At 48.7% G+C, this 567,464-nt stretch overlaps 19 protein-coding genes and 1 long non-coding RNA gene across 24 annotated transcripts in view; 11 read left to right on the top strand and 9 right to left on the bottom strand.

Annotated features, from left to right (window-relative positions):
• Positions 1-13,086: 13,086 nt before the first annotated feature.
• Positions 13,087-25,340, top strand: LOC134411927 (SLAM family member 5-like). The gene is made up of 7 exons (XM_063145640.1): positions 13,087-13,318; positions 14,011-14,343; positions 15,254-15,556; positions 17,838-17,957; positions 18,167-18,261; positions 22,370-22,473; positions 23,383-25,340. The coding sequence occupies exons 1-6, from the start codon at positions 13,243-13,245 to the stop codon at positions 22,466-22,468; spliced, it is 1,026 nt and encodes a 341-aa protein (XP_063001710.1). The 5' UTR covers positions 13,087-13,242; the 3' UTR covers positions 22,469-22,473; positions 23,383-25,340.
• A 6,433-nt stretch (positions 25,341-31,773) lies between these two features.
• LOC134412112 (intelectin-like protein) lies at positions 31,774-38,075 on the bottom strand. Its single transcript, XM_063145897.1, has 8 exons — positions 37,914-38,075; positions 37,173-37,237; positions 36,308-36,472; positions 35,275-35,522; positions 34,200-34,358; positions 32,547-32,667; positions 32,049-32,152; positions 31,774-31,935 (listed from the first exon to the last, which is right to left on the bottom strand). Exons 1-8 carry the CDS (start codon positions 38,027-38,029, stop codon positions 31,783-31,785), a joined length of 1,131 nt encoding a protein of 376 aa, XP_063001967.1. The 5' UTR covers positions 38,030-38,075; the 3' UTR covers positions 31,774-31,782.
• Positions 38,076-42,963: 4,888 nt separating this feature from the next.
• HJV (hemojuvelin BMP co-receptor) lies at positions 42,964-45,434 on the bottom strand. The gene is made up of 3 exons (XM_063145813.1): positions 45,277-45,434; positions 44,155-44,657; positions 42,964-43,942 (listed from the first exon to the last, which is right to left on the bottom strand). Exons 1-3 carry the CDS (start codon positions 45,368-45,370, stop codon positions 43,313-43,315), a joined length of 1,227 nt encoding a protein of 408 aa, XP_063001883.1. The 5' UTR covers positions 45,371-45,434; the 3' UTR covers positions 42,964-43,312.
• A 29,084-nt stretch (positions 45,435-74,518) lies between these two features.
• Positions 74,519-76,441, top strand: LOC134412263 (heat shock 70 kDa protein II-like). The gene has a single exon (XM_063146142.1). It carries the CDS (start codon positions 74,519-74,521, stop codon positions 76,439-76,441), a length of 1,923 nt encoding a protein of 640 aa, XP_063002212.1.
• A 1,985-nt stretch (positions 76,442-78,426) lies between these two features.
• LOC134412262 (heat shock 70 kDa protein-like) lies at positions 78,427-80,379 on the top strand. The gene has a single exon (XM_063146140.1). It carries the CDS (start codon positions 78,427-78,429, stop codon positions 80,377-80,379), a length of 1,953 nt encoding a protein of 650 aa, XP_063002210.1.
• Positions 80,380-107,208: 26,829 nt separating this feature from the next.
• On the bottom strand, positions 107,209-114,442 carry LOC134412048 (COUP transcription factor 2-like). Its single transcript, XM_063145814.1, has 4 exons — positions 113,978-114,442; positions 110,446-110,973; positions 107,755-108,025; positions 107,209-107,320 (listed from the first exon to the last, which is right to left on the bottom strand). The coding sequence occupies exons 1-4, from the start codon at positions 114,327-114,329 to the stop codon at positions 107,290-107,292; spliced, it is 1,182 nt and encodes a 393-aa protein (XP_063001884.1). The 5' UTR covers positions 114,330-114,442; the 3' UTR covers positions 107,209-107,289.
• A 16,400-nt stretch (positions 114,443-130,842) lies between these two features.
• Positions 130,843-132,991, top strand: BOLA1 (bolA family member 1). Of its 3 annotated transcripts, none has more exons than XM_063145654.1 (2): positions 130,843-130,946; positions 132,211-132,991. In XM_063145654.1, exon 2 carries the CDS (start codon positions 132,231-132,233, stop codon positions 132,681-132,683), a length of 453 nt encoding a protein of 150 aa, XP_063001724.1. In that variant the 5' UTR covers positions 130,843-130,946; positions 132,211-132,230; the 3' UTR covers positions 132,684-132,991. The 3 variants fall into 3 exon arrangements, with proteins under 3 accessions (XP_063001724.1, XP_063001725.1, XP_063001723.1); XM_063145655.1 differs by having other exon boundaries at positions 130,880-130,896; XM_063145653.1 differs by lacking the exon at positions 130,843-130,946 and adding an exon at positions 131,400-131,457.
• A 4,499-nt stretch (positions 132,992-137,490) lies between these two features.
• LOC134412293 (serine/threonine-protein phosphatase 2A 56 kDa regulatory subunit beta isoform) lies at positions 137,491-466,086 on the bottom strand. Of its 2 annotated transcripts, XM_063146188.1 has the most exons (24): positions 465,512-466,086; positions 460,678-460,874; positions 459,782-459,883; positions 458,856-458,948; positions 458,057-458,187; positions 456,796-456,855; positions 455,260-455,368; positions 454,743-454,796; positions 453,809-453,859; positions 452,975-453,094; positions 452,427-452,554; positions 451,427-451,528; positions 160,009-160,214; positions 148,241-148,421; positions 147,520-147,671; positions 146,883-147,016; positions 146,266-146,355; positions 145,798-145,908; positions 145,414-145,502; positions 142,478-142,642; positions 142,036-142,169; positions 141,575-141,778; positions 140,069-140,228; positions 137,491-137,904 (listed from the first exon to the last, which is right to left on the bottom strand). In XM_063146188.1, exons 1-24 carry the CDS (start codon positions 465,708-465,710, stop codon positions 137,721-137,723), a joined length of 3,156 nt encoding a protein of 1,051 aa, XP_063002258.1. In that variant the 5' UTR covers positions 465,711-466,086; the 3' UTR covers positions 137,491-137,720. The 2 variants fall into 2 exon arrangements, with proteins under 2 accessions (XP_063002258.1, XP_063002259.1); XM_063146189.1 differs by lacking the exons at positions 137,491-137,904; positions 140,069-140,228; positions 141,575-141,778; ... (7 more) ...; positions 148,241-148,421; positions 160,009-160,214 and adding an exon at positions 450,289-450,529 and having other exon boundaries at positions 465,512-465,834.
• Positions 183,601-189,165, bottom strand: SF3B4 (splicing factor 3b subunit 4). Its single transcript, XM_063145608.1, has 6 exons — positions 189,074-189,165; positions 187,925-188,053; positions 185,828-186,370; positions 185,334-185,525; positions 184,672-184,842; positions 183,601-184,098 (listed from the first exon to the last, which is right to left on the bottom strand). The coding sequence occupies exons 1-6, from the start codon at positions 189,105-189,107 to the stop codon at positions 183,914-183,916; spliced, it is 1,254 nt and encodes a 417-aa protein (XP_063001678.1). The 5' UTR covers positions 189,108-189,165; the 3' UTR covers positions 183,601-183,913.
• MTMR11 (myotubularin related protein 11) lies at positions 190,585-217,404 on the bottom strand. The gene is made up of 17 exons (XM_063145848.1): positions 216,674-217,404; positions 212,615-212,687; positions 208,013-208,149; positions 207,580-207,652; positions 206,640-206,782; positions 205,642-205,720; positions 205,392-205,548; positions 203,200-203,287; positions 202,724-202,812; positions 202,323-202,453; positions 201,126-201,198; positions 200,348-200,418; positions 198,201-198,373; positions 197,729-197,899; positions 196,463-196,711; positions 195,605-195,886; positions 190,585-192,309 (listed from the first exon to the last, which is right to left on the bottom strand). Exons 1-17 carry the CDS (start codon positions 216,728-216,730, stop codon positions 192,205-192,207), a joined length of 2,151 nt encoding a protein of 716 aa, XP_063001918.1. The 5' UTR covers positions 216,731-217,404; the 3' UTR covers positions 190,585-192,204.
• OTUD7B (OTU deubiquitinase 7B) lies at positions 229,308-256,537 on the bottom strand. Its single transcript, XM_063146324.1, has 12 exons — positions 256,458-256,537; positions 239,952-240,102; positions 239,059-239,229; positions 238,576-238,809; positions 236,287-236,388; positions 235,113-235,240; positions 234,496-234,608; positions 233,376-233,503; positions 232,738-232,887; positions 232,153-232,267; positions 231,459-231,543; positions 229,308-230,786 (listed from the first exon to the last, which is right to left on the bottom strand). The coding sequence occupies exons 2-12, from the start codon at positions 240,034-240,036 to the stop codon at positions 229,413-229,415; spliced, it is 2,685 nt and encodes an 894-aa protein (XP_063002394.1). The 5' UTR covers positions 240,037-240,102; positions 256,458-256,537; the 3' UTR covers positions 229,308-229,412.
• VPS45 (vacuolar protein sorting 45 homolog) lies at positions 266,543-296,522 on the top strand. The gene is made up of 15 exons (XM_063146313.1): positions 266,543-266,768; positions 267,759-267,893; positions 268,793-268,853; positions 272,222-272,301; positions 273,489-273,557; positions 274,718-274,855; positions 275,107-275,217; positions 275,483-275,617; positions 277,028-277,141; positions 278,161-278,328; positions 279,324-279,482; positions 280,185-280,292; positions 281,583-281,704; positions 285,283-285,414; positions 295,826-296,522. Exons 1-15 carry the CDS (start codon positions 266,676-266,678, stop codon positions 295,917-295,919), a joined length of 1,719 nt encoding a protein of 572 aa, XP_063002383.1. The 5' UTR covers positions 266,543-266,675; the 3' UTR covers positions 295,920-296,522.
• On the top strand, positions 304,829-318,455 carry PLEKHO1 (pleckstrin homology domain containing O1). Its single transcript, XM_063145651.1, has 6 exons — positions 304,829-304,899; positions 305,876-306,022; positions 312,932-313,072; positions 314,062-314,166; positions 316,423-316,524; positions 317,484-318,455. The coding sequence occupies exons 1-6, from the start codon at positions 304,870-304,872 to the stop codon at positions 318,258-318,260; spliced, it is 1,302 nt and encodes a 433-aa protein (XP_063001721.1). The 5' UTR covers positions 304,829-304,869; the 3' UTR covers positions 318,261-318,455.
• ANP32E (acidic nuclear phosphoprotein 32 family member E) lies at positions 350,409-362,268 on the bottom strand. The gene is made up of 7 exons (XM_063146326.1): positions 362,114-362,268; positions 358,086-358,235; positions 357,429-357,551; positions 356,109-356,274; positions 355,254-355,423; positions 354,365-354,419; positions 350,409-353,211 (listed from the first exon to the last, which is right to left on the bottom strand). Exons 1-7 carry the CDS (start codon positions 362,165-362,167, stop codon positions 353,144-353,146), a joined length of 786 nt encoding a protein of 261 aa, XP_063002396.1. The 5' UTR covers positions 362,168-362,268; the 3' UTR covers positions 350,409-353,143.
• GPHA2 (glycoprotein hormone subunit alpha 2) lies at positions 443,632-446,043 on the top strand. The gene is made up of 3 exons (XM_063146223.1): positions 443,632-443,725; positions 444,360-444,544; positions 445,942-446,043. The coding sequence occupies exons 1-3, from the start codon at positions 443,632-443,634 to the stop codon at positions 446,041-446,043; spliced, it is 381 nt and encodes a 126-aa protein (XP_063002293.1).
• Positions 466,087-472,028: 5,942 nt separating the features above from the next.
• On the top strand, positions 472,029-480,227 carry LOC134411933 (solute carrier family 22 member 6-B-like). The gene is made up of 10 exons (XM_063145647.1): positions 472,029-472,455; positions 473,208-473,311; positions 474,060-474,214; positions 475,208-475,376; positions 475,504-475,627; positions 475,964-476,076; positions 476,822-477,036; positions 478,002-478,110; positions 479,239-479,442; positions 480,080-480,227. The coding sequence occupies exons 1-10, from the start codon at positions 472,036-472,038 to the stop codon at positions 480,162-480,164; spliced, it is 1,698 nt and encodes a 565-aa protein (XP_063001717.1). The 5' UTR covers positions 472,029-472,035; the 3' UTR covers positions 480,165-480,227.
• Positions 480,228-483,610: 3,383 nt separating this feature from the next.
• Positions 483,611-511,058, top strand: ATG2A (autophagy related 2A). The gene is given in 43 exon segments (XM_063146184.1): positions 483,611-483,781; positions 487,601-487,763; positions 487,961-488,113; positions 488,596-488,698; positions 489,893-490,058; positions 490,249-490,380; positions 490,646-490,742; positions 491,331-491,483; positions 491,745-491,887; positions 492,316-492,391; positions 492,955-492,977; positions 492,979-493,214; positions 493,734-493,884; positions 494,080-494,181; positions 494,522-494,686; positions 494,808-495,045; positions 495,326-495,428; positions 495,550-495,712; positions 496,030-496,172; positions 496,694-496,857; positions 498,081-498,238; positions 498,780-498,930; positions 499,641-499,834; positions 500,501-500,581; positions 500,774-500,880; positions 501,220-501,312; positions 501,447-501,517; positions 501,639-501,715; positions 502,415-502,585; positions 503,008-503,134; positions 503,483-503,691; positions 504,128-504,351; positions 504,614-504,749; positions 505,738-505,941; positions 506,119-506,220; positions 506,570-506,654; positions 507,093-507,228; positions 507,992-508,064; positions 508,352-508,434; positions 509,122-509,243; positions 509,392-509,546; positions 509,645-509,800; positions 510,507-511,058. Coding segments are annotated over 43 exon segments (5,997 nt in total). The 3' UTR covers positions 510,744-511,058.
• A 3,610-nt stretch (positions 511,059-514,668) lies between these two features.
• On the bottom strand, positions 514,669-534,343 carry LOC134412392 (uncharacterized). The gene is made up of 10 exons (XM_063146298.1): positions 534,044-534,343; positions 531,820-532,670; positions 530,418-530,538; positions 527,276-527,797; positions 520,011-520,095; positions 519,159-519,372; positions 518,001-518,205; positions 517,734-517,835; positions 517,316-517,387; positions 514,669-516,115 (listed from the first exon to the last, which is right to left on the bottom strand). The coding sequence occupies exons 1-10, from the start codon at positions 534,341-534,343 to the stop codon at positions 515,888-515,890; spliced, it is 2,700 nt and encodes an 899-aa protein (XP_063002368.1). The 3' UTR covers positions 514,669-515,887.
• A 4,581-nt stretch (positions 534,344-538,924) lies between these two features.
• On the top strand, positions 538,925-545,578 carry LOC134412010 (uncharacterized). 2 transcript variants are annotated; one of them, XR_010026377.1, is made up of 2 exons: positions 538,925-539,347; positions 543,507-545,578. It is a non-coding gene; the product is annotated as an uncharacterized LOC134412010 (long non-coding RNA). The 2 variants fall into 2 exon arrangements; XR_010026378.1 differs by lacking the exon at positions 538,925-539,347 and adding an exon at positions 540,492-540,555.
• A 6,309-nt stretch (positions 545,579-551,887) lies between these two features.
• EHD1 (EH domain containing 1) overlaps positions 551,888-567,464 on the top strand; it is a 20,115-nt gene continuing 4,538 nt past the window's right edge. Inside the window, exons 1-2 of the mRNA XM_063146196.1 lie at positions 551,888-552,399; positions 559,145-559,242. Coding sequence (XP_063002266.1) covers positions 551,996-552,399; positions 559,145-559,242 — 502 coding nt within the window. The 5' untranslated portion in view covers positions 551,888-551,995. The remainder of the gene's footprint in view (positions 552,400-559,144; positions 559,243-567,464) is intronic.

Genomic DNA, 567,464 nt, shown 5'->3' with positions numbered 1-567,464 from the left:
TCTTGCCACACAGCAAGCCTTTGACCGGGGGGGGGGGGGGGATAAAACACCAGAGGAAAAAATGAACTTTTAAACCACTTAATGTATTAAAGAGCAATTTTGTACATGAGAGAATACTAATATTTAGTTTGGGTTTTTTAAAAGACTGCTAAATTACAATTCTGAAGGACTCAGGAGATACTACTGCTGCTATAAGCCCCTCAGTGACTCCTTTTACCTCAGGCTACATTCCCTAAACCTTCATAAGAACCAAATATACCTGTCCTTGTATTTATGTCTGCTTGGGTAATTTTCCTGAGTATCTACTGCCTGCTTGTGCCACTGTCTTCTGGCAAGGACTTCAGGCATAATGCAGATCCCCCTACACCTGTTCTTCACCAGCCACATTGTGGGCATCCTACAGAGAAGCAATAGCTTAATATTCAGACTTTAGGTTCAAACATTCTCCTCAGCCTTGTCTCCTAGTCCTTCCTAAAACACCACCCAGCAGACCTTCTCTCTCAGACTGAAGCCCACAGACTGACTGACTCCAGCTGTCCTTTTCCCGCTCTTTCCCACCTGACTAGAACCCCCAGCCAATCAGAACAGACTTCACCTGCTGAAGCCCCACCTCCCTATGAAGCAAAGCTTTTGACAGGGAAAAATAAAAAAACCACCAGAGAAAACATCAGCTATTAAACCAGTTAATGTTAATTGCTCTTTAGAGCAATTTTGTACATAAGGGAATACTATAGCTTAATATTCAGACTTTAGGTTCAAACTTTCTCCTCAACCTTGTCTCCTAGTCCTTCCTAAAACACCACCCAGCAGACCTTCTCTCTCAGACTGAAGCCCACAGACTGACTGACTCAAGCCATCCTTTTCCCGCTCTTTTCCACCTGGCTAAAATCCCCAGCCAATCAGAACAGACTTCACCTGCTGAAGCCCCGCCCCCTCTTGCCACACAGCAAGCCTTTGAGGGGGGGGGGGAATAAAACAGCAGAGGAAAAAATGAACTTTTAAACCAGTTAATGTATTAAAGAGCAATTTTGTACATGAGAGAATACTAATATTTAGTTTGGGTTTTTTAAAAGACTGCTAAATTACAATTCTGAAGGACTCAGGAGATACTATTGCTGCTATAAGCCCCTCAGTGACTCCTTTTACCTCAGGCTACATTCCCTAAACCTTCACAAGAACCAAATATACCTGTCCTTGTATTTACTGCCTGCTTTTCACTGCCTGCTTGTGCCACTGTCTTCTGGCAAGGACTTCAGGCATAATGCAGATCCCCCTACACCTGCTCTTCACCAGCCACATTGTGGGCATCCTACAGAGAAGCAATAGCGTAATATTCAGACTTTAGGTTCAAACTTTCTCCTCAACCTTGTCTCCTAGTCCTTCCTAAACCACCACCCAGCAGACCTTCTCTCACAGACTGACTGACTCCAGCCGTCCTTTTCCCGCTCTTTCCCACCTGACTAGAACCCCCAGCCAATCAGAACTGACTTCACCTGCTGAAGCCCCGCCTCCCCATGAAGCAAAGCTTTTGACAGGGAAAAATGAAAAAAACACCAGAGAAAATATCAGCTATTAAACCAGTTAATGTATTAAAGAGCAATTTTGTACATAAGGGAATACTAATATTGAGTTTGGGGTTTTCAAAAGACTGTTAAGTTACAATTCTGAAGGACTCAGGAGACACCATTGTGACTCCTTTTACCTCAGGTTACATTCACTAAGCCTTCACAAGAGCCAAATAAACCCACATCAAGGTCCAGCTCTTGTGTAGCGTTTTCAACTGACTCCCCAAACTTGTTCTGTTTGTATTTATGACAGCTTAGAGGGTTTTCATGGGTTTTTACTGCCTGTTTGTGTCACCTTCTTTTGGCAAGGAATTCAGGCATAAGGCAGGCACCCTGACACTGCTTTTCTTCACCAGTCACATGTGGGCATCCCACAGAGAAGAAATAGTGGCTGAGTTCAGACAACACGTTAACCAACTTGGGGGGGGGGGGGTAATAGGAACAGAATGGGTTGTTTCCCATTCTGTTCCTATTACCCCCCTCCCTTGCAGTTGATTAGTGCGTCGTCCAAACTCAGCTAGTGTAATATCAAGGCTTCAGCTATCCATTTTCTCCTCAGTTTTGTCTCCTAGTCCTTCCTAAAACACCACCTTCTCCCTCCCTGACTGAAGCAGCCTGACTGACTCCAGCCGTCCTTTTCCCGCTCTTTTCCAACAGGCTACAATCCCCCAGCCAATCAGAACTGTCTTCACATGCTGAAGTTCCGCCTCCTCATAGAGTAAACTCTTGACGGGGGGAAAAAGGAGAGTTGTTGTTTTTATGCTTTTAATGTTTTTAAACTTTGTATATTTGTTTGAATGCTTACTGTTTTTAACTTTTGTAAACCGCCCAGAGAGTTTCAGCTATGGGGCGGTATATAAATGCAATAAATAAATAAATAAATAAATAAATGAGGTCTGAGGGACCATCTTCAAATAAAAATAATAATACCTGCATTACATAAACAGTTGTTTTTGTAATTACATAAACAGGTTTATGTAATAGCTATAATAGAAAAGGTGAAAAGGTGGTGAAAATATGTACAAAAAAGAACCCTAAAGGCACCCACCATAGAAACAAATTCAACACATTGAATTAAATAGTCATTCAAACAATTATTCTACTCCAAGGAATTTTTTACTAAAGTAACCACTTTACAACACAGTGCTACTACCACATGTGTAATATTTCATTACATATCCATGATATTCAACACCTGTGTAGCATTTCCTCATATAACATTTGCATTTAGTATTCAATCATAAACAATAATACAAAAAAACCAGACCCATCAATATTCAAACACATTTAACACTTGAATCTAAATCATTCATTATAACAAGACCAAAATTATTTGTTAACAAGGTTCATGCTATTCCTTGTTTTGAAATATCTTCTTCCAAAACGCTGGTCTTTGTACTCGCCAACAGGTAGTGGAAAGCTGACGAAATTTTTCTTTATAAAGTTTTTCAACATGAGAACAAACATCTTCCAGAATTTTATCAAAAACAGTCAACAGTCTTTCGCTTAATCACACTGACTATCTGTTCCTCAGCAAATATAAACTTTGTATATTTGTTTTAATGCTTTCTGGTTTTAACTTTTGTAAACCGCCCAGAGAGTTTCAGCTACGGGGCGGTATATAAATGCAATAAACAAATAAATAAATAAATGAGGTCTGAGGGACCATCTTCAAATAAAAATAATAATACCTGCATTACATAAACAGTTGTGGGTTTATGTAATGCAGGTAAAACCTTTTTTGGGGTCTTTTTGGTAGAAACCAATTCCAAATCTAAACACGTCCCTACAGAGTGGTTCTAGAGAGCTATAACCCCTAACAGGGTTTTTTTTGGGGGGGGGGGGTTAGGGATCATCCTCAAATAGATAAAGAAGTCAGAATGTAATAAATTAAAGGTGACTGCAGTCCCGCATAATAATCTATAAGCACCGTGTTCAAATGATGCAGGCATGTGGGGGTTTCCTATATTACAGATCCCCACACACCCAATCAACACACACACACACCTTTGTTTTACAAATCACCTGTAATTCCAAATGGAATTCCAAATATACTGGGATCATAGCATCAGCCCCACACGGTGCATAGTTAGATTATGGAACTCACTACCACAAGATGTAGTGATGGCCACCCATCTGGATGGCATTAAAAGGGGGTTGGATAAATTCCTAGGGGAGAAGGCTATCCATGGCTACTAGCCCTGATGGTTGTGTGCTACCTCCAGTATTCGAGGCAATAAGGCTGTGTGAACCAGTTGCTGGGGAACATGGGTGGGAGAGTGCTGTTGCAACATGTCCTGCTTGCTCATCCCTGGCCAATGGCTGGTTGGCCACTGTATGAACAGAGTGCTGGACTGGATGGACCCTCGGTCTGATCCAGCATCAAGGCACTTCTGACGTTCTTATGAAACAGCGCCTGCCCCAATATTCCTCATGAATTCACACCTACAAATAACCCAAAAGATCCTGGGTTTTTACTGCCAGGCTAGAGTTAGAGGGAACGTGGTAGTAAATACCTAATGGTCACACAGAAGTGTGCACAACCGGCCTGCCTCGCAAGGCTGTTGTGGCACGGCTATGTTCCCTTTTTTTTAGTGATACAACAGGTTACACATCTGAAGTGTTTTGCTTCAATGAAAGCATAATGGTACCCCCAGCTCAGACCTCTCGGTCTTAGAATAAAATCCTCTGCATGTTTATTTCGAGGTAAGGCCCCCCTGGGCTCATGAGGACTACCTGCCTAGAAAATAATACATTTGGGGTTGCAAACTTTGTTCCTGCCACTAGAGGGCGAAAGTAAATACATTTGGGGTTGCAAACTTTGTTCCTGCCACTAGAGGGCGAAAGTAAATACATTTGGGGTTGCAAACTTTGTTCCTGCCACTAGAGGGCGAAAGTAAATACATTTGGGGTTGCAAACTTTGTTCCTGCCACTAGAGGGCGAAAGTCCACTTTTCTCTGTGTTCCTCTTTATTGCTGACACCCACGATGCTGGCAGGTCTGCAGGGAAACTGTTGGGTGTCTTTGCTGAGCTGGCTCCTATTCTTCTCTGGGGAAGCTGCATACATGGTTAAGCATTTCTGAAAAAGCCCTTTCCACGGCTTTAGCCCCCAAACCAGTTTTCAATGCCTCAAATGAAACCATGAAGGAGAAATAAAGATGCGTGCTTTGGAGTGTATGCAGAGTGCCTTCTATGTGCTACTGAAAAAGGAGAGTCATGCCCTACATCACGGGGCTGAGGGCATAAATACTCAAAACATGTGTCCTGCAGATGTTTAGGGCTGGAATCACAAGCACACTGACTTGCGAGTAAATGTGTTTACGTGGTGTAGTGTGCCAAGGGCAATTTTCTCTGGAGTAAGTAAGGATGCACGGGCTGCTGTTCCAAGGATCTCGTTGTTAGGAGGCAGCCTAACAAAGTCAACACAAGCACATCCCCTCTCTGCTTGCCTTCCACTGCCTTTCCAAATGCATTCTTTCTCACCCATATGAACATTGCAAGTTTCACTCCATACTTGTGGCCTCCTAAACCTTCTCCCCATCTTTCATTCTCTCTTACTGTCAGTGATGTTACACTTACTCCAGTCAAGGAAGCTCGTAGTCTTGGCTTTATATTTGACTCCTCGCTCTCCTTTATTCCTCATATTGAGGCAGTAGCTAAACCTTGTCTTTTCCCCCTATATAATATTGGCTGAGGACATAAATATTGTCCTCAGCCAATATTATATAGGACATAAATTATTATATAGGCTGAGGACATAAATATAGGCTGAGGACATAAATATTATGGCTGAGGACATAAATATTTATTTATTATTTATTTATTTATTTATTTATTATTTATTTATATATTTATATTTATTTATTTATTTAATTCCTAGGGGATAAATTCCTAGGGGAGAAGGCTATCCATGGCTACTAGCCCTGATGGTTGTGTGCTACCTCCAGTATTCGAGGCAATAAGGCTGTGTGAACCAGTTGCTGGGGAACATGGGTGGGAGAGTGCTGTTGCAACATGTCCTGCTTGCTCATCCCTGGCCAATGGCTGGTTGGCCACTGTGTGAACAGAGTGCTGGACTAGATAGACCCTGGGTCTGATCCAGCATCAAGGCACTTCTTATATTCTTATGAAACAGCGCCTGCCCCAATATTCCTCATGAATTCACACCTACAAATAACCCAAAAGATCCTGGGTTTTTACTGCCAGGCTAGAGTTAGAGGGAACGTGGTAGTAAATACCTAATGGTCACACAGGAGTGTGCACAACCGGCCTGCCTCGCAAGGCTGTTGTGGCACGGCTATGTTCCCATTTTTTTTAGTGATACAACAGGTTACACATCTGAAGTGTTTTGCTTCAATGAAAGCATAATGGTACCCCCAGCTCAGACCTCTCGGTCTTAGAATAAAATCCTCTGCATGTTTATTTCGAGGTAAGGCCCCCCCTGGGCTCATGAGGACTACCTGCCTAGAAAATAATACATTTGGGGTTGCAAACTTTGTTCCTGCCACTAGAGGGCGAAAGTAAATACATTTGGGGTTGCAAACTTTGTTCCTGCCACTAGAGGGCGAAAGTCCACTTTTCTCTGTGTTCCTCTTTATTGCTGACACCCACGATGCTGGCAGGTCTGCAGGGAAACTGTTGGGCGTCTTTGCTGAGCCGGCTCTTATTCTTCTCTGGGGAAGCTGCACACATGGTTAAGCATTTCTGAAAAAGCCCTTTCCACGGCTTTAGCCCCCAAACCAGTTTTCAATGCCTCAAATGAAACCATGAAGGGGAAATAAAGATGCGTGCTTTGGAGTGTATGCAGAGTGCCTTCTATGTGCTACTGAAAAAGGAGAGTCATGCCCTACATCACGGGGCTGAGGGCATAAATACTCAAAACATGTGTCCTGCAGATGTTTAGGGCTGGAATCACAAGCACACTGACTTGCGAGTAAATGTGTTTACGTGGTGTAGTGTGCCAAGGGCAATTTTCTCTGGAGTAAGTAAGGATGCACGGGCTGCTGTTCCAAGGATCTCGTTGTTAGGAGGCAGCCTAACAAAGTCAACACAAGCACATCCCCTCTCTGCTTGCCTTCCACTGCCTTTCCAAATGCATTCTTTCTCACCCATATGAACATTGCAAGTTTCACTCCATACTTGTGGCCTCCTAAACCTTCTCCCCATCTTTCATTCTCTCTTACTGTCAGTGATGTTACACTTACTCCAGTCAAGGAAGCTCGTAGTCTTGGCTTTATATTTGACTCCTCGCTCTCCTTTATTCCTCATATTGAGGCAGTAGCTAAACCTTGTCTTTTCCCCCTATATAATATTGGCTGAGGACATAAATATTGTCCTCAGCCAATATTATATAGGACATAAATTATTATATAGGCTGAGGACATAAATATAGGCTGAGGACATAAATATTATGGCTGAGGACATAAATATTTATTTATTATTTATTTATTTATTTATTTATTATTTATTTATATATTTATATTTATTTATTTATTTAATTCCTAGGGGATAAATTCCTAGGGGAGAAGGCTATCCATGGCTACTAGCCCTGATGGTTGTGTGCTACCTCCAGTATTCGAGGCAATAAGGCTGTGTGAACCAGTTGCTGGGGAACATGGGTGGGAGAGTGCTGTTGCAACATGTCCTGCTTGCTCATCCCTGGCCAATGGCTGGTTGGCCACTGTGTGAACAGAGTGCTGGACTAGATAGACCCTGGGTCTGATCCAGCATCAAGGCACTTCTTATATTCTTATGAAACAGCGCCTGCCCCAATATTCCTCATGAATTCACACCTACAAATAACCCAAAAGATCCTGGGTTTTTACTGCCAGGCTAGAGTTAGAGGGAACGTGGTAGTAAATACCTAATGGTCACACAGGAGTGTGCACAACCGGCCTGCCTCGCAAGGCTGTTGTGGCACGGCTATGTTCCCATTTTTTTTAGTGATACAACAGGTTACACATCTGAAGTGTTTTGCTTCAATGAAAGCATAATGGTACCCCCAGCTCAGACCTCTCGGTCTTAGAATAAAATCCTCTGCATGTTTATTTCGAGGTAAGGCCCCCCCTGGGCTCATGAGGACTACCTGCCTAGAAAATAATACATTTGGGGTTGCAAACTTTGTTCCTGCCACTAGAGGGCGAAAGTAAATACATTTGGGGTTGCAAACTTTGTTCCTGCCACTAGAGGGCGAAAGTCCACTTTTCTCTGTGTTCCTCTTTATTGCTGACACCCACGATGCTGGCAGGTCTGCAGGGAAACTGTTGGGCGTCTTTGCTGAGCCGGCTCTTATTCTTCTCTGGGGAAGCTGCACACATGGTTAAGCATTTCTGAAAAAGCCCTTTCCACGGCTTTAGCCCCCAAACCAGTTTTCAATGCCTCAAATGAAACCATGAAGGGGAAATAAAGATGCGTGCTTTGGAGTGTATGCAGAGTGCCTTCTATGTGCTACTGAAAAAGGAGAGTCATGCCCTACATCACGGGGCTGAGGGCATAAATACTCAAAACATGTGTCCTGCAGATGTTTAGGGCTGGAATCACAAGCACACTGACTTGCGAGTAAATGTGTTTACGTGGTGTAGTGTGCCAAGGGCAATTTTCTCTGGAGTAAGTAAGGATGCACGGGCTGCTGTTCCAAGGATCTCTTTGTTAGGAGGCAGCCTAACAAAGTCAACACAAGCACATCCCCTCTCTGCTTGCCTTCCACTGCCTTTCCAAATGCATTCTTTCTCACCCATATGAACATTGCAAGTTTCACTCCATACTTGTGGCCTCCTAAACCTTCTCCCCATCTTTCATTCTCTCTTACTGTCAGTGATGTTACACTTACTCCAGTCAAGGAAGCTCGTAGTCTTGGCTTTATATTTGACTTCTCGCTCTCCTTTATTCCTCATATTGAGGCAGTAGCTAAACCTTGTCTTTTCCCCCTATATAATATTGGCTGAGGACATAAATATTGTCCTCAGCCAATATTATATAGGACATAAATTATTATATAGGCTGAGGACATAAATATAGGCTGAGGACATAAATATTATGGCTGAGGACATAAATATTTATTATTTATTTATTTATTTATTATTTATTATTTATTTATATATTTATATTTATTTATTTATATATTTACATATTATTTATTTATTTAATTCCTGGGGGATAAATTCCTAGGGGAGAAGGCTATCCATGGCTACTAGCCCTGATGGTTGTGTGCTACCTCCAGTATTCGAGGCAATAAGGCTGTGTGAACCAGTTGCTGGGGAACATGGGTGGGAGAGTGCTGTTGCAACATGTCCTGCTTGCTCATCCCTGGCCAATGGCTGGTTGGCCACTGTGTGAACAGAGTGCTGGACTGGATGGACCCTGGGTCTGATCCAGCATCAAGGCACTTCTTATATTCTTATGAAACAGCGCCTGCCCCAATATTCCTCATGAATTCACACCTACAAATAACCCAAAAGATCCTGGGTTTTTACTGCCAGGCTAGAGTTAGAGGGAACGTGGTAGTAAATACCTAATGGTCACACAGGAGTGTGCACAACCGGCCTGCCTCGCAAGGCTGTTGTGGCACGGCTATGTTCCCATTTTTTTTAGTGATACAACAGGTTACACATCTGAAGTGTTTTGCTTCAATGAAAACATAATGGTACCCCCAGCTCAGACCTCTCGGTCTTAGAATAAAATCCTCTGCATGTTTATTTCGAGGTAAGGCCCCCCCTGGGCTCATGAGGACTACCTGCTTAGAAAATAATACATTTGGGGTTGCAAACTTTGTTCCTGCCACTAGAGGGCGAAAGTAAATACATTTGGGGTTGCAAACTTTGTTCCTGCCACTAGAGGGCGAAAGTCCACTTTTCTCTGTGTTCCTCTTTATTGCTGACACCCACGATGCTGGCAGGTCTGCAGGGAAACTGTTGGGCGTCTTTGCTGAGCCGGCTCTTATTCTTCTCTGGGGAAGCTGCACACATGGTTAAGCATTTCTGAAAAAGGCCTTTCCACGGCTTTAGCCCCCAAACCAGTTTTCAATGCCTCAAATGAAACCATGAAGGAGAAATAAAGATGTGTGCTTTGGAGTGTATGCAGAGTGCCTTCTATGCGCTACTGAAAAAGGAGAGTCATGCCCTACATCACGGGGCTGAGGACATAAATATTTATTTATTATTTATTTATTATTTATTATTTATTTATATATTTATATTTATTTATTTATATATTTATATATTATATATTTTTTATTTATTTATTTATTTATTTATTTATTTATTATTTCGAGGTAAGGCCCCTCTGGGCTCATGAGGACTACCTGCCTAGAAAATAATACATTTGGGGTTGCAAACTTTGTTCCTGCCACTAGAGGGCGAAAGTAAATACATTTGGGGTTGCAAACTTTGTTCCTGCCACTAGAGGGCGAAAGTCCACTTTTCTCTGTGTTCCTCTTTATTGCTGACACCCACGATGCTGGCAGGTCTGCAGGGAAACTGTTGGGCGTCTTTGCTGAGCCGGCTCTTATTCTTCTCTGGGGAAGCTGCACACATGGTTAAGCATTTCTGAAAAAGGCCTTTCCACGGCTTTAGCCCCCAAACCAGTTTTCAATGCCTCAAATGAAACCATGAAGGAGAAATAAAGATGTGTGCTTTGGAGTGTATGCAGAGTGCCTTCTATGCGCTACTGAAAAAGGAGAGTCATGCCCTACATCACGGGGCTGAGGACATAAATATTTATTTATTATTTATTTATTATTTATTATTTATTTATATATTTATATTTATTTATTTATATATTTATATATTATATATTTTTTATTTATTTATTTATTTATTTATTTATTTATTTATTTATTTATTATTTCGAGGTAAGGCCCCTCTGGGCTCATGAGGACTACCTGCCTAGAAAATAATACATTTGGGGTTGCAAACTTTGTTCCTGCCACTAGAGGGCGAAAGTAAATACATTTGGGGTTGCAAACTTTGTTCCTGCCACTAGAGGGCGAAAGTCCACTTTTCTCTGTGTTCCTCTTTATTGCTGACACCCACGATGCTGGCAGGTCTGCAGGGAAACTGTTGGGCGTCTTTGCTGAGCCGGTTCTTATTCTTCTCTGGGGAAGCTGCACACATGGTTAAGCATTTCTGAAAAAGCCCTTTCCACGGCTTTAGCCCCCAAACCAGTTTTCAATGCCTCAAATGAAACCATGAAGGGGAAATAAAGATGCGTGCTTTGGAGTGTATGCAGAGTGCCTTCTATGCGCTACTGAAAAAGGAGAGTCATGCCCTACATCACGGGGCTGAGGGCATAAATACTCAAAACATGTGTCCTGCAGATGTTTAGGGCTGGAATCACAAGCACACTGACTTGCGAGTAAATGTGTTTATGTGGTGTAGTGTGCCAAGGGCAATTTTCTCTGGAGTAAGTAAGGATGCACGGGCTGCTGTTCCAAGGATCTCTTTGTTAGGAGGCAGCCTAACAAAGTCAACACAAGCTCATACCCTCTCTGCTTGCCTTCCACTGCCTTTCCAAATGCATTCTTTCTCACCCATATGAACATTGCAAGTTTCACTCCATACTTGTGGCCTCCTAAACCTTCTCCCCATCTCTCATTCTCTCTTACTGTCAATGATGTTACACTTACTCCAGTCAAGGAAGCTCGTAGTCTTGGCTTTATATTTGACTTCTCGCTCTCCTTTATTCCTCATATTGAGGCAGTAGCTAAACCTTGTCTTTTCCCCCTATATAATATTGCCAGGATCCTTTTTGTCTGTCTCTTCTGCCAAGATTCATGCATTGGTTATTTCTCGGTTGGACTACTGTAACCTTCTTCTCACTGGCCTTCCTTCTTCTCACATCACTTCGTTGCTTTCTGTTCACCACTCTGCTGCTCGCCGCTCTGACCATGTTACTCCACTTCTGAAATCTCTTCATTGGCTTCCAGTTCACCTCAGAGTCCAATTTAAACTGCTCCTGTTGACCTACAAAGCTTTCACAGTCTAGCTCCTTCCTAACTTTCCTCTCTCATCTCACACTATTGCCCTGCTTGTGCTCTTCACTCCTCAGATGCCATGTTTCTCACCTGCCCAAGGGTCTCTACTTCTCTTACTCAGCTTCGTCCATTTCCTTATGTCTGGAACGCACTTCCAGAACATTTGCAAACTACAAGTTCAATCACAGTTTTTAAAGCTCAGCTGAAAACTTTTCTTTTTTCTAAAGCTTTTAGAACTTGATTTTGATCTTACTTTTATACTGTTAGTTTTACTCTACCCTTTGCCTGTTTGGTGCATTCTCTTCCCCTTATTGTTTTATTATGATTCTATTAGAATGTAAGCCTATGCGGCAGGGTTTTGCTATTTTATTGTATTACTCTATACAGCACCATGTACACTGATGGTGCTATACAAATGAATAAATAATAATAATCCTCAGACTTGAGGCACAGAGGTTGGGGGGTGCACTCAAGCTGTGCCTGGGGAGAGATCCAAGTGCTATACTTTCTTTGCATGGAGCATAGAATCATAGAATAGCAGAGTTGGAAGGGGCCTACAAGGCCATCGAGTCCAACCCCCTGCTCAGTGCAGGAATCCACCCTAAAGCATCCCTGACAGATGCTTGTCCAGCTGCCTCTTGAATGCCTCCCCAGTTACCTAGGGAGCCCACAACCTCCCTAGGTAACTGATTCCATTGTCGTACTGCTCTAACAGTCAGGAAATTTTTCCTGATGTCCAGCTGGAATCTGGCTTCCTTTAACTTGAGCCCGTTATTCCGTGTCCTGCACTCTGGGAGGATCAAGAAGAGATCCTGGCCCTCCTCTGTGTGACAACCTTTTAAGTATTTGAAGAGTGCTATCATGTATCCCCTCAATCTTCTCTTCTCCAGGCTAAACATGCCCAGTTCTTTCAGTCTCTCTTCATAGCCCAGAACTGGACGCAATACTCTAGATGAGGCCTAACCAGGGCCGAATAGAGAGGAACCAGTACCTCACGCGATATGGAAGCTCTACTTCTATTAATGCAGCCCAAAATAGCATTTGCCTTTCTTGCAGCCATATCGCACTGTTGGCTCATATTCAGCTTGCAGTCTACAACAATTCCAAGATCCTTCTCATTTGTAGTATTGCTGAGCCAAGTGTCCCCCATCTTGAAACTGTGCATTTGGTTTCTATTTCCTAAATGTAGAACTTGGCATTTATCCCTATTAAATTTCATCCTGTTGTTTTCAGCCCAGCACTCCAGCCTATCAAGATCACTTTGAAGTTTGTTTCTGTCTTCCAGGGTATTAAAAAGCAGAGAGCAGAGAGCAGTTGCTCACTGATGAGAGAAATGAACTCTGCTTGTGTTCAGGGATGCATGTGTCCAGACCCTTACAACCCACTTTCCTGAGTGGTGATGTGAATTTCAGGGTTGAAGAGGAACAGAAGCTGAGCTGCACATGAATGCTATCTTAATCCCTCCCCCTTCTCATGGCACACACACACAACGTTTCCTCTAAACACAGCTGTTCTGCAACAAAAAAGCAGAAATATGAGTTTGAGAGCTACAGTCCATGTCCTGATCAGCCCCGAGAGAGAGAGAGAGAGACACTCAGCTTGGTTTTATTTGACATGACTCCAAACCCCCTCCTCTGTAGAAAAAGTCTTGACAAACAGAAGTGTGTGTGTGTATAAGCAGACGTTCTCCACACCGCAAGCAGGCGATGATTGTGAAATGCGCTAGCAGCAGAAGCACCCAGACCGTACTTCTGTATGGGTCATTTCTGTGTTCTTTGGTTGGTAAGTCTGCCCATATGTTTGTTATGTTTTTCGTGACAGTGATTCAGAGAAAAATAAGCCTGGTTTCTCATGAAGAAGGAAACAGAACTACTGGTATGTCCGTTTAAGCTTAGTGAAAAGATGTTGACAAGCCGCAAGGAGCAGCCTCTGGATTCTTGTAACTTCATAACTTTAATTTTCTTTAAATATGCTGCAATACAAGCAGAAATGAATAGTATAAATGATGGAGAAGCAGCTCAGGAATGAAAAAAAGCAATAGAGTGATTGTGCTAAAAATGATAGATGCATAGATTATAAAACCATTCGCTATTGAATCTTAAACAAATGGGGATTAGGGATGGGATGGAATACAGCTAAAACCTCCCCCCTTTTTTTCTCAGTTTGGGGAAGGGGAAATGGAGATGAAATGTTGTAAGTCGAAATATCACTTTCAGAGTGGCTCTGAAAAATTGCTTAGAAATTATCTTGCAAAATATTCTTTGTTAATTCTTGGTTGCTTCTTGCAAGCAGAATTTTGGATTTGTATTGTACTGGAACTCATGTTTACAAAGACGTGTTACTTTTTCTTAAAAGCCACAGCTGAGAACTGCATAACTTGGTCGCAACATCCATCGACCCTTTATACCAGTGCAGCTTTGTCCATTTGTTTTTGATAGTCTTTGGCATTTATTATTTTCTTCCCTATTTTTAAGGCCCTGTAACTAATTCAGAACTGAACACTCCTGTGATTGGGATCCGGAGAGGATCAATCTTTCTTTCTGTCAACGAATCCTTGGCAAAAGAAGTGATCAAAATTGAATGGGGTTTCCAACCCAAAAATGCCTTGGCGTTTAACTTCGCTGAATTTCAAAATGGAAAATTGGAACAAACTTACAGCGACCAGTTTGAGCAGCGGGTAGAAATGGCGAATGAGACCACACTGAGGATCAAAGACCTGAAGATGGAGGATAGTGGGAAATATAAAGCTCGTGTGATATTTTTTAGAGGACGCTATCAAGATCATACATTCGTCCTCACCGTTTATGGCAAGTATATATTCCTCAGCATCCAAGTCTGTGTAAATGAGTGACAGTTTTCCAGGTAACAAGTCCCCTGCATTTTTAAATGGTCACCAGGGTGGTTCAGAAGTGACTGTGTTTCTCCCAATGTCAGGCACACTTACTCAGAAGTAAGGGGGACCACCAACCAAGCTCTCAGATAATCAAGCCTTAATATTTATTTATTTATTGCATTTGTATACTGCCCAATAGCTGAAGCTCTCCAGGCAGTTCACGAAAATTAATCCATCCATTTCTCTTTCCTGGGGCTTAAAGCCCAATAATTTGACGTCAGGGCCAGCCGAGGGCAAGATGGATGGATGATATTCTGGAGGTGACAGACTTGACCTTGGGGGAGCTGGGGGTGGCGACGGCCGACAGAAAGCTCTGGCCTGGGCTGGTCCATGAAGTCACGAAGAGCCGGAAGCGACTGAACGAATAAACAACAAAGTCTATTCATTTATCACTCCCAAACTTCAGGTCCAGTTCTCAGGCAGGGTGAGGCCAGGGGAAAGCAGAAAGGTACCTGAAATTAAATGAACCTTAAGGAGCTAGCTAGCTTATGGCAAACTCTTGGAGAAAACTACAAAATGCAGGAGGCGCCAGAGCAGATTCAACAGATGGTCAGGGGAGGTGATAAAGGAATAATGTGATCTCCGTCTGTTTTTATGAACATTAGGAAGGGGCTAAGACTCCCAGGTAAACAGGTCTGAACGCTCAAATGCTTTGCCCCATGAACAGGGAAGGCTCCCCAGGGTCTCTGGTGGGCTTCTTTCCTCGCCCTACATGGACCTGCTGGGGATTGAATTTGGGACCTTCTGCATGCAAAACAGCTGCTCTACTAATGAGCTGCACCCCGTCCCCAAAATGTCATGAAGGTTTTACTTGTCTCCAACAGAACCTGTACCAAGTCCACAGATACGCCACAGTGTAGTCTCTAACACTCCAGATGAATGTAATGTCACCTTGCAGTGTGAGCCATTTGGGAGGGAAGGACTTAATGTCTCCTGGAAAAGAGGAAACCCACTCAGACCCTTAGAAGAAGATGGTTTGAACTGGATCCAGCGCTCTGCCAACAGCACAGGCGTCCACTTGACCTGGCAGTCTGGTTTCTCCAACTCCAGCATCATCTGCCTGATCAGTAATCCAGCAGGTCAGAAGAGCGTCTCAGTCGAATTGTCCAACATCTGCAAGAATGATGGTGAGCAATTCTTTGCCTCCCCCCTTTTTAAATTATACATTAGCATGGGTTCTGCTTTGAGCGCTGAATCTTTGACACATCCTTTAATACTTTTTATTAGATTTATAAATTAGCCTTAACCCCAATTTTGAAAACTTTGAATTTCAGGTTTTGACAAGTTGGACAAATTTATGAACTGATGCAAAAATGTATGTCCTTTTGTATTTGTGTGTGTCTTGAAAACTAAGTTCCTGTCCCAAGGAGCTTACAGTCCCAAGGAGCTTACCTAGGGAGGTTGTGGGCTCTCCCACACTAGAGGCCTTCAAGAGGCAGCTGGACAACCATCTGTCAGGGATGCTTTAGGGTGGATTCCTGCCTTGAGCAGGGGGTTGGACTAGATGGCCTTGTAGGCCCCTTCCCACTCTGCTATTCTATGATTCTGTGATTCTATGATCAGGAAAAACCTCCTGACTGTTAGAGCAGTATGACAATGGAACCAGTGACCTAGGGAGGTGGTGGGCTCTCCCACACTAGAGGCCTTCAAGAGGCAGCTGGACAACCATCCGTCAGGGATGCTTTAGGGTGGATTCCTGCATTGAGCAGGGGGTTGGACTCGATGGCCTTGTAGGCCCCTTCCAACTCTGCTATTCTATGATTCTATGTCTTAAAGATGGCACAGGGAGGGAAGAGAAAGTGCTTCCAGGTGAAGCTTTCACTGGGCCATCATCCTGCCTTATTTACAAAATTTTGCAGAAGGATCCAGATGTCGTCGACTTGCAAACTAAACCCTCCTGGGGTTTCCCACAACATCTTCCACCTTTTGTCTTATTGCAAAAAAAACATTAAGGGAGAAAAAGACGGTACAGCTGCCCAGCGCCTTTTGGTTCTTAGCATTACGCTCTCTGTCTGGAAGCAGCCAGACCCATGGATAAACAGGAGAAAAATGCAAGATTACTATAGAAAACTTAGAGGTGGAGCTGAGGAGTTCCCTTAACACACTCTCCTCTGATGCTTTTCCTTCTAACAATCCAGCATATTCTTTTTCCTCCCGCCCTAAAACAGGAATGTTAAAAGACTAAGATGATAAGATGTTAAAATACTGGGAAAATAAAACCTGGCATCGAAAAGAGTGCCTGGGAAGTGTACAACTTTTGGCAGTTGTGAATAACGGCCGGTTTTATTGCCTCGGCATATCCCTATCTTAACGACTGTTCTCATCCTGATAAAAGGGCTTTAAAGAATGTATACAATAAAAGAGGATGTGTGTCTGCTGAGATTTCTATCAGCGCCAGGACAGTAAAACCTAGACATGCGAAATTTGACATGCATACTAAATGTACCCAGAGATGTGTGTGTGTGTGTTTAACACACATAAATAAATTTTAGTTGATGTAAATGTGTCCATGTGGTTGAAGCCTACGGTAACACCTTCAGTCACTCGTGGGTGGGGGAACTTCTCTAAGCAGTATATAGCTTTGCAGCCTGTGCAGTTTCAGAGATTTAGGAGGCGGAGGGATTGGATGATAGGGCTAACCTGTCCCTCCTTCTCTGAGGCAGCCCCCTCCTCAGGAGAATGCAGTGGGAAGACCTCCCCCGTATGGGGCTATAGGGGTTCACCATAGGCAGGACTATGCTAAGGGTGCCAGAAGCCATGGCTCTAACTCTGACATCTGGGTGATTTCACCTAAAGGCTTTCCTGTATCTAATGAACCTGGTGTGAAACTGAGCCTGTTTGCTAGTCTTAATAAAATATCTGAAATGCAGCTGCTATTACAAATACACAGGTGGAACTGATCCAGCCTGGTTCCACTGGAACAAATCATAGAATCATAGAATAGCAGAGTTGGAAGGGGCCTACAAGGCCATCGAGTCCAACCCCCTGCTCAACGCAGGAATCCATCCTAAAGCATCCCCGACAGAATGTTTCACATTCTGCAGTATGTCTCACCCCCTTTTGTTGCACTCAGTTGTGGTTTTGCCTCTGAACACAAATCTCGTCTTGATTCGGCTGAGCATTACTGGATCATGGTCTCTTTTGGAGCAGCAGAAAGATGGTTCTTTAGTTGCAATGGCCCAACCAAATATTCATATAAAAATAACATTTGGGGATCAAGGTGTTTTGAAAACATTTGCACCTTCAGTCCTATTAAAATAACTACTTTGTACTTGTACAAAGGTAAAATCTCATTTTGCCATGCGCTTAACTAAAAACGGGTATGAGAAATTTCACTCTATTTCCCCCCATGATTAAAAATAGTGTAATAGCCTCAAAATCCAAAACTAGAATTGTTGCTTGTTACAGAACAAAGTCCAAGTGGAAGGATGTGGCTGTGGTACCCTGCTCCTGTTGCAACAATTATATTTGCTGCAGTTTTGGGGATCTGGACCTGGAAGGAAAGGAGGAAAACGTTGAGCAACACAGGTAGGAAAGCAAACGAAAGGTTTGAGCACGGGAGGCGGACGTGGTTGTCTAAAAATTGTGAGTGGGTGGTAGCAAGAACATTCTACAGATTATTTCTATTTATTTTCAGTCTCTGTCAACATGGTTCCCAAATACGTTTCTCTCTTTCTTTTGTTTGTACTTAGAGGCAGGGATTGTTAATATAATAATGTGTGTTACGTTACATTCAGGAGATGTTTCCACACTGCCGAAGGAGAAACTCCCAGATCTTCAATACTCAGAAATCAGAAAGAGCAGGAGCCCCCCAGAAGGCAATGAGGATCAGGTGAGATTACCCCGTAGAGTGATAAGAGTAATACTCAGGCAATACAGACAGAAATCCCAAGCCCTGCTGGCGTCTCAGGTGTCTTCAGGTGCGTAGGTGGTTGGCAACTGCATATCAGGACTTCGGTACACCTGGCGGCTATTCTAACGACGTTTTGGTGCCAGCTAGGAACACTGTTTGCTCATGCAAACAAAAGTAGCTTTTTATTTCATTTTCGTGCTTTACTGCTTCACTGTAAAATAAATGTTATACTTTTATGACTCCAGATATACACCAAGCAAATACAGAGTTGGAGTGTGTCCAGAACCCCAACAGTTCTCAATACCATTCTAAAGCAGTAGTACAGATCATGCCCTATTATAAGCTGTAGCTTAAGCTAAATTTTATAGTTACAAAGGCATCCACAATTTATAGAATTATAAATGATAAATACACTATGACTGATATGAAATAAATAACGACAGGTCCACACCCTCTCTCTAAATGCCAGGGGAAGTTCTGGGTCCACCTCCAGGCCCAGAAGAACCCCATACCCTTAACTAGTATGTCGTGACTCCCTTGAGCAAACATAAACCAATTTGTTTCACACCCTCTGTAAGCACAATCAGAAGGAAGTAAGAACACTGATTCTGGCCCACTTGCATTGGCTGCCTATATGTTTCCGAGCCCAATTCAAGGTGCTGTTTTTAACCTTTAAAGCCCTACATGGCTTGGGACTGCAATACCTGATGGAACGCCTCTCCCGACATGAACCTACCTGTACACTGCGCTCAACATCTAAGGTCCTCTTCCGAGTGCCTACTCCCGACTGTGGAATGATCTCCCTGATGAGGCTCGCCTGGGGCCAACACTGTTATCTTTCAGGCGCCAGGTCCAGACTTTTCTCTTCTCCCAGACATTTAACAGCATTTAACAACACTAAGTTTGTTTTCTAACAGACCCCAGAACTGTTGTTTTTTAAATGGATACTGATGTTTTTATACTGTTGTTTTTATATTTCTGATGGTTTTTAAATTTTGTATACTTTTAAATGTTTACTGTTTTAACTTTTGTGAACTGCCCAGAGAGCTTTGGCTGTGGGGCAGTATATAAATATAATAAATATATGAATAAATAAAATGGGGAGTGTAACCCCATCCAACTCAGGTTGAATCCTTAATCCCTGGTCTGCCTTTCAACTAACTAGGAGCACCTCTGTCTTGGCTGGTTAGACAAATGTGTTTTGTGGTTTGGGCTAATGTGAAAGAAGAAGCAAACAATTCCTGCCCGGAATTAAAAGGAAGTGGCAGGTGAACAGTTCATTGTCTCTGAAACAATAAAGCCCAGGTTTTACCCGAATGCGGTTTCCTGGCAACAACTCAGTTAGGATCTGAAAGCTTTGTTTATGATGCAGACAGATGGCTTCTTACTGACCGTGGTGTTTGCATACAGCAATAATATTTGGATATGTAACAATACACCTTAATGCATCCTGTGTACACTGTACAGTGTACAGATGTTTAATGTCTTGCTCAAACAGTCCCCCTCATTTCCCTCTTCTGTAATCTTCCTGACATTTCAACTTAGGCCATAGCTAGAAGGAAAGGAAAGGAAATGAACCTCTCGTGCAAGCGCTGAGTCATTACTGACTCTAGGAGGGACGCCAGCTTTTGCTGACGTTTTCTTGGCAGGCCTTATAGCGGGGTGGTTTGCCGTTGCCTTCCCTGGCTGTTATTGCCTTTCCCCCAGCTAACTGGGTACTCATTTTACCGACCTCGGGAGGATGGAAGGCTGAGTCGAACCGAGCCGGCTGCCTGAAACCAGCTTCTGCTAGGATCGAACTCAGGCCGTGGGGAGAGTTTCAGCTGCAGAAACTGCTAATTCTCACCCATCACTAGTCTTAGGTGCCAGTAAAACTTGGTATGATCCATTTAGGATGGAATCCTATGCTTATTTAGACAGGATATTTTGTAGTAGGACTTTTTTCTGTCTAAGGCCATAGCTAGACCTAAGGTTTATCCCTGGATCGTCCAGGGGTCAAACCTGTTCATCTAGGTGACACACAGGGGATCCAGTGCTCAGGCAGGGGTGAACCCTGAATGATCCCAGGATAAACCTTAGGTCTAGCTGTGGCCTTAGACAGAAAAAAGTCCTACTACAAAATATCCTGTCTAAATAAGCATAGGATTCCATCCTAAATGGATCATACCAAGTTTTACTGGCACCTAAGACTAGTGATGGGTGAGAATTTAATTTTGTTCATTTTTTTTAATAAGAACTTACCAAAACTCACAAATTAGACCCAAAACTTGATTTTTTTAAAAAATGTGTGTGGGAGAGAGTGGAACTGGTGAAATTTGTCCATCCAAGCACAGGGCAGAATCAAGATTGCCACCTCTGTTTTTTTTCCCTTTCTTCTTCTTTTCCTGTCAGGCTCCTAATCTTTATGCATTTCTAAACAGAAATACTTTTGAGCTGAGAATTGTGTTGCAGTGTTCAGGAGATGCAAAAGCTAGTGGATAACAGCAAAGGTCAAATTCCTTCAACGATAGTTGGCACATGCTTAACTCTGCCAAGCATTATCTCATTTTTGATTGATAATGTTCCCTTTCGGTGTTACCTTCCCATGCAGCCAAAATTCGGTTATTTATTTATTGCATTTTTATACCGCTCAATAGCCAAAGCTCTCTGGGCGGTTCACAAAAATTTGAAATCAGTATGTGAACTTCAACCTTGGCCACGATACATATCATTCGCTAATATACATATTTTTCAGTGCATTTCCCCCCTAATAAATGCACTTTTGCTGAACATGCTGTGCAAAACTGGCACATGCAACCTCTATAATTTTCTTGATTTAAATTACAAGCAGAAGACCATTTTCAGGGAAAGGAAGCTAGCCTCAAAATATCTTCCTGAAATTTGGAATTTCAAGACCATTCATCAAGGCCGGCCCTACCATGAAGTAGAGTGAACCAATAACCACAAGTGGCAGATGTTAGGAGGTGGCAGCAAGAATTGGAGGGAGATTTGTGTACCATGTGACGTGCTCTGCACCCACTAAGGTAGACTTTTGCCTTCAAGTGCAATGGAGGTTGCATCCCTATCATGACTGCTGAAGGCTTATTCGTCCACCACCCCAGTCAGCTTTTGTGTATGGAATAGCATGGGGCACCATCTTGTTCTTCACCTCAGTCCTGCCATTCATTGCATCATTACTTGAAAATAAGCAATACCTAGTGAAATCTCAGAAGTGGAGAAAGGAGAGAGATATGGGCCACAGCTAGACCTAAGGTTTATCCAGGGATCATCCTGGGTGCGCCCCTGCCTGAGCACTGGATCTCCTGTGTGTCACCTAGATGAACAGGTTTGACCCCTGGACGATCCAGGGATAAACCTTAGGTCTAGCTATGGCCATGGACAGTCCTGTACTGCTCCTTTCCCCTTTCTCATGGCTAGCAAAGGTAGAATAAAATAAGCATATTTGCAAATGTAAAAATCACACAATTGAGCTTGCCTTTCCGTACAAATTGAATCATTTCATAGAATCATAGAATAGCAGAGTTGGAAGGGAGCTTTAAGGCCATCGAGTCCAACCCCCTGCTCAATGCAGGAATCCACTCTAAAGCATCCCTGACAGAGGGTTGTCCATCTGCCACTTTAAGGCCTCTAATGTGAGAGAAGAGCCCACCACCTCCCTAGGTAACTGATTCCATTGTCGTACTGCTCTAACAGTCAGGAAGTTTTTCCTGATGTCCAGCCGGAATCTGGCTTCCTTTAACTTGAGCCCGTTATTCCGTGTCCTGCACTCTGGGAGGATCGAGAAGAGATCCTGGCCCTCCTCTGGGTGACAACCTTTCAAGTATTTGAAGAGTGCTCTCATGTCTCCCCTCCATCTTCTTTTCTCCAGGCTAAACAGGCCCAGTTCTTTCAGTCTCTCTTCAGAGGGCTTTGTTTCCAGACCCCTGATCATCCTGGCTGCCCTCCTCTGAACACGCTCCAGTTTGTCTGCGTCCTTCTTGAATTGTGGAGCCCAGAACTGGATGCAATTTAAAGGGAGAGCTTTATTTTATTTTTAAACAGAGCATCTGTAGGAGATTTGTGTTGGTTTGTTGGTTTTATCTTTCAGGAGCCTAACTTACTCTCTGATGAGAATCCCAGAATGAAAACTCCGACAGTATATGCTGAACTCCAGCTGCCCACTCATCCTTCTGACCAGATCACCTAGACAAGGTGAGTCTGTAATAATATAGGGAGAGAAGGGCCCCCTTCCCACACTGCGAATGGGTAGAAACAGTCTTGTTTGGTCTTTCCCTAGCCATTATCCAGCCCTTTCTTCTTCTCAAATCAAATGATTTCTAGGGAAGCAGCATGCTTAAATGCAAGCATCAAATTTCAATTTCCTTAACCTCCCAGGGCTTCTGAAACAAAACATCAAAGCTTGATTGTGCTTTGGAAAAAACAACAACACCCAACTTTTTATTTCCCCTTTTTTCTTGTTCATAGAACTGATGATTTATTATTATATATTATATGGTCTATGATTAGAACTGCTGAACTTAGAAAGATTGGGAATTTCCAACATGTTTCTAGTTCCTTTTAAATTGACGGAGGGGTCAAATGTGGACTGTTTACATAATGGGAATGGTGTTGCAACAAAGGGACAATTCACAGTTTCAGTTTTCAGACATGAAGTAAATAGGAACTGAGCGTTTTCAGTGGCTTTCCCCTTGAAGTCTCAGTCTCATGAATATTTCCTCACATATCTAAGTTGTAAAATTACAGTTTCCGTGGTGATGAGAGGCCCTAAAACTGGTGGGGAAAGTTGTAATCAGAGGCAAAGAAGCGTCAGAAAGTGTAAAGCCACAGCTAGACCTAAGGTTTATCCTGGAATCATCCAGGTTTCGCTCCTGCCTGAGCACTGGATCCCCTGTGTGTCACCTAGATGAACAGGTTTGACCCCAGGACAATCCAGGGATAGACCTTAGGTCTAGCTAAGGCCTAAGTCTTCTTGTCTATACTTGTTCCACTGGAAGCTCTTTCCTATCAACAATTTAAAAAATATGGGGGAGGATCTTCTTTATGTGTTTTGTGTGTTAAATTACACAACACAGGCCTGAATTTGAATTTGTTTTGCTGCAGGTCCCGGTCAGTTCCATGTCAAAGGTTTCAGCTGTGCTGCATTGATTAGAACTAACAACTTGTGCGTTGTTGCTAACATGGAAATGCCTGAGGAAGGAAAGCGTTGTCCTTGCCTAGCTTCCCTTACGCAAATGGTCAAATGAACGATTATATTATTACATTGTCTCATACTACTATTGGTCTCACTTCTCAGCTTTGTTTGCACACATATAGTTATCAGAAAGCACGTGGACCTTCCAAAACTTCGCTCTGATATCCCTGATGGCTGCCAAACTAATTTCAAATTCAGCCAGGCAACATTTGTGTTTGCAATTGTTTCTAAACTCCTGCAAATGACAGCTAGTTGTCATTACATTTCCAGAGAGACTGGGGGAAAGGTTCTTTTTTTCCCCCAATGCACCAAAATAATATGCAAAACGGAGGAAAAGAGGCAAGATGGGTGCATGGCAGGGACGACGTCATGTGAGTCCCGTGGCTGCAATACCAGATGCCAGACGTGGTGAGAGTGTGTTCAACCACTGGTGTGAGAGAGTTCTGTGTTTTCTTGCATGCTTTTTAAAAGTGTTTTGCTGTGTGTATATGTGTGTGTGTGTTTGTAAATGTATTTTGGCTAAATTATATATCTGCATGCAAGGATGCTTGGCCGTGGACATCAACAAGTATTAATGTGCCAGAAACATGTGGGGAAGTCACTAAGCAGATCTGATTTCACACTTTGGGGGTTTCCTTGCTCTGTAAGAAATTAACATTGTTAGACTGTTTTTCTTTGCAAACTGCATAACACTTGGGCAGGCCACACATGGAGGGGGAGGACCTTTGTGGTTTGAGCAACTTTTTTGTCCCCTTCCCTGCATGCATTAAGTAGAGCTTAAATACACAAGGAAGATGGACCTTCTATATATGGTTGTTGCAGTGAGAATCAGATGATGCATGGAATATTTTCTTTCAAATTTGCAGCAGGGAGGGGGGGAAAGAAGCAGGTTGAGAACGTAGAATTTGTTCTGGTGCATGTTTGGATGGGAAAGTGGGGGACGCACTGCGTCTCCTAGCTCTGCTCCGCTTCCCTCTTAGAACAGAAGGTAGCAGCATCCTGTTTCGGGGATTCTTGAGAGGAAATTAAATCTAGAGAGGATGCACTATTTGCCTCCCCCCACTCATACTTCTAGCAACTGTTTTCATGATCTCTTTGAAGCTTCCTGTCTCCTCTTCTGTCTCCCTCCTCCTCCTTTAGAAGGGCTGTTATGTATGGGAAGCCTTGGCATAGCTCAGCTGTTCTGCAAGAAGGGTGAGGCACGGACAGATGAAATTACCAGTTTGTTGATGCAAAACTGACTTTAAAAGCAGCCAGGCAGCTACTAAAAGGGAGAGGTTCTTAAAAGAAGAAATGGAGGCGAGAAAGGGTGAAGAGGCAGCAGCATGGAGGCAGGGGGAGAATGGTAGTGTGGATTCAGGGTGGAGCAAAGGTGCAATGAAAGGACATCTTAGAGGCAGAGATCACCCATCTCAATTCTATACACTCCAACTGCCAGTATTGACCAGGGATTGTGTGGTTTCTCTCCTTTGTAAAACGCCACATGCTTAGAGGTTTGTTTTATCACAGCTGGTGAATAGCTACCGATATACTAACGTATCAGGAATGTGGGAACAGTTGTAAAGCATGGAATAGAGGTTACGGGGCAGGGCAGGAGACAAATGCTACTGTTGGGCTTCACAGCTGCACATGGCCATCTAAACCAGGGGGAGGAGGAGGGGGAGAGATAAGAAAATTAATTCCAGGGTCTAAAATTACCTAACTGCACCATGGAGCTATGGGGGCGTATATATTGTACATGTAATAAATAAATAAATTAGTAGTAGTAGTACCCAGAATAGCTGTTTTTATAAGGCTACTGTTGTTTTTATACTTTTTATGTTTTAAAACTTTTTATATTTGTTTTGAATGTTCACTGTTTTTAACTTTTGTAAACCACCCAGAGAGCTCCGGCTATGGGGCGGTATATAAATGCAATAAATAAATATAAATAAATAATATCTATGAGCGGCCCTGCCTTGAACAGCAATGCAGAACTTTGTTCAGAAGGCGTTGCTCCAACTACGCGAAGTTAATTCTTCGCTGCCCTTTCTGGACCGCAGTGAGATCACCTCCCGCCCTGGCTCCATCTTAACCTCCGCGTCCCACATCTTTGCTTGTATCACAAGATGATTAACGTTCAAGGAAGCTGCAAGAACATCTGTTGCCCTGGTGACCACCCCCACCCCACTTCCCGAGAATGAGCATTAACTTTTCACCCTGGCTTGCTATCAGCAGCAGCAACCCTGGTGGGATGCATCTGCCCAAATTCATTTGGGCTGTATTGAAAAAAATATACACGCTGAAACAGATGAAGGTGGACGTAGGAGTCGTTGTAGGTCATGCTTGAGTCATCCGGCAAAGCTAAGCAGCCAGCGAGGCTGGGTGGATCCACAGCCTGTGTCTTTATAGACAAAACAAGTTTATAAATGCTCAGTTCCATGGTGCTGTGTCCCATCAGGAGAAACATCACAAGGAGAAAATGTTGCACGCTCAAAGAGGCCAAGCAGGACTGTAGCGAGCATGCTGGTTATTCCCAGCCAGGGAGCCCAGTAAGGAATAACCATAGGAAGCTGTTTGACTTTGTGGGTTTCTTTTGTCAGCACCCTGAATGGGGTACATGTGTAATTTTAGAAGTATGCCAAAGGATCTCTTGCAGTGCTACAGAGCTTGCTTGAGTACAACCCTGGGATCATGGAGCCACTGTGACGATCATGCGCAACATTGCATCTCTCTTAAAACACACACTGCTTCATTGGTGCCTTTAATGTTATTTTCATGCTAATGCCCACTGGGCTTGCTTGTATGCTCTGGTTGGTGAATCCCATCTGATTCTCTAAATTAAAGCCATATGACAAGAGCTTGGGGTCAGTAACAGGTCCTTAGGACGTGTTCTTGCTTTTCATGTCACCAAGCTATGCATTACCTGGAATCATGGAATAGCAGAGTTGGAAGGGTCCTACAAGGCCATCGAGTCCAACCCCCTGCTCAAGGCAGGAATCCACCCTAAAGCATCCATGACAGATGGTTGTCCAGCTGCCTCTTGAAGGCCTCGAGTGTGGGAGGTAACTCTAGGTAACTGGTTCCATTGTCGTACTGCTCTTAAACCAGACTCCCTGATTCTGAGAGGATGCTCATGGAAGCTGATTTATACTGACTTGGACATTTGGTCCATGTAGCCCAGTACTCTTGACACTGACTGGCAGCAACAGCTCTCCAGGGTTTCAAGCAGGGTTTCCCCCCAGGTCTACCTGGAGAAGCCGGGGATCGAACCTGTGACCTTCTGCATGCAATGCATGTACTCTATCACACTGAGCTATGGCCGGAAACTCATGTGAAAAAACTGCAGGGAGGGAAGAATATTTGCAGTCCGTCAGTGCTTGAACTAAAATGGAATATATATATATATATATATGAGGCTGGATTAAAGGGCTGCACATATGGAAACGGCTAATGCCTGTAAACAGGAAGACCATCTGTGGGTGAAAATTGAAGGTAAGCAATAAAGCCATTCATTCAACACAGGATGGGGGAGTTCCTGCAGTTAATCACAGTCGTGTTTGCCAGGAAAAGAGAAAACTCACATGAAAGCATGATTTAAAGTGCGGGTATTGATATTTGTTCTGAGATATTTACCTCAGAAACCACCTGCTGCTACAGGAGCCTGCCTGGCATTTAAGATCAGCTTCAGAAGCCATCTCCCATTCATATGTAATATCATAGAATCATAGAATAGTAGAGTTGGAAGGGGCCTAAAAGGCCATCAAGTCCAACCCCCTGTTAGGCAGGCACAAGAAAACGGGGGCTTCTAATAACTCACTTCTGTGAGGCATCTTTCTTGTTCCACCTGTTTTTGAACTGCATGCACTCCCCCCAACAATCCTCCAAACATTGCAGGCAGTTGTGTTAATCCAGTTTGGAGAAGGATTTTTGTGTGTGTAGAGCTAATGGGCCCACCCCAAAATACTTTACATTACAGCAAGGAATATATTGTCACTAGGAGAATTCGTTTCTTCTCAGCTACTGTGAAGATTGCAGCTGAACTCAGAGGAAACGGCAGTCAGAGAGCGGTGGCAGATTTATTTATTTAGAATATTTATATACCGCTCCCCATTGAAAAATTTCGGAGCAGTGTACAAGATAAAATGAAAATAAAAACAGAATAAAACAGTTAAAACAAATTTTAAAAGAAGCAAATACAGAGATTCAAGGCTGCATGTTAAGGAAAGGCTTCCTGGAATAAAGATGTTTTCAGGAGGCGCTGAAAGGAGTGCAAGGTTGGAGCCTGCCTGACCTCCAGAGGCAGGGAGTTCCACAGGAGGGTGGCCACCACTCTGAAGGCTCGTCCTCTGGTGGACTCCAATCGGAGGATGGATCTATGTGGAACCACCAGGAGATGACATCAGTGTCCCAGCTAATCGAAAAAGCACCAGAGCTATCCCACTAATGTAAAATTAAAACTTTTCAAAATTCAAGCTAGCCTTTAATATCATCGAAGTTTTACTCTCTGCCTGCACTGTTTTATTATTGCTATTCTTTTAATGAGTATGGCTTTGCTGAGTTGTATGGCTTTGGGGTTTTATTGGCTTGCAAGCCATTTCGGCTGTTGTTTTAACAGAAAAGCAGGGTATATTAATATTAAATTAACTGTACTAAGAGCTGTGGATGGTTGCTGTAGCTGCTGCTGCGTTCAGAAGATAAGATCGCCCGGTTGCCTCGGCAAAGCAAAACCACAGTTGCTTTGTTCAGATCTGGAGGTCTAGTCTAGCTTTTCTCATAGCTCAACGCCCTGAAGGACAGCGTTTCTAAGAAGCCACAAGCTACTTAGTCCTGGACTCCTTCCTCTGCTACCTAGGTTGCAAAAATGCAAGCCCAAAGGATGTTGCGGAGAAGTGGCAGAAAATAAATGTTGACCTCAGCTGCAATAGATCGCTGCTTACCTGAATGGGGGGAAAAACACAACCTGAAGGCCAGAAAAGAGGTGGGCTTGAGCAGAGAGTGTGGTTCTTTACATATCTCTGCTTTTTACCCCCCAAATATATTTCACCAACCATTCCCCCTCCATCCCAGGTTCAAATTCCACGATGAACAAACGTCAGCTGAGACTGGGGTGGCCTCCTTTTCTTTTGTGACATGGTTCTTGTGCCTTTGACAAGTATTTCATGGGCTTACTTGCTTTACAGTAACTTTTTGAATGGCTATTTTGTAAACCGTGTTGTTCAATGCCAACAAGCAAACTTCAGCCTATCGATCCAGCCTGCTCTATTTGTTACATAGGAGCTCAGGGAGTTTTTTTGCTTTTGCTTACAGATTCAAAGCATTCCTAATTTGGTTTGGCATGCTATTTCTAAACAATTCCTCCTTGTTTTCTAAAAGCAGCTGACATAGCTTTGCAAAACATCCACTGTTTATGTTACTCTCTTGGTCATGGGCAGTCCCAGGGTTTATTTTGCTTTCTGTTTCCTGAATTGCAAGGATTAATTCGAGCTTCCCAATTAAATTTAACGGAGATGGAGGATGCAGGGGCAAACGCCACACAGGTTAAATGAGAGAAAATGTCATTTAGGCCTCATTTAAGTTAGGGGCAAGAGATGGAGTAATAAACAACTTTCTTTTTTGCTTTTTCATGCTGGGTTTTTTGTTTTCTTTTGCTTTTTGCCTACTTCTGCCTCAGAGACCATTGCCTCCTTTCCCTAAATGAACTCCATATTATTTATTACAAAATGTCCAAGGAGCCAGGTTACACTGAAACGTTGTCTCTTTCTTAGCAAATTTTGTGAGGCAACTTTCTAGCCTAATCACAGAGCACATTTTGACGAAGATGTGTGTTGCGAGAGATTTGAAGAAACATTTCCAAATGTTTTATAAACATTTCCTTTATAAAACACTTTTGGAGCACCCTGAAGTAGGGATTGCCGAAAACAAAAACACAAGAGTGGCAGTTGAACCCAATTACTGTTTAAGAATAAAAACGTCTCACCAGAATTGCAAGAGGAGGTCTGGGAAACAGTTTCAAATGATTCTTGGTCAGATTTTTTGGATAGGCTAAAAATAAGACGAGGGAGAAAAGCTTCAAATTCCCAGAAGCAGCAAAAATAATAAATAAATAAATCCTTTGCCTCAGATCCCTCAAAAAGATGGGAAACATGATACAGTTTAAACTTTCTTTGACCTCTTTCTACTGAATCGCCAAAATAGTGTTCCTGTTTGTTTGTTTGTGGGATTTATTTTTCGTCTCTGGCCCAGAGGATCTAACTTTAACCAAACCATCATTCCATTTCGCTGCAAAGAAGTTTTAAGTTCCTCACTGTGAGAAAACACCATTTCAAGAACGTTTTCTTCCACTGGAAAACCTCTTTCTCTGGTTTACTATAAGGTATTTTAAAAAGGAGTCTAAAATACAGGCAGGCAATTTCCCCCCTTGCCTAAATAGAGTCCACATTCCTTGCCCTTAAAATGTAAAGTGACGGAAATACTACGATAACAAGAAACATGAAAGCATCTGCATAAATGCTGATAAATGTAAAGACCCATTTCCCCCCTTCCACACCACAGCTCTCAAACGGAAAACAGCCTTAAACGTGGAGCAGCTGCTGACCCTCTTAAATAGAGTTTGTGTGGAAGTGACAAGGAGGCCATTGGGTGCAGTTGGGCCCCGTTGCCTTGATCATTGTCTCGGCACAAATACAAAAGAGAAGGCCGGCAGCCTTTTCGCATCATCTCTCAGCCCAAAATGAAATTGGGGAGCTCAAAAGGGTCCAGAGGGAAACTGAATGGGTCCTTTAAAACAGGGATGATACCACGCTGCTGTATCTCCGTGGTGAATTTAAGCTTTCTGTCAGGGAGTCAGAAACCTGACTAGAACTTGGTTTTCTTTCCCATGAAAGCAAAGCAAATCTTCAAATGATAACTGATCTCTCAATAAGTCTTGAACACTCTTTATATTTATAAAATAAAGAGGTTTCACAGATTCTCCTCCCTCCTTTTAGCAGAGAATAGAAGACATATTGTCTCGATCTCCTGTAAAATTCTGTGTTTGAGGCAGGGCAATTGCAGGATTAAAACTTCAATTGGAAGCACCCTAAATTATCCTTTAAAACAGATGGCAAAATGGTGGTTGGCAATCTCTCTAGAGGATTTTAACTTTCCTCAGTGAGTTAGGAGTTTAGACACAATCCTATACACCCGGGGAATGCTGAGAGTTGCAGGACTTTTTCTTTTCTTTTCAAACATGGATAGCATTGTGCTCTTAGTTGGTAAAAGGGCTATATTTTCTTGGCCACGAAACAGAAATCCTCCTTCATTTCTCAACAGATAGTCTAACCTCATTTCTAGAGACTGTGAATAAGGAGGAGGGTGCACTGGGTTTCTAAGCCTGACCCCCTTTCTTTTTAGCAATACTTCATGAAGTAAATTTCTAGGCCTTATTGCGTGGGTGCAGGAGTGGAAAATTTAACTATGTTGTAATGTCTAGAAGCACCCTTAGAAAATGAAAAATCTGAAAGCTCGCTTTCACTTCCACCCACGACAACTCTCAGATTGACTGTGTCCTAAACCTTACAGCAGCTGAAGCTGCTGGTGAATTAAGCCCTATATAGGGTCTCATTGGCAGGACGGCGCCCTGACGCGCAGTGCAAAAGAACCAGCCAAGGGGCTAGTCCCTTTGCGTGCATGGTTCAAAATGAGGGAGTGCAGAGGATGAATATAAGAAGGACCACGCTGGGTCAGACCAATCTAGCCCGGCGTTCTGTCTCCAGAGTGGCCAACAAGATGACCTTGGGAAGTCCACAAGTAAGATATGAATACAGCCGAAGTAGGCCCATCTAAATAAAAAAAAGGCCTTTTCCTATTGATGGAAAGTCAAAAGAAGAGGGCACTGAAATCCTTCAACTCATTCATTGACCTATCTTCTGTGCTGTCTTAAAATTTGGCACTGTTTGGGGGGAGTTCTTGATAATTAAACGAAAATGACACGCAACACGATCTCATCCATGTTAACTCAGACATTACCCTTCTGCATTCAATGGGATTTACTCCCATGTAAGTGCATAGGATCACAGCCTAAAGTTTTAATTCAGCTAGAATTTCATGGGAATAGTAAGAGGTTATCTCAGGTGATGCATGCACCAACCAAGGAAGAAATTGCACTGAGACAAAGGAGTTATGTTTAGTCACACTATTTTATTGGCCTCATAGGCTGTGGAGAAACCTCGGAGGCAGGATTTCATAGAATCATAGAATAGTAGTGTTGGATGGGGCTTATAAGGTCATCAAGTCCAGCCCGCTTTCAGTACCTTTCAGTATTTTTTTTTTTAAAAAAAAAACACACGTTATCGATAAAATATCAGCATTGCAGACTCCAATAACTGTTTGGAAACACTCCAGCCGGTGTGTGTCCCGTAGCCATCCCACTCGAAAGCCGTATAGTCACCACACTGCCGGGGATTTCCTTCTGGAAAATTCCCTCCTCCACCAACGCAGAACTGGAGAAGGGAAAATGAAGAGAGTCTAGGTTGGAACCCAGAGAAGGGAATCGTGGCAATGAAACCAAGCCAGATCCAAAGTGTATCCCAATACTTTGGGTCCACCTACTCACCATCTCTGTATTGCAGCCGGTGGCTTTAATGCCAGCACATAGAGCAACTGCTGCTTTCTCATGGTTAAAAACCCGGAACTGAATGAAGCCAGGGACAAATTCAGCTGGGAAAAATAGAAAAAAGTAAGGTTGTACCACAGTCTTGCTTCACTGTCCCAAGAACTTAGAATTTGATAAGTAACATTCAAATGCAATATTCTGTATATTTAACCATGTATAAGGATATAGACAAACCTTTCAAGTCCTGGGCCCAAACTACTATAGAACATTTATTACGTTCTTTCTAGGCATAGCTGTAAGGCAAGAGAGGGCAACTTGTGGCCCGACAGATAGTGGGGGATGATGGGAGTTGTGGGCCAAAAGATCTGGAGGGTTTTGCATCCCTGCCACGTGCTGCAGACTTATTTGACACTTCCTTGTATTCCTTCCCAGAGCAGACACTAGATTCTAACTGATTGAATGGAACATTTAGGCTTCAGAAATATAAACAAAACTCACCTCTGGAATTTGGAGAATAATAGAAGGACGTCTGCTGAGCATTACCAGTATCATAGACAACTGGTACAATTGGACCGTTATTACCTGGGCAGCTGCCAATGCCGAACTTCACTGGGTATTGCTGAAAGGAAAAGAAAAAAAAGCAAATATAAGAGGAACTTGAGATTTATTTATTTTTATTTTCCCCGGTTTCATTTCTATACCACCCAATAGCTGAAGCTGGGTGATTCACATGGAGCTTGGCCTGTCTGTGTCAGTGATACTTGACTAGATGGACGAAGGATCTGTCTCAGTAAATCGCAGCTTCCTTTGCACCTATGCTCCTACCCTGTTTCCCCGAAAATAAGACAGTGTCTTATATTAATTTTTGCTCCCAAAGATGCGCTAGGTCTTATTTTCAGGGGATGTCTTATTTTTCCATGAAGAAGAATACGGTACACATTTATTGTTGAACAAAAAAAAGGTCTTATTTTCGGGGAGATGCTTTATTTTACAGCGAGAGGCAAAACTGGAAGTAGGTAATATTTTCGGGGGGATGCCTTATATTACAGCGAGGGGCAAAACTGGAAGTAGGTCTTATTTTCGGGGGGATGCCTTATATTACAGCGAGGGGCAAAACTGGAAGTAGGTCTTATTTTCGGGGGGATGCCTTATATTACAGCGAGGGGCAAAACTGGAAGTAGGTCTTATTTTCGGGGGGATGCCTTATATTACAGCGAGGGGCAAAACTGGAAGTAGGTCTTATTTTTGGGGGGATGCCTTATATTACAGCGAGAGGCAAAACTGGAAGTAGGTCTTATTTTCGGGGGATGTCTTACTTTTGGGGAAACTGGCACTACTGTTGGAGCCAGGAAGAATTCTTCCTTCAGTTGACTGGTTCTTCATCCCCATTCTCTGGTGGTATTAAAAATTCAACTAGAAACAAGACGTTGAGTTATGTGGTGTTGCACTTCCTACCTAAATAAACACACAGACCACATGCGCCAACATTAAAATCACTCCACTGGCTGCCAATTAGTTTCTGGGCAAAGTAGAAAGTGTTGGTCATTACCTTTAAAGCCCTATGTAGTTTGGGTCCAGGTTACCTGTGTCACCTTCCCTCGTACAATCCGCCCCCCACACTCAGGTCCTCTGGGGAGAATTTACTCCAGTCAGCCAAAACTAGGCTGACAACAGTTACTCCGGGGACCTTTTCTTCTGCCGCCCCCAGACTGTGGAATGGCCTGCTGAAAGAGATTTGTCAACTTAATACTCTCTCTGAGGTTAAGACAGCCATAAAGACTAATATTTTCTGGCAGGCCTACCCAGATGAATTTTAAACTTAAGAATTTTAAGGTGTCATGATTGTTACTGTAATATTGTATCAGTTTTATATGCCTTTTAATCAGTTTTATGAATTTGATTTATATTGTATTGTTCTATTTAATGTTGTTCCCCGCCTTGATCCAAAGGGAGAGGTGGGTAAGAAATAAATAAATAAAATTATTATTATTATTATTATTATTATTATACACACCCACACTAAAAATTTTGCAATTGGAGCGCTGAACTTTCCAGCTCTTCAGATATCCATCTCCACCGATTTGTGAAGGATCCATCCTAGTTGCAGCCCTAAAAGTCCCCAATATTGGCAATCTATGGAGCCACCATTACCTGATAGAGCCTGAGAAGGTTCCCTCCTTCTACAGACAAGAAGCCCGTCTCAGTGTGATATCTCAAGATGGCAGCTTCCCGCCATTCCTTCAAAGGGCTGTCATTGGGGACATGCCATATGGCCATATCCCGTGCTTGAAGGTCATAGTAGCCAGGGTTCTGGGAAGCAAAGAAGTCTGATGAGAAAACCCATCTCTCACTATGTTGTGAAATGCCTAAGCCCCAGACTCATCCCATCAGGGCTCCCACAACTTTCAGTGATCAACCGTTATAGAGACTTGAGCTGAACCAATATTTTCAGCTGAACATTTTATTGCCATTGGAGAAAATGTCTCTGAAAATTGGGCATCGACGGGAATTTCCAGAGGGTGGATCCCTTTACTTTACAGAGGAGGTGGCCAAGTATTGGGTTCCCCCCTCCATTTTTACTCTTTTAAAAAAAGACTCTTGAGTTCCTTCCAGCCATGGTTCATTTTCCTGCATGAAACCCCCCTGGAATTGTCACTTGTAGAGTTGCTTCCTTGGGGGATCTTGCACAGGAAGAGGAGACACAACCATAAGGAATGTAGGAAGCTGTGAAAATGCAGAGTCCCATTATACACAAGCCAGAGAGACTTTTTTTAACAAGGAAACTGCCCAGGGGAAGAATAACTGGGGCAATTCCCCCAGATGCCCATGCCCCCTTTTCCCGGACCACCAATTATTTAGTGGTTCCCCCACTCTTGTGCAACACCCCCCCCCCCCATTCTAAATGGTTGAGATGTCTTTCCTAAAGCTTAGTTACTGGCCATAAGAGCTTTAAGCTAAAATTTGCCGGTATTTAGCCCCACCCCTTCTGACTTCATCTTTGTCCACCAGTGGAATGTGACCTCCAAGAACCCTAAAATAGAATTTGGCCCTCAGGCTAAAAGAGTTTCAACACGTCTGTTGTAGGAAGCAGCGGTAGAACCCCATCATTGCATCTAATCCATAAACTCTCTGTGCAGGTAGGGGTGTGTGTATGTGTGCATGTGTGTGTGTGCAGGAAGGAAAAATCTCTTACATTTTGCTGTCCAGCATGCCTACAGAACCTCACCTTGTAGTCATCACTAGTTGATCCCACGGCCGTTCCAAAGGTGGAGTTCTTGGACCAGTTTCCTTCCCCACTTGGGTAATTGGCATTGTTCCCCTGTTGGCTAGACCAACGGTCTCCCAGGGTGCACTTTCCATAGATGTTATTTTCATGGATGCTGGCCACCAGAGTCCACCCACCTCCATTGGTAGTCATGTCACAAAAGGTTTGGTAGATCTCACCATCTTCAGTGCCCAGGAAATACAGTCCATCTGTAGAAAACCCACTCCATTGAGTATCATAACGCTCACTCCATTCATAGCATTCACTTTGATTACATGTTGTAACAGTCTTAGAATCAGGAGCCCACACATTTTGAATGTCTTTGTTTGCCAACCATTCTGGTGGCCAGAATGTTGGAGAACATATGCCGTGCCACACCAAGAAACAGGGGCTTTTGGAGCACTTCCACAGTGTAGCAGGAGATCATGGACAATCACATCCCCCCAATCTCTGCCCTCCCTCCAAGCTTAAAGTTGGGGTACTTTGGAGAACCCCAAGTGGGACCAAGTAGCCTCAGGAGCACAGCATGATGTGGAGAAATCCCAGACCTTGTTCCAAGCTTGGGGTTGGAGAAGGGAGTGGGGAATTGTCCTCACAGTCATGCTGGGCTTCTAAGGTGTGCCAACCACCTCCGATGGTAAGCACTACTGCAGGATCAATTACACACTCATCTCCAAGCTCAGAAGGACTAATTGCACTCAGCAGATATGAGACATACACTTGCCATAAAACAGAATTCATTAGAGATTGATCATTACTACACTGTGAAGGACTCCAAGCTGCAATGTTCTCAACCAAACCAGCTCAAGAAACAAATTTTGATGTGATTGTTTCATACCATGAAATGAGTCATGGGCCTAATGGCCATACATTTCTTGGATAAGGAGTTACATCATGGATGCTAACTTTAACACCCCACCTTCAGCCCATGATGGCCAATAAATCCCTTTCCAGAGGTTCTGGGTCTGAGAAATCCTTTTTCTGGGTCACCCACCTGCAGCTCCTTCCAATGCTGTTTTGATTTCCATGCAGCTTCGGGGCAAAGTCTGCAGAAGGTTTGGGGGCAGGCCTTGCTGGTTCTGGAGACAGGTAGCATCTTCCCATTTGACCATCAGTTTGAGGATGTCCCGTTTCAACGAGGTGACACAGCCATTGGTATCTGCACCAAAAAGACTAATTGTTAGGCTAATGAGAGAAGAATTGAGAGCGTTTGTAATGAAGAAGAATGGCAATGTTTCAGGATGGGTCCTTGCATCTTAACCTTCCTGTCGTTTAAGAACCTGGCTCTTAGGTGGTTGCTGTGCCTCATCGGATGCCTCTGAAATGCCCTTTTTAACTGCAAAGACTTCTTTTGGCCCTGTTCCAATGATAGACATCCCTGGTTGAGAAGCGGGGCCTTCCATCAAAGCCATGTCTCCCGGCTGTGTGAGAGAGGTTGTATCAGCATCCTAAACCCTCCTGGTTTGCAAGCCAGTGGGAGTCCTGAAAGAACTGAGTTCCCAAGCACCTGCCTTCCCATAGGTGGGCCTGACACTACCGTGTCTCTGTCTGATTCAGAATTGGTGTCCGAGGGTCTAGCTCCCTCCAAACTGGGCAAGGACTCACAGTTATTATGTACTGTCTTATAATTCTGTTGTAAACATCCATGTGGATTTTAGGAATGGAAAAGGGGGATTGAAATTCTCTAAATAAAATAATTATGTTTTGTGGACCTTCTCAGATAAGGCTACCTCCAGTCCCTCATTTCATAGATTCTATGAATTTGGTCTCTCTTCTTGGTTCCCCTCCATGTGTCAGTTTGGGGTGACTGGATGAGAAGAAGGAGAGGACATCTTCTCCCAAAGAGCATGCACACATACCACACCGCCGACCATCAGGGAACGCAACCAGACAAAGTAGGACAACCAGGACCAGTTTCATTTTTCTGTGTGGGGAAAATGAAATATTTATTTTTTAAGACTCCCTCTTGGCCACTTCCCTCCCATGTGTCTTCTGCTAAGCAAGCTGAAGAAATGAAGCTATGGAATAATTTGAAAAACTGGATTTCACAGAGCAAAATTTGAGTTTTGAAACTATTTTTTGTTGGCACCAGCTGTTCATTTGGTTCAGTGGTTAACAAAACTGTGGTTAACAAAATGGTTTCAACTCTTAAATTTGACTGTTGAAAAGCTTCATGCTGTACAAAGATGTTTTCTGAAGTTCTTTCGTAGCCCCCTCACCACCACACAGACACAGACACAAAGGTATTTGCTCCCATTACGTAACGGAACTGTTTCCATCTAATTTCAGGACTCTAAAGTATGTCTAGTGGTGAGAGGAAAGAGCAATAGAAGAAATAATCAAATGTTAGAGAACCTTGGTTAGGCAGGGATTTGCAAAATAATTGATGGAGAAGATCCATTCAGCTAATTAGGAAGTCTGGGCTGGCGAGCTGTTGCAATTTTTTCTCCAGCCTAAGGACAGAGGGGAACCACTTCCGGGCTTCCTATTCCCTGTTTGGGAGGTCGGCGTCCATTTTGGGAGACTCAGGTTTAGTCCATCAAAACCTTCAGACTAACTATGTACAGTACAACACAAAAGAGGGAATATTCCCAGCTCACCTGTGAATCAGCTCAACTTGAACCGAGTTTCCAGCCGAGGAATCCACAGCCGCAGCGTAAATGGACAGAAATGCCTGGTCTTTTTGTTGTGATAGGACCTTGCTCTGTTGTTTCATTAACAATCAAACTGACCTTCGTGCACAGATGAAGAAATCCCAAGTAGAGTCCAGGGCTTGTTGACACACACCAGACAGAAGGGCAGAGGATAGATTATAGAAAGATGGATTTGTTTACTTTTTTCCCCTGGGAGTATATATTCAAAGGATTACCATCAACACCTCCTACCATGTAGGATCTTCCAATTAGAAGCTGTAGGATCCACGTAGGAGCTTTCACACATGGGGCATCCAAATACCTCTGAGGGCATGTCTACACCAGCCATTTATCCCAGGATCATCTCAGGATCGTTCCTGTGCATCCAAATGACACACATGGGATCCCGGGAGCAGGCAGAGACGATCCCTTCATTTTCTTGGGAGAATCCTTAGGTGTAGAAAGGGCCCTGAGAATCCCACAAACAGCTAGACATGGACAAAGCTATAAATTTCACTGATTCTCTGTTTCTCATTTTTCCTATCTTGAGTTTGGTTCATCTTGAACTTGGAAAATTTCTCTAGTCTCAAGTCTAATTCATCCCAAACTTTGAGTATCTTTTTAAAATGCATTTCCATGGATATGCATAAGCATTTTGTGCAAATTTCTCCTACTGCATGCATTTTAATCCGTTTTTGCTTAATATGAAAAAATATTTCATGGATATGCATAAGCATTTTGTGCAAATTTCTCCTACTGCATGCATTTTAATCCGTTTTTGCTTAATATGAAAAAAATTGCTTAATTTTTTTGCACACAACTCTTCCTAATATATTTCCCCCCTAATATACTTGTTTGAGTGTGCATTTTTTGACTGGAGAGTTCTACTGCAAAATTCGGAGATGTGCGAATTTCAAAGAATAATGGAGTTTCAGTTCATATAGTGGTTCAAAAGTGCAAAATTAGGGAAATTCTCATTAAAATGTGACATTTAAATTAAAATTGAGCTGTGCTATAGTTTCATAGGGCTAAATGAGCCATTTATTGAGATTCCTGGCTGTTGCCAGTCCACAGAACTTCTCCACAATTCCTCGTAACATCTAGTCTACACAGAAGTATATCATCTTATTCTGCGTGTCCCAATATGTCACATGGGGGTGGAGAAGCACTGACTTCTAGACCCCAGCGACCTTAATAAGGCAGTCAAGAGGCAAGATTTCTTCATCATCATGGTTGATGATGTCCACAGAAACCTGGCAGGGAAGAAAATCTTTATCCTACTTGATGAAACTGACGGCTACCTTCAAGTAGCGCTGGATAGTGAGTCAGCTGAACTATGCACATTCAGCACCCCATGGGGGTGATATCACTTAACAGACTCCCTTTTGGCATCAAATCTGCCAGCGAGGTCTTTCAGTAGAAGAACCACAGGTGTTTGGAGACATCCCTGGTGTCCACATCATAGCAGAAGATACGATCATGGCTGCTATAAATAGGGCAGAGCATGACACCATTCTGATGCCGGTTGTACAAAGATCCCAAACCACAGTCGTCAAGTTTAACAAAGACAAGATACAATAGCTGGTTGTTCATGTCAGATATTTGGGTCATATCTGCTTGAGCAAGGGAGTGATGCCAGATGCCAGCAAAGTGTACGGCATCAATAAAATGCCTCCACCTGATGATAAGACGCTTCTGCAAAAGCTCTTGTGGACGGTGCAGTACTTGGCTCAATTTATTCTGAGTGAATCCAGCCTGACAGGGCTGCTGCTTAGAGCATGTGAAATGTTGGTATCCTGTACGTGAGAATGCTTTGCTGGATCTGTGATTAGTGTACCCTTCCATCCTTCCAGCTTCTTAAAAAACTTGTACATGGTATTATTATATTTCATTAAAGTAAGCTGAGTATTCACTGCGTTGTGGTAGAGAGCCCCTAAAGCCAACCAGTGTATTGTATGTTTGTGAACTTTTTAATGAACAGCCCTGGCTGTAGCAGGCAGCATAAGCCTTTTTAACAGCTGTTTTTATCAGCTCCAATTTCCCAAGAGCAGGTGAATGAACCGGTGGGCAGATGTTCCAGGAGTTGTGAAGAACTATTTTTTTAATTGTTTTGTGACATCTAGTGGTGGCAAGTGGGAGTGCATAATTTTCAGAAGTGTCTAATTGTCCAAATGTGCACTTTCTGTTTCCAACATCAACATACGCTCAGGAAATTGAGACAAATATGATTCTGTAAACAAGCGGAAGGACAGAGCAAAAGACACATGACAATCCATGGAACGCAGACAGAATGTATTTAACAGAATCCGTACAGATAAAAGGAAGGACTTCTTCATGCATTGCTAAACTATGGAACTCACTACCACAAGATATAGTGATGGCCAACACTTTGGATGGGTTTTAAAAGGGTTGGATACATTCCTGGAAGAGGAGAAGGCTTTCCATGGCTACTAGTCCTTATGGCTATGTGGTAGTGTGGTACCTCCCATATCAGAGGCAGTAAGCCAAAATACACCAGTTGCTGGGGAACATGGGCAGGAGAATGCTGTGGCACTCATGTTCTGCTTGTGGGTTCTCCGTGGGCAGCTGGTTGGCTACTGTGTGAACAGAGTTCTGGACTAGATGGACCCTTGGTCTGATCCAGCCTCAGGGCTCGTCTGATGTTCTTATCCCACTAAGATTTGTACAAGCAGGACTTCTTAGCAGATTGTGCCCAGTGTGGCCAGGTGTCCTACTTTACAAAGCGCAGTCCTCTACTTGAAGGTGTCCTCTGTTTGATGGGCTGCCCAGTCCAAGTCTGGTTTAAAGAACCAAAAGAAGAGAGAATCGTGCAGGGACTTTGAAGGTTCCTACCAAGAGTTAGCACCTGGACAGTAGGCTGAGCAGCAAGTAGACAGGTCACATAGTCAGCCTTCTTCAGTACGGTGAAATAGAGTTGGAAGGGGCCTACAAGGCCATCGAGTCCAACCCCTGCTCAAGGCAGGAATCAACCCTACAGCATCCCTGACAGATGGTTGTCCAGCTGCCTCTTAAAAGCCTCTAGTGTGGGAGAGCCCACAACCTCCCTAGGTAACTGGTTCCATTGTTGTACTGCTCTAACAGTCAGGAAGTTTTTCCTGACGTCGAGCCGGAATCTGGCTTCCTTTAACTTGAGCCCATTATTCCCTGACCTGCACTCTGGGATGATCGAGGAGAGATCCTGGCCAATGTATTGTATTTCAACTTAAACTATAATCATTATTTCAAAATTTGAATTCATACATATACATTAGCTTATACAAATGTTTTGCAAATAGGTGCCCTCTTTGGACTTCTCTTTTGGTGTGGCATTTCCTTATTTTGGGGGCAATGTGTAAGCAACCATCCTAATTTTGCCCCTATTTTAATTTATAGGAGGTTGAGTTCAACGTGGATTTCCCCATTTGGTGCTGGCCCTGTCAGCCTGAGAGAGGATTTCTGCGTTACGTGTCGTGTGGCATAAGCAGCAATTAAGCAGCCGAAAAAGTCTGCCCTGATTGGTCCTGAGCCAGGAACTAGTGGGGCAAAAAGCAGGAGGGGGTCTTTAAGAGATGCTTCAAGCTGCCCTGTCCTCCAGCTTTATGCTGGGGGTGGGGGGCTTTTTGTACATATTTGGGTTTTGAAATGAAAGAGGACAGCCCTCCAGGTTATTTTTAGCTTCACCTGTTGCACGCCAGCCAGCTAAATGAGAAACAGATGACAGGAAACGAAGGCTTCAAAAATAGATGTATTTTAATGCCAAACGTTTGCGGATTAACAAAGCCAACATACAGGCAATTCAGAAGCTACCAACGCTGTTAACGGTGGAAGCAAGGGCTTGGTAGCATTGGTGAGAGGTGGACAGGAATACAGCCCTGTCTTATCATTAAAGACATTCCTCTCCTTTGCAAGCCTTGACTTCTTTCAGGCCTGATGCTCACGGAAACATAGTTCCTTCCCTTCCAGCGTCCATGCTAATCAATCTCAGCCACTTTTAACCACTTTACGTGTTATATAGGTTCCACAAAGACAGACCGGAAATAGTTATGGAACAGGACGAGTCCCAGAAGAAGAACTCTAGCCCTCTCAGAGAGAAGCCAGGTAGTTGATTTGGTTTCAGCTTGTGGTTGTGTGCGGCTTGAGAAAAATCAAACCTCAGAAATGCATCACATATTATTGCTTGATAAATCCCGCATCCAGGACGTGTGTGCACACCCACTCCCTACACACCACCCATATTAGGGGAATCTTACTGACTTCAGAGGGGTTGGGAATTTCCAAGTTGCATTGAAATGTGTGGTCCCTACTGGACTCAAGTCTCTTTTTCAAGGGCTTAGCTAGAATGGACAGTAGTAGTCCTTTCAGAGGACGTAAGGGCAGTTGATAGATAAATCACTTAGGGTGCCTATTCTCATCTCATTTCTGCTCCCAGTTTGGCACGTTTTGTGCTGCCTCTAAAATCTGCAGTACTTTTTTGATAACCGGCAACAGTGGAGCGAAAGAAATAGGTGCACACGCATGATTGAAAGGGAAGTCTCTCTCTCTCTCTTTCCTCAGAACTGTTGTCTGTCTCCAGCCTTAGCAGAAGCTTCTCCCTGCAAGTGTGCTGAACATCAATGTGCAACCTGCACCCTGTCGATTCTACATTCCAGGCTGCCGAAAGTGGGAGTGGGGGTAGAGAAATGATGACATCCAACTTGTATTAAGTTGGAAAACTGATTCCCCACCCCCACCCCCTTTATTCCATTTAGAGTTGAGAGCCATTCAACATGATGGTGCAGGAGGAGTATTTGTGTGAGAGAGTGTGTCAGTGTGTGTGTGTGTGTTTGTTTCATTTTGTATTACAAATGGGCCATTCCCGAAACTTACAACAAACCAAAGGGCATGTTCCAAAAACACTGAATTTGCAAAATAAAACAATGAAAGTGGCAACTCAGTCCTTTCATGTCAGTTTCCTTAGATGGCCGTGTTTTTCCAGGTTGTACTTGCTGTTTTCCAGGGGGCACTAAGTAAATGGAAATTTTATATCAGGCAAAACTGAGCTTCTATTCAGGAATATCCTTTGATGTCCAATGTATTTTAGAGATTTCCAGGTTATCTGAGAATGTAGAGCTACAGTTACTACTCTCAGCTTGTCAGTTTCCCAATTATACTTAAAAGGAGTCATTTTTCTTCTTCATTTAACCTTACTCCATCCCTGAATCACACTGGTCCACAACAAACCCACAGCCCCGCTCTCTCTTTTTTCATCAAAACAAGGAGCTTTTAACCGTCTTGCATTTGTTGCATGCCAAAGGAAGTCAACCCTGCCCCCCACCTGCCTCCCGCAGACTGGTGCAATATAGCTAACCACCAATTCACAGGGACATTTAAAAGTGCCATGAAAAATCTGAAATGATTAATGCAGCGAGAAGGAGGAGGAGCAGGCATGGGCTGCTGGTCCGGCAGGATGTATCCCTTGGGAAGATGTGGAGTTTCTTGGCATCTGGATGGAAAACTTTGGCATCCTCCAGCGCACCATGCGCCGCTAGCGTAAAGTTGGTGTCGCCCGACGTCACCACGTCGAAGACGCACGACTGGAAGTAGACGTCCTCTATCGGCAGTTTCTCCTTGCACAACAGATGGGCCTGCTCCGAGGTGATGGTGCCATCGCTGCAGCAGCACTCCTCTCGGGAGATGCGTTGGCTAGGTGGGCAGCCCCCTACGCAAAGCTGAAGGTCCTGCTCCTCCGTGAAGGAGCGAGCCACCTCCCTGGCTGCCCGGATGGAGAAGGACAGCTGCTTCCCTGCCTGGCGCACCGCAATGGTAGTGCCAATGTACGCGGCTTGGATCTCCACGTGCCGCCCGGGCATGCGTTCATGGATGCTCAAGCTACTTCCTCCAGGCCTCTCGCCCCCATTGACCGAGCCATCCTCAAAAGCTGCTGGCAGGTTGTCTATCTCTGCCTGGTAGACCTTCTGATCAATGCACTCCTTCATGTTCTTAAATATGATTGTGAGCTGAAAGGAGAGAGAGAGAGAGAGAGAGAGAGAGAGAGAGAGAGAGAGAGAGAGAGAGAGAGAGGGAGGAGTTTAGAAGCTCCCTGTGTGGGCAATCCAGTTCCCCCAAGAGTGTGTGACTCTTGGCTGACCCGCATGTTCCTACCCCTGGAAGCACTCACACAGGCCAAGGAAAGCTTGGACCGACGGCTTTTAGGAGCAACTGGGTTTACCTTGCTAGTAGCAGTAGCGTTTGATCCTTTTGCTACAGGATAACTCGTGGCCTGAGCAAATAAATAGGTGTTGTCAAGAAGCGGCCAGGAACCCTCCACTCGGCAGGTGTGGAATTCGTCGCTGAAGGTGCGCACGTGAGGGTCCCCAAATGTGGCACAGTGCTGGTACGTGGGGGGCCTGCCGTGCTTATGGGCAAAACTCTTCTCATAGTCACAGATGTCCAGGGATTCAAAGCCCTGGCGGTTGGGAGCAGGCATGGGGGGCCGCGGCGGCGAGGTGGGCCCTTCCCTGGAGCAGTTGTTCTGGATCATGAGATCCTCAATGCCGTGAACGGCCGAGTGGTACGCGAGGTCTCCGCGGCAAGTGCGGGCCGTCCTGCGGGTGCAGCGGGAGTAGGAACGCAAGGCATTGCAGTAGGCCACGTTCTTGTTGGGGCCACGCAAGTTGAGAGTAGAGGCCACGTACTCCGAGTTGCAACGCAAGATCTTGCAGTGGGAATAAACTGTGTGATGGAAACAAAAAAGGCAGCCGGGTTTTGAGTGTGTGTCCTTTGCCTGCCGTCCTTCACCTGTGTTCCTCCCTGCCCTCTCAGATCAGGTTAGAAAGCGCTATATAAATGATGATGATGACCCCCACCCAAGGATTTTCCCCTTACGTTTTTTGTTGGTGTTGCACCCCTGCAAACCTTGGGGTCCCCCTCCAAGCATACTGACTCCTCCCTCTTATGCGTGGGCAGTGCCATTTTAGCTGCATCAGGAGCAACAGTGAGAAAACTGATATTGTGTTAATATATATGGTGGTGACTGTTATGAAAAGGGAACATCAGGGGCTGCTCTGGTCAGAGTGTCCCCTGGCCCGAGATGAGAAGGTCAGCAGGGCCATACCACCCAGCCCTCTTGAAAATCTACTTAATCCCCCCTTTTTTCCCCTTCCCATTTCCTTTCCCTTGTATATTACTTCTTTAGGTTACAAGGCTTTGGGCAGCAGGGAGGGAGTGCCATTTTTGATGATTGAACCTTTTTTTGACTGAGGATAAAAAAAATTCCTTTAAATTAATAAACCATCCTTTAATTTGTGGCAATGTTCTGAGTGAAGTCAGCCCACGTTGCACTGTTCCTTACCATGTCTACAGAACAGGAGAAAGAAGAGTGTTTTAATGAAGAAGCCGGCATGGGTTGAATTGCATGACCTCGTGAAGCAGGTGGCTTTCCCCATTCCAATCCATTCAGAGTTTATGGAAATTGCTCACCCAAACTGCTCCTCTCCTTTTTCCCCCCGTTCACTGGTTCTCTGGAAAAAAAATGCAAAAAGGACTAAAGTCTATAAATCTACAAAATCCACTGAATGTACAAAGTTGGCAGTACCCTATGCACCTGATGTCATGCTGTAAAACCCAAACTCTGGAATTTTATTCTGAACATCACTCTTATTATTATTATTTTTTATTCTTTAAAAAAATGCAACTTTCTAGCACCAGCTTTGATTGAATCTATTCCCTGTCCTCATCATGCCTCTCTGGCAGCATTAGAAATGCTTCCCTGAAGTGGTTGGAAAGTATCTTTCCTCAGGGCCTGGATCCCCTGGGACTCTCCTGGTAACCTGAGAGCAATTCACGAATGAAAAACCTTCTGCAGTAGGTTTTCAGGAGCATCAGGCTTTGACAGTGACAGAAGTTCTTTGGCCTTCAAGAAGACAGGTGGATTGATGTTTCCGTTCCTTTTCACACCTCCAATGTCATTTTAAAGAAAGTGGCACAGGAGGACAAGCAGGAAATCTGTGTTATGGAGGTGTTAACACCTGTTGCACCTTAACTGGTCGTGTACTTGAGTACTTTTCCCGCACCATCCCCTTTATTCACTACATTGATGGGACGTCAACCTCATTCTCAATGTATTTTACCTCATCTTTTCACTTCACCTCAGGATAACACAATGGTCAGAAAGAAGGATATATCCACATCTTCCCATTTCTCCCAGAGACCTGCATTTTCATCAGCACCCAGGCATCCAGTTGCTCTCCCTGGTTTTCTGAAGCTGCACATCTCCCAATTGTGCCAACTCTTTTGTCCATGGGGTGGACGGGCCTCCACTAAAGTCAGTTAAACCATGGCAAAAGCCTCGGCCCTACTTCTGCACTTGCAGCTAATGATCAACCAGTTGATCTCAGCTCAAGATACGCCCCCTCAGCAGTTGGCTTGCAAGCCACATCCTGTTTCTAAGAGCCCACAATGACATGAAGGGCTAGTTGAACATTTAGGCATGTAGGAAGCTACCTTATGCTGCCTTATATTGAGCCAGGCCCTTCGCCCACCTAGCCCAGTATTGTCCACACTAACTGGCAGCAGCGCACTCCAGGGATTCAGGCGGGATCGTTTCCTAGCCCTCCCTGGAGATGCTGTTAAGGACTGAACCTAGCATCTTCTACATGCAATACCACCGGACAATAGCCTCTCCCTCCTCTCAGCAGGACCCACAAACCATAACAGAGTGGAAATGTTCCTGCAGTTCTCTCCCATATGACAGGGCACCTTGGCATATAAGTCCTGGTTTATAGCTCTGTGTTTACATACTTATGTCTTCCTTTAAGGATAAAAAAAAACCTCCCAAAGTGGCTTCTATAATAAGGTACAAACTGTTCATAATCATTTTGTGAACCGCCCAGAGAGCTTCGGCTATTGGGCGGTATAAAAATGTAATAAATAAATAAATAAATAAATTCAGTCACAAAGCTTTCGACTGAGCCAGCTCGCACATCTAGCTGAGAGTAATCAAGGGATCCCTGACCTCTATAGTTTTCCCTTGATAGCCTGCAGCAAGAAATCTCCCACACCTATAGCTGTAGCCTTTTTCTGTATGTCCACTGATCCCGACGGCATCCTCTGTGTCCTGCTGCTAAATTATGAGATTTCTTCTCACCCTGGCCTTACGTTAGAGGGGAATCACATGATGTTGAAGCTGAGTGTCCAAGAAAGCAGGCTGATTTCTATTTGTCTTGGACAGATACGTGAGGCGCAGAAACTCAACTACCAGCCTCTTCAAGCATTCACCACCTGCAGTGGCCACCTCACTCTACCCAATGGTAGAGCCAGCCCTGGCTAACGGGAATAGCTACAAACCCAAACTGGGTGTTATGCAGAAACTGTCATAGCGTTTTCTCTGCACACAAGACCCTGTCCTTCAGCCAAGTTGCAGTGGTTCCACATAAACTCAGATCAGCTGATTTCCCAAAAGCTGATGAATGAATCAACTAAACCCCAAGGCCAGGAGAACTGCCAAACCTGAGGTCATTGGCTTCGCTCACCTTTCCATCCCTCTCTTCCTGGCAAGCTTTGCATGTTCCAAATATCCTCTCTATCAGCTTTCTGTTTGGTCATGAGGCAACCTATTATTTGGAAGAGGCAACCTATAAAAATGAACATGCCTCTGAACATATACAGAGTCCCTTCTCTCCTCTCACTGCAGCCTGCAGTGAAGGGGCGGATCGGGCTCCTGTGAACGGCAAACCATGGTCCCCCAAATCTCTCTTTGGAAAATAAAATAAATCGTGCAATACAATTATTAATATAAATCAAAAGCCATAGCGCTTACCTCCACACGAGCTAGAAAGCTGTTTGGTGAATTCCCCCTGTAGCCAACTGTCAGCTTTTTTATCAGCTCCCTAAGCAGCCTGAGCTTCTGGCTTTTCTTGCGATATCAAGGGGGGAAAAGGGGGGAAAGACATAGAGATCGCTCATGGCCAGCGGCCGGGAGCCTAAAACAGCTGAGCGTTGCAACCTGATCTGTCCCCCAAAAGGCAAAGGTCCTAAGCAGATGCTTAAAAATAGGTCGTAGTATTTTGGATCCCAAAAGCAGAATTTGGGGGCGGGCAGAAGGGTACATCCCAGGGGCGATTGGTTTTATTTTAGTAACTGACACCTTGTGTATATGCACACACACCCCACCCAGAAACACACACACACACACACCCCACATGTTTCTTAGCTGGGTTCCGGGGCAGCCCTGCATAATCATTAATGCAGCAGAAACCCCACAGTAGTCCTGGTTCCCCCCCCCCCCTGATTTACACAACTGCGTTTGACACAGTGGTGAATTTAGTGCAAGTTGATTAGTGTTTGCTGATACTTTGGGCATGGCAGCTGGCCTTGGGAATGCTACGTCCCTTATCACTTGAGACAATCTAGGGGTTTCCCAGAACTGGGGTGCTTCCAAGAGAACTTTAGCTATTGGGCAGTAGAGAAATGTAATCAATAAATATAAATGAAGTAAATAAGGTGACGATGGATGGGGCTAAGAATCGGAAGGCACTGTTTCCTTTCTTAACAGATTTTCAGCAGTAAGAAAATATTGGAGGTTTATATGTGGAAGATGGCATTAACTGAACCCCTTGCAAAATTCCATAAATGAGGCAGGATAAAAGCGTCATTTGGAAACAGCACCAGTTTATTTAGGTGCTTTCCTCATTCTCTTTATTTCCCCTTCTGCTTCAGCTTCCCCTATTTTTCCCCCTTTTCTCTCCCCAGCTGTCACCTCCTTGTCACTGCAGTGTGTAGCAACAGAGAGAGACAAAGAAGAATCTTGATTTGATCTACCTTCTTTTTATTGCCATTGGAATATTAAAAAATCAGGTGTGTTATTGTTATTGCTCAAACAACCAAGAAGAGTCTTGTAGGCAGCATCTGAAAGATGAACAAATGTATTGTGGTGGCAAAAGGTTTCATGGACTACACTCCACTTTTGTAATCCACAAAAGCTTCAGCCATATGTACATTTTTTTTAGTCTTTAAGGTGCTGCATGACCACCCCTTGTTTTTCCTGCTGCAGCAAGCTAAGGTTGCTGCCCCTTTGGAAACCACAATTTTTGCTCTTAACATTTCAACTCCACTTTTAGATCACAAACAGTCCAATAAAAACACAATACAAGCAGTAGATTATATTGGTCCGGTCCTACTATTAGGTAGATTTGGTGGTACCTTGAAAAGGCAATTTAAAAAAAAAAACCCCACCACGATTCATTATTTAGTTTATGGTTTTGTTTTTACAATGGCGAAGGACATCATTTGGATATTTCCCCTTGAGGTTCAAAATACCTCATCTTAGAGACACGTCAAAGCATACAGAGGCATGGCAGATGCCTCATTCCCCCCTTTGTGTTTCCTTCAAGGTCCCTTCCAGTTCTAAAATGCTATGATTCTGCCTGCCCAGCTGGGATATGTCTCTGGCCATAGCTAGACCTAAGGTTTATCCCTGGATCGTCCAGGGATCAAACCTGTTCATCTAGGTGACACACAGGGGATCCAATGCTCAGGCAGGGGCGAACCCTGGATGATCCCAGGATAAACCTTCAGTCTAGCTGTGGCCTCTGTCTCCAGGCAAACATCAGCCAGAGGTCAACATGGCATCACCTGTTTCTCACAGCCTGCGTCCCATGGTCGTGTCTCTATCTTGCAACATCTCTGAAGCGGTTGCTGAGTAAGCAAAGCGCTTCTGTGTATGTTTCGAAAAGTAATCCCTGTATCCAGAGAGAGAGCAGCCCTGCCTCCAGAGAACACCCTGGAGCAGGTCCCCAGCTCTCCTCCACCCAAAGAACCCCTTTCTTGCAGTACTGTGAATCTGTTTACGCTGTGCGCAAAGGATCACATCTGGAAAGTTAGGGCACCTGCCGGGATGCAGATAGCTTTGCTCGCCAACTGGAGAACTCCGTACAGTTATTCTCTCTCGACCTACCTTGTGCGCATAACGTCTTGGAAAGAGGCGGAAAGAATGATTCAACCACATTCAAAAAGTTAGTGGGTTTTTGAGAATGGGTGGGGAAACGATGGCTAAAATGAGAAGCAGAGGGGGCTGCCTAGTTTTCCCAGGGTCACCAGAAACTAAGTGGATGCAGCACAGATGGGAATCTGCTGTACCTGATGCTGATTTTCCTCTTGCGTGTTCCCCATCACTCAGATGGACCTCCTTGCAACTCAAATCTTTTCCCACCTGCCCTGCCCTTCTCAACAATTGAGGACATCCCATCTCTATTTATTTTCTATAGCGGCTCTTTGAAATATTTGAAAACAGTGTTGTCTACTACACATGCACACGCACGCACACGGTAGCTCAGTGGGAGAGGGCCCTTGCTTTGCAGGCAGAAGTTCCTGGGTTCAATCCCTGATATCTCCAAGCAGGGCTGGGAAAACTCCTGCCTGAAACCCTGGAGAGCTGCTGCTGCCAGTCAGTGTTGACAGTGCTGAGCTAGAGGGCCCAGGGTCTGGCTCAGTAAAAGCCAGCTTCCCAAGTTCCCTTTAAAGAGCCTTCAAAGCCAGCTTTGCAAAATGGGCAAAGCCAAAGTTGTTTTGACTGAAAAAGACATCTTTGGGTCATCTTACCCATTCGTGGAACTCAGGTTCTTAACACCAAGGCGACTGGATGGTCTTGGGAGAATCCTTTCCAAAAGTGGCGTCACTTGCCTCCTCTATCAGCAAGGAGACATTATGGAGAACATTGACAGAAGATCGTTGAGTTCTCCTAGCAGCCAGGAGCTCCGGACTGGGGACTATATGAAGGGGTAGAGGCCCCCCCTCCCTCAACACTTCTGTCATTTTTCTTCCCCCAGAAGATATGGGGCAGGAGATCCGGGAAGAGCTGATGGATCACGTCAGGATGGGGTGGAGGGGGATGCCACAGTGGATTTGATCAGTCCGTCTGACACAGCCGACTCCTGCCTGACATGCAACAGCACCGTCACCGCCTCTTGGTTTAGAGGCAGCTTTTCAGAGAAGGGGGCCGTAGAGAAGCCGGCCCAAAGATAAATCAACAGACATATGCACCTGTTCCTTAGCTGGCATCTGTAGATGGTAGCTTGAGCCAGGGCTGGAGCGTATGCTTAAAACAGGAACCCGTCCGGGAAGGGCCGAGGGGGGTGTCTAAAAAAAGGCCTGAAGCAGATGGAGCAAGGGTGAGATTCCATCACATGTGGAATGGCCGAGCGACGGCTGCAATTGCAAACTCCTGCTTGGTTGGAGGGCTTCATGCCAGTTCTCCGAAACGGATGTAGCCATGCTGAAGGCACATCAGCCACTTTTCCGTTCTCTTCCTCTCTTTCCCCCACCATTAAGTTCACTTTCTCTGTCTCGCTTTGCCCTGAAATTATCTGTGCAAGCTTCAAAGTGCATTGATTTTGCTGTCCTGAAATTGTGTATGTACACACGTTGCTTTGTGTGTTTCATAAGTGAAGTGTGTGTGTGTGTGTGTGTGTGTGTGTGTGTGTGTGTGTGTAATGCTAAGTTTCAGCAATGGCTCCCATTTGCATGTTCATCATTTTAAAAATGCTCTGATTCTGAGATGAGGGGCTGGAACAAAGCAAATAAAGAGAGGGAGAGAGAGTGCAGGACTTCTTTCCAGACCCAAGGCAGTGAAACATAAACATTCTCCTATGAAGTTTGTGGAGTAAAAGCTGGAACAAAATGGTGACAGGTTAAGGTAAGAGAGGCGCCTGTGCGGATGACACTTTCTCTGTGCTATTATCAGTGAGGCCATAAGAGGAGCTGTGCTAGATCCGGTCCATTGAGTCCAGCATCCGTTCCTCACAATGGCCAACCAGATATCATAGAATCATAGAATAGCAGAGTTGGAAGAGGCCTACAAGGCCATCGAGTCCGACCCCCTGCTCAATGCAGGAATCCACTCTAAAGCATCCCTGACAGATGGTTGTCCAGCTGCCTCTTGAAGGCCTCTAGTGTGGGAGAGCCCACAACCTCCCTAGGTAACTGGTGGTTCCATTGTCATACTGCTCTAACAGTCAAGAAGTTTTTCTTGATGTCCAGATGGAATCTGGCTTCCTTTAACTTGAGCCTGTTATTCCGTGTCCTGCACTCTAGGAGGATCGAGAAGAGATCCTGGCCCTCCTGTGTGTGACCACCTTTCAAGTATTTGAAGAGTGCTATCATGTCTCCCCTCAATCTTCTCTTCTCCAGGCTAAACAGGCCTAGTTCTTTCAATCTCTCTTCATAGGGCTTTGTCTCCAGACATATGCTATGACATATATCTGTCGGGGATGCTTTAGGGTGGATTCCTGCATTGAGCAGGGGGTTGGACTTGATGGCCTCATAGGCCCCTTCCAACTGTGCTATTCTATGATTCTATGATTCTACACTGCCCCAATGGAAACCCCTGCGAGCAGAACATGCAGGCCACCTTCTTGCTTATGTTCCCTAAAAACTGGTATTCTAAGCCCCTCTTCCTCTTTTTATTTTTATCATCCTCAAAAACAGGCCTTTCTACTAGCAGAATGGAGTTTACTGCAGAGGACTGATTCCAGCCATCCTCAACATGAAAAGTTATTGTTTAAGCAACTTGATAATGCTAGTTCCAAGCCAGTAGATGTCAGCAACGCTTAAGCAAAAGGGCTTTTTTTTTTTGGACATTAGGTTGGAAGAACTAGAAGAATCTCAAGGTTGTATCTGTTCCACAACCCTGCTTTTCTTTTATATTATCAAGGGTGCTGAGGATTATCTAGGTGTGCTGCTGCTGCTGCTATTATTATTATTAGCTCAATAGTGACAGAGCTTGACATATTGGTTCCAAAGAACAGGAGGTGCAAGCCTGGTTAATTATTATTATTATTATTAGCATTTTTATACTGCCCAATAGCTGAAGGAAAAAGTAACACAAATTCCCCGCACTTTTACCTTGCTTAATTGGGAACATCAGAGGCCACTCCACAGATGGAGTTTGCTCTTCACTGAGGAACTTTGTGGCATCCTGAATGCCTCTTGACACCCAAAGGCAAGCAAGCCCTCGTTTTTCCACCATGCATGTTTGGAGTGACTAGCAGGATATGTGTCTGAAAACAAAACTTCATCTCCAGCACACTGCGGGTTATCACAGAAACGCTAAACGTGCAATCTTATGCATGTTTGGACAGAAAAATAAAAGTCGGCAGGAGGTTCATGACGGACAAAAGGGAACCCTTCCTACGCAATGATTGATTGTTATTTTAGGGGACTCACGGCCACATGATGGGTTGATAGACATTGGCTTAAATGGCTTTTAAAAGGCGGGGGGTGTTGGAAGAGACAAATTCATGTGGAGGAAAAGGACCCACGAGCAGGCATTCATTGTCAAGGTGACGTGGAACTTCCATGTTTATTTATGTATTTCAGAAAATTTCTATACTACCTTTTCTTTTTCTGAAACCTTAAAGCAGTTGGCAAGATAAACGCAGAATAAAACACCATAAAAACAATCACAATAAAACAGAAATAAAACTGGGGTAATTGACGATAGGGTCAGAGAAACGCCCTGGCAAGCAAATGTGTCTTAAGATGTCAGCAGGAACATTCCACTCTAGGAGCCTGCCTGATCTCTAAGGGGAGATCACGGCGGGTGCCATGAGAGAGAAGACCATGCTCTGCACCATGACCGAATGAACCTCAGTAAACAGCGGTATAATAAGCCAGGCCTGCCCCCCATAACGTAGCACCTGCATGACCTACGCAAGGGAAGTCAGTTTAGAGGCAGTGCGAGTCTCTGGGAGAGAGTCCTCAGGAAGGTGGGTTTGTGGGCTTCCCGTTGGAGCACCTTATTCGGGATTCTGCAGGATACAGATGTTGCACTGGAGGGTCCCATGTATATGGCAAGGATGATCTCCTATATTTTAACCAAAGTGTTAAAGGCGAAAAGGACGCCAGGATCCCAGAAAACTGAGACTCTCCCTGATGAACGAACGTCTATTGGAGCAAAGGCTGCAGACAGTTTCCCATGATGCCTACATTCCTTCATTATCTTTAGCTACCCTGGGTGTCTGTTGTCCTTTTCACTCTCTTGCACTATTCTCTAGCCGGTTTGGGAGTGCAGCGTGACTTCGTTTCAACAACCTGGACACTAACAACTATAAGCTAAAATATGCTGGTATTTGGGGGAGTCTCGGCCCCTTCCCCTTTCGCCTTCGGCCATGTCCACTACTGGAATGTGACACCTCTCCGCACCCCCAAGCTTTGGAGAAGTGTAAAAAGACATGACGGAAGTGTTAATAAAAAGAAATCGCCAGTCTTTTTGAAACTTTTTTTACTTCCCTCAGAACTCCTCAGAGATCTCCCATAAGCAAGAATCTGGGTGGAAATTGCAGCTGAAAACGTTTGAGTATTTGTGTTTGTCTTATGTGGCCAAATTGTGATTTATGCTCCTGTTTATAATATCTCGGGAATCGAGAGAGAATGAAATTCTCATGCTTTGCACACTTTACACTACAATCCAATACACACCCACCTGGGAGTAAGTTCCATTGACCTTAATGGGACTTACTTCTGAGCAGACATGCCTAGGATGGCATTGCTAGGCTGTTTCCAAGTTCTCTGGACTTGGCCTTCTATATTATTTACTGCCATTTATTCATTTTTAAGAGGCTTTTAAACTTTTGAACTCTCCTGTGACAACAGGATCAGCTTTACCTGGTTGTCATGAAACATCTAAAGAATGGCCAGTACCTGTTTTTTTAATTGTTCTTGAGCAGCACAGCTCTTGGAATGCCCAGAAAAGGACATGAAGTTTGGTTTTGCAAAAAGAAAAAAGGAAGAAAGAAAGAAAAAGAAACAGCCCAACAACAACATAACATATTTTGGTTTACGGACCCTCTCAGGACATAGAATATTACCCCCCTGGGGAATCAAGAATGCTCTAAATCACCAGTAGCGCTGAGATCAGAGACTGTAAACTTGTTTCTATTGTGTTTTCACAGTGATACTCTTTCGGTGACATGTTTTTCTTGCAGAGTTTAGCAGCGTGGGGAGGACTCTGACCCTGGGAATTTGCAGTAAAAGAAAAATGGCATTTTTGGGTTTCACCTGGTTAACAAAACAAAGTTCAGAGTCACTCCAGCAGTCCCTGTTTACAAGGGAGAGTCCCAGATTTCATTGCCTTATGGGGGAGATTTGGGGATGCATTTTAAAAACATTTCAGTGTGGGTTGGCAGATGTGCCTTTCCATCCGCCGCCCAGCTACAGAAATCTAGGAAAATACTTAAGTGAGTGACAATGCATCTTGTCTCTCATGTGCACATACATGTAAACACACACACACATGAACACTAGAACACCGCAGAGTGCACAGTAGTCTTGGGCCAGGATACCTGATGGACTGTGCCCTGCCCTGTGAAGCCACCCAGTTCATCAAGGGAGGCTCTTTTGCATATCAGGATGATCAGGGGTCTGGAAACAAAGCCCTATGAAGAGAGACTGAAAGAACTGGGCACGTTTAGCCTGGAGAAGAGAAGATTGAGGGGAGACATGAGAGCACTCTTCAAAGACTTAAAAGGTTGTCACACACAGGAGGGCCAGGATCTCTTCTCGATCCTCCGAGAGTGCAGGACACGGAATAACAGGCTCAAGTTAAAGGAAGCCAGATTCCAGCTGGACATCAGGAAAAACTTCCTGACTGTTAGAGCAGTATGACAATGGAACCCATGACCTAGGGAGGTTGTTTGCCTTTCTTGCAGCCATATCACACTGTTGGCTCATATTCAGCTTGCGATGTACAACAATTCCAAGATCCTTCTCGTTTGTAGTATTGCTGAGCCAAGTATCCCCCATCTTGTAATTCGGTACCAGTTGAAGTTTCTGAAAAACCTATATAGGAGTGTTCCCAGCTCTACTGGAAAACTAGGAATTGGACTTTCTGCTTGCAACTGTGTCTGTCCACCCCTGGCCAGGTCTGTTGCCCATCACAGGGGCACTTAGTCTATCTAAGTTACTGTGGCTAGTGTCTGGACTCACTGGTTCTCCAGTGAGATCTTTCTTCACCCAACTGGAGAAGCCAGAGATTGGAACTGGGACCTTTTGCATAAGCAGCATCTGCTCCACCACTGATTTACTACAGCATCCCGTCCCATGTAAAGTGTCCCTCGACTCTTTGCACTATGTGGTAGTGAGATGAGCGGCTTGGGGCTGCCATCCTAGGAGACAATACGAGTGGTCCAAGTAGGAAGGGATGCCTGTGGGAGAACAGGGAAGAAAATGCAACTTCAGGAGATAAATCACATGGGCACCCCAACAAGTGCTGGAAATTGATCCTCTTTCTTTCCGCCCACTTCCGGGGCTGGAGTGCACAAAACAAGCTGGCTTCCATCTTCTGTCCAAGAATGGTCCATTCCCAAGCCTTGTTTCCACGTGGAACAGCTACTCCTAGTTACCCATCATCCCTGCCTATGTACTGAATTTAGCACCTGACCTTCTCAGCAGAATCGTACCTAAATCAGCAGCATGGAGCCTGAATGCAGACACGGGGCCATCTCAAGACATTCGGGTGTTGGAGGTCATCCTCTTCAAGCACAATCTGCCGGGAAGTGATCCTAGTCTATGTGCTTCTGAAACTCCTCTTCCTTTCAGCGATTCTTGCGAAGGAGAACATCCTAGTGGATTGGGCCCCAGATGGTGGCCATTTATTTCTATTAATGCGTATGTGCCTCGTTCCATGTCATGCAGCACCTGTAGCTTTCCACCACTTCCAGAGTGTATGCATCCCATTTTCAGGAAGGTCTCCAAAGAGTGTTTTGAAGACATTTTCTCTCAATTTGGCAGAAAAAGAATGGAGGGGGGGAATTACAGTTAGTGTGTTTTTCAAAACCTCCCCAAACCATTTATCCTACTTTCCACCCCCCACAGACGGCCCTGCAAGAAGGGACTCAGTAAAAACGAAAACAAAGCCCGCACTAAATTGATGGATTCAGCAAAAGGCGTGTATTCAAGCAGATTAGAGACTCGGTTGGTTTTCTTTTTACCGCTCTCCCTCTTTTTTTATTTCCCCTCACAATGCCATTCATGCCCCCCAAAGTCTAGTCCTGTCTCTGAGACAGTTCACTAATCTGATCAGTTGGACGCTCAGAGTGAGATCTTTCGGAGACGGGAGAGAATCAAGTGGGTAAGCCTTTTGACGAGAGAGTGTTCAACCGTTTGTTAGGTTTTCTACATAGGCAGTGTGTGGTGTGCGTACGCGTGTGTGTATTTCTTGGGTCTGAAGGAGCCAAAAAAGATGAACACCTTCCATTAATCTATTTAGTGAGTTTTGTTCCAAGGAATATAACATTTTGGATGTGCCCAAGGGGAAGAGAAAATGAAAGGAAAAGCTATCGTGTCTCAAATTAACATATGTGTTAGCAGAACCGTTTCCTTCAAATGTTAATTATTTCAGTTATTTAACGTAGGTTTCTGGGTAATTTGCCTCTAAATTATTTGATCAAACATTCATGCTATTTTGCTTTTGGGGACCATGGGCCTTTTTCACATAGAAACATAAAAACTGTGGATTCATAAGACAAAGAACACTGATGACGACATCGACGACTTTAAGAAGCACGTTTCATTAATGTGCATTTTATGTGCATAGAAATGCCGGATGTGGGAGCCAGCAAGCAACAATTAAGGTGTCTTCCTTGCACATTGCTGGATTATCACAGCAGGATTGTGATAATACGAAGCTGGTGTCTCATTTTAGCATTTCTGTGGCTTCTTCCCACCTCCACTCAACTTTTAATGCACCCAACAATTGTGTGGTTGAAGTCAACCCTTTATTGTAGTCCACAGAATCCTTTTTATACTCATCCTCTTTGGGAAAGATCACTGTCTGAGAGGCAGTGCTAGTCATTCTAGTGATGATACTGAGTTAGATAGACCAGGGCTCTGACCTGGAACCGGGCACCTTCCTCTCTTATCTAATCTGTCTCATTTCTGTGAATGCGATTTGTAGGGTTTCTGCTAGCCATAGGCAGACCTGTCAAGTCTGTTTCTGCAGACCTGTTTCCCTCTTCCACCTCCGTCCATTCCTTGCAGGTTCCATGCAGTTGTGTTCTTTAATGGATTTTTATTTTTTGATTATTATTATTTTTTAAAGGAAAGAATGCACATTCTGCATTTCTGTGCATTCTTTTATATGCGACCACCACAGTTTTATGCACTTCTAAAATGCTGCACCAGATGCAAATGGCACAGGTGTCCATCGAAAGGTAGAGAGAGTTCCAACAAATGAGGCTATCAATGGCTACTAATTGCGATGGCTGTGTATTTCCTCCAGCATCAGAGACAGTGAAGTAGGCAACACGAGCAGGACTACTGTGGTCATGTCCTGCTGCTGCTGGGCTTCCCACTGGAGTATCTGGTTAGCCGTCGTGCAAACGGAATGCTGAACTGGAGAAGTGTTTGGTCTGATCTTGCATGGCTCTTCTGATGTTCATCAATTTTGATGGGGGGTAAAAAGAAGCTACTCTGAGAGAACAGAAATCCCACCCCAAACCCCTTCCTCCAACATATAGATTATGTGAATCTTTATCTTCTCCCTCCTGCCTTTCTTCATACTGTTCAATGAAATTGTTTCTTTCCATTGCTATCTTTTTGCTGCATCCTGAATTTGTAATATGGGTGACCCACTCCATCAGAGACTATGCAGAATGATGACATCACAGCACCATGTCTGACACGATGACATCACCAGACAGCAGAAAACAAAACCATGTGGGTCAACCCCATCCAGAAGACTGGCCTTCATGTGGAGGTCACTGAGGGCAAAAGAAAGGGACAATTTAAATAAATAAACGAACTATTTAGCAACACGAGCCCAAAACTACTGGGTTTGGCACTGTGGGGGGGGGGAACATTTGCCAAAGAAGCACTGAGTGGTTTAATCTCAGCCATACTTATCTGTTTAGCCATGTTGGAAGCAGGAAAGGGGTTTGAAAACATTTTCCGGTCAGAGCCACGCTTGGCAAATGAAAAGATCCATCAGCCACCACAGACACTGAGCTCTGTGTCTCAGATGACTATTTGGCAAACTCCGAGAGAAACGAGATCGTCCAAGAAATTTTAGCTCTCTAGCCCAAGTCGTGTTATAACCACTATGCTAGACAGCTTGTGCTCTGGATTTCATTGGTTATGCGGCGTTGGGTGAATGTCCTGTTTTGTAGTTGTGTCGGTGGACAACTTCATTGAGGGGTATCAAGTTGTCTACAAGCCATACAGAACCTCAGGCCCATGGGACAAATCCACCCTGCCCTGGGTCCCAGTCTGGCCTTCCAGAGTCCTCAGCTGGCCATGCTTCCTCCCCTGGCATCATCCCTTTTGCCCAGCCACCAACTGTTCCCCAGCTTTTGGGCAGCTCTTTCTCAACTTGAAAAGGCTAAAATGCTTCTCCTAAGCCTTAGTACTGGCAGTAAGAGCTTTAAACTAAATTGTACTGGATTGGGGGGGGAGGTATTTCTGGTCTCACCTTCTTTGCCTTTAGCCTCAGTGGCCCTCGAGAGCTTCTGGAATGAAATTCAGTCCCAGAAGGGGTTCAAAAATGCTGTACACAACCAAACAACACATTTCCTTCCGATTCCCCCTGCCCCCAGGGGTCTTCCAAACCTAGGTGTACTAAGCCATTTTGCTCACCCTTTCGGTAGAAACACCTTAAGAGTTTCCACCAATATTTTGCCAAAATGACAGTCAAAGGGATTTCGGGTGATATCCCCCACCCCCAAATAACCTGAGGAATTTCGAGGGAAGCTGATAATGTTTCAGAACAGTCAAGGTGATAGTTTTTCAGGGAAATGCCACTCAGCACCTCAGTGGCAGAATCCAAAGGGGCACTTACAGATTCTCTTCTGCCCTGCCAATTCTGTTGTGCAAGCAGACCCCAACATTGGGGCAATCGGTGGCACTCACATAAGGGAACTCCACCGACTTGCCTCCTTCCAAAAACGAGAGCCACCGCTCATTCTGAGTCTTCCTCTAGGAACCACTAAATCTCCCTGGCATAAGCGGTGGGTCCCACTCGCACAACAGAAATGGAGGGACCCACAGCTTGTGGAAGGCAATTGGTGGGGCAGAAAGAAATCGGTGGTGTTACAAGTGCGCCATGGGATTCTGCCCAGTATAAGGAACATAGAGTGCTCACACTTGTTAAAGCATTATATCTTATTTTGCGTGTCTTCTTCTGACGTTTACTTCCATTGCATTTCGCAAGGGTGGCACCCCAAAGGGGTTATGAATTTTGACTACACAGCTTTAAGGTTAGTATGTCATTCCCTGGCCATATCAACACAACAGATGTAATCTGTACTCGTGAAGTCTTAATGTTAGGTGGGACTGGTGTCAGTGTAGAGGATGAGTACCCATTGGGGGTGGGGGGGAGCGGAGAGATTATGCAACCAAATACAGTCCTGACCCCTGGAAGGGGTCGGGTGATTCAGCAAAATCCATTTCACTTTTGTAAAACTGAGTGCTTTCCCCCACTGCCTGAGAATACAGAACTCCCTGACCTATGTATTCCGCTGGGAATACGGAATACATTTCAGCTGTAGGTGGTATATTTGGTCTAACATTTAATATTCTATAAATGATGCTTTGCACACACGTTACAATGATTCTATATGTTTTGGGAGCAAATGCCCTTTTTCCTAGCCAGAGTTTCATCTCCTGATAGAATTAAATGCCTGGAAGGCAGTGGGGAACACAGGTCAGGTAGCTTTGTAGGAAAACAGAATCAACTCTCAAGTGATACCTGATCATAAAAACACACCGGGGGGGCGGGGCGGAATATGAGCCTCTTGCAACCCCCCCCCCACAAAAAACAGAAAAGAAATGGAGAAATAAAATGCCAAATGAGCAGTACCCAAATGGTGTAAGCTTTCATAGACAACAACCTTTTTCCACTGGATGCTGAATTAGAATTGGGAAAAGTAAGGCAGAAAAGTTTGCTAAAAGTTAACCAAGAGGAAATATTAAAAAGTTCTTAAAGAAACAAATGTGATGCAGAATCTTAGTGTACCATATATATATATATATATATATATATATATATATATATATATATAATACAAAAGTAATTTAAACATATCCTGCTAAATGACAGATAATAATAAAAAGTAAAAAGGAAGAATACAATCATTGTTTCATAACTGAAAAACATGCCTGGAGGATGTTAGGAGTTCTAGTCCAACATCTCTGTAGGAAAGTCCATTGGGGGGGGGGGGGATCATGGCTACCTTTCATTCAGAGTGCAAATCTCCGTTTTGAGACCTGGTCAAATTTTCGGATTGTGCTCTTCCTTTCTCCACCCCCTGCATTTTGTACTACCTAGCCTGATGAAGAGTTCTGGAGAACGCTAAACCTTGCACAATTCTGTGGAATTTTGGTGAGACCTAATAAAATTGCTGACCATCAATTAATCTTGATAACAGCAAAATTAAAATTGATAACAAAATTGTTTTTGTTTTTTGCTGCGACATTTTTTTAGTCTTCTAAAGACAAATTGCTTCCTTTCATTCTACCCCAGAAATCGAGGGTACAGTAGCGTTTAGAAAGAAAGAAAGAAAGAAAGAAAGAAAGAAAGAAAGAAAGAAAGAAAGAAAGAAAGAAAGAAAGAAAGATAGATAGATGCCCTCTCCTCCCGAGCTCCGTGCCTCTGATCCCTCAGTCAAAAGAGGAAGAGGAAGATGGTTTAAGAAAGATTGCTCTGTCGCAAGCGGACGAGGCAGTGTAGCCATTACGCCTCTACACTAATTCTTCTGCTTCATTTAAAATCAAGCAAAGTAATCTGAGAGGAAGGTTTAGCCGATCTGAACAACAAGGCGAGGCGATAATCCAGTCTCTTTGCTTATATTATGATCACCACAAATCCTGCTTAATGGTTTTCACTTTTTAAAAAAACCACACAAATTGCTTCTCGCCCTCCCACCCACCGCAAGCACCCGCGGTACCCCCACGTTCCACGGCATTATTGGGTGTGGGTGTGTGGGTGGGTGTTAAACCTTTGGTGTGACATCCTGTCCGTTTAAACCCCATTGAACTTGACGGCGTGTATGCGCGTAATTAGAGGGAGCTTAACTTGGGAGCAAACTCTGCTGAACACAGTGGGACTTACTTCTGAGTAAACGTGCGTTGGACTGAACTGCAGGGTATATCTTATCTTGCTACCACTGCAGTGGATTCATGAAAATATTCCCTCTTTCGTTGAAGTTAAACCACTTCCTTGGTCAAACTACTATTTTGTGCTTGCATCTTCCTTTAGAAGCATTTTCTTTTAGTTAGCAAACATAGCAGAACATATATGATTTTTTTAAAAAAAGCACCCTGACAACCTCCTGTTAGGTTTCGTAAAAACAATTTCAAGGGAGTTTTAGACCTTTGCAAGTAATGAATTAAACTGGTTGATCTATTGGAGACAATTAACAAATGGTTGTAATGCAAAAGAGAAACATTTGGAAAACAGGCTGCAATTTTTAAACTGGTTACAAGTCTTAACACTGCAATCCCATCTACTCATTTATTTATTTTATTATGTATTTATTAAAACATTTATACCCCACCCTAGATCATTAAGATCTCAGGGTGGTGTGCAGATACTCATATGTTCAGTGGGTCTTACTCTCAGATAAATAGCTATAGGATTGTAACCTAAGTCTGCCAATTTCCCTGGGACTTCAGTAAAGAAGTTGATCTGGGACTTCAAGTAAATTTTGAAAACAAAACAGGGCATAATTTATAGAAGTGTAGACTGTTCAAAATTTTCTCTTCCCCGTTCTTAATCTTGCTTGCATCCAGAAAAAAAGAAAGAAATGAAAAGATAGATCTGAATGTCATAGTTCAAGCTCGTTTGGAAATTACTTGTGAAGGGATTTTTTAAAAAAATGTTTTGTTAGAGTAAGACACACCAAATGCTTTCATAACAGTGGCCACATTAGAGCACTTTTAATGCGAGGCAGAATGCTAAAATAGCTTTAAAAACCAGAGAATATCATAAATATCAATTTGCAATCTTTTCTTCCCAACTCACATTGCCTTGCCCTTTTTCCTTTTTTTTTTTTTTTATCAAACTTTGGCACATATAAAAATGAAAGTGGGATGCTAACAGAGATGAGGTGTTTTTTTTGGTTTGTGCTTTAAGAAAAAAAGAGGACAGTGGATTAAAAAGTGCAATGTGCCATTTAATAACTTTGGTTACCAACACATAATTTATAGTAAGTCTAGAATGAGGACCTGGATGTGTAATTCTCCAACCTTTCAAAGGTAGAAACAGCCTTGGTAAACCAAGAGGGGAAATATAGTTATTTTGCAATAGAGTACAAAACAGTTAAAATTTCTCCACATCAGTTCCACAGAATAACAGCTGCCCTTGGGTTAAGTCATAACGATCCAACGTCACTCATGATAAACTTCTGTAGCATTCCTAACGAGTTGAAAATAGTTCCATGTCTTTTGCAAACACTCCTGGAAAAGCCTGAAAGATTGCATTTTGAAATATCGGACATTTTAATTAAAAAGTAGGAACCATGATTACTTTAAGAAATGTTTTTTTTTAAAAAAATCAAAAACTACCATAAACTTAAGTACAAAATAAATGTTAGAGGCACAAAAATGTCTAGAAAAACTGATTTTATTAGTGGTGATTGTATTAATATCTGAAGTTGTTGAATGTAGATTTTAAAATCTGATTATTATTTTTATTGTAAGGGTTCAGACAGCATCGCTAATGTTGCAAATTATCTGGGCACATTTCTTGTTCAGATCAAGGCTGAAGTCTATTTGCTTCACGATATGGATTCTTCTGTGATATTTCGCTGCTCTCTCTCAAACACACCAAAATCACACCTGTCAAATCTATTTATGTTACATGCAAGATCTCTAGTTTAAAAACAAAACAAAAAAACTACTGAAGTTGAAAAAGTTTATTTGCCATGAACTTAGAATTTAAATTCAGACCTTGAAAATAAACATATAAATTACAGAGTTGAAAGGCTTGAGTCAATTTTCAGTTTGAAGATGAGTGTCCCCTTTGCAGTGGGTGGGGGAAGACCCCACTCCTGAAAAAGTTAGTTGTTCCTGAGCCCCATTGAAATCGATAGGATGTGAGTCATGCTTAACTTGACCCATTGTGAAGCAGACTTTTCTCTGGATTGGGGCCTGTGTGTGACATAGAGGAAATTCCCCCCCCCCATATGTCAGTCCCTGGGTGTGAGCAATAGCCACAAGGGTTCTAAGCTTAATGGTGGAACATAGGCCTTGGAGGCAGAAGATCCCAAATTCAATCCCCGGCATCTCTGAGTAATGCCAGAAAGGGCTACTTGGAAACTCCTAAAAGCTGCAGCGAGTCAATGTAGATGAGGGCTCCACTGCCTTTTTGGCCTGGACAGCCATTCGCAATGCTGCCTCAGGGCTTGAGGCACACAGATATATATTCATATTACACACATGCACATAGAGAGACACACACATCCCTGATAAAAACACCTCTTTCCTTGCCACTAGCAATGATGGGAAAAGTGAGATTTATATAGGGGTTCTGGGTGGTGTGTACAGTAAATGTTGAAAATCAGCAGGGAGGGAGAAATTTGTTTGTGGGAGGGTTGGGGCACAGGTTGCGCACACCTGCTGTAGACAATACTCAGCCGAATGGACAAATGGTTTAATTTGGCACAAGATGGGTTCCTACGTTCCTATCAAGTGTGTCACCATCTCATTGGACTCGCTGCCTTCGGTTTGTTGGACAACTCATTATGGTTGATATTGGCTGCTCCTGGAAGCAGTGGATATACACACCATCTCCTTGTTGTCCTCTTCCCTCAGGTAAAGTGAAGCGAGCCAAAATCCATGCTCTGATGTTATCGTCTATGACACAAACTTGATGATGTCGTAACAGCATGGACCGGGAAATTCGTAAATGTGTGTTGCTTTACTAAATATTCCCAGGTGAAAGATGAAGGAGGGAAAAACCCAAGATAATATAATTGCCCAAAGAATGGGTGTTAGGATTTGTCAGGACAAATATTGCTGAGTAGAAGAGGATGGGTGAAATTTGAACTCTGAACTCCAAGGGAAACACTAATTTTCTTGAGAGAGGCTCTTGCGTATTGACTGGATTTTCTTTTTTCTTTTTTCTTTTACCTCAGAATCATCCATCCCTTTTCCAACCTTCCTTCATGTAATGGTCAAACTTGGACCAATTTGGATTTCCCCCCCTGATGTCTTCATGCTGTGAATCTACCATTTCACGTTAGAAAGCCTTTAGAGCAAAACAGCTACCTCCTGAGGAGAAAAAAAGTATGAAAATTTCCCCCATCAGATAAAAGACCAAATCGAAAGAAGAGTTCTCCGGGCCCTGTTTAACTCTAAATTTATTTGCTCATATGGAGGGCTTGTTTCAAGCAAACCGCTCAATCATATCCAACCGAGGTAATAAAAACCACTGATTGAGGACCACATGGCGGCCTCAAACGTAGATGTTCGAATTGACCAGCTTGACTCAGCTATTCAATAATACACTTTTATCCCACTCTTCCTTCAACAAGGTCAGGGTGGCATTTGTAAAGGCTTTTGCAGCAACCCTGAGAAGTAGGTTAGGTGGAGAGATCATGGCTGGCCCATAGTCACCTGGAGCACTTCATGGCTGAGGAGAGATTTTACCCCAAGTCAGCCCAGTTTTGACACACTACCCACTACTTCACACTGCCTCTCCATTTGCATGGCATTGGTACACAAGCTGAAACAGGTGTGTGTTTTCGGCCATCATGGGGGACGCACTAAAGACAGACAGCCCTCCATTTCCCCTTTCCATGTACAGAATCCATCGTATGGCCAAGCCGGAGAAAACTCCCTTCTCAGAAAGAAAATGCAAATCCAGAATATCCCCAAGGGTGGGGTTTATGTGTGTTTACGTGTGCGTTCTCCATTAACGGTCATTCCACAAGCATTTCTGAGATAATTTGCTTATTTCTTATTATTTATTTATTTATCCCAACCACTTCCCATTTACCCATTGCTTTAAGGCTATCAATTTTAGGTTACTGGAGAGAAGACGCTGAAATTTCTCCCCATTCCTAGCCCCCCCACACACACATGCACAAAGAAAATAAAAGAAAGGAGGAGGAGAGGGGAAATAATGAAACCACACAGGCCCTCTCTTTTCTGCTTCGCTGTGTGAATTAACTAACTTTGTTTTCAACCAAGGCCTTGTCCCTTAATAGCCCCGTCCCTCCCCCGCGCTTTTGCCGCCGTTTGAGAATAAGTGAGGCATGAGAGAGCTTTTGGAATAATGAGGCGTAATTAGCCCTGCCAGCTTTTATCTTCAAAACTCCCCGTTCAATTAGATTGAAATAAAACGAAAGAGGGAGTGGGGCGTGTGGGTTTTTTGTGTGGGTTTTTTTAAAGTGTGTGCGAGGAGGGTGGGGGGTGGGTGCACAGCGAGGGTGTGAGGCGGAGGTGGGGTGAGAAGAGGGGCGTCGCGGGCTGGACAGATGCTTTTGCACAGCGCAACATCTGTTCGGGCGTTTGACCCCTGGCGGCGAATCGTCGTTAGGAAGATTTTAACAAGAATCCAGGAGATTCCATCTCCTCCAAAGGAGGAGTCCACTCAGTCCAGCACCCCAATCAGCCAGCCACAGGGTAGGATCAGGGCCGGCCCTAATGCAAAGCAAACTGAGGCACCTCCTTCAGGCGGTCAATGGCACCAGAGGCCATTGTCATGTATTTATTTATCTATCTTTCCGACACACCGATTTATGTGTTTTATTTATTCGTTATGTTTACAATCCTCCCAATAGCTAACGTTCTCTGGGCAGATTATAAACATTTTTTAAAAACCTAAAATACCACAGAATAATTAAACCTACAAAATACAATGGCAATATTTAAAAGAATAAAATATGACAGCATTTAACAGCATATGCTGAGTTTCTTAACTGACCCCAGAATAGTTGTTTTAAATGGATATTGTCTGTTTTAGTTTGTATTTCATGCTTTTTATGGTTTTAAATTTTGTTTATTTCTTTTTAATATTCACTGTTTTTAACTTTTATAAACTATCCAGACAGCTTCGGCTGTGGGGTGGTATATAAATGTAATAAATAATAATAATAATAATAATAATAATAATAATAATAATAATAATATGCAAAACAATAAACCTCAAAGGCATCAATAAAACAGACACTGACGTCACACTTTTGCACCCCACTGATGCTGCCCATAGCCATCTGTGACGGCAGTGATAATTAAACTAACACGAAACTTAAAAGGCAAATAAGCAACATAGCAGATAAAACAATTCCCAAAAAGAAAAGAGAATCAATTTCCCACCTTTGGTTTTTTGTCTGCCATAAAGCACCAGTAGAATGTCATGAACAAGCTTCAAATTCCCTGCTCAGTAATGAAACTCCTTGGTGGACATTGTGTGCACAACTCATTAATCTGTTCCTTTTTATGGATTTTAATGCTTATATTTTATTGTTCTTCTGAACATTAAAAACAAACAAACTGGGATCTAAATATGTAAATAAATAAACTAAACCCTTAGAGGCTACCATAATCTTCACAAGGAGGCATCTGGTGCAGAAATAAACAAATGAATGCAAATGGTACTCCGTACCTATGCCTGCCCCATAATTCATTGCAAAGTTCCCCACTGACATATATGGGAGTTACTAAAGACTTGCACCATCAAGTAATAGCCCAGGTGAGTTTGCATTGCTACATAGTAGTTGGTATTAAATGAAAAGTTGGCAGACATTTCTACAACTGTTTGTAACGGTTTGCATAGGGCTTTTTCTGCTCACCATTAGACCTACAGCAGCCAAGCACAAACAGGGGTTTAACTCCCCACCCCCAGGATATCACCCTTAATCTACACCTTCTGCCAACAAACAGAGATATTACCCTCCAAGATGCTCAAACCAACCCACCCCAAACCCCTCTCCATGTATTCCCGGATGACCTCTGATCCCTTTTTATCCATGACCCTGATCTTGAGGGCTAGCAACTTGATGGATGGTGCAAGGGCCGTGATATATGACATCCTTTAATATTAGGGAAGTAGACAAGGGCAGACCCTGTGGCGGAGAGAAGCAAGAGGTCACGGTCTGAAAAGGGGGGCGGGTGAGTGGCTGGGGAGAACCTGGGTGGATTTTCAAAGCAGTATCAAGGGCTGAGGTCACCAAGGGATTTGTCAAGCGTTCGTGGAGAAGGGCTGGATGGCTGGGCACTGAACACATCCGGGATGATTTATACTCGGCGGCTACAATTGAATTGACCTTTGCTAACGATAACTAACAAGATTGTCTCTATGGGTGCATGTGTGTATATGGGGTGGCGGTGCGTGTGCGTGCGTGTGTGTGTGGAAAGAGACCTTCCTACAGTAAGAGAACAAGGGATGTTATGCTCACTTCTGAGAGTTGGAGCACTAAAACCTACACAGCTAAGAGCATCTGATCCATACGTCCCACTGAAATCAAAGCAAATTACATGTAAACAAGGTGAGAGCAATGGCTTCTGGTGATGAGAGGCCATGGTTTGTGTGCATCACGCACACACACACACACACACACACACACAAAAGGACCTGCCATGGCCAAGCATCTGGAGCATGGGAGCACATATCATGACATCAGAACACTAGCACATTGGGCTAGTTATTAGGTGGAGAATGGAGAGACCTTGGCCTGGGGTTGATGTTTTGAGCTACACCCCTTTGTTTTTCATAAGACCTCATTGCACCCATAAATACGGTTTAACGCACACATACCTGATGCTTGCAGGAAATACTGAGTGAGTTTTGGGTTCCTTCTTCATCTAAATATAGCAGGGGTGGTAAGGATGTTTGGAACCTACAACTGATGAGTCGGTGCATCTAATCAATACGTTCAGTCCATCAATTAGGTCTTGTGAAAGGTGGAGTTGGTGATAAGATGTGGACCATTGGTGCTGTCATGGTTTTCATACCAATGGAATTGCTGTCAATTATCAGCAGGAGACTTCTGGTTGAGCAGAGAAGGTGAAGAAAATCTCCCCAGTGGTAGGGGAGATTATTCTGCCAGGAGAATATTTGAGCTGATCTGGCCTTGGATAACTCTGTGGCTCTATTGTGGGTCTTCCTGTTGAGAAGGAGTTTGCAGGGCAACATCACAACCCTCTAAAGTAGCCTGCGGATAGATCCTGTTGCCACACGTGCCATTTCATCCTCACCCCAGTGTTTTCCTTCTCTTTAAAGATGTGTGTGTGAGTGCATATCTATATACAGAAAAAGAACTTCACAGTAGAGAAACGAACTGTCAAGCGTATCAAAATAATACACAGAATGAGCATTTAATAGCCAAAAAAAATGGAAACATCTTAATTTGCGTCATATGTAAATAACTCATATATTTCTACAAATCCAAATTGTATTTGTTTCTCATAAACTCAGTGAAAGGAAACTGCTTTGTAGAAGTCAGTATTTTACTTTCACTGTGCTTTTCTTTCTCTATATAAACTCAAATCTGCGACTTACATCACCATCATAAGAAGACATCATAAAATGTATTAAAATCATCCAATATAAAATTACAAATATAATAACAATACCATTTATTTTTTAAAAAGTTGCCTCTAGGTGGGCTAATAAGCAATGCCCCTCTATAATGTTGGCTTTAGGATATCCAGTTTACTATTAAATTATTATTATGATTATGATTATTATTATTAGTAGTAGTAACAGTAATTCTAGTTAATAATTATTAACTAAGTATACTTTTAAACTTCCCAATAATCCAGATTTTCTGGGCAGTATACAATACATTAAAATCATACCATACAAACACTAAAAGAGGCAGCCTTTGGCAAAGAGAATTGTCCTCCCAGGCAGATGTGACCTTTTCAAAGGCACCATAGTCCTTGCTCCCTTATTTTTTAATGCAATGGAATATAGCCATGATCTTTCTTCCTAACAAAGCAAAGTTGAACTGCTGTCGTTTAATCTAGTAGCTGGGGAATGTTTGAAACGACACTCTGTTGGCACGCATTGCATAGAAGGAGATGTGAGATGAGGCGGAAGTTCTCTCTGTGGGGTGTGCCCTCCCCAGAACTGGGTGAGAATTTGGTTCAGTTTGGTGATTGATTAAGAAAGTGACCCTCCATAATTGTGAGGGAAAGAGCTTGGGGCTGGAAAAGAAACCGTAACATAGGGAAAGTGAAACTGACAGATTGCCCATCCCTAGTTCTGTGAGGAAGGCTCTGTCAGACGTCTGTGTCACGCATACCAAGTGCCGTACATGTATCTGCAGATTTGGCCTATAACGGGTGCCCTTGGGTGCCCATGGGTGCAACTGTAAATCTCTGAACACAATTGCGTTTGTGGGGAATTGAACTAGCAGCCGCAATCACAGAAAACGGGGGCGTTTGTCCCTGGGTGTCACTAAGGGTGGCTGAGAATTTCATTCAGTTTATCTTATAAGAACTTACCAGCACTGGCAAATTTGGGAAGGATGGAAAGAACTTGAGTTTGTTAAAAAATGCAATGTGGGAGAAAGCATAAGAACATCAGAAGGGCCCTGAGGCTGGATCAGACCCAGGGTCCATCTAGTCCAGCACTCTGTTCACACAGTGGCCAACCAGCCATCGGCCAGGAATGAACAAGCATCCAGACCCAAAGTTTTGAGAAGCTCTGAGAAATCTGGGCTTGAATCCCTGCATATTCAACCAGGTTTATGAGCCAGAATTAGAGCCACCACCTCTTTTTGCTGACATCTTTAAAATCTACATGGCAGGGCAGTATAACATGGTCTTCTCCATGCTGCAAATAGCTGACCCTGTTGAATTTGGCTGATGCAAATGAGTGAGGATTTAGTTTCAGTTGGCTTGTTTTTATAAGCACTTACCAAAATTTGCAGATTTCTACATAAAATAGAATGTAAATAATTTTAAAAAGTAAATTGAATGTGGAGGAAACAAAATGGACAGGTTCATCGATCCTTAAAAGCTCCTAGCCCCTTGGTCTATCTAACTGGATGGTTCTTCAAGGTGATCCGTTCCCTGCAACCTGCGCTTTTTAACTGGAGACACTTCCAAGGATTCTCTTCCACTGAGCTATGTGGCACTTTCCCCTCCTATGGAGAAGACTTCAGAAGTCTGAACCCAGGTTGCAGTTGAGAGAAAATACTATCTGTATGGCTGTTACTCTACGGTTGACATTTTGATAACGGGATCCAATTTGAAAGATGTGAAAATTGTTGTTGTTTACATAGGAGTTGTGGTTGGTGTCGTTGTTTACATAGGACCGTCAGTGTACAAGGCATTCTAGAATAGCAAAACCCCAAAAAAGGCAGGTCCTTTATTTATGTATGTATTTATTACATTTTTATACTGCCCAATAGCTGAAGCTCTCAAGGAATAGCCGAATGACCTCAAGGAATTTACAAGCTAAATTTCAGCAGAGGGGGGAATCATAGAATCATAGAATAGCAGAGTTGGAAGGGGCCTACAAGGCCATCGAGTCCAACCCCCTGCTCAACGCAGGAATCCACCCTAAAGCATCCCTGACAGATGGTTGTCCAGCTGCCTCTTGAATGACTCTAGTGTAAGAGGAGCCCAGCAGCTCAATCAGATCAAAGGTTTACCAAGACCAGAGGTGTTGAACTTCTTTGGACCTTACAGAAGCTCTCAGGAGCTACATTCCATTGGTGGGTGGACCCAAGGATGAAAGGGGTGTGGCCAAAAAGAGCAGCCAATTTTAACTTAAAGTTCTTCCCGCCAGTAACTAACCCTTGGCAGAGCATTTTGACCATTTATTTATTTATTTACTACATTTTTATACCGCTCAATAGCCGAAGCTTTCTGGGCGGTTCACAAAAATTAAAACCATAGTAAAACAACCAACAGGTTAAAAACACAAATACAAAATACAGTATAAAAAGCACAACCAGGATAAAACCACGCAGCAAAATTGATATAAGATTAAAATGCAGAGTTAGAACAGTAAAATTTAAATTTAAGTTAAAATTAAGTGTTGAAATACCAAGAGAATAAAAAGGTCTTCAGCTGGCGACGAAAAGAGTTGCACCCTCATTTAGAATTGAGGGTGCAAAAGCTGGGAAAGGGGGTGAGGCCAGGGCAAGGCGCATGGCCTTCTGGGACACCTCGAAGAGCCAGTTTTCATCCCTGGGCCTGAGCTTCTGCACCCGAGCTAAACCGTGCTCCTGCTCTCTACGGTAGCCGAGCAGATGTCCCCAAGGAGCCCAGGAGCACCTTCCCAAGGCCACAGGCCTCCTCTGCTCTTGCTACGAGGCAAGTGGTGTTTAGGCTAAGAGACAAATATCCCTAATTATGGTGACAGCATTTAGCCTTCATGTTGGACAGCGCTTGAGGCATAGGGGAGTTCAGCAAAAGAACCGCCTTCAGGGCTTCACAGTCTGTGCTACGAAGTGAAAACTCTGTGAGCAAAGGACACGATGTTCCTATAGCCTTTTAATAAAAGTAAAGATGTTCATATAATGTTTGCATCTTTTTCTTTAAAACACACATGCACGCACACACACACACACACACACAAGTGTCCCTGTCTCCTTAGAATTCAAGAACAGGGACAGAAGCCCGAAGGGGGGCTGGGTGGAAGCTCTCTCCGCAACGCTAGTCACGAACCGTGCAATGCGAAGGGTTAAGGGGTCTAAGTAGGGAAAAAAGGAGAAAGTGAGAAGCAGGCAGACACAGAGTTGTGCAGAGTGGGGCGGCTGGAGGGAGCGGCGGGGGGGGGGGGGAGAAATCTAAACAGTGCAGTTTTAATTACATTCCATTAAATCTCTCTTTCGGGGTCTGCGTTTTGCTACACATTCTAATGGTAATGCTGGGACATCTGTATAGAGGTTCCTTTCTCATCAAAGATGGCTCTATCAAAGACACTCCTGGGAAACCCTTCACCTTTGACCCCCGGGGTCACCTCCGACACAGTAGCTCTATAGTTTGCGTTACTGTAAAGCTCTGGTGTCCGTTTTCCTACTCAAACCTGACCAGCTTTTAGCAATAGCTGTTAATTTTTTTCTCTCCATGTGAATTGTGTCCTGGTTTTCGGTGTGTGTGTGTGTGTGTGTGTGCTGTTGATGTGTATATCAGATGCCTCCAGGGAAAAAGCTTTCTTTTAACAATCATCCGTCCTTTGCAGGCATACACCAAACACTCCTTTTCCTTACAGTATATTATTTATCATGCCTTTATACTCATCCCCTACTTTTCCTTGGAAAGCTTTGAGCCAGAGTTGATCCCCAGTTCTTAATCTCCCATCCCTATCTCAGAAGACTAGCAATGGAGCAAGTGAACTAGGATTGTGGATATATCACCACTGAAGTTCCATGGTGTCGTGGTTCAAAAACACACACAATTTTTGCATCTGAAATGGATTCTTGGAATACATGACCTCAAGCTAACTTAGAACAGTTTTGCCATTAAGGTGGCACATAACGAGGAGGCTGAATGCTGAGGTGGGAGTAGAATGGACTGGGCGACCCACAGTTGCAAGTGAGAGATGCCATTTTGCAATGCTCTCCCACGTAAATATTCTCTGCAAGCAGAGCAAGCTTATTTTTCTCCCCTGCCTTGCTAGTCTTCTAACAGCACTTTATCCCATTGCATTAGAAGAACTTTATCACCTAATTCCCAGTTCATTCTGCTGTGTGTGTAGACACAACCTTTAACAGCTTAAAGAAGAAAAGGTAGGCCTAAACAGCTATTTATATCAAGTATAGCTGAACAGAACAACCATATACAGAAGCAGGATACCTTTCGACTACCGGGACAAAGGACTTGGAAAGAGAGGAGGAAGAGGAGGAGGAGGAGGAGGAGACAAAGACGAATTATGCATTTCTTAACTGCCTTTCAGGCTATAGCCTTCCCAAGGTGGGAAAACAGTATAATTCAATATCAACAGATGATAAAACCTCTTTAAATTTAGACAACGTTAAAACAAGCCAGTTGGAATAAATTAAATAAAATGCAATATAGTTCAAACAAACAACAATGCAAATACCATAACGCCTTTTCAATTAAAAGCCAGAGAAACCAGATAGTTTTTAAAAGCCCTCTGAAAAGCAGTTTCAGATAGAGCCAACTGTGTATCTCTTAGGAGGGAAATCCACAGAGTAGGGGCCACCACAGAGAAGGCCCTCTGTTACTGGGCTTCCCTCGAAGCATCTAGCTGGGCCACCAGTGGAAACAAGGTACTGGGTCTGATGCATCAAGGCAGATCCTAATTTTTTAAGAAAAGTTTGGTCACTATAGGGAGAGAGGGGGAGCTGGCACACAAGAGAGATTGGCCCAGGCCAGCCATTTCAGAGTTGTGTGCCCAACCTGCATTGTGATGTGTGATGGTGACATCATCAGTATGGGTTTGAAGACAAGATAAGAGTAGGCCCCCTGAGAGAAGGAAAAGGCCCAAGTGCCCAGCTCTAGGCAAGAGAGAAGATGCCACAATCCGTAGAAAAAATCTAAGTCCCGATCAGCCAATTTTTTGGTCTTGAAGGAGGAGAGAAAGAGAGAGAGAGGCAAATAAAAACTCTTATGGGAGCACCTATCTCCTCCCCATGCACAGTCTGTCAACCTCTACCAAAAAGGCGATCGGCGTAACCATGCCTAAGCGGAATGCCCTGGCCGTAGGGATAGACCTCGGAACAACCTACTCCTGTGTGGGCGTCTGCCAACACGACAAAGTAGAGATCATTGCCAATGACCAAGGAAACCGGACGACGCCCAGCTACGTGGCTTTCACTCACACCGAACACCTGGTTGGGGACCCAGCTAAGAGCCAGGCCTCTCTCAACCCCCAGAACACAGTGTTCGATGCCAAGCGGTTGATTGGCAGGATGTACAAGGACGCCGCAGTACAGGAGGACGTCAAGCACTGGCCTTTCACTGTGGTGGACCATGAGGAGAAGCTCAAGGTCCAAGTGTCCCACAAGGGCAAGACACGGACCTTCTACCCCGAGGAGATCTCCGCCATGGTGTTGGCCAAGATGAAGCAAACGGCTGAGGCCTACCTAGGCAGTTCCATCTCCCAAGCCATCGTCACAGTGCCAGCCTACTTCAACGATGCCCAGCGCCAGGCCACCATAGATGCTGGAGCCATTGCTGGCCTCCAGATCCTGAAACTCATCAATGAGCCAACAGCTGCTGCCATTGCCTACGGCCTCGATGTGAGAAACCAGGAGGTGGCGGGCCGTCGAAACATCCTCATTTTTGATCTGGGTGGGGGCACCTTCGATGTTTCCATCCTTGCTGCCGAGGACGGCATCTTTGAAGTGAAGGCCACAGCAGGGGACACTCACTTGGGTGGGGAGGATTTTGACAAAAGGCTGGTGGGCTACCTTGCTGAAGAGTTCAAGAAGAAGCACAAGAAGGACCTCCATCTGGACAAGAAGGCCATGCAGAGGCTGAAGATCGCTGCAGAGCGGGCCAAGTGCACATTAAGCTCGTGCACCAGCGCCAGCATCTCCGTTGACTCCCTCTACCAAGGGATTGATTTCCACACGACCATCACCCGGGCGCGTTTTGAGGACCTGTGCTCTGACCTCTTCCGAGACACCTTGAAACCCCTGGAAAGGGCGCTGAAAGATGCCAAGATGAGCAAAGGTGAGATCATGGACATTGTTTTGGTCGGCGGTTCCACCCGCATTCCCAAGATTCAGAAGCTGTTAAAGAATTTCTTCAACGGGAAAGAGCTGTGTAAAGGCATCAACCCTGATGAAGCGGTGGCCTACGGGGCAGCTATCCAGGCCGCCGTCTTAACAGGCAACCGCACTCCCAAGATGCAGAACATGTTTCTTCTGGATGTGACCCCTTTGTCTTTGGGGATCAACACGCAAGGTGGAGTCATGGCGACGATCATCAAACGCAACTCACCTGTTCCCACCAAGGAAACAATGGAGTTTACCACCACTGAAGATGATCAAGACACCATCTTGTTCATGGTGTACGAAGGGGAGAGAGCATTAACCAAACATAACCACCTACTGGGCACGTTCACCTTAAAAGGCATCCCTCTGGCACCCTGTGGGGTCCCCGTCATTACAGTCACATTTTCCATCGATGAAAATAACATCTTGACTGTCTCCGCCAAGGATGTGGAAACGGGAAACACCAGCCACCTCACCATCTCAGACACTCGGGGCCGTCTAGGTAAAGAGGAGATCGAAAAGATAGTGCAGAAGGCGGAGGAGTTCAGAGTGAACGACGTCTCTCAGCAGGAGAAGATTGAAGCCATGAATTCCTTGGAGTCCTGCACCCTGGAGCTAAAGAGGGTTGCGGCGGAGCAAGTCCTAGATGTGAAGGCCAAGAGGAGGATGCTGGAAATGTGTGAGGATGCCACCTCCTGGCTGGAGGGCAACCCACTGGCGAAGAAGGAAGACTGTGAGCAGCGGCAGAAAGACCTCGAGGAAGTGTGGGATTTGATATGCACCTCCCTCACCCAAAGCGAAAGGGAAGAAGGGACATCTGGAGAAGTTCAGAACGTGGCGGTAGTTGACAAGAGTGAACCTCCTGAGGAAATGGAATAAGTCACCAAATTGCCAGAGGGCATTGTTCCACCTAAAGGGCACAATAAAAGTATGGGTGAAAAAAGAAAAGAAAAGTTGCCCGAACTCTTTGATACGTGCACATTTAGCTCTGCTTATTATTTTTATCCTACAAAAAGTGTCCAAGGCGACATAGAAATAAAAGAATAAAACGTGTCCCAAGGATCAGAATAAAAATGAAGGCGGCTTTCTTAATTAAAACATACCCCTAGATCACAAAGTTAGAAAACAGGCAGTGAAGTAAGTCCAACAACTTAAGCAGATAGCAATAAACCCTTAAAAGGCAGCAGCAGCAGCAGCAACAACATGGTGTACAGCCGGTGCCTCCCCCACAGTCCCATGATAACCACAGTGCGCAAGCACGCAGGGCAAGGGATTCAGCACCCCGAGTACTTTAGATGCCTAAAAGCAAGTTTCTAGCCCTTAGTAGGGACAGGTGAACTTAGAAATAATTACTGTACTTTGAATAGGAATACAATATTTATTTATTTATTTATTTATTTATTTATTTATTTATTTATTAAATTTCTATACCGCCCAATAGCCGGAGCTCTCTGGGCGGTTCACAAAAATTAAAAACATTCAAAGTATAAAACAACAGTATAAAACCATAATATAAAATACAATATAAAAGCTCAACCAGATAAAAACAGCAGCAATGCAAAATTACAAATTTAAAACACCAAGTTAAAATTTATTTTTGTGAACCGCCCAGAGAGCTTCAGCTATTGGGCGGTATAAAAATGTAATAAATAAATAAATAAATAAATAAATAAATAAATAAATATTTATAGACTGTTAAAGTGCTGGGAGAATAAAAAGGTCTTCACCGGGCGTCTAAAGGCATATAATGTAGGTGCCAAGCGAACCTCCTTAGGGAGCTCGTTCCACAGCCGGGGTGCCACAGCAGAGAAGGCCCTGCTCCTCCTGGTAGCCCCCTGCCTCACTTCCTTTGGCAGGGGCTCGCGGAGAAGGCCCCCTGAGGATGACCTTAGGGTCCGGGCAGGTACATATGGGAGGAGGCGTTCCTTCAGATAGCTTGGCCCCAAGCCGTTTAGGGCTTTGAATGGTAATACCAGCACTTTGAATCGGGCCCGAACCTGGACTGGCAGCCAATGAAGCTGGAAAAGGACTGGCGTAATGTGGTCTCGTCGGCCAGTCCCTGTTAGTAACCATGCTTGTTCTCACCATAGTGACCAGGTGAGCTGTATGCCTGCTGCAGTCCAGGTGATGCTACCTGTGGGTGGGAAACTGCAAGGCCCCTCCTCAACTCTCGTTTTGTTTTAATCTTCAAACTGGACTTGGACTGTGGAGCCCTTCAAAAAGAGGACACCTTCAAAGAGAGGACTGTCTTTTGTGGAATAAGACACGTGGCCACCCTCAAAGAGACGGAGGAGGGATGGGCAGACAGGAAAGGATGGAGGCAGCAGAGCCTTTCTTCATGCAGGTGCACAGCCGGCATCTTCTGCATACTGGGATGCGTCAATGTGATCCACAGTTCTCCCCAGGAGCAGGCACATAGGCGATGGCCAAGGGTCGGAAATGGAGAGGTAGGAGCTGGGCTAGTCAACCAATTAGCCAAATTCCATAATGTCAGCAGGGAAGGGGCTAGGCAAACTGCCTCGATTTGGAGGGGAGATTCTGAGTCTCTGGGCCCCACAACCGAGAAGGCCGTGTCCCGTGTACTCGCCAACCATATCTCAGATGGCGGTGGGACGCAATGCAGAGTCTTTCCTGAAGATCTCAATAGGTGGGCAGGCAAAGTATGGGGAGCAGGTTTGCTGAGAGCTTGTCCCTGGGGCCTATTATGACCTATGCCATGATGGAGCACCACCTGCCCTCTTGGGGAGACATATCAAGGGGAGAGGCAGAGAAACGAGCTGAGGAGGTCTGTCCTCCCCATCACCCAGAGCCGCCAATTTTCCATCTCTGGCAGGAGGGCCGGGGCCTGGGGAAAACACAGACTCATGGGAGCAGACATCAGTCATGAGGAAGCTCAGGACACCATGATTAACAGCTCCCCGCCCCTGTCTGCTCCCCTGTTTAAATCGGCAGCGTCCAGAGCTCGCCCCAAGGGTCCAGCAGTGGGGATTGACTTGGGCACCACATACTCCTGTGTGGCTGTCTGCCAGAAGGGAATGGTGGAGACCATCGCCAACAGCCACAGCAACCGGACCACCCCCAGTTGCGTGGCCTTCACCGACAGGGAGCGGCTGGTGGGAGAACCAGCCGACGTACAAGCAGGCCTCAATCCGGAGAACACGGTCTTCTGCACAAAGCGACTTATTGGCCGCAGCTATGGGGACCCTCTGGTACAGTCTGACCTGAAGCGCTATCCTTTCCAAGTGGTCGAGGGTGGCAACGGGAAGGTCAAAATTCAAGTGTCGTACCGAGGGTTGGAAAAAGTTTTCCATCCTGAGGAGATCTCTGCCATGGTGCTCTCCAACCTGAAGCAGATGGCTGAGGCCTACTTGGGCCGCCCAGTCACTCAAGCTGTCATCACGGTCCCGGCCTATTTCAACGATGCCCAGCGTCAGGCCACCATCGATGCCGCGGCCATTGCGGGGCTCAGCGTCCTGGCGCTGATCAATGAACCCACTTCAGCCGCCATCGCTTACGGCTTGAACGACAGCGACAGATGGAAAGTGAAGAGAAACCTCCTTGTCTTTGACCTGGGCGGGGGAACCTTTGACGTTTCTATCCTCACGGTCCAGGACGGCATCTTTGAAGTGGTTGCTACTACCGGAGACACTCACTTGGGCGGGGAGGATTTTGACCAAAGGTTGGCTGACCATCTCACCCAGGAGTTCAAGAAGAAGCACAACGAGGATCTCACGCAGAGCACAAAGGCGATGCAGAGGCTGAAGGCCGCCTGTGAAAAGGCCAAACGGACTCTGAGCTCAAACGTCACGGCCATCGTCTCCATTGACGCCCTCTACAAGGGAGTTGATTTCCACACGGTGGTCACCAGGGCCACCTTCGAAGACCTGTGCTCTGACCTCTTCCACGCTGCCCTGCTTCATGTGGAGAGGGGGCTGGAGGATGCGGGCGTTAAAAAGTCCCAGGTCCACGACATTGTGCTTGTGGGGGGCTCCACCCGCATCCCCATGATGCAGAAACTTCTGTCGCAATTCTTTGATGGACAAGAGTTGTGTAAGACCGTCAACCCAGACGAAGCGGTGGCTTATGGGGCAGCCATTCATGCCGCCATCTTGACCGGCCACAGGTACCAAAATCTCCAGAACCTTCTCCTCTTGGACATAACCCCCGTTTCCTTAGGACTGGAGACGGTGGGAGGCGTGATGGACGTTGTGGTGAAACGCAACTCTCCCATCCCGACGAAAGAGACCAGAAACTTCTCCACCACTGAGGACAACCAAAGCAGCCTTTTCTTGCAAGTCTACGAAGGGGAGCGAACGTTGACCAAACACAACCGGCTCCTGGGAACGGTCACCCTGAGCGGCCTGCAGCCTGCGCCACGTTGCGTGCCCATTATTTTGGTCACCTTCCACATTGACCACAATAGCATCCTCACTGTCTCTGCCATGGAGAGGATCTCTGGGAACAACAAGCAGCTCACCATCACAGACACCCGTGGCTGCTTGGACAGAGAAGAGATAGAGCGCATCGTGCACGAGGAGGAAGAGCACAGAGCGCAAGAGAAGGCGGAAGAGGAGAAGAGGGAAGCCTTGAATTCCTTGGAGTCCAGCACGCTTCAGCTGAAGAGGGTGGCCGTGGAAGAGAAGTCCCTGGACGACCGAGCCAAGAGGAGGGTGCTGGAGATGTGCGAAGAGACCGCCGCATGGCTGGAAGGCAACCGGCGAGCCCCGAAGAAGGAGTACGAGGCACGGAAGAGGGAACTGGAGGACGTCTGCTACTCCATCATCACACATTTTACTACGGATGGAGAGAAACCTTGAGAAGTGGAGGGGTGGGGGGAATTATTCCTAGCTCTGAACTTCTGAATAGGCTGTGAAGCACATTAAAAAAGAGTAAGAGTGAATGGAATCATTCTGCTTTTTCCAGGTAGCGGCAGCTGGGTGGCAGAGGGGCTCATGAATGCACACAATACAGAATCCCAGTGGGTGCTGCAACTAAATGTTGCAGCATATTCTTCTCACTCCCAAAAGGACTGCTCTTGTTCAGTTTGCCAGCAAGCCTTCCCAGCCTGGTGCCTTGCAGATGTGCTGGCCTATAACTCCCAATGTCCATGTTGTCTGGGGATGATGGGAACTGTAGCCTAACATACCTGTCTTCTATCAAAATGGTGGAGGCTGGTTTAGAGTATGATGGAGGAGAGCCTGGCTCTGGGGTTTCTAGCATGGTGCCCCTGGGCCCCAATGTTCCCTGGCTCTCCTGGGTTTTATTTTATTTCATTTCTTCTTCTTTTTAATTAAAATGTTGTTTTTTTAACTGGGAGGCTGGTGTGGGCCCCCAAATCAGCATCAAGAGCGCAGGAGGTGATGGGGGCATCAGGGCAGCGGAATAAATTCCATTTTATTTCTGTCGTGAAGATGATGCTATGTGAATTTAAAATGCTGCACGTTCAGAGGTTGGTGTGTGTGTGTGTTTAAATCAGGGCTGGCAAACAGCTTTGTGCTTCTTGTTCTAACGTACCATGAATGTAGAAGCAGTTGTAAAGCATGGAACAGGAGTTGGGTGGAGGGGGGGGGAAGAAATGTGAAGCTATGTGTTTCACAACTGAAGTAGAATCATAGAATTGTAGAGTTGGAAGGGGCCAATAAGGCCATCAAGTCCAAACCCCTGCTCCATGCAGGAATACACCTTAAAGCATGCCTCTAGGATGGGAGAGCCCACAACCTCCCTGGGTCACTAGTTCCATTGTCGTACTGCTCTAACAGTCAGGAAGTTTTTCCTGATGTCCAGCTGGAATCTGGCTTCCTTTAACTTGAGCCCGTTATTCCGTGTCCTGCACTCTGGGAGGATCGAGAAGAGATCCTGGCCCTCCTCTGTGTAAGTAAGACCCAATGCCATTATGCCCAGAGTCAGAAATTTCTCCACGTGTAGGGCAAAGTGCTGCTCTCCAGTGCCACCTTTATTTGTGTTGGAAAGGGTGGCTTTGTGTTCTGGAGCTCAGAGCCCCACCTCTGCGCAGGGTCTTGAGCAAGTTACTTTTCTTTTAGTCTCACACCCATTTGCCTTCTGGAAAATGAGTGTTTTCCAACCAGCCATGCCCACCATGGCAGCCATTTTGGCAGCCATTTTGTGAGAGCACCCATGAATTCCAAATGTACCTACAAACCGAACCCTGCCGACTGCTGATCTGAACACGAACTGGCTCAGTATTGATGGGGGAAAGAGTTCTCAAAAGTCTCCATCCCACACAATCACCGCATTGCCCTAACGATAATTAACAAATTGATAGTAACGGGCTAATTGCTTGGAAAGTGAATCACCTTGGGGTGACGCTCTTGCTAGCATGGGATTGGTATCAGGTTGTTTTAATTCTTTTCTTCAAGGCTGCTCTGAAACGCAGTTGGCCTTCCTCTAATAATAGTTAATAATAATTTAATTAATTGTAATTAATCATAATCTTCAAGAATGAGGTGTTCTATGGTGATTGAATTAGGCAGGACAAATCCCTGCCCCTCAGGCTTACAGTCTAATCTAGCTAGCTACATGGGGGATCTTACGTGTCTTCTAGGGCAAGCCCTCCGTCCATGCGGGACAACGGGGTGTCCCGACACAGCTGAGATGGACATTTGCCCCAGTGCCGGCTCACAGGGGTCCCATGGCAGAAAGCTCAGCAGTCCCTGGATTTGAACAATCTCGCCCTGGAGGCAGAGCTTTTGGGAAACATCTGGGTTTAAAAGGAGGGCCAGCGGCAGGCTCTCTTCTCGCTCGATGGCCGTTGTAAACACACCAACGTCCTCTCTTGCAAGGCCAACCCGAAGCATTTGGTGGGCTGGCCCCAATCTCTGGCACAGGGTGGTTACAAGGGAAGGACGTAGTGGCTGGACTCAGAGGCATCTCTGGCACAGTTTCCTATCAGCCGCAAATTATCATGCGTGCCGTTTCTCTCGGCGGTAATAGGCTTTAATCACTGTGAAGTCATTTGATTTCCCTGTACTGCGATTTGGCTTTAATTAATGGCCACTTACGGGAAGGGAAAGGGAGGGGGGCTTTAGGGAGGGGTTTTTTTTCTTCCTGGGGAAGGGAGGACCCCCCTCCTTTCTTTCCTTTCTTCTTCTTCTACTATTTCTTTTTTCTTTTTGCCTTCAAGAAGATGAATAACATTTGGAGAGCTCAGATACAGGCTGCCAGAAATATGGCTGGTTGGAATTTCTCCAAGGGACTGAGTGTAGCATGTCCTAACAACAGATTGGCACCATCGGAGAAAGGGAGGGAGCGCAGGATTCATGGGATATTGGAGGGGGGGCGTCGCCAAAGGGGCACATTGCGCAAGCGCAAGAAAAGCACGCAGAATGTGGCCTTGGGTTCACAATTTAGCCTCCTGCTACGGACGTCACCTATGCTGATTTTCTAACGCAGTTTTCTCGTCCTTGTGGCTGTTTTCTTTTAATAACAATTCAGCCATCACTGCTGTGTTCCTTTATTTAAAAAGCAAGTTTCTAGCCCTCGTGGACATGTTATTTTTTTAAAAAACACACACACACACACTTGCCATTAGCCCTGATGTCTGGGTTCCTTTTTTAGAAAGCACATTCCTAGTCCTCATGATTGTTTGTATATTTCTCAAGTCAGTTTCTAGCTCATATGGATACATTCATTTCTGTTAAATAGGTTTCTAGCCCTCATGGCAGCATATATATTAAAAACCCATACACACACGTGACTATGTGCTTGCCTTTTTTGGTACATTTCTAGTCCTCATGGCTATGTTATCTTCTTCTTCTTCTTCTTCTTCTTCTTCTTCTTCTTCTTCTTCTTCTTCTTCTTCTTCCTCTTCCTCTTCCTCTTCTTCCTCTTCCTCTTCCTCTTCCTCTTCCTCTTCCTCTTCCTCTTCCTCTTCTTCTTCCTCTTCCTCTTCCTCTTCCTCTTCTTCTTCTTCTTCCTCTTCCTCTTCTTCTTCTTCTTCTTCTTCTTCTTCTTGCTGGGAGAATTCTTGTGTGTGTAGACTTTGTGGCCGGGCTGAGTTCAGCTTTGATTAGACATCTCATCCTTGCTTCTATATAGATTTTTTTTTTTTTGTATTTTTCTTTTGCTAGTCTTTATTATGATTGCCTAATCTTAGTGGATTGTTTAATCTTACTGTATATTTATCAATTTAGCCTATTTGTATGACTATTTAAATTTTGTTATGATTTGTAATTGTACATCAGTACAATAGTGGCTGGGGAACATGGGTGGGAGGGTGCCACTTGCATTATTATTATTATTATTATTATTATTATTATTATTTATATAGCACCATCAATGTACATGGTGCTGTACAGAGTAGAACAGTAAATAGCAAGACCCTGCCGCATAGGCTTACATTCTAATAAAATCATAATGAAACAATAAGGAGGGGAAGAGAATGCAAACAGGTACAGGGTAGGGTAAACAGGCACTGGGTAGGGTAAAACTAACTAGCTTTGATGTCCCGTTTGTGGGTTTCCCGTGGGCATCTGGTTAGCCCCTGTGTGAACAGAATGCTAGATGGACCCTTCATCTGATCCAGCAGAGCTCTGCTTAAAGTGTTGCTGTATTTTATTATGTAAAATGTTTTCTGATGTTGCTACAAGCCGTTTCAGCATGGTTACACCTTGGGAAAACGGCATACAAATAAACAGATGATGACAATGGTGATTGCATGGGTCTGGGGTCCGTGGCAGAAGGAACTGGGCCAATAATAGCACCAGAAAACCAGCCACAAACACCTGTCTGTCCATCCACAGGTTTAAAGACCTGCTGTTGGAAATGTTCAAGATGCAATGACAAGAGCAATCTAATGTGCCTTTCGGTGGTACCGGTCAGTGCTCTCCATAACAGTAGCAGTGTTATTGAGAGGGCTCAAGCAGCCTATCCAACCCTTGTTTTAAAGTTTTCTTATGTTCTTAATGGTTTTAATTTTTGTGAACCACCCAGAGAGCTTCGGCTATTGGGCGGTATAAAAATGTAATAAATAAATAAATAAGGGATTTGCGTCTTTAAGTGCACACCTAGAACATAAGTCCAAGTCACAGCGTTGCTTGCTGTTGAGGACTAAACACACGTGGATTGAAAGACGGGGCAGTGTGTGTGTGTGTGTGTGTGTGTGTGTGTGTATGCGCCCCTTCGGTTAATGTGCTCTGCTCGGACCCTGTCACGGTCTTCTCCTCCAGATGGGTGGGCCTCTCTGAACAGGATGTTTATAGAGGCCAAAGGGAAGTGGGACGCTTTGGAGTTACTGGAGCATGCTGTTGAGTCAACAAGGGGTTAAGGTTTATTAAATTCCTCCAGAGGATTGTCGCTGGGGAGGAGAGAGGCACAGGGGTGATGGGATGTGGGAAGAGCTGAAGCATTCCTCCTTGGGACTACATAGAGATATTATTATTATTATTATTATTATTATTATTATTATTATTATTATTCATTCATTCATTCACAGATTTGCTTTTACTAAGAAAAGGGGTTAATTCTTACCTTTTCTGCTGGCAAGCTGAGTAAGAAATATAGGGAAAGGAGGAAGATTGGTTGGTTGACCCTTGATCTTTCAGGCATGTACTGCATAAGTCTTCGTAGCGATGAAACGAGCATCATGTGCAGAGAGCGCAGAGCGCCTCTTCCCTGGCTCTCTGTTTCCTAGGCATCGCTTGTGTGCTCTAAACCCAGCCCAGATAAAGCTGGAGCTTCTCACAAACCAAAGATGAGCAGACTGCTGAAAACACGGGCACCCTCACCCAGGGATGCCCCTAGGACTGGCCAAACTCCATGCCACTTCAGCACAGCAGAGGCCCAAATGAGCAACAGAAAGCAGCGGGTGCAAAAGCAGACCCCATTTTATTTTAATAGTCATGATGGTGCTATGGTTGAAATGGTTTTAAAATGCAGAACTGCACGTCCTCGACATACTATTTAAAATCAGGTTTTGCAAACAATGTGGTTGTTCTAATGTTGCGGTCTCTAACGTAATACCTGTGGCCACTCATGTGCTCACGGACACTGCTCTTGGTGGCTACCAGACTCCCTGCCACTCCCGATTTTTATACTATTCCTGAATTTTTGGACTCTCCTTGGGGGGGAGGGGGGTTCAACTGTGGGGCACCTGCATTTTAAATTCACCACTATACCACTGGACTGCAACAAACAGCTCCTGGACACAATCTTACGCATTGATCTTTTGCAAAGACGACCCTTCTGCACTGTTGCTGCAATTGAACTACTATGAAGATTGGATTGTGTGTGGGGAGGGGCTCACTAAACAACTGGGCATGTTTAGCCTGGAGAAGAGAAGACTGAGGGGAGACATGAGAGCACTCTTCAAATACTTACAAGGTTGTCACACAGAGGAGGGCCAGGATCTCTTCTCGATCCTCTCAGAGTGCAGGACATGGAATAACGGGCTCAAGTGACAGGAAGCCAGATTCCGGCTGGACATCAGGAAAAACGTCCTGACTGTTAGAGCAGTGCGACAATGGAACCAGTGACCTAGGGAGGTTATGGGCTCTCCCACACTAGAAGCCTTCAAGAGGCAGCTGGACAACCCTCTGTCAGGGATGCTTTAGGGTGGATTCCTGCATTGAGCAGGGGGTTGGACTCGATGGCCTTGTAGGCCCCTTCCAACTCTGCTATTCTATGATTCTATGATCATGCTCACAACTCCAATAAAGTGCCGAACACAAAAGACTCACAAAACTGCATCCAAACAGCACGGTGGCTATCAAAAAGCAAGCAGAGAAGGAATCTGGTGCATCTCCTTCAGGGAGGGCTTTCTGCAAGCGAGGTGCCACCACGAAGAAGGCATTGTGTGCTTCTGAAATGCCAGAAAAGCTGAGACAGGAAGAGGATGCTCCAGCCTGCAGCCAGGGGCTTTGGAGATAGAATGGAGGTCGGGGCCCTCCTTGATCACCTTGAAAGAACAGGAAAAAATATTCAACAGTGCAGATTTTCGAAAATGTTGTCAAGATGATGGCTGAGTGAGGTTGGACTCCCCCTGCCTTTGAGCGCAAGAGCTTTGGACCGTGGTGATCGCACAATAGGGGAACATAATGAAATCTGCAATACTTATTTATTACATTTCTATACCAATAGCTGAAATTGGTGCTTCTACATATCTTGGAACTGAGATGTGCGCTCCCTCAAGACCTGGCTTTGCAGTTTACGTTTTGACAGACAAGCAAATGGAAATGGAAAGCAAGGGGGAGTCAGGGGAGGAAGCCGCAAGGAAAGGCCGGGGTGGGGGGAGAGGCCCCCCCAAACTTCCATTGGCATTCCCTTCCCTCTAGGATCGCAGAACGTCCAAGTTGGAAGACCTTGTCCCTAGTATTAGGAACTTCTGTGACCATGGAAGTCTGTAATGCCTACGGAGTGGCCAAAGTTCAATATGGCAGACCCCCATCTTCACATGCAGAAGGTCCCACTTTCGATCCGTGGCAGCATCTCCAGGAAGGAGTGGGAAAATCCTTCCTGGAAACCGTTTGCTGCTAGTCTGTCAGTGTCAACAGGACTGGGCCAGGTGGATGCAAGGTTTGACTCAGTATAAGGCAGCTTCTGATGTCTCCAAGTCCCAAATATGGTTGCCGTCTTCATTCGCGGGAGGAGCCCCCTCCCCAGGTAACTTTCAAACAGCAAAAATCTGACAAGTGTGGCTTTGTCCTCTGGAATGCTCAAGGTTCAACAGCTGGAGCTTTCTACTGGGAGCAGAAAAGCTGGCAGCAAAAAGGAAGGCAGGCTCCAAGTGGGCGGAAGAAGGTGTATTGAGGCCCGGCACATCCTGGAAGAGAGATCCTTGCTCAGTGGCACTCTTGAACCACAGCCTAGGTTGAAACCATGGTGTCGGAGCATGGATGTTGGGGAGCCTGACTGGGCACGCACGTCACGGGATGGCGCACGCTCTTTCCCCCATGATAGATGATGTCAGTTAAGGGAAATAAAACTTCCATGCCCTAAAGCAAACAGTAAACATTCACAGACTGTCTCTGTGTATGCTGCAGTTCTGTAGGAACACAGACGAAGAGCATCATGTACTATTGTATCCCCCCCTTTTTAAAGTACATTTCTCGCACTTACCAATTTCCTCAGCTTTTCTGGGCACAGAATTAAAATGGCCTGGGCTCAGAACCTTACAAATTTGTTTTAGCCTTGTGCGCTGGGGATATTGGTAGTCGTTGGACATTTCTGAAAGGCACTAGGGGAGGGGAGGCCGGAGCAGGACCCCTGAGCTCCATGGGCCCTGTTGTGGGATGTGATTTCCACCCTGGATGTAAAGAACTCTGTGCCCCCCGAGCTGGACCTGTGAACAGCCGCTGCCGTGCAAGATGGCAAGGCACTTTTGAAACAGAAGGGGATTTTGAAAAACAGCTTGCCATGTTGGATGGGGAGGAGGGGTGTGTGTCTCCTGTTGAAAGTGAAAGGAAGCAAAAATAGGAGCGACAGGATCCGGGACAAGATGGCCGTTTCTTGTGCGCTATTATAAGGGGCCAGGAATAGCACCTCCATGTTCAGGGGCTGTCCAAACCACCCCACGGGCTTGTGAACTTCCCAGCTAGAGCAGGAAGTAAAGTGTTGGATGAAGTCTGTCCCAGAAGCTTTCTTCTGAGTTATTTGTTTATTCATAAAAACTATTTGTACGCTGGCTTTTTCTTGTTAAAAATAAAAAAAATAAACGCAATAGATAGATAGATAGATAGATAGATAGATAGATAGATAGATAGAAAACCAAAGGTCTGTTTTCCAAGATAGGCTGCATGGAGCAGAAATCCCATTCCCATATGGCTGAGGGTCTGCTGGGTACTCTTATAAATTGTCACCCACATTAGAAGTTGCAGACCGAGAGAGAGAGAGAGAGAGAGAGAGAGAGAGAGAGAGAGAGAGAGATTGCGCAAGGAAGGGAGAGAGAGAGAGAGAGAGAGAGAGAGAATGGAAGAACCCGGCACATAGACTACAAATTAGCAAGCGATTTTTTGTTAGTGGCTGTGACATCGGGAGGCAGCTCTTTAAAGATGCCGTTCTGTCTGACTTAATTGTATAGTAGGTATTTCCATTCAGGCAAGAAGAACGCCTCCATGGAGATATGAAGACGCTGGGTGTGTGTGTGTGTGTGTGTGTGTGTGTGTGTGTGTGTCTGTGTGTTTTAAAGGAAAGAAACTTAACTGACAGGGAGCATAATAAGGGTTCGACGGCAAGTAGTTGCAGGAAAGAGCGTCAGGGCCTCCAGAAACTTCAGAGAGAATGACACAAATGGGATGCATTTATTATTATTATTATTATTATTATTATTATTATTATTATTATTATTATTATTATTTGCTGCTGCTGGTGGTGGTGGTGGTGGTGGTGGTGCTGGGATTAACAATCAGATAGAGCTATTGCACTCACCTCCTGCTTGTGGGTTTCCCAGAGAAATCTGGTTGGCCACTGTGAGATATTGGATGTTGGACGAGGGAAGATGTTGGCCTCTACTCTATACGCCAGCTGCGCCCCTTCTTAGAGTCAGAAGACCTAAAGACAGTAGTGCACGCGCTGGTAACCTCAAGGCTTGACTTCTGCAATGCGCTCTACATAGGGCTACCATTGTACCTAGTTCGGAAACTTCAACTAGTTCAAAATATGGCAGCCAGGTTGGTCACCAGTACACCTAGGGGTGACCACATTACACCAACATTAAAATCACTCCACTGGCTGCCAATTAGTTTCCGGGCAAAGTACAAAGTGTTGGTCATTACCTTTAAAGCCCTAAATGGTTTGGGTCCAGGTTACTTGCGGGATCGCCTTCTCCCATATAGTCCGCCCCGCACACTCAGGTCCTCTGGGGTGAACTTACTTCAGTCAGCTAAAACTAGGCTGACATCAGTTTCCCAGAGGACCTTTTCTTCTGTCGCCCCCAGATTGTGGAATGGCCTGCCGGAGGAGATTCGTAAAATTAACTCTATGTGTGATTTTAAGGCAGCTTTAAAGACTAGCCTTTTCCGGCAGGCCTATCCAGATCAATGTTAAATCATGAATTTTTAAGATGTATTGATTCCTGTTCTAATGTTGTTCCCCGCCTCGATCTAAAAGGAGAGGCGGGTAAGAAATACATTTATTATTATTATTATTATTATTATTCTGAGCCAGCAGGGCTCTTCTTACGTTCTTATGAGGCCCATTCTTCACTTTCCCGGCATAAGACTTATATTTTCCGCTCTTTCCCTCCCTTACGAAGCATCTTCCTGTCTTCCTCCTTCTCCCTCTGTGTCCTTCTCTTGCTTTTGCACCCAAACACATGCAATCTCCTTCTTCTCTGGCAAACCACTGCAAAAAAATGGCAGCCACGTGCCTGTGGTCACCCATTTCAGGCTGGGCTGGGCTGGGCTGGGCTGGATTCCTAGGGCCCAAGGGCCCATTCAGAGCAGCCTTCCTCCAACTTTATTTCAGATGAGTTGTTGGTATTGGTCATGTTGGCTGGGGACCGTGGGAGTTGCAGGCATTTGGAGGGCACCAGGCTAGGGAAATCTGACTTAGAACAGGGGTGGGGAAATTCACACCCGGCCCTCTGAGGTTTCCCCATACAGTCTCACACCCTTTCCCCAACAACTTATCATTTGGTGGTGTCTCAGCTTTTCATAGAATCATAGAACAGTAGAGTTGGAAGGGGCCTACAAGGCCATCGAGTCCAATCCCCCCGCTCAGTGCAGGAATCCACCCTAAAGCATCCCCGACAGATGTTGTTCAGCAACAATAGGCTGGTGTTTTAGGCCACCCCCCCCTGTGGCCTTCAGCCCCACCCCTTAGTGGCAAGCAGTCCCCAAGAACTTCTCCCAAATTGAACTCAACCCTCAGGGTGAAAAAAGCACACATACCCTGGCTTAGAGGGTGTGGCTGAGCGATGCCTCTGAGCGTCTATAGAATTCCTCCCCCTTACCTGTTTTAACTGCCCTGGGAACCAACTGGTTGAAGATAGACCAATACATGAAATAAATAAACAAACCACACCTTGTGCGCCACAATTTGGGTGAGCTTTCCAACAGACCTGAGTGCTGGCCGCAGCTATCTTCTTAAGAATCAGTTGGTTCTCCTTGCTTGGCTTTTTTCCTTTCCTTTCATGAATTTTCAACCGGAGGGTTGGCCATCAATTCTACTGGAGCCGTTTTGGCACGGGCTCTGAAACGTTGCTCCCGCCACCCTTGTCTGACGGCGTGAGTAAAGCCGATCGCCGTCAAAGGCCCGGCGGCTTGCGCATCCATCACGACTAATGGCGTGTCCCTACCCTTTTCATCTTCCCATCCGAGTGGGGACTGTGTGTCGGAAAATAAAAAGCCATATTGCTGGCCATTATTCAAAGGGAAGGAGAAGGTTATATGGCTGAGAGGAAGGCAGTGTGTTTAGACAACTTTGGAAGTCAGATCAAAGTCTTAGGAGATGTGCTTGGTCCCAGCCAGGCGGCCTTCAGCATTCCCCCAGCCCAGAAAACAGTTCTCCCTGGAAACAGACCCACCCCACCCCAAGAGAAAAGCATTATTTGATGGTACCTTGGGCCCATTTGCTCTTGGTAGTGGCTATTAGGGCATGCACACCCTCCAACATCCCATTGATGGCATGCTTGTGTGGTCGTGCCCTAATAAACAGAGAAGGAGCCCAGCATAATATCCTCGGGAGGAAGTTCCATAGATATAGGGCCACCACTGAGAAGGCCCAGTGACCAAAATTTGTAATTTTGCATTGCTGCTGTTTTTATCTAGTTGAGCTTTTATATTGTATTTTATATTGTGGTTTTATACTGTTGTTTTATACTTTGAATGGTTTTAATTTTTGTGAACTGCCCAGAATAAATAAATAAATAAATAAATAAATAAATAAAATACTACTGGGCCTGTGAGCCTCTGTGGCTGATTTTAATGCCTGGGCAGGTTCATACAGGTGAAGGTGGTTCTTCTTGGACTCTGATACCAAATCATATGGGGTCAAGCCAAGGACTTTGAATTGTGCCCTGAAGCAACAAGCTAACCGGGAAACTAATATAAAATTGGTGCAATGTGCTCCTTCTGTGCCAAATGAAGATTCTGAATCGTTTTCAAAGGCAGCCTCAAGTACAAAGGAGCCCTACAACATGTCAGCAAGAATTCAAAATGTGATTTGCAGCTGCAGGGTGTGAAACAGGAGGCATTCTTCCACCGCCACCACCCAGCACAAATGGCAGAAACTATGGACAAGTGATCTACTAGGGACAGAGACCAGGAAATGGGATTCCCTGGTAAAGAGAGACCCTTGGAATGTGCAGCGAGATCTGGTAATCTGTAGCAAGTCTGGGGCCTGCACTTCAAACCCACTTTGAAGCTGCCAGGACTGATGGCCTACCCTTGAGCCCACTTTCATTTCTGGGTTGGCTCAGCACGCCAAGGGACACCACCAGTCAAGGACCACCCTCACGTCTCCAAAAGGGATGCATGAAAATTTCATTTCCAGTCATTTAAGAACCCGAATGCAAACACCAGCCCATTTTGCAGGCAAAGCTCACACATTCCTAAGCTATTGATGCTCTTTTGCAGAAAGGAAGAAGAAAAAAAGTGCATTTTCATACTCTCGTCAATGAAGGGAAGTACGTGTTCCGGTGCACACTTTTTAAAAAGGTGCCCCCAAATGTGTACATTTTTTTGGATGGTGGTTGTGGGGACCTTACAAGCAGGAATGGGAATGAGGAATGCTGAGCTTCAAGGTGGAACTGGGAGGACGCCATGTGCTTGATCCTTGCTGATTCTCCCAACTGTAGCCTTAACAACAAAGCATACACACCGAGTCTCCGCTGCCCACTTTCCCGACCACCTTACTATCTTTTAACAGGATGCATGAGGACGTAGCGTTGCAGTATAATTTATAAACTCCATTATGGAGTCTCTTGCCTGCTAATGAAGAAGCACTTCTACCAAGTTCAGATGCCTCAAGTCCATTTTGCAGGACCTGGGGGCTTCCTGGCCTCGAACCAAAGGCGGCCCCTTTTATCTGCCTTGGCAGGGCTCCCATGGGCTGGCACGATCAAAGCCACAGGCACCCAGACCTACTTGGCGATAAGGAGGAAAATGCCCTCTTCCGCAACAATGGATGCCAGAGTTGGAATGGATTGGATGGCGCAAATGCTCCCGAGCCCTATGGAGAGCAAACCAAGTGAAAGCATAACGCAAACCACGCCAGAAAGAGGACTGGGTGAACACTGGAAGGACTGGGAGGCAGCGGAAGGAAGGAGCGCTGAGAAGTGGCATCAAATCTGCACCTCTAGAGGCAAATGAATCCTCCGAATTCCCTTCTGTCAATATTACCTTTCTCCTGCTATTCTTTGGATCCCCAACTATTTTGTGAATATTTGGTATCGGAGGATATCTGAGTGGAACGCTAACATGCAATGATGCTTCACGTTTGGCTGTGTGCTTTTATGCCCAGTTTGCAACCATTATGGCTGGTCTTACCGTCTTTATTGCTTTTAATACTGCATCAATGCTTATTATGCCTTTTTTTGTTTTATGCCTCCTTGGGAGGGTTCCTGCCCTGAAAGGTGGCCAAGAAATTTGACAGCTTTAAAAAATTTCACAAAGGATGCCTGCAAAGCCCATAAAGGTTCATTAAAATAGGGCTTAAAGCTTTGGGATTTTTAAATTCAAGACACAGCTAGTTAAAATGGGAATTTTGGTACATTTCGTACGTTTGCGAATATTCGGCCCGGTGCTCTCTTTGTTAGTTTGCGCCTTCTTTTCATGTTTCAGTGGATCCATTGAGAACATCTTGGCCCAGATTCTGAATGCATCCTTGATAAGGATGTACAAGAATTTTGTTTTGATTCAATTTTGGCCGGAACATGCCCTTTTCGCACCCGCGAATACAAACACTATCTCATTTTTCAGGCAAAAGCGCACATATTGCCCACCTTTCAATTGCATTCACAAAATATGTTTGTTTAATGCACTTTTTTGGGGTGGGGGGGGAATACACATTGTCATACTTCAGTCAATGGGGAAAATTACTTTTAAAAAATGTGTATCCAAATGCATACTTTCCCCATTCCATCAAAAACCAAAACGCAAACCAAAAACCATTTGCAATTTGTGGAAAGGAATGCGGTGGACTAAACTTCCGGATGGAACCCAGATGAGCTGAGCAAGCTATAGAATCACTAGTTCTCCAATCCTTCATCTGTGAATTGGCCCCTGCACAAAGGATTGTCTTTCGCATGTTATATATGTGTATTCGATTTATCTTTTCCGTGTTATATTTTTGCATTAGATTTGAGTTCCACTATCTGGGCAGAAATCCTAGGGTGGGGGTGGGGGGGCTGGCATTTAAAAATAGGTTCTGGGGCTGTCTTTGTTATCGACCCCAACAAAACCAAGTTTCGCCAATGCCCAGCGCCCAAGTTTGCTTCATCTCTTCACACAAAGGAACGAAGCCGGGGCGTGTTGTGTCTGCTCATGCCTTATGGGTAGGTTGCATCGGGGTCAGCCGACGCCCGGCGAACGGTCCCTGTAGCCCGACGTCGGTGTTGCTAAGCAACCCGAATGGAAGCGCTTTCCTCTGCCCACCCAGAACAATCCTCCTGTCCACCCACTCATTTGGCGGGACTCATTTTGGGGCGTCCCTGAGCCAGCCACGTCTCTGTTGACAAGCCTGTTGTTTAACATGAACCCAATTAAAAATGGGGTTACATGGGCCGTGACCTCCCATCCTGGGGCCCATTCGCTCCATGGTGAGCACCGACGCCCTCCTTTTCTCCCATCCCGCTTTCTCTGACCGCCTCTGCTAGAGGCGGGTCTCACCTCTCCGCTGCGTGATAAATTTGAGCCTCATATATAAGCCAGTTTGGAGATTTCTTTTTTTAAAAAACGGGTCCTTTTGAATGCCAGGATTGCAAATTAGCTCTCAGAGAAGAGGGTCACCTCGGATGACCCAGTGTCAGGGAAAGATTCATTCTCAGAACGAGCCGGCAAAAGGTTCCTCCTATCTCCACTCTTTCTCCTAGGGGTTTCTAACAGGGTTAGTTTTTATACAACAGGGAAGTTGGAAGCAGTGGTTTAACTGTTTCAGTGATTGTATTTATTATTGTTGCTGTTTAGGTGCCTTGGGCTTGATTCATGGCAATGTATGATGACTATTATTATTATTATTATTATTATTATTATTATTATTATTATTATTCCGCCCAATAGCTGAAGCTCTCTGCCTATTCTATCTCATCCCACACGGATGGTTTGGACTGATGGCAGTTGGAGGTCACCAGGCTGGGCAAAGTCAAGAGCGGCACTTTGAAATGAGCCGAGAAACACGTGGGGCATCCAATCAAGATGACGGCATGATCCAGGGGTGACAACCTTCAGGCTCAGGGGGCCAAATTCAAGCCTCCAGCGGTCCCCAGAAGGCTCCACCCCCCCTCACCCAACCACCAACCATTTGGTGGCTTCCCAGATTTTGCAAAGGTCCACCCCCTCCCTTCCAAAAGGCGGAACTGCGTCTCCTGAGACTCAGCTACTGGCCCTACTGGCACAGTTTAAGCCCAAATAAGCTGGTCTTAGGGGGGGTATTCTGGCCCCACCCCCATTTATTTATTTATTTTAAATATATATATACTGCCCCATAGCCACCAAACTTTCTCCAACTTGGAATTCGGCCCTCAGGCTGAAAACAGCTTCTGCAACCATGGCGTAAACCTGCAGAGTTATGTAATCTGATCTACGGGATCTACTTAAGTTTCAGGAAGCCCTGATTTGAACCAGCCAAAGTGTCCAAGGAGACTTCACAGCAAGCCCTGCATACGGTGCATTACTATGATGTAACCGGGATGCAACGAAGGCTGCAGCCCTCTTACCTGGGAGTAGGCTCTGTCGACCATTGTGGGACTTTGATTTACTTAATATATTTCTCCATCCTGCCCTTCTGCCCCATATTGGATTCCTTTTCAGGGGTGATTTCTCCCTTGGCTCATGAGCCGTGAGTTGACTTTTGGAGTGGTGAGCATCCTCGTTCGATGACGGCCTCCAAAGAGTTAAGCTTCTCCGCCTGGTCTCCCCCCTGCCCTAGAATAACCTTTTCACATAGCATGTGGCTACTGACCGCAAACTTACCCCCAAATTATCGATTCTATCCGGCGCCCCACGTCGTGCTCTGTGGCCGGCTCATTAGGGAAGAGAATCCCCAGTTCCATCGCCCTCCAGTGAGTGTTTGCTGTCAAACAGGAAGCTTCCGTGCAGGTCTCATTAGAGCTGGAGGGTCCTGGCCTCAGCAGAGAGCAGAAGGAGCCCCTTGCAATGGCAGAACTGAGAGAGGAGCGGAGAGGTAGAACGATGGGTTAGGAAGGCCATGTGTCGGCCATTCGTGTAGGACTGTGGAATCCATCAGTCAGCATCCTTCTCATCTTCTTTCCTCCATCCAATAAACAACCATCCACATCTCTCCCTCCCTCTCTCTCTTCCTTTCATCCCTCTTCCATTCATTCAACCTCCATCTCTTCATCCTAACTCAACTATCCATCATATCTTCCTTCCTTCCTTCATCCACCCAACCTCCATGTCATCTTCATTCCTCATCCAACATCCATCTTTTCTCTCCCACCCTCCCCCTTCCCTCTGTGCCTTTTTGTCCCTATATTCCAGTTACCTAGGGTGGTGGGCTCTCCCACACTAGAGGCCTTCTCGATCCTCCCAGAGTGCAGGACACGGAATAAGGGGCTCAAGTGACAGGAAGCCAGATTCTGGCTGGACATCAGGAAAAACTTCCTGATTGTTAGAGCAGTATGACAATGGAAACAGTTACCTAGGGAGGTTGTGGGCTCTCCTACACTAGAGGCCTTCAAGAGGCAGCTGGACAACCCTCTGTCAGGGATGCTTTAGGGTGGATTCCTGCATTGAGCAGGGGGTTGGACTCGATGGCCTTGTAGGCCCCTTCCAACTCTACTATTCTATGATTCTTCCTTCCTTCCTTCCTTCATCCATCGATCCATTCATCCATCCATCCAAACTCCATGTTTTCTTCCTTCCTTCCTTGTTGCTGAAGGAATCACCTTTGATGGCATATGCCTTCACCATGTTCCTTTTTCTTTATTCAACATCCCAACAGGCATGTGGGAAATTTAAGTAACTGAGTTGCCACTGGCATTTGAACAGTTTTAAACCAGTTTCAACCAATTTAAACCACTCCAACCCCATTCTAACACCCAGGAGGCAATGGCAGCCTCTCTTGCCATGGCTCACAGAATGCAGCCTAAATGACAACACAGGTGCCAGCAAACAAGCAAGTTGAGCAAAAACAGGCAGGCATACAGTAGGGGAGAGAAATTGGCTTCACATTTTAATGAGAACTTACCTAATCTCGTATTTCAAACTGATACGGAAACTGAAACTCAGTTATCCTTTGAAATTCAAACTTCTCTGAATTTTGCAACAGGGTTCTCTTAACATAAAATGCATACAGAAATTGTGTAGATTCAGGGAAAGTGCACAGAAAAATCCATATATTAATGAAAGAAACATTCAAAAAATGTCTTATATCAGGGAAAGTGCTTGCAAAATATGTTCGTATTAGACAAAAATGCACTCAAAACTGCATGCCTTAGGAGAAATGCACTCAGAAATGCATAGGAATTTTCATGTAATCAATGTTTGGGACAAACCGAATTTCAGATTGGAAAAATTCTCAAAATTCAGGAATTCACAGACTCATCTATCCCTAGTACACACCCACACAAACCTTAGCCTATGTGATTGGATGCAATCCCTCCTTAAGAGTGTGCTGAGGTTACGGCCCAACCCAGAAGGCAACTGAAGGTCTGCTTTGGGGACTGAGTTCAGGAAACAGTTTTGGGGGGAAAGGAATGACGAAGAGGTGCAAGAAGACGTATTGAGAAACTGCTTGTCAGATTTCACAGAATCATAGAATAGTAGAGCTGGAAGGGGCCTATAAGGCCATCGAGTCCAACCCTCTGCTCACGGGATTTCCAGAAGGGCTTGGAAGCGACGTCTTCTTCCTCAGGGGAAACTTTGCTGAGCACCTATGCAGTGAACTAGCATGAAAGAAGCCATCCCTCCAGGTCTGACTCATAGATATGAAAGACGATGATAAGATCAAAATGGGGGGGGGCTTGAAAAACACCTTGCCGATCATCCATTTCCCCACCACTTCCCCTTCGCTTGTGGCTGCCTGTGAAAACAGCGCCACTGCCGTCCACGGGTTCTGCGTAGGAAGCCTGGGTGCGGTGTTCGAGCCCAGAAGTGCCAGCTTGGGGGTGCATCACCCCAGCCCTCAGATGGGGCCCTAACTGATGCAAGAGCTGGCCATGGGTAGGAGGTGGAAGGGGCTGACCTTAGCGCCACAATTCCTTGAGTTGGTGCCTTCCACGACCCCCACCCAAGCAAAGGGGACTTACGGGCAGAGATGGAGGGTGGCAGACTCCTGACGGCAACTTATTCCAGAGATGTGGAGCCACTGCAGAGAAGGCCCTCTCACAAAGCCTTCTCATTGAGGGCTGGATGAGAGAGGCCCAACTGGGTCTCGCCCAGCACGGCTCCTCTTATGTATTTACGTTTGAAAGTGGAAAGTGGCATCGTTTCAGCAAATTGTGTTTTGTTTTTTTAATTTCATAGCAAAATCCTAAGAGTTTATTGGTTTCAACGTCCTCCATGCCACCCAGTCCTGGCCGTGGTCTCTCTGTTCCCATTCTCAAGCCCATTCTTGCTGCCTGCCTGTTTCTCTCGACTCTCCAGGCTGGGGGTGTTGCCTTCCCTCTCGGATTTTTCTCACAGATGGCGCCACTAATTATCTACCCAAAATACTCTCCTGCTTTCCCAGAATAAAACCCCAAAGGGGCCAAAGTTTCTAGAGAGCCGAGGAAAAGAAGTAGGCTGTGAGAAGAGAAGTCAGCCTGCCCTTCCGTCAGGTGCCACTCCGAACTGCGACAACAATTCCCCTCCGTTTTTTCGTCACAAAAGTGTGGGTCGCAAAAAGACTGGCGATGGAGCCCTGCACTTGCAAAATGCCTCCCCAAACCCACTGTGCACTGCGGTGCCCCCCTCGCCCCCCCCCCCACGGGTCACTTTCACACTCCAAACACCTCCCACATATAATATCTGTACGACTGATGTGTCCTTGCCAAAGACCAGCTTTAATTCCACACACACAAACACACCATCTGAAGATGGCCTCTAGGCCGTCAAAGAAGGCACGAAAACTAAACGACCCTCCTTTTGGAATCCAACCTTACTTTCCCTTGCTTTCTCTTTTAAAATAAAAAAAATAAACTGCTGTAAACATTCATTTTTAACTGTTGCTCACAATCCACCCCCCAACAGGCAATTTTCCACTTCTTAAAAAAAGAAAATTGCCCAAATGTTCACAGACACAGTGTAGACTTGCCAGAAGTTTCAAGCGAAGTGTTGGAAATTGGAGTCAGCCTGGAAAGAGAAAGGGGGAGGGGAGGGAGGGAGAGAGAGAGAATCCAAGATTGCTTGAAAGAAGGATTGCTGCTCTTAGCATCCAGCTTTCACCTTTGCTCAACAGGTTCAGCAGGTTTTCACATTGTTCCCCCAAACCTGCTAAACAAACAAATAGGCTTGGATAGGTCTATCAATGATTCTTCATCATGACGGCTATTATTATTATTATTATTATTATTATTATTATTATTATTATTATTATTATCTCTTTCTCGCTCGTGGTGGTTTTTCTAGACGGACATGATGGGCTTTGCCAGGTCACACTGTCTTTTATTGATTCAGGAATTTCCTGACAATTGAGCAAGTTTTATCTGGATGTTGGTGTGGATGTATTTTGGTAGGCCCAGTTTCTGAAGGTGTTCTGTATAGTTTCTTGATGTGATGCTGGTGACTGATGTGACTAACAGGATAACTGTGACCTTTTCTTGTTGCCATAGTTCTTTGGCCTCCATGGCCAGTAGTGCATTTTCTTTCTTTCATTTCCTCTTCCTTTTCTACAACATCTTTGTCATTAGTTATTGCTATGTCAATGAGGTATGATGATCATAGATTCATAGAATAGCAGAATTGGAAGGGGCCTACAAGGCCATCGAGTCCATATAAATGATACATTTATATCCTGCCTTTTCTCCTCTTGCCAGGAACCTAAAGCAGCTTACATGGTTGTCGTCCTCCTCCTCCTCTCCATTTTATCCTCATAATAACCCTGAGAGGTAGGCAAGTGCGGTTGGGATATGGTGCCTCTGACGCAAGACCTGCTGAGGGCCCATGAGAACATCAGAAGAGCCCTGATGCCAGATCACGCCAAGGGTCCATCTAGTCCAGCACTCCGTTCACACAGTGGCCAACTAGGGACCCAGAAGCAGGACACAACCGCAATAGCACCCTCCTGCCCATCCCCCCCACAGCAACTGGTGCACACAGGCATCTCACTGCCTGTGATAGTGGAACTGCAACATCCCAGAGAAACCTCTCTGTGTACGATGGTCTCTGGATCCACCGATCAGCTCCACTGACTCTTGTTACCAGTTCCTCACGCTCACACTGGGCCAGAGGAAATGCCTCCATTTCCCTAAAAGCAGCCAACACGAATTTCCCCAAAGAGCTCGCCTTCTACGCTTCAGCCATTGCGCTGTGAACTGGGTGGGATTTTGAAGTGACGCTTTTATCCGATAAATGTAGGTTTCACAACATTTCTGCCACCGGTTTGATGCCACTATTCGATCCATTAGCGCTTTTTGTTAAAAGATTGCTTTCAAAACAAGAACAAGAACTATTCCCCACCACGACCAAACTGTAGCTGATTCTGCCACAGTTTCCTTGACAGCTACACAGATAACCACCCGTTTGCTCCCTGTGATCCAGGTTATCTGCGGTTACCTTAATCAGAGTGTGATCCAGGTGAAGACATAACATCGGAAATCCCATTCATTTGGAAGTGGTTCTTGTTTTCTTATTGTAATTTGTAGTTAGGGTTGTGACCCGCAGGGATATGCGTGTGGGGTGGGGATAGATAGATTTGCTATCTGCTGTCAAGGGGGTTAAAGGTTTAAGCAGAAAAGAGGTAAAGAAGCTGGAGAGTTGAACGCAGTTTGAGAGAGCAGCTGCAACTTGTGTTGTTTGTGTTGATGCCATTTTTGTCTCAGATAAACAGGTTTGGTAGGTTGCCTAGTGTTTCAAAACCTGCACCACCTGTTTGACCAGAGCTGACAGTGGGGAAAGGAAATGTTGTGAAGCAATGCCTCTCTAGAAAGCCACTGTGAGGTCTCTCCAAACTTAAGGCTACATCTATGAATTGGGAGATTACACCCTTTGCCAAACAATCCCTTCTCCTCCTTTCTTTCTGCAAGCACAAAGGACGCGCACGCTTTCCCCTGTCTTTCCTTTGTCAGCTAAGGATATGTAGAAATGAAATGCAAGATGTCAAAATTACACCTGCTTCTACTTGTCTCCTTCTCCTTCTTGTTCTTCTTTTTTAATCTTCCGATGTGTTAATTAGCTACCAGAGGAAGTCTGTTCTCAATCGACATTGCGAGCGAGGGCACTTTAGAAATATGGTGGGAAGAACGACGGACCCTGGAAGGGGGCATGCGCGTCGGCAGCATTGTCCGCTAGCGCCATGCGGTTCTGTGCCTTCTCTCCTCCCTGGGCTCAGGGTGGCTGGAAGGCTGGGTCCTTGGCGGGCGACACTGTGGGCACGGATTAATTAGCAGCCTCCGATGCCCCTCAGATCTGCTTGGACGGGGCAGCCTTCTGGCAGATACCCGACGGCTGTGATCCGAGAGCTGGCGTTGCATCGGTAGGGCCTGGGGGCTTGTTGTTTCTGCTCCCCTGGAACTGCTGCTCAGCCTGGACTTCGGTAAATCGATCCCAACAAAAGGCACCGTGAACCTCCGCTGGTCTCTCTTCTCCGAAGGACTCTTGGACTTGAAATGGTGGAATATCCCAACTCTTTGAATAATAATAATAAAAATAGTAATTGGAAGGGGCCTATAAGGCCATCGAGTCCAACCCCCCTCCTCCATGCAGGAATCCACCTTAAAGCATCCCTGACAGATGCTTGTCCAGCTGCCTCTTGAAGGCCTCCAGTGTGGGAGAGCCCACAACCTCCCTAGGTCACTGGTTCCATTGTCATGCTGCTCTAACAGTCAGGAAGTTTTTCCTGATGTCCAGCTGGAATCTGGCTTCCTTTAACTTGAGCCCATTATTTCCATGTCCTGCACTCTGGGAGGATCGAAAAGAGATCCTGGCCCTCCTCTGTGTGACAACCTTTCAAGTATTTGAAGAGTGCTATCATGTCTCCCCTCAATCTTCTCTTCTCCAGGCTAAACATACCCAGTTTTTTCAGTCTCTCTTCATTGGGCTTTGTTTCCAGACCCCTGATCATCCTGGTTGCCCTTCTCTGAACACGCTCCAGCTTGTCTGCGTCCTTCTTGAATTGTGGAGCCCAGAACTGGACGCAATACTCTAGATGAGGCCTAACCAGACCTAGTAGAATCATAGAATCATAGAATAGCAGAGTTGGAAGGGGCCTATAAGGCCATCGAGTCCAACCCCCTGCTCCATGCAGGAATCCACCCTAAAGCATCCCTGACAGATGGACAGATAAAATCCATGCAGATTTGCATTGTTTACCAACATAAAAACAGCCCTTGCTGGATCTGAACAAACGTCCATCCAGTCCAGCAATCCATTCGCCACGGTTTCCATCCAGATGCCCCAACGGGAATCTCACACACAGGGCCTGGAAGGCAACCATTAATCCTTGCCTATTGTTTGTTCCTTGCGACCATCACTCTGAAATAGACTGCTTCTGGCACTGGAAGTTCTGCTCCTAGCTTTCATGGCTAATCAGAAGATAGACTGCCTCAGAAAAGAGAGATTCCATGGATAGACCTCACTTTCTCCATGAATATGGTAAATCCCCTTTTGAAGCTACCTACAGCATTGGCCGTGACATCTTGTAGCAGTGGGTTCCATAGGTTAATTATGCTGAAACCACCCACACAGAGCAAATCAATGTGAAAAGCTTAGTTGAGAAACGCAATAAACAGAAACAAGATTTGCACAAACTCTGCTATGTATTTGTGTTTCAATTGTTTTTTCTGTTTTAATTGGAATTTCGTTCGTTTGATTTAGATCGTGCTGTTCCTCACATACCTACAGAAATCATTGAAATCAAAATATTTTCTTTATGGGATGTGGTTGCTGTTGTCACAAAATCGGGGTGTGTTGTGTGCGTGTCCTTCTTCCCTGCCACCTGTTCCAATAAAAAGAGATGAGGTTTGTGAATTTTCTCCGCTGCTTCCTGTTGAATACCAACACATTTGGAAAGTTTTCTCCTGACTTTTGTGAAAGATACTTTGGGTCTGACAATGTCATTATGATCATATATAAGTGGGAATTGGTGTTTCAGAGATTATGAAGAAGATGAAGAAAGGGATCTTGTTTTTAAGCTTTTAGATGCAAAATATATGAGATGAAGAAGAGAGAACTAAAGTAGCCCTTAGTGAGGAGCAAAACACAGGAATTTTATACCTTTATGGACATATTATCAACTACTATTAGATGAAAAGAAGACACCCAACATGCTGCATTTTAATGCACATTAAGGAAGCAAAACCTGTTACTTATACTGTATGCTCTTGGAACAGAGGGGCCCTTTTTATTTTCAGTTCCTTGCTCCACTCACCTCCTTCTCCGTTTCGTCTTTAAGACGGAAGCCGCTACGCAGATGATTGATGCTGATTGACTGCCCTCCCAATTGGCTTTAACTAATACTACAATTCCTCCCCCTGCAAGAAAAGTTTGACAGGGGAAAGAAAAGAGAATTCTGTTCCATAATACAGACCCCTTCAGTAGTCCAGGGCACGACTTGGGCACAGTTTTAACCCAGTTTCATCCTAGTTTAGCCTTGATGAGTTGGATCCGAACCTGTGATTGGCACAGACCCATGAATGCCAGAGCAAGGAGGGAAACATTTAAGGCTGTCCTTCTGCAGCACCCTGAAATCTCCGGAACAGAATGAGAGGCAGTGCGGGGAACAGAGGCCTTCCATTCATGGAACAGCCCACCTGGCTCTGACCCAGGGACTTCCTTCCAAAGAGCCCAGAGTTCTGTCATTTATTCATATATTTGGTTTATAGCCTGCCTTTCTACTCCCCCTCCCCATGGCACTCAAGGTGGCTAACCAGGTTCAACCATATCCCCCAAAACTTCTGTACCCCCTGGGCAGTAATGCTTCTTAGTACAGACATGTTCTTCAGGTAGTAACTCGCATCTTTCCCGACCATTGGCCATGCTGGCTGTGGCTGATGGGAATTGAAGTCCAAACCGTCTGGAGGGCATCAGGTCGCTGACTCCTGCTCTAAGGACTTTTATTTTTGTTTTTGTTTTAACGATGCTACGAAAAGCATATCAGGCTCAAGGACACGCCTTCACCACCCACAAATGGGGCAGTGAAATGGATTTTGTGTTTGTTGTTGTTGTGAATGCAGCCTTGCCTTCAACAGAGGAAGCTTTCCTTCATCACTACACAAACTGCACCTGTCGGATTTCTGCCTGCTACATGATTGTGAAAGGCATGGAAATCATTCCAGAGGAAAGTCATCAGCCTTACTTTGGCCAGAATAGGAATCTGCATTGGGCATCTATATTTTATTTGCGACATATATACTGCTGCTGAATATACTAAAATCTCTCAGCAGTTCACCCATATTGCTTCCTTGGGGTGCTGAGCGCTCCAGAATCACCTCGCTGGATTTTATTGGGCATAATCTGATGTGTGGAAAGCGTGTGTGGGAAAGCGTCACAAAGCACAAGTCCGTCCCTGCAAGCGTAGCCAGTAACTTTTCTCCTGGCCTTTTCCAGATTGCCTCTGACAGCGTTCATCCTGACCCCAGCGAAGGAGATCTCATTTTGGGTGTAACTCAAACCCAGTTCTGGGCATAATTTAAAAGACTGTCCTCTACCAGAGAAGACATTTATAGCCGGGTCAAATGCAAACTTGCCCAGCTCCTTTGCTTGGAAAAGGCCAATTTTGACGGCTCTCTAATGGGCTTTTAGAAAAAGAGTCGTAAACCAACAGCCGCAGCAGCAGTGGAGAAGTCTCTAGCGCCACTCCCCCGGTGCGGGCTTGAGCTTTGGGGCTGGAAGTGGGAGAGGAACAGCTCCAAAGAGGAGATGCCGTTGAGGGTTTGGCTCTAGCGGATTTTGTTGTCGTCATCCTCATCTATAAAGCCCTATCAATTCATGAGGAGTCTTGCAGAGTCTTGCACACGTCAGTCTCTGCCCCAGTGATCTTACAATCTTCATTTTTAAGAGTGCAGGGAAGTCAGTGGAGGGGCAGGAGAGAGAGGCAAGAGTTACAAAGGACAGCATGGAGCCCACACACATCGCACGTACTTATAGAGTCATAGAATAGCAGAGTTGGAAGGGGCCCACAAGGCCATCGAGTCCAACCCCCTGCTCAATGCAGGAATACACCCTAAAACATCCTCGACAGATGGGTGTCCAGCTGCCTCTTGAAGGCCTCTAGTGTGGGAGAGCCCACAACCTCCCTAGGTCACTGGTTCCATTGTCGTACTGCTCTAACAGTCTGGACGTTTTTCCTGATGTCCAGCTGGAATCTGGCTTCCTGCAACTTGAGCCCGTTATTCCGTGTCCTGCACTCTTACAGGCATCTTTCCAGCAACTGCCAGCCAAATGCCCACCCTGGTGTCTCCGGCGTTGCCTAATGCAGGGTGACCATATGAAAAGGAGGACCGGGCTCCTGTATCTTTATCAGTTGCATAGAAAAGGGAATTTCAGCAGGTGTCATTTGAATATATGGAGAACCTGGTGAAATTCCCTCTTCATCACAATAGTTAAAGCTGCAGGAACTATACTAGAGTGACCATTTTAAAAGAGGGCAGGGCACCTGCAGCTTTAATTTTTGTGATGGAGGGAATTTCACCAGGTTCTCCATATATACAAATGACACCTGCAGAAATTCCCTTTTCTATGCAACTTTTAAAGATACAGGAGCTCTGTCCTCCTTTTCATAGGGTCACCCTACCTAATGTGCTTCTGCAGATTCTTCTGCAAGCTGTCACAATCCGCACCAGCCTGACCAATGCACAGTTCAGAAGTTAGCCTTCCATCAGCTTCTGCACTTCCCAAATCTTCTGATGCCCAAAAACACATTTTCAGAAGCATGTATTGAGAAATGGATATTTTGAGAGAGGAAGCGTTAAAAAGGGGCGCATTTTAAAATAAGTAAATGCGAATTTTCAGGCATCTCTCTCTGACACACACACACTCATGAAGAATGGGGACAGAATGAACTTTGATGTAAACACTTGGCAAAAGCAACAGGGAGTGAAAATAGATTGACGTGTCCCTCACTAGGCCAATCTCTCTCTTTTAAGAAAACAACAACGAAAAGCTATTTCAGCTTGTGACCACTGCGACATGGCCACCTCCGTGCGTGAGCATCGCCCCATATGGTGATGTGACAGCACAGGTTTTGAGCCCGTTCATATGTTGAGAAGGGAATAACAGCAAAATTGCAGAAGGAAGCTGCCCCCTCCTTTCCCCTCCTGCTCCCTCCCCCCCTCGCCCAACATGGAAAGCATTTAACTGTTATGTGGAGGTAAACGCTCTCCCCCCCCCCCACCAAACTCTCTCCCCCACACATCTTCTCTTACCCCCTGCAAACCATCTCCCTCCCACCATCTGTCCACACCGTACCGGGCGAAGGCTCCTGCAGAGACAGCTCATCTTCCTCAAACCCACAGATTTTGGGGCATCACAGAACGGAAGAGGAGAGGGAGGAATTAAAAAAAAAATCTGGAAGGTATTCAGCAATCATCAGTTTTAATTATAATGCCAGCACCATCATGTTTTTTAAAATGTATTTGATGGGTGCTGTGTGTGTTTCCCTTTTCTTTCCCTTTTTTTTGTCCCTTCCTTCCTTCCTTCCTTCCTTCCCCCACCCCCCGCCACTCAAGAGAGGAATCCACAATCCACACAATGGTCCCTACCCCCTCTCGCCCTCTGACAAATAACCCCCTAAAATAATAATTAAAAATATGCGGAAAGAAATGTAAATACATTTAGTGGGGCAACAGGCACAGGATATAATCTGGGTTTATTTTATTTTATAAATAGTATGTTTCCCCCTCCGGTGAAGGGGGCTCCCAAACCTTTTTTATTTTGCTCCTTCTTCAGAACAAAGTGGCACTGCTCCTGGGGAACTCCAATCCCCTCCTCCTCTCCTGGGAAAAGAGTCCTATGATTTCTTCCGCTGCCTGCAATGCCAGGATCTCCGCCCAAACCCCAATATCCGTTGCACTTCAATCCATCTCTTGGGTATTATTTCTACCCATCACCACAGGTCACAGAGAATTCCCCGGCTGTAAATACCCATTTCCCCAGGGGAGGGGAGGGTTTTATAACACTTGTAGAAAAGATAACATAAAAGTAATTCCCACACATACACGTACACGCAAATTGGCCTGAAAAAGCAAGTCTTTTTTTCAATTGGCCTGAAGAGTCAAGTCTTTTTTTTTTCCAACTGGCCCTGCCCGTTTCTTCTTTTTTTACAGTTTTAGGCACCATCCCAAAAAGAGAAGGTGAAAGATTGCAAGGTCTCATTGCACAATGGAGGCTAAGACACTCACACACATTTTCACTTTCCACACTGCACCACAACCTCTTGCAAATGCTTAGTAGCTGGTTCACATTAGCCTCTGGTTGCTGATACGCTGTCAAAATAAATTCAGCGGTTGAAAGTACGGTTCAAGGAAGATCACCAATGAACTGATAGGTCCTAGAAACGGAACAACAACAACAACGATTTCATTTTAGGATCCATAATGCCCTTGTCGCAGTATAGTTCCCTTAGGGGCAAAAAACCCCAAAAAAACATTGTGGTAAACAAAGCTTTTTTAAAAAAAAATCATACAAGCGACATGCTCATTTCCCCCCTCAAAATGGCCATTCTTTTGTTCATGGCATAAATATGGAGAAGTGGGACTTGTTCTTGTAAAATGCACCCCTTGGCATAGACAAATAAGCAGGAACGCCGTCTTCGGCTCTGCCCACTTAACGTGCTTTCACGGTCGTCTCACAGGCAGCCATTTTGGGAGAGGCCCAGAGCCCCCTACGGCCGTCTGAGCGACGCCCCATTGTCTGCACACTGGTTAACCAGCGCTGGACCAAGGCGTAGAATGGCCATCGTCATGGCATCAGGGCTGCTCTCACTGCATGGGGATGTACGGCCAGTTGAAGCTGGATCCCGACAGCAGCATGTCCCGGATCAGGGTCTCGATAGGGGTCTTCCCCACCAGGCGGACGAAGAAGAGCTGTTCTATCACGGGGGCCGAGACGATGCGTAGCGACGGCAGGCGTAGGAGGAGGCGCCCGAAACGGCTGGGCTGGTTGGGGTACTGGTTCCGGACGTATTCCTCTAAGGCACACTGGGACTTCTCCTGGACGTTTTCCACGTGGCACAGATCCGTCAGCCCCACCGCATCTGCAAGGGAGAAGCAGGATGTTAGCATGGGGCATTGAACGGTTTGCCAGCAGTAGCCCAGGACATTAAAAAAGAAAGAGAGAGAGAGAGAGAGAGAGAGATTCATTTCTTAGGTGCTAGAAATTATTATTCACAATCGTTTGGAGGTTTTCCGGCTTTTGTGTAGTCTCCCCCCCCCCCAATTCTAAAAGGGTGAATTTCCTCTCCTAAGGGTTCAACTTTTAAGCTGAAACAGACTGGTGTTTTTTGCATCTTGGTCTCTTCCCTTCTGCCCCTCAAGAGCTTTTCTGTAATGGGGGTTCAGCACCCCTGATTGACAAAACCAAGAGCCCTTCTCCGTGAGCTCCTGCCAAAGGAAGTGAGGCAGGTGGCTACCAGGAGCAGGGCCTACTCTGCTGTGGCACCCCAGCTGTGGAACGAGCTCCCTAAGGAGGTTCGCTTGGCACCTACATTATATGCTTTTAGATGCCAGGTGAAGACCTTTTTATTCTCCCAGCATTTTAACAGTCTATGAATACATTTTAACTTGCTGTTTTAAATTCGTAATTTTGCATTGCTGCTGTTTTTATCGGGTTGAGCTTTTATATTGTATTTTATAGTATGGTTTTATATTGTTGTTTTATACTTTGAATGTTTTTAATTTTTGTGAACCGCTCAGAGAGCTCCGGCTATTGGGCGGTATAGAAATGTAATAAATAAATAAATTAAAACCACGGCAAGATTAATCCAGTTGCGGACACATTTCGAGCAGACGCTCTTTCCTGAGACGACACGTCCTGGGTGCTCAGGGTCAGTTGCAGAATTTCTAAACTCATCTTCAATCAGTTCCATACAGGGCTGGGGTGGGAGGGAGGGTGGGGGCTAACTGCAGTAGTTAATCATATTTCGAAGAAGTCATTAGCGAAATGGGGAGGGATCAGCACTTTATCTCTAGGACATACCAAGTAACAGTCAATGCATTGTCGCAGTTTCATTTATTGCTGCTGATTTTTTTTTTAAATCAATGCTTTTGTTGGTTTTCTGCTGTTAGAAGAATTTCAACAAATATAACCAATCAGCTACTGCGATACTACACGGTTTGGGTCGTCAGTCCCTGTTCCCCTTTTCTTCTCAGTCCTCGGTGCGTTTCCACAAGAATTAACGATGGAAGACGCCGTCCCAGAAAGAGACGTTAGACGGGGGAGGAAGGAGAACCTTAGAGGCAAACTTTCCATTGAAACAGCTGTGGGCTTAATTCAGATGTTTTGTAACTGGTTTGTAAATGTTTTGTAAATGTTTTTGTAACAAGGCAGGGTGGCACAGGAAGAGACTAAAATGGTGGCCATGGCATGCTGCATGGCTGGGGGATGTTGGGAATTGTAGTGCAACGCATCCAGAGGGGAAAATGCAGGCTGGGGAAGGCTGCACTAAAAAGCTCAGATGCAAAGCGGTCTTTGCGAGTTAAAAGTGCTCAAGGCAACCCCAAGGGATTCGAACTCAGAACCACAGGCTGCACTGGTTTTCCAGTCAGCTATGCCACGGAGCAACACCAGCTGCTGCAATCTTGAACTTGATTCTTCCATTCCAAGAGGCAAGTAAGACGCTTCAGGATGTTGAACTTGTGAGTTGTAATTCCAGAGCAAGCCACCTTCTTTACAGAGCTGTGGAAGGTGCTGAACACCAGCAGCACCTTCCCTGGGGCATCCAGTGGGGATTTCAACTCACAGGCCCCAAAGCCAGGCTCACCCCCAGCTCTCCGGACACCTACCCCCTCTGAGCTATGGGGGAGACGCAGCTTGCGAAGAGGGGCTGATACAGCAAACCTCAAAGCCACCCGCTTCTTTCCTCCAACCCACACACTTCTTGCCCCGTCACTTTGTCCCCAAAAGGTGCAGTCAGGATCGTGTCACAATGCAAAACTTTCTCTTGTGAAACAGGTCTCCCTGAACCCGTTCTCCACTCCTTCCTCCTTTCCCGGCCGTGGGAGTGAGGAGAGAAAGTGGCCTCTCACTGAAGGGCATCAATCCATCGCCATGAGGAGACTCTCAAAGGGAATGCCACGCCATGCTTTACAACTGCTTCTACACTCCTGATACATCAGAACACTTTTCAAACTTGTTTCTTAAAAAAAAACAACCTCTGAGCAAGTGCAGAGTGCCACCGTGAAAGGGAGAGCTCTGGGCATGGCTTGTTCCTTCCAGATGGCTTGTTCCACCTCTTCCTCCTTCCTTCCAAAAATGAGCCTTGCTCCTTATTTCTGTGTGGGTCAATTTAGACCTTGCACCTAATTGCCCAGGCCTCTGCCTCAGTTTCCCTATTTTGCACCCGCCAGGCCGGCCGGCCTTTGCCAGATTCCTGTCTCGCCCTCCTGATCGACTGCTCCCCTTGCCGGAAGGGGCACACACACGTGCCCTCCAAGCACAAGACGTCAGTTTCCTCACCTGGCGTGAAGAGTGCGATGGCTTTCAGGCAGGAATATTCAGCCGAGTCCACATGCAGCGCCTTCAACTTTTCCACCTGCTCCTGGAAGACCCGGATGTGGTCCATGAAGGCCACCACGCGGTCAGCGGACATCGGCGAGGCGTGGAGGCCGGCAGCGGCCAGGAGCGGGGCCACGTGCAGCGGCATGGAGCACTGGGCCGCGTTGAGGACAAAGAGTTCGCTCCAGGTCATGCGCAGCAAGCAGACCTGGTCGGCCAGCTGGAAGTCGGGGAAGAAAGGAATGCACTTGGCCCACTCGATGGCGCTGAAGAGCAAACGGGCCGCCAGCTCACAGATGTTCTCAATGCCCATGATGCTGTTGGGCTGCAGGCACTGGGCGCCGTAGCGGGAGGTCGGGTAAGGCTCCGCCCGCAGCAGGAGGGAGATGAAGCCCGTCAGGTAGGAGTGGCAGTTGTAGGGGTCTCCGTTGGTCAAGGGGTACTGGCCGGAGCTGGGCTGAGTGTGCGCCATGCGACCTCGCTGTACGGCTGAGGAGAGAGAGACACACGTACAAAGTGCATGACGGGGAAAAGGGCACGGCCGAATTAGCCTTGAATGCCAGGTAGACCCTTGAACACACAGGCCCTTTCGTTACACCTACGGGTTATCCTGAGGAAACGGAGGGATAAAACACAGACTGAGCAGGTGTCCTACTTTGCAGGAGGCAGTCCTCTAAGTGAAGAAGCGCCTGGTTTACCGAAGCCTAAGGAAGGAGAGCAGAGCAGGGGCCTTGGATTTAATCACCCACCAACAGCAGCAGCTGGACGGCAAACTGAGCCAGGACACGGCTCAGCCGGTCTGCCTTCTCTGCTACGGCGAGATGTATTGTATTCCTATTTACACTGTATTCATTATTTCTCATTTTGCAACTTACGTATCAATTTGCCCATGCCAATGTGATGCAAATTGGTGTCCTCTTTTCCGACGATGCCTTTCCTCTTATTTGGTCGTGTGTCAACGGCCACCCTAATCTAGACTAAAGCCCGGCCTACATATGCAGCAGAGACAAAGAAATCAAGGGAGTCATTATTTCCATGGATAACTTCCAACTGCATTCAGCATCCCCGACCGTTGACTTGGCAACAGCTATCCATGCCTTTGATACACCCCGTTTGGACTACTGCAATGTGCTCTTAGTGGGGCTACCCCAGAAGAGCCTGTGCAAGCTTCCACTGGTGTAAGATGTGGCTGTAGTGTTAACCGGTATCAGGGCTGCATTATGCCTGCCCCGAGGGATCCGGACTGGCTGCCAGTTGCTTCCTGACTGCAGTTCAAGGGGTTGGTTTGAACCTTTAAAGCTGAGGACCTCGCTATCTAAGGGACCGCCTGTCTTGTGATAATCCTACCCGGTTATTAAGAACTGCAGGAAGCATCATTACCCATAGAGACGCGTCTGTCAGGCACGTGTGAAGGGCTCTCGCCCGTGTCACCCCCAAACTGTGGAATGTACTCCCTCAAGAAACACAACTGCCCCCCACTCCTTGGGCTTCTAGAAAGGCCGAGAAAGCTTCATCTTTTTAATCTCGCCTAATGCTCTTAACTGTATTGTTTTAAGGTTTTATTGTTTTGAATAGCTGCGCACCACGCTGATGGCTTTTTTTGCAAATAAGGTGGTATATAAACAAAAATACTAATAATAACAACAACATTCATTTGAATGGAAGTTAATTCCACATCACTGAGCATCATTGCTGATTGGGCTGTTCTGGAATCTATTTTCTTTTAGGCTTAGGTCTTATGGGTAAGAATGTAAAAAGCGCTTTGCTGGATCAGACCAAAATCCCCCAGAGTCCCGCAACCTGTAGCCAAGCGGATGCTTCCCAGAAGACAAAAGCAACGTCTGAAGGTTACACAGGCACACCTTCCCCATGACAATTCCCAGGGCTTTGCCCTGGCATCCGGTGTTCCGAGATAGACTGCTCTTGAACACAGAAGTTTGATCAAAGTAATAAATGCAGAGGAGCTGTAGGCAGGAAGAAGAGAGGCAGGGGGAACAGAAGATCAAGCAGAAAGGATTTATTTTTATTTTTTTTGCAAAAGGAAGGGATGAAAAAATTAGAGGCATGGGCAGAGCTGGCGCTACCATTCGGCCAACCAGGCAGCCGCCTAGGGCACAGACCTCAGACGGGCACAGTACTGACCTTTAAGGGTCACCTTAAATAGCATACATACTTAAAGGTGTGTGAAGTAAAAGGTTTTAATGTTGCCAATGGCAGAGGTATGCATTGTGCCCTTTAGTTCAAAATGATTTGCGTGCCAAAATATTTTCTTTTGTATTTGCGAAAGATAATCAAAAATTGATTATTACTTATTCTTGCAATTTAAAATAAATCTAACAGTTTCAAGTTTTGTGCTTATTTTTTTCTACAAAACATCTGTTCTTAAAAATCAAAGTTGGCAATTTTTTGGGAGGGGGGGTGCAAGTAGCTCACCTTGCCTAGGGCGCAAAATAGTCTGGCACCGGCCCTGGGCATAGGAGATACATATGAAAGGACACTTGGTAGCAGAGACAGAGTAAGAGTGAAAAATAGTAGGAAGATTGGAAGTGAAAGTTGATTAAAATGGAACATTTTAAAAAAATGGAAAAATAAATAAATTTGGCAGCAGCACAATACAATGGGGAAATCCAAGCACAGCCAAGAGGGAGAGAAAGGGAAAATTGTAGGATTCTTTTTAGGAGGAAATGAAGGAAAACAGGAACATGGAAGGGAAGGAAGAGAGTAAGAGGGCAAATATCCAAAGAATGATGGGTACAGGGGCAATTAAGGAACCCCTTCTCATTTAAGAGATCTTTCTCTTTCAACGTGGAGTAAAAAGACAAGATCTTGCACGTGCATCAGAAAGGAAAAGAAAGAAGGAAAAATCTTGAAGGGAGCAGGTGGGATTAAAAAAAAAGAAGGAAAGGGAGTTTGTGTCCTAGTACCACGAGGTTGGTGAAAGATTAAGGCTGGATGAATTGCAATAGTGATTTTAAAAACCGGGAAAGGAAGAACGGCAACTTAATAACTGGCACATGGAAAGTGAAGACAAAATTGAGAGGAAGAAGGAAAGGAATGAGGAGAGAGAGAGACAATAAAGGAATGGCAGAGGTAGAAATGGAGGAGAGAGAAGTTGGGGGAAGTAAGGTAGAAAATAGAGGAAATGTGCAGTAAAAAGTGGAGGCGAGAAAGTTGTGGGGGAAGGAAGGGAAGTAGGAGAAGCTGAGCCAAGAGGGAAAAGACAGAAGAAGCAAAGAGGAAAGGGAGTCCAGCAGGAAAGAACGAAGAGAAAAGGAAGGAGCTGGGAATGAAGAGAGGCAAGGATGGCATGGATAGAAAGCGGAGGAGGAGAAGGGGAGGGAAGAGCCCAGAGAAGAGCAGAGAAGAGAACGCTCAAGAGCCACCAGGGAGAAAGAACCGGCCGGGAAGAACGAGCGGGTCAGCACGCCTGAGAGAGGGAGCCGAGGGGCCCGCAGCCGGGGCAGACCTGCCGGGCCTCCTCCCCACGACCCACCTTCGCGGCGCATGCCAACCTTGAGGCACTTGGTGAGGCGGCAATGTTGGCACTGGTTCCGGTGGTGCTGGTCGACGGGGCACTGGCGGCTGGCACGGCAGGTGTAGCTGAGGTTGCGGCGGACGGAGCGCTTGAAGAAGCTCTTGCAGCCCTCGCAGGTGAACTGGCCGTAGTGCTTGCCGCTGGCCTTGTCGCCGCACACCAGGCAGTCCACGGCCGCCGACACCCCCTTGCTGTCGCCGTTGCTTCCCCCGCCGGGCTCCTGCGTGACTGGGGCAGGGGCAGGGGGAGGAGGGACCCCTGGGGGACCCCCGGGAAGCTCCTCCTGCCAGGGGGCCACCACCAAAGCCATCCTACAAGGGCGGGGGGGGGGGGGAGGAAGCACTTGGCCAGGGAAGGAGGAGAGCCAGGAGCAGAGCTGGAGTGAGAAGAGCGAAAGGAGGATGAATAGCAAGAGAGGATAGGGAGAGAGAGAAAGGGAGGAGGGTTTAAGAGGACTGGGGTGGAAGAGGAGGAGAGACGGAGGGATTGGGGAAGATTTGGGGCAGGAGGGTGGGGGGAAACAGCTGTAGGAGAGACGGGGAGATAGGCTGAAAGAAGACCAAGGAGGCAGTGGAAGAGAAGAGGAGGAGGATTAGGAAGGAGGGGAGCAGAGGAGCAGAGACAGGTCAGGAGGAGGAAAGGAAGCAGCCAAGGCGGCGGGTGGAGGATATGAAGGGTGAGCGGGGAAGGGGACAGGATACGAAGTGGAGGAGGAAGGAGGGGGGAGAGGAGCAGCGCGGGGGGGGGGAAGTGGAGGGTGGCCGTGGCTCAGCAAGAAGGCAGGAGTGGATGGGACCAGCAGCAGAGCAGGAAGAGAAGGATGGAGAGGAAGGACGGAGAAGAGAAAACAGGGGGTGCTGAAGAAGGGCTCCACGAAGAAGGGGGAAATCAATCTACTTTTCAGCAAAAGGATCAACGACCGCATTCCACGGGGAAAAGAAGAGAAGTAGATGGCGTGTGGCCATTTTCCTTCTTCAGAGATGGGAACAGACTCTTGAATTGCGGGTCACCTTCTGTGCTTCCAAACCACAGAGGGCTCCCCAAATCTCCACCCCGGAAACAATCAGGGTCACAGTCAGTGCTGGGGCAGAAAGCGGCACACTGCTCCTTCCGCCTTCCTCCTCTGCTGGCTTTGCGTCACCTTTCCATCCCAAACGGTCTCTCCTTTGCTTCCAAAATCAAATGAATGAATAAAACGCTTTGATTTGGCAAAAACCCGGCAGGGAAGGCCAGGAGAAGAAAAGGGCCCTCGCTGGGTCTCCTCAGTTGCCAGTGGAGGGGGAGTCTGTCGCCTGGGGGCTCCCGGCCACGCCGTCCATCGCGGGGTGTGTGTGTCTCTTCAGAGGGAGAACGATGCCAGCCAGTGGTGAGGAAACTTCTCCCAGGAATCTGCCACTTCCAGAAAGCATTCAAATCCTGATGGGTTTGGGAAGAGAGCGGGGTGGGATGGCGAAAGGTGGAGGGAGGGTAGTTGATAGAGAGACACACACAAACATCCAGTGAGAGAGAACAAAACCTGAGACGCCACCCAGAAAACCCTGCCGCCACCCTTTTCAGACCATGTCTGTAAAGTTCACGTGTCTGCAAAGTTCACGTCTACCCACTGATTGTACATGTGAAATCTTAAACCATCCATCCACCAATGGAAACAGCCTTAGGGAGTTTCGCACGCTTTTTGTTCTGTCTCTGAAGCCAGCAATTCATCGGCTGTAGACCTTGGATGCTTAAGTTCAGCTCCCCATATGCCCCAAAAGATGCTCCGAAAAGGAGACACCTTCCCTTCAAGGTGGCAACAAATGCAGAGTGACCTCCATGCTCCACAGGAGCATCCTTTCACCTTGAAGGCACTGCTTTCGCGGTGTGGGCATACCGGAGGACGTCCAGCCCACCCCCCACCCCGTACCTATTTCAATGCTCCCTCGACATGGGGGCAAGCACCAAAGTTCGGTGTCGGCTTCTTTCCCGTTTGACTTTTTGGGTCATTTTTGGGAAGGAGCAGGTGGCGATGGAGAAAGTGGCTTATTTTTACTGTGCTTAAGACAAATCTATGGCAGTCAAAAGCACAGTGAATGCTTTACGATCCACATTCCGTATATATATTTTTATCTTCTTGTGAATCCATGGCCAAGACAATAATTTATGATGATGAGAGGACATCGTAGATGAAGATGATTTAAAGATCAATGTCAAAAAGGAGGGAGGGGGAGGCGTCCCTTCCCAGCAGTAAGCTAAATGAGGTAAGAATTCAAACAATGCTCAGATTACAAAGCGTCTGCAAAACATTTCCTATTAATAACAGCATTACTAATAGATGTCATTTCCCCCTATAGAAATTAATCTTCGTTTAATAAGAATTATCAATAATAATATAAGAGTAACAAAACGTTAACGTCTATAAGGAAGAACTGCTATCTATTAGTATCAATACTTTTAAGTACAATGTTTATAATACCAATTTATTACAAATAGATCACTAATAATTAAATGGCTAACAGTGATTAATGTTGATAACATTAACAATATTGCTATTAATATTATTAGGTGCTAATTTCTTCTATAGACATGAATGTTCATTATTACCAATAACCGTGATTCATTTCTCAGCAATCTTATTATTAAAATTGGCTTTCATATTATTAAAGCAATTAATATTGCAATTAATAATAGTTCCAATAGATGCCTATTCTTGCTACAGAAATTAGGTATAATTGTTTCTTGTTATATAATTATAAAATACCATTAATTTTTCCAAATAAATGTACATTTGTTCTATAGAAATTAATAACTGTAATAGCCCTGGCAATGATACCAAAGTAGATGCATTACACACCTGTGATGCCAAGTGTTTAAAATTATTCCCCACTGAATGGCAGCCCCCAGCAATCAAATTAAATCCATACCTAGTGCTCAAAATGACCCAAGGGAAGATTATTTTAAAAAAACCAAACCAGCATTCTAAATACCAACAACTGCTACAACCTCGCAGAGAAATATTTCCAACAAAAGGCTTCATTTTATTGCTGGAAATATTCTGTAGGTCTCGGGAGCGCGGAGCCAACGCGTCCCATGTTGGCATTTCAGCTGGGGGGAAGCGATGGGAGCGAAATGGCTCCTCAAAGGGTCCCGGGGGGACTTCTTCCTCCTGCGCAAAGAGGCTTCGGCTTGTAGCCTTACAGCGCCCCGCTTCTGCGTGCCTACTCAGAAGGCAACCGCGTTGCGCTCAATGGGACTTGCTCCCAGGGAAGAGGGGGCCGAACGGCAGCCTCCGTCAAGTTCCCTTCTCGCCGGCTGGAAAGGGAGAAGCGCACGAAAGCGCGGCGGTTCGCGGCTCTCTTTCTCCCCCGGCGATGCCGGCTCCTCCGCGCCCCTTGTCCCCCCCAACGCCCCCCCGCGCCCCGCCCTGGAAAAGGGCCGAAACTTCGCCCCGGACGGGAGCGCCGAAGGGGCGCAGGCAGCGCGCGCGCGTTTGGCCGCTCACCAGATTTGCGCGCCGGCCGGGCTGGCGCGCCGCTCCTCCGCTGGGTTCTCCCGCAGCCGGCCCGGAGGAAGGGGAGGAAGGCGGCGGCGGCGGCGGCCCCACCTGGGCTCAGGTAGGCGCTGCCCGCTTTAGCGGCCCCCGGCCCTGGTCAGCGCGCGCCCCGGCCCCGGCCCTGGCCCCGGCGCCGCCTGGGCTCGCTGCTGCTGCTGCTGCTCCGCCTGGCGCGCGCTGCCCGGCATCCTGGCTTGGGCGCCCCCTTGCGCGGGATCCCCGGGCCGCCTCCCGCCTGCAGACGGAGCCGCTGCGGGAAGAGACGGAGCCGGCCACGCGAGGCGCCTCCGGGCCGCTGCTGCGCCAAACTTTTCTCCGGGAAGGAGGGGAAGAAAAGGCGGCGGGGGGGAGCGCGGGCGGGGGATGATGGGGTGGGGTGGGGGGTGCCGCCGCCGCCGCCGCCGGGTGTCCGGGTCCTCCTCCCTCCTCGGGCTTCGCCTTGCAGCTCCCCCCCTCCTGGAGCATCACGTGCGGGGGGGGGCAGTTCATTGACAACGTGGCCATGGCGACGCGGCGCTCGAGGGGGGGGAGACCCTTGCAGGGGCGGGGGGGAGGACGTGCCAGGGGCTCCCATTGGCCCAGCCAGGGGGGCGGGGCGGGGCTCCAGCTGGCTGCTTTAAAAGAGAGCGCGCAGAGAGGCGGAAAATCCAAAAATCACGCAATCAGAAGGGAAGGGGGGGAGGGAGAAAGCTCGCCCACCCCTCCGTTCTTCCCTCCCCATGCCTTCCTTTCCTTCCTCCCTTCCTTCTTTCTCCATGCCCTCTCTAACTGGCTGCCTCTCTCCCCTCCCCCCCCGTATCTCAGTTTCCCCCTTTGATCTCCCTCCTTTCCTCCCCGCACTTCACTTTCTCTTCATCCTTCCTTTCACTTTCCTCTCTTCCATGACTGGGGGGGGGGGGGCGCTTCCAGACCAGGGCTCCTCCTGCTGAGAACCCAAAGGGCCCCCAAAACACTTTTGTGGTGAGAAAAAAAAGGGGGGAGAAAAGAGGAAAAAGACAAAAGATGTGGGGGGACATGGGGTGGATGATGACATCATTGCATGGACCCCCCCTTCATAAAATTCTGTGCAGCGTAGCAGCCTACCTTGGACCCCCACTCACCCACCCCACCCCAGTTTTCTTGGACGCCAGCATCTTTCCCTCCCTCCCCTTCTGCCTCAGTTCCCCCCTTTTCTTCCTTTCTCCCTCCAACTGTCACCTCTTTGTTGCTGCAATTTGGAGAGGGAGAGAAAAAGGGAGGCAAAAGCAGGACCTTGACTTGATCCCACCTTCTGGTCATTTTGCCTCCAGAATACGGAAGAATCAGGTGTGTTGCTGTTCTTGCTCAAACCACGGAGATCCTCCTGGGCAGCACCTGAACTGTCTCAGGGTGGAAGCTTTCATGGATGACAACCTGGTTTGGCTCAGGGCCTGGTTCAATTTTGGAGAAGCTTGGGGAAGGCATATTCCAGTGCTGGGCGGGCCTAAGGCCGCAGGGATGGCGCCAAAGCACCAACAATACCTGCCCCTTTCAGCTTCTTCATGTCAGTAACCAAGTCTTACGAGAGGCATTTCAAACTTTGAGAAGGGGGTGGGGGGAGAAAAGCCAGGAAATGACCCAATGGGACATTGGGGGGGGGGCAGAATCATAGAATAGCAGAGTTGGAAGGGGCCTCTAAGGCCATCGAGTCCAACCCCCTGCTCAATGCAGGAATCCACCCTAAAGCATCCCTGACAGAGGGTTGTCCAGCTGCCTCTTGAAGGCCTCCAGTGTGGGAGAGCCCACAACCTCCCTAGGTCACTGGTTCCATTGTCGTACTGCTCTAACAGTCAGGAAGTTTTTCCTGATGTCCAGCCGGAATCTGGCTTCCTTTAACTTGAGCCCGTTATTCCGTGTCCTGTACTCTGGGAAGATCGAGAAGAGATCCATGCCCCCTCTGTGTGACAACCTTTCACGTATTTGAAGATGGGACCTCTCCAAGCTTTTAGAGGGTGGGCTTTCTCAGCGGTACCCAGCTATGTGAGGGCCTTTCTCTCTAGAAAGCAGGAGTTCTGCCATGGTGTAGCCTGCATTTATGGCTAAGGCTGCCGTCCTGTGCGATTCCTTGGGAGTTAGCTCTTGACATTAGTGTCAGAACTCATGCAGTTGCTTGCCTGCAAATATATTCACGCATGCCATGCGGTGGATAGGACTTGGTTTGGGGGAACTTGAGTTCAGATCCTTCTGTGTTTGTGCGTGGCGGGAAGTGATTCCTTTTCGAGGCTGCCTACTTCACAGGTCTGTTGTTGGCCTAACAAGACACACATTTTATTTCTATAATGCCCAATAGCCAGGGGCCTCTTGGCATTTTAATCAATGCAGCCATTTTTAAGTGTCCTTTCCAATCATTGGGTGTGGGTTAAAATAACGCGGACGTATCCACACACATCCAGCTATCAGGCAGATAATACATCTTTGTCATCGAGGCGGAGCAAACAAGAATTAAGCATAATCCTCCAGAAATGGGTAACTACACATTTTTTTATATTAAAAAAATGTATCCCATTGTTTGTGATTACATCTGCCGCAGGCCTTGTCAAGAAGATGTGATAATTTGAATTGGGGACAGGGGAGGGGAAAAGCGGGAGGGGGTTGAGAATGACGGAGACATCTCTCCTTCAAAGTGACACATCATGTCGGAAACGGCAGCCACCGAAATTAAGGAGGCCCACCATGCGTCTTTGTGCAGGCAGGCAGCAGCGGCAAGAGATTAACACGTAAAGCCATATTCCCTTCTCCAAACTATAGCCCAGTCTTCCCCAAGCTTGTGCCACCAGCCATATGGGGAAGATGGAACCCACTGCCGCATTTCACCCACAAGTAAGGATATCAAAGAAATCCGCCACAGAATCAAAGGAGGTGTTTTTTTAATGAATCTTACCCGCAGACCGCCTTTTCCCCAGTCAGCCATTTTTCTAACTTTCTGGAATTTTGCACGCATTTAATAATAAGAAAAATACACTAAATGTTATGAACTGGCCCAAAATGCACATCTCACCCTTAAGCTAAAGCAGGTTTTTTTTTAAAAAAAGGTCTGAAATTATTGAGCACAAAAGAAAAATGTCTGGATCTACAAACTCAGAACTCTTAAGACACAGTCCTGTGTGTGTTTAGACAGAAAAACTCTGACAATTCCCAGCATTTGCACATTTCTGCAAGTACAAATTTGCACAAATTTGGAAACTCAAAAAAAAATTGAATCTATTGTGTGTGTAGGCTTTGGGGCCAAGTTCTCAATTACCACACGTAACTGCAGTCCGAACAATCTCTTTAGGTGTCCCTCGGAGAGCAACATGAGAGGCCCCCAGCGAAAGATGCACGCACACAACACCCAGTTCCGTTTTCTTAAGTCCTGCAACTGGATGGAGGAAGAGATTGTAAATGAAGCTGTTGCCTTCACTGGCTCATAAAAGCCTCTTCTCGAAATGGCATTATTAATTCCCAGAAGGGCAGGCTCCCCCCTCACTCCCATAAATTTGCTCCTGGTTGCCTTTTAGGAAAAATTCATTATCTCCCCCCCCTCCTCCTCCTCTCAAGTTGCAGCAAGAGAAAGGAGTGGAGGGATCCTTCTTTGGAGGTAGGGACTTGCAAAGGGTCACTGGGTGATTTATCAGGTCAGGAGGAAAGGGTGTTGTGTGTGCAAGGAACTGGGGTGGACCAGGCAAGCTGACTGCGGTGTGGCTCTGTTGGGAGTTGCAGCCACGCTTTTCTTGTTTTACCCTCAGGTGCAGTTTTCCAAAAAGGGCTTGTGGACGAATGAAATACGCAGGAGTTTACTGGGGGTTTTAAAGGTCTGAAATTATTGAGCCTGGCCAGTGCAAATGGACATTGACGCGCTTGACAGAAAGGCAAACTTCAGAATCTACAAATTCAGGACTCTTAAGGCACAGTCCAGGGCAGTCCTAGACACAAAAAGTCCCACGACTCCCAGCATTTTGGAGGGATTTGCCCAGTTCTGCAAGTACGAATTTGTGCAAGTGCGAATTTGTGCGAATTTGAAAACTAAAAAAAATCTGCTTCTAATGCCGGGAGTTCTAGGCCTTTCTTCTGCCTAAACATGGAGCGGACTGAGCCCTTGGTCCATATAGCCTTAGCTTGAAAGACAATCCATAAGCTTTACACTTCTCAGTGTTTTCTTCTTATGAATTTTCTTTTCCTTGCATTCCAGGCTCCAACTTTTGGTATCCCTCTAACATCACAGCTACTGATGAAAGCATTTGCTGAAACATTTAACATGAAATAGATTTTGGAATTGCTCTAAGTCTATCTTCCAGATTTGTACACAGATACAATCTCAAAGGAGCAGAAAAGATGGGGGACGGACACTTGTAGGTGCTGAAACCGTTCCTAGATCCATCACCTAATTAAATGTAGATATTTCAAAGGAAATGGATCAAGAGGCGCGAAAGGACAGAGGGGTGCTTCCGACAAGGGGTTGGCGTGGGCTTTGCTCCACCACTGTAGGCAGAGAGGCCCAATTCACACACACGGCCAGCAGCGCGGTGTCTAAGTCCCAATGAATACAATGAAGCTCCCCATCAAGTCAGTGGGCACATGATTCCAGTCAAGAGAGATGGAATTCTCCATTGCCTCACAGGCCCCGTGCCAAAGAATGAGGGGGCAGAACAGCCTTCCCGAGTTCCCAAGGGGGCCGGTACTCTTGGGGAGTCCCAAGAACAGCTTTGAGGATTTGGCGGTGAACAAAAAACTCACAATGTATTATCTGTATTTATTTAATGCATGAATAAGGGTTGTTTAGGGTGGGTGGGGATGAGGATGAAGCCTGCTGTTCCATGATTGGCTAAGCTGCGCTAAATGTCGCAGGGGGGGGTTGGTCAAGCAGGAGGCTGCAATTGGCTGAGATACTCTGAGTCTCCAGAGGGGCACGATAGGTCAGAGGTCTTCAGGGAGGAGGGAGGGGAGGCGTGGCCAAGGAAAGGAGGCGATTGAGGCTTCCAGTAGTGATTGGCTGAGCTGGGCGAAATGTCACAGAATGTTTGGGCAGGCCAGAATGGTGGGAGAGCAAGATGGAAGGCAATACAGGAGGTGAGGCAGGGCCAAGAAGGGGACGCTGAGACAGCCAGTGGGAGGAATAGAAAGGGGAAGGCAGGCAGAATGGGCCGAGAGGAGAACTATGAGGGTCACCAAGATTCCCAACGTATTGATTTGGAACAGCTTGCTGAATCTTTGGCCTCGGCTGTCTCCTGATCGGCCTTCCAAGCCCGCTATTATTAGAGCCCTGCCCGCCCCCCGCACTCCCCCCGAAAAAACAAGCTGCCGGAAGCCGGGTGTGATGAACAGCAAGCTGCTCTCACCTCGCTTTATTCAAGGCCGGAAGGCGGCAGGCCCCGCTCCCCCCACCCCGCTCTGCGCAGGGTGGGGGAGCCCAGGGCAAGGGTTCCCCCTCCGGCTTTCCATCACCCATTCTTTGGAAACAGAAGAACAACAAAGGCCCCAGGGGTTGGGGACAGCCTCTTGGCTCAGGCCCCGTGCGAGAACGGATGGCTGGCCACCGGGACGTCAGGGAGCCACGGAGGGCCATGTCAGCCTTGGGTCAGGCGCCAAGCGGATAAAGGGCCGTGGCTGTAATTTACGGCCAGAGACGACACCTGGAGTTCACCCTCAGCCAACGCCGAGGCCTGGAGGGAAGGATTCCACCACCCAAGGAAAATGGTGGGGGTGTTAGAAGCAGGAAAGCGAATGCCGAGGAACCAAGCTGGAAGAGACAAGAGGAGACGCTCCCCGGAAGGCCCAGCTTCCTCGGAGGACATCTTGCAAAGCCCTCCCCGCCTTCGGAGGCGCATCTGGGCCAGAGGGAAAGGCGAGCGCAGCAGCCGTTGTGCCTCTACACCTGAAGTTCAAATTCGTTTTGGAACTGGTTCCAAACTGATTTAATGTTATTCGGGGGTGCGGGAGTGAGTGGTTATTTTCTCAGGCAGCAAGGAGGTGATCAGGAGGAAACAGATTTAAAACAGAATGGAAATAATAATAATAATAATAATAATAATAATAATAATAATAATAGAATAATAAAGTTGGAAGGGGCCTCTAAGGCCATCCAGTCCAACCCCCTGCTCAGTGCAGGAATCCACCCTAAAGCATCCCCGACAGATGGTTGTCCAGCTGCCTCTTGAAGGCCTCTAGTGTGGGAGAGCCCACAACCTCCCTAGGTCACGGGTTCCATTGTCATACTGCTCTAACAGTCAGGAAGTTTTTCCTGATGTCCAGCTGGAATCTGGCTTCTTGTAACTTCAGCCCGTTATTCCGTGTCCTGCACTCTGGGATGATGATGATGATGATGATGATGATGATGATGATGATGATGATGATCTCCCAGCTCTGCTCTCTCATCTTAGGGTTCTTTATTTTTAAACCCAGACCTGGACCAAACAGCCTTTCAAAGAGAAGACAAGTCCTCTGACAGCTTTTCAAAACAGAGGGCCGTGCTCTGTCAAGTAGAACTCATGGCCAACTAGCCAACGGACGCTGGCACTAGCCCAAAAGCACTGAACCTCTTCCAGCTCAAGGGGACAAATTCCATTTGGGGGAAGTTCCAGGAATGAGCATGGCCAAAAATACTAAAAAAAAATGCCAGCCTGTTGTAGCTGAAAGCTCTGACTGCATTTCAACTACGACCGTGCATCGCTTTTGGTTGGGGAAAAGGCGTTGGAGCCAGGGATCGGGGCTGTGTCCGTTTAGAAACACTGGAAGGTTCGACTTGATCTTCTGCGCCCCTGAGTTGTTAGCAGCACAAAGGGGGAGCCCCTCTGTTTGCATGAAGGATGCACTGAAGCTCAGAGCCCCAGGAGGCTGCTGGCTGCAGAACCCCCAAAGGAGAGGAGCGAGGGATGAGGCCATCCAGGGCGCCTGGGTGAGAAAGCGGCTCCGTCCTGCCGCAGCCACGGCAGCGCAAACTGTGGCCTGCCAGCCAAGCCTCCGTGACATGCGACCCTCCTGTTTCCTCGTCCGGGAAGGAGTTAATTATGTGCGCAAAATTATGGCGGCTCCTGGCGTCACGCAGCCAGATTAATAAGTTCCTGTGTTGACCTTGTGTTCTTTTCGTGTCTCCAGGCCCACGAGGAGTCTCGGGGGAGGAGATTTTTCTTCTTTCCTCCATCCCCTTTGGTATTGTTTTGGAGCATCCTACTTTGCTACACACACACCCCACCGCTGCCCCCTTTTTCTTTCCTCATTTTTGTGTTCCTCGGAGAGGGGTCCCCGAAAGGTTATCCCAACAGGGAATTGGGGCCTGAGAAAATGGAACTGGTGCAGATCCACTCAGCACGGCTGTTGCCTGTGCGGGACGATCCTCCTGGCAGGAAGAGACTGCCAAAGTGTAGGGATGAACTTGGAAACAAGAGAGAAGATTTGCCAGGCGGCCCAAGCATCAAGCTTCTAGTCCACATGGTAAAGCCCTTCTCACTCTCCCCGTTTCCTGGACAGGAGAGACCCACAAAGGCTCGTGGAGTAAACGCAGGCACACTTACAGTTTCAAGCACGTGGTACTTGGCTCCCAGGCTGAGTTCATGGAGCAAGCAGTTTACTCCTATGCAGTTTATGAGTCCTCTTCCATGGCAGTGGAATTTGCCGGTGATCATTGCTGCAGGAAGAAAAAGTAACAGCGATCCCCACAATCCCTCGTGTTGATCAAAGCAGGCTGAAGGTCCCCCATCCCTCTCTCGCTTTGAAAAGGGCTCTCTAGTCAACCCCTTCTGCTCTGGAGGACAGGAAGGCTGGGATTTCATTTATTTTAAACCACCTTCCCAAAGGGTCAGCTCTGGAGCTCGAGTCCCCAAAACTAGCACAGCCTCGTCTTCTTTTTACAGCCAGTCCCACAAGCCAAACTGCTGTTCTCCAACCTGGCTTCCAAACGGACCACCAGACCTCCATTTTGCGATTTTGCAAATTTACACTTCCATCTGGTAACCGCAGCAGCAATGGGTGTGTTGTTTATTAGCTGGCCAGTAGGAGATGCACCATAGATGGAGAAGGTGCACAGAAATGTTGTCTGGGAAATGAGTTACAGAATGGCATCTTCCCAGAAACGAATGCCTCTGACCTCTTTGCACCAAGGTGCTCCCTGCCTGACCCCCACGAGACCACCCAGAACAGGTGAGGCCCAGGGCATGCCAGGAACTCTTAAACATGTCGACTCTGCTGAGAAGCCTACGGACAGGTGGTGCAATCATTGCTCAGAGCTTGGGAAAGTTCCTTCTCCAAAGGCAGCTCACCCTCGGGGTGGGGGAGGGAGGGAGCGCGGAGAGACAAAGGATCTGCCACAAGCCACCCTGGGGTTGATGTTGGAAGCAAGGGGAGGGTTGGATCCAGACTTAGTCCTGCTTAGAGGAGGAGACAAACTGACGTCAATGGGACAAGTTAGTCTTGACACCTTCTAATTCCTGCTGATTTCAACAGGTCTCCCATAAGAAGGGATCACCTGGCTCCACACTTGAAAATTCACTCTCTGGAAGCATCCAAACTGATGGCGCGTGGAGTGGGTGGGGTGGGGGGCACTACAGGACCCAGTCTCCAAAGTAGAGGTGGCAGGATTTTAAATCCCCAGAGTGAGGTTGCTTGAAGGTGTAAGAGAGTGCCTCTGAGCATATATAGAAGTACTATATACTGAGCCATAGCTCAGTGTGACAGAGCACCTGTTTTTTGCCTGCCGAAGGTCCCAGGTTCGACCCCCGGTTTCTCCAGGTAGGGCAAGGAAAGGAACCTCACCTGAAAACCTGGAGAACGCTGCTGCCAGTCAGTGCTAACAATACTGGGCTAGATACACCAAGGGCCTCATTCAGTAGAAAGCAGCTAACTTTTAATGGTTTTCTATTACGTTTTCTCATGTTGTGTTTTATGGTTTCAATTTGAACTTTGGCTGTTGTTGGGAGTACAGAAATGTAGTACCACTATGAATAATAATAACAACAGCAACCACAATTAACCAGGGATAGCTCTCTCTGATCTTCCCCTGGTCAGTTTCCAGCACTCCAGAGCTCTGAAACTGGCATGGGGACCTCCACAGGCTGAGTTCCTAAGGAGCCTTTGTGACAGGGGGCAGGGGATTCCCGGGCCAGTGCCTGGAAGGGGCAACAGGCAGCCCCCCACTCGTTCTCGGCCTCCCTGGGGCAGCCGGAACGCGTGGAAGGCATGACTGAACGTGTCAGGCGGAGGGCAAAGGAGGTTGTGACCTTTGCTGGGGAACGGGCGAGCGGGGCGGAACAAGGCAGCTTCTTGTCTTGAAATCGAAAAACAAGGCAAAGCTATTCTGCAGAGGAGGAGGAGGGCAGTGGGATCATGTGGCAAGGCGGGGGGGGGCAGGGAGCTGTAAGAACAGGCAGATGTTTTGGGGCGTCTCATCAAATCCAGCCCCTTTTGGGTGAGCCTTTTAGGGTTGGACCAAGCTGCAAAGTTCAAGAACAAAGTTGGTTACGCAGTGCCGCAAGGACCCTTCGTGACAACGCCTAGAATGCCTTTGCACATCAGAGTTTGGTTGCTGCCACGGGAGTTCTGAGAACCTTGCTGGATGAGGCCATGGAGTCCATCCAGTCCTGCATCATGACTCCGACAGGGGACAGCCGGATACTACAGTTCCCAAGTGAGTATGAAGACGTTTTCCAAGCAAGCCTTTGCCATTTGTTCCCCATTTCAAAAGGAACATGAGAAGCTGATCTGTACTGAGTCAGACCCTTGGTAGCTCAGGTCTGTCTGCACCAACCGTCTCCGATGTGTTAGAGGACAACTCCCAGGGCATCTTGGGAGTTGTAGTCCAACACATCAGCAGAGCAACGGGTTACTTTCCAGGATTTCAGTCTCTTCCAGCCCTGCCTGGATATTGAACCCTTCAATATGCCAAGCAAGTATCTGGCCACGATGCTCTTCTCCTTCGTGAGCTTGCTGAATCACCTTTTTGAAGCCCTTTCAAGCCCAGTGGTCCCTTCCTTCAACACGTATTGGGGCAGTGAATCCCACAGTGCCACCTCCGCCTTCTGGTTTAGGAAAGCCCTGGATCTCCTCGCAGCGACCGAGTGATGGACGGACACGTTTGTATGTGAGAGTGAGAGAATTGGCCCATTACTGATGGAGGCCTTTGGGGCACGGCAGTGGGGCAGAAGATCTCTCCTTAATGGCAGGGGAGGCCAGTAGGAAAAGGCCCGTGTGGGAAGCCAGGACACATGATTTCTCCTCTTCCCATAAATCTGAGCCGGTCACCACAACCCATCTTGCTATAACGATCCCTTCCTTAATCCACCTTCCTCCCCCCCCCCAAAAAAAAATGTGTGAGGAGTGGGGAAAGCATGACCCAATTCTTTCCTACAAGTTGTTTAACTACTTAATGAACATTTGCCTGGACGCACCGTATTAACCTTCCCGTGACCTTTTATTTTCACCCCCTGGTTGCAGAGCAAACACTACCGCCATTCAAAATGAAAAGGAAAAAAAAGTTTTTAAAAGCCCCCGGCTCTCGGGGTCAAGGGTGTCCCCCACCCCTGCCACTTTGATACATTCTGGCAGGCAATATAATTTCGAAGAACGCCCTGTGAGCAACAGCGTGACCCACCATGACCTCCCCCTCCCCACCGTCCGCCCACAGATCTTGGGTGGGAAGTCTCCAAAGACAGGGTCAACGAATGGTCAAAGGATTCCGAAAGTAGGCCTTCCCCGGGACACAGAGAGAGAATATCCTGTTGGATTTCTACCTGCCTCACACTTCAGTCTTCCAAACAATTTAAAAAAGAATCCTATATAGTTGCCAACACCTGCGTGGTCAAATTGCGGCCTTCCAAAGGTTGTTGGCTTGCAACTCCCATTAGCCTTGGCCAGGGATGACGGGAATTGCAGTCCAACAACATTCGTGCCCATCCCTCTTTTCAGAGCTTTGCAGCAGGCAGAAATCCAGCCAGTGAAATTGTCCGAGGAGATAAACAGTGCTGGGGAAATGTTTTATGGATTCTGCAGATCACCGTTGACAGAGTGATGACAGAGTTGCCGTGGGATGCTTTGGAATGGCCAGAATTCCAGCCGTGACCCAACAGCAGGGCTCCTGGGCTAGACCACAACATCCCCTGAGATTCCAGGGGACTGCAAGGTACTTTAGCTTTTCCCAGGGCAGAAGGAGGTTCAAATCTCCAGTATTTACTGTAGAACACAGGTGGCCCACGGGCTCTCTGCAAGCCATTAGACCACTTAAATCTCCCTCCCCAGGCATTCCGGCAGATTGGGATGCCAGAAACAGAGAAAAGGAGGAATGCCTGCCCACTGTTGACCTGCCCAGTGCCAACATGCAGCACCTGACAGAGCACACCCACCCAAGTGATGCCACCTCTATTCACATAGGAGGACCTCTTTATGCACCTGACAAAGCAGGTCCAGGTACCCCTCAGCCACAATCCATCTTTTAGCCTTTAAGGAACACAGGAAATGGCCTTCTATGGAATGGGAAAATGGGTCTGTCTAGCCCAGTAGTGTCAGCACAGGCCGGCAGCAGCGGCTCCCCAATGTTTCAGGCAGTTTTCCACATCGAACCTGGGGTTTGCTGCTTATAAAGAAAGGGCTTTACCATGACTCATCCCATGGGGATTGTGGGAGTTGTAGTCCACCACATCTTCCAGATGGGCAAGGCCAGCATAGAGCCTTTACAGGACGCTCCGAGTTCCTCGCTGTGACCTCTGGGGTGTAACTCCTCTTTTGAGCCATAAAACATTGTCAGGTAATTCACCTGCACTCTCTCCCACCTCCATCAATGGCTGGGGGCGGAGGGGGGGCTCAGTCCGCCTCAACGGTATCCACAGCCCTGCCGGCGAAGGTCATACGCCCTAGATTTTTGACTGTACCACGTAATTAGAGGCGATTAGCAGCTTAGGCTGGGGGGCAACAGGGAACATTCTTGGCAATCTTGGCTTCATGTTGATCCATCACTTTCCAGGTGTTGGCCGAGGGGGGGGTCCCCTTCCCTTTGATGGTGGCGGTGGGGAGTGGTTTTGTCCAGGTGTGGCCAGTTAAACTTCACTCCCCCCTAGGTGCACCCGGAGCAACTCAAAAACCCCGTGTGGGGCATTGCCAGGCTTCTCCGTGCCTGAGCAGGGCTTTCCTCTTCTTCTTGGCTCTCGCCCAGGAGCAGGAGAGGTCCTCTGGCCGGAGACGCCAAGATGGGCAAACGAAGCGTTAATTAACGGGTGGGATTTGCAGCCACCGGGGGATTCTTTCTAATTAAAAGCACAGTAAATAAATATGCTGCGAAATGCACTGACTTAATAATGGGCAATTTTGCCACCTCGTGGACAAATATAAAACTCCAGCTCGCTTCAAAAACTTCTCCAAAATGTTTTTAATGCATATTAAGATGCACGTATACAACTTGGCTGTCCCGCTAGTCATATTTCAGGCTCTTTAGAACTTGAATCTCTGAAGGAAGAAGTGTGAGGGGCATCTTCAGGTCCCCAGGAGAGCAACTAACGGCTGGTCCCTAAGGGACAAACCCCAGGCATTGTTTACAAAGAGAAAAGCCTGGCTGAGGAATGCCGGGCGTTGTAGGGTCTCTCTCTAAGCATGCACGGGATTGCGCCCTAAATTAATCCAGCACCCTGCTTCCCAAAGAATCCTCCGGGCGGGGGTGGGTAGGGGAGAGCTGGGGTCTCTGCGCTCAAGGAGCTTACAGTCAAAGGCAATGAAAAGATACGCAAAAGTGCACGCTTTCTGAATTCAGTTGTCTCCCCTGCATGTTTACAGCCACAGCCTGTCCCCATAGGTATTGGACTACAACTCCCGGCGTCCCCAGCCACCGCCTGGGGTTCATGGGAGTTGTAGTCCAACACTTAAGCGGCAGGCTAGGTTGGGGAATAGCCTGCCCATGCCACTATGCCCGACTAGGGATTACCCAGGCAAAATGTGCCCAGCCAGCTAGCGCCAATGTAAGCGTGCTCACTTTGGAAGTAAGTCTCCTTGGATTCAATGGGATTTACTCTCAGGGAAGAACGCCTAGGATCGCGGCCACGACCTCCCTGAGTGCTAAAGCAGCCACGCAAATCTGCAGACTCGAAAACTGCATTCAGCCCATTGCAGCGAGTCGTCAGAGGCGTTTTCTTGGGATGCCCAATATCAAAGATGCAAAATGTACATTGATGGTGCTATATAAATAAATAATAATAATAATAATAAAAGGGGAGGGGGAGCTCAAAGGACTACAATTCCCAGAGTGCAAGAGGACGAGAGGGGGGGGAGCGCCCCGGAGCTTGCCGGGAAATGTAGTGCTGTTGACTCCCCACTGAACTGGAGCGAACTACATTTCCTAGAATCCACGACGGGGAAGAAGGGAGCGCAGAGAGACTGCAAGGTCAGCAGCGCAGGAGAAAACGCACTTTGGGGCTCTGCTTTGAAGGGCAGGTGGAGTATCGTGTCGTGTGAACGTGGAGGCGGGTGGCGGGTTCCCCTAGGGTTGCGTGCATGCGAGAGAAGGGGGGTGCGTGGATGGGCGGGGCGGCTTCTGCTTGCAGCGCCTGCAGCCGGGAGTGCCTTGTGCAATGCGTGGCACACTGAGCTCCCATGTTTCCTTTGCGTCACGGTTAAATAAGCGCACCCGTTCTTCTTTTGCAACCCAAAGAGACCACCTTTGCAGCTTGCCCGCCGCGGGGCGCCAAAAAGGCGCTCCCTCCGCACCCCCGCCAGCATCTGGGCATGCAGGCGCCTGCCCCGCCCCGCCCCCCAAACCCAGCTGAAATCACAAAGTTTCATTGCGTCAGGCTTCCTGCCTTGGAAAAACTTTCTTTATTACCGTTTCTCACCGATGCACTCCGCACGTGCTCAGAGAGGCGCGCGCCTTTATGGCTGTGTCACGTGTTCCGCAGCCTGGGGATGGGATTCCGGATCCAAAAGCCTCCGCGGACTTGTTTTCAAGGTGGGCCCCATTTTGGAACATCCATACAGGACTACGCAGCATCCTGGCAGCGGGGATGCAGGGCCTTTGGCCCCCAAATCAGCCTCCTTTGGGCTCAGACGTGGGGGAATGGGTTGTCGCTGAATGCTCCTTGAATTGCCCCCGAACCTACTTGAAGTTTTCAACTTCCCACCATCAGGCAGTTCCCACCAGCAGCACAAGGCAGCAGGGGCTTGCCCACCGCCGCTCCCCTCTGGCGAGTTGGCAGACCTTCCAGGCCACCCCTTCATAACAGTACAAGCAGTAACGGAGTGCTACTCCAGCCCATCCAGAGGGCCCCGGATTTGGGGAAGGCTCCTGTAGGTAGAGACAGTCATAATGACCTCAAGCCAACCGTTAGCTTTAACCTACTCCACAGGGTCGTTGTGAGGATGACTACGCCAGGGGTACAGAACCTGTTTCAGTCCGAGGGCCGGATTCTATTGCAGAGACGCTCTCGGGGGCAGAGCCGGACTCAAAAGGGGCGGGACATCAGTGCCCAAATTTGCATAGTTTAGCCTGAAGGTCTGACTACCACTAAGTCTTCAGCGAGGCATTTTAAACTTCAGAATGGGGGGTGGGGGGGTGCTGCCGAAAAGCCAAGAAGGCACCCAAGGATCCGTGTTTGGGGGGGAAGGGTGGGCCCCGAGGAACAGGGAGATTGCTCCCCCTCCCTCTCCGAGCGCCCTGGGGTGGGGAGGCACACGCACTGACACTGCCGCCTTCTGCCTGCAGCCCTCTCCGCCCCGCCTCCGATGCTGTCCTCCGCCGTGCTGGTGCTGCGCCGTGCTCTGCGTTGGCCGCCGTCCTTCTCTGCCGGCTACTCCGCGCTGGGCGGGGGCTCGCCCATGGAGAAGCCGGTGGAGGCCTGCATCCGGACCAAACTCCAGCACGCCCTGGAACCGGTCCATTTGGAGATCATCAACGACAGCCACATGCATGCCGTTCCCCGCGGGGCCGAGACCCACTTCCGGGTGGTGGTGGCCAGCCGCCGCTTCGAGGGCCTCTCCCTCATCCACCGCCACCGCCTGGTCAATGAGATCCTCCAGGAAGAGCTGTCAGGCCCAGTCCATGCCCTCTCCATCCAAGCCAAGACCCCCCAGCAGTGGGAGAAGAACCCCAAAATCATCCAAAGCCCCGAGTGTCTCGGGGGATCCAAGCATGACCCCCACATGGCGGGCAAAGTGGGAAAGACGGGATTGATGTGAGCATGAAGAAGAGCCGGGCAGTGGGATGGCAGAGCCACGTCGGTGGACCAGCCACAGCACCATGCTAGAAGCAGAAATAAATGCCTCGCTCCGGCTTTCTCCACCACAGCCAAACCTTGCCTCCGTTCGCCAGAGAGCTGCTTTTTTCTAAAGAGGGATGCGGCACGTTCGTTTCGGGTTTCTGTTAGTTCGTTTCTGCCGATTCTCTCATTCCGGCTGCAGCGGGGAGACTTGGGTGTCTCAAGGACAGGGCTGTCTGCCTTTTATTTAAGCACATTAAATTTCTTGGGCTTCGCTCCTTGTTAAGAGCGCACTGTCAGCCTTGTTTGTGGGCGAGGGAGCCGTTGCTTCGGTGCTCGGTTGCGATGGCGCTCTGCCCTGCCTTTCACGTTGGAAGGCCAGGTGTGCAGACCGGGCCCAGCCCACGGTAGCTCACAAGACTAAATCTCACACTCTGGCCAGAAGGGACCCCCACTTCACCATGCACAGGGTTATACTCAAAGACAGGTGAACCTGAAAACGTACATGGGCAACCCCCAGTTTCTTTAGCTATTTCAGGGTGTTCCCCCCCCATGAGATTTTTAGCTGCTGTAAGTCAGACAAAAGCATTCAACAGATGTAGCTAACCCTGCACTCTTAAGATATCGCAAGGCAGCTGCACCTGTTGACTTCCTGCCTGGCCACAAAGTAATATTGGCAAAGGAACCCTGTCCAGCTGGCTTTCCCTGTAGTCTGAATACCTCATAAGGGCAGTTTTTGGGAAAGGGTGAAAACTGGGTGTGCAAACACTTTCCTGAGCAGTTTGAATATTTGCAGATATTCAGCACCGCCCTTGGTGCCTGAGCCAATAGCCAGGGAAGATTTCCCTCGATCATGTGAATGGACATCTCTGCCCACACTGGGCAGATTAACCTGGTTTTTTTAAATCATTTAAACCTCTACTACCATAGCAAGTGCCCTCAAAGTAGATCCAGCACTGATTTAAATTTTGCAAAGAGATCTATAGATTGTGTAGATCGATGGAGAGAAAAAATGATTTATGGACAACACACCACCTTTTTCATACCTGAAATTCAGAGTTAGTGCACTTTCCACAGAACTCAGGATGTGTGTGTGTGTGTGTTGTTTTAAAAAACTGCGCATTTCAAACGTCTAAGATTAATTTTTTTTCAATCTTTTATTTTATTTTTTTTCATTTTTACATTGATTTTTGTTGACTATGAGTTCATAATGCCGGGGGGGGGGGGGGGGGGAGGAGTCCTGTGCATGGCCAAAGCCAGACTTAAAACTTTTTCCTTTTCCTGCTGAACTGCACACACAACCTCTTTTTTTAAAAATGTTAAATTATCATTATTATTCACAGCACCTTTTCGGAGTCCTGTCCCACCCCCTTTTCTTTTCTCAACATGACATTTAAAATAACCTTCATATTTTATCAGCATTCTTGGCTTCTGTTTTTATACAAAATGAAACAAACCAGAGACCACAACTGAAGTTATGCTTTTTTTTTTCTCCTGATATTTTTTTTTCAATTGTTCTTTACAAACATCTAAAAACTACATCACAACACAAGGTTTGTTTGCATACAGACAGTACTACATAGGTTTGTATGTTGGCTTTGTTTAGAAGACCAGCTACACTGTAAAGGATGGAAAGAGACCAGAGTCAGAGAGGGACACGATCCGGGGGAGAACAAGGAATCGCAGGGGTGGTGTGGGTGTGTGCTTTGATTACGTAGGACTCAGATACGTTCAACTGTGTATGGATCTGTTTCTTTCCAAAAGGGTAGCGTAAAGACCTCGGTCCATTTCAAGAGGCATCCAGATTTTAAAGGAGGAAAAATAATACCCTATTCGCAACCTTAAGAACAGAAGAAGACCCCTGCCAGATCAGAGAAAAGTACAAACTAAACCGGACCAGTGTCTTAATTTTCCTCATTGCCATCCAAAAAACTAGTTACTTGGAAAGAAAAAAAGTGGAGACCTTGGCAATCTCCTATACTGAAAATTTCCCATCACAAAATGCTTTTCCCCGCCGTCAAAATGACAACTATTTCACTGGGCAGTGCTTGGAAACGGGGGTAAATCATACCAAAGAGAAAACAGGCAAGAATCCAGGCCAAGGTGTCAGCTTGAGTAAAATCACACGTGCTGTAAAAAAGATTGGTCCGAGATACTCAACGTCAAGTTTGGCCACCGTCTGCATCATCCCCAAGTTCCTCTTTGGGTGGTCTAGAACAAAAGTGAGGAATTTTCCTCCCTAACATTTCAAAAATTGCACTGGAAAACCCCAGATCTGGATATCGGATTTTAAATAAATAAATAAATTAGAATTCAGCTTGAGGATTTGGGCAGGGGGGGGAAACTGTTCCACAGCTTCGTAAGTCATGCAAGATGTAGCGGTCCAGCAATTTCAGTATTTGCCATCTACACCTGGGCCGGATCTACACTACTGCTTTAAAGCGCTTTATAACAGTTATAAGCGCTATAAAACTGTTATAAAGCGCTTTAAAGCAATAGTGTAGTCAAGCTACAGGGCTAGGAAGGAAGGGGATTTGTGCTTCAGCACCACCCCTACAGATGGCCAAATAAGGGTATTGCAACTACTGGCTCAGCAGAGGTCAGGTGACGCAAGGGACCCATAGGGCTGCACACAGCCCTATAAAAACTCAAGGGACCAATAGAGGTTCACCCAGACCTATAAAGACACCAACTCTGGGCTGGTTACTTCCATTGCGTGTGCTGGCCTGCAGGCCTCAGAAAGGCAGTTGTGACTGATCCCTGTGCAGAATTGTGAAGGGAGGCAGAATATACCCATCCACACTGCTCAATACATGCCACTTTCGGAAGCAAAAGCAGCAGACCCTGTAGGCTCCAAACCAAAAGGGGCATGTTCAGCCAACAGATAACCCTAACCCTCCACAAAGCCAGAAGCGGAGAGAAGGAAGACAGACTTCTCCCCTGATGTTTATCCCAAGAAATTGTTATCCAAAGACCGGTTGGAATTGAAGGCGTGATCGGGTCCCATTACTGGTAGACCTTCCATCCATCTCTGGTATTTTAGCCCTGGCCTATTTGCCTGGGGTAATGCGCCCCCCGAGATCGTCTTCCAAACTGAATCCGGCCCTCAGGGGAATAAGGTTCTGCACCTCAGTCTAACCCCCCTTTTTGAGACCCTAGTTCAGCGGCTGCCACCTCATTTTGGGGTGGTGGATTCTGAAGCGTGCGACAGGCTTCCCCAACAGCTGGTGACTTTCAGATGCATTGGACTGCATCTCTCCGGCCAGTCCACGGGGATGATGGGAGTTGTGGCTGCGAACATCTGGAAGGCACCAGAGGTTGCAGAAGGATAAGCACCCTCCAAAAACACACACACTCTTTTTTCTGTTCAAAAAGAGGTGGTAATGAAAGAGGAAGCAGAATAGCAACCGCAGGAATTGTCCTCCGCTCACGTTAGGTACGCTTTGTCGAAGTTCCCCTAGTCTGAGTGAACCCGATTTTGGTCCCAAAGAATAGAAACTCTCCCTGCTGCCACTGCACCTCTTTTGCCTCCCGGCACAGAAAGACTACCTCTCTCTCTCTCGTGGCATATATGAAAAGCTCCCCCGAGGGGGATTGTGCTCTTTAAGTTATTGTGCATCTTCCTGGGAAGTGGTCTCCTTGTGTTCGTCAGACCCCAGGGGAGGAAGGTGGGGCCAAGTGCTTGCCACAGGTCTTCGGAGAAGCCGACGCGCTGATCGGAGCGCACTGGAGACCCGAAATAAATAAAAGCTGCCTGCGCAGATGTGCTAAGTCGGCCTGCCACCCATTTGGTGCCCTGTCGATGTTCTGAACTACAACTCCCATAAGCCCCAGTCAGCACAGCCCTTGGCCAGGTGAGAAGGAAGTTGTTATCCAAAAGATCTGGACAGCACCCAATTGAGGAAGGTGGTACTAAGCTGATTCCTGCTGGTCAGTGAATCGGCCGAGGGTAGCCCAACTCAGGAGATGGCGGGTTCACGGTTCCATGTGCTTTTGCACACTTCTATCCATTTTGACGCTGAGGCATCACCGAGGTATAGAAGCGGCAAACGGAATCACCCAAACCCAAAGGCAAGCTCTCCGGTCCCTTTCGTCAAGCCGTCCGCCTCTGAAATGCCAGCCCCCCAAAACAGATCCACCACCAGCCAATTTCCACGGACGCACAACAAATGTATAGTTTGTGGAGGAATCGCGCCAAGAGGTCTGACCTGGCAAATCCTGCTTACATCACCTGCAAATTGCAAGGCTGTTTCGCCCAGCAGCCAAACCGGTTCCTCGGCGCGTCGGGAAATTCCCACCTGAAACGTCAAGCTAAACAAAGTTACACCTGAATCGACGCTAGTTTTACACCCAAGAAACGGACGCTAAAGGTTGTGGGGAGTACGTTGGCGTTTGTTCGTATGCATACAGTGGGATGGGCTGAAAAACCAGTGGAGTTTTGCATTGATCTGTACATACACGCACACGCGCACAGACACAAAAGCGTGCCTCTTAGGAACCTTGGAAAACAAAACAGAGAGAAAGAGAGGGTTTGTTTGGAGCACATGGACACATCCAAGTTCTGTGAGTTGTTTACAAGCTTACACGTTGGTGTAAAACGGTATCATCACGCTTCCTCTACCGGATATTGGGACACCCAGCCTGGACTGGCAAGTGTGGGGTGGGGGTCACAACCTGAAATGCCAAGGGGGTCTGGAGGTTGGCCCTCTGCCCCTCTGCATTCATTTGGTGCAGAGAGAGAGAGAGAGAGAGAGAGAGAAAACGAGAACACTGCCTCTGCTCTCTCTTTGGTTTCCCCTGCCTCTCCACCTGGGAGTGGATTCACATGTACACCAAAACCATGGGAGGGGAGCAGGAGGAGGAATTCCAAGAGCGAGTGGACTTGTGAAAGAAAGTCCATCCGGAGATGGGTTCTCTATTGAAATGGAACGACAAGACGGTCACAGTGTCTACGACTCTAAAATCTCCCCCAAGTGGGACAGGGCAGGGGCGGAAGAGGGCCGCGTGCGAATCTCTCTCACTGTAGAACCTGCCCCCGTGTCTCCGGCAGTTTCAGGGCCAGCGAGCTGCCCACGGCGAGAGCCGCCGATGCCAGCAGGATGGGCACTGCTTTCGTGATGCCGACGAAAGACGTGAAGATGCTGATGCCCAGGACAGCCGCCAGCTTACACAAGGCGTTGAGGAATCCGAAAGCGGTCGTCCTGGGAAGGGAGGAGAGGCAGAGAGAAGAGGGATAGGGGGAAAGACACAGAGGATTTCAGAGGTTTCCTTTGGTGCGCGAGGTGCCCTCTAAGGGGCACACAGTGCAAAGCCATGACCAATCGTTGCCATTCATTCCCTCTGTTTCCCATGTCCAGGCAGTGCGTGCCGCGGCTTGTGCAGCCAAAACAGAACCACCCACGCACAAGACGGCTGCTATCTGCATGGTTGGGGGTTCCTGAGCTTTGCCACACACACAAAATACTCCCAAAAAGCGTTAGGGAGGAAGAACCTTGAGGGGGCCCCCAAAAACACCCCAGTTAAGTCTGAATGGTCGTTGACCACCGATTGCTGATTGGTTGCTGTGGGGATGGACTGGAGGAAACACGGCAGGCTGTTTCATATGGCACGACCCTATGAAAAGTAGGACAGGGCTTCTGTATCTTTAACAGTTGTGTAGACTAGGGAGCCCTGTCCTCCTTTTCATAGGGTCACCCTAGTTTATTTGCAAGCCCAGTTTCTTTGAATAACAATCCCTATGGCAATAACAATCCTTTGCGGCATCTCCAGGCAGGGCAGGGCAAAATCCTACCTGCAACCCTGCAGAGCCGCTGCTGCCAATCAGTGTTGACTACACCGGCCTAGATGGGCCCTGGGTCTGGCTCAGTCTCCCCATGTTCCCCATCACTCTCAAGAGTTCCCAGAGCACCTCACGAGCGCCCTCCAAAGCCCAATTTAAACATGAGGCCAGCCGGGCAAGGAAAGTTGGTTCAAGTGGCCCCGAACGCATCCAGTTTTCCTCATTTGAACTGGGTTTGCCTGCCGGCACGTGCAGCATTAGCAGGGTTCCGTACCACCCTCCATGGACGCTGCACCAATGTGCTCATGTTTTGCTTAGGGCTTTCTATCCCCTACCTCCGATCCCAGCCACGAACCTACATCTTGTGCTGAGGACCCATCGCCCTCCGGGGGAGACCAGGGTCTCCCTTGATAAGGGATTGGCTCTGGCTTAGAGCTCTACCTGATTTCAGTTGTTGCTGTTTTTCACCCTATGAGCCCCCTTCTTTCCCAGAGAAAACAACTCGGGAGTTTTGCCCCTCTGCAAGGAGCAGCACTCAATCTCTCTCTCTCTCTGTGTGTGTGTGTCCGTGTCCCGCTTTTCTTGTACTGTCAAGGTCCCTCCAGGCAGCCGGCGGGTGACTGGCAAACCCAATGCGTCACTGTTCCCTTGTCCTCATTTCAAATGCTGCACAGCCTCGCTCTCTCTCTCTCTTCCCCCCTGCAAAGTGTTTATCCCAGAAGGACAACGGGGGGGGGGGGGGGAGGAAAAGAGACCAGGACTGCAACATCATCACAAGATCCAGATTGTAGGTGGGCTTTCTGGTTTGTTTTTTTAATGGGGGAGGGACGTAATTAACCGCTCTGGACTGCAGGCCGCCTCTCCGCAGCTAAGGCTCACTGCAGCTGCCACAAAAAGGGTGTCTTTCGTCCAATGCTCAACTCCTGGTCGACCCTAAAAAAACCTCCCAAACGTTCCCTCAATTCTTTGCAACGTATATGCGTGTTGGTATACATGGCAGTTAGCAAGGCATGCAGCGGTTTTGAAGGGAGACATTGGAACACACACACACACACGCAGAGACCCTGCAGATTGTGTGCACGGGGGGGGGGGGGGACCCATCTTCCCCTATCTTCTCCCACCCAAACCTTATTTCCCTACACTGCAGGGCCCACGTGTATAAAATGGCCCTTGCGTTCAGCACGTGAGAATCCCGTTCCAGAAACTCTCCCTCTTTTGTGAATCAACCGTTTCCTTCCTTCCTTCCTTCCTTCCTTCCTTCCTTCCTTCCTTCCTTCCTTCCTTCCTTCCTTTAAAACAAGTTTCTGGAACTCATGTTTTAGGAAAACGTCAACACAGGGGCACGTGAAGACTGCACAACCTGCTTCCCTGGCCAATTTTCCTTTCTAGATATTACACATTCATTTTCTCTCGGTAGTCTGGCCTATCTCGGGGCAAGGGCACAGAAATGGGTTGTTTTTGTTCTGTCTGGGCTTCCGACTTGGGGAGAAACGGAAGGCAAAGAGTTTCACCGGCGCAGGACACAAAGCGAAGAGAAGTGTTCCAAGCTAAGCACAGGAACGGCCGGATGCATTTCAACCGCTCACCTTCTATCCGACGGGTAGAGCTCGACCGTGAGGACGTCCAGCGCGTTCCACGAAGCTATGCTGACCCCTCCAAATAGACAGAGCAGGGCGATCATGGCCGACTCACTGTTGCCGAAGGACAAGAAGAAGCAGCTCACGCAAGACATGACGCTCGACCCGGCTTCATGAACAAGGTAAGAGGGCGGAGGGGGAGAGAGAGAGGGAGAAGACAAGACGAGTCAGGGAAGTCCCAGTTCAGGGTTAAGAGCGTCGATTGTCCTCAGCGCTCTTTGGGTGCATAAACCAAGCTGTTGAGAATCGGTGAGCTACTTTTAAAGAAAAAGCAGGTTTCTAGACCTTAGGGTGAGAAAGTTTAGGAAACCAGGCAAGAGCTCAGAAACGCAGAGGATGCGGACAGAGCTTTTGCGTTAATTACTGTTCAGAATAAGAGGAAGCGTTCCTGAAACAGCACTGCTCATTTAGCAACCGTATTCTATAACATTACTTTACTGTATAGGAGTGTGCGTGTGCGTGTGTGTGCCAGATGTGTTGGTACTACAATTCCCAGCACCTCCTAGCCAGCCTGTGGGCACTCTCATAGAATCATAGAATAGCAGAGTTGGAAGGGGCCTACAAGGCCATCGAGTCCAACCCCCTGCTCAAGGCAGGAATCCACCCTAAAGCATCCCTGACAGGTGGTTGTCCAGCTGCCTCTTGAAGGCCTCCAGTGTGGGAGAGCCCACAACCTCCCTAGGTACTGGTTCCATTGTCGTACTGCTCTAACAGCCCGGAAGTTTTTCCTGATGTCCAGCTGGAATCTGGCTTCCTTTAACTTGAGCCCGTTATTCCGTGTTCTGCACATTGGGAGGATCGAGAAGAGATCCTGGCCCTCCTCTGTGTGACAACCTTTCAAGTATTTGAAGAGTGCTTTCATGTCTCCCCTCAATCTTCTCTTCTCCAGGCTAAACATGCCCAGTTCTTTCAGTCTCTCCTCATAGGGCTTTGTTTCCAGACCCCTGATCATCCTGGCTGCCCTCCTCTGAACATGCTCCAGCTTGTCTGCATCCTTCTTGAATTGTGGAGCCCAGAACTGGAGATCTGGGTTCTAGTCCTGCTTGACTACTCTCGCTTGTTCTCTGCTGCACACTTGGCTGCACATCTGCCTAGACGTACAGAGACGTTTTGGAGGGCTCATAGGAAAGACCTCCTCCATGGGGCCCCTCCCTCTGTGAGTCTGCCTTCTCACTGCCATGGTCACCTGCTCCTCCTCTTCCTCCTCTTCCTCATCATGGCTCCCACTTGCTTGACGGGCAGAGAGCCAGGAGGCCAGGGTGTCTCCTACTCTTCCTTCTCAGCGCCACTGTTGTCTGGACCAGAGCGAGAGGCAGGTGAACAAGCAGGTTGCCATGGCGAAGAGGAGGAAGAGGTCCAAGGAGGCCCCGGCAGCTGCCCATCCTTCCGTACCCTCGATGCTGGCCCTACACACAGACACACACTCGCTCTCCGCCTCCCCAGCTCCTTCCTTACCTAGCATGCGGAGACGCCCAATCTTGTCCATCAGGAGAGCTGAAACAATGTTCCCCGGCAGCACAGCCAGGGTGCCCAGAAAGCTGACGAAGTAGATCATGTAGGCGTTGTTGTCATCACTAAAGTCGAGCTGGCAACCCTCTTTGTTGTGCAGGAAAGTGCTGTTGATGATCCGGCTGTTGATGAACTTGTACTCAAAGAGGTCTGCAGGTCAGAGGCCCAAGAGGTTAGAAAGGACTGAGACCCCACCCCACCGCTGCCCCCACAAGCAGCCGCCTCGAACCTCGGAAGCCTGAAGTGGGCCATGAGGCAGCGAATCTGAGCAGCTTAACTTCCGAAGCCCCTGGGCTACCGCGGCGCTTATTAGTATGCTGTCTTCTGCAGAGGATTAAATAAAACCCGCTACTGATGCCAGAAGACAAGCACAGCCCCGGTGCATGTGTGGCTGTGTCAGGCTTTACCTGTGTTGTAGAAGACGGAGGAGATGAAAGTGCAGTTCTTGAAGAAAGTATTGCTAGACGTGACATCCTCAAAATAACATTCCTCAAACAAGGAGTCAACGAAGGACACGGACTTCATCTTGAGGCCAATGAACCTGACAAACGAAAGGGAGAGAACAGAGGAAGAGATTCACTTTTCACTGAATATTGAACGAATGCGCCCACTTTCTCACTCAGAGAAAGACGGATAGTGGGGCACAACACAGTCAAGCAAATGAGGCTGATTTTGCCCAAAGGGGCCAACAGCGAGCCATGATTTTGCACCAACAGCACCGTTATTTGAACCCAAGGAAGGTTCTTCCAGGCTTTCTCCGTCCTCAGGATCGCCTGAGCTCCGTCACAACCCATTGAGGAATTGTTCAGCAAGTGTGTGTGTGGGGGGAATGGGGGGCCAGGCGCTTACTTGTCATTGAAGTACTCCCCACGGCTGTGGATCTGGTTCTCCAAGGTGAAGTTGAACGTGATGTGGCGCACCGTCTCATTGAGGAAGACCTTTGTGCGGGAGGCATATTCGATGTTCTGGAGATGTTTGATCATATCTGGGAACCAGACGGTCAACCCATAGTAACTGTGCCCAGAGAGTGAGAAGAAAGAGGGGGGAAACAACATGGAGAGCGTGAGAAAGAAAGAAAGAAAGAAAGAAAGAAAGAAAGAAAGAAAAAGAGAAAAGAGGAAGGGGGAGGGAAGGAAGAGAGGAACCTTTGGAGACTGAGACATAATCTGCCAACAGAAGTCCAGTCAGCCAGGAGGACACGGAATGGGGCCTTTCCGGTTGTGGTCCCCAGGCGGTGGAACTCCCCCAGTTGGCATTTTGCAAAGACCTTCCCATTTTGCCATTTTTCTTTCTGCTATGTTAATATGTGGGTTTTAGTTCTTATCAATTGTACATAATGATTACACATTGTTTAGGGATCCCAAAAGGTAGGATAGAAATAAATTTAAATGAATAAAAACAGACACGAGAAGGCAATCATACCCATTAAGTCCTGGGTTCTGTGTCTAATGGTAGCTGACTTGCATGTCTCCGGGGCAATGTGCATAGCACATCTGCGGTGTCTTTACTGTGGTACACTGCTTCTGAACATGGAGGTTCTACTTGCCGAACCCTCTTTAACTTCTGCCTTAATCCTGGCACGTGGAAGAGTTTGCTGTGATTACATATGGCCAGTTGGTAGGTTCAGAAGGGTTTGGTGGTACAGTTTTTGCTGGACTGACCCATTTGAGGTTGCAGCGGGGAATCACTCATATCTGAATGCTTCTCCCCCCTCAAATATATATATATACATATGGAAAACAAGCATGTGTCAGGGAAGAGGGTTCCAATTAACCTTCCTCTTGGTGAAAAGAGAATTCCTTTTCATGGGGGAGCATTTAGACCCGCAATAGCTTTGGTTATTCAGCAGTAAAGAAATGTAATAAATGGATGAATGAATGAATCCTGCACCTGCGGGCTGAAATGGTAGCAAAAGCTTGAACACTTGGGTTATGCCAACTGCATAAACAGGCCCTCCAAGTGGTGAAGGAAAACCGCTCTGCACCTGTTCAGAGGCACGCTTCGTTGTACCTTCTGTATGAGCCCGTGGCCGAGAAAGATCCCAGCTCTGTTAACGAGGGAGCCGGTTGATTGGGCTTCAAACGGCCTAATTAGTCAGGTAACCGTTTGCACACCTGCGAGTGGAACCAGCCGCCTCCAGTCACGACGGAGCAACGAGCCGCTTGCAATTATTTTTTCCTGACAGCTCCAATTAACAGAGCTGCCGGGAGATCAATCACAGATCTGCAGCTCCTGACGTCAGGGCGTTTTCCCCCCAGCCCCTGAGTTATATGGGCAGAAGAGCTAGATGGTCAGCTTTTTAAAACCAGAATTGATTTTTATTTTATTTTTAAAAAGGAAAAATTAAAATTGCTCCTTACACTGTCGCACAAATTGGCCGCCTTTGATTCTCGCTGCATCGTGGACCTTGTTAGATGAATTAAATATCGTTTCAATATTTAATTGCAGCAGCAGCAGCTGGAAACTCACCTGCAAAGGAGCTCGCAGATGGGTTGACGATTTGGGGGGGGGGGCAATGAGATTAGGGATGTTTTCAATAATGGGGGTGGTGAGGGGGGTTCTGTTGAAAATGGAGGGGGACCCATCAGTGAGAGCGAAGGGTTCCTCTCGGCTGTCCTTCTGCTGGCCTGTTGGGTTAGGTGCTTATTTATTTATTTATTTTGTAATTGTTATGGTTTTATTTTATTTTAAAGTTTGTTTGGTTTTGTTTACTTTTTGGCCTCTTGATAGTAACTGCAATAAAATAGTACATGCAAGTGGGGGAGGAAGCAGCCGCCAGGCACCTCTCCATCCTGCCTGGGTCCAGCTCCAGCTGAGAGCCCCCTCCCTCCTGCTACCAACTGTCTCTGGAGAGGCCACCGGTGAGGGAGGAAGCGGCAGCCAGGCAACTCTCCATCATGCCTGGGTCCAGCTGCAGCTGAGAGCCCCCTCCCTCCTGCTACCAACTGCCAACTGCTGAACTTTGTAACTAAGAATGTAGTGACTGAATTTGCTTTGCTTTCCCCCCTCCTCCTCCCTCCCAATCCCCTTTCCTTTTGTGTCATGTTTTTTAGATTGTAAGCCTGTGGGCAAATACTTTTGTAAGCCGCCGTGAGAGCCTTTTTTGGCTGAATGGCAGGATAAAAATGCTTAAATAAATAAATAAATAAATAACTTGGACTCCACCTCAATATCATTACAGGGGCAGCATCTAATATTCTTTGGAAGAAGAAAAATAGAGGCCAGGAAAGATCTAACATGCCCTATTACACAGCGTTTCCCCGTTCGCTCTCCTGAGTCTCTTATGATTATTTTACTTCAGGGCACCAATAACCCTATTACTGAGCAAGTGGCCAAATTTTTGAATCTGGCTCTTCTCATTAGACTACTCATGGATGCCTGATAATTATTTTAAGCCTATTGATTAGCATTTTTACAGATTTTATATCCCTTCTTCTTTACCCTCATGTGTTTTTATTACGTCTGTGTACTTATAGGTTGCAATGGCTGTCTGTTGACTGTAAATAACGATCGATTGATATTTTAAAGCTTGATTTTATTTTAATCCAATAAATAAATAAATAAGAATCAACAGGAGACTTGGTTTTTTGACGTTCTGAGTGTTCGCATGTGGAAGCAGCAAGTTTCTAGGTGGCAAAGGTTTCTTTAAAAATACAGAGCCAGGGGATAACTGCACTTCTCCTGTTACAAAAAGTTCACAGAATCAGCCCCGCAGAGAAAACGAAGCAATACAGAAAGGGTCCGGATCCCTTGCCACAACCCCTCTTCTGGCGCCGCAACCCCACCTGAAGGACATGGTGAACCACACTGCCATCATCATCAGAGTCACCCGGCGATACTCGGGAGCAAAGCACTGGTGAAAATTCGCCCAGACCTGTAAAAGGCAAGAAAACCATGAGCTATTTCCACTCTCCTGGGGAATGAGAGAAAGGAGTTGTGACGCTTTACTACAATATGCTTTCATTGCCTGTCTGCAACCCCCTGTACACAATTCATTGTCTGATCCCCAGAAACATCTGCAAAAACGTTCTAGCTGCTCAGGGCGAAAGTGTCAGCAATGGAATGTAGCCGAGCAGTGCAGCTTCCGGGAGGGGGGTGAAAGGTCAGTTTGTGGCAGGGCCCAGGGAGCATGTGCTTCCTCCTCAAGTCCTCCAGCACTCGCTGCCTACCTGCTGCGTAAGGTTCAGGAAGCGGACCATCCAGCGCCGATACCAGGTCCCTGTATCGGACTGGATCTCTACGAGTTCATCCTCCTGTTTGATAGTCTTGATATGGGTCACCTGCAGCGTAAAACGTTGGAGAGGCAATGTGATCTGGGGAATGAGACATTTATCTTCCTGGCCTTCACATCACGGGTGCTGAACCTCTTTCTGCCGGAGGGCTACGCATACATGCCTTCTGCAATAACTCGGGGAATACTATGCATACAGGCCTTCTTCTGCAATAACTTCCCCTGCACCAATTTAAAAGCAAAGGACTGGAAGAAGCCCTCTGCAAAGGTTAACGGCAGGAGAATGCACCAGCAGGGAGCCATGGAGTGTTACAAGTGCACTGGAAGGGTTCCCATTTGACATCTCTTTGAAAGTCTAGGGTACATGCAGTGGGTTCGAGTCCCGGCAAGGAGAAAGCACGCTTACCGAGAAGACCCGTTCGGGGTGGCCTTTGGCCCTCATGTTGGTGTCATGGACCTGCTTCAGCACCATCCAGGCCTCGTCATGCTTCCCGTTCTAGAAAGACAAGACCAGGAAGGTTTTAACCAAAGTTTCGCCTCTCTGCATTTGTCTCCGTCTGCAGGAGACAACAACGCTGAGCAACCCCCCCCCCCCAGGCTCAACCTGTTGCGACAGAAGTGGGACAACTGCTGGTATCAAAGGGGCCCAGCCCCCAAACCTGTTTTCCTGGCCAGCCCTAGAACTGTGCTCCTGACAATCAGGCTTTGGGGGTAGCCAAACATTTCGGCTTTGCAAAGTGCCTAGGGGCATTGGCTGTTTTGCAGACACACAAACACACACACTGATTTGGGGTTCGCAAGCAGCAAATGCCAGAGCAGAGGCCCTGTTGGTCAGAGCAGCAAAAACAACCATGGGGCTTGTGGGACCTTAAAGACAAACAGAATTCCAACGGCCGAAGCTTTTGTGGACTACGGTCCACTCCGTCAGATGCTTTTCCCTCCACTGCCATCCCGCCCCACGACCCGACTGTCCCCCGGTGTCCTCTGCATCCCATCCCTGCCATGTGTTTCGGTTCCATTTACCTCCAGGAAGAAGCGAGGGCTCTCCGGCATGGTGGTGAGGGCACCGATGGCAAAGACAGAGGGGAAGGCGCAAACCAGGACGAAGACACGCCAGCTGTGGAACTGGTAAGCGGAGCCCATTTGGAAGCTCCACCCTGAGGAGGACAGGCCCGAAGAACAAGGGGAGAAGAGAAAAAGAAGGGCAGAAGGAGAAGGCGTTAGGAGAAGAGGAAGATCCCCCCACGCCCTCTCCTTTCACATGCCAGAATTACAGGCTTATATCTATTCTCCAATTGAACCACAGAATGCGCCAAGTGCAGAACGCTCCAAGTTTCTAGCCCCTAAAGTTGCGGAGATAGCGTGAGCCGTCTCAACCTGGGAGGAGAGGACAAAGTAAGGCTTCCAGTGGTTTTGAGAGGCCGAGGGTTCCATACCCTGTCAATCTCCTTGGCGCTCCCGATAGGTTAGTGGAACAAAGTACGCAAATATATGCACATTTGCCCCACATGCGTAATTTCTACAGGTGGCAAAATCCAGCTTCTGTCTTGGCGCAGAATTTGGGCAAGACCAAGAGGAGGGGAAGGAAAGGATGTGCCAGAGAGGATGAGCTGGTACAGCCAGCCTCTCTCCTCCCAAGTGTCCCTGCAACAACCCTTACCATAATGGGGTATAATTGCCCAAGCCATGGCGGACGCATAGATGCCCCCAATCATCCAGAACATACAGAGCCAGCTGAGATGCTCTCCACGTTTCTCCTGGGCCAGGAACTCCGAGTAGTAGGAGAAAACAATGGGGATTGAACCTCCGATGCTGAAAGCAGGGGAGAGAGAGAGAGAGAGAGAGAGAGATCTCAAAACTAAAACCAGCCCTTGAAACGACCATTCACCAGTGTCACTCCTGCTGAACACCTGGTGGGCCTGTACCACTTCAGATTGCAGGTGAGGGAGAGTCTGTACCAAGTCAGACATGGGGTGGGTGGGTTCATTTTTTTACTACACCCCCATATTAAAATGAAAAATAAACAAAATGCCATTTCTTTAGATGCATATTACAGAGACAACAAGGTCGGCGAAATAACTAAAAGTGAGTTCGTTAGACACTTTTTAGTACCAAACAGAAGAGGACATGCGTCTCTTCCACATCCCGAATGCCTGGTTGCTCTTGTGCGGTTCGGCCTCTCAGAGACACACTTGCCCACATTCTTCAGCATTAAATTTACAGCCTGGCCTACTGCTTGGCTTACAGCTTCTTGAGAACATCCATTTCTCCACACCCCCCCATTTTAAAAACACCCCCTCAAGTTAAGTTCCTGGTGGCAGAGAAAATAAAAAGACTGGTGATGCGCTGACCGTACATTTGGGGGGGGGAGGAGTCCTTACCCCACGCCAGAGAGCAGCCGGCAGAAGAGGAATGTGCCGTAACCTTGCACGAAGGACGAGAAGAAGGCGAAGACGCTGTTGACGGAGAGGGACATCAGGAGACACTGCCTGCGTCCGAGCCGGTCTGCCAGGCCGCCCCACAGAAAGGCTCCGACCATCATTCCCAGGTAGACAATGAGGCCTGGAGTGAGACAAGGAGACCTCCCCTCAGCCACCGCCGGCGAGGTTTTGCAAGCACCCTTTGAACTTTAGGGGAGGCTTCCCCCAATAAGATAGACCATCAGGGTTGTAGCTTCCCCCAATAAGATAGACCATCAGGGTTGTAGCTTCCCCCAATAAGATAGACCATCAGGGTTGTAGGCTTCCCCCAATGAGATAGACCATCAGGGTTGTAGCTTCCCCCAATAAGATAGACCATCAGGGTTGTAGGCTTCCCCCAATAAGATAGACCATCAGGGTTGTAGGCTTCCCCCAATAAGATAGACCATCAGGGTTGTAGTGGCAGGTTTTGAAGGGCAGGGGCTCACCACGACCGCCCCCCATAGCCACACTCTTAAGAAGAGCCCTAAAATGCAGGCTGTGGGGTTGATCCCTAACAAGAAGCCAGCCCTAGCGGTTCTTCGATCACCAGCAGGGCTTTTGCAGAGCTCTCGGGTCTGAACTGCCTGTTCAACGCCAGGCAACCCCAAAATACTTTGCAACAGGGAACCATATATATTGTTGCTGGGGAAATTCATTTCCTTCCAGCCACTGTGGAGAGCGCAGCTCAGCTCTGAGGGGACAGGGAAGCCTGGGGGGGGGGGCGGTGTCAGATGGCGTCAGCATCCCTGCTAATAACACAGTGCTGGCCCCACGTCTCTGAGACCACTGACGCCACCACACCACCACTTATCACCCCTGTTATAATTCTGGCTGCCCCATTTTGCACGAGCTGCAGCTTCTGAACCATCTTCAAAGCAACCTGTCTTGCAGCAATCTAACTGGAGGGTGACTGGAGCCAAGTTATCCTTGTCCAGATAGGGGCGGAGCTGGGCCACCAACCAAAGTTGGTAGAAGTCACTCCGTGCCACTGTGGCCACCTGAGCCTCAAGGGACAGAGATGGTTCTAGGAGAACCCCCAAGCTACAAACCTGCTCCTTCAGGGGGAGGGCAACCCCCCATCCATAGAATCATAGAAAAGCAGAGTTGGAAGGGGCCTACAAGGCCATCAAGTCCAACCCCCTACTCAGTGCAGGAATCCACCCTAAAGCATCCCTGACAGATGGTTGTCCAGCTGCCTCTTGAAGGCCTCTAGGGTGGGAGAGCCCACCACCTCCCTAGGTAACTGGTTCCATTGCCGTACTGCTCTAACAGTCAGGAGGTTTTTCCTGATGTCCAGCCGGAATCTGGCTTCCTTTAACTTGAGCCCGTTATTCCATGTTCTGCACATTGGGAGGATTGAGAAGAGATCCTGGCCCTCCTCTGTGTGACAACCTTTCAAGTCCTTGAAGAGTGCTCTCATGTCTCCCCTCAATCTTCTCTTCTCCAGGCTAAACATGCCCAGTTCTTTCAGTCTCTCTTCATCCAGAACAGATTGAGCACCCTCCAGCCAGTGAGCATCTCGGTCTTGTCTGGATTGAACTTCAGTTTGTTCATCCTCATCCCATCCTCTGTCGCAGCCAGGTACGGATCACCACATCCAGGGAGACTCCTCCTGGCGTGCACACTGGGGCCTCAATCTTTTCACAATTACTTTTTTGCGGCACACTAGACTTTGGGGCCTCTCCAATAACGCAGCGCGTGTTATTCTAGGGCAGAGCTAGCCAGGAGCCCTCACAGTGCCTCCGCTTGCGGAGGGTGACGCAAGGGGCCAGGCCGAGCCTGCCTTGTCTCGGCGGTGATGGCGGTGGTGTGACTCAGCACGTGGGAGGTGCAGCAGCCAAAGCCGGAAGACAGCGGCATCGTGGCATTTTTTCAAATGGTGCAACCCAGCCTTGCTGCGGCACTGTGCTTGCTCCAGGCACAAGGAGCGGGGGGAGGGGGGACATCACTGTATTTCGCCCTTGCGTCGGCGGCAGGCAGCTAATCCCTCCGGCAACGCGTCCTGCGGTGGCCAAACTAGCTCTTCTTAGTGGGCTTTAGATGCTCACTTGCCTCCCATCTAAGCCCAGGATTAAGCCGAAAAGAATCGGGCCAATTATGCACCCTGACAGATGCAACGGCGGCAGTTTTGCTTCCACGCACACACACACCCCTGAGATGGAATCGCCCCTGACGCCTGCCGGCCTCACCAGCACCACGAGGGTGCACAGAGCCAAAAGGGATTACTGGCGCTTTCTCCGAGGCACCCGTGCGAATTGTACAGCCGCTCCAGACTGCAGTGCGGCATTCCGTGCCCAGCCCTTTCCCTGCCCCAAGTCGCTTTGGAAACCTTGGCTCTTGCTAATGCGCTGGGTTTTCCACCTGCTGCTGTGTCCGACGCAACGGTGCTCAGGTTATCCTCGGGCAAGGAGACGTTATCGCAGGCGACGACGGCAGCGGTCCATTTCACTCCCTGCTAGAGGGGTGGCAATCCCCACAATCCGTGTCTTCAGCGGTGGGACAGCGAGCTATGGTTTTGTGTGTGTAAATGCACCATCGTCTCACAGATGTGGCCTCAAAGCACACTTTCTGATGGAACCCGTTTGCAGAATTCAGCTGAGAGGCAACAGGTGTAGAGGAATCAAGGTATTTATACCGGCCCTCCTAATGGCTCTGCCATGCCGGACGACTCTCTGGTGAACGTGTGAACTGGATTGTTCTTCATTTAAAAGAACTGGGTTTGAAGCGACGTTGATAGAAACGGACAACCTACCTGCGGCGTATGATCCACACTAGGCCTTCCACATGCAGAAAGTCCTCTCGGGGGATGCTGCAACAACCACTGAAGGGTGAACATGCGTCTTACTTATTTCAAAACGTATCGCCGGCATTTCTACGGAAATGTGCACTGGAGGTAGCTTTCCCTCAGCCTTTGAAGATGTGTCAGACTACAACTCCCATCAATCCCAGCCAGCATCACCCAGGCATGTTGGGTTATAATGGTGCCAGCTGGGGATTACGGGAGATGTAGTCCAGCACATCTGGTAGGCAGCCAATTGCAGGGAAGGCTGCCTTTTGCTTCAAAACAAAAAACAATATAGTAAAATGCCATAAAAATGGGCAAATAGCAAAACAGAAGAAGTAAAGCCAAAGGCATTTTAAAAGGCTCTAACTACTTTTTTAAAAATAAAACAAAATAAAACATTAAAATAAAACACTCTGAAAAGTGGATAATCAGAGGGCCCAACCACTCCTCCCAGAGAGGGTCATTCCGTGGTGAAGGTGCCACGAATGAACCCAGGGAGGCCCCTGATGAAGAGGAAACTCAGCACCCTAAAAGAGGGCACCAAATTTGCAGAACACCGGTATGTTCAAATTTATGTGCATAGGTGCAAATATAGAACAATAACTCCAATTTAAATAGAAATGCAGCGCGCTTTGCCCTAGGGGAGAACACTGACCAGGTGAGTTGCTGCCCAGGTGCTAACTCTTGTTGGGGGGCTTCAAGGCACCTGTTCTGCTCCCCTCCCTCCTTTGGGGTTCTTTGGCTTGAAACCAGACAGGCCCACAAGCAGAGGAGCTGTCTCCTGCCAGTCTAAAATAGAGGACTGTCCTTTGCAAAGTAGGGCACCTGGCCACCCATAGTAGGATCTCAGAAGCTGAAGGAGGCAATCCTAAAGGAACCTGAGGCCAAAAAAGCCACACATACATTCATTATATTTCTACACTGCCCAATAGCCAAAGCACTCTGGGTGGTTCACCGAACAAGATATGAATCTGAATAAGATCAGTCCTGCTGATCCCAGATAACAGCCTGGCCACAGCACCCTTCTGGATCGACTGATACTTCCAGGCTGTCTCCAAGGGCAGCCCCATGTAGAGTGTGTGGCAGTCATCTGACCGGAAGTTGCCACTGAGTTGGCCTTCAATAAATGAAAATTACGCCATGCACGGAAAACTGCCCCACAATCCCAGCCATGACGAATAAGGAGCAGTTCTGGGTCTGACAACACCGAATCTGCGTTCCACCACGTGGCAAACAAGTGACAGCTGGATAGCGAAAGGCCAGGGACCCGACCCCCTCTGAGGGACGTGGGTCTGGATGGAGAGGAATTTGATTGGGAAAGGCGGCAGGATGGGAGCAGAGCCGGAAGGCAGAGCGGACGCGGCACAGAGCAGAGAGAGGGCTATTTTTATCCTGCCTTGCACATAAATTTGAACTGCAGTCACAGGACCAGTGTGCCTGAGCGATGGGAGGTGACAAGCTGGTTGGGAAAGGAATTAAAGCAGCCGGTTTTGGGGGCCGGGCAGATCTTGGCTGGGTGAAAAATGAGAAAGTGGTGGGGGTGAGGATATTGGGAAACCATGACCTCAGCAAAACCGGAGTGCCTGTTCCGGTAAACATTCCTTCCCTCGTGCCTAAATGCTGTGGAAACCCGACCTCCTCCAGTCGAGGGAAATCACTCACTAAGGATGTCCGGCCGAACTCACAGATCTAAGGGTGTCCCCAGTTCCCTTGCTCCGGGAGTGTGGGGCGCTCGGTGGATCTCTGGAGGGAGGGAAACATCCTGGGATGAAGGCCGGGCTATGCTACACACTCTTCCTGCCAAGGACAAAGTGCAACAGGCCTACGCTACAAGGGAGGTGGAAGTAGCCAGGCCTCCTCTGGAGTGCTGCGTGCGCGTCTGGGTGCTGCACTTGTGGAAGGATGCAGACTAATTGGAACGGGCAACGAAGACAGGATGGAGATGGAGTCCCGTGTGGTGAAGGAACTGGGAACGCTGAGCTATCACACACACACACACAAACACATAGCATGCTGCTCCCCACCCTGGAACAGGATGTGATGCTGAGGACCAGGTTCTTAAAGCAGTTTGGAGAGGCACAAATGAAGAGAGGTAAAGAGCAGGGAGCTTTTGAGCACCTGCAAAGTACATTTCCAGGTAACCATGATCATGTGCATTTGGGATGAGGTGAAGGCACCCGGGCAGAGGGTGTATATTGCAGGCATACCCCCGGTTCCACACTCCCCGCCCATTTTAAAATTGGTTGATGCTCTATCAGAGTCTATCTAGACCGATTCTGCCCACTGTAGCGCATGAATGTGCTCTCTGCAGCCTTTTCCATCGCTCAACCCCTACGTTCCACAAGCATCAGTCCTGTCATCCTTACAACAACCTTGTAAAGCAGGCCAGCGTATTCATAATCGCCATGCTGCAGATCCGGGAGGGGGGGGCGCAGCTGGCTGAACAGCGGCTGGTTTGCCCCGGGGCATTCAGTGGGGTTCGTGGCCCAGGCGAGATTCAAACCGCGGACTCAAAATCTTGGTCTTGCCATTTTCGGAGCACAAAGGCCTTGGGGTCGCTTCTTTTGTCTGAGGAACAGACATTTGGGAATGAATCAGGGTCCTTGTATGATCAGGGGTGGGAGGCAGGGGAGGGAGAGCCCCATGCCCTATAGCACTGCAGTCATCTAATTCTTCTGCCCCCCACAAAAAAAATAATAAGACGGAACCTCTTGGGAATAGCCCCCCTCCCTTTTTCCTCATCGTCTGGATGACTCATTGCTTGTTGCGCTCTTCCGCCCCAAACCATGCTGATTAGAAATGGCAGTGTGCTTTGAGGTTGCTGGAAAGGGATGAGGGGGGTGGGGAGGGGGGTGAACAGGATGACAGTGGCAAAGATGTGTGTTTTGTCACTGTCCCCAATCAGCTGGCTGGAGAATCCCCTCCCGAAAAACCTTCGCCAAGCATGTGACTGCTCATAAATTTGTCTGATGCAACTGTAGCTCTCTAAGAACCCCAGACAGGCAGGGAAGGCAGGAAGAAACCCATCCAGTGAACCTGAGTTGAGCGTTATTATAGAATAGCAGAGTTGGAAGGGGCCTCTAAGGCCATCGAGTCCAACCCCCTGCTCAGTGCAGGAATCCACCCTAAAGCATCCCTGACAGAGGGTTGTCCAGCTGCTTCTTGAAGGCCTCTAATGTGGGAGAGCCCACAACCTCCCTAGGTCACTGGTTCCATTGTCGTACTGCTCTAACAGTCAGGAAGTTTTTCCTGATGTCCAGCCGGAATCTGACTTCCTGTAACTTGAGCCTGTTATTCCGTGTCCTGCACTCTGGGAGGATCGAGAAGAGATCCTGGCCCTCCTCTGTGTGACAACCTTTCAAGTATTTGAAGAGGGCTATCATCTCTCCCCTCCATCTTCTCTTCTCCGGGCTAAACATGCCCAGTTCTTTCAGTCTTTCCTCCTAGGACTTTGTTTCCAGACCTTTGATCATCCTCGTTGCCCTCCACTGAACCCCCTCCAGCTTGTCTGCATCCTTCTTGAAGTGTGGTGCCCAGAACTGGATGCATTACTCAAGATCAAATTACCAGGGTCAAATAGGGAGGCCTCCAAACTAACTAAGCCTTTATAGAATCATAGAATAGCAGACTTGGAAGGGGCCTACAAGGCCATCGAGTCCAAGCCCTGCTCAATGCAGGAATCTACCCTAAAGCATCCCTGACAGATGCTTGTCCAGCTGCCTCTTAAAAACCTCTAGGGTGGAAGAGCCCACGACCTCCCCAGGTCACTGGTTCCATTGTCATACTGCTCTAACAGTCTGAAAGTTTTTCCTGATGTCCAGCCGGAATCTGGCCTCCTGTCACTTGAGCGCATTATATGAGAAACCCTCCACGCTCCGTGCTCCTGCATTGTTTTTATGGACCTCCATGGCCTTCCCTCCTCCCCTTGAAGCCATCTTCCTTCCCCAATCCAAAATGCCTCCATGGGAACAATGAGGAACAATGAGGAACAATGGTGGGGGGAGGGCCGCTCAACCCCAAGGCTTCAAGAGGTGCTGGGGCTCAGCCTGCCAAGAAGATGGAGGAAGAGGGCAGAGTTCCCTAGCGCTGCATGCAGAACTTGGCTAGTTCAATCCCCTGCATCTCCAGGTAGGGATGGGGAAAACCTTCATCTGGAACTCCAGTGCGTTGTTGCCAGAATAGGCAGCCTTTTGCATCCATGAACTTTTTTGGCAATTGGAGAGAGAACTGTCCTGGGCACTGCCACAAAATGGCTGCCGTGAGAGGCGGGGCAAAAGGCAACTTACTTGCCCCAAGGACCAAGTACAAGACAGAGGTGATGTCTGAGTCCCAACACACTAAACAACTCCTTTGAATCCACAGTTTTAAGCACCAAGAGGAAGAAACCTGTTTCACATTTTTATTCCCTGATGTAACCCAACACGTTTCAGCTCTCCATCATGTATCTGGGCCTTCTTCAGGAAATTCCCTGCAGAGATCTCTGAAAAAGATACGTCTCCAAGATGAATCCTGTGACTTGAATCATGCCGCAGGATTCATCTTGGAGAGGTCTCTTTTTCAGAGATCTCCGCAGGCAAAGCCTAGAAATATTGGCTTCTGAACAAACCTGATCTACATGATAGAGGGTCAAAACGCATTGGGCTGCTTCAAGAAATAAAACTGCCCCCCTCAACACCCTCAGATGTTGCCTCTTCATTCTACTGACTCATTTTGGATGTTTTCCAATTTCATCTGACCCAGATGGGCAAAGAGTCTGACTTGGGAGAAGACCGCTTCCTATGTTTCCATTAAAGTCCACCCTTTATTCAGATCCATGAGGACTGGAACCTTAATTTATTCTTTCGGGGAAGGGCCATCTAGCCCAGCTTGCACAATGTCTCAGGCAGGGCTGGGAAATTCCAGAGAACTGCTGCCAGTCAGTGCAGGCAAGGCTGTGGAGTGGACAACTGAAGGTAACAATTTTGGCCTGAAAACCCTGCTCCTTAAATACCAAATCTCTGCAGGGTGGGCTGGCTGCAATTCTCCCTGGGAGTGGGAAGCAAACACTCTTCAGACGGTCAGAGGCCCTGTTTGCCCTTCCCATGAGCCAGGACAGCTCCCAGGCTTTCTGGTGGCGTTTTGGCTCAAACTCTCAACTGTGAGGACGGCCCTTTTTTCTTCTTTGCTGCCAACCCCAAACCAGAAGGACCTGTGTCCCCGCCCCCAACACGCACCGCATCAAGGCCAAAGGGGATCCTTTGAGTTGGGGGTGCAGTGAAAAGCCATATATATTGGGGGAGCTGGTAACGGGGTGGGGGGGCAGCTTTGCCGCACTGCGGTGTGTGTGGAAACCCGGCACCGAATTCGGCTGAAAATGCCGGCGTTCCCCCCAGCACAGGCGCTCCGCCCCCGCATGTCCCCCTTTATGTTCCCACCCCCGCAAAAGACGTTTTCTCCCCTCCCAACCCTGCCACAGTTCCTTTCACGGGGAATTAATTCTGCCTAAGCTCTTTCGCCACAGCGGCCAGGCCTCAGCGGTGCCTCCGTGGCTCAGAGAGATAAGCTCAGGCCCACAGCTACTCTGACACATTATTCCTAAATTACAGGGCGGGGGAGAGAGGGGGGTGCTGAGATGAGTCACCACCAGTCTCAACCGACCACTTTGAATCCACACTCAAAAGAGGGGCCCCACACCCGGCTGGAGACAATTCAGCGCCTTGAATCGCAGGCTGGGGCTTTGGTTCGGCCCCAGAACCTCCAGGAGATGTGACGTAACGATGAAAGGGGGAGAGAGAAAGAGGGAGAGGGCCTCTGAGCATGCGGAGACATCCACCTGCTTAAAGCCGGTGGTGCAGCTGAATTCGAGAATGACCCATCTTAGAACGGAAGCCATGTCCAATGCACTCACACACCTCTGCATGTAGCAAGCGGGCTCCTCAAAGAAAGGGCAACGGCTTCGAAGGAAGAGCCGTGCTGTAGAAGACCAGACTCCGGCGTCCTCAGAGTGCCAACCAGATCCAACATGGGAGGTCCACAAGGAGGACATGAGTGCCAATGGCACCCGCCTGCTCACATTGCCCTGCAACTGAATGGAAGGCCTTACTGGCTCTGATCCGGGAATGAGCAGCGATCCATCCTGACTAGTAGCCATCGGAAGCCTTCTCCTCCGGGAATCTATCTAATCCTGATTTAAAGCAAACACAGTAGCCGTCTCACCACCTCTTGCGTTAGCGGATTCCAGAGTTTTAATTACGTGCTGTTTAAAGCGGCTTAAAGCCAGTTCTGCAGAAAGAGATGGCCAAATTCAGGAGCGGCCCACTTTAGACTGCGGGTGGATGGGGGGCTTGTCATATGTTTGAACATGGGAGGGGGGGAACCCACCCCAAACCATGCATGTAATAAGATAGCATATCAGGGAGAGCGCAGTGCTGATCCTTCTTCCCTGATGTCCTAGCTTACTGCAATATTTGGCAGGGAAGGGCAGGCTGATGGATCCAAAATTAATGGTTGTGATACAGTCCGTTCAGGACCCTACCAGTTCGTTCTGTGTAAAGGTGTGTGATGGTGCTGGAATAGATATAACTAGCCTCGACAGATCTGGAATCATGACTGGCAGTAGAGACAGATGGTGCTTAGCCTGTACCAGGTGAGGGATGGCAAGACAGGAGCCTCCTCCATACCCATAGATATCAATATAGATCCTGCACAGAGTTTTCGTACCAGTAAGGATGTAGCCCAACATAAAGATGATGAAATCCCTGAATATAGACACCTAGCACCTAGTATCTCGGCATGTCTTTCAGATATCTCAGCTTGGCTGCTTCATCGTCGCTTGAAGCTTAACATGGCAAAGACTGAATTGCTTGTTTTTCCTCCTAAACCTTCTCCTCATCTCTCATTCTCTCTTACTGTCAATGATGTTACGCTTACTCCGGTCAAGGAAGCTCGTAGCCTTGGCTTTATCTTCGACTCCTCGCTCTCCTTTATTCCTCATATTGAGGCAGTAGCTAAATCTTGTCGATTTTTCCTGTATAATATTGCCAGGATTCGATCATTTTTGTCTGTCTCTTCTGCCAAGACGCTTGTTCATGCACTGGTTATTTCACGGTTGGACTACTGCAACCTTCTTCTCTCTGGCCTTCCTTCTTCTCACATCAGCCCGTTGGTTTCTGTTCACCACTCCGCCGCAAAGATCATCTTCTTAGCACGCCGCTCCGACCATGTTACTCCGCTTCTGAAATCTCTTCATTGGCTTCCAATTCACTTCAGAATCCAATATAAACTTCTCCTGTTAACCTTCAAAGCTTTTCACGGTCTAGCTCCTTCCTATCTCTCCTCTCTCATCTCACACTATTGCCCCGCTCGTGCTCTTCGCTCCTCTGATGCCATGTTTCTCGCCTGCCCAAGGGCCTCTACTTCCCTTGCTCGGCTTCGTCCATTTTCGTCTGCTGCCCCTTACGCCTGGAACGCTCTTCCAGAACATTTGAGAACTACAAGTTCAACCACAGCTTTTAAAGCTCAACTAAAAACTTTTCTTTTTCCTAAAGCTTTTAAAACTTGATGTTGTGCAGACTTCTACTGTTACTTTCTACTGTTAGTTTTCCCTACCCTGTGCCTGCTTACCCTTCCCTGTACCTGTTGGCATTCTCTTCCCCTCCTTATTGTTTTACTATGATTTTATTAGATTGTAAGCCTATGCGGCAGAGTCTTGCTATTTACTGTTTTACTCTGTACAGCACCATGTACATTGATGGTGCTATATAAATAAATAATAATAATAATAATAATAGCATATCAGGGAGCAGGCTCCCTTATGAGCTAGCCTTCTGTGTGCAGGGGTTTATTTGTTGATATCTGGCATGGAGGAGCATTCAGTCATGCAGTCTGAAGCAGTACAGACTCTGGCTTATGATCCATTGTTTGTGAGCACAGCTCCTCTCTTTGATAAAGAAACTAGCCTCATCCTGAACCATGTCTGTCTCCCTCTATCTGGGATTCAGTAACTCTTAATGCTATGTGAACTCTTTTGTCACATTCATTATGTTCTTCCTCTCTCAGGAGCGCTAACTGAGGTAACCATGAGATACGCCTTGCTGAACCACAGGTGTCTCAGATTTCAAGTATCAACTAAGAGAAAACCTCCCCTAACACACACACACACACACACACACACACACACACACACACACACACACTTCAAATATTCATGCTAGAGCCAGCCACATTCCCATCTGGTTCAATCTGTAAACATGTTATTAAGATTGCCAAAGAGTTCTGTGTAGCCTGAAAGCTTGCCTCCTAGTCCTTTCCCCACCTGAGATAAACTGGTTCAACTGTACATGCACCACATCTAGTTTGGCACGAGCTTTCCATGGCATGACTTCCTCCAAGTTGCCTTCATTTATTTGTTTATTTTGCTAGGAACTCCGACACTTTCACCAAACTATGTTTCCCACGTGCGATTCCTTGGTAGGGAATTACGCAATTCAAACAGGTTTGAAGCCTGGTTCATGATGTCTGAAGCAAAGCGCTCTAGATGAGGTTAGACCGGGGGTGGGGGTGTGTGTCTCTCTGTCTCGCTCTGATTTTTTAATCCATCGGATTAACCTCGCCCACAAAAGCCAGATGTTTCCCACAGCCCTTTACCATATCCCACCATGCCTTGCTCACCTTTTCCCCACAACCCCTCTGTGAAGTGTTAGAACTGCCAAGAGGCCGCTGGAAACCACAGCAATGAACTCTGTGCACCTGTTACCCCACCGCCAATGAACTACATCCTCCACCCTGCTGCCACCCCACCCCCAGGTGCCTGCCCCTCAAAGCAGGTAATCTCAATGGACGACAGCTACTAAAAGGAACCGCGTGGCATCTCCTGGTCGGTCCGGCATCAAACCCCGGCCATCCCATCTCCTCAGGGACTTACCCAGCATGCCTTTATTGGAGTCCGACAAGCACATATCCTTCTCAGCGCTGGGGAGGACAAAGCCCACCACGAAGATCTCCACCCCGTCAGCCATGAGGGCCAGTCCTAGCACAAAGTACAGCGTCCACTGGAAGCGCCCGTGCCCACACTCTTGGAGAATCAGCTCGTACTGTTGGGCTAACTCTTCCTTCTCCTTCTTCTTCTCCCTGTCCAGGTCCTCAAAGTCCCTGAATTCACTCACCACCTCCTGGTTGGCGGTCAAGTGGTCCCCCCCTTTGAGGGAGTCGTTCCGGGGGATGCCCTGGTACTCGCCCTCGTAGATCTCGTCGTCCTCGTCGTGGCCTTCCGTGGCATCGCTGGAGGCCCCTTCGTCATCGACCGCGGGCTCCCCACGGTAGTAGCCGTCTTGGGGCTGGTAGTCCTCGTCGTCCTCGTCTTCCTCGAAGCGGGCGTAGGAACGCTTCGTGTACTCGTCTTGCACCCGGTCGACCCCCTTGCCCACCTTCTTGGCCGTGTGCTTTTTCACTTCCTTGGCAATGTCTTTTGCTCCACGAATGAAGGCAGTCCGGTCTCTGAAACCTTCATCCATGGCTGTGGCCCAACTGGCAAAGCCTTCGGGAGAGAGAAACTCACTCACAGGGTTAACGTGGGGAGTGTTCTCCGTTCAGCACCCGGAAGGGTGGACAGCTCCTTCCTTGGGACAACTATCTCTACGCCCTGGAGTGGGGAGGACCAAGGCAGGCCGCTCTGGTGAAGATGCTCTTAGAGGGTGGTGAGCAGCATCCCACCCACTTAAGTCAACGCTTGTGCCTAAGCAGCGGAGAGAGGCAGCGCTGCTCCCTGTGGCTGAACCGAGGCGGCCCTGCAAGGACGACAAAGCAAAGACAGAACCTTTCAGACATAAATGCGCAGAACAAGAGTGTCTAGCCATCCCTACAGAGAGGAACCTGGAAATTAAAGGCTAATCCAGAAGACCACATTAGCAAAGTAGGAAGGAACGTAGCTTTAGCGAGCCTGGGCCACCATGTGGTGAAAGGACCAAGCGATTGGTTTCTCCGGCTGTGCAACTTGCAACCAGGCCCACTTGCACCCTGCCATGAGAAAGCTAGGGAGGGGGCATTTATCAATCCACTGTTCAAATATTGTCTTTATTTTTTCATTGTAGTCAAATATTCCATGAAGCCAAGAACACCGTCCTTTTTTAAGTGGCAGCCTATTATTATTATTATTATTATTATTATTATTATTATTATTATTATCATCATTTTATTGCATCATGATGACCTCTGATAACAGGAGCAGAAGTATGGGCCACTTGCTCCCAAATCCTGCAAGGCTCAATCCATGCTTTAAAAGGTGCTCGCCTCTCTCAAGTCATCCACATGGCCAAGCTTCCCCTACTGTCCACATTTGTGGCATTTCTGAACAAGAAGGCAGAAGCAACCAGACAAAGCTCCTCAGCTCAGTAGCCAAGGGCACAAGCACCCAGGAGTCAAGACTGCTGCTGAGTCTATTGCATTTGCAGTGAATGTCCTTCCTACAGCCTTTGCAATCTGCTTTATAAACACCTTCTGGAAGAGACTGGGGTCCTTTCGTGGCTCTCTGGCCACCATTTTTGTACAACTCTCTCTTCTTTGTTCTAGGAAATTCTTGTTTTTAAAAATACAGACCAAAACTACAGCCAGCCATTTTGGCACACCCCCACCCCACCTCACCCCAACACTGAGTTCTACTTTGTGTAGGAACAGCAAAGAAGACAAAGATGGAGACAAGGAGGAGGAGGAGGAAGAGGAGGAGGAGGAGGAGGAGGAGGAAGAGGAGGAGGAGAAAGAGGAAAAGGAGGAGGCACACCACAAAACAAACCCATACCTCTAATGAGAATGCCCCCTGGATTAAGTGCATCTATTCTTCATGCAAGTAAAAAGTGGGTTACATCCTCCAACAGGCTACAAGCGAACCCTACTGGCAAACATAAATCAAGAGGGCAATTTGCTGCAATGAAAAGGCACAGACAATGAAGCATCGGACCAGCTAGGGAGAAATAAACCTGCCGCGGTATATTTTTTAATATCGTTGTTATTCATGAACTACATCCGCGTTTCTTTCCCAGCTGTGCCTCATCTGCGTAAATACACTCGCCAGTAGCGACAGGCCAGGCACGCAATGCCTGGAAAGGTCTTCTCACCCTGGGAAGGTGGGGCGTTGTTCTTTCTCCAGCTTTGATAAAGTTGAGAAACAACAATACTTTACTGTCTCCCATGCCACATGTGAGTGGGGTTGCAGAATCATGGAGTATTCCCCACGTGTGTGAAACGGCCAGGGAGGGATTGAACATCAGAGGGAAAGCTTTGATATCACCATCCATGACTGCAAAGTCATGGTACACATACACAAACACAACTATCTCACACACTTGTCTCTTTTGATGGGTATAGAATCGTAGAATAGTAGAGTTGGAAGGGGCCTCCAAGGCCATCGAGTCCAACCCCCTGCTCAATGCAGGAATCCACCCTAAAGCATCCCTGACAGAGGGTTGTCCAGCTGCCTCTTGAAGGCCTCTAGGGTGGGAGAGCCCACAACCTCCCTAGGTCACGGGTTCCATTGTCGTACTGCTCTAACAGTCAGGAAGTTTTTCCTGATGTCCAGCCGGAATCTGGCTTCGTGTCACTTGAGCCAGTTACTGTATTCCGTGCCCTGCACTCTGGGATGATCCTTTACCTACATCCTGATCCTTTTCACTGGAGATTGAACCGGCAGGCAAACCATGTGGTCTACTGCTGGGCAATGCCCCCCTTTCCCTAAAGCCCTTCCAACGAATCAAGAGACCAGGCTGGGTACCAATCAAGGGGCTGTGTTTCCCTAGGTGGAGGAGGGACATCTATGCAGAATCCCCAGCCCATGGGAAAGCCAAGCTGGGTGCAATTAGGGACTCAACTTCCCCTGGTGGAGACCGTTTATCTGGCAGCATAAATCGGTTATCAAGCCATTTCCTACTAACAAAATGCATTTTTGTGAATTTCTGCCATGAATATGTTCATTACACACACACACACACACACACAAATGCAAGATGGAATCAAAGGGTTATCCAGTAGCACACCCTTCGCCAACCTGGTGCCTTCCAGGTGTTTGTTCTTCAACTCCATCAGCCGCAGCCTGCAAGGCAAATGCCCCAGAAACAAAAAGTAGTCGTTTTTGTTTTTGTAGTCCAAAACACCTGGAAGGCACCACATTGCAGGAGGCTGCATCAGGGTAATATTACAACACTATTATACATATACATTGAAGCAGAGTACGTGGCATATACTGCAAACTTTATATTGTTTGTTTCGAAATTTATTAGTTGCCTCATTTATTTATTTAATATTGCTTCTCCTTTGAAACAAATCCTGAAGCAACTGACAAAAGAATAAAAACAAAAGAAGCAAAAAAGAACACACCCACGTGTATCATTTTAGCTCAAACAGGTCCCACACATCAACTTCCAATACAAACTTCAAACAATTCAAAAACTTTAAAATGATCTGAAACCTTCAAAACCAATTTGAAACATCCCCCTCATCTGAATGAAAAGCTGGAGAGAATCGTAAAAACAAGAGTGTGCAGCGAATACATTTAAAATACTAAGAAGCCATGTGGGAAATGTTTTAGCAGACCCCCTGCAACTGAACAGAGAAGGGGCCAACCTACCATCCTTTGGTAGAGAATACCACAGGAGGGGAGGCTGCCATGGAGAAGGCCCTGCCTTGTGTTTCCACCAACCTGACCTCTCTTTATAAAAATTAAACGTTGGACGTCTACTTTGGGTTTGCAGACAACCAAAAGTCCAGGCTGGGAGCCAAGTAAATGTCAGAGGGGAGGACCTCCACGTGGAAGAGGGGAACTTCTCCAAAGTCTTGTTCAACAGCAGGGAAGGTCAAGAGTAGAACATTCAGTGTGCACTGTTATATCTGCAGTGGGCCATCACACATTGAAAAAGTTACCTGTGGTATCAATCGAGCCATGCGCAACCACACTTCCGCTAGCACCGTGTTAACCACAACCAAATGCTAAATAAGGTGTGTGCGTGTGGGGAAGGAACAGGGAACAGGTCACCAATACTCCTGTGGCCATGACGTAGATTCTTCTAGACCGACCAACGGATGCAAAGACACTCCGTTCCACTTCTTGATCACACGCCCCAGGGAAGAGGAGGAAGGAGAAAAGGGATGCGCACGGATGAATGCAAGAAGCCAACTGTTTGCCAAATCGCCCTTTCCCCTCTCCTCATAGGATGCTATTTTTAATCCTTAGCAGCAGAAACATGTCTGGTAGCAAGTGTGTGAGAGAGAGAACAGGAGTCAGGCAGCGTGCATATAGAGATGTCTGTATGAATGTGGATAACTTTAAAATAAAAACAAAAATAGCCACTTGTCCGGTCTCCTGTGGTGGGTTGGAATTGATTCCAGGTGATCAGACAGATCTTTGATTGTTTGTTTTGTTCCCACTTCCAAGCGACAGTTATTGGGAACGGATGAATTGGTCAATCATATTTTCACTCAACTTCTCATTTTTCCACTCTTAAACTCGCTCTATATCAGATTGTGGTTTTAATCGGCACACACAAAAACAGGCACACACAAAAATCAGGAAAAACTTCCTGACTGTTAGAGCAGTACGACAATGGAATCAGTTGCCTGGTGAGGTTGTGGGCTCTCCCACACTAGAGGCCTTCAAGAGGCAGCTGGACAAGCATCTTTCGGGGATGCTTTAGGGTGGATTCCTGTATTGAGCAGGGGGTTGGACTTGATGGCCTTGTAGGCCCCTTCCAACTCTACTATTCTATGATTCTATGAAAAACACACTCAAAACTAATTTTGCTTAATTTCTTACAAATGAGAAGCCCAGGGTTCGGTTGTTTCTGGTGGCCCCTGTCCCCAACCTGCGAAGACTCCGTGGAGAGATTTACTTATTTATTTTTACAGCACTCTCCTTCCAGGGGAATTTCTCTCCCTTTGTCCACTTTACATGTAGATAAACATTTTTTTTTAAAAAAATAAAAAATTCTTTTTAGGGTGAAAGCAAGCTTTAATGATTGGGCAAGAGAGAGGTCGTGAGAGCCACAAGCCCAACACAGTTTTCCCCTAATTTTAGCCCAGCTTCCCCCAAGCTGGGGGTGATGGGCATTGTAGCCACACACATCACCAGTTTGGGGAAGATTGATTTATAACTCGCCTTTTCTGTGGACAGGGGAGTGGTGCTAAATTGGCATAGTTCAGTCTTCCTCAACTTGGTGACTTCCAGATTACAAATCCCATCAGACTCAGCCAGTATAGCCAATGGTCAGGGATGATGGGTGATGTAGTCCAGAACACCTGGAGGGAAAGGCTGTTTTACAACAATTATCCCCTCCAGTAGCCAGTGGCTAAGGGGGACAACCCAAAATCTAAAAAGCTCAGGTTTCCTTGGTTTTCCACTATCATTTGGTATTGACTCTAAGTTTATTGATCACAATAGGGCCTATACAACCCCGCAGGATAAAATGCAAAGCCATGGCTAAACCTACAGAAGTAAAACCCTAAAACATAGATCAAATATCTCTATTCATACAATAATGTCTAGCAAAGAGAAGAGATCATTTTCATGGATCTTGAAGGATATATAAAATGGATTTTTTAAAAAAAACCCATGGCAAAGTGCAAGCAGAGATAACTGAAAATGCAAATTGAGGTCCCCTTGGGGAGGAAAATGAAAGGGAGAAAACGCTGACTCCAGTGATAACGAGAAAGACACGAGTTCGCACCATATAGCCAGGCAGGGAGCCCATAGAAGGCTCACACTCAAATGTCACTCTCACGTATTGCAATAAAAAGCATCCATCAAAAACACAAGAGGTAGTTATTCACAGCTGCCTCGTAAACCTAAGAGCTGCAATTAGAATTAATTGAAAGAAAGACGTGGTAGCGGGAAGGTTTGAGGTTCATCTGCCTGTAAGCCACACCCTGTGACTTGAAGATACGGAGGGGCTGGCTGCGATTGGGAAGATGCTCTCTGCATGTGCTCAGAAACAATCCTTTCATGATAGTTACTTAACCTGGCAATAGATTCCAGGGCTCAAAGCTGGAAAGCTTTTGGCTCCAGTTAAGCCCCACCCGGGGGAAACGGCAGTCAAATCAAGCCTTCGTCGCGGACTCACTAGAGTGGCCCCCATTCTGCCTGTGTCAGCCTCGGTTGCCCAACCTGTAAAATGGGAATGATACACTGACCTCGCCTTGCAGGAAAATGTTAATCTCAAGTTGTAGAAGTGAATCGTCAACTTCACAGCATATAAGCAGCATGTTGAGGGTTGATAAGAACTAGCAAAATGTTAGTTAATATTATGCTGGAGAGGAGAGGCTACATGGCAGAGATCCCTGCACGTGGCAGGGCGCAAGGGGTTGTGTAACCCCTTCCACTATCATGGGTAGGGAAAAAGGAGGAAGCTGGTACCCCTGCTGTCAAGACAACAGGTAGCCATATAGTTAGGGCAGCCAGGTGTGCTACTTAGAGGACAGTTCTTTATTTTGGAGAGCTAGTAGTGGACAGTCCTCTATTGGAAGACGCTTTCTTTTTGAAGAGCTGACCCCAGCCATCACTTATTTTGAAGATGAAAGGAGAAAGAGAAAGAACAGAAGAGGGCTTGCAATTTTCCATCCACGGTTAGCAGTCTGAGCAGCCCTAATCTCACCTGGTTTCAGGTGTTGCACTTCTACTTATAGTTATTATTTCTACAATCACATTTTTTATTATTATTATTCAAATTTATAGACTGCTTTCCACAGAGGTACCAAAGCGGTGAACGTAACATGCAGTGGCATAAAAACAGCAGCCAATACCACAATAAAAAAACAGCACAGTAAAACGAGTCAGGGATAAAACCTCACACTCTCAAGGGTGCTCCAAACCACGGCTGGCTAGGCCGCCCTTCAAGGAAATCCCGTGTGAAGAGGTGAGTTTTCAGAAGACGTCGGAAAGCCAGGACAGTGGGGGCCTCTCTAATGTCAATATAGGCGAAGCATCCCAAAGGGCGGGTACTGCAACACTCAAGGCTGTACTGCAACCTTGGGGGTATTTATGTGGCCTCCTCAGAAGTGCTTCCACTGATGATTGCAGAGACCGGGCAGTGACATGTAATAAATAAATGTAATAAATAAATAAATAAATAAGTGACATAAGGGCTGAAGCACTTCCTAAGGTAACATGGCCCCAAATTGTTTAGGCCTCTACATTAAAATATTTGGCTCAATTTGGATTACATATCTTTCTGCTATTCTCTTCACCCTTAGTATAGTATTTTAAATGAGTGTTTTTGCATGTTTCAATCTTTGCAGGGGTCACTGAAGAAGACACCCTGGTGTCGAAACGCGTTTGACCTGCTTTTTTAATTTCTCTTTTGGTATTCTTGTATAACATTAATGCAGTCAGATGTATACAGTAGATGCCAGTGCACTTTAATTGTTTCATACAGTTGTTGAATTGTATTTATGTGATAAAATCTTGTTAAAATTGTCTTTTTCCTTAACCCTTTGAATCTGGATAGCAACAACACCTTGAACCTGGCCCAGTAGTTTACGGAAGCCAATGCAGTTCTTTTAGCAAGGGCGGCGGCCCCCGGCCTCCTTCCAGAAAATGTTATGTTAATCGGAGGGGTGGCGAGTCTCCTCTTTTTGGGTGATGAACTCTGCACGTTGTTCCCAAATTCCTGGCCCTTGTGTGCCACAGATCCTATCGCTGGGTCATGTATTGTACAAATCCAGTTTCAGAATGTGTCAATGGGAGCAAAACCAATCATCTGTTCTTGCCTGCATCGCTAACAACAGGCATGTATTAATCAACGATCAAAGTTTTCTTATAAACCTAAATCTGAACGGCTGGGCTCGTGATGAAAAGGGAGCCCAGAAAATCAAAAGCATCAGAAAATCTGATCCGGGGCAGCAGCTCAATTGTTTGGGAAATTCTGCCCATTGCCAAAAGTGCCCAAGGCGCACACTTTGCTCTCCCATCCCGTGCCACGGATCCTATCGTCTTAGCCCCAGATAACTCAAAAGGGCCCACTGAGAATTGAACCAACCACTCTCTACGTAGCCCCACCCCCTAAATCTGCATAGCCCCACCCCTTAAATCTGCATAGCCCCACCCAGAGCTCGATCCCACAGGCATGCTAGCGTGTGATGGAACCCCTCTGGGAAGGGGGTTCTAAACACGCACGCACAGAACCATACCAGGATATTACTGTATATTTCAGCAACATTCCCTGACTGAATAAATACCAAACACAGGGGTTGCTTTTAGCCCCCAAACCCATTCTGAACGCCGGAGCATCTCAGTGCATGTGCAGAGCACACCTGCGCAGCTGCCGTTCACCACCACACAACTCAGGATTCCGAACGGGCCTTCAAAGCCAGGCCAAGCCTTTTCGCAAACAGCCGCCCCCAACTCCCCCCCCCGCAATTACTTTCCTTCCTTCCTGCTCTTCCCACCCATTACACTGTTACATCTAAATCAACACACAGAGAGATAAAGAAAGCGAGAAAAAGCACAGAAGCGTCTTCTTCTTTTTGGAGGGGTGGTGGTGGCTGTTTTTCAGCTGACAAGGTCACCCGCCGAACCAGCTGAAAACATCTTTTGCATCCTCCCTCTGGCATCCGATAAAAACACACCGCCAGAAAGCACCTTGCTATTTATCATGCTGTAATGAACAACTCGGCGGAGAAGGAACTGTTTTGAAATTGCAAATTAAAAACACTAGGAAGTAGCAGTGCCGCCTTCCCACTCGCCCTCCCCTCAACCTGATGGCTTAAAAAGACAGAATTCCTCTCCTCTTCCAGTTGCAGGGTGGGTGGGTGGGGGGTTGCCGTTTGAACAGAGCAATCTCGTCTAGAAGCCTAATGACCTTTTTCCAACATCACAGCCAAAACAGAAAGAAAAGAGAGAGAGAGAGAGAGAGAGAGAGAACCTGTAAGGAGCAAGAGAGGGGAGACTATGGAGACAGGAGACTTGAGCTTAGAACAGATCCAGAGCAACTGAGAATGATGGTGACGGAGAAACCATTGTGACCCCCTTTCAGAAAATCTCTGCCTTGTCAGCACAGAAAACATATATCCCTTAAACCATCCATTCTAAAACCTCTGGGGATAAACTAGTCTCCAGTCAATAAAGAGGAAGGGGGGTCTCGAAATTTGGAAGGTACAGAAGCCGCCATCCCCAACCTCTCCTTTAATCTGTATTTTCAACTGCTAAATGTCAAAAGTCCTCTTTTTTATAAGGCAACTGGCACTGGAAGCAGGAAATCAAAGCCGTCTTCAACACCTCCCACACAATCCAGCGTCTATTCCCTCCCCACAGCCCACCACCCTGCTCCAAGGTGGGGGGAGATTATTTTTAATTTTGGACATTTAAATCTTGGACATTCCTGCCAGGTTTTCATTGGTGCAATTCCTCAAAACAGAGCATGCTGCCTTGTTCACACAGACAACGTACTTCAGAAAGATATTTGTTTGAAGGGGGGGGGGTATCAGAACCAACCCAACTGCCCCCATCCCCTCAAATCATTTGTGTGGGTCCTGGAAAAAGAAAACAGCAGAAACGTCAGGGTAGCGCTAAAGAATCCTGCACAACCCCAAATTCGCAATCCAAACACCCCAAGGTCATTTTATTTTCGGCGCACGCCTCAACCTTGCACATTTCTTTCCCCTTCGCAAAAGCCAGCTGCCAAAGCGATATAAATAACCCTCCTGCAAATTGAGACCAAGCCGAGGAAGTCCCAATGGCTTCAGACCAGCAGAGCAAGACGAGGGAAATGAAAGATGCTTGGAGAAGGAAAAATACACATGCTGGCAGGAGGAAGAAGAGAAAGCCCAGTGCCAAAGGCAAGGTTTTCCAGGACAAAATGGCCACATCAAGGGGAGGAATTTGGTGAGGTCTGGCTCTAGCATCCCCCCCCCTCCCCATGTGGCTGGTGAGGCTGAAATGGCACCCATCTAGAAAGAGAGGCACCGGCTGTCTTTGCTTACCTCTTGTGGTACCCAGAGCTGCTCTCAAGCGCTCCTCTCCGAAGGATGCTGCAACGGAGATACAGGACAGGACCAGAAGCGAGCATTAACACCGCAGCCTCCGAGAGGCTCACTGAATGATGGGAGAGTCCATTGTGGCACGGAAGGGAAGGGATGGGAGGCACGCTCGATCCCCGGCAGGGGGGAAATAAAAACAGCCGGGGGTTCGGGGAAGCGCCCCAAAATGGGCTAAGGAGAGAGGGAAAGGGACCCTCTGCCTCTTAGCAGTGGTCACTCATCCACCCGGCGTGCGCGAAAGGCGGTTCTGAGACCAGGCTCCTAGCTCAGGATTTCAGTTTAACCCCTTTCGCCAAAATGCACCGCCGACGAAAGCAGAAGTGACTAATGGTATTATTAGGCAGTTTGAGCTGACTCTGTGGCTGCTAGGAAGATGGATTTTCACAGGTGAGAAGGGGAAAGAAAACACACACACACACACGCGCACACGCACCACCTTTTTGCTCGAAAATTCCTGGAGTCAGCACTGTTGAGTTTGGCCCTTAATGCAAAAGATTAGGTGTAGGCAGAGTTCAAATTCATCTGAGTTTGGGTTTTTTCCTTCTTCTTTTTTTGACAAGATTTGGAAAGGAAACAAAAGAAGCTTCCGGGCCCGCAAAGGGTACTGATCCAACGCACCTAACTGGCCGAATGCCACTGCAGGACAAAAGGGTGCGCAAGGGGTGGGGTAGGTGGATCAGGGCATCTGGGGCTGGTTGCAGGATCCACTCTTCCAAGTGATCCTCCCAGAGTGCGGGACACGGAATAACGGGCTCAAGTTACAGGAAGCCAGATTCCGGCTGGACATCAGGAAAAACTTCCTGACTGTTAGAGCAGTACGACAATGGAACCAGTGACCTAGGGAGGTGGTGGGCTCTCCCACACTAGAGGCATTCAAGAGGCAGCATTCAGGGATGCTTTAGGGTGGATTCCTGCATTGAGCAGGGGGTTGGACTCGATGGCCTTGTAGGCCCCTTCCAATTCTGCTATTCTATGATTCTATGAATCTGGATGGTGCCGCCGTCTGCTGTGGCCTGGCCACCACACTTTCCAGCTGAGAGTCAGAAAGCTCTACCACCACCACCACAAGAGGAAAAAAGGTTGTTTTCCAATTGCCTTCTGACCTTGGGACATTGGTCCCTGCCAGATGCAGGGAGCCACCAGCCCAGCCCAGCCCAGCCCAGGACGACTTGATGAAGTGAGCTTAGGGGGGCTCTGGAACCCCCCCCCAACATTCAGTGGAACAAGTCAAAGAAGACGCTCCCTGGACCATATGTTCGCTTGGTGCTGTGCTTCTGCCTGCTCCTCACTTAACTGGGCTGAGTTTCCGCAACCCGTCGCCCTTCAGATGTTAGGCACTACAACTCCCAGGATTCTTGACCCTTGGCCATGCCGGCTGGGGCTGGTGGGAGTTGAAATCCAAAATAGCTGGAGGGTCGCAGGTTGGGGAAGGCTGAACTATGCCGATTTCGCACCAACCCCTTTGCTCACAGAAGAACAAAGCTTTATCAGAAGGCTGATAAAGCAGCCTTCTCCGACGGTGCCCTCAAGAAGTGTGGCTGCTGGCCATGTTGGTGGGGGATGATGGGAGTTGTCACCCAATACATCTGGAGGAGGCTAGGCTGGGGAAAATTGATATAAACAATGCTGAATGAAGAAAGATGCCTCAGAGCATGCACAGAGTGCTATGTCCCTCATCGCTGAGCAACAACAGTCTGTTTGCCCCCCTCTTCACCTACAACAGCAGCCGCAATGCCTTCCATCCTCCCCTCCTGCCAGCTCTCTTTTTAAAAAGCAAGCCACACACACACACCACCTTCAGCAACATTCAGAGAACACAATACCCAGATTAGTCATCAGCAGCAACCATTCCAGCTGGCTGTACGGAGGGAGATCCCTCCAAAAAGATAGGCAGCCTTCAAGAGCCAATCAACAAAGAAGTTTGCATTTCCATCCCTTCATACTGCAAGACGCGCAGGAGCTGTCGGGGTCACCCTTGTTGTCATAACAGCCTTTTTTTGCTCTTGGATGTTTCAACCTGCACGCCCAGGTAGATTCCAGTAATCAAGGGATCCGTCACAAGTATGGCAACCCAACTCTGACTTTCATCATTAATAGAAGTATAGCTTCCAAATCATGTGAGGTACTGGTTCCTCTCTATTCAGCCCTGGTTAGGCCTCATCTAGAGTATTGCGTCCAGTTCTGGGCTACACAATTCAAGAAGGACGCAGACAAGCTGGAGCGGGTTCAGAGGAGGGCAGCCAGGATGATCAGGGGTCTGGAAACAAAGCGCTATGAGGAGAGACTGGAAGAACTGGGCATGTTTAGCCTGGAGAAGAGAAGATTGAGAGGAGACATGATAGCACCCTTCAAATACTTGAAAGGTTGTCACACAGAGGAGGGCCAGGATCTCTTCTCGATCCTCCCAGAGTGCAGGACATGGAATAACAGGCTCAAGTTACAGAAAGGCAGATTCTGGCTGGACATCAGGAAAAACTTCCTGACTGTTAGAGCAGTATGACAATGGAACCCGTTACCTAGGGAGGTGGTGGGCTCTCACACACTAGAGGCCTTCAAGAGGCAGCTGGACAACCATTTGTCAGGGATGCTTTAGGGTGGATTCCTGTGTTGAGCAGGGGGTTGGACTCGATGGCCTTGTAGGCCCCTTCCAACTCTGCTATTCTATGATTCTATGATCATGCTCACAACTCCAATAAAGTGCCGAACACAAAAGACTCACAAAACTGCATCCAAACAGCACGGTGGCTATCAAGAGAAGGAACCTGGTGCATCTCCTTCAGGGAGGGCTTTCTGCAAGCAAGGTGCCACCACGAAGAAGGCTTTGTGTGCTTCTGAAATGCCAGGAAAGTTGAGACAGGAAGAGGATGCTCCAGCCTGCAGCCAGGGGCTTTGGAGATCGAATGGAGGTCGGGGCCCTCCTTGATCACCTCGCAAGAACAGGGGGAACAATTCAACACTGCAGATTTTCGAAAATGTTGTCAAGATGATGGCTGAGTGAGGTTGGACTCCCCCTGCCCTTGAGCTCAAGAGCTTTGGACCGTGGTGATCGCACAATAGGGGAACATAATGAAATCTGCAATACTTATTTATTACATTTCAATACCAATAGCTGAAATTGGTGCGTCTACATATCTTGGAACCGAGATGTGCGCTCTCTCAAGACCTGGCTTTGCAGTTTAGGCTTCGACAGACAAGTAAATGGAAATACTCTGTCAGTTTCACCGGTTGACACAAACCTGGGTTTCTAAATGTGAGACATCATGACTTCGGCCAGAGTCATTTCTGTAGATTCTGAAACAGGAAATCCCAGGAGGTTCAAGATAACTTCCTCACCATCTCATGTCCCTTTCATTTCCTACCTGGAAATACCTGAAGAGACCAAAATGAAGGCGGCATCATCATCTGTTTGTACTAAAGGCTGGTAACTAGATTGAATGTACAGGCACACATACACAATCAATGCACACGTCCATCCACAAATACACACTGGCTTTGTTTAATATCTTTATGCAGCGTGACGTTTTCCTTGAAATGTTTTGTAATAAATTTAACCAATTGCAAAACAAAACAAAACACAAAAGGAAGATTAGAACTTACCATCAAGCCCAGGACCCTTCTCCTTGCAGCATAGTGGCGTGCGCTTTCTCTGGCTTCTAAAGTTTTGCCATCACTTTACACACACACCCCTGAAAATGAGGTGGGTAGCCCAACATAAATCAATAAAGATTAGACGCCCCCCCAAAAAAACCTCTTTTAAAAAAGGAAGTAACATTGAGAGCAAAAATAAAAAATAGGGCTCCCTTACCCCAATAACATGGTTCTAAAGCACAACAGGAGAAAATGGGAGATTGTTTGCTCTTAAATTGTTTACAGAGCCAGAAACAATCAACAGAATCCAAAGCTCTTGCCTCTCTATTGGAAGAGGCTTTACAGCAGCTGCACATTCTTAAAAACCTCTGTCCACGTTTACAGCCGAGGCCCGGGGGGGTGGTGGGAAAAGAGGGTCCCAGCTGGAGGTGCAAGAAAGGGACGGTGTGGCAGATGGAAATAGGCAAAGCTTCTTGGGGCACGTGAGACATGTGGACGTGGCTTTGGAGTTGGGTGGGGCTTCTGGGGAGGACGTAGGGCCAGGATCCAGAAAGACTCACGTGGTACACTCTACCGTACCGGAAGGGAGGCAGGCGTCCTCCCTGGGCCAAAGAGCAGCTGTTCAAGTGGTTTTAAAAACACGAGAGGAGGCCAGGAGGCCGTGGCTCAGTGGTCTGGTAATCCCTGACAGCACCTCCCGGTAGGGCTGGGGAAAAGTCCCACCTGAAACCCTGGAGAGCCGCTGCTGCCAGTCTGTGCTGACAATACTGGTCTACATGGACCAAGGGCGAGTGGGCGAAAGAGGGCAGGCTCAGGTTGTATTGGTGACCAAGGAAAATCCAAAATGGCACCCACAGTCCACCTGGGAGATTCTCCTGCACATGGCCCACTGAAATGAACGGGAGATGCCATGCACAGGAGAATCTCCCAGGCGGAGTGCGTTCCTTGTGGATCAGAACCATCCCTCCACTGCCTTTAATGGCACCCAACCCTGTTGCGTGTGGCACAAAGCCGCTTCCTTGGTTCAACACGGACTCCCTCCTCTGCTCCCGCACCCTCGATTCGTGGACAGCCAAGCCAGCCCTGCCAAATGGCGCCTCTCCCAGGGTCGTTCTTGAAAGATCCTTTCCTTAAGCAAGAGAGAAAGCTATTAAGTGAGCAATTATGGGCCCTGCGTGGACGGTAGAATTCCTTATTACACACACAGTGGAAAGCACAGCTCTTGAATCCCCAGGCGAGCTTTCGCCATTTGCAATCGAAGTTACCTTTTTAGAATGGCTTTTTTTAATAATAAAATTAAAAAAGGGCAGAACTTAGGTATGGAGATGATCCAATCTCCCTCCGGGGATGGTAAACAAATCAAAGACTTGAAGCTGCAAATACAGCAGTGGGGCGGAGGTAGGGTGCGAGAAGTTAACTCCAGAGAACTGGCATAAATCGTAGCTGTGATATTTATTATTATTATTATTATTATTATTATTATTATTATTATTATTATTATTGATTCTGCCTTTTGCCCAATGCTGGGTCTCAAGGTGGTACTAGAATGCCACCATACCCTAGAAGTTGCTTCTTTTTAAAATGATTTTTCTTTGACCGTGTTCTCAGAATGTAATCAAGGAAATGACGGACAGCACTTAATTCCTAAAAAGAGGTTCTGGGATGCAAGCCGAGATGGGAACCCTGCCATCAGCACAAAAAGGCACTCCTGTTCTTCATCCTTGGAGAGGCTAGGCTGGTGACAGAGAAGCGCTCGGTGTATGGGCAGAGTTACATTAATTTATTGATTTGATTTATACTTCGCCTTTCTACCAAAAAAAAAAAAAAATGGCATTCAAGGCAGCTTATCAGACAAGCAGGTCCTCGCAGCAAAAAGCTGCAGGCTTTAAGTGGGGGAATCATGGTCAGCGTTCCAGCCAGCCTGGAAGTTCCCATTCCAATTCCACAGGAGAGCAAAAAAGGCACATGGGGGTTGGATACAGAATTTGGCTTCTTAAGAATGTGAGCTTTCATTAAAAAAGCAAGTTTTAAGACTTTGCGACTTGAAAGTGTGTGGAAAACACCTGTAAGTATCTAATGATTTGGGAGGGGTTCTATGTCCTTTACACACACACACACACACACACACACACACACACACACACTATATTTTGTTAAATAGTACAAATTATTCATCATTCCATCTCTGCTTTTAGAGTTCAGGCTTTTCCTTGTGCAAACATTTGAGCAGACATTTACACCGATTCTAGCACAGAGTATGCAAACACCTGTGTACACGGTGAGATCAAAAATTCCGAACCCAGAAAGTGAGAATTAATTCTGAGAAGCTGCATGGATAACGCAGTTGAAATGTATTTAAAGAGTTTGCATAGTTTATTTTGGTTTCATGAGTCACAGAGAGAAGAAAAGAGATACGCTAGAGGGCTAAAAGTCTCCCTTTGTACTATGGCAGGAGTCTTCTCTTTAGTATCCCCTTCACTTTCCAAAATGTCACCAACCATGGTCTACTCTCTTTCAAGCCTATCTTTAAGCCAGTAAGGACTAGAAACTTTTTTTTTCTTTTTAAAGGTGAGGACAAAAAAAGAGATTCTCAGGATGCTTTGAATTCTGAACATAATTCTCGTTGTTGCATTTGTACAATCCAATTCTACCTGATGAGCAGAAATAAACCACCACTGGAAGTCTTTAAAATATATATATTAATCTCCTGTTCCACCACATCCCTCTCGCTCTGATCCTCTAAACAAACACCCATCTCTCAGAACAGCAGGCTTTTACGTCACTCCTGCTGGCTGTGAAATTCAAGCAAAGCGTGCAGGAAATAGATGCAAATAGCAGCTTCTCATTGTACTGTCAGCAACAGCTCTCAGAGGTTTTGTTGTGTGTTATTTAGAGTTCTCAGAACAGAGAACGGCACACGCAGAGCACCCTGAAAGGCCCGAGAGGTGGAGGCAGGCTGCTTTCACTGGCACGGCAACCGTGCAAGGGAGGCAGAGGTGGAGGCAGGAAAGCAGATCTGAGAATTACAAGGCAAAAAAACCAGGAAGCCCCGTGGCTGTGCGGTCATGGCTATGAAGGCTTGAGGATCAGGTATAGAGCACTAACAAAAGGTTTAGTGATACACTTTAAATGATTTGCAAAAGGAAGCAGAGAAATTGGAATGGAGCAATGTTTTTGTTTTACTGGGGATCAGGCCATCTAAATATCCAGGTATTGCCAACTCCATAGGTGGGCAGACTAGGATTCCTATCAAGGGGAGGCACCCTCCAGATGTTTTTGGACTACAACTCACATAATCCCTGACTGTCGGCCATGCCGGCCAGGGTTTGTGGAAGCTGTAGTCCAAAATATCTGGTTTCCTACTTCGAATTTAGATAGTTCTAGTGACCAGATATAAAAGAGGGCAGGGATCCTGCCGTTTTAACTGTAATGATGAAGAGTGAATTCTACCAGGTGCTTCCCGTGTACAAAGGACACCTGCTGAAATTCCCTTTTCTGTACAACTGTTAAAGACACAGGAGCCCTGTCTTCCTTTCCATAGGGCCACCCTACATACGACATCTGCTCCTGTGTGGCTAAAGATGAAAGAGCTGGAGTACAAGGCCAAAAAAGGGGCAGCTAAAATGTTCAAGGAGTTGGCACCTAGTAGAGTTGGAAGGGGTCTCTAAGGCCATCTAGTCCAACCCCCTGCTCAATGCAGGAATCCACCCTAAAGCATCCCTGACAGAGGGTTGTCCAGCTGCCTCTTGAAGGCCTCTAGTGTGGGACAGCCCACCACCTCCCTAGGTCACTGGTTCCAGTGTCGTACTGCTCTAACAGTCAGGAAAGCCAGGGAAACAAAACACAGAGTAAAATATCAATTAAAAACAATGCTTCCTATTATTTATTTATTTGTTTAAAACATTTATATCCCGCCCTATATCATTAAGACCTCAGAGCGGCGTACAGATAAAAACATACAGTATAAAACAATAAATATGCACAGTTAAAAACAAAGTAAACCATGTTCCAAGTTAAAACAATATATAATTTAAAAGCAGTAAAAGCAGTTTATTATTTATTAGCAGAGGAAGATGCACCAACTCCATGAACATTGTCGCTGCCCTCTTTCATACTGTCTCTGATTTGCCGGCACGTCTTTTGAGATGGCAAGACTGGAACTATGCATGTTAATCTAAATGGGTCCAACACCGCTCCGCAAAAAGCCGGAGAAACAGCACAAATGCTGTGCCCAGCAGCCTGTGTGGGGTTGGCTGTTCAGGTGAAGTGGCCCTAAGTTCTTGGGCGACACCTGGCCAGCACAGCAGGGGAAAGGTAGTGGCACCGGTCTCTCAACACACCTGTATTATTCTCAGTTGCTCTTTTATGAGAGCCGCTCCAGTCATGGCCAAGTGACACATGCAGCAGGTGCTGAGGTTGCTGGAGGCCATGTCTCTCATCGCTCACACCTGCTGCTTCACCACTCACCCAACGTCCTCCTGGGCCATGAATATGATGGCTTAGCTGCCCACGTACATGAGGTTTCCCCATCCTGGACCACAGCAGCATCCCCCACACCTGGATCAACCAGCAAGAGGGAGACGTGGCGATGGATTTAAGCCTGATGGGGCATCACCCACGGGTCCCATGGAAGCTTCCATTCTGCTTCTTTACGGTTGCCATGCTGGATCACACCCACTCACTCTCTCCTGCCTTTGGGATCGAGATCAGGGAGCTCTAGCTTGGGGAACAGGCACTCCTGAGCCTGCTCACTCTGACTCCTCCACATCCAACTTCAAGCAGAGAGACACCTTGTCACTCATGGACTGACAACATCAAGACATCCACGCACTGTTGTGACCTTCTTGCTTGCCCCTAAGTGCCCATCATGTGACGGAGATCACCACCCCCACTCCCCATTTTCAGTGACCAACCCTGGGACTTCTATATTGATAGAATATAGGGCCAGGATCTCTTCTCAATCGTCCCAGAGTGCAGGACACAGAATAACGGGCTCAAGTTAAAGGAAGCCAGATTCCAGCTGGACATCAGGAAAAACTTCCTGACTGTTAGAGCAGTACGACAACGGAACCAGTGACCTAGGGAGGTTGTGGGCTCTCCCACACTAGAGGCCTTCAAGAGACACCTGGACAACCACCTGTCAGGGATGCTTTAGGATGGATTCCTGCATTGAGCAGGGGGTTGGACTCGATGGCCTTGTAGTCCCTTTCCAACTCTGCTATTCTATGATTCTATGATAGACAGAGAGAATGTGGTTTTAATACTTCAGTTATGAACCATTGAGAGAGCTTCAGCTATTTGGTGGTCTGGAAATCTAATAGACAGATATAAACCAAAAGTCCAAAGTCGAACATACAGAGTGTGGTTTAATTTGGCTGAAGTGAAGGTTTTCCGAGCAAGGAATGAAACCAGGTGCTCAGGAGGCAAGAGGGCTTTCTCTCTGCCCCCCCCCCACGCCCCCAGCACCAAACCACACTTTCCCAAACTTCTGTCACTTAGACACATGTGTCTGAAGCAAGAGGACCAGAATGTGTTCATTTTTCAGCTATGACCTCTAGTGGTAGGAACCCAAAGTGCAATTCTATGTAATTGGGAGTTAATCAATAAAATTATTTCTTATTATTTAGTTGCCTCTCTTTAAAAAGACCCAGGGCACCTTACAACAAAATTATTAAAACCTACAAAACATGAGAAACTATTCCCATTAAACATACCAAAACATCTTGTGGTGGAGATTTGGTTCAGGGGTATAGCTATTGGACAGAGAGGAGTCAGGATTTTCCAGGCCCAATTTTTTAATTTTCAGCTTTCGTGCATTAAAAAAAAGAGTTGCTTGCCATTCTATTTATGGAGATATTAAAGACTACATCATATCTAGTCACTAAAAAAGTTGACTGTTCACATCTGCCAGCATGCTGCATTGATGGCAATGAACTTAGCACTCTTAAATATCGTATTTAAATTATTTAATATGATAAATCTAAATATATTAGGACACTTGTATTTAGGTTTTTTGTTTCACTGTCAGATATACTGCTACAAATATAACCCTGGGCTTCATTATCAAACTTTCTAGCACTGGGCCTGATATGATTATTTCCCGAAAGGGCCAAGTTTCTGGGCCTCATGGTTCCTACAGAAAGGATACACAGCTTAAAATTTAGAACCCACCCTCCAAAAGGGCTTGAGCACGTCTTAGAATCATAGAATAGTAGAGTTGGAAGGGGCCTATAAGGCCATCGAGTCCAACCCCCTGCTCAATGCAGGAATCCACCCTAAAGCATCCCTGACAGATGCTTGTCCAGCTGCCTCTTGAATGCCTCGAGTGTGGGAGAGCCCACAACCTCCCTTCGTAACTGGTTCCATTGTCGTACTGCTCTAACAGTCAGGAAGCTTTTCCTGATGTCCAGCTGGAATCTGGCTTCCTTTAACTTGAGCCCGTTATTCCGTGTCCTGCACTCTGGGACGATTGAAAAGAGATCCTGGCCCTATATTCTATCAATATAGAAGTCCCAGGGTTGGTCACTGAAAATGGGGAGTGGGGGTGGTAATCTTCATCAGATGATGGACACTTAGGGGCAAGCAAGAAGGTCACAACATCTCTTTCTTCTTGCACTTTTGTATCTGGTTTACACTCCTCTTAATTCCCCAAATGTCTTCTTGAGTTTCATTTTGTTCTTCATATACATATGAAAGATGATGGAGTTTTAGAAACAGAATGCTGAGAATGAGGTTCCCGTCTTACTTCCCATCCCCAGGAAACAACTGATGCCCTTAAAAGACGTGAAAGGCAACATCTTTTCAAACCTTTAAAATGGAGACTTTGAAGACGAGAAAGGAAAAGGGGTCTTTACATTAAGTCTAAACACAGCCACCCTGGCTGTCAAGGAAGGTGTTGAATTTCCCTTTGTAGGTTGTTCTTTAAATAAAAAAAAATCAAAATTCAAATGCCTGCATAATTATCAGTTCCCACCTGATCACACTGAATGTGCTAGCCAGGAAACTGGTGAATGCATGTTGCAGATCAAAGGAAGGGCTTCTTCACACAGCGCAGTTAAACAATGGGTTTTGCCACCACAGGATGTAGCGATGGCCACCAACTTGGAGGGCATTCAGTGGGGCTTGGTCAAAGTCATGGAGGAGAAGGCTCATGACCACTCAGGACATTTTCCTTCCAGTATCCTTCCTGAGGATTATGCTTGTGGGTTTCCCAAAGGCATCTGCTTGCCAGAAGGAGCAGACGGCTGGCCTAGGGAGGCCTTTGGACTCATCCAGCACGGCTATTCTTACGCTGTTCTTCATTGTTGCTCTTTTAAATTCACTATTTACTCTTTTCTCTCTCTCTTCAAGTGAACGCTGGTACTTTATTGGTTTTCTTTTAAAACTTGGTTAAGATGCTTTGGGGGTCTCATGCTTGGGAGAAAAACATGGCATTTAAAAATATCTTGATAAATTCTCTGCTTTTAAGAAAACCAATCCTAGCAGCACCTGGCGTGTCTCACCTGACTCCATCAATGGATCGTGCTTCTCCTCCTCCCGTGTGTGAGGCCTAACCTTTATTTTATTTATTTATTTGTTGCATTTTTATACCGCTTAAGAGCCGAAGCTTTCTGGGCAGTTTACAAAAATTAAAACCACGAAAACCATTCGAAATATAAAACAGCCAGTCTAAAAGCATAATGTAAAATACAATATGAAAACACCCTTGTCCGATTCCAACAGGGATTCCTCCATTCTCTGCTCCTGATGATGGATCAGGCAGGGCAGGCAAATGAAACAGGAGCGCTTAGTACCACGGCCAGCACCACCAGGACTGGGAATGAGTCCAGGACCACGGAGAGCAATCCTGCAGCTAGAGTCCTGGCCAGTTAGCCCAGCACTGGCTGAGAGCAACTGGCAGGTTTATATAGCCGGCCTAGGAGGAGCCTCGTGGGAGCTCCGCCTCCTCACATGTGCCACCTGGGTTTTAAATGCCCAGTGCCCTTTTCCCACAGTTGCTGGCTCCTTCTAGGTAGCAAGGGTCTGTGGAACAAGGAACTGGTTGGGGAATGCTCCTTAGGCACTCCCTGCTCAGTGGAGGGGTCTGAGGTCCACTCCTCCGAATCAAGGGGGTCGTGATGCCTCATAGGGATCAAAAGGAAAGGTTGTGGGATCCAAGGTGGAGGGCCGCATGGGTGAAGGTCCAAGGATCAGATCATAGAATCATAGCAGAGTTGGAAGGGGCCTACGAGGCCATCGAGTCCAACCCCCGGCTCAATGCAGGAATCCACCCTAAAACATCCCTGACAGATGGGTGCCCTGCTGCCTCTTGAAGGCCTCTAGTGTGGGAGAGGCCACAACCTCCCTAGCTCACTGGTTCCATTGTCGTACTGCTCTAACAGTCAGGAAGTTTTTCCTGATGTCCAGCTGGAATCTGGCTTCCTTTAACTTGAGCCCTTTGTTCCGTGTCCTGCACTCTGGGAGGATCGAGAAGAGATCCTGGCCCTCCTCTGTGTGACAACCTTTTAAGTCTTTGAAGAGTTCTCTCATGTCTCCCCTCAATCTTCTCTTCTACAGGCTAAACATGCCCAGTTCTTTCAGTCTCTCTTCAGAGGGCTTTGTTTCCAGACCCCTGATCATCCTGGTTGCCCTCCTCTGAACCTGCTGCAGCTTGTCTGTGTCCTTCTTGAATTGTGGAGCTCAGAACTGGACGCAATACTCTAGATGAGGCCTAACCAGATACCAACTTCTCTTCAGTCGTTGCCATCAGAAACCTCAGGCTCTTGGGTTATGGAAGTCCTGTACTGGCAGATGCCAGGGTGGGTGTGGGGAAAGGCCCTAACAGAAGGCGGTGGGAGAGGCAACTGGACCTGAGACAGGTTGAAATCTTGACACAGCCCCAGAAAGGGGCAGCCCAGCATTTCCCCTTCTACAATGGTCGGAGGCCTTAATGCACCACCTAACACAGATCTCTGCAGCCTTCTTCTGCCTCAGGCTTTCGCAGGAAGCCTTCAAGAGAACAAAGGACTGTCGTTCTGCGCTCGCCACCTCCCTTTGAGGATGCTGACTGCATTTACGTCGGTGGGGACGGTCCCGCATCTGGGGTTTGGGAGGGAAGCTGTGGCAGAGCTGGCATTCAGCCTCAGACCAACCCAGGCAAGGGGAGCAGCGTTCGCCTAGAGCTTGAAATGGCTGCTGGACCACTTGAGGCGGGAGAAGCATGGAGCCAAAGGGACAGAGTGAAAACGCCTCTTACAGCAGCAGCCTGAGCACTGACCTTTGGGCCATAAGGTGGAAAGAAGGGAGCACCGGGGTGGGGGGGGAGATGAGGTGGAAGCTGGGAGACCGGTCTGCTCCTCTGGAATCTGCTTTTGATTTAGCTTGGTGGGATTGGGATGGGGAAGGACACACTCTGTGGAGCCCATATCTCACGACAAAGGCAAGCACTCATCTAGGGCTGAGGGGGAAAGCCCACCCCACTCTATGTTCAAAGGTTTGGAGAGTCTGCCAACCTGGCCCCAGTGGCCTGCAGAATCCAAGGTTCCCCCCTGAAAGCCAGCGGCCGATAGGGATTCCCCGTCGTCAGGGGTCAGGCCTTCTGGGCCCTAACAGCTCACTGCAGGTTTACCTGATCTGTGCAAACTCAGGGGCCTGGCCTCCCCGAGCAGAGAACTTCCGAACCTTTGCCATGTTGTATACTGCTGGTTTGCGTGTTTGAGAGGTGAGTGGTTTTCAACGTAACGTGCCCCAAATACAAGCAATGGTTTATTTCAAGAAATTTGAAGGCTGAAACGTCCAGAATGGCAACACCCACCCCCAACCACCAATACCAGGCTGCTATGGGACGTAATTACGGACCCCCACCTATCCACAGAGGACACTGAATCCACAGAAGGAGCCTGGTGGCAGGAAGCCGTCAGAAAAGCATTCCAAGGAGAATCTTTGCAAACATTTATTTGCAAACCACATTTCTAAGTTGGGTTTAACAAAGAAGAATAATTTTTCTTTTAAAAAAATGCATTTAGGAACGTGTTCACCTTGTTGGAGGCTACAGAGAGCTAAAAATAAAATAAAAATAAAGACGAGCAAAACCTTGAAGGGGCTAAAGCAGATGGCAGAGGTTTTTTCCACACAGGGAAGTGAGACGCGCCTGGTCGGAATGTTTGTCCAAAGAGAAGCAGAAAGGGACCAATCCGCGGAATCCACGGCTGGAAGTCCCTTTTCGATGCTGGCCGGTGGCGTTCCGTTGTCTATGGCGGGAGGGGCCCCCGCATGGGCCCCCGGGGAGGCACCATGGGTCGCTGGGCGGGGCGAGGCGGAAGAGGGATTCGCTGGTAGCCATAGGGAGGTGGGCGCGGGGGGCCGTTGTATCCGTGGGGTGGCATCAAGGGAGGCGGCCCACGCATCCCGTGGGGGGGCATGGGGCCGGGGTGACCTGGAGGAATAAGATGCATAAACATGAGATGGATTCCAGAAGCAGCTACTGACATTGCAGAAAGGCAATCCCCCCGCCCCCCTCTCCTCCTCCTCCTCCCAGCAAAAGGACCAGGCTGAAGGACAGAAAGAAACCTCACACACACACACACACACACATTTTGGGAAGTTCGGGGAAATTCTCCTTGAGATTTCCTTGTTTTGGTGGGAAGGAAAGATCCTAGAAAGTCTCACGAACGACGACTGTTGCAAGAACTTCCACAGTGTATATAAAACCAGCGGCCTCTATGTGGTACGTTCAACTGCCGTACGTGACAAAACGGAGCAAACTCTCCTACGGTTCCCACGAAAGCTTTTCAAAGGTTGCTTATGCACCCTATACACGTGGGCAGCAATTAGGGGGGAAATTAAAAGCCGGAGGAATCCCTCAGAAGTTTGGCCGGGGGCACCAAGTATTTAGCGAGACTGGGAGAGGGGAGAAAGCTCATCGTTAGGCTATTCACAAACAAACCCCCACAGAAACGAAGGAAGACTATGCCCAAACACCCCACGCCCGAGTCCGGCTCCCACTTACCCATTGGTGATCCGAAGTGGGGTCCCCTGGGTGGCATGCCCATGGGTGGGGGCCCCGGGTGGGGCATGCCTGGAGGAGGGCGGGGGGGCGGCTGGCCTCCTGCTCCCGGCGGCCCCGGGTGATGGGGGCCCATGCCGGGCATACCATGGTGCACCTGCATTTGAGGCATTCCTGGAGGGGGAAAACAACACAAGAGCAGTTACCTGCGTGTCTTTTCAGACAGGATCCCAGCAAGAAGAGGCAGCTGCTACAGAGGCTGGGGTGGTCGTTTACGGCACGGAACCTCCAGCAACTCTCCAAACCTTCATCTTCTCACTCCAGCTGCATTTCTGCACCTGCTACCTACAATTCTTCACTGGAATCAGCCAATCAACATGCCCTCCCCATGCAGGCCAGTCTGACACACTCACAGAGGCAGGAGCTCAGGTCTCCCGGCCCGTATCTCCTCAGCTGCTGCCTGCCTCCTCCTCCTCCTCCTCCTCCTCCTCCTCCTCCTCAGACCATTTGGGGAATGGGGAAAGCCTAGCTGGTCAGAACACAGGCAGACTCGCCTAATGAAATTCAGCGACAGTGTCCTAAACAGGAAGCTGGTTTCCTTAGCAATGGAGGGAGTAGCGATCTTCCGTAGAGAAGGCAGAAGATGCCCAAGGCATGACACGTACCTGGATGCATCCCACCGGGAGGGAAAGGGTGCGGGTGGGGAGGGTGCGCCCCACCGGGAGCACCTCCAGAAGGGGGCCCCGGGGCACCAGCGCCTGGCGGCATGGGCGGGGGCGGCATAGCTGGAGGCATCCCTGGGGGCATGGCTCCTGGCGGCGGCACCGGCGGAGGAAAAGACCCAGGTGGTGGGATGCCTGTCGTGAAAAAACGCAGAGAGCTTAGAGATACTGAAGGTAGAACAAAGCGACTTGTGATTTTACAAACAAAACTACCACTCATTGTTAGAAAGGCTTCCCTCTGATATTTACGTAAGCACGCACCTTTCATAGCAACACATTGGAAACAAAAGCAGCAACCGTGCCCCTTAACTCTCAGCCTCGCCAGGTAAAATCATCCCCCACTATTATCAACTGAAACTTTAAGTATGCTGGCTAAAGTTTGCAAAACACACACACGGGAGGTTAGTATGCCAATCGCAGCAGAAGCATCTGCGTACCTGGCGGGGTGACCCCTGGTCCCAAAGTGGTAACGACCGGGGTGGGCACTGACGGCGGAGGAGGAGCATCTGCAAAGAGCTGGTGAGGCCGGTCGGCCTGCGAGAGGGGGTTCTGAGCAGCCAGGAGACGCTCAGCAGCTGAGCCGTGCCGCTCGCCCTTGGAGTCCTTCTTAAAGGCGTAGGAGACGGTGATGGGGCGGTTGCACAGGTACTGTCCGTTCATGGCCTCGATGGCAGCATCGGAGGCGTCGAAGCTGGCAAAGTTGATGAAGGCGTAACCCTTGGAGTTGCCCGTGTCGGGGTCACGCATGATCTTGGGGGTCTGCAGGATGACCCCAAAGGCGCTGAACGTATCGTAGAGCAGCTTCTCGTCTATCTCTGGGTCCAGGTTGCCGATGAAGATGTTGGCTCCCACATCCAGGTTCTTGTTGTGGGCTGAGGCCTTGTTGACGCGGATCGGCTTGCCGTAGAGTTTGATCATGTTCATGATTTTGATGGCGTAGTCGGCATCCTCCTCGCTGAGGAACTCCACAAATCCATAGCCTGAAAGGAGACAACCAGGTTGTGAGGTATAGCCTACTGCCACCATCTCTTACGGTTCAATTATTATTATTTGTATCCCGCCTTTTGCCCAATACGGGGCCTCAAGGCGACCTTACAGAATTTAAAACATACATTTTAAACCTAGGAAAAGAAATGTACAAAAAAAATTACAATATTAAAACATAAACGTTTAAAATACACGACAATTTTACAAGTCCTTAACAGAGATGGAGGACCAGATTACTCTCCAAAGGCCTGCTGGAACAAACAAGTTTTTGCCTGCTTCCGAAAGCCCATCAAGGAGGGAGGCAGCCTAGCTTCCCCGGGAAGAGAGTTCCAGAGCACCGGAGCAGCCACCGAGAAGGCCCTCTCCCAGGTTCCCACCAAGCGCGCCTGGGAAGTCGGTGGGACTGAAAGAAGGGCTTCCCCAGAAGATCTTAAAGCACGGGCAGGCTCATAAGGGAGAATACGGCCTTTCAGATAACCTGGACCCGAGCCATATAAAGCCACTTTTAGCTTTAATTGGCACTGTAAACTGCCCTGGGATAAATGTTATGAAGGATATACATGTAGAGATGTGAAGGCTGGGAAAAAAACCCGGAAAAATTGAAAAAAAAATGAAGAAATGGATTATGGGATGTTTAATTTTAGCATGATGAATAAAATGTTTAAGACAAGGTGCTCAGATATTTACTTCTCCAAATGATTTCTAAAAACTATGTACAGCATCGAATCGCCCAGAGAGCTCCCGCTATTGGGCGGTACAGAAATGTAATTAATAAATAAATAAAATAAGGCGGTATACATAATCCTCCTCCCCTCCATTTTTATCCTCACAACAACAACCCTGTGAGGTGAGTTGGGCTGAGAGTCTGTGACTGGCCCAAAGTCACCCAGTGGATTTCCATGGCCAAGTGGGGACTAGAACCCGGATCTCCCAACTCCCAGTCTGACACTCTAGCCACTACGCTACACTGGCTCCAAAATAAGTTTTAAAAAAAGTAAATTCAATTTGTAATAATTGTTTAAAAACACTGTACTTTTAATATACCAAATGTAATAATTTTATGCCAAACCATCTTGGACATAATTACATTTTTTGTTGCTAAAGCAACAAAGTGACTTTCAATCTGTAAAAAGTGCTAATACTGCATGATTTCAATTTCCGAAAATTTCCGTTTCCCCCCACAAAAAAACAGGTTTTTTTCCATGGCTTCAAAATTTCTGGAAATTTTACATCTCTATAAATGCCTTTAAAAAAACAAGTCAATGAATTTACAAGATCTCGTGTAACCTTTTAAAGCCTGGATCTATCATAATTATTGACGAGCATGTCAATCCTAATTGAAATTGACACGTGACTAGAGACACAACCCAGATTCACAAAAGCAAGCTGGACTTCACTTCTAGGCTGAACGTGGACCCTCAGGCTCACAAGCAGAAGTCCTACCCCACATCAGCCCCAAAGTAAGATATACTGTGGGGCACAAATCCAGCACACGCAAAAGGAAAACGCTGGCTCTATTCCATGCCCATGGTGCTGGCATCGCTTACCTTGATGCTGGCCGGTGACTCTGTCTTTGGGCATGTGGGTGTTAACGACAGGGCCTGCCTGGAGGAACAGCTCCCACAGCAGAGGCTCGCTGACCTTTTCGTCCAGGCCTCCAACGTACACGGTGGCATCTGCAACAGAGAGGGGAAAAACCCTCCTCGGTTACACAGAGAACCCTTCACTGGACTAGCATAGATCCAAAAACTCTTCCAAAGAGAGACCAACACGGGGGTGGCTAAATCATTCCCGGACGTCGCTCAGAGGACCTATTTAAATGTTAACTGCTTAGAGACGGCTTTTACATTAAGCAGTCCTTAAATATTACACATAAATACATAACCGATACATAGAGATAACAGTATATACAACATTAATGATAATAAGAAAAATAGCTACAGCCAGAATCAGGGACCCCCAACCCACCCAGATTTTGAGTGGGACCCTAACCCACCCTCCAATGCCCGATAATAACGACCACGTTCAAGTGAGGGGGGGGGCAAGGAGGGCAGGAATAGATTACATGCAATATCCATTTAAAACCACTATTCTGGGTCAGTTAAAAACTCAACATATGCTGTTCAATGCCTGGGAGAAAAGTGTTGACTTGGCACCGAAAATATAACAATGTTGGCGCCAGGCGAGCCTCGTCGGGGAGATCGTTCCGCAGCTGGGGGGCCACCACTGAGAAGGCCCTCTTAGAGACGGCTTTTACATGACACTGCATGAATAAGTAGCAAATACACAGAGATAACAGCATGTACATTAATGAGAATAAGAGGGGGGGAAACACACAGCTACAGCCAGGATCTGGGACCCTTCAATGCATGGTAATAAACAGCATGTACAATTGGGGTGGGGGACGACAAGGGGGGCAGGAGAAGCGCCCAAATCCTGGGCCCACCACCATCCAGAGGAAGCCGACTAGCCCCCTTTCCCCCCTCCCCAATAAAGAAGGAAGCCTCAATTTCTCCCCCACTTCCAAGACCCCTCCATGGTTCTCCCTGCCCAGGAATGGAGGGAGGGGGCGATGTAGCCCATAATAGTCTCACCACCACCACCACCACCACCTGCAGCAGCCTGCCCCCCCCCGGGGGAGGGAGCAGGCCCCCCTCCTTGGCTCCCTGCCTCCCCCCTGGGATGAATCCCGTTACCTTGGTTCCTCTCCGAGATGGGACCGGCCGCCATCTTGGCGCAGACACTCCCCCCTCTTCCTCCTCCTCAGCCACGATGACCTCCCGCAGCCCACTTCCGTTCTGAGCCGGATGTTGCGTACGGTGAGGACAACGCGTGGCCTCCTTCGGCCATCTTGGTTCCGGGCGGAACAACGCGCTCCAAGTCATAAAAACAGTCACCCTCGGCGCCTCCCAGTTTGGGGGAAGCTAGGAACCGGTCAAAGCGCGGCTAGCCGTCGGTTTTTAGACGTCGAGGCGGAACAAAACTGCCAGCATCCCCCCGACGTGAAGCATCAGCGCCATATTTAAAGAGGGCGGAAGTAGGGTGAGTGAGGAGAAAGGCAGAAGAAATACATCATGAAATAATCTAGGATATTATATATCCAACTCTGTATAAATAATATTATCGACGAATATATATATTTATATTTATTTCTAACTCAGATAAGGGTCGGTAGGGTGTCCCGCGTTCGACGTCACTTCCGGTCCCGGGCACTCACATTGTGCGTCACGGAGACGGGAGAAAAGGCGCTGTAGGAGGGACGAAGGAACGCCGCGGGCCAATCAGCGCGAGCGTCTCTCTAAGCCTCCTCCCTCTCTCTCAATTGATCCCGGTTTTTAGCCGCGCAGGCGCGTTAGCCTCTCGCGCGTAGCGGTTTCCCCCCCACACCCGTGTATAATTAAAATTAATTTAATATATATAGTATTCAATATTAATTTGTAATATTAAATATAACTTAATATTTGAGACCGTCTTCCTAGCAATGCTCAAGTCAGGAGCATGATGTTGCATCGCAGCCTGCTTTTTGGTGCCTCTGAGCATGTACAAAGTGGCAGTGTTCCTCCCTCTCTGTGCTGAGGCCAGGGAAGAGACCATAGAGGAAATAAAAGCTTTCCTGAGAGTTTAGGCTTCAAACAAATGAGGGTGGGGGAGTGCCTCTGAACATGTGCAGAGTGCATTCCCTCTTTTTCTCTCTGCAGCTACAACCAGGTGCTTGCCTCAGTAGCTAGGATTGGGGAGAAAGCCTTCCCCATTACAATAATAACAATGTTTTCTGATAATAGCAAAAACAGCAACAACAGAACTCTAAATATCAACAATAACAACCTTAAAATAGCAATATCGGCAACCCCAAAGAATACATACTGAGGCTGACAGCCAGTTCCTGGAATTGTTAAACGCTGACTGGCAGCCCTTTTAAACATTGCGATGATGATGATGATGATGATGCAACTAAGAAACTAGGTGCTGTGGACAGCTACATAATAATGAAGAAGTTTGGGTAACTCATACAAAAGGAAAAAAGGACCGAGAGCACCCACTAGAAAGATATAAGGGGGGGGGGTTCTTGAGAGTGCCCCAATTCTTTTCTTTCCAGACATGCTACACCCAACAGGACGAGGATATCTTGAAGGCAGGATAAGCAGAAATCATACGACTCACACGGAGTTTAGGTTTTAAAATACTGAACTTTTAATACAGGCTTAAATAGAAACGTTGCTATAAAAATATTCACAGAGTGTGTGTTAATGCCCCTTATACTTTGTTGCTCAGGTGCTTCATGCTACCAGGAATGTGTAGATCAGCACAGCATATCCTCCATCCCAATTGCTTCAGAGAAACGATACAACTTCTTTATTTATTTTCCAGCTAGTATCAGTACTCTGCTTGCGTGAATGGTATAATGTAAAAGCAGGGTAAGGGGGGACAGACCCTCCCAAATGCAGCATCATCAATTCGACTGATAAAGGTGTGTGTGATTTAAGTGGAGAAAGACAAAGAAAAGAATAGAACAGGAGAAAGAGAGAGGCGTAAAACATACAAGAGAAGATCAGGCATGTAGAGTAAAAAAACATTAAGGCAGCCATCTTGTGTACACTTACCTAGGAGTAAGCCTCACTGGACACATTTGGACTTACTCCCAGGGAAACCTGCATAAGATCAGATTGGACCAGGTTGCCAATTAGACTGGGCAAGTGGTTGACTATAATTCAGTCAGTTCCCACATGATATTATGTGTGTGAAGATGTTTTAAAGGAAACAAACCGTGGATCCACTCAGAACATCTTTTCTGAGATGTTCTGAGGCAGGAGAGGGAATCATCACCTTGGGGGTGTGGATACACTGAGAGCTTAGTCCTCTCAGATGGGGGGGCATTTCAGCAGATCCCCCGTTTCTGCAAACTCTAATCTTCAGCTACTTCTTTAGAAGCAGGAGGTGATCCAGAGACATTTATTCAAAATTCACCAGAACAGACCCTGCATGATACATTAAGTAGTTTACTGCAGCCTTGGAAATGAGGCTTCAAAAGATCACAAGCCCACCTGCCTATGTATCATCCGCGTACGCCAGGTGTGGTAAGCACAGGCAGGTGGCTGGGTGTATTGCATTCACGAGGTTTAAAAGACAAAACATTTAACTTGAAATCACTTGTTTTCCATTTGCTATTAAGGCTTCTGGACAAAAGCTTATAAAATAAAATCCTTCACAGCGAAAATATAACAGCAGCATCAACCGTTGTCTTGATAAGACTATGGAAATAATTTCCCACTATGTTTGAAAAAATATATACAGTAGGCGCTCAAGACATAGCAATGAGATGTAATAACAAACTCTGCAAACGTGATAAACAGAGAGGGGCTGGTTGTGGAGACATATGTGTGTGTGGACATATTAATTTGCTAGGTAGCAACATTATTTTTTTATGTACCCAGGCAAACTGACGTGCCTGCGGATTCAGCCTTGACAATCAATATATACTGAATGTATAAGCAGCATTTCATGCCCTCTGACAATACTGTTCAGCAATTTACAGGTAGCCTATTGTAGGCAAAGTGAAGGAAAGTGCCTAATGGACCCTTTCTACGTAGAGAAATATAACAGTTCAACCACATAGCTATCCTGCTGTTGTCTTTTCTGGATATGAGCTTCAGGAAGGGAATGTGTGAAGGATCCCACTTAAGCCTTGTATAAAACCTGGCTGAATTCAACTGCAACTGGCCCCGATTCTGCCCTGGACACTCTGACGCTCCAGCCCTGTGATCAGCGGAATGGAAAAGGGGAGCTCCGTCCGTGCGTCATCAGTCCTTAGCGGAGCACCTGGTCACTCTCAGGAGCTGTGCTGTAAGTTTCCCACTTGCCAGAACTTCATTTGCTCTCGAAGAAGATCCAGTTCCTCTGAAAGGCTGGCAATGCTGGAAGCGAAGAGGCCGACCTGAAGCAAAAGATATATTGCTGTTAAAAGCCCAAGTCAGACATAACATTCTCTGCAAAAATGTATCTGGCCCCTTTATGGTCTCCTCCCAAAGTTTGAGAGATCACACCCAAACCCATTCCCCCACAGGCAGGATGTAAGGAGAAATGACGCCTCTGGAAATAATAATTAATTAATTAATTAATTAACAATAATAATAATAATAATTCAAAGCTAGAAAATTTGCATGAATGCATTGTTCCTACTAAACTTGGCTTTTTAGGATTCCATTGCTCCTAGTATATTCTGAATTAGAACATAAACTCTGAACTATTGTGACCAACGGTGCCCAGACGCAAAAGAAGACAAGGTTCCTGCACCTTCATAGTTGTGCAGAAGAGGAAGTTTCAGCAATTTTAGCTTGCATCCGATCTTCTACAGAAGTACAAAAGGTGTAGGAGCTGTGTCCTCTTTTGCAGCTGACTACCCTAATCAACGTGGACATGTCGATTTCTAAGAATCCTGTGTTCAAACACAAGAGGAGGAACGCAATGTTTCATTCATAATGAGGGCATTATTAACTCATGGAATTCACTGCCGCAAGAAGAAGGAGCGGGGAAGGCAGGAGCAGGTAAAGAGAACACCACGGCCTCCTCCAGTTAATCTGCCCTCCAGGACATGAGAGCATCATGGAAGCAATTAATTGGGCCACCGCAGGAAGCAAGATGTTGTTCTAGGCAGACGTCTGGCCTGATCTAGCGTCTTACGCTTTTAAATTTACGCCGTGAGTTGTGGAGAAAGGGGAGATGCTCTAGGCAGCAGGGAAATTGGAAGGCTCCAGCAAGAAACAGCGTTGGGTTTGGGAGAGAAGCAGAGGCGTTTCCTTATTCCCTCCTCACCTGTTATGTACGTCCCGCCCCATCCCCATTTCACACCTTGAATTCTTTCACGGATAACTTTCAGCGGTAGCAACCTCACCTCTCCTCTCTACACAGCAGTCTGTTGCAGGACTTCCCCCACCCTTCTGCCAGCCCGTGCAGAGTCAAAAGCACAATCCGTTAAAAAAGAAATCGTTCAGTGCGCTCGGCGAGAGGCATGCCCGTTGGCTGGGTTCCCAGCGTCTTCAGGCTGAACCAACTCTTAGCCGTCAAAATTCATTAGCAAGATAAACTTGTCTCCCAGGGGCCCTTGTTCTGATTACAAACTCACAGGACGTTGCTTCAGATCATGCTTCCAATAACTGTGATTCATTTCCCAATTTAATGAATTGGGAAGAGGCACAAATACAGTAGTTACCTAATGGCCGAGGCACGCTTTGGCCTCCAGAGACCCAGCTGTGAGAAATATGTTTCCAATCACTGGCCTCTGAGGCAACTGTAAACAGCAGGAATGCATCCTCTCTTTGCGTTTCATTTCCCCCTCATTATTTCCACAACCGCCAATTGCAGTAGGGATTGTAGTTCACAGAACAGGGGGCTTCAAGGCCAATCCTTTACTCGGAAGCAAGTCCTACCAAGTTGACTGGCATGCTTACGTGAAATCAAGCCCCACTGAGTTTGAGTGGGAGGGTCCACACGTTACGATAAGCCAGGGTTCGCCGTTTACGAATGCTTCCGCTTCAAGCAGGCCCAGCGAAACAGTCTACAGACATGCTGTCTTTGTTAAGACCTTGCTTAGCGTGACAGAGATGCCTGAGTGCTTGGCTCGTCCCTCCCTTGACAAGCCAGAGAAATAACCCATGATTCATTGGTCAACAACACCAAATCACGGGTTATTTCTCTGGCTTGTCAAGGGAGAGAAAAGCCAGAGGTCTGGGTTTCCACAGCGTGCTAAACAAACCACAGATCAAAAACGGCAATGCTGCTTATACTGGCTTAACGTGAGCAACCATCTGTCAGGGATGCTTTAGGGGGGATTCCTGCACTGAGCAGGGGGTTGGACTCGATGGCCTTGTAGGCCCCTTCCAACTCTACTATTCTATGATTCTATGTGCAAACTGGATCAGTGTGACTTACTCCTGCGGAAATATGAAATACTGGTGTTGGAGTAACTGTGGTCAGTTGGGTCACAGAAATTATGTTTCTGACATTCCATTTTATTTGGCATGGATCTTAAGAGCTGTGTCAGTTTGACTTCGAAATGGTTAGCCACCGGTTTTATTTCACAGAGACCTACTTCACTCGGGACTGAAATTGACCTGAATCTAAGCCATTCTGTAGTGCCATTGACACAGATCTTGAGATGTCCCCATTGACTGCATGCAGTCTTGACCCTTTTTTAAAATTTAGATTATTAATCCATCTAGTCAATGACTCACAGCAGGTAATAGCAATTGAAAACATGGACACTTAACAAGCATATACCTTTCAAATGGCCCTTGGTTCCACCACAGCCATTGAACACTGGTCCAAATTCAATGTCCCTGTGGCATATTTGATCTGGCCTTTAAATGTGATGGCAAAAAGAAGGGGCAATTTTGGGTTCTCAGAGGCCAGGATCTTCTTTAGAAAATGTTCCAGGTGTTTATTTCGCTGCATAAAATCGCCCTCCTTTCAAATGTACTGACTGATTCCAAAATGAAAATCAATGCTGCCTAAAAGCACTGTTATGGACCACATGCAGCATGTGCAATTTGCACATCACAGGCATGTTACATACAAAATCCAAGGTGCACGAGCATGTTTTCTTATACCTTGAAATAATGCCTTCCCCACCTTTCAAGTGAAACTCTGGGACACCTTCAAAAACCAAAAGCTTGATTTAAAATTTAGCGGTACAACCAAGGGCCAGATAAAATTGCTTCGGAGGCGGCCACACGATCATAGAATTTGCTGCAGGATTCAAGGAACAAGGTACCACCATCTAATGTATATTGCCCTAAAACAGGTGGCATCTCTGAGATCTTACACTAAAGAATCCAACAGTAATATGGCCACTAGCTGTCGCTACAGAGTCACAAAGTTAGACATTCACCAACTCTACCTTTTGAATTAAATGCTTCTGTCAATAATTTGTCAGATCTTAAGAAGTTGCAGGACTCTCTCTCTGAGATCTAAATGTCACTGTACTACTTTTTGAGGTTTTAAAGTGCTATTAGTAGGTTTGTTGTCGGGGATGAGACGTTTTAGAATACAAATAATTAGCACCCTCTGCATTCTGTTTTAAGTCCCATCACTCTGAGACTTTTTCAACCCGAGTGAGGAAGACGGGGGAAAGTGAGATGTTGAACACAGTTTTGCATATGCAGACTTTATAACTACAACTCCGAAAACCTCCTCACGTTTTGCAAGTGATGCTTTTCAACTGTTGTTTTTACCTGAACGTCTGGGTTCCCACGAAGGTAGCACCTTTTCCATAAGTGGATGGAGGGCCCTGCGTGGGATGGGAGAAGGAGCCGATCCTTGTGATAAAGGAGGCAGCCGCTGGGTTTTCTTGTGGAAGACCGGTCTTGTTCTCCAGGGCCCTCTGACAGCTGGACCCGACGGCAGCCCTTCTTTGACAGGGAGCCGTTTTTCCAAGGGAAATAGTGTGTTTGCAAAGTGTGGGAGCCCTTGGCGAAAACGTACAAAGCCCATTTCCCTGAAGGGGTATTTTCCCTCTGGAGGAAAGAAGGAAGGGAAAACTCAGAAGATGACAACGTAAACAGAAGAAACACGGCAGCCCCAAACCACTTGAGTCCCAGATTCAAACCTGGATAACATTTGTTTATCTTTAAGCCTCCCTATGCGACAAGAGACAAGCTGTAGCGACAGGCCAGGGCCTCCACAGCCCACCACCCACCTCCTCCTCAACCTCCTGTAATCGCTCGGGGTTCCGGGAATGCCACAAAGCAAACAGGCAAGGCTGATGTAGGAGGGAGCCGTAGCTCAGGGCTAGAGCCCTCGCTTTGCATGCAGAAGGGCCCGGGTTCGATTCCCGGGGAGGCATCTCCAGGTAGGGCAGGAAAAACTCCTATCTCAAACCCTGGAGAGCCGCTGGGCTAGATGGACCAACAGTCTGACTCAGTATAAGGCAGCTCCCCGCGTTACTAGCAATAAGAGTTTTAAGCACAGAATGTGCAGGTGTTTTGCGCCGTCCACCACTGGAATGTGATACACATTCTCTTGCTTTGACTCTGGCAAGCCATCATACAAAGCGCTCCCCCACCCACATCCCCATGCTTTCCGACACGTGCCTTGTCACCGTTGGGGGGCAGGAAGTTCCCGTTCAGAGCACCTCCGCTGCCGTGGCTGCTCCGGCGGTGGCAGGGGTTCCGGAACTGTGCCCTTTGGCGGGGGCTGAATCTCAGGGCCCAATCCCAGATGGGGGGCAAGTAGGCAGCCCCCACGTCCTCGAGAGGGTGGGGCCCTTTCTGCAGGATTTCTAGGCAGAGGGTTTGTCGCCAGCCGTTTATGGGAGTGTAGAGTTGATTCAGAAAACGGTTCTGAAGCCAGAGAAAGAGAGAGGCAGAGAGAGAGATGAATTGAGCTATCGCCAGATGTGCTCCTGCCTCCTCTCCTTCCATAGATGTGAATGCTCAAAGAACAACACTGGTCTACTTCACAGGGCTGTTGTATGGGCGACTACTCCCCTCCTTCCCCATTTAGAATCACAGCTTTTAAACTGAGTTGTTTGGGTCAGAGTCCCCGGAGAGATTCTGCCCATCAGAGCAGCGTGTTGTATACAATTGGAGGACTTGGGTTTGCCTGTGCAGGAGACGGAAAAGTCTGGTTCTAGGTTGCTCCAGAGGGCAGGACCCCTGAGCTATCTATCTATCTATCTATCTATCTATCTATCTATCTATCTATCTATTTATTTATTTCATTACATTTATATACTGCCCCACAGCTGAAGCTCTCTGGGCGGTTCACAAAAGCTAAAAACAGTAAACATTAAAAGTATACAAAATTTAAAAACCATCAGAGACATAAAAACAACAGTATAAAAACAGCAGCATCCATTTAAAACAACAATTCTGGGGTCCATTAAACAACAAACTTAGCGTTCAATGCCGTCCAATGCCTGGGAGAAGAGGAAAGTCTTGACCTGGCGCCTGAAAGATAACAATGTTGGCACCAGGTGAGCCTCATTGGGGAGATCATTCCACAGCCGGGGGGCCACCACCGAAAAGGACCTCTCCCTTGTTGCCATCCTCCAAGCTTCCCTCAAAGTAGGCACTCAGAGGAGGGCCTTAGACGTTGAGCACAGTGTACGGGTAGGTTCATGTCAGGAGAGGCGTTCCATCAGCTATTGTGGTCCCAAGCCATGTAGGGCTTTATAGGTTAAAACCAGCACCTTGAATTGGGCTCGGAAACGTATAGGCAGCCAATGCAAGCGGGCCAGAATCCGTGTTATATGCTCAGCAAGGAACACAAATGCCCGGGTAATCAACATAATTTCCCCTTAATGTAAAGACACTCTAAGATGCCATTATTTTCACAGCTTACCAGCCTGGCCTCACCTGGTTCTTTCGCCCTCTTTCCCACTGACAGTTGAATAGGAATGTGCTGGAAAACGGCACGTAGGTGCTGTCATGGAGCGCCACCAGGTAGGCCTCCGTAAACTCAAAGGATTGTGGGAACTGATGCAGCAGCTGCCAGGTGCAATCCAGAAACAGCAGAAACAGCGGCGACTGCAAGAAGGCAGTGAAAACAGGAGGTGCAAAACACTGAAATGCTCCCACTTTTTTCAATATTAATACAGAAGCAACGTCCCCTGCCCTCTTCCTCATCCTCCTCCCCACTCCCTTTCGGGGATGTGAAATTTGACTGCGAAGAGGGTGAGTTTTAAAGTCAATGAGTTCAGAACCACATTTATAACAGTAAAACGAAGTCCTCCTTCTCAGTCTCTGGGGAACTTTCCCAAAGCATTTCAGTCCATTTGAAATGGCTACAGGCCTCATTTCCTCTTCGCTCACTCAGCAGCTGGCTTACCTCGTCCCGGTCATTTTTCTGGAGCAGGTTGAGACGCTGCAGGAAAGGGTGTCCAGCAGCCACCCATTCTTTCTGGATCAGGCTCTGGAACCCAGATATGGTTCTTGTGTGTGGATCTGAAAGAATTTGTACCAGGGAAGCCAGCAAGCAATTCAGATCCCGATCGTCTGATTCTGGGAGAGGAGAAAGGAAAAACATTTAAGAAACTTGGTGTGTGTGTGTGTGTGTGTGTGTGTGTGTGTGTGTGTGTGTGTAAAACACATTCTAATCCACTTCCTAATTTCCTTCGTGTGTGTGTTCAGTGATGCAGAGAAATGGATTTCAGTTTCCAGGGATTTCATTTGCCTTAAATGCTACCGAAGAGGGAAATTAGTGCTGGTCATCATGACACCCAAGTAGGAAACAGATTAGAAACTTAGTTAAAGGACTCACAGATGAAGACAGGTCATCTGGTGAAGAATGATCATCCAAGGATCTCTCGTGGCCTCAACGCCACAAAATAGGAACTGCAGGAAGTTGCTAAACCCATCAAGGGAGAGGCACACCCAGGTTTGCACCAGGTTTGTCAGATGGGGAGATGAAGTGGCGTTTAGTTCGAGGAAATCTTCACCCAGAATAAATCTGCTGGTCTTGAACGCACCATAAAACCCTGCTGGTTTTGCTGCAACTGGTTCACCCAAACTTTTTAAAAGATTGGTGCTTTGCCAACATGGAGCCACTGCACCATGGGATAACCAAGCGATCACCAATACTATACAGAACCCCCCCTTCTCTATTGTCTGGGCTTTGAATCCCATGAACCCTAGCCAGCTTGGCCAATGTTCAGGAACGCTGGGAGATGTAGTCCAAAACACCTGGAAGGTACAAAGTTTGGGACAGCTGCTGTATACAGTTTGCTGTAGTGGGATTTGTGCAGGGAAATATTCCCATAGTCGTTCCAAGGGTGAATTGAGACAAGTCCGCTCTCTCTCTCTCTCTCTCTCATGAAGATGCTTCCAGTCAAAGCTTTTAACATAAATCACCTTGAGTCTTTCATACAATTTTCCAGGGAGTCCAGACAACATCTTTAAGCCAGTTGTAAAACTCCCACGTTTTCCCATTACTTCTTCCACCTGTTTCCTTACTGCAGAAAATCCATTAAGAAGGGGAATAGCAGAATAACAGCTTCACCTCTTTGTAGGTGTGGATAGGAAAACGCACAGCAGGCACATTGGGTGATGTTGTTCCTGAGGAAAGTGGATGATGTGTTGGGAATGACCCCCTTTTCCCTATAGCTTGCTATGCATTTTCAATTTCAGAACCATTTCATGTTCTGCCCCACCACTCTGACCAGTAGTCTTGTTTAATTCAACTAACAGGCAGAAGAAATGAAGCTGCAAGTTTTGTAAACTGGTTGTGAAACTGACTAGACCAAGTTGTCTATTCCCTTGTGAAACTGACTAGAGATAATTCTTGTGTGAAATGGATAGAATCATAGAATAGTAGAGGCCATCGAGTCCAACCCCCTGCTCAATGCAGGAATCCACCCTAAAACATCCTTGACAGAGGGCTGCCTGCCTTTTAGCACCAGATTAACACTGCCCAGCTGCCTCTTGAATGCCTCTAGTGTGGGAGAGCCCACAACCTCCCTAGGTAACTGTTACCATTGTCTTACTGCTCTAACAGTCAGGAAGTTTTTCCTGATATCCAGCCAGAATCTGGGCTCAGGAATAACGGGCTCAAGTTAAAGGAAGCCAGATTCCAGCTGGACATCAGGAAAAACTTCCTGACTGTTAGAGCAGTACGGCAATGGAACCAGTGACCTAGGGAGGTGGAGGGCTCTCCCACACTAAAGGCATTCTGGACAACCATCTGTCAGGGCTGCTTTAGGGTGGATTCCTGCATTGAGAAGGGGGTTGGACTCGATGGCCTTGTAGGTCCCTTCCAACTCTGCTATTCTATGATTCTATGAATTTCTAGCACTGGAAAAGTGTTCTGTCTGAAAGCATCCATGTGTAGCCATGGCTGGAGCAATGACCAGAGCCACCAGGGGCAAACCAATTTTATTGTCCTCGGAAGGATGTGCAAGGTGTGGGACCTTGTGCACCCTGAAGTGGGTCCTGCAATCCTTCTGCAGCAGAAGTTTAAGACAAAGGAATTCCGCCTACCTTGCAGCACAACCGATCGATTCCTCTCAGCTAGCAGAACAGCCACTTCGCTGGCCTTCTTCAAACACGCCCTACAAGGGAAAAGTACACAATTACAACACCCTCAGTTCTATCGGGCACAAGTCAGACACTGCGGACTCCAAATCTCCCCCATATCAATCTGCACTTCAGAAAGGAAACATTTTTATGGCGAATACTTGTATGCATGGAAGTCCTAGCTATAAGTAATAATAATTTTGTAACTTCTAGTATCTGGTGGTCAATTCTAATGTTGGAACTTAACAATATTAGTCTTAAAGAAGACCCTTGTCCATCAATACTTACAAATGTTGTAGAAAATAAGTTAGCTTTGTCTGTGCTTCATTGTTGAAGTACAGGTTTGACCACTGTTGTCCCTTTACCGAATTTTTCTGAACACTGTTTGAATTGTTAGTCTCAGTGCTAACATTCAGAACAGTTTGAGGACATTTAAATTGCCTTTACTTTGTCATTTTTTACGTAGTTTATTGTTGTAAGCTGCCTTGTGAGGGCTTCTTGCCCTGAAAGGCGGCCGAGAAATGTTTTAAATAAACAAATAATTTTAAATATTAAACCATATTAAATGGAAATATGTGCAAAGCCGATGATGCGTGACAAACACCGGACCTCGCTACCATCAAAGACGCACACAAAGGAAACTCTGAGCTGCAGTCCAGCACGCAAGACCATAGAATCATAGAACAGTAGAGTTGGAAGGGGCTTAAAAGGCCATCGAGTTAAGATGGGAGTTGTAACTCACCGCACGTGATCCAGCCACCGCGTGGCTTCCAGGCCCGAGAACCATTTCTCATCCGATGACGCAACGGATGAATCTAGAAGGGAGGGAGCGAGAAAACACAGCAAGGTTACTTCTCTTTAAAAACAGCATCCAGGCTCTGGAGGGGAGGTGGGAGAAGAGACAGCCAAGCGTTCATATTTTGTCTTTTTGCAAGATAAACAGAACAGCGGTAGGAGGACTAAAAATACAGCACAAGCCTCCGAAACCTCCAGGAAGCAGCTACCCCCTTACTCCAAAAATAGGCTCCCCGCATGAATTCTGGAATTGTCGCGCATTTTAAGGCAGCTGAGCAAAAAGGGCCTTGTGCTATTTTTATTCCGGTGCTCATTTGTGGTCTCTTGCGGGTGGGATGATTCTCCCACACCCCACTCATAGCACAGTTGCGAAGCAGCCTCATGAATGTCCACAGAAAGATTTCATACCCCCAGCAAAACTTCTCCGAGGGGAAAAAAATCAGGTCTGGTTCCTGCAGGCACCCTCAAAATGCTAACGACTTTTGAGTGTTCAAAGCACTTCGTTTTCAAATATTTTGAGATATATCTAATAAATAATTAAGAAATAACTTTCTTGCCATAATCCTTACGACAACCCTGTAAGGTAGGATAGCCGTATTATCTCCATACGGCGGATGTGAGGGCTGAGAGAGAGCAGCTGACCTAAATCCACCCGGTTTGTTTAAGACACAGGTGAGGTTTGAATCGTGGACTTTTCCTGTCTCCTCCCCACCACAATTAAGCAACTGCATCACTGGACTTCCTGGCAGTTGAATGTTTTATTAACGGACTCCGCTGAAAAACCTTCACATCGGCGCTGCTGTGACCCAACATGCGAGATCCGTCTATGGCATTAAACCCGTGATGCTTTCGTTTGATACTTAAGGCTTGTCTGGTTAACCTTTTGAAGCGTTTTCCCACCTGACCAGGTGTGGGTTAAGGATCTGTTCTTGGGAAAACAGCTGCCTTCTCCTCTCCTGGGAACTCATCTGAAGAGATCTGACCTTTTGGTGCGTCCTCTGTGATTGACCCTTATTTGAAGGGGGTCTGCTGGCCCTCCTAGCTCGGCACTTCTAGAAAGGGAACTCCCTCATCCCCGGGTCTCCTCCCCTGTTGAAGGACCCGCGTTTGAGAAGGACGGTCCCTGTCTCGCTCTGCTTCTCACCGGCAAGGCCGAGGCAGAGACTCCAGAGTTTGGAGTAGGCCTGCTGGATCTCCGGTGGACTGGGAAGGTCTGCCGCTGCCTCCACAACCACGCACTGGGAATGGCCAGCGAGCATCAGCGTTTCCATGCACCTACGGCGAGAAATGGGGAAATCAGACAGGCGCGTCCAGTGACTTCCAGCAGCACACGCCACAACCCTTGACTGAGAGCAGAAAGTGTGGAACCTCTTTCAGGCAGAGGTTCCAATGGTGAAGAGGTGGGGTTCTGGTCAGTGGGCCCCTGGTGGCATGCTTGACACAGCTTCTGCCCTTGACCTAGAGCCTCAGGGTTTTCCTCACGAGCCCTCCTCTGTGGTCTGCTGCTCCACCCAATCTCAGCCCCTTCTCTTATCGAAGGCGTACCTCAGGTCTTCCTTCTCAGGGTCCGAATCGGCATGGAAGCTGGCCGCTCTAAGGAGATCGCTGCCTCCCGGGTGGTGCCAGCACAACCTCTATGCAGAACAAGGGGTGGGGGAGAAGGACATGAATTCCATGCAAACCCTCTCCAAAGCAAACCCTCTCCTCTCCTGCCATGGCCTGCTTGGCATTATGAACTCCACTCCTTTTTTCTGATTGCCGTAAGAAACCCCCCCTCCCAGGAATCCAGTCCTTAACAGCAAAGATTAATAGCACAGATCCAGTCTGGAGCTTGTGTGTGTAGTAGCAACTCTGCCCTTGTTTAACATAGGAGAATGCCGGATCTCAGCATCACCGGACATGGCTATTAAGACTTTTTTATGCCACTGATCAAGAGCTTTCAGCTTTTCTGAGGACGCTAAGGTGCCCCCCCCACACACACACACAGCCCAAGCAGGCTCAGGGCCTGGCCTTACACTCACCGGGATGCGTCTTTCGTTGAAGTGTACGAAGGCTCTCTTCAATTCGTTGTCCAGAAACCGGCTGGGGACCCACAGGTACTTGGGGAGGCTGTGGAGAGGAAGCCAGCAGAGCGTTGCTTAAAAGAGAGGGAAAGAGAGCAGCAATGGGGCAGCCTCCCCGAACCTGCCGTCCTCCAGATGTCTTGGACTACAGTTCCCATCAGGCCCAGCCAGCAGGGCCAATGGTCAAGAGTGCTGGGAGTTGTTGTCCAAAACATCTGGAGAGGACCACTCTGGGGAAGGCTGGGCGATGCATTTCTTCTCCATACAGAATGTGATTGACCAATAAGTGCCATATTTAACTATTTTAATCTCAAGCTCTCTCCCAGATGGACATCAGGAAAAACGTCCTGACTGTTAGAGCAGTACGACAATGGAACCAGTTACCTAGGGAGTTTGTGGGCTCTCCCACACTAGAGGCCTTCAAGAGGCAGCTGGACAGCTGTCTGACAGGGATGCTTTCAGGTGGATTCCTGTGTTGAGCAGGGGGTTGGACTCAATGGCCTTAGAGGCTCCTTCTGACTCTACTATTCCAGGATTCCTTCCTCCCACTCCCTCCCCTCCGGCCTCTAATATTTCAGATTATAACCCTGCCTCTTTGTTTTGATTTACCAATAGCACAGAGCCTCCTTCGGCGCTCTAATCATGACACATTCCAAGGTTGCCTTCCCCTCTCCAAGAGGGCTGTTAAAATGATTCTGGGAGTCGAAGTCGCGTGGGAAGCTTTACGCTGGAAATTAAATGCCAGGTGGATTTTTAATTGAGGCAGGAGCTGAGAGAGCGGGAGGGAGGGAGGGAGGGAAGGAAGGAAGGAAGGAAGGAAGGAAGGAAGGAAGGAACCAACCCGGGGTCCTCTGCAATTTGTGCATTGAGTTCCAGTTTATACTTTCCAATCCTTAAGGCTCGATCCAGGCAAGAAGGGCGTTGTAGGCCAAAACATTTGGAGCGCTGCCATACTGAGCCCTGATCCAGCTCGGTATGGTCCCCTCAGAAAGCTATGCCTCTCCCAGGTCTCAGTCAGGAGAACTTTCCCAGGAGATCGTACCTGGAGATGCCAGGAATCGCACCCAAGACATTCTGCACACAAAAACAGCTGAGCTATGGCCCTGAATACATGCATAGTAGAAGAGAAGAGGCCCTGCTTCTGCCTCCTCGCTTCATACATTCAGAGCACATGGATTTGAGTTTGAAAGCAACACTAACAGATAAATGGCCACCCAAACTTTCTCCTGCTGGGAGACTGTCCAGATCAAACCTGCTTCCTTCTAGTGGTATACTGGCTGGCTTTGAAGTGCAGGCAGGCATTCTCCCTTGCCACGCTACCAAGGAGTGGCCAAAAAGGCAGGCAGCTGTGCTGATCCATGTCAACAAACCAGTGCCGGCCCTTTTCAACTCCAGCAGGAGCAGGACTTTAAAATAGAGCTACCAGGTCTTAATTGCCTATTCAGGACCAAGTCATGAAAAATACTTTGCTTCACAAGAGGGGGCAAGAAGGGTTGTGGCTGGGAAAACCATAGAATCGTAGAGTTGGAAGGGACCTATAAGGCCATCAGATCCAACGCCCCCCTCAATGCAGGAATCCACCCTAAAGCATCTCTGGCAGATGGTTGTCCAGCTGCCACTTGAAGGCCTCTAGTGTGGGAGAGCCCACAACCTCCCTAGGTCACTGATTCCACCGTCGCACTGCTCTAACAGTCAGGAAGTTTTTCCTGATGTCCAGCCGGAATCTGGCTTCCTGTAACTTGAGCACGTTATTCCATGTCCTGCACTCTGGGAGGATCGAGAAGAGATCCTGGCCCTCCTCTGTGTGACAACCCTTTAAGTATTTGAAGAGTGCTCTCATGTCTCCCCTCCATCTTCTCTTCTCCAGGCTAAACCTGCCCAGTTCTTTCAGTCTCTCTTCATAGGGCTTTGTTTCCAGACCCCTGATCATCCTGAAATCCATTTCCTTCCAGCCATGGTGAGGAGGAAGAGGGAATTTTGAGGTGGGCGGCAGATAATCCAGCATCCTTGCCACTCGTCCACTCCAGCCATGGCCCACAGGTCCTTCCTCACTGACTCAGAGGGAGCTGGGTCTGCCAGGTGCAACACGGACCCTCTTTGACAGCCTCGAGGCAAAGAGGCAGAAGGTCAGCGGGCGGGCTGATCCCTACCTGGTGCACATGTCGAAGCGCTCATTGACTGGGCTGACCCGCCAGCCAGCGGCCCCAAGGCGCTTCAGTTCCTTCTCCCAGTCGCGGGGGCTCTCAAAGAGCAGCGTCGGGGAGCCTCCCTCCGGCTCTCCCTTCTCTCTGCCCAGCTGGCTGTTCTCTGGAACAAGCAGAGATGTGTTTGGTCAGCGGCAAACGCCAAGGCACCGAATCCCGGCCCTTCCCCTCCGCCTCGCCCCGCCTGTCTGCTCACCCAAGTTCTTCAGCGCCGCGTTTTCATAGCAGCCATCCCAGCCGCTGCTTTCCTGCGCTTGGGCGATGGCCATCGTCACCTGGAAAGCAAAGTTGGGGGGAGGTGATGTGGAATGCCCCCCACCTTTGCTATTAAGAGGCGCTCTGATCGCCAGATTTGTCCTCTGCTGCTTCAGAAGGTGGGGCTCAAACCTACAGACTCCAGTGGCAAGAAAAGGGGATTTCAACTCAGCGTTAGGAAGAACTTCCTGAGGACGCGAGAGCGACCGGGTGCCTTGGGGGAAGTGGGGGATTCTCTTTCTTAAGAGTTTCTCCAGTGGAGGCTAGATGGACACCTGTCAGGAATGTCGTCACATCAGATTTCCTACATCAGCAGGGGGCTGGGAGCATAGGGACATCAGAAGCTGCTTTAGACTGAGTTGGACCTTTGGTCCATCTAGCTCAGTATTGTCAACACGGACTGGCAGCAGCAGCTCTGCAAGTTTCCAGGCAGGAGTTTGCCTATCCCTACCTGGAGATGCTACTGGAGATTGAACCGGCATCCAGAGCAGGGACCCTCCCACCGAGCCACGGACTCTCCCTTGGACTAGGTAACCTCTGAAGTCCTCCTGCTTGTGCCTTTCCAATAAATTTGCAGCACAGCCTTCATCCCAAATACTGAAGGTAGCCAAAAACACACTTCAATCATCTCCTTAAAAAGCAAGTGAGAGAGTAGAGGTCCGGAGAATCTCTACCAAGGCCACCCTCTCTTCTTAGAACTAACCACGATGGGGAAAGATGGCAATGACTTCTGGTCTCTTTCCGTCTGTGCCTGCTCCAGGACTGGGGCGAGCGAAGGGGACAGAGAATGCTCTAATGCTGGAACCTCCCGGTGCCCTCTGCCAAGTGAGAAGAGCTCTCCGGACAGTACAACGGCAGCCTTCCAGCCCCTGCTCCCGCCCAGGCCGGACTCCTCCGTGCCGCTCTCCTGCCGACCGCCAGGCCTCCCCTCCATCTCACCCGGAAGGCCTGTGGCTCTAAGCCGCTCTCGTGGAAACGGAACCGCAGCACCCGGAAATCCCGGCAGTAGATGACCAGTTCCTCCGGGATGAACTTCAAGGTGGAGCTGCTCGTCAGCACCTTGGCTTTGGTGAAGCTGTTGACTGGGCACAGAAGGACGGAGGACGAGTTAGCAGGAGCACAGCTGAGATGAGATGCAGTGGGGCCATCACTATCGGTGACAGTTTACAGGGTGAGGAAGCAGCGACAGGTCTCTGCCCATAGCAGCTTACAATCTAAAAGTCAACTCAGTAGGGTAGGGGGAACTAAGGGGTTATGGCAAAGACTTCCTGGAAAAGTCTGGGTTCTGATGGGGGGTGGGTTGAAATTTAATTTCCATGCAGAAATGAAAGGTGCAGGATCTATCAGGGCCCCTGACAGAAAAGGAACGGTCAAGCAGAGCCCATGGACTAATTTATTTATTTATTTATTTATTTATTTATTTATTGGATTTTTTTATACCGCCCGGGCGGTTGTGAACTCCCTGGGCGGTTCAAAAAAAATTAAAACCATTCAAAGTATAAAACAAACAGTATAAAAACATGATGTAAAATACAATAAATTATTGCCAAAAACCATCCTACTGAGATGGTTACATTTCATGAGAAATTTGATAGCCTGTGTCTTTTCTGTTCTAGTTTCTGAGCCTGAAGGGGCATGCAGTGGAGGCTGCAGTCATGAGATCTAGCAACTTACTTTTAGGGGAAAACTAAAACAAAATAAATGTAATTATATTACTCAGGTACAGTTATTGCATTATCTACTATCCAAAAATAAATCAAACCATCACATTAAATCTTTACAAGGAAAAATAATCTTAGACTACAATGGGTTCCCCAACTTTTAGATGTGTTGGACTGCAAAACCCCCCAGCCAGGACTAAGCCTTCCTCTGACCTTACCGGCCACCAGCCTCCCAATACACGGAAGGGCCACGTCATAGTCGCTGTGCATGAAAGGGCGGCTGGAGCAGTCCTGGAGGGGAAGAGAAGAAAGCTCTTAGCCAGTTTATGTTCAGAACCTTTCTGGTCACTGCTTTCGGCCCTGAGGCTGTCGGAGTCGTACATTCCTGGAGGAGCCAGCATGGCTTCAGCCACACTTTGAACCTCGATTTCTACCCCCAAAGGCACCCAGAGAAGAATTGCAGGCTGCAACTCCCAAAGCAATATCCACATTGCTATCACGGAGTGGTCGGGTACCAGCAACATCTTCCTGGCTTCCCTTATGAATCCTGGGCTTTGTCGTTTGGACGAAGGCGCTCAGAATTCTCTGCTGGAGATCTCGAACGGGATGGCTACTCATGGCCACAGGTCAGTGGCCCATTGGCAAACTCACCTCAGTGTCTGGAGATGGGTTTGGTGAGAAAGCCACTCTTAAATTGGTGCAATAGAGGGTGCCGGGGAGGTATCCTTCACCACCTCGGGAGGAGACGCTTTTCCTGACGTGAGCTGCCTCTTCTTGGATATATTCCCCTGCAGGTAACAATGAATTAACAATTGAAGGGAAAAGCACCAGAAGACAGAGCACAGCAGTGGATGAGACAGGAAGGAACAACTTTAAGGAACATCTCCTGAAAGACCGGACAAGGGGCAGAGGCAGCGAACAGACATTCTTCTGGAGTTCTCTCTCTCTCTCTCTCTTTCTCTCCCAACAGCTGCTTCTATTTTAAACTCCTTTACAGCACAATCCTATGCATGTACAGACAGAAATAAGTCCTACAACTCCCAGCATGGTACTGAATTAGGTGTGTGTGTTTTCCTACCAGGTTCCTCATAGAAACATAGAATAGCAGAGTTGGAAGGGGCCTACAAGGCCATCGAGTCCAACCCCCTGCTCAGTGCAGGAATCTACCCTAAAGCATCCCTGACAGAGGGTTGTCCAGCTGCCTCTTGAAGGCCTCCAGTGTGGGAGAGCCCACAACCTCCCTAGGTAACTGATTCCACCGTCGCACTGCTCTAACAGGAAGTTTTTCCTGATATACAGCCAGAATCTTTAACAGCTGTACAGCCAGCAGGTACAACATGGTCCTTTCCATGCCAGGAATAGCTGCCCCTATTGAATTTGGCCGATGGAGGTGGGTGAGAATTTTGTTTCAGTTTGCTTGTTTTTAATTTCCCAACATTGGCTAAGTTCATATTCGGGAGAGAAAGAAGGTGAGATTTTGAACATTCAAATGCAAGAGACACTGAAACTGCTGGAGTGTCTGACATTTAGTACACCTCTTGTTCCTCTTTGCCGATCACCGTGCAGACCGGTTCCGGAGCACAAAGCCACTTGCTGTTTGCCTTCTAAGCCAGCCGCAAGCCCCGGTGTCCAAGCAACAGGAGCACCTTGCGTTGCGACGCGCAAAGCCTCGTGCCTTCAGAGACACCGAGTCTGCTTGCTTTTCGTACGGCCTCCAGTTAATCATTTGCCAAGGAGACACTCCCTTCCTGTTTCCAAATGTGCCTCTTGCCTCCAGGCCACTCAGACAAAGAGACAAAACAAATGCTCCCCTTTCCCCAGTTAAAACTTGGTGCAAAGGACGAAATGGAGCCACAAGCTTGGAGACCGAGGTGCGCTTGTCATTATTTTTTTTTGCTGCAATAGACGAAGGGGGCGACCCTCTGGAAAGTGTTCTTCAAAAGAACCAGCCAGCTGTAGGAGCGAAGACCTCTCCACGCAGCCCTCTGGGCACACTGCTGCCACGGGGGGGAAGCCTGTCTGTGAGCCATCCCTGCTCATGTAGCAGGATTTGGCTTTCAGCCTTCAATGAGGAGGCTCATCTTTTTTTCCCCTCCTGGAAGTGGCCCAGCTGCTTGGCTGCATGTCAAATCTATATGTATACATCTGCTCGATGTACACAAAGGCCTGTTCCCACATGCCCCCCAAACTTCTCTGGGTTACAGCCAGCGCCCGTCGTTGTGGCGGACTCCTCTGAAACGTCCAACCCCTCAGCCGTCTCGTTCCACACGGGGCAATCAGGCCCACACCCTCTCTGCTCTGCCAAGAACATTCCCCCTTTGCCCTGCGTGCGTCTGTCCAGGCTCTTCCTGAAACCGGCGAGGAGTTTGACTCCTTGCAACCAGGTTCTCCACCGAAGCCTGAACCTTGCATCTTTAGAGGGGGCGTTATTTGAATTACTTTGTTTATGTATTACATTTCTGTGTCGCCCAATAGCCGAAGCTGTTAGTAGCTTCCGTGTGTTTATTCATCAGTGCCAAATGCACTCTGGATCTTCTCCGCCTGCGGGGAGAAACGCACGCTGAGAGCCTGAAGTAAGTTCAACACTAAAACAGAGAGCGCGGAAGACAGGATTGCCACTTTCCCTAGCCCTCCATGCTCCCCTGCACAGTGGGCTGCCTCTGGAGAAATTCCTCCTTGTACACAACTACTGTTCAAAGTAGGGTGGCCTACTCTGACTTGGCAGAGAACAGTCCTCTGTTTTGGACAGCTGAGAAAGGACAGTCCAAGCCTGGTTTACAGTTAAAGAGCCCTAAGGGGGAGAAGCAGCACAAGGGCTTTGAACACCCATCCACCATGGGGCACACCTGAGCAGCAGGTACACGGCGCACCTGGTGCCAAGCCTCCCTGCTATGAGGACAGCTGTGGCACTCCTGGGTGGAGTGTAGCATTTCTTTCTAAATCTGCATCTTTACACGTTAAGCATTACGTGGACGTCTCGTGTACACCCGTGTCCTCTTTTTGGGGGATGCGTGGCTTCTTCTTCTCCTTTTGGCAAAGTGTGAGTGGCCACCGGAGTTAAACGTGGCCACCCTTACCCCGGCTTCGCATCTCGTTGCCTTTGCTGCAGCGAACTTACTGCTGAATTATAAAGAGTTCAGTGGCTCAGAACGGAGCCATCTGCTCGCTTTTGCAGGCAACCACCCTGTACAGAAATAGCTCCACAGCCACAGCAGCTGACAAGCCATAAACAATGAATTCAGGTTCCCCTGTGCAGCAGGGCATCTCCCAGAATTATCACCGCTATCCCCCGCTCCTCAAATCCTAAAAATAGAAGCCGGGGAGACAGATGCCTCTGCCCGCTGTGTTTCAAGCACCATTTCCTCCAGTTAACAGGTGCCTTTTGTAGCTGTTTTTCTCAGCGGGTTACGTAAGCCGAAGAACACGGCCCAGCAATGGCCGCAGGCCACCGTCTGCCCCAACAACCATTGTTCAGAGCTTCCTGGGCTCTCCTGCCTGCAAAATGCCTTCAGACAGTTGCATTCAAGCGTGGCGGGGAGCGTTAACCCTTTCCTCGTCAGGGTCTGACCAGTTCCATTTTTAAATCAAGGTTCCGACGAAGCTCTTATTTCTCAGTGAGAAACAAGCCCAGACAACCCTGAAATTGGAGAGATGGAATTGGGGGTTAAATCTAAAACAAGGCCCCAGAACTTCTTTTTTCTTTTGTACTAACAAGCAAGAAGGAACAGGCAAGAGACAGGCACAATGTAATCATAGAATAGAGTTGGAAGGGGCCTATAAGGCCATCGAGTCCAACCCCCTGCTCAATGCAGGAATCCACCCTAAAGCATCCCTGGCAGATGGCTGTCCAGCTGCCTCTTGAAGGCCTCCAGTGTGGGAGAGCCCACAGCCTCCCTAGGGAACTGATTCCACTGTCGTACTGCTCTAACAGTCAGGAAGTTTTTCCTGATGTCCAGCTGGAATCTGGCTTCCTGTCACTTGAGCCCGTTATTCTGTGTCCTGCACTCTGGGAGGATCGAGAAGAGATCCTGGCCCTCCTCTGTGTGACAACCTTTCAAGTATTTGAAGAGTCCTATCATGTCTCCCCTCCATCTTCTCTTCTCCAGGCTAAACATGCCCAGTTCTTTCAGCCTCTCTTCATAGGGCTTTGTTTCCAGACCCCTGATCCTCCTGGTTGCCCTCCTCTGAACATGCCATTGGAACATGCCCATATGGCGTAGGGCCTGTTCCAATGGCCCGTTTGGGCTCACTGCCAAGCTGCATTCAGCAGCAGTAGCAAACTCTGCATTTTTTAATTTTAAAAATTCTTATTGGGTGCAACCCCAAAACAGTCCTGTGAGGTGTATTCCAGGCTTTGTATGGATGGATCACACCGCCCAAGTGGAGAATCTGATCCCAGGTGTCGTCCAACATTGTAAGCATAGTTTTTGTTTACAAACTAGTAATGATCCCGTTTTCCTTTTCATGTTGATCGGAGGTGTAAAAAATTCAGGGCCTGGGCCCGTAGGACACAACCCCACACTTGCTCATTGATATCTATAGGTGCAAATTTAGAAATGATTTCCGGGATTCACAGGAGGCAGAATCACAGGAGGTCATTCATTCATTCCTCGTCCAAATCATCTCAAATGCTAAGCTTCCTGGCCCTGTTCCTCCCTATCCAATGAGATTTCTTTTTTAAGCTTCAATGCTTAAAGGTTTGGGGTGTTTCTGTTTTGTTTTGCTTGGTGGGGGAGTTGCAGTGTGTAAGGAGAGGGGAATGTTAACCCTCCCCAGATACAGCCCCCCCTTGAAAATCACCCCCCAGTGTAGCAATTAAGTGTAGAAACAAACCAAACTTCCCATGGATACCACTGTGATCTGCTGAATAGTGCTGGAGGCCTGCGAAATAGATTCAACCCCGGATGAGGAATTGGTACCCAACCCACAGACGCTCACATGCAATGTCAGACTGCAGGAAACTCTCTCTCTCTCTCTGTGTGAATCTCTACAGATGCTGCTGGTGGGTCTGATGCTGAGGGAGGCACAAAATGGATCCCCCACCCCAAAGACAGTTTCACTGCTTCTGGGACAAGCATCCCAGCAGCTTGCCTGGGTCGCAGGAATAGCTTCAGGGCCTTCCATTGTACCTTCTCCCTCTCTGTGGGATCTCAGCCACTCTAAAAGGGGGGAAAAGATCACGTGTTCCTTGAAGGACACCCCCCACTTCCAACGCACTGCCCGCCCACCCCGTCCGGCCCTCTTTCTCCATACCTGGAATACACTGAAGGGCCTGGCAGTTTCTGTTCCTCTTCCCACTCATATCGGGGGACTTTGGACTCTTGAGCTGAGGGACAGAAGAGAAGATGCGGTGGTGAACGTGGCTGGACGTGGGGCCTGTGGTCTGATCCAGCGAGGCCACGTTCCGCTGTGCTTAAGCAACGCCCGAGGGAGGGTACAACCCAGACAGCTCCAACGGCACCGCAGCCATCCCAGCTGCGGAAGGAGGGGTCCAGGCGTCAATCTTCCTCCACAGCATCTTCTGGATTCTTAGCCAGCTCCCTTGCTGGCAGGATGTCCTGGCAGGTGGCAAGACCAGGAGTTCCTCTTCCCTTTTGAGGAGGTCGAGGGCTTTCTCTTCCCTTTTATAGAGAGATGTAAACCCATCACCTTTGACCTGGAGTCGGTTGTCCTAAATCAAACACCTCCCCGACAGCTACTTCTCCTGTCTTTTTTGGACAGAGTCCCACAGAGATATTTCACTTCTAGCCTTATCAAAACCCCTTCAGGCTTCCCTTGAAATGATTCAAGGGAAGAAGCCCCAAATCCACACCTGATTTCATTGTAGGTGACTTTTCAGTGGTCAGCTCAAAGGGAAGGTGAGACAGGAGCCGGGGAAGTCTCCTTAGGTGCAAAGAGTGGATTCAGTCAGGCTGCCTGTGATTAGACCTTGAGCCCTACAGAACCGTGAAAGAAGGAAGAGCATCTCACATGCGACAGGGAGGGGGCATGGCTCCTGCTTTGCACACCCACGGCCACAAGTTCAAGGTAGGGCTGTGAAAAACACACATCTGAAACCCGACAGAGCCGCTGCTGCCAGCCTGCGTCGACAATACTGGGCTAGATAGACCAAGGGTCTGACTCAGCGTAAGGCAATTCCCCATGTCCCTATTTAGTTCAGCCCTTTCTTTAGGATAATGAGGACTGGAGCCTTACTTTGCTGTTAGGGGAAGGACCAGGATTTAGTGGCAGAAGAGCCCCTACTTTGCAGGCAGAAGGGCCCAGGTTCAATCCCTGGCGGCAGCATCTCCAGGTAGGGCTAGGAAAGGCCCCCACCTGAGACCTTGAAGAGCAGCTGCCCCTCAGAGGTAGACGGTTCTGTGCTAGATGGACCAGGGGTCTTGCTCAGGATGCAGTATCACATCTGCAGCCGTCCAGTTCATAGACCATCATGGCACACTTCAAGCAAGGGGTTATGAAACGCAAAACACTCGCCCCCAGCTTCTTACCCAGAGCAAGCAATTGTTCCTGACGTGAACTGCAATCGCCATTTTAATGCCTGTTCCCCCAGTTTTGAGAGACCCTTTGAAATCTCTTCACCACCTTTTTTAAAAAAATCACATTTGTATTCCAAGCTACCTCTGAAGATCTCAAAAGCAACGTACATGGAGTTCCCCCCCCCCATCTTATCCTCACAGCAACCCTGCAAGGTAGGCTTGGCTGAAAAGGTATGATAGGCTCAAAGGTTCAGAGGAGGGCAACCAGGATGATCAGGGGTCTGGAAACAAAGCCCTATGAGGAGAGACTGAAAGAACTGGGCATGTTTAGCCTGGAGAAGAGAAGATGGAGGGGAGACATGAGAGCACTCTTCAAATACTTAAAAGGTTGTCACACAGAGGAGGGCCAGGATCTCTTCTCGATCCTCCCAGAGCGCAGGACACGGAATAACGGGCTCAAGTTAAAGGAAGCCAGAGTCCAGCTGGACATCAGGAAAAACATCCTGACTGTTAGAGCAGTACGACAGTGGAATCAGTTACCAAGGGAGGTTGGGGGCTCTTCTCCCACACTAGAGGCCTTCAAGAGGCAGCTGAACAACCCTCTGTCAGGGATGCTTTAGGGTGGATTCCTGCATTGAGCAGGGGGTTGGACTCGATGGTCTTGTAGGCCCCTTCCAACTCTGCTATTCTATGATTCTATGATTCTATGAAAGCTTCAGACGCTAGTAGGGACCCAAACACAACTTTGCCCAGGGGACTGCCTTGCAGAAGACTTTTAGGAGAAGGCAAGGCGTTGGTTTTCATCTCCATCCTGGAATTTCTGGATCAATTTATGCCATCCCTCTCCAGCTCAGATGGCCCTACAAGTGAGTTGGCTTCTTTGGGACACATTTCTGCTTCAGTTTGGAAAACATTGTTTGATTATGCAAAGAATGCTGGGAGGGAGGGAGAGAGAGAGAGAGAGAGAGCATGCAAAGAGTCAAGGAAGATGTTCAGACCTTCCTTGGAAATGCGTAAGTATGCGGAAAAGCAAACCCTTAAAAATGCTTTCAAGGTGTCCTCTTTCGCCAAGGATCCAAGCCACAATGGCCCACTTGCTTTATCTCCCTTTGCTCTACTGAAGCACCCACATCGCTAGCCTAGAGTAAGTGTCTGTATTCTGCAGCCAGGTCATAGCAAGAGCTATGGAATTCCACGCACTGTCCAAGGCTGGGTTTCCTAGCTACCAGCTCAACAGCCAAGCCAAAAGAGCCAGGGTTTGCTTGTTTTTAAATTCTTTTTAAAACTCTGTGAATCATTAATGGGAAAGTTGCCCTGTTGAAGCACTCCGTGGCTGAGTACATGATGTACAACGAAAAACACCCACTTCTAAAATTATCACTGCTTTTTTCTTCTTCTCCTTTTTAAGGCCAATGTTTGGGAACAGACAAAAGTTTGGATGCTAGAGTGGAGGTCTGGGGTGCTCTTCTAAAGTTTTGCAAGAAATGAGATACATAAGAATACAAGACAATGTGGTGTCTGCATTTAAACCCAAGTAATATTTTACTCCTTCTCCTTAGGCCAGGGGTTGGATGTTTTCTTGTTGTTTAAAATAAGTGAACATACATTATTTCCAAGGATTTAAGGGGGAAATTCTTTGTCAAGACATTTCTTTGTCCAGTCAGCATCCATATTTTATTTTCTCCCCACCTTTCCAATCCAGGAGTTAGCTTGCAAGGGCCATGATCCATCGGGAAGTTCTCCTGCAGAAGCCCCTTTGAAATGTGTAGCACAAGAGTGCCGCTGTTCTTTTGGACGGAGCTTGGGGAGGAGACTTTCCAGGTGGAATTTCTTCGGCTGAACAAAAACACCATCTTCTAAAATTATCATGGCTTTTTCCTTCCTTCTAAGTCAACGTTTGGAAACAAACACAAAAGTTAGTGAGTCAAATCCAACCAGACGTTTTTGGGAGGCGGGGAAGAAAGGGGCATTTTACACAATTTGCTCTCCGGTCTGGAGAATTAAAATTCCAGCCTGCGGGTTCTGGGTTAAAGGGACACAAGCGGAACATAACAGGACATAAACAACAAGTTATAGGCGGGCAAAATATGTTAGCTTGCTTCCTGGGTTATTTTGGAAGGCCTCTTAGAAAATGCAGATGTCACCAAGGACCGTAGGTAGAACTGTGCATCGAATACAGAATGAATCCGACCTCCACCAGGTGGGGTAACTGGCTATACCAGGGGTAAGGGAGTGCCATCGAAACACACCTGCTAGTTCTGCTTAGAAAACCAGGCAGAGACAAAATGAATGAAGGTGGGGTTGGAGAGGGTGCATTTAAATGTTTCCCCCGGCACCACAATTCCTAGAAAGTTAAGAAGGGGCCAGCAACGTGGATATGGGGGTGGGGTGGTGAAATTATTGCTATCCTCTTAATTCTATAGAACACCATGCAATGTAACTTTCCAGGGTAAGATCAGATCTAAAGATGCAACCTTATGTACGTTTAGACAGGGAAACAAAATCCTACAATTCCCTGTAGGATTTTGTTTCCCTGTCTAAATGTCCATAGGATTGCGCCCTGAGAAATTGAATTTAGAAAATCAGACCGACTAGAGAGACAGAGAGTCTAAATACCCAGTCGATATCCTGTCCACGATTCATGACTGTGGTCATTCTCTTTTTACGTTTTTATAAGTATTCTGCGTTCTCCCTGTCTACGCACAGCAGGGGGGGGGGGACATTGGTTTTCTGTGTTGCACACTCACACACGCACACCCGTTCGTGGACCCTCCCCTCGCCGTTAAAATAGATAAATAAAACAACATCACAAAGGACAAACAATCCCTTGACTCACCACTGTATCCTGAAGATGGTGCTTAATTTTAAAGGAGTTCTTGGACATGGAAAGCATGGTAGCGTTTCTTCGTGCCCCATAAAAAAGAAGGAAAGTGTGTGTGTGTGTGTGTGTGTGTGTGTGTGTGTGTGTGTGTGTGTGTGTGTGTGTGGATGGGTGTGGAATATATAATATTCTAATTTTAAAAAAGGAGGCCCTGGAAGTGTAGAGAGGGAAGGAGGCTGGATGTCAGTCTAAAATCCAGGCGAGAGCAAGGACGGGAAACTCTCCCAAGTCGCAAGGAATCCGAAGCGATGTTTTTGAGGGGAGGTTCTCTGCGCCCCGGATGTCCTGAACTGCGGCTGTTTCGGTTTGGTAAAACGAAGCGGGGCTGTTCTGTATGCGGCGGAGAGGCCCTCTTTGAACAGGGAGAGGAGGAGAGAGACTGGATGAATGGCAACCGGGCGCCCTTTCAAGCAAGCAAGAGGGCGCGTGGTCTTCGGAATGGGAGGAAGAAGAAGAGATCCGGATGATGAAGGCTTGGAGAGGCTGGTCCAGGGCGCGCGATGGCTCCTGTTTCTCCTGCTGCTGCAATGCGCTTTAGGGGTGTTGTTGTTTTTTAGTCTTCGTCTCTCTCCTTCCTTCCTTCTCCCCACAGCTCCCCTCGGGCTGATCTGCGCGTCCTGCTTCTCAGGAACCTGGTCAGGAGCGTTTGATCAACCTGATGAAATTGACACCCTGCCGCTGAAGCGCGCAAGGACGGGGCGGCTGAAACCGACACGGAGGCTGCACGCACCGCAGCAAGAGCGGTCAAACCCACGTGGCTGCTTTGCAGCAGGAGGAGAACCCGCCCTTCCACTCGCTCTCTGTCTCTCTCTCAGCTGCCCAAAGATGGCCTGCCAAGGCTGTATGCATTTCTATAGCGCCCTCAAGGCGCTTGGGCGCATGGCGGAGCACAAGGGCAGGTCCCTGCCCCGAGGAGATGGCACGGCCTAGCCCATTTATTTATTTTTAAAGCTAATTTCGTGGAGAGTCATCATCGATTTGGCATGGCCCCGTGGATCCCGCAGGCGTAGTTTACTTGGCTTTTCAAAAGGCTTTTGAAACAAACCCTCACCAAACAGGACATGGGATAAAAGGAACTGGTAAAAGAAGAGAGAGAAAGCAGAGAGGAGGGAGGGAGGGAGGAAGGGCCCCTTCATTTCTTTCTGTGAGAAGAGCAGAGGGTGCAGAAAGTGGTTGAGAAGTTAATGTTTAGAGAAAGGGCCTTTGCTAAGAAGGAGCAAAGGGTTGCTCTTATCTAGAGGGAAACCCACAGAGTATCCGACGAGGACATCCTGTAACACTCCAATTGCTTCCTCCACGTCCGTCTCAAGCCAGCTCTTTGCCCTCTCAGCCATTCATCCTCATTGAAAACCTGCCACTATCATGAGCCTTCCCATGCGCTGGGTCTAAATCGTCCACACAGGCAAAACAATGGTCTAAACCTGGGTTTTTCATTGCCACGGCACAAAGGGAGCGATTGTTTCAGCACATGTCCAGTGGAGGCGCAGCGGTCTCAGTGCGCTTTCTCTTCTACACGTTTTATAATTTAACGTGGTCATGCACATCCAAAGTCAAGTGGATTCCTTGATAAATCAGTGATAGCTAGAAGATGACCATTGATGACTGGTTGCCTACTAGCTATTGACAAGATACATGGTGCCCTCTTTGGTGGGGGCTGGAGAGGAACTGCCTGTTGAGGTTAGAACACTTCAAGAAGGACGCAGACAAGCTGGAGCGTGTTCAGAGGAGGGCAACCAGGATGATCAGGGGTCTGGAAACAAAGCCCTATGAAGAGAGACTGAAAGAACTGGGCAGGTTTAGCCTGGAGAAGAGAAGACTGAGGGGAGACATGATGGCACTCTTCAAATCCATGAAAGGTTGTCACACAGAGGAGGGCCAGGATCTCTTCTCGATCCTCCCAGAGTGTTGGAAACGGAATAACGGGCTCAATTGACAGGAAGCCAGATTCCGGCTGAACATCAGGAAAAACTTCCTGACTGTTAGAGCAGTACGACAATGGAACTAGTTACCTAGGGAGGTCGTGGGCTCTCCCACACTTGAGGGCTTCAAGAGGCAGCTGGACAACCATCTGTCAGGGATGTTTTCGAGTGGATTCCTGCATTGAGTGGGAGGGGGGCTTGGATTCGATGGCCTTCCAGCTCAACTATTCTATGATTCTAGAATGTAGTGAGTCAGAAAGCATCTGAGTGAGGTTTTTTTTAGGAAGGCTGGGCAGATCTGCTACTACCCTAAAGACAATTTGCTCCTGCTCAACTGGCATGCTTGTAAATGAAATCCATTTTTCAGGACCAGTCTAAGGTTCCAGCACTCTCTGCTTCTCCTCCTCCTCCTCCCACCTCTGAGCTGAGAAGGCTCAGTGAATTTGCCACTCCCTGCCTCGAGGGTTTCATCATATGAAAGAAGGGAAAGCACAAGGATTAAGAGGAGAGGAGTGCACGCTGAACTGTGGTCACTTGCCTGTTAAACCTAATCTCTGCTTATAGAGCCAGAGGATAATAAAAGTGCAAAGAGGCATTTTCCCTTGTCTGGAGAAAGTCTGCCCAAGCTCAGAAAACCTCTTGCTTAATTATGAAAAGATACATACCAAGAGAATGTCATGACCCTAACCACATATTTTTTAAAAAAGACATAAAATAATGCTTTCTTTAAATGGATGTAGACCCTTTAAACCACTTCCATTCTCTACGACCACCAAAGCATGAGATCAATATAGCTCAAAATGCTGCTTCCCTGGGTTTTTTTCCAACAGAAAGTAAAAAATTCTCAACCATCCCTAATACAAACAGAGCTGTTTGTTTTTTCCATTCCCTGCACTTAGTGATGTACATTCATTTCAAAGAGCTGATGGTTTTATTCAGCCATAGTTGATACAACTGCTTTCACCCTTGCCAACATTGAGCAATTAAGGAAATATCTGTAGAGCTCTTAGCAAGGTATAAACTAGTTGAACTGGCTTTCGTCCAATGCTTCTCTACGAAAACCTGGAGTAGATGTTTTCCAGATTGACCTCAGATCTTTTAGCTTTGAGCCTCTGAGATGTAGACTGCTCTATTTGGTAATCCTCATTGTCTTTAGTCCTATTGTTGTTGTTGTTTATATCATAATTTAAGCTGTATTGTTTGCCACTCAAGGAATTCTTGGAGTTGAATGTGTGTAATGCCAGTTTAGTAAATTGTTGGTACCTGTTGTTTCTGCAATATTTCTTAAAATCTGACCCCCAGAAAAATCAATATGGAGTCAATGCCACCATGTATGGATCAAGTTAAGTGCTTGAGATTTCACAACGCCAAGAACAGTTTTATGAATCTTTTTAAGTCTCCGCAATGCACAGTATCAGCTAAAAAAAAGGTTGAATAAAGCTACAAATGTAAAGGTGTTACTAACACAGGGGATGCAGAGGAAAGCAGCAGCACTAGGTTAATTTCTGCCTGTATTGCATCTTTCAAAGGCACAATCAGAGGAGAAGGAGAAGGAGAAGGGTTTATTCAGAGCTGGGGTTCCCCTTGGCAAGGCGTGAAGTCATAATACAAGGGCTGCATCTGAGCATGTGCAGAGTACTCTCCTGTTACTAAGTGCTCTTACCTATCATACCTATCCAATACGTCTCTCTTGCCATCAGCTCTTCCCCTTTTTCTGCAATCAAAAAAAACTACTAGAGAGGCCGGTTTGGTGCACACAAAAGCAGTAGCAAGCAAAACATCTTTCAGTCCTCCCTAGAATTCTTATATTATCCTCTTTAAAGAGGGCACAGCTGTTAAGCCAGGAAGCTGGTTTCAGAAAATCCTTTATCTCCTGTGCCTCATGTAGGAGATATTCAAATGCCTATGAACTCCCCGTTTCCAGATTGCCTGACACTCAAACAAGCAAGCAAGCAAGCAAGCTCCGTCTGGCTAAACCACCTGCCTTCCTCTTCTGCCTCTCTTTCATATATTCTCTCATAGCTTGGAGGACAAATTCAGCTCAAAACGAAAAAGAGTTTGCTTGCTATGCACTTTTATTTTATTTTTTTGCTTCTCCAGTCTCGATGCCTCGGGACATCTTCTGTCTAGCAGGAGAGTCCTTTTTAGAGGCCACAACGCACGCCTTGAAACAGCTTATCACGAGTGGGTGAAACAAAACACGCCCTGCGTGGGGTGTTATGGCAGAGGCAGGGAGGAGGAGGAAGAGGAGCTCCCTCAGGGGCTCAGGCGCAAAAATGTAGGCTGCAGATCTGGCTGCCAAGTTGCAGCAAAACGGAAGGCAAACCAAGGCATTTCCAGAGGGGTCGCCGTGTTCATTTGGGGCAGCAAAACTAACAATGAGTCCTGTGGCCCCTTAAAGATGAACACAACCATTTGTTTGCCTTTACGGTGCTACAAGGTTCTTTGTTGTTCAGACCAAGGAAGTATTTCTACTAGGAATGGGCAACTGGACGTCCCCCAAGTCCTTGGGCCAAGGAGAAGTTCTGTTCCACTAGCACAGCGGCGCATGGAGTAGCTCCATCCTGAACATAAGATCACCGCAGAGCCCTGGAGCCGGCCAGCGGCTCCACAAGCCCAGCAGCTTTGCCTGGTGGCTGGCCAGGTGGGTCCAGGAAGCCCCCCAGCAAGACATGAGGGCAGTAGCCCTCCTCAGGCGGACGTGCCTCCCTGCAAAGGCACTGTTAGCAAGTCCTGCTTTGCGCTCTCAGCCGGTTTAAGACTTCCAGGTCCATGTGGTACGAAGAATGGTTAGGCGTGAGAAAACGGAGCTTTTGGGTCGACATTCGCTTCTTCAGCAACCAGCAGAGCTGGTTGACTCAGTCCAGCAGAGAGAGAGAGAGAGAGAGAGAGAGAGAGAGAGAGAGAGAGAGAGAGAGAGAGAGAGTGAGAGATCACATCTTAGCCCAAGGAAACCCCAGGCTTGGCTCCCATAAAACATCAAGACACCATCTGTTTGAAACAGCAGGAAGCTCTCTGGTACAGAGAGTTCTGGGTGTGTGTGGCTCTGGCCCAGTGCTCAACAAAGTCGCCCGCTTGAAGCCAGACTGGAAAACAGAAGATCTTTAAAGGGCAATAGAATTTCAGCTTGGGAAGGAACACACAATCACACACACACCCTCCACAAAAGAAGGGAGAAGCAGAGATCCAAGAGAACAGCTCCCAAGTGCATTTTAATTCGAAGAACGGGAACATGTTTGAAGTCTGAATCAATGGGTAGTAATAATAACTGAGTGGAACCTCAGGGGCTGTGTATCTCTGAGCACCAGGTGCTGAGGACAGACATGTGTAGCCACAGGTGGGTGGTGGGAGGAGACTGGCTTTTTAAAACCCCGTTTGTGGTTTCCCAAGGGGACATCTGGCTAGCCATTCCTGAAGCAGAACGCTAGGTGAGATCAGCGACGGTCTCACCCAGAAGCCGGGCCACTAAGTTCTGTGTTTATAGGATTCGCCGAGGCTAATTTGTTTCCAGATATTCAAGGCTGTTGTGTGTCTGTCTTACCTCCCGTCTGAATTGAGACTATAAGTAGCTCCCCAGAGCACAGACTTGTCCTTTGGGAGCCTTATTTTAGTTTGCAAAAACCCACATAACACTGATGGTGCTACATAAATAAAACAGAGCAATACGTTTCTGTCTTTAAAAACAAACCAGCCCTGAAGAACTCGCCCAGTTCTGGGTCCTGTGGAAGGTAGGGTGTGGGTGGGGGTGGGTGGGTGTAAAGGCAATAATAACATTAAGTATGAACTTCAGAAACTTGATCAAATAAAGATTTAAGGGTTCCCTTTTTGATGAGAAGCACACCTCAGAATCACCGCCTTTTGCAATCCAAGAATTTGGATTTGAACATGAGTTGTTTTGGCCAGATGTTAAAATACGTGCAGAATTTCCATTTCAGTTGGTGCCGTCGGGGCAAACAGTGCCCTCTGCACCACCCACCCTGGCCTGTGTTTTCAGTGCCAGAGCTCGTACGAAACACAGGAAGTTAGAAGAGACAAAGGCGCCTCTGGGCATATGCAGAAAGCGTATGGGGACACCAACTTACATGGGTTCTAGCTAAGAGGGCGCTGTTTCCAGGCACAACTTTGGAGTCTGGGAATTAAGCACAAAAGGCGGATCACATCTCAACACCTGGGTCAGGCCGGAAAGGAAGAAATCTCCCGGCTTTACAGGATTAAGGCAGCGTAATTGGTTTTAGTGACCCATAGGAGGTTAAGAAGCTTCACGTATTCTGCAACAGCAAGGAAGAGGCTTGCTTGGGGGAAATTCATGGCAGGAAGTGAAAGGAGGAAAAAGGGAGTGGTTAGAAACCAAAGCATCCAATATGAAGCGGTTGCCCTCCAGCCACTGGCAGCATCTACACCAGGGTTGGGCAACTTGTGGCCATCCAGACGTTTGGGCCTACAATTCCCATGATCTCCCACCATTGGCAATGTTGGCCAGGGTTGGAATTGTAGTCCAACACACCGAGAGAGCCACTGGTTGGAGAAGGAACATCGCAGCAATAATGATTGCACTTCAAGCTCTCTCATTTGCAAACGCCAAGAAGGAACAGAACAAGAACCGTCCAGGTTTCTCTTACCCTACAAAAATCAGAGGCCTCACTGGAGAGAGGAGCCGTTTCGCACGCAGGAGGCCCATTCAATATTAACACAACAAAATGTTCCTTCCTGTGTAACCAAACGCCAGCCGAAGGTGCTCAAAGCCAAGGAAAGCGACACAGAAGCCGGGACCGCGGGAGCCTGTTTTTGTGTCCCAGGCAGATACCTGAAGGTCGCTTTTGTCCGTTGGTCTCTTCTCTAAGACGCAAGAAGGGAGAGAGAAAAGAGGCTGACGCAAACAAGAATCGGGATTTCGATGAGAAACTGGAACTTTCCCCCTTCCGTTTGGACTGTGTTCCCACATATCCAGTCTAGAGGTGCAACTTTGCAACTGGGAACTTATGCAAAACTCTGAGGGTTGTCCATATATTATTATTATTATTATTTATTTATATAGCACCATCAATGTATATATCTGATTAGGGCTGAGGGGAATCTATTTGGCAACAATTAAAAAGAAAACCACGTAAAGAAAGCCTGTCGCCACCCCTTGCGAGAACGCCTCGCCTTGCTGTTAATGGAATTCCAAGGCTCTGAACATTTTGCTTTTAAGATGACTTCACATGTTCCAGTACTCATCTCTGACCTGGAAAACACATTCCAGGAGGGGATTTGAGCTCACACGAAGCCTCTGCACCGTCGACAAGAGCCTGTGTGTATCTGACACAAAACAGGGGAACAGTCATGGGTACCACCTGAGGACTCGGGGTGGCATTTCAAGTTGGGTCCAATTAAATTCCTCCTAAAGTTGGGTCCACCGCCCCAACTCTAGGGCCGTCCCAAAAGTCTCCCCTTGGAAGCTGGAGGGCTTCACCAAAGTTGCGACCGACATTCCTTTGGTTTCAATGGAGCTTAGCCAGATGGGGTTTGGCCCGGCTTGTTCATCCCAGCTGCTTTGAGGGAGCTTAGGTGTTCCTTCTCCAATCCCTCCAAAAGCTGCCTCAAGCAAGTAAAGGAATTTTCTCCTGCCTTACAAATAAAAAACACAAACTGATGTAGATGCAGTCTGGCCCTGGCACAAGCCAGCTTCCAGCGTTCCTGTGAATGAAAAGTTATTTCCATTTCCACAGCACAACCTCCCCCAACCTGGAACCCTCCAGATGTTTTAGAACCTAAAACATCTGCAGGATACCAGGCAGACGGAGGCTGCTGTAGCAAGAAAAGTGGGGCGGGACTTGAATTCATCATATAAGACTGGGATCTGAACAGCTGCTTCAAGCGCACCTATTTTGAATGAGAACTCAAGGATTTATTTTGGGGAGGGGGGAAACCTCTGTCCTATTTCCAAAGTAGCACAGCAGCAGATGGCTGGTGTGTGTGTGGGGGGGGGGGGATGATTTGAGCTGTGCTGCTCCCATCTCTTCTCTTTAAGCACAAAGAACTACACAGCTTTGCTAGGGTTTTTGTGGGGAGCTCGGGCCTTTTCCAAAAATATAGGATGCTCACTTCAGTAAATGCAATCTCCCTTTAGAAATAGAAGGGAGGGAGGTGTGTGGGTGGGTGTTTTAAAAGCATCCCATAGAAAAACCAGCCAGAATAGATTTAACATTGTGGGGACTTCGCACGGACACAGAGGACATCTGCTGCCACCCCCCCTCACTGTTTCCTCTGAGCTTAGCTGCAATTCTCGGGGTAGCTGAGAGGAAGCCACCGTTACCAGTAACAACATCTCGCTCCTGGTTGTAATGCAAAGCCTTTGGAGGCGGCATAGCTTTGAATAGGCAGTTAAGAGCCATTTGCTTTCCGGAATTTGCTCCATCCTGGCGGATAACTGGTCTGTGGACATGGGTCAGCACAGCTGCCCGCGCTTGGGGCCTGGCCGTGTGGACTGTCAGAGGGAAGGCCTGCACCTCAACGTTGACCATGGCTTGTCACAGCTAGGTTTGAGCAGGTGCAAGCCGCATCTAGAGCAGGAATGTGTGTTCGCTCAAGTGTGAGGTGCTGGGAATGCAACAAAGCCAGAGGTCTTGATCATCAGTTGACCATGCAAGGGCAGGAGGCCCAGGATTCACTCCGGACCTGGCCAATGCAAAGAATCCAGAGTGCCCGCCAGCTGGAAAGGGTGGCTCTCCCAGGACCCTTTCCCTTCTGTGCCCAATGTCCGAATGCACCAAACCCTTTTCCCGGGGAGGACCCACATTCAGGCCACCACGTTCCCAAATAAAGCTGCTTCCCCCACCCTCGGAGACACTTAGCTGGTTCGTGGCACGTCAAAAATAGACGATTCAAGACGTCTGGTTAACAAGTGACCTCTAGTGTCGCAGCGAAGACATTTCAGAAGCACAGCAAACAAATAAAACTTGCCCACACCGAGATGTTTAAATAAAGTTGGTTTTTTTAAAAAATAGTTTTTATTGTCAACAACAATCGGATAATTAATTCAGGTCACTTCTTGGACAACTAGCAGGGCGGGTGGGAGAACCCATAAAAGAAAAGAAAAAAAACCCTTTCTATGGAGACTCTAAAAAGCTGGTTAAAGTTATACCCTGGACTTGTAATTCTTTTTCCTCCTTGAAAGTAGTATGAAAGAAATGAGAGGCAGAAATGTCTTAGAATCGATGCGCACACGGAGAGGAAATGAAGGTGAAACGGTTGTCTGAGGAGGCCTTTTCTCTCTTTTTGCTGTGCAAAACGTATTATTGTGCATTAAAATGAAGGGGGGGAAAGTTATGTTGAGCATGACGGTTCATTGCAATCTACGTGAGGGTGGGAGGACGCATCAGCCTCCATTTTTGCCCTTTGGGAAATTCGTCGCTGAGGTGCACCACAACCATTCCCTTCTACCAGAGGGGATTGCAACACCGTTCTCTTTCTCCCCCAATTCTACCGCTTTTCTATTCAAAAACAAAACAAAAGCTTATTTAGTGTTCACTTCTAATAGTTAAAAAAGGTGCTTGGAAATCCAGACTCCTGATTCACCCCTGCCCCAGTCAAAAAAAAATTAGAGATATAAAGAGGTAACATAAAACATTTCCACTGCATTCAGTTTTCAGCTGCATAGGCAATTAATAAAAAGTGGGTGGGTGGGAGTTGGTGTCATTTTAATAAATAAAATTTGTATGCTTAATATTCCCTTTTTTAAGGAAAAGGAAAAGACAGGGTGTTTCACCATAAAGGAAACTAAAGCATCAGAAAAATTGAAGGAAGCAAACCAAAAAGAAAAGGGAAAAATAAGCTATTCAATACCAACATTGATTCAAACTCAACCTGTATGAAAGAGTTAACTAGAATTCATTATGACAATTAAGGCGTAAAAGCTTTGGAATCAGGGATCTTTAGTGAAACTCTGGCGTTTATAGAAAAAATACTCTTTTTTTTACTTAAATTGTTTAAGTCCATTTTTCCCCCTTGATTTTTTAAAAAAGCTACAATCTATATAACCTAATTGCAGTAATACTAATACTAATATTTATTTATTTATTTTAAAAAAAGAGAGACCAGAGAGAGATTGTAACGAACTCTTAAAATTAGATGTCAGTTAGGAAAGGGGGGGGGGGGGGGAACGCACACAAAGCAATTCCTCCATCCCCTCCCCCAGGTATCGCTGAAGAGTTGGGGGGAAATTAATGGAGGTTTGGGGTAACAGAAGATCATTAAACTCTGGTCTTGTGAAACTCTGGCATACGGAAAAGGAGAACCATATTAAAAAGACAGCTGGATGGGTGTGAGTGTGTGTTAGGGGAATATCAGACCCTGCATTTCTCTTGTGCTCACTTCCAAAATACATACACATTTCTTGACGAACCATTATAGAGGACCCCACTCATTGGGAGTGGTAAAACCAATACAGCCATGGGTAAGAACTCTTGCCAGAGAACAACCAATGGGACGATCCCAAAGCACCCAGCATTTCCGGGTCGGGGTGGGGGTTAGGGGAATTCACAACAGACGCAACCGTTTTTTCTGCTGGCTTCAAGAAAAAATATATTTAAAGTTGTTGATTTTTTGAAGAAACTCCCTCCCTCTCTCTCTCTCTCACACACACACACAGAGTATATGCTATTGGCAAAAATGGCTACTTCCAACTAGGCGATAAAATACATTTAGCCGCTGTCTGCATTATGGATCTACCCTTAAACCCCACAAGGGTATCAGTGTTAGCTCATTCATTTGAGCTCTCAAGAACGGTTTTGGGTCCTCTTTCTTCAGCATTTCGAGGTCAACATTTCCAGGTAGCGCTTTCCTCCCAAGTCACCCGCCCTCCACAAAAGGTGCTAGTCAGTGTTGACCGAGCATCAAAACGACCTCTTGTATCTATCTGCAGAACGTGCAGAGTTCTCCCTCCCTCCCTCCTCAGGAGAAGTGCCCTAACTCAATCCTTCATCTGCTTCCGCCAGTCCTAGGCACACCCTCCTACTTCTGTTTTTATGCAAGACAGCAAGAAGTCCCCTCAGGCCCGGCACCTCTGCCCCATTTACACCCTTCTCCAAATGCAGATAACAAATGGAAGGATGGATCCAGGCCGGGCGGAGATTCAGCGCCATTCTCTGTCGCCAGGTTGCATCGTGCGCCCCACCCACATGAAGGAGCCGCCGAGGACTGAGAAAACCATCCATGTCAGGTCTTAAAACAAAGAAACATGTTTTTAAGTACACTTTGCATCTCTCGGTCCCACTCCAGCAGCAATGGAGCGGAAAAATAATTGCATAGTTTTAGAGATTCTTCGACGAGTCAGAGAAACCTGCCCAGAAGTAGTGAAATTTTCAGGAACGCATTTGCTACAAATGCTGCAGCACCAACCGTGCGCGTGGACCAGGGGGTGTCAGAAATGCGAACGATTTCCAAGGTCTGGGAGTGAAGGGAACTGGAAACAGAGGATCTATTTATTTAATTTTTTCTAACAAGAAAAATATAGCGTCGTTTAGCTTCTGTTTTACGTCCCGGCCCCACCCCGGCCCCGGTAACACAAATGTAGCCCTGTTAAAAATATATAATATCTATATTCTTTAGTATTTATTTACTCGCCATTCCCACGGTCGGAGTATCGGCTCGGCAAAAGGGAGCCAGATTATTTCTACTCAGCAGAACAGAGGTAGTCTAGAAAATAAAATTAAGAACAGCTCGCGCGGAAGGAAGTTATTCTCTAAAGGTAAGAGAATGTTAAACAGATCTATCTACCGACGCAGTGAAGAGGAGGAAGAATAGCAGAATCGAAGGTTGGCTTCCAGCAATGCCAGGAGCCTTCTTTCATTCCCCCACCTCCATGTTCAACGTTGCCTGCAGCGAGTGTTATTGCTCTTAGCGAAGCCCCACCAATTTCACTCCAAATTCTGACGAAATTGGGTTTGACTAGATGAACTTCTGCACAGTGAAAGCTCTCTCTCTCTCTCTCTCACTCTCTCGCACACACAGTATTGTGACTCGATGACTCCTTACCTCCCTCCCTCCTCCCCTGCAGCCCTGTGCAAGAGTTTTGAAAAGTACTTTTTTTTAAAAAAAGGACATGTTGAGGCCCAACTCATCTAAAAAAAAAAAAAGAAGGCTAAAGCCGCTAGCCACGAAAGGGCATGCTCAGAAGATCAGAGGATTTTGAGAAAGGGCGGGTAGAGATTTGGAGGCGGTAGCGTCCGTGGAGATCGGAGGTACCCAAATTTTCAGCCCTACTTGGAAGTCCACGGTTAGGGTCAGGGTGGGGTGGGGGTGGGTGGGGAAGAGACAATTTTTAAAAAAAAAACAAAAATGAAACAGAACACAAAACTGTTAATATCGCTTAACAAAAAGAGACCCAAGTTTTCAAACAATTTAAGGAGACCTCCGCCTCTGGGATGGTGGTTTTAATCCCTTTGAAATGAGGAGAAAAAGTCGGGGAGGACGGATGGACGTTCTACTCTTGGAATTCAAAGCTTTGGTCTAGAAGATTTGCTCAGTTCGACAACTTCAGTTCTGCACAAAAACACGACCCCCCCCGAATTTCCCTGCCCCCTCCAGTGCACTGCCCCCAGCAGCCCACCTGCAGCAGCCCACGGCCCCCCAGAATAGTGTTTCTTCCTTTCCCTCACCCTCGTGAGCAGCTTGCTGCCGCCCCCCCCCCCTTGAAACTGGCCAACCCTTCTCCTGAACGAGACAGGGAAACTGGGGCGGGCAAGAGAAGATTATTGCATTCCCCACCTCCCGTGGGTCCAGACACCAGAGGCCGGTCAAAACCGATGTATCAAGGCCTCCCGCTCCTGTTCTTTGCGCCTCAGTTCCTCTTTGTAACAGCAGGAGCAGAAGTTCCCGGTTTCCGGGTGCCCGTAAAAACTGCAGCTCGGCTGCTTGCACTTGGTCTGCTGCACCCCGTAGAGCAGCCGCGGTCTGCTCCGGTCGCCGTGGGGCCCCTGTGGGGAGCCGCTGCCGCCGGGCTCCGGGTATTCTCGGTACCCGTTGCTGGGCAGAACCGGGCAGGCCGAGCCGTCGCAGTCCAAGGCCGCGTAACTCGGCGGCATGTCCACCTCTGCCGGGGAGAAGCGGGCCCCCAGGTGCGGGGAGCTGGCCGGGTGCGGGCGGCCCTGAGGGCAGTGCCTGGGCAGCGTGGCGTAAGAGGGGAGGGGGGCGCAGGGGCCGCCGGCCAGTTGCCGCCGGCTGTCTTGGTAGCTGGGGGGGTGGCCGCTCTCCACGCCGCTCATCATGGAGGGGCGGGGGATGGTGAAGACCCCCGAGTAGCTGGAAGGGAAGCCGGCCATCTTCGCCCCCACGGCAGCCAGGTTGGGGCTCTGGAGGCCGTACGGCGAGAGGCCCGGTGGGTAGGCAGGGCTCAGCAGCCCCTCCTCCCCCCCTCTCAGGGGGTTGCCCTCCGAGTCTGGCTTCTTCCCTGCCCCGCCGTTCCCCAGCCCCGCCGCCGCCGCCGCCTTCTCCGCTTCCTTCTGCTTCTGCTCAGCAGAGAAGCGCTCCTCGGCATCCGAGAGGTATCGCTGGATCATCTCCTCCTGGTACTGGTGCCGGTGGCTGGTCTTGAGCTGGCCAGCGAAGATGAACTTGCGCTCCCCTTGCATGGCGGCCCGCAGGATGCTCAGGCTCAGCTTGACGTCGCTGCCGTACTTGCAGGTCTCCGGAGGCTTCTCTGCCGCCGCCGCCGCCTTGCCCGAGCACGGCTTGTCGGCTGCCCCCGCCGAGTCCCCGGGAGCCGCCGCCGCCTCCTCCTTGCTGCCCTTCCGGCCCTTGACGGAGCTGCCGCCGCCGCCGCTCTTCTTCTTCTTCTCAGCCAGCGCCTCCCCTTGCCCGTTGCTGAGCCCCCCCTTGACCGCCCGGCCGTGCATCAGCCCCCCCATGTTCTTCTTCAGCTTGCTGCCCAGCGTCTTGCCGAAGCTGCCCAGCTTGTTGGCCACCGAGTCGGCCCGCTTCTTCTCCTTGTCCTTGTCCCGCTCCTTCTTGGCCTTCTCCTTGTCCTTGCTGCTGCTGCCGCTCTTGCTGCCGCCGCTGTTGCTCGCCGAGCTGCTGCAGACGGACTCCTTATCCGACTCCCCGGAGTCCGCCGCCGACCGGGCCTCGTCCCCTGCGGAGGCGGTGGGCGACTCGGGCTGGGCTAGGGGTGCCTAGGAGCAGGGGGGAGAGAGGAGGGGAGCAGGCTTAGGAGGAGGTGGCAGCGGCGGCGGCTCTGTGTCCCCAAGACACATGCCCACGCCCCAGAAGAGCCCTGCTTTTGCCGGTTTAAGGGGAGACCCGGGGGCTGTCCTAGAAGCACCACAGAGCATTCGTGCGAGAGGGTGGAGCGCCTTTCCAATGAAGGAGGCTAAGCAGAGGCAACTGGGGTCCTGGCAAGGGATGGAAAGGGAGCAGCCATGGAGGAGGAGAAGAGGGGTCCGGCGGAAGTGGCCGGGGGCGAGGGCGACCCACAGGCCTGCGCCTTCACGCAGAAGCCGTGACTTGAGGCGGAAGAAGGGAATTCCGTTTGCGCTCTCAGTGGAAGAGGTGGCAAGAAGAGGGAGCCTGTCCTGAGCCCCCTGCCCTGCCCCCCACCTCCTGAAAGGCCAATTCACACAGCCAGTGGCCTTCACACACACCCCTGGGGTGGGCTTCGTGGGGAGCTCTGTGTAGGATCCCTCCCCAAAGCCCCTGGCTGAACAACCCAGGTTTTCCCCGTTACGATCCCAGGGCCGGCTTTGCCCGTTGCTGCCCAGCATGGTTCTTCCCTCCTGCCTCGGAGGGAGACTCTGGGACCCCCTTAGCGCTTCCCAGGGAGGACGGGTCCCGTAGCATCCCTTTACCTGCATGTCGCAAGGCAACGTGATCCACTTGACAATCATGTAGCTGTGCAGCAAATGCAGCTTGGCTTCCAGCGAGAGCGTCACGCTACGAGGGCAGAGCCAGGAAGACACAAAAGCACAGTGCTGAGTTAATCTGGGGCCGGGAGACCCACGGGCCCCGGTTCCCAGCGTCTCCCAGGCAGGTCCCCCTGCCTCCTGCCTTGGAGACCCCGCTGGGATCCTGGAGAGGGCCTTTCCCACGCCCAGAGGGCAGCCTCGGGACGGCGGACTCTTCCCTCCCGCTCCCACCCCACAAGGAAGCCGTCCTCCTTCACGCCCTCAGTGCCTCTTCCCTTCCCACGTCCAGCACGAGTCCCTTTTCAGCTGTTCCTTCAGCTCTGCTACGCTCAGGGGTCTCCTGACCTCTTGCTGCTCCTGATGCCCCCCTCCCTGGACACGGCTAGGGCGCCCTCCTCTCCGCTGCATGCGTCACTCCTTGGCTCTTGCTCCCAGCGGATACGAAGCCAAGGCGCAGGTGGGGATGTTCGATCCCGGGTGTCTCCCCCGCCCCTTTGCCCTCTCCTTCCGTGGGCCAAAGAGGGGCGACTCTTTGCGGTTCTGTTCCAAGAGCTGCCTCCCCGGGCCCCTCTCAAGACCCAGGGCCCCATAGACCCACCCGGGGGGGGGGTTGCCCTACGCGGAGCCTCCCGCTCACCTCGCCAGCCTGACGTTATCGCCGTCGTCTTTGCCCCACTCCCAGTCTTTCCCGGGGTCCACGGCAAAGTGCACAGGAAGCAGCTTGTGTTCGGAGTCGGTCAACGGGATCACAGCTGCAGCAGAAAGGAGCGACACATCCCCTTAGGGGCCAGCGGAAGGCAGCGCAGGCCGAGGACGGCCACAGAGCCCCTGTCCCGCCTGCGGGGTTTCCCTTGGATGGGACCCAGCGCAGCCGCTTGGAGCAGGGCTTGAGGGGGACCCAGCCGGCAGCGGGACGAGGGGAGCCCCGCAACGCAGCGAGGCTTGGATGGCTTCAAGAGGGGCTTAGCAAAACTACTGGAGGAGGCGGCTACCGACGGCTGCTAGTCCTGACGGCTGCGCACCACCTCCAAGCGACAGAGGCAGGTTGCTGGGGAACATGGGCGGGAGAGTTGCTGTTGCGCTCGTGTCCTTTCGCTGGGCGAGATGGGCCTTTGGTCTGACCCCCCAGGGCTCTTCGGATGTTCTTAAGGGAAAGGAGAAGCCGCTGGGCAGGCCAGGCCAGACCCCCGGCCCACCCCACCTGGCCCACCCCCATACACACCTTGCTCCTTGGTGGGCTCCTTCTGCTCCATGGATACCAGGGCAGAGAAGTGGGCTTGGTCGTAGGCCAGGACCAGCGGGGAGCGGTGGCACTTGCTGGCGGGAACCTCCAGGGGCAGATAAATGCCGCCAAAGGGGATGGGGGCGAACGCTGCAAAGGGAGGCGGAGAGAAGCTCCGTGTGACGCTGAGCCATCTCTGGCGGCCGAGACCGAAGCCTGGGCTGCGGGAGGACTGCCCACCGGCCACGAGGCTCCGGGGATCCCCAAAGCAGCACAGCCTGCCCGAGGCGTTCTCTTGAACCAAGGGCTTCAGCCGGATCCATTCCACTGTTCCCAACCAAGAGGCGGCGCGACTGAGCCGCCCACGGAAGAAGCCGTCGCCATCTGCACAAGTGGCACCTTGAGGCACCCCTCCTCCCAAAGCCACCCAGTGGGCTTCCGTGGCTGCGTGGGGACTAGAACCCGGATCTCCCGACTCCCAGTCCGACGCTGTAGCCACTACACCACACTGGCTACGTCCAGCATCAGAGCACACGTGAAGAGGGAGAGGGGAGCCTTAGCCCCACGTCATTTGGGGGAGGGAGGGGGGAGAGGGATCGCAGCTGTCCTCCGCTAGCAGACTCCGTCACAACTCTCACCTTCCCCTCCCGAGTCTCGGAGCATGGTGTCCGCCACAACCACAATGGGCCTCTTCAGCACGTGGGTGAGGACGAAAACGTGGAACTCCTCCAGGCTTTCGTAGACAGGCTCCTCGGAGCCTTCGACGCTAAGGAGGCAAAGGAGGAGGGGGATCCCTGTTCAACGGCTGGACGCTTCAGCCGCCCTGGCAAAGCCCTGGCTTGGTCTTAACCAGGAAAAAAGGGGACCGGGAGGAAGGAACCAGAAAGGGATCATATCCAAACACAACCCCCCGACTTGGAGATGTGGAGCAGGAGGAAGCAGGAACAGTCTGGATCCGAACCAGAAGAACCAGCTCAGGTGAACAAGAGCAGGCCTGTTATAGACCCCACAGTCAGGGCCGTGCATGTGGGGATGCAGAGAAGAGGACTGGGGAGGAGTTCAGCTTCCCAAGAACCTCAGCTTTCACGTTTTGAAAATGGGGGTTTTTCTGGTCCTTCCAGTTGCAAAGGTGGTGCCCCACCAACTCAAGACTTTAAACCTGACTGCTCTTTCCAGAAAGTTGTTGGAACAGATTCCCCAATAACCCTGTGGAACTCCCTGCCTCTTGATGTCAGGCAGCCACCGGGGTTGTTTCATTTCCGGCACCTGCGGAAGACGCTTCTATTTCAACTAGCCTTCTCTGACTCTCCAGCCACGGTTTTATCAGCATCGTTTTGGTGTTAAAGGTTTCAACTCTGTGATTTGAGTCTGTTCTGCACATCCCCTTCCTTTTTTTTTTAATTGTTAACACCGCTCAGGAATTTTTATGGGATGCAGAGTGGTATAAACATCTTGTAAACGGATAACCGGCAGCAGCAAATACAAACGCAACTGCCGCTTGGGATGAAAGAGGCTGTGGGTTCGAATCTCAGGCAGACAGTGGGCGGCAGCGTTCAGGAGAAGAGGGCCTCATCCGGAGCAAAAGGCTCCAGGCTCAGCCCCTGAGACCTCCTGGGGCTGGAAGGGGCCGAGGGAGCCGGTCTGGGAAAGCTCTTGCAGAGGCAACCGTGTCGTCATCCTGGCTGCTGGAGCCACAGAACCCACCGGGCCCTTCAGACGTGGCCCCGTGGCCCAGCGTCAGAGGAAGGCCCCACTCACCCTCCGCAGGTCCCGCCGTTGGTGCCGTAGTGCATGCGGGGTTCGCTCGAAGCCAGCTTGATCAGTTCGTTCCACTCCTTCTGCCACTCTTCCTCCGTGTAAACTAGGCCGGACTGAGATGTTGGTGGGGAAAACGAAGGAGAGAGAGAGATCGATCAAGCTTCTTCCTATGCTGTGAAGCTACTTTACAACGGCTCCTCGAAGATTTATTCTCGAGGGCTCAATGAATGAGCCGGGAGGAGCCGGTGCTGAAGCTAAGCAAATACGAATCTGATCAATATTTGGCTTGGGGGGGGGGACGACAAATTTGGGGGATCCCCACATTCCAGGGCTGAGAATTGGCATCAGAAAGGGCTGCAAACGGAGCTGTAGAACCTTTGCCCCAATCTGGCCCTCTGCAGTTCCCCCGACGTACCTTGCGTGGATATTTTTGGCCCTGAAAGCTTCTCCCTTCGGCTGAAAGAGCTTGAACAGCCCTGCCCCAAAGGAAGCTCTGGGCGCGATGCCCGCCCCCTTCCCAAGCACAGTCAGCCCTCGGTCACTATCGGACAGACGGACCCATGTCCCCGATGCCTCTGGGGGGCACCGAAGCCCCCGCCCTCTCCCCCAGCCCTCACCTCTTTGTTCTGCTGTGTCTGCTGCCACCTCCAGCGCCGCTTCAAGGCTTCCCGCTCCACGCCTTTATCCATGAGCGCGTACAGGGATTTGCGGAGCATGAGGTCTCGGTCGTGAAAACCCCACATGCCTACAGTGAAAATGTTCGGGGGTGGGGGGAGAGGGGAGAGGAAAGGAAGAGGAATCTTTTCAAGGGTAAATTGCAGATAAAACCACCACACCAGTCTCACTAAAAGAAAACTGTGCATGTTTCAAAGCTATACGTCATCTTATATTTTATACAATGCTCTTACGTATTTTGCATCCCCGCTGTTAACGTTAATTTTGGCCCCGCCCTTCCTCCACGGATCTCGGGAGCAGGAAACACCGTTTGCATTATTGCACAGATGGGGAACACGGGCGGGAGGGTGCCGTGGCACTCGCGTCCTGCTCGTGGCCTTCCCGTGGGCGTCTGCGTGGCCTCTGTGCGCACAGAATGCGTTACGAGACAAGCCTTTGGTCTGAATGAGCGAGGCTCTTCTGATTCCCTTAGGATCGTTTCGTTGCATGTTGGGGTTTTAAGTTCCCGTGGCCTGCCACCTTGGGAGGGGTTACCCTAAAATTCTTCTAAATAAATACATGAAAGAAACGGCAAGCCCCACATCTCTGGGAAATAAGAACATAAGAACATCAGAAGTGCCCTGATGCTGGATCAAACCAAGGGTCCATCTAGTCCAGCACTCTGTTCACACAGGGGCCGACCAGCCATCGGCCAGGGATGAACGAGCAGGACATGGTGCAACAGCACCCTCCCACCCATGTTCCCCAGCAACTGGTGCACACAGGCTTACTGCCTTGAATACTGGAGGTTAAGCAGGATGCGGGCTGCTCGAGAGAGACGGACCTGAAGCCGCCCAGTGTCCAGGTGGAGATTTGAACCTAGTCCGAGACACTGACCACTACACTGCCGTGGTCTTGTAAAAGGACTATTGGGGTGGGGGATGCCACGGCCACCGCAAATATGACTCTTCTTTTATGGCTTTTCCCGGACCATCTAAACCTTAGAAGCCAGCTAAGTGGAGTAATGCCATCCCCTGGTGCAGCAATCGTTAGGAAGGCTGTTTAACAGATGGCGCGCGCAGAACAAACAGGTGTGCTTCTGCCAGAGAGGGGAGGGGAGGGGGTGGGGGGTCTTACCTAGAGAGGCGGCATGAAGCAGGCAATTTCCGTCACCCGTCGTCGCTAAGGGAAGCAGCCTTTGGCAGCTGGGGTCCACGTTGGCCCACCAGTTGAGACGACCTGGGCAAGAGAAAGAAACACGCCGCGTTGAAGCCTTTTGAGGTGGCCAAATTTTAGATCCGTAGGACAGATGGGGGGACGGCTACAGCGGAGGGGCAGCGAGTCGGCTAGAGCCACGCTGGCCCACCAAGGAATTGTTCAGCAGAGGTGGGGCTCTGATCCAACAGCTTCCTGAGAGACAGGAAGAGATGAAGAGCGAGTGGAAAGGAGGAAGGGGGGGGACACTGAAAAGCAGACGGAAACTAGACTCTAGAGGCCAATTGGGAAAGAGGTTTCTGCACGGTGCATTTATGGATTTGTGGCCAGGAATGCACCCCTGTGAAAAGGATGCTGAAGGCAAGGCCTGCTGGAAAACGGCCCCCAGAGCTCCCCGGGTCCCGGCAGCCTGGCAACCAGAGGCAGGCAACGGGGCTTCCTGCCCAAAGAGCGGGACAGGGCTGCCCCAAAAGGCTCAGGACCCCCTGTCCTTAAGGATGGGCAAGGATCCGAATGTCAGCTCGGCAAGGCAGGGCAAAATTCACAGCCCACCCGATTGCATGCCAGCTTTAGTTGCCCCCGAAATCTGAAAAGCGAGCTCAGCGTAAACCTCTTCTTTTCCTGGACCTCAGAATAAAGAAAACGGAAATGGACAAAGACCTGCTGAGTATTCTGTTCTGCACCTGGCCCCCCTCCAAAGAAACTAATTTTCCAGGTTTCCTACAGGAGAGCCTGCCCAATGGTTCTCTGTTTGAGTGACTGCTCTAGCCCTGTCTCCTTGCAAACCAGAGGCCCCTGGGGCAAGTCATTCTCTGCCTTGGGCACAAGGCTATTTCCACGCTACCAGAAACCTGAGAAGAGGCGGAGTTTAACAACACCTGCGCCCCATGCTGCCTTCAAGGGGCTCAGGATGAGCCTCGCGTGTATTTAGCCGCTTGGGAGCCTTCAGTTCTGACCGGCTTAAGAGAAGGCCTCTGCCTCCGGGCCGGAAGAACCGCCCGGCACACTGCCAGGCTGCCCCGGACAACAGCTCGACTCCTCGACAGACAGGCCGCTCCCCAGGCTAGGTCGCGTCTGGCACGGCCAAGTCCCGGCCCGTCATCGCCAACGCACAACCGAGACAAAACCACATCTGAGAAAAGCCAAACAGTACTTACTGCAAGAGCGCTTAAAGGGGGCTCCGTGCCCTTTCTTGTGGATTTGTCATCGTTCTCACCGCCACAATTCCTCCCCCACCCGCTCCCCCACTCCACTGCTTCTCAAACACACCACACACATGAAAAGCTTTCGTGGCTTTTGACAGCAGGGAGCTGAACAGGGCTTTCGGCTCTGCCTTCCCGGGCAACGGCGGCCTACATGGAGAGGAGGACACACCTCTCGAAGACCTGCCTGCCTGCAGGACCTCCCAGCAGAGAGGTACAAGCAGCCGCCTGGACACGTTTCCAGGCCGGCCAAGGCCTTGTTTATAAAGTTCGCGTATCCTGGGATGTCTCTTCTTAAATCCCCTTAAACCTAAAGGGGCAATGGGTGCCCAGGGGAGAAATCGGGTGACGTAATGCGGTGGAAGAGGTAACTCTGCCTCTGGGTGGCCGAACAGGCTGTGACCAGATTTTCCATGTGTGTGTTTCTCCCATTCAAGACCGGATGCCTCCCTCCTCGTGGGAAGCAGCTGTGAGCCACAGTGGGTGGGTTAGGGTGAGGAAGGGAGTTCTTCCCCCAGAGCGGCTACCAAAAGCTGGCCGGGGACGTTTTACGCTGGGGAAAGGACAGGGTGGCCGGGCCCAATCCCGTCTCCTCCGCTCACCTCTGTAAGCAGGTGGGAGGCAGCTCCCGCCTCAGACCTCCCTCACGACCTGTCGCTTGCCCCTCTCGTGCCCACTGTTCCCTTTGGATGCTTTCGGCTGCCTCCGCCTGGAACGTTTAATGCTCCAGCAAATCCCTCCTATCCTTCACTGGAAGGCCAGAGGGGAGTTTGCTCAGCCCCCAAACCTGCTTCAAAACAGGGCTGAGCCCTGGAACGGACATCACAGAGAAGAGACTGCTTCTGAGCATACGTGGATTGCACCATTTCTAACGCTACGCAGCAACTGCAGCCGGCCCTTGGCGCTCCTGCTGCTGCTCCCTGGGCCTGGCCTTCAGGGACAGGGCATCCAGGAAGCTTCAAGCCCCGGCACCTTCCCTTTCGGACGCCCCCCTGGCACGGACGCTTACCGGCCTGCTCCAGGGCCACCAGCATGGACTGCTCGATGAGATCGCGTTCGATGAAGCTGCGGAACTCCTCCTGGTACACGGTCAGGTCGGGCAGCTGGAAGGTGCAAATGGGCATCTCCAGCAGATGCTCGCCTCCGCCGCCGCCGCCGCCGCTGCCGTTGCTGGAGACGTGGGAGCGGGCCAAAGAAACGATGGTGGAGCTGGCGTGGGAAATGCCACGGGACAGGCGCTTTTCTGGGAAAGGAAGAGAGAACCGGGGGCACGTTGGCAGATGCAGCGCTTTTGTCGCCTAGTTCCGGGACGCCTGCGTTTTATGGCTGCGGCAGGAGAGGTCACAGGCGTGGGTGTGAGAGGAAGGGATACAAGACTCCAGAGCTGCCTCCACTTCCCAGGAAAACAGCTGCACCAGTGGAGACCAGGGGCTTTAAGCAGCCCTTCTCAAACACGCTCCGTGGCCGGCAAGCCCCCTGCCCCTGCTCTCACCTTGCACGATGTCATCTTGGCGCTGCAGCGGTGGACGCATGGGACGCACCGCCTCCTTCTCCACAAGCTTAAAAGTGCGCCCCTCGTTGAAGGAATGGGGCAGGGCCCCAGCGTGAACCTGCCTCAGTTGCTCAAAATCGCTCAGCGCGGCGCTCAGGTCCCAGTTTTTCCCTAGGGGAGGGGCAGAGGGGAGGGTCAGTCTGTGGGGCTTTGACCAACACAACACACCAGGCGCCCTCCTCTTCCTCTCTTATACTGCATACTGCAAATGTGGAGAGAATCATAGAATAGTAGAGTTGGAAGGGGCTTATAAGGCCATCGAGGCCAACCCCCTGCTCAAGGCAGGAATCCATCCTAAAGCAGCCCTGACAGGTGGTTGTCCAGCTGCCTCTTGAAGGCCTCTAGTGTGGGAGAGCCCACAACCTCCCTAGGTAACGGGTTCCATTGTCATACTGCTCTAACAGGAAGTTTTTCCTGATGTCCAGCCGGAATCTGGCTTCCTTTAACTTGAGCCCGTTATTCCGTGTCCTGCACTCTGGGAGGATCGAGAAGAGATCCTGGCCCTCCTCTGTGTGACAACCTTTTAAGTATTTGAAGAGTGCTATCATGTCTCCCCTCAATCTTCTCTTCTCCAGGCTAAACATGCCCAGTTCTTTCAGTCTCTCCTCATAGGGCTTTGTTTCCAGACCCTTGATCATCCTGGTTGCCCTCCTCTGAACACGCTCCAGCTTGTTTGCGTCCTTCTTGAATTGTGGAGCCCAGAACTGGACGCAATACTCTAACCAGGGCCAAATAGAGAGGAACCAGGACCTCACGTGATTTGGAAGCTATACTTCTATTAATGCAGCCCAAAATAGCATTTGCCTTTCTTGCAGCCACATCACACTTCTTACCTTCCAGTAAGTCTCTGGCCAATCCTGGCTCAGCCCCAGTTGAGCGGACAAAATCCGAGAGGACGACATCCATATCCAGGGTCATGTGATCCTGAATTCCTCGCGGGCGGCTGGGAAGTGGTGGGACATCGATCCGGGTTTACGCTTCAATCTGGAGGAGGAAGGAAGGAAGGAAGGAAGAGGACACAGCTCAGTTCCTTGTTACAGAGTCCGAGAAATAGCCAACAGAAGTACCTTAACAATCAGAGGGGCGAGAGGGGAGAGCGATAATTGGGACTTGATGAACCACCTGCTAAACGAGACGGTGTGCACACACAGCTCACATTTTGCATTCAGAAAAAGATCCCCACAAACCGAAAGGCGACACAATCCTGAAATAAACAGAGTGCTTTGTTGGTGCGTTTCAGCCTTCCCTTCCCAGATGTGCTGGGAATTATGGGAGCTGCAGTCCAACACCTTGGGAGATACCAGGGTGGGGAAGCCCAGCATTTTTCAGCTTGTTCTCGGAAACCACCCTGGAATTTCCTCCTAACCTTCCTCTATCACGTCCCCCGCACCTGGACCAGGTAGAAATTTCTGTTCCTGTTCCACTAACCTCTCTGGGTGTGCCATGTGAAGGAAGAGGAGCCGTGGCCTTGCTGGGCGCTAGAGCCCAGGCACTCAAGCAACGGCTGAACAATAGCAGCTGCCAATTAACACCCATCTGCCTGCATTCTTCCCTTGAGTACAGATTTTTATTGTTTTTAAGGAGGGAGTAGAGAGTTCTCACTTCCCCTGGTCAGGGATAACATAGCCAAAGCTATCTGCGGGCCAGGAAAGAAGCCAGTTAAAACAAAAATAAAGGCATAAGCAGCCAGGCTCACTGCACACACCCAGGGAACGTAAAGTGCGCTGCTGGTTCTGCTTCCCCAGAATAGGACTCTAAAGCAAGACTATAAATTATGTGGCAAAAGGGTTCGTGACGGGCAGCTGGCAGCTCCCCAGCGCGGTCCCCTAGCAAAGCCCCAGAGAAGGGGAGAGAAGGAGGGAGAGGCAGCGAAGGCTGCAGCCATTCATAACTTTCTAGCAAACGCCTTTAGGCTCAGGGGTTGCAGACAGGAACGGTAGCGGCGCTCAACTACAGGAACAAGGCGTTTTGAGGATCCAGTGGGCAAGCAGAGACAGAGAGGGAGAGAAAAGGGGGTGGTAGGCGGGGGGGGGGGGAGAAGAGGGGGTGACAGGGAGGGAGACAGAGGGGAAGGGGGTGGCAGGGAGGGAGATGGAGGGAGGGGGTGGCCCTGCTTGCTTTGGGCTCCTACCCTGCCCATCAAATTACCCCCCAGGGAATGTGGCACCTGTCAGAGAAATCCCCACCTTTGATTCAGATGTAGCCTCTCCTCATTCCACCCCCACCCCTCATATACACACATGTCCCTACACACACACACACACACACACACGCCTGAAAAGACCCCACCGCTGCTTTCAGGAGCAAAAGAGCATCCTGCCGCTCAAGGAAAACAGCGGAGTGTCTGTTCCCTCCGCTGCCAAAGAAAACCATTCAGGTGTTGGAGGGGGGCTCCTAGTCCTTGACAGCAGGGCGAAAGTCAGGTGCGTGCTCTGTTTTTCCCAGTCTAGTTCCAATTGGGAGATTTCAAATTCTGTTTTGGCCGAGGACTGCGGTCTGCCCTGAGCTTTCGGGATGGGGGCGAAACAGAAATGCCAGTGAGAATTCCAAGAATCTTGGCTTTCAGGACTATTTTGGGTTTTGATTTTATTTCCCCCCCCCCCCCAGCTTTTATCCCTCGTCTCCAAGAAGATGAGCTAGAGAAACACCCACACCACAGCACGGAGCGTCTTTTGTGTCGGACATCTCAGATAAGGCTGCCAAGCCCAAGCTGTGCTTTTTAACTGGGCCTCGAACACAGTAGCTTTTCTGTAGTGTTGACGGGATGAAAAATGAAAGGAGAGAAAGAGAAAGAGAGAAAGCCAGGCGCTTCACAAGGAGTGTCGGCCTTTGTAGCCCAGGAGAGCTTGAATGCCTCCGTGCCCTGGATCAACAATAGCACCTCAAAGGGGCTAGAGGGGGGAAAAACCACAGGTCTTTTGAGGTTAATAAATGCTGGGGCTGGGTGGGTGTACAGGAAATACAGCCAAAAAAACCTCCACAAAAAACCAGAACACCTACTTTGGCTTACTTAACTTACACACACACGCTTTATTTATTATTTTTGCATTGCATCTTCCTTTTGGCAAGAGGTAAACAGTCAACGACGCCGACAAAGCAAGCGTGTATCCGGAAACAAGGCAGAAGGAGCACTTTCAGCGGCAGCCAGAATCCCAAAAAGTTTTACCCAGAGGCAAGTTAGCAGATACTATCCGAGTGGGACGAAAAGCAAGACCAGGTCCCATTTCCACGCACTGCAGCGTCCGCTCGCCTGGAGCCGTGGACACAGCCCGGCAAGGTCTTCCGTAAAAATAGCCCTGCCACTTCTAATCAGCAAGATGTAAACAAAGCCCCAGCGTTGCCCCGATGACTCGGCAGGGGGGGGCAAAACACCGGCCCTTTGCCCACTGCCCCACATGACGGTGCAAGCATAAAGTGGGCCTAGAAGCAGCCTCAGCCCTAGAGAAAGCCCTAGAGACTGGAAGTGAGGGCAACGTCACTCTGCCACCGTCTAGCTGCAGGTAGCTTGACTGAGCGAGCAGTAAGCCACTAGCGACGTGCTTTTGAGCGATGACAAGGAGGAGGGAAATATTCTTATGCCGTACTTCCTTGGTTCCGGTTTCTTATTAAGTAACTCCGCTGCTGAAAACCCAGGCTTCTCACAGTTTTAATACAGCTTTCTGGCAATATAGCCGCAGCATGTCAGGACGCAAGAAACTTGAGAGCTGCAAGGTTTCCGGTGTGGGGAATGGGGAGCAGCCTCCCAGGACGATAGGTCCGGGGGGGGGGCTGGGGGCTGCTCCAGCCACCTCCCAAGATGGACTCTAATCTCTATAAAGCCTTGGATCGAATTATCTTTGCGATTGGCTATTCCGGCAGTAAGGCGAGACGGTGGAGAAACGGCCAACGAAATCGTCAGTGTTGGGATGGGTGGGCGGTTAAGAGCATTTTAGACAAAACGTCTGGCTGAATTAAAAAGACTGGCGTAATCTAAAAGCCAGGTGGAGGAAACGGGAGACGTCTCCCTCGAATTTAAATCTGAGACAACTTCTCTCACCCCCAGAAACGGATGGAGAACAGCCCACCCCCAGGAGGCCCCTGCTCGCCTGGGCCTCTGCCAGAGAGGGTCTGTTCGGAGCAAGTGCCCCCCCCCATTTGAAAGGGGACCAGCCCAAAGTAGGCAGGGACTCATCCAGAGACACAACAGGCCCCCTGCACAGTGAGCGATGGGATCAACCAGGCGCAACGGAGGAAGAGAGAAACGCGACGACAATTCATGCCAAGGCGCCCAAAATGTCTTGAACTCTCTCATTCATTTCTTACACGGCAGAGGAGTCTGGAAGGCTCATTTTAACATTGTGCCCCATCCTGGGATGATATAAGGCAGCTGATGAGATTTCTCTCTCTTTTTCTTTCCACCTCAAGGTGATGGAGGGCAGGGAACCAGACTCGGTGGTCCGGTCCTCCGTCCCCTGACTTCTACAATTCTAAATCCAGTTCTGGGGCAGATCCTCTGCCCAGGTCTGGCCGCTGCCAAAGTATTCTTGCTGTGTTTGTTAAGCGTCTTTGCTTCTGCCGCCTACCAGGAAGGGCCAAGCACCCGTCTTGCACGCCTCCCTCAGTGGTACCCAGACCATAGAGCCAAGTCCTTCTTGTAGGCGTAGGAGGACACCAAAAAGAAAGAAAAGGAAAATCCACAGCAAGAAGAGCGGGATCCTGCAACACATAAATTATACACAGTTTGACCCATTTCTCCAATGTGGCTTAACTTATCATTCTTATGCTTCTCACGGAGAAGGGAAGATAGTTAAACCAGGCAATGGCATCGCACCCCACAACATTAGAAACCCTAACTCTGACCCACCCCCACGTCCAGGAGGCATTAACCACATCAAACCTAAAAGCGTAGCTTTTAAAAGAGAGAGAGAGAAGAAAGTTGAGAGTTTAAATAAATTCGATTTTTACAGCCAGTGCCAAAATATGTACAATTGCACCACGCCAAGTGTGGAACACACACACACACACTATCCAGCGCCGTACTCCGAGGCAAAAGCACCCTGCCGTGCATTTCCTGACAAGGCTGAACGTTTGTAACTTTCCAAATCCCGGCAGATCTTGAACCACGTTTCATGCCAACCCAGACCCAGGAATGTAAGGATGCAGCGGGCAAAACCAGCTGCGGTTCGTCATGCAGCAGTGGGCCCATTTCCAAGAAGGCTACTTTACCCGTAAGGAGTTAACTTTTTAACAAACAAATCTAACTTAACCTTCCCGAATGCTTTTAAACAACACCAAGGAAATGCTTTGCGGACCGGCTCTCAAAAGTCACCTTTTATGCATCCCTTTGAACCATTCGTATACGCCAATTCCTATTCAGCATAAATATTTCCAGAGCGACTCTACACACCCATGTCCTCTTCCCAGCGGGAGGAAGGCAGGCAGCTTGACGTTCGCACACCCAGAGCTGGTGTGTGTGTGTGTGCAAGGGTGTGTGTGTGGGGGGGGCGGTGTTTGTTCCTCAACTTGCACCCAAGCACAGAGTTTAGGAGCAGGGGTGAAATTCGGTACCCAGAGCATCTCAGAATCCACCTTTGAAAAAGAAAGAGCTCCTAGCCCTTCTGGATGCAAAGGTAAGCGGCCTGTGGGTTCAGTGAACGCCATGCTGGACGAGGGGAGCCAGGAGCCTAACGCAGACCTGCACCTGGCATTTGCACCCACACCGCTGCCTCCTTCTCCGCCTGCCTCTCTTGGTACAGTAGTTCTACTCTGAACTCCCCTGCGCTAAAGAGGGGACTGTGCCAGCCGGGTGTGGGCATTCCTCCTTTTGAGTTTGCTGCCTGCCTCTCTTGGCCTTCCTGGTGCCAAGATGATGCAGCTGGGCTTGGCAACTGTCACGCTGGATGAGGCAAGTCACAGGCTTAAGGCACACATGCCTCTGGTCCTCAGCACCACTGGGTTGCCTGCAACCAGCACCAGGGAGGCAGGGGTTTTTCGAAGCTGGTGACGGCACCAGGGCTGGTGCCAGACTATTTTGCACCCTAGGCAAGGTGAGCTACTTTCACCCCTCCCCCCACCCCACCCCCCCAAAATGCCAACTTTGATTTTTAAGAACAGATGTTTCCTGGAAAAAATAAGAAGCACAAAACTTGAAACTGCTCAATTTATTTTAAAGTGCAAGAAATACGTCATGCCAATTATAGCAAACAAATTGGAAAGGAACGTCTATGGGTCTAAAATGCATTATTTAATAGGAACGTCACCTCCAAATCATCCCCCCCCAACTCATGCGCACGCGCACACACACACACTCAGCATCACTCACTCCAAACAAACACACGCATGGACACATGCATTCACTCAAAGACCCCATGCACCCCGTTCACCCATACGCTCTCTCTCTCTCTCTCTCTCTCTCTCCCGGGCGCGTTCCAGAAGTCCGAACGTGGAGTTGCCCCACCCTCACCCCAGCGTCCCTGGCTTCGCTTTGGCTGGGCGGGCACGAGGCGCCATCTTGCCCGCCGGGCCCAGCTGAATCCTCGGACCGGACCGGCTCACAGCCAACGCGCCTGAGTGCTGTGCTCTGCCCAGCACCCCTCTTAGCTTGGTGCTCTAGGCGGCCGCCTGAGTGGCCTCTATGGTAGCACCAGCCCTGGACGGCACAAAGCTTTGGGTTTTCAAGCGAGATTCTGATTTGGCCGAAGTTGAAGTGGGTGCCCCCGCCCCCAGTAATCCAAGATGCATTTCTGAATCACCAAAGGCGGGCGCAAACTGAGTCTTGTATTCGTCACGTGCCCCTAATGAGAACCCTGAATGAAAACTTGACGAGAAAGAAGATTTCCAAATGAAACAGATCCTTAAAAGGCTAAAAAGCCAGTGTGGTGCAGTGGCTAAAGTGTTGGACTGGGAGTCGGGAGACCCGGGTTCTAGTCCCCACTCGGCTATGGAAACCCACTGGGTGACTTTGGGCCTGTCACAGACTCTCAGCCCAACACTACCTCACAGGGTTGTTGTTGTGAGGATAAAACGGAGAAGAGGAGGGTTATGTACGCCGCCTTGGGTTCCTTAAGAGGAAAAATGGCAGGATAGAAACACAATAAAATAAATAAATGAATAAAAAACCCTCCTCATAAACATTGCTGAGACTGGGGGCACAAATCCTAGCTATACAGTGGGATTCCCTCTTTCTCTGCTTAAAATTAGCCTCTTTAAAAACGAAACCAGAAATTCTGAAGAGCAGCCTTCTCCAACCTATGCTGGCTTGGGGGATTATGGGACTTGCAGTCCCACATTTCTGGAGGGCACTAGGTTGAGGAAGGCAGCTCAGTATGCTTAAAAATGATTTTAAAAATCTCCCCCAGAAATCCACATTCTGATGTTTGCCTCGTACCCACCCCCTCTCAATTCCCATCTGAATACACGAAGGACCGAAGGACCGTTCCACAAGAGGCAATCCTTACGCTATCTCCTTCGAGACGTCCTTTTAAACTCAACCAGATGGCAGCATTCCAAAAAGCCTTCCTGCATTTCAAATTAATCCACTCCAGACTACGTCCAGACCTCCGACTGCAGCACATCCAATATGAAACCGAGGTCGATTTAACGCGATCCGAGTTAAAATAGGTACCCTCCGGCAGGGGTGGAGAGAAGAGAGAAAGAGAATTCAAGAAGCAAACCTCCCGGGAGTTGACTCAGTGCTGAAGGAGCGAGGCTGAACTTCAAGGGAGAACCCAATAAGGGCCACTTTATATCTGGTTTGGGAATAAAGGAGATAGAGCAGGCTGCCATCGGTAATATTTTCCTAAAAAAAAAATGTGGATGACTACTTGCGAGACAACCACAACATGACCCTGAACTGGAAAGAGCTCTCTGAAGTTCAACGTCTCTTCGGCTATGATGCAAGCCCTGAAGTATGTGGGCAGGAAAACATGAAAAAGGATCTGTCCGATATGGAAGATGCCGCACCTTTGGTAGATTCCTCGAGTACTGTTGGAGCAGGAAGAAGAGAACAGGCTCACTGGGCTACCAGTTTAATTCCTCCCCTCTCCAACCATTTCACGAACTGATTTTTAACATTTCATTTAGGTTCAGGCACTGAAAACTGCCCCCAAAAGTGGAGGGATGGGAGAGACCTAAGGTTGCTGGAGGCATTATAATAACTAGCATTTATACAATTTCCAGCTTTCGTCAATTGCAGCACAAAGTAAGGACGGGTCTGGTGGCACCTTAAAGACTAACACATTTATTCTGGCATAAGCCTTGGTGGACTATAGCTCACTTCGACAGGAACTTGGAGCGGTGTGGAGAATTTCAGGTGTGTATAATACAGTGCAGTTGGTGTGGCTAGGGGAGAGAAAAACGCTATGAACAACGCAGTAAAAACGAAATTAAGGGTGTGATCCTGTGCATGTTTCGCACGGCTGGCCGGGGAACGCTAAGAGTTGTAGGACTTTTTTTCTGACTAAGCATGCATGGAATTGCAACCGAAATGCAGGAAGCACTAAACGCATTATTAACAGCGGTCATGCACAGAGCAATTAGCATTTATGCAGTGCTTTAAATGTTCAGGGAGGTTTCTATACATTACCTCCATAACCCTTAGGTAGGCCAGCATTACCCTCTCCCAAAAGACTGGGACCCCGAGACGGTGAAATTGATGCCAGAAATGAGATCCCACAGCTGCTGCTCTCAGCGACCCAAAAACGACAGACATAAACTCCCCAAACTCTCATTATTGTGCTGTGTCTTTTTTCCTCATCTTCACCTGTTTCAATTTACAGCCAAACTAACCAGATCCCATAAAGCCCTTCCACGGCTCCACCACTGAGGAAATTACACAATTGGACAGTCCTTCCTGGTGCGTTCCCCGAAAAAGTCCCTTCACAAAAAGTACCTGAACACGCCGGCAAAGCGAACGCACGCCTCGCCAAGTCCCCTTTGCATGTTCACACGCAAGAATGAGGAAAGCTCAAATTAACATGCTGCAGACACTCCTGTTTATAAATAGCTTCATTTAGTCAGTTCTTTGAGGTGCTTTGTCATACGGAGAGCAAAACAGCGCGCATGCCGGAATACCTAGCTCATGGGGACATCATGTTTTGTCTACCACTTCATAAGGGTTAATTACAGACTGAAAAGGCACAAGCAAGGGTGTTCTGCGTCCATTTTTTAAGACAGGAAAACTGAGGCAGCACTGCTGCAGGCATGAGGCAAGACTGAACAAGCATGTATGCGTGTGTGACGATTATGTTTCTGTCCTAGGAACATAAGAAAAGCCCTCCATGCTGGATGAAACCAAAGGGCTCTGTATTCCAGCATCGTGTATTCCACAGTGGCTATCAGAAGCCCACAAGCAGGACATGAACTCAAAGACACCCTCCTGGTCATGTTCCCCAGTAACTGGCATTCAGGGTCAAACTGCCCCTGTTACTGAAAATAATTTATAGCAGCCATTGACATTGGCCTTCAAGAGGCAGCTGGACAACCATCTGTCACGTATGCTTTAGGGTGGATTCCTGCATTGAGCAGGGGGTTGGACTGGATGGCCTTGTAGGCCCCTTCAAACTCTGCTATTCTATCACTCATAGAATCATAGAATAGCAGAGTTGGAAGGGGCCTACAAGGCCATCCAGTCCAACCCCCTGTTCAATGCAGGAATCCACCCTAAAGCATCCCTGACAGATGGTTGTCCAGCTGCCTCTTGAAGGCCTCTAATGTGGAAGAGCCCACAACCTCCCTAGGTCACTAGTTCCATTGTCATACTGCTCTAACTGTCAGGAAGTTTTTCCTGATGTCCAGCTGGAATCTGGCTTCCTTTAACTTGAGCCCGTTATTCCGTGTCCAGCACTCTGGGAGGATCGAGAAGAGATCCTGGCCCTCCTCTGTGTGACAACCTTTTAAGTATTTGAGGAGTGCTCTCATGTCTCCCCTCAATCTTCTCTTCTCCAGGCTAAACAGGCCCAGTTCTTTCAGTCTCTCTTCATGGGGCTTTGTTTCCAGACCCCTGATCATCAAGTTCAAGTTTTATGAGTGAGAGACAAATGTCTCCTTTTCCCACATTGTACAGAATTTTATACAACTTTTTAATGTGCGTGGTGTGGGGTTGATGGGAGTTGTAATCAAAGCTGTTGTCTTGCACATGGTAGGGACAAACGCAAGGCTGTGTGTTCTTTATGATGATTATAAAGTAGTATGTTTCATGTCTCATCTACCAATCTCGGTTTTATCCACACACAAAAGATATATCAACTGATTAACCAGACCACAATTTATTTCGCTTGAGCAACAGCTAGCATTCACACCCATCTTAAGTGTGCTTTGCTGGGCGCAAGGCTGCCTGCGTGTGGAATTCCAGCTCCATATACCCTTAACTGAAAAAAGGAAGTCTGCTCACAGCTATTATTCCATATAAATCTGTACGCTCCTCCGTGATTCACAGGTCACGTTTTATAACCTCATACAGGGTGGAGAAGGCTGAAACCTTCTTCATTCTCTCCCGCCCCGATCCACTGCTTTTTGGAACAGGGGAAGGTGCCTTAGGTCCATTTAGCTTAGCACTGGTGATGCTGACCGGCAGAGTGGCGGCTTTCTGGAGTTTCAGCCAGGAGGTGGCTGTTGAGGGAACGTCTGCATGCAAAACATGTGCTCCGTTACTGAGATATGGCCCCTCCCCAGGTGTGTCTGCTGCACCAAGCTCCGAGAACGGACTCCGGAGAAAAACTCCGGCTGGATCTTAATTTACGAGCAAATGACTGCTGGTAAAGTGGGGTAGAAATAGCAGTGGTGGTGGTGGTCTCTGCCTTCACGGGAGGAGGAGGGGGTGGTATTCTGGGCACACTCTTCTCCAGACCTGGGACTACTTCCCGTCCATCCCTTCCCCAAACATCCCAAGAACAGAGAGGAAGAGCCAAAGGCCTCCGCTAGGAAATCAACATTGTGGCTTGTGGCTAAAACAAAACCCTGAACAAACCCTATCTCGAAATGCGAATAAGATGGACAGAATAACAAATTGACTGCAATGCAGAAGCAACTCCCAAATCAGAGTTTTTACAAGGCTTAAAGCCGTTCTCAGATGTTGTCGCAGGGAAACAGATGCCTAACAGCACAATCCGAGGCAGGTGCCCTCAGAAGCAAGCTGTATAGAATTGAATGGGGCTTCTTCACACGTAAGGGAGCGTTGGACTGGAGGCTAAGACTCGTACACCACTGCAAAAGTCTTAGGAGGAGCTCGCTTTGAAAAGAAGAAAAAGAGGGAGGGGGGAGTTTCTAAACAAACACACGTGGATATCAGGAAATGAGTTGGGTATGTTCAGCAAATCATTAAAAAACACACCACTTCATTCATTAGAAAAAGTCCTCCATCAGTTTTCTCCAAGAGCTCACTAACCCCTGGGGTGGCAGCAGGATTCACGTGTTAGAACAGATTAAAATATCTTTGGTTATTTATTTATTTTATTTTATACTGTAGTTTTAAACTTCTTTATTGCGTTTTATCGTGTTGTATTTCATGGTTATAATGGCTGCGAACCGCCCAGACAGCTTCAGCCGTTGGGCGGTATAGAAACGTAATAAATAAATATTGACATACAGACGATCAAAACAAAAGAAATACTGGTGCAATTCCCCAACGACATCTATTACAACACACACACAAAATGAAGCACCGTCTTAAGACGGTAAAAAACAAACAAACATGTATTTATTTGGATGCTTATAAACAACATTCTTGGCTGTTAAACAGCACCCAGAGGAATGTAGAAAATAAGACAAACCTTCAGTAAAACTGTAGTGAAATACCAGGCAATCTTTCTAACTAAAAGCAACACAGCAATTATAAGCGTGTCATAGAATCATAGAATAGCAGAGTTGGAAGGGGCCTACAAGGCCATCGAGTCCAACCCCCTGCTCAATGCAGGAATCCACCCTAAAGCATCCCTGACAGATGGCTGTCCAGCTGCCTCTTGAAGGCCTCTAGTGTGGGAGAGCCCACAACCTCCCTAGGTAACTGATTCCACCGTCGCACTGCTCTAACAGTCAGGAAGTTTTTCCTGATGTCCAGCCGGAATCTGACTTCCTTTAACTTGAGCCCGTTATTCCGTGTCCTGCACTCTGGGAGGATCGAGAAGAGATCCTGGCCCTCCTCTGCGTGACAACCTTTCAATATTTGAAGAGTGCTATCATGTCTCCCCTCAATTTTCTCTTCTCCAGGCTAAACATGCCCAGTTCTTTCAGTCTCTCTTCATAGGGCTTTGAAGAGAGACTAAGCCAAGAAGAAACGCATTCTGAAAAAGCTGAATTTTAACTTGGCAATGGAAGACGGTTAGCGACTGGGTCATCTGAGCCCAGTAGAGAGCATGCCCAGTGCCATCAAGGGATGCTGCCAGACAGAGGGATGGTAATGCTAGTTAGAAGACATTGTGGAGCTACTTTTCTTCCTTAATGGATATTTTGCAGTAAGGAAAAAGTTGGAAGAAGCAGTGGGAAAACATGGGAGGGTTGCCATTAAAAGATGGACTCCCGGTTAAATTCCGTGAAGCACAATGGAAGCCTCATCCAGAAGCAATCCCAAGGAACAGAGACAGTATAGTGGAGGGTGCACTGACAGTCATGTGTCCTGCTGGTGGGCTTCTAATTCTTATTCTCGACTGGGCCACCAAATTCAAATGGCTTCTCTAACCGTTGCCCGCCCACCCACCGCTGCAAGTCTATTTTGATTTTTGGACTGTGGTGTGAAGTTGACACCACTTTTCTCCCTCCATCTACGATGAACCTTAACTGGGGAAGTATGTCTCTCCTTCAGCAAACCACAACAAGGAAGCTGTGATGACCGCAAGGATCATTCCAAAATCCATATTAGTGTGATCAAACTCATGTAGTCAAGAATATAATCAAGATCTCGAAAGCTTGCCTATTTCTGACGATCTCTTGGTCGGCTTAGCAAACTTATTGGTCTATTATGGATTTTGGAATTCTCCTGCAGCGGTTTCACCACATAGAAGACTCGGAAGAAATGCACAATCACAGGTTGTGGCAAGGTATCAGTGTGCTTCCACCAGCTCGTTCTTCCAGAGAACTGCTTCACTGTGTCTTTTTCTAACTACAAGCCGGATCAATATATCGAAGGAAAAAGGAGTTTAGAAGCTGCCAACCATACAGCCTCTACACACCCACACCCACACAAGGTCAGCAAAAGAGTTTGGCAGGATCAGGCCTTCGGCAAGGGTTAGGGTTAGGGAGCCCAGGAGCAAGCCCTGCTCGAAGGGCCAAATCTCCGGAACAAGGCCTCTCACAGCCACACGCTTTTCCTGACACTGGGCTGTGTTCAGATGGGTGTGGAGGAACAGGGCTTGGCTGCAGCAGGCGATTTACCTGCCGAAGGCTCGGAAGTCTTGCTGGCCGAGCCCTGGAATTGCATCACTTAACGTTAGTCACCTCCGTCGGAATCAAAGTCCGTAGACGGATTGCTGCGGGGGCCAAGAGCACCTCGTGTCACTCATTGCCAGCGGGAGCCACGTTGAGACACCCAGAAGGGGAGGGGAGGCCCCGTCCACGGAAACAGCATGGCCAACTGCCAAAGGCTGTGGACCCAGGCCTCCGTTACAGGGCGACAAATAATTATCTCATTATTTTCACTTAGCCGGTGGAGGGCGGGGAGGAGAGTGGCGCAGGGATATTGCCGCTTCCAATTCCTCAGTCGTGCAGGAGCCCGTTTTGCACATCAGCTGACCTTGGGCAAATGCTTCTTTGGCACAAACCTCATCAGCTGTGGACATATTGGTTTTTTCTTCTTTTTTTCATCAAATGCCCAAGGGAAAAGTCTGCCCAAATTACAGCAACTGGCCAAGGTCACAGAGAGAAGAGCTTGCAAAAAGATCCAGACTTTGTCAGGTGCCATCTGTCTCTAAGAAGCCAAACTAAAGTTACAGGGGAGAAGGCTCAACCTCCACCTGATTCTCCTCCGCTAGACCCCCGAAACTTGGGGAACAAGCAGCACAGCTGCACCTCCGAGCAGGTCTGCGGGAAAGCGCCATGCGGCCACAAGGACACAACTGTCACCAGAACCACACTCCGGGCTGGCCGACAACGATGGCACGGGCCAGACATCACATTCATCCCGCACGAGTGTGTTCATGCCAGCAAGGTCAGGAGAAGCTGTGTGGCCAGAATGCATTGTGTAAGATTTGGCCCACAAAAGAGTGTTTTCTATTTGATCTTTCGCTATATGCTCCTTGACGATAGCAGGAGCGTTCAGACACCATCACACTAAACCACATGATCATAGAATAGCAGAGTTGGAAGGGGCCTACAAGGCCATCGAGTCCAACCCCCTGTTCAATGCAGGAAGGGGCCTACAAGGCCATCGAGTCCAACCTCCTGCTCAATGCAGGAAGGGGCCTACAAGGCCACCGAGTCCAACCTCCTGCTCAATGCAGGAAGGGGCCTACAAGGCCATCGAGTCCAACCCCCTGTTCAATGCAGGAAGGGGCCTACAAGGCCACCGAGTCCAACCTCCTGCTCAATGCAGGAAGGGGCCTACAAGGCCACCGAGTCCAACCTCCTGCTCAATGCAGGAAGGGGCCTACAAGGCCATCAAGTCCAACCCCCTGCTCCATGCAGGAAGGGGCCTATAAGGCCATCAAGTCCAACCCCCTGCTCCATGCAGGAAGGGGCCTATAAGGCCATCAAGTCCAACCTCCTGCTCAATGCAGGAAGGGGCCTACAAGGCCACCGAGTCCAACCCCCTGCTCCATGCAGGAAGGGGCCTATAAGGCTATCAAGTCCAACCCCCTGCTCCATGCAGGAAGGGGCCTATAAGGCCATCAAATCCAACCCCCTGCTCCATGCAGGAAGGGGCCTATAAGGCCATCAAGTCCAACCTCCTGCTCAATGCAGGAAGGGACCTATAAGGCCATCAAGTCCAACCCCCTGCTCCATGCAGGAATCCACCCTCTCAGTAGAACCCTAACTACAAGGTTGTTATGAGGATAAAATAGAGAGGAGGATTATTTATGCTCCTTAGATATAAATGTAAGCAATAAATAAACAACGAACTGCACACTGTAGAAAACAATTCCACCCCCACTAAAGACGTGGACCCAGAGCTGCATCCACCAAGAATTAAGGGGATGGATTTCCGGTCAGGCAAGGAGCTGGGAGGCTTCGATGCCTGGCAGAGCAGCAAAAGATCCCTCCAGAAGAACCAAACGCTCATGAGAAGGGGAACCAGGCCTGAATAGACCAGCCTCTTCTAGAATCAGTGGCCAGGATGGTTGGCAACGGTGGACCAGCACATCTGCAGGGCACCAGGCTGGAGAAGGCTGTCCTAGGGCCACAAGAGGTGATATGAACAGAAAGGATCAAAGGAAGGCGGTCTGATGCTAGACATCGATTTTCAATTAACCAGCCAAATTATTGGCTACGCGTTTCTTCTTACATACGCAGCACCTTCCACAGAGACCTGTACGCCTTTCTGTGCTGTGTGCTTTTCGCAGCAACCCCGCCAAGGTAGCCTGTGCCTCCCCACTTTTTGGTGGATGGTCAGGATGGGGTGAGTTGTGTCCTGTTTGCTCACAGCCAAGCAGGGATCTGGACGCCTGCTCCCCGTTACATGAAGCCCAACGTCCCAGTCGCTGGATAATGGAGAAAGCAGTTGCTGACATAAGCACAACAATGTAGTGAGTTACTCCAGAGGCGTAAAGACAGTGGGCCCGGAATCCCTTACACACGCGCACACGCTCCCTGGCCATCCCGTTACCCTATCAGTTACAGCTATGGATGACACAGGCCCTCTGTCATCATCAGCTCCTAACGTTTCTGTTTGCTCTGCAATTTCCAAGTCAACAGGCTTGGCCCAGGCTCATAAAAACATCTGATGCTCACTCCCAACGCTTACAGTTTCAGAACAGCTTGATAAATATTAACTTAGCGCTTGTATGGCATTCGGAATACAATCGCCATGGCTTTTATCACACGCCGTTGACACCGAGGCGAAAAGGTACCACAAGGCCAAGAAGAGACCCGGCCCACCCCGGCCCGTCTCTGGATGCACGACGCGCCTGCTAAAAATAATCCTAAAAGGCTCTAGGGGAGGCGGCTCCCAATTCCGGCCTTAGCTGATCATCACAGGCTGGTCCGAAAGGGAAAGTTTTAATGCCGCCAATTAGAGCCACAAATTAAGTCTTGCATCAAAGCTGGAGGCGCAAGGCAGCTCTTCTGTTCTTTTTCTTTTTTAACAAGGGAAAACTTAAGGCTGCCCCAGGAGGTGAGGACAAATGCTCAGAGGTTAGCACAACACTGTTTATTATCCGGCAGGGCGCATTGAGAGGTTCCGGATAAGGCAGAGCAAGCCGTCAACATAAGAACGCAGCCACCACCGGACGGAAGGGGGAAAGTTGTAAGGCGGTGGGATGGACAGGAAGGCTCAGGGGGCAGCCCTGGGGAGAGGGGTCTGGGGGATTCCCCAGAGGGCCAGGAGCAGAGGGGGCAGGGGGAAGGGAAAGGTTCTGATGAAGGGGGGGAGAGACCTGGCGGGGAGGAGGGTGGTTCTCAGGACGCAGTGCTGTGAGCGGGCACAAAAGTTTGAGAAGGGCCGCAGAACGCAGGCAGGCTCAGAAGCCTGCGGGATTTGACAGGGCGACAGGGATAGAAGGCCGGTGGTCTTCGGGGACACACCACAAAGAGGCACCGAGATTCAAACGGGGGTCCCAGATGCGGTGGGAGGGGATGCCAGAGGACCGTGTGGGGCAGGGAAGGAGCAGGAAGGGGAGTTCTGGGGAGGGGGTCTCCAGGTGACTGGAGCAAAGGCAGAGTTAAGGGGAGGCAGGGGAAGGGGGCAGAGTTAAGGGGAGCCTGAGAGTCCCCGAAGGGGCAGGCAGCAGAACTTAAGAGGGGCAGGATTTAGCCCCTCTAGTGCCTTGCAGGTGTGCTGGACCTCAACCCCCATCATGATGGGAGTTGTAGTCCAACACACCTGCAGGGGAGCAGAGTCCCGTGGGAGGAGCCTGTGCAGGGGGTCAGCAACTTGGCACCTTCCAGGTGAGGCTGGACCGCAACCCCCATCCTCCCCGGCCACTGGGGTCTGTAGTCCTGGGCCCCTGGGAAGGTGAGCCAGAGGGGGAAGGGGCGGGGCCAGAGGGCCCCCCTGAAGGTTCTGAAGGGGAGGAGCCGGAGGGGGCGGGGCCGCCAGGAGAGTTCTGAGAAGGGGCGGGGCTAGAGAGAGAGAGACCCCCTGGGTGGGCGGGGCGACGCACCTGAGGGCTCCGAGGGGGCGGGGCGAGCGCGAGGACCCCTGAGCGTTCCAAAGGGGGCGGGGCGAGCGGGGAAGTTCTGAGGGGGGAGGGGGCGGCGCTCCCTCAGCCGCTTACCTCAGTCGTCGTCGTCGTCTGCCGCCATCCTGAGGCGCCTCGCAGGGAGGGGAGGGGGGCGAGACAAGGCTCCCCCGGAGGGAGGGAGGGACGGAGGGGAGAGGGGGCGGGGCCTCCGCCCTCCAGCCGCGGGTCCTCCTCAGCCGCGGTTGCTGCGAGGCGAGGGGGGACGGAGTTGCGGAGCGGAACCAGCGGATAAACAGGCGGCGGCGGCGGCGTGTCCCTCCTCCCTCGCTCTCTCTCTCTCTCCCAGTGTGTATCTCCCCCGCCGTGCCCGCGCGCGCGTGCCTCGCTGCCTTCTCTGCGCGTGTGCGCCGCCCCGGAGCGTCCCGCCCTCGCCGCCGGAACTGGGCGCGCGGGCTCCGGTTTCCGCCCGGAGGCGTTTCGAGCGGGGGACGCGGCGCTGGGCCGACGCCTCCCTCCCTCCCTCCGCTTGGTGCAGCGTCGCCGCCGCCGCCGAGACAGGGCGCAGCCAATCACCGAGCTCGGCCGGAAGGGAAGCCACGCCTCCCTCGCTCCCTGGCCACGCCCACCGGGCTCCTGGCCGGGCGGGGAGCGGACGCGGAGGAAGCCGGCAGAGGACCCCCCAGCAGCTCCCAGGCGCTCCGGGCTCCCAGCAGCCCCAGCTAGCACGGTGATGGGAGTTGTAGTCCCGGCCTGCGTGGCCACTGCCCAGGGCTCCTGAGAGTGGTGGTGGTCCCTCCAGAGCACCTGCACGTCCCCAGGCAGGGACCACCTCTGGGGCAGGAAAGAAGTCCATGTGTGCCAAACATCTCCACCACACGTGCATGGCGATTTAGGGCAGGGTGGGGGGGCTGTAGCCCCCCCCCCCCCACACACACCACCCCCAGAGAGGAGGGGACACACAGCTCAGCGTCAGGAGCCCCCTGCGTTGCCCCCCCCCCCCGTTCAATTCCCTGCAGCATCTCTCCAGGTAAGGCTAGGAAAGGACCCTGCCAGGAGTCCTCCTGGGCCACATCCGTGCCAAGCAGGATAAAACACTCTGAGAAGGGTTTGGAAGCTGCATGCGGAGGGTGCCCTGGGCCCCAGCAGTTATCGATATCCTCACAAACCGTTCGAACGGCAGTAGTGTAGATCCTGCCCTGGGTAGCCTTTGCTGCCAGTCATTGCCAACGCTGCTAGAAGGTCTGACTGCGTGGAAGCCTCAGCAGAAGGCAGCTTCCAATGTTCCTATTTAAAATCCGCCCTTGATTAAGAACCATGAGGACTAGAACTTTATGATTAAAGGAAGGGGCCATAGCGCAATGGTAGGGCCCCTGCCTTGCATGCAGAAGGCCCCAGGTTCAGTCCTCAATAGCATCTCCAGGAAAGCATGGAGAAACTCCCGGCTGCCGGTCAGTTTCAGCAATACTGGGTTAGATGGACCAATTGTCTGACTTGGTATAAGACAACTTCTTACGCTCCTATGTTGTTGGATACCAGCTCCCATCGGCTGGCTGAGTTGCAGTGCAACAGCATCTGCATAGGCTAGAGGTACCTCTGTTCAAGACTGGGGAGAGAGAAAAATGGCAGGATCCTCAGTTGGCAGTTCTCGGGGCAGTGGGGACGCATGCATGCATGCACATAGACGGTGTATGTGTGTGTGGGGGGGGGTAGGATTGGAACCTGCCTCTAATGAACTGGACTCTGGCCATGAAAACTTATTCCAGCTTTTAGAGACAGTGCAATGCTATGCCAGTTAATTCTGATATGTTCAATGGGACTTATTCCCAGCTGAAGGCTGCAACTGCATATCCAGACAGGTGGTAGTAAGCCACATAGGACCTACATATAAGTAGCAATATATAGAATTGCACTGTTAGTCTTTAAGGTGCCAAAAGACTGATGGCTTTGTTGCAGCAACACGACTCTCTGGAGGTTTTTGGTGCAAAGCAACACAGTGGTTTTCTTGTTCCCTCCCTCTCCCTCATTTTTGTGCAATCCTCATTAATGCAAGGCCTTTAAAGGGTAAACAACATGCAATGATGCAAAGTATTGAACTCAGTAATGCAATTTACCCCATTGATTTGATTTTATAGGTGCCCTGTTAATGCCAAGAGACAGTTTGCAGGTTGGCTATTTAGATATCAGGTAGAAAGACAACCATATGTGAATGAGCACAAATGCTAGTTTTAAATATATTTAACTGTGTTTAAAATAAACATAAAAGCCCACAATGTCCAAGTCAGCTTTTTTCCTGAGAGCATCATATCTAGGAGTAAACTGTTGCACTCCCATTGAAATCAATGAGAAGCCAAGCCCATTGATTTCAATGAGACTCCTCTGATCCAATCCTAAACTCTGAGACAGCTAACAATACTAAAAATAACTTTCATGTAGAATACATGGAAGGAAATGTTGGTTATAAACATATAAGCACAGCCAAATAATTCCCAGAAATAATTCCCTTTAAAAAAAGGCTTACTTTGTTTCCTGAAAACACCAAGGCCCAGACTTTGATGGGTCTCCAGAGAAAGAGTTGTTCCCACACTGGTTTGGTTTGGTTTAAATCTTGGGTACTTTCAAGAGGACGTCCTCGACAGATCGCTGGTGGTGGAACATCATGGAGGATGTGGCTTCGGTAGCGATTATCTCCTCACTCTGCCTTGGAAGGCTGACTTCCAACCACAGCTGTGAAATCATAGGAAATATTTGTCGCTGCCAACATCTTCTCGGAAGGGACAAGCTCCAAGGAACAATGAGCCTGTGGGCAGCGCACTGGCGCTTGGGCCCCGTGTAAGGAGAGGAACGTCGCGTCCCATACGCTCCTAGGGCGGCTGAGTGCCTTGCATTCTCTCGGTCGTGGGCTGCCAACGGCGTTGACAGGCAAAGCATGCGGAATATGTACGGGGTCAGCTTGTGGCGTTCGTCTTATCTTTCCAAAAGGCAGGGAGGACAGGTCTCCTTAGGAAAACAATTTCCAGAAGGGTCGCCGTGTCAGACTGCTGGAGCAAAACCAACAAAAAGTCTTGGGGCACCTGAACGGCAAACACATTTATTCTGGAAGAAGCTGACATGGATTCATTTCATCAGAAAACGGCGGACTTGTGGCCCAGCATGCTGGGCTTTCCCTGGCTTGGGATCTTAAAACCCACTGACTTTGCGAAGTATTTCCTTCTCAGAGACTCTGGCCTTGTCCCCACATAACACGAACCCAGGTTTGGGTTTTGATTCTGGGTTGTCGTGATGTGTGGACCCAAACGCACTAACAAACAACCCAGAAAGAACTCGTGGTTTGTTGTTGTTGAGTTGTGAACTCTGGATTGACCCACAGCCCAATATCTGGCTGGGTGTTTCTAAGCGAGGTGCAGAATTCAGGGGTGGGGGGGCTCCCCATCTCCATAGTGTCTCTGCCCCATTCATGCAGATCCACTGTGCGCTGCCCAGGTAGCAAAGCTCCCTTGCCTGGCTGGTCTTTTTTTGTCCCTAGCCCCTGCGTGAACTCTCACTTGCCCAAGTGCCCGCTCCCTCCTTTATCTTCTGCATTATCTGTGCCAGTGTGGTGCAGAAGTTATAGCAGAAGCAAGGGGGCAGGGTTGAACTCAGGAAAAATCTGACGCAAGATTTTCCAAAAGATCCGGCCTTTCTGGGCTTCCCCAGATGGCTGCACCCCCAGCAGTGAAGGGAAGATACCTTGCACCCATTTACTTTAAAAAGTCTTTCTTTTAAAATGTTAAATGTTCTCAGGACTTCTGTGACCTCCCTGGCACTGACCAATAGGTCCTGATCCTAAGGATACACCATGGGGAGCTCTTCCTGGAAACGAATCCTGGCTCTGTAAACTGGCCTCTTTCATTCCCTAAACCAGAGCCAGAGAGCTCTAGGTCAGGGAAGGCGACCCTAAAGTCACAAAAATGGGGCTACTTTCGACTAGCTCACGGTCTGCTGCCCCATTCAGCATCTACCTCACTTCAGTGGGAGCAGGAAGCCGGGAGGGGGGCAGTCACGTGGCCGCCTCAGCTGACCCACAAAGTGAATTGCTGCTTTTGTTCTCGCCCAGCCGTTGTTTATGTCCCAGACAAAAGGATTGTTTATCGGTTCTGGGGACAGCAGAAAAGTCCAGCAAAGAAAGAAAAGTCTGTGCTATGCAAGCCCAGCTTTCCTATGAGACTGGCTTGAGTTTTGCTTCCTTGGCCTTTCCCCCCTGTTGTGGTTTTTTTTTTAAAATTGAAACTCTAGGGTTTTGTTTTCACCACAATGTTTGTTCAAAGGGCGAGGGGAGGCCTTGCTTGCAGCCTCTCAGCTAGAAATCAATCGGAGCTAAGCTGTTTACACTCCCATTGTGGGTGGGGGCGTAGGGGGGTTGGGAGGAGGGGAAAAGCAAATGCAGGCACTAGTTTTATACATATAAATGCAACCTGAGACATCATGTGTGTGATGTAAATAGGGATAACGGCCTCTCTTCTGTCACGGGGTGATCTGTGGGGCTGCTCAGCCCGCTGCCCACGTGCTGCTAACATTTGGTGGGCATCTTCTGAATCCCCACTATCTCTTCTTAGGGATATCATGAAACCAGACCAAATGAGGACTGTCCTGTGTAAAGCAGGACAAATGGACACCCAGGGACTTCACCCATGTCCTTTAATTTGCCTTCCCCTGTACAACTGTGATACCACCCAGCTCTCACACCAGCATGGAGGTGATAAGCTGGAATAGATAGTCTCACTTAAGACTTAGTTACTGGCAGTAAGAGATTTAAGCTACAATATGCTCATATCTTTGGCTCCACCCACCACTGGAATGTGCCCACCACCACCACACACACACAAAGAATGGCTGAAAGAGGGTCCCCAGCACTGATAGCGAGGCCAAAACGTGACCTATTTGGGCCTCGAGGCATTTCACTTCACGTCATACAGGCATTTACCATGTGGTGATGACTGGTTGCTGCAGCTTTGCTCTGTACCATCCCTTGAGCACACAGGCAAGAGATTCTCGCGCCGGATCCGCACAGCCAGCGATGGGTGCAGAGATCACGTGGGTTGGTTTAGTGGCCCCAAAGCAAAATGGGAAGAGTGCAGTAAAGAGGATAAGGGATTGGAGTGAAAGGGGATAAAGGCGCATGAACAGATGGCCGGCATGCCAGGATGCTCAAGGAAGAGGTTGAGGCCGGGCTGCTATTGTCTTTGCTGCGTGTAGAATTTGCGGCCGGCCTGCAGCGCAGGACAGCGTTGGAGTTTAGTTGGCAGAGGAGCTTCTAAGCTTCAGAAGCGCCTCTGCAAATCAGCCCCACACTGGCCCTTTCGAGCCGCATGAAATTATCCAAAAGGATGCCTTACCACAAGCCTCAATGTTGTACGGCATTCTCAGGCCGGAGCATACATCCTAAGCTATGGTTCATTTTATTTATTAAAGGAATACAAGTTGGTGTTCTTGGCCAAAGGCTGTTAATGAAGGAATAGCCTGCTATTTTGTTTTAAAATGTGAAAAAAGACAGTCTGGCAATTTAATTAAAACTCAAACATGTATAACAACAACAACAACAATAATAATAAATTTATTTCTTACCCGCCTCTCCCTTTGGATCAAGGCGGGGAACAGCATTAGAACAATACGTCTTAAAAATTCTCGATTTTACATTGATCTGGATAGGCCTGCTGGAAAAGGCTAGTCTTCAAAGCTGCCTTAAAATCACACAGAGAGTTAATTTTACGAATCTCTGGCAGGCCATTCCACAATCTGGGGGCGACAGAAGAAAAGGTCCTCTGGGAAACTGATGTTAGCCTAGTTTCAGCTGACTGAAGTAAATTCTCCCCAGAGGACCGGAGTGTGCGGGGCAGATTGTACGGGAGAAGGCGATCCTGCAGGTAACCTGGACCCAAACCATTTAGGGCTTTAAAGGTAATGACCAACACTTTGTACTTTGCCCAGAAACTAATTGGCAGCCAGTGGAGTGATTTTAATGTTGGGGTAATATGCTCACCCTTAGATGTACCGGTGACCAACCTGGCTGCCATATTTTGAACTAGTTGAAGTTTTCGAACTAGGTACAATGGTAGCCCTATGTAGAGCGCATTGCAGAAGTCAAGCCTTGAGGTTACCAGCGCGTGCACAACCGTCTTTAGGTCTTCTGACTCTAAGAAGGGGCGCAGCTGGCGTATCAGCCGAAGCTGATAGTAGGCACTCCTGGCCGTCGCATCTATCTGGGCTGTCATTTGGAGTGACGGATCCAGGAGCACCCCCAAACTGCGGACACAGTCTTTCAGGGGGAGTGTAGCCCCTTCCAGAACTGGGTGACACACCTCCAACGTAGGTCAGAGCCCTTGACAGCAAGCACCTCTGTTTTGTCTGGATTCGGGTTCAGTTTGTTTTTCCTCATCCAGCCCATTACCGCCTCCAAGCATTCATTCAGAGGAGACACGCTAGCCTTAGCTGATGCTGTTGTTGAAGGCATAGAGAAATATATCTGGGTGTCATCAGCATACTGATAGCATCCCGCCCCATGCCTCCAGATGATCTCTCCCAGCTGTTTCATATAGATGTTAAACAGCATTGGGGATAGGATGGCACCTTGTGGTACGCCATACAACAGCTCCTTTTTTGAGGAGCAACTATCCCCAAGCATCACCATCTGGAATCTACCTGAGAGGTAGGCCAGGAACCACTGCAGCACAGCGCCCCCGATTCCCAAACCCCTCAGGCGTTCCAGAAGGATACCATGGTTGATGGTATCAAAAGCCGCTGAATAATGATTCAAAATGGTAGTAACAGTATTGCCCAGCAACTGTAGGGCGATTGTGTTAAACTTTTTGTATTTCATTGCTGTTTGACCCCCGAGTTCATCATTTCCCCCATTTCTACACCCACCTGAATTGCCGCATGAACAAAAGACGCTTATAGATTCTTTTCCACCGTAATAGAAAATGATTGTCTAGGGAGGAGGCACTGTGGGCTCGTTTATTTAAAAATACTATCGCTAACAATGTTATAAAAACATTTACAAGGCAGCAAAGCACCAATTAAGCGGCAAATGCTTTCCAGATACTGTTAAAGCGTTGTAAATCAAACTAGCCCCCAGAAAAGCACAAGAGGCAATAAACAGCAGATTAAAGCATCCCTGGTTTGTAGGGCAGCTATAATGGCCCACGTGAAGCTTTGCAAAATGGGGAATTGAAGTCCCGGGCAAGTTGAGTCTAGAATCAAACCTTAGGAAATAAATGGAGATAAAGCCTCGAGTTTTTTTGCAAGATAAACGTGTGCCCTGTTTGGAAACCTCTCAGCAGCCTTACCTAATCTGGGCCTGCTCCAGATGTGTTAACTACAGCTACTATCATCCCCAGCCACCATGGCATTATGGCAGGGGACAATGGGGGTTGTAGTCCAACGTATCTGGAGCGGCTCAGGTTGGGCAAAGCTGAAACACAATTATTCAAAGGAGCAGACCCATCCCACATAGCCGGGTAGAAGCAGCAAAAGCCCAGCCTCCCGGGAACAAACTTGCAGCCGCCACAGCAAGGCAGAGAGCGGCGTTTCGTTGAAAGGCAGGGTTTAGCCTTTAAAAAATAAAGCTATAAATAGCGGCATAGAAGTGAAGGTGGCCTGGATTTCTTACGCTCAACCCTTCTTTATTTAGTTCTGCCCTGCTAGGAATAGGGCACCTAATCCCAAATGTTAGGAGATTATAAACTAGCAATGGCAGTTTTCTTGAACCTTCCTGGGGGCCTTTCAACACACCACTTGCACTTTAAACGGAAACACCTCCATTCCTTGCAGGCATGAGGCACCCATCCTTTGTCAGATGCCGGGACAGCTTTGCTCTCCGTAATAAATAACTTGTAGTAGGTCGAAATGCACTGGAGAGATCTCTTGCTCCGTTGATCCTGTGGATTTGTTTATGGGGGTCGCAGAGATGAGAATGGCAGCAGAACCTGAGACGCTCACGCTGATCGGACATTTTCTCACTCGCTCAGGCTGTGGCCGGCACTGCCGCCAGATCCAATTGGCCCTTGAGGGAATGAGGCTACGCCTTGTCTCAGGCACTCAAAATCATGCCGCGGCACAGCCAGAGTGAGTCACTTGCTTTGCTTTGCTTTACCAGGGACTGAATTTTGGCTTTCTTTGCTTGGAAGACAAACTCTTGCCCTAGAATCCTTTGCTGGACTAGAGCCCTGTCTGGCTGAGACCGCCACCTGGGATACAACAGAGCCAGATAGCAAAACACTCAGAATAAATAACTCTTAGTAGGTCCCAAATCAATGGAGATATCTCCTGTTCCATTGCAAGAGCAAGGGACAGCATGTAACAGCATAAACAGATAAATCAGAGCAAAGACAACCGTAATATAAAGACAAAATTGATATCAGCCAGGGCTCAGTTTAACAAATTGGTGGAATGTTAAGTAGACTGTAGCTCTGAACGTTTACAGAGGTGCCTTCGTTTTATATGTGGAAACAATAAAGACTTTTGTGGCACCAAGTCTGAGAGATTTACTGCGGCATAAGCTTTCTTCAACCAGGGCCCGCGTCATCAGATACAGGAGGTGTAATCCTCACCCATCAGGTGAGGCTCCAAAAAGGAGAAATAAAATGGATGTAGAGGAGAAGAAATCTGTAAACAACGGAGTCAAATGGTAATGAAGCACAAAATGCACGGCTGCTGATAATTCTGTGCAAAGCTGAGGATAAAATAAACTCTGCTTATCAAGCTTTGAGTGTAAAAGTCAAAACTGCCCGACAGGACAATCCTATTCAGAAGTACATTTTACCAGTGTCTCATGGCGTGTGTGTGTGTGTGTGTGTGTGACTCGCTGAATTGCAGACTTAATTCCCCGTGGAAATGCCACCAGAGAAGGAGATATGACTTGAGCAATTTTCAAAACAGAGTGACATCAACAGAGAGCCTTGTGGTGTCTCAAAAGATGAGCAGACGAAATTCCTTCTCCGGTCCCAACGTGCCCTCTGTCGGAGTGCTGTGGAATTTCAAATGAGAAGCCACCGAGAAAAAAATCCACCGTGGGTACTGGATGAGGTGTGCTGCTTTGCCAAGTGGTTCGTGGCCCTTTTAAAAAGTGGCCCTGAGCTTGGTATGGTGGGGACACCCAGTGACATGCCAGGATATGTTTGCTAGATGTTTTGAGGGCATTGTGCCTGTCTCCCTCATTACTTAAGACTTTGCAGTTGGTATAGGTCTCCAGAACACCACCTGGTCCTGTATTGTTTGATGATTTTCCATTTCTGGGGCCCGAGGATGTGAATGAGGCGCTCAGCAAAGATCAGCCAAAGTTCTCTCCCCAGCCTTTGCCCCTCGTGGCTGATGAGATCTTGCAAGAAGGGAACCCAGGAAGTCTTAAACTTAAGGTGACCATATGAAAAGGAGGACAGGGCTCCTGTATCTTTAACAGTTGCATTGAAAAGGGAATTTCAGCAGGTGTCATTTGTGTGCATGTCGCACCTGGTGAAATTCCCTCTTCATCACAACAGTTAAAGCTGCAGGAGCTATACTATAGTGACCAGATTTAAAAGAGGACAGGGCACCTGCAGCTTTAACCGTTGTGATGAAGAGGGAATTTCACCAGGTTCTCCATATATACAAATGACACCTGCTGAAATTCCCTTTTCAACACAACTGTCAAAGATACAGGACTCCTGCCCTCCTTTTCATATGGTCACCCTACTTTAACTCCTCTTTAAAAAAAAAGAGCATGGTCCTGGCATCCCTTAAAGGAGGCAGTGGCACAACACTCCCAAAGAAAATGTTTCTGGATCCAGAATATCTTGATAATGGTTAATTTTTAAAACTTATAAACCATCCTTCATCCCAGGGTAGCTTGAAACAAACAAATCTGATATAAAACTATTACTACGACTACTATTAATATTGACAACAACACCCTTGGGGCTGAAGCAAAAGCCCTTCCAGTGAAACTGTCCCTTTCCAACCCAAAAGTTGAGTTGAATGCAGGTGTGCCCCTATCTTTCTCTGCTACATGCTTTCCTCTCTGCAGCAGCTGTTGCAAAGGAAACCCTGAAGCAAAGGATTCTGGGAAGTGTAGTTTAAGCTCATACTTCAAAAGAACTACAGTTCCCAGTGCTGCAGGAGGGAAGGTCGGAGGAAGTGAAATTTGCAAGCTTCCTGGACCAGGAAAGATTGGTCAGTTGCATCTTTTTTTTTGCAACATCTGGTCAGTTGCATCTTTTTTTTTGCAACATCTGGTCAGTTGCATTTTTGCTGCAAGGCTTAAGGCTCCCAGAGGCAGGTGCACCAAGCCAGCAAGAAAAAATGAACGTGGTATTTGCAGTCAAGCAGTACATCTCTAAGATGATTGAGGACAGCGGGGCCGGCATGAAAGTCCTCCTGATGGATAAAGAAACGGTGAGTAAATTAAAAAGGGGTGTGTGTCAATGTGAGGGTCACATTTCTTAACACCATTTCTGCTCTTGTCCAATGATCCAGTTGTTTTGGCCAGAAGCGCTTGAGATGGTGAAAGGCAGAACTGGTTATGACGCCCCTTTAACTCAGGGGCAAGCCAGCTCCAGATGTTTCGCAGTACAACTCCCATCAACACCAGCCAGCGTGGTTAATGGTCAGGACTTATGGGAATTGTGGTTCAAAACATCCAGAGAGCAAAGGGTGATTTGCCCTTGCTTTAACTCAGTTCCCCCTCTAGAAATTTCCCCCAAAAGATCTGCACTCCTTTGTGATGGGAAGGAATTGTTAATGAAGTTGATTTGTTAATGAAGGTTGTTAACGAAGTAGGTTTGGAATTACATACTGGTTTACTGAATAGCTTAACAGTGGAAATCTATAAAAACCCTTTGATTTTGAACTGGTATAATAAGCATGTCTGGATGGGAGCTCATTTAACTAAGGGGTGCATACTGCAAATGTGGAGAGAATCATAGAATAGTAGAGTTGGAAGGGGCCTATAAGGCCATCGAGTCCAACCCCCTGCTCAATGCAGGAATCCACCCTAAAGAATCCCAGACAGAGGGTTGTCCAGCTGCCTCTTGAAGGCCTCTAGTGTGGGAGAGCCCAAAACTTCCCTAGGTCACTGGTTCCACTGTCGTACTGCTCTAACAGTCAGGAAGTTTTTCCTGATGTCCAGCAGGAATCTGGCTTCCTTTCACTTGAGCCCCTTATTCCGTGTCCTGCACTCTGGGAGGATTGAGAAGAGATCCTGGCCCTCCTCTGTGTGACAACCTTTTAAGGATTTGAAGAGTGCTCTCATGTCTCCCCTCCATCTTCTCTTCTCCAGGCTAAACATGCCCAGTTCTTTCAGTCTCTCTTCATAGGGCTTTGTTTCCAGACCCCTGATCAACCTGGTTGACGTTTACTTTTCTTACTCGGCTATCCTGTTTGCAGACCGGTATCGTGAGCATGGTGTATACACAGTCAGAGATCCTACAGAAGGAGGTCTATCTCTTTGAGCGCATTGACTCCACCAACCGGGAGACCATGAAACACCTGAAAGCTATATGTTTCCTGCGGCCCACCAAGGTAAGCGGTCACATGGAAATCTAGACCACCCTTCCCCATCCTGGTGTCCCCTAGATACATTCTTCTTCTCCCCCAAAGGAGACAGCCTCCTCCTCCTCCTCCTCTCACTTTCTCTCTCTCTCTCCCCCCGCTCTGATCCGGTCCTCACCTGCAAATGCGTCTCTCGCCCGAGTTTTATTATTTATTTATTAAAACATTTGTATCTCCCCTACGCCATTGAGATCTCAGGCATACAGATAAAATCAATTCAACAGTACAAGGCAATAAATAACGTACACAGCTAAAAAAATCATATCACGCTATTAAACAAGCTAAAATCAGAAGAAAGTTTTAAAAGCAATGAAAACAATTAAAACTGGCTTTAGGCAAATTTAGCCCTCAAAGGCTTTGATAAGCAAGGGGCTAGCAGAAGGATGGCCTTCTCAGTGGTAGCACCCAAAGCGGGACCCTGTTCCAAAACGTGTACACTTTACACCTTCATTCCTGTGCTCTCAAGTGTTTAATGGCACCAGGACACACCTCATTGGAGGGTATTTATTTCCCCTCTTGGTGTCTTTTTGATACTGTCTTTTATTGACTTTTGTCATGAAGTTTTGTTTTTTAAGTGTTCACAGCCCAACCTGGGACCTTCTGCAAGGGCTCTCCCACTCAGTGAAGGCCCTTTCCTTAAAAACACAGTTTCTAGCCCTCATAGTTCTGAATAAATTGACCCCCTCTGTAGAATGCCTCCAATTCTACGATTCCTAGGCTGCTGACTTGCTCTAGTAATATTCTCCTCCCCACCCCACTCACAAGTGTTCTCAAAAGTACTAGATAAAATAAATCTTTGCTTTTGCTATCTGGTTTGGGACTTGATTTCTGATCTTAGCATGCTTTTTTTTAATGTGTTACTTGTCTAGGAAAACGTAGAATACCTCACCCAAGAGCTGCGGAGGCCTAAATACAGCACCTATTTTATTTGTAAGTATGTGGGGTCTTTCCACAGCAGTGGGTCCCTGTGTCTCGTCCACGGGTGGGTCAGCGAGGCGGAGATCTTGCCTCGTGCCTGAGCATTGGTGGAAATGCTTTGTTCCTGCTGATTAAGTACAGAGATAGTGATTCTGCTCCAGACTTTCCCAGCCTGGTGCCCAGCAGGCGTGGCCTCCAGGCATGCTGGCTGTGCACGATGGGAATTGTAGTACAATTTGTCTGGAGGGCACCAGCTTGGGGAAAGTCGCTCTGTGTCATCCTCAGTCCAACTTACATCAAAACAAAGAAAAATATCACAGTAAGTAAACTTCACCTCTGGAGCAAAAGAACTGTACACTGACCGACATAAAGCAGATGTCTGTTTCGCTTTGTCTGTTTGTGTTCTGCTTTGGCTGTAGCGAGCTGTAAATCCAGCGGAGTCAGCAAACCGCCAAGCCTACAGGGCTTACCCAAAGGGGCTCCGCTTACAAGGGAGGTGGTTCAAATGCAGGCAGAAATCAGAGCACAGGCGGACAAGAGGACAAGAGGACCAGGCTGCAGGAGTGGTCAGGATGACAAACAAGAGTTTAGACATGGTCAATCAGTCAAGTACGTTGCAGGGCCCTTAGGCACCACTGGCTGGTTCCTAGTGCAGGCTTTTAAGCCCAAAACCTGCTGGACCCCACCCTGAGTTCAGCTGCACAAATCAGAGTTCTCCTTCAAGTAGGGTGACCATATTTGCGAAACCAAAAAAGAGGACACCTAGTGTGTGTGTGGGGAAGCAGCTTTCTGAGTCCTGCAGAAAGTACGTTATTCCCCCGCCTCCTTAAAGAACCCGATTGGAGTGGAGGAGGGGAAAGGATTTCATTCTGCACCACCACCATCCACTCCAATTGGGGCCTTTTCTATAATGTCCACGAATGGCCCACTTTCCCCTTTAAGACCTCAATTGGAGCTCGGGGTGGGGGACTGATGTGCCTCAAGAATGCATGTCATTCCCTCCTGCCATGCTAATGGCAGCCTTAAAGGGGAAGGTGTGTCATTCCAGGACATTATTGAAAATTATAGAAAATCCCCCCTGACACCATGGAAAGAACAAAAACCAGGACAAATCGGGGGAAATCCTGACAGTTGGTCACCCTACCTTCCAGAGCCCGACTCCTGAGGAGACACTTTCTCCCGAGGAGGCCCTTTCTGGAGGCAAGCCTTCCTGTCGCTTGACGCCGTGACTCTCCTGGGAATCAGTGGTGTGCTCAGCCTCTGTCCCAGAGGCAAAGCCCTTTTCCCCTGACAGGGGTGGGCCTGCAACCACCTCCCAGGAGGGCTCAGGCTCCTGTGCGTCCGATGGGGGTCCCTGGTCTGGGGTCCCCTGGGCTTTGGGGGGACCCAGCTCTTCCTCAGAGGAAGACATCTCAAGTAGCGGCATGACAGATGGTTTGCGTCGCTGTAAAGTGTCTTGATTTATATTGATTGCATAACAATATTAGAACACTGTTGCTATTATTTTTATTATTAGTCTTGTTATTAATAATAATTTATTAATAATAATACTAATACTATAATAATAATAACCAGAATACATCCACGCCACCATCCAGAAAGCAGTCATTATTAAAATATGCTTAATTGTCAGGAAATTCCTGAATCTGTAAAAGACGGCATGACTTGGCAATGCCTGTCACGTCCATCTAGAAAAACTGCCATGAGCAAGAAATAGATGATGATGATAATGATGATGATGATGATGATGATAATAAATTAGTTGTGATGGTAGTAGTGGTGGAATGTCCTCTTTGGACTTCTGTCACTTCAGGAGGGCATTTCGGAGTTCACTAACCTGATTGCAGCTTGCTTATTTATTTATTTATTACATTTCTATACCGCCCAATAGCCGAAGCTCTATTTGCAGCTGAATTTGGTGCTGTTTTTCTGGATTTTTCCTGCTGCCTGTTGCTTTTACAATCAATTTTTGTCCCTCCTTGTAGTCTTGATACCTTGTTTTTTTGTTTTCAATTGTGCTTCCGAGTGGTTTGGACCTCTCTAGTGAGGGGAACGCAGGATAGACATATTTCAATGAATAAATATCCATTCATTATTATTATTATTATTGGGATCAATATCAACAACGGACCATCAGTTCCGTGGGAATGGGTGGGTTAACGCTGCCTGCCCTCTAGGTGTCATGCCCGGCCTGTGCAAGTGTGCCGACAGAGGAATAAGCCGCTTGTTTTGAAACACGCAGCCGACTGACACAGCTGCACATCTGGAATTCGTGGGAATGCATCTTTAGAAGGAGATAGATCCTTGTTAGCACACTGAGAACCCTGGACCTTAATTGGAGCTGTGCCTTCCCTGGGCTAAGAAGACCACAGGATATTTTTACCAGTTGTGTGGAAGGGGTGATCAAACGGAGGTCCCCTTATGCAGAGAGAGGCTATCAATGCATTGATTCCAGGGCATAGACTGAAGGCATGTGAAGCTAAAACCTTGCTGAAGCTAAGTAGGTCTGGGTCTGGACAGTGCTTGGAGGAGAGACCACGTGTAGTCGTCTTGAGTTCCACCAGGGAAGAAACGTGGGACATAATGGCATAAATAAATAAACCAATATTATCTACTTGGGATACTGACAGCCGTTCAGGATCTCCGGCACAGAAAGCTCTTCCCATCACCTGCGACCTGAGATCTCATTTTTTATTGGCAGTTCCTGCCAGGGAGTGAATCTTTACAGATGTGTAAAGCAGGTTTTTACCCCAAATCTATGGTTGTTTCCTATGTTCTGAGCCCTCATTCCTGGCCCCGGGTTCAACAGTGCCACTCCGAACTCTGAGGTTTCACTAGTGTGTTGCCGGCATACTTTCCAACCTAGATATCGTAAGTGCTACAAACTTGACTTTTTAAGAAAAGAAAGAAAAGTCAATGATTACTAACATTATCAGGATGCTGTAGTCTGCCCACTCCTCAATCCAAAAAGGCTCTCAGAGTCTCCCATGTAACCAATTACACAAGACAGTCCATGCCCATAGGCTTACCATCTAAAAAGTCACGACACGCAAGGAAAAGGGGAGGAGGAGGGAAGAGGTTGGGGAATTAATTCTCTTAGCAGGGCGGGAGGATTGGCCCTGCTCTCCCTCTCATTTGCCAAGCCAACTTTATTTCAGAACATGACGCTATTTAGTTTGCCCCAGGATATTACATAGCCTTTAATTAGTCCATTTTTGCTCCTCCCCATCCTGGGATCAATGGCATCCTTCTAACCAGGCTCTCCTTCTTAACAGTTCTTGGTGGTTTTTTTCACACTGTATCTCTTTTGTGAGTCGCAAAGGAGCGTTGTCCCCTTGTTGCATTGCCTGGCTACCTGCATTTACGCTGCCTTGTTTTAGATTTCAGCAACGTGATCAGCAAGAGTGACGTCAAGTCGCTGGCTGAGGCAGACGAGCAGGAAGTTGTCGCCGAAGTCCAGGTATGTTTGCCCCAAAGAACCACTCTGCACACGATATTTGAGCAGGAGCTGCCCGCCTGCCCTGGCGATCCGCTTTAGAAACTGATGGCGCATTTCCAAAACAGCACGTCAAGCCTGATCCTCCCTGAATTTGTCTCGTCCCCTTCTAACACGGTTCCAGTTGGGGCCCGTTCCATCTTGCGACAGTGAGTTCCACAGTTCAGCTGTGTGAAGAAGTCTGCCCTGAATCTCCCACCCAGCTTGAATTGATGTCCCTGGAGTTTAGCTTTACATCTGAGATCCACAAGCTCAATCGCAGCTTTTAAAGCTCAGCTAAAAACTTTTCTTTTTCCTAAAGCTTTCACAACTTGATGCTGTTTGGACTTTATTCTGTTATACTGTTAGTTTTACCCTACCCTGCGCCTGTTTACCCTACCCAATGCCTGTTTGCATTCTCTTCCCCTCCTTATTGCTCTACTATGATTTTAATAGAATGTAAGCCTATGCGGCAGAGTCTTGCTATTTACTGTTTTACGCTGTACAGCACCATGTACATAGATGGTGCTATATAAATAATAATAATAATAATAATAATAATAATAATAAGAAGAAGAAGAAGAAGAAGAAGAAAAATACCCTCCACACCCAGCAAAATCCAGTGCATCTCAATCATGTGGGTAGGTGTGACGCCCTCGCCATTTTACTTGGCAAGCGAGTCAATTTCGACTCCCTATCTGTGACAAACTTTGTTATTTGTAGAGAGTTCCCAGGCAGCCTCTTTGCTCGTATTTCTTAGATCTTTGCTTCTGGTGGGAAAACCTCAACAGAACACCGAGGGGTGGGGGTGGGGGTGGGGGTGGGGGCCAGCATTCCGCCATCTTGATTTCTGCCGGCAGCTGCTCCCGCCATCTTGGGAGCCCAAGCGCTGTCTCTGTCAGCCGCTTGCATCTTGATCTGTCAGCCACTTGCATTTCTTCCCCCATCTTCCCCCACTCCCAGTCGCAGAGATGAAACAAGAAATTAAACAGAGGCCACTTTGCCGTTGCCAAATGGTGCCCAGAATTGGCCTCCTTGCTTTGCCTCGTGGCCCCCAGAAGAGTGGCATCAAAGGCTGGAACCCTCGTGGGCTCCCAGGTCTAATCGCCACCGTTAAATGGCTGGAACAGCCTCAGTGTGACGTCGGCTCCTGTTTTGCATTTGTTTTGCAGGAATTCTATGGAGATTACATTGCTGCAAATCCACACGTGTTTTCGTTCAACATCCCGGTCTGTTGCCAGGTATGCTGAATGGGGTAGCCAGAGGGTGTGTGTGTGACTGACACTGCCATCAGCTCTTCTGTCTTTAAGGGAGGCACGGAGCTTCCCTCAGGCTTGCTGGGTGGAAACACATTGACCAGTAGCAATGTCAGGAGGGCGATCGCTTAATAATAACAAATTTATTTCTTACCTGCCTCTCCATTCTGATCAAGGCAGGGAACAACAATAAGAGATAAAATAAATAAAACTGAATTAAACATAGTATATGTTGTTAAAAACATCCTAAAAACATCCTAAAATTCCACTGGAGAGGCCTGTCGGAAGAGATCTGTCTTTATAGCTTTCTTGAATGCTAAAAGACTGTCAAGCTGACGAGTCTCCTCCAGCAGGCCGTTCCACACCCTGGGAGCAGCAGAAGAGAAGGTCCTCTGGGTAACGGTTGTCAGCCTAATCTTTGCTGACTGAAGTAGATTCTTCCCAGAGGACCTGAGTGTGCGGGGCGGATTGTACGGGAGAAGGCGATCCTGCAGGTAGCCTGGACCCAAACCATGTAGAGCTTTAAAGGTGATAACCAACACTTCATACTTCGCCCAGAAACTAATTGGCAGCCAGTGAAGAGATTTTAAGACTGGTGTGATGTGGTCACCCTTAGGTGTACCGGTGACCAGCCTGGCTGCCACATTTTGAACTAGTTGAAGTTTCCTGACTAGGCACAAAGGTAGCTCTATGTAGAGCGCATTGCAGAAGTGGAGCCTCGAAGTTACCAGCGCGTGCACGACCGTCTTTAGCTCTTCTAACTCTATGAAGGGCCACAGCTGGCGTATCAGCCGAAGCTGATAGTAGGCACTCCTGGCTGTCGCATCTACCCGGGCTGTCATTTGGAGCAACGGATCCAGGAGCACCCCCAAGCTGTGAACGCAGTCTTTCAGGGGGAGTGTAGCCCCATCCAGCTTAGGCTTTCTCCGTTAGGAGAGAAGGAGGTGTCTTAAATACTGAACTAGCCTTTTTCAGTCTTAATGGGGCAGCGTCTTTCCAGAACCTCTGGACCTCCTGTAGCTGGAAGTATCGGGGCATTCTGCCTGCAAACGAGCCCTGGTGCCTTCCCGGTTTCTCCTGGGTCGTGATTAGCTGGATCCTTGAGGAAATCTCTCCCAATCCTTCCATTATTTCCATTTCTTTAGGGCCGCAGCTGGGATCCAGCCCAGCTGTCCCGGACCACCCAAGGCCTCACCGCCTTGCTCCTGTCCCTGAAGAAGTGCCCCATGATCCGTTACCAGCTCTCCTCCGACTTGGCGAAGAGGCTGGCGGAATGCGTCAAGGTGAAAATTGGGGGAAGGAAGTCAGGGGAGCCCTCTGTTCCCAGCCACGCCGGGCCATCGCGGGCAAGCCTCTCTCCTTCTGGAGCGTTGGCGTGGCATTAAGTGTGGCTAGCTGGGGGTGCTGGGAACTGTAGTCCAACACACCTGGAGAACAGCAGGTGGGGAAAAGCTGGGCCAGAGAATCAAATAATACTCCGAATATTCCCTCCCGTGTTCAGTTACCAAACGGTCCTTCTTCCCCCCACAAACAGCAAGTGATCACCAAGGAGTATGAACTGTTTGACTTCCGGCGTACTGAGGTGCCCCCGTTGCTGCTGCTGCTCGACCGCTCGGATGACGCCATCACTCCGCTCCTGAACCAGGTGGGCTTCTCCTTGTTGCTGTTGCTGCAAAGACTCTGGAGGTGCCGGACGGAGGGCTTCCGATCCGGTCCTTCCGTGCTTTGTTTTGTCCTCACGTTGGTTTTTGTGTGTTGCAAGCTGCCCAGGGGGCTTTCTGCTCTGGGGAGGCATCCAAAGGCCATCCATCAGTCAATAAAAAGGCCACCTTCTTGACCCGGAGCCCGCAAGGGCCTTCCCCTCCTCCTCCTCCTCCTCCATGACTTTGACCTTCTCCCCTTGTGCGTAGTGGACGTACCAGGCCATGGTCCATGAGCTGCTTGGGATTCACAACAACCGCATTGACCTCTCGCGAGTTCCGGGCATCAGTAAGGACCTCCGGGAGGTGGTTCTGTCTGCCGAGAATGACGAGTTCTACGCCAACGTAAGTATGTAGGCTGTGGCGCAGCGGCGGCAGCCTCCGGGTTCTCACTCCACTACGGAGCGCACTTTCTCTCCCCTCCCCAATTCCGTAGCCATTTTATTTTAACTCAAATCAATGCTACGGATGTAGAATGAAGCCTCCTATCATCCTGGTTTGTGGCTCAGCAATACTACAAACGAGAAGGATCTTGGAGTTGTTGTAGATCACAAGCTGAATAGGAGCCAACAGTGCGATGTGGCTGCAAGAAAGGCCAATGCTATTTTGGGCTAAATTCATAGAAGTATAGCTTCCAAATCACGTGAGGTGCTGGTTCCTCTCTATTTGGCCCTGGTTAGGTCTCATCTAGAGTATTGTGTCCAGTTCTGGGCTCCACAATTCAAAAAGGACGCAGACAAGCTGGAGCATGTTCAGAGGAGGGCGACCAGGATGATCAAGGGTTTGGAAACAAAGCCCTATGAGGAGAGACTGAAAGAACTGGGCCTGTTTAGCCTGGAGAAGAGAAGAGTGAGGGGAGACATGAGAGCACTCTTCAAAGACTTAAAAGGTTGTCACACAGAGGAGGGCCAGGATCTCTTCTCGATCCTCCCAGAGTGCAGGACACGGAATAACGGGCTCAAGTGACAGGAAACTTGATTCCAGCTGGACATCAGGAAAAACTTCCTGACTGTTGGAGCAGTATGACAATGGAATCAGTGACCTAGGCAGGTTGTGGGCTCTCCCACACTAGAGGCATTGAAGAGGCAGCTGGACAGCCATCTGTCAGGGATGCTTTAGGGTGGATTCCTGCATTGAGCAGGGGGTTGGACTCAATGGCCTTGTAGGCCCCTTCCAACTCTACTATTCTAGGATTCTATGACGGCAGAAAGGAAATGGTTCCAGTTGGACCAGGCAGGGTTGGGGCAATGGTTGAGCACCTACTGAGGGTCGTTTGTTCTGATAAGCCCCCCTGGGGCTGCTCCTCTACCCCATGGCAACTTGCTTGTTTGTCTGCTCTGGCCCAGACAACGGTGGTTGTGAGAAGGGCGAGCGGCAGCAGATGCCACAGCCCTCTCGCACCCTGGCTTTCTGGGGTTGACAAGGTAGACTCATTGAAGGAGGAGGCCCACGGAGGGTGTCTTGCACAAAGACCCTGCAAAGCATGGATTTCTCCAGTCCCAGCACTCTAACCACTAGGCCACACTGGCTTATTGGAGGATGGGCGCTCTTTTCTAACTGCTTCTGTAATCTGTGGAGTGAGAGAGAGAGAAAGAGAGTTCAGTGGCCTTTTGCAATGGCTCAGGTGCATCTTGTTCACGCTGCCATGGCTGCAAATGCAGGGACACCTCACAAGGTCTCTCCCCCCACCCCCACACCCCGAGGTTATTAAACCACCACCCTTCTCTTCAAACCGCCCCGCTGACTCTTCCCCAGAACATGTACCTGAACTTTGCGGAGATCGGCAGCAACATCAAGAACCTCATGGAAGACTTCCAGCGGAAGAAACCCAAGGAGCAGCAGAAGCTGGAGTCGATCGCGGACATGAAGGTAGCGTGGAAATAAGGTCCGTGAGGTGGAGGGAGGGAGGAGCTGGGTGAATCTGACCCCACCGCCGGCTGGGCTGTGCAGGTGGGCGAGGCAACCGCTTGGGTCTTGGCAGCTCCTGGGCGGCCACTATGCCAGAAGACACCAGAAATTAACCTGTTTCGCGAGATATTGCTTCTTCAGAAACACGCTTCTCTCAGGCTGTAAGTCAAGGCCTTTCATAATAGTCTCCCATAATACATAATTTCTCATATGTTTTAGGCCAAGCACTAGAGCTAGATTCAGTAGTGCCTGGCCTAAAACGTATGAGAAATTATGTATTATGGGAGACTATTATGAAAGGCCTTGACTTACAGCCTGAGAGAAGCGTGTTTCCGAAGAAGCAATATCTCGCGAAACAGGTTAATGTACCGGACTCCTGTTGGTGCAATGAAGCTTCTACACTAAAAAATTGGCGTATACAGATATGGAAATCGTTAAAATTCTAATTAAAAGTCTTAGGTTTACATGTATGTAAAATTGTAATTATTGGAATGGTGAAATGCGTTGTGATTATAGTCTATACTGTAAAATTGGTGCCAAAGGTTATGTCTATGTAGATAGGACATCAAATTGGTGTGTTTGAATGGTGATTAGTCTATATTGTAAAATTGGTGCAAAGACTGAGTCTATGCATATATGCAATGCTGCAGTTATTGGAATGCTGATGTAGAATTGTAACTATATAAAGGATTAAAATAGTATTCTGATTAATTATTGTTCTTAATTGTGGTTGGTGGGTGGAGACCCTAGCTTTGTGATTAGTATATCCAACCATTGCCTTCAGTTATCTTGTTATTTTGGGGGAGAGAAACGCGGCTGCCACGTTACACCTCCGGTGGCAGAAGAAGGCTGCCAACAACCCTGAGGCTGAAATCACAAGTCTGTTGGTCCAGCGTAGCTCTGCATCGCCTTTATCCTTTCCTCCTCCTCCTCCCTGTGAAGTCCAAATCTGCCAGCCGCGCCGCTCTTCCATTTCCCAGGCCTTTGTGGAGAACTACCCGCAGTTCAAGAAGATGTCCGGCACGGTCTCCAAGCACGTGACGGTGGTGGGGGAGCTTTCGCGGCTGGTGAGCGAGAGGAACTTGTTGGAGGTCTCGGAGGTGGAGCAAGAACTGGCTTGCCAGAACGACCACTCCAGCGCCCTGCAGGTAGGTACCCCGACACGGAGAGTGCAGCCCACCCCCAAACACCTCTAGACTTCGGGCTGGGAACAAGTCCTGCCGTTGAAGGGAGAACTGTGGCAATTCAGCGCTAATAAACACGATCACCGGTATCCTGTTATTCTCACGATTCTCACATTATCATTGTTATCATTTGTCTAGCCCAGAAAAGGTCTTCTCTGCCCGATTCTGTGCTGTGAGAGGATTTGCCAGATACAGAGCTTCTTTGGCATGAGGGATTCTCGGGGGGAGGATTTCTCACAAGGGCCTCGTCTGTCTGTGGAGCGTAAGGCGGAATGCCTGTTGCGTTCGTGGCTCCGAGAGTTCATAAGCTGACCCCGGTATCCGAGACTGCATCAGAGAGGATAAATTGGGGTTATTTACTGCTAACAATGCGTCCCTTTTGAAGAGGAATCGTGCGAGGTCGTTGGGGTGCTAAGGAGGGCAGGGGGGTGAAAAGGGAGGGGAGGGGGCCACCCCAGTGCCGTTAAGAAGGGGGCAGTAATTGGTGCATACGCATCGCTTCTTCCAGCCCTGGGCCCTTGTGACTTTTCTGAGCCTTTGGCTGCTGCCCCAGAAGTGGAGCGGTGCCAGGGCTCCCATCAATCTATGGAGCACATCCGGCGTTCTTTGGGAGCCAGGCAAAGGCACTCTGTGAGCGCTCAGAGGCATTTTCCTGCCCAAAGAATCCCAGCTGGCGCACCAGGGCCCCCCGTTTCCCTTTTGGCTTACGGGAGGCCTCGAAAGGTTCTGCAAGCCCAAATCCTGACACGTTGAACGGTACGGTTGCTGTGCTCCTCCACGTTTGCTCTCCTCGTCTGGGTCTTTTTCCCACTCGCTGCAGAGACTTCACTCCGGAAAGACTCAAGCGGGCAGCTGTGCTGAAGACACAGGCAACACGGATTGGCCCCTTTTAACAAGGAAGCGCGCAGGGCACAGGCGCACCGCTGCAGCCCTGAGCGACTTCTCTTCTTCGTCTGCAGAACGTCCGGCGGATCTTACAGAACCCCAAAGTGACGGAGCTGGACGCCGTCCGGCTGGTGATGCTCTACGCCCTGCACTACGAGAGGCACAGCAGCAATAGCGTGCCGGGCCTCCTGGCGGACCTGAAGACCCGAGGGGTGTCCGAGAGGCATCGCAAGGTACATGGCAGGGGGGGGAGAGGATGGAGGGGGTCCCTTTGGAAGTGCAGGGGTTCATCGTGAGGGGACTCGATAGAATCATAGAATAGCAGAGTTGGAAGGGGCCTACAAGGCCATCGAGTCCCACCCCCTGCTCAAGGCAGGAATCCACCCTAAAGCATCCCTGACAGAGGGTTGTCCAGCTGCCTCTTGAAGGCCTCTAGGGTGGGAGAGCCCACCACCTCCCTAGGTAACTGATTCCATTGTTGTACTGCTCTAACAGTCAGGAAGTTTTTCCTGATGTCCAGCTGGTGGAATCTGGCTTCCTGTCACTTGAGCCCGTTATTCCGTGTCCTGCACTCTGGGAGGATCGAGAAGAGATCCTGGCCCTCCTTCCTCCCAAACATGCAGGCATGAGCTTCGGCTATTGGGCGGTATAGAAATGTAATAAATAAATAAATAAATAAATAATACAGCAGGACTGGTTCCCAAATAAGTACGGCGAGGACTGCAAGTTTATGAGTTTATGAGTTTAACCACAGGCATTGTACCAGATGACGCAGCCCAGTGTTAGAGGAAAGTCTGCAGACTTCTTCTTACAACTCGCTGAAGAAGGCCTTTTGAGAAGACACAGGCCGAAATGCGTTGGGCTTTGTATCAAGAAATCCTTTGCTTGCTGAGAACCTGTTTCTCCCTTCTTTTCACCTTTCTCTTTCCAAACAGCTGGTGTCTGCCGTTGTAGAATACGGAGGGAAACGGGTCCGAGGCAGTGACCTGTTCAGCTCCAAGGATGCCGTGGCCATCACGAAGCAGTTCCTCAAAGGGCTGAAGGTAATCAGTGGGCGCACTAGTAAGGGGAAGACCATTTCATTCCCCCGGCAGCTTAGCACTCTCAGCTTTTAACTCTGCTGTAGTTTAAGCCTGTATTTTAAATCCCTGCGTTGCTGCTGGCTTTTATTCTGCTTGTACTTCTATATTGCAATTTTTATTTATTTATTGTATTTATTTATTACATTTCTATACCGCCCAATAGCCAAAGCTCTCTGGGCGGTTCACAAAAATTAAAACCACAATAAAACCACCAACAGGTTAAAAGCACAATTACAAAATACAGTATAAAAAGCACAACCAGGATAAAAACCACGCAGCAAAATTGATATAAGATTAAAATACAGAGTTAAAACAGTAAAATTTAAATTTAAGTTAAAATTAAGTGTTAAAATACTGAGAGAATAAAAAGGTGTTCAGTTGGCGACGAAAGGAGTACAGTTTAGGCGCCAGGCGGACCTCTCTGGGGAGTTCATTCCACAACCGGGGTGCCACAGCGGAGAAGGCCCTGCTCCTAGTAGCCACCTGCCTCACTTCCTTTGGCAGGGGCTCACGGAGAAGGACCCCTGTAGATGATCTTAAGGTCCGGGCAATTTCAAGCTTTTATAGGTTATATTGTTTATTGTTTATAGGTTATATTGTTATACCTTGAGGCTTTATTTTTCGTGAACCGCCCAGTGAAATGTAATAAATACATGACATAAGAATAAAAAAATAGTACTAGTAGTATTAGTACTATCAATGGTATGAATGCAATTGTTGGTAAGGGTGTCGAAGAAATTCGTCGTGGATTCAAATGAGTTTCTATGAATCTGACCGGTGGATTCCACAGCAGAGAATCTCTTTTCCTGAGATTCCACACGGATTCCACAGACTTGCAGATTCACTTTTGTGTGTGTGCGTGGGGGTGGGGGGTGGGTGGGGTTGTGCTACTTCACATGTGCACTAATCCACATTAACTAATGTATACCAGCCTGAGTCTGCAAGCACAGATTAGCACGAATGTGTGTGAGTGCATGGGCCCATTTGTGCAAATTCGCAGTAGTTAATTCAAATTCGCTCACATAGAACGAAATTCTGGTTAAAACACAGATCCGATTCCATCATGAGCGAGTGACGGAGCAAAAGAAATATAGACGGGATGGGTTTAACAAAATCCACAGATCCCTAAATCTGGGCAGTGTTGAGGAATGAAGTTCGTACTCTTACTTTTATTATCGTGCCCTCTCTGCGCCGGACGCTTCACGGAGGGCAAGGAGACTGACGTGGCTCTCTGTTGTGCTCATTGGACAGGGGGTTGAAAACGTCTACACACAGCACCAACCGTTATTGCTAGAGACTCTGGACCAGTTGATCAAGGGCAAACTGAAGGACAACCAGTACCCATACCTCGGTCCCAGCACACTCCGCGACAGGTAATGGTGATGCCGTGGGGCCCGGGGTGGATGGACGGGGCTCAATCGCCAGAGATTCTGGATTCATTGTCGAACCCGTTGCTCCAGGATGATAAGTGCACTGGCTTTCTTCTCTCCCGTGGCAACCGGAGATCATTTGGCGTTTTTGCTTGCCCAACAGTGAAGTGGGATGCTATTTCTGGCAACCCGATCTAATTGGACGTGGTTTGTGGAGGGTGTGTTTGTGTGTGAAGAAGACGCAGCAGAAATGTGTGTGTGCGTGTGTTTTATAACGCCTGTTTCATAAGAGTAATTCTGGAGCACTCCTGGCAGAGATGGTTCAGCGGCCGGAAAGGAGGTGACCATCGTCCGGTGCCCTTGACGCGTCGGGGTTGCTTGCCTGGGGCGACGGGGTATCGATCGGATTTCGGGAGTTATGTAAAAGCTTCGGGGGGTGTTTTTCTCCCCAGTAGGGCTGTGGTTGCAAAACGTCCGCCTTCCCCAACCTGCACCCCGCCCTTTGGATGCATCCTACTACAACTCCCATGATCCCAAGCTGGCTGGGGATGGTGGAAGTCGTAGTACACCACGTCAGGAGGAAACCGGGTCGGGGAACGTTGCAATATGGTCGATAACAAAGGTGTGGTGGATAATGTCTCGGCAATGGAAAGAGACTCTGGAATTGGGGGGAAGGCAGGAAATTTGGGGGGTTCACTCTTTCTCTGGAGGCTAAGCCTTGCTTCTCTTCCCTTCTACCCTATGGAATAACAATCTATCTGATAATTTTTTCAATTTTCCTAAGCCGGGGAGGGGGGTTGAACATCGTGCTGTTGACAGCCCTGGTATATTAATCATTTGAGTTATGAGTAAGCAAAAGGGAGTTATGAGCTCACAGGAGGCAAAATTGTTTGTAGTTCGTTCAGCCCTGTCGGGAAACGTCTCCCCCCGCCCGCCCCCCCATTACCCTGGATGGGGGTGGAGACAACGCAAAACTGTTTTCATCTGCATTCCCTTGTTTCCTCCATGAGATGAGTGACTACATTGGTACAACAGAAAGCTTTTTTCAAAACTAAAAGGGTAAAGAAAAAGCCCACATCTGCTTGCGTCTTTGTCATTGTATTCAGTCTCCGCAGTTCTTGGGGTCTGAGCAGCTGACGGAAAGTTGTTTCCTCCGTCCCTGTGTTTCCAGATGAACGCTAGACACCCACCTCCTTCCCTAGAACTGCTGCAGTTCCCAAGTCTGGGGGAGGCAGGCTGGTGCTTTTATACGGCAACATCTTTTTGCACGTTCGTGTCATTTGCCCACCTGCCTTGTTTCAAGCAAGGGCTTATCCAGAGGAAACCCTTTGAGTTCTGCCTTGCAAAGGGGCAGTGAAGAGGGAAGACCCCGTCCCGAATTTTAAGGGGTCTCTTCCATGCCTTGATGCATGACCTCAAGCACAGACACTCTATGGCTACATGGGACAGAGATACAGGGAATTAGCTGGGGTCAGTTCCAAAGGGAAGGTCAAGAGGCAATTTGAGGTTCAGAAAAGAGCAAAGTTAGCATGGGAAAACACAGCAGGAGGAGTCTAGGCACTGGTTGGTGCACAGATATTATTATTTATTTATTTATTTATTTATTTATTTGTATACCGCCCCATAGCCGAAGCTCTCTGGGCGGTTTACATAACCGATACTATTTTGACCCTCATTGCCTAGGACTGAAGGCTTTAAACATGAACGTTCAGCCCCACCTAGAGCACAGCTGCAGGCCGTCCATGCCACCCGAGGAATGACCTATTTGCAAGTACAGCCTTACTCATGAGTATACTTTTACTCATGAGGAATCCTCGTTTCTCAGATGGGCACTTCTGCATTGGATAGCTGGCAGGGTGCCAATAATAAAGCATGGTAAAATAATAAAGCATTTCCCAGAAACAAACAAAAACCAACCACCAATCAAATGGGGGGGGGGGGGGAGAACAGTCCCAAATAGGGAAACATCAGGAAAAACTTCCTGATTGTTAGAGCAGTACGGCAATGGAACCAATGACCTAGGGAGGTCATGGGCTCTCCCACACTAGAGGCAGCTGGACAACCATCTGTCAAGGATGCTTTAAGGTGGATTCCTGCATTGAGCAGAGGGTTGGACTTGATGGCCTTAGGGACCCCTTCCAAGTCTACGATTCTGTGATTCTATGAAATAACAATTTGCACAATGCAGCCAAGGAAAAGAAAGGAGGCTTCAATCAAAAGCCTGAGTCTTGCTATTCCAAATCCCTTCTCGTTGTTCATGGGGCCCAATGCTGACATGCGTCCCACCCCAAGATTTCCGTCCTTGCGCTCGGCCTGTCCTCTGCCTGGTCCTCTTGCACCCTGTGCAAACCTGCCTGCAGAATAAACCCTCACGGCACCGCTTTTATTTCTTATTTTTGGGGGTGTCACGTTGTTGGACTTCTTCCTGTTGTGCGTGTGGGAGGTGGGGGGGGGAGGAGGAGGGGTGAATCTGTGCGGATTGAAAAGCCTCGTCCTTTTTTTAGACTTCTTACAAAGCACCAGGGCAGCTAGGAATTGTTACCAGTGATGACACAGCTTAGCAACAGGAGACGGCAGAACGCGGAGGGGGGAAAGGGATGGATTTAGCAGAGCAAAGCGGGAGGTGGTGGAGGGCGGGAGGCAGAAGGAAACACCTCGGCGTTGAGCAGGCCCTGAGCGCTGAGCCGGAGATCTTCAAATGCTGGCCCTGCCGGGGCCCTCCCTGGTTCCTTAGAAGCTCATCAAGGGTCTCCGGGTGAGAAAACAAGGGACAACGGACCCGCTGCTCTGAAGGTCACCTTGTCTCCTGTCGCAGTTCCTTCCCCTGCGACAAGCGGCTGGGAACCTTCCAAGATTCGTTGGCTGGTTCACGTGGGAACTACGGCAAGGTCCAGCAGGATGGGAGCAAGTGCCTGAGGACCGGACAGAAGCCTTTACAACGCAGCAGGCGTCTGGGGCTCAGAACCGCTGCCGCCGTCCTCTGTGTTCACACACGCTCAGCTGCCACATAAACCACTGCTCTGAAAACTAGTCCAGCTGCCTTCCCCCCCACACACCTGGTGCCCTCCAGGTGCTTTGGAATTCAACTCCTCTCTTCCTGATCATCAGCCATGCCGCCTGGGCCTGATGGGTGTTGAAGACCAAAACACCCAGAGGACACCAGGTTGGGAAGGCTGGATTGTAGGAACGATGTCTAAATTTGCATCTGTACGCATCCATCAGTGTATGCGAAGTTTATCTTCCCTGTCGATTCAGCAACTTGTATGGCACAGTCGTATTTTACTTTATCTATTTAAGCATTTTTATCTCGTTCTTCAACTGAAAAGGCTCCCGGAATGGCTTATGTACAATCGATATAAACAAGACAGTCCCTGCTGCAGGCTTACAATCTTAAAAGACGTGACACAAGAGGAAAAGGCGATGGGGAGGGTAGAGGAAAAACAGGCTGCTGGAATGGGCTTTCTCGACATCTCTCCAGTAAGGAGAAGTGAGGTGCACATTAGCAAATAGCCAGTGCATCACTTTAGACCTGTATGCTCCTTTCCTTTCCCTTCCTAAACATGTGTCCCTGTTCACTGCAGACCACAAGACATCATTGTGTTCATAATCGGAGGCGCCACCTACGAGGAGGCCCTGACCGTTTACAATCTGAACCGCACCACCCCTGGAGTCCGGATTGTGCTGGGTGGGACCATTATCCACAACACGAAAAGGTAAGCTGAACACTGAAGCCAGGCCTGGGGGGTGGGGGCAGGGGGCAGATGGTGGTGAAGAAGGGGACTCCTTTGGCCTAGCTTTCTGCAAAGTGCTCTGAATTCAAGAGAGCGGTTTTATCCTGGCATGAGCTGGTATCGCTAAACCCACTGAGACCGACAAAGCTGTGTTAATGTGCGTGGTGCCCGGTTTATTTAACACCTGTTTATTTTTGGTTAGAGACATCCTGCGCCTCTCCATTCCTGTGGGGGCTGTTTCTCATTGTCCTTAATTATTGACCAAGTTTCTAGTCCTCACTGTTCCAAATGAAACCTGTAGGATGGAGAATAAGAGCAACATTTCAGCACTTAGAGTCAAAAGGGGGCAAGAAATTGCCTCCTTATTCAGATCCGGTATTAAATGATGCATTCTGGATCCAACTTTGGAAAAAAAAATTGGGCACATGCAAGAAAAGAGGACTCCGTTTTCTCAGAGAGACCAGGCTCCTTTTAGCCTGTTTCTAGTAGTGGTCAGGGAGGTGCGTCGTGAGGAGTGTGTGATGCAGAAGGCCAAAGGAAAACCCCTCTTTGTTTCCCTCCGTGGGCTGGAAGGAGGCTTCCTTTAGATATCGGGACAAATAACTCGACCTTTTCTCTCTTCTTTTAAACGTTCCGAACGACTGTATCCTCGCCTCTTGTAGTGTGAATTATGCAGCGTGCAAAGAAGCAGGCTCAGAAGCCGGTGCTGTTGGCAGGGCGGGGAGGGGGCTTCCTGCATTCCCTGAAAGCGTTGCAAAACTGTGTGCTCTTTCCTGCCCCCCCCCTCCCCAAATTCCATTCCTATTCCCTTGCTGCGATATGCGGGGCTGTTATCAGGCTGTGCTCTGGCTGTTCTGCTTCTACAGGAAACAGGCCACTGCCTTGCGTGTGACCTGCCCTCAGTTTCTACAGCCAGAGCCAAGCTAAAAAAACAAACCCCCCAAAAAGCAGCCTGTGGATCCATGTAGAACTCCTAATACAGCCGTTCCTGCCTGGGCAGGATCTACACTACTGATTTAAAACGGTTTATAACAGTAGTGAGAACTGTTGGGGTGCAGGACACACGCCGTATACAAGGTTTCAAACATTTTTAAAGTGTCGTGTGTCCTGCTTGGTGTAGATCTGCCCCTGGCTCCTTTGATCTGCCTACACACAACTCTGCCAACTGAGCCCGTGTTTTCGGCTTGTCTTTCCCACCTGGGGACAGCACTCAGCCTCTCATAGAATCATAGAATAGCAGAGTTGGAAGGGGCCTACAAGGCCATCCAGTCCAACCCCCTGCTCAATGCAGGAATCCACCCTAAAGCATCCCTGACAGGTGGCTGTCAGGCTGCCTCTTGAAGGCCTCTAGTGTGGGAGAGCCCACAACCTCCCTAGGTAACTGGTTCCATTGTCGTCCTGCTCTAACAGTCAGGAAGTTTTTCCTGATGTCCAGCTGAAATCTGACTTCCTGTAACTTGAGCCCATTATTCCGTGTCCTGCACTCTGGGAGGACTGAGGACACGATCTCCATAAAGTACAACGCTCTCCATAAAGACTTATACTATCTCCATAAAGTGCAACAACGTCCGTGTAAGGCAGGATGGCATAATTGTACCCATTTTGCAGACTGAGGAGTCGTGGCTTGCCTCGGCCGCCCAGCGCATTTGCAGCGAAGGTGAGATTTGATTTGGCCGCTTCTTGGCTTGCTCTTGCGGGCAAAGCAGCACCTAATTTTGGCGGGGACTAAGCGCGAGGATTGTACGATAGGACAGGACCCTTCCTCGCCGAGGCTGTGAGCACCCAACATCTCCAAACTGCTTTGGAAGCGAAGAAGTGCGATTCCCACATTCTAAAAATAAGCACTTAGCTGCCAGTTCATTTAAGGGCACCTTTGGAGCGAGCCAGCGAGAAAAGTCTCAAGGGGAGCGATTAAAACCAAGCTGCTCCAATGCGTGGTTGTCGCATTTATCTTTAATGAAGGTCTTAAAAGCTCCCCATCCCTGCGAGGAGATCGCTGCCCATTACGTTTCGGAGCAGCTGCTGGGGATCTCCGAAGGACTCGGGCTGCTCCTCCGTTTCGCATTTCCTGGAGGCAGGAGGCACGAAGGGCCTCTCAGGGCATGCGCCCCCGTGCCTTCCAGCGTTGCGCCTTCTTCATCAGCAGATGAGCTCCAAGCCAAAAGGCACTTTGGGTAGGAGAGGTGGGTTCAGAGGTGGAGAGCGGGGAGAATGGGGAGAACTTTCCGCTTGTTGCTCTTGGGAGCAGCTGGCGTACAATCACGGGGAAGCCAACATGGCCAGTCCCTTTTTGCAGAAGGCAGCAAGAACGTCTCCCAGGTCTGGTACATAGCATGCTGCCCACATCTTCAGACCGTTGCTCCATCTAGCTCTGTATTTATTTATTTATTTATTTATTGCATTTCTATACCACCCAATAGCCGAAGCTCTCTGGGCGGTTTACAAAATTGGTGGAGAACGCTAGCCCTTCCTGGAGATGGCAGGGATCGAATCGGAAACCTTTTTTGCATAAAAAACAGGACCTCTTCTGCTGAGCTGAAGCCCCTAAAAATGAAGTCAGATTCTGCTGGTTGAAGTAAGAACCTAGAGACCTGGTCCATTGGTCCATCAAGCTCAGTGTTACCTGTGCTGAATAGCTTTCTGGGTCTTCAGGTGTCTCTCCCAGTCCTACCTGGAGATGCTGGGAGCTGAGCCCAGGACCTCCAGCTTGCAAAGAGAGGACCTCCCTGTCTCTGAACTACACCCCTTCCCTCTCTGTAACCCTTTATGAACTCCCCCTTTTTTTTAAAAAAAAGAAAGCATGTATAAATAGGGTCTTAAAGTCTTTACAGCAAAACACATCTTAAAGGGTTTCTCTTTTATTTAATGGCTTCCTTCTTGGAGGACCGGCACGTGGGCAAATAGACTCCCTGGCTCCCTCTCCGTAAGGTCTCTGCTTTATCCCTTCTCTGGAAGTGCTCACCCGGATTTCCCCATCTGCTCACCCCAGAAGTATCCCTTGTTGCCGCAGCAAAGAGGAGATTAATTGGTTTCTTGCTCTGGAAAGGAGACGGGCCGCTGATCACTGGGAACACAGGGCGGGTAGTGGGGGGGGGCACCGTTTTCCGCTCCCAAAAGCGGAAGACCAAATAATGACACCGCTCTTCAGTCGGATCCTAGGCTTAAGTAACTTGCTGAAAGTGGGTTACAAAGGCAAGTCTGTATTAACCCACATTTTTACCAAATCCTGATGAAATTAGCTAAGGTTCTTCTGCAGCTTTCTCTCCACCCCCCCTCACTGTGCCATGCTTCATGGTTTGTTTAGCTGATATTCCACGTAGCCTTAAAACCCTGTTTAATCCCTGATCTTGACAATGGGAATTTTCATTTTTAAAATAATCGCTACTCAGGTGACTGAACGCCGTCTGGTTCAGTCCAGAAATAATTTTGGATTCTGCTCAGATTACTGGAGGTTCTTTACTAGGGCTGAGTAAAGCCCCCCCCCCCCCGAGGGTCTGTGTGAGAGAGATTTGAACCCAGGTCTTTGGACGAAAGGACAAGAGCGGTGTGGCTTCATTTGACACCGCAGCACGTTCCGGCAGGCCTTAAATCCCATTTTTGTAAATAAACGTTGCTTGTAACCAGGAACAGCAATCAGGGCATCTTTACGCTCCCTCTCATGGGGGAAGGTAGTTTATGGCCTCAGATCCCGGCCTCCTTTTATCATCTGCTTTGCATTAATATTTGCAAATTGCTTTTGGGTTACACGAAGTCCCATTATTTTGAAATACTTGCCGGATTTAATATATGTTCATCGTCCGTCTTCCTCACCCACCGACCTCCAGGTCCTTTTCCTTTACGGTTGTTTCCCATACAGAGAAATCAGAGAAAATAGTTTCACCAGGGTCTGTCCACCACCCCCTTACGCTTTTTCCCTTTTCCCAATGGGGCTTTGGGTTTGACGGAAGGCAGAGCCCCGTGGCCCTTCATACAGGGGTGCAGAGCCGTGGGCGGTGGCCACGCCCTATGTCCCCGACCGGGGTGGGTGGGGGCTCCCTGGCTTTTGTGCATCCCTCCCACCGTCCCCCATTCTAGAAGGTCTCTCCGAAGGGCTTCTTGACTCACACTAACAACTTTCACCTTGGGGAGCTCCTTTAAGGTTCTGACTGAAACCCAGAGCGGATTCACTGCTCCATTGACACCCCTAAATTAGATGAAGCAGTGATCACACCTGGGGTAAGACTCCTATTCTCTTCCACCCTCTTTTGAAAACTCCACCACCGCCCTCTTCCTCAGGCATGGATCTGTCCTCACCCGCAAACGATATTGACGTTACGCATAGTATTTCTATATCGCCTTCCTGAAAACCGTCAAGTCGGCGCACAACCATTCCAAAACGCTAACCAAAGTGTTGTTTTAAAATGTTGACTTTTCAATACGGTTTTTATATTTCACTTCGATATCACCTGGAACTCAGGCGTGGGTGTGGTTATCTGGGCCGAAAGGTGACACGTACATTTCTAAGCAAGCAAAAGTGAAAAAATTCGTCGAATGGATCAGTAGGTGACAAAGGAAGGGGGAAAAAGAGATCAGAGGGAGAAAGAAAAGATGGAAGCGTGGACAGACCAAGGGGAAAGAAGGTTGGACCCATTGGGGGCTAGGAGGATGTCTTGTTGCCCTACTTAGAACGGCCCACAGCCAAAACTAGTTGCCAACCAGGGCAATGGAGGACTGTTGGATCTGGTCACCTGCACACTGCAATTGCCTTCGGCCTCTGCTCGTAATCCATAGCTGCCCCCTCCCCATTTAGATTAGGCTTGATATCTCGCAATAAACAAGGGGATTTTTCATACTAATGCTCCCAGCGGCTGTTGTAAGTGCTCTCTCTAAATCCTCTTCTTCCATTGTTGCGGCCGGCCAAACTTAATGCTATTTGCCGATCAACAGCTGTCTTTGGGGGGGGGGGTGTAGCATGGCGTGCGGGAGGTGGGACAATGGGATTCTTTCGATCTGCAAGTAAGGGGAAAGCCGAATGGATCCCTAGATTTGGTTGCAACACACATGCACACACCCCATATCTCTTTGGCCCAGCGGACTGTGGTCCTGCAGTGAACAGATGTGTGAGTCAAAGGTTTGGAAGCAGAAACTTGGAGCAATGGGGAGGTGTACAGGGTGGCCACTTGTGAAACTCCCCAAAGGGAGGCAAGCGCTACGTGTGAGTGTGTGCGTATATATGAAAATTTGGAAACAATATAATTTAAATAGAAATAGTGCGTCTCTCCCTAGTGTGGGGGACTGCAAACAGGTGACCGGAGTGCCTTGCTCCACCTGCTGTCCAGGTGGACGGGCAGCTTCAAGGCCCTTTATCTGTTCCTTCTGACGGGTCGCTGTCTTTAAACCGGGCTTGGAGTGGGAAGCCCTTGCCTTCTGTAAAGGAAGACATACGACCACCCCATGTGTGTGTGCATGCATGATAAAAACCACAGTGGTCATACTTACGGGCCCCGGGGTAAATTAATATGGGTGAGTAGTCCTAGATTATGTTAAAGCACTTTGGCGACAGAAATATGCTAAGAGTTAGTTGTTTATTATCTCTCTTTCATTTCCGTGTGTGCGTCTCTCTGTCTGCCTCTCTCTCTGTCTCTCTGTCTCTCTCTCTCGCTCACACACACACACAGTTTTTAGTATATTATTGGGACTTGTGTCGTCTTGAAGCCTCCACTGAAATTCTATCTCTCTCTGAAGATACCTAGAACTCCCAAGGATGGGACATTGAGTCCTGTACCCCAGTGTGTGGGATTTTCCCAAGGTCACCCAGGAAATCAGTGGCCAAGTAGGAAACAGAATAACAGCCAGCCTGTTTGCGGCGACCGTGAGAAGGCCCTGCATCCATCGGTGCTCGTGGGGAGAATCTGGTGCGGACGTCAGCGTCCTGAGAATTTTGACCTTCCTTGACAATGCAATATAAAATACGTATCTAGTTTATGATCGAGCTGACTGGAAAAGGAGAAGTCTAGTGAGCTAGAAATCAAGTGTCTAGGCCTTAAGATGGCTGAGCTGACATCTGGCATAAGAAAGGGTTGGGCTTAACCACTGAGTAGTTTAGAATCATAGAATCATAGAATAACAGAGTTGGAAGGGGCCTACAAGGCCATTGAGTCCAACCCCCTGCTCAATGCAGGAATCCACCCTAAAGCATCCCTGACAGAGGGTTGTCCAGCTGCCTCTTGAAGGCTTCTAGTGTGGGAGAGCCCACCACCTCCCTAGGTAACTGATTCCATTGTCGTACTGCTCTAACAGTCGGGAAGTTTTTCCTGATGTCCAGCTGGAATCTGGCTTCCTTTAACTTGAGCCCGTTATTCCGTGTCCTGCACTCTGGGAGGATCGAGAAGAGATCCTGGCCCTCCTCTGTGTGACAACCTTTTAAGTATTTGAAGAGTGCTATCATGCCTCCCCTGAATCTTCTCTTCTCTGGGCTAAACCTGCCCAGTTCTTTCAGTCTCTCTTCATAGGGCTTTGTTTCCAGACCCCTGATCATCCTGGTTGCCCTCCTCTGAACACGCTCCAGCTTGTCTGCGTCCTTCTTGAATTGTGGAGCCCAGAACTGGATGCAATACTCTAGATGAGGCCTAACCAGGGCCGAATGGAGAGGAACCAGCACCTCACGCGATTTGGAAGCTTTAGAACAGACTTGGTTATAGGTCTACACTTCAGGAATGGTGGGAGACGGAAGACCACGGGCAACTGCTTTCCTCTCAAATCCTCTGCATAAATGAATCTTCTTGTCTGGTTTCCAGCTCTGCATGGGGGGGGGGGTGCCTTCTCTCTCTCTCTCTCTCTCTCTCTCTCTCTCTCTCTCTCTCTCTCTCTCTCTCTCTCTCATTTCTGCTTCATAGGATACCTTTATGAATGATTGATTGGGAATGCCTACAGAAGGGAGCTACTGGGCCCATTGTTCATCCAGGGGGCTTCATGGCGCTTTCCTCTCTCTCCTTCGCCATCGGATCCTCCCCGAGGAGTCATTTATTCATGACCTCTGTAGAAACCCGGGCCGGGGCCGGCGCCATGCTCAACTTGCACAGCACCTGGGGTGTTTTTCAGCTTCTCAAATCCTGGTGTGACTTTTTCTTGGAGCTGGTTCTAGGCTCTAGGGGGGCTTCGTGGTTTGGGGGCACCTTCCCTTCATCCTGGCTGCCGGTTGAAGCTCCAGAGCTCTGCCTCCATTCTCGCGCCGGCCTGGGGTTCTACAGCATTGTCACCCTCTTTTTCTTCTCCCTCACTAGGTTTTCAAAAACACACACAACCAGAACCAGCACTCCGTCTCTCCTGGGTACCCCTGACTGGAACCAGGGCTGTCCTGTCCCTAAAATGGGTGGGGGGAGGTTGCTAAAAGCTCACCCCCCTCCCCACATAATATGCACAGGAGGGGATATTCCACCCAGCCACATACACACACATCTGTTTAATGAAGTTCTTTTTCTCCTAACTCCATCCTCCTCCCACCCCCCAACTCCCCGCTGAGGATTAAGTTCATTTTCCTGCATCTGGCGGTGGTGGAACTGGTTGCTAAATAAAAATAATAAACCCACTTCTAAAGAAACCCCATCTGGTTCTTTCTGTCGCGTAATGAGCACTAACAACAGAGATGATACGATGGAGTATTAATGGTCTATCCCCTCTCTTAGGATATGTGGGGGTGGCTGGGGGTGTTTTTGAAAAAGAGCGATATAATTATAGTTGTCCTCTTTCCTTCTCTCTCCCCCCCCCCCCCGGCCCATGTTTAATTTTATTTGCTGTGCGAATGCATTTCTGATGCATTATTCAGAAGCATGAGGACTGGGATTGTAGTTTATTTTCAGAGGGGAAACCCATAGCACAGTGGGGTTCCCCCTGAAAATATACTGCCTCTTCCTGTGCTAAACGCCGGTCCTGTGGAGAGCCAGAGGCGCTGTACAAGAGATGACCTAGAAAGAAGCCGCCCTTTGGTGTAGAGCCTAAGAAACCTACAGCATGACATGTCGTCTCTTTCACATTTTGGTTCCTTTTCTTGTTCTAAGTAGATTGCATCTATATCGTTCTGGTGCAAAGTTTCCAAAAGAAGTATCCATTTTGCCTCCTGCCTTGGGTTGTTTCGTAGCCATTATTCCCCATGTCTTAAGTAACCTTGGTACGGGGTGCATTTCCCCCGCCCCCCTTCCTGGTTCAATTCCTAGCTTGATGACATTCCCTGAGTTGGCCCACAAATTCTTGTCCAGAACTGCTGGTTTAATCCCAGGGGTCTGGAAACAAAGCCCTATGAAGAGAGACTGAAAGAACTGGGCATGTTGAGCCTGGAGAAGAGTGGATTGAGGGGAGACATGAGAGCACTCTTCAAATACTTGAAAGGTTGTCACACAGAGGAGGGCCAGGATCTCTTCTCGATCCTCCCAGAGTGAAGGACACGGAATAACAGGCTCAAGTGACAGGAAGGCAGATTCCGGCTGGACATCAGGAAAAACTTCCTGACTGTTAGAGCAGTACGACAATGGAACCAGTGACCTCGGGAGGTGGTGGGCTCTCCCACACTGGAGGCCTTCAAGAGGCAGCTGGACAACCCTCTGTCAGGGATGCTTTAGGGTGGATTCCTGCATTGAGCAGGGGGTTGGACTGGATGGCCTCATGGGCCCCTTCCAACTCTACTTTTCTATGATTCTATGATCCCGTCTTTCCTTAATCCCAGCATCACTCTGCTTGGCTCTTCAGGGAGCTTGTACCCTGCAGCAGTTGTGTGTCCACTTTAAAGGCTTTTTCTCCAAGGTTTTCCAACCTTTTCTCTCTTCTCACCTCCACGGATAGGGCTCCTGCATTTAATCTACTACTAGGATTGTTGCAAAAAACCTCAAGAGATCCAAATGAGTTTGGAACCCTCCGAATCAACTTGCAGTTTCTGCAGCGGACCTGTAGTCGTACCGGGTCGGGGTTCCCACGCGAACCTGGCTGGGCACTCTTTTGAATCGGGGCTCGGGGCTTGTCAAGTGTGTGGAATGACAGTGTGGAATGCGCATTGGGAGGGTGGAATGCATTGCGGAAGGGCACTGTGGCAGCAACGCCGGACACCTGGTAAAGCCTCCGGGCCGTGGGGCAGGCCGCCTCGTTCAGCTGGGGGCTGCCTCCAAACCAGCACGGGGACTTCTTCCAGGGCAAAGTGTCACGCAGGGTTCCTCGCAGGCCTGTTTCCCGACCAGTCCGGGTGGAGGGGGAGAGAACAAACCAGAGCAAAGCCGTTTCCTGGCTTTGTAACGGAGAGACGAGGGGAAGTTTCCCCTTGCGTGCCGTCAGGTTGTGGGGGTGGGGGGGAGAGAGAGAGACATGCAACTGGTTTTCTTCACGAGGACAGGGAAGGGGCAGCTGTGATCGCTGTGTTTTTCTTGGACACAGCGGCGTGAGTTTCCCAATATTCCAGCCCTCGCCTCGTATGTGGGCAGCTCACGAAAACACAGCTGTCCGCTCTGAATGACAAGGATTAATTAAATCGACGTGGGATGTTCCCAGGGTGCTTCTCACAGGAGAGCTGATGCAGGGGGATCCGCCGGTGGGCTGGGGAGCACAGGAGGCGTCTCGTTTCATGTGGACTCAGGCCTCCGTCTTTCCTTCCTTCCGTGCCTGGCCTAGCTGCTCTCGGAGAGAGCGCAAGGAGGTTTAGAGCCGACGCTGATGACAGCATTGACTGGCCAACAGGTTCTGGGGGTCACCTTGTCCTGGCGGAGGTGCAGAGAAGGCGCCGGGTTTGGGGGTGTTGCAGTGGGGTTTTGCAAAGGAGAGCTTTCCGATGGTGCTGCTGCTGGTGGATTGGGACCTGCCACTTGTGTCCGTTGGTGCTGAGGGACAGAGATGTGGGCCATTTGGGGGTTTTGATAGAAATCTTTGTTGCAAGCGGTGGATAAAAACAGAAGCAAAAATATCTCCATTCCATGTATCCCACCATTCCTTTCTGCAAAGCGATCCCTGAGGATATTTTCTGGGTGCTGGAATTTCCTCTCCTCCCGTAGCTCCATCAGCCAGAGTCTGGTGCTGCTGCACACTGCCGCCATGATCAGGGAGAAATGGGTTCCAATCCTGACAATGTGAAGCCCTGCAGCCTGGGCACATTTTCCTCTCCCGTACACGCAAGAGCAGCTGGGCTTTCGGTTTCTGTCCTGACCCAAGCATGAGTCCCCTGCACTTGTGCAGACGGAGTCCAACCGCTCGGCCAAACCAAACGGACCAGGCTGATGCAGCCATAACTGAACCGTTCCCTTGTGCACAAGGCCTTTCCTTTAACCCCCCGCCCGTTTTAGGGAGGATTCCTGCATTGAGCAGGGGGTGGGACTCAATGGCCTTATAGGCCCCTTCCAACTCTACTATTCTATGATTCTATGTTGTTTCTGTTTCTCAGCTTCCTGGAAGAGGTTTCAAGTTCTGGTTTCCGTGGACGGGCCACGGAGAGCTCACAGGGGGCGGCGAGGCCGGCAACCAGGCGACTGAACTGAAGGTGCCCCGCGCCCCGCCCCGGCTTCCTCCCGACCGCCTCAGCCCACCAAGTTGTGTGTCCAGTCATGGCTCCACCCTCTGATGGAACCCTTTCGCCTCCTTTTGGAGCAAGTCCTTGCCGGATGTTTGAAATTCCAAGGAAGCACTTTAGAGGACCGGATCGGAGTCTCCCTCCACGTATCCGAAGTTGGAGAGGCTTCGATGCTGCTCTTGGCATTTCTCCGCTTATAATTTTTCAAGGGGCTGAATGAGAAGGAATGGCCAGGAATGGCCAGAAAGCTGAACTCTCCTGGTCCATTTTTATCAGCCCTGACCAGGAACTTTGAAAAGACCGTCCTGTTTGGTCCCTTCTATCCATTTCTCCCCGGTAACTTTTCCTTCTTTTTCATGGTGTTGTTGAAATCCTCGCCTTTCCAAACCCTCTTGTTCCCTGCCCCCCATCCTGGGGATCCACAGAGCTACCTGCCCCGTGTCCAACGGGTCCCGTCCCTTGAAACAAAAGTGGTGTGAACTCCAATAAAAAGACCTCATGATCATATGGGCAAGGGGGTCAGTATTTGTCTGCATTTTAACAGAGGAGTAAACATAGCATGATTGGTGGTGCGTTTGGCCTGTTCGTATTTATATTTATTTTATTTATTTATTACATTTATATACCGCCCCACAGCCGAAGCTCTCTGGGTGGTTTACAAAAGTTTAAAACAGTAAACATTAAAAATATACAAAATTAAAAACCATCAAAAACATTTAAACAATATAAAAACAACAGTATCCATTTAAGCAACAGTTCTGGGGTTCCGTTAAAAAACAAACTTAGCGTTGTTAAATGCTATTAAATGCCTGGGAGAAGAGGAAAGTCTTGACCTGGCGCCTGAAAGATAACAATGTTGGCACCAGGCGAGCCTCGTCGGGGAGATCATTCCATAATTGAGGGGCCACCACCGAAAAGGCCCTCTCCCTTGTCGCCATCCTCTGAGCTTCCCTGGGAGTAGGCACTCGGAGGAGGACATTAGATGTTGAGCGCAGGGTATGGGTAGGTTCATGTCGGGAGAGGCGTTCCATCAGGTATTGTGGTCCCAAACTGTGTAAGGCTTTATAGGTTAAAACCAGCACCTTGAATTGGGCTCGGAAACGTACAGTATAGGCAGCCAATGCAAGCGGGCCAGAATCGGTGTAGGGGTCTGGATCCCTATATGTTGGGGGTAGGCAAAATGCAGGCCATATGTCCCCCTACCCATCCTTTTCGGTGAGCCACACGGCCAAAATGCCACCCTGCACGGCAGCAAAACAAATTGACGTTTTGCCTCTTGGCAAACTGGCACAAATCCTTTTTTTTAAAAGGGAATTTAACGTGTTTCCAAGTATTTTGGGGGGTTGCTGCTGGCGCGCTGCCAATTCACACCGGGAGCGTGGCCTGCAGAGGGGCCCAGGGGTTGGAAATCTGCCGCCGGAGTCCCTGAAGTTGCCCACCCCCTCCTATATGCCTTGACATCATGTCCTCCCAGGGGATATCTCAAACGGAAATTTGGACGTCGTGGTTGAATTCTCCTGCGGCACCCGGAGAAAATGGCACAGTGGGCCATTGCTAGTTGGCCGGAGTAAGTCCAAGCTCATCCCCAGTCGGACGTCTTCCCCACCCACAGACAGAGACACACACTGGTCTAGATTACATGTTTACTCGTTGAACTCCACTCTGCTTCTGGCGCCTGTGCCTTGTAGAACTAGTCTTCTTTCTCTTTTAGTAGCCCTGACGCCAGACTTGCGTTTGCTTTCTTTGTTTTAGCTCCCCTGTTCACCGGAGTAGCTCCCATGGACAGCTCCTTCAGCCATGCCGGGTCAAAGGTTGGGGGGTCCCATTGTCCTTGGGGGCTTTGGTTAGATAGTGTTGAGCCCTGAACCAAATCCACCTTATCGAAAACCTTGGCTCTGAGACAAAGGAAACGTCCTTCTTCAGTTTGCTTTCGTGTGTTGGGCGAATTCTCCCACTGCAGGGCTCGGAGTCTGGGAACCAAGATGGAGAGAGAGAATCAAGCTGGTCTCGTCTCTTCCCCCACCCCCGCCAGCCCCAGGTAGATTTCTCTGCTTCACCTGCAGAGTTTTTTCTCTCTCCTTGGGATGTCCTGCTTCATATCTTACGCCCCTCGCCTCAACCTACATCCCTTAAATCCACCTGGCTCCAGGTGGAATGACCAAAGGCAGCCTGAAGGGTAAACCGAACAGCAGAGACTGAAAAGTGGTGAATTTATAACCATCTTTAGTAGGGTGACCATATGAAAAGGAGGACAGGGCTCCTGTATCTTTAACAGTTGTATTGAAAAGGGAATTTCAGCAGGTGTCCTTTGTATATATGGGGAACCTGGTGAAATCCCTGCTTCATCACAACAGTTAAAGCTGCCCTCTTTTAAATCTGGTCACTCTAGTATAGCTCCTGCAGCTTTAACTGTTGTGATGAAGAGGGAGTTTCACCAGGTTCTCCACATCCACAAATGACACCTGCTGAAATTCCCTTTTCTATGCAACTGTTGAAGATACAGGAGCCCTGTCCTCCTTTTCATAGGGTCACCCTATCTATGGTGACCATAAATGATTACAGGAGACAGTGTTTTCCTAGAAGAAATAGCACAGATGCTATCTTCTTACAATCCCCTGAGGAAGGCCTTTGAATCAATTACAGGCCGAGATGCGTCGGGCTCTGTGAAAATAAACATTTTGCATCCTGAGAACCCATTTCTCCCCTTTTCAGAAAATACTTCTGGCCACTTCTGACGTCCAGAAGGGTTACGGAAAAAGCCCTTCTTCCTCAACATCAACATCTGTTTTACCAATTTTGTGGCTTGGTAGATTACAATGTTCTCAGATCTTTTAGCCCAGAGGTGCTGAACCTCTTTCAGCCAGAGGGTCAGATTCCATTTTAAGGCAGGTCTTGGGGGCTGCATTCCAGTGGTGGGTGGAGCCAAAGGCAAGGGGGTGTGGCTAAAAATATGCCAGCATGCTGCGGTTTAAAGCTCTTGCTGCCAAATAACTCTGCTTTCGGAGCGGCGTTCCTACCTTTTAGAACGGGAACAAGTCACGTGAAGGCTAGGAAACCAAACGGTCGATGCTTCGAGGAAGGGAATCCTTTTTTAATGTGCGTTTTTTTTAAAAAGCAAGAAAGCTGAAAGTTCACAGGAAGGCCTTGAAATAAATATCCCAGAGGAAACCTGTCGTCCCTCCCCTGGGTTGTCGCTCGGAATGGGAGGATGAATCCAGCATTCAGACAGGGTTAGATTCCCATTTCTGATACCAAGACCTTTTTTTAAAAAAAATTATTGGGGGATATATACGACACTGTAATTGGAACTTTGCTTTTGGGAATTAATGAGTCTGATCAAATTAACCAGCTCTCAATCCCCTCCGGTAATTTAATTGTTATCCTCGGCGTCTCCATGTGCTAGAAATGGATTTATTTACTGGAGGCCACAAGCCGGGTTTGAACAGAGCTGGAAGGATTGGAATTGAGGAGGGGGGCCAGGGAAGGGGGGGCCAGGGTCTGTCTCCGCCCGTGGCCTGGGCAGGCTTGGAGGAAGGGAAGGGGGAAAAGGTCTCCGCTGTTTGCAGTGGAGGCTAGTGGCTCTGATGTCAGTGGGGCTGTGAAGCTGCCCTGGGTTTTAGTCAGAACCATTCAGAATTCTAAAGGCACTCTCCAACATGTGGAAGCATCTTGGATACCTCCTTTAGGTATGTCCTTTTGGCTCATCCTGATTTGCTCCAGATGTGTTAGACTCCTGCATTGAGCAGGGGGTTGGACTCGATGGCCTTGTAGGCCCCTTCCAACTCTGCTGTTCTATGATTCTATGACTACTGGAGGAGAAGGCTATCAATGGCTATGTGATGGCTACCAACAATATCCAAAGCAGGAAGCTTATATATGCATCAGTTGCTGGGGAACATGGGTGGGAGGGTGCTTTTGTACCATGTCCTGCTTGTGGGTCCCTGGTCGACAGCTGGTGGGCCCCTGTGGGAACAGAGTGCTGGACGAGATGGACCCTGGGTCTGACCCAGCCTCAGGGCTCTTCTTAGGGGTTCACCTCCCATCAGCCAGCAGGACCAATCATCCCAAACCTCTGGAGGGCACCAGGTTGGCCAAGCCTGTGCTGAAAGTCCACCTCTGGGCCCAGAAAGCGACTGAATTGCATGGAGGGTGGTAGGGGGGCACCTTTGAGCCCCCTCCCCCCAAAGGGGCTGAGAAGCCTCTTCCCAAATATCTCATGTGGGATCTCTCAGCTTTGAAAGGGCCTAAATTTCACCTATTTGCCCAAACTTTCATGAGAAATGGTTGCTGGGGTGTGGCCGGGTAGAGTCTGTGTGCCCTAAGCCTTTTTCATTTTGGAAAAAAAACATCAAGTTCTGTCCTTGTGCTGTGTGTGTGTGTGTGAGAGAGAAAGGGCTGGTTGGAAAAGATAGATGTGGGGTGGTACATGGCTGCTCCTCTCTGGCACGGCTGTGCGAAAGATATTTTGGTAACTGATGATTACCCGTTGGAGGAGCATAATAGAGAGCAAAACTGCAACATGGGGGTTGCAATGTGTGAATCGGATGTTCCAGGATGGAGAACAGAGGGAGGTAATCGCTCCTTTAGGCGGAGAAGATCCCCACTCTGTTCTCCCTCTCTCCCTTTCCCCTCTCCAAGGTCTCCTTCTTCATCCAGTCATTTTCCTACCCCGCCTTCTGATTTAGCAAAGAAAACGCCTCGCGGTCCTCTGTGTAACAGAATGCAATCAAGAGTTGTTATTTTCCCATGTATTTTCTCTCGGTCTATTGTTCTGGGTCCCCTTAGGGAGGTTGGGGGAGTGGACCTTCCCAGGAGTCCTCCAAGGCTGCTGCGCTTGGCCTTCTGCCCCCCCCCCCCACCAGTGTTTTTTGTGGTTGTTGAAAGCCCTGGTGGTAAAGGCAAAGCCTATTCCGTAACACTGTAGAATGTGGAGAAACTCCATTTTCTTTAACGGAAAAGCAAGCAGGCCTCTAGTCCTCAAGATCTTGAAAATAAGCTTTTAAAAGCACGTGTGGGTCATGACAAATAAGAACCTCAGAAGTGCCCTGATGCTGGATCAGACCCAGGGCCCATCTAGTCCAGCACTCTGTTCCCACGGTGGCCCACCAGCCATCGGCCAGGGAGGAACGAGCAGGACATGGTGCAACAGCACCCTCCCACCCATGTTCCCCAGCAACTGGTGCACCCAGGCTTATTGCCTTGAATACTGGAGATAGCACACAACCATCAGGGCTAGTAGCCATGGATAGCCTTTGCCTCCGGGAAATTATCCAACCCCTTTTAAAGCCATCCAGATTGGTGGCCATCACTACATCCTGTGGTAGTGAGTTCCTTAATTTAACTCTGCGCTGTGTGAAGAAGTCCTTCCTTTTATTTGTCCTGGATCTCCCACCCATCAGTTTCATGGGATGTCCCCGGGTTCTAGTATTTTGAGAGAGGGAGAAAAATGTCTCCCTATTCTCCATACCATGTGTAATTTTGTACACTTCTATCATGACTCCCCTCAGCCTCCTCTTCTCCAAGTTAAACCATCCCAGCTGTTGTAGCCTTCCCTCCTAGTGGAGAGGCTCCAGCCCCTTGATCATTTCAGTTGCCCTTTTCTGCACTTTTTCCAGTTCTATAATATCCTTTTTTAGGTGTGGTGACCAGAACTGTACACAGGACTCTGAAGTGTGGTCGCACCATAGATTCGTCTAAGGGCAGTACCATTTTAGCCTGCTGAACCATCAAAAGCCAGATGAAGAGATCTGGAGATCTTGAAAGCTTGCAAAGGGATGTACCACTGGAGCAGGGAGAAGCCAGGCAAAAGTCAGCTGGGCACAATGACTCGGCAGATGCCCAGGAAGGGGAAGGACTGGCGGATCCCCTGAGCTCTTGTTGGGATAAAAACTCCCACCCACCCGCAATGATAACGGACAGCGTCTCTCACCCCGAAGGCAGGAGAAGGGGCTTTGTACAGACGTCCGTACCAAAATGACCCTGAATGCTGCCGGACGTATTAATCATTCTAATTAAACAGTTGTGCTGTGCATCACTTCTCTTATTTTGCATAATTTATTCTGCTTCTGCTCTCCCCGGGGACGGAATTTCAGCCCCCCCACCGCAAGGAAGTCTTACTCAGCGAATTTCCTAAATGCTTCTACATTTCCTCCGGGGGCTGCCAACGCGGGCGTCTTTGTGACAATGAGAACTAGGAACTTGCTTATTCCCTGTCCTCATAACGAAAGCTGAGATTCTCAGTCTCTTTGAAATGGCCTTTAAGAGACCATTCTAGATTCCAGATCTCGGCCTCTGACTATGATTTCTGAATACCTTGTATTAAATGGACGCTAGCCGTGCTACAGGAGCCGTACGTCTTCACTGGCATGCAAGTGACATGGGGGCCGATACGTGGGTGCTACCCCCAAGACCGAGCTGGCACAACATGCCAAACTCCCCCACCTGAACGCAGCTCTTTTTCCTCCACCCCCTGCCTGCCCCATGGCTGTCGCCTGTGACCCACCCAGGTGTCTGAAATAACCTTCCGCGTCCCAGATGGGCAACCAAACCAACCCTAGGAGCTTTGTGTCAACTCACACGGCTGGCGCACAGTCCACCAGCACAACCTGCATCAAAGCGAGAGGGAGCTGTGCAAGACTGCTACTGTGGAAGGCACCAGTTGGCTAGCATATGTGACGTCACCCGTGGCTGCATGCTCTTGCGTAGCTACTGTTGGTTTCAGTGGGCCTTGCACAGCAGTGTTTCCTGATGGTTAGAGGAGGTATCTCCAGAAGTGCCAGCTCCAAGTTTGGGGGGGACCCTTGGGCAAGGCACCCTCTTTGGCCAGGGAGAACTTTTCTGCCTTTCCTTTCTTTTTCTGTAGCTGGCTAGAAAAGGGAACTTCCTTTCTTCGATTGCAATATTTTCCTCATAATTCACACTACTTTGCCCTGAGGTCAGCACTGAAACTCCTGCTCTTGAGATACTGCAGTTGGCGATTTTTGGGCAGGCCTTTTCAGTCTCCCGTGCCTAAAATGTGGAACGGCCTCCCGAGAGAAGTTTGCTCGGCATCGTCCTTGTTGACCTGTGGGCTCCATGTAAATCCCGCTTTTGATTCACTCAAGCATTCAAACTCTCTTATCTCATATTGAATTTCCCACTTACATTTTGCATTTTACACCTTACATTCTGAGATTGCAGGGTTTTGAGCTGTTTTCCCCCTCTGGTCATGTGTGTGTGTGTGTGTGTGTGTGTGTGTGTTTATTTGTTGCCTTGTTGTAATGTTAAGCCTCTTGTTTGGAAACATTGTATTATGTTTTGGATGCTACATTTTCTTGTGTTTGTATTGTATTGTTGGATTTTATTGCTCTGTTCTGATTGTGTATTTTTCTTTATTTAGTTCATTGATGCCTGGGAGTATGTCTCTCAGGGCCTCAGACAGCCAGGTGCCTGCCAAATGTGTTGGACTACAATCCCCATCATGCACAATGGGTGTGCTGGTTACGGTCCAACACATTTATTTTGTAAACTGCTGACCTATTCAAGAAGGCTCCACAATTCAAGAAGGATGCAGACAAGCTGGAGCGTGTTTAGAGGAGGGCAACCAGGATGATCAGGGGTCTGGAAACAAAGCCCTATGAGGAGAGACTGAAAGAACTGGGCATGTTGAGCCTGGAGAAGAGAAGATGGAGGGGAGACATGATAGCACTCTTCAAATACTGAAAAGGTTGTCACACAGAGGAGGGTCAGGATCTCTTCTCGATCCTCCCAGAGTGCAGGACACGGAATAACGGGCTCAAGTGAAAGGAAGCCAGATTCCAGCTGGACATCAGGAAAAACTTCCTGACTGTTAGAGCAGTACGACAATGGAATCAGTTACCTAGGGAGGTTGTGGGCTCTCCCACACTAGAGGCCTTCAAGAGGCAGCTGGACAACCCTCTGTCAGGGATGCTTTAGGGTGGATTCCTGCATTGAGCAGGGGGTTGGACTCGATGGCCTTGTAGGCACCTTCCAACTCTGCTATTCTGTGATTCTATTTTGCTTCATGCACAGCACTTTGTAGCAAAGCACTATATTCATCATCCTCATCCTCATCACTATTACATCCAGCACGGCAGGCGCCCAGGACTGCGAAGTTTGGCCTCAGGTGACTCTTTGGAAAGTTTGATCGATGAAATAAATTGTCACCAAGTGGCAACATGGCGGAAAGATGACCCAGAACTTCCTTGCAATAACTGTTGCAGAATGCGCAACAGCCATTCTGCATTTGCATTCTACGTATTATTCCCTTGGTCCTTGCATGATCTCGCATTCTGCACTTCTTTCCAGGGGTTCTTGGTGGGAAAAGTTCCCCATTTCTGGAGGTGGCTTGCTTTCTCCTCCTCCTCCTCCTCCTCCTCCTCCTCTGACCTCTCCAGCCAAACAATGACTCAAACAAAGAAGCGAAGGCGCCCGCCTCCGCCTCCGCCTTGTGGTGCCTTCATTTGCCTTTTTTATTGTGAACTCTGACAACGTCACAGCTTGTCTGGCTATAGATGGGGCTGTGGAGTCCAGGGTAACCCTTTTAGTGCATGCCCACTGGAGAGAGAGGCAGAGGGAAAGAGAGAGACACACACACAGAGAAAGAGTGAGAGAGAGAGGAGGGGGTTTGTGTGTGGGGCTCCCTTGCATGCAGAGATGTGTGCGCATCACAGAGACAAACTGCCCCTTCATGCCACAGGAGATCTCTTGCGCTTTATCTAAAAAGAAAGAGCCAAGAAGAAGAAGAAAGGAGGGTGCTGTCAGGGAAGGGGAGATTCATTGTTTTCCTTCTTCTCTCCGTCTGAACAGCTACAACCACCCCCTTCACCTCACTGTCTCCTGAAGATCTGCTCTGATTTTTCTCCCCCCCCTTCCTTCCCCCCCTTCCCTTCCCCCTTTCTGGACGACTGTACTGAGGAATGATGAAAAAAACCAATTCCACCAAACGGGTGAGTTGAGATCAGCTTCCAATGTCCCCCGCCCTTCCTTCTCCCCAAAGGGGACTAGATCTTTTAATTGTTCCTTTTTCAGCGCTGGGGGGCTATGGAGGATGTCAGCACCATTGGCTGGAAGAGCCGTGTCCTGGCTTTCCATTTTTATATTTTTCGCAGTTATTGTTTTGACTTCTTTTGGCTCAGCCCTCTTCCTGCTAACCCTCCCCACCTCACCCCCCACAACAATTCACTTGCCTTCTTTCCCCCATCATTTTGCCGTCTCAGCTCATGCAGCAACCAAATTCTGTCGTGCAGAACCTCCATTATGAAAACCACATTTATTTTCCTTTTAATTTTCAGTACATGTGAAGCATGAACCCCACGGATGCATTGCATGTGTGTGTTGTATCTTCCACTCCAGTGGATTAAAGCTGTGAACTGTGCTTGAGAGAGAGAGAGAGAGAGAGAGGTTTTGTAAGCATGTAATTATAGATCTGTACGCTTTCCTGTAGAAATGCATGCCTTTGCATTTTTGCTTGGTGTTTTCGAAGGCAAGAATAGCAAAAAGGAACATTTTTTATTTACATAATTTTGTTCCATGAAAGGCAGAGTGGGCCAGAAAGAGAGGAACACGGTCTCTTTTCTTATACATGCACAGGGAGGAGGAAGCAGCAGTGTTTTGATTTCATTTTACTTACATATTTTTGTACCATCCCATCAGCTTTATAATTTTGGTGGCTTTTTTTTGTGGGGGGGGGTTAATGCACATTTGCAGGGGTATCTACTGCACAGCGAAACTGTGAAATCCCCAGGATGGTTGGGTGCTGCAGCAGCTTTTGAGAAGAGGGACGTAGGCAGTCAGGCACACGGGAGAAGGGTTTTTTCCCTTCTTCCTCCAGGCAACAGAGAAGGTGGGAGACATGGATCAAGCCCCTCTTAATAGTTTCATCTCCATTCTGCTGCCTACCCCCCTTTTTATTTTTGGATCTAGGGCCCCCAGGATGGGAACCAACAACCTGCACAGCCCGAGAAAGTAGGCTGGGTCCGAAAATTCTGCGGGAAAGGCATTTTCCGGGAAATCTGGAAAAACCGCTACGTGGTCCTGAAAGGAGATCAGCTGTACATCTCGGAGAAGGAGGTAAGCACATTCTCTCACCTTTCCTCCTGTCCTGTCCTGCTCCTTTCGCAGTGCTGCTTCTGCAACCTAGCGGCTTTTGCATGGATGCCGGAGGGAAGGGGGCCGTGTCCAGATGGCGGCAGCTCCCCCACATCACACACACAATAGCTGGATCGCTAAAACAGGAAATTAGGGAGGAAAGCACGGTCACCAACAGGGCCTTGTTTGACGCCTAGGGTTGGTTTTTTCAACGGGAGGGCATGTTTTTCATACTGTAGGAGCTGGAGGGGTCAAGGGTCTGGAAAAGGGCCCCTCCTCCCCCGGGTGGGCCACCGCAGATTCAACCTGAGCCCTTTGCCCCTCATGGACACATTGTCCGCCCTTTCCCAGGACATGGACAAAAGGGCCACGGTGCATAATAACAGGAGGACTTCTCCAAAGCCTCCGTTGCTGGCCACACTGGCGAGGAAGGGGTTAAAGAGGCCTTTGCTAGCTCCACAGTTGTTGGTGTGTGTGAGAGAGAGTGAGATGAGGGGAAAGATGGAGATCAGGAGAAATGTTTGTGGCTAGACTGAACCTTTGTCCCCAGCGGTTTATTTTGAAACTAGTGTGTGCTCATCTGTTGCTGCTATGGTTGTTCTTCTGAATGGGGCTGCCTACAATGAAAGCCGGGAGTCGGGGTTGGGCCGGAACAGGGTCTTGTCTCTGTGCAGCGTCTTGGTGAAATTAGGCGCACTGTTGGGGGTCGTGTCCTGTGTGCAGCCCTCTGCTGGTCTCGGGGGGGGGGGGGCAGGTGGAGTTGTGGAATTGACCCTGCAGAGATCCTCCTGTCTGGAAAACCCCACAGGAGTTTTTCTCCAGCAGAGGAGGCCAAATGAGTCAGGAAGCTTTCCCTGATGTCCAGCCGGAATCTGGCTTCCTGTCACTTGAGCCCGTCATTCCGTGTCCTGCATTCTGGGAGGATCGAGAAGAGATCCTGGTCCTCCTCTGTGCGACAACCTTTCAAGGCCTTGAAGGGTGCTATCGTGTCTCTCCTCAGTCTTCTCTTCTCAGGGCTAAACATGACCAGTTCTTTCAGTCTGTCCTCATAGGGCTTTGTTTCCCTGATCATCCTCATTGCCCTCCTCTGAACCCCCTCCAGATTATCAGATGATGCGCTTTGGATCTGGGTAGGTAGATATTGGAAGATAGGTAAATACAGGTGTTCCCATACCAGGGGCAGTTAGCCTATGTACACCAGTTGGGTGGCAGGGTGCTGTTGCACTTATGTCCTACTTGTGGGTCCCTGGTCGACAGCTGTTTGGCCACTGTTCTTATATATATTGAACCTCTAAGCTTCGTCTTGGCTGTGGATGAGGCCAACGTCTTCACAGAAGAAGCTATTCAGAAGCCAGCCTTTGAGAAATGGCATTTAATTACCATGAAACTGAACGGATGCTTGGCTGGTAGGAAACTAAGGCATTAGAAATGCACAGAGGTGATTAGACAGAGGGACACACGCCGGATGCTCCAGTTACAGGACATTGGATATCCAGGCCGGAGAGCTTGACAGACAGCTGGGCGGGTGGAGGCCAAGCCAGGAGATGTTGGGAGGAAGGCAGGCGACTTTTGGACAGATCGAACCTTGTTTTCCATGCACGTACAAAGCACGTCATTGTAGGCCTGCAACCTTAAATCGATTGATCGGTTGGATTAGCCCATCGAAGCCTTCAGGCACACCATCCCCAGTCAGTGGGAACGATGGGAGTTGTAGTCCAATGCACCCGGAGAGTGCCAGACTGGGGAACGACTGTGCTAGAGAGTAAACCCCATTGAAAACAGTGGGCCTTACTTCCGAATAAACATGCTTCGGGTGGCATTGTAAACAAAACCTGTTAAAATTGACTGCTTGATTGGGAAGCACTTTAAAAAAAAACTTAATTATTTTTTAATATGAGTATTTATTAAAAACTGCAAGTGGCAGGCACAATGTTGGAAGAGGCGTCCTCCCTTGACTTTTGCACAGGAGGACAGACAGACGGCCTCTCCTTAGGATGGTGCCTCCTGCCACGTGTCTCGAAACAAAGGACGGCACGTCTGGTCTCCCCCCTCCCACTTAAAAGTTTTAGTCATTTGCAAATGTCTGCAGGTTGGCATGATCAAAACCCGTCTAGCCAATCAGGAAGCCAGGCTAAGGAGCCAATCGGGGTCTCTGAAATGAGTCGTCTCTCGCTCCCGGGGCTTGTGGAGTGGCTCCCTCACCTGTCTCTGGCCCAGCTAATCCAACTGGGCCAGTCCACAAGGTGTCATGAGGGCCACCATCTTGGATGGCTTTAAAAGGGGATTGGGCAAACCCATGGAAGAGAAGGCTCTCAAGAGCTATATGTCATCCCCAGGATGCTTTCTGATGCCAGTTGTGAGGAAACATGAGTGGCAGCGTGCCCTAATGCTCATGTCCTGCTTGTGGGCTTCCTACGGATGGGCTGCAGCGCAAACAGGATCCTGGGCTGGACAGGCCTTTGCCTGACCCAAGACAGCTGCTCTTGCGTTCTTAAGCTTCTGCCATAACGTGGCTAAGGCTGCAATCCTTCCCCTTTTACCCCACTGAACACCGTGGGACTCAGTTCTGAGCAAGCATGCGTGGGCTGCATGACCTGTAAAATCTCTCCCCTTCAAATAGATGGCCCCCAGATGTTCTTCTCCCTCCCTGCTCGCCCCCTGCCCCCAATTTCTGGCCCTTTGCATTTTTTTGTTGGTTGGTTGCCTCTCTCGGGAACAAATGGCTGGCGTTTGCCTTGTGCGTGTCCCATGAATTAGCCTGTGTCTGTGCTGCCGCGTGTGTTTCGACAGGCCTTTGGGAGCGTGCAATGTGTGGGGCCTTTCCCTTTCCGCCTGCAGGCCTCCTCCAAGTTCTTCCACGTCTTAACTACGATGCAGTTCATAGACAGGGCTGGGTGTTCTCCAGGCCCAAAATAACTTCAGGATTCCTTGCCCAGGCCACCCAAATCCTCTACTATGAAGAGCTGGAGCTTTGACCTATATGAGTCATACAAACTATTAACTTATTTATACTGACTTTGTGTAATTGCTTCTGCTTCTTTTATGACACTGGGATCCTTCCTCACCCCAGTTGGTCTCCTGTTAGGCCTCCAGGCATTGCCCAAATATTGTCAAACCCATCATTCACCCTTAAGCGCTAGAGACTTACTTTGTAGGCAGGGTGGGGAGGAATTAAGCTGAAGAATTTAAGAAGAGCGCTGCTGGTTCAGACCAAAGATCCATCTAGTCCAACATTCTTCTTCCCACAATGGTCAACCAGATGCCTTCAAGACATCTACAAGCAAGGAATTGAAGGCAGCAACAGCTTCCCTTGTTTGCCCTTAGTAATGAAATTCAGCGCTAGACTGTCTCTCGGTCTGGAGGGTCCATTTAGCCGTCATGACTAATAGCCATTGACAGAACTCCTCCTTCTCCTCCTCCGTGAATTTGTCTGATTCCATTTAAAAGCCCTCTAAGATGGTGGGCTAGTAATAAACGCCATCATGTTTGCCGGATGGTGAATTTTACACCCACTGCTCATGAGAAGGGGCTTGCGTGAAGCTGGGTTAATCCACACTTGAAACTGATTCCGGTCATGGGATCTTTTTTGAGTTCCCTTTGGCCCGCCGCGCAGGCCCCCAAATCTAGGCCTCGGCGTGATGTGTGTGCAAATTGTCATTTCTCGATTGGCTTGGAGGGCCTGGATCTCTCGCTACCCCAGTTCACCTCTTATAATGATTTCCAATATCATGCTAAAATGCCTTGGATGTGAGGCTGACACAAGGTGTTTAGATCGATGCCCCTGGGGAGTGAAAGCCTGCGTTTATTGACGTACGGCTGTGCTGGTTCCAGCCGCAGCCTTATCTGCTTCCAAGACGCCGTGGCCTGAGTGCTGGAATGTTCCACTCCTGGACTCCAAGGACACCAGATCCTTGCGGGCGTCCAATGGTTTCTTCTTTAAGTAAGAACCACGACCATGAAATCGCTTTGTCAGCAGTGCTCAATAAACTGCGACCCCAGATTTTAGAACGATGCCGACGGGTTAAGAGAGGCCTGGGCCTCCTGGAACAGATTCCTGTTTTGGGTTGCTCACAAGCAGAAAGGCCAAGTGGAATCTCTCGACTAGCCTTCCCCAACCTGGGGCCATCTAGCATGGCCAGTGGGAGTTGTAGTCCAACACATTGTGAAAGGCTGCTCTTGACTCTGCCTGTGCTTAAAAACGCCAAGTCACCCAGTGTTTTCACTCAAAAATCGCCAGGTGATTAGAAGACTTCCCACGCCTGGAACCAAAGTGTGTTGGGCCAGCCCTGTCCGTGAACGCTACCCTGGTCCCCTCCTTTCGCGGTCTATCGCCGTTTTCTGTGGCTAAGCCTTCTTCCGCTCAGAAGAGCCCCCGTTTGACCTCCAATTTGATTTGAGCCTTTCTGTACATAGTTGTAACAGAAAAGGCATACTGGAAAATGCATCCCCCGGTCTCTCTCTCCCAGGCCCATATGAAGTGCATTCTCCCCACCACAAGATTGATTCCGGAGAGAAATCGAGCCAACCAGCTCTGTGTGTAAGCCGTGTTAGGTCAACCTGATGTGAACGGCAATCGATACGTCTGTTCCCTCTCCTCACCGCACTCTGCAATGGAGAAAATTGCATTTTGGCTGCCTAGCAGGAATGCGCCTGGTGTTCCATTAAAGTTGTCTCTGGCCCGGTCCTCTGTACTCTTGGCTCTTGAGAGCCGGGAAAATGCATTGGCAAACATGTAGAACAAGATCCCCCACTGTCAGCAGCGGTTCCCTCAGGCCGGAGTCGGAAGCATGTTCACAGTATTCCAGTTTCCCATAGTTTACTCATGAGTTTGGTTTGCCCCTCTCTGGTCAAACATGTTTTGCATGTTTTTGAAGTGCTGTTGCAACCTGCGAAACCTGTTTGGCAGGAGATACTAACGGAACAAAAGAGAGGGGCACATGCACAATTTAAGCAATTGCAAAACAACACTGAAACTGGGGACGGGATGGGACGGGGACACTACCGTTCAGCCTTCCCCAACCTGAAGCCCTTCCGATGTGTTGGACTACAACTCCCAGTATCCCCCAGCCAGCTAGGACTTGGAATCCAATGCTTTTGAAGGGTACCAGGTTGAGGAAGGGTGCTTTAGTCTGTATACAGTTTCAGGTGACAAATCTCAGAGGCTGTTAAAGTGTTGGAGATGTGCAGATCTGACCCGCAGGGCAGAAATGGGCAGAGTGTTCAGTTCTCCTGTGCGGGTTTCATTGACATTAATTTTTGTGGAGGCTTGAGCAGGATGGGGCAGGGGGCCGGCCACCTGGTGCCCAAACATTCATTTTCCTTTCTTCCGTTCTTTGCCCCAGTTTTCCTACAGGCATTGGGCTCTTTTGTTTTTCTCCACCTGGCTTTCATTCTTTCTTTCGTGCCAAGTTTCCACAAAAAACCAATATTAAAAAGAGTACAAAAAGGTAAACAACCAAGCTACTTAAACAGCAATGAACAAACCAGTAACAAGAAATTCAACAAAGAAAATTTAGCCAAAGAAATTGACAAAGGAAATTGACAAAGGAAATTGACAAAGGAATCAGAAAAGAGCCCGCCCTTTCTGCTGCTCTTAGATTTGACATAGATGAATCAAAAATTTTATTTTTCTCCCAGAACCAGAAGAATAGCAAGACTCCCATCAATTTTGCAAGCTTTCACACACTTGACACTTAACCAAAAACAGATTAATTTCTTCAAAAATAAATAAAATCTTGCATTGGACCAAGGTCTAAATGATCCAAAATGTTGTCTTCCTTTCCCAGTTAATATGTCCATTTGCAAATGGGTCCCAGGCCTCTTTCCCTGGGTCTGGACACACGACACGGGTCCATACTCTTTAATGCTGGGGCTTAATTCCTTTTGGTTAATCTCTTCTCTAAAGACAAAAAAGCTTAGCGATGAAGGATGTTGTTTATTTCACGTGTCGCAAATCCAGCCTGGGCTGCGTGTGTTGAGCTGTTTAAGTGAGCTAGCCGTCTTGCATGCAGCAGAGATCTGGCCCAGTTAAAAATAGGCCGTGCTCCTGATCCTCCTCCTTGGCTCTTTGCTGTGCCTCTTTCCAAAATGCACTGGGAAATAATGTGGTTGCATCTGCTGAGCTCCAAGTGCTGATGCTTCTCATCCTTCAGGAACGAACATGGAAAATAGGGCTGGGATGCACTTTCCGAAGCAGCCCTGCATTGAGGTGGCTACAGTACTGCAGATATCGGGTGGCAGATCTGAACCACCTGGTGTAATCCACCAGAAGTGAGACAGCCCCATTGAAACAAACTGTCCTGCTCTTGTGCAACTCCTATTCACTTCTATTTGTCCTGCGCAGAAGCGTTTTCCAATGGATTGGTTCCTAATTAGTCAAGTGGGGATGTCAATTGGATTCTCTATTTTGGGCATGAAGGCTTTTTAGGCCAGCCATACATAATATTACTATTCTTATTAAAATTTCTTAGATGCCTTTCTCAGAAAAAAAAAGAAGACTCAAGGCATCTTACAACAGGGATCTAAACATACAGAAAAATAAAAACCACTAAGCACAACCGTAAAATGCCTATCCTATGCTTGAGAAGGTGGAGCTGAAAAGATGGACTATGTGGACCTCACTGGGGAGAATCTTCCACAATCAGGGGGCCACCACTGAAAAGGGGTCGTTGCCGTCCTCTTAACCTCCCTTGGAGTTTTTCTTTCTGCATGTTTGAATAGAATATATATGTGAGAGTAGTGTTAGATAGTTGGAGAGTTGGCCAAATAACTTTGTGGATCCTCTTTTCTTTGAGAGTCTTTGGATGAATGGAAGTGATCGGTTTGCTGGAATTTGGTCAAGAACTGAAATCTCTTATTGAAAAGTGTGTGTCTCACTTCTCTGTTCTCCAGGTAAAAGACGAAAAAAACATCCAGGAAGTGTTTGACTTGAATGATTATGAGAAGTGCGAAGAGCTCAGGAAATCCAAAAGCAGAAGCAAAAAGAACTACAGCAAGTTCTCGCTCACCCACTCCAAGGAGCCTGGAAACACAGTAGGTCCCTCCCTCCCTTCTCTGAAAGAGCTTTGTGTCACCTGGTGCACCGTTGATCTGTGTCTTAATATGGTGGAACCTGGAGGGACATGACAAGAGCCCTCCTGGATCAGACCAAAGGTCTATCTAGTCCAGTGTTCTGTTGGCCCAGTGGCCAACTAGATGACCATGGATGGAGCCGCAGAGCTCCGGTAGTGTACTTGTTTTGCCCATAGAGGGTCTCAACTTCAAACCTTGGCAGCACCTCCAGACGAACTCCCCTCGGGTAGTAGGGTCTCTGCTTGAGGCCCTGAGGAACCCCTACCAGTCAGAGCAAAAAGGAATGAGCTAGATGAAACAATGGTCTTACCCAGTCTAAGGTAGTTTCATACATTAATAACCCACGTTCTCCTCCTACTTAAATTCGATTGCAACCCAGGGAACTATCCTTATTTAAAACAGCCTCGCATCCATGGCTGTGTCCTCTTTTCAAAGCTGTGGGGCCATTAGAAAAAATGTATGTTTTGTCATGAACCATACAGTTCTTGCTACTTCTTGGGCCTTTAGTGTAAAGCCGATGGGTGAAATCAATTTTCTATCAGCAACAGCTTCCTCTCTAGTTTAAGAAAGCAGTAATGTCCTGTGGACCTAGGGCCAGCTTCAGCCTTCTTTCTAGCAAATGTCTCTGTCCCCTGGTCCACTGCTGACGTGGCCGTCTCACTTTGCCTTGCAATAAGGCCACCTCTGTTCACTATACCTGGGTGTGACCAGTTCCCATTTGGTAAGAGCTGATATATGGATGTATTTTAATAGATACCAAGCAGTAAAGGGCCCTCTCTTCCCATGCCTTTCATCTTTCACTGAGAAGCTGCAAATGTTGGGCCATCTGGTGCTGGTGGACACAGCTTCCTTCTCCTTAGCTTGAGTTTGTGGAGGACGTGATGCTAGCAGGATGGCTGGCTGGCTGGATGGCCCCATTTGGCTGCTGACGCAAGTTCCTTCTCTCATAGGCCCCTAACCTTGTCTTCCTGGCTGTAAGTCCTGAAGAGAAAGAGTCTTGGATCAATGCGCTCAACTCTGCAATAACCCGGGCCAAAAACCGCATCTTAGATGAGGTGAGTAGATCTCCTCCTTTGGCTCCTATATTCACGGCAAACTCTTGACGGGGGGCTTGTGGGACCTCAAAGCCAAGAAGAAGAGAGGGAATTTGTTGAGAGTAAAATTCTGCTATTTCCATGTGGCTTTGTTACGGTGACCAGTGCAGTTGTTCTTCCAAGGTTTATTTTTCGTCAGCACGCTCCTCATATCCCCCCCAAGTGCCATGGCCTGCAAAGGCCAACAGACGAAGGGTGTGCATTTATTTCAGTTTATGTATTCACTTATGCATTCATTTCTTAGCCAACTTTCAAGACTGTGGCCTTGCCAAGGCAATCTAAAAGCACCTTACAATTTTAAACAGTTTTAAAATAAGCTAGTTTAAATCAAATACAAATATTTAACAGCACCAAATGATATATTTGAAAACCTCTTTTAAAAGCAGCCACAGATGGGGCCAGTCATGTCTCTCTTGGGAAGGGACTTCATAGGGTAGGGGGCCACCACTGAGAAGCCCCTCCCTCTTGTTCTAGTCCCACTGTACATATATTGAGGCTTGGTCACATTAAGGTAGCCTTTTCCAACCTAGATTCCTCCAGATGTCTTCGACTGCAACTCCCATCATTCTTGACCATTGGCTGTTAGCTGGGGCTGATGGAAGGGGTAGCCTAGAACAGTTGGAAGAACCCAGGTTAGGGAAGTCTGCACTAGGAGATAATGGAAACTGATGGGGTTGTACCCAAGTGCTCCCCGGTCCATAAAACATCTGGAGCTATTTGTTCTTGTAAGAAGCTTCCTGCTTCTTGATTGATGAGATGGGGGGGGGGGATGGCATGGTATGTTGTATGAGACTTGACCCTCTGTGCCCCTTCCAGAGACAATGGGAGAGGGGGGGACCTCAAAAGGCACACTGGACGTATGTCTATCAAGCCCAGCACCCCATGTGTATCTATGGGGTGCTGCCCTGATCAAACCGTAAAGTCCCTCCTGCGTTGGACACCTCCAAATCCACCTGTCGAGAGTCTCTCTTGTATCTGCCCCTGTGTCTCTCTCCTTCCAGCTGCCCTCCCACCCACTGTCACCCGCGCTTATGTAAAGAGCCGCCTCTGCTCCAAAAGGAGCGTTAAACACTGGAACGGAATTAAGGAACTGTGATTTATTTATTTTTTGGGAAAAAAGAAGAAAAAAGGAAGAACTGAGATCCACAGTCTGTTGTCGCTGATATCATTTGGCCATCTGTCTCGCTTTCGATCGCTGCCTCTGTGGGCCTGTGACTCATTCTGCATGTGAGGGAGAGAGAGATTGAGGGTTGTGTTTCTTTATTAACTACATTAAGGGGAAGAGGGCAGCGCCAGTGACAGATATTTTCATTTGATTTCTATCCCGTCTTCTTCTGATCTTAAAGAACCCCCAGGTCAACCTGTAAGGCAAATTGCAGAAGGAAAGGGGTGGGGAAGGGAAATCGCTTATATTAGCAAAGCCGGGTGTGTGTGTGTTAATTTTATGGGGTGTGCAAAACTGAGAGAGTCAACAGAAGTCATCCACTCCCTTTTCTACTGCTAGCGGCCTCCTGGCTTTTGTGACGTTTTCTTTTCCCATTCTAAAAGGTTGAAATACCTCCCCAAAGGCTTAATTATTGGCAGTAAGACTGTTAAGCTAAAATGTGTTGGTATTTTTGTATTTCGGGCTCCACCGCTTTTGCCTTTGTCACTGCACACCACTGGAATTCAGCCCCCAAGAGCATCTCCAAAATTAAATTTTGCTGAGATTTCCCCATCCCTGCTATAGCAGGTGGCATATTTATTTATCGTGTGTGTGTGTGTGTGTGTGTGTGTCTTTCTTCCCAAAAATCCATTCCCAAACAAAGGAAATAGACAGAGCAAAATGACTCTCCACTTTGACAAAGACAGGAGCACAGTGCATCACGTTGGGCGTGCGCGATGCAGCTTAGCTCTTCTACCTTGAACGTTGGCCAGTAGCACACTCTGAGTTGCGTTTTTCTCTGGAGGGTTTGCAATCTCACAAATTTCGAGGCCCTGCCAGCTGATGAACCATTCCACCCCCCCCCACCAAAGAAATGCCGACTAATTGTCGTGAGTAATGAATACGCCAGAGAGTTCCAAGATAAACTGATGGATGAGCTGCATGCGGAAAGCCAAAACTAGAGGGATAAATTATTCACCATGATTTATCATGCTGGCTTCAGTTGTTGCACCAAGCGTGCGTTGCGGGGAACTTGGTGGGATGGCTGATGGTGTGGTTGCGTTGTTTTCCAGGTTACCGTAGAGGAGGAAAGCTACCTTGCCCATCCGACACGCGACCGAGCCAAGATCCAGCACTCCAGGCGACCGCCAACAAGAGGGCACTTGATGGCTGTGGTAGGTGTAGCAGGAGCAAGAATCCCAGGACAGGGCAAACTCAAAAACTGGCGACAGGGAGAAAGTATATGTTGGCTAGTTTAAAGGTGCACATTCGTGGTTCTGTTTGCAGTTGGGATAGATGTGTGCATTAATCTGGCTCTCAGCAAAGCATCTATGGATCAGAGCCAAATTCTACGTTTCACATCCAGTTCCCTGGTTCTTTCCATCATTCTTGGGATCTGACTGCATACTATTGTCTGTTGCAGTGCCTTCACCCTGTAGGTCATAGAATCATAGAATAGTAGAGTTGGAAGGGGCCTATAAGGCCATTGAGTCCACCCCCCCTCAATGCAGGAATCTACCTTAAAGCATCCCTGACAGATGCCTGTAAGACTCAAACCAGGTAAAGTGGTTTGAGTTTACCAGTGTTTCTTGGGTGCTCCAGTTGTCTCATAATATAATCTGGATTATTCTAGAACGAAGTCTTCCGGTAACATGATTTTTCATCTCAGTTAATTACATTTGTGTCCTACCCTTCCTCCCAAGGATCTCAGGGTGCTGTAGATGGGGTTTCGTCACATTTTATCCTCATAATGTCCCTTTGAGAGAGGTAGCAAGAGAGAGAGAGAGAGAGCGGTTAGCTGAAGGTCATTGTACAGTTTATATCTAGGACTGCCCAAATAGTTTTCACCACTCTGTCCATTAAAACTTCATTGATCCTTGATGGCCATTGGGATACCTTCTAGCCCTATGTTTCTGGGAACATCTATGCTGTAATCCTAACGACGTCAGATCCACAAACCAATGTTAAGACTTGGCCCAATTACCAAAGTTCCATTCCCACCAGTCTTCCTCTCTTGTGGAAGGGTTGCACTAGAAGTACCATCGATGAGTAGGTCTGTGGTGCTGTTGACACAATACTCCAAAATAATCCTCAAAATACACAGCTCTTTCTTCTCTGTTCCCTGTGTTTGTAGGCATCTACCTCAACGTCTGATGGGATGCTGACACTTGACTTGATCCAGGAGGAGGATGCCTGTCCAGAAGACCATGGCACCTGTGAAGAGAGCTTCCGGGTGGACCTGGATAAATCAGTAGCCCACCTCACCGCCGGGCGAAGGCGTTCAGATTCGGAGAATGTCAAACCGCCGGAGAAGAGCTGGACGAACAGCCTCCCGCGGCGGGAGGTCACATCTTGGGATAAATTCTCACAGCGCAACGACTCCTTTGACAAAGGGACCATGTATACTCCTCAGGTTCCAAAGAAGCTCTCCCACTCGGAAAAGAACAAGTGTGCCTCCATGGAGGAGATCCTGTCTTGTCGGGACTCTTCTTCAGCGCACCGGGCAGTGCTGAGGAAAGGCCTGGAGGATCAGTTTGCCTCAGCTGAACCGGAGCAGCTCACCCGGATACAGGAACTTGTTGCGTTGAAACTTGAAAAGACACAGGAACTGCTAACAGAGGTGAGGGGCTACGGGGAAGGGAAGCGAAAGACAAAGGAGCCTAGCCCCACCGCCGCCACCACCGCCACCACCTCCCCTTCCTCCTCGTCTTCCTCCAAGTTGGACTCGGAGGCCATCTTGCAGGAGACGGAGAGGCTGCTGGGAGAAGCTTCCTCCCAATGGAGCCAGGCACAGAAAGTGCTGCAGGAGGTCAAAGAACTAAGGAGCCTCTACAAACAGTTTGAACTGCAGCTCTCCGAGCCTAAATCCAAACAGAACACGCAATCTCAGTACAGGAAAAGTATGATGTGACGCTCTAGGCGGGAAAGGCAGGGCACAGGGCAGCTAGGACGAGGGTCCAGGAGTGGGTGTGTATATGTGTGTGTGTGTTTTTTAATTTACAGTGTTTGGTGCATACGAGGTGCCTGTGGTCATCCATTCCTTCCTCCTCACAAGCTCAATTTCCCTCCCACTTGTTTCTCCACTAAGTCCCCGCTCCATCCTTAGACGAGCCACGTTCCAATAAATCGGTTTGTATCCAGCCTTGTTTTTATTTTGGAATCATCCTTTTCTCCCCCGCCCCCCTCCCCAAGTATTTCTCTCTCTCTCTTTTAAAAGGATCTTGGAACTTTTTCTTTCAAACAGGCTGAAGGGGGTTGGATTATGATCCATTTGTTTGGTTAGTTTTGGGGAGGGTCTCTATAATGTCAGCCCAGAATTCTTCTCTGGGGAACGTCTGTGGTTTCCAGTTGGAAGCATGGTGGGTGGAGGGGATGGAGCAACTGTGAGCACTCCGGTGGCTTCCTCCTCCAGCCCCAGAAGTCCCTGGAGATTCAGCCTGACTCTGGAACTCAGAGTGTGGGTTTCCTTCCATGCAACGTTGGCTGGTCTCTCCCTCTACAACGCCGTGCTTCGGTCTTTGGCTTTCTCCGAGACAACCTGCCATTCGAGTGGGTTGCTCTCCTACCTACAGCTGCCCTCTCAGCCTCAGTCCAAAATTCTGCCACAAAGGCAGCCTTAAACTATGCAGGAAACTATTTTAATTTCCATGATGTGGTCACGGAAGCTAAAGGCCCTGTCACCAGACCAGTCTGTGTTTAAGCTCAAGTCGGAAACCGTCTGCTTGAATTGAGGGAGATGATTTTTTTACAGATCACTCCTGCTCCAGTGGAACTGTGGTCCTCCGCCTTAAAGTTTATGTTCCTTGCGTTGAGCAACGACACACAGATGTTCTGGGTATGCATCCTGCGCAATGCAAATCCACTGATGTGGACTGACGTGTTCAGACACACATTCCACCCTGCCTTCCTAAATATGGCTTCTTACCTTCAGGTGTAGCTCATGAGTAGCGAAGCGCACAGCTTGCTTAGAAAGAACGCTTCTGGATCATGAGATTCTTGGCCTTCCCATTTCGAAAGGGGCCTGTAGGTGCATCTTGTTCTTCTCTGGGTGTCAGGTTTTTGTGTGCCTCCAAGCATGTGTGTAATCGCCCATTATCTTTGCAGTGCAATACAAAAAAGATCCCCCCAAGGCATTTATGGGGACAAATGCCAACCCCTCAATTGGGGGGAGAAGGTCTTTAATTATTTCTTTTGTCTGTTTTCCCTGTACCGATACTGAAGCTAAACAGATGTGGTGTTTGATGGGAAAGAGCTTAAGAATAGGTTCTAATTCATTGGGGCCAGTGATCCTGTTTACTGTGGCTCAAAAAATGCAAATTCAGATGATTTTCACAGGCTTCATGGCTTTTGGCCAATGCCCAGGTCTTGATGTTTTGGAAGGTCCACCAAGCCAAGCCTGGAGCCATCCATTCTCTTATTCCCACTGCTCGTCCAGTGTTCAAGAAACCAGAAGATGGCTTGGTTAAGGGTCATGAATTTGACATAAGCAGTGCATTCTCTCCCAAGGATGTCCTACTAGCATGACACAATGGAGGGCCCTTCCTCTTTGACAGCATCTGCTTTTGCCATCCGTGCGGGATCCCCGGTTCCCCCAGTTCCCTGATGCTGTGCTGGGAGCATGCCCGTTGCGGTTCCCTTGCCCAGAACCCACCGACACACGGTGCCAGCCCCCTCTTGCGCAATGCTGATTGAACAGAGAGTTCGGTCCTGGGAAACTAACGCCGATGACAGATCACATCTCAGGTATCATTGTCTTGTTGACGTTCCCACTCAGCACTTTGCTAAGCAGAGCAGCTCAGCTTTCCTGCTTCGCATAACTGGATAAGGGGAGGAAATGAATCTCTGTGTTTTCTTACGTGGCCTGCAAGGCGATGTCCTTCAAGCGGTTCTGTCCGTTCCAATTTGTAGGAAGGAGTTTGAGGGTTTGGTGGTGGTGGGTTTTATTTTACTTTTCTTGACCCAGGTATGAGGCTTTATACACATTCTGAGCTGAGGGTTTTGAGAGGGCCAGAATTGCTCCAACTGTTTCTTCAGTGCTATTCTTCAGCTGAGACAAAAATCACAGATGCTTTGAGAGATCTCAGCAAACAGGATTAAAAATGGTTTGCATCGTTGAAAGCAGATGTAGTTACGACTCTGTATTTGAATTTGGAAGTGCTGTATGAGAGAGTGCAGGATTTCACCCCCAGATGCAAAGAAAATGAATATCAGGCTTCCAGTATTGGAAGAATTCTACTTTTCAAACTTGAGAATCTTTACATTAAGCTGCAAATTGTGTGATGTGAAACTTTAATTTAGAGATAGTCCTAAACTGACAAATCCATTGCCAACAACCAGGTCTTCCTTGACCTGAGACCACCTGCCTAGATCCAAATTTTCATTTTGAATGGATGAAATTCTGTGAATTTTGACTTTTGCGTTTTTTTCCTGATTCCTTTTGCCACTAGTTCAAATTATCCCTCTTATGTGGCAACCAGAACTGATGACGTTTTACCTTGGCAGAGGTGAGAACTTATTGCTCTCCAGATGTTGTTGGACTCCAATTCCCATCATACTTGATCCGTTTACTACACTGGCTGGGCCTGACAGGAGTTGGAACACTACCACCTAGAAGGCCACAGATGTCCCACCTTTCACCTAGGGCAGCATTACAGCTGTCAGGCCAAATAGTTAGCCAACCAGCTATGCTTCAGAGCTGAAGTCCTGTACAAGCGGGATAGGCAGAGCAACTCAGCTACTGCAGCTTTCTGCTGAAGAGGCAGTTCTGTTGCCAACCCTCCCACTGCAAAGCCTGCAAAAGCTAAAACCCTCTTAAAGGTTTTACTAGTATCTTGTTGAACTGAAGCCTGGGCAAAAACGCACCACTTCTGCATACCTTTTCTGACCAGCAAGTTGGGCATATCCAGTAGAGGGTTTAAGACTGTAAGGTTGGAATAGAGCCAGTGGGTCATTCTGAAAGCATCCTTGACTGACGCTTGTCCAACCTTTTCTCAGAAAGCCTACATGGAAAAGGTCCCGCCCTCGTCCTTAGGAGCTGCTTCCGTCCCTGATTTGCTCTTACATTTTAATATTTCACCTTAAGCTTGCTGTCATTTAAACATTTATTTGTTTTTGTGTGTTTTATCCCATCATCAGGAGCTAGAGTGAGACATCGTTCTTTCCTTCACCCTTTTGAATGTTTGGAAACAGCTAGCATGGTCTTTACATTCATCATCTTTTCCAAACAAATGGTAAATCCTCAAGGGATTTAGCTTCTACATCATTTATCATCTCTCTCTCTCTCTCTCTTAGTGGCTTTTCTCTGAATTCTTTCCAACTTGTTAAGTGAACGGCACCATCCAGAAATGAATGCAGAACTCTTAAAATGACGACTTTGCAGTGATGAGAAGTTCTTGAGTCGTGCCTTCAAGGCGAGTGTTAGTAACATTTCAAATTAACCAAAAGGGATCGGTACCATCAATTCCACTTGGGGTTTGCAGGCAGAACCCGAATTACACAGTGAGAGTGGCATGTTTACTTGAAAATACGCCAGTCAGGAAAGCGCAGCTGTTTCATGCCTTTCTCGCTAATTCAAATTAGCGTGAAAGTTGTAGCTGTGAAAGATAAAATGTATGTATGACGGCTCAGTCGTGTGAGGATGCCCATGTCTGCTCTGGTAGATGTGCAAAGTGTGAAGGGGTGACCTGGGTCTCCAAATAGAATCCTAGAATAGTAGAGTTGGAAGGGGCCTATAAGGCCATTGAGTCCAACCCCCTGTTCAATGCAGGATCCACCCTAAAGCATCCCTGACAGATGGTTGTCCAGCTGCCTCTTGAAGGCCTCTAGGGTGGGAGAGCCCACCACCTCCCCAGGTCACTGGTTCCATTGTCATACTGCTCTAACAGTCAGGAAGTTTTTCCTGATGTCCAGCCGGAATCTGGCTTCCTGTCACTTCAGCCCGTTATTCCGTGTCCTGTACTCTGGGAGGATCGAGAAGAGATCCTGGCCCTCCTCTGTGTCACAACCTTTTAAGTATTTGAAGAGTGCTATCCTGTCTCCCCTCAATCTTCTCTTCTCCAGGCTAAACAGGCCCAGTTCTTTCAGTCTCTCCTCGTAGGGCTTTGTTTCCAGACCCCTGATCATCCTGGTTGCCCTCCTCTGAACACGCTCCAGCTTGTCTGCCTCCTTCTTGAAGTGTGGAGCCCAGAACTGGACGCAATACTTGTGGACAAGTGTTGCAAACCACAAATGGCCACTCCTTCTCGGAGCACATCTGCTATGTGCTTGGAACTGCACACAGGGCCGTCCTAAGACATTTTGCTGACTGAGACTTACTCTACTTCATGGCCCCGCATATATGGGCTATATGCCAATATGCTTCCAGATTCTGTGAGCTCATGGAAAAGATCTCATTAGTGGCCTCCCAATCCAGCTGGTCCAGGCCTCCATCCCCCATGTATAGTATGGGCATCTTGTCTGTCTCCTCTTCTGATAAATGGGGGGGGGAGAGAAAAGGGGGGGAAGGAACCCACAAAGCTAGCTGCAGTTTTGAAATGTGGTTTTGTTGAGAGAAAAGGAAACCATCATGGTGTGTAAAAAAACAAAAGCAGCAAAAAAGGCCCAGATGTTTGGGGCTGGGGAAACCCCAAGAACCATGATGTTTATCAAGGTCTGTTCTTCCGAGAGGGCTAGTGCAGGAGCAGAAATGGGAGTTTAGCTAGAATTGTGCTAAACAGCACTTGCCATTTCCCCCGACACATCCTCTAGCTTGTGGAAGGACTTCTCTTAGGAAACTTTGCCTTCTGCAACAGATGTGGGCGGAGAAGAACCGCTGGTCTGCAGAGATTGCCCAAGGAGTCTTGCAGGAACTTTTTCAAAGAACCTACAAATGGAAAAGCCAGAAGAAGTCTTAAAAGGTGTTGCCATCTTTGATTCACTGCTCTTTGCAGTAACACTTAGGGCTGGGCTTTGTCGCTTCTTAACTCTTGTGCTTCTAAATTTCTTGTTTTGGTTCTTCTTTTCTGCTCCTTGTTCCGTTCTTCTTCCACTGGTTTGGTGAATCTTGCAGGCTGGTTCGCATGCACCCTCTGCTCCTCACATAATAACTGGATTGGGCTTTGGGACTTGGGGGTGTAAAATCTTGAGACTGGACGAGACCAAGGGTCCATCGAGAATAGTCTAGAACTCGGTTTCCAAGAACAGCTGACCAGCTCTGTCCCTTTGAGAAGCGCACAAGCAGGGACAGGATAGTGATCATTGATCCTGAGCTTCTGGTTCTCAGCAGCCTCTGGACAATATGGCTCCATTTAGCTAGCATGGCCGGTGGCCACTTTGCACAAGTTTTGCTTATGCACAATCAAAGTGTGTTGTTCACGTTCATTGCTCGCTTGATCGATATTTCCTGCACCAGGACACGTTCCTTCTCGTCGCTTTTAGTCCAATTTGACGTACTAGGTGGAAATATCTCCGCTTGGCTCATTTCCCACAATCACTAAAAACCTCAGCAGCCATCAAGGATGCGTCTTTGGGTTGGTGGAGAAGCTAAGCCGCCATCTTTTTTTCTTTGCTGTTCAACTTTATGCCATCATGGGGATTAAGGTGGGCTGAAAGGGTGAGACATATTGTGTTGCATTGGAGGAAGCATTCTCAACACCCCGTGCTAAATCTTTTGTCCTTTTTAATTTCCGGAGAAGACAGAGTGGGCTTCTTTTTCTAATAGTTGATTTGTTTTTCCTCCATCACTTGGTTCCTTTATGCAGCCATAAACTGGATGGAAAAAATATCTTCCAGTTTTTCATTAGAAGCCCAAATATCACGTTTCATTCCAGATTGTGGGGGATACCTGTTAATTGTGTTGTGTTGCATTCCTCCGCCCCTACCCCTCTTTCCCTCTCCCCACTTTATATGTGTGTGTATGTCTGTGTAGGTGTGTGTGTGTGGTCCAAGCTAACAGTTATTACAATTGCAGAGGGGTAGCTATGCTAGTATGTGGTAGCAAAAACAACCGCGTGTCCTTTAGCAACTAACAAATGCATTTGTAGCATAAGCTTTTGTGGGCTTCAGAAGATGCAGTCAGATGCATGGCAAGCCAATACAGCGACTCTCCGAGATGTGGGCCCGTAGCGGCCGACTGGAGTGGGGTGGGCTTGGTTCTCTGTGAGTGGGCGTAAGCTGAAATCTCTATTGAGAGATGTAAAGAGAATGGGTGGGGAAGCAGGCAGGAATAGACGGGAGCCAAATCTCGAAGGAAATCCCAACCCACTACCAGAAAAATGTCTGTCCTGTCCTTAAGAAGGACTTATGGAGAAGTCCCAGCCAATCCGGAAGCTGGACAGGCGGGGAGACAGTCAGGGCCTAAGAAATCCCCGAGGGAGCGACAGACAGCTCAACTTCCTTGGCCTTTGGTGACTAATGGACAAAGCTTCTAGTGCTGCTAGAAAGTGGGCCAGCCACCCCAACCAGGTTCTGCATGGGTGCGGCAGTGGTACAGCATCTGCGCATGCCTCCTGCATGTGGGAGAAAACTAAACGCCGCATCCAGAAAAGTCAGCAATGCATGCACAGCGCAACCTCCCTCCCTCCCCGCTAACTAATGCTCCCTCATGCGCCGCTGTGTGCACGCAGCCTTGGACCAGGCAAAATGGGTGTGGACCAAGCTACCTTCTATGTTTCTTCCACCCCTCGGAGCTATGATTTTGTCTTGTCTTTTCAGCCTCACGAACATTCATACTTAGTGGTGGTGGTGCTGGGAGTTTTGACCACATATTTTTGCTTCTCCAAAAGTTCTGGGGATGCTAAGAAGCCAGTTCAAAAACACACACACACAATGCACTATGCAAACCATGTAATAAAATAGTTTTACTTCCTTCTCTCTTATATTTTTGTTTTGAGTCTCTCATACTAGCTAGAGACGTCCTTGCGGCCTTCACAATAGTTTGCACGTATGAGTGTATTAAACCCCACAAGTGATTAAGCGGAGCTTTTCTTCCTGAGTAAACTGGCACGGAATCTCAACTCCGATGCCAAAAAGCAAACCAATGGCCTTTTGTCCTCCTCTGCCCTTCACTGGTCTGTGGTGGGCTGTATGAGAAACCCTTTTATTGGAGTTACAGAAACCACGGAGGAAACAAAAGAACCTGCCAGCAATGGGATGGCAGGGCGGAAAGGAGGGGTGGGCTAGAAAGCCAAGAGAAGGGAAGGTTTGCAAAGAAGCAAAGTTTTGAAAATAGGTTTTAATTTGCAATTAAGGGCGTAATTCTGTAAGAGCTCATTCCAAGGTTTCCTCGTGTAACATAGGAAGAGCAGGGAACAGAAATGGTTCCCAGGAAAATTGGGTAAACTAAGAACGTGTAAGAATGGCCTTGGCTGCTTCCAGATGAGGTTGGGTTTTTTTACCCCTCAATCACTTCAAAAACGAAATTCTACGAAGGGTCTAGACACCATTGTCTTCCATTTGTAAGCCTCCACCACTGCTTCCATCTTCTTCCGTTCCAGGAAAAAAAACCCATTAAGGAGGAGAAGAGGCAACAGCTGCACAATGCCTCTTGTTTGGTAGTGCTAGGCGACCCCCGTCTGGAAGCACATCAGATGCAAGAGTCCATTTGATCCAGTTTTGCATGTCCAATCATGGCCTTTTGCTGGTTCACAAGCCAAACACCCTACGTTTAGTGGCTTCGCCGCAGATATTCTGCACCGAAACATGGAAGTTCCATCCTTATAGCCACCTATCCTCTATGAATTTGTCCAATCCCTTCCCCCCCCCCAAAAAAAGCCATCTTAAGTTGGTGGCCATCGCTGAATCTCATGCAAGTCAATTCCATGAGTAGTTTATGCATTGCATGAAGGAGTAATTTCTTTGGTTTCATTGGATATCCTCTCAGTCTGATGTTTTCAGAAGTGAGTGGGTGGGTGGGTGGGATTATTTCTGCACAATGTCCATGATTTTGTAAACCTCTATCATGTCTACTCTTCGTCTTTCCACTTCCTAAACTAAGAGGTCCCAATTTTCCTGTTGAAGTTATCCTTTTCTAAATCTTCTTTTCCAGCTCTAGGAAATATATGTTTGGCAAAAGTGCAAAAACTGGTCCAGAGAATGGCTTTGCCCATTTATTACTTGCACACTCTGTACTTATTATTATTATTATTACTTATTATTTTCCTCATTCTCTTCGGCATCTGTGTTTCTCTCCTTGCCCTCTTCAACACCTGCCTTCCCCTTCTTAAAGTAAGCCTAACACTGCACTGATTTTTATGTGAAATCTTTTTTTAAAGCCCTGCCGATTCTTTGTACGGCGCATTGCTCTAGACTGCTGCAGCTCTTGTCAACTTGTTTCATATTACGGCTGTGATGAAGATAAGAATAAAATAAATGAATGTTTTTAAATGAGTGCCTTTTTCCAAGTGTCTGTGTTGACTACAAATTAGGGGCTATAGTTGTTTAATCTCCTGGGTGGAGCTGGGATCATTCTTACTATGGCTGTGTTCTTACATAAAATTAACCATGGTTTGTTGCTTTAGCCATGAGTTGACTTGCATATGAGCAAACAAACCACGGCTTGTTTCCCCTCTTTGTTTGTTTCTCTCCAGCCCATTTTTCCAGAGTTAGGGGTAGCCCTAGCCCCACATAGAGCACATTGCAGTAATCTAAATGTGATGTAACCAAGGCATGGATTACCGTTGCCAAGTAAAACCGACTCAGGAAGGGTTGCAGCTGAAGCATCAAGCTTATATGTGCAAACACTGTCTGCTCTACATAAGGATGCCCCTGAAAATGGAATCCCTGTATCACATTTCTCTTCCTCTCCCCAGAACACATAGCTTCACTTATCTTGTGTATTTCACCATCCCACATCAATGGCTGCTGCTGGCAACACTGGAAGGAACACAGGATGTGGTGATATTGGGACAGGAGATAAGTGGTCCTACACATTACGAGGAAGAAAATAGGACACAGGGCTGCCATTTTGGGCAATAGCCCTGTGTCGTGCTTGTACCTCTGCCCAATTGCCTGGAAAAATGCCCACTCTTCCACACTGAGTGTTGTGACCTGAAGGAGGTTTATCATGGAGTAGCATCACAACGTGTTCGTGTCTGGTAACACGTTGTGTTACCAGACTGGTAACGTGTTCGTGTCTGGTGTCTGGTAATGCTCTCTCTGTTAAGAGCATTGATCAAGCTCCCTGCAAGATTGCCCCCTCGTTGTCATGACAAGAGACAGCCAATCCCAGTAGGAGATCCTTGTATTGTCTGTCCACAAGCTCTGTCATTTTTTGCTTTGCTGACAATGGGCTGAATTGATTCCCTTACGTAATAAGAAAGAAGCCTAGCGGTGCAGTTGACAAACACTGGGTGGTGTGGTGGGGAAAGGCATTCTCCTAGTGCTCCATGTACCAGCACTTTTGACAGCCACAAGGCCATTGTGCTTAGGAAGGGGTGACAAGGATTTGATTTGGCTCCATTTCCAGAGGGACAGATGTCTTGGTTTGGCTCAGTTTCCCTTTCACCACTGGAAGCAGCCAATACAGCCCTGCCTGCCTGTGGAATTTGCTGAAAAGGGGTGTCGCGTTCTTTAAAAATAGCCACGATTTACTTGACATGTTTTGGGTACGGAGGAGCACATGAAGCATCCAGGCTGGTTGGCTTGTTGGCCGCTGAGTCTCAGGAGATGTCTCTCTTCTCTTCTTCTTACCACCCTTGTCCGTCCCCCCCCCCGTCCCCCCGCACACAAACACACACCCCTTTTCACTGTCTTACTACCTCTGGGGTGTCTACCGGACCAACCAATCACTGGCTTCCTTAAGCTTCACACCATATAAGGCAAAGTAGAAGCAAGGAAACCCTGGTACACCACATGTGTCTACACACAGACAGACGCGCGCACAGACGCACGCACACACACACATACACAGAGCTCCTGGTCAGCTGATCAGGAGAAAAGACACTAATCTTATTAGAGGCGAGAGGCCAAATGAAGCAGAACCTCTGCTATTCCTCTCTGCCTGCTCTCTCCCTGCTTCTCATACTGGATCAAAACAATACTCTTGTCTGCGGTACAGCAGGCAGTTCTGAGGTCTCCGGTGGTACCGACTCCTCGGGCCACCAACACAGATGTCTTGAAGTTGGCAGAAAGGACAAAGTAAAAATATTATAGGGCTGCAACGTTCAGTTGGCTCAATGGGTTATATTTATCAATTTAAAATGTTTTGAGCGAGTTAACAAGGTGTCCCAGATTAACAAAGAAAGCAGCAGATCAGTTAGGTTTTTAAAAACAAATTGTTACAGAACAACCTTCCCAAACCTGGTACTGCCCAGATGTGTTGGACATAACTTCCCAGCCAACATGGGCAAAAGTTTGCCTCTGCTCTATAGGTTCAATTTAGTGTTAGTCTTGTTTAGAGTAGACCCACTGAAATCAATGGAACAAGCAAGTCATACAAATTTAAATCCCAGGGATTTCATAGAATCATAGAATAGCAGAGTTGGAAGGGGCCTACAAGGCCATCAAGTCCAACCCCCTGCTCAATGCAGGAATCCACCCTAAAGCATCCCTGGCAGATGGTTGTCCAGCTGCCTCTTGAAGGCCTCCAGTGTGGGAGAGCCCACCACCTCCCTAGGTCACTGGTTCCATTGTCGTACTGCTCTAACAGTCAGGAAGTTTCTCTGAGTTTGCTCTAACTATGACTCTATCTGGACCCAACCCATTTTGTGACATGGCCTTCAGGCATAGATTTTGGTTATGGGCTGTACAGCAACAAAGTCTGTGCCAGAATAAACATGTTAGACTTTTAAGGTGTCACAAAACTCTTTGTTCTTTTTGCTGCAACAGGTTAGCCTCTGGAAACCATCCCTGAATGGCATCCACTTGAGAGTACCTCCTAGGTGTCTTCTATGTCTGAAGATGGCATGTGCATAGAACGCCCAAGTGGGCATTCTTTGGCTGATCTGAGATATTGTGATGGGATGTATGGAGTGTGGTGGGATTTACGGGATGCAGGTGCAACTCTGAAGTTACTGGCAACAGTAAATTCCAGAGGGGTAGCTGTCTGAGTCTGTTGCAGCAAACACAACCAAAAGCGTTGTGGCAGCTTAAAGATGAGCCATTTAATAGTGGCAAAAGTTTCTCTTCTTTTTTTTCATCATCACCTCTCAACAACTCCGTAAGGTAATGGTGTCCCTCTCCTAATATTTATGCCAACAAGATGGAGAATGGCAACTCTGCAAGTATTTATTTTATTTTTATTTAAGATATTCCTATCCTGCCCCTCAGTAAAACAACAGCAACCACTCCCATACAGAAAAATGATAAAAGCAGTCATTATAGTGGCTGCAAATAAAACAGACACACACTTCTTGCAGATTTGGTATGACTTCCCTTAAAAGCACCCCAGCCACTAAATGAAAAGCCCCGATCGAGATTCTACACAGACTAAAATAAAACATGAACAGCCCTGTTTCTGTTCTCCTCCTGCCCTTTCCCAATTTCTCCTGACACGAAGAAAACAGCAGCGAAATTGTGTTCCCTACGCCTGCTTCCTCTGTTACAAAATTCCTGTCTGCTAGAGAGCTTGCTAAGGTCAGCACACGCCAGTCAAAATGTCTCAAATGTCAGCTGTCTGACCTTGTGATTTTGGCGGTTTGCAAGCTTCACACCAGATGATTATCTTTATTTCATTTTCATTTTATTTTCTTGCTTTTGTTTGTTTGCTTATTATCACATGGTTTGGAACCAGTGGCTCAATTTCCAGACTGATTTTAAAAGACGGTAAAATTTCCTTAGCTCTGTGCTCAGAATAAAGGGTCGATTCTTTAATGCAATAACAATCACAGCCCCCACACTTGTGGGATTAGGATGTAGGGCTTGCAGGGGAGAGCAGAACCTCATCCTAGAAATTAAGCTATAACTGGGGCCTCTAGTGGGGTGCCTGTGGAAACCCCTTTGCCCACTGTTGATTCTTATTTTATTTATATATATATTGACTGGGAGGCAGGCATACTGTAAAGCTGCCCTCCAGGGCCATTTTTATATGGGTTCAGTAAAGTGTTTGTGTGTCTTGGGGCTCAGACTTCACATCTGCTTTGTATTTAGGTTCTTGGACAAGTTACTTTTCTTTGGGGCTCATCAACTTGCTTTCTCAAAAATGAGTGTTTTGTGATCATCCACGTCCACCGTGACACAGCCATTTTGTGAATGGGCAAGCCCCGCCCCCTTGCCAGCCATTTTGCGAGAGTGGCCCCAACACTCTCAAAATGCCAACTGTGACCACTGACCCAAAACGAATGGGGACCCCTGACCTAGAAGTTAACCACCGTGTTTTGCAAAGTCAATCCAATGAGGCCAGAAAGACCTCCCTCTCTCTCTGAATCCTTGAACAGCCGGAGCCTGTCGGAATAGCCAGTAAAGGGTCTAATGGATGAATGGTCTGAATGAAGCTGCATAAGGCAGCTTCATGTGAATGAAATATGGGATTCAGCAATATACATCACATACAACACAATCCTCATTTTCTCAGGCAGTGCATGAGTGTGTTGCAGGTTTCTTCCCCCGCCCCCAAGACTCAAAATCAAGAGCATCAGCATTAAAAATATATATATGATATTTTCTCCCCCTCAACCTCTACTCAGCAGCATAAATAATCTTGTAAGTGATATAAAACATGTCCCTAGAAAACAGACACCCCAAACCTGGCTGGTTTTCGAGGCTTGCCTTTCCACACTTCTCCCCCCGCTCTCGGCTTTGATTTCAGTGAACGGGGCTCAGGCAAGCTTTGCCATTTAGATAATTAGAGACTGCCAGATGGCTTTAAAATATGCTCCACGCAATCCTCCTGATCCAACCTCCTTGAAACTGGCACCTGTACCTCTCTGCGCTTTGTGGCAAAACACCTGGCGACTTTCAGCTTTGCAACGACACCTCCCCTCACCCCAATTTCTCTTGGATATTTAACAAATAAATAAAAAGGGCGGGTGAGTTTGATTCTGAAAGAGAGAACAATCCTTGGAGTATGCTCACTCTCAAGGCTAATAGACAATCATCAAACTGGAGGGCCATCAAAACGCCCCTGGCATGAATCTTAAAAGGTGAGTGACCTCTTCCGTGGCTTGCCGTTACAATGATCCCGTGGGCCAACTGGGTGCTCCAAAACCCACCCACATAAATCTGGTCCAGGACTACAAAGTAAAAGAACCTGGTGGACTTCAGCACCATCTTCTTTATCTTCACTATGGAAAGGCTGAGTGGGGCTGAGATCCTATCTGGCGAGAGTTACACATGCCTTATTTACATCCTTTTTCTACTACTGTTACTTGCTCTATATAGAGCCCTATATGGCTTGGGCCAAGGCTATGTGAAAGACGACCTTCTCCCATGCAAGCCTGCCCAGTTCTTAAGACCTGCTGGAGAGGTCCTTCTTTCAAGACCACTGCCATCAGAGGCACGTTTCCTACATCTGAGGCTGCCTTTATCCTCATCAGGAGAAGCTGTACTTCCATCCTTGCTGGACAGTGTCAACTCCAGATTTTGGGGGGTGAGTGGGGGGCTTAGATAATATGCCCTGAGTGGGTCCTTCTCCTTGCCACTGAAACTTCTCCTTGGTCTTAGGGTGTCCACGTGTCCTCATTTACAGTGGACCATCCTCTGTCTGAAGGTGTCCTCTATTTGAAGGACTCTCCTCCTGTCGAATTCCAATTTAAAGATAAAGAACCATCAGAACTATGTTCCCTCAACAACTTAATATCTGGAGAGCGGGCTGAACAGGCAGGCACCATTTTCCCCAACAGTGTGGGATGTACTGTATTTCTATTCTTGATCCTCCCAGATCTCTTCTCGATCCTCCCAGAGTGCAGGACATGGAATAACGGGCTCAAGTTAAAGGAAGCCAGATTCCAGCTGGACATCAGGAAAAACTTCCAGACTGTTAGAGCAGTACGACAATGGAATGAGTAACCTACGGAGGTGGTGGGCTCTCTCACGCTAGAGGCCTTCAAGAGGCAGCTGGACAACCCTCTGTCAGGGATGCTTTAGGGTGGATTCCTGCATTGAGCAGGGGGTTGGACTCGATGGCCTTGTAGGCCCCTTCCAACTCTGCTATTCTATGATTCTATGATTTAAATTATAATAATTATTTCTAAATTTGCAACTAAACCTATATGCAAATTTTATGTAAATTACCACCCTCCCCCTTTTTTTTTTTTTGATGATGCATCTGCATCTCCTCTGTTTTTGGTGATTCATAAGTGGCCACCCTTCTGCTCTTGACACCGTGGCTTTTCACAGCCAAGTTTAACCAGCCCACTCTTCTTTGGAAGAACCGTGACGGGATCATGAAGTTCAATGTGAGATTAGCTAGGCCTAAAACTGTCTCTGACAAACATTTTATCCTGTTATCCTGCCTCTTCTCTTAAACTTCCGAAGAAGGGGCTCCTGCAGCTTTGCTCAGCGGCTTGTTCCTCGCTCCCAGAGAGGCAGCCATGCCTTTCCATCTGCTGCATCTTTGCTGGATGGCTTCCCATTGACAGCCGTGCACACGCTCTGCCTTCCAGTGCGGTACAGCAGTCGGGAAAATATGGTGCACCAGCAGCCCACAAATTGTGCTTGCAAAGCCCAGGATCCAGGTGCAGCTGTCCTATTGCCCATCTCAAGGCTATGGAAAAGAATTTAAGCAAGCATTATCAAAAGCCAGAGACTGCTTGGTGGTCCCTGCCTCCACTTTGAAGTTTAGGGAGGCACATCTGGCTTGTGTACCGAAATGGAAGTCCTTCTTGAAGAGCCTCAAAGGGGAATAATGTTGGCTACAAGTATATATAGACCATTAACTCCATCATCTTAACTGGGACCAACCGCTGTTCAGTTCCACCTCTTTCAACACGGCCTTCCTTGGTGGCCATTTCCCTGATCATGAAACATTCCCCCCCCCCTCGCCCTTATCTTTTGCATCATGTATATTAGACTGTAAACCTGCAAGTGAAGGCTATGCTGTTATCTTAATCTTCGTAGAGCACTTAGCGAACTTTAGCTGCTTTATAAATAAATTGTTCAAAAGCTCATTTTTAGCTCAGCCTCCACAGATTCAAAGGACAGAAGTATTCCTGTTAATTGGTATGTATAAATCAGGGATGCACAACCTTTTCAGCCCCGAGGGCCATAGCTGAGGGCCGCACATGCATAGACACACACACCTTTCTTCTGCCTGCCCACTGAGATCTAGGGATTGTGGTGTGTGTGTGTGTGTGTAAATAAAAGTCTCTTCCTTCCCCCAGCAGTAGCCATTAAGATTGCGGTTTCCCTGTCACTACTAGCAGTGGGAAAACAGTAATCTTGGAAGCTGTGGAAAAGTGGTTTTCCTTGCAGTACTGTTGAGAAAAGGGGTTAAAAACCTAGAGGGAAGTGAGGTTGGGGTTGGATCCTGCCAGCCAGCTTCAGAGGCCACACAGGGAATATAGAATCATAGAATAGTAGAGTTGGAAGGGGCCTAAAAGGCCATCGAGTCCAACCCCCTGCTCAATGCAGGAATCCATCCTAAAGCATCCCTGACAGGTGGTTGTCCAGCTGCCTCTTGAAAGCCTCTAGTGTGGGAGAGTCAAGACGTTGTGCACACCTGGTGATGGCAGATAGATAATATAGCTTGCATTTTAGAGGCATAGGTAACATTCCTAGCTGCTTCTGCCAATTAGCAGGAAAGGGGAAATCTCTCCAAGGGTATAGATAAGTTCCCAGCTACCCCTGCAAATCCCTCTTCCTGATCAATCAGCTTGATCCTTTTTTAGTAGGGCTGAGCAGGATGGGTGTTCTCACCCAGGAGCACAAGTAAGATGGAACAGGTAAGCTGCCTACTAAGGTAAAAAAAAATGTAACAGGGTCCTTGGGTGCTAAACTGAGCTTTAGCCAGGTTGTAAAAAATAAAATAAAATAAATAGCAAGCAAGTCAAAAGACGAAGGATGCATGAAAGGGGAAGCCAATTCCGGGCAAGCTCAAAATACTCTCACAATGATGACATTTTGCAAGACAAAAAAAGTGGTGAAATGAAAGAAGGTCACAATTTTGTTTAGATGAATCAGTGATGCAGAAACGGGAAGCTGTTCAGAGTTGCGAGGAGTGTGTGTGTGTGTGTGTGTGTGCGCGCGCGCGCGCGCACGTGCAGGGGGAATCCAGTTCACTGTCAACTGGGTCAATGGGTTAGTGGATAAAGAAGATTTAAAGGATAATACATGTTATTATTTCATGTGCGGATTATGAATATGGTAATTTGAGGTCCTATCCCAGATTGCCTATATCAAGCGAAGGCAGGCTCTGTGGCATCCATGATCCTGAGTCAGCCCAATACTAAAGATTGTTTACTGAAGAATAAGTTGCTTCTAAGTGAATGAAGTTACAATAAACACCTTTTTCCTGTCCCCTAATGTATCTCTTCCGTTGTATCCCTTCTATTTGTCTCCCTACTCATTCTGCCAGCCTTCTTTGGATACTTTTGCAACAACTGGGAACAACTGGCAAATTCTGGCCAAATCTAGCCCATTGAGTGTATACTATTTGCGATCTGCTGTTGCCAAATCAAAGGCAAGAAGATGAACTGGAGGACACTACAACTGGGATTGCAGGGGCTGCATGTCACACCCCTCTGTTTTGCAACTCTATTGTCATCATTCATTGACTTTCCTTCTTGCTCCTTTCCATGTCCCGTCAACCCGCTTGCTATTTTTAAATTATACCACCTAGACTTCCTCTTACTTCTTTATTTAAAATATTTATAATCCACGTTTCCTCTGCGCATGGCAATTTTCTAACAAAACATATTAAAATAGCAATAGAAGCCATAAAAACAGTCTGCTTTTAGAATTATTAAAACAATGCATTTGGGGGATTAAAAACCGGCAATGAAAACACCTCCAGAATAAGTAGGTTTTGCAGCTCTGAGGAGGAGAGAGAGAGAGAAGAGGCCACGGGAGATCTGGGTCCACAGGGCTGCCATAATTCAATGGAAGTTGGTTTCAAACCAAAATGGATTAATTTGTTAAATAAATGGTCTTAATCTGCTTCTTTCATTCTTTCTTTCAAACCCCTTGGGCCCCTTCCAATTTAATTTATTTATTTATTTATTAATTACATTTCTATACCGCCCAATAGCCGGAGCTCTCTGGGCGGTTATCAATGCCTTGCTTAAGTCGCTGTGGTCATAACTGAACACGGTGCTCCAAATGAGGTTTAACTTCTTGGATCTATAGTTTTCTTCGTGTGTGTGTGTGTGTGTGTGTGTGTGTGAGAAAAATGCTAGTTTTGTAACATCTGTTCTGCACGCTCACTACTCACCCTTTTCTTTTCTAATCAGACTGTGATTTTTAAAAAGTAAAATAACAAGACTGTGGTTTCCTGTTTGTGGTGTGTGGATACAGAGATATTAAATGGAGAGAATGCCCTTGTGTTCGCTTTGAAAATAATTAGGGCATTTTTCCTTTTTGAATAGTTACCAGAATCTACTGCAAGTTCCGCCCCTCATTCACTCCCCCAGGAACATTGCCCTCTCTTTTTTCTCCCCGATTCTTAAAACAAAAACAGCAAAAAAGACGAGAGACAAGTGCATCTTTTCATCCGTTAATATCATTATACTCCTCCGTATACTCATGAGAGTAAGGAACATGAATAAATCCTAATCAAAACCAAAGGTTCCCTAGCTATAAATATTCAGTCGTTTCCTCAACCAGGGTATGCATATTTCTGCTTTTTAGAATGGTTTGTCATTGATTTACCACTTGCAAAATATATTTGCTGCGTACAGTTTATTCTGCAGCCATGTTTGAGCTGTTCTCGCTTCCCTCTAGGCTTTTAACTAGTAAATCAATTTCTGAGTGCATCTTGATAAGAACCTTACATCGTGCATTCGTTAAACTACTGTTCTGACCTGGTAGGTTACAGAAGGCAAGTGATGAAAATCTGGAAGGTTTATTATATTATCCACACAGCTCATGAAGGTCTTACCAATAATTCGAGGTCAACCACCCTCTGATTCCTCTCCTGTCAGCTTTGGGGGATGATGCAAAAATTACTCCCAAGGTTTGAATTTTGAGGAGAATTTAGCTGCCTGTTAAAGTATTCATTCATTAAGTCATGAAACTAAAATTGAGTGAGTTTTGCTCCAGGGTTTCTCGAATGTTGAAGGGGAAAAGGAAAGGCCCTAAATTAATTCCTAGGGTGCACCCATCACTCCAGTAGCGTGGTAGCAAAATAGCAGCCTTCTTTAAGCCAATTTTGCACGTACGAATGGTATTCCTCCTTATCTCTAGTGCCACAGAAGTGAGAAGAGAAATGCACAGCAATAGAACTACTAAACTGTGTCTGCTGTATCGGACACTGAAGTTGCAAAGCTATGCCACTATCTGAGAGTAAGCCCCACTAAACTCAATGAGAATAATTAGACACATATAAGATTGTGCTGTAAGAAAAGAGAATACATAGATCAGCCCAGCTCAAGTGCAATGTAGAGAAAGCATTGTTTCTTTGTTTTCATGGGAGACATAGGCTATCCCCAACAGTAAATAAATGCAGTCTCTCGCCAAAGCATATTAATGGTGTCACTAAAAAAACCAAGACGCACTCACTATTCTCCATTGTCAGTGTGGGCAGGGGAAGAAAAGACACCTTCAGAGAAGTAAATGAGTTTTACTTGGAATCTGAGAAAGAATGCAAGTTTCCTCTTGAAAAAAAGAGAAAAATCATAGAATCATAGAATAGTAGAGTTGGAAGGGGCCTATAAGGCCATCGAGTCCAACCTCCTGCTCAATGCAGGAATCCACTCTAAAGCGACCCTGGGTTATGTAGCCTCTTCTGCAGATGATGGTACACTGGTATCTCCGAATGACCCACTGCAGGCAGGAGACATGAATGTCTCACCACTGCAGCTGGAGCTTCTGAACAGTAGCCAAGAGCAGCCAAAGAACCCATTGCCTTCTTTATATTAGGAACTAAAAAATTTAAGCCTTATTGGTGAAATCAGCCATGACTCTGTTCCTTCCCCGTCTTGGTTTCAGCTGCCATTTCCCCCCTTACGTTATAGTGTTTGCATCCATCAATTGAGTCTTGAACCAGGAACCTCCTGGTTTGTATACTGGCATCCCAAGTGCTGATGAGCCACTCAAGATTGCAGCGTAAGGTTACAGATTGCAGTACTAGCCTCTTTGGCTCCCACACAGACCATTGACTGTCTATGCCCTGGTCCAGCCCAACGTGCCACCCTGGACAGGAACTGATCTTTGCTTGGGCAACAGTCTAGTTTACCACTCTGAATTGTCTCTCAAACCAGAATTCCTGGTTTGCACACAATGGATAGAGCGACCCTGGGTTATTTAGCCTCTCCTGCTTGTAGCTGGAGTGACCGAGCAACATGCAGCAGTATGCTCACTCAGTCACAACAACTCAGGATCATTGTAACATCCAACACAAAACTGGGTTGTTGTGATATCCAAACCGGGCCAATGATGCCTTGAACTTGGACTAACAGTTTCTGGAGCTTCCTGACAATGCCAGTTCCTGATCCTACAGTGGTGCCTTTCAGTTCACCATTGACTATGTGCACATATGCATGGTAGCACAACCAGGATTCAGGTACCAGCTGCCACAAGAAACAGTATAGTCAGGGGATGAGATGGGTCTTCTCCACAGTTTAATCATGTAATGCCGATGTAAACAAATGCTAAACAAATCATGTTTTCTTCCTGTATTGTATTTGTTAGTATTAGTTACATCAAGTATACTCTACGTCTGCCAACATTTTCAGCTGTCTTTTGGTGGATTTTACCTGAAATCAAAGATGCACTTTCGCGTCTTGAGATTGGAAAGATTTTTTTTATAAAATCCCTCCTTCACCTGATATATTGCTGGCACAGAAAAGCAGCTTCTTGTGAAGGTCAGTTAGATAATAGAGCTGTGCTGGATCAATTTGGATTAGCTCTGATTGTATTTGGCTGTCCTTCTCTCCCTCTCTCTCATTGTATAGTACAATTAGAAATAGGAAGAGTACATATGGCACAAGTAAACAGCCACCTAGTAGGTAGGTATTAACGCAATGTCTAATTTTAACCCTGAGCCTACACTTACAGATGCTGTCTTAAGACTAAGTGAGTGGGAAACTGGATTGGCCCTTCTTATCCAATAAGAGTTGCTTGGTTTTACAAAAACACGCAAGGCATATGAAGACACCTAGATGGCACTTATTTAAGCCATTAAAAAGTAAATAAATCTGGAGACACCATTCTTTCCAGTCCTTTCTTGTAAAGTAGTGTATGTACACCCTGTTAATAATGTCAGCAAATAGTTTGCCCTAATTCAGTTTATTCTTGGGGTGCAATTTCAGATGGGGCTTAGCTAGGCTTGGCTCACAGTGAAGCACCACTGAGTAACCAAAATTTGCTGGGGGCACATCTGTGCTTAGTAATAAGAATTTCTTTGAGCAGAGGACATACATTTTCAGAAGCAAAGCTTAAGAATGCCCAGTAAACAGCCAAGCAAGGCTTTAAGGATCCCAAAGTACTTGAGGTCACCTTCTGATCTGCTCATATCAGAAAAGGCGCCTTTGTTTGGATTGGGGCTCGTTTTTGGAGTACTGGTTTCACAAGGCCATCACATACCAGACTAAGTGGCAGAAGGCCCTCCGGGGCTGTTGGGTGAAGTGATGGCTTTCAGCCACTGGACACTGCCCCACTTGTTTTCTAAAGCAATGCTTCCCAGCAGCTAACCTCTCAGCTGGTGAGCAACAGAGGAAACTGGAGCAAGTCAATGTAAGAAATAATTTTAAAAAGCATCTCTTACAGCTGTCCTTTTCTGAATAGTATTTTTTATTCTGTGCATCTAACAATAGAGAAAACATGCTATTCATTTTGAAATAAGCTTAATGATCTTGATTTCTCAGCTCTAGTGCTACTATGCATGCAAGTAGTCCTCTTGCCACTGGAGGAAAAGTGCGGCCTTCTGGTCTTGCCTAGTCAAGAGAACAGAACCTGCTGACTGATGCACTCTTCAGCTGAATTTCAGATCCTAAATTCCAGCCCCCAAATTACGAGAGCCCTTAGCGGAAGAATAAAAGGGGTTCTAGCCCTGATTCCCGGCAGAACTGCCCATGGCTGGGACATCTTCCATTTAGCTAATGTCCTTGTGAGGCTGGCCACCTTAAGGAGGCATGAACTGTTACTCCTGATCCTTTCCCTCTGAGCTGAAAGTGATTAGACCAAGAGCTGGACACAACATCTAGTCAATTACAGTGTGAAAATAGCTAATTGTGCCCTTTTGTTGATTAACTGTGCCTGTTCCACTCCGGCACATGGCTTGGCTAACTTGTGAACTATGTTTAATTCCTTGTGAACTACATTGTTAAGGTTATGATTCCCCGCTTCCAACTTTAGCCCAATTATCCTGCCCCTTGTAGCCTTCTGAAATCGTAGCTCTGGGAAGCTCACTAAAGGTAAAGGGACCTTGGGCCACTCTGAATGTCATACTTTGAGCACTGATTTACCTTCTCTGAAGAGGTCCCTGAAGCATGAAGAATGGCAGTGCTAGCAAATCACACTAGCTTACCCCAAAGGCAAAACAAAATAGGGACAGTGATTTACCAGGGATGGGCACCAGAAAATAGGCACTGTCCATGGCAAATAGGCACACAAGTGGGGTGTAAAGTGAACTGCATCCCGTGGAAACTGTCCACTATTTCACTTCTGAGCCTCATTTAATTATTGACAGAGACACTTGGTAATTTGCTTTCATTACTGTGAGCCTTTGACATTAAATAAAATAGTTTAGCTCGGAATAGTGCATTGCCTTTCCAGAAATAAAAATTGCCACTATCTTAGTTAAGATGCCTTTTCCATAAGGTAAAGCAGCACCTTAAAAATTTGTTATAATTCTGACCACCTGTTTGTTTGTTTGTTTGTTTTAAAAGTAACTCAAACATACCAGTAGTTAATACTTATGTACATATGCTGCCCTCTAGTGCTTCTTTAATGAGCACTTCTTTCTCCTTAAAAAATGCAGTTCCCATTGACAAAGCTTAGTGTTAAAAAAAAGGGGAGGATCTTGTGTGAAGACCATAATGTAAATAGTTGTGGCTAAAGAAATATATACAAACCATCAAGAACTTTGAATAAGCATGAAATGTTTATGACCTTTCCCTTTTTCTTTACTGAATGTGTTCTAGCAGTAATACTTCAAAGGTCAAAGTGGGTTGGCAGATCAGAGACACATGTAACCTTTTCTCCTGCAGCACTTTGAACAGTCTACATCCTAAGTAGTAAAGAATTATTATTATTCTTCTAACTCTGGGGAGGAGACTGTTTTTCCAAAGAGCTGAAAATGATTTGAATTACTCATCACTGATCACAGTCTGGACAGTCATCCCACTTTTGCTACTGGCAAAGGGGTTTATGTGTGGTCTTAAAAACCACTTTCATCAGGACAGAGGAAACACCCAAACCTTGGCATACACAGTAAATGTGAAGCTTTTATCAAACTACTTTCAACACTCTTAAAAATGATTGAGTATTTCTGATCTAAGATTTGGGGTTGAGATTTTCCATTGCTCTTAGGCCTAAATTACAGCTACATTAAATACATAGCGTGTAGGTGATCCTAACTTCTTTTTAACTTTAGTGTAAGCATGCAGGTCCCTGAAGTGGATTGGGACCCAAATGCATGGATAAGCGAAGGTTAAAAGTTTCTACCAGATGCTTCCCCCATAAATTCCCTCCATGTGGAGGCTAAAGAAAGGGGGGGGGACTCTAATGACCCCAATAGAATTTTATTTCTTTGCTCCCCCATGGGGGGGGAGGGGAGGGCAACCCCTTTACCCACTTGCAGTGGCCCCATGCACCAAAGTAAAAAAAGAAAAGAAAAGAAGAGGTTAGGGTTAGCTACACACTGCAAATTTAACAAAGCATGTAGTTGAAATTGGTCACAACTGGAATGAAATATTTGTATTATCATTAATGATAACAGAATTTGTTTCTTGTTACCTTGTAGTCATGGAACTGAGATCCTAGTGATCCACACAAGAGGTCAGAAAAGTGAGATTGGCTGGTCGCTCCAAGGTTTGATAGTGTGTTACTTCATTAGTTTAAACCTGCTGTATATATTCTTTCTCCTATGACTACTCATGTCATGGTGCATCTTCGCATGGAGTATTTTCCACAGTAGCACAATTTATCAGAAACGATTTTAATGTTCTTTTCAACTGTTTGTCCATAAATTGCTAAAATATTTTGTTAAAACAAGCCTCTAACCATATATAATGATTAAGACTGATTAAGTCAAAACAAATTACTAAAATTACTAATTATTCTTGCTTAATAATACTACAGTAGGGTTTTTAATAAAACAAACTGTTGACAAGTTTCTAGAAATGAAACACTGTATCGCGCTGCTTTTCTAAACGCAATATTAGAGAGGTCTCTAATTTTGCGGGGAAGAAATGGTGGTCAAATCTTGAACTTCATTTAGTGACTGCATTAGGATTTGCTGCTGCAACATCTTAATAAAGAGCTGTAGTTCATTTAGGAGTTCATGCATGTAGGAAAGTTTTTCTTCTTTTGTCATGTCATTGGATGGGTCTGACAGATGGTCTACCATTTCTGATAATTTCTGTTGAGTTTTTAAAGCCGTTAGTGTAAGATGATCCGTTTTGACAGTTATCTTTTCTGTAGATTCTGCTTCTCTTTTCTTAGGAAATGTCTCTGTTTGTCTTCTGTCTCTTATTTTCTCTTCCTTTGTATTTAACATTTTCAGAAGTGTATCCTCCAAACTTTTTTCTTTTTTATGGGAACCGGAAAGACTTCTTTTCAGTCTTCTTGATAAATTACTCAGGTTGCTGCTTGGGGTAAAATAAGAAGACAAACTGTAGGATGAAACATAGCTACCAAAGAGTTTTGAAGAAACAAAAAGTGGTTTCCCTCCGGGTGTTGCTGTTTTTCTTCTTCTTTTCTTTAGTCCTAACATTTGCACTTTCTTAACATTATTATGAGTGCCGATTATCTTTGAATTTTTTCCCCCCAACCAGCTTCTCTTTGTTTTCTGTCTTTGGAATATTTTGTATGTGTTTTAGCTTCCTTGTCACCAAAATAGGAACTTCTCACACATCTAGATTTGGGGGGGGGGGGGGGAGGAGTTTCTATGGATTTCTGAATTTTGTGTTCACCATTGTATTTAGTTATCATCATACATACTTGCCTTTTATTAAACTTTCGGGAGATTGAACGGTGTCTGTTTACAGGCCTTGGCTTTGCTCTTTTTTCCACATCTTTTACAAACCTTGCCCTTCTTTCCTTGAAAAAGTTTCCTTTTGTTTGATTAGGTGCCCAATGCTTCTTTTTCTACAAAACACCAACACTGAGTAAAACAGTTATTTATAACAAAGTTGGGAAGCAAACTAGAGAACAAATCACTCAGGCATACCCTGTCTCCCCACAAACCCTGTTCCACTGTTCTTTTCCGTAAGGCTCAATGGCAGATCTCCATCTTTCTCATCCATTAATTTACACTCTCTTTCTCCAGCCCTTTGCAATAGCTGCTCACTCTCAATGGGGCTCTCTAGGTATGCCTTCTTGTGTGCTTTAGTAGTGGGCCAGCTGCTGTGACCTGGACTACCAGAGGAGTCTTTGGGGTGGGGAGTTAGGAAATCTGTTGCTTCCTAACTGCAAGGGGAGGAGAAGGGGAGAATGTAGGAGCAATCAGCCAATTAGCTGAGGAGGGGGGAGAACCTAAGAGGAAAAGGACAACATGGTTAGTTGCAGTGGTATACTGCACAGCCACTGGAGGTGGAAGGGAAATTAAGTGCACAGGCATGTGAGAGTGCAACGTGTACCTGAACTGGGAAATTTTGCAGCACTTAGCAAAGCTCTCTCAGCGATGAGAAAATAATCCGTCCCCATCCAAGAGAGCCTCTTGGAATTTGCCTGCCTGCTGACTGACAGATGAGGCCTTGTTGGACTACTTGTGGGGAGATGGGGAAGAGATCCGAAAACCTGTGCCTGGTGCACAGCGTCACCACTTGACTGGGGGAGGAGCAGGAGAGGTCCCCAACCGTCCAGGAAAGTCCCCCAAGTGACCTTGGCAACAATGACTGGAGCTCAAGTGGCTCCTGCTTGAAAAATAGTGAAGTTCACTGCCCTATCCTGTTAGATCACTGGTATGATACAAAATACGGCATCCCTTTTTCTTCTGTTTCCCCCATGGGAAAATAAAAGGCAAAGTGTGTGGGGTGGGTGGGTGGGAATGGGAGTGGTACAAAACCCCCAGGAATAATCCTGAGTTCTAATTCTTATTCTCACAAATAGGCAGGGCTTGAAATTCATAGACAAGGTAAATGGAAAAGTGTACATGCAAATGAGTAATAAAATAATCAATCCCAATTCTGTATGTGATCATTTGTCCTTATTTTATATCATGGTTCACCTTCCACGCTAACTGCTTCGGAGGTATTGTTCTCATGGGCTGAAAATCACTCAGAATCTCTGACATCAGTTCATTAGATTCTTGAATAGCCTGGGGTATATACGATCCCAATGGTACCTCTACTGAAAGACATTACTGTGAATAAAAGCTTTATTCTAAGAACATATTAATACAAATCCTACTTTTAAAAGCAATAGAACGAGAGAACAAGTGTCATGTTAAGACTTTGTAATGGCAGTTCCCCCACCCCCTCATAACCAGACATTTATCATGCATTTTTAAAAGAACCACATAAAAAGAACTAAATAAATACTGATGGATTGAAAAATATTTACTAGTCTGATTTTTTAAAATACAGTCCAATCCTGTATTTTAACCATAACACACAGTACTCCTGAGGGAGTATTGCAGCCTTAATATTCTATTCCTGGACATTGTTTTCCAAGGAATGTTCCAGTTTAGAGCGTCTAAGAACTCAGAAACCTAGCCCCTCTTCTAAGCCTTTCCTTTCTCTACTCCTGCTACCCTTCTCGACTATTCTTCTGGCACTGTTGTTCTTCTGGCTGTTCTTGCTGACACAAACATCTAAGAGGGTAATAGAGCTCTGGCTATTGGGCGGTATAGAAATGTAATAAATAAATAAATAAATAAAATAATAGCCACTGGTGAGGCCTTTTCATACCTGATTCCTTTTGTAGTATGATAATATCAGGCTGAGGTTGTTGTGCCTTCATGGACTCAAACTTATCCAAGTGTTTAAATTTAACCTTTAAAAAAAAAACACCACCACAAAAGGGTTTCATAAAATACTTAATTCAATGACTGAAAGATCATATTACTTTGCTGGCTCATAAGAAAATGCACATTCAACGAATAATGTGCATTTCCCCCCAGCCCCAGATGTCCCCATACTTTACAGAACAGACCTATTAATATAATATTCCATAACTTTTTGCCATGAACAACTTCATATTAAGCCTAATATGAAAATATTACCATGAAATGACATTGTCGGTGCCGAAACCTTTCAGGTGAATACTGCCAGACTGGTTAGAGAGCACAGATTTTTGTTGTATTTCAGAAATAAATGGCTGACGTAACTCCTGAATACAAATTACAATTTGAATAGCTTAGGGCGCAATCCTACGCATGTTTGGACAGAAAAAAAGGTCCTACAACTCTCAACATTCCCCAGCGAGTGAGGCTGGCTGGAGAATGCTGGGAATTGTGGCTCGTTTTTCAGTCTAAACACGTATAAGACTGGTTCTATTCATAAGAATTATGAAACATTCCTCATTTCATTTCTTCTATCTCCCCTACCCCCCATGTACACACACCCATATTAAATACCGTAACTTACTAAGAACAAGAAAGAATTTTACCTGATATCTTACTCTGCTACCTAACGAAGGAAAAAGGAAAAAGTTGCATAACTTAACAAGGCAATCTCAAGAAAGCTGATTTTACATACTGATTTCTAACTGTTTTAAGAATTAAAACAAAATCTCCATCTTTTATAAAGATGACATAAAATAGCTGCATATTGAGCTAGCCTCCTGAATAACACTTTAATTTCTATTTTATTAGCTCATTATGAGATACAATATATTACGCAAAATAAAATCACTTTACGAATTGTCAAAATTTGTTATAATTCACCACGAACAATTATACCTATTTGGATTAAAATATTTAAATACTTTTTTTATATTTTCACTCTGGGTTCACACATACAAATCCAAACTAGGGGAACAATCAAACCAAAATGAACTACTGGGATTTCCACAGGAGTTGAGCGTGGTTGATTCTCATAAAAAAAAATGGGATTTCAATTTGCTTAACACAGTATGATTCCAGGGTGGTTTATAAAGCATGCATAGGATTGTTCTTCGTGTCTAGCCTAGGTTGACCTACCATGTTTGTTTTCATTTCATAATCAAAATCCTTTTTATATATACATCCTGTTTTGTCTTAAGAGCCAGTTTACACATTAGGTAGCAGGTGGCAAACCTAAGAGTGCACCCACTAGAGTCACAACCAATTTAGGGTCCCCTGGATGGTACATTTCATATTTTTTTACATGTATTACTTCAGAAATCTTAGCTGAACACCCCCCCCCCCCCAAAATATAGTATATGAAGCAGCACATATTCCACATCTTCTGTCTCTGATTTTCTCTCTCTGTTCCTTTCATCCTTCCCAGCTGCTTGTTAAATCCACCTGCACTTGAGTTTGTTAAAAAGCTCTCATCTTTATGCAATTTCTGCTTCTTCAGCAAATCCACATCCTATTCTCTTTTCTGTCTGTCTCCCCAGCATCACTGTTCTCTTCCATTCAGTCTATGCATTTTCTTCTTCCTGTTCTGTCCCTTTTCATTTCTGGCCTGGTTCTTCTTATCTACAGAATTGTTCTCTCTTTCTTCACTCGCACCACCCTCATATGATCTGTCTATTCCAGAAAAGTTAGGAATCCTAATCTATCAACCACACAACACAAAAGGCTCACGGTCCCACACATCCCTTCTGTTCTGGTTCGAAACTATGAACGGACAAGGACCTAGAGTAAAATATAACTTAGGGTGCAAATCTATGCATATTTAGGCAGAAAAAAGTCCTATAACTCCCAACTTCTGTCTAAATGTAATAAAATAAATATTGTTTTTATGCTTTTGATGGTTTTAAGTTGTATATCTGTTTTTAATGTTCATTGTTTTTAACTTTTGTAAACCGCCCAGAGAGCTTCGGCTATGGGGCAGTATATAAATGTAATAAATAAATAAAATAAAAATAAAAATGCATAGCATTGCACCCTAACATATATTTTTTTTAGCCATAGGACACCCTCAAGTAAAATTCACAGCCGACTTTGACAGGCCCGATTGGCACCAACATTAATTGCATTTCGACGCCAAGTAACCATTTCGACGCCAAGTTACCTCACTGGCACATTGTTTTAACTGTTTTAACTGCATCTATTGCTTTTAAATTATATCTTGTTTTATTTATTTATTTTATTTATTTATTTAAGGATTTTTATGCCGCCATTCAGCCAAAAAAGGCTCTCACAGCGGCTTACAAAAGTATTTCTTGACAAGTTTTAACTTGATTATGGTTTAATTTGTTTTTAACTGTATATATTTATTGTTTTATACTATATGATTTTATCTGTACGCCGCCCTGAGATCTTAGCGATATAGGGCGGGATATAAATGTTTTAAATAAATAAATACTTGTTAATTATGTATAAAATTTTCTTTACTTTTTTTATAAAATAACTCTAATCCTATCATTGCTACTGAAAGTCCAGAATAGCCACAGTAATATTTTTGCATTACTTTCATTGGTAAACAACTGAAAATCTTTGAATTAACAAAGACATCCACACCAGGCAGACTGAAAAAGCATTTCAGTCTCATGGTGTTTCCGTAAAAAGATGCTAAAAGGCTACGAACTCTAGAGGATTATTGTTGTTAAATGCACAACTAAAAGTGAATGGCAGCTGTTATTAAAATGAATGGATGTTGTCATCAACATGGCTTTACAAGAAATGCATTGCTGTATATTACGCCACAGCTGTAGGTACATTATTAGGCTCAGGTTGTGGGCCGTTGTCGCTGTTGTAAAAGCTGTTGTCACAAGTTATGCTCAAACTGTTTTCTTTGAAGCATTTTGTTTTGTACTGTTTGCAAAACAAAGTCTGTAACCCAAACAAAGCACTTAAACTGGCTACAATGTATATTAAAAGTTGCTCTTTTCTTTCTATTCCTGATCATTTGAAGGGCAGGGCATAAATCTTAATAAAGAATTATCAGGCTAGATGTTTGTAAGCCGTTTTGAAGGTCTCTATCCAAAAAGTGGAATAAAACATATTGGATCAATCTATCAATCAATGATCGTTCTTCTTAACAGCTGAAAATGTTTTTAAATCCAAGAAAGAAAAGAAGATTAATCAGGAAGTTAAAGAGAGTTTCTATTGGATGGTACAGAAATGTAATAAATAAATATAATAACTAGATAAAGAATTGGCGTCTCCCCGTTCGCCTTTTGTCACTGAGCTAAACCAAGTTATTACTCCCCAAATCTAAAGGTTTTCACTGGTTTTTAGGTAGATGGAGTCACTATATTGGAAGAAATTGTAATTCCACAGGAATTTGGCCAGCAAAAAAGCCAACTTTTGTTAGCTACGGGTCGCTCACAACAAAATTGCATCCTTTGGCACTGCCTAAATTGGATGGATTGCTTTAATTTCATTCCCATTATGTCGATGTTTGCAATTGTGCAAAAGTCTTACCTGAAATGGGGTAACAGGCAATTAATATAAAAAACCCAATGAAAACTAATGTCCCACTAGTGATCCCTGGGGCCATAATGCTCAAAAGTAGAGGAGTAAGCAAGAATAGTATGGAAATTAAAGGTTGCAGGAGACAGATGTAAGGTTAAAAATGCGGGATCCAAAAATAACTTCGTTTATCATTATTGAGCCAATTTTTTTTTTTAAAAAAAATTGCAATGAAGGAAATAATAATCAAAACGTCTGTATGTCAGTTTCTGTCTGTATGTGTCAGTTTCTGTCTGTATGTGTCAGTTTCGTGTCTTAAACTTGAATCAAAGGGATGTATTTCATTCAGGAAGTTTGTTTTTTTCAGCGTTAATGGATTTGCTTGCTTAATGTTTGTGCTAAGGTCTCATTTTTTTCCTGGAAGTGTGTTTAAAAATAATAACACAAAAATAAGGAAACTAAAGCCAAATAAAATGATAGGGCTTCTAATGCTGCCAGCGCCAATTCTCTAATCCCCTCCTCCCCCCCCCCCCAAACCCCAATTCCTCCAAAGTCGCCCTCAGACCCTGACAGGCGAATATAGCTGAGGTAAAAATTTAAAAAGGAGAGAAACAAAAGCCGACGGTTGGAAATGCGCGGGAAAAAAGGGGGCAGCGGGCTCGCGCGCCCCTTCCGAGCCTCCAACGCCTCTTTCGCTCCCCGCCAACAGCATTGGAGCGGGGGCGGGGAGAAAAGGGAAACTGCGACAAACGTCAGCCAATCCCACGGCGACCCCTGCTGTTGCTAGGCAGAAAACCCCTTGCGAAGAATTTTCCTTCTCCGTTTCCCTCCTGCTGCTCTCCAAGGCTTCGGCCAGTTTCCGGATTCCTCTTGAGGAGCCATTTTGAAATGGCCACCCCAGGGCGGAAGTGAGGGTTGCCCATGGAAATGCAGCAAGCCTTAGCGTCTTTCCTCACCACCCTCCAAGAGAGGAGATGCTATTTCCCCCCCTGACTCTGCTCATGTTCCCTGTGAAACATTTTGTGTGTAACTTTTTCAATATATTAAAAAAAGTCCAGGCAAAGTAAATGCCAATGCAAACACAATCCACTATCCCCATCTGGGAGAGGCTTACAACAACCCTTCAGTGTATTCCTTTACTCGAGTATTGCATTTCAGGCTAAGGCTGCTCTGAACAGCCCTCCAGTGTTGTTATATCTTTATTGGTCCAGTCATATATTCCTATTGTAGGTGTGGGTAGGCTGAAAGAAGAGTATACAACAACCTTGCAAGAGCGCTGTTGGATCAGACCAAATACCCATTTATTCAGGTTGCCCAGTGCCCAAACAGTGCCTTCTCCAACTGACGTTCCGCCAGACTGCTATTCAGAGACATGTCGCCTTGAATCTAGAGGTAGCATATAGCCATCATGAGTAGTAGCCTTTGAAAGGCATTGGCTATGCTGATTGCGAATGATGGGAGTTGCAGTCCAACACATCTGGAGGGTCCTAGGTTGGGGAAAGTAGCCTAAGAGAGCTTCATTTGGCTGTGTGTGAATTAGTGGGTTTACTTTAGTTCTAGTATCGGACAATCCAGGGTGTTAAGTTGGGTTCCCATCATGAAGTACTGCCACGTCCTACAGAAGAGGTTCTGCCTTCTTGTGGATCAGTTGATTTGGGCAACTATAAACAACCTAGCACCATTTTCTTTGTTCCATTCGTTCTCTGTAAAACTTTTAACAGCTCCGCTTAGCGCATCAGATTTGAGTATTCTTGGTGGCTGCTTTCCGCCTTTGGAACTTACTTCCTCAGTCTGGAGGTTTGCTAAACCGGTGTCCACATCTGCAACGACACCTTGGTGGCATCTACACTACTCCTTTATAATGGTTAATAATGGTATTGACAACTGTTGGGGCCCAAGACACATTCCATATACTATTTTCAACCCATTTTCAGAGTGTTATATCCTGCTTGGTGTAGATCTGGCCCTGGAATCACAACTGGGCCATATACAGTACTCAACACTCACATGGTTACTGAACTGGTGGGTGTGGAGTTCCCCATCCTTTCCTTCCTACAGCAGCTCCTCCAAGCCCCCTAAAGTTGCTAGAGTCAGGAGACCCTCCTGAATGGGTTCAGCTGTATTGTGGGACGGAAGGATCCCCCCAAATCAGTCAGACTTTCTGCAAAACAAGTCCTTCTCATGAAAGGCAGATTCTGGATCCAACCAGGGGTCAGGTCTGCCATACCTGAAATAAGAGTGTTCCCCTAAAAATTGAAGTACATTCTGCATTCAGAACATATCTGGGATTTAGTGATAGGGTTCTCGTGTCTATATCGTTGACTTCAAACCGTTTTGAAAGCTTAAAGTACAGACTGACAGTCAATAATAGATCATCAAATGTTCAGATTGAAAACCTTTAATTTAAAATTTACATCACACGGGGTAGGGTGGACACTCACATTCTGTTACAACTAAAATTCATCAGAAGTGTGCGGTAGGAATTTGTTTATTTAACACTGTCATGGCTTTTTCAAAACACAGTTGCACAAAGAAAAATACCTTGAAGTTTGTGTTGGTTTTTTTGTTTTTAGAATTTGAAAAGGAAATGAACACACTATATACATACTGCCATATAAAGAGCATTCAAGTAGGACAAAATCTCTACAAAATATAAAACCCACCCTTAAATATTTTCATTAAAGAACCCACCAAGCCAAAAAAAAAAGTTATTCAAAAGTTATTCAGAGGCTCTGTGTTAATCTTGTTTATGTTAAGAAAAACACACACAATTTTATTAGTTTGCAACACCAAGCTGACAACTCAGAACTGTGGCAATGTATTTAGCTGGTTGTGTTACCTTTCCTATAAAAAAGATCATTAGAGTATAGTTGTAAAACTATTTAAATATGTACTATGTATAAGCTTTTTTTCATTGACGCAGGGGTCCTATTGCATCCCTGGGATGCTCCCTCACCCACTAATTTCAGCAGTGGAATCAAATTAGAGGAGATTCTTTTATATGCGGAAATCTATTCCTTCTACTGATATGGAGTGAACATCGCAGCACAAGGGACGCGGGGTGTACATCACAGCATATGCAGGACGATGGACAGAGCACATTATGTATGAGATGTATTATACGCTAACCGCTATGTTTGAATACTTTTCTTTTCTTGGTAATGGAAAGGTTTTAGTATTTGCTGAAACTAAATAAAATTAAACCTCAGGAAACAAAAGATTATGTGAAAGAACACACCTTGAAAAATCAGGATTAATATAAAGCAACTGCATTAAACACAGAACCTCCAGGACAACACAGTGTACACTTTTTTACGTTTTTCAAATTCATTATTCAAACAGAAATGTCATAACATGATTGGGATAAAGCTTTGCCAAGTCCTTTTAGTTAAGATATTTAAAAATATCCAAAATTTCTACTAAATTGCCTTCTGTATTCAATTTTCCTTAAACGCCTTTAAAATTAGCTATGCTATACCACTCTATGAATGATAATTCAGAAGAAAAAATTACTAGGTTTTGCTGATCTTCTTGAATGCAGTGCCATCAAAACTAAATTAAGAGTCTGATGTCACATACTAAGAGGGATGTGTGTAATGTATTATTTATTTTCACAGGCAACTATCGTAGGGGTTATCTATGCAAAAATACCCCTTTTATCCTAACCCAAATTAATGACAGCTTCTCCTAGGCAGGACAGATAAAAAAATAGTCTCTCTTGAATACAGCTGTGTATTATTTGGGAAAAATATTTATTTCACAATACAAGTAGTCATAATTGAGAACCAAAGGAGCATGGTATGTCCAGTTTTCTATTGGGTTTTGAAAAGCAACCTGCATAAAGAAAAGTATTATCCATGATCAGTTTATAATCATCATTCCCCCCCCCCCCCCCATGAAAGGACTTGTCTTGTTGGATATGTGCGGCAAACAAATTTGTGAAGCTTTCTAAAAGTCAAACCAAGAAAACTTGATGAATAATTTCCTACAATAGTTTTTCATTCTTTAAGGGAAAGAACTGGAGGCCTATAAGCTAAAGTTAGCCCACAGTCAATTGCCAGTTGGTCCACCATTTTCCGTAGCCCTTTTCATGATTCAGCCAACTAGCTCCTTTGGGGCAGGGGAAAGAGAAATTCAATGGCTGCCAACTCGTGTGTTTCTCCCCCGCTCCACAACTCGCTCCTTTCCTTTGCTCTGTGCCTGGGCCACTGGTTTTTATCCTAACCCAAATTAATTACTTGCCAATTTGTGCATCTGGGGATTATATATATAGTCCCTCCCATTTTTAAAAAGTTATTAATGAAAGACTGAAAGTTTCAGGGTTTAAAAATTAAAGCTGAAAGTTGCACCAGAAATATGGGTTCCTGTTTGGCCTGGAGGAATATAATAGTCAGAAAGAGAACACAAAGTTAATTATAAACTTGAATAAATGGAAGGTATTTCTATGTTATCTTTTCAAGGGGTATTTTTGTCTTTCAAGTGTTTTGGAAAAAGCTAGACTCAATAAGAGAGCCGATCCTATGGGTTCCTTACAGATGTGCAGAATGTTCTCTACAGAGACATGTAGGCGTGTGCATGTGCAAGACAGAAGAGGAGGGAGGGACAGACTGAAGAACAGGAAATCCAGGACGTAGCCTGTTTAGGCATCCAAGCTCTTGATTTCAAATAGTTCCAATTTCACCTCCGGTATAGATCTTTCTAATAAAAAGTTGGTTATCCTGTTGTAGTACATTTGACTTCAGTGTACTGTCTTAAAAGTCTGAAATCTGTAGAATGTTTTGTTTATCTGAGGCTAAAACTAGCAGCATGCTCACATGAAAACCCAGTAGGTGGGGAAAAACCTGGGCTGGGGGTGTTTCTAGGGAGAAGACAACTAGTTCAGTGATTAAAAGGGGGTGAAAACTGTGTTCTATGCACATCATCAATATTGGGCTATTACATCTTAGTTGGAATGATAAAAAGGGCAAAAATAGTAGAAACACACTTCCTATAAAAAGTTAACACATTAATATCTTCTGTAGGGATACCTATGATACATGGAGACATACGAGTCTGAATATCACTATTGCGTATCCTGCAACAAAAATTAATCTGGTCCTATTTCCATCCCCTACAACTTAATCATCGTCCTCATCGCCTTCGTCTTCAGCTGTGCGTTTTCTTTTTTCCCCTCGGACACCTTCAGCTGCGGAAAGAAAGGTTGACCACATTTGTTTAAACGAACACTAAAACCCAGTGGTTCCAACATGTCGTTACTGTCCCTACCGCCACCACACACACATTTTTATTTTCATCGCTTCTGGATATTGACATATGGTTTATCATAACACACAAAGCAAATGCCAATGAGAATCTGTCAACTAGAAATAAGATATTCTGCACAGTACGCTTCATCAATAGTTCAAAATGTACTGCAAGGCCTCCCTATCTCTCTTTCTTTCATTTAAGTGCATATTTTATTAAAGAAAGGCACTGTTTCCTACCATATATTTGGCACTGGAATAATTTCAGGTATCTTTGTTTCCCCTAAGAAACCTAGGGAACTAGAGTTCTTTAAGGGTACTGAGAATTCTCCATTACATTCTCACACAAAGGATAATTCCTTATATTTCTTGACCAGAGAACCTGTTTCAGTTTATAGTGTGGATCAGCCTTTCTGAACCTGGTACCCTTTCCAATATGCTGACCTTCAACTCTCATCAGCCTATTCAGTATGGCCAATGGGCAGGGATCATGTGAGTTCTAGTCCCACAACTTCTGGAGGACCAGTTTCTCTAACTCTGCCCAAAGGCATAGCTCTACAACTCGTGAACCCCCAAGCAAAATATCTACTGTATTGTGGCCTGTATTGTGGATACCCAAAAGCCATTTCCTATTTTCCTGGAAGGAAGAATCGGAAGTGTATAGAGTCCTCAGTGGGCTGCCACATTTGGCTTGTCATAGGTTATTTAACCCATGAGCAGATCCCTCACACAACTTCTGCGCTCTTGTGGATAAAATATGGAATGCAAGCTAGATTTTATAGCAATGATTAATTAAGATCCCATTTGATGATTATATCAACTTGCAAGTTCTTACAAGAATCTTTAATTAAACTTGAAAATAGATTGTATTAAAATTACACAGCTGATAAGATAAGGTGAACCAGAACTTTACAACACTTTAGATCAACAGACTGTAAATTCAACTTGATGGGTTAGATTCAAAAGTTCCCTTCCCCGATGGAACACTCCTTCTGTTCTAGGAAGAGAACCTTTGGATCCAAAACAGTCAACGTTTCAGATATCTAAAGAAACAAATGCAAGTTTATTCACATATGGACTAGACATGAAACTTACCTTCCTCTTCCTCATTCTCTCTCTCCTCTACATAATCATCGTCATCTTCTTCATCCTTGGGGAAAATAAGTTGATGCTTTCAGAAGTTCAGCATTATTCAAAAAGCTGCCAATTAATCAATCTCTTGTAAAAACTAGTACTCCTGTCCTACCTTACTCAAGTGTCCTGAATAGTGCCATAGGCACTAAAAGAGTGGGACAGATTGTTTTATATAAATAAAAAATACGTCTGCTCAGGTGCAAGCATTTTCTGGACTATGCAGGCAAAATAAAAGAGAGCTGTGTATCCCTCAGACCAACATGTTGAAAACCAATTCTCTTTCTCCATAGCGTACTATAAAGGTCATATACTGTACAAGCTATCACTTATTTCAGACTACAATTTTAGTTTGTGAGAATAAAACAGTAACAATAAGTTATTAAGAACATTGGGGCCATGCAGAAGAGTGAGTGCACTGCTTTCTGACCGCTCCCCACTCAACCCATGTTTGGTTGTTATGTGCAAATTGCCCAGGTTTGGATGACATGCTGAGGTTCATCGTGGATGATTTATTTAACCCACAATGAGCTGTGGTGTCCATAGGAACTACATTGCATATGCAACCCTCGCACAGAGGTTATCACGTTGTGCGAACCCGGTGAGTGTGGGTTATGTGATGGTTAAACACACTATGGGTCATGCGAGGGTTATTTAACCTTCACATAACCCATGCTCATGGGGTTCACATGACAAAACAACCTCTGAGTGGGGTTCGCATATTCAAAATGGTGGCTGCACGTGCTGTAGTCTCACCATAGGTTAAATAACCCATGGCGAACTGTCATGTCGTGCAAATGGCCCTATTGAGTATAAACATTTCGTGTTTGAGTTAAACGAGCAGAAAGTTCACCTGGATCTCTTCTTTCATCAAATATGAAAGGCCCACTTCCTCCTCCTCCTCTTCTTCACCTTCACCGTCCCCCAAGTCTGAGCCATCGTCATCTTCCTCATCGTTCTCTTCATATTCTCCTGGGGGACCAGCCTTGTCTTCATCTTCCTCATCTTCATCTTCATCCCCATCTGAAGGGAAGGCAATGCTAATAAATGCTTACTCCACTCCTGTTCCAGAATTTAAGGACCAATCTACAGGTTCAAGAAACATAAGATGCAGTCTTCCTGGGATGGTACCATTTCCAAATGCATTCAGAAGATTGCAGGCTTGAATGCGCACAAACTCTCCACCTCTGGGAAGGAGAATTTACCAAGCCTTTACCCCAAATGTCTCCTGGATGCATAAAGTTTTTGATACTGGAACGAATCCAAAAACATGCATTTCCCCCATCGGTATTTTGAAGTGGTACAATCCCAAGGAGATTATAACACGTATGTTTTCTGAACGTGTAGGTCTGTTCCAAGCCCAATTGCATGTTAGGTCTTTTCCAGGAGTAAAAATAATAATGCTGGAAACAAAACAGAATACTGAATGATTCATGTAACTATATACAATAAGCTACTTTCAAAAAGTACTGAAGTGTAATCTTTACAATGTGAAAATTAAGTTTTACCATGAAGTGCAAGTTTTAAGTAAAACAATAAACTTTTATCACATACAGTAGTTCTGAATAGTTCATTTCAAACATACGATCTGTATGCCATAATTCAAGCCTGTTACTCCAACGCCCAGCTCAATATCCAGTGTAGAAAGGAGTTAATATTTATATATATTTAAAAAAAACCAGCTGGAACAAGATTATGAATGAATTACCTTCATCCTCTTCATCTTCTGAGTCGGGGGCTTCATTATCATCCTGATCGAATCCATCTAGATACGTGATTTGCTGAAGCAGCTCAAACACACTTTCTCTGTAATCTTCCAGGTTTGTGATCTCACAGTTAAATAAATCAAGACTCTTCAAGTTCTTAAGATTTTGCTGAAGAGAAGAGACCAGTTATTTATTTTTCCAAGTTAGCAAAAACCTCTCTGAAGATACCTTTAAGTGTTTTATTATTAAACTGCTCAGCATAAACACTGGTAGTCTAATGTTGTATTAACTTTGTTAATTAACAACATTAAGGCTGCAAAAATTACCTGAAAACAAGCCCCACTGGATACAATGGGGCTTAGCAACAGAGCAATTAGTCAATTAACTGGCTGAATGACCAGGTAAAGATTGAGAGATGTGGACGGCACCTTCCATAATATGGTAGACAATACAGTAATAAAATATTTGTCTCCACAGCAGAGGCAAACTAGATGTATCCATTTCTAGCAAATCCTGGACAAATATGCAAACTAGCAACAACTATCTCTCTCATCATGGTCTTCCAAACTTCTGTCTAGAAAATGAAGCACTAAAATCATCCAGGCTAATAATGATAAATGATACTGACTTCCTTAAACTCAGGTTTCTAGATTTATATCTTGTACTTGGTCAATATTTACCCTCTTACAACCTACTGCACAATTATGCTGCCTACTTCCCCTAACGATGCTAAAATGAAGACTGCAATCCTACGCACACTCACATGCTTTTCACGGTCTAGCTCCTGCCTATCTCTCCTCTCTCATCTCACACTATTGCCCCGCTCGTGCTCTTCGCTCCTCTGATGCCATGCTTCTTGCCTGCCCAAGGGTCTCTACTTCCCTTGCTCGGCTTCGTCCATTTTCCTCTGCTGCCCCTCATGCCTGGAATGCTCTTCCAGAACACCTGAGAACTACCAACTCAATCACAGCTTTTAAAACACAGCTAAAAACTTTTCTTTTCCCTATAGCTTTTAAACTTTGAGTTTGTTCTGACTCTATACTGTTAGCTTCACCCTTCCCGGTGCCTGTTTACACTTCCCTGTGCCTGTTTGCATTCTCCTTCCCTTCTTATTGTTTACTACAACTTTATTAGATTGTAAGCCTATGCGGCAGGGTCTTGCTATTTACTGTGTTATCTGTACAGCACCATGTACATCGATGGTGCTATATAAATAATAATAATAATAATAATAATAATAATAAGCGCAAAGGAACACAGCAGGACTGATTTCTGAGTAAGTATGCATAGGGACAGCACTGCAAATCCACCTTTATACTTACAAGGGCTTCCACGGTGCTGAGGTCTTTGATTTTGTTACCACTCAGATTTAGGTATGTGAGATTTGGACATCTCTCTGCCAGGACTTCCAGGCCTCCAGAAATTAGGTTGTCGCTTAGTTCCAGCTACAGTGCAAAATTGTCATATAGTCAGGCAGGCAGACTTCTGATACTTTCCCAAGTCCATAGTTTAGTAAAATCAGAAGAATAACACCTAGTTTGTATATTTTTCAGCTATTACAGATGTTACAACGAATTTCTGTGTTTATGATTTTATAACAGTTTCCTTGTTGTTATTTCCTGTTTGCAGGTTACTGATAAAGACCTGCTACTGGAGGGCTACAGAGCCTCAGTCTCAGAAGCCAGATCTAGCCCTCCTGGGTTCCCAATTTAGCTTACAAAGATTTCCCAGACAGCCACGCCCCCTGGTGCCACCCCTTCCCTGACCACCAATGGTTTGGTGGTTTCACAACTTTTGTGCAGCTTTTCCCCCATTCTAAAACACTTGCAATAGGACCAACATTTCCTCAAATGCAAGCGGTATCATTCGATTGTTTTTCACGGGAACGGGCTACATATGCTTCAGGATTTATGGAAATCAAGTCAAGGCACTAGCAACCCACTGTTCAAACAGCCACTCAGTTGTAGCTTGACACTCACCTTTCGAAGCTTAGTCAAAGTGGGGAGTTTGGCCAAGGACGTCAACTCTATGTTGGCCATGCTGAGAAACTCTAGTTCTTTAAACGTGTCATTCAGACCTTCAATTTCACCATTGCTAGACCGACAGTTGTCAAGGACCAGTTCAGCCACCTGCAAGAACAACACCTTTGAGCTAGGGGGAAAAAAGCCTTGAGTCTACAGCTAGCCTGTACATTTTGACTCTCAAACTCAATTGCTAACCAAGCCAACTGGATTGTTTACCGGGTTTCTTGGGCAAACCAGAGTTTAAGACACAATTCCTGAGTTGCACATAACAGCAAGCTAGGAATCAAGCAAAGTGAAACTGAATGCTGGTTTATTCCTCCTCCTGCCCATGTGAGAGGAAGAAGACGATGTGTGTGTGTGTGTGTGTGTATGTGCACAAGCACAGTGCATGTGTAGGCTCTTTCCTGTTCACATACATAAGTACTAAAATATAGTTTTGCAATATGTGTGAACGCAGCCAGTATCTTCTCAGTAAATGGCATCCAACCATCCTGTTTGTCCATGACGACTTGGCCAGCTTTAAGGTCCTGGCTGTCGTCTGGCTTACCTGGATAGAACTGTGTTCTATTTCCTTTAATTCAGCTGTCCTATTCCCTGAAATGTCTTGTAAACTAAGCAGGAATAGCTAATGAAGTTTTATCTGTGCCTCTTGTGCATGTATGTGTGTGAGAGTTTTGGGAAGGAAAATGGGGAGACAGATAAGTAGGCCTTCTGTGCGCTATATTCAATGAAATATGCAACATTCTGCAGCCAGGGAACCCCAACTCGTGGCAAAGAGAACTTTGTGACCTTTATAAATGAGTCTGTATTGTTTTATTTTGCATAATGCAACTCTGCTTCTTGCAGCTAAGAAAATGTGCATAGAGTTATGAAAGCCCTGAAGCACTGACTAGTGGAAGTCTCATTTGGCAATAAGAGCTAGAAACATTAAAAACAAACAGGAAAGCTAAAGGCTGAAGAATCTGATTTCTGCCGCCCCCCCCCTCCCCACATCCCATGCCTTTTCTGTACTTGTATAGAACTGAGAAACACACAGAGACCAGGAAACTTTAACATGGGCATTGACCTCATAAAACACTTTCCATATTATTAATAATAATAATTAATAATACACATCTTTTCAATTTACCCTTTTAAAATTTGTGATTTTAATGTTTTAGCTGCTTTATAATGTGTTTTTGTTTGTTTTAAGGTTTTATTATGTTAACGTTTTAGCAGATAAGGTGCAATATAAATGTTAATAAATAAATAAATAAATAAATAAAAATAATACACATGCCTTCTTAAACTTTAAGATTTCCCACAAGAGAAGAGTTATACTACACTCACAACTTAATTCTACCTGCTCAAGAGTAGGGTCTTTCCTTCGGTGACACTTCAAGTACGCAAGCTTTAGCATAAAGAAGATACAGAACTTTATTCTTAGTTTTTAATCACAGCGCTCTGTTTTTAAACAAAGCGTTCCTCCACAACATGCCAAAGCTTTTAAATAGCAACGTTGTGTCTATTTTTGCTAGGTATTGAAAAGCAGCAGAGTTTCCTCTCCGCCAACTCCACAGGCATGCACAATTTAGGCGAGTACAAAATAAGATTTATGCCTTGTGTGTTTACTCTCAAAAGTATATCTGGGGTGGGGAGTTACATTTTGACTGCTTTGCATTACTTGAACCACAATGGTTGCTATCTTGTTGGTTGAAACTCTCAGGAGCAGTTTTCTGCTCTCAGCCTCCACTGCAAAAGGAAGAGAGAGAGAGAGAGAGAGAGAGAGAGAGAGAGAGAGAGAGAGAGAGAGAGATGCTGGGCCTGTGTTCTTACTGACCTAAATGCAGGAACATCTGCTGGAGCTATGTGAGTCGTGAGTTCAACAGCAGGGAAGTGAAAAGGCTGCAAGATGATCGCCCTGCGCTTCGTGCAGATGGCAGGGCACAGAGGAATTACTATCGGAGTTCAGCTGAGCCAGCCAGCCACCCACCCCTCCCTGCTCCCGGAGCAGAAAGCAGCCGGTACCCTTTGTCACGAAATCCTACACATTTTTCACAGAGAAGTTGCATTACACTTCAGCGTAACGTTCCGTGGTAAGACAATGAACCTTTGGGTGGGGGGATCCAAAAGGCTCACCCAAACTCCGTAGAGGAGGCTTCCCTCCTAAGTATCTTTAAAAAAAAACCCAAAACACGACCCTCCTGATATCCATCAGATGGCGGAGTTGATGGGTGGGAGGTTCAGACATCAGAGATGACGTAGTAAGCCATTTGGACTCTGTAATGCACTGGAGTAATTCTCCAACAGTATGAACCAGAAAGAAGAAGAAGAAGAAATGCCAAGGAAAATCTGCACCTGTCTCGGTTGATTTATGGCTTTAGCCAGCCACTACAACCATATTCCGTGGGGCACCCACTCCCGCCAGAGGGAGGTAACTTGGAAGAGCGGCGGACTGCATTTCCTGTAATACTCTTGACACCAGCACTTCCCCGGTGGAGCCAGTCCAGGGAGGAAGTTACCTGCTCCTGTCTCTATGGCGGGTGCTGGCAAGCCCGTCTCCCGAGTTCTACACGAACTCATGCTAAGCGCCGGGCGGGCCTGGAGGAGCTCAGCAGCAAGACAATCGCCTTATCTTCTTTTCCTGTTGGGAGTGAGATTTCAAGGAACGGGAGGAGGAAGAGGAGGGGGGCGCCTGGCCCCATCCATGTGCTCTCTGGGTAGAGCTGGAGTTCTCCAGGCAGGGCGGGGCAAGATGAAAGAAATGAATAAAGACTGTCTAAAGCTGAAATGCTTCTTGTAAAGGGTGTGCATATTTATATATATATGTGTGTGTGTGTGTGTGTTTTAAAAAATAATCCTCCTTTCCCCTTTACGAGGCCGTAGAAAGTCAAAACCATCTGCGTAGATAGGACTAAGATGGACTCGGCATTAGGCACAGCCTGTTTACCAGCATCTGCGCAAGGGAAGTTAAAAATAAAGCCAAGTACATTCGTTACAGCAAAATAAAAAGCGTAAAAGTTAAGGGTTCCGTACGTTACGAAAAGCAGATCTGGACGGACGGATTTTTTTTTTTAAAAAAATTACTTTTTGTATTAGGTAACAAAAGCCCTCCCATATTTTTTTTTAAAGCAAGAAAATACAATCTTCCCCACTGTTGGCGAGCAGGGACGCGTGACCTAGATTTGACGAAAGAGCAGTTTAACTAAAAAGGAAAGGCGGGGGGCGGGGAGGAGAGAAAAGTTTTAATTTGGAAATCGTTTCTTTTCTACGCCACGAGGGGTGGGGAGGGGGAAATCACCCTTTCTAGATTGACGAACATTTATTTACTGGGTTTGGGGCGGGGAGAGATTGCACTGAACCGCGGAGTGACCCAGTTTCTCTCCCATCATGTACCGAGTTGCAGAAGGCGGCGCTGGGAGCGGAAGAGTTAACCTCCTCGCCTCTTCAATCACGGTTGGCAAATTTCACTAAGCTCGTAACAAACCCCCGTTTAGGGCAGAGAAGGCAGAAGAAACCGTGCGAAGGGAGACCTGATTTATACAGCGCCGGGAACACTCGGGCAAGGGGCGAAGGAGGGACCTCGCCAAAGCCAGCCGCCGCCGCGGCAGCAACAAGGCGTACGGAGATTTAAACATAAAACGCACACCTTGCACAGGATCAGATTCGCGAACCCTCTCCATTAAATAATGGCAACACTTAATAATAATAAAAAAAGAGCGCATTCCCGATCTCCCCCTCTTGCAACGTGAAACGGGCCTTGGAAGGCGAGGCCCGCCGCCGCGCCGCCAAGCGCTCGGACGCAAAGCGCCCTCTCCAAACGCGCCCATCAAGGCGCACTTTCGGCGCACCCGAGGAGCGGGATTTGGCCCCGCGAGGCGGAACGCGGAGGAGGGATCCGTTCCCAGCGCGCGCGTCCAGGGCAGGGGATCGATCAAAGGAGGACGCCTGCCTCTCGCTCGCTCGCTCGCTCTCTTAAAAAAAGGCCACGACTTTGTCCTCACCTTCTCGGGCGCTCGGTTCCTCAACTCCAGGGTGATGCGCTTCTTCATCTCCATCGCCCCCCTGTGCCGCCCTGCTCGGAAAGCCTCTCTCCAAAGTGGCGAGGGAGCGAGGGAGGGGCGCAAAACTCCCCCGAGGAAGGCGCCCCGAGCGGGGTGGGTGGCGGGGAGCGGCGCGCGCGCGCTCGAGGGGGGGACCCCTCTCCGGAGACAGAAGGGGGCGCGCGGGCAGGCGGGCGGGCGAGGGCCAGAGGGCAACTCCGGGCGCGCGGCTGCTCGTGCTCCTGCTGCGCCCGCCGGATCCCTCCCCCTCCTCTTGCGAAACACGCAGCTCCGCTCCCTTCAATGGCCGCTCGCACACTGAGCCTCCATAACGCGGCGCATGGGGCCCCCTGGCCGACGCCCCGCCTCCGACGCCGCCTCCTCCGGCGAGCCTCTCGCGCGGCCGGCCGGGCCCAGGCACGCACGCAGGCAGGCAGGCAGGCGGACAGGCAGGGAGCCGCCCGGGCGCCCCCGCTCGCCGGGCCCGATTGGCTCGGGACCCAGCGCCCCCCGCCCAAGGCGCGAGCGGCGACGGCTGGCTGGCTGGGCTCGCCGCCCATCCGCCCGGGCGCTCCCCTTGGGCTCGCCCCCCGGGCTCCGACGCGCCGCGGCGCCTCCTTTTGTGTGCGCCTTCGGCGCGCTCGAAGCCACGCGCGGCCGGGCAGCAGCAGCAGGAGGTGGAGCGAGCGAGCGGGCGAGCAGGCAGGCAGGCAGGCAGGCAGGCCAGGCGCGCCCCGGCTCGCCTCCTGGGCCTCGGCCGCGGTGGCCAAACGAGCAGCGCGAGCCGCGGCCGCCCTCCGCCCCTGCTCTGCGCCCGTGGAAATGGCTCCTGATCCTCGCCCTCCCTCCGCCCCGAAAGCCCTTCACTTGGACGGAGGCTGCTGAGAGGGGGAAGCGCCGTCCGAACGCGGCCGCTCCTCCGGCCCCGCAAACAAACTTCGCGCGCTGGGCTGCGGGGAAGCCCTCCGTTTCTCCCCCCGGCCCCCGTGCGCATCAAGCTCCGGCGGGGAGGTAGGGATGCGGATTTAGGTGCTGCACGTCGGCGCGATACCTCCGTTAGGCCAAGCAAAAGGTCCCGAGAAACCTGAAAGCGTTCGCGGCTTCCAGATGCTGTAGCTTCATCGGGCAAGACGTTAGGAAAAGCCCGGGTGGGAGTTGGGTCTGGTTCAGAGATTGGCTTAGCCTGGGACTTCTCAAGCCAGCCTGCCTTTTCTGGGGCAGGCACAGTTGTTGCGGAAGGGTCCCATCGAACAATAAACATGTATTAAAAAATATTACTTAAAGCAATGTTTATTTAGCCTTTGGGGCATGGAAAGCCCTGTCCCCAAGGAAGCTAACAATTCTGAAAAGATGAGGTACCATAAAATGGCAGCCCCACAGCAGGCATGAAAACACCCACAGGCACTCTACGGATGTATGAAACACATACCCCAAAACCACAGCTGCAGTGTTGTACCTGTTCATTTATTTACTTGCTGTCTTAAACATTCATACCTCACTTTTCCCCAGCCAAAAGCAGCTTCAAGAAGATCCTTTAGATTTATATAGGGCTTGTGTTGCAGAAACCAGCAGTTAGAATGATCTCTCAACCAGTCACCAGCCTCTCCCAAAGGCTTGTTAGAAAAGCAGGGCTTTCACAAGCTGATGAAATCTATAAAGAGATGGGTCCAGAGGGGCTTTAGAGGGGAGAGCATATGGAAGCATAGGCACCACTGCTGAGAACTGGTACCCAGCTGTTGATGGGAAAGTGCAGGGCCCTCCAACAGAGTCAGGTTCTCAGTTCCTGCTGTGTAAGTCAGCCTCTCCAGTCTCTTCCCCTCCCTGTCCACAGAAACACCCCCCTTTACCCCCTGCCTGAGGTTGCATTTGAGACCTCGGAGAGGCAGGCGGCAGGGTTCTTCTCTCTGTGCTGGTTGGAAGGGGACGGGGAGCATGGATGCCTGGATCCCAGACCAAAGCGTTATCTCTGACCTTGGATTCAGGAATCTGAATTATCCTATACCTCCCCCAAACACTGTCTGGAGGCCATAGGATTGTTCCCTTAAGTTGTGCATAATATTTGTATTATTGTTTTACTCTTTTGTAAACTTCCCTGGGAATGCTGATTGACCATTGAAGGGTGGGTACTCATTTCAGAAATAACAAATAACCCCATACCAGTGAATGAGGAGGTGAAATTGACTATACCAGATCAGTTTTTAAGCTTGACAATTTCACTCCTAAGGGAAATTGCAAAAGATGATTGGATTGCTGAGAGGGAGATATTTCTTGTTAACTGTTACATGAGCACTCATGTGAATATATAGAGCTTCAGCTATAGGGCGGTATAGAAATGGAAATAATAATAATAATAATAATAGAATAAGTATTAATCTTCCAATATACTATTACTACCAATAATAATTTGGGTGTGTGTGTGTTTGTGTTTAATTCATTTAATAATGGATGTGGGGGGAGGTTTACCCATTTTCAAAATGGCTGTAGGAGGAACTCAACCCACCTGGACATACGTATTGCATACTGCTGGTCACATATCTGGAGCAGGGTAGTTTTGGCATTTCCTGGATACTTTAAACACTGAAAACTATGAAAAAATAATGTAATCAGAGACTATAGCATGGATAATTATGATGATGGCTCTACAAATACCACTTCCAGGTGATGTTATATGTATCAAGTTATCATCTGTACACAGTTTCTTCCTCCTCCTCCTCCTCCTTCTAGTAATTCTTTAATGCTCTACGTTTGATGGATGTGATGAACAGCTTTTCGCATTCCTGACCTTGTAATGTTTGACAGATTCCATTTTTAATTCACTATCATCGCCATGTGTTTTCAAATATAGACAGATGAGATAAATGAATTTTCTGCATCTTTCCAATCAAGTTCCCGCTCTCCCATAAAATGATGCAAAGGCTTCAAACTGTTCAGGTGTCCATACCAGACAACCAACCTCTTTGAGATGGGTATTCTTTATGAACACATTGCAGAAATGATGTACGTTTTGGTATTTCCCTGAGTTCAGGCCACAGTAGAGGTCCACCAATGGGACAGTGAAACATTCCGTCTTCCAGAGTTGGGCTTGTAGAATTACGTTTTAGACATGTGAACGAAGCACCATATGTAACTGGCCAATGCAGGATGGCCATACAGTCGTCGCAGCTACTTGGACCTGTTCCAGGTGCTGCAGTTCTTCCTACAGATCGTTGCACCTGTTATTCCGCAGCTCAGGTACCACATCCCTTTCCTCCTTGCTGCATCAGCATCTGATCTTGCTCTACGTCTTCTTTCTCTTGACTGTTATCGCTACACCCAGGAGCCTGCCAGATACCTGTAGCCCAGTCCCCCATCTTAAACATGACACCAACAACAACGAGTAGAGTAATTTTCCTTTGGTGGCAGGCTGCTAATATGGGGGGGGGGGGGAATGGATTTTTGTGCCAGTGCCCAACTACAATAAAATATGAACATTTGAACTTCGTCAGACAGATTATTGGAAAACAAACCTGCTTGATTACTGTGGAGGTGCTAAAGAGCATTAAGACAGATGATGTTAGTTTATTTTATACCTATATTTTTTCCTTTTTTAAAAAAAATAGGATGCTTTTAATATACATATTGTGTTTGCTTTGTGATATCTCAGGCTTTGTTTTTTGCACGTTGTTAATTTATTTATTTTTTGTAATATTCATTAACTAAGCAATAAAGAATGATTGGATATCTTTTGAAATCGGGCTGCTAAATCAGAAACCACGGGGCTTTTCACTTATGGATGGTGCATGGATTCTAATATAAGGTAGCGATGTTGAATTGGGAGGCGACTGTTATTCTGGATTTAAAGATTTAAAGGTTTAACCAATCTGGAGTTAAAGGTTGTGATGTGAAAGTCACCAAAAAATATGTTGGTGCTAAGCTGCATGGACATTCAAGCTTGCAACCGCTTCGGGATCCAAAAGAAAACGGAATGAATTTGCTCCTTTTTACAACTTTATAAAAACGGACTTCTAGTTTCTGTTTCTTTGTTTGTTTGTTTGTTTTTAAATACAACTAGCCCAGAAGATATTCTATCCATCTTTAACAACTTCAGGAAAGGGTAGTTAAAATGTATGAACTAATCCAGGTTAAGTGATATTGACTATGTGCCCTTAGTTATTCTCACAGCTGGTTGGATTAGCCCATAATCTTAAGTGACAGAAACAGAAGGCCAGTCATGGGGGTGGGGAGTGCGGAATCTAATATCTTGAAAACAAGACCTTGCTAACAGCCTTCAGTCACTATTATTTTTAACTTGCTGGAAAATGTGTCGATGGGCAATGGAAGCTATTTAACTTCATACCCACTGCCCCACCCATCACTGAGTCCCAGTTCCTCAAGAAAAGCAATACTCTGGCCTATCAAACTGAATGGGAGACATTCTGGACAAAGCCAGGACCCTTCTGCATAGCCTTGCTCTCTCGCCTGGGCATGCAGTGTGTGACGTGCAGACGTATTTTCCCCTGCTGCAGAAATCCCGGGTAAATTGGGCCTTCTGGGAAGGTGTACATTATAGATGGAGGAAAGTAGAACAAGGGATGCTAATTAGCCCTGGGTGCATAAGCCCACACCATGGGACAGACAATGGCATCATTACTTTTGGTTAGCTGACCGGTTAGCTGTTGATCCATCTTGCTCAGAATTCTGTACCCTGCACTGACCGACAGCAGCTCTCTGGAATTTCTGACCATTTCTCAGCTCTAACAGGAGATTGTGGGCACTGAAACTGGGACTTTCTGCATGCAAACCATTTGCTCTACCACTGGGTACAGTCCTCTCATTGATAAACAAGAGGATGTGACCTGAGATATCCCAGTTTTTGGTGACAAGTTGATGAAAATTCATAGGACTTGATCTGAAGTCGGTAGCTCACTTTTTGAAAGTGGAGAAGACTTTTCTTCCAATGCTCATTTTCCTGGTACTGCTTTGAAATGAAGGCCACTTCATTTTACTTCTGTGTTACTTTGATTATTTGATATTCGTTTGATTGTCATGCCATGCCTCTCTGGTTTGTAAGATTCCTTGACTATGTGGCTACCAGGAGGAGGGCCTTCTCTGCTGTGGCACGCTGGCTTTGGAATGTGCTCCCTAGAGTTGTTCGCCTGGCACGTATGTTATACTCTTTTCGATGCCAGGTGAAGACCTTTTTATTTCCCCAGGATTTTAACATTTTCTCCTCTTAGTCTTTTAACTTTCCTGTTTAAAATCTGCATTTTAATTCTTTGTATTGCTGCTCAGTTTTCTTCTGGTCGTATTTTTATATTGTACTTTTATATTGTAATTTAAGCTTTATACTTTACGGTTTTGATTTCTGGGAACCGCCCAGAGAGCTTCGGCTATTGGGCAGTATAGAAATGCAATAAATAAATAAATATTTCTAAATGACGTGTTTAAAATGTTAGACATAAATAAATACGCCATTGTGGCCTGACAATTTTTCTTTAAGAGTCCTTCAGTTTTTTGACTGGGCAGATCAAAAGTGTACTCCTCCATCATCGTCTTCTCACAATTAATATGGCATTATAGATCTAATAAAACATTGCTGGTTTTTTAGTTTTAATATAGTATTCAGTCTGAAGAAGAGCCCTACAGAGCTCGTGGACTGTTTTGTAACTTTTTGGTTGTCCCTAATAATGGTATAATCTTGTCAGTGTTTTGACTTGTTTATTCTAACATGGTTACAGACGTTTTGTAAATAGACCAATTCACTTACAAAACATTGTTTTTTCTGTCCCTTTTCACTGCAGAATCATAAACATGAGGGAGAGAGAACATTAGACATTTGCTCACATATATTTTAGGCCTGTAAATCCCAGCAGCAGCACCAGCTCCCACTGTCCCTGGGATCAATGTCCCTGATTATTCTGGTGCTTGACAAAGCATGTCACACAGGGAAGCACAAATCTGTCTCAAACCCGTTGTTTAACTGCATAAGCAAATGTCTGTGTCCTAGAGACAGGACTGGGCCACCAGCTCGCTCTTCAAAATATTCCTTGTTCTGCTCTAAGGATCTTAAAATTGGCAAATTGCTTTACGTTTCTTCCTAGTGTGCGTGCAGCCATGAAGTGGGTGCAATTTTTGAACCAAGTTATTTATCACATTAGTATCCTGCACATTATCCAAGGAGATCATGGCAGTATTCTTACAGTAGTCCCATTTTATCCTTACAACAATCCTGTGAGGTAGGTTTAGCTGAGAGAGTATCATGATTTGCACCAGAGTGAGATTAATGACTACAGCATGGATTTGAACACACGCGTTTGCCGGTTCATGCTCAGCATGGAATCCACCATGCATCACTCTTGGGGCCAGCTGAAGACATGTTGATGATGGGTGGGAAGGGGTAAGAAGGTGCCTCCCCATTCTACGCACAGAAGCTCACCAGACTGACAACTGAATCTTATTTCAGCACGGAGGATGTGACCTGCACACTTGCCTGGCCCGGCTGCTTGGCCCACACAATTCTGTCCTCACTCATCCCCAATCCCAGCTGTGACGTCTTTGCATGGCTGAAGGCATATTCCAGAAACGATTGAAATATTTTTAGAAGTTTTTGATCGGATTTTATAGCTGATGGTATTTTAGTTCTACAATTAAACGCCAGGAGGTGGCACCGTAGCGCCACAAATATCGAATTAGATCAAAACATTTACAGTAATGTTAGAATAGGATTTTATGACTGTCTGGGAAGCAAAGATGTTTAGTCAGACCCAACAGGGACTTGCTCCCAGGAAAGTGTGGATAGGAATACAGCCATAGACTTATTTTAAAATTGTAATGGGCCTATTAGAATATTTTTGTTGATTAATTCCTTTTAACTAATTAACTGATCAATGTTTTAATTTTAAAAAAATATATATAAATGCACCATAGGTGTCCTTTTTTTTTTTAGGATAACAAAGCTTTAGTTATCAATCTTCTAAAGAGCAACAAGGAGAGGAAACCCAGATGAATTCTTACGATGCTTTTCCATTTCCTTCTGTGCGATACCTGCAGTTCTCAAGGGTTCCAGTTTATGAACATTGCTCAGAATTTAACTACCACCGGGAATGGCCTTACCGTTGGGCCAGTCTGCACAACCCATGCTGTGAACACGGGTTGCGGGGATCCATGCAAAGTCTGGCACATCGCTGATGCAGTCACACAAGGGTGGCAAGGACATAGGGAAAAAGCCAAACTGTCCCACATCTTCCATGTTTTCCCAGTGCAGATGGAACCGACCAGTGGGAAGCTGATTTTTGGTGCCTATTAGTTACGGTGTGGTTCATAGGATTTTTGATGCATTTTCCGCCATAGAACATCAACCTGTTTTAGATGCTTCCTCAAATTTTACAGATGATGTTCCATGTAGCGCAGAGGGTGTGCACGAAAAGCAAGCCCCAAACTCTATTGGGCACATGGAAGGCATGGCATGGTTCTTTCAGTCCTGGTAGTCCGGAGCAATAATCAGGGGTTGATTCACAGCTTTAAGGATGTTCCTCTTCAGAATCGTTTTTAAAATCCTTCCACTGAAGCAAGCAGGCCATTCATATCATGCCTGGAGCACACACAGAAAGGGAAAAGAATCCATTAAAAACATCGCTGCTTATTTTTCATCTAGTTAGCTATATTATAAAGTACCCAGAAACAAGGCATAAATGTAAATGATTTGTAACCCACCATTTGTGTCTTTCATGACTGCTCAGAGGCAGCCTGAGATCCAAAGAGTTACTTTAAGCAGACTCAAGGTCTTATCGCATATGAGCTCTCTGGGCATTCATTCCTACTCCTGAGATCCTACTCTGGGTTCCATCTTTAGAGAAGGGTGGGTGTCTTCTACTGGGAACAGGGCCTTTTCTGTGGGGGCTCTGAAATTGTGCAGTGTTCTCCTCTTTTCTGGCCTCCTTCCCCGGCCCCCAATGGGAACTTTACTTTTGGAGCTAATAGGCAGTGGGCCAGGGGGGGTTATCAGCAGGTCCACAGTGAAGGAAGAAAAAGGAGTTAAACCTTCCCTGCTCATAAACTACAGTCCTGAAGAAAATTGTCTCCCTTACATTTTTTTAAGCATCGTGTAATTTGGCCCTAAGGGCATTTCTACATGAGGCTTTTTTCCTGCTTCTTTACTGAGGCGTCTCCTTCCAGATTCTTTGTGGGATTAAAACACTCCTTTGCACAATCCTTTTTTTCCAGGTCTTTTCTTTCTCTGCCTTCCTTTCCACTACATGGCACTGTGGTATAAGCAAAATCGCACAATTTCATGAGACTCTCATTCTGCCATTTCTAAATAACACCACACAACTGTGATAATGGTTGCAAAGCAGGGGAGCAGCTCTGGAGGATGAAGATATTGTGCAAAAGACTTGCCAACTACTATGAGTGAGCAACCAGGAGCGCAAAATAAAAGCCTACTGTAGAAAGGCTCTCAGTCTCTTTCTTTGCAAAAAAGCAAACCTTTTTTTACATGTCGGATGACATCCTGATTACTTACTTTCTTTGCATCCAGGTGCGTGGGTTCCGTCCCTATTTGGAGAGTATGCACCTTTTCATTACTAGTTTTGAAGCTTTTAGCTAAATTAAGAAATCAGGGTCTCTAGGGTGCTGTTACACAGATTAATACGCAAAGAATTCTGTCTGTACCTTCTAAAATCCCATCTGGAAGTCTTGCTGGAGGAAGTGCAAAATATGGAGTAGAGTAAGGATGAAGAGTGGGCTGTGGCACAGGGGTGCAGAGTTCGTAAAAGTCTACAAAGAGACACAGAATCATGTCTGTCACTCCAAATAGGGATGCCCCATAAGGGCAAAGACAAATGTAATATTCAAGGAGTCTGTTAGCAGCTACTCTGGCCCATAAGCAAATACACTCTTATTGCATGAGAGCACTCTTCAAATACTTTAAAGGTTGTCACACAGAGGAGGGCGAGGATCTCTTCTTGATCCTCCCAGAGTGCAGGACACGGAATAACGGGCTCAAGTGACAGGAAGCCCGATTCCAGCTGGACATCAGGAAAAGCTTCCTGACTGTTAGAGCAGTACGACACGGAATAACGGGCTCAAGTTAAAGGAAGCCAGATTCCAGCTGGACATCAGGAAAAACTTCCTGACTGTTAGAGCAGTGCGACAATGGAACCAGTGACCTAGGGAGGTTGTGGGCTCTCCCACACTGGAGGCCTTCAAGAGGCAGCTGGACAACCCTCTGTCAGGGCTGCTTTAGGGTGGATTCCTGCCTTGAGCAGGGGGTGGGACTCGATGGCCTTGTAGGCCCCTTCCAACTCTGCTATTCTATGATTCTTTCCAGGAGCAAAGCTCTTGAAAATCCTAGCTGTCCAGATTCTCATGATGTTTCCGCTTGAATAGGGATCCATCGCTCACCCTGCTCTCCTCAGCGTGTGACTGACCAACACTCCCCACTATATAAGTCCTCCCTTTAGGGCCACAGCTTTTGCCTGGACCTTATTATATCCTAAGCTTCGTTCCTCCTGGTTCATGCCATGACTCCCGTCTTTGCTTTAATCCTGCTTCTTGCAGTGGAACACTTTGGCCTCGTTCTCACAAACAGCAGACGAGGTGGTCCACTCGTGTCTGGACTGTACCATTTCTCACTGCAGGTAGGGGTTCCCATGATAGAATATTTCCCCATGTGTGTGTGGGGTGGTGGTGGTGGTGGTGTTGCCTACATGGAAGATGAAGGCCACAGCTAGACCTAAGGTTTATCCTGGGATCATCCAGGGTTCGCCCCTGCCTGAGCACTGGATCCCCTGTGTGTCACCTAGAGGAACAGGTTTGACCCCTGGACGATCCAGGGATAAACCTTAGGTCTAGCTATGGCCGAAGACAGATGTATCTGTGAATAGAAGGTGCCAATGTTTTTGTCTGCAAAATGATCCTTGCCCGCTGCCCCGACGCAGGTTCGTATGGGTGCAGAGCAGGCGATCTGTTCCCAAACTGGTTAGGGTTTAACCAGCAATTTAAACATGGCCCAGAATTGGGAACCAATAGGTGTTATGTCATCTGATCACTCGGTCCCTGCTAACATCCAAGCAGCTGCCTTCTGTAAGAGCTGAACTTTCTGCACTGTTTTTTAAAGGCAGCTCATGACATTGGCAGAGTGTGCATGACAATCGTATAGTCCGGAAGGAACAGTGGCAGGTGTAGCTGCAGTAGGGTTTTTTCCCTGTGTGCGGGCAACTGGTTGTTGTTGTTGTTGTCATTGTATGGGGGAACGTTCAAGCATGTCCACCCACCTCCAGTATGAAGTCGTACAGTCCAGAAACAGGTTTACCACTGTTGCTAGTGTTTGCAAAAATGAAGAGGTAGATGTGACTTTTGCCTGTTTTCAGGCTTCTAAGTTTGCCCAGCCCCACAGCTTGCTGCTCTTCTAATGACTCTACCGCCCTCTTCGGGGGTGGGTGGGGGGTGGCGATTAACTTGCCAGGAAGTACAGAATCTCATTGAGGTGACTTACTTTTACTGTTACGAACGATTCATGATCCACTGTTCTGTTTTCATAATCATATGTGGAGTTGTCTGGAGAAGTGGAAAAAAAAGATTATCCTAAAAGGATGTAATTGTCATGAATTCCCCCCCAAAATCCTGGACATCCTGATTGGATGAACACAGAGAACTCAAAGGAATCTAATTATAAAAAATACCACCACATCACAGCCAATTCTGTGTTGTCACAGCCCAAGACTGCTAAAATGGGCCAAGCCTCTTTTAAAAAGGCCTCAGTCAATAGTGAGGCAGGACTAATCAGCTACATGGAAGACAAAACTATACTTAAGGCTCAGTCACAATCTGCTGTGTGTTGGAGCAACATAAAGCAAACTTGACTGGCTTCCAGCCTCAGCATCACTTGGAGCTCTCCATGGTACTGCTCTATTTCTTCTCTCTCTGGGAAACTTGACTCTTGCTTGGTCAGAATCCACTTAAGTCGTCAGTGTGAACCAGGCCTCATAGCGCCCAATAACTCCGTGCTCTCACTGCGACCATAGAACAGATCCATACTCCTTGCTTGGCTTGCTGTCTCCATCATCCCTTGGCCACAAACAAAGATTGGTCACAAACCCCCCCCGTCCCGGCCCGATGGGCACAGCGCTCCTATGGAATGCTGTGCCCAGTGCGCGGCTTCTCCCGGCTACTCGCAAGTAAGCGAGCAGCCGGGAAAAGCCACGGAAGTCGCTAGATCTTTCACAGCCCCGGCCTCAGCCCAGGGCTGTGGAAAAGCCAGGCCATAAGCGGATCCGGTTATCCCGGGTCAAGGGAGGACTTAGCCCGGCCTGACCCCAAGATCCCCCATGCGTCATCTGGATGCACAGCAGGGAGCCCGGGCCTCACACCGGGCTAAGTCCTCGTCTAGCAACGGCCTAAGTGTGCAGTTGGGTGCAGCATTCAGGACAGACTCTCAGTTTTCAAAGAACGATGGTGAACCTGAAACAGGGCCTAGCCAATATCCCACGGGAACTGAGTGTGGCCTAATAGAACTCTTCCCCCACAAATCTTCAGCAGTGCACTTGTGTTCCATGACAGATGTACCACAGTTCCTTGGCACGAGAGTTGGCAAGCATCTGGATCTACCCTGGGAAAATGGTTCTTTAAATGGGCTCTCCCTCACTGAAGCTGCCACACCAAGTGCCTGACACGTCACTTCAGATTTTTTTTTTAATTAATTATTACATTTACAGTTCTGGGGGGGACGAGAACAGCCAGCTTTACCCCACCACATGCCCAGATGTTACATTTTCCCCCTATAGATCCTCTTACCATCATAATAATCTTCATATGGGAAAAAATCCTCAGAATTTTCTACCACAAAAAATAAAATAAAATTATCAGTAAGTAACATGAATTATTACAGTCCAGAATATTAATTCTGAATATTGCCAAATATCCCTTTCCCACATAATCACCAACATCAATTTCTGCTTCTGGCATCATTAATTAACTCTCTGGTCTGGATTTTTTTTATTATTATTTTAACTCACTAATGTGCCATTATTGTTGCTGGAACTTTCCTGTAGGAATCGGAGCAATTGCTGAGTGATGACAGGGTTCAGGTAATTTAATGTGCTTTGTGTCCGCTCCTTTTCACAGTGCTAAAGCCCAGAGCTCATTCTGTCTCATCTTCTGTAGTCCTTCCATTTATAATCTGTCATGTCTATGCCCTTTCTTTGTTCTTTCCAATAAACCCTGTTGCAAAGCCGGAGGCCTGGGCGTGGGTCATGTCAGGTGTTGTTCCCCTGACAGCAGCTTTGAAGCCTGCCTCCCGCCTCCTGGTGCCTTCAGATGTGTGGAACTGCAATTCCCATAATCCACCAGCCCCCACAAAACAAACTGAAGCTAGAGTTGTGGCACTCTCCTTCACTGGGACCATCAGCCTCTTGTGAATCTTGTCACAGCCCAAGACTGCTAAAATGGGCCAAGCCTCTTTTAAAAAGGCCTCAGTCAATAGTGAGGCAGGACTAATCAGCTACATGGAAGACAAAACTATACTTAAGGCTCAGTCACAATCTGCTGTGTGTTGGAACAACATAAAGCAAACTTGACTGGCTTCCAGCCTCAGCATCACTTGGAGCTCTCCATGGTACTGCTCTATTTCTTCTCTCTCTGGGAAACTTGACTCTTGCTTGGTCAGAATCCACTTAAGTCGTCAGTGTGAACCAGGCCTCATAACGCCCAATAACTCCGTGCTCTCACTGCGACCATAGAACAGATCCATACTCCTTGCTTGGCTTGCTGTCCCCATCATCCCTTGGCCACAAACAAAGATTGGTCACAAACCCCCCGTCCCGGCCCGATGGGCACAGCGCTCCTATGGAATGCTGTGCCCAGTGCGCGGCTTCTCCCGGCTACTCGCAAGTAAGCGAGCAGCCGGGAAAAGCCATGGAAGTCGCTAGACCTTCCCAGGGCTGCGGAAAAGCCAGGCCATAAGCGGATCCGGTTATCCCGGGTCAAGGGAGGACTTAGCCCGGCCTGACCCCGGGATCCCCCATGCGTCATCTGGATGCACAGCAGGGAGCCCGGGCCTCACACCGGGCTAAGTCCTCGTCTAGCAACGGCCTAAGTGTGCAGTTGGGTGCAGCATTCAGGACAGACTCTCAGTTTTCAAAGAACGATGGTGAACCTGAAACAGGGCCTAGCCAATATCCCACGGGAACTGAGTGTGGCCTAATAGAACTCTTCCCCCACAAATCTTCAGCAGTGCACTTGTGTTCCGTGACAGATGTACCACGGTTCCTTGGCACGAGAGTTGGCAAGCATCTGGACCTACCCTGGGAAAATGGTTCTTTAAATGGGCTCTCCCTCACTGAAGCTGCCACACCAAGTGCCTGACACGTCACTTCAGATTTTTAATTTTTTTTAAAAAAAAATTAATTATTACATTTACAGTTCTGGGGGAGATGAGGACAGTCAGCTTTACCCCACCACATGCCCCGATGTTACATTTCCCCCCTGTAGATCCTCTTACCATCATAATAATCTTCATATGGGAAAAAATCCTCAGAATTTTCTACCACAAAAAATAAAATAAAATAATCAGTAAGTAACATGAATTATTACAGTCCAGAATATTAATTCTGAATATTGCCAAATATCCCTTTCCCACATCATCACCAACATCAATTTCTGCCTCTGGCATCATTAATTAACTCTGTGGTCTGGATTTTTTATTTTTATTTAAACTCACTAATGTGCCATTATTGTTGCCGGAACTTTCCTGTAGGAATCGGAGCAATTGCTGAGTGATGACAGGGTTCAGGTAATTTAATGTGCTTTGTGTCCGCTCCTTTTCACAGTGCTAAAGCCCAGAGCTCATTCGGTCTCAGCTTCTGTAGTCCTTCCATTTATAATCTGTCATGTCTATGCCCTTTCTCTGTTCTTTCCAATAAACCCTGTTGCAAAGCCGGAGGCCTGGGCGTGGGTCATGTCAGGTGTTGTTCCCCTGACAGCAGCTTTGAAGCCTGCCTCCCGCCTCCTGGTGCCTTCAGATGTGTGGAACTGCAATTCCCATAATCCACCAGCCCCCCCAAAACAAACTGAAGCTAGAGTTGTGGCACTCTCCTTCACTGGGACCATCAGCCTCTTGTGAATCATAGAATCATAGACTAGCAGAGTTGGAAGGGGACTACAAGGCCATTGAGTCCAACCCCCTGCTCAATGCAGGAATCCACCCTAAAGCATCCCTGACAGATGGCTGTCCAGCTGCCTCTTGAACACCTCTACTGTGGGAGAGCCCACAACCTCCCTAGGTCACTGGTTTCATTGTCGTACTGCTCTTTGAGTCAGGAAGTTTTTCCTGATGTCCAGCTGGAATCTGGCTTCCTTTAACTTGAGCCCATTATTCCATGTCCTGCACTGGGTCCCTGCTAACATCCATGGAGGGAGGCCGCTTTTCACCCAACACTTATTTTTTCTGCAACGATACAGTTTTATTTCAAGCCCTGTATCAAGTCTTGGCCACCATAGTAGATGCCTGAATGTTGAGAGTTTGAAAAATGCTGATAGGATCTACACTACTGCTTTAAAGCGCTTTAAAGCGCTTTATAACAGTTTTGACAACTGTTGGGGCCCAGGCCTTCGCTAGACCTAAGGTTTATCCTGGGATCATCCCGGAGTCATCCCTGTTCATGTAAATGACACACAGGATATCCCGGGAGCAGGCAGGGACGACCCCGGGATAAACCTTAGGTCTAGCTAAGGCCCCAGTTGTCAAAACTGTTATAAAGCACTTTAAAGCAGTAGTGTAGATCTGCACGCTGCTCCACGTCATTGGGAGAGTTGCTTTGAGTGCCAGAAGCATAATTCTGATGGGTCATGGAGGCACGGCAAGATTTGCCCTGCCACATGTCCAGACAATGACAGCCCAACCTCCGTGTAATTACATGTACCCTCTATTTGTCCAAAGCATGACAGATTATCTTACCATCGTAAATAATTGAATAATTCTCGTAGCGCCGCTCACCATATTCTAAATATCCCCCTGGAGCAATGCTTCCTACCAAAACAAAATTTCCATGAAATTAAGAGCGATGTCAGTTACTCATTCTGAATATTGCCAAATATCCTTTCCCCAGGCATGTCATTCATTCATTCATTCATTCATTCATTCATAAAGTTCAGCTAGTTCAGATAAATCGCATAGGGTGCAATCCTCCTAGGTGTGTTCTTCTGGTAGAGACATCTCCAAACGGAGGGATCCCCTCTGAAAACAGAGATCCTTGAAGGCTCTGATAATTGTGAATTCCAAAATGAACAGACCTGATCAGCAGCTCTGTGACTAATGCGCAGCTTGGAATGGGAGTGTGTGTATGTAGATGGTTTTTAAAAAAAAAATGAAGGAAAAGGTATGCTGGTGATTTGGACGCTAGTGGATGTTAGCCGTTTGGTCATAGAGTAGGGGTAGGCTACCTTTTGGGGCTGTGGCATGTTGTTCAATTTGAGAAACTGTCTTTGTCACCACCACAAAATGGCTGCCATGGGAGGCGTGGCAAAGGACAACAAACCTGCCCAAAAGACTGAATACAAGGCAGAGCTGGAGTCTTCGCTCCAACACGCAACGCCTTTGAACCTACAGTTTTCAGGACCAGTCGAAACCTATTTCATAGCTGTCGCAGCTGCTGGGATGAAAATGGGTTAATTTCCTCCCAAAAAGGAGGTGTAGGGCACCTTGGTGGCCACCCAGAAAGTTGTCCAAGGGGCACAGTGGTGTCCACAACCACTAGATTGCCCTGACCTAAAAGTCTTAGATGTCCTTGCTTCTTGCAGTTCAGCTTAGTCTAGTGTTGAGCATTGTAACTCCCAGCTCCTTCCACCCTCTGTCTTAAGCATCCGTCTCTTTCAGTCATCTGTTTTGCTGAACTAGAAGCCCAGGGGGGATCTACACTACTGCTTTTAAAGCGCTTTAAAGCACTTTGAAAACGTTTTGAAACCTGTATATGCAGTGTGTCCTGGGCCCCAACTGTTGTCAAAACTGTTATAAAGCGCTTTAAAGCAGTAGTGTAGATCATGACAGGTTGTGGGGTGTGTCCTCAACACTCCCCCCCTCCTCTGCCTCGTGGTTGCTCTGAGTTTTCTTCCCTTCGCCTTTTAAGGCATTTCCCTTGGTCTTTTCTTATGGTTCTATCGTGGGCAAGAGCTGGTTGCCTGCATCGTACATGGCTCCCTGAAGCCCATCACCAACTTGGAACTTTTCAGGGTTGTGTCAAGGGGGCACACTCACAATTTGTATGGGCTTGTCGTGAATAAACTCATGCCAGATTGATGGCTGTGGTCCTTAATTGAGGGACATTTTATCTACATTCTGAATCAGGTCTTCACAGCCAAAGTACCTTCACAGCCAAGGTACTTTCATATCAAGGTACTGTCTTAACATCAACCCCGCACAGAATCTGGCAAATTCCAAAACAGAATATAGGTATTTATTGATTTGATTTGGACCCTGCCTTTCTACCAAGAAAAATGACACTGAAGACGACTTGATAGATTGCAAACTGCCCTAAACGATTAAAATAGGAAAGAATGAATTAATATAGCTTTTTCTGCAAACAAATTAGTAATAATTCTGTTTTCAAGGTTTTCAAAGTGTGGTCATTGATGCATTTATCTATTTTGTAACATAAAATAATCCTCATGTTAAGTTCTGGCCAATGATGTTTCATGAGGCTTTTTCGAAAAATGTCAACAGCCATCACATGGGTCTTTCCATGACTTTATAAAATATTGTCAAGAAATCAAATTTCTTTCCCACATAGGATTAATTTCTTCCCACCTTTTTTTTTTAAAGCTACGAAAATTAGTTATCAATTTCAGGCCTGAAAGAAAGAAAGAAAAGAAAGTATTTTCCTCTAACAGTGATAAAGGTATTTGTAAACCACCCAGAGAGCTTCATCTATGGGGCGGTATATAATAAACAAACAAATAAATAAATAAATAAATAAATAAATAAATAAATGGCTTTCTAGGTCTCCGTACTGGAGACAAAGTTGTACCTAAATGCGTACCTCAGTCCAAATTACCTCATAATGGGCCATATTACTTCACAGTCTTATCCGTTCTGGACATTTATTTATTTATTTATTTATTTATTTATTTATTTATAATCTTTGTATATACTGGCTTTCTACCAAGGCAGCGTGCAACAATACAAATATATAAAGACATAAAAAAAGCAATGAACGTATTAAAATAACATTAACATCATTATTCACAACTTTTAAAGGCCAAATCCTAACATTTCACCAGCTCTGCTAAAATATTTCCCCCCTCTTTCTTCACTCCCTATTTCTTTTCCTTTGTCTGCCGTGTCTTTTAGATTGTAATTCTGGAGGCGGGGGAATGTTTATTATATGTAAATTGCTCTAGGAGCATTTCTGGCTGAGGAGTGGCATAAAAATACTTCAAATGAATAAATAAAATGAATAACATTAAAAGAGATGTGTCTTAATTCAACCCTCTCTCTTTTCTCTTCACAAAACTAAATCCTCACTGGACCAAAGCAAACAAGTAAAATGTGGGGGGAAACCAAGCAAAAAATTATGACACTTTCTTTCCTGATCTAATTGGCAGCACCGTTGAAAGGACTGCACTGAAAATTGGACGGCATGGCTTTACCTGTTGAACTTTGAAGTATCCCGAACAGCAAGAGAAATGCTCTCATCTTTGTCTCCGCCATTGTACACGACGTCCAGCACCTTTGCTCTGACGGTCATTCAAAGACTTCCTTAGAGGAGCAAACTCCACATGAATATAACAGGAAACAGCAAGATTCCAAGGGCTGAACCAAATTACCACCCACTTTTGAGAAGTGAAAAGTCTTAAACATTATCAGGCTTTTTCATCTTGAAAAAAAATCCCAAAGATTGCTAAGAAAATAATTGCATCGCAGCATGGAGTGGAGAGATTGCATGATGTTTGTTTCTAGGGCAAGATTCCTGTTTATAATTAAACACAATAGCAGACCCACTCATGCAGAAATTGTATATACACACACACACACATACACAAACACTTACACACACACACAGTAATGACATCAGCTTTAGTCCTGAAGGCTAAATTATGGGCTAGATTCAGACTTATTCATGCTTAGAGTAGACCCACTGAGTGAATTCTCATGACACAGTAAGCCACCCTGACGTTAACCCACTGTGGGTTGTTTGCTTGCTCAGTTTTACTCCAAATGGACAATTGGGTATACTGGGATTGTTTTCCCCTTGGTCCTCCCAGCACATTTCCCAGAGGCCTTTGCAGCAGAATTCCTCATTCTCTAAATCAGCACGTTTTCTGCCATTGGGCCGCTGGACTTGCCAGCTCACACGGGAAACTACCCTCCTTTCTGCATCACCTCACCAAATGCATATCGTTTTCTGAGCCCTTATGAATGCAGCAACGCATTCGCAAACTTTTTGTTTTTAAATTCGGGGTCTTGCGCAAATGCAGAAGGGTGCAAGACCACCTGTCCACTATTTAGCTCGGTATACCAATATCCTTCTCTCGCCAATGTGCTTGTCAATTTCATTCTCCATTGTAGTGCTTCCTAGCTGACACATTTCACAAGTCTGTTTTGCATACTACCAAAGCAATTCCACCTTCCCTCCTCCCCAAAAAGCTCCTTCTTCTGCAGCTGCCAATCACTTTTGCCTCTCCCCACCCCCACCCCTTAAATACAAAATTAAAGAGAGAAGCGAGTGCACCTCTGGATGCTTCTCTGATGCGAGCTTCAAAACAAATATATTTGGATCTAATTTCCTTTCATTCCTTTCATTTCATTTCTATTCTGCCCAATAACAGGAGCTCTCTCTGCAGTTTACAAAGATTAAAAACCTTACAAATACAATAATATAAAAACCATTTACATATAAATATGTAAACAGACAGCACACACACACACACACACACATATCCAAACAATTTGAACAATCAACAATAAGAAATCCCATCATTTATTTATTTATTAAATTTATATACCGCCCCATAGCCGAAGCTCTCTGGGTGGTTTACAAAAGTTAAAACAGTGAACATTAAAAAGCATACAAAATTTAAAACCATCAAAAATATTAAAAAACTAATAGTATCCATATAAACAACAACAATTCTGGGGACCATTAAAAAAACACAACAACTTAGCATATGTTGTTAAATGCCTGGGAGAAGAGAAAAGTCTTGACCTGGCACTGAAAAGATATCAATGTTGGCACCAGGCGAGCCTCATCGGGGAGATCATTCCATAATAGCAGGGGCCACCACTGAAAAGGCCCTCTCCCTTGTTGCTATCCTCCGAGCTTCCCTCGGAGTAGGCACTCGGAGGAGGACCTTAGATGTTGAGCGCAGTGTTTGGGTAGGTGGTGATGGTGTGATGGAGATTGTTCATAAGTAGAGCCCTGCTGGACCAAACTAAAGCTCTATTGAACCCAGCATCCTTTTGCCATAGTGACCAACCAGATGCCCAACCAGAAGCTCACAAATGGGACATGAGTGCAATAGCAACCTCCTGCCCATGTTCCCCCGCCCCTCATGTATGTAGGTACACTGCCTCTGATACTGGAGGCAGCATATAGCCATCAGGACTAGTAGCCATGAATCTCCTCCATAAATCTGTGTGATGAACTTGCCTGGACGTGGAGGTCATCCGAGGGCATGCGATTGGAGTCCACCAGGAGAAGAGTCTTCAGTGTGGTGGCCACCATGATGTATTGGACTACACCCAGGTTGGGGAAGGGGGATATAGACTAACAGCAAACCCAGTTCTCTGAGTGCTAACTGTGGAACTCCAGAATCTACTCACTTTTGTAGGCCGAAATCACAAATGGTTTTCTGAAGAACAAAACAAGCTGCACTGAACAGGAAAAGGGAATTAAAACCTGTAAACAGCGCGAGGGTGGAGTGTTTAGTTCCAGCCCGATATAGTGAAGACTTAAAATTAGCCCTTAAAATTTTCACATTATGACATCAATCCTCCTGTGCAAAAAAAGGGGTGGAGATTTCAACAGGCTCGGGGGAACCCCAGAGTTGCAGAAGAAGTACAAAATGAAAACAGAAATCCTCAAAGCCCAATAAAAGTTGGGCGTGCTCAGTGTTGAACTGATGAGACTTTTTAAAAAATAGATTATTAAACTTTTTTTTTATTGTGAATGTCAACAAACAAAACAGAAAATACATTGTGAAAAAACGGGGTGGGGTGGGTGGGGAATACCCACCCAATTCTCTCCCTTCTTCCCCCGGTTCGTACAATGGAAATGATGATCATTCTGTATGAACTGATGAGACTTGAGGGAGGGGTGGGGAAGAGGCTGTAATGGAGTATCCTGGAAGAGGACATGCCTGGGTAGCTGCAAACCTGAAGAGGAGCCCTCTGCACTGTTGCAGGTTGCACTTATGGAGTTTTCCCCAAGGCAGAGGGCAGTTTCCAAGTTTCAGAACAAAACAGCCCAAATATTATTTTAAAATGCTATGACCGATGAAACATATCATAAGAAAATAAGAAGTGCCATGCTGGATCAGGTTTGTCTATCAGGGAACAAGTTCGTTCCCTTGAGGCCAGAGGCCTGGAGGCCTGACCTGGAGAAGCAGAGAGAGGCAGAAAGGTTGATAGATGAGACCTTCAGGGTCTCAACAGAGATGTCCCACTCCATCGGTGGCAGATCCTCTGCAGTCACGGAGCATGCGGGTCTGGAGGAAGGACGGCATCGCTCCAAGGCAGAGGGAAAAGATCCCTTAGAAGGCACCCATTCCTCAGACGGCGTGCAACTATCCTCTGGCACCGAGGTCGTGCCTTCGTGAGGAGGGGGGCTTTTGGTAGTGGGAGGTTCAATCATTGGATGGTTGGGAGACCAAGGCAGCCCCCCCATGTCCTGTGGCTGGATTGAGCCATAGCATATCGGCCGTGCTTTTGATGAACCTTTGAAGGAAACACCTCCCAGAGTTAAGGCCAGCAGCTGCTGGTCTGCTCAAGCACATGCAGTGTCGATTTGCCATCACACCCCAGCCAGCCCTGCCCCGGTCAGAAACACAGGACCAGTCCCCCACACTAATCTGTATTGCACTGATTGAGGGCACAGGCAGGAAGCCTCTCCCCTAGCGACACCACCGAGGCCATCCAGAGACGTTAAAAAAGACAGAGCGGGACTCACCTGTGTGGTAGAACCTAGACCCAAAGCCTCAAACAGACCTCAGGCGTGTGGCAAAGCTAAAACAAAAGTAACAGGCAGAAAGGAGAGGAAGGAAGCGGTGCAGAAGGGGGAGAAGCAAAGCTGCATCCCATAATGTTCAGGTTTGCTCGTTATTAATACTTCCTCACTACCTCAAGGCCCATCGTCCTAATTCATGTTGATGCGGCATCAACACGGTGGGGCAAAAAGGTCCCGATAAAGTCTTGAATGTTCAAACAGAGTGCGTTGTTGATAGCGGGTGATAGGTTTCCATCTTCTGCATGTGGGGAGGGATACAAATGTTTTAATTAAATAAGAATAAATAAATAAATAAATGTGGGTGTGCCTTACGTGGGACGTGCGCTTTTGGAAATAAATGTTTGCAAGCTTATGCCCCCCTCTCTGACAATCAGTTTTCTTTTTTCTTTTAACCCAGTAGGTGTTGTATATTGCTGAGACCGAGAAACACCAGAGGAAGGTTTATTCCCAGCTGTTTTCCGGCTGGCCATCGATCAAGGCAGAATGGCCAGCATTTGGATTTTGGTCGGATCCAGAAAAGCAGTTTTTTATATTCTTTTTGCCCTGGCGTACACAGTTCAGATTTGTGTAAGGAAAGAGAAGGAGCGGTGGTCAAATGAGTAAAATCATTCAACCTCCAGTCAGGAACTGGGTTTGACAAACGTCATTGTGTCAAGAAGAAATTAGTTGCAAAACTGAAACATCTGGGGGGGGGTGAGAGAGACTGTGTGAATTGGGGAGTATAGAAGGAAGTGGACACCCTCCTCTTCTTCTTGCAGGAAATGAAGTAAACCAACTAATAAATGGAAAGTATCTTTCTCTCACGTCCACGGAAGAAATCATACCATTTATGTCCTGATCTGGCTGTCTAGTTGATTGTGTTGTTTGCCACTGAAACACATCTTTCCTGCACGTTATTATTACTTTTTCTAGGCTATTTGGAGTAGCTTGCAGGGGGGGGGGAGGGTATGTGGGTGGGGGGATATGAGAAAACAACACCCAGAGGCAGTGCGCTAACATAAGAACATCAGAAGAGCCCTGATGCTGGATCAGACCAAGCGTCCATCTAGTCCAGCACTCTGTTCACACAGCAGCCAACCAGCCATCGGCCAGGGATGAACAAGCAGGAGGACACGGTGCAACACCACCCTCCCGCCCATGTTCCCCAGCAACTGGTGCACACAGGCTTTACTGCCTCTGATCCTGGAGGTAACACACAGTTTTAAAGCCATCTATAGACGTAAATGGAATGCGGAATATTCAGAATAATGGAAAGATTGGATTGGTGTGTGGGGAGGGATGTAAATCAGGAGCGGTGAATGCCCTTTATCCTGATGTCCAAATTCCATGTCAGCCTTTTAGGATTGGGGAGGGGGGAATCTGGCCAGGAGTGGAAAAACCACTGGAGGGGGAGGAGCCAGGGCCAGGGGGTGTGGCCTACTGGAGAATCAACCAGATTTGACCCCCTGGTCCTGAGCTTCTTTGCTCCTAATTAAAGAGGCGGGTAGTACACAGATTGGCAGGGGGAACATTTAACAGGTCAAAGCTACTGCTCCATTTGCTGTGGACGTTGGGAAAACGTGCCTATTATGACAGTTGCATTTATGGAGTACGGATCTATGTTTTTTCACCCTAAAGCGAAGGCTGTGGCATGCTCTCTGAGGCCTTTACATCACGGAGGCTGCGGGATAGGGGAGGATACCTGGAGTTTTGGCACCTTAGGCTTCCTGTTACATTTGGGCCAACTCTTCTTACTATTTCATTGGGCCCTAGAGATTAATCCGTTTCTCTCCTCTTTCACGTCTCATGACAGCTACTTAGACCTGGACAGACACCATGTCCTGGAATGTGGGCTGAGATAAACAGTTCCTTCCACGTTTTGAAAGGGAAGCAGTGAAGCAGAGAGCAGTCTGAGGTTTTGAAAGGGCTTTTTGTCTTGGAGGAGGAAATTCTTGGCTTCGCGTGTGCCTGTGTACGTTGAGGGTAGGGCGAACTGAGGCTACTAAAATCAGCATTGTCTGGGCATGTGCTTCCCTTCTCTGTCCTCCTCCTCCGCTCAGTGTGAATGTCTGTGAGCAAATGGGTTTTAAGTAGGGTGACCATATGAAAAGGTGGACAGGGCTCTTGTATCTTTAACAGTTGTATTGAAAAAGGAATTTCTGCAGGTGTCGTTTGAACCTGGTGACATTTCCTCTTCATCACAACAGTTAAAGCTGCCCTCTTTTAAATCTGGTCACTCTAGTATAGCTCCTGCAGCTTTAACTGTTGTGATAAAGAGGAAATGTCACCAGGTTCAAATGACACCTGCTGAAATTCCCTTTTCTATGCAACTGTTAAAGATACAGGAGCCCTGTCCTCCTTTTCATATGGTCGCCCTATTTTAAGAAAATGGCACAAGTCATAGAGTCATAGAATAGTAGAGTTGGAAGGGGCCTGTAAGGCCATCAAGTCCAACTCCCCACTCGATGCAGGGATCCACCTTAAAGCATCCTTGACAGATGGCTGTCCAGCTGCCTCTTGAAGGCCTCTAATCCCTCACTCCTCACAAAGTAACCAACCTTTCGAAAGGCTGCCTTGCCCCTATGAAAAGTCCTTGCTCTCGGAGAGGTGCAGATCATGAAAGAATTTGGTTTAAGGCTTACATCGCCCCCTTTTTAAAAACTGATTTCGGAAGTTGAATATCGCATCCCTTTTATTACAAGGAGGGATGTTGACATAAACCCAGAAAGGAAGCACAAAATGTCAGATGAGTAAAGCTGCCATTAGGGTAACAATACCAGAAGCAGAAGTGGCTGAACAGTTTGGAGATTCCTGAGGAAGTGTTTGTTCCTTCTGTCTGCAGCTGGGGAAAGAGAATGGGCTTCCATATTTTTTAAAAATAACATACCATAAACATACCATAAGCTGGAAACTTTACAAAGTGATGGATAGGGTCCAAATAACTGTATGCCCAAAGGACAATTCCAACCCTATCTAACATGTAAACGCTCTTTTGATAAGACGGCTGAGGAGAATTTCCAAACAGTTTATATTCAAAGCTAAAACACACACACACACACACACACCACTTTCTGTCCAGAGCTTAAAAAAACAAAAACCCTGGGCTTTCCTGTCATTGCGGCTTGGATCTGAGCCTGCGAGCAAAGAGATTCCCAATACACGTCCTCTCCAATTTGCTTTGTGTCCAGCTATCTTGGAAATGCTGGGAGGTGTAGGACTTATTTCTGTCTAAACATGCATCGGATTGTGCCCTTAATGCAGGAAATCAAAACCACACAAACTTCTGAAAAACTTCCTGCTTCTTTCAGGTTAGCAAACTGAGTCCACAGGCATAAACAACCCAGGCAGGATTTCTCTTTCTCACAAAGCTGATCCAGGCACAGGAGCCCTCCCAGAAAAAAAAAAGTTGGCAACCTTACTTGCTGCCCCTTCTTCTGTAAGTGAAGGATCTCTTGGGACCAAGGGGACAAGTTTTGGGAGCAGACGGTGTGCCCCATAATCAAACTCTGTTCCCCCCCCTCCATTATTTATCCTTTGCTCTTTCTTCAATGCAAGACTTTGTTTTTTTCCGTTGTTGTTCAGAAAAGGTATAAATATCTTGACCAAACTTCTCTCTGTGTGTGTCTGTGCGGTTTCCCTATCCTGTGTGAGAGAGAGCTACAAGCCTAGCAGAACCAGCTCGAAGTTGGACACCGCAGACACTTCTGTCACAAGTGCCCAAACACCTCGCTGACGTCCCAGCCCCGGCAAAAAGTAGCCCACCACCCACAGCCCTCTGGAACATGTTCACTATGTCGTCGTTGGGAGACTGTGGCGGATTTTGCTTTCTCGGCTGTGCTCTGCAAGAATGATAACATCTCCGTATTTATGACCCCAAATGTCATCCACCTTCACACACAGGGCCAATGGAGTCATTTCACTAAATGTGTGCTTACGGCGATGTTGTCTTTTGGAATTCCCCCCACCCCCCAGACGTGCTGACAACTCCCTCGTGTTTCTAAGTTTTAAACTTCAAGCCTGCCTGCACGCTCACCACTTGCGTTTGCTGTTAAAGAGAGTGATGCACATCTGTACAAAAAGAACTTTCCGGTTAGGCCTGGGACTTGGAACAGACGCCGCAGTTATGTCACGATTGGACCTTTGTAATGTGCTCTAAGCTGAGCTGCCTGTGAAACATTTCTGGAAGCTTCATTTGGTCCAGAACGCAGCAGCAGTTTCGGCGTTCATTAAAGGCCAGGGAAAGCGAGAGGGATGGTTCTCTCCTACCCTTGCCAACTCAAGGAACCTGCATCCCACACACCCCGCCTTGGTCTTCTGGCAAAAGCTCAGCTAGCTAAGAGGCTAGATTTGTGATGGGCCATGTTGTGAGTTTGCTGTCAGTAATCTGACACTGAGTTATCAGGGACTAAAGGAGTCTTTTACATAGCAATCTAATTCATATCACAAAGTCTGCACTAAAGCCATGATGATGACCCAAATGTCAGGGTATAAATAAACAAAGAATAAATTGCCAAACGTAGTATTTAGCTTTCCTTTATAAAGGCACTCAAGGATGGTTCAATCATCATCCCTCGATCCAGAGGGAGAGGCGGGTAACAAATAAATATATCATCATCATCATCGTCGTCCTTTTCATTTATTTTATTTATTTATTTATTTATTTATTACATTTATATACCGCCCCACAGCCGAAGCTCTCTGGGCGGTTTACAACAGTTAAAAATGGTAAACATTAAAAAGTATACAAAATTTAAAAAACCATCAGAAACATAAAAACAACAGTAGCCCTAAAAACAGCAGTATCAGTTTCACAAGAGCCCATAGGGTTACACAGGGGAAACTGAGGCCTGCGACACTGCATATTAGCTGAAGACCACAATCGACTCTGTGGTTGGCCTGATATTTGGATCTCTGCCTCTTCGATCCGACAACTGCCCAGCCGTTGACTGTCAGGATGACAGTCACGGAAATCTCCGCCTTTCTCCCTTGTGATGCGTGCGTCCTCTTGTTCCTGTCCCAGTTCCTTGATGGAAATCCAGATGGGCGTAGAAAAGCTCTTCCTGTTTGACAAAATGGGGAATGCAGTTAGTTGTTTGAGAGTTGAAGGGCTGCTGGGGCCATTACACATGGTATGCACTGGCAAGCATAATGTTTAAACATAAATAGCAACACACACATACACACACACACAGAGAGAGACTGAGCTACATCAAGGCCAAGTGGGGAACGCAGTGGCAAAGAGCACCTTTTATCAGCTTAGGCTGATATACCAACTGCGCCCTTATCTGAACAGAGATAGCCTAGCTACAGTTATCCATGCTCTGATAACCTCTCATTTGGATTACTGCAATGAGTTATACGTGGGGCTGCCTTTGAAAAACGGTCCGGAAACTTCAGCTGGTACAAAACAGGGCAGCCAGTTTACTAACAGGGACTGGCTGGCGAGACCACATTATGCCAGTCCTTTTACAACTTCATTGGCTGCCAGTCCAGGTCCGGGCCTGATTCAAAGTGCTGGTATTAACATTCAAAGCCCTAAACAGCTTGGGGCCAGGCTATCTGAAGGAACGCCTCCTCCCATAAGGCCCGGACCTTAAGATCATCCACAGGGGTCCTTCTCCGTGAGCCCCTGATGAAGGAAAGTGGGGCAGGTGGCTACCAGGAGGAGGGCTTTCTCTGCTGTGGCACCCCGGCTGTGGAATGAGATCCCCAGAGAGGTTCACCTGGCGCCTACACTGTACTCTTTCCATCGCCAGCTGAAGACCTTTTTATTTTCTCAGTATTTTAACACCTAATTTAACTTAAATTTAATCCTTGTTTTAATTCCGTATTTTAACCTATATCAAATTTTGCTGTGTGGTTTTAATCCTGGCTGTGCTTTTTATATTGTATTTTGTATTTGTGTTTTTAGATTGTTGGTTGTTTTTATGCTCTTCATGGTTTTAATTTTTGTGAACCGCCCAGAGAGCTTCAGCTATTGGGTGGTATAAAAATGCAATAAATAAATAAATAAATAAATAAATAAACTTTGTCTCTGCCACAGTCCTGCTTGAAATCAAGTCAACCCCTTCCCTGAATGCCCACCTTGGGTGGCCATGTGGACTGTCCTCCATTTGAAGGCACCTTCTCTTTGAAGGGCTGGTTTAAAGATAAAAGAACCATCAAAACTATGTTTTGTTGTCATTTAGCAGCTGAAGAGCAGACTTAAAGTATTTCTATTTAAATTACAATAGCCATTTCTTATAATTATTAAAGAATTATTTGGATCTTGGGTGGCACAGAGCTGCAATGAAAATAAAATGTCTAAATGTGCATTTAATTATACATATAAATTAGCACATGTGAGTTATGTGCAAATTGGCACCCGGTTTTTGTCCTCCTTTTCGGCGCCCCCCTGGGGGGAGAAGCACCCGTTGATGCCAAGACCTCAGTATGCTTAAATAAACAAATAAAAAGGACCAATACCTGTCCTGCACCCGGGGATGGAGGTTCAGTGACCTGGGGCTGGGCTCCTTGAGCATCAAAGAGGAGGGGGGGGAAAGAGAGAGAAATAAGAACAGAAACCAATGAGAGACTCTTTTTACTGTTAGTTTTACCCTACCCAGTGCCTGTTTACCCTACCCTGTGCCTGTTTACATTCTCTTCCCCTCCTTATTGTTTTATTATGATTTTATTAGAATGTAAGCCTATGCGGCAGGGTCTTGCTATTTACTGTTTTACTCTGTACAGCACCATGTACATTGATGGTGCTATATAAATAAATAAATAAATAAATAATAATAATAATAATAATAATAATAATAATAATAATAATAATAATAATACTTTCAGTTCTTTACTGCCACATTTGCATTTTTTCTTGGAATTGTCAGCTTTGTCTCACTCAGTTATTTCACTCAGAGAATCCAAATCATGTCATTGCCAAACTGTGCTTGTGGCAATTTTTAAAACTTTGATGCAATTGCAGGACCAGTTTCTCCTATTTCCTCCCCAAGAGTTGTGGCTGCAGGGTTGTTGTTTTTTTAAAAAATGATCTCTTTACTGTGATAAAATGCAAGTAAACTTATGGGAATTCTCTATTGTTTTCCTGACAAAGCGCAAATACTACTAATAAATATGAGGTGGTGTTTGGCAGCACAGGGATGTTCTAGTGCTCTATTAAGGCCATGGCTAGACCAGGCCTATATCCCAGGATTGTCCTGGGATCGTCCCCGTGCATGCAAATGACACACAGGGGATCCCGGGAGCAGGCAGGGACGACCCCTCCATTTGCCTGGGATAATCCTTAGGTCTAGCTAAGGCCTGTGTCACATGTGGAACCACCCTTTTAAGTCTGCTTCCTCCCCATTGGGGCAAAATAATAATTCAATGCCTCTGAAGGGGCCACGTGGAAGTGACTGGAGAATGATGGTAATTCTAAGCTGAAGAGGATGCATAAAGGCATGAGATGAATTTACAAACCAAACATGTATGCCCCTAAAATGTAACTAACGTGGGTTAAGTGATTGGGGGAAATATGAAAAGTGCTTTGCTGGGAGAGAATAACGTTCTATCTCAGTATTCTTTGCAAGACTAAATTCCGGCAAGCACTTGGGAGTCCACTGGAAATGGGCCAGGAGAGGGTCTACCTTAGAATCATAGAATCATAGAAGAGTAGAGTTGGAAGGGACCTATAAGGCCATCAAGTCCAACCCCCTGCTCAAGGCAGGAATCCACCCTAAAGCATCCCTGACAGATGGTTGTCCAGCTGCCTCTTAAAGGCCTCTAGTATGGGAGAGCCCACAACCTCCCTTGGTAACTGGTTCCATTGTCATACTGCTCTAACAGTCAGGAAGTTTTTCCTGATGTCCAGCCAGAATCTGGCTTCCTGTCACTTGAGCCCGTTATTCCGTGTCCTGCACTCTGGGAGGATCAAGAAGAGATCCTGGCCCTCCTCTGTGTGACAATCTTTTAAGTATTTGAAGAGTGCTGCTCTAACAGTCAGGAAGTTTTTCCTGCTGTCCAGCCGGAATTTGACTTCCTGTAACTTCAGCCCTTCTGCCCATCTCTGAAATATAATCCCTGCCAAGGATTCTACACAGGATATCCCTGGGCATAATAAGACACTAAAATGCAGTAGTTTCCAATGCTAGTCCTATATAGAGTAGACCTATTAAAATTAAGTTGGTTGTGGCTAATTTATGTCTCATTATTTTCATGGGTCTACTCTATATAAGGACTAATGTTGGATATTACCTATAGGTTGTTTTGTTGTCTTATATTCCTAGGATGTGATCCCTGATATTACCTTGTCTGGGAGCGCAGAGTCGGGTCCAAATGATGATTGCGAGAAGCAGGAGCAATATCAGCCCGCCCACAACGGCCAGGGACACTGTGTAGCTGAAGCAGTTAAGGTCTGCAGAGGAGGCTTTAGAAACAAGGGTTTGGCTGGCTGGTGAATTGCTGCTGTTGAAAGGCAACTCTAACCCTTCCAATATGCTCCCTGTTTCATTTTCATTTCATTTCATTTCATGTGCAACGCTGGCTTTGGTGTGTGACATGGGTCTCAACAGAGCGTCTATCACCCAAACATGGGCCAAAACTTCATACCCACCAGGTAAAGGAGAGCAAAGTGGGGAGTGCTTTCTTGCAGAAGGCTTAAATAGCCTTTGAACATCCCCCCGCAACACCCTGTTTATGTCAAAAGCTGGTTCTTGCTCAAGCAGAAGGTAGGCAAAAAAGCATTTTGTCCAGAGCAGTTTTTGAATTCATATGACAAACCCTGATAGAAGTCAGAACTGTTTTAAGCATCATACACAACAGTAGATAAAATCACTCACAAGCTTGGAATTTTCCAATTTTCTTCACGCTGGTGCCAGAACCGTTGAACCGGACTTCGCAGGTGACGTTCCCCCCACTGATGTGCGATTCCATGGGGACGTTAAGGAGACTGATGAAGGTTAAGGAGCCGCTGCTGTTTTTCACCCAAAGGTTTGGATCCTCTTGATGGAGACCTCCAGGGACGTCCCAGGACACCTGGACCAAGTTGGAGACTCCATGGACCACACAAGCGAATTGGATGCTCTGCATAAGCTGGGAAGGTGGATCGTGTGCACGAGACTGCAAAAGCATCACCCGGCTCTTCGGAGTGTAACTGTCTGAGGAGAAATTGCTCAGATTACAGAATAGTCCGTAAGACTAGCCATCTTTTCAGACCACCATCCCAGAATTTCTTCTTGTTGCTGTGATTTTCACATTGCGTTCCAGGCAACCTTGAATTTCTCATAAGTTTCTCAAGGACTTCTCAATGAGAAGATTAGTAATGGAAGACAAATTTCCCCAAGGTTCAATCTCCTGCCCATCAGTACAAATAACACCCTGAGATCTGCAGCTGCAGGGGGTGAGAATCAAGAGACAAGGAAGATGAGAGGCTGGCTGAATCACAGAATCATAGAATCATAGAATAGTAGAGTTGGAAGGGGCCTATAAGGCCATCAAGTCCAACCCCCTGCTCCATGCAGGAATCCACCCTAAAGCATCCCTGACAGATGGTTGTCCAGCTGCCTCTTGAAGGCCTCTAGGGTGGGAGAGGCCAGGAAGGTAAGGGGGCAGAGAAGCCTGAGAAGTGGGGGCACAAGGGAAGGAGGGACAAAGGGCCCTGGAGTGGAAGAAGGGTGAGGCCAAGGAGAACGTGGACATGGGAGAACTTGGGGACAGGAATGGTTATAGGCAAACAGGGAATGGAGGTGCCATGGAGCTGGCAAGGTGCAGGAAAACCAGAGAGAAAGCTGAACTTCAACTGATCAATGGCAACTTTCTCGTTTCTCTCTTTTGCCGTTATTTCAGTTCTGGGTCTCTCTCTAAGGGCAGATTCTCATGACAGCTCTTACTACGGCACTGCTTACAGTGAAGGGCTATGTGAAGAGCCAGTCACAGAAGAGAGACTCCTCCAGAAATCTTCTTTTCACATGCAGCTCCAATGTGCTCTTCACGTGCTTGACCCCAGCACTTACTTGGGACTGGCCAGGCAAAAGCCACCCCCACATACCACACCAGTGGCTGCCTGGAAGTCGGTATGAACACTCCCTGCCATGCAGGGGAAGATCATGAGAAAAGAGCCCTCATGATGTGATGTGCAATTACCGCTCAGTATTTTTCCTCACTTACCCCCAACGATCAGTGAAGATCCAAGACAGAAGTCCTCAAATCTTTTAGCACACAAATATTGGCCGGAATCAATCACTTGGGCATCATGGATTTCCAGTATCGCTGTTGCTCTTTCAGCTTTACAAACAAATTTGCCGGTACTTTCCCCATCATCACAACCCTTGATTAAAAGAGGTATTTCATCCTCTCTTCTTATGTACCAACTGACTGAAGATCCACTATCCTCAAGTTCTACTCCAGGATTGCACCGGAACTCTGCTTTCCCCCCAATATTCACAAATTGGAACTGCCGAATCTGATATTGTAACACCTGGGCTTGTAACACTGTGGAGACAACGCAATGAAGACTGTTACAATTGTGGCTTTTTAAGCCTTTTGCTTCCTATCAAAATTAGAGAACTCCCTACGCACAGCCGGGATGGCTGCAATTGAACACTTAAGGGCGTGCAAAAGTTTTGCCACATTCTCCTAAGGTGTCAGAGAGCATCAAGCAAATTCAGCTGCCAAACATTAATAGGCAGGTGTAAGCAGAAATAGAAGACTTACCTGTGGAGGTGAAAATGATGCACGTGGCCAATAGCATTGCTGCAAGCTCAGGAGTCCAGCTCTGAGATGCAGCCTCACAGAAAGGGTGAAATGTGGGGCCACTTTCTTGCAAGGGAACACCTCTGTGTGGGTGGCTCGCTAGAGAGGGAGGGAGCCTCTGAGAACGTTTAATGAGGCATCTGTCATAAGCAGACGCAGAGGTGGAATCAATTGCCTGCATCGAACAGACCTCCCACTGGGCCTTGGTTCTCTGAGACTTCTAAGCCACAAGCAGGACGGGTCATTTGGCTTCATCGGTACAGGTTGACTTCCCAAATCTTGCATATCTGCTCCTTTCCTTGAATTTGCTCTCGTATGTGCTGGTGGTTTGCGTTAGGAAGTTATGTGGGACCGTAGAAGCAGAGATGGTTAGGTATTTGGGGTGTGAAACAATTAGCTATTTGTTAACATACTATTTAATAGAGTTTTGGGGGGATTTGGATTTTCTGCATTAGGCGCAGAACACCCCCTTACATTTCATTTATTAAAAACTCTTATATTTAAAACCTGTTTGCTTGCCAGTTTTAAAAGAAAAAGCCTCCACATAGCCTTCCCAAAGTCCTCCCAGATTAGTTGTGGGTTTCATCTCCCAACCTTCATCTTTGCGTCCACAAAAATTGCCAGGAAATTAAAGGACGTCACAGCACAAGGGACCAGGAAGAGATCCGTTCACACGTTGGTCTCCTTCAAAAGCCATGGAGGGCAAGGGCGGGCTCATCCATTTCGTTGGGATGATTCTACTTTCTCTGCACAGTAAGTATTTTTGAAACCTGATCTATTTAACAGTTCCATCTCGCATCATTGTCAGATATGATTTAATGGAATAAATTGCTACTTTAGTTCTGCTTTTAAGGATGCCACCCTAAACATACTTACTAAGGGAGTAAGCCCCATTGAACACAGTGAGACATACTTCTGAGTAAACCTGCATAAGTTTGCGCTGCGTATTTTAAGCAACCTTAAGTAAGAATTTCGATGCAAAGGTAGGGTAGCATTATTTTAGATGGATGGATGGATGAATAAAATGAATACTAATGTTCCACAGAGTCTTGGAAAGCACCAAAGTATTTTCTCTTCAAAGGGATGAATTAACTTCGTTTTATAACTTCAAACTGACTTTTTAAAATGTTAAAACCAAAAGTATTATTTTGGTTCTTTCTTTTCCTCCGGTAAGAAAAAAGATGGAAGAAAAGCTGGGAAAAACAAGGGAGGGTTGCAAGTGGTAGAAGACATCGTCTGGAGCTCCTCACACACACATAAAATCCCATGAATGAAGCAGTAGAACTGCAGGATAAATAAGAAATATTCCACGTTATGTTGGAGGGGATGCCAGGAAACAGGCACCTATGTTCATATGTGGTGGAGTTGTGGATATATACAAAAAAATTGGCAAATGGTGTTTGAGGAGATAAAAGAAATAACTGGGTTGAATTTAGAAGTATGTCCAAGTATAGCATTGTTGTCAATTTATGAAAAGTTTAACTGCACGCAAGCTATTAAAGATTTAATAACAAATTTATTGACAGCAGCGAGATTAATGATTTCTCGAAAATGGAAGAGTCAAGGTGCTTATCAAATAGAAGAATGGTATAAGGAAGTATGGGATATCGCTATTAACAATAAGTTAACGTGTCACATTAAAGTTAAAAGAGGATTATTGAATCGAAATGATTTTGCAGAGATATGGAGATTATTTGTAGAGTTTGTCGTAATAAAGGGTTATGGTCCCGGGGGTGGGGTGCACATTTATTATTACTATTATTATTATTATTATTATTATTATTATTATTATTATTGTTAATATCATTTACTGTTATTATTAGTTGTGTTTATGTGTAAGATTAACTTGATGTCTGTTATATAATGTAATATATATATATATCAGGATAAAAGCCTCATCTAGAGGCACCCATGATCTCTGCCTCAGGAATATTTTAGCAAGCTCCATCCCAAAACTCTTTGAGTTGATTCCAGATTTAGCCATACTTTGAGAATACCTATTGAAATAATGGGACTTAACTTAGCCATCATAAGTAACTTAAATCCCATTGATTTCAAAAGGACTACTCTAAATATGATTAAGTCTGGATCCAACCTTTTGTATGTAGCTCAGAAAAACCTGATTTCACTGCCAAGGATGAGACAAACCCCTTCCAAGAATGAGTGTTGGTTTACGACCTGAAAGCTCACTAAATAAGTTTAAAGCAATAGTTTAACGTCATTTTATAGTGCCACTGTTTATATTGCTGATTCTGCCAGTTCAGCTTTACATATGTCTTCTTTCCCCTTCTATTAATTTTATTAATTTATGTACGTAGACATTTCTATCCTGTCCTTATCATAGAATAGCAGAGTTGGAAGGGGCCTACAAGGCCATCGAGTCCAACCCCCTGCTCCATGCAGGAATCCACCCTAAAGCATCCCTGACAGATGGTTGTCCAGCTGCCTCTTGAAGGCCTCTAGGGTGGGAGAGCCCACCACCTCCCGAGGTTACGGGTTCCATTGTTGTACTGCTCTAACAGTCAGGATGTTTTTCCTGATGTCCAGCCAAAATCTGGCTTCCTTTAACTTGAGCCTGTTATTCCGTGTCCTGCACTCTGGGATGATCGAGAAGAGATCCTGGCCCTCCTCTGTGTAACAATCTTTTAAGTATTTGAAGAATGGCAATATTATAAAATACAATAAAATGCATGCAGTGACAAAGAGTCCCTTCACTTTTCTATTGTAGCTGCAGCATCAGCGGGGAATTTGGAAACACCACGAAAGCTGGTTCAGATCGTGGTATCTCCTGGGAACCGTGTAAACATCAGCTGCAAGCTTACAGGGACATCACGTTCATTAAGGGTGGTCTGGTATAAGGAGAACCAAGACAAAAGCCTCCACCAAATTTTTAAATCTGGAGGAAAATACTCAGGAAACAGGAGTGCTCTGACCATCAGCAATGTGCAAGGAAATGACTCTGGAGCATATTACTGTGCTGCATTCATCAGCCAGAAATTCACAATCAAGACCGGGACTTGGCTGATCGTTTCTGGTGAGATGTTCAGAAGATTTTTGAAAATGATTGCGATGGATTGTAATTTGTAATGCAGTTTCAGCCCAATTGCAAAATAAAACGCAGATATGCAAAGATGAAAAAGCATTTTTAAAACAGCCCTCTTTAAGCCAAAGCAGCTGATCCTCTGGAAAGGCCTTTTAAAATAAGACTGTTCTCAATTTCTTCTGAGACGTTTTGTGTTCTAGCTGAACGCCACGAAGTTTTTATTATCATGGTTTTAAATGCCTGCTGCATGTCCTGAAGACAATGGATACTTTTGACTCACCCCTTTCGACTTGTTTTAATGGGATGGGTGCGGGGACTGCCTTTCCCCATTTTGGGAAATGTTTTCTTTTCAAATGAAATAGGATTTACTGTGCTTGACATATATGTTCATCTTGATAGCACTGGGGCTCCTGTTCCTATTTTTATCTAAGGCCACTTCCTGGGGCTCTCCCCAAAGCTAGGTCCAGCATTTCAAAGCACAAATATCGATCACTTCAAGAAATCTTGTCTCTTTTCAGTCACAACATGACTGCAACTGAGTCAGCGTAAGACTAGCTCAAGTCACCTGTTTATTACAACCTCCCTGATTTCTTTGTGCATCTCAAGATGGCCTGCTGCTGATGGTCCCACATAGATCCATCCTCCGATCAGAGTCCACCAGGGGAAGAGCCTTCAGCGTGGTGGGCCCCCTCCTGTGGAACTCCCTGCCTCTGGAGGTCAGGTGGGCGCCAATTTTGTACTCCTTTCGGCGCCTCCTGAAAACATCATTATTCCAGGAAGCCTTTCCTTAACGTCCAGCCAGAAGTCACTATATTTGCTTCTTTTAAGATCTGCTTTAAGTGTTTTATTCTGTAAAACACTTAAAAGCCCCTTCCAACTCTACTATTCTACGATTCTATGATTCTATGACCCTGGGATGATCCTGGGATAAAACTAAGGCCTATGAGGCAGGATGGGATAAAGATCTAATTAAGAACTTATGGTGATCTTTCTTCATGTTCTTGTAGGAGCCTCTACGCCAAGACTTTCCATCCTGACTCCTTCCCCCTTGAAAGGGGATCATCTTAACAATTCCACCCCCCTCCTCTGCATCTTCTTCAATGCAAATCCAACTCAGGATGCTCTCTCTTGGAATATTGGTGGAGAAAAGTCTATGGACCAGAAGAATGTCGACATAGTCTATGCGAAAGGAGCCTTCAACATTTGGAGTTTAAAGCTGATTCCTCCAGAGAGATGGACCCAGGAGATGTCTTATACCTGCTCTGACCAAGAAGAGAGAAGCGTGAGTGCTGTGGTGCCGACAAACACAGTACCCAGAGGTCCTACAGGTACAGCAGGATGGGACAACTTGTTCAATTCATCTCCCAGGGAATGTAGTGTTAAAAGGTCTCCACCTCTCTCCATGGTGAGATGTTCCTGGGGTGTATTTCGACGATGCCTCTTCTAGGTGAGCCAGATCTGCATTGAATGCAACTCCCCAATATCTTACCACAGGGGTTTGTAGACAACATACATTTTAGGGAAAGGAAGAAAGAAGCAGAAGCTCATGAGGATTCTCATAGGAAAAACTCATAGGAAGTCCCAGGCAAATGATGGAGCTGGAGAGTGAGTGTGGAGTGGTTCAAGGGAGCAGGAGGCCATCAAATATCTGTGGCTGGTAGACCTGGAGGCCTGGTGGCCATTGGGTGGCATATATCAGTAGACAAGGGTAGGGACATAAGGGGCCCATGGTGGTTGTGAAGGTCAAGGAGTTTATGCTAGATACAGAACATGGTATGGTGCCTACGGAAGGAAAGAAGGCCAGTGTCATGGTATGTGAATGATATTGTTATGAGATGGTGCTTGGTCAAGGTGACCCCTCAGGATCCCTTCTAACTCTGTAATTTTTGACCCTAAGATTTCTGTAAGTAGAGCACTCAGTGTCATTTACCCTGTGGTGATACTTCTGAAGACCTGATGAAGGGACGGTTGATAGTCGGCAACAGTCCATTGATGTGTTCCAATGGAAGTTAAGATGGCCCTAGAAGCCACTGGTGATGGCCAGAGGTGACTCATTCTTCTTCAGTTCATAAGACCAAGGCTGGAGGCTGAGTGAGACAAGAGTCTGAAAGGGAGGAGGTGACACCCACATGCTTCCTGCAATCTCCAGCCACAACAACCAGCTAAGTCTAAGATGACATTGATGGTAGCAAGTGTGTCAACAGCTGAGCCTCAGCTGCTGCCCTCAACTGGCCCAGTGACTACTCTAGTTGCTGACTACCTGTTTTTTCTTTCTCATCTCTGTTTACAGGAGACTGTTCTCACATATTATATTTTGGGGTGCCCTGTATCCTCCTCCTCCTCCTGATCCCACCTTTGATCCTTTTCTTCAGAAAGTGTCTTGCTGGAGGTAAAGTATTTGCAAGTGGAGTTGCCTCTTACCCAGTCATTATTCTCCTCCTTTTCTTCTCTACTTATTTTTTGTGTTTATTCTTGCAGGGAATCCAGAGAAACCAACACATCAAATACACATAAGGGAGATCCCAGAGGTAACTGACATGCTTGCATGATGACATTTCAGAAAGATGTGCTTCCTCTCATTTTGTTGAAGGGATTTGAAGAAAACAAAGCCATTGGACAGTTCAGGGTTTGGATAGCAAGAAGTGGCATTTTCTCAGGCCTAAAGAATGCAGGGGTGGGCGGGAGTTGGATGGAGGGTAGGGGACAATAGAGCATGCTGATGACTGAGTGTTTGGACAATGTCATGTGATTGGACCTGTAAATGCCCACTCTCTGGGTCACTTGAGGTGAGGCGAAATGGCCTCCAGGTGACCAGGCACTACAGGTAAGAGAAGGCCTAATGTAACCTAATGTGTAGCTTGACCCTGAATCTTCATTTATTTTTAAGTGGCTTTACGACATAAAAAATGGCTGATAGCAATACAAAAATGACATGAAAGCTGTGGTTGGGTTGAATTTTCCTGATGCAGAAGAGAAAACATTCTAGTTTTTTAAAAAAGGGGGTGCTTTTTCAGTTAATTTTACAGATGTGGCAAAAAAAGCAACAATTAAGTGACCATTGTTTTTTCCGCCATTTTCTATTCCAGACCAATTATGCAGAATTGAGTTACAGAAACTGAAATGTGGTTCACACGGATTGATGCAGTCCAGTGGTAAATGTATACGCCATTTTTAGAAGGAAACACACAAGAAAAGGAAGCAAATTCTAGAGTTTAATCATTGTTAGGTTTGCTGGATGTGCATGCCTGTATTAAACATACAAAGTTTTCTATATTTGCCTGATCTGTGTCTTCCTTCTAAAGCATATTTGAATGGCCAGGTTGTATATGACACACATTCCATATCTAGGAGAGGGAGTGTTGGGTTGGGGTGAATAGTCTTCTCCTTGGAGAACCCTGATCTGTGTCCCACCAACTGATGACCCACAGATGGTCTATTGACTTGTTGCTCATATCCTCAGATGTTTCCCTTGTGATTCTCACCTCCCTTTCATCCTAATCCCCAATCCTTCAACAAATATCTAGATAAGCATAGCAAAAGCCTTCCTATTTTGCAAAGCGGAGGAACATACTGTTATTTATCAGTTTTAATCATAGCCTATCCTGCTCTAGAGGTTTGGGGTAATAGCATGCACACAATATGTACGTAAAACCAGCCACACAGCTAAAAGGTATCTAAAACCACAACACTGAGTATATTGCTTTATGAAACTGATTTTGTGGACTCCAGCCTGTGCAAACATCCGCCATAATACATTTACTAACCTTTAAGGTGCCACATAGCTCTTTGTTGGTTTTGCTGCAAAAGAACTTGGGTTGGAACCCTTGGGGAGCAAAATGGAGTAAAGAGACCACCAATGAATCCATAAAAGGAGGCTTCTCCTCCTTCTACCTTCCAAACTTTACTCTGAGATGTCCAGCTGGAGCAGACCAGAGGGCCATCTAACCCTGCACCTTGTTTCCAAGATCAGTCAGCCAAAGAGAGGTTTCTGGGAAGCTCAACTGTCTCGCCAAAGTATATAAAAGCCATAAGGATTAGAGAATCATAGAATAGCAGAGTTGGAAGGGGCCTACAAGGCCATCGAGTCCAACCCCCTGCTCAATGCAGGAATCCACCCTAAAGCATCCCTGACAGATGGTTGTCCAGCTGCCTCTTGAAGGCCTCTAGTGTGGGAGAGCCCACCACCTCCCTAGGTAGCTGATTCCACCGTCGCACTGCTCTAACAGTCAGGAAGTTTTTCCTGATGTCCAGCTGGAATCTGGCTTCCTTTAACTTGAGCCCGTTATTCCGTGTCCTGCACTCTGGGAGGATCGAGAAGAGATCCTGGCCCTCCTCTGTGTGACAACCTTTTAAGGATTTGAAGAGTGCTCTCATGTCTCCCCTCAATCTTCTCTTCTCCAGGCTAAACAGGCCCAGTGGCTTCAGTCTCTCTTCATAGGGCTTTGTTTCCAGACCCTTTTCTTTTTAAAAAAGGATTGGGAAACAGCTTTGGCCAAACCAACCCCCCCCCTTTATTCTTCTGTCTTGTGGGAGTGTCAATTCCTCTTATCTAAACTCTGTTTGTCCAAAAGCTTTGGATTGATTTGAGATGATAAGAGCTCGACTAGATGGATCAGAGCGAAGTCCCATGTAGTTCGCCATCTTGCTTCCCATAATAGCGAGCCAGAGGCCGCTGGGAAGGCCAGAAACAGAGCTCAGAAGCAAAGGCCGTGCCCATCTGATGCCTCTAAGCCATTGTTTTCTTCCAAGTTCTTCAGACGGACATATGGCACAGCTTATTTCCTATACTGATAGTGATCTCTCAACACTTCAAGCATCGCATCTTCTGGTTGAATCCTCCAGCCTGTTCCACAGGGAACTCTCCATGGTCCTGATCCTTAGCTGTCTTGCTGCATCTGGCCAAGAGAGGGGAACGAATTCAGGAACACTTCTGCTTTGTCTTAGCACGAAATTAGATAAAATGGTGGTGCTAGAGACATCTGTCCAAGATGGATTACCATGGATTTCCTATCACGCCAGGGTGGGTAGATGATTTTAAGTGTAGAATGGGTGTCTGGAAGCAGGGCAAGCTGAGGTTGTATTAGCCACCCTGGGAATTTATTTGAAGGGTGAGTTATATAACAAACTCACTATAACAAAACCAGCAAACACATTATTGAAGCTGCAAACTTCTAAACACATGTATCTGGAACTAAATCCCATTGAACTCAATGGGGCATCCTTCTGAATATATATGTCTTGGGTTGCACTGTAATTACTTATTTTGTTGAGAAGATAGAATGTTTTAGAATGTTTTGCAGTGATGTCGTTGGAAGTGATGAGTAGGGCAATACCAAATGTAGAAGAGTGGTTCTTTTTACCAGGGCTTTCCTTCTGGTATAGCCTCCATTCAGCACCAAAGGTGCTTATAACAGTATAAAAATACACAATGAAATAGTTACAGTAAGGCTACAATCCTGTACAATCCTCTGGCTCGCTATTACGGGAAGCAAGATGGCGAACTACATGGGACTTCGCTCTGATCCATCTAGTCGAGCTCTTATCATCTCAAATCAATCCAAAGCTTTTGGACAAACATACTTACCTGTGAGTAGGTCTCACTGAACACAGTGGGACTCACTTCTGAGGAGACATGGATATATATATATATATACACTGTAAAGAAAAGTGGATACATTTAATCTGATAAAATAGAGTAACATCCCGTTAATACCCACTTAAAAGCCCCATAAGGCAACAGAAAATGTGTTTCATCTAAGTTAGGATCAAATAAATAGTAATTTCCAAAACTGGCCAGGATGTCCTCTTGTGATGATCATTCAAATCTATTTACAAATTCAACATTTCTGTATACAGGTGCAGTGCAGTGTCAGCCTGCTTTGGAGCACACTCCACTCCCACAGAAGACAAGGGGCACCTGAGACCCCCAAGAAGCCCTTTGACCCAAGCCCTGCTGGGAATTCAATCTCTCCTCCATCACCCCATGGCTCTCTGGAGTACACAACAGACTAGCTGGGACACTCAGAGTCATTGCTTGAGTGCCTTCCTGGCTTCCAGAAGACCCTTTCTCCCAGGGTTTGCTCTGACCTCCATGGAGGAGGTATAGGATACAAATCTAATTCCCTAACTCGATATTTTGCTGGGGTGGCAGCCAAAGGAGAGATGGCACTTGCAGCATTTCTTTAAACAAACAAAAAGTTCACAAATATAGTGAACAAAGTCGTGGCCACAGCAAAGTCAGAGTGGGCTGGAGGTTGGTTTCAGCGGTAGATTTTAGCTATATGGACAGCTTTATTTATTTGTGTGTGTGCTTGTGTATGTATTTCCACTCCACCCCCACACTTTTAGGGGACGTCAGGCTGCGATTGAACAAACAAATGACAGCATTTTCCTCCCTTTGCAAAACAGGAAGGCATTTGCTATGCACAGCTGGAATTTCGCTCAAGGACCCTGGACAGGAAGAAGTGGAGGCGAGAATTGCAAAAGATGTGAATGCTGTATGACGAGCTGGCTGGCAGTTCTTCTGATAGAGATTGTCCTGAACCAGGGAGAAGGCAATTCTTCCACCCCACTCTCCCCTACAAACGCAATGCATGGCAGATATAGCTTGGCTGTTAGAACATGCGTGAGAATGAGGACATGAAACATATTCATATAGACAAAGTCATATTTAATAAAACATCTATATTCAACAAGGGAAAAGGTGTTCATCTCTCCTTCCTCGTATTGTTCTTCTAAAAAGGATGTCAACTTTTACCAGCAGACCAGTATCAGTCCATTTGAACCACACTTCGTTTGCTGCAACGGATTTCTGCATAAGTCTGGAACAGATAAATGGAAAAGCCAAGCTATTTCATTGTTGTTTTATTTCCCACATCTGTAAAAGCAACTAAAAATGCTCCACCCCATTTCTTTTCTCTTTTGCTGTTGCATCAACAACATTCAACTTTAACTACCATTAATAACTATAATTATAACTGAATGCCATCTGTATTCCTATACTGTCACAACCCATTTTTATCTTGTAGACCAGCCTTCCTCAACCTGGGGCGCTCCAGATGTGTTGGACTGCATCTCCCAGAATGCCCCAGCTGGCTGGGGCATTCTCGGAGTTGTAGTCCAACACATCTGGAGCGCCCCAGGTTGAGGAAGGCTGTTGTAGACCATCTTGTGCAATTATCTTTCAGAAGCAGATTTTTAAAAAATATTACTGAGAACTCATGCGCTATAGACTTAAAAAGCATTCTTAACTCAATATTGCAAAATTGTCCACTGATGTTATTAGCCCAAGAATATTTTTCCATTGCGTTTTCCTCCACCATCCACATGAAAGGCCTCAAAGAAAAAGTAAATGACTCTCTTCCAGCCCACACAGGTTCCAGTGTCATCCTTGTTCTCTGGAGGCCGTTTCTACTCACCATAGGCGATCAGACAAGTGGCCGTATACAAGCCTATTGATGTGGCATTGTCCGTTGACCATGTCATATTTATAAGCATTCTCTATCATTCCTTACTCCCAGAATGCTCTGCTCCTCTTTAGTCCAATGTGGATGTCACTCCTTGTTATCCAAACAATGGACCATTTGGATGTATTGTGGACGGCTTTCCTCCAAGCCCTTCAAAAAATGAGGCAAAGCACATCTCTCTGAAAGTTTAGCATTCAAAGAGGGCAGTTACCTGCGGAATCTTCCTGATGGGTACTTGATTCACTGGTTTCTCTTGATGTCCTGTGAAAACAAAAGCAAAAGAAAAGAAAAGTAGTGAAGCTTAGACAGCTTTGAATAATAGCTGGTAATGAAGCAATTTATCTGGCAGGTACTTTACCTCCAGCAAGTCTCTTTCTGAAGAGTAGGACGGACATTTGGATTAGGAGGAGGAGGACAATACAGGGAATGCCAAAATATAATATGTGAAAACAATCTCCTGTAAACATAAAGGCAGAAAGTGAAAAGGCTAGTCAGCAGCTAAAGTAGCCACTAGGCTAATTTAGGGCAGAATTGAGGGCAAGCAGGTGAGACCCCCCCACCTACACCAAAAGCTTCATGCAGGTGATGCTTCCTTTCCTGGAGGAGGATGAGCAATTACAGAGAGCTGGTTGGAGTTGCCCTCTCCGCTCTGGCCCTCCGTTGCTTCACCGCATTCACCAAATGTCTCTCCAGAACTCTGCTGCCGAAATCATCCATCCCTCACATCATCACAACCCCACTGTCTATATTCCGTCACTGGCTTCCTACCAGGTTCTTTATCCAGCACAAGCTCTGCTCAGGGAGAGCTCAGTGGGGAAGGCAGCACCCCAAAACTGTGATGGAGAGAGCTTAGCTGTTAGAATCTAAGCTCCATGATACATGGACGGAGTTATCTATTCCATCCTAAGGTACCTGTGTTTGGTGCTATGGTGTTTGTGCGCACAACCTCAGTGATGCTTCTGTTCTCCTGGTCTGAACAGGCATAAGGCATCCCATGGACCCATCTCTTTGGAGGGATCAGCTTTAAACTCCACAGGCTAAAGTCCCCTTTCCCATCTATTACGTCCACAGCCTTCTGGTCCAGAGATGTTTCTCCACCAATATTCCAAGAGATTGCGTCCTGAGTTGGATTTGCATTGAAGAAGATGCACAATAAGGGTACGGTGTCATTACGCTGAGCCCTCTCCAAGGGGGAAGTCACAAGAATGGAAATGTCTGGTCTAGAACCACCTAAACGGAAAGATAATCACAAAATGTTTATTAGACTGGTATGCTGTTCTTTAGGCTCATTGTGCGTAATGCCACTCCTAAACAAACACCCACTCGGATATTAAATACTATAGTCTATGATCTATAGTCAAATACAGTCACTGGTTGAGGGAACAGGGCCTTTTTACCAGTGGCTCCTAGTCATTGTTACAAAGTCCAGTGATCCTTCTCAATGAGTGACCCTGCTTCAGAAGAAATAGAAGCAGCATTGGATTTGGACTAGATGTATAAGAGCTCCAGTCAAATTTATTTTACATTTCATCACAGCAATTTTCAGAATTTCTTGAGACACGTACCTGAAACGATCAGCCGTGTTCTGCTCATGATCGTGAATTTCTGATTGATGAATGTGGCACAATAATACACCCCAGATGCATTTCTTTGTACATTGCTTTTGGTCAGATTCGTTTGACTCAAGAACTTGTGTCCTCTTTTCGGGAATATATAATTCTTTCCAGTCTCATACAAGCTTCTGCCTTGTTGTTCTTTGTACCATGTCACTACATTCACGTATGTATCTGGAAGGTTGCAGCTGATGTTTACAGTGTCTCCAGGAGATGCCAGCATTTGCAATATTTCTGTATCCCCATGCGAATCAGCAGCTGTAACAGAAAAGCAAAGGAACTTGGAGTGATACCACAAATCTAAGCCAAGAGGAAACATACAGTCACATTAAACACTGCATTTTTTGCAGCACATTCTAACTCCTTTTTGTGTGCAAGTTGGTTTTCAGTGAGTGCTGAAGCAGAAAAAATACTACAATACCATCCTCTGAAATCCACTCACAATGAAATGAGAGAGAAAACAATTAAATAGATGGGTTTATAATAATACTTACTGTGTAGAGAAAGTAGAATAATTCCAACAAAATGGAGAAACATCTCCTCGCTCCCCTTAGAGTTCTGATCTGCTTGTGAATGGATTTCTTCTTCTTCCTCTGTGCTGTGACGCTTTTCAATTCCCTGACAATTTCTGTAGATGCAAACATAAAGGTTGGGAGATAAAACCTACCTCCGTCTTGCATACATACACACAACTTGGGTAGCATTTCTTTTAAAACATGCAACAAGTTATTCTACCACCTGATGCACAAAATGCAAATTCTTCCCACCTCTGATGTTGTTTTTTTGGGTGGGTAGGTGGAAACCTAAATTTGGCAAACCAAAATACTTGCCCATCGGTGCTTTTATGGCACTCCCTAATGGTAGGGCCGGCCTTTAATGGCAACCAAATCTGAAAATATGGGAGTAAATGCAAGGAAAGGAACCAATAAGCAAGAATCAAACCTGTACCAATTGGAGTAAAATGATTTATGTGTCTTGGAAAGCTCACAGAACCAAGGCTCAGGGGGAGCTCTGTTAAATTCAGATAGTTGTTCCACCTGTCTGCTTATGACGGACCACTGCTTTCTTTTTTTTATTATTTTTAAATTTTTATTCATTTTCAACACTATATAAACATAGATAAACATTACCAAAATATAACTGAAACAAAACACAATAAGAAAAAAAAAACATCAAATATCTGCTTTCTCAGTGGCTGCCTTCCACCATGACCTTGCACTGCCCACACAGAAGTATTCCTTTACAAGAAATTGGTGTAACGTTTAGACCCTTCCATTGAACGTGCACATCAGACATGGGTTTGAGGCTTGTGTGCTTCCGGGCGCTGCGGCTGGCTGTGTACCTCATTCTGTCCTCAACAAGCCTCCATCCTTCACTCCCCAAGAGAGAAGCTAAAGCCTACAGAAAAAGGACACTGGCCTTTCACAGCCAGGTAGAACACCTGAGAGGGTGGAGCTTCCAGCCAACTCTCCTGGCCTGGATATATTAATCCCGCCCAGTTGCTGGGGTGAGTTGGTTCTCAGAGCTGCAAGTTGCTCTCCGTGGTGCTGAAATCAACTCCAAATGCTGGTCTGGTGCCTGTGGCGATGGCTGCGATCCTGAAACTGCCCCTGATCCAGTCACCTGATCCAGTCACCTGACCCATGTTGTGCCTCCTCTCACAGTGCCAGAAGAGAGACACACCTGTCGAGGCCTCAGAAAAAACAACAACAGAAAACTGACTTGTTTTTTAAATATTTCTTCTGGTGGTATAGCTTGTTTTGTGTTAAGCTGGGGTTTTTTCCTAATGTGATGCTTCATATGTCTCCATCTGTATTTTGCAACATGGTTTATTGTGTTCATTATGGTCTTTTTATTGGGGCATTATATATCATTTTCTATGTTTTTCTTCCTCCATGGAACCTGTAAGCTACCTGGAGCAGGTCTTCAAATGGGCTGGACAGACATTATAGGTATGCTTGGATGCTTAGCGAAGATGATCACTTTTGACCCGTTCAAGAACTTGAACTTCTGATGGCTGAATGCATTGCACAGTAATACACCCCAGAGTCCTCCCTTTGCACCTTGCTGATAGTCAGGTTGTACTTTTGCCCTGAGTACTTCCCTTCAGGTTCTGAGTACTCAGGTAAATCCTATACAGACCCTTGCTGTGGTCTTCTTTGTACCAGGTCTCTCTATCTGCGTAAATCCATCTGGGAAGTTGCAGCCAATCTCGACGGTGCCTCTGGGACATGCCAGGATGGTGGGCAGTGTTTGTGGTGTTCGTTTATCCCCCTGGGATTCAGCAGCTATAATAGGAAAGCAAAGGGACCCTTGGCATTCCAGTGCAAAAGTCAGCAGAGGGGAAACGTCTAGGCTCAGGCCGGTCCTACCATTAGGCACAGCAAGGCTGTTGCCTCAGGCTGTAGATCTTGGGTGTCACAAAATGGCTAGCTATTTAAATTGTTATTGTTATAGTTTTACTGCCAGGGTAAATTTATTGTGCTATTTATTGCCTCAAGTGCCACACTACCTTGACTAGCTTTGGCTACTATGCACCTAGGGAATGTCATTTAGGGAGAAACTATTTACTGCTCTACCTCTAGCAGCAAAGGGAGAGGGCCTTTCCGGTGGTGGCCCCCGGACTGTGGAATGATCTCCCCGATGAGGCTCGCCTGGCGCCAACGCCGTTATCTTTCAGGCGCCAGGTCCAGACTTTTCTCTTTTCCCGGGCATTTAACAGCATTTAACAATGCTAAGTTTGTTTTTTAATGGATCCCAGAACTATTATTTTATAAATGGACGCTGTTGTTTTTATACTGTTGTTTTTATGTTTTTGATGGTTTTAAATTTTGTGTACTTTTAATGTTTACTGTTTTTAACTTTTGTAAACCGCCCAGAGAGCTTCGGCTATGGGGCGGTATATAAATGTAATAAATAAATAAATAAAATGTCTTGAGCTGACCCTGATACAATATCTTGTATTCACACAGCACATTCTAACCCTGCAATCCACATGGAAGTTGAGTTTCAGCCAGTTTTCATTGATTGATTGATTACATTTATATCCCGCCTTTTTTCCTCCAAGGATCCCAAGGCGGTGTACATAATCCTCCTCCTCTTTAGTTTATCCTCACAACAACAACCCTGTGAGGTAGGTTAAGCTGAGACTCAGAGCTAGTCCAAAGTCACCCAGTGAGCTTCATGGCTGGGTGGGGACTAGAACCAGGGTCTCCCAACTCTCAGTCCAACACTCTAAATAATAATAATAATAATAATAATAATAATAATAATAATAATAATAATTTATTTATTACCCGCCTCTCCCTTTGGATTGAGGTGGGGAACAACATTAGTAAAGGAATCAATACATCTTAAACATTCTTGATTTTACATTGATCTGGGTAGGCCTGCCAGAAAAGGCTAGTCTTCAAAGCTGCCTTAAAATCACAGAGAGAGTTAATATTACGAATCTCCTCTGGCAGGCCGTTCCATGATCCAGGGGCGACAGAAGAAAAGGTCCTCTGGGAAACTGATGTCAGCCTAGTTTCAGCTGACAGAAGTAAGTTCACCCCAGAGGACCTGAGTGTGCCGGGCGGACTGTATGGGAGAAGGCGATCCCGCAGGTAACCTGGACCCAAACCATTTAGGGCTTTAAAGGTAATGACCAACACTTTGTACTTTGCCCAGAAACCAATTGGCAGCCAGTGGAGTGATTGTAATGTTGGGGTAATATGCTCACCCCTAGATGTACCGGTGACCAACCTGGCTGCCATATTTTGAATTAGTTACCTCCATAATCCTGCAAAATAGCTGACAGGTGAACTTTGGGCTGGCATAGTCCATGCAACTTACATGGCTTCCTGCTAGATGTGGAGAAATAACACCCAATTTTTCCTCGCCATTGCTACATTTTGTATGCAGAACTGTCGTGAATCAGAAAGGTGGGCCGATGCTACCTCTCAGTGGTTGAATGAAGGTGTTTAATATTTATGGAAGGTGCGCGCAAGATTGTCTTAGGGTGACTCATTTCATCCAGCCGCAAGGAAACACACATTCTCAGAATTGATTTTAACCGTTCATCTTTATTTAAGCTTTATTTCATCTTTATTTTTAAAATGTATATCCCAGCTTGCCATTAAATAATGCTCAAGGCAGCTAATGAGAAAATATAGGTTAAAAATGTTATTTGCATTCAAGCCTGCATTTTTAAAGGGTTATTAAATCATCTCCCAGCTGCACTCAATTGAAAAAGCAGCTTAGCATGGGTTTAAAAACTGATTTTTAAAAACATGCTACTGAAATGGAATTATGCTTTCCCTCCCGCACACAACTATGTCAAGCCTACTTGTGTGCATGGAACTAATAGGATAGAATCCTAGGTTTCAAAGCCAATTCCAATTCTGCATGTAGCATTGCTCAGCTAGGAATGGAAGCCATCAATATAAAAACAACACAAGAAAATTAAAGACCTGTCTCAGGGAGCTATTATTAGGGAGGGTAGCATAAAGAAACAGCCTAACAGACAAAAAAAAAAGGTGCAGAATACATTTTTAATCAACAAATAACAATTAACATTACTTCACAAGGACTTAACTTACAGTCCGGTTGAATTTCTTTTGAATCCATCTCACCAACCACCACAAAAAAGTGGTTAAATTTAAAATGTTACACAGTGTAATCTAAAAAAATGTCTAGTAAACAAATGCTTCTCTGCTTTTAAGACTATTGTGGAAGAAATTATTTAGCCCCAAGGTTTGTTTGCTGCAACCTGTGGGGTTATCCAACACGGATAGGTTGTTGGTTAATTCAAAAGTATTTCCTCATTTATTTTTTTTAGCAAGGCAATGTAATGCATTAATTGATGAGTTCAGACATAATAGTACCAACGCTGTAACATGCTTTAGAAGTAATGGAATGTCTCATATTTTTTCAAAATGCTTTTACAGATAAGTAAATACACAGTATCCTGTGGAAAAGAAGTAATTTTAAAATAGATTAGGTTGAGGAAATACTATGCAGAGCAAGTAGAATAATCCTAGCAAAATGGACAAACATTTTCTAGCCCCCTTTAACTTCTGAAATCTGAAGCTCTCAGAGGGACATCTGCTTGGTAGATGTCCTATCAACTTTTATGGATAGAAAGAGGAAGTCTGGGAGATGCGTCCACCACCTTCATAGAATCATAGAATCATAGAATAGCAGAGTTGGAAGGGACCTACAAGGCCATCTAGTCCAACCCCCTGCTCAATGCAGGAATCCACCCTAAAGCGTCCCTGACAGAGGGTTGTCCAGCTGCCTCTTGAATGCCTCTAGTGTGGGAGAGCCCACAACCTTCTCACACAGAGACATCCAAGCTGGGAAAGTGTTTTTTTAAACTTGCGAGGGTAGAGATTTTTAAGATGTTGCCCTGTGACATAGAAAATCCAGGTCCTCCCCAACTCTTATTAAACTATGTATTAATTGAGAGCTAACCATTTGCAAAAACTGTAACAGTACCTCAAAAATCTGCAAACATGGAGCGAGTACAATCAAAGAAGCAGAGAAACAAGATCCAGGCTCAAAATTGTGCCAGGTGAGGCGAAATGACCCTTGTGATCTTGCTGTGTCTTCGACACTTCAAAGAATCTAGATTCTGTGGGAGTTTGGTTCCACCTCTGCTTATGGCGGATGCCTTGCTGACCTTTCTCAATGGCCCCCATTACCACAGTGCACCGCCCATGCAGAAGCGTTCCTTTACCAGAAACCGCCCCCACGATTATACCCTTTCCTTGAAGCTGCGCATCAGAGATGCTTTTGGGCTCCTGCTTCTGGGTGCTTTCAACAATGCTGTTGACTGCATGGTTCATTTTGTTCTCCACAGGTAATGCACATTCTACAATTTTATTATTTACCTCAGCACTTTTCCTGTGAGAAATTAGGTGGTTTGAATTTTATGTGCCATTTTGCTTCGACTTGAACAAAATATTCTGCACATTTTTAAACGTGCCATAGTTTTTCGGATCCATCCCCCTAGTTTTCCTAGCAAAGAGATCTCCAGGGAGTATAACATCTCTTTTGGAGTTATCTATTTTATTTCCAACATGAACCTGCCCGAACACTACGTTCAACATCTAAGGTCCTCCTCCGGGTGCCTACTCCAAGGGACACTTGGAGGGTGGCGACAACAGGGAGGGCCTTCTCTGTGGTGTCCCCCCAACTGTGGAACAATCTCCCTGACGAGGCCCGCCTGGTGCCGATATTGTCATCTTTTCGGCGCCAGGTCAAGACTTTTCTCTTCTCCCAGGCATTTAGCAATGTGTAATGACCGTGGGTCTGTTTTTTTGGCTCATCGTTTTTAAAGTTGTTATAGTGGTTTTAAATGTATGTGTATTTTGCTTGTTTTTTGTGGTTTTTAATCTTTGTATATTGTTTTTAAGTGTTAATCTTATGTGAACCGCCCAGAGAGCTTTGGCTATGGGAAGGTATGCAAATAAATAAAATTACATGTATATCCCACCTCTGTTCCATTAACTTCTGCACCCCATTCCTCTTATCCCCACAACAATCCTTTGAGGTAACATGGGCTGAGTGACCAGTTCATGAGTGCCCCATCCTAGCCCAAGCCTCTACTGATAAATTACAACCACAGTAAGTTCTTCCTTGTGTTTTTTTCCACAGTGTTGCAAGCGACATTTTTATTACTCTATCAGACCCAGCGGTTCCAGTTTGTGGATCTTGGGAAAACAGCCCAGATCTCGTGCACTTTTACAGACGATATTCAAGGCAGAGACTTAGAATTCTTTTGGTACAAAAGAAGTGGGAATGAACTAACGCTTTTACTTGAGAATTGTGCTGACAAATCAAAGGAAGGGAAACTAGTGTGCCAAATGTTAAGACGACAGTTGATACTAGAAATCCATAATACCCAAGTGGCTGATTCCGGCCTCTATTTGTGTGCTGAGAGGTACACTCTTTACCACTCCTTATCCTTCAGCAATGGATCATCTCTGATTGTTGGAGGTAAGCAAGCAGGGCGGAGCTTTGCCAAGGACATTTTGGGAGCCAGTGACACACGGGGATGAGCAATTCTAAAAGCTGATGGGCTCAAGACAAGATCTCACGTCTGTCCCCCCTCTGTGGCAACAGTGCTTTGCGTGAAATCTGAGCCATTGTTGTCCTGTGCAATGCTGGGGGACAGAAGTTGGCCTGGCCAGGCAAACGCTGGGGCCAAGCAGCCCATAGAATGTCCAAGAGAGCTCCATCTGCACGGACATTTTCACTTTGTGCTGAGTTCCGAGGAGGAAGGAAGAAGCACATGTCTCTCTCACAACGCCCAGCCTTCTTGGAATCCCAACTCAAAGCAAGAACAACCCCACACAAGCCCCCCACACAAGATATGTGGGCCTTGGCTAATATTCCCCATCACCACTGAGCCTGCAGATTCCCCCAAGCATAGGTTGGAAAAACTACGTGAAGGCAGATCTGAAATATTAGCCTGAAGAGAGATCAGCACTCTTGCTGTCCTTACTGAGCGCTGTCTTTCCTTTTTTTCCCCACCAGATAGTTATACCCTGAGCACCTGGGTGATGCTTTTGCAGCCCCCTGGACAAGAAGACCCACCTTCCCAGCTCATGCAAAGAAGCCCATTGGCTTGCGTGGTTCATGGAGTCTCCAACTTGGTCCAGGTGTCCTGGGATGTCCCCAGAGATCTTGAGCAAGAGGGCCAGACCCTTTTGGTGAAAAACAGCAGCGGCTCCTTAACTTTCATCAGCATCCTTCACGTCCCCATGCAATCGCTCCTCAGTGGGGAGAACTTCACATGCGAAGTCAAGTTCAACTCTTCCAGCAGCACCATGAAGAAGAGCATCCATCGTATAGGAGAGTTCGATGCAAGTGAGTGATTTTCCTTGCCGTCATAAAAACACGGCTCATTCTCTCATAACATGCTTGCTACTGTCACTTCTGTAGCATAACCACTGCCCTACTTTGCCTGGGCTGTTCATTGTGATTCCAAACACCTCTCTTTAACTTCAGCCACAATCAGAATTGTAAACAGTGCAAGAGAGGCTCAAAAGCTACGTAAGGGCACATGCATGAAACCGAATCTTTCAAGCAAATAGCTTATATTGCCTTTTCATGTTGCAGAATGTGTTTTAGGGCTTGGGTTTTTTTGTGTGTGTGTGTGTAGGGCACACACACAACACTAGATAATGTAGCCTGGCCACCACCTCATACCCCATGGCCATTTTGCAAAACAAATATAATAACAACAATAATTGTCAGGAAAATCCTGAATCAGCAAAAGACAGCATGACCCGGCAAAGCCCATCATGTCCATCTAGAAAAACTGCCATGAGCGAGAAAAGAAATAATAATAATAATAATAATTAATAATAATGCTAGTTCTGTCGCTCCAGCAGGTATAGGGCTGTCCCGTTGAACTGCCTACCATCCACTGTAATTTCATAGGATCATAAAATAGTGGAATTGGAAGGGGCCTATAAGCCCATTGAGTCCAACCCCCTGCTCAATACAGGAATCCACCCTAAAGCATCCCTGACAGATGGCTGCCCAGCTGCCTCTTGAAGGCCTCTAGTGTGGGACAGCCCACAACATCCCTAGGTAACTGATTCCATTGTCGTACTGTTCTAACAGTCAGGAAGTTTTTCCTGATGTCCAGCCGAAATTCAGCTTCCAGTGACTTTGGCCCATGATTCCATGTCCTGCACTCTGGGATGACCGAGAAGAGATCCTGGCCCTCCTCTGTGTGACAACCCTTTAAGTATTTGAAGAGTGCTATCATGTCTCCCCTCAATCTTCTCTTCTCCAGGCTAAACATGCCCAGTTCTTGCAGTCTGTCTTCATAGGGCTTTGTTTCCAGACCCCTGATCATCCTGGTTGCCCTCCTCTGAACCCGCTCCAGCTTGTCTGCATCCTTCTTGAAGTGTGCTGCCCAGAACTACTAGACGCAATACTCTAGATGAGACCTAACCAGGGCCGAATAGAGGGGAACCAGCACCTTCTGTGATTTGGAAACTATACTTCTATTAATTCAGCACAAAATAGCATTTGCCTTGCTTGCTGCCATATTGCACTGTTGGCTCATATTCAGCTTGTGATCTACAACAATTCCAAGATCCTTCTCGTTTGTAGTATTGCTGAGCCAAGTATCCCCCATCTTGTAACTGTGCATTTGGTTTCTATTTCCTAGATGTAGAACTTGGCATTTAAAACTGAGATGGTTGCATTATCCATCGACAGGAGGAATTCCTGACTCTGTTGTCTCCTTCTTCTTTTTAAAGCTTCTTCTGCTGACTATGGTGGGAAATGCCGAAAGTATTGGGTACCTGTGGTTGTGGTGGGAGTTCTAGCATTGTTGCTCCTTCTCCTGAGCTTCCTTTGGGTTTGCCTCAGCTGTTCCAGTCTAGGTAATACAAGGAATCACATCCTAAGAACTAAATAACATCAGGAATACTAATTCCTCTTTCAGACTGTCTTTATGTAGAACGAAATCCCATGTGGAATCCTACTATTTGCTCCTTTATTTATTTTAATTTGTATTTTTTAATTACTGGAATTGTGCTTTATATATTTAAAACTTTGCTTACTTCGCTGACGTAATTAGATTTATTTTTGCAGGCCAAAACTTCAGCTATGGGAGAAGGGACCATGTTTCAGGACATCAGTAACAGTGGGACCAGGCAATGCAGCAGAAAGAATGCCCTCAAAATAAGACAAGATTTCGCCAACTCCCATGTGGAGCATTTTCCCACCAAATGCATTATTTATTTATTTATTTATTGCATTTCTATACCACCCAACAGCCGGAGCTCTCTGGGCGGTTCACAAAAATTAAAAACATTCAAAGTATAAAACAACAGTATAAAACCATAGTATAAAATACAATATAAAAGCTCAACCAGATAAAAACAGCAGCGATGCAAAATTACAAATTTAAAACACCAAGTTAAAATTTATTTATAGACTGTTAAAATGCTGGGAGAATAAAAAGGTCTTCACCTGGCGTCTAAAAGCATATAATGTAGGTGCCAAGCGAACCTCCTTAGGGAGCTCATTCCACAGCCGGGGTGCCACAGCAGAGAAGGCCCTGCTCCTGGTAGCCACCTGCCTCACTTCCTTTGGCCTGTTTTCATCAGCACCTGTTTTTTTTTTAGCCCATAGCAAACAGGTTGGCCCTGCAATTCTGTTGGAAAATCGCCACGAACCAGGGCTTTAAAAAAATGGACAATGAACGTTGCAACATTTTGACAACAACATTGAATGCATTCTCAATATCATGAAATTTATTTATTTATGTATTTATTTATTTTATTTCGAAATAACAAAATAAAGTCAACAAAAGGGACACACATACTGTAACAATAAATCAAGATCATTAAAGAAACAAAGGAATTCACTAATTATAATTCTTAGTCTATTACCAATATGCCCATGAAATATCTACAGTAAAATGCCCTATGTAGGAGCTTAATGCCTAACGAAAGAGTAAAAATACAATTTATATAGCATGTAAAATGGATTCTCTGAGTGAACTGAGAGGATGTTGATGTCAAAGAAAAGTAAACTGCTTCTTTATACATTTTCAGATCATTTCTTTACATTCTCTCTCTCTCTCTCTCTCTCTGTCAGGATTCCAGACAAAGGTAAATGAACCTCCACCCTCAGAGGTAGCACAGGTATGGCTGTTCATTTTTCTTTTCTTTTGGAAAACATCTCTTGCTTATAAGGATATTTGCAGGTCCCTCTCGTGCACATCCTGTCCCTTCCAGCCTCCTTCGCACCACAAAAAAACTCCCCAGTAAGTCCGACTTATTTTTAAAGACGGAAGTTGCCCCTATCTCCTGCTGTGTGCAGGAGAAGCAGCGCGATCAAAACGCCCACTGAAAGGGCCGCGTGCACGTTGTTTACTTCCTCTTTCAAAAGAGGAAGTAATGAGGGATAAACACGTAGGCGGAGAAGCGACGGTAAACAAACACGATTTCCCCCTGTGTGATGACGCTCATTGTTTCATTTAGGAAGAAATCCAGTTTATAACGCAGCTAGAGAAAAAAGGAGGAAACTGGACTTACACCAAGGATTCAACTTGATTAAAGAAATATCAGTTTGTAGTTTGTTTGAGTTTTATCCAATAATTAGTTGGTTGAGTATGCCTATATTAGCATATATTTAAAAAATTAATAGAAGGAAGGCTGACCTCCTTAGTTTTTAGGTTGGGGTTGTACCTATAGCAGTAGCAGCCATCCTAGAAGAACTGTGATAGAGGAGATATATGAACGGTTCTTCTAAAACTAAATATTTTTAAAACCTCCTTCACAATTATTTAGGGGCACAGTTAAAAAAAATTAGTTAATTAAAATTCTAAATCCATTAACACACCCAATTAATTGACTCATTCCTCCAGCCATGGTGTGCTTTTGGTGTCATGGTTTTTCTCCAGGGATCTTTATCCGCGCCAGCATTGTTTTGTAAACCACCCAGAGAGCTTTGGCTATGAGGTGGTATATAAATGTAATAAATAAATAAATAAACATAAATCAATATTACCGGAGAGATGAATAGGATAGGACAGGCTAGAAACTCAACCAGGACTTTTCCACTCCCTTACCTCATCAGGAAGGCATTATTATTATTATTATTATTATTATTATTATTATTATTATTATTTCTTCTTCTAGGAAGGTGTATGCTACGCCCAGCTGGATTTTCGATCAAAGAATGAGGATAGGAAGAAGAGGAGATTAACATCTTAAGTGGAAAATGTAACACTTGAATGACCTATAACAAGCCTACAATGTGTTTTTACAACAGAAAACATACATAAAAGAATGATTCGTAGAACATCTGACCATTTGTTATTTATACCCTGATGTGTCATCTGATGATAGATTTCCTGATCTATATTATTTACTTGTGGTGGGTTTGTTCAGCGGCTGATCAATACAGTTGAGATTATGTAAATCAAATTCACAAGGTGTCCTATCAAAAATTAATCCTCCTATCAAGGCAGGCTCCTGCCACATTCATATGATTTATTTTTCTTAATGCTTTAATTGAAGAAATGCATAAATAAAAATTGTATTTTGGTTTTATGCCAGTTTAGCAGTTACAGGGAATCCTGGGAGTTGTAACTCAATGAGGGTGCTGAAAATTCTCTCTCAGGCCCTTTCGACACCTAAAGGGTTGTCCCAGGAAAATGGAAGGATCGTCTCTGCGTGCTCCTGGGATCCCCTGTGTGGCATTTGGACAGGAACGATCCCGGAATATAGGCCTGGTGTAGACATGCCCTTAGCCTCCCACAGGGCTATTCTTTCCAGAAATCACCAAGGAGAGGAAATTAAGTTTAACCAGTTTGTGTTGAGGTGACCACAACACAGGACAGGGTGGGTTAAATAAGCCAGCCAATAAAACTCACCCATAAGACCCATCTATAAACTCCACAGTTATAGTTGGTGATGGAGTATCTTGCTAGCTTACCCAATACCTATCTCCCTTCAAATTCAATATTTTCTCTGGGCTTGAGCCTGGCATGGGGGAGTCTAGCTGCAAAGGCGACCTACAGTATAGTTGTGTAGAAAAAAGAATTTCAACGGGCGCCATTTTTCTTCCAAAGGTGAGAAAAGCTACACTTCTCCAAGTGCCTTGTTTCTCTCTCTTGGACATAGTTCCATGGTCACTGAGCTCCTTTGCCACTGACCGTCCTGTGGGGCACTTTGGTTTTGCTAACATCAAATAAACACTTGCGGGGATTTTGTTGGGATTCCTTTGGCATTCCTCAAAATCCCCCATATCATAGAATCATAGAATCATAGAATAGTAGAGTTGGAAGGGGCCTACAAGGCCATCGAGTCCAATCCCCTGCTCATTGCAGGAATCCACCCTAAAGCATCCCTGACAGATGGTTGTCCAGCTGCCTCTTGAAGGCCTCTAGTGTGGGAGAACCCACCACCTCCCTAGGTAACTGGTTCCGTTGTCGTACTGCTCTAACAGTCAGGAAGTTTTTCCTGATGTCCAGCTGGAATCTGGCTTCCTGTAACTTGAGCCCATTATTCCGTGTCCTGCACTCTGGGAGGATCGAGAAGAGATCCTGGCCCTCCTCTGTGTGACAACCTTTTAGGTATTTGAAGTATTTCATGTTTCAGTGGAAGAGGAAGCCCAAAATGCACTGCACTTTTTGCTCTTGGTGCCATTTAGATGGTGAGTTCATCTTCCAACTTGATCTCTGTTAACAGTTACATCAAGTCAGATACAGAACAGATACAGTCAGATACAGACCAGAAGGGAAGCAGATGCCAGCGGTCCTGGTTTATTCTTTCAACTCTTTGCAGGGTGGCAAGATGCAAAAGAGGGCAGCCCCACTGCACCTTTAACCGCTAAGGGAATTTCAGTAGGTGCAGCTTCTCAGGTAAACGGCACCTGCTGAAATTCCCCATTCTGCACAGCTATTGAAGGTGCAAAAACCTCACCCTCTTTGGCTTTCGTGGTTGCCTTACCCAATATTACAGCACACAAAGGCAGAGACGTTATCGCTCTTGCAGAGCACACCAGAGAAACCAAAATCCACCCGTCTCTTCCTCCAACAGTAAACTTAACACCAGCGTGCCACCTTTTGCTAGGGCTGGGATCTGAATATCGCTGAGCTGCTTGGGCACTTGTAACAAAGGTGTTTGTGGTGTCCTGCTGTGCTTGTAGCTCTCTTTCACACAGGATAGAGAAACCACACACACACACACACACACACACACACACACACACGGAGAGAGAGACAGAGACAGAGAGGAGGTTGGTCAAGATATTTAGACTTTTCTGAGCAACAGCGCATTGAGCAAAGGTTAAATAGTAGGAACAATAGGTCTGATTCCAGGGAGTACCTTCTGCTCTCAAAATCTGCCCGCTTGTTTCCATCTGTGCATTTCCTTATAAAAGATGTGGCAGCAAGTCACCAGCTTTTTTTTTCCAGTCTGGGCTTTGAACGCCTTTGGGAGAAGCAGAAAACTTGCAGGAGATACGCTTTGCTCACACTGTCTCTGCGGTCAGTTTCACCGCCATTGGCTTGCTCTGAAACTGTTCAGGGCATAGGAGCCTTCCTACAGAAAGAGTTGGCACTCCAGGACCAGGAGGAAAAAAATGATTTTAGGCTGGGCTGATATGTAGGAGGACAGTCATAAATTACTCTCCTTTCCTACATGGGGTTGCAAGTAGAATTTCCCATTCTGTGGTGAGTTACTATAGGGATAGTAGAAACTGGAGGAGGAGGAGGAGGAGGAGGAGGAGGAGGAGGAATATTCTAGCATTGGAAAAAGTGCAGAAAAGAGCTACTCAAAGGATCAAGGGGCTGGAGCAACTCCCCTATCAGGGAAGCTTACAACATAGAATCATAGAATAGCAGAGTTGGAAGGGGCCTACAAGGCCATCGAGTCCAACCCCCTGCTCAATGGGGACTGATCCCCATTGAGGGACTGATGAGGGACCATTGAGGGACTGATCCCCATTGAGGGACATCTGGGACTGATGAACTTAGAAAAGAGGCCAGTGAGGGGAGACTTGATAGAGGTGTACAAAATGGTGCATGGTGTGGAGAAACCAGACTGAGAGAAGACTTTCGTCTTCCATAATGCTAGAACCCATTTTATGACGCTGAATGGTGGGAGATCCAGGACAAATAAAAGGAAGGACTTCTTCACACAGCGCAGAGTTAAACTATGGAACTCACTACCACAACGTGTAGCGATGGCTGTCGTTTTGGACGGCTTCTCTCTAGAGGCACGCTCCTTATGAAATTCTTTGCCACAGGAGGCTCACTTTGCTTGTGGCTTCCCAGAAGCCTGTCAACACATTTTTGTTTGTTAAATGTTTTGTCTACAGGAATGTTTGCCCTGTAGAATGGTTGCCAGACATCACTGCTGTTTAAGGACTGGTTTATTTCATTTATGCTTTTGTTATTTATTTATTTATTTGTTTGTTTATTTGTTTTGTTTTAATTGCTTTTTAAATGTCATTCTATCACTCACCCCCCCACACACACACATTTCATTCTTACGTTTGCTAGCTGGACAGCCCATTTTTAAGACTAGAAACCAATCTGCAGCAGAGGCAGATGAGATGGGAACCACGACCATTCCACCAGCCCTGCTGGAAAACCACTTTTCTTTTTCCTCTACCCTCCTCTCCCTTTTTTCCTTTCACGTTGTATCTTTTTAGTTTGTAAGCCTGTAGTTAAGAAACATCTTGTTTTTACTGATTGTATGTCATCTGCTCCAAGAATTGCTTTATCTGCGGAATGGGATAAAGATGCTTTAAATAAAATAATAATGAAGTTTAATAAAAGCAATTAACCAGCCTGCAGTCTACTTAACACCATGATCCTAAGAACTACTGGCATGCCATACGTTTTGGCTGGATTTACCTAGAGAAACACAGCAGTATATTTATTCACAGTTTGTCCATTTTACAGAGAGGCAACAGGAAATGAAACTAATAGGTTGCTGGTTGAGAGCTATTTTTAGGCAATCGTTGTCCATCTCTCTGGGTTAAACAGATCACAGGTACATTATAGGCCCTGCATCTGAAACCACAGTTCAAAGAAAGCTCAGTAAATAATAAACGTCCGCCTGATTCAATCTTTCTATTCTTTTGGTTTTGGGTTTTACATTTTTTTTAACACCTCTCCCCTCTGTCATTTGCAACAAACAGGAAATTGTTGAGTTTTTTCTCAAAAGATTGTGTTATCTTAAGGTTGTAAAACCTTAAGGTTCAAGTCTTCTGGGCTCTGTCAGCTGTATAACACAGTGATCTTTTTAAAATGCTGTTTTGGCGTTTTTAAATTTAGTTCCCCACAAATTCTGCTTGCAAGCTCCAAATAGGCTTTATGGACCTAACTGCCCAAGGCTGGAGGAATTGGCTTTTCTTGAAGGAGAAATACCAGCCAAGGACTGGGCGTACGTGCAACGTTGGTCCATGCCGTAAGTGAAGGTGGAGAGAATTTTCCTAATAAATGAGCTGTTCCACAAGTGTTTGATGTTGCATTTGGAAACTTACCAGTGTGGTACTGTAGTTTATTTTAATTACACCAAATTGTGATGGCTTACCACTATTTGCAATGAAGATTTCATTCATAAATCAAAATCTTAGTTTGAAATACATTAATTAAAACTTTTGATTGGCATCAAACAGGGTGGTAAAGGGTGGCAAAGCAGGGGGGTATTTTCGAGACCCAGCTGGATTTTCCATTGATGAGTCAGGACAGGAACAAGATGAAATGAACACAGCTTGGGATCTTTACCAAGACCTCTCATACCAAGTCCTCTCATACCAAGCACTTTCAGGGCTATTTGATGACTGACAACAGTATGGTACATCCACGTCTATCACCCCATCCTTAAAGGAGGTCAGGGGCCCCCAGGGACAAAGCAGTGCCCCATTTCATGACTGGTAGACTGAACTTAGCCATGAAAACATGCTTGTCAATAACTGTGTGGACATGAATAACGTTAAATCTAGAAGAAAAACTGTATTTAATGGAAGCATCTACGTTTAACAAGTACAAAGACAGTAAACTCTGGCATTAATTCTCTTTCTTTCCATCTCTCCTTCTTCTAAAAATGATGCAAATTTTAAGCAGTGATTCTATCAACTTGTTTGAATGCATTTCACTTGTTATGACGGACGTCTGCGTACTCAGTCTGGAATGGAAAATGAAAATGTCACAAAGGAGATGCTTAATTGTTTATTTCTCATGTTTGTGGAATAAATAAAAAAGCTGTTCTTCTTTTAACCAGAAGGCTGTCTTTGTTGCATTAACAACATTCAACGTTAGCAACAATTGTTTTTCTTCATACTATGATTATTGGGCCTTTTTTTAAAAAAAAAATCTTGCATGCCATTTGGGGCCATTTCCTGTGGGAAAGGCAACTTAGAAATAAATAATTTTTTGGATGCGAGGCCCTGCACATGAAAAGGAGTTCTTAAGGCAACCTTGCAAATATGTCAGGGAATAGTGCCTCATCACAGGCTATGAGGCAAATGGCCATTTACAAGTCTACTCATGTGACTTCGCCCAAAGACTCATTCCTAAGCACACTCTGCACTCCCTATATTCTCTCTCTCTCTCTCTCTCTCTCTCTCTCTCTCTCTCTCTCTCTCTCTCTCTCTCTCTCTCTCATCTTGAGTTCTAGTTGAATCTCATTCCAGTTACCAAACACCAGATTTTGCAAAAGCTTTCTTCAAAGACTTTCTCAAAGCAAGGTGGAGCGCGTTTTGAAAAGTTCAGTATCTAAGGATGCCAGTTACCTGTGGAAGCTCCCTCATGGGTAATTGATTTGCTGGTTGCTCTGAATTCCCTGTGAGGAGGAGGTGGGAAGAGGAAATAATAATAATAATCCTTGAATGGTGCAATGTTGGGTCATTATTGTTGTGTCCCCACCACCAAGGTCGCCCTCAAGAACAGAGGTGGTAGCTTGTCCAAGTGGAAGCCCTTTAGCAGGGGTGCAGAGTCCATCTGACAGGACAAGGTCACTTACTTCTGAACCCCTACTCGTGAGAAGGAAGCTAGACTCCTCCTGCGCTCCAGATCAGGGCCCTCAATGCAAATCATGAGAAATGAGGCGGCAGCAGCAGCTACAAGGGTGCTCAGCTGGGACCTAGCCAAGCTTCCTTGCTAGACAGCTCCATTGCTTTCCTGAACCGCCAACTCCTCTGGCTCTCTGACCTGCTGGACAGCTCCTGCTAAAGCAGGATTTGGTCAGGGGTGGCAGGCATGGAACAATATATGTTACCTCTGTGAAGATGCTTTCTGAAGAGAAGAATCAAGGGTGGGATCAGGAGGAGGAGAATGATGCAGGATACTCCAAAATATAATGCGGTGGAAGAGCAGCTTCCCGAAGAAGTAGACCCTAGTGGAGGAAGGGAGAGAAGGAAAGGATGGTGGCCAACCCATGTTGTCAGTGTTGGACGGAACGTGGGGGGCAAGTGAACAAGGCGTTCCTGTTTATGCATGTGCTACCATTGACCCACACTTAGCTGGCTGCAGCCAAACTCCCATGGTTGGGTTCTTCCTTTCCCACGGAAGATAGGCGCTTTCAAGGTGGGTGGGTGGGTGGGTGCTTCCTTCTCTCCGGTCTTCATACCTCATTCTTCTCTCCTTTATTCAGAACTCGAAACCAGCCCACTGCAGTTTCTGCAGAGTGGCTTATTTTTCCTGAACAAGGCACCCTGAGAGCCCATGACTTGTTTTAGGGTTGTTGATACTCACTGTAGCTTGTTGTGTCATCTGAACCCAGCAGGGTGATTTTATCATGGTTTCTGGGAATGGCTGGAGAGCTGCCCAACCAGAGTGGCAAAATGCCCTGTGGCTCCCCCACCCCTTCTCCGTGCCCTCAAACCTGTGTTCCTAGAAATAGCAAAGAAAGGACACCGGAGAGTGTCTCCAATGCTTTTTAGTTTGGGTCCTGAGCGAATGTAGGACACTGAGAAGGGGGTCTGCCTGGGATACATGCTGGAGCCAGCAGGAGGAATGAGGGAAAATGAGGGTACAACAAGCCATGGCAAACCCGATCGCTTGTCGGGGATGCCATGGGTTGTTCAGCGAACAACAAACCCATGTTGGCCTATTCACGAGGTGGTTCAGCATGACGTGTGAATCCACCCAGTATCTCCTGTGAGCCACTGTCCAAGGTCCTGATAATTCTTTGCATTGTTGCCCTTTATTGCCTAGAACTTCCCTCAGACACATTTCTCTCAATAATGTTTGATTCCTCACAGGGATGACCCTTCCATTTGCCTGGGATAACCCTTAGGCGTAGGAAGAGCCTTAATATACATTCTGCGGAAGGCAGATTGAATCAGCTGTCCCATCATACTGTACCTGTGTTTATGGACGCCACGGCACTGATGTCTCTGTTCTCTTGGCCTGAACAGGTATAAGGCATCCCTCGGGCCCACCTCTCTGGAGGAATCAGCTTTAAACTCCACAGGCTAAAGGCTCCTTTCCCATCTATCGTGTCAATATCCTCCTGGTCCTGAGATGTTTCTCCACCAATCATCCAAGAGATTGCATCCTGAGTGGGATTTGAACTGAAGAAGAGGCAGAGCAAGGGGACACTGTGGTTGAATGGGTTCTCCTCCAAGGAGAAAGGTGCCAAAATAGAAAGTCTTGTCTGGAGAGCATCTAAAATGTCATTGAGAAGAAGAATCCATTGAGAAATTGATTTTTTGAGTTTTATTGCACCCCGTCCCTTAGGCTCAGTCAGGGTAATAACACCTCATAAACAAATTCAACTACAAATGGAATAAAATATCTCTAAATCAGCCCTTTTTTCCTAGGATGTAAGAAAGAAAAATCTCAGGACTTTTTCTGAGAAAAGTGACTTCTGAGGGTTTTTGCCTCAACTCTAGTCCTCATTCTTTAGGGTTCAGCAACTTTCCCAGGGTCTTCTAAATGTTAAATTTCTGAGGGATGATTATGGAGACATTTTGTCTCTCATGCAGGTGAAGAGAGATGATTGTGAAACGAAAGACGCAACACTCACACATAGTCCACAGCTACCTCATACGTAAGGAAAAGCACAAGAAACAACCCCATAAAAATTCTTATCATTTAAATTTGGTTTTGAAAGCAATTTATTTTCGGTCAAATTGAATGGGAATGGTAGTGGGGGAAGTGGAAGAGATTTTCGGCACAACACTAGTAATTATTGATAATTAACTGCATCCACACTGACTGGGTCGCATTCATGGCATAACAGAGACAACATTTATAGATGCAAACGGTATCTTTGGCTCAGAATTGTGGATAATAGAACCAATGAGAGGGGAGACAGCCGTGGATTTCATCCTGAGTGGTGCTCAGGTGTGAGATAGACCTGTCTAAACTGTTCCCTGCTGCCCCTCCTGTGTTCTGCCTGATTTCTGAAGAATTAAAACATTAGCAATATGAGATGAAATTCTAGGGCTAACTGACAAATTAAAAATAAATAAGACACCCTCTTCAGACATCATACACTGTCTTGTAAAGCTCAAAAGTGGAATTGTTAGTCTTCTAACAAAAACATGTGACTTTTCACTAAAGTTGGCCACTTTCTGGGGGGAAACATAATATTATGTTCTTAGGTTCTACGGACTGGGAAGCATTGTTGTTGATTAAGCAAACCTCTGTGGCTGTTGTTGAACATCTGTGCTATGCCTTTTGTTCTGCGAGAAAATTATTAGTCTGAACTTTCTGGGTTCAAGACAATTTAAAGCCAAATAAAGAGCATCTTTTGGAATCATGTGTAGCTGTTTGTCCATCTGTCCCCCAGTATAGAATCAAAGAATAGTAGAGTTGGAAGGGGCCTATAAAGCCATCAAGTCCAAATCCCCTGCTCAATAAAGGAATCCACCCTAAAGCATCCCTGACAGAGGGTTGTCCAGCTGCCTCTTGAAGGCCTCTAGGGTGGGAGAGCCCACAACCTCCCTAGGTAACTGATTCCACCGTCACACTGCTCTAACAGTCAGGAAGTTTTTCCTGATGTCCAGCTAGAATCTGGCTTCCTGCAACTTAAGCCCGTTATTCCGTGTCCTGCACTCTGGGATTATCAAGAAGAGATCTTGGCCCTCCTCTGTGTGACAACCTTTGAAGTACTTGAAGAGTGCTATCATGTCTCCCCTCAATCTTCTCTTCTCCAGGTTAACAGGCCCAGTTCTTTCAGTCTCTCCTCATAAGCCTTTGTTTCCAAACCCCTGGTCATCCTGGTTGCCCTCCTCTGAACACGCTCCAGCTTGTCTGCACCCTTCTTGAATTATGGAGCCCAGAACTGGATGCAATACTCTAGATGAGGCCTAACCAGGGCCGAATAGAGAGGAACCAGTACCTCGCATGATTTGGAAACTATGCTTCTATTAATGCAGCCCAAAATAGCATTTGCCTTTCTTTAGGGCATTCGGCTGCAATGCATCAGGGGCCTTTCAGATCTTCCATGGAGGTTCTACTACAGTTTTCTCTATGGTAGTTCAGTCTGGATGGGTAGATCAGGACCAAGGCTTGAGCAGAAGGCCATTATGGCTATTAATAAAATTTCTTAGTTGTCTTTCTCTTTAAAAGACCCAAGTGGACTTACAACAAAAATATTAAAACATACAAAAATAAAATAATCATCATCATTATTATTTTAGTAGTATTATTTTACTAGATTTCCATGTCAATATGAGCTATCTAGACATTGAAGGAAATATAACCATTTCTTGGTTTGAAAAAAAAATCACTTTAAAACTGCTTAATAACCAATGTTAAATAATTTGTACAGTGTGTTTATAGTGTTGGGCTGTGTAGCATTTTTCTTCTTCTTTTTTTTTAAAAAAAGCATATGTAATCTATTATTCCTTGCATGTATGGTTTCTGTATTGTGTTATTATTTAAGTTTTTATATTTGCAAATAAAAAAAATATTTTAATAAACTCGCTTTGTATCGAGAGGCTTGTGTTTTAAACTGCTTTGCTCATCTCTATTTCATTGAATCATTTATTTTGTTAATTATGATATAAGGAATTTTTTTTCTGATTCCATACCATGCATTGTGTGCTAGTTTTATAAAACCTGTAAGGTGCCTTGAGCAGGCTTTCAACTGGACAGAGAAAAATCCAATAATTAACATTCAAATATATTTTGAGGGGCAGGTATACTCACCTGAGACAATCAATCTACTTGCATTCACTATTCTGAAATTCTGTTTTGAATTATTATTTTTTAAAGCAATACAGTAATATACTCCAGAGTCATCCCTTTGCACGTTGCTGATCTTCAGATTACGCACTCGACTTGGGTAATCTTCCAATAATGATGAGTATTTAGAACTCCCCACATTGTGGGTCAGGCTTCCGACCAGTTTCTCCTTGTACCAGGTCACGTCCCATGCAGCAAATCCTTTTGGAACGTTGCAGCTGATGTTTACCGTATCTCCCGGAAATGCCAAGACCTCCGTTAGTGTTTGCTGTGTTTCTATCGTCCTCTGCGATTCAGCAACTATATAGAAAACAAAAGCAACAGTTGTGCTAGTACAAAAAAACTAAGCAGAGGAGAAACGTACATGGGCCACAATCCTATGAACGCTCTCTTGAGAATGTCTGACGGAAGCCAGTGGGATTTACTTTTGAGTAAGCTTGTGTAGGATTGAACTGAAAGATTACACAACAGATTAACAGAGCCTTTCATGGTTAAACTCACTGGCACATGGTTTTAACTGTTTTAACTGCTTTTAAGTTATATATTGTTTTAGCTTGGTTCATGGTTTAATTCGTTTTTAACTGTGCATATTTATTGTTTTATACTGTATGCTTTTATCTGTACTGTATGCTTTTATCTCTGAGATCTTAATGATATAGAGCAGGATATAAATGTTTTAAATAAATAAATGCATGTATCACAGTCTGTTCCTACAGTCCACACATCTGCTGGGTTTCAGCTTATGCCGCTCTTATACCCATCATTGATATGACTATGGCTGGATCTACACTACTGCTTATAACAGTTTATAATGGTTTTGACAACTGTTCAGGCCCAGGACACATTACATATACCATTTTCAAAGCATTTTTAAAATGTTGTATCCTGCTTGGTGTAGATCTCGCCTATCAAACACAATGACCTATGCAGTCCATATGGCTGCCAGACCTTTGATTGTTGTGCTACATATCCTGGCCAAGTTGCCCAAACTTTCTTGGGAAGCTGAGAGTTGTGCAGTTCAGCAGTTGACCATAAACCTGTGCTGATGCTGTCAGGATCCATATGATTCTGATTAATATTTATTTACCCCAAACTGAGCTCAGTTTATATCAAATCATCCTCCTACAAAAAAAAGACATACACGTACTTTTAAAAATGATATTAAAAATATAGGTTTGTGACCTGTATTAATCCGTCTCCCATAAAGAAGAAAAAACAATAACATCCCAACTGTTCTTGTATTAATTTCAGTTCTGCAATGGATCGATTGCAAGATAGCAGAAAAGTCACTTTTCTCCTTGCACTATATGTAAAATTTGGTTTTTAAAGACCCACTTCATCACACTCTGATGTGAGAAGCAAGATGGAGAAAGTTTTCAAAATCTTCACTAAAGTTGCCCTGTGAATTCTTTTCCAAACAAATGAATCAATTAATATCACAAGTACCTAACAGTTCAACTTGTACGTTAAATAGCATGGTAGAAAGTTGCACTGAGTTATATCCCTTAGGGCTAATTAGAGTAGAATCATTGAAATGAATGGGACCTAAATTCAATTAACATTGGATACAACCCATTGATTTCTTTGTAATTCACCCCACCCCCACCAAAATGAGCTTAGGATCACTGGGTGTAGAATGCTGGGTGTGTGAAGTATATCTTTGCTTGTTTGGCCAACAAATACCTCTATCCACTTTTTAAACCTATTGTGCAACAAATCTACGCCAGTACATTTTTGGTTTTCGTAACTGGGTAAATGAGATGTTACCAAAATGAAGAGGGAAAAAAGCTCTAGCATGGATTCACTACTTTTAGGGTATTCTTTCTTTCATTCATTCATTCATTCTACTTACAATGCAGAGAAAGTAGAAGAATTCCAACAAAATGGAACATCTCCTTGTATTCCCCGTCAAAGACTGGACTCTGAAGCAGACTGGCTGGCAAATGGGTTTTGTCTCGGTCCGTTGTGAGATCTTTGAATGCTGCCTGTTTCTGCAGGAACGCAACGACGGAGACCAGTTCTGTCTTACATGGAGGGGGGCTGTTTGTAGCTTATCTTCGATGCCTGCAAGCAGAGAGATTTTTTAGACAATAATTGCTTCCTGGTGGCGAAACCTCAAATCATCTTCAGCCGTTAGGTAAAATATATTTACAAATCAATTGCTAGCCATCTGGTGGCCCCAAAGATTAATTTAATGACAGGGACATCCTTTCAGAGTACACGGAATCTGCAAATTCAGGAACAGGTACGCAAGACCTGGAAATCGAAACACGGAGCAGCAAATGACCTGTAGCTGTTCTGCGACTTAGAACACACCAACAACCAAAATTTAAACAGTGGAAGTTCTGACAGACTGGGTGCAGAGAATTGCCTCACTGACCTATATTAATAGCATCCAACATCAGACTGTGACGCCCACACTCAGGTTCCTTTTTACAAGAAACTGGTGCCATCTTATACCTTTTCCTTGAAGCCCCACAGCAGATGAAGGATTGAGGCTATCACTTTTGGATGCTGCTTTCAAAGATGCACCTGGCCAAGTACCTCATTTTGTCCTCCACAGGTAATGCTCATCCCCCTACTTTATCCTGAATTCTAACGCTTTGCTACTGAGAAACTGTTCCCACTGCATCTGGAACCCTACTCAATGCCCCCCTCAATTCAGGGCTTATTGCTTGAGACATTAGGGTGTGCCTGGGCACACCCAACACACCCCTCGCGCACGCCTATGCTTAGGAGAGTTTTGCAGTAATTTAGGTGAAGTATTTACTAGTCTCTCAGTCCTGGTAAAATGTAGGAGTTATGTCCCATTCTAAATTCTTTCTAAAGCCTTTTTCTTCTATAAAATCCATGATACGACCACACTTGGAATACTGTGTACAGTTCTGGTCACCACAACTAACAAAGGGATATTGTAGAGTTAGAAAAAGTGCAGAAAAGGACAATTAAACTGATCAAAGGGCTGGAGAAACTCCCCTAGTTTTATAGCACTTTAAAGCAGTTAAAGCGCTTTATAACTGCTATAAAGTGCTTTAAAGCAGTAGTGTAGATCCTGCCCAGGCCTATATCTCGGAATCGCCCCAGGATCATCCCTGTGCATCCAAATGACACACAGGGGATCCCGGGAGCAGGCAGGGACGACCCCTCCATTTGCCTGGGATAATCCTTCGGTCTAGCTAAGGCCTTAGTCTCTGGAAGATACTGGCAATCTGAACATCTCTCAGGGATGATTCATGAATTGGTCTTATTCCTTGTTCGGGTAATGAATGAATACCAGAAGATCTGGTAAAGGGACACTTCAACCCTGTTCTCGCTGGTGCTGTTTGCCTCAGGATCGCTAGAGGGAGCGCTGGCCCTTAAATCTATGTTCTTACTCAATGAAATATTTGCTAGCTTAGCAGCTGTTTCCTTCGGCCTTTCAATTTCCTCCTCTTCCGGTGATGTGAAAACATGATTGGAGAGGTGACATGCTAAGCTATAAAAATCCCTTCCCCTCTGCTTTCAAATAGGCATGCTTCAAAATGCTCAAACCTAACCGGGGACCCTGGAGGCAGCCGATAAGAATAGCTAAAGCAGATACTAGCCATAGCAGGCTGGCTGGTTTATTTTACTCGAACGAGCCATCTCGAGAAGCCGTGATTTGTTGTTCGGTTGTTCAAGGCGGTTAACAAGCCATACTGCATGGATAACAAGCCACCCTGCAGGCGTTCAGACAACACGCTAACCCACGGTTCAACAAACAACCCACATTCCACCAGTGAGTGTGGTTTAGTGTGTTGTGTGAACAGCCCCAAAGAGAAAAAGGTGCCAGAAAAAGAAGAAAGGGGTGTTCCTCTGCTTTTGCCTTTGCCCCAACCAGCCCTGCCTTCCGTCTCCGCTCACTAGTTGTGTGCGGCACCTGACAGGCCCTCAACGGATAAAAGAGTTCTCCAGCTGGGCAAACCCAGCCAGCTGACCAGCAACGTGGCAAGCAAGAGGCCGGAGGAATGACCTCCCGAGGTCACCCGTTCTGCTGTCCAATGAGGCTGGCCCATCTGTGACATCACAGACCATGGCCAGCTTTGCCCTGGGGGTCTCCGTCACTCTCTGCCTCCACCATGCGCGTCCTGCTGTGGGTTTTCTGGCTCTGCCAGGGAAGCTCTGCTGAATATCAGGCGGTGGCGGATGAACAGGAGGAAAGCGCCCCCCTCCAGCCGCCGTGGGGGAACGTGGCGCTTAGCTCTGCTCTGGTGCTGCTGCTGCTGCTGCTGGTGAAACAGCTCATCCAGGAGCCTTGCAGAGGAAGCAAAGCAGAGGGAAGAAAGGTGACTTCCAAGCATGGGTGGGCAGGGATGGGTACCCAGAACAGGGCTCCAGAGATGTGGAGGGCAGAGGCAGCCTAGGTTACAAGTCACAGAATCACAGAATAGCAGAGTTGGAAGGGGCCTCTAAGGCCATCGAGTCCAACTCCCTGCTCAATGCAGGAATCCACCCTAAAGCATCCCTGACAGATGGTTGTCCAGCAGCCTCTTGAAGGCCTCTAGTGTGGGAGAGCCCACTACCTCCCTAGGTCACTGGTTCCATTGTCGTACTGCTCTAAAAGTCAGGAAGTTTTTCCTGATGTCCAGCTGGAATCTGGCTTCCTGTAACTTGAGCCCGTTATTCCATGTCCTGCACTCTGGGAGGATCGAGAAGAGATCCTGGCCCTCCTCTGTGAGACAACCTTTCAAGTATTGGAAGAGTGCTCTCATGTCTCCCCTCAATCTTCTCTTCTCCAGGCTAAACACGCCCAGTTCTTTCAGTCTCTCTTCATAGGGCTTTGTTTCCAGACCCCTGATCATCCTGGTTGCTCTCCTCTGAACATGCTCCAGCTTGTCTGCGTCCTTCTTGAATTGTGGAGCCCAGAACTGGACACAATACTCTAGATGAGGCCTAACCAGGGCCAAATAGAGAGGAACCAGTACCTCGCGTGATTTAGAAGCTATACTTCTATTAATGCAGCCCAAAATAGCATTTGCCTTTCTTGCAGCCATATTGCACTGTTGGCTCATATTCAGCTTGCGATCTACAATTCCAAGATCCTTCTCGTCTGTAGTATTGCTGAGCCAAGTATTCCCCCATCTTGTGACTGTGCATTTGGTTTCTATTTCCTAGATGTAGAACTTGGCATTTCTCCCTATTAAATTTCATTCTGTTGTTTTCAGCCCAGCACTCCAGCCTATCAAGATCACTTTGAAGTTTGTTTCTGTCTTCCAGGGTATTAGCTATCCCACCCAATTTTGTGTCATCTGCAAATTTGATAAGCATTCCCTGCACCTCCTCATCCAAATCATTAATAAAAATGTTGAAGAGCACTGGGCCCAGGACGGAGCCCTGCGGTACCCCACGCGTTGCCTCTCGGCTCTAACATCAGTGGGGTGGTGAGTCCTCTCCGGGTTTCAGGACTCTAAAGGAGTTCCCCAAGGTGCTGGCATGCCTTATGGAATATCACTGCATGAGAGGCTAAACAGCACATCACACCTGAGAATGCCTCTGCAAACCTATTTCCCTGCAACTGCATCTCTAAATGGCAAAGACAGAGCTCAGTGTTTGGATCGCTCCTTTAGAGTTCTGTCTGAAAGCCCGAACGGATTCACAGCCCCATGAAAATCTGAGCCACCAGCCTCCACTGGGCAGATGATGCCAGCATCCCTGCTGATAAAGACGGCTGTCGCTGCTCCCCGGTGATGCCTGGTCCTGTTACACCACCGCCCAGCTCCGCTCGATGAAGCTCCTCTCTTTTCTCCCCCCAGCAAGAGACGCCGGTGAATCCTGAGGAACTGGAAAGCCGCCTCTCGTACACCTTCTCGCAGATGGAGCACGAACTCATCAAACTGGTGACGCTCGTGCGCAAGCGCAAAGCTGGCCTCGCCGTGCGCCATCGCAGCTGCAAAGCGGCGGAATGCCAGCGGAACAAGGAGAGCACCAGGACCTTCAACTTGGCTGTGTATGATATTGTGGAGGACTGAGCCGGGGGCCCAGGGGGGAAATGATGAAGGAATAAAAGGCTGTACAAAGGATGCAGAGGACGAGACATCCGTGTTCGGGGCCGTGGCTAGTGGGTGGTTGTGCTGCAAAACAGGGACAAAGAAGGGTGCAACTGGCAGAAATGATATGAAGCCGGGAGCGGGCAAAAAGAAGTGGACACGCATCGCCCTGGGAAGTGGATTTGGGGCCCTGGGAAATAGAGTTGGATCCTTGGGAAATGGATTTGAGGCCCTGGGAAGTGGACTTGGGTCCTTGGGAAATAGATTTGGGGCCCTGGGAAGTGGACTTGGGGCCCTGGGAAGTGGATTTGGGGCCCTGGGATTTGGGGCCACAGCCCCATAAGTCCTGGTTTAGCAATGACCCTACCAGTACTAATGCAATTGCTGATCAGGGTGGAGGGCAAGGGAGGCAGATAGCACAGCCTGGAGCCTTCCCCAATCGGCGGCCCTCCAGATGCATTGGAGGGTCCCAGCCAGCATGGTCAGGGATTATGGGAGTTGTAATCCAAAACATCTGCAGGGTGGCTTGTTAACCACCCTGAACTACCCACCAACAACCCATGGGTTCTCAAGGTGGCTTGTTTGAGAAAAATAGGCCATGCTGCACGGTTTACAAGCCACCCTGTGGGAAATGTCCTGGGCTCAGCAACAACCCGCACTCACGCTCACACTCAGCCACAGAATACGGGTCAGTGTGTTGTGCGAACCCTGCCGGGGAGTTTGGGCCTGTGGGCTCAGCTTCCTTGCCAGCCCAGGGAACCAAAGGAGGACTGGGCGGCACCTGGCCACCTCACCTGTCCAGGGGTTTGTGATGTCACTCTGGGACATCGCCCAGGCCAGGCCCAGGGCAAGCAGACAGGAGCCACGTGGACATGAGCCGGGGCTGCTGGTTTCTTGTGTTCTCCCTCTGGCATCTGGCAGGTTGGGCTGCCCCTGTCTGGGCCCTGAGTGAGCAGGACAGGACCCTCACGGAGTCTCAGGATGACCAAGACCTGCTCTATTCAGAGAGTCCTGCCCAGGAGCTGGGACAGAGGATTCTGGTGTGGCTGGTCAGCGTCGCAGGGTTCTACAGCCTGGTGTGGCTCTTGGATGACTCTGGCCTGGAGTGGTGCCCTGTTGCGGGACAGAAGGAAGCGGAGGTGAGCGCCCAACCCATGGAAAGGGCAGGTGTCAACCCCAGGCGTCTGCTGCCACTCAGCCGCTGGGCCAGCTGGGCCCAGGTCTGGGACCCTTTGTCCTGGGTACCAGTAGTGTCGTAGAGGCAGGGCTCACAGGGACACAGCCCCAACGCTTTTTCTATAAGCAGGGACACTGGTGTCATTATCTACCACATCCCACAGACTTCCCTGTTCTCTCTGAGCGGTCTTGCAGTCTTCGATGTAGTTGGGAGGAATGAATTCCCCCAGTGACCATATAGTGTTTTCTTGCCACGTATTTTGGGGCGGCTTCAGCTTGGATAGGCAACTGACTGGGTCACACAGCAAGATGTAAGTGAACAAGCAGGTTGCAATGAATAATAATAATAATAATAATTTATTTCTTACCCACCTCGATCAGAATGGAGAGGCGGGTAAGAAATAAATGTATATTATTATTATTATTATTATTATTATTATTATTATTCACGCTCAAATGGCCTGGGAAAACCAAACAGGTCTCAGCTCACTGCTAAAGGACAGCAAAGTAGGTGCCAGGCAGACCTCTCTGGGGAGAGCATTCCGAAATCACGGTGCCATCACTGAGTCGGAGAGAAAGATGTCTCCCTATCCTCTTTCTCCACGCCACCCATAATATTGTACACTTCTATCACGTCTCCCCCTGACTCACCTTCATTCCCAGTTAAGCAATCCCAGCTGCTGCACCCTCTCTCACCTGCTGTGTTTGCCTAAACACAGTGGAAGCTGGTGGCTCCGATGTCCGTCAGGTGGTGAGCCTGCTCTGGGTTTCAGTCAAAACCAGTCATGGCTCTAAATCTGTGCACCTTGGAGAACTCTTTCAAAGCTCTGATTGGAACCTGGAGTGGATTCCCTGCCCCACCAGCTTCCACCGGCTAAACTCCTGCTCGGGGTGTGTGTGTCCTTCTTCCGCACAGGTCACGGACTGCGACCTGTGCCCTGAACACCCGGCTTGCCTGCCCCGGCACGGCTGCTCCATCAAATCCAGCCTTAAGGCCCTGGGGCAAATGGAAGAAGAGCTGGTGACCTTGCTGTACAGCCTGCACAAGCACAAGGTCGCCCTAGACACCGGCTGGCCCTCGGAAGGCTGGGAGCGCAGGACCGTGGAGCGGGACAGCCTCCCCAACGACCTGGTGATCTACACGATCCATGAAGAGGCCTAGATGACGTGTGGGAACGCCGGAATACCAGGAGCAGGCACGAGGAATAAAAGTTTTCTAGGAGTGATTATGGCCAAGAGTGGTTAGAAACACATCACGTCCTTAACCCCTTTCACAGGTAGAGAAGCATTGTCCCTTGGCCATAAACCTCTTCAGTGTCCCCTAGGGTTGGAGCACGGGGCTAAAGTCCAGGTCCATGCAGGCCAGAGGGGCCCCCAAGTGACCCCCCCACACACACAGAGGGCCAGATGATTGGGGCAGCAACAAACAGGTTTCACGTCAGCACCACCTAGACTGACACAGGCAGTAAACAAATAGAGAGGCAGGAGTCAGCTAGCCGGGCATGTGCAGACACTCATTCTATTCTTTTTTTTTACTTTAAAACATAGAATGATCCGTCTCAGCAGCGATGTGGTGTTCAGGGCAGGAGACGTAAACTCCGTTTCATCCCTGGAGCCATGGTGGTGCTTTGGTTGAAGGGAGTTTAAAATGTGAAACTGCACGTGCTCAGAGCGTTCATTTCAAAACAAAACAAAATCAGGGTTAGCAAGCAGGTGTTTGATTTCTGGTTACCCTGGCACAGGGGACAGCAAGTACACTGCACCCAGCAGTCCAGCCTGAGGCTCCTGCCAAGCTCTTTTTCCTATTTGCAAGTGAATGGAGAAGGGAAAAGACACCAAAGTTTTGTGGGTGCTCTCACAAAATGGCTGTCATGGGGGTGGGGCTTGCCCAATTATAAAATGGCTACCATGGTGGGTATGGCTGGTCACGACCTGGGCGCCCCAGTGTTTCCTGTAATGAGCTCGTTCATGTCTACTACACCTCGGGGGGCTCCTTTAGAGTCCTGACTGGTTCTGATTGAAGCTCGGAGCAGATTCACTGCCACACGGACATCGAAGCTAGCAGCCTCCAATGCCTGGGCTGGAAAGCCACCAGCCTCTGCAGGAGATAACACTCCGCTGTAGGCATCTCTTTCTCACCATCCCAGGTAGGATTCCCAGGCCCCCTGATAGCACCCAACAAAACCAGAATACACCTATCCTGACGCCCACATGTGGCCAGATTAGGAGTTTAGATGTGCAACCAAAAGTAATAACAGACATTGACCTTAGTGAAGCACAAGTGACCTTCGGTGGAACGTGGCAGATATAACCACTGAAGGCCCTTGGTTAGGGCATGTTGAGCCCAGACGGTGGTCAAATCTTGCTCTTCCAAACTCTGCTCCAGCCTCCGGGCACTACGGAGAAACTTCCCCTCGTGTTGCACAATCCTTTCAGGGGCGTTTCCATTTTGTCATCTCGGTGGTCTCCTCTCTTAGTCTCTATGGCTACCGGGGGAAAGAAAACATGCCATCAACGCTTGGAACAAACCTTCGATTCTTCTTCTTTGCAACCCTACCTAATCTTTGTTACTGGATTAGATCATTTCTCCCTCTGCAAAGTACACACACAGACAGCTAATATCTGGGACAAGCTGAAACATGAGGGTTTCCCCTGTCATCAGGCAAGGAGATCCAGACTTTGTTCAGGCTGTCAGGCGGATCTGGTTGGAGTCTCTTCCCTTGCTCTGAATTCTCCTGGGTTTTGGCTTCCATTTTTTTCTCTGGAGCTACAGAAAGGGCTTTAGTCCAAGACTAACAGGTCTGAATTAAAAATCCCGGGGGTCTCGTGCTGTATATCACTAACATTTCCTATGGATAATATCCTTATCTGGAAGCATTTACGAGCTATACTGGTTAGGGTTTGTTGTGGGGGATCTACACTACAGCTTTAAAGCGCTTTATAACAGTTTTGACAACTGTTGGAGCCCAGGACACACTGCATATACAGTTTTCAAAACGTTTTCAAAGTGCTTTAAAGCACTTTAAAAGCAATAGTGTAGATCCCCCCTTGGTTTGTTACATGCTGGGACTTGCAGGACCTCTCTCTCTCTCTCTCTCTCTCTCTCTCTCTCTCTCTCTCTCTCTCTCGATTGAGGGGAAACATGAGAGCACTCTTCAAATACTTACAAGGTTGTCACACAGAGGAGGGCCAGGATCTCTTCTCGATCATCCCAGAGTGCAGGACACAGAATAATGGACTCAAGTTACAGGAAGCCAGATTCTGGCTGGACATCAGGAAAAACTTCCTGACTGTTAGAGCAGTACGACAATGGAACCTGTGACCTAGGGAGGTTGTGGGCTCTCCCACACTAGAGGCCTTCAAGAGGCAGCTGGACAAGCATCTGTCAGGGATGCTTTGAGGTGGATTCCTGCATTGAGCAGGGGGTTGGACTCGATGGCCTTGTAGGCCCCTTCCAACTCTACTATTCTATGATTCTATGCTCTGGGAAAGAAGGAAAGGAACCTCTCGTGCAAGTACTTAAGACATTGCTGACTTCTAGAGGGATGCCTGCTTTCGCTGACGTTTTCTTGACAGACTTTGTAGCAGGGTGGTTTGCTGTTGCCTTCCCCAGTCGCAATTACCTTTCCCCCAGCTCACTGGGCGCTCATTTTACCGACCTCGGAAGGATGGAAGGCTGAGTCGACCCGAGCCGGCTGCCTGAGAACCAGCTTCCACTGGGATCGAACTCAGGCCGTGGGGGGAGTTTCGGCTGCAGTAACTGCCACTTACCACTGTGCGCCACACAAGGCTCTGGATTGCACCCTTATTTACTTAATTTATATGAAATATTCCGAGGCTGCCTCACAGGGCAGGGGCTTTCTCAACAATCACATCCCTCGGAGGAAAAAATGATACAGTGAGAAAAGAGCAAAACATGCCGGTGATAAAAACATCCAGCCTACACGGTACTAAAACCTACAGCACCGTTGCAGCTGCAAGATTGTCTGTGTCTTTGGGTGAACTTGTCCAAGAGAGACTTTCCGACAACCTGGCGTTGCTTGCAAGCTGATCCCGTCTCTAGAGTCGGCCAAAGGCCTCCAGAGCCAGCTTCTCCCCCACACCACTCTCCTCATCCCCCACCCCTGAAATATTTATGGGAAGAGCTTTTCTTCCATTATTGCTTCCATTAAATGTTCTTGGCCCCCGTGGACGGACGGACGGACGGATGTACAGAACAGGCGCCCGAACTCTGGGTAAATGTCCATTGCCTAGTTTAGGTTCTGCCAGTGGGGGGGAGGGGGGTCCGTGCCAGCACTGGGATCCCCAGCGGAGTGGAGCTGATGGGTCTGGGTGGAGCCTAGAGTGGCCATGTGTCCTTTTCTAGAGAGCACAGTCCTCTCTAGCTGAATAACTGCCAGAAATAGCTCTCTAGGTGCTTGGGACTGCAGCTCCCAGAAGCACCTGCCAGCATGGCCAATGATTGGGAATGCTGGGAGCTGAAGTCCAGAAGACTTTCTGCCCAATTCTGATTTAATGCTAAAGGACCCCATAGACCCAGATTCAATTCCCCACTGAATCCTAAAGCACAATGGATAACCTTCAGCCTGTCCCTTCCTTTTTAGCCGACTCAACAGGGTTGTTGTGCGGATAAAATGGAGCAGGGGAAAGGAGGGTTTATGCCCACCTGAGCTCCTTGAAAGGAGGGCAGGATACACCTGCAAAGAGCCACATCCACCGCTGTGTAGCGAAAACAGGCGAAAGGAACGGCCCTTTGCTTTCACGAAGCCGCCCCTCCATTTTAGTGGGGCAACAACTTCTCTGAGTCGTGGGGATGTGATCCCCCCATGAAGACCGGCTCTACCCTTAGGCAGAGTGAAGTGGCGGTCTCCAGCAGCAGGCGCTGGGGGGCGGCAGCGACGTGTTAGATGACACGGGTACAACATGGCTTCCCTGGACCCCTCTAAGCTACCTTGCTGCCCTCAGGTGTGTGGGGTCTGTGGGGTATCCCATTGCAGGGGGATGAAGTTCCACTCCACAGCCAGTCTGTCCGCCCTCTGTACATGCAACGGGAGGTGGGAACCATCTCCCCCTTGAATGCCCCCCCCTTGAAGTTGTGCTGCCCTAGAAAGGGCAGGGAGTTGGAGAGAAAGTGAGAAAAAGCGAGCATAAGGCCTGGGATTTTTCCCTGGCCTCTCGTCCCTTCAGGCGGTTCAGATCCGGTGGATTTGACAGTGCTCGGCTTTTCTGACTCAGTAGCTCAGCTCAGCGAACCAAACAACGGCGGCTTATCTCTCCATCTTGAGGCGCTGTGGAAAAAGACGTCAGGCCCAGCTGCCTCTTAGCTCACAAAGGCCTTTTAGTCTCCTGTCACTCAGCTGGAAAAAAAGCGAGTCTTCTCTAGCCCAGGGGAACGGAAAAAACCAGCAGTCCCGGCAAGGAGGGGAGGAAGACGAGTAGCCAGATTATACCCATTCAACGGGTCGATTCACCAAGCCAAATTCCAGCCTTAGAAGAGACACAGAAAAGACCCGGCCCTCGTAACTATAAAGCCATTCCTGGGGCTGTTTAGCCTTCTGGACTGGGCCCCGTGTCCTAGAATAACCTGAGTACCAAATTGGATAAAGGACCATTTCAAAGAATGATTGCATCTCTTGCAGAAGCAACCTAATTGCCTACTTAATGCACTTAAGAGCTAGAAGTATGTCAGATCGCTTGGCAAGAAAATGTACCACCTGGGCGTCTTCCTGCCGGTGCAGAGCACAACGTATTGCATGCTCAGGCCCGATGAAGGCTGCTGGTTCTGAGGTCAGTGGGGCCGTGAATCCACTCTGGGTTCCAGACTCTAAAGGAACGATCAAAAGAGCTGAAGCCATTTGGGGGATAGTGTTCAGCACCTTGAAGAACTCCTTTATTATTTCTCTATTCGTTACATTTTACTACCCAATAACCGAGGCTCTCTGGGTAGCTCACAATTAAACTTTAAAGTTCAAGCTGGTTCTGGCTGCCTAGTAGAACCGTAGAATCCTAGAATAGTAGAGTTGGAAGGGGCCTATAAGGCCATCGAGTCCAACCCCCTGCTCAGTGCAGGAATCCACCCTAAAGCATAGTAGCTACCACATGTATCAACTGCACTGCTGGCCTGATAGCTACTCAGCCACGTACAAGGCTATTGTCATACAAAGCCCTACACAACTTCGGAACAGAATACCTAGCAGGCCGCCTTCCCTTATACATATCCAGGCGACCTTTAAGATCCTCCGAGGAGGCCTTGCTGATCATTCCAAAATGAACAGAATGTCACCATGCAATATCCCAACAGCGGGCCTTCTCCGTAGTGACACCCACCCATTGGGGGAAAAAAACCCTCCCTCGTGTGGCTCAGGAGGTAGAAAATGTGCCATCTTTCAAACGCCTCCTGAAAACTTCCAGGCTTTCCCTGGGCTGTAACTAAACCAACCACATCAACTCCATCTTAACGCTCCTTTTATTGCAACTGGGACAGTTTTTCGTGTTGTGTTTTTAAATGGCTTATATGTGAACCGCTGAGGGGTTTTTAAAATTATATTTAGCTGTATATAACTGCCACAAATATATAAATAAATCGAAGAGAACGGTCAGAGGCTTGGGAAGTCTGGCTGCGAGCACAGTTACTCTGGGAAGATTCCCGCCTTTGGAATAGGAGGGATTTCGGTGTGTGGATCTTTCGGCTGGAGCAAGAAGGGGTTTTTGGCTTTGGCAGGCAAGTTGTGAGCCGCCCAGGACTCTTTCTTCTAGTTAAGAAGTGGGTGGGGTGATGGGGAAGGTGGAACCTTTAAAGGGCTGAGCCAGGTGAAGGGAGGCAGCTGACAGCTCTTGGAAGACCTCTGGGAGTGGAAGGGGCCAGTCACATCAGCCAGCAGGAGGCTGCTTTGTCAGAGACCCGGGAGAGCTGGGGTTCCATCAAGCAGTGTGGGTAAGTGTGCAGGCATTGGGGGTGTGTGGTTGTGTGTCTGCGGAGCACAGCTAAGATCTTGTTGGCTGGCTTTGGAAGGTTGTGGGAGACCTAAGTCATTACAACTGACCCCCTAGCCAAAGGGTCTGGCTCTCCCACCCTAGAGGCCTTCAAGAGGCAGCTGGAACGCCATCTGTCAGGGATGCTTTAAGGTGGATTCCTGCATTGAGCAGGGGGTTGGACTCGATGGCCTTGTAGGCCCCTTCCAACTCTGCTATTCTAGGATTGTATGTTTGTATGTTCAGGCTTAGAGCATTGTGGAATGGGTAAATGCTGCGGAGCACTTGACATGTAGGAAGTGATATGCAAATAGTAAATCATAGAATCATAGAGTTGGAAGGGGCCTCTAAGGCCATTGAATCCAACCCCCGCTCAGTGCGAGAATCCACGCTAAAGCATCTCTGACAGATGGTTGTCCAGCTGCCTCTTGAAGGCCTTGAGTGTGGGAGAGCCCACCACCTCCCTAGGTCACTGGTTCCATTGTTGTACTGCTCTAACAGTCAGGAAGTTTTTCCTGATGTCCAGCCGGAATCTGACTTCCTGTAACTTGAGCCTGTTATTCCGTGTCCTGCACTCTGGGAGGATCGAGAAGAGATCCTGGCTCTCCTCTGTGTGACAACCTTTCAAGTATTTGAAGAGTGCTATCATGTCTCCCCTCAATCTTCTCTTCTCCAGGCTAAACATGCCCAGTTCTTTCAGTCTCTCTTCATAGGGCTTTGTTTCCAGACCCCTGATCAACCTGGTTGCCTTCCTCTAAATATTAGAGCACGTAGAAAGTGATATGCAAATGGTAAATAAATATTAGAGCATGTGGAAAGTGATATGCAAATATAAAACAAGCACTAGAGCATGTGGAGACAGTAACTAAATATTAGAGCACGTGGAAAGTGATATGCAAATGGTAAAATAGGACTGTTTTTGACCGGTCTGTCCCAGGCGAAGGAGACAGGTTTAGCATTATAATAATCAGACAAAGGCAACTATGCTATGCAAAGAGAAAATTCACCACACTGCAACTCTTAGCTGCTGCGAATGAAAAGTGGCAGTCTGAAAGTGACCTACATGGTGAAGGGCAGGTACCTGCGGATTCGCTTTCTACAGCCACACCTAAAGACCGACAATTCCTTTCTCTTTTAGGAGAACTTGAATGGGATCCACGGCATCTCTGCTTAGGAATCCAGTTGATCTCTTAGTGCCCTGCCGTTTCATTATTATTTTTTTACAAACATCTCTTCTCTCTCGACCATACCCATATGCATTATGAATAACACTTCATTCACCCCTCGGGCTGAGAAAACTTCACACACACCCCTGCCCTAATGATGACCTTTTCATCCCACCATTCATCCACGGAACTCCAGGCAGAATCCTTGCCTCTTCCTCTCCTCTGTTTTTTTATCTGCTCAACAACCCTGTGAGGTAGGTCAGGCTGAGAGAGGCTGGACGGCCCAGTGTCACCCGGGGAATTTTTGTGGCTGAGCAGGTCACTGGACACGGTTTTCTAGTCCCATGCTCTAACCGTGGTGTGATGCTCTCAGGCTTAGTCATTTTATGTGGACGCACAAGGCTGGTGCATCGTAGCTTTGCCGACGGCGAGTCTGTGCCTTTCAGGGACCCTCGGAAGTGATGACACCCTTCTTCCGTGCTGCGGTCCTCTCTCTTCTCCTGGCCGCAGGGTCCTGGAGTCATGAAGCCGCTGGACTTGGTTGCAACCTGCATCGTAAGCTGACACAACAGGAGTGGGCAGGGAAGGGGAGGGTCTCCTGGGACCCACATCCTGTTAACCTTGAGCCAGCTCCAGATTTAGGGGGCCCTTGAACAAGACCTCCTCAATGGGACCCCTTGCTCAGTGAGTCTACCTGCTCAACACCCTTGTCCCCAGCTGCTCTCCTCCTCTTTCATGGCTTCTTTGCTCGTCAAGCCGAGAGCCAGGAGGTCAGGGTGTCTGCTGCCACTGCTTCTCACCAACCGTCATTGTCTGGTCCAGAGCGAGAGGCAGGTGAACAAGCAGGTTGCCATGGAGAAGAGGAGGAGGAGCAACTCGCCATTCCACACCTGCTCCAGTGTGGGCCCTCAACCATGCCTGCCCTTGATGCAGGGTGCAGGACCCAACAGGCCTGCATGTGTGTATCTAGGATGAATAATTGCATGGGATTTGAAAGCTAGGGGTGAGACTGTGTTCCGTCCGCCCACATGGTGCCTCCATTTTGCCTTTGCCAAGACCTTTGGTGGGATGGCATTCTGGCTGGCTCTTGTAAGAGCCATAAACAAGATGGCCCCATGAGCCTATAACCCACTTTAAGGCCATAGTGTAGATTCTGGCGGGTTCAGGTCTGCCCTCCTTCCTCCTCCAGCTTTCAATGTAACCATCAGGAGTGACAACCGTGGCAGCTGCCGTGGCACCCACACCGTCCAGGCCTGCGTGGGCTACTGTGAGTCGAGCGCCTTCCCCTCCAAGTACTCCGTCCTCCTGGCCAGCAGCTTCAAGCACAACATCACGTCTGTCTCCCAGTGTTGCACCATCACCAAAATGCAGAAGGTGAGTGGCGGTTCCAGCAGCTTCTCCCCAAGGCATGAGAACACCAGAAGAAGAGCCCTGATGCTGGATCAGACCCGCTAGTCCAGCCTTCTGTTCACACAATGGCCAACCAGCCGCCCACGGGGAACCCACAAGCTGCCCTTCCATTCGTGCCCTGTGATCCCATAGAATCATAGAATAGTAGAGTTGGAAGGGGCCTATAAGGCCATCAAGTCCAAATCCCCTGCTCAGTGCAGGAATCCACCCTAAAGCATCCCTGACAGATGGTTGTCCAGCTGCCTCTTGAAGGCCTCTAGTGTGGGAGAGCCACAACCTCCCTAGGTAACGGGTTCCATTGTCGTACTGCTCTAACAGTCAGGAAGTTTTTCCTGATGTCCAGCCGGAATCTGGCTTCCTGTCACTTGAGCCCGTTATTCTGTGTTCTGCACTCTGGGAGGATCAAGAAGAGATCCTGGCCCTCCTCTGTGTGACAACCTTTCAAGTATTGGAAGAGTGCTATCATGTCTCCCCTCAATCTCCTCTTCTCCAAGCTGAACATGCCCAGTTCTTTCAGTCTCTCTTCATAGGGCTTTGTTTCCAGACCCCTGATCATCCTGGTTGCCCTCCTCTGAACACGCTCCAGCTTGTCTGCGTCCTTCTTGAAGTGTGGAGCCCAGAACTGGATGCAATACTCTAGATGAGGCCTCTTATTGGTCCATAACCAGAGAATTAAACCATATTATGGAACTGAAATTAGCCATTTGCAATGGTGTAATGGAGACAGGACTCACAAGAAATGCAGCTCGGTTACTGTTGTTGTTAACTGGGACACTGAGGTCACCGGTCAGGCTGAGTTTAGCTGCAATCCTCACAGTAACTGGGGAGGCATGAGTTTTCTCTGCAACAGCACCGTGTTCTGTGTTATAATGCAAAGTATTCTGGGGTGGCTCAGAGTTGAATAGGCAATTCAGACCCATTCGCTTGAGAAAAGTCCTGCTCACATTGGAGATGAAATGGCTCAAACTGGTTTGCTGACTGGGCAAGGGCAAGAGGCGGGTGAATAAGCAGGTTGCAATGAGGAAGAGGAGGTGCTGGTCCCGGTGTCAGGAGGGCCCTGCCGGGTTGTGGGCCCTTGACAAGCACCCAATCATGCCTGGCCATTGGGGCAGTTGGGTCTTGAAGGGTCAGTTCAGACCCATTCGCTCGACCAAAGACCAGTTCCTGTTTTGCTGGTGTGGATCAACACGGCTGCCTGCGTTTTTTGGCTCTCCGTTCTGGGGTTCAGTCAGAAGCAGTCCGAACTCTGAAGGAGCTGCTTGAGGTGCTGAATCCAGCCACCAAAACGCCTTCAGCACCCGGGACAGCTCCTCTGCTGCACCTTCCGCCCTCCGCATCTTTCGCCCTCTTCTTCTCCGCAGATCAAGGTGCGGCTGCGGTGCGGAGCCAGCTGGCGCGAGTCCGTGGAGCTGTTCACCGCCAAGGCCTGCCAGTGCGACATGTGCCGCTTCTCCAGATACTAGGGGGGCTGCCGGAAGCCACGCGGGCCAGCTTTCTGCGCTAATTCTCACTCGCCTCTCCCCCACGACAGGTCTCGATTAATTCCAGGCCTCAGGCCCACCTTCCCTGAATCTGTGGCCCTCCAGAGGATTGGACTGCAAATCCCATTATCCCCACCAGCATCCTGGCAGGGGAATGATGGGATTTGTAGTCCAACCCCTCTCCCCAGTTACGATCGCCTCACTTAGTTGCAAGAGCCTGAATTACCCTGACGGCTGCAAGGAAGCTTGGCCAGATGTCTGAAGTCCTTTAAAAAGCAACAACCTTCACACACACACATCTCTAAAAGGACATTCGAGAACTTTGTGGGGCGGGGGGAGCCATGGCGCCATCCGGGGTAAGGTTTGGGAGCAGATGTCCAGGGCAAGTGACGGTCCCACACCCATTACGTCCTAGAGAGCCTCTGAGAGACCTTTAAGTCCGGAGTCTAAAATTACCTAACTGCGCCACTGAGGTTTTTATCAATAGCCATTAGCCAGGATGAGTAAGCAGGAGTCCCATGTTCAGCTGAACGCCAGATGGGGAAAGAAGCGGCCGGGGGCGGCGGGGGGCGGGCAGCAATCTGCATCCCAGTAGACCCAGCACTTCCCATAGACCCAGCTTTGTCTGATCCAACTGGCCTCCTTTTTTATATATTCTTAGATCTAGAAATAAAATTAAGCAGCTTTTTGCTCACCAAACCTTCTTCTGTCCTGTCTGCTTTGGAGGACTCTGGATGGTCTGCCACAGGGGGTGGGAAACCTTCTTTCCTGAGGCACAGGGACCTCAGGAAACCAGGAGGGCTGGATTTGAGGAGACGGGAAGGGCCAGGAAAGAACGGACAAACAACAGGGAGACGCTCCAGGAGAGAAGCTGCACCAAACGGGCAGGGAAGAATAAGCCAGGGTGGGGCACGACGCAGGCTGCACACAACCCCCCATGGTGGGGGCATTCTAGTTCTTGTCGAGACCCCTGCTGCCCCCGAGTCCACCGCCATGTGGTCAGATTCTCAGCGAAAGAAGGTCTTGACGGTCCAAGCTGTGAAGGTGCTTGGTTGAAGTCCGCTAACCTAGGACTAGATTCGCTCCAGAGTTCAGTGGCCCAGGTCAGGCTGATCTCTGGGGCCACGCAACCCAACAGCTCTCAAATGCACACCTAGAAAGCGAGCGCCCGCCCGCTCCTGGACCTGTGTAGGCATTAGGGGGTCACACCAGCACTCTTCTCCTTCTTCTTTGAAGTGTTATTGTTAGAAGGCAGACAAGCAGGGCACGTACACGACCACAGATGGTCATTTTTGTTATTTTTTGTTTTAAAAATACCTGTGGACCCCACCAACGGCACCATGTGTGGGGATGGCAAAAGATTGGGCAAGTCAAGGAGCAACACTTCCCATTTCCATCCCCTTCCCAGCCTCTAGCCTCGCTAGGCCCTCACGGCAGCCATGATGCGATCAGCCACACCCTCCACCGGAGCCATTTTGTGCTGGCGCCCACAACAGTCCCTCAAATTCCCAAAGATGTCCGTGGTTCCAAAAAGACTGGGAACCTCTGCTCAAGAGGTTTTGGACTCAAGAGGTCCAAGCTGGCTACAGCTGACGGGAATCTATTTATTTCATTTATAACCGCCCCCCCCAAATAAACGGCTTTAATTGAAGCTTAAAACATCTGGAAGGCAGGCATGTATACAGGGTTTATTTGGGGATTTTTGCCTGTAGTGTATCCAGAATGCAGAAGGAGTGTGTATGTGTGTGTGTGTGTGTGTAGGGACAGAACAGCAGTGTTCACCGTGTTGTTCACAACTGAAATAATCCAAGCCTTCACCTCCACCCCATTATGACCGTGAAGTCCAGGGACTAAACCCACCTAGCTGCACAGCTGGCTATTCCCGCAAACACAGACTTCTCCTTAAAAAGCTGCTCTGCCATCCATTCGGACCCCCCTCGGCTCTACCGCTGCCGCCCTCCCAACCGAGGCACTGACCAGACATCCAGCCAGCCGCGACATTAAAGTTTCTCTTTATTGAATACAGACTCGTCCAGCAAAAGGAACACAGGGCAAGGGGAGGGTTGACAGTAATGAAACTTTTAATAAATAGATTGACGCCCCCCCTCCTCCAACAAAATAGCTCTCTTCTGTAGCATTTTCCTGCCCACCCCACCCCACCCCACCCCACCCTTCGTGCCTCCGGGCCTTCTACACCAGTGTGGCATCTAAACACACTACAGCAACTTTCTCCAACCCAGTGCCTTCTCCAACTTCAGCTCCCAGCATCCCCCGCTGAGCACTGGCCATGCTGGTTGGGGATAATGGGAGCGGTGCTCCCAACGCATCTGGAGGGCCCCAGGTTGGGAAGGCTGGACTCTACAGAAGAGGTGCATCTGGTCACTACAGTGTTTCAACGGCTTCAGTGTTCTGCTAAAAAATAAAATTGTAATACACGCGACACCCCACCCCTTTCCCCCACCCACCCCAAATAACCACCCAAGTGACTATTTCTTGTTACAGATAATGTTTTGAGGTCATCATGCCTAGAAGAACAGAGAGGGGGGGCGTGTGGGAGCTTTTAACTTTGCTCCCCCTCCCAAAAACAAAAGCACGCACCAAACCTTTGGTGGTGAAGAAACGATAAAGATTAAACCAAGGTTGTACTTTGGGGGGGGGGGCTGCAAATCCTTTAAAAGGCTTCTGGCTGGAGAAGCCGCCCTCCATCCCATAATAGCACTGCCTGGGTTTTAGACTTTGAGGGTCTCTTTACTTTCCCCCTTTAAGGTGGCAGAGGGACGTGCAACCCGAGGGAAGGAACAGAGCAGAGAGCAACCGTCTCTGCCTCCTGCAGAGAGAGGGTGCGTTCTAGTCAGCCTCCCTTTTAAATGTCCTGTACCCTACCCCCAATGCCACTTTTCCAAGAAGTCTTTCCTTCCCTCCCCTCCCCTCCCCCCCCGTCCCCTCAAATGCTGGAGTCCAACAGAGGCATCATACCTGCTTCTACCTGTGCAACACCTGTCCATCTAAAGTGCAAGAGTTGGAAAACTCTTCTTCCTTCCAAATTTATATTTGTGAGTGGAAAGAAGGGGAGAAAGGGGGGGCACACGGCGGAACAACGCTCCGTCCCGGGGCTGTGAGGGTCTCAGCAAAGTGCGCCTGAGTCCTTCTCTCTCTCTCTCTCTCTCTCTCTCTCTCACACACACACACACACACACACACAGCCCCGCAAAAGCCCCAGCCAGCCACAGGATGCAAACGTTTTAAAAACCAAATCGGACAGACGGGAAGGAAAATCTCTTTCAGTGCCTCCCTCCCAAATATTGATGGGGAAAGGTAGCCCTCACAACCCAGGAGGAGGAGACTCCCCCCTCCCTGTGACAGCATGCACAGGTCCAGATCCATGCGTGTAAATGTGCGCACACCCACCCACCCACACACCCCTATGCACGGCCATCTCAACATCATCGGGAAATGTCCCCTGCCGCCTTCACCCCGAGATGAGATCTCTGCTGCTCCTGGCTGTTGGCCTCACAAGTGTGCCAGGTGTGTTGTGTGGGGAGGGGAGGGAAGGAGTGAATGGGAGGAGGCCAGTCGCTCTTCCCTTCAGGGAGGAGAGCAGGGTGGGTCAGGGAACCCCCTGACTAGGCCAAGGTGGAAGTCAGGAAGGAAGGGCAGACGGACGGACAGGGTCTCAGAGATGGGGGGAAATGGTTCTCCTCCCTTCGTTCCCATGGGAATGGGATGTTCCCCTTGCCCAAATCCGACACAAGAGGCCCCCTCCCCAGAAGAACATCACACTTTGCTTCTCCACACCCTCCCCAAGCATGAGCTCCCCCCTCCCCGTCGCCCGCCCCGAGAGCAGCTTTGGATCTAGAGGTCTATTGCTTTAGATTGCCCTAGGTATCCCCAGCCCACCCCCAAAGCAAAAACGCTGCCCTCCCAAGCCTCTTAGGGACTCCCCAGCACCTGAAAGACGGTGTTTGCCCCAGGTTACCCCACCACCCAACCCCCTAATGGAGGGGGGGGCACCAACCCAGCACAGCAGGAGAGCGCCTCCAATTCCTCCTCCCCTCCCAATGCAGCCGTGCTCTCAGACGCTTTGCCATCCCAGCCGCAACTGGGGCGGCTTCGGCTGCCCCCATGGGAAGGAGGGGGAGGCATTGCCCCACGGCTGCGGGAGCAGAGGGCAGGCGCTCTGGTTTGGCACAGGCTGGGGGCGGGCGGGCGGGCGGGGTGGGTGGGGGGCGTCCGGCTGTCTAGGACGGCTACCGCACCGGTGTGTTGCTCCCCCGCCACGGCGAGGGAGGGGGGGTTTCCCGGAAAGGGAGGGAGGGGCTCCTAGCTGGCCCCTCCGCTCTGCACAGCCAGGCTGTGTTGCAGGTTGAGGCGGTTCATCTTGGCCTCTTCTAGTCCTTGCAGTTTCCGCAGCTGGAGTTCGTCCAGCTGCCTCCACAGCTCCTGCCGGTCCTCCTCCTTCTTCAGTTCTCTGGTGGGAGAGGAAAGAAAGCAGGGAGGTGGCAGCGAGGCGGAGAGTTCTGGCTGGGGGGGGGAGTGGGAGGAGCTCTCGGAGAACCCCGCCCTAAAAGACTCCGGGAGACATGCGGAGTTCATGGCCCCATTTCGGGGTCCTGCCCTTTCCTCCCTTGCTTGATTCTTGGCCTCTGTGCGGTTTTCTCCCATTTAAGAAGAGCCCTGAGGCTGGGCCAGACCAAGGATCCGTCTGGTCCGGCATTCTGTTGACACAGGGGAAACTCGCAAGAGGACAACAGCACCCTCCCGCCCATGCTCCCCAGCAGCTGACATATGTGGGCGTCCTAACTCTGAGACTGGAGGTAGCAGAGAGGCATCAGGACCAGTAGCCATTGGTGGCCTTCTCCTCTAAAAGGTCAAAACGCCTCTCTTAAGTCTCAGTTTGCTGTCAGTAAGATCCTTCTCCCTGATCAACCTGCCCGGTCACTGAGGTCATCAGAGGCCTTGCTCCTGAGGGTTCCACAGGGCCCGATTGGGGGCCATTCGGAGAAGAGCCTTCAGTGTGGTGGCCCCGTTTCTATGTGACTCCCAGGCTATGGAGCTCAGGCACTGCGTTGTCTTCAGCGCCTTGTGAAAACATTTTGATTTCAAGAAGTCCTCCTTCGTTGACCACACACTCTTTTTACTCTGTTTTTTAAAAACCTTTTTTTAAATACGGTTTTTCTCCTATGGCTCATCCACCGCTCTGGTGACCTGCGTTGTGGGTCCTTAGCTGACAGCGGGTCGGCCACTGTGTATACAGAGTCCTGGACTAGATGGACCTTCCATCTGACCCAGCAGGGCTCTTCTTAATTATATAATTAAGGTCTTAATTATATAAAGATCTCCTCGTCCACCCTCCCCAGAGACTTACTGCTGCTTTTCAACTTTGTAGGAGGCTGTAAGCTCATCAAAGAGTTTTCCGTTCATCTCCATAAAGGTTTTCAGGACGTTGTAGACCAAAGAAACGATGGTCCTGTAGAGTTGGGCGGGAGAGAGAAATCAGAACGTTATACGCAGGCACAGCTCAGCGGCTTCCAGCTGCACACCTGGGAGGGGGCTCTAGCTTGAATCCACAGTGGGATCCCTTCGACTTCAGGAGACACCTCAAGACTTGGTAACCTCACGACTGGATTACTGCAATACACTCATCGTGGGGCTGCCCTTGAGGCTGCTCCAGAAACCGCAGCTAGTGCAGAACACAGCTGGCCGGCTGCTGGCTGGTCTCTACATGTAACACCTCTGTTGAAGAGAGTTCGGCTATTCGGCAGTATAGAAATGTAATTAATTAATTAGGCCCTGCACTGGCCTGCCCGTCTGCCACCGGGACACCTTTAAGGTGCTGGTAGAAGTCCACAAAGCCCTAACCTACTTGGGACCAGGAGACTGATGACACGCCTTCTCCCTCATCATCCTCTGCAATCCCTGAGGTCTTCTGAGGAAGCACATGGGTCAGAGCCCCGCCTGGAGAGCATTCAGAGCAGGGCCTTCACCGTGTTGACTCCCACGCTCCGGAATGCCCCTCCAACAAAAATCAGGCAGGCACTGACGTGACTCAGTTTTCAGTGTTTGCGGAAAGCATTTTTTTTTTCCAGGCAAGCATTTCCTGACTAATGACTAAATTCCAGCCATTGTCGTATTGACGTTTCTCCTTTCATTATATCTGGGTTTGTCACAGACCAACACAGTATCTCTTGAAGTGGAGTGGATTATAAATTCTGTAATCCATCAACCCGACGGCCCCTTTCCCGGGTGGATTCTTTTGGGGGGGGAGGTGGGGTTTGAGGCTCGTCAGTGAGCAGGTCTGAGCCCTGCAGCGTTCGCCCGCACCACGTCCCCCTTTGCCTCCGAACCCACCCAGCCCACGAACTCACGGATTCCAGTGCTCCTTGGAGACGCGGTACAGCGTGCCAAAGATAGTGGGCAGCACCGTGTGGCAGTTGTCCTCGACGAGGCTCAAGATGTACTCGTTGTTCCAGAAATACAGAGCCCGCTCTGCAACCTGCCAGGGGAGCAGAAGGCGACTCAGAGAGGAAGGGGGGCAGGTATAGGGCAGGGGGGCAGATCAGAAGAGCCCTGAGGCAGTTTCCGAACCGCCAGAGAGCTTCAGCTATTGGGCGGTATAAAACGTAATAAATAGATAAGTAAATACTCGGCACGGAAGCCAGCACCCTCTCACCCGCCCGTGTTCTCCAGCAACGGGTGTCCATAGTCAGGCAGCCTCTGATACTGGAAGTCGCACAGAACCATGAGGACTAGCAGCCCTTGAGAGCCACATCCTCCAGGGAAAGAGGTCTAACCCCCAACTCTCCTCCTTGTACTCGCAGCGATCCACACACATCCAGAGGACCCTGCCCCCACATCTGCCCTGTCTGCCCCCCTCCCCAGCCCCTTCCTCTCCCTCCTACTTCCAGTAGCACACCTGGAAGTGGGGGCTGGCAATACAGCGAGCCACCTGTCTGAAGAGCGGCTCCTGGATCTTCACGAACTGAGAGGGCTCAATGACGTCCAGGATCTCCTCAATCTCTCCAAGAAACATCACCTGGACAAGGGGGCGGGGGGGGGGGGGGAGAGAATCGAAGCAAAAGGGACAGAGATGGGAATTAGGTATCAACCCTGGGGAAGCAGGGAGTTCTGTAAACCGCCCAGAGAGCCCTGGCTATGGGAGCGGTATATAAGTGCAATAAATAAATAAAATAAATAAATAAATACCGGCCTGTTGTAGCTCCAGGCTTTTGCTGCCAGTAACGAAGCTTTGGGAGAGGGATTTCAACCCTTTCAGAACAGGGGGTGAAACAGGGGAAGGTAGTTTGGAGAAAAAGGGGCGGGACGAGGGGAAAGGGGTGTGGCTATCTGGGGAACCCTCGACGGCCGGACTGGGGCCTTCCGGGCTTGTGTTTCTGCACCCCTGCTCTAAATCTCCCATCCTGGCACTTCCGATTAAACCCAAGCGGCCATTTCCTGGCCAGTTGAGACCAAAGAGAAATCAGGAATTAGGAAGGAGCCGCTTGGTCCACACAAAAATATCCGTGCTGCGACAATAAAGTGATTTATAGAACGTGATTAAAAATGCACAACAGGAGGGGACAAGCGGAAGTCCATTAGCAAACAAGAAAAACGAGCGAACTTCAAAGTTCAACGATCAAATGCCATAAATATTGAAGGACAGGACAGACTCCGTCACACAACCCTGCGACAAACTTTTACAGCCTCAATTTACAAGGGCAATTAGAGTAAGAAATAAAAAACTCTGTACCTCCTTCTGGGTGCAGGTCTTTGGCCAGTATTTCAACAGACCACGGATCACCTGGCATGAGAAGGAGAAGAGGAAGAAAAAGCAGAACATGGTGAAGTTAGAAACACAGTCCTGCCCTGCCCTGGGCCGTCTGCTCAGGTCAGCTTAAAACCTTCCTAATTTCCCTACTGCCCGTCTTGGGAGTAGATGTTTCAGGTAATCAATCAGAATCAGATTCAGAACTAGAAGGCGCAGCGCCAGACACCAGCCAGCCTGTACCAGTGGGGTGGAAGCTCTCACAGGCGATTCCCCAGCTGCGAGTCAGCCCTCTCCAGAGCTTATCTCCTCAAGGCCAAATCCTACACACTCGGTGGGAAGTGAGTCTTCTTCCGGAGGTGAGCACCCCGACAAGCTAGCTGATGCTAGGGTCCGCCGGAAGCTCAAACGCACAGGCGGAAGGAAGGCGTGAGAAAGTCAGTTCGATTACGCCAGAACCTGCCTCCGCACCAGGCACTCTGAAGTTACAGGTGTTTGGGAAGTGGCTTCCTATTCTTCTGGAACAGACAATTGTCTTGCTTACTTTGCATAGATTTTTCCTAGGGGGACGTTTCCAAGAGGTTAGACTCTCTTCAGGTAGAAGAGATGTTTGTTGTTTAATGAAAGCTTTGAGGATTACTTAAGCAAGCCTCGTCATTTGCATCCCATCGAAGCAGGAATTTTCTGATAAACACGACAGCTGGCCACTGTGTGAACAGAGTGCTGGACTAGATGGACCCTTGGCCTGACCCAGCATGGCACTTATGATGTTCCACTTTGCCTACCCAATCCAGGGCCTATCGTGGTCTTCTTCACTCCCTGTATCTGTGGTTGCAGACAGTTAGAGGTGTCCCCCTACCACTTTGCTCCTCTGTCCCCAACAAACCTCCCACCACCTGTCTGGCAAGCTCTGACTCACGTGCTCCGTCAGGGTGGCATCTTTCTCCAGGAACTGGACCACGCAGTAAGCCAGCTGCAAAAGAGATACTGGGATGAGAGCTGAAGACCAGGGCCAGCCATACACACACACAGAGAGCGAGCGACGACTGCAGTACCAAAATACCCGCGGTGTTCATTTTTCATTATTGTTTTCCCAAGCTTTTCAGTCTTTCAATTTAAAAACACACACACACGTTACTGTGTTTTAAGTCTCTTGCACTGCCTCTGGCTTTACTTCATCATTATTATTATTATCATCATCCTCATCCTCATCATCCTCATCATTATTCTAGTTCTATTCTATGTTAACTTTTGACTGTTTTTATAATACATTTTAGTATGCTACTGCATTCTATGGTTTTAAGTCGTGTTTTGTGAACCACCCAGAAAACTTCAGCTCTTGGGAGGGATAGAAACGTCCTAGTTAAACAAGCGAGCAATTAAAATAAAATACTTAGATTTTGTTTTTGTTTTAAATTCCCCCGGTTGCAGCTCACCTGGGCATGGAATATGGAGAGGGATTTCACCGAGTGGAGCGGGATGAGGACGCGGACCAGGAACTGCTTGTGTTCGGTCTTCAAGGGCAAAGCAAACCCGTTGATTATGCTAAGGGAAAAGGGAAGCAGACACAGGGAGTCACAGTGTGTTCAGAGGAGGGCAACCAGGATGATCTGGGGTCTGGAAACAAAGCCCTATGAGGAGAGACTGAAAGAACTGGGCATGCTTAGCCTGGAGAAGAGGAGATTGAGGGGAGACAGGATAGCACTTTTCAAATACTTAAAAGGTTGTCACACAGAGGAGGGCCAGGATCTCTTCTCGATCCTCCCAGAGTGCAGGACACGGAAGAACGGGCTCAAGTTAAAGGAAGCCAGATTCCAGCTGGACGTCAGGAAAAACTTCCTGACTGTTAGAGCAGTATGACAATGGAATCAGTTACCTAGGGAGGTTGTGGGCTCTCCCACACTAGAGGCAGCTGGACAGCCATCTGTCAGGGATGCTTTAGGGTGGATTCCTGCATTGAGCAGGGGGTTGGACTGGATGGCCTTGTAGGCCCCTTCCAACTCCGCTATTCTATGATTCTATGAAAGCAGGGGAGAGACAGGAGGTCAGAGCATGATCCCCGGCGGAGAAAGAAAGGAACATCCGTGATGGTCCGAGCTGTTTGACGGTGGAACTGAGCCCTGCCCCAGAAGGTGGTGGAAACCCCTTAACTGGATACTCTAAAGTACAAGGCTGGACGGCCACTTCTCAAAGGGGGAGGCAATAAGGTTTCCATCATGGGATGAAACGACTGCTTGGGTCCCTTCCGCGTCTGTGATCCCTTTCTCCTAAGAAGGAGAAGCCATGAACTCCATTTTCAGAAATTCCAGGAAGAAGAGAGCAGAATGAAGACATAATTAACGCCCCCCCCCCATGCACACTTCTTGATTATTTCCTTCAAACCTACTGATTCACATTTTCAGATACTGCATCCTTCCATTCCTACTAACATACTTTTTTTTATTAAAATGTGTGTATTTAACACGATGTCCTAATGATCTGTTGACTGTAAATTAGGGTGACCCTATGAAAAGGAAGACAGGGCTCCTGTATCTTTAACAGTTACATAGAAAAGGGAATTTCAGCAGGTGTCATTTGTATATATGGAGAACCTGGTGAAATCCCCTCTTCATCACAACAGTTAAGGCTGCAGGAGCCCTGCCCTCTTTTAAATCTGCTCACTCTAGTATAGCTCCTGCAGCTTTAACTGCTGTGATGAAGAGGAAATTTCACCAGGTGCGACTTGCGTACAAATGACACCTGCTGAAATTCCCTTTTCTATGCAACTGTTATAGATACAGGAGCCCGGTCCTCCTTTCCATAGGGTCACCCTATGTAAATAGAGGTTGATCGATGATTCCTGTGCCCCTCCCCTTTGGCCTTGGTTCCGCCCACCCCTGGGACGTGCCCCACCCCCAAGAGCTTCTCTGGCCCTCGGGTTGAAAGAGGGCCCGGCCCCCTTGCCTCCCACCCCGGTGTCAAAAGGTGGTTACCTCCCCAGGATCTCCAGCAGTTCTGCCACGCCATTGAAATGTTCCGTCTCGTAGATAAACCTGGAAGGGAGAAAAGGAAAGGAAGGGGGGGTGGATCTTGTCGTTCTTAGCACCGCCGTCCCCCCGATTGTAGATTCGGAGGCTCGTGGATGCCAAGCTGGCCAAGGTGAGAAGGCACACAGCGTGAGATTTCACAGACCAGGCACAGACCAGGCAATTTTCATGCAGAGCCACTTTGGCTCCAGATGCTGCCCCTGGGGAGGGGTGGGGTTCCAGGCTGTGGGGGGCCTCTTCTCCCCCTGCCCCCCTTTCCCTGTCAAGGGGTGATGCTGTGAACCAGATATGGCTGGGGGCCTTCCAGGCCTTCTTCTCCCTATCTCCTTCCATGGGGCCCAAGAGAGGCTTCAGTCAGACAAGTCGATCACATTGGAAACTGCCTTGTGCCAAGTCAGAACTTCGGTCAAACTAGCCCAGTGTTGTCAACACAGACTGGCAGCAGCGGCTCTCCAGGGATTCCAGCAAAGGTTTCTCCTGCCCTACTTGGAGATGCTGAGGATCGAACCCGGGGCCTTCTGGATGCAATATCGGGGCTCTTCCACGGAGTTATGTCCCCTCCCATCCCCCAGAAAACACCAGAAGAAAGTGTCAACGAAAGAGACATGTGAGCACTCTTCAAATACTTGAAAGGTTGTCACACAGAGGAGGGCCAGGATCTCTTCTCGATCCTCCCAGGGTGCAGGACACGGAATAACGGGCTCAAGTGACAGGAAGCCAGATTCCGGCTGGACATCAGGAAAAACATCCTGACTGTTAGAGCAGTACGACAATGGAATCAGTTCCCTAGGGAGGTTGTGGGCTCTCCCACACTAGAGGCCTTCAAGAGGCAGCTGGACAACCATCCGTCAGGGATGCTTTAGGGTGGATTCTTGCATTGAGCAGGGGGTTGGACTCGATGGCCTTGTAGGCCCCTTCCAACTCTACTACTCTATGATTCTAAGAAAATGAGGGAAGCTCAAATAGGACAATCTTACTCCATCACAGCCGGCGTAACTCCCTGAACAGGCTCTCGCCCCAAGCATAAATTCAGACCACCTGCAGACTCCGTCTCCTGCTAGGAATGGGCTATGGGATGTGTGTGAAAATAACACCTGAGCAACCACTTCTGATTCCCCCCTCCCCCAATCACTCCACATCTGGACGGAAGCCTGAACTGTGAGGGGGGGAGGCAGGGAGGAGGTTTGAGCAGAGAGAGAGATCTCACCGCAAGAAGATGTTGTTGCATTGCTTGCGGATGTAGGCCCGCAGACCCAGGAATTTGCCATAGACGCGGTGGAGAATGGTCTTGAGGTATTCACGCTCTCGGGGGTCCTCGCTGTCAAAGAGGTCAAGCAGCTGGAGGAAAGAGAAGACGTCACAAAGAACACTGGAGCGCCTTCCCGGATATTCAGGGCCTCTACCAAGGCTTTCGTCTGGGTGTCCCATCCCCAGACATAAAGCAGGGATGAATTCTATGCCACATTCTGCAGCAACTCCTTTCCCAAAGGAGCAGACCTGGTGCCAACCGTGACTCTCTTGCTTTTATCCTCCCAGACTTTTAAATGAATTTTTGCATGCTTTTTAAAGTACAGGCAATTCTGCTAAGCAAGTTCACTCTGCCGCTTCTCCCTCTGCGCACCCTCCACAGAGGAGGGCCGGGATCTCTTCTCGATCATCCCAGAGCGCAGGACACAGAATAATAATGGGCTCAAGTGACAGGAAGCCAGATTCCAGCTGGACATCAGGAAAAACTTCCTGACTGTTAGAGCAGTATGACAAAACCTCAGGAAAAACTTCCTGGCTGTTAGAGCAGTATGACGATGGAGCCAATGACCTAGGGAGGTTGTGGGCTCTCCCACACTAGAGGCCTTCAAGAGGCAGCTGGACAGCCATCTCTCAGGTGTGCTTTAAGGTGGATTCCTGCATTAAGCAGGGGGTGGACTTGATGGCCTTAGAGGCCCCTTCCAGCTCTACTATTCTATAATTCTATGACCCGTTCCACCGCCCTCACTTCCCTCACTCACCAGCAATACGAATTTCTGGTCGATATAGCGTTTGGCAACGGATGGCTGGAAGTCTGGGCTCTCAAGGAACCGGAGGAAAAACTCGTACACAAGCTGGGGAGAAACAGATGGAGCCTGGAAGTCACTACCAGCATGAACCATTCCCAAAGGACACGTCTGTCCTCCCCATCTCCGGCTCAAAGAAAAGATTAAAAGGTCTCCCAGCCAGGGGTGTTGCTATTGCCTAAGAAGATACAAGGCTCAGACTCAAAGGAAACAAATCTGCATAAAATGTGTGTCTGTTGACTTAGATCGATATATGCCAAGCCGGAAAAAGTTCCCAGGATGCATTTAAATATCACCGGAAGCAAATCCGGTCAATTGATTTCTCATTCAGATCATTTTAAATAAAACAGGAACACAATCCCATGTCTGTTTAAGCAGGGGTGGAGAGAGTCCTACTACTCCCAGCATTTCTCTGGCTGGCTGGGGAATGCTGAAAGATGTCAGACTTATTTTTCTGTCTAAACATACAGAGGATTGTACCTTGAAGTCTTCAGTTAATTTTGGACCCTGCCTGAGATCATCCCAAAATTAATGGGGAAAGGTCCCGCACCCCCGTGTTTAAACGCTATGCAAAGAGAGGATTTGTCTTTGGTGGGGGCGAAAGGGAATGTTAACCCTTCCAGACCCCAGCTGCAATCTCCCTTGAAAATCACCTCCTACACGGCAATTAAGCTAATAAAACGTCTTGCTTGGGTTCTGGTGAGTAGAACTGGCGCCCTGGGAAACCGATTTGAGGGTCTGGCCTAGGAATGGCCCCGATCCCAGTCTCAAATGAGAAGAACTAGTAAGGCTGCAGTCAGCTTCCTCTTCAGCCGGAGAGAACTCCAAACGTGCCCACATCTGTGCCATCCGCCGTACCAAGCCCCACGGAGGATCCTTACCTGTAGATGTGGCCAAGAGGGTTCCAAATTCGGTTCATCCTCCTCAGGGTCGAACTCGGGGTTTTCACTGGGCGGAAGCGTCCGGAAAATATTGACCGAGATCTGCAGGGTGGGGTGAGAAATCAACCCAGCTGCAACGGCCATGCTTCCTCTTCAGAGCGTAATGGTTCCTACACCTCTGCAAGGCAAGGCAAACCCTGAAGCCCCCCCCCCCCTCTCCATCTGTAGCTTTGCTTCATGAATGGCTATTCCAGGTTACCCCACATCCTGCCTTTGACAGGGGACAGCCAGATGCTGGGCCCGTGACTCCAGAAAAGGAGTCACGGGCCCTTGTTTATCTTTCAGGACCTGGACAAGACAGACGCAAAACCTCTCTGGAAAAGGAGGCTGCATATATTCTGATATATGACGACAGCTGCAAGATTACTATATGCCCAAAGATGGAAGGGCAAAATAGTGCCCACAACAGAGGACTGGCTACTGAAGATGTTTGAGCTGGCGGAGATGGCGAAACTCACGACAATAATGAGAGAAAAATCGACTGTAGGCGGAGCCAAGGAATTGTAGTAGGCGGAGCCGGCAAGAAGTTGAGTTCAAGGCAGAGCCGAGGGGGAACTCAGCCACACTGACGGGGTCATTGCCCTGCCTTGACCAGAAATATGAGCCATCTCTGGGACGAGGCTCAGAGTTTGGGGGGCAGGGAGTCCTTTCTCCTTGCCCATTCTGCACCAGGGGGTCTGATCAAGTGGGGAAAGCCTGCACAGGCTAATGTATTACTCCCTCCAGTGTCTCTCTCCCCACAACCACAACCCAGCAGCCCTGCCATGGGCTTGCGGGGGACACACAAACCCACGTACAAACACACACACACACACCACTCCTCTGGACCCCCTCACCATCTTGATGATCTCGGGATAGAGCGGCTCAATGAGGATGCCACGGTTGGTGGCCACGCACTCCACCAATTCGTTGAGCGCCGCCCTCTTGATCTCCTTGCCCTTCAAGTCCGCCACGCAGTCGAGGAAGTCGAAGAGGATGGAGCATTGCTGGAGCTTCTTGCACAGGAGGTCATGCAGTTCCGAAACAGGAGCATCTGCAGGGGATAAAGGAGGGCCCACCGGACTGAGCAACTCACCCAAGAGGCGCGGGGGCAGAACCACGCTAGGCAGCCATGTCGGCTGTTTTAAAAACCTTCTATTTTTTTATTTATTACAAATCATGGGTTGTCAAAATGTGTGAGCCCTGCACCACGGTTTAACTATGGCTTGTTTACCACGAACAACCCAGAGTTCGCAACCTGACAACCACGAGTTCTCTTTCTGGGTTGTTTGCGATTAACAAGCCGGAGTTAAACCACCGTTCAAGGTTCGCATGCAACGACATTCCTACGCTTCAGCAACAATCCACGTTCAACCCATACTCGGAGCTGTCCACATCCTGTCTTCCACCACACACCAGGCCTGAAAGTTGTTGTGCTTTCATAATGATACATTGTTTTAAATTGCTGCAAACTGCTCTGAGGTTGTTTAAAAAAGAGACAGTGTCACGAAAGGGCAGCGAAATGTTATTTAATTTATTGTTTTGTATTTCTCAGAGGGCCCTTCTCCTGATGCATAAAACCCAGAGCAAGAATGGACAGACCTCAAAGGCTTGCAGAGCGTACTTTATTCGTATTTTTGTACTAAAATCCCATTATCAACAAACCGTAGCCTGGTGCAAAAGACATACCCTTAGACTTAAAAGCATCCTGAGCCCAGGAATTTGTTCCGAGTACCAGAACCAAATGGAGCTTACAGCCCTCCTGGTTACCCCACACTTTCTTCACTCCAGCAGTATAATTTAGCACTGGGGAGGGGGGTCACTGTGTTTGTTTTTATTTATTAAACCTTATTTCTTGGCAGTCGCTAAGGGTCGTTGCTGACCTTTGTTAAATGATTGGCAGTGGGAAGCCCTCACCAGTGCACCGCAAGTCACTCAGCGGTCTAATGGAGAAGAAACATGGGAATATGCCTTGAACAGAGTCGGACCTTTGGCTCATCTAGCTCAGTGTTGTCAACACTGACTGGCAGGCACAGCTGTCCAGCATTTCAGGCAGAGGTTTCTCTTGCCCTATCTGGAGATGCCAGGGATTGAACCCGTGGCCTTCCGCATCCAAAGCAGGGGTCTACCGCTGAGCTATGACCCCTTCCTCTATCTTCTGCCTACCCCTGACCTAAAGGAGGCAAGAACCATTGCACCAAGCTCTAACCATTTTGCCTGCCGCTCCTTGGTGGGCTGATGGTGGCTGCTGCAACGCGAGGAGTTGATAGCTGGAGCCGCACAAGAGCTGAGCATCAGGACTCGATCATATCAGTGATGTAAGCGCATGAGCCATGTCGCCGCCACCTCTTCCTCCTCCTCCTCCTCCCTCATGCCTCCTGGGATAGGAAGCAGCACGGGGGATCCCCCCAGGAACAGTAACCATGGCAGCTGTAAGATGATCAGCTGCAGCTCAAGGTAGAGATGTACAGCTCAGAGTTTGGGGCCCAACATGGATGCAAGATCTCTCGCGGGGGCTGGAAGGGAAGCATGATGCACCATCTCTGAACCGAGCCACGGCCGCAGGCAGGAGAACTCAGACGAGCCCAGGAGAGCTATTTATTCCCCCATCCTCACCTCGGGCCAGATGTTCCGTCTCCTCCTGAAACCACAGGGCTCTGGACCCAAATCTGTTTCCTCGGGGGCCTAGTTCACAGCCGTGGTTGTCCGCTGGTGCCAAGGCAAGGTGTGTGTTTTTTACTTAGCTAAGGCGCAATCCTATGCGTGTTTAGACAGTGGGCGGAGAAAGGTCCTACAATTCCCAGTATTGCCCAACCAAGACTGGGGGAAGAAACCCCACTCTCTGCATAGTGAGTAGGTTAGGGGGGAAAACACCTGTCTTACAGGCCTGGGCCCCAAATCCTGTCTTACGGTCCTGGGCCCCAAATCTTTCATGTGCCTGTCTACACCTACCATTAAACCTCTCGAGTTTAAACAGCTTCTGGCCCACTCCATCACAGGACACTGACAGGCGCCTCTCAAATTGGGGATTGCGAGACCTGTCAACAGAAGTCTCCTCGTTAAACACACCTCTAAAAGAGAAGCCCACAGGATGTTCTACTCTGGAGTAAAGGAAACTGCCTTCGAGGTGTTGCAAATGCACCTCACCTGGTCCTCAGACAACCTGGACTCGTGCTCCTGTTATGGCGAAGGAGGTGGGCGCGTGCAGTGGGCATCGCTTAATCAAACCCTGCCTGTTTTACTGTGTCACCTGTTTTAACATTGGTTCACATTGACATCTGTTTTAATATAAACTGTAGTAAATAAATAAACGTTGTTTTCTTAATGGCTCATTTGTCATGTATTTTGCAATAGGTTGTCAGTATCTCTACGTACGTCAGCAGAAAATACGTGCATTTCTAAATCATTTTTTTAGTAAGGATCCGCAAGCCACACCCAAGGAGTCTCGTCAATTTTGGCCTCATCATCCCACCCCCCTGCCCCCCTCGGTCGTCTTCTAAAAACAGCAGCTTATGGAGGGGGCCTTCCGGGTTCCCTGTTAACATACAAACACCCGTGTAATATGAGCACTTCCAAGAACGGTACTCAGTTGGCCATTATCAAGCTGCTTCAGACCCAAAGACAGAGCCCTGATAAGGGCTGCTATTCTCCCTGCTTCATGGAGGCCCCAGAGGGTAGGAATATAAGAACATCAGAAGTGCCCTAATGCTGGATCAGACCAAGGGGCCTGATGCTGGAATAAAGGAAGCCAGATTCCAGCTGGACATCAGGAAAAACTTCCTGACTGTTAGAGCAGTACGACAATGGAACCAGTGACCTAGGGAGGTGGTGGGCTCTCCCACACTAGAGGCCTTCAAGAGGTAGCTGGACAAGCATCTGTCGGGGATGCTTTGGGGTGGATTCCTGCATTGAGCAGGGGGTTGGACTCGATGGCCTTGTAGGCCCCTTCCAGCTCTGCTATTCTATGATTCTATGATTCCATCTAGTCCAGCACTCTGTTCACACAGTGGCCAACCAGCCATCGGCCAGGGATGAACAAGCAGGACATGGTGCAACAGCACCCTCCTGCCCATGTTCCCCAGCAACCGGTGCACACAGGCTTATTGTGGATCAGCTTTATACCAGGTCAGACCATTTCTCCATTTAGACCAATATTGCCTGCTCTAACTGGCAGCAGTTCTCCAGGGTGTCCAGCAGGGCAACATCTCTCAACCTGCTAACTTTTTAACAGGAGATGGAGGAGTTTTTACTTTCAGCATCCATAGCATATGCTCTGCGATTGGGCTACGTCCCTTCCCCTGAACACAGGAAGGTGCTTTATACTGAGTCACACTATTTGTCCATCTAACCCAATACTGGCAGCACTGACTGGCAGCAGCAGCAGCTCTCCAGGGTTCTCCAAGCAGAGAAAGTCCTACCCTGTCACCTGGCCTATTACCTTTTTTCAAACTAGACAAGTTTGGAACTGAACTTGGGATCCTCTACCTGCGAAGAAGTCATCTATGGGCATGTCTATACCAGCCCTTTCCCCCCGGGATCATCCCGGGATCATCCCTGTGCATCCAAATGACACACAGGGGATCCCGGGAGCAGGCAGGGACAACCCCTCCATTTCCCGGGGATAATCCTTAGGTGTAGAAAGGGCCTAAGTCCGTAGAAAGGGCATGAGTCCAGGTCGTCTGAGGACCTGGCAAAGTGCAATTGCAACACCTTGAAGGCAGTTTCCTTTACTCCAGAGTAGAACATTCTGTGGGTTTCTCTTTTAGAGGTGTGTTCAATGCTATTAGGAAAAGCATTGTTTATGTCAATTGTTTTTCGCTGTTTGCACTGTTTCAATTTTTCTATGACTATCTTTTTCATTGTGTTGCATCTTGTATTTGTATACATTGGTGTAAACTGCCCAGGGAGCTTCAGCCATGGGGTGGTACAGAAATGAAATTAACGATGATGATGATGATTTAGCCCCCTGGCTGGCCCAGGAGTGGAGCAACGCCAGAGCCACAACGGCCACCCTGCCTCCAAGCAGCAACCTGATTGGCTCCACAACTCCAGCCACAAGTAGCAAAGTGACAACGAAGGGGTGCAGAGGGAGGGAACTTCCACATGGAAATGCTGAATACCTCCCTGACTCCTCTACAGAGGTTCCAACCACAACAATGTCTGACCCTTCTGAAATTACACTTTATTGCGTTTGTCTCTGGCTCAAAGCTGCAGTCTGAGCGAGACAGAGAAAGTGTGTGTGTGTGTGTGTGTGTGTGTAAGAGAGAGCGATGAAACAAAGGGCACCACAAGCAAGCTTCAAAGCTCAGCGCGGAACCTGGTTTGGCTAGAGCCACCCCCAACGCCCCGAGTTGTTTCACCACGTCTCATCAAGGTGACACCACTCAGCTTATTTTTTTGCTGCAGCAGGAAACTGTGGATATTTTTTCAACAAGTCAAGACACAGCAGAGGCACCCTGAGAGACCTAAAAAAAAGATCCTCAGCGATGCAGCCTCCATACAGGTCATCCGTGGGACCGACCGCAGCCCCAAGCCAGAGGTCGAGAGAGCACGGACTTCTTCCTCCGGGGCCTGAAACAGACCCACAGCTCTCCTGCAGCAAAGATTCTACCTGCTGGAGGAGGAGGAGGAGAGCGAGTCAAGGAGCCAGGTGTGCCCTCCCTCGCTGGGGGCTTTGGATCAGGGCCTTACCTTTGAGGAGAGGAAGCGGCGTGAGCTCCTGCTGGTTGCTCTGGTACCGGAACTGGGAGGAACTGTGGGAGCGACGCTGGCGGGAGCGGCGCAGGGACCGGCGGGAGAAGCCGTCCACTTTGTCCGGCGGCGGCACCGGGGACAGCCCAGGAGACGAGGGGCTGGTGGGGGTGACGGCAGGAGGGATCTTGGTCTCCATGTCAGCGGCAGGGAGGGCTGCCTTGCCCAGGAGGGCTCTGGGAAGGGGTGTCCGTGGCCCCCTTAGGACTCCGGGGCGGCGCCTGGCGTTCCTGTCGGCTGCAGCAGCCGCCCCATGACAAGGGCCGATGAGGCCTCGATGCTGTGCAGTCCACCACCACCGTGGGCTTCTGGCTCCTCCGGGGAAGCAGGGCCTTGGCTCAGCCTCGGCGGCACTCCTGAGCCTCAGCGGCTCACATCCAGGGCGGCTCTGGGCCTACTTGGCTTCCACGTGCAGGGCTGCCATCCGGGCGAGAAGATCCGGATCCCGGCAATTCCTCAGCGCAAGGCCTGGCGGAGGAGACGAGGACCCTGGAGAAGCAGGCCGCTTCAAGGGGGGCTCGGGGGTCCTTCCCAGCCGGCTGTCAAACGGCCCCCCCAAGGCCGGACCTCTCCCTACTCGGGGGGGGGGGGGAGCGAGGGCGTCTGGCGGCAAGCTCCCTGGTGCCACTGCAGGCTGTCCGCCTCCAAAGGAAATCCACAGGCAGGCTTGGGGGGGGGGGGGGCAACCTGAGGACGGAGGACGGCTCCCGAGACGAGTCCCCTTGCAACAGGTTTTGAAGGGCAGGGCAGGGCCCCTGCGCAGCTCGGGGGCGGGGGCGACGCTCCTGAAGACCGGGCCGGGCCCCGATGCGTCGCCGGCAGGGCAGGGCAGGGCAGGGCCCGGTTCTAGCTTAGGGCGGGCCGGGGCAGGGCGCGGGCTGCGCAGGAGCCATGCCGGGGGCCAGGAGGACGCAGGCGGGGCCGGGGAGCGCCTCCGGCCCGACCCCTCCCCATGGGGCAGCGGGCAGCAGCAGCTGGCGCGCGGATCGGGCTCGGCGGGCGCGGGGGGGGGCGCGGCGGCCCGGCCTGTCCCTGCTGGCTTCACCGGGCGGCAGGTGCGGGCAGGTGCATTGCGCGGCGCCGGCGAGAGCGCACCGTCAGCGGCCGGGGCCGCCCGGGAAGGCCCCTGCTGCCGCCGCCGCTTCACTTCGCCTCGCTTCGCCTCGCCTCGCCTTCGCTGCTCCTGCAGCCGCCGCAGCTCCCCGCGCAGCGCAAGAAGACGGGGCGGACGGACGGACGGACGGAGGGACGGGGATCAGCCCAGCCAGCGACCCTCTTCCCGTGCAGCAGCAGCAGCAGCAGCAGCGGCAGCAGCGCGCGCCTCCGGCTCCCCCCGCGTCGCGCACCGCCCAGCCCCGCCCGCCAGCCCGCGCGCGCGCCCCCGCGCCCAGGCCACCTCCTCCTCCTCCCCCCCCCCCGGGCTGAGCACCCACTCAGCACCCGGCCCGGCCCACGTGAGCCGGGCCGGGGGCCTCCCATTGGCCCCTTAAAAATAGAACCTGCGTCATTCCCTGCCAGGGTGATGTCACCGGCGGCGGCGGCGCCTGGCTCCTCCTCGGGGCGAGCGCCCGGGCTGGCCGGGCCCCCCTGCGCTCGCGCTCGGCCTCTGCCAGCCGCCCGGCTTTGCGCACGGGGGCCCAAGTGGGGCGCTTTGCGCGCAGGGGCCGCCGCCTGCTGCTGCTGCTGCCGCCCAGAGGCGCGCGGCTCCGAGTTGGGCCGGCAGATCACCCAGCCCCCTACCCCTCTTCCCAGCCGAGAGCTGGCGCTGCTTTGTCCCGGGGGGGGGGGGGAGAAGGAGAGACCCCCGGGCTGCGCTTAGCACGGGCGCGTTTCACGCCCAGCGCCGCTCGCTGACATTGCAGCTGACCTTGGGGGGGGGGGGGACCGGACCGGACCGGACCGCGGCTCTTCTGGCGCACAGGGGCCGCCGCCTCATGCGCCGCAAATATCGCCGGGATTAGTGAGCCAGAGCGCGCAGACGGGCTTTAAGGCGGTGGCGGCGGGGCTGAGGCTGCCCCAAGCAAAGCCCTGGGGGTGGGGGGGTGAAGGAGATAAGCAGAAGGCCCTTAATCCGTTTACGCCCCAGCGAGTCCTCCTTGGTCGTAAGAGGAGAGAACCACGGGGTGGCTTGTCATCGCATCAACCGCCATTAGCGAGGGAGGCTGCTATTGTTCCCATTTCGCAGGTGGCAGAGCTGAGGTGGGCAAGACGGATCCTGCGCACGTTCCAGGGGACTTGCGGCCGGGTGCGCGTGGCCCAGGAGAGGGTCCTGAAGGTGGCTTTGTCCAAAGCTGCCCTGCTAAGGGCTAGAGGCCAGGTCTGGGCTTTTCAGGCTGAAGGTCACAGGAAAGATGCAAAAAATAAAACTGCTGAGAACATAACTCTCCTTCCACAGATCTATGGTGCAACCAGGGCCGGCCCTGTCATTAGGCAGCGGAGGACGTCCTGTCAAAGAGGCGTGGGACCGTCACCTTGTGCTTTTGCCTTAGGCAGCAAAATGGCTTGAGCAGCCCTGGGTGCAGCTACGCTCGGAGTACTGTGTGCACAGCTGGGAAAGTTGCAGAAAAGGCCACGTGAAAGGTTACAACGCCTGGGATTGTTAAACTCGGGGGCAAAAACAAGTAGAGGGGGCAGGATTCGTTCGTTTCATTCATTCCTTTATTACAGTTTTATACTGAAGCTCTGTGTGGTTTTACAACAATTAAAACACATTTTAAAAGACATCATAGGTATTATTAAAAACCATTTACAAACCTATAAACAGCACAGCACAATTTCAAACAACACTAAGAAATAATTCCATCCGATCCACTTCCCTGCTGTGTTTCCCGTTTCAAAATCCATGGGTGGCCACGTTTTGTGTGTTGCTCTGGATGAGGGCCGTGGTTCATCCCACACTGATGCAGTACATTGTTCAAAGACTTCCAGCAGATGAAGTTAAATAAAGCAAACTTTACTTATTACATGAACTGGGCCTGCTGCACAATTCTGGATATTCTAGCCAGACACGCCCAGGATTCAACTCTCCAAGGAACTAGTCTCCTGTGTCATAACTCTTTCCATTAAAGGATCACATACTTGAAATTTAACTGGGTGCATTCAGTACAACACGGATACACCTCCAGCACTTCTTTATCATCAGGGACGCTGACGTCATCTGTTCCCCCCCCCACACACACACACCTTCCCTCAGTCTTCCCTGGTCCCTCTGAGCTGAGCTGCAATCGTCATCATGCAAAGCATTTTGGGATGGCATGAAGGGACAATTCACACCCATGCACTTTACAGACGACCATTTGCTGGACATGATAGCTGCTTGAACTGGTTTGTTTATATCTGGGGGGGGGGCGTACATTGGGTCATTCCTGCAAGCCACCTTTCTGCCACGTCATCAAATTCAGTGGTGGCAACACAACACAGGTGATTTGCTGCCAATTTTTGACAGCAAACCACTACAGAAGACTAAAATGGCCCACTTCAGCTTGAAAACAAGCTAAACTTGGCCGTTGTATCCTTCTGCAGCTGCAATTTGGCAGCAAACCCCCTATTTATTTTTGCCACCGTGAATTTTTGCAGCGTTGTAGTGGTGGCGAGGGCTGCACCGAGGGTAGTGGGGAGCTATGGGCTACAACTTGCCCACCCTGATTTATATGGGTCAACACAGCTGCCTGAGTTTTTGGACTCGCCTTGGGGACATGGTTATGGGGACACTTCAAAATTTACCATGACTCAGGAGCAGTGGAAGAGAATTGTTGTCCTCCGGTTCCATTGGCCACTGCAGTAAGACCAATTGTGCCTTTGGTCAAATCCAGCAGGGATCTTCTCCTGCCCTCTGCGTGTGAGAAGCGATAGCAAGGAGGCCGAGGAGCAATCTCCCTCTGGACAACTGAATCCCAAGAAAAAGGAGAAGTGAATGGGCAGCCATGACAGAATTGAGGTGGTTTTGCCCTTCGCAGAACTCATTATTCCATCTCCCAGGAAGATGAGATGCCCCACTGAGCCTTCAGGGCGAGAAAAGGAAATGCTTGACAGGGCCGCATCCTCCCTGAGCTCTGACCTGTGAGCGCTCATGACGGAAGCCCAGTGTTGGCACACGGACAAGAGAAAGGCCTCGTTCACCCCGGAATCTGCGCTCTGTGGTGTAAATACACTTTTGCAGAGTCATCAGAGCCTCCTGCAAGAGAGAAAACAACCGCTGTAGGCAGGACTAAATCCCAGTCTGTGTGTGTGTTGATAGCATTCAAAGTAAAAGAAAGGATGAGGTGGAGCATGGTCAGAGGAGGGCTTTCCCTTTGACACTGAGTAACCCTAACCAGCTCCCTGCACATTTATGGATTCCAAACCGGAGGGTCTGGTTTTCAAATAGGTTTGAGCCCAGTTCCTCTCGTGTCCTGCTGGTGGGGTTCCAGTCAATAGCTGGTTGGCCACTGTGTGAACAGAGTGCTAGAGTACACGGACCCTCGGTCTGATCCAGCAGGGCTCTTTTTATGTTTTGTTCTTACATTTAGCAAGTAAGCCCCAGCGGAGGAGAGATCATGCAACGAGTGCGTTCAGGCAGCCTCCTAACCCACACTCAGTGGTCGAGTGTGGGTTATTGTTGAACCGTGGGTTGTTTGTTGAACCCTGGGTTGGTGTGTTGTCTGAACCCAGGGCATTTTCCACACGGTGGCTTGCTAACCATGCAGAACGTCTTGCTGAACAGACCAACAAGAAACCATGGGTTCTCAAGGTGGCTTGCTTGGAAAACAAAATAACCCACAATGCATGGTTATCAAGCCACACCGCAGAAAATGTCCCAGGTTCAAGGTCTATGTGATAAGGAAGGGTTTTTGATGTCCTTAAATAGTGTCCCCCCTCTGCCCCATCAAGTATTGTGACACATACCTAGAAGAGTGACCTAGAGGAAATAACTCCTGTTGAAGAAGTCAGCCAGGGGTGTGCCTGTGTTTGTATGCGGCAGAGAAAGTGAAAATTTCCAAGAATTTCCAGTCATGCAGACAGTGGTCACAATTAAGGACGTAGGGCAGAGGGCAGAGGGCACGCCTGGCAGGAAACGGGTGGTCAGATCAGGAATGAGTAACCGTTTATGTACTTTTCATTCCTTGGACGTGAAAAGGCCAGTGTTTGGTAGGATGAGAGGAAACCAAGGAACACCTATAAACTGTTTATTAACAGAGTGCTGGCCTAGATGGACCCTTGGTCTGATCCAGCATCAGGGCACTTCTATGTTCTTAACTTGGGGAACCTTTGCGATGGTCAAGGTGGAGATCCGTCTGTTCCAATTAGAAGAGCAGGGCAAAGGAGGTGCCCTCTGCGTTCATCTTAGTTCCAGCATCTATAGAGAAAGGAGGCGTAAGGCAAAGCCTTTGGCATGTAAGCTTGGTCCATTGGGTTGTGTTTTTACTAGGGCTCAATTCTATGCACGTTTAGACAGAAAGAAGTCTTGCAACTCCCAGCATTTTTCAGTGACTTCTTGTCCTCTGTCTAAATATGCACAGGATTGCGCCCTTAATGTAGAATCATAGAATAGTAGAGTTGGAAGGCGCCTCTAAGGCCATCGTGTCCAACCCCCTGCTCAATGCAGGAATCCACCCTAAAGCATCCCTGACAGATGGTTGCCCAGCTGCCTCTTGAAGGCCTCTAGTGTGGGAGAGCCCACCACCTCCCTAGGTAACTGGTTCCATTGTTGTACTGCTCTAACCGTCAGGAAGTTTTTCCTGATGTCCAACCGGATGTCCAACTCTTAGAATCATAGAATAGTAGAGTTGGAAGGGGCCTATAAGGCCATCAAGTCCAACCCCCTGTTCAGTGCAGGAAGGGGCCTATAAGGCCATCGAGTCCAACCCTCGGTTCAAGGCAGGAAGGGGCCTATAAGGCCATCGAGTCCAACCCCCTGCTCAGTGCAGGAAGTGGCCTATAAGGCCATCAAGTCCAACCCCCTGCTCAGTGCAGGAAGGGGCCTATAAGGCCATCGAGTCCAACCCCCTGCTCTTATTTCATGGGAAACGAAAAAGAATATATCGTCAAATCACATTTGTAGCACGTTGGATTTTGATATGTGACTCACTGCAACGCAAACTTTAAGGACATGGTGCGGATGTACGCCTTCTTTTCTTTCTCGCTAAATGAATGTTCCTGTCATGTTGCACATGACGATTAATGATGTTAATCACGGAATTAAACGTGATTGTCAATCACCTTGCCAGAGCAACGTGGCGCTACTTTCCAGGTGTGGCAGGCAGGGCGCCCCTCCCTGGTCTCCATCTTTCCTTCACTGGCTTCTCTCGTCCACCTCCCATGGGAGGGGGCATTCTGGTGACTCCGCGCTCTCCCTGACCAGGCTGCTGTTCGCAGTCACTGATTAACCCCCTCTTCCCACCCTGCCTCCCAACTTCTTCCTCTCCTCGGACATAAAAGGGGACGCTGCACCCGGGACAAAGGCAAAACCTCCCCAACGGCCCGCAATGTCTCCTGCCAAAGGCCAGCGCCGCCTCTCTCTGTGCCCCGGGGGCCCTGTGGCAACCATCCCTTTTGGGGACTTGCTGGAGGAAGTGGGTAGCATGGGCCCCTTCCAGCTCTTCTCGGTGCTGCTTCTGTCTCTGCCAGTCCTGCTCTTGGCCAGCCACAACCTGGTGCAAAACTTCAGCGCTGCCTCCCCGGAGCACCAGTGCCGCGTGCCGCTGCCACTGGCTAACGCCTCCCATCACGGGCAACCGGTGCCTCTGGACCAGGCTCTGGAGACCGACAGTTGCCATAGCTCTGCCCTCAGGTCAGCTTCCGGCCTCAACAGCTCCCTGGACGATGACGGGAATGCAGACATGGAGCCGTGCCGTGACGGCTGGGAATACGACCACAGCGTCTTCAGCTCCACCATCGTCACTGAGGTACGGACCAGGAGCGTTGCCAGGCGCAAGAGATTAGGGGGCTAGGTCCCCTGGGGGGTCACCAATCCCCATTAAATGGACACCTGCTAATTTATATCGGGGCAGGGAAATTTAGAAAGAATTCCTAGGATTGATTTAAGCTTTGCTGAGCCAGCATGCAAACCACGCCAATGTCAAATCCATCCTTTCATTCAGTTGCACCCCACCCCAGCTCCCAGATCACCCTAAATCAGCAGTTCCTCTTCTGTTCCAATACGAATAAGAATATCCCACCTTTCTACCCAAAAATGGCACTCAGGGCAGCTTAAAAAATGGCATCCGTTGTCACATTGTCAGATGCCAAGACAGCTTGGCAATCTAGGTGGCCACTTGGAAATGAGCCAGGACTACCAGAGGTGTTTACCGTAAACTACAGCTCCACCTTCATCCCACGTTTCCCTTAAGGAAACCAACTTGATTGCTCTTCCCACAGTGATCTCTATCTGTTTACCTCTGCTACGTTTGTCTCCTGCATTGTCCAAGGAACCCAAGGCGTTGTACATGCTTCTCTCTTCTCCCCCAATGTGGCCCTCAAAACCACCTTTCAGAGTAGACCAGGCAGAGAGAGTCCGTGTGGCCCGGGGCTGGCCAATGAGTCCGTCCTTCCTTCCTTCCTTCCTTCCTTCCTTCCTTCCTTCCTTCCTTCCTTCCTTCCTTCCTCCCTTTGGTTGCCCTGCCAATATGACGGTCCCCTCTTTCTCTGTCGCCTGCAGTGGGATCTCGTATGTAACCTACAACCTCTCAAGAGCCTGGCACAGTCCCTGTTCATGGCAGGTGTTCTTGTGGGAGCCTTTGTCTTCGGAGACCTCTCGGACAGGTAAGGAGCCAAACCACATGCTCTCACCTCTTCTCCAGCTGGGCTGTCCACCTCCCCCAAAACTACCCTTCCTTCCTAGGTTGGCTGCCTTGAGTAATCCTCAAATATGTTTTCATAGAATCATAGAATCACAGAATAGCAGAGTTGGAAGGGGCCTACAAGGCCATCGAGTCCAACCCCCTGCTCAATGCAGGAATCCACCCTAAAGCATCCCTGACAGATGGTTGTCCAGCTGCCTCTTGAAGGCCTCTAGTGTGGGAGAGACCACAACCTCCCTAGGTAACTTTTACCCCACCCCAGTGGAGGCTGGTGGCTCTGATGCCAGTGGGGTGGTGAATCCACTCTGAGTTTCCATCAGAACCAGTCAGACCTCTGAAGGAGGAATCCAAGGAGCCGAAGCCCAGACTGAAACTCAGCTTGTCCAAGCAAGCTAAGTCAAGGGCACCGTGGAAATCCAGCAAGCCCTAAAAGGGGCTGGTTTTCCCGGCAACGGACATCCCTAAGAGGAAACCTACACGGACGGCTTCTGAGGCTGTGATTAAGGAGCAGGGCTCACGTAGCCATTTTTCAGTTGGCAATCATGGCCCATGTTACTGGAGTGGATTGGTGGTCCCGGAATAAACCTTTAAGGGAAGGGCACTGTTTCGTGGGCAGCCCACCACCAACCACCTCCCATGGCAGCCCTGGTTCCCCACTTGCCATCTGAGGACATTTCCTAGTGCTCATTGGGATCATCTTGACCACACAGGTACGGGCGCCGGTTGATTCTCATTTGGTCACTGCTGCTGATCGCGGTCATGGGGACCGGAGCGGCCTTCTCCAGCAACTTTGTCACCTACTGCATCTTCCGCTTCCTGAGTGGTGTGGGCATCTCCGGGTTCCTGCTGAACTACATCTGCCTCAGTGAGTGTCCGTTGTGCTAGGAAGGTTGTGCCCTGGGGGCAACCTGGGAGTGACATCAGTGAAGGGCTCAGGGGGCTAAGAGAGGGGGACTGTTGTGTCTAACCCTACTGCCCCTGTTTCAGGAGAAAGTGTTTCAGGTAATCAATCAGAATCAGATTCAGAACTAGAAGGCGCAGCGCCAGACACCAGTGGGGGAGGAAGCTCTCACAGGCGATTCCCCAGCTGGAAGTCAGCCCCCTCCAGAGCTTATCTCCTCAAGGCCAAATCCTACACACTCGGTGGGAAGTGAGCCTTCTTCCGGAGGTGAGCGTCCTGACAAGCTAGCTGATGCTAGGGTCCGCCAGAAGCTCAAACACACGGTGCGGAAGGAAGGTGTGAGAAAGTCAGTTCGATTATGCCAGAATCTGCCTCCGTACCAGGCTCTCGGCGTTTGAGAAGTGGCTTCCTATTCTTCTTGAACGGATCATTGTCTTGCTTACTTTGCATAGATTTTGCCTAGAGGGACGTTTCCTAAAGGTTAGACTCTCTTCAGGTAGAAGAGATGTTTGTTACTTAATAAATGCTTTGTGGATTACTTAAGCAAGCCTGGTCATTTGCCTCCCATCGAAAGTACTAGCGTTCTGAGAGACACGACAGTGACTGGCTGATTTAAAGCAGGGCTGAGCAATCCAATCACCATGTTTGATTAGTGAACAGGTGGTCCCGTCTCTAGGCAGCTAGAGAACCTGTGTCCAACGTGCCCAGTATTCTCTACAGCGGCTGGGGGTTGAACCAGCAACCTTCTGCAGCCAAGGAAGGTTCTCTAGACCTGAGCAAGGCTCCTTCCCTGGGCCACGAGAAGCAGCCATTGGCCCGGTCAAAGTATTTGTCTGCCCTGTCTGGCACCAGCTCTCCAGGGTGTCTGGCAGAGAAGGCTTATCTCCATCACCTGCAACCTGAAATCATTTCTAAACTGGGCGTTGAACTCATTCTCTCTTTTCCGCTCTCCTTCAGGTCTAGAGTGGGTGCCCACCAAATACCGGGCGATGGTGGTGGCCACGCAGAGCTACTGCAGCACGGCTGGGCAGGTTCTCCTAGCAGGCCTGGCCTACGGCATCCGTGAGTGGCGCTGGCTGCAGCTGGCCATCTCTGCCCCGTTCTTCTGCTTCTTCGCCTATTCCTGGTGAGTCTCCATCCCCCCTTGACTGCCATGGAGGCAGGGGGAGAGTGGAGGGGCCCCTGTTTCTTTTGAGAAAGCCCCACACTGGCTGCCAACCCAGTTTCAAGCAACATCTGGAACTCCTGTTCAGGTGGCTCCCGGAATCGGCACGCTGGCTCCTGATGAACAATGAGCGCGAAGCGGCCCTCCGCAACCTGAAGCTGGTGGCCAGGATCAACGGGAAGGCAGCGGCAGGGGAGGCAGTGGTCCTGGAGGTGAGCGAAGCCCCGCATCCCAGCAATCTCTACCTGCGCCATGGCTATCTCCCAGGGTTGGGCCGGCTGGTGGGTAAAGGGGCCCTTCCTCACTGGTGTATCAGGGAGCAAAGACTGTTGGTGCACAGAAGCACACAGCTCAGCCCGTCTGTCTTGTCCTTCTCCCCTGTTGCTCTGGGATTCCGTCAGGATTGGGGCCAGACTCCTTGCAGAGACCATGGAAGTAGACTCAACATCAGAAAGGGGGGGACCCAAACCCCAGGGAGCTCACAGAGGCAGGGAAGGATCTTTCCAAGGGCAAGATAGATGGGTTCCATGTCTTCTGTTCACGCCTAGATGTTGGAGACGCAGCCGGGGAGAAATTCCCCAGGGAGGGGCAGCCACTCCTGCTTGGACCTCTTTCGCACCCCTGGCCTGAGACGCATCAGCTGTTGCCTCATGTGCATCAGGTACTCCAGGGGAGGCTCAGGGGATGACGGAGGCCGGGAAATGTCACAAAATGGCGTGGAAGCATTTGCGTGCTCCAGACTGGGTGAAGGCACCGCTGAGCAAAACACAGGAGGGGGGAGAGAGAGGAAGCTAATGAATGCTCAGAGAACAACGTCTGCATGTGGTCGCAGACAGCCTCAGGCCCAGGGGCCAATTCCAGCCCTACAGGGGTCCCAATCCGGCCCCGCCCTCTTCCTCTAGCCCCGCCCCCTTTCCTCCAATCACCTGTCATTTGATGGTTCCCCCGTCATTTGCACAGTTTTATTTCCTGGGCCCTCTGCCAAACCCAGCATGAACACTGGTTGTTGAGGACATGGATTCATGTTGATCTCACCTGGAGCTGCATTTCTGGGGTGGGCGGGGCCAGAGGCAAAAAGGGGCGGAGCCAAACTGCCAGCAATATTTGAGCTGAAAGCGCTCAGTGCCAGTAACTTGGGAGGAGCATTTCAGCCTTTTCGAATGGGGGGGAAACAGTGCAAATGCCACCCAATAATTGTTGGTTGGAGGAAAGGGGGCGGAGCCAGGGGAAAAGGGGGTGTGGCTTCAAGAGCCAGGTTTGGCCCCCGGCCTGAGGTTCCCCACCCCTGCTCTGAACAAGAGGCTTCGTCTCAATGTCAGGAGTGCAGTGAGCGGCTCCAGCCGACCTGCTAGCCCCCGAGCACCCTTTTCGCCCACCACCCCCTGACCAATCCCTTCCGCCCTCAGCTTCTCCATCAACCTGGCCTACTTTGGTCTCTCCATGGACCTCTACATGTTCGGCCTCAACGTCTTCCTGGTGCAGCTCTTCTTTGGGGCCATCGACCTGTTGGCCAAGATGGCGTGTGCCGTGCTGCTCAACTACTTTGGCCGACGCATCATTCAAGCTGTATCCCTCATCCTTGCTGGGATTTTCCTCTTGCTCAGCCTCCCTGTGCCTCCGGGTAAGGAACAAACGCTGGAAGAGATGGGGATCCCCCTTCTTCCACACTGAGCCCCCAAAGGGCTTGTGGAGCAGAGGCATGCCTTGATATCTCCCAGAACAGGCTGCAGCAGAGAACTTGGTTTGAGGGCTCTGGGGTCAAGGAAAAGGAAAGGAGAGGAACTTCTCGTGCCAGCACTTGAGTCATTGCTGACTTCTAGAGGGACGCCTGCTTTCGCGGACATTTTCTTGGCAGGCCTTATAGCGGGGTGGTTTGCTGTTGCCTTCCCCAGTCGTGGCTACCTTTCCCCCAGCTCACTGGGTGCTCATTTTACCGACCTTGGGAGGATGGAAGGCTGAGTCGACCCAAGCCGGCTGCCTGAGAACCAGCTTCCACTGGGATCGAACTCAGGCCATGGGGAGAGTTTCGGCTGCAGAAACTGCCGCTTACCACTCTGAGCCACATGAGGGTCAAGGGGTAGGCATGATTTGGGCCAAGGGGCATCCCGTGTGTCCACAATCACAGTGTGCAATAAGGCAGGGTGCTGGGCAATAATTTTCGAATCAGGTATTGTGCTCCCAAGCCCAGCACTCTGAACTAGGCTCAGCCTCATACAAGAAATACTTTTGTAAGCTGCCATGAGAGCCTTTTTTGGCTGAATGGCGGCATAAAAATCCTTAAATAAATAAAATAAAATAAAATACAGGCAGCCAACGCGAGCGGGACAGAACGGGCCTTTCTGCGCTGAGAGCCGGCGGTCCTGGTAATTAATCCGGCTGCTGCAATTTGCGCGTCCGCCTTTCCCGTCCCCAGCTGCACGATCCTTTGTAACTGGAGGACTGGAGTCGGGACCTTGGGCCTGCACACGGCAGTTGCCCTGCCCGTAAGCAACGGACCCCTCGGAGATGGAAGGGGTCCAAGAGGCAGTCGAGACACTCACACCTTGACGGTTGTCGTTTCTGTTTTCCTTCTTTCTTCGCTCCTAGAGATGCTGGCGATCCGGCTGGCCTTTGTGGTGCTGGGCAAAGGGTGCCTAGCAGCCTCTTCCATGTGTCTCTATCTCTATGGCGGGGAGCTCTTTCCAACCGTCATCAGGTAAGCTCAGCGTTGGGCAAGGTAACCTCAGGCCCAGGGGCCAAAGCCGCCCTCGCAGGGTCACTCTGTGGCCCTCTGAGGTCCCCCCACAACCACTGATTCATGGTTTTCTGGCTTCTGTGCCGTCCATCCCCCACGTTTTGAAAGATTGAAATACCTCTCCTAAGGCTGATTTACCAACAATATGATTAACTCAGCCCCGCCCCTTTCCCCATCAACCTACAATTTCCTACAATTTATTTATTTATTTCATTTTTATACCGCCCCATAGCCGAAGCTCTCTGGGCGGTTCACAAAAATCAGAACCATGAAAAGCATAATAAAACAACCAACAGTCTAAAAACACAAATACAAAATACAATATAAAAAGCACAACCAGGATAAAACCACACAGCAGAAATTGACAGAGATTAAAATAGGGAATTAAAACAGCAAAGTTTAAATTTAAGTTAAATTAGGTGTTAATATACTGAGAAAATAAAAAAGGTCTTCAGCTGGCGACGGAAGTACAGTGTAGGCACCAGGCGAACCTCCCTGGGGCGCTCATACCACAGCCTGGGTGCCACAGCAGAGAAGGCCCTGCTCCTAGTAGCCACCTGCCTCACTTCCTTTGGCAGGGGCTCACGGAGAAGGACCCCTGAGGATGACCTTAGGGTCTGGGCAGGTACATATGGGAGGAGGCGTTCCTTCAAATAACCTGGCCCCAAGCCGTTTAGGGCTTTGAATGTTAGTACCAGCACTTTGAATTGGGCCCAGACCTGGACTGGCAGCCAATGAAGCTGGAAAAGGACTGGAGTAATGTGATCTCGCCGGCCAGTCCCTGTTAGTAAACGGGCTGCCCTGTTTTGTACCAGCTGAAGCTTCCGGACCATTTTCAAAGGCAGCCCCACGTATAACGCATTGCAGTCATCCAAGCGAGAGGTTATCAGAGCATGGATCACTGTAGCTATCCACAATAAAGAAGTCTCACAGATTTGGGCGTCCTGTGTCAATGACTGCTAGAATATGTGTCAGGAGTGGGACCGCGACCCTATCCTTGATGTCTACCAAGGCATCACAGGACAGGACAGCGAAGCCCATGACATGGGGGTGGTTCGTAAATCTCTTCACATGCTTCTTTTTCCACAGGCAAACCGGCACCAGTTTCACCACAGTCATGGCGCGTCTGGGCGGCATCATGGCCCCGGTGGTGCTGATGGCCGGTGACTATCAGCCCTCCCTGCCGCTGGTGATATTTGGCGTCACCCCCATTATCTCCGGGGTTTCTGCCGGATTCCTTCCTGAAATGCTCGACGTGCCGCTGCTGGACACAGTAGAACAAGTAGAAGAAAGGTACAGCCTTTTTTCTCTGAGTGCCAAAACCTGGCCAAGGGTGGGTAGCAGAAGAGGTTTTGTACCACAAATAGAGAACCGCTTTCTCCAAGTCAGACCGCTGGCAGCCATTTTGTGAGAGCGCCCACAGCACAATCAGAACTCCCAATGTGGCCCACTGAGTGAGAAAGGTTGGGGACTCCATGGTGGAAGAAGCAAGGCTGTTTGTTTCCAAACAGGCCCTCCTGGCAAGTAGCGTGGTATTCGTCTTAAACATCCCCTCTGAGGAAGAGTCTCGTGTGACTCAGAACCTCGTTGTTCTGCACTTCAAACAGTAGTTGATTGAAATAAAATGTGTCATCTTGCCCACCCTGTGCAGCTGCTTCTGTGGGACCCCTTCAGTCGCTTTGATCTCTTTTGTCAGTTTCACAATTTGTCATTAACCGCTCTTTCCTAGGCTGTTTTACATTGATTTTCTCTCTCTCTCTCACTCACATGTTTTAACATTCTTCCTTCCCGGCAAAGACCAAAATCTGTTCAAATTCTATTCCCTTCCCCCTCAAAAAAGCTGCATTTCTTCGTCTGCTCTTTTGCTCCCTTCCTCCTGCCACCGAGATTTCTTTTCTTTTAATGCCGTTTTAATGCCGTCTATTCCCAGAGCGAGGTGGAAATCGAAAGCAGTCCTTGGAGAACAGCCGGAGAAGAAGATCACGGTTCACGTCATCCAGTCAACCCGCTTCTGAGCTCCAGACGGATGCATGTCAGGATCACTCTCTTTGGGCCATCCGGGCCAAGCCGGGACAGAACAGCACCACTAACTGGTGGTGGTAAAGCTCTTTTTGAGGAACCAGGCAGTTCACTGGGCCAAGCAGGCTGCAGAAGCGGAGCAAACCAGAGAGGAAAGGGACCTGAAGGAACGCCTGCCTCCGCCACACCTTGTCTGTGCAAATGAGATCATCAACTGATCCATCTAAACCGAGGCACTTGGTGACTGGGAACAGGGCCTTCTCAGTGGTGGCACCTCATTCCTGGAATCGTCTCTCCAAGGAGACCCGGTTCTATCTCCTTGGCATCAGGCAAAGAACACTCCCCAACAGGCCATTTGATTCTCAAGCTGTGATGATTTTCTTGCTGCTGTTTTTTACCCAACGGTTTTATGATACTTGTGTTTTAATGTGTGCGTGCGTTTTGAATGGTCGAACAACACAGACGACGTGAGTCCACGGCCCTTGTCATAAAGGATCCAGGCCGTAACTAGCGTTCCATCTTGGTCATGAAGCCGCCATTTTGTGATTAGACAGGTCGAACGCAGGCAGGTGCAGGATGTGGAAAGCGCTGATGGACAGGAATGAACTTTGCCCTCATGGGATATGAGTGACTCGTTTTAGTTTTATTTATATCCCGACTTCCCTCCAAGGAGCCCAAGGTGGCATGCATGATTCTCCTCCCACCCATTTTATCCTCACAACAACCCTGGGAGGGAGGTCAGGCTGAGAGTCAGCGACTAGTCCAAAGTCACCCAAGTGAACTTCATGGCTAAGTGGGGACTAGAACCCGGGTCTCCAACCACTACACCATAGGGTGGCGGGTGCTAATGACCCCCAAACTGAGGGCTGGGCGGGAAGACCATGGGGAAAAGTCCAGGATGCTGCCTGTGGGACAAATTCTGCATGGGAATTTCCTTTGAGAAGGCCAGGAATACGACCAGTGAGATCTTGGGGTTCCTCTTCACCGTCCCTTCCTGGCTTGCACATTTGGAGGGACTAGTTTTGAACACTTATTTATTTTGTGCCTGTACTCATTGATCTGCAATAAATAAAAAGCTGCCTTTGTTATCTGGATGTGCTGACTTCACAGGGAAGCTCTGAACGGAACGACACTCGGGAAGGGGCCTTTCTTGCAGGGTGGGGGGAAACGATTCCTACAGCTGCTTTTCAGTAGTTTGGGGGCTGTTGACCACCAGTGCTTAAAAATGTTGCAGGAGGAGGACTTTCTGCCTGTGGTTGTCTTGGATTTCCAGCCAAAAGCAGCCTTCAGGTTGCAGCAAAACTCAGCTTATTTAAATGGTCACCTCCCAGCCCCAGACACCGGACACTCCATTCCAGGCATTTGCTGTGTACAACTTTACATAGCAGCCAGATGTTTCGGGACTGCAACTCCCATAATTCCCTGGGAATTATGGGAGTTGCTGGCTGGGAATTATGGGAGTTGCAGTCCCAACACAGTTGAGCTTTGCCCCAGTCCCATCCCATGACCATCCCATGTGGCTTCAACCCATAGAGATAAGAAGCAGAGCAACTCACTCCCATCACAGAGACATGGAGCTTCCTAGTTCGTTAGACCTTTACTCTTGCCCGCCCCCCTGTGTAAAAGCGAGAAGTCTCAGAAAACAGCAGATCTTTAATTGGGTAGCGGTGTGTCCACCCAGGAACAAAAGACAGCTGCAAAAGGAGGGAGGGAGGGTGGCCACATATGCATCACCCAAAAATAGAGGATACTGATTTACATAAGATTTGCATGTGCTCATTTATACATAGATGCAAATTTAGAAATAATTACTATCACATAGCAAGGAAGACGGTGACCCATTGGCCTGCGTTTCCCAACAGGCGTTCTCTCTTCTCCCCTGGGGGAGGCCAAGTGACCCCGCAGTCCTGGTGCTGTGTGTGTGTCTAAAGGTTATGACTTCTGACAAGGTGGCCATGCTTGTCTGTTTCAGCGAAACCGACAGAGTCTCGTGACAAGTTATTCTGGGGAATGTAAGATCCAGAAAACACTTCCAAGAATAGCTGGATCAAACATTCTCCTCCACTTCTCCCCAGCGTAGAGGCAGCGACGCCTTCCTGTGACCATTGCATGACCTGCTGAGAGTATGTTGACTAGGTGGAGACTTGTGTAGGTGGGTGGAGCAGTGAATCTGCTCCAGGTTTTGGTCAGAACTGGTCAGAACTCTAAAGGAGCTCTCCAAGGTGAAGAGTTATGACTGAAAGCCGGACGGATTCAACTCTCCACTGACGCTGGAGGCACCAGACCTCACTGCTGCAAACTCCTCCTTCCACAGGACACCCTTGGACTATTCTGAACTTGCAGGCAATGTAACTTCACTGTCTAGTCAGTTTCCCCTTCCTGTTCCGCTTCCAAGCTGCCTGTAGTAAAGTCTATCCTGATAAAGAGTCTCTCCTGCGGGCAGCTGGTCGGCCATTGTGTGAAGAGAATGCTGGACTGGGTGGACCCTTGGTCTGAACCAGCAGGGCTCTTCTTTAGGGTGACCCTATGGAAAGGAGGACAGGGCTCCTGTATCTTTAACAGTTGCTTCGGCTGCCCATAGAAATCAATAAAGGAAAGCAGAATTTTAGGGGGCAGCCTTGTGCCTCCCCTCCTTAAAAAAGAAGCAGCAGCAAAGTGCATGCTCTTTCACACTTTGAGCTTGCTTGGGGTTGAAGTTTTAGTTTGGAGGGTAAGGGATGTTCCTCAACATTTTTTTAAAAAATGGCTTTTCCAATGCAATACAGTCCATTAACCCCTTTTTGCCAGTTGTGGGACAGAGAGAGGCCTTCAAGAGGCAGCTGGACAAGCATCTGTCAGGGATGCTTTAGGGTGGATTCCTGCATTGAGCAGGGAGTTGGACTAGATGGCCTTGTGGGCCCCTTCCAACTCTGCTATTCTATGATTGTATGATTCTAGGTGGCGCTATAAAAATGCTTTAAATAAATAAATAAATAAATAAATAAATAAATAAATAAATAAGGCGGCCCCCTAAAATCCTGCTTTCTTTTATTGATTTCTGTCAATAAAAGAATCGTTCACAGCGAGCCCGGAAGTTCCCCGCCCATACAGTGGGACGGGCTACTCTACCACCGATGCCTTATAAATCTAGGCTGGGGTACTTATTTCACGCGCCCGGGTTTCCCCCAAGGGGGACTTATTTCACGCCCCGCCCCGCCCCGCGGGCTTGTTGTGTTTTCTTCCGGTCTCCGCCGGAGTCCCCGCCCCCTCCCGCGACGTCACCCGCCCCCTTCTGCCCCGCGAGCCAATCAGGCGAGCGCCGGAGGGCTGCGCGGCCAATGAGCGCGCTCCGCTGCCAGCGGGGTCGGGCCTAGCGGGCAAAAGAAGCCGGGCGCGGAGCCGGGGGGTCGAGTAGACGGGCCGGCCGGGCGAGGCGCCGCGCGGGCGGGGCGAGGCGGCGGCCATGTCGCGGTGGTTCTTCCCGTGGTCGAGCTCGATCAAGAAGCGGGCCTGCCGGTACCTGCTGCAGCACTACTTGGGCCACTTCCTGGAGGAGCGGCTCGGGCTGGAGCAGCTCAGCCTCGACCTCTACGCCGGCGCCGGGCGCCTCCGCCGCATCCACCTCGACGTCTGGGTGAGCCTCCCTTGGGGGGGGGGGAGGGAGGAAGGAAGGGAGGGAGGGGAGGACAGCACAGCACAGCCACGCAGGCAGGAGTCCCACCGGTGAAGCGCCCCCCCCCCCCTTCCTGGGGTATGAAGCCCGCCTGTGCTCCAAGGAGGCCGAGGTGTCGCTCTGGGCTCTCTCTCTCCCCACACACACACCCATGTCCCACCTCCACAACAGCCCTGCGAGGTAGGTCAGGCTGAGAGAGGCTCGAGGACCCCTCCATCCACCTTCACAACAGCCCTGTAAGGTAGGTCAGGTGTAGAGAGGCCCAAGGACCCCCTCCCACCTTCACAACAGCCCCATAAGGACGTCAGGCTTAGAGAGGCTCAAGGACCCCCCCATCCACCTTCACAACAGCCCTGCGAGGTAGGTCAGGTTGAAAAAAGCTCGAGGACCCCCTCATCCACCTTCACAACAGCCCCGTAAGGTAGGTCAGGTGTAGAGAGGCTCAAGGACCCCCTCCCACCTTCACAACAGCCCTGCGAGGTAGGTCAGGTTGAAAGAGGCTCGAGGATCCCCATCCACCTTCACAACAGCCCTGTAATGTAGGTCAGGTGTAGAGAGGCTCAAGGACCCCCCCAACCACCTTCACAACAGCCCTGCGAGGTAGGTCAGGTGTAGAGAGGCTCAAGGACCCCCCCATCCACCTTCACAACAGCCCTGCGAGGTAGGTCAGGCTTAGAGAGGCTTGAGGACCCCCCCCCATCCACCTTCACAACAGCCCCGTGAAGTAGGTTAGGGTGGGCCGAAGGGAGCTCTCCAGGTGTTTTGGTCTCCAACACCCCCCCAGCATTCCTGACCCTTGGCCATGCTGGCAGGGGCTTCTGGGAGTTGGAGTCCCGAGACATTTCGAAATCTACCTCCTGCCTCCTAGGATCACCGGAAGGCCTCATGGATTCGAACCCGCGTCTCCACTGTCTTAATCCATGGTAATACAAGCACAGGAACCCAAAGCCAACCAAAAGGAGGGAAATTCACTAGCAAGCCCCCCCCCCCAAAAAACCCAGGGGCAAAGGGGTAGTAAAAAGGATGTTCACTATAAAGCATTTCCACATGTTTTGGACCCTTGGGTCCTTCTTTAGGGTCAGAATAATACAACAGGCCCCATTTCCTCCATGTCAACAACGCTGTTGTAGAGTTGTAGGGCTTTTCTTTTTCCTGGCTGGGACATGACTCCCCCCCCCATCTAAACATCTGGCTGGGGGTGGTGTTATGGGAGTTGGTAGTCGGGCACATCTGGAGGGCAGCAGGCTGGAGAAGGCTGCCTTAAAATGCGACACGCGTACACACACCCCAATTGATTATCGTGAAGGCTTTTGTGAGCTGCAGTCCGCTTCGTCGGAAACTCCAGTCCACGAAAGCTTCCGGGTGAAACGGTCGTTTCGGGACAGTCTTCAAGGCGGCACAGGACTCCTGTTCTTGCGGGTTGTGGTCCTGGATCTGTCCCTACGCCGCCCTTCCGCCAATTGGCACCCAGGTTGATTCGCGTTCAGATAAATCACAAGGAGATCAACAGCCCTTTAGCATTTAAACCTGGCCAGGACCGGCGCGGCCCGTGACGCCCTCATTGCCCGAGGGAGGAAAAGAGCAGGCCGTGGTGTTGCCTTGGGCTGAAAGAGGCCCCCTTCCCTGGGCAAGCGTGGGAGGCTGCAGGGCAAGAGTTAGCCCTTTCGCTTGCCCCACGGGGTTGGAGCCGAGCCACCTGTGCTGCCGGCCGCGTGATGCTACCCACAAAGAATGTGCCCGGTTTCTCCAGCTGCTGGTTGTTGACTGAACTTTTCTTGTTCCTGTTTGCCTTGCTGTGTTGGCTCGTTGCGGGAAGGCCGGGACCTTATTGCAAAAGCCTTTTGCAACCTGGGCAGGATCTACACTGCTGCTTTAAAACGGTTTATAACAGCAGTGGCCACTTTGGGGGCCCAGGACACACGCTCCAGATGCAGTTTTCAAACCGTTTTCAAAGCGTCACGCCCTGCTTGGTGTACGTCTGGCCCTTGGAAATGCACCTAAGGAAGGTGCTTAGGTGCAGACAAAAGTGGGTTTTGCCCTCTTCCACCTCGCTCTCGATGTATGCTTCTGTGAGAAGGGGGGTATTTGACTTTATGGGCTGTGGAAGCGGCCATGTCAGTCCGGAAGAACAACCCTTCTGGAGTCCCAAGGATGTGACCGGCCTTTGGGTCAGTTGTTGGCTCGAAGGCCCATCCTGCCAGGGAGAAAAGTTAAAATTATCCCCACGAGTCACTGCCTGCCTGCCCACACTTCTGTGTGTCTTCTCTGTTTACTCTCACCTCCCTATTCTTAGCTTCCCTGTAAGGAATCACAAGGGCTTGAGGAGAGTTTGGCCGGCTACGGCAGGCCGAGAAGAATCCCGCGGCCTCACAGGTGGGAGGCCTGGATGCTTCTGGCCCGGCTCCCCGCAGTTTCAGGGGTCCCGTCCTGCCAGCCCTGTCCTCATTTCGCTGCCTCCGTACAGCGCCTGGCACGGGGGCAAAGTCATGCCTCTCCCTTAGTCAGTTTCTCCTGGCTTGGAGAATTCAGCCTTCCCGGCTGGAGTTGAGCTCCAGCACGTCTCGGGAGAAGGCAGCTGCAGTTACGCGTTCCCGAAATCTCCCTCCCTCCTGTTGCTAATACCAGCAACAGGAGGGGCCTGAAGTTGTGGGGTGAGGAGGGTAGGGCCCCTTGCCTTACCGAAATCTTATTATGGAGCGATGAACCAGGAAGTGTCATGTAGCCTGAGAGAGAGAGAGAGAGAGAGGAATCCGGGCTGTTTTGTCTTCGTGGAACTGAGCAGCAGGAGGCAGCTGGCCTCACATGCTTCAGCGTCATCGCTGTTGCCTCAGAGGCAGGGCTGACCCTGAGCTCTCAGCTGCAGGAATGGCAGACCGGCCTCTTCCCAGCCAAGCTGAAGTGGTGGGGAGTAGCCAGGGCCCAGCAGGGGAAGAGTGGGGGTCTTTGCTGTCCTGGGTTCTAAATGGACTCAGTGCTTCAATCCACCGTTTGCCTGGTCCCTTCATCCAGCCTCCTCTCTGATGCATCTCCCTGCATGTCCCACCCCTAATTGAGACTGCCTGGGGCGACGGTGGGACCCCTAAGCCCCCTCCTCTGTCCTCCCCTGGGGAATCGCCTCTGCCTTTGCTCCCTGGCTCAGAGGGTGGCAACTCAATCAGACAATGGGCCACCATGGGGAAGAGCGAAGGGCAAGTGGCCACCTTCCTCTTTCGGTCGCCTCTGCTCCTGCTGGCGGCTTTATTTACTTGGTCGTGATTGCACCTGGGCGGCATGCACGGTCCCCTTCCTCTCCGCTTTATCCTCACAACAACCCTGCGAGGTAGGTTGGGCTGAGAGTCAGGGACTGGTCCAAAGCCGCCTGGCGAGCTTCACGGCCAAGCGGGACTAGAACCCAGATCTCCGACTCCCAGTCCAACAAACTAACCCAGGTTTCCCCAACCTGGATGTGTTGGACTACAACCCCCACCATACGCGGATGGCAGGGGCAGGGGGAACAACCCCTGTGTTGATTTTTAAATGGTAAGCAGCCCAGGGCAGGGAGCTGTTCCTCTTTTCCTCTGGAAAACGCCCCGTGCCTGGACAGCATTGTATGACGGATGATGGTGGCGATGATACTTACGGTTTGGTGCGTGGGGCCCTGGCGTTCCCTGCTATTTCACATATTCTGCCCTCGCCCCCGAGGCCTCTGTATCTTAGGGGGCTTCCTGGCTTGCGTACCAGCTGCCCAGCGTCCTGTGCCCGTCCTTGACCCCCCGCCCCCTCTGTCTCTCCCCGATGCAGTCGGTGAACGAGTTCCTGGAGTCCGTGGGCGCCCCGCTGGAGATCGTCGACGGCTTCATCGACAGCATCGCCGTCACCATCCCCTGGTCTGCCTTAGTCACCGAGAACTGCACCGTGGAAGTGAGCGGGCTGCAGATTACCTGCCGGCCCAAATACCGTGGTGGTGAGAACCAGGAGGGGCGAGACGGGGCTCCTTGGGAGGCGGGCCGGGGGGCATTTGGGGTCGGTTTGGCCGGTGCTTAGGAAGGAAGGGAAGAAAGGCCACTGGAGGCATTCAACTCCCGTATGCTGGAACAGGGGAAGGGACCCTAACTCAACCCCCTCCTCCTCCTCCTCCCTGCCCCCCTTGTGCTCCCGCAGCTGCCCCCGGCTCGGAGTCGCAAAGCTGGGCATCATGCATGACCACAAGCATGCAGCTGGCCCAAGAGTGCCTGAAGGAGCAGGCTGAAGAGCCGTCCGACACCCCCCAGCCGCTGGAGGGGCTGGAGATGTTTGCACAGACCATTGAAACAGGTGCGTGAGTGTCGGCCAGGGGAGAGAGAACGAAGAACTGGGTGCCCTGTGGAGGAGCTTTGCTCCCCTGCAAGCTCTTGCTGAGCGGCTCTTGGCTGACATGCTGCTGGTCTTCACGCTGCTGAGGGCCTCCCCTTGGCTCTGAAGCCTTTGGCTTGCTGCATCCGTCCTAAAACAGCGCTAAGGATCATAGAATCACAGAATAGCAGAGTTGGAAGGGGCCTCTAAGGCCATCGAGTCCAACCCCCTGCTCAATGCAGGACAAACCCTCTGTGTTCATGGGTCATTAAGGGCTTGCAGGATCGGGGGACCTTTGTAAAGCCGCAACCTTACTGATTTGGGTGAAAGAAGCCCAAATGGTTATATGCTTGGATCTGCTGGGTGCCACCGTGGGACCGAGGGGTGGGGGGCCGGTGTGAATTGGGTTTCCTTGCTGTGCCTGGCCACCCGGTGATTCCCCGGTGTTCTCCGCTTCCTGACAGTTCTGCGAAGGATCGAAGTGACCTTTCTGGACACCGTGATACGTGTGGAGCATGTGCCCAGCGGTGGAGAGGAGAGCATGGCCCTCGAAGTCCACATCAAAAGGTAACTGGCCCTTCCGCCTCCGGTCGCTTTTTATGAACGGGGAGGGTGGCTGGGTGTTGGGTCAGTTTTCCCGGGGCTCAGCGGCACAGCGCCTTCTTTTCAGTGAAAACCATTCTTCACTGAGGGGTCAAGTGGTGTGGGTTCAGAACCCGTTTTAGGCCGAGGACTGGATTCCCTTTGAGAGAAGGTTTTGTGGTGGGTGGGGGTCTTGCAGTGGAGTGGGGGGACAGGCCTGAAGAAGGCGTCCTGCACTCTCGATCCTCCCAGAGTGCAGGACACGGAATAACGGGCTCAATTTAAAGGAAGCCAGATTCCAGCAGGACAGCAGGAAAAACGTCCTGACTGTTAGAGCAGTATGACAATGGAGCCAGTGACCTAGGGAGGTGGTGGGCTCTCCCACACTAGAGGCAGCTGGACAACCCTCTGTCAGGGATGCTTTAGGGTGGATTCCTGCATGGAGCAGGGGGTTGGACTGGATGGCCTTGTAGGCCCCTTCCAATTCTGCTATTCTATGATTCAATGGGTCCGAAGGCAGAATGGGCCAGGCTGAAAGTACCAGCATTTTACGTAGCTGCAAGCCCTCACTTTAGAGAGGTGTTTCGACTTTTTAAAATGGGGAATAAAAGGTTCTGGTGAGGCCTTGAAGTGAGTGAGTGAGAGAGAAGGGTGGGTGGAGAGGGAGGGAGGGGGGAATCCTAGTCACTGGCTGCCCCCCTCCTCCTTGGAGAAAAGGAGGCTCAGGGGAGACATGATAGAGGTGTGCAAAATTATGCCTGGCGTGGAGAATGTGGATAGGGAGACGTTTTCCTCCCTCTCCCATCATACTAGACCCCCGAGGGGATGGTCCCATGAAGTGGATGGGAGGGAGATTTCAGGATGGGTCAAGGGAAGGATCTCTTCACGTGGCACGCCCACAGGATCTAGCGACGGCCACCAGTTTGGATGGCTCTAAAAGGGGGTTGGGTGAATTCCCAGAGGAGAAGGCGATCCGTGGCTGCTTGACCGGATGGCTCTACGCTATCTCTGATATCAGAGGCAGGGTGCCTGTGGACAGCAGTTGCTGGGGAACATGGGCTGGGGGCTGCTGCTTGTGGGTTTCCCAGGGATGAGATGAACCCCCTGGTCAGATCCAACCCCAGGCCTTCTGTGCTGTGGGTGCCGTGGCTGTCCTGACCGCTCCGCCCTCCCGCTCAGGTTGGACTACTGCGACGAAGCGGTGAAGGACCCTGGCCAGGCCCTCCCGGTCGACATCCACCAGCCCCCGCCCTTCGTGCACAAAATCCTGCAGCTGAGCGGCATCCTGCTATACTACGAGGCGTTTGCGGAGGGCAGCGCCCGGGTGCCGTCCCCCGTCCCGGAGGTAGAGTTGCGGGAGGCTGACCCTGCGATCTCTCAGGGGGTCCCGGGGGGGGGGGGGAACGGCAGGAGTGTCCGAGGCCCCTGCCTGCCCCTGTGGCGGGGGGAGGGGGCTGCCCCTCTGACCCAGATGCCGAGTGAGGGGGGGTCTTTAGGAATGCCTCCTCTCCCCTCCCTCCCTCCTTCCAATCCAGGAGGGTGCTGAGCCACGCGACCCCCAAGGGGAAGAAGCCTCCCCCAACTCCTTGCTTCAGATCGGAAGCTGCTCCGGACACACGGAGATGAGGATTAAGCTCAAGCAGAATGAGGCCTTTCCTGGAGCCAAGGTCAGCCGGACCGACGCCGCTTCCCCCTTCCTGGGGAACGTGGGCGGGAGGGTGTGGTTGCCCTCATGGCCTGCTTGGGGCTTCCCAGTGGGGCAGCTGGCTGGCTGGCTGGCCGGCCACGAATGCTGGACGGGATGGACCCTTGTGCCGATCCGGCCTCGGGGCTCTTCCGGTGTCGGTGGCTGCCTGCGACCTCCCTGCCCCCGAAGCGGAAGGGCCGAGGGCTTCCCTGTGAACCGGAGCTGTGTCCTCCGTCTCTCCGCAGCTGGAGCTGGACGGGAAGCTGGGCTCCCTGCACCTGCTGCTCGCCCCCCGGCAGGTCTCGGGTTTGCTGGATCTTCTCTCTTCCCTGAACCTCTCAGGTGAGCTCCGTCCGGCGGCAGGGCAGGGCGGGGCGGGAGGCGGCAAAGAGCAAACCAATCACAGCCGGGGAATCCCGAAGGTCCCGGCTTCGATCCCCAACGGCATCTCCAGGTAGGGCAGGAAACACTCCTGCCTGCAACGCTGGAGAGTTGCTGCTGCCGGTCCGTGTGGACAATACTGGGCTCAATGGACCCAGGCTCTGTTGTGTTCCTAATGCTGGTCCCTGCCCCCGGTTCTGGGCGGCCCAAGAGGGTTGGCACAGGCAGCTGGATGCCTGGCCAGTGGAGCCTGACCCTCTGCCTGCCTCTTCCTCTCTCCCGCTTCCCCGGAGATGCCAGCTTTTGCATTGAGTATCTCAGACAGGAGCAAGGAACTTGAGCTCCCCACCTTCAAGGCGTTGCTGGACTCCAGCTCCCATCAGCCCCAGCCAGCACAGCCTGGCTGCTGGGAGTTGTGGTCCAACAACCCCTGGACAGGCCCGAGTTCCCTACCCCTGACCTAAGGCCTCAGGGCGGGTGCCTTCCGCGTCGTCGTCGCGGCTGGTAGACACGCCCTTCCCCTAACCCTCGTCTCTCCCCGCAAACAAGAATCCGGCCTCCTGCAGAAACAGCTGAGCAAGAGCCGCCCCCTGGACTCGGAGGACCTGAAGCTGATTGAGCAGGACCTCAGCCAGCAGCTGCATTCGGGGGCGGGCGGCGCCCCCACGCGCCTGGAGGCCTGCGTCGGACTCGAGAACGGAGGTGACTGCCCGAGGGGGGTGGGCTTCGGCTGCTTGGGGCGGAGGCGCACTCGCCGCACCAGGGGTGCGGAGCCTCTTCCGGCCTGGGGGCCAGATTCGGAGAGGCTCTCGAGGGCCGCGGTCCACAGGTGGGCGGAGCCAAAGGCAAAGAGGGCGGGGCTAACAGGCCACAAGTTTTGGTTTGGCCTCCTAATGGGAGTTCTGGGGCCGGCGTCTCCCTTGGAGGGCAGGACTGACGCGGCGGCGCTTCCGCCCCTTCCAGAGATGTTCTTCTCCATGGCGCCCATGACGAGCAGCGTGTCGTCCGTGCGCTCCGTCAGCGAGCTGTCCGAGGTCGACCTCGACTCCTCCACCCACAGCGACTTCAGCACCAGCCGCCTGCAGGCTCCGGCCTTCGCTTCGGGGGTGAGGGCCCTCTCGCGTGTGGGGAAAGGGGGGCCCAGTCAGAGCCCCTCGTGGGGCCTTTGAACTGCGTGTCCTCTGGGTGCAGACCCTCCCTCCCTCCCTGCCCCACCCTTGCCCTGGCCGCAACGGTGGCGTAGATTGGCTTGCGATTCTGGGAATCCCGGGTTTCCGTGGCCCACCGAGGGTGGAGGCCCTGCGCTACATGCAGAAGGTTGCAGGTTCGACCCTTGGCAACATCTCCAAGCAGGGCAGGAGAAACTGGACTGCCCCTGCTGCTGCTGCCGCCTGTCAGCGTTGACGAGATAAACGGGCTCCTGTCTTGACTCGCTATCCGGAAGGCTCCGGTCTTCTATGGCTCTGACTCCTCTGCCTGCTAGCATCCCATAATATCCCGCTGCTCCATCCTCACCTCTTCTCCCTCCCCGCAGCTGATCCTGAGTAGCCCCCGGCGTTACGGACGGTCGCCCTTCGCGGCTACCCTGCCATCCCTCAGCAAGATGCCCAGTAAGGCTTATTTTATTGATTGACGCTACTTTCATACTGCAGAATACCTGAAAACCTCTAAGCGGCTCACAGGAGATATATAGATATAGATATATAGATATATAATGCAGCTTCACGCCAATGTTAAAAACTGTGTAAGAAAAATGTAAAGTAATGCATCATTAATTAATTAAAAAAACGATACAGCAGAAACAGTGGTCTGTTTCACATGTCATGCTAACCCATGGGGGTTTTTTTATCCCAGGGTTTGTTGCCCTATCCAGGGTTTGTTTGGCAGACGATCGGACAAACCACAGTTTGTTTCCTCAGTTCCTGGGTTGTTTATTTCTCTCCTCCTTCGCCCACACTACTGGCGTGTACAATGGTTTATTTATTTATTTATTTATTTATTACATTTTTATACCGCCCAATGGCCGAAGCGCTCTGGGCGGTTCACAAAACGGTTGGTTGTTTTAGACTAGGGTAGGCCAGTGAAACAACACACGAACAGCCCACGGTTCTGCGTTCTCACGTAAATGGCAGTCTGTTCAAAGACTTTCTCTCTCTCTCACTCTCTTTTTCAGGTAAGGCCAGCCACCCGCCGCTACCCCCCCTCCCTAGAGAGCCAGCGTCCCGAAGTGCTGCTGCGGGTGACGGTCGGGGGGCTCACGCTGACCCTGCTGCAGCCGCCCCCCGGGCCTGCGTCCCCTGACGTCCTGCACCTCCTGCTGGCTCAGCGTTTCTTCACCCACCTCGGGGGCCTGAAGGACTCTGCCTTTGGGGGCCGCGATTTCCAGCCCCTTCGCCACTGCTTCGAGGAGGCCTGTCCGCACAGCAACGTCCGGTAGGTGTCAAGAACGGGAGCCCGGAGCTCACCGTTCGCTCTTCAGCTTGCTTTGCCCCGACATTTTATTTAAAGCCGTCCCTGTCCACCCTTCGCCGTAGATTTCAGGGCATCGTACAGCATAAAGCCGATACGAAAAGAATCCCTACCCCCACCAAAAAGACAAAAAGCTGCAGATAAGGCCTTAAAACAGACTAAACTTTGCTGTGTTCTATGCGTTAACGCGGCCCCCGGAAGTGAATCCTGCCCTCGGGGAAGAAAGAGGCATCGTGGGTCACTGTTGGAGGAACACCCTGATTTCTGGCCTCCCCCTCTGCCCCAAGAGTGCCTGGTCCTTGCCGGGTTTACGAACATCAGAAGAACCCTGATGCTGGGTGAGACCAAGGATCCGTCTAGTCCAGCACTCTGCTCTGCGGGGAACTCAAGTGCAGCCCCACCCTCCTGCCCATCTTCCCCAGGAACTGGTTGCCACCAGCCTGCATCTCTCTCTCTCTCTCTCTCTCTCTCTCCCTCCTCCAGGCTGACGGGGGCTGCCATACAGCTCAGCTGTGAGCACAGGGCCTCGGGGCAGCTGCGCCTCCTCAGCTGGGACGCCTCCTTCGGCCTGCTCGAGGTCCTGGAGTGCTTGTGGCCAGGCGGTTCCAGGCCAGCGAAGCCGGAGTACACCGAGGTGAGAGGCCTGAGCTGGTTTTCTTTTCTTCCTCCCCCCCACCCCACCATCGGGGACCCTGAAAACACCCGGAGCTCTGCATCCACAGCAGGGGGTCAGTTGTACCTAACCCCCTTCCCCACCCGCTGCATTTAAAGGGGGCGCACTTTGCAGGCTGTCCTGAGCTGGTTTTGCTTCCTCCTCTTCCCTCCCCAGTTGCTGGCCTTCGCCACCCCCAGTGCCTTTCCCTACAGCCAGTCGCCTCAGCCCTGCGCCCGCCTCCGCTGCAAGCACACGGAGAAGCTGCCCTCTTCCAAGGTTAGCAAGTGGGGGGGGGCTTGCGGTGGGCGGCCAGCAGCACCCCGGCCTGCGACGACAGGATCCCCAGTGTGATGTCTGCGGGCACCCAATCTTTTCTTAAAAAACAGGCATGGATTTCCTTGAAAGGCACACAAGAACCCGCCTTCAGGAGGAAGGGGGCGTGGGCCCCGTGGGGAGTCCCCGTGGGCTGGGTTCCCCACCCGTGGCTGAACCCTAATGGGCAGCAAGGCTGTGGTCTTTAACCGAGGCTTTCTGGGTGCGTGTGAGAGAGGGGTGGCGGCGTGGGCCTGTGGCCTGGCCCCAGCGTGGCGCCCGCCAACGGTGGCTGTACTTGCAGAGCCGCCTTGCCAAAGCCGCCGCCAAGCAGACCGTGGAGTTGGCGGCCGAGCTGGCGGAGTTCTGCTCCGACGTGGACCTGGCGACCTTCGACCGGCTCTGCTCGGTGCTGCGCTGCGCCACGGCGCCCTCCACGCCCGCCTGGCCGCCTCCCGAGGCCCACTTGGTAAGTCTGGGGCGTCGCAGGCGGAGACCCGCGCCCCCCACCACGCACCGCGCCCGTCGGAAGGCGCCTCCTTACCGGCTTCTCTCTTTCCTCCTCCCTTCCTCCTGGCTGGGGGTGCCAGGCAGATCCCGCCCCTGCTGCCCAGTGGCAGGCGAGCGTGCAGCTGGCGGCCCCGAAGGCCACCCTGCGGCTGAAGTTCCCCATCCCGGACCTGCGCCCGTGGCCCGAGCGGCGGCCCTGGACCCAGAAGGCGGTGCGCAAGGAGAGCTTGCGGCTGGACCTCGCGGGCGCCGAGATGCGCGTAGAGCTCGGGCCGGCAGGCCTGAGCCAGCTGGAGGTGACCTTCAGCGACCTGCATGGTAAGGAAGTGCGGGAGCGCCACTTGTGGGCACCTCGCTTATTTTATTTTATTACTTAAGGGTCGCCCCCCCCCCCCTAAAATATTACCTGGGAGGCTGGCATGCTTCGGAGTGGAGGGCTGCCCTCCTGCGCCATCTCCGTTGGGGTTCAGGAGAGCAGCGTCTTTGTTTTGGAGCTCCGAGCCTCCCCCTTCGGTCCTTGCGAGCCGAATCGCTCTTTGCCGAAGGACCCGAGGGCAGGGCCTCCAAACCCCACTTACAAGGTCTGAACTCCGGGCAGGTGTGTACGAAGACGGCGCGAAGCTCTCGGTGCCCTGCTTCCGGGTCGGCAAAGCCCCAGACCTGTCGGCCAAAGAGGGCGGGAAGAAGTACGTTCTCCCGAAGTAAGTCGGGCTTCCGAGCCTCGCTTTGTAGCTTCGAGTGTCGCTTTGGTGCTTGGGTTGCCGCTCTGAGGAGCGGAGGGCCATGCGGGCCCTTTTGTCGAGCGCCGTCCTCTCCCGGCAGAATCGCTCTGGCCCTCCGGCCTCGGGCCAGCGGGGCCCTGTGGGACGCAGCCCTGGCCAAGCCGGAAGAAATGGAGCTCTCGATGGCAGAAAGCCCCTGCGAGCTGAAGCAGCCGGAGCCGTCGCCCTTCTCGTCCAAGCGGACCATGTACGAGACCGAGGAGGTGAGAGGCGGCCCGAGGGCTGGCGGGGTTACGTCGGTCAGCGACTGGGCTTGGTGTCCTAGGAACACAGAACAGTAAAAGCTGCCTTACAACGAGTCAGACGCTGGATCCATCTAGCCCAATATCGTCCACACTGACTGGCAGCAGCAGCCAGGATTTTTTCCTGCCCTACCTGGGGATCGAACTGGGGCCCTTCTGCCGCCGAGCCCCGGCCCCTCGCCCGCTGCTGCCTCCTGGACCCAGCCCTGCTCCCCAAGCGCCTCAGGTGGCCTTCCTTGTCAGCTGCTGATCCGTGCCGGCTCCTCCTTCCCCTACAGATGGTGATTCCTGGAGATCCCGAGGAGATGGCGGAGTTCCAGTCCCAGACCCTGGAGGCTTCCCAGTACGCCCTGGAGTTGACCTGCCCCACCATGCACATCTTCCTCCCCAGCAAAGAGTTCTACGAGAGCCTCTACAACAGGTCGGAGACCCACGCTCTGCTGGGCGGGCGGTGGGGGATGAATCCTGGTCCGCAGGAGCCACGGGACGCCGCTGGCAGGCTCTGGGTCCAGCTGGCAGCTCTTCTCCCAAACCCTGGTCCCCAAACGTTTCTCTCTTGGGGACGGAGAGCAGGTGCTCTATACCAGAGCCCCAAGCTTGTATATTCTGATTCGCCTCTCTAGCAGAGAAGAACCCTTCCCATCAGCTGCTTTCTAAGTTGGAGTCTTGACTCTTGGCAAAGCAAGGAGACGGGGGAGGGGGTGCGAACTCAGGCCGTGGGGAGAGTTTCGGCTGCAGAAACTGCTGCTTTACTGCTCTGCGCCACACGAGGCTCATATCAAGAGAGCAGACAGAGATCAAAACACAGTTAGGCCGTGAGATAGAGCAGCTGAGCTCTCCGTCCAAGGCAGGTTCAAAGGCGTCACTCCTGAGGGTCCCAGTCCATCCGAGCTCGTGGAATGGGGAATGTCGTGTGATCTCGCCATCCCTTCCTCCCGCTAGGATCAACAACGACCTCTTGATGTGGGAGCCCCTCAGCCCACCCCCCAGCCCCGCTCAGACTCTGGGGGCCGGGGGGCCGATGGCGGGCACCTTTGCCGGCGAAGGGCCCATGTCCGTCCGTTGGCCGGAGAACTTCAAGATGTGCAAATCGGCCTTTAAACTGGGTAAGTGGGGCAGCGCTCCAGCGTTGCAGGGAGGCTTCTCTTGGGGGGGGTGTCTCTGTTTGGGATGGGCATGCAAGCAGAACCCGAAATCGGAGCCCCCCCAAAAATTCCACACTGAACCACGGTCTGACATGTGGTTCAGGGCCAGGATCTCTTCTCGATCCTCCCAGAGTGCAGGACACGGAATAACGGGCTCAAGTTAAAGGAAGCCAGATTCTGGCTGGACATCAGGAAAAACGTCCTGACTGTTAGAGCAGCACGACAATGGAATCAGTTACCTAGGGAGGTGGTGGGCTCTCCCACCTGTCAGGGATGCTTTAGGGTGGATTCCTGCCTTGAGCAGGGGGTTGGACTCGATGGCCTTGTAGGCCCCTTCCAACTCTGCTATTCTATGATTCTGTGTGCCAGTATCGGATTGCAAGCTTTGCATTTTTGTTTTACCTTTCCCCAAGAAAATCTGAGTGTATTTTTGTGCACATTTTCCCAAACGCACGAATCAGTTGTGCCATTTTTGAGATCTATGCATCCTTTGTGCCTTGATTAAAGCGTGCTTGTAAGCATTTTTTTAAAATACCAGTTTTTCCCACGGGCGTTTTCAAATCTTATGCATGCTGTCGGACCCTTGTAGGGACGAGTTCTGCAAAATTATTTATTACATTTATCTACCGCCCCATAGCCAAAGCTCTCTGGACGGTTTACAAAAGTTAAAAACAGTAAACATTAAAAAGTATACAAAATTTAAAACCTACAAAAACCTAAAAACAATGGTATCCATTTAAAAACAACAGTTCTGGGGTCTGTTAAAAAACAAACTTAGCGTTGTTAAATGCTGTTAAATGCCTGGGAGAAGCGAAAAGTCTTGACCTGGCGGGGAGATCATTCCATGATTGAGGGGCCACCACTGAAAAGGCCCTCTCCCTCTCACACCGCACGCTCTGAACTGCACTCCTGTCCGCATTCGGCCCAGGTGGTGCAAAATGGGTTAACCCTGACCAAAAATGAACCAAATTCTTTGTGCATCCCCGGCCTTGCTACACACCTCCCCACGTAGGGGAAGGCTCTCGGTGCTGCGGACGGTGCCGTGTTTCAGCCTGACTGAGCGTGGCTTTAGGAGCCGTCCTGGCTCGATGGCGGAGCAGCGGTTGCCAGGATTCATGGAGCTTCCAGGGTGTATCAAAACGCTGCTCTCTCTCTCTCTCTCTCTCTCTCGCCCACCCTCCCAGATTCAGACTCCGAGGAAGAGGATTCCCACTTCTACTCGGTGGATGAGGCCGCCGCGCAGCGGAAGAAGGGGGAGCAGACGAGTGCCTTTCCCCAGAGCTGCGTCTCTGTCGTGCTCCGCGTAGGAAAAGGGCGGGTCACGGCTCTGTGCGACGCTAAGGTAATAGGTGCAGGGGCTCGGGAGTGGGGGGGGGCAGATGGGGTCACCTGCATTCCCGGCGCTGACCACTCATACGGCCCAGGGAGTCCTTTCTAGCCCTCCGCGTTTCCGAGGAGTTGAGGGAGAGAGTAGTTATTCCCCAACGTACGCAGATTCAGCTATGTAAATGAAGAACTCCTAAACAGGCCTTCTTTGCCAACTTGAAAATGTGTCAGGACTGAGCTTCACTGGGCCCGTAGTGGTGTGGGGGTCTTCCCAGAGCTTCCCAGTATCCCCTGGATGGAGCTGGCGAAGAGGTCTTGCTTGGACGGGATGCGGAGGGGAGCCCCCCCCCAAATGCCTCCAGCCATGTCGCCACTTGGGTGGGGGAGGTCATCCCACCCACTCCATCGGCTGAAAAAGGCTCTCGGTCTCCATCGCGCCGGGCGACGGCCCTGGTCTTGCGTGTCTCATCCTGACTCTGGGCTTCCTCCCTTGGCTCCCCTGAGGCGGCTGCTTGTGGCAGGGGTCTCTGAACGGGGCTCTCTCTTTGCCGGCCCAGGGCGAGGGGGGCAAGAAGCTGGAGGGCTCCCACGGGGAGCTGGTCTTGGACGTGGAGAGCGGCAGCCTCTTCAGCGTCTCGCAGTACAAGGGCCGCGAGGACCTGGGCTACTTCTGCCTCGAGGCCGAGAAGGTCGCGCTGTATCACAAAGGTAGGGCCTCTGGTCGCAGGCCTCGGAGGGGATACGTTGGGGAGCGTGGGTGGGCTGCTTCCCGGGGCAAAGAGAGGAGTTGGTGCCTGCAGCTGTTGGATGACATCGGAAGCTCTCTACGAACTTGTGGTTCGCAGCTCTGAAAAGTTCCGGGTGCAGCAGCAGCCTCTGTTGCCTCACCGCTGGCTAGGAGGGGCGGGGTGGGTGTGTCTGTCCCGGTTTGCACGATAAACGTGGCTTAAACCAGGGGTACCCTTTCCAAGAACCCGCCCCTGGTTTGGGGGCTCTGCCAAATCATAGAATCATAGAATAGCAGAGTTGGAAGGGGCCTACAAGGCCATCGAGTCCAACCCCCTGCTCAATGCAGGAATCCACACCCTAAAGCATCCCTGACAGATGCTTGTCCAGCTGCCTCTTGAAGGCCTCCAGTGTGGGAGAGCCCACAACCTCCCTAGGTCACTGATTCCACTGTCGTACTGCTCTAACAGTCAGGAAGTTTTTCCTGAGGTCCAGCCAGAATCTGACTTCCTGTAACTTGAGCCCGTTATTCCGTGTCCTGCACTCTGGGAGGATCGAGAAGATTTGATTGATTGATTGATTGATCAGGATGGATGGGAGAAGGGAGGGGGTGTCTGCTCAGTGACTGGAGAAAGAAGTCCACGGCCCTCTGATCATATATTAACTCTGGATGACCTCGATTGTCCCTGCAGCTGTGGTGGAAGACTACCTCATGGCCGAGCACCTGGAAACCCCCAACTTCCTGCCCCCTGAGGGTCTGCACCCCACCATCTACGCCTCTCAGGAGGGCCCCATCAGCTGGCCCTTGGGGGCCAAGAAGGAGGGTCCCCTGAAGATGCTTTCCCTGGCAATTCAGATCAACCTGGATTTGGAGAAAAACATCAAGGTATCTTGGCCAGCCATTGGCACAACCTTCCCTGTGGATCAGGACCAAGGGGCCTTTTGGTTGCTGAATTTTCCTCCCCCAAACCTGCTGCGTGGGGGGGGATCGGCCGTGAGGTCTGAGACGGGGGCCATGCTGGACCCGGAAGGCCGTGGAGTCAAGGGATGGAGGCGGATGTCCCAGAGTGCTCCAAAACACAGCAGAGCAAACACCCACCGGCGGCACATCCGGTTTATAAACGTATAGATTTAAAATGCTATCGATCCAAACGTTTTAAACGTCTACAGTTTTTAATAAATAAATAAATGGATAAACTGGGTGTGCTACTGGTGGTTGTTTGCATTTCGTTCTGGAGGGCTGCTGTGTCCTGTGCGTCATGTTGCCTTTGTGCCAGGGTGCCTAAATTTATTTATTTATTTATTTATTACATTTTTTATATTGCCCAATAGCCGAAGCTCTCTGGGCGGTTCACAAAGGCACCCTCAGGAGCCCAGTGCTGTCCCGGCTGTATAACTGAGGGTGCCGTCACACGACCCGAGGCAAGGAGACCCTCGTGGTGTGGCGGTGAGGGTGCCGGACCAGAAGGGAAGCAGCCAGGAGCCCAGACCCAGCCTAACGCCCTTCCTTCCTTCCTTCCTTCCTTCCTTCCTTCCCGCTTGTCCGTTACAGGAGTTCCTGGTGACGCTGCGCCTGGAAGGCGCCACCATGCGCCATCACATGGCGTTGCCCCATCAGAGCTGGTACACACAGGTGAGGTCTGAGTCCTGCGGGGACCTGCCTGAGCTTCTGGCTGGGAGGGGGGGTTGAGGAGCGGGGCGAGATCTGGGAAGGGTCCGAGCTTTGTCTGACTGGCGCCTGCTGCGTGACATCCGTCAGCGAGGGCAGGTCCCGCACCGTGTGCGACTTCCTCGCCCTCACCGTTTCCCTGCTTTCTTCTCCCAGATGATTGACTTCTTAGATGTTCTGGACGACCCGATCCTGGGCTTTGCTCCGCCCACAGTCATCACGGTGCTGCACACTCACCTGTTCAGCTGTGCTGTGGATTACAGGTCAGGGACGTCGCAGGGACCTGTCCGGCGGGCGGGACGGGGCTCTGCACCGTGTCGGGCCAGATGGTCAGTTTCCTGCAGGTGGATTCTTTCCCCTCCTCAACAGAAAGTTACGCAAATTACGGCTGGAATTTACGCACGTTTCTGTTGATGAGAGGGAGGAAAGATGTGGGGAGAGTTCCCAGATTTCAGGAAAAGCCTGTGACTCAGGTCGCGAATGCAAGCTGAGCTTACTTATTTGTTTGAAGTTGTTTCCACGCCGCTCTGCAGCCAGGAGGCATCCCGGAGCGGCTTTCTGTGCGACCTGTTAAGCAAGCCTCCTCCTCCCTCCCTCCACAGGCCCTTCTACTTGCCCGTCCGGGTCCTCATCACGGCCGAGACCTTCACCCTCTCGAGCAACATCATCGTCGACACCTCCGTCTTCCTCCTCCGGTGGGTCTTCGCTTCCCCCTTTCCCCTCCCCGGCCGGTGCAGCATGAGCAGAGTTTGACCCCGAAGCCCGTTTCCTCCCCGTCCGATTGAGGCCAGGGGAAGACCCTCACCGGCCCTCTTGTCCCCCCGTGCAGATTCATCTTGGACGACTCGGCCCTTTACCTCTCCAACAAATGCGATGCGGAGACAGGCGACCTGAGGAAAGGTAACTCTGCTCCGTCCCTGCCTCTTGATTTGGAGTGCCTTTGGTTTAATCTGGATTAAGGGCCCGTCTGCGTGCTCAGCTGCTGAGCTGTGGTCTCCCCTCCCCCCCCTCTTGGTCTCAGATTACGTTTGTGTCGTGGACGTGGACCTCCTGGAGCTGGTGATCACCACGTGGAAGGGGGCCACGACTGGGAAGCTGGTGAGTCCCTGGGGGCTTTGCAAGGACTTTGCAGACAAGCTGGAGCGTGTTCAGAGGAGGGCGACCAGGATGATCAGGGGCCTGGAAACAAAGCCCTATGAAGAGAGACTGAAAGAACTGGGCCTGTTTAGCCTGGGGAAGAGAAGATGGAGGGGAGACATGAGAGCACTCTTCAAATACTTAAAAGGTTGTCACACAGAGGAGGGCCAGGATCTCTTCTCGATCCTCCCAGAGTGCAGGACACGGAATAACGGGCTCAAGTTAAAGGAAGCCAGATTCTGGCTGGACATCAGGCAAAACTTCCTGACTGTTAGAGCAGTACGACAATGGAACCAGTGACCTAGGGAGTTTGTGGTCTCTCCCACACTGGAGGCCTTCAAGGGGCAGCTGGACAACCCTCTGTCAGGGATGCTTTAGGGTGGATTCTTGCATTGAGCAGGGGGTTGGACTCGATGGCCTTGTAGGCCCCTTCCAACTCTGCTATTCTATGATTCTATGAATCATGCAAGCCTCAAAGTCCAACAAGTCCCTTCTTCTCCTTAGGGCGAGGGGTCAGCCCCCAAGGAACAGGGGTGGGGCTGTTCCTTCTGCCACGGGAGAGGCGGGAGAAAAGCAGGAGCTCTGCCACTCCCCCCGAAGTGGGGGCTGAGTCTTTGACGTCTGCTCTCTTCCGCTCCCTCTCCATCCGTCGTGGCACAGAGCCGGCCTCTCTTTGAGCTGCGATGCTCCAACAACGTGGTCCACGTGCACACCTGCGCGGACTCCTGTGCGGCCCTCGCCAACCTGATCCAGTACGTGGTGAACAACGGTGACCTGCACCCGCCACCCCGGCACGACAGCCCCACCGAGATCGCGGGCCAGAAGGTGCAGGTGAGGGCTGGGCCGTGTGTGTGTGTGTATGTGTATGTGTGTGTGTGTGTGTGGCCAGTCCGTCCCAAAACCCTCTTTGGTGAGGCTCGAGGAAAAGTAACTTGCCAAAGAACATCAGTCCCAGGCGGAGGTGAGCGGTCTCGGCTCTTTTGAACCCAAATAAAGCTGACGCGGGAGGGCAGCGCTTCATTTTGCAGCGTGCCAACCTCCCGGTTGAAATATTTTTTTAAAAAAAAAACAATCTGGAGAAGTAAAATTAGGAGGAGCAGGTGCCAAGAGAGGTGCCCGTGGGCACAGTGGCGCCCGTAAGAGCCGAGCCACAAACTCCCGGGCTGTTGCTTGAAGCGGAAAAGGGGCCTCCTTGCCGCCGGGAGATTCGGCCACCTCTTAGCCCGCTCCGCCCTGCTTTCGTCCTTTGCCAGCTGTCGGAGAGCCCAGCGTCTCTGCCCCCGTGCCCCCCTGCCGAGACGGCCGCCATCAACCAGCGCGACCTCACAGACGCCCTCATCGACACGGAGCGCAGCCTCCAGGAACTGGACGGTGACACGGGTAAGAAGGGAGGGCGCGGCTGGCTCTTCTGAATGCGCTCAGTGCGCCTTCTCCCGTAAAGGCCGGCGCAAAAGACGTTGGCCCGGTTATGAACTGCGCCCGCCTTTAAAGGCGGCTCCACAATTCCGAGTTCTGCTCTCCCCTCCGAAGCCCTGAAATCACATGTCCCCGACTTTTGGGGGCACGTGTGAAGAAGCGCTGTGGGCACCACCACAAGATGGCTCCGAAGGAGGGCGTGGCTCGTTGCGAGACGGCTGGCTGGTTGTGTAGGGGGTGACCAGCTGGCCCGTACTGTTTGGGGTGGGGCTGAGTGAGGCCTGCCGTTTCTAACCTTGCCCTCTTCCCCAGGTGACGCCGGGCTCAGGCGGCAGCCGTCCCCGGTTTCTGTGTATCTTTTCCCCGGGGAGAACGGAGCTGCGGGCAAGGCGAGAGCCCCCGCCCCACCGCCTGCCCCCGTGGGGGAGGGGCTGGACTTCAGCCCCTCAGAGGACAGCGAGGGCGAGAGCGAGGCCACCGATGACTTCTGCATCCTGGACGCCCCGGGCACGGGCATCCCGGTAAGGGCAGCAGGGGGGAGGAAACACGGAGCCTGTGCGGTGTAGCAGCCCCAACCCTGGACTGCGGCCGGTCGCTCTGCCCATTCAGCCATGCAGCTCACGCCGGTTGCTCTTTCTCGGCTTAGCCTACCTCGCTGGGTTGTTGTGAGATTGAACCGTGCGGGAGGGCAGGCATCCTATACGCCTCGGCAGGACATCCACGTCGTCCTATTTCTCTGTGACTCCACGTCTCGTAGTAACGCTCCTCCTTGCTGAGACTTCAAGAGCAGGGCAGAAAAAGCCGAGGAAACCCGCTCAGGAGGGACGGGCAGGGCTGGCGTTTGGGGCTCGTTCGGCCGCCACGGCCGGAGACGCTCCCTCGTGGCCCCGCTGCAAAGGCCGCGTCCCGGCTGCGGCTCACCTGCCCTCCTCCCTGCCTCTCCCTCGCTCTCCGCAGCCCCGGGACGGTGAGCCGGTGGTGACCAAGCTCTTGGAAGGCCCCGTCCGCATCCAGGAGGGGCATTTCTCCCGCCCGCTGGGCAGCACGGACTTGCTGAAGGCGCCTTCCCACTTCCCCGTGCCCGAGAGCCGGGTCGTGATGCGAGAGATCTCGGTCGTCTGGCACCTCTACGGAGGCCGGGACTTTGGCCGCTCCGCCCTGGGCCACGCCCATTCGCCCAGGTGAGCCCCCCCACGCCCTGGCCACGCTCCGTGGTCTCCGATGCTCCGCTGCCCTCCGTGCCCGCGCATGGGTGTCTTCCTTCCGCGTCTAATTTACAACGTTCCCGCCCTGCCTCTTTTGATATATAAAAAAGAGAAACTCTCCCAGGTGGCTACTGAAACGCGCCTCCTGCATTGAGCAGGGGGTTGGACTCGATGGCCTTGTAGGCCCCTTCCAACTCTGCTGTTCTATGTAAACCCCCCTCCCCTTCCTGCCTTTCAGGGTGAAGCCGCCCCTTTCCAGCACACGCTCCTCCCCCTCCCGCTCCTCCGTCACCAACCGGCCCCAGAACACCTGGCGGGCCCAGGGGGGCACCAGCCGCGTCCACGACCTGCTGATGGAGATCCAGCTGACCAAGGTGAGCCGCCGAAGGGGCTTGGAGAGGAGAGGAGAGGGTGTGTGTGTGTGTGTGTTATTTTATTTTATTTTATGTATTTATTTATTACATTTATATCCCGACCCATAGCCAAAGCTCTCTGGGTGGTTTACAAAAGATAAGAACTGTAAACAGTAAAAAAAAGTATACAAAATTCTAAAACCATCAAAAACATAAAAACATTTAAAAACAACAGTTCTGGGGTCATTAAAAACAAACCAACTTAGCGTTGTTAAATGCCTGGGAGAAGAGAAAAGTCTTGACCTGGCGCCTGAAAGATAACAGTGTTGGCGCCAGGCGAGCCTCATCAGGGAGATCATTCCACAGCCGGGGCCACCACTGAAAAGGCCCTCTCCCTTGTTGCCATCCTCCGAGCTTCCCTCGGAGTAGGCACTCGGAGGAGGACCTTAGATGTTGAGTGCAGGGTACGGGTAGGTTCATGTCGGGAGAGGCGTTCCATCAGGTATTGTGGTCCCAAGCCGTGTAGGGCTTTATAGGTTAAAACCAGCACCTTGAATTGGGCTCGGAAACGTATAGGCAGCCAATGTAAGCGGACCAGAATCGCTGTTATATGCTCAAACCTCCCTGTTCCAGCTATCAATCTGGCCCCCCCGCATTCTGCACAAGCTGCAGCTTCCGAACCGTCTTCAAAGGCTGCCCCACGTAGAGGGCGTTGCAGTAATCTAATTTGGGGGGACGGGGAGGGTGGAGCTGAGCTGCCACGGGGTCATCTGCATTCCAGGCGCCCTTCCTTTGGGAGGAACGGATTCCTGTGCGGTCGGTCGGTGAGGGCTCCTCCTCTTCCCTCGCTCCCTGACCGTGCGCCATGCATTGTGGGGGTGGGGGTGGAAGAGAGAGGATGGGACCGCCATCGCCAGATCCACTGGGGCCCGGGAGACCCGGGTTCCAATCCCCTCTCCGTGTCTCCTGCCCTACCATGAATGTGCCCTCTGCTTCTCCCTCTCTCCAGGTGAGCTTCCAGCACGAGACCTACCCCAGCGGCCCATCGTCGGAGAGACCCTCCCTGGAGCTGGGGGCGGAGCAGCCCCTGGCCAGGCAGGTCTTCATCGTCCAAGAGCTGGAGATCCGGGACCGCCTGGCCTCCTCGCAGATCAACAAGTTCCTCTACCTGTACAGCAGCGAGCGCATGCCCCGGAGGGCCCACTCCAACATGGTAGGGAGCCCCGGGGGGGGGGGGGGGGGGCGGGCGCAGGCCAAGCGCAGACGCCCGTGGAGAGGGGATTGAAGCCGCCCTGCGTGGATCAGCCAAGGGAGGGGCCGGCCGCCTCTCTCCCCTGGCCCTGGGCCGCAGTCCACGAGGCTGAGTTCTGAAGACCTCCTTCCTCCGTAGCTCACCATCAAAGCCCTCCACGTCTGCCCGGAGGCCGGCCTGGGCGGTCCCGAGTGCTGCCTCCGCGTCTCGCTGATGCCGCTGCGGCTCAACATTGACCAGGTGAAAGGGGGGAGGGGATTGATGCTCCCCTGCGAGAGAGGCCCCTTTGGGGGGGGGTGGCGGGGATCCTTTCCCAGGTGGAGGGGATCCTCCCTGCATCTAAACTGCCTGGGCCTTCTTGGAGTAGGGTGTAAGATCCCCACTATTGAGTCGGCTGTGGCTTGGACGCCTGGCTTGCCCTAGTGGCTTTCTGGGCCAGGAGAAAGGGAGGGGAGGGCATCTGGATCCGTCCTCCTCCTCCCTCCAGTAACTCTCCTTCCCCAAACTGGAGACGTCGGCATCTGAGCTGGGGCAATCCAGGCCGGGTTCCCCCTCCTCCTGACGCGGCCTCCCCTCGTTCTCGCTCCAGGACGCCTTGTTCTTCCTCAAGGACTTCTTCACCAGTGTGGCAGCCAGCATCAACCCAGTGGTACCCGCCGAGGCCGGCTCTGAAGGTGCGTCTCCCGCCGTCCCCCCCCCATGGAATGTTGGCTGGGGCTGCTGGGAGTTGCAGTCCAGCAACATCCGGAGGGGACCAGGTTGGGGGAGGAGGCTTTAGAGACGGGGTGCGGGACCTGGGGGCGAAATCTGGCCCTCTGTGGTTCTCCTTCCCGTAGCCCCACCCCAAGCATCGACCGCTGGGTGGTTCTCCACAGGTTTCCCCCATTCTCAAAGGTGGAAATGCTTCTTGTAAGCCTCCGTCATGGGCAGTCAGAGTTTAAAGCTGCAATTGGCTGGCTTTCTGGCTCCGCCCACCCCTCGCACCCCCCAAAGCCCTTAACCCCCTGCCCTCGTAGGGGGCGTCCCTTTTCTTCCCCGTGGGGCAGATCTGAGTCCTTTTCCTTGGTGTGCCCCCCTTACCGTTGCTCCGCCTGCCCCCCCCCCCCCCGTAGGCCGAGTGGAGTCCCCCGGGAAGGACCCCGAGGGGGCCGAGAGCGAGATGGCCGCTTCGATGGAGACGACCGCCAGCGAGAACAGCTCCCTGTCCAACGCCTCTTCTTCTTCCTCCGACCAGCCCATTTACTTCCGGTATGAGCCCCTGAGGGAGGAGAAACAGGGCCGGGGGGCGGGGGGCGCGTTTGGGCCGTGGGGCTGTCAGCAGGGAGGCTCTGGCTGTCGTGTCCCTCCCAAGCCCTCGTACTTTCGATGGGAGGCAAAGTAATCCACAAAGCTTTTATGAAGCAACAAACGTCTCTTTAACCTGAAGAGAGTCTAACCTCTTTGAAACGGCGCCCTAAGCAATTACTATGCAAACGAAGCAAGACAATTGTCCGCTCAAGAAGAATAGGAAGCCACTTCCCAAACGCCCGTAACTTCAGAGAGCCTGGTACGGAGGCAGGTTCTGGCGTAATCGAACTGACTTTCTCACGCCTTCCTTCCGCCTGGTGCGTTTGAGCTTCCGGCATACCATAGCATCAGCTAGCTCTCCTCCGGAAGAAGGCTCACTTCCCACTGTGTGTAGGATTTGGCCTTGAGGAGATAAGCTGTGGAGAGGGCTGACTCCCAGCTGGGGCATCGCCCGTGAGAGCTTCCTCCCACACTGGTACAGGCCGGCTGGTGTCTGGCACTGCCTGCTCTAGGTCCGAATCTGATTGATTACCTGAAACCTCTTCTCCCGAAACAGGGGCAGTCGGGTTAGACACGACACTGGGGTAGGGGTGGGCTGTCCTGTGGTCCTCGCAGCTGCAGCCTCTGCAACAGCTACAGCCACAAGCAGGCGCCGGCCTGTCTGTGGGAAGAGGCGCCCCCTCCTCTCATCGGCCCCCTCGCCCGCTTGGCTTCTCGCCCCCAGGGAGTTCCGGTTCACCTCCGAAGTGCCCATCTGGCTGGACTACCATGGCAAGCACATGACCGTAGACCAGGTGGTGAGTAGAGGAGACGTCTGGCGCCCTTCCGCCGATGGCCGGGGCGGGCAACACGCGGGGGCGCAGATGGCCCCGGACACTTTTGTGTCCCCTGCGGCAGCACAAAAACAGCTGTTTTGCCAGGAAACAAGGCGTGCGGGGTGACGGCGGTGGGGCGCTCACTATACCTGCAAGCAGAATTAGGCTCCTGAAACCCTCCCAGGGACGCCGTTCCGCTTGCGTGAGCCTCCTCCTCCTCCTCCTCCTCCTCCTCCTCCTCCGCCCACAACGCCCCTCTTTCTCCGTAGGGGACCTTTGCCGGCATCCTCATTGGCCTGGCCCAGCTCAACTGCTCCGAGCTCAAGCTGAAGCGACTGTGCTGTCGACATGGGTGAGGAGCCCCATTTTGCCTTGGGAGGGGGGGGTGTCAGTGGAGATGCAGGGGGAGGGGGGCTTCAGTCATCCCCAGGGCCTGGCTGGGGCTGCAAGGAGCAGGGAAGGAGGTGTTGAAAACCACCCCCCTGCGGCGTTTTGCTTTGGCATGGCGTTGTCCCCCAAATCCTTAAGCCCTGCCCGTTTATATCAGCAACTCTGCCTGCCCCATGAATGGCCGTGGGTCAGGCGGCATCCTGAAATTCCCCTTCCTGAAGTTCAGTTGCCTGCCGTCAAAGCAGAGGAGGGCAACCTCCCACTCGTGGGCCTGATGCGGCCCGCGGGGGCTGCTCGTCTGGCTTGCGGAGTGTTTCTGGATTGCTCCGAGGGCCGGTGGGGCCTTTCATCTCAGCTGCCTCAGCTTCTCCTGCTTCCGCTTCCTTCCCGCCTTGGGAGGAGTGAAGCTGGTTCCTGTCGGAGGCGCCGGAAGGTTCACGCTCCATGCACGCCTGCTCGGGTCGAAGTGACGCCTTCGGGCGTGCGGACGTGACCTGGGGAGAGGTCAACCCATCCAATGTGGGTCGCACTGCCGTGCGTTCAAGAGCGCTGGAGGCCACGGCTCGCTCATCCTGTTTAACTGAGCGGTCTGCTCGGCACGGTTGGGCGCTGCCTTGACTCTTGCCTTCCTCCTCCTCCTCTCCTAAAGGCTTCTGGGCGTGGAGAAGGTGGTGAGCTACGCCCTGACCGAGTGGCTGACCGACATCCGGAAAAACCAGCTTCCGGGCATCCTGGGAGGCGTGGGGCCCATGCATTCGGTGGTCCAGCTCTGTAAGTTGCTGCTGGGGGGGAAGGGGAGGGAGCAGCTGGGACGGGGTGGGCAAGAGGCAGCCATCGTGCCGCTTCCCCAGGGAGGGGGACGGGACGGGTGGGTTTGAAATGCTCCCTCCGCATCCTGGCTTCCTCTCTCTCCCCCCAGTCCACGGCCTCCGTGACCTCTTCTGGCTCCCCATCGAGCAGTACCGCAAGGACGGGCGGATCATCCGGGGCCTGCAGCGCGGGGCGGCCTCCTTCGGCACCTCCACCGCCTCGGCCGCCCTGGAGCTCAGCAACCGCCTGGTGCAGGCCATCCAGGTCAGGGGGGCGGGCGGTGCCGAGGGCGGGGTCCACGAGGGGCGTTCCTCAGGGCCACGGCAGAGTAGCAGCCCCCTCCCTTCCCCTCTGCCTTCTAGGCCACCGCCGAGACCGTCTACGACATCCTGTCCCCCACGGCTCCCCCCATGACGCGCACCCTCCTCGACAGGAAGTACAGCCGCAAGCTGAGGCGGGGCCAGCAGCCGGCGGACCTGCGCGAGGGCGTGGCCAAGGCCTACGACACGGTGCGGGAGGTAAGGCCGGAGGGGGCCAGGCTGGGCGGGCGGTCTGCCTGCACGTGGCCCCGTCGGGGGAGGGCCTGGAGGGGGATCTTCTGCTTTGACGAGGGGCCCCTGCAACCAAATGTCGCGCTGGGGAGAGCCTCGTTCCGTTCCTGCTCCCAACGGAGACTCGGCATGACGTGAGCGTGCTCCATTTGCATGGGCGGGTGTTTGGGAGGGGGGCAGCCCCTTAGGAGAAAGAAATGGACGTTTTTGTACTTCCTTGAACCTTGAGGGTCCCCTGGGCAGGTTCAATCCCTCCCTCTCGTTCCTCAGCAGTGTCGCATGGGCCGTGTCGCCACCTGCCCCCCGCCCTGAATTCACTATTGGGAGAAGTGGGGGGGTGGGGTGGTGGGGATGATTGAGATCCCACCTTTTTCATAAGCTCCTATCTGCCCCAGCCAGCATAGCGGGGGACGATGGGGATTGCAGTGACTAGAGCAGAGCTGGGGAACCTCCCCCTCTGGGAAGCCCCCGCCTCCCGTTGATTCCCGAGAGCTTTCCTGAAATGGTGTCTAACCATTGGAACGCCCCGCACCTCCGACGCCTGGTGTAAAACGGCCAGGATCCAATGCCCTGCTCCAGCGGCGCACCTCCATGTAGAAGGCAGGCCGCTCCCTCCCGGCAGGGCTCTCTCGCGCGCCTGACCGCCGCCTCTCCTCTCCCCCCGCTCCGCCAGGGCGTCCTCGACACAGCCCAGGCCATCTGCGACGTGGCGGCCCGCGGCCACGAGCAGAAGGGCATCACGGGGGCGGTCGGAGGGGTGCTGCGGCAGATCCCGCCCACGGTGGTCAAGCCGCTCATCGTGGCCTCGGAAGCCACCTCCAACCTGCTCGGCGGGATGCGCAACCAGATCAAGCCCGACGCCCGCAAGGAGGAGTCGCTGAAGTGGCGCTCGGAAGAAGCCCAGGAATGAGGGGAGCGCCAGGAGTCGGGCCGCCTCCCTGTCCCGCTTCAGACATTGCGCCGGCAGCCGCCTCTGCCCCCGTCCCTCCGCCGGTCTTACCATGTAAAGAACCACGGAGAGGAAGGCGCGGACGAAGAGGCGGCATCGTCCGAAGTCCCGGGGTCGGCGAGCCGCCCGAACCCCGCAAGCACACTGGGCGCCACGGAGCTGCCGCCGCCTGGCCTGGCCTGTATTTTTGTACTTTTCAAGACTGTACGCCTGCCAACCGTTTGGTGCATGACCTGCAGCCGCGCGCGCTCTCCTCCGTAAAGCATTATTGGGGGTGGGCGGGGGGAGGGGGGGAGAGAGAGAGAGAGAAAGGAAGGTGGCTGAGCATTAAAGGACGTGGCTTGTTTTCAGCTCCCGCTTGCATCGGTCTTTGATAGGTGCTCTTGGGTGGTGGTGGTGGTGGGAGGGAGGGAAGGTCTCGTCCGTCTCTTCTTCTACAAAAGCCTTTGGGCGAAAACATTCCTGCCCCACGCTGAAGCCGAAGATGGTCCTGGTGTGCTCTGTGGACCCCAGCAGAGGCTCCATCCCTGGGCAGAAGGGCGTCAGGGGAGGAGGGGGAAAGGAAAAGGAAACACAGGCCCCGTGCATGGCGAGGCGTTAGAAAATAAGCCTTCTCCAGCTTGGGGTCCTCTACATGTGTGTTGGGCTACTGCTCCCCAGCTGGCAGGATGGGAGTTGTAGTCTGGTATATCGTTTCGCTTCACCCGTTTATTGCACGAGCCGAAGGCCGCAGCAAAAGGGAGAATGCTGCAAGAATTCGAGATAGCTGGGGAATAAAAGGAGGGATGTGTAGTTGGCACAGAAGGGGCCCTGGGTTCATAGAATAGCAGAGTTGGAAGGGGCCCACAAGGCCATCGGGTCCAACCCCCTGTTCAATGCAGGAATCCACCCTAAAGCATCCCTGACAGAGGGTTGTCCAGCTGCCTCTTGAAGGCCTCCAGTGCAGGAGAGCCCACAACCTCCCTAGGTCGCTAGTTTCATTGTCGTACTGCTCTAACAGTCAGGAGGTTTTTCCTGATGTCCAACCGGAATCTGGCTTCCTGTCACTTGAGCCCGTTATTCCGTGTCCTGCACTCTGGGAGGATCGAGAAGAGATCCTGGCCCTCCTCTGTGTGAGAACCTTTCAAGTCTTTGAAGAGTGCTATCATGTCTCCCTCAATCTCCTCTTCTCCAGGCTAAACATGCCCAGTTGTTTCAGTCTCTCTTCAGAGGGCACGCCAACAAAACCCGTTCTAGTTTTCTTTGCTGTTCAGTGCAAACACATCCAGAGCCGACAGCATATAGCCTGCTACTGGGTCTGAAGCAAACCCACGTGAGCAACTTGTGTACCATTTCTAAACATAACGCTGCTGTTACCAAGTAGGAGGTAAGGGTCCAAAGCCTCAGTGTGGCGCGGACACTTTGGACTCACTGTGGTGCCCTGCTCACTACCGCTCCTGAAGGCATCACATAGAAACACCGCTCAGTAAATATGTGCCGGATTATCCAACGACGTCTTTTTATTATGATGATTACATTTATGTCTCTCCTTTTTCTCCCCCTCTGAGAAGCCTCTTCGTTTTATCTTCACAAGGTCAGGTGGAGAGTCAGTGGCTGGCCCAAAGTCACCCAGGGAGCTTCATAGCCGAGAGGGGATTAGAACTCGGATCTCCCGCGTCCCCATCCAGCCCTCTAACCACGGCACCCTGTGGGCCCTTCGAAGCCAAGAGAGGGGCCAGGGTGGAGAAAATGGCTTGATTTGGACAGACTCAAAAAAAAGGGGGGGTTGTGCACAGCCTTGAGGAACTTCCTGTCGGTGTTGAAAGGCAAAACGGGAAGAATGTGGTGGGGAGGGAGAGAGACAGATCTGAGGGGGGTGGGAGAGGCTGTGGTTGGATGGATGAGATGCCGGCAGGGTTACGGGGAGGGTAAAGCTTTGCCCAGGAAAAGCTTTCCTTGGGAGGAGCCCTGTGCGTTCAGGGGCTCCCCTTCAAGGCCTCGGTCTGCAAACCTCCTTTCGGCCGGCAAGGGGCAGCTTTGCGCCGCTCAAGCGAAGCCGCTGGCTTCCGGGAGGCAGCGAAGAAGGAAAAGAGGAGACGCAAGAGCTCCCGTCAGCCTCTGTGCCATTGCTCTGGCCTCTTCCTGTCTCTGGGACACGCAGAGGAAGCTCTCTCGCCTCGGCTTAAGAGCATGGGCCCACTGTGCCTGGCGTTGGTGACTCAACCTCCAGCCTGGGGGAGGGGGGGCAGATCCAGACCTCCCGGGCTTCAATCTGGCCTTGGGCTGAAGGAGGTTCAACACACACACACACACACACACAGAGTCCAGCTCCCAAATGGCAGCAGCTTCAGTGAGTTTCGGACACAGCTCGTGGGTTTCGGACACAGCTCGTGGGTTTCGGACACAGCTCTTTCCCTGTTCTTCCTGTAGACACCAGGCATTGTTGCCTTTGCACGAGCGTCCCTTACAGGATGGCTGAACTCCACCAGAACATTCTCTCACCTGTTCCAGATGCTTCTTGGCTGGCAGCTGCAGCACAGCAATAAGCGGGAGTCTTGCCTCTCTGGTCTGCTTGAGCCCCGACACCTATTGTTTAGAAAAGCAAGGAGTTCCCCCCCCCAATCCCTAGAGGGACCACACACACACACACCCTGCGGCACTGCTCAGCTTTTCCAAAAAAACAAAGAGGTGGTTCAAATTGATTGAAAAATGTGGGGTAAAATCCAACGTAAAGTCTTACTGAGAGTAGAACCATTGAAATGAATGGGGCTTCACTCCTACGTAGACCCATGGAAATGAATGGGACTTAAGTTAGTCACGAATGACTTAAGTCCCATTGATTGCAGCTGGTCTACTCTTAAAGAGGACTTAATGTTGGGTTTTCCCGCCCCTTCCTCCTCGTGGCCCGGTCCTGGATCCGCCTCTCCCTCCGCCTGCTCCCCCGGAGGCGCGCTGTGGATCCCCAACCACATTCTCTGGTGGCTGTTCTTTCCTCCCACTCTGCTGCTTACCTTGTTGGAAGAACAAAATGGTCTCCCTGGAAACCGGGCTCCTGAAAAGGCATCGCTGCTTGGGATGCAGGGCGCTCAGTGAAGGAGCGGAGGCTGTTCAAGCTGCCACGGGCGTCCAGAGGCGACTGGAGACAATCCCAGCTCTTCCCCCAAATTGGCCTCTCCTGGGCAGCGGGGGTTGGAGAAGCCCCCCTGCCCCATGGAGGGATGGCTGCTTAGAGGGGCTGATTTGCGCCCACCTCCGAAACCTTGCAAGGGAGTGAAGAAAGATGCTCAACGAAAAGGAGCCAGCCTGTGCCCTGGTCCCTACTCAAATTCTCCGGCAGGGAGAAAAAAATCCTTAAATCAAGGGTGGGCAACTTGTGGCCCTCCAGATGTTTTGGCAGGAGGTGAGAGGGAGAACCAGGGGCCATTCCGCCAATCCTGCTGGAAGGCTTCCATTTCTCTCCCCTCCTCATCCCGTTTTCCTCGCGTGCCGCGGCTTTTTAGATGGTAAGCCTCGGACAGAGGCCATCTTGCGCTAGGAACACAATTATCCAGTGGGGATAGTTGAAGTCACCCATTATTACAACACTTCCTCGTTTTGAAGGCCTTCCTGCTCTGATTTTCCATCTCAAGGACACCCTGAGCATTCTGGCCTGGGGGACGACGGCACATTCCTAGCGCTAAATTAGTTTTGGCGCCCGGAGTTGTCACCCACAATGCTTTTTAGGTTTTCTAGACTGCTTGACGTGATGCCCTCCTTGATGTAAAGACCAACACCACCTTTCCCTGTGAGCTGATACCCAGAAAGGACCGTATTCCACAGGTTTCCGTAATGCCCACTATGTCCAGGTTCTCCCTGAAAAGCAGAGACTCCATCTAGCACTTGCATAAAAATACGGGTGAGGAAAAACCCAGGAGCAGATGGGATTTTATTGGAGAGCGTAAAATGTCAGCATACTACTAGTCGTGACTGGATTCCAGGCAAACAGAGACGCACACGTAAGAACATCAGAAGCGCCCTGATGCTGGATCAGACCCAGGGTCCACCTAGTCCAGCACTCTGTTCACACAGCGGCCCACCAGCCATCGGCCAGGGATGAACGAGCAGAACATGATGCAACAGCACCCTCCCGCCCATGTTCCGCAGCAACTGGGGCACACAGGCTTACTTCCTCGAATACTGGAGGCAGCACACACACAACCCTGCTGTGCCTATGGAGCAGCCCTGCACAAGTTGAAGCATTTGGGGCTTCAACTCTGAACATTTCTGCGCACTGGCCAGGCTGGCTGAAGTCCAAACTCCAGGAGGGCACCAAGTCGGAGAAGAGGCTGCTGGAAAACGGAGATTTCCAACACATGCCCACAGACACGTCTCCTGGTGCCTAGCGAACTCCGTCTCCAGAGTTTTATTTTTCATTGCTGTGTTTCTGAAGATTTTTAAAATTCTTATTTTTAACTGGGAAACAGCCGGCATGCTGCAAAGACTTGTGTGTGGGCGTTCACCCCACCCACCCACCTCGGCCTCAGTCTCTTGGGCAACTTGCATTCCTTTTGGCCTCACCCCTCGGCCTTCTGGGAAATGAGTGTTTCGTTAACGGCCGCGCCCACCATGGCAGCCATTTTGCAAATGGGCACCCCCCCACCACCACGTCCCAAACGGTAGTTCTTTCGTGGAAGCACCCAGGGCGCTAACGAAATGCCAAATATGCCCACCGGATCAGCAAAAAGAAGCAGGCGGAGGGAGAGGAATGACCCAGGGGTTGGTAGAGGGGTGACTTTAGTCGAACTGGGTTCTGGCGTCCGCTCTTCCATCTTCCCCTCATGGCAACACCTGCACCACGCGTGCTCTTTCCTGGCAGAAAGTGGGCCGTCAAGAAAACACTTCTAGTGTTCCCTCTGGCTGTGACGCGGGTCCCCAGCGTTTCTCAACATGTCCTGCAAAAACTGGAACCCAGTCCTGAACAGGGCACCGAGTGCACAACCTTTGCTGCTTCGGTAAACCCTAGGTCGCCGGATCTCACCAGGGCAGTGTTCTGCAGAGGGCTGGTCCTCCTGGTTAGTACAGCCTCCACCCAGGCTATGCCGATGTCGGCTCTTGGTTCTCCTCGCTGGGAGGGAGGGCCGGCGCGCTCAGCAGTGGGCCGGGACCAACGCTGCCTTATGTAGAGTCACCTGCACGGTATCAATGAGGTGCTGCAGGCCGATCAAGTAGCCGTCCTCATGGTTTCCGTGGGTCCAGGCCACGTCGTGGTGTAGGAGGCAGTTTGCAGGACTGGGTAGTGTCTTGCCAAAGTCAATCATCCAAACGCTGGCTTGTCCCTTCCGGTCGTGGAGGAAAAGCAGGGAGCTGCCGATCACCTGCACGCGAAAAGGGAGGGGAGGCGTTCAGAACCGTTACAGCGCGGAGGCTAGGAACAGAACGACGTTTTTGCCGTCCAAGCTGGTGCCCACGGACCTCTCCCTAAGCTCCCTGCTTCTCATTCGATTTTTAATATGTGTTTTTTAAAGATTTAAACTGGAAAGCAAAGCGGCGCTCTCGAAGGCCTCCTAATTTGGCTTCAAAAAAGTGGTTTGATACTTTGGAGCACAGACTCTCGATCCTCCCAGAGCGCAGGACACGGAGTAACGGGCGCAAGTGACAGGAAGCCAGATTCCAGCTGGACATCAGGAAAAACTTCCTGACTGTTAGAGCAGTACGACAATGGAACCCGTGACCTAGGGAGGTTGTGGGCTCTCCCACACTCGAGGCAGCTGGACAGCCATCTGTCAGGGATGCTTGAAGGTGGATTCCTGCGTTGAGCAGGGGGTTGGACTCGATGGCCTTGTAGGCCCCTTCCAACTCTGCTATTCTATGATTCTATGTAGGTTCTCGGGTGCGTTGCTTTTCTTTGAGTCTCACCAGCTACATTCTGGGAAACGAGTGACTAGTGCCCGGCCACGTCCACCATGGCAGCCATTTTATGAGAGCACCCAGGACACACTTAAAATTCAGAAGGTGCCCACTGGCCCAATAAAAGTGAGGCCTTCTGCCTTTGGAAAAGACCAGCCTGTCAGAGAGGCCGTGTTCCACCCAGTCGCCAGCTTCCTATCTCTAAAATCAAAACGTCGTACATTTTTAAAATTCCAAATGGTTGAAAACTGAATTTGGAGGGAGGCTTTTGAAAAAACAAAACAAAAACCAACCTCAGTATTTTGCTCTATGTGTTGTGTGTCGGTGGGGCAGGGGAGGCAATTAAACTCAAATAAAGATGGCGCTGAAGGGCTGGACTTCATTTGCAGCGTGGCAGCCTCCCAGTTAAATAATAATTATAATTTTAAAAGCTTTCATAGAACGAAAACCAGGAGCAGCACATTTGGAAACCTAACGGAAAAGGCAATTTCCTGTATCTTGCTTTTAACAGCCGGAAATGGAGGTGGCTAAGAGGTGTTGTGTGTTTTTTAATAGCTACATCTATGGGGCGAAATTGCTAGATCCTGCAGCCCTGAGCTCCAACGCGTCCCTCTCCAGACCCTCCACGTGCCTCTGCCCCATAGAAAAGGCACCTCCACAAGTCTCACCTCGTGGGTCTTGAAGAAGGTGGATTCCTCAAGGGCTTTGTGCATGCTCTTCAGGCGCGCCAGGTACGTGCTCTGCAAGGCCAGAGGAAGGGTTGAGGCAGTGGGAGTTTGCCACCGTCACCTCCATAAAGCCCCAAACATCCGTATCTCCCTACACCTCTGCCCCACGCTCAATCAAGCCCTGGCTCAAGCAGGGAGGCTGGTAGGAAAATCATCCCCTGCTAAGCCTACAAATTCTGCTCATTCCGAATTTGGCCAGAAGTCTAAACGACCTCTCCAAGGTGCTGAACTCATTTGGAGGACGCTCTGATCCTTGGAGAGCAACTTTAGAGTCCTGACCGCAACCCAGAGCGGATTCACTGCCCCACGGACACCGGAGCCTCCCGCTTCCTCTCTCTTACTCACTCCAAGGCCTCACCAGAACATCCAGGCGGCTTTTGGTGAACGTCAGGAAAATGTCCACAATTTCCTCCTGGCCCCGGATTTGCTTAAAATCCTTCTGAACGGCTCCTCCTTCGATCTGCAGAGACAGTTTTGGGGAGGCTCAGAGGGAGGGAGGGAGGGAGGGGAGGGCCAGCTGGACCCTGTGGGAGAAGCACCACCAGGTGCCAACGCCTGACCCCCCTGTCCAGGGGATGAATCAGTTCCCTCCTCCTTTTCCTCCTCCTCCTCCTCCTCCGCTCACCGTGATGCCCTCGATGCGGAACCCGAGGGAGGCGCTGGAACTGATCCCCTCCCGCCACTGCATATACCGAGCTTTGGTGACGGCGCCCTGGCAGTGCTCCAAGGCGGTGGGAGCCTGGGGGTCGATCTTCACCATCTTCTGGTACAGGTCCCGGCGTGCCGTTGCCCGTTGCTGAGCCTGGCACAGTTCATCCTCCAGGTACGTCCTGGGCGGAAGCAGGGGACACAAGAGGAGAAAGACCTGTTACAGTTAGGGTTGCCATACGTCCTGGAAAACCGGGAATGTCCCGGTTTCCAAGCGTTTCCAAAATGTCCCGGCCAGTCAGTCAAGAATCCCGGATTCCTGTTCCAGCCGGCCGGAGAAATTCCAGCCTCCGAAATGGTGCCTTTTGCCTGCTCAGTGGAGTGTAAGCCTCCGTACTGAAGCTTCCTCTAGCTTTTGAGAACTAGCGGAGAAATGTAATTTAGTCTCATTTTTTTCTGTTTGTTTGCTTAAACTGTTCTTTGCCTATTATTTATTTGCAGGTGCTTAAGTGCTTTAGGCTGCAATCCTGTGCGTACTTACCTGGGAATAAGCCCTATTTAACTTAATAGGATTTGTTTCTGAGTAGACACACATAGGATTGCAGGGTTAGATAACCAAAGCTTAAATAGCTTTCTTTCTTTCCGTAGACCTTTACATATTGTTGTTTTTTAAAAATCTTAGCCCCCACCCACCCCAAAAAATTGCCCCGGTTTTGTGGATTCAGAATATGGCAACCCTAGTTACAGTCATGACAAAGGGTGGGACAGGCAGGCTCAGAGAAGGTCTGCAGCTCAGCAGTGGAGGCTGAATAATAATAATAATAATAATAATAATAATAATAATAATAATAATAATAATAATAATAATAATAATATTCTTACCCACCTCTCCATTTTGATCGAGGCAGAGAACAATAAATGTTAAAATACATAATACTCAATTAAAACATAATACACATTGTTAAAAACAACCTAAAAAACTTCCTAAAAACATTTTAAAAACATCATTTTGCATGCAACATATCCCTGGCTCTCCAGGTAGGAAGAGGGAAAATTCTTTGACCAGCCGCAACCTCCGACCTCAAGCTCTGCTCATTGGGAGACGCAGCCCCTTCCCCCGCCCCGCTCCTCTGACCTGGTGCCCATCTTGCAGTCCATGATGCTGGGCGTGTCGAGGCCACGCAGCAGGTCGTCCATCTGGATGTAGCATTCGCCGCCCACGTCCACCACCCCGTGGTAGGTGGGCACGAAGGGACGCAGGACGTCCGACATCAGCTGGGACAGGCAGGCGTCTTCCACCGCGCTGAACCTCTTCAGGATCTGGCCCCCTTCACTGGGCTTGAAGTTGCCTGGAAGGAGGGAAGCAGGGAGGGGGGAGAGAAGTGAGACCCAGAGAAAATGAGAGGTGCTCAAGCATGCAGGGCGTGCGCCGAGGGTCGGTGTGGATGGGCCCCTGCCAATGGCCCACACCCCAGGAGGGGCCCCTGGATAAGAGTCCCTGGAGCTGTTTCTCCTCTTCCTCGTTGCAGCCTGCTTGTCCTGGTGAGTCGGAAGAGCGGGAGACGCCCCGGCCCACTTGCTCCCTGGCTCTCGGCCTGCTCAGAAAGCAGTCAGGAGCCATGATGAGGAAGAGGAGGAGAAGCTGAAGACCATGGCGAGTCAGAGTGAAGAGCCGACGGAAAGTGCGTTTGCGCACGGCCCCTCCAACACCTGGATTCGTTCGGCTCTGCTTGCAAGCCAGGCCTTGCAACACGGACGCCCTGCTCCTTAATCCCAGGGCTGAGCGAAATGCACTCTGCACATTCTCAGAGGTAAGCCTCTGAACACTTCACATGCCGGATCTGGAGTGGCATGCCAGAGGCTCGGACGAGGCCCAACTTTCTGCTATGCCAAGGTGCCGCAGAGGTCCCCGCTTCCTCTGAAAATCCTGCCTCTGCCCTTCCAGGGTCCCGGCCCCCTTCTTCCCTCCCGTGTTCGGGGCTCGTACCTTCATGGCCGGCCAGCTGCACCCAGGAGCTACGTCTCCGCAGGGACCAGTGCACCATCGTGAAGAAAGTCTTCCAGGACTTGGTCTAGGAGGAAACCAAGACAAGAGGCGTTGTGAGTTGAAGGCTGGAGGAATCCGGAGATCTGTGCGATCCACATTCCCACGAGGGCGCAATCGACTAGCCAGACCATCTCACGTCTCTAGCACATGAGAATCGTGGCTCTCGCTTCCTCCGGCTGAGCCACCGGCAATCGGTGAGAGTTGGGTTTCTCCACCCAGCCCTGCTACGCAAAGCCGGCATATTTGCTTTAAAAAACATCACTAGTGAACAGATTCAATGTAACAGCCTTTGTGTTGATGGAGTGAAGGCCGCAAGCACAGCTATGCAGCTGTCCACTGTGTCGGCACTGTCTGAGTGTAGCCAGGCATGGACAGCCCAGCCACAACGCTCCTCTGTAGCCCCGTAAGGGAGGGGTCTGTCCACTGCATTCCCAGAGAGGGGGCTGCCCCACAGCAAGGTGCAAGGGGCAGGCATATAACTCCGTCCCTCGGCTTCCTAATCTCCCCGGTCTTCAACCTGCAAGGACTGCAAAGCCGTGTGCCGCTTAGGGAAGCGTGCCCCAAGTGGCAGAAGATGTCACTGCAGGCTTGAACCGCGTGGGCACATTTAAACGAATTAAAATTAATTAACACAGTTCAAAAACGAAACAGCCTCACAGCGCACCCCCCTAGGGCCCCCTTGGTATGGATGCCAAGTTTCAGTTATCTGTTCTTCACAAACTTGGCGTTAGGGCATGGACAGATGGACCAGCGCACACCTCCTTTCATTATTATAATAGGGTTAAGTTTTTTTGCATGCATACCAAGGGGACCAAACCATATAAAAAGTCCCTTGTGTTGTTCCGAAGGGCTCAGGGTTGGCTCCAGATATGGGGGAGAGGTGCCTGGGTAAAGGTGTCCACCGGCTTTCTTCCTTCTCTCTTTTTTGTACATCAACAGACAAGGACATACAGAAGGAAGAGCCGGAGGGGGGCGCGAGCCTCTGGGAGTCCACAGTGGGGGCCCTGCCGAGGTGAGGGACTCTGGCAGGTGCCCAACCAAGCCGACCTCCAAACGCCAGACTTGTTCAGCATTGCTTGTGGGGGGGGGAGAGTCAGAGAACAGGTTTTTCTTGGGCCCAGGTTAAAGACGTTGTGCTGGGCAACACACAAACCCTCTCTTTTCTCCCCTCGGTTCACTGAGCAGCGCCAAGGAAGCCCCGCGTCGAAAGAAGCCAGAGGGTGTGTGTCGAAAGCGGAAGGAAACGCCTGGCCAAGCCGGGGCAGAACGCCCTCCTGCGCTTAGCGACTGGGGGGAAGACCTGCCGTGCAAGAAAGGGCTTCTCCGACGTGTCTGCGGCACGGTGTGCACAAAGGCGCCGACCATGCAGGCAGGGCCTGTGCAGCCGCCTCAGCAGAACGCGCACGAGCGACGGCCCTATGTTTGCACGCAGGTGATGGCAAGCGCTGCAGGAACAGCGTTAGGGCTTCCGCAAGAGCTCACAGGAGCCCCCTCGGCCTGTGCAGAGCAAACCAGTGGGGCTGGCGTCAGACGCACAACATCCTGCCGCATTTCCCCTCTGACGGCAGGGCAGTGCACAAGCGAGCGCACGCTTCTGCTCGCGGCTGAGCTGGGCCCTTGTGCCTGCTCCTCAGTCATCCATCTGCCGGGTGCCTGTCTTATGCACAACGCCAAACCAGCGTTAGGAAGGGACAGCATCTATGTAACCCCATACTGGCCCCACAGAGGCCCTGATCCTTCCTCCCTCCTAACACACACGCACACAACATCTCGGCAGAAATCTCTGGACATGCAAGCCAGGCAGGGCTCGCCAATGCTTCAGAGGCACATGGGCTGCCATTTTACAATCCTGTCCTTCCTCCACTCTCGGAGCACAGAATCACAAGATTTCCCCCCATTCTGAGGCTCCGCTTTCTGGCCCGGCCCTGTAAGTAGGAGCATTTGGCCGCTTTGCAGAGGCACCGACTGACCGCTGACCTGCAGTAGCGTTTCACACAACTTATGCTCATTCCAGGCTTTCTTTTCACTTTAAATAGACTGGCCAAAAGGGAACAGGAGATGTTGGAATTACGTTGGGGGCATTTCAATTCAAGGACTCCAAGTGTTGGATTTGGGGGACAGACTTGGTGTTAAGTCTGCTCTTAGTGTGTGGGGGGGGATGGACTCTTCCAGAATGCCAGCTGTGCTCCCACATGTCCAAAGCAAGACGTGTCATTGACAGCCCACCACAGGCCTTTGCAAAAAGCTGCAAGAGGAAAGCAAGAGAGTTTGCAGCCAGGCACCGGCTACCACCACCAACGGCTCTGGTGTTTATTTTGCATACATTTAAGTTGCAATTGAATTGCGGTGGACTTACGTTTTGCATTTCTTTGACATTTTAACCCCTGCTGTTTACATTCCCACCCACCTCAATGGCAAAGCGGTGCAGTTTTAAGTGCTGGAATTACCCACACCCTCGTAAGAACATCAGAAGAGCCCTGATGCTGGATCAGTTGAGGGTCCATTGTGTTCACACAGTGGCCAACCAGGAAACCCACAACCAGGACATAAGTGCAACGCCCATGTTCCCCAGCAACTGGTGCACATAGGCACTCTGCCTCTGGTACTAGAAGTAACACAAAATCATAGAATAGTAGAGTTGGAAAGGGCCTACAAGGCCATGGAGTCCAACCCCCTGCTCAAGGCAGGAACCCACCCTAAGGCATCCCTGACAGATGGTTGTCCAGCTGCCTCTTGAAGGCCTCGAGTGTGGGAGAGGCCACAACCTCCCTAGGTAACTGGTTCCATTGTCGCACTGCTCTAACAGTCAGGAAGTTTTTCCTGATGTCCAGCCGGAATCTGGCTTCCTGTAACTTGAGCCCGTTATTCCGTGTCCTGCACTCTGGGAGGATCGAGAAGAGATCCTGGCCCTCCTCTGTGTGACAACCTTTCAAGTATTTGAAGAGTGCTCTCATGTCTCCCCTCCATCTTCTCTTCTCCAGGCTAAACAGGCCCAGTTCTTTCAGTCTCTCTTCACAGGGCTTTGTTTCCAGACCCCTGATCATCCTGGTTGCCCTCCTCTGAACATGCTCCAGCTTGTCTGCGTCCTTCTTGAAGTGTGGAGCACAGAACTAGATGCAATACTCTAGATGAGACCTAACCAGGGCCGAATAGAGCGGAACCAGTACCTCACACGATTTGGAAGCGATACTTCTATTAATGCAACCCAAAATAGCATTTGCCTTTCTTGGTGATAGATAAATAAATAAATAAATAAATAAAATAATTGTAGCCATATCGCACTGTTGGCAGCTTGTGATCTACAACAATTCCAAGATCCTTCTCGTTTGTAGTATTGCTGAGCCAAGTATCCCCCATCTTGTAACTGCATTTGGTTTCTTTTTCGTAGATGTAGAACTTGGCGTTTATCCCTATTTCTACATATAGGCAGCAGGTCTAGTAGCCACTGACAGCCCTTCTCTTTCTTTTCTATTATTTAAACAAACTAAAACGGATGAAAAACTCCTTCATAAAACAAAGCCGACCTAAGCAAACCCTCCAAAGCAAACATAATCGCAGTTGTGTTTACACAACATAATTCCTTTGATCTCTTTGGTGCTGACTTTTGACTTGCAGAAAGTTCAGCTTGTAAAACACATTGAACTGTAACCGGAAGACCTTTTTCAGCCACCTCTCTAATTAGAAATGCAAACGGGGCTTGCAAAGGTGTGCGTTGCTGTTTAAATTGCTGGCATGAACGGGGGAACCTCATTCAAGGAAAGACTTGTTTCCTCATTCGCTGACTTCCTCGAGGCTTAATTTATCATGAACGACAGCAAAACCGGAAAGCTAATCTGTCAGTCTGCAGAGCCAGACGGAATCGTCAAAATGTCCTAGATAAGCAGAAGTTTGATTTGGTCCTTCGCTGCCCCTCTACACCCGTGGATCAAGGAACGACACCTGCTTTTCAAAGGTCAAAGTCCTTCTCACAGAGCCAGGCAGATGCCTCTTATGTGTGGATCCAATGTATACCCTTTCCCCATATAGTCCTGCCTACAGAGCATAAAACTCCATGCATCTGGTCACCACACCTAAAAAATGGAGCTGGGAAAAGTGCAGAAAAGAGCAACTAAAACGATTAAGGGCCTGGAGCATCTCCCCTACGAGGGAAGGTTACAACAGCTGGGATGGTTTAGCTTGGAGAAGAGGAGGCTAAGGGGAGTCATGATAGAGGTGTACAAAATTATGCATGGTCTGGAGAATGAGGATAGGGAGACATTTTTCTCACTCTCTCAAAATACGAGAACCCGGGGTCATCCCATGAAACTGATTGGTGGGAGATCCAGGACAAATCATAGAATAGCAGAGTTGGAAGGGGCCTACAAGGCCATGGAGTCCAACCCCCTGCTCAATGCAGGAATCCACCTCAAAGCATAAAAGGAAGGACTTCTTCACACAGTGCAGAGTTAAATTATGGAACTCACTACCACAAGATGTAGTGAAGGCCACCAATCTGGATGGCTTTAAAAGGGGTTGGATAATTTCCTGGAGGCAAAGGCTATCCATGGCTACCAGCCCTGATGGTTGTGTGCTGTCTCCAGTATTCGAGGCAAAATGCCGGTGTGCACCAGTTGCTGGGGAACATGGGTGAGAGGGTGCTGTTGCACCATGTCCTGCTCGTTCATCCCTGGCCGATGGCTGGTGGGCCACTGTGTGAACAGAGCGCTGGACTAGATGGACCCTTGGTCTGATCCAGCATCAGGGCTCTTCTGATGTTCTTATCCTGGTGAGGTTGTGGTCTCTCCCACACTAGAGGCCTTCAAGAGGTAGCTGGACAACCCTCTGTCAGGGATGCTTTGGGGTGGATTTCTGCATTGAGCAGGGGGTTGGACTCGATGGCCTTGTAGGCCCCTTCCAACTCTGCTATTCTATGATTCTATGATCTACTGGGTCTGCAAGCCACGAATGATTCAGCCTGCTGCAGCAGGCTAACCTGACTACCTCGCTGGAAGCCAGAAATGGTGCATGCTTGCCCATGCTTATTTCTGCAGCACAGAGGAGACTGCACTGCCTTCCCCAAATTCAGCCGACTGAGCTCGCTCTCTTTTAAAGCTTTAGACAAGTCATTTACCCTGTTTATGGCCTTTTTTTGCCTTGCTTTCAGGCTGTAAAAATCCCCCTTGCCAATTAAGCTTTGGCTTCTTACTCTGTTTATACTCAGATTTATTGTGGTTTAATTGGGTTTTGTTACTCTTGTTGCATTTCTTTTGCATGTGCTTTTACACGAGACACTTTGGGAGGTCTCTTCAGAGCCAAGGCGCGACGGTAGAAAGGATGTTATAAATAAACATAGAAGTCAACAAAGACCAGCAGGGAAAGTAGAAAATAGCAGAGGCCGTCGCTATGAACGGAGGCTTTCTTATGGTCAGGGGGTGAGGGAGCAGAAAATGCTTAAGGACCCCACAGAAGAGCTGGTTATTTGAAAAAGGAAGATGTGCAAAAGGCAGGAAGTTTTTGTGCTGATGTAGTTTTAGATCTGGTTACGGTAACTCCTTTTGCAAGAATGAGTTCAAACAGGGCTCAAGGGGAACCCTGGAACAGCATGCTGCTTTCTCTCATAAAGGCATTGTAAGCACCGCCTCTGAGCATGGGCAGAAAGACTCTCTCACTACTCCCAGCCCACACCCATGGGTTCATAGAATCGCAGAATAGTAGAGCTGGAAGGGGCCTCTAAGGCCATGGAGTCCAACCCCCTGCTCAATGCAGGGATCCACCCTAAAACATCAGAGGGAGGAGCCCGTTGCCTCTTTCATGCCAGGAGAGCGCGTTCAGGAGCCGGTCGGCTGGATGGAGAAATGGTTTAGCAGCTGCTAATAATGCCCCATTCTAGAATACTACGTGACATATACAGCTCAGGTCAAACCACAGGATATACAACAACGGTTCGCTGTGCAGAACCCCTCCCGGAACAGCAGTCCTGCATTCACGGCAGCAGGCAAGCCGCTGCCTGGCTGAGAAACTGCCTCTCGCGCAAAACAAGTCAACACAGGAGCAGGTCCTGGGCGCTGGGCTCCCTGGATGGTTCTGCTCACCGCCGAGTTCAGGCTAGGCAGGAACTCCTGAACAAAAAACCCAGCGGGCCTTTGGGGTGGGAGAGGGCTTCTGCTTACAGGCGTCCTCTCTTTAAAGGGTTGCGCCATCCAAGCCCGATCGAAAGGTAAAGGCCCCTGAGAAGGAGACCTTAAAGTTGGCCATCCGCAGTGAGCAGCACCTGAGCGGCACGCTGAGAAGCAGATTCACAGCTCACCTGGTGACCCTCTTCCCTACAATGGTGGCAAAGGGTGAGATTTCTTGTCTCTGTACAAATTACGGTGCTGCTGCTAATGACGGTGATGCTGACAATGGATGCTGATGATGCATGCTGACCGAGGCCACACCCCCTTGGGAGCCGGACATGTTGGGGTGGCCACGCCTCCTGAGGGCAGCCATATTGTCCTCCTTTTTGGTTTCCAAAATACGGTCACCTTAACAGTGATTATTTCTAAATTTCATTTAGATATATAAATTAGCATGCACGCACGCACGCATGCACACTTGCATATTAAGGATGTCAGAAGAGTCCTGCTACATCAGACCTAGCGTTCTGTGTACCCAGCGGATGGCCAGCTGCCCCAATGGGAAACCCACAGGCGAGACATGATGGACTGCAGCTCAGGGGTAGAGCACTTACCAGAATTCAGGGGGAACCCCAAACATTTGGGTCATTTTGAGGGATTTTGAGAGCACGCTCACAAAATGGCTGCCGTGGGGGTGGAGCGTTCCCATTCCTAAATTGGCTGCCACGGAGGGCGTGAGTAGCTCCAAAACATTCACTTCCCCAAAAGGCAGACCGAGGAGAGTGTAAGGGATTTGCCCAGGAACATGACAGGGGTGAAGGTCTGAGCTCCAAAACACGAACACCCCTCTTGGGAACCCCCAAGTGAAGGTGGTGCTGGAGGGGGGTGGGCTTTCTTTCGCAGGCACGGCAAAACGGGCCTCCTGCTTAAAAAAATAATAATTAAGGAAAACGTCAGGATGTGCACAGAGCCTCATGGCTATTACATTGTGTCAGCCGTGCTAAATGGACCCCAGGTCTGGGCTTCGTGCTCTCCATCCAGCGAGGGCCCCGATTCACTGGCCCTGCTGCCTTCAACCCCCACCCCACCCACTTCCACGCATCCTCCCACCTTCCGTAGCACCCGCCTCTTCTCCAGCGGACTCTTCTCCTCCGCATCGCTGAAGACCTCGTCTGAATCCTGCGATGACCCGGCCAGCGAGGAACAGGTGGACGAGCCGGAGATGGAGCGACCGACAGGGAGCCCCGGCCCCTGGGCTCTGCCGGCAGCGGCTGGGGCCCCCTGTGGTTTGCTGGACTCTGGATGGGCAGCCGTGCGGGGCGGCAAGTCCTGGGGTCCTTGCAGGCCATTGCTCGGGGAGACACCCGAGGGAGACGACACTGCCCTCCCCGCAGCTGGTCCCCTCGCTGACGCTTCGGACGCTTCCGAGGGCTCCAGTGCTGCTCCAGAGGACGCCCACCTCTCCGGTGCTGACTGCTCAACCCAAGCCACGAAGGAAGCAAGGACCCACCCTAGGCTGCTGTCAACTTCCAGGCCTACAGGAATGCTCAAACCCTTTTGGAGAGGTCTCCTCGCCTCAGGTCGGGGAAGGTAATAGTGAAGGGAGACGGGCAATGCTTCATCCAGAGTTTTCTGTAAATAAATACAAAGAGAGAGGGAGGGAGGGAGGGAGGGAGGGAGGGAAGGGGGTTAAGAACATCACTCCATAAAAAGAAGAGAGGAGGGCCAGGATCTCTTCTCGATCCTCCCAGAGTGCAAGGCATGGAATAACGGGCTCAAGTTAAAGGAAGCCAGATTCCGGCTGGACATCAGGAAAAACTCCCTGACTGTTAGAGCAGTACGATAATGGAACTAGTTACCTAGGGAGGTTGTGGGCTCTCCCACACTGGAGGCCTTCAAGAGGCAGCTGGACATCCGTCTGTCAGGGATGCTTTAGGGTGGATTCCTGCCTTGAGCAGGGGGTTGGACTCGATGGCCTTGTAGGCCCCTTCCAACTCTGCTATTCTATGATTCTATGATTCTATAAGAGCCCCACTGGATCAGGTATGCCGATGTGGGGGGAGGGGGAAATGCACCAATAAGCGTGGATGCTAAAAAGAGAGATCAACCCTGGTGCTTGATAAATGTGTTAAAAACTATTTTATTCTTTAAATCCAAAAATGCTCATTTTTGGATTTAAAGAATAAAATAGTTTTTAACACATTTATCAAGCACCAGGGTTGATCTCTCTTTTTAGCATCCGCACTACTGGATCAGACCAAGAGTCCATCTATATGGGTTGCTATTTTGTTTTGGTTTTATACGCTCTTTTAATTAATTTTATGTATTTGATTTATATTGTACTAATATACTAGTACAACATTGTTTCCCGCCTCGATCCAAAGGGAGAGGCGAGTAAGAAATTTATTATTATTATTATTCCAGTATTCTGTTCACATGGTGTCCAACCAGCGTTTGAGAGAAAACCCACAAGGACAGGAGTGCAACAGCACCCTCCCACCCATGTTCCCCAGCAACTGGTGCACATAGGCCTCGGATACCAGAGGTAGCACATCGCCATCAGGGCTAGTAGCCCTTGATCGTCTTCTCCTCCAGGATTTTATTCAACCCCCTTGTAAAGCCATCCAAGGTGGTGCCCATCACGCCGTCTTGTGGTAGTGAATTCCATGTGCTGTGTGAAGAAGTCCTCTCTTTGGTCTGTCCTGAATCTCCCACCAATCATGGGATGGAGCCATTGGGTTCTAGCATTCCGAGAGACGGAGAAACATGTCTCCCTGTCCACATTCTCCAGACCATGCATCATTTTGTCCACCTCTGTCATGTCTCCCCTCAGCCTCCTCTTCTCCGAGCCAAACTATCCCAGTTGATGTAACCTTCCCTCATAGGGGAGATGCTCCAGCCCCTTCATCATTTGAGTTGCCCATTTTCCAGCTCTATAATATCCTTTTTTAGGTGTGGTGACCAGAACTGTACACAGTATTCTAATTGTGGCCACACCATAGATTTGAAAAAGGGCGCTATGATATTGACCTTTTTATTCAATTTCATTCCGAATTATGCCTAACATGGAAATTGCTGTTTTTATGGAACCGGCAGCTACGCACTGGGCGTGTTATTCCAGAACAGCCTTCCTGGAGCTACTGCCCTCAAAGTCTCTTGGAATAGAGCTCCTATCATCTCCAAACAACATGGCCATTGGCCAAGAGGGGTGATATATTATTGGGTTCGTTGTGTATTTTGCCTCACCCACCGCTGGAACCCGGCCCTTGACAGCTTTCCCGAGATGGAATTTCGCTCCTGGGTTGGAAGCGTTTCCCCACCCGGGATCTAGAAGGCTACACATTCCCTGGGGGACCAAGCTGGATGGGACGGTCCAAGTATCCGACTCAGTCTAAGAGTTCTGGGATGCTGCAGCCCTAGACATGGCTCAGCTGCTGCCATCAAAGGAAATTCTTCCTGCGATAAAATCATCAACAAAAGGGCCGTTTTTGCCAAAGCACTTAAGATTGTATACTCATGTGCAGAGTGGCTTTTTGATACACATGGGTTTGCACGGGGACGGTGGGGGGGGGGATACAACCCAAAATTCTCTCATGATGATTCCCCCCAAGGGGGTTCCTTCTTTTGATCTGTCAGCCCCCTTTTCTCAACCTCCCTGCCCCCCCCGCCCCCCCCAAAACGAAAGTCCGGACTGCTTCTGCCACTGACACTAACTGGGCTTGTATTGAGAGGCAAAGACACTCTGCACACGCTCAGAGATGCTCTTGTCATGCTGCAGGGACATCCAGGCATGGAGAGAGAAAGAGGTCCTGGCACTGGCCAAACCAGCAAATCGCGGTCCTGCAAGGGAAGCCAGACGCGCCCCGCAACCAGCCCATCGCAGAGAACGCAAAGCCCCGGAATCTCACCTTTTCCAGGTCTGTATTTGTAAATGCAGGTGCATGGGATTTTTGGGGGGGGGGGGTTAGATCATTTGAGAACCAGGCATGGGGGGCGGCGTGCAACGTCACCCAGTGAGTAAGAGCTGCATGGGTGAGAGGTAGAGACCCCCACCCCCACCCCCGGTTAATGGAACCCAGCAACCAACAGACGGACTCCCCACCCACGTCTTTCCTGCGTCCCCTCCCCAACAAAAGACCCCAGCGTGAGCCTCCTCCCTGCTCTAACCGCTAGGCCTCACTCCCCTCCCCTCCCCGCCCTCTCTCTGCGGCTTCCCTCCAGCCCCACCCGCACCCCCTCCCCAAATCCTCACCTGAAGAACAGGGGCTGAGCTACGGGGGTCCCGGCCGTGCGCCCCCCATCCTGGCCCCGCGTTTCTGGCTTGCAGAGCACGGAAAGGCGTGGAAACCGCGGGGGAGGAACAGCTGCCGCCCCTCCCGGGTGGGGGGGGGGAGAAGGAGGGGAGCCTTGTCTTGTGCTGCCCCCTGCCGGCCGCTGGCGAGACTGCGCCCCCCCCCCCCCGCAGAGGGAGCCAGGCGGCAGAGCGAAAGCGGACCTTGGCCATGTGCAGAGTGCCTCTCAGCTGGGATCGTCTTCTCTATCTTCGTCCCCTGTTTGGGGTTAAACAAGTCGGGGTTCCAGGGAAGGAAGTCTGCTTGTGGCAACTGACCCGGTGAGGAGGGCAATGGCATTCTGCCCATGCTCAGGGGCGCTCTCCACTGTTGAGCCCCAATGTTCCCCCCCCCAAAAAAAAAGTATCTAAAGATGCGCCTTTGCTCAAATGGGCAGAAAGTAGACAGAAGCCCAGGAGTAGGTGAGATAAAGGCTTGCGTGCTGTTTAGGGCGGGGGGGACTTTTTCGGGCCCGTGGGGCACATTGGGCCATTTGGAAAGAGGTCCTGGACACCGCCACAATGCGCTACAGAAAGTGTTGGTAGCGCTCCTCGTCTCTGGTTTTGGGGCTCCCCTCACCTCTGGATTCTGACTGTTCTCCCTCCCCCCCCCCCCCCCGTTAAGAGCATCAGACTTCGAGCGGGAAGACCCCTGGGTTCAAAACTCCATTCAAGCACCGGTTCCCCTTGTGCCAGTTGCTATCTTTCCGCCTAACCTACCTTGCAGGGGTGTTGTGAGGGTAGAGGGGGCAAAGAAACTCGCCAGGGCTCGTTACCTGACAGAGCGCCTCTCCCGGCATGAACCTACCCATATGCTATCCTCATCATTGAAGGGCCTCCTCCGAGTGCCTTCACTCCGAGGGAGGGTCAGACGGCGACGAGGAAAAGGGCCTTCTCTGTGGCGGCCCCCCAATTTCAGAACAATCTCCCCAGTGAGTCCCATCTGGTGCCAACACAGTTATCTTTTTGGGGCCAGGTTAAGATCGTCCTCCATTCTCAGGCATTTGGGCAGCATCTGACGAGGTTTTTAATTTCTGGGATTTCTTAGCGTTGTTAAAATTGTTTAAATATAGATATGTGCGTGTCTCTGTGTTGTCAGTTCACATGTTTGTATGTAAATGGCTTTAACCCAGTTTCTAGCCCTAACAGCCCTACTGGGACCTCCGGTGCTGTCTGGCGCTCCCTGGAGGAAGAGCAGGCTAAAATCCTGATAGAGAACCCAGGAGTATTCTGGGATGGGAGTTGCAGGGAACCTGAGATCCCAAATCCCTGTTGCTTCAGAACCAACACGCCATCCCATCTCCGTGCAGCGTTTTATTTGCACCCTCGGCCACAGCCCCTTTTCCTGCCTCGTCCCCGGCCCCTTGTGGGGCTGCTGCTTCTGGGGATCTCACAGAATATGAAGTTCATGAAAGGATGACTCCCCAGCATCCTCAGGGGGCTCGGAGACTCCTCCGCTGGGGCACTTGGTGGCGTCTCAGCTGGGAGGCTCCGAGACTCCTCAGCTGAGGTGCTTGGCGACGTCTCAGCTGGGGCGGCTGGTCTCTCCTCGGCTAGGGGCTTCGGGACGTCCTCGGACGGAGGGTTTGGGGCGTCCTCACCAGGGAGTGTCGGCTTGGTGGTCCGGAGAAGGCGCAGTTTGAGCAAAAGGTTTTCCAGCTCCTTCTCTACAAAGGCCCACAACGTGCTGGAATTCTGTTCGTCGGCCTGGCTGGGCAAAAGGGCCTCGATCTCCCCAAACAGGGAAGGGGCGACGTTCCCTTTGTTCATGACTTCATTCTCCAGTTGGGAAAAGCTGCCAATTCTGTTGCCTGAGACTTTATTGTCTAGTTGGGAAGGGCTCCCGACCTTCTCCTGTATGACGTTCTTTTCCATCCAAGATGGGCTCTGAGTCACCGTGCCGGAGACCTTCCTTACCAGGTGGGAGAAGCTCCCGACCTTCTCGCTTGCCGCTTTATTTTCCAGCCGGGAAGGGCTCCGAGTGCTCACACCTGAGACGTAGTTTTCCAGTTGGGAAGAGGGGGCGAGCCTTTCGCTCACGGCGTTATTTTCCAGCAGGGAATGGGTCCCGGTCCAGTTGCTTAGGACTTGATTTTCAGGCGAGTCTGGGATACCGACGTTTAGGCTTTTACTCTCTACTCGGAACAGCGTTTTGATCGATTCCCTCTGGTCGCCCTGCCCACAGGAGAAAAGAGGTCACGCGTGGGGCTTTTTCAGGCTAGGATCCCATCCCGTCCAGGGACCTCTGCCTCCCGTCTGCAAGTTGGGTGTGGCAGATTATTTCCCTAGATATCCTTGTTGCAACAGGATTCCTTCTCCTCCTTGCCTCTCCTTCCTTATTTCTCCATTTCCACAAAACTCTCACCCACTGACCAACCCATCCACCCTCTTCTTCATCTAACAGGCTGGACTCACACAGCACACTAGTGATTGAGGGTGGGTTGATGTTGAACTGTGGGTCAGCGTGTTATCCAAGCCCAGGACATTTTCCACAGGGTGGCTTCTTAACCACGCAGCGTGTCCTATTTTTCTCAAACAAGCCACCTTGGGACCCCATGGGTTGTTGCTGGGTGTGTTCTTCAGGGTGGTCAACAAGCCAACATGCAGAAAGTGTCTTGGTTTCGGGCAACACACTTACCCATGGTTCAAACAACCCACACCCAATCACCAAGCGTGGGTGAGCGTGTTGTGTGAACGCAATCTCTCTCTCTCTTGTCCTCCCCCTATTCTCTACAGCGGAGATGGGAAGCCTTCAAGCTTTGAGGATCTACTTGGCTCTTTTTTATTGTTAGAACCCTGAGTTCCACCACCAAATGGGGCCAGATGCAAAATAATGGCCCAGGCAAGCAGGCATGTGCAAAGTATTAAGGAACAGAGTGTCTCTGAGCACACGCTTAGGCCAGGGGGTTGTTTTTTTGTGATCCACCCCAGAACCAAGCTCACAGGTCCTTTCACACAAAAATCCACCCTGGTTTCCCCCCAAACGTCCTTCTTCAACAACCTGATTTGGAGCGGGACACGATCGCTTTTTAGTTGTTCCCATAGTTAAAACTCTTGGGAGCCAGAAACTGTTGCTGATGTACCAGAGATCTACAAATATAGAACCCGCCCTATTTTCTGCCCATTCTTGTTGTACAGCATCTTGTCTAGGGATGACGGAAGAGCAGCCTGGGCCGCGTTGGACATTCTGGGGGGACACACTCAGCAACGGCAGCCCCAAAACCTAAACCAGCACTGATTTTCAGCAGCAAACCACTAACAGAAGCCTAAAATAGCCAGATTTCCCTTCTTTTCAAGTGACCGTTGGCTTTTTCAGGCTTCCGTTGTGGTTGGCCACTGCAAATCGATGGCCAACTGGCGCTGTCCTTTCCGCTGCCACGAATTTTGGCAGTGCAGGAGGGTGCCGCAGAAGGACCCCCTGGAGCAGCCCGGGGCCTTCCACAATTTGGCAGGTGCCAGACTCTCGTTGCTGTGGTTCCTTCCGTGGGTTGCTCCCTCCCCTGGAGCAACGCATGTCCTTCCTGGGTCGCCCTCTTCCAGAGGCTTACCAATGTTGTCACGGCTGCGTGTTCCTCTTTACTGCTGATCCGTGGTAGATCCTTCTCTGCCCTTTGGCCCACGTCATAGGTAATGAAGAGGATGCACCAGGCGAGTCCGCAGCACCCACCCAGAATGATCATCAGGGGCACGCAGTAGCCCGACCATTGAAAAGAGTCAATGACCGGCTTGCGGCTGCGGACCTGTTGTTCGCAAGGCCTCCTTGCGCCGGCAACATGCCCGATTAAGAGGGGCACAACCAGGAGAGACCAGGCCAGGGCGGCAGGCAGGGAGACACTTTGGACAGCCATGGCCAATAGCCCAGGGAAGGCAGAAGGTGAAGTGGGTGGGTTGCCGTGGCTGTGCCTGGTGTTTCATGCAAGCCTCTGTCTCCTTTGAAGCCTTCTCCTCACGCCCACTCGACCTCACAGCTTTCTTCTATTGTGTCATCATTAAAGAGAGCACAAAGATACCTCTCTCTCCCACCCACCCCTTGGCCTGATCCAGCATGGCTCTTCTTCTTATGTACATACCAGTGGGATACCCACGAACACAGTTCACAGAAATGAAAGGTTTCACTAAACGTTGACTGGGTTACTTTTAACTCTAGGTGTCTCTTAATCCCTTCATGATTTGTTTGCCAGCTCTCGTGTGTTATTAGCATGTCATTGTGCTTTGGCCTGCACCGTGGTTATAAAGGTGCACATGTTATTTTGTTAAATTGTGATAAAATAAAAACCAAGAGGGCCAAAGAGCCTGATGGGCGTCAAAAGAAGTGTCCGTGGGGACCACATTGGAATCCCAAAGTTTAAACTGTGAGCCTCCCTCATGCAAAGGAAAGCAAAACCCTGGATGACACGTGCCCCTAGAGTTTGCACTGCTCAGATAATTGGGCTGCATAGAGCATAAAACCAGGCAGAATTCAGTTGCTTTTAAGGAGCTCCCAATCACCAGCTGCAACCTCGTGTTGTTCAAAGTCATAGAATCATAGAATCGTCGAGTTGGAAGGGGCCCACAAGGCCATTGAGTCCAACCCCCTGCTCAAGGCAGGAATCCACCCTAAAGCATCCCTGACAGATGGTTGTCCAGCTGCCTCTTGAAGGCCTCTAGGGTGGGAGAGCCCACAACCTCCCTAGGTCACTGGTTCCATTGTCGTACTGCTCTAACAGTCAGGAAGTTTTTCCTGATGTCCAGCCGGAATCTGACTTCCTGTAACTGAGTACGAAGGCATAAAATTGGGAGCGAGCTCTGTTTAAAGGACTTGCTAAGCTTGAGACTCAAGTTTCTGCAATGTTTATTTGTTTATTTCTCTGAACTGCTGGATACATTTTTAAACCTCTCTCTACAAAAGAAAAATCAGCCCTGACTTCCATTGATCTGACATGGGGCTTGGTCAATTTCCAAGCAATGTGCTGCCCTGCTTGCTAACAGACAAGACCGTGCGATGCCCCCCCGCCCCCCCCCCCCGGTGCCCCTGGGTCCTCTGCCCGCTGTCCATCCCGGCCTGGCTCTGTTCCTTCATCTTTCCTTTGCTCTTATTTCAGCCTCCGCTTGCACCCGCCATGTTCTAACCCGGCAGCTCCCTCGCGGTCAGCAATTTCGTAGATGGTGATGCGAAGTTTCTCGGGGTCCCACTTTGAGTTCTGGGAGAACTTGGCGTCCAACGGTACTCCCCCGAGGGCACAGCGCCGGCCGCGCACCTCGCGCAAGAAGCCCTCCAGCTCTTCCTCCATGGATGCCAGCTGACGTGCATAAGCTTGCTGAGCCTGGCTGGAGGCAGGCTTGCGAGAGCCACATCTGGGCTGAGTGCAGGCAAGCACCTGGGGCCCACAGGCGATGGAGCAGTCCTCGTCTCCTTCCGCACCCGGATCTTGGCTCCCCTGCCCGTGGGAAAAGTGGAGAGGGGGGACATCCACAAACCAGTCAGCTTAACTCCTGCAACTGGACTCAGCAAGAGGAAGCAAAGGGTGGGAAAATAACCCAAACAGTTGTTGCGAGGAAGAAAGAAGAAGGATTGGAAATGGAGCCGTTTCGTTCATTAACGGCCCACAGTTAGGAATGAAAAGAAAGGGGAAAGATCCACTAGCACTCCTGAAGTTGAGCGCGCAAAATATAGGGAGCCTGATATGTTGTGCATATACCAAAAGCCTTGACACGATTTATCCTAGCCAGCAGTCATATAATGAATGTCAATGGACATGTAGCAAACATTTAATAAACCGCAAAGTTACTGGTGATTAACAAGGACAAAAACATGCCGTAAACGTGAAAGAATACAAACAAGGGAAATGGGATAAATATAATATTAAGCGATGGCTCCGGATTGGATGCACCGTTTCCAACTTCGTCAGTAATTCACGTTTTCAATTTTCAAAAGTTAAGCATTCACCCTAACATAAACATTATAAGCTTGGCTGCAGGTTCTAACCCGCCATGGCAGACTGCTGAAATACAGACAAATAAATGGACATTGGTATATGCACAACACATTGGGCTCGCTATATTTTGTGCGCTCCACTTCAGGAGTGCTAGTGGATCTTTTCCTTTTCGTTTCTCCTTTTTTGCTCAAAGTTAGGGATGAGCAGAGGTTTGCAGATGGCACCACGTGATGCAGGAGGGTAAAAACTCAAGGGGGATGTCAAGAGCTCCAGAAGAGGGCCCAACGAGGTTGAATGACATTAAAGGAAGGTGCAGAGGGAGGCGCGTTGGAGGCAGGGGTATCTTGCTGGAGATATACGCGGATGGGGTCTGAACCGGCTGCAGCTACCCGAGAAAGAGGCCCCGTGGCAGTGCGTGGTGAACGTGGGGGAAGTCAAATTCAGTTCCAGGCATTACTAGGAACAACAAAAAAGACCATGATGGTTTTTGGGTGTGGCCACATTTAGGAATTGCAGTCCAAAACATCTGGAGATCTATTGTCTTTCCACCCCCGGCGAAAACAACTACATATGCCCAAGGGTGTCTGGGTGTCCTCTTTTACAGAAGATGGTGGATTGTTGTTGAACCGCGGGTTGATTATGGAACCGTGGGTTGGCATGTCATCTGAACCTAGGACATTTTCCACAGGGTGGCTTGTTAACCATGCGGTGTAGCTTATTTTACTCAAACAAGCCACCTTGAGATCCCGTGGTTTGTCGTTGGGTTGTTCAAGGTGATTAACAAGCTGCATGGCACGGTTAGCAAGCCAGCCTGGGTTCGGACAACACGCTAACCCACAATCCAACAAACAACCCATGGTTCAACCACAACCCGCCCTACCGTGTTGTGCAAACAGCCCCTTTGAGAACATCAGGGTGCCTTCTTCCCCACACACCCCTTGCCGGTCAGATCCAGAAATACACAGGCCCGTGCCGCTCACCTCCCACGGCATTTCACACCTCTCCTCCGTTTCCTGGCTGCACTGTTCCTTCTTCGCACACAGGCAGTGCAGGGCGTAGAAAACAAACAGCCATATTGCGCAGACGCTGCTGAGCAAGGCCACGGCGGACAGCCAGGCCTGCTCGGCCTCCGCAGCGCTCTGCCTGTACCGCACCTGCTGTTCGCAAGGAGCAGCCCCGTCCGCCCTCATGAGGGGCCGGTTCAGGAGAGCCCAGGCCAGGACCAGGGGCAAAGGCCCACTTGGGGCAGCCATGACTAATCATGGGGTTGCTGCTGTGCCCAGGGGCAACTGGGGGCATTCCGGAAGCTCCCTGGCCACAGGGCTGCCTCCCATTGTGAGTTCGCCACCTCAGGGTTCTCCTAGGTCACCACTGGATGGTCCTGTGGGGTGGCCGTCCCAGGCCCAGCACAAGGTTCCAAGCCACTGACTCAAGCCATGGCTAGCATCAAGGGCAGATATGGCTGCCTGGTCACCTTTACAGGATGTATAGCATATCCAAAGATGGTAGCGGTGATAAGCCACACGCTAGGGTCTCCAACTTGGTGCACACAAGGTCCCTTTCTCAGCACCCCACCCATCCATGCCCCCATCTGATTTTATTTTATTTCTTAGGGGTTTTAAAAACAACAACATTATTATGTTTTAATTAGAAGGCTGGCAAGCCACAAGGCAACGCGCTGTTCTCCAGGGCCATGTTTAACTGGGTTCAAAAGAGCGTCTTTCATGTTTTGGAGACCAGACCTCACCGTGGCCTTGGGCTTACGTTCGTGAGCAAGTGACTTTTTAGTCTCACCAGTTCAACTTCTGGGAAATGAGTGTTCTGCGACCCACCATGACACATACACACACCCTGCCATGGTGGCCATTTTGTGAGAGCAGCCACAACGCTCCCTCAAAATCCCAAATGTGCCCACCACACCAAGGAGATTGGGTTCCCTAAAAAAGGTCACATGGCAGCTGTCGGAATAGCCTAGATCAGCCTTCCTCAACCTGGGGCGCTCCAGATGTGTTGGACTGCATCTCCCAGAATGCCCCAGCTTGGCTGGGGCATTCTGGGAGTTGTAGTCCAACACATCTGGAGCGCCCCAGGTTGAGGAAGGCTGGCCTAGATGATTTGCAGATTAAAGGTGTGTTTTCTCCTATCCCCCACTCTATAGTTTCTATTCATGCCCACTAAAAATAATTAGGAAGGCTACTTTGCCATGTTTGTTGTCACAGGAGGAGTGCGCCTGAACTTTCAGCAGCTGAAGGACAGGCAGAACCGGTGCAGCTCTGCCTAACATTTCCATGCCAGGAAAAGGGTTGTGAAATTTTGCTTGTCATGAACCTGCTAAAGGCCCAGGACAGAACCCTGCCAGAGGAAAATAAAAATAATAAAAAAAAACAGTAACCCTTGGCTAAGCCCAGGTCACACCCTGCTGCCTCCAGGCGATAACCAAGTGAAGGAACCTCCCTTCTCCAAGATCCAACAAGTCAAGAGCCCAGCATGGCCGTTGTAAGAGGTTCTCAGAGTCCGCTGCTCAGCCAGCGAGCTGGTGGAGAGAGATGGGGTGACCAGAGGCACACGAAAGGTTAGGATCCATGCCTGCTGTGATCCATGCCGAAAATGAAAGGTGCTAAGCTCCCAGCTCATCTAAGAAGCCCTGCACCATAGGCGCTCAGATCTGCAGGGCTTGGCTGTGGCTGCTCTCTGTCTATGCCCAAAGGCTTTCTGGGTCGTCAACGGAAAGGACCTCAGAGGGCAAAATCTTCTCAGGAAGCACCCATCCTTTCCACCCCGGGGTGGGCCTGAGAAGCACGGATCCCAGGCAGGAAAGGATGCTGGAACTTTGGTGGCTTCAGGTGTGCAGCTGGGCTAGGAAAAATATTTGCAGCTGGGTAGGGAAGCCAGGCCTGCTAGAGAAAGATGCTTCAGGTGCACGGATGGATATATATGGTAAGTGTATGTATGTGGATGTGTACGTATGCCTGTGCGGGTGTTGTAGTCTGTACCCAAAAAGGAAGAAGGGGTTGGTGAGGGTCCCTGTCCTATGTGTGGGTCTGTGCCTGTCCTAGGTTAAGGAATTCTCCCCTGCGTCGAACTGGCAAGTTGCCTTCACTTTCCTTGGTGGTGTGTAGCTTGGCTCACTTACTGAAGCCGTTCGGAACGGCCTTAATAAATTTATTTTGCTTTATTGCACTCTGTGTCACCCCCATCCCACTTTTTTACTCCAGAATAGCTGAATTCTTCGTTAATAAGTGCCCCCCTCCTGCGCTAATCATCCCTTCCCCACCCTTTGTGCGGCACGGTACGCTGCCGTGATGCTCGTAGGCTAAATTAGGGCTCAATCCTATGCATGTGTAGACAGAAAAAAGTCCTACAACTCACCGTATTCCCCAGCCAGCCATGCTGGGAGTTGTAGGACTCCCCCCCCCCCATCTCAACACGCAAGGAATTGCCCCCTTAATCTACTATTAAATAAATCAACTAAATTAATCTGCTATTATTACCCGGATCCAAACTTTGCAAGAGCTTTGCATTCAATAAGAACAGCCCAATGTTTGCTGACATGCAACTGCTCTGGGCTTGAAGTCCTTCTCTAACCCGCAGGAGGGCTGCATTTGAGCCCTGGGGAAAGGTGAAAGAATGTGGGGGCTGTCCTCTGAGTGCATGCAGAGTGCATTCCCCTGTCCACTGAGTAAACCCACCTAGTCAGGCTGCATCTGGGACTAGGAGAAGGGCTTTTCAAGGCTGGAGAGTGTGGATTTGGGGCCGGGCTTAAATTCTAGCATCAGCTTTAAGAAAGAAAGAAAAGGGATGAAGCCTTGCCCGTTTCTCAAACGCTGCCTCCGAAAGTGTGGTGCTAGGAAAGAGGGAAGGAGAGCCGCGTACGGTGGGGTGGGTGTGGGGGACACAGGGACTCCTCTCCCGTGGCCACGGTGAAGAAGCCAAGAGCCCATTTTGGCTCAGGCCCTGCCGAAACTTCCTGGGCGACTGTACTTTGAGTCCCCACAGTGCTTATCAAATATTTGCAGCCGGGGTAATTATTAACCCGCCTGTGCTTTATGAACTGGGTGTCCCTGCAGGGGGGCGGCTGACCGAGCAATTTTCACGCTGCCTGTTCCTTGGGGTGCACGGCGAGCGACAGAGGGTCATTGGCTGAGGTGAGCGTCTTTCCGAATATCCTGTAACCTCGATTGCTCCCACCTCCTCCCTGCGTTTCCCCCATCCCAGCTCCTGCCGGCCTGCTCTTCCTGGGCTTCTGGGCCTTGGGCTAGGCCACCCTATCCCTGCGTTTGCACGCAGCTAGCTTGGAGGCTGTTTTCCAGGGAGAGACACAGCTCTGGTTATGGGGTCTCTCCTTCCCGACCGCCAGGTGCCCGCTTAATTCACCTGACTTGTTTGCTCTGCGTTACCTGAATTCAAAATTGTCCGTGGGTGCTAGTTCTGAATTTGTACGCCTTTTAATCCTTGACTGTGATGTTTTGCTTTTAATGACATTTTTTAAAAAATCCCACCTGCTGTCCTTGGAGCGCAGTTCTAGGTGGGCTTACATGGTTCTTTGTCTGCCTGGTTTATCCTCATAACACCCCTGTGATGTAGGCCAAGCTGAGAGCGACTGAGTGAGTGAGTGAGTGTGTCTCAAGGTCACCCCAGTGAGTTTCTCGGCAGGGCCGTGGAGATTTGAACCCAGGCGTTCTGGGTCTTAAGTCACTCTAAGCTGGATGACCGAGAGAAAACTCTGTGTATGGTCAGAAGCCCTTTCCCCTTCCAGCCAGCTTTCGAGTGGAGGAGGAAAACGGCCCAGTTCAGAGCCTGCCAGGACTTTGTCAGTCGAAAGGGGACCAGCTTCTCTTGGGCAATGGACATCATGTTATCAGTACGGCGGGGTTTGGGTTTTCTGCTGGTAGCGCCGAAGTCTATGCTGACCCAGTCCTGGGTCAGCTCTCTGATCAGGGGGCAGCTGGCTGAGTTTTGATTTCTTTCCCCCACCTGCCCTGGGCTAAGCCTATGAATGCTTTAAAGAGGAGGAGACATTGATAGCAGGGAGAAGGACCTCCATTTTTTTTTTTATGGGCTCTTCCTTTTGCATGCCTTCAGGCGTCTGGAAGAGTTGGACACCCCAGGCACAGTACCAGAATTCTGGAGAGACGGAGAAGGTGGACAGGAATGGCACGATAGCGAGGGTGGGAGGGGGGGGTCCCAGGCAGTACCCCCGGTCGTGTTAGCAGTGAGTGACGGTTGCCCACAACGTGTGAGCAAGGATGAGTCCTCCACCGCCTTCCCCTGAGCAGCAAAGGCCTCTCTTTCCGCCCCTAGGACTAGCAGGATCGGGAGATGGCGGCAGGGCGTGGATCCTCCAGCCCAAAGTGACGCCTCCCAGCTGGCCAATCAGCGGCACAAAGCACACGGCAAGGCGGTGGCTGCAACCAGCCTGTTACACCACCGGAACGGAAAAGCAAAGATCCCCCCAAGAGCTGGCCGTCATGTTGTCTCCTCCGGGCAGGCTCTGGCATGAGGCACGGGGGTGTTGGGGAGGGGGGGGAAACGTGGTAGGATTTATGTGGGGAGGGGGAAGCACAGCCTGTTTGCTCAGATTGCTTTTTTATTTATCCACTGATCTTAAGTGAACATTCCCTCTGATCCAGCAGCAGTCGGTCAATTTCAGGCCTTCCTGTTCGATTTCAGTTTTGCCTTTCCACAAAGGTGGGGACCGCAACACTGGCCTCATGCAGCTGGCGGGTCCAGAGTCCCTTCTTTCCAGCTCTTTATTGCAGGGCCGTTAGCGGTGCTTCCAAGTGAACCGGACAAAGTCCTCTGGCAGTGCCCAGGAGTTGCCAAAGAGATGCCCTGGTTGAGCTGCCCGGCTTGCTGAGAAAGGATCTGGGGTTGACTTGGGCACAGGGCCAGTGGGCACATTAGGAATTTTGAAAGTGTGTTGTGGGTGCTCTCACAAAATGGCTGCCGTGGGGGGTGGGGCTTGCCCATTTACAAAAGGGCTGCCGTGGAGGGCATGGCCGGTCACCAGACCCTCATTTCCCCAGAAGCCAAGCTGGTAAAAGAAAAGAAATTTCCCCAAGAACCTAAAGACAAGGCAGCAGTGAGGGTCTGAGCTTCAAAGCCCCATGAACCCACATAAAGGTGGCGCTGGGGAGCAGCCCTGTAGTTTTGCAGCATACCAACCTCCCAGTTCAAAATTAGATTTTTAAAGGATTTTAAAAATAGAATATGGATCAGGAGAGGCAGGGAACTCAGTAGGTGCCAGGAGAGGTGTTCACGGGCACATTGGGGGTCAGTTCACGGGCACCCCAGATGAAGAGGCAAGAGCCTTGTGCTTCAAGGATCTTAATTACCCACATGTTTAGGTTTACAGTTTTTAATGCTTTATGTGTGTATGTTCTGTGTTTTAGAATTTTAAATTTTGTATACTCGTTTTTATCTTAATTTTAGAATTTCTGTAAACCGCCCAGAGAGCCCTGGCTATGGGGTGGTATATAAATGTAATAATAAATAAATAAATAAATAAATAAATAAATAAGGATCAGGGCAGGAGGGGAGGGGCATTGTGGGAAGGGAAACAGCAAAATGGAACAGAATGCAAAAAGAGGACATGTCCTCCAAGGTACAAATCGATATATGTAGGAATGGATCCAAGGCATTTCAGAACAAAGGGCTTTTTTTTTTTTTGTCAGAAGCCCAAATACTAGGATCAGGCTAAGGCAGTTTCCAAAGATAGTGGCTATCTTTTAGAATGCAGGTTTAGACACACAGAGAGAGAGAGAGTCTTACAATTCACAGTATTCCAAGAGTGATCACACCACAGATGTGCTATTCTTGTGTAGCGGAATAGCACAAATATACAAGAGGAAATTGCGCTTTTTTGTTTTGTTTTCACAATTAAATGCCGCATTATCCCTACTTTAAAAAAACCCAAAAACACCTTACTGGAAGTGCTGGTTAGACACAGAAGTCAAACTGGAGGCTCATGACGTTATCTGAAGAATACATGAGTGCACGGTGAATGCCTCATATAGAAAGGCCCTAGAAGAGTGGAACGCTTTGGAAAATGTCCTTGTAAAGAGATTGAACTAACCATGGCTCATACTTTCCCCAGGCACAAACCTCGCTGGGCCACTCCCAGGCAAAGGCCAAAGATGGAAGAGACGGCTGAGAGTCCCTTTCCGACTGGAAGGATCAGCGGGGTGAGGTGCCTATTGGTTGTAACAGCAACTCCATGTGGAAGTATCAGGCCATTCCAGTGGGGAGGCTGTTATTTTTGATGGGTACTCAAGAGGCATCTGGTGCCACACGGAACTCTAAGAGACAAGGAGGGAGAGGTCTTGACTCAAGCGGTGTAGAACAGTGACCATTGCACTCGACAGAGGGAGGACGTGCAGCTAGGTAATTTTATCCCCTGGACCTAATGGTCTTACGCCCCCCAACCCCTTTAGATGTCCATGTGTATCACTTCAATTGTGAAATGCACAATTAACAATTATCTTTGATTCCTGCATTGAGCAGTAGGGTTGGACTGGATGGCCTTAGAGGCCCCTTCCAACTCAACTATTCTATGATTCTATGATTCATTGATCTTCTCCCCCATGTGCTGCCATTCCAAGTTTTAAAACTCCTGTGAAGAGCAAAAGACCAGCCAACCAAGAAACACAAAACTGTTTGCCAACCCTGATTTTTAAAGCACACGCACACCTCTGAGCATGTGCAGTTTTGCATTTTAAACTCCTTTAAATTGCAGCATCACGACCGCGGGAATAAAATGTACTTTGCTTCTGCTGCCCCAATGCTAAACACGTTGACTTGGGAATAAGCTCCAATCGGTTGTAGAAAAGGATAATATATTTTCAAAGTAAAAATAATACAATGAGCATAAAATTCTGTACGTGCCCAGATGGCTACCTGCTAACTATATTTTGAAGAAGAAGAAGAAGAAGAAGAAGAAGAAGAAGAAGAAGAAGAAGAAGAAGAAGAAGAAGAAGAAGAAGAATTTTATTTATTTATTTAATTACATGTTTATACCGCCCAATAGCCAAAGCTCTCTGGGCGGTTCAGAAAGGATGCCATGACCAGTGTCAGGACTGGCACGGGACTCTGTTCCTAGGCTGGCCCAGGTTCTGAGGTCCAGGGCGGTTTGCCTGTGCCCCATCACCTCCTTCTCCCTAGGTGGTCATTTGGGGAGGCATCCAGGCCTTTGGCTCAGCCAGGAAGCCACAATGGCGGTCGCAGCTGAAGGGCGTCGTCTGCTCTCTCGGACAGAAGCCATTCGAGGGCACACGGCTATGACCTATGAATTGACAGCCAGTTCTCCAGCTGCATCCTGGCTGTCGGTTTTGTAGGGCACAAGTGTGTCCACCTCCGTGCCACACTACTACCACCACCACCGAGAAAGAGGCTCCAGCTCTGGGAATCAAGGGGTTAAAGGGGAAGAAGAAGGGGGGGTTCCCAGTTAGCCACACCTCCTTCCCCTAATTCCATCCCTTTTCCCAGACCACTCATGGTTTGGTTCCCCCCCCCCCCCCCAGGTTGAAATGCCTCTCCTAAGGCAGTAAGAGCTTGAAGCTAGGGTAGCATTTGGGGGTGTTTAGCTCCACCCCTTTTGCTGTTGGCTGGAATGGGGTCTCCAGTTTTTCTCCAAAAATCAAATTTAGCCTTGGGCTGAAAGAGGTCCTGGAACCTGGGGTTAAAGCGTTGGGCAATGAATGGAGAGTTCAGGGTTCCAATCCCCACTCAGCCATGAAGCTCACTGAGTGACGTGGGGCCGGTCACCGTCTCTCAGCCTGACCTACCTTGGAGGGCTGTTGTGAAGATAAAATCAGGTGCATGAGGAGGAGGGAGCCGGGTATGCCTTGGAAATACACGTGGCTGTCCAGTCTAGAGAGGAAATAACATCTTCCACACATTCCCCCCCACCCCACCCCAAGTCAAGTGTATCACTAGAGGATGAGGATGCACTGCAACACTTTGTTGCACCTCTGACGTGCCAGCTGTCCCATCCAAAGTTTTATTCTTTGGCTTTTTTAAAAAAAACCCGCTCTTGTGGTTTTAAACGTTTTCAACACTTTACTCGGACTTTATTTGTGTGTGATGGTCGTTTTCTGAATTGTTTGTAAACCGCCGTGGCTGGTTCCAGCAAGGAGGTATAAAAATGCAATAAACACAGAGAGAAATAAACTCCAGGACGTTTTGTCTGTCCCTCGCTGCAAAGGCGGGCCAGAACCCGACACGGCTGGCTTTGGCTCTTGGGGAAGTTTGCCGCACAACTGCCACCAGCCCCGTCCCGATCCACGAGGTGGCGCTTCCCGTCTGGGTTTTTCAGCGAGTAGCTTCTAGAGACCAACACATCATCAGCGATGCGTGTTTCCTCAGAGAAGAGGTGCTGGGGTTTAGGTTGGCCTGCAACAAGCCCACGTCTGCCCAGAACGGCCTTCTCGGTGGTAGCGGGGTGATGCAGTGGCCGCAGCGCCTGTTCTCTCGTGCCTCAGGTGGCCCAAGAGCTTGCACCGGGGTTGGGCCCAGCCCTGGCTGTATCACTGAGTGTCGGGCCTCTCGCTCGCTCTCCTGCCCACTCAAGGGTCCTCCATTGTTCAGAGACTTCTTGTAGCAAGAGCTGCTGTCAACAGGAAAAGGTTTCCAGTAGCTGCTTCCTTCCCCAGCATCATTAGCTTGGAGTGTTTGGATGGACGCAGAGCAAGGGTGTTCCTTCTCATTGGCAAGTGGACCATTCTGGCTGCCAGGGGCAAGTTAAGGAGGGCCAGGATCTCTTCTCGATCCTCCCAGAGTGCAGGACACGGAATAACGGGCTCAAGTGACAGGAAGCCAGATTCCGGCTGGACATCAGGAAAAACGTCCTGACTGTTAGAGCAGTGCGACAATGGAATCAGTTCCCTAGGGAGGTTGTGGGCTCTCCCACACTAGAGACCTTCAAGAGGCAGCTGGACAAGCATCTTTCGGGGATGCTTTAGGGTGGATTCCTGCATTGAGCAGGGGGTTGGACTCGATGGCCTTGTAGGCCCCTTCCAACTCTGCTATTCTATGATTCTATGAGGTCCTGGGCTTCGCCAAACAGCCACCTAGGATTGCGCTGAACTGTCCTCAAGGGTTTTCCAGATGTTCTCTTGGTAGCGGAGCCATGGAGTGTGTGTGTGGGGGTCACTTGGGGCATTCTGGAGTAGAATCAGACGGCAGCAGTGACAACGAGTTTCTGGAATATGTAGTCGTCGTCGTACAGACTGCCTTTCCCTTCCCTTAAAAGAAATCAAAAGTGCAGATATAAGATGGGGGATCCCTGGCTCAGCCGTAGCATGGGTGAAAAGGATCTTGGGAGTTGTAGTCAATCACAAGCTGAATATGAGCCAGCAGCATGACGCTGCTGCAAAAAAGGCAAATGCCATTTTAGGTTGCCTCAATAGCTTAGTTCCAAAATCACAGGAAACGATAGCTGCATTCTACTCTGCGCTGATCGGACCTCCCTTCAAGTACCGAACAGCACACTTTAAGAAGGATTCAGAAAAATTGGGACAAATTCAGAGAAGGGCAACCAAGAGCTCTAGGGGACTAGAAACTTAAGTCCTACAAGGACAGATGGAAGGAACGGGTCTGTTTCGCCTTGAGAAGACTGAGAGGGGGGACATGAGAGCAATTTCATAGAATTATAGAATCATAGAATAGCAGAGTTGGAAGGGGCCTACAAGGCCATCGAGTCCAACCCCCTGCTCAATGCAGGAATCCACCCTAAAGCATCCCTGGCAGATGGTTGTCCAGCTGCCTCTTGAAGGCCTCGAGTGTGGGAGAGCCCACAACTTCCCTAGGTAGCTGGTTCCATTTCCAAGTACTGAGGGGTTGTCACTCAGAAGAGAGCAGCAACCTGTCCTCTATCAGCCAAGGCAGCAGGACACGAAATAACGGGCTGCAGTTACAGGCACATCAGTTTTGGTTGAACATCAGGGGGAAATTCCCAAGGGTCAGAGCAGTCTGACTATGGAACGGACTTCCACGGGAGGTGTCTGTCAGGGGACGCCTGAAACTTGATTCTTGCACAGAGCAGGGGGTTGCACCCAAGGGGCTAAAAAAAGCCCCTTCCCATTCTATGATCCCAACTCCTACTTGCTCTCACGTTGCCTGGAGAAAGAAGCCCGCCTGGGAGCATTCAACCTCTGCCGCTAGGCCTTCTGCTCTGCTGGTGGCTGCACGTGGATGTGGGGTCAAAGCGGTGCCAGAGGCTGGGGATTTCAAAGTACGCGCGGGCGCTCCCGCTGAGAGACAGCTGCCTTTCTTGGCCCAGAGTAAGCGTCTTGTTTACTACAGCTTCCTAGCTGGATCAGGGCTGCTGCGGTCCGGTGGACACCTGGGGCGGGAGGGATGCCTGTTATTTACAGGCCCTGCATGAGAAGGAAGCTGTTGGGCTTATAGTTTCCAAGACGTCCTTCTCTGACCTGGTGCCATTGGCTCCACTACGGCTGGATTTGGGGGGACATGGTCCAGAACGCTGGAGCCCCTAGGGAGCAGAAGACGATCACCTCTGTACTTCTCCTGCTCTGCATTTTTGCTAGATGGGACATTTTCGCCCGTCTAGCCAGGATTTCTGCAGAGGGGGATTAACCCTAACATTCAGATGTATCTATGACATCTGACCAGCTGCTCAAAGCAAGCAAGCAAGCTGTCCTGGGGGACCCCAAAGCCTCTATGCCCCAGCTAGCCTCTACCGAGGCCCTGGTTCCTGCCCAGGGAGCCGTGCCTCCCCAACCAGAATATCTAACCCCCCTCAGCCAGAGTATCTTAAACTGTGGTGGGCAACCTCAAACCTGGGGAAGGGGGTGAATCCGTCCCCCTTGGGGTACCCAGATAGCCACATCCCTTTTATTGGCTGCCCTGTTTTGTCCCTGTACCCCAAAAGGCTGAAATTCCTCTCCAAAGGTTTAGTTACTGGCAATAAGAACTTTAAGCAAGACGATGCCGGAAGTTTTTGTATTTATAGCCTGGCTGCTTTTGCCCACAACTGGAAAGCACCTCCCCAAACTGATTCTCTGAAACTGAATTTGGCTCATGGTCTAAAAGAGGTGTCCCGTCCCGTCCTGTCCCCCCCGCAAATTTGAGAATTAACTCCTGCAGCGGAGACCATTGCAAAGCTCACCAAGAAAAGTGACTCCGAACTTTGACCACGGAGGACCTGTGTTGTTGTTTTTCTTTTAATGGTGGGAGGGGGGAGATCATTATCCTTTGGGGAGCCCCCTCCCTCGAAAAGTTAGCGCTCTCCGCCTCCTGTCATCTGACCTTGGGGCAGGGAAAGCGTCACGCTTGCCTTCTGCTCCCAGGAAGAGAGAGGCCATTGATGCAGGCCGTCCGAGGCTCACATGACTTGAGCGTTCGGGGCTGAAGGGAAATTCAATCACAGGGCTGCCATTGTGCGCAGCTGGAAGAAGGACGGAGGAAAGTCCTGTGCTCTCCCTCCCGGGCTTCCCACATCTGTGCGCATTTCACTCGGTCAGGGCTCAGGGACCGGCGGACTGCCCTTGTCAATGCAGGAGAAGCACATGTGTGTGTACTCGGGGGTGGCACACATTTGGGCCCGGTGTGGCAAAAGCATAGACTTACTCAGCCTTCCCTGGTAGTCGATGGGCAGAGAGCACCCATGCGCTGCACTGATGTGCTGAAAGCATTGCACAGTGGGGCGGGGGCAGAGACGGGTCCTGAGAACCAGCAGAGGAATGCCAGTCCCTCAGGACATGTGAGAAGGGGAAAGAGGCCAAGCCCAGGGTTGGGGGAAAAAACACCAGGGCCGGCTATGGGGGAGCACACGGGAGGCCTGGTGTCTCAGCAGAGCAGCAGTGATTCCTGGCATGTTCTGGGAGGGTGAGAAACCACGTTCCTGTATCCCCGTATCCCCTCCGCTGGTCAGTTCTAGCAGGGTCTTGTGCTCCCCACCCTCCCTTCCAGCAGGAAAAACTTGCAGCTGCTTTCCTGGAGGAAGGATTTGCCAGGGATGCCGCATCCCTTATTTGGGAGGAAAAAACTCTCACCCTTTTCCATTGGAGGCTCCTCCTTCCCTCCCACTCTCCCCCCCTCTCTGACTATAATGAGAGGCATTTAAAAAAGGGGGGGGAGAAGAAAGAAAGGGTGAAAAAAAAAGGTCTTTAAACCTGACACAGCTGATTGGAATTTCTGTTTCCACTGGAATGTAGTGGAATACACAGGAGGGGCAGCTTAGCAACAGACAGGCAAGGTTTGGGAAATAAAAATAATCGAAATCCTGGGCGCGGTGTGTGTGTGTGTGTGGCAGGGAAGCAGAGGAAAGCAGACACACACACAGGCCCAGCAGAACTCTTGGCTAAGGTGGCCAGGCGTCCAATTTTACAGAGGACCGTCCTCTATCTGAACTGCTTAGCTCTATTTGCAGGCGTCCTCTTATTTGTAGGGTTTCAAGATCAAGAACTTGTAGCATCTTGGTTTTGGCCTCTGTGTGCAAAATATCTTGGCCTGGCCCTGGGGGAGGAAAATGCCTGGCCACGCATGTCGTTTCTCTTCTTCCTGTTGCATGCTAAACGGAGGGAAGACCCTCTAAAACTCTGCCCGCTTTGGCCTCTGGCTGGCTGGAACGCAGACTCCGACAGGGTTCAACTGGGGGCAGGGCAACCCTCGACAGGATGAAGGCTGCCCATCCTCTGATCCAGACGAGGCAAGGGCCATTCGCAAGAGGGAGACGTCCCTCCCGGGCTGCGGCTAAACCATTCCAGAACCTGCTGACATCACGTGCGATGCAGGAGCCCAGTTCACAAAGAGGGATTCCGCCCCGCTGGAGACGCCAGGCTGTTAAACCGCCAAGCCAGGCTGGTTTTGCCATGCAGGCCGGAGGGCACAAGGACGACGAAATGGATGAAGGGAGCTCAGGTGAGGCAATTACCCTCACGAAACAGGCACTCTGCACACGTTTAGAGGCCTCTTTGCCCTTAATTATTACGTTCCTTTGCTGCAGGGCCACGTTCTCACATACAGGCTGAGGCTGAGCTCCTATCTATTGCTCTCCTTTGCCAAAAGCCCCATCCAGCTTGGTAATAGTACCCAGTCCAAGGGTCCTAGCTCAGACCAGATACCCAGGCAGCCCCATTGGTTGCCCTGGGCCTGACCTTACTAGCCCACTCTGAGGCCAGTGGCGGTAGTGGTGTTGAGCCATTGGGCCAGCCGGTGTGTGCATCCAGAGGAAGGTGTAAGCATGTTTGAGAGGAGAAATAGAAATGGCTGGAGAGGGGGCGGGGCCATGGGAAGAGGCGGGGCCACCTGCGGCACTCAGGAGGGCCGGACGTGGCCCCCAGGGCTGAGGTTCCCCACCCCTGGTCTACCCTGACTCTCAGTGGCTTTCCTGGGGTTCAGGTAGAGAAGGAACTTTCCCATCACCTACTACCTGTTTTTTTAATTTTTAACCGGAGATGCCATGGACTGAACCGGAGAACTTCTGCCTGCCAAGTAGGGCTGTAACACTGAACTCTTTGGCCCTTCCAAATACATTGAAACATGTTGCACCAAAACAGAGCTTTGGGCTCAAGAGAATCCTGGCACATTGAGCAGCCTGAATAAGGAACGGGCGTGTTTATCATGCTTCTTCTTTCTTTCTTTTTTTAAGTGCAGGATGGTTGGGGGTCGGCATGTACATTTTTTAATTTAGTATTTATTTACATGGTTAGTTGGTTGTTGTTTTTATCCTGCCTTTCAAAGAAGCTCCCAAGCAATAATCATAATAATAATAATGATGCTATTATTAACCAGATGGCAAACAATATTTGAATGGTAAACTTCCGTTCCTTATTCTGACTGCTTGTGCAACTTTCCGTGAAATAAGGAACTAGAAAATAAAGAGTAGAGAAGCAGGAACCAGCTTCAACATATAATTATCGAGACAGAAAGCCTCACTCCCATATGTATGTGGTCTGCGGGTGAGACAGATGGTATAGAAATGCAATCAGTCAATTAATAATATGGCTATTAAACCTCAGGGAAAGCACTCTGTGTATGCTCAGAGGCACTCGCTGTTTTATTTTCAATCTCTTCTCCCTGTCCCCAAGGCCTCAAATTAATTCCTACATGGTTCGGACTAAGACTCCCAGCATCCCTGAACTTAGGCTGGCTTGTGGATGCTGGGCGCTGTAGTCAAACTTGCCAAGAGGACACCCATCATGAAAAAAATAATAATACGCAAATCCGTCTCGGAGTTCATTCCTGAAAGTCACCTCTTACTTTCTTAGCTCTAGGTTGGGGGGCGGGGTCTCCAGCCCCGCCTTGATAGCACGTAGGGCGCCACCGGAAAAGGGGGAGGGCGGGGACGGCGGGGCGGGAGCCAATCCGCGAGCGGGTGGGCGTGGCGCGTGCGGCGGAGGCTATATAAAGGCGGAGGCGCGGCGTGGCTCGCGGCGTGTGCGGCGCATTCCGCTGCCGGCGGCTCCTGGAACTCCTCGCGCTCTGGGCCCCGCCCCTCCCGCCGGCCGCCTGTAGCGCTCTTGAACCCGGGGCCGCCCCCGCCTATAACGCGCCCTCCCCCCCCGCTCCTCCTCTTCTTCTCCCCTCCTTTCTCCCTCGCCCGCAGTAGGGCTGACCTCGGCCATGTTCAGCTGGGTGAGCCGCGACGCGCGGCGCCGCAAGGAGCCCGAGCTGTTCCGCACCGTGTCCGAGGGGCTGAAGCAGCTGTACGCCGGCAAGCTGCTGCCGCTGGAGGAGCACTACCGCTTCCACGACTTCCACTCGCCGGCGCTGGAGCCCGCCGACTGGGAGAGCAAGCCCATGGTGCTGCTGGTGGGCCAGTACAGCACCGGCAAGACCACCTTCATCCGGCACCTGCTGGAGCAGGACTTCCCCGGCATGCGCATCGGGCCCGAGCCCACCACCGACTCCTTCATCGCCGTCATGGGCGGCGAGACCGAGGGCGTCATCCCGGGCAACGCGCTGGTCGTGGACCCGCGGCGCCCCTTCCGCAAGCTCAACGCCTTCGGCAACGCCTTCCTCAACAGGTAGGTGCGGGGGCGCAGCCGTCGGGGCAGCGCCCCGTGCATACGTGTCCGGGCGCAGACAGGCAGGCAGGGCTGGACCGCCCCTCCTCCTTCCCCTCCTCCTTTCCCTCCTCCCTCCTCTCCCCTCTCCCCGGACTGCTAGCTTTCCACGAGCAGGGAACTCCTCTCCATTCCTGCATGGAGCAGGGGGTTGGACTCGATGGCCTTGTAGGCCCCTTCCAGCTCTGCTATTCTATGTTTTCCCTGCCTTTCCTTCAAAGGCCTGGGGCAGGGGTTCACCCCAGGTCCCATCTCCGGAGAGGGCTGAGGAAGGCCCCTCCTTGAAATCCTATTTATTGCATTTCTATGCCACCCAATAGCCGAAGCCCTCCGACAGCCCTGAGCATAAGTGAGCATAAGAACATCAGAAGAGCCCGGCTGGATCAGAACAAGGGTCCACCTAGTCCAGGGCTCTGCTCACGTCTTGGAGCGCAATTCTCACCTTAGGGCGCAATTTTATGTATGTTTAGACTGAAGGAAGGACTATAGTTCCCAGCACTCCCCAACCAGCACGGAAAACCCACAAGCAGAACCGGTGTGCAACAGCACCCTCCTGCCCATGTTCCCCAGCAATACTGTACAGTATCCTCTGATACTGGAGGTAGCGCATGGGCATGCCCCTGGTGGTCCCACGTGGACCTATGGCCTTCGCTGTGGTGGCCCCCTTGCCGGGGAATTCCCTGCCGTTGTAGGTCACCGTTACTTCAGGAAGCTTTCCTTGAGTTTTATCAGAACTCTCGTTTCCTTTAAAAATAGTAATTTTAGCATTAATAATTCTATTTGCTGTTCACCTCTCCAAAGTGGTTTATAAATATCTCTGGAGTGGTTTATAAATATTGTAAATAAGCAATAAATAAATTAAGTCCTAGTTTGCCATTGATAGCCTGACTTGGTCTCAGATAGCGATGTGTGGCTCTTTCCAAACAACCTGGAATTTCGTCTTCACAACAACCCTGGTAGGCAGACCGCGTGTGATTAGTCCAAAGGTTCTCGGTGGCTGACCAGGGGGTTAAATCCGGGTCTCGCCCTAATCGTGGGCACATCCCAGAAACCTTATTGCAGCGCTGTGGTGATGGGTGAATGTCCCATCCCTTGGTGAGAAAAAGGCCTGAGAGGTAATATGGGGTAACACCCGCCCACCCACCCCATATTGCAGAACTATTTCAGGCTTGGGGCCCAAATACTTGGGGAGAGGGGTGTCAAATTTGTCCTCTTCTGGGCTTCCGCTGATGGCCACGCCCCTTCCCCATGCCCCTCCCTCTTCCCCCTCATCACCAACCTCTTAACTGCTTCCTGACGTGTGTCTGTGTGTGTTTTTCCCCCCTGCTAAAAGGTGGACGCGTTTCCCCTAATCCTTAGGTACTGGCAGTCAGAGCTTTAAAGCGGCAATATCCTGGTGACCTTTCAGCCTGACCTCGCTTTTTAGGGTTGCTGTACAGATAAAAAGGTGGGCGGGACAAGCTCCTGCGTGCCCCCTGAGCTCCTTGGAGGCAGCGGGGGATATGTAAACGTTCACAGGCGCAATCATAACATTAAAATCCCGTTCAAAGGGTGAGGACTGTGCAAGGGAATATAGGGCACCAGTGGTGGAGTGGAGTGGCACCATGAACTTCCCAGAAGCGAAACTATGTTGTAGCGTGGTGACCCTTTGCAGTGTTTTCTCACCGTGACCTCGAAGTGCCGATGCCAATTCCTGTGTCCAGCCCTGTGCAGGGGTCATCCAATTCCTTTACCCTCCCCACCTCTGCCTGGCTCACAATTTGGGGTGTGTCTGACCATTTTTCCAGGGCTTTCCCTCTTGGGTGGTATGATGCTGACTGACCCCAAAGTGAATCCACTCGGCTCCGTTTCCTTTCCCCCTCGAACTTGGTGCTGTTGGTGTAGCCTTACTGGGCATTTAAGCTTGTAACGTGGCCCAAATTGGTAGCCACTGTCTGCCCCACCATGCAGCGTGGACTTGCGTCTCCTTCTGGCCTCTTTGCAGCAGGAGCTTGTGTTATTCCAGATTTTCGCTGCTTTATCTGTATCATGCTCCCTTTTCTCTCAAAGCTCTTCTCCTGTTGAGGCAGCAAGGAAGCCTTCGGTTGGGCAGAGGAGGCTGAACATGTAGACCGGCTTTCTGAGTTCATAAGGAAGCAACTGGTCTATCGTTCCCTCTATTAGTAATGTCCACTGGTGAGTGCCAATCCTTACTTAGCCAGAACAGCACCACCCATGCACAGGTGGGAAGGAATAGCTCTCTGGGAACCCAAGGAGAAGTACAAAGGTTTTAGGGGGAACATCGAATGGATACGAAACAGCCAAATTGAGCGGGGACAGAATCCCCCAAAGTAAAGGGTATGAAAGAGGTCAATGGGGATGGAGCACACTTGGAATGCTGTCAGGGAGGTAATGGAGTGTCCCGGTAGAGGGCGTGGCTGGCTAAACCCCTAAATTAATTTAGTCCTTAATTCTTGCAGCCATGAAGGGGTGTGTACATGTGTGCAATTGCCTGAAATTTTTTTTGTGCCTCTGGCGCTAGGGTTTTGTACCGATAGTCCTTCACCGCCCCAATCCTTGGCGTGGTTGTGTAGCGGACTCCTTTCCTCGGTGACCCCCTCTGTGTTTTTCCTCTGCTTAAAATCCGAAGCTTAAGCCTGTGTGTGTGGAATTTTACACTGCGCAATATTGAACCGGCACCCAAATAGCAATGTCTTCCGTCCCTAACTGGATGTGAGTTTGGGCAGCCAGAACTTCCTTTCCGAATGAGAAGAATCAACATTGAGGGGGGGGGGGGGTTGGAGGGTTCCGGCGGACATAGGTCAGAGGTTTGGTGACGGCCTGGAATTCGGGCGGATGCCCTCGCTGCCGAAACACTTTGGGAGTTCAAGGGAGGAATGTGTGCCTCCTAGTTAATGTTACACCGGGGAAAACGTAGCAATCTCTCCCCGGCCTCCCCAATCCTTGCACTCAAATAAGTCATCCAGCCACGCCCCTCTGAATTCTGTTCTTACTGAGACTCTGAACGCTGCTTCATTGCTTTTGGGGCAGAGAGAAAAGTTTGAGTAGTTCCTCCTGTGTGCATTGCTTGAAGCAACCTAATACCGTGGGAGCTTCCAAACCTCAATTTTGCGTTGCCCTGCCTCATTCACGTAAAATGTCGTCCTCTTGCCCTTGTAACCGTCCTGTATTGCTGCTTCTGCCCAGTTCCCCCCTTCTTACCGCTGGAGATCCATTAAGGCAGCCTTCCTCAACCTGGGGCGCTCCAGATGTGTTGGACTACAACTCCCAGAATGCCCCAGCCAGGCTGGGGCATTCTGGGAGGTGCAGTCCAACACATCTGGAGCGCCCCAGGTTGAGGAAGGCTGCATTAAGGGGTAAAAGATGGGAAACCTGGATAATGTCTTTTTGGTAGTGCTAGGGGCAAACCCTACGCAGGCCCTCGTTCCATCTAGGCCAGTGTTTCCTGCACTGACAGGCAGTGGCTCTCAGCAGGTCCCTTACCTGGGACTGCCAGGGGTTTGAACTTCAGATCTTGTGCATGCAAAGAGCCAATCCTTGAGCTCCAAAAATTATTTTTAAGCTGTAGCCCTCTTCTCCAACCCACCTGCCTGCCCAAGGTTCAAAACTGGGTCCATGTGCACCCAAGTCAGGTGAGTGCTGCTGCCTTGCCTGCCTGTGCAAGGTCTTTGGCCTAGTGTTGCATTGGCAGCTTGATTTGCCCTTCTCGGGATGTCTAGGGTCTTGTAAGGGGGCAGGCAATTAATACTCCCTGTAACTTCCCTGGTCTCGTCTTAACCTTCACTTGCTCGGCAATGTAGTCATGCTTTCCAGCCCGACCCTGCAGCGTTTTTAGTCCTTCCGGGGTCATGCTGGCCGGCTGGATTGGGTGAGGGTGTCTCGTTGCCGGAGGGTCCTCGGGAGAGCCCTGTGGGGGTTATCCAGGCTGGTGGAGTCCTTGAGGAGCGCCATGCTCCGTGCGGTGTTGGCCCTGTTGTCATGTGGGTGCCCTGAAGGGAAAGAATCGAGGTCAGGAGTTAGAGCGATTTAGTTGTTGTCTTCCCTGTGGTTTGCAGGGCAAATTCTCAAGCAAATTCCCAAATGGACAATGCAATGAGTCTGTGTGTGTGTGTGTGTGTTTTTGCAGTGGCCCAAACTGTGCTCTCACAGTGACCTTGAGCGTCACCTGGGAAGGAAAGCCTCCTTTGCTTGCAGGTGTAAGGTGCAGGCGCTTTAGGGCATGGAGAGCAGTCCATCCGTGCCTTCTTCCCTCCCGCAAGAAAATGCACCCTGCGAAGTCATAAGAGCATATCTCGTGTTTCTAAAGAGAAAGTCAGCCTAACTTGGACTACCTTCACACAAACCAATTTGCCAGAATGGCTGGGAATTCTGGCTTATAATTCACAAGCCAGCTCCCACCCCGGCTCCTCCCACCAACGGGCGTAGCGGAACGAACCGGAAACTGTCCGGGCAGCCAAAACTTAGTGTTACAACTTGGCTTGCTATTCCCAAACCAAGAACAAATCCCAGCTTGCTCGTTGGGGAGGGAAGCCAAGTCAGGAGTCCCCAGTTCAGCTACAACGATACGTTTTCGCTACCCGGAGAGTTTCTGGTTAGTTCAGCGATACCGGAGTTTGCTTGTGAATTATAACCCAGAATTCTCCACCCTTTTTCTGTCTTTGGTGGTGGTTCTGTGTGAACATGGTGCCTCTGTTTCAGGCATGCTGAGAAGACGCACTCCATCCTTCCGATGTGTTAGACTTCAACTCCCAGCGTCTGCCAGGCTAGGGGGTAATGGGAGCTGCAGTCCGACACATCTGTAGAGCACCATTTTGAAGTAGGACCGGAGGACCAACGGCAAGCCATGCGCTGGTAGTATCCACCTAGCTGGGAATTGTAGGGTGCTTTTCTGTCTAAAAAGGCATAGGATTGTGCATGCACAGCACTTCGACGGCTTTTTAGCATGCAAGGCGGCGTGTGTCAGTAATAAAATAAATGCACATCTTCTGCTGAAGCCAGGGGAGGCTTTTTCTGTAGGTCCGTCTGTCAGGTTGCTCTCTAAGCCGAATAGCATAGCTTCTGAAGACTCGTATCCCAAACTCCAAAATGGGAATGTGATGGTGTGTGGTGTGTGTGTATGTATGTGGGGGGAGTTTCTGGACTTTATGAACAGCCCACTGGCCGGGTTGGCTGGGGGTTGTAGCAAAGTATGTTTGGAGGGCGTTAGGTGAGCAACGCGTGTGCTGCAGGAACTGTCCCCGAGGCTGCCCAAATCCGACCGCCTGCCTGCCAGGAACCTCTCTATCACTCTCTCAGGAGTTTCCCATCACTTCCTTTTTGTTCAGCGTTTTGAAAAGCAGAAGATACGAAGTTTGCTAAGAGTGGAACAGCGAGAGATGGGTCTGGGGTGTGAAAACTTGCAAGCCCTGTGGCTCAGGGGCACAAATACTTTGGCCAGGTCAAATCAGCCTCCTGTGTTGATTGATGGTTGGGAATTATGCCTCCAAATGACACTTATTCCTGTCTACTCTCCTTTGATACCTATTCCCATGTTCCCTCTGTGCTCTCTGCTTGTGGTACAGTGACCTGCTTCACGCAGCAGAACAAGCCACAATACAGGCTGAGTGGGAGTTGGTGTTGAGTTGTGGGTTGTTGTGTGAAACCAGCCGTGCTAACAAACCGTGGTTTCTTAACCACGAGCAACCCAGACTTCACAACCCACTAACAAACCATGGGTTCTCTTCGTGGGTTGTTGATGGTTAACAAACCATAGTTTGTTAGCATGGCCGGGTTCACACAATGCAACAATCCATGATTCAGCAACAACCCATTCTCAAGCTGTACTGTGGCTTGTTGTGTTGTGTGAACACAGCCGTGGTGATGTCTGAACGGTTCTGCTTTTGGTAGGGGCTTCTGGGAATTTCAGCCCAAAACATCTGGAGGTTTACCTTCTTCCCACCTCTGTCCTATAGAGTGACCTAATTTTGCCTGTTTATTTTACTTGTATTTAGTAAATAACAAAGCTAAAAAAGAAACAACCCCCATGTGAACATTTTTTGTTCCAATATACCACAAGTATTTCACCTATTTGAGGTGGAGGGGGGCAATTAAAGCACAATGAGATTTAAATGTTAAATTATGTAGATATTTTAATTGGAATGCTTGTAAAAAAAATTTAACAGCAATAGGATGTACTTCCTTTACATGGTTTAAATTTAAGGGGTGGGAGGGACAAAGATTCTGTTAATGCATGAATAAATGTTAGCAACCCAAAGAACTGCGCAAGGTATGCTGACAGCCACGGATCTGTTTCAACAGAGTTCATCTTTCTTCCAGCGTGGTTATTGGGGCCTTTCAGTTTCACTATCAAGACTTAATTTGCCCTCAGACTTCTATATTTATCTCAGTGATGTACGTCTCCCGTCTCTCCTACTTGCTAGGATAATCGCCTGAAAAGCATTAGTTACAACTTTGGAATTGTCAGGCTTTCATAACGATCACATTTGCAATTAGCATCTGTTCGTTGTTACTATAATGAACTTATGAAGTGGTGGTGAGAATCAGGAGGAAAATTAAGCATCATGAAATGTTCTACCTCACAGCGCTGGAAGGGCCAATGTCAGTTTCCTATGTTCCGGGGTGGGTGGGACCCTCGTCTCTCTTTCTCTATCCTCCCTCTGTGCCTGAAAACGTTGCTTAACTTCCCTTCCTCTCTTCCTCGTTCCAGATTCATGTGTGCCCAGTTACCCAATCCTGTTCTAGACAGCATCAGCATAATTGACACCCCGGGGATCCTATCTGGAGAGAAGCAACGGATAAGCAGAGGTAAGGCTTTCATCCGGGTAACCGATGCACCGTTTGGTGCCAAATCTGTGTCAGAGGCCCAAAGGAAGTGGGTCAACAGCAGGGATGCTGAAACTCAAGTTCTCCTGGGATCCCAATTTGAGCCCTGCTCCCTTTTGCGACCGCCCGAGAGCGTCTCCGAAATGCAGTCAAGCGACGTGCCCAAATAGGGAAAATGGCCCCAAAGGGTCAATAGACTTTCTAGGCCTTGTTGGTGACTGTAGAAGGCTGGAATCCTCTTGTTCCAGGATGCCTTACTGGGGGTTGGTGGGCATGCTTTGAAATGTTGCCCTGTCTGGGAGGGGCAGAAAATAGCTGTTTGGTGGTGGGGTGTGTGTGTGTGGGTGGGTGTGTTTTCTGCGCCGTTGGCCGACAGCACTGTCCTCCTCGGAGGAAACTCCCCCTCCCCTCCCCAAGCTAAAGTTTCCAGGCGTGGTCTAGAAATATGCGGCTGGCACGGCGAGGATTTCGTGCTGCCTCTGCTCCTGGTTTGGTCCGCATCTCTGCCAAAGATCCTTGTGCCAGGAAGGAATAAGCGTTCTGGATTTCAGGAAACCTGCCTTCCAGTCTTGGGTCTTCTGGGACAGAAGAAGGCAGCGTCTCGTGCAGAGATGACAGCGAGTCGTTGTTCCTGCCAAGCGCTGGATCATGGAGGGGGCCTAAAAATAGCCTCTTTCTCCGAGGCCCCTGTCTCCAGCTGCGATCTTTCCTCCATGTCTTGGGACACACCCAGTTCAGCTTAGAGCCTCCAACCCCTGGCAGTACCCATTCCTTCCTCTCTAGGAAAGGATCTGTGATCTCGCTGTCTTTGGAGCAAATTCTTTTCCCCCTTTACCAAAAAGGACACGGAAGAGCCATGACGGCTGTGCCCCATTCCCGGCACAGTGAGTTGGAAGGGAAATCTTTTCTCACTGCCTCCGTTGCCTACTCAAAATCCCACCCTCCTCCACTCTTCTCCCTGGCCGCTAGCAGGAAATTCTGTTGATCAGCGATAAGGCTTTGCCTGACCCCAGCAAGCAAGAAATCAGGATGTGGTGCTCAGACTCTGCTTTAGCTTCCCCCCCACCCCCCCGCCCAAGGACAAAAGGACTCACACATGGCAATTCATTTGGCTTATGGACCGCTTTGAAAGAGGGGCGTTAGGTCGGACAGACCACCTCGAGCCTCTGGCACGGCAAAGTGTAGGACAGCCTGCCCAGAGTTATGCAAAGAAGTTTGGGGTGGCCTGGTCTTGTGTGGAGAGTTAGGCGCCATTAACTTTACCAAAGACCTGCTCCTGGTGGTGATGAAAATGGCTAGAATTGGCTGGTTAGTGTGGGCAAATGCAATCCTGGTTAGTGTGGGCGAATGCAATTCTAGAATTGGCTTGTTAGTGTGGGCGAATGCAATCCTGGTTTGTGTGGGCGAATGCAAGTCTGTAGTGTGGGCGAACGCAATTCTAGAATTGGCTGGTTAGTGTGGGCAAATGCAATCCTGGTTAGTGTGGGCGAATGCAATTCTAGAATTGGCTTGTTGGTGTGGGCGAATGCAATTCTAGAATTGGCTGGTTAGTGTGGGCGAATGCAATCCTGGTTAGTGTGGGCGAATGCAATTCTAGAATTGGCTGGTTAGTGTGGGCGAATGCAATCCTGGTTAGTGTGGGCGAATGCAATTCTAGAATTGGCTTGTTGGTGTGGGCGAATGTAATTCTGTAGTGTGGGCGAACGCAATTGCCTTCTATACGGCACAGGGGGGCTGAATTCGGCATTGATTGGAGTGTAACTCTTGGAGCTGCATTTCCTCAGAAGTGTGGTCTAAGTGTTGGAAGAAACCCAAGATAAATCTGCTGCCCCCCTCCACCTACCCATCCCCAGGCCAAAGAGCTGTAAGGTGTTGACTTGGACAGTCCGTCCACGTTTGCCAGGATGCTAAGAGGTCAGAATGGCCTCCTGTGCTGTTGTGGGGTGGAAAACTTTCTACTGTCACAATTTTCCACTGACAGCATCCTGCTTTGGGAGATTCATCGCTCCTACAGTCACTTGGTGCTGTCATGAATGAATGTAATAAATCAAGTAGCGTCATGGGAAAGGATCCATCTCCAGTTAAACGTGGTCAACTTGTCTCCAGGTGACAAGGAAGCACATAGATTTCTTCTTCAGGCCTGCTGGAATTAGTATGTTAACCCCTTTCCAGGCTTTCGTTTGCTCCTCGTCCTCCTGGACTGCAGTCCCAAACAATTACTAGGGAGTAAGCCCTGTTGGTTCAATGGGGCTTACTTCTGAGTAAATTGGCATGGGATTACGCTGTTGAAATCTAGGTAACGCAGAGAGATTTGTGCTTCGTTTGAATATGACATTTAAAGCGCACAAAGCCAACATTATTGAATGTTTTCTTCTAATAAAATACTTTGGTCAAATACTTTGGGCTGTTGGGTGAAAACAAACGTTCTCGATGCTGACACCACGTGTAAAGGGAACACGGCGTACCTTTTTGAGGTTGCTAAACGTAAATAAAGCATGCTAAATCGGACTTCCGCTGATCTTGGAAGGTGGAACAGTTGTCCAGAAAAACCCACCTCACCGGTTGGATGCAAGTTCTGCAAAGTCTCCCCGCGTGATAGCGGTGCCGGCAGCAGAAATACCTTTGCGCCTCTGCCTTTATACCTTCTGCACGGAACCAGAGGAATGTCCACCTTGATGGAGCAGGGACGCCTGGGGGTGTCCAGTCTTGCCCTACAGCTTTCTGCTTGTTATCACAGCTTCTTGGAAAGAATGTGGCAGGCCAGGAACCTCATTGGCAGCGAACGTTTTGCATCAACTGTTTGCAGCCAGTGGTGATGTAAACGCTTTCGCGGCCGAGCAGGCTGACTCATAGGAAGCTGTCGTCCACGGGGCGGGGTAGGGTGGGGGGCGCTCCTATTGTTCAGGAGTCAGACCCTCACTTTTTCCACCCCTTGGCCAGGATGTTCCAGCCTGCAGGAGGCTACCTGGAGACGTTTCGGGGAATTGGAAAACCTGCAAATCCGCCAGCCCGGATAGAATCATAGCATCATCGAATAGCAGAGTTGGAAGGGGCCTACAAGGCCATGGAGTCCAACCCCCTGCTCAACGCAGGAATCCACCCTAAAGCAGCCCTGACAGATGGTTGTCCAGCTGCCTCTTGAAGGCCTCGATTGTGGGAGAGCCCACAACCTCCCTAGGTCACTGGTGGTTCCATTGTCGTACTGCTCTAACAGTCAGGAAGTTTTTCCTGATGTCCATCTGGAATCTGGCTTCCTTTAACTTGAGCTCGTTATTCCGTGTCCGTGAGTGTAGCGTGTGTGAGTGTAGGGAGTCTTGGACGCAGCCTTTGGAGGCAGGCCGCTTCAGAAGCCAAATGTCCGCACCTTCGTTCCGACACATCCCAAAGTCAGGGTCAGGACAAACCGGGGCATGTAAGGAACAGAGGAAGCTTCCTTCCATGGCAGTCAGACCTCTGGGCATGGATGGTTGAGGCTTTCCGGGTTTTCATGCAAGAGCCTTCCTGGAATTCCCTGAAGTTTGAGCCCAGGAACTTTTGTGTACGAAGGAAATGTTCTAGCTTGGTACTGGAGCGTGGAAAAACACACACCTCTCGATTCAATAGGCTCTTATGGAAAGCAAGAGGCAGACCTTAGTTTGCGGGGAAACGTCCTTTTCAGATTCACTGCCGATCATGAGGGGGGTGGGGGTGTCCCTGGTTTCCACTGAGAGGGAGCTTTAGGGCAGCCTTCCTCAACCTGGGGCCCTCCAGATGTGTTGGACTGCATCTCCCAGAATGCCCCAGCCTGGGGCATTCTGGGAGTTGTAGTCCAACACATCTGGAGCACCCCAGGTTGAGGAAGGCTGCTTTAGGGTGTTTAGGCTGTCCGTGCGTGCGTGCGTGCCCACCGGATCTTGCTTGTAGCACCTGAGATGTGTGAGCTCCTCGGCCTCTCCTCGCCCTCCAACAGAGCAATTTCTGCACGTACCTCTGTCAGGCACCTGGCCCCGTTCCTGGCCACTCCTGGGCTGCGGCCTGCATGCCAGTTTCTGGCTGCCCCTCACATCTTTGCTTAATCAGAGGCCCTCCCTGAATTCTGTGCTAAACATTCCTGGCAAGCCAGTGCTGGGGAATTCCCATTAGCAGACTTTCTCCTTTATGGCAGTGCAAGGATGTGGTTCCACTTCAGAGCCTGTGTGCCCTTGACTGTGGGGAGAGCATTTCCCCCGCACTGCCAAGCGCCTGCAGCTTTGGCGATGGAAATAGGAGATTCCACGCCTGGGGTCATGACTCGCCGTTCCGGCTTGTGCATAATGCTAACCAGTGGTGTGTTGTCCGATTCTGGGTTGTCGCAGTGTGCGAACCATGGTTTGTTAACCACAAACCACCAAGGAAGAGAACCCCTGGATTATTGTCAGGTTGTTTAAACTATGGCTTCTTGTTACGTGTGTGTGGACTCGGAGCCATCGGAGCAAGGGAAGCAGATGAGCCAGGAATTGAATAAACAAACCATGGTTTGTTCAATCCTCTGCCAGACAAGCCCTGGTAAGGCAGTAGTGTGTTGTGCAACCTGGGCCGTTCTTGCAAGCCTAGTTTGGTAATCTTGTGCCACTCTATGACAGGGGCCGGGACGAACGTGGAGCTCTCGGGGTGAGCGGGGAGGCTTCCCTCTCTGCTGGCGTGTGCCAATCTCTGCCCGTGGGAAAGGCTCGGCCTCTGGTGACCTCTTCCCTGGCAGCAGCTGAGCCTTGGTGTCAACGTGCCTTAGGCAAAGTTCCTCTCTGGCCAATTCCTCGCAACTTCCCCTTGGGTTAAGACAGGGCTGTCCCTCCTCCTCGGTTCCCTAAAAACATCCCCGGTCTTTGTGCCCAGTCCGTGCTTCGCCGCCCTTGTCCCGGAGGTTTAATCCACACTGCAACACAAACCCGGACTTCTCCATTTCCCAGAGCTAAAAAGAAAAGCATTGAAAGAACTGGAAAATCCCCTGTTTTGCTTTTTCTTTACTGTACAGCCGGGTGCTTAAAAGGCTGTTGAAGGGCTTTGTCAGTCCTGTGCGCTGGACTGGCGAAACTGGAATGGAATGTAGACCGTTTCCCCTGCGGCTAACTGGTTGCTATCCTGCACCGTGACCTGGGTGAACCACGTTCTGTGTGTGTGTGTGTATGTGTGTGTGTGTATGTGTGTGTGTTGGTGGTTTGTCGTGAGTTGTATCCTGAGTTGTGGCCTTTGCGGGAGGCCATTATACTTCATGATACAATGCAAGCTTTATCATGCAGAAGGTCCTGTGGGAACCGGCCCCCCAAAACTATTTCACATGCTGGAACACCCTGACCCGAATGTGGGAAAAGGGGAAGATTGCAGATTAGCTGTCCTTGAAGAGGACCTTACAGATTTGGGATGATCTGGAGCCGAGATGCACATTAATAGAACTACTTTTATTTGAGGTGATTTGGACGAGAAATGAATGGGCTGGTTTATTTAGCCTTCTGTGAAATGTAAATAAATCCTAGTTATTATTTCTAAACTTTCCATATGTAGATCAATTAGCATATGCAGGCTGTATGCAGTGTTGTGGCCTGACCCCTGAATGTTTTGAGCAGCTAGCAACGCCCCCTGCAAGTACAGATATAGATATAAGTGAGCATATTTGAAATTCATGGATATCTGTGATGAATCTTTTCAGTGCGCCTGGGATTCTCCACTTCAATTGTCCACATCCTCAAATAGAGCTGATGTGTGTGTGTGTGTGTGTGTGTGTGTGTGTGTGTGTGTAATCCTGCCTGTAACCCAGAAGAGTTGTTGCCAAGCTGAGCTGGATGGAGCAAAGTTCCATCCAGTGTTCATGGCCAACTGAAGTCATACAATCATAGAATTTTAGAGTTGGAAGGGTCCCCTAAGGCCATCCAGTCCAACCCCCTGCTCAGTGCAGAAATCCACCCTAAAGCATCACTGACAGAGGGTTGCCCAGCTGCCTCTTGAAGGCCTCTAGTGTGGGAGAGCCCACAACCTCCCTAGGTCACTGGTTCCATTGTCATACTGCTCTAACAGTCAGGAAGTTTTTCCTGATGTCCAGCCGGAATCTGGCCTCCTGTCACTTGAGCCCCTTATTCCGTGTCCTGCACTCTGGGACTGACGATTTAAGCATGTGGATGTCTACTTCCCTGCTGGCCTTACCCCAACCAACTGCCCTGCAGTTGTGTTGGACTACAACTCTAATCAACCCCAGCTTGGAGAGCCAGTGGCCAAGGATGATGGAAGTTGTGGGGCAAAACATCTGGAGGGCCCAGTTTGGGGCAGGTTGGTGTAGACAATACACCGGCCGGTAGTCCCTTGCGCATTGAAATCTGACCAGGGACGCATTTGCCAGGATTCTTTGCAGCAAAGTTCGCCTTTCTCACCAACCTAGCTTCCTTATGCCAGATCAAACCATTGTTCCTTCCAGTTAATTCTTTTCTCCAGTTTCTAAGAGCTTCGTGGACAAGGAGAAACCCCAGCCACCCCGAGCCCCACCAGCATTCTGGCTTCTTTTCCCTCCTACCCACCTGCGAAAACTTGAAGCTCTGCTTTTTGCTGGCTTTGCAGTTGCAGACACACGTACACACATGCAGCTCCCATCGGGCAATTCCCTCTTCCTGTTTTCAACCCATTATCTACAATTGGGCAGAGATCAGATCAAAGATCATTCCGGGCAGCTGATCTTGCTGAGCACAGCGAGGGCAACTATGTTGAGTTCGTCTGGAGCAAGGGGACAAAGTTGGGGGCAAAACCCAGAGGCAGGACGAAGGTGACGCCTAAATTGTTGGGACTTGTTAGGGGTGGGCAGAAGGCTGGATGTCTTCGTCAATACCTGACTGATCTGCTGGAGCGCCTGTCTCCCTGTTTTATGATGGCAGCAGCAGAAAAAGAAAAAGCTTGCTTTCCTCTTCTGCAGAAATGCGCAGCTGCTGAAATGGAAAAAAGCACGGGGAAAACCAGGCGCAAGAACCAAGAACTCTGTGCCCGAGTGCTGACACAACTTCCCATCAGTTAAAAATTGCACGTTCAGAGCAAAATGCAAAATCCGTGCCACGGCTGGCCCTTGTGCAAAGCCCACTTCTCTGTAAACGACTCAGCTTCCTCTCTTCTTCCTGTGAATGTTTCATAGAATCGTAGAGTTGGAAGGGGCCTCTAAGGCCATCGAGTCCAACCCCTTGCTCAATGCAGGAATCCACCCTAAAGCATCCCTGACAGGTGGTTGTCCAGCTGCCTCTTGAAGGCCTCTACTGTGGGAGAGCCCACAACCTCCCTTTGGTTCCATTGTCATACTGCTCTAACAGCTAGGAGGTTTTTCCTGATATTCAGCCGGAATCTGGCTTCCTGTCACTTGAGCCCATTATTCTGTGTCCTGCACTCTGGGAGGATCGAGAAAAGATCCTGGCCCTCCTTGGTGTGACAACCTTTTAAGTATTTGAAGAGTGCTCTCACGGCAGCCTGGGTGTTCACAAGATAAGCCATGCCCTCAAGGTCAAACGGTTGACAGGCCCTCTTATCTGTTGCTGCAGATCCTTGACAAGGGGTGTGGTGTGATGGTTAAGAGTGTTGGACTGGGAGTCCGGAGATCTGGGTTCTAGTCCCCCCTCGGCCATGGAAGCCCACTGGATGACTTTGGGCCAGTCACAGAATCTTAGCCCAACCTACCTCACAGGGTTGTTGTTGTGAGGATAAAATGGAGAGGAGTATTACGTGCGTGTGTGAGAGTATTGGAAGGCTTGTATCATAGAATCACAGAACAGAGTTGGAAGGGGCCTACAAGGCCATCGAGTCCAACCCCCTGCTCAATGCAGGAATCCACCCTAAAGCATCCCTGACAGATGCTTGTCCAGCTGCCTCTTGAAGGCCTCTAGTGTGGGAGAGCCCACCACCTCCCTAGGTAACTGGTTCCATTCCTGTACTGCTCTAACAGTCAGGAAGTTTTTCCTGATGTTTTGTCATACTGCTCTAAACGTCAGGCAGTTTTTCCTGATGTCCAGCCAGAATCTGGCGTCCTGTAACTTGAGCCCATTATTCCGTGTCCTGCCCTCTGGGAGGATCGAGAAGAGATCCTGGCCCTCCTCAGAGGCCCCCTGGGCCGAAGAACGTCCTCTAGCAGACCTCTCCTTCTCTCACTGCAGCACTGTTGGCAACCATCCCCATGCCCCCAAATCCCTCGAAAATCCTCCTGCTCTCGGCCTCCGAGACGAACTTTA

Source organism: Elgaria multicarinata, chromosome 21 (assembly GCF_023053635.1).
Source record: "Elgaria multicarinata webbii isolate HBS135686 ecotype San Diego chromosome 21, rElgMul1.1.pri, whole genome shotgun sequence".
In the NCBI taxonomy this organism is placed as follows: domain Eukaryota; kingdom Metazoa; phylum Chordata; class Lepidosauria; order Squamata; family Anguidae; genus Elgaria; species Elgaria multicarinata.
This window is presented reverse-complemented; position numbering and strand designations above follow the sequence as displayed.

Bases quoted from the DNA above. Each gene is read 5' to 3' on its own strand.
- LOC134411927 (XM_063145640.1), top strand. From the start codon at position 13,243: ATGATTGTGAAATGCGCTAGCAGCAGAAGCACCCAGACCGTACTTCTG. The intron at 13,319-14,010 runs GTAAGTCTGCCC...CCTATTTTTAAG, and splicing joins ATTTCTGTGTTCTTTGGTTG to GCCCTGTAACTAATTCAGAA. The intron at 15,557-17,837 runs GTGAGCAATTCT...TGCTTGTTACAG, and splicing joins CAACATCTGCAAGAATGATG to AACAAAGTCCAAGTGGAAGG.
- LOC134412112 (XM_063145897.1), bottom strand. From the start codon at position 38,029: ATGAAACAACAGAGCAAGGTCCTATCACAACAAAAAGACCAGGCATTT. The intron at 36,473-37,172 runs GTATGTGTGCAT...TTTTTGGTGCAG, and splicing joins CCCTGATGGTCGGCGGTGTG to ATACCAATGGCTGTGTCACC. The intron at 35,523-36,307 runs GTGGGTGACCCA...GGTTTTCTACAG, and splicing joins AGCATTGGAAGGAGCTGCAG to ATGGACTGTATTTCCTGGGC.
- HJV (XM_063145813.1), bottom strand. From the start codon at position 45,370: ATGGGGAAAGCCACCTGCTTCACGAGGTCATGCAATTCAACCCATGCC. The intron at 44,658-45,276 runs GTAAGGAACAGT...TCCATCACACAG, and splicing joins TCTCCTGTTCTGTAGACATG to TTTATTCCCACTGCAAGATC. The intron at 43,943-44,154 runs GTAAACCCAGTT...CTCTCCTTTCAG, and splicing joins ACGCTACTGCTACTAGCAAG to CTCACAATCATATTTAAGAA.
- LOC134412263 (XM_063146142.1), top strand. From the start codon at position 74,519: ATGCCTAAGCGGAATGCCCTGGCCGTAGGGATAGACCTCGGAACAACC.
- LOC134412262 (XM_063146140.1), top strand. From the start codon at position 78,427: ATGGGAGCAGACATCAGTCATGAGGAAGCTCAGGACACCATGATTAAC.
- LOC134412048 (XM_063145814.1), bottom strand. From the start codon at position 114,329: ATGGCTTTGGTGGTGGCCCCCTGGCAGGAGGAGCTTCCCGGGGGTCCC. The intron at 108,026-110,445 runs GTGAGGAAACTG...TCTCCCTTGCAG, and splicing joins CATCGCACTCTTCACGCCAG to ATGCGGTGGGGCTGACGGAT. The intron at 107,321-107,754 runs GTGAGAGCAGCC...TTCCGTTTCTAG, and splicing joins TGGCCGTACATCCCCATGCA to GACCTATCAGTTCATTGGTG.
- BOLA1 (XM_063145653.1), top strand. From the start codon at position 131,415: ATGGGATTCCGGATCCAAAAGCCTCCGCGGACTTGTTTTCAAG. The intron at 131,458-132,210 runs GTGGGCCCCATT...TTCTGCCTGCAG, and splicing joins TCCGCGGACTTGTTTTCAAG to CCCTCTCCGCCCCGCCTCCG.
- SF3B4 (XM_063145608.1), bottom strand. From the start codon at position 189,107: ATGGCGGCCGGTCCCATCTCGGAGAGGAACCAAG. The intron at 186,371-187,924 runs GTAAGCGATGCC...GTCTCCTTTCAG, and splicing joins AGTCACCGGCCAGCATCAAG to GCTATGGATTTGTGGAGTTC. The intron at 184,843-185,333 runs GTACGTGTCATG...TTCCCCCTCCAG, and splicing joins TCCCGGTGGGATGCATCCAG to GAATGCCTCAAATGCAGGTG.
- MTMR11 (XM_063145848.1), bottom strand. From the start codon at position 216,730: ATGCTTTCCATGTCCAAGAACTCCTTTAAAATTAAGCACCATCTTCAG. The intron at 203,288-205,391 runs GTAGGGATCAGC...TCCTCTCCACAG, and splicing joins CGCTTCGACATGTGCACCAG to CCTCCCCAAGTACCTGTGGG. The intron at 198,374-200,347 runs GTAGGCGGAATT...CTCCTCTCCCAG, and splicing joins TCGATCGGTTGTGCTGCAAG to AATCAGACGATCGGGATCTG.
- OTUD7B (XM_063146324.1), bottom strand. From the start codon at position 240,036: ATGACCCTGGATATGGATGTCGTCCTCTCGGATTTTGTCCGCTCAACT. The intron at 236,389-238,575 runs GTAAGCGTCCGT...TCTCTTGCCCAG, and splicing joins GGTGGCCCTGGAGCAGGCCG to GTCGTCTCAACTGGTGGGCC. The intron at 232,268-232,737 runs GTGTGTATGGGG...TTTCTGCTGCAG, and splicing joins GGAGCCCACCAAGGAGCAAG to CTGTGATCCCGTTGACCGAC.
- VPS45 (XM_063146313.1), top strand. From the start codon at position 266,676: ATGAACGTGGTATTTGCAGTCAAGCAGTACATCTCTAAGATGATTGAG. The intron at 277,142-278,160 runs GTAGCGTGGAAA...TCCATTTCCCAG, and splicing joins AGTCGATCGCGGACATGAAG to GCCTTTGTGGAGAACTACCC. The intron at 278,329-279,323 runs GTAGGTACCCCG...CTTCGTCTGCAG, and splicing joins ACCACTCCAGCGCCCTGCAG to AACGTCCGGCGGATCTTACA.
- PLEKHO1 (XM_063145651.1), top strand. From the start codon at position 304,870: ATGATGAAAAAAACCAATTCCACCAAACGG. The intron at 306,023-312,931 runs GTAAGCACATTC...TCTGTTCTCCAG, and splicing joins TGTACATCTCGGAGAAGGAG to GTAAAAGACGAAAAAAACAT. The intron at 314,167-316,422 runs GTGAGTAGATCT...GTTGTTTTCCAG, and splicing joins AAAACCGCATCTTAGATGAG to GTTACCGTAGAGGAGGAAAG.
- ANP32E (XM_063146326.1), bottom strand. From the start codon at position 362,167: ATGGAGATGAAGAAGCGCATCACCCTGGAGTTGAGGAACCGAGCGCCC. The intron at 358,236-362,113 runs GTGAGGACAAAG...TTGTTCTTGCAG, and splicing joins GGAACCGAGCGCCCGAGAAG to GTGGCTGAACTGGTCCTTGA. The intron at 356,275-357,428 runs GTAAGTATAAAG...TCTTCTCTTCAG, and splicing joins TCAGCACCGTGGAAGCCCTT to CAAAATCTTAAGAACTTGAA.
- GPHA2 (XM_063146223.1), top strand. From the start codon at position 443,632: ATGACACCCTTCTTCCGTGCTGCGGTCCTCTCTCTTCTCCTGGCCGCA. The intron at 443,726-444,359 runs GTAAGCTGACAC...TTCCTCCTCCAG, and splicing joins ACTTGGTTGCAACCTGCATC to CTTTCAATGTAACCATCAGG. The intron at 444,545-445,941 runs GTGAGTGGCGGT...TCTTCTCCGCAG, and splicing joins CCATCACCAAAATGCAGAAG to ATCAAGGTGCGGCTGCGGTG.
- LOC134412293 (XM_063146188.1), bottom strand. From the start codon at position 465,710: ATGGAGACCAAGATCCCTCCTGCCGTCACCCCCACCAGCCCCTCGTCT. The intron at 454,797-455,259 runs GTGAGCTGCAAC...TCTCTTTTGCAG, and splicing joins TCTCCATATTCCATGCCCAG to CTGGCTTACTGCGTGGTCCA. The intron at 453,095-453,808 runs GTACAGAGTTTT...CCCCTTGTCCAG, and splicing joins AGACCTGCACCCAGAAGGAG to GTGATGTTTCTTGGAGAGAT.
- LOC134411933 (XM_063145647.1), top strand. From the start codon at position 472,036: ATGTCTCCTGCCAAAGGCCAGCGCCGCCTCTCTCTGTGCCCCGGGGGC. The intron at 472,456-473,207 runs GTACGGACCAGG...TGTCGCCTGCAG, and splicing joins GCTCCACCATCGTCACTGAG to TGGGATCTCGTATGTAACCT. The intron at 473,312-474,059 runs GTAAGGAGCCAA...TTGACCACACAG, and splicing joins TTCGGAGACCTCTCGGACAG to GTACGGGCGCCGGTTGATTC.
- LOC134412392 (XM_063146298.1), bottom strand. From the start codon at position 534,343: ATGGCTGTCCAAAGTGTCTCCCTGCCTGCCGCCCTGGCCTGGTCTCTC. The intron at 530,539-531,819 runs GTGCAAATAAAA...CCCACCCGGGAG, and splicing joins AAAAGGGGCTGTGGCCGAGG to GGGCGGCAGCTGTTCCTCCC. The intron at 517,836-518,000 runs GTGAGCGGAGGA...CTGTCTCTGCAG, and splicing joins TCCGCATCGAGGGCATCACG to ATCGAAGGAGGAGCCGTTCA.